The following is a 539,006-nucleotide window of genomic DNA, read 5'->3' on the forward strand; positions in this document are numbered from 1 at the left end:
TGGGTAAGGGTGGCAGGTCCTGCAACAACCTCAGAGGAAGCAGAAGCAGACGTCTGGATTCTGAGCCGCCCGGGTTATGTCAGTGAAGGAACTTTATCCTCGATACAAAGTAACAGTAAAGTTTCATCAAAGGCAAGTGACAACTGCACTGTGACACAAAGAAGCGAGATCCCGGCTTCATAACTTTTCTTCCTTCTGCAGAATATATGCATTTCTCTAAACACATGGATTATTGATAAGCCATTAAATATTAACATCCCCTAAAATGCATTATTAAAGCAGGATCTATGCAGTGCACACGTCGGTTTTCTCCAGACACTGTAGTTAGGAACGCAAGCTCCCTTTTTCTTTTTCAATCCTCACCTGAGGATATGTTTTTATTGATTTTAGAGAGAGGGGCAGAGGGGGAGAGAAATGTTGATGTGAGAGAGAAACACTGATCAGTTGCCTCCCGTATGCCCAACCGGGGATCAAAGCCCCAACCTAGGTATGAGCCCTGACTGGGAATGGAACCCACAACCTTTGGTGCACGGGGTGGCGCCCCGACCAACTGAGCCACCCAGCCAGGGCGAAGCTCCCTTTCCCTTGATGTTGGTGGAAAGAGACTTTTCTACAAAACTCAATCAGTAACCACCAAGAGTTCATGATCTTGTAGTCAAGGAGTCAACACAGAATCGATAATTCTGTCAAAACAGCAAGATTTCAAACCAAAGGTTGCTTCCCAAAGTCGAGAAAGCCAGGGCACGGTGGGAGCATTACACCTGCATTTCACTCGGGCTGCGTCATCGGTTGCTCCCACGCCTCTTCTCAAGGCTGCTTCAACGACCTGACCTAGTGTCCTTTGTGGGGGTGACTGTCTCCTAACGTCCTGACCATAGACTCGGGACTTTGCTCAGTGGAAGCTCAGCTACACGTGAACCTGGCCAGACGCAGCAACGACTCCGAGGAGCAGGGTGCTGTCCTTCGCCGACCTTCCTGCCGGGGCCCGGGATAAACTGGAGGACACCTCTGACTCCTGAGCAGGCCACAGACTGGGCCCACTGCCCCCAAGGAGCAGGATCGGCCTCGGTGACGCAGCTCCAGTGGAGGCCAGCGGGGACCATTCTCTAGTATGACTTGTGCAATCTTACACCCACACCCACACACACACACACACACACACAAAAGATCATTTCTAAGATGAACATGACCATAACTGCTGCTGAAAGAGAAAAGAAAATTATTAAAAATAGCAACATGCTCAGAGCCAAATCTCCGTCTCAGCAGGCACCTGCTCGGGGAGGCGTCCCTAGGTTCAGACGAGAAAGATTTAGAAACTGCGAGAGTCCCCAGGATTCACAGGAGAGCCCTGCACATCCGCGTCAGGCCGCCCAACCCGAGGGCTGCAGCGTCTGAAAAGGCGAAAAGAGACACAATCCCCAGGAATGAGCCTCCGAGAGCAAGTCTGAACTTTAAAATCAGTTCCATTTATACCAACTGCGATCTGCCAGGAAGTGACATTTTAAAGGTCCGAGCAGAGCGGGAGTAACAAAGGCGGCCTTTTGCCAGAGGGAGCAGCTGCTCTTTGATGCTCGAAAGGGCAGCCGACGGCAGCCCAGGTGGAATTAGGGCCGGATTAGGGCCGGGCGCTGAGGCCGGGCCGGGAGAAGGGGCCCACGCTCCAGGCTCGCGCTGCAGAGCCTCCCGTGGACTTGGGAGACACGCTCGAGGCCCGGACACGCGAGGGCCGCGGGCAGCTCCGCTTGGGAACCCGAGGGAAGGGGGATGCCCTTCGACACACCATCCCCTGTGGCTCGGAGACAGGAGTGGGGCTCGGTTCCTTTATTCCAGGTTTAAAGTCTTCAGACTATTGTGAACAGAGAGAGAGACCCTGCGTCCACCTTCTGCTTGGGAAAGAGCGAGAAAAAGTCGCGTCCAGGGCTGAAGCCCTTGGCAAAGACGGGCTAAACTGGCCTGGAAGGGGGAGCCCTTGCAGAGGGAGAGCCCCTGACCTCTTACCTGTGTCCCAGGGCAGGACCCTCTCCCCCCCACCCTCTGCTGCCCACTTAAGCAGCTCCGCGGGAGGTCCAGTTCTTACAGGAAAACCCGGAGCAGAAACTCAGTGGCTCCCAGAGCCAGAGCGTGTGAGGTTGGCCATCGGTCCCGCCACAGTCTGTCTGTCTGCCAGACTTGCTCGTAAGCTGGTGGTAATTAAATGCGCTCATTTCTGGGTCAGCGGAGGTTGGGCCTGCAGCAGGTTGTGGTCGAAGATTAAGACGATCTCCGTTTTTCAAACAAACGGGCTTCAGGGTAATGACCGTGTGGACGCCACTGTCCTTGGAAGGCGGTTCTCGGCGTCAAAACGTTGTTCTAGGAAAATCTTTCCTGGAACAGAGATGGTGGCTCCTGTTCAGAGAGAGACCACGAGGCAGTTGTCACAGAGGCATCGCCAAAGAAACAGGAGCCAGACCCGGACAGGAGGAGGATTGTTCGGAGGCTGGCAGGGTCGAGGGTCCTGGGGGCCCCAGGCTTCCTCCCTCCCCGCTAGCCGCTCTCCTCCGGCCTAGACCAGGTGGGCAAGCCGCAGCGGTGGGCGGCAAGCTCCGGGCTCATCCCCCCGGATCCCTGTCCACGTGATTCCTCCCGCCGGGAAAGCCACCCTAAATGTCTCCAACTGCCGAACCCCTCCTCGCCCTTCCAAGCCTCCGCTCTCCCAGGAAGTGGTTCCTGCCCCACCGCTAGGGCCCCACGCCCGGTGTGACCTCCGCCTGAACCCCTCTAAGATCCGACTACAACTCTGTTTCTAGAGACGGCAAAGGCAATGCTCCACACCGGAAGCTGTCCGTTCCTGCTGCAAGGTGAGACTTTCCCCCGACAGGACTGACATTTCCCCGGAGGGCCTTTACCGGAAAATAGCCACCTAATAAATGAACATATGCAGCGTTTACTTCCGAGAGGACAGTCGGCAGTTTCTAAGTGCTTTCTGACAAGGTTGATTTTTATGCCTTTGTTTGTGTTGGTGACAGAAAACAACTGCTCCTCCCGGAAAATCACAACAGCCTTGATTTCTGGGGCGTGTCCTCGCAGGGCCTGAGCCTGTGTTTCTTCCTCTGCTCTTCGGGGACACAAGAGGCTCTGTGTCACTTTCCAAAATAGAAATCAAAAGTAGGTCAAAGAAAGAGCCATAAAATAGGTCAACTGCCGTAAAGCTCAGCAGAGGGAAGTGAGGGTCAGCTCTAGGAAGACCTCATGCTTAGACCGCTGGTATCCGTTCTGCTGAGGCCTCAAGGACCACCTCAAGGGGGGGGGGGGCACCAGGCACCCTGTTTTCCTCTTGTGCGTGGTGTGCATTTCTGTCTCCAGGAGGCCACCTCCAGGACAGAGAGAGTGACTGAGGGACCTCCAAACTCAGCTGGCAGCTTTGAGCCCAGTGGTCACTAGGAAGTCCACCGCAGGTTGGGGACAGCGCTCTGCTTGGGGATGAATTAAGCAGGGATTTGCTTCCCCCCCATGCATAGGTGCAGAAGTGGCTGGGTTTGAACAGCAAAACCACACTTCTGGGTAATACTTCTGGCATTCCAGGGCCATGCGCTTGGACGTGAAGCCCAGCGTTACATCACTCCCACCCGGAGGGACGCCGGCGCTCCCTCTGCTGCTGGAAACGGGCCCGAAAGGATTAGCCCGGCCGGATGGCTCTCACCTGACTTTAACGGTCTCCTCCTTAACGGTCCGTCGCTTCCTCGCCACCGTGGGTCACTTTTCCATATGGCGCACGAGACTGTCTACATCCTGCCCCCAGAGAGAGACGGCGTTTTCGTGGTGGTGCCGGGTTTTCATTTCCCAGGACTGGAGCTTGGCAGGTTTCCTGGCACGCTCCCAGGTGGAAGGGGCTCCCTCGTAGATGGGATTATAATTTTTTAAAAAACCATCAAGTTTGATTTTGCGACCAAGGCGGTTCCATGTGACGCTCTGAGTTATTGCCAACACACATTTCTGGTTTCAAATTATTCTGACTCACGCTCTTATTTACTTTTTCCATGGTTGGCAATCTCTCCAAGGAACCACAATCTCCATCCATTGTCTGATTACCAGAACAAAGCACAGTCTGGGGCGGTTTGGAGCTTTCAAGGAGTTTTATTTTGTTTTTATTACATTCAAAAATAATAGCAGAAGTAACAGACTTAGTTAAAAAACGGAGTTTAGAAAATTAAACATGCCCTGGTACAGATTGCTAGCTCTGTGAAATCAGTTCTACTGGACCTCCGACAGTAAACGGCCCTTAACTGGAAAAGTCACAGAGGTTACTGGGAGAATGAATCAGGAAAGACATGAGACATTGGCCCACTTTTCTCCTGGGACCTCAGAAATAAGTCCACTTACCCAGGATCAGTGAGACCACAGGATCTTGAACCTGAGCTGGAGCGCTGGATAGAGAGGAGGCGTGTTAAAGACCCAGGTGGGCACAGGCCACGCGTTGGTTCATTTATCCAGTCGACCGGGAACTGCCGTCCACTCTTCTCGCGGGGCTGCGGGCAGGCAGGGCCCGGCCTAGGAGCAAGTCCCGGGAGCCGGCCTCCAGGGGCGCTCTGTGCGGTGAGGCAGACAGACTTGAGCCTCAGTAATTACAGTGCAAAGTGGTCAGCCCGGTGCCAGCAGAGGGTACACAGGGCAGAGCAAGGAAGAAGAGGGCGTCTCCATTTACCTACTGATGGAGGGGGGAAGATGGCCCAGAGGGAAGGGCAGCCCTTGGGGGTGGAGGAAGGTCAGCCAGTGGGAAGGGGGAGAATCAGGCCCTGACGTCGGGAGGCAAGTACGGGAAACCGTGGCGTGCTAAACACTTTCAATGTCGAGTGTCCTTGTGATTGAAGGATGGGGCCATGTGTGGGGGGGATGAGGCTAGGAACCAGGCATAGTCAAATCCCAAACAGGAGTTAAAAGTCCCAAATGCAGAGGGACCCACCACTGATAAATGAAACGTCCCATGAAGGAGATCCAGCCACTTACTGAAGCAACATGGATCGAGGAAGTGTATGATTTTCACTCTAAAAGTGCCCTGTGGTAGCAGTCGCTGGAGCAGTGACTGTCATCGAGGAGGCTCCCTGGTTCCCTAGCCCTGGGACGGGGGGAGGGGGAGGGGACAGGCTCAGAGGTGGAGTGGACAGGACCTGATGACTAATGAGAAGGGCATGGTTGAGGGAGAGGGAAAGGAAATGGTCAGACATGACTCAAGCTTTGGGCACTCGTCATCCGGGAGGAAATGACACGGAGGGTCCTTGGGGTCAGACAGACCAGCTCCCAGGCCCAGCTGCAGCTCTTTCAAGCTTCGCATCCCTGGGCCGGTCATGGCAGGGCCTCGGTTTCCTCCCCCAGGAGGACGGGACTGGATGGGGTTGAGCTCCGGGGCCTGGGGCAGGTAGACCGGGGGGGGGGGGGGGGGGGGGGGGGGGGGGGGAGGTGGCCGCAGGCCAGAGGCTGGCTGGTGGGATGATTTTAGACAGTCTCTGTATCACAAGACCCAGGGGGCATGGGAACAGGGGCTGTTGCCTCCAGCACAGGACACAGAAGGAGCTCTGAGCAGGTCTGGTCAACTTCTTTGTTTTTAAGCCCGGACTAGGACAAAGCTGAAAAAGTCCCTGGGGAGAATTGCTTAAGAATAAGAGAGGGTCAGGGATGCTGCAGGCGTTTCTACCCGAGGAGGCGGTGCTGTGCCCCCCCCCCAACACACACACACTGATAGGCGTTGGCAGGCTGAAGGCAGGGGGGCGTGGTGATGATACACAAAAGGCCAAATGCCTGGTAACTGCTAAAATATTACACTGTATCAGATCCCAGACCGGCGCTTAGTGCAGGATCCCAGGCCCAGAAATGCTGAGTTGGCTTTTCTGCCTGAGCCCGTGGAGGAGTCAATGGGAGGGAGGAGCCGGGCCTTGAAGTGCCCCCCGGGACGCAGAGCCGAGAAACCTACGCAGCGTGGACCCCGAGGTCCAGGAAGCCAACTGAAATAACAACAGTGAAGGAAAAGGGTGGCCTGGGCCCCAAGCAAGGCCCTGCGGTGACAGGGACAGAGCCACACACACCCTAGCAGATCAGTCGGCCTCCCCAGCACCACCGAGAATTGTCCCTCCACCCCCAAAGTAGAAACCGGGCCCAGCCCTCTGAGGAGTAGTTAGGGACCCACGGCGGACAGACCAGCCCCCCGCCGCCCGCGGCCTCGGGCAGGCCCTTCCCTGAGCTCCACGGCCACGTTCGGCCTCCACGGTTTAAGAGAAATCAAGAAGCTGGAGAGGACCCAAAGGAGAGCAAAGCCCGTGATTAAAGAGAGTGCAAACAGGACCCGAGAGGCAAGTTAAAGAAATTGGGGTTGATTTGCCTAAAACAGTAAAGAGAAATAGGGACTGCACTCAAACACATGAAGAGGGGCCGGTCGGTGTCCACCGATGTCCGACTTCAAGAGCACAGAATGGGGGGGCACGTGGCCTAAGTGGCCACAAGAGACACAGGTAAAGGAAGAGTTTCACGGAGGGGAGGGCGTCGCGGAACCGCCTTCCCTGGAGTTCCTGTAAACCAGGGCTGCCTGTCTCCCTGGAAGGAGGCTGCTGGACCCAGACGCCGAGGCCCCGGCCTGTCTCCGGAGCCCCCCTCAGGCCCGGCTCGCTGGCTTCTGCCACCTGGTGCCTGTTTCCAGGGCAGCAACCTGGCCTGTGAGCAGCCAGCCTGGGCCCTTTCGCTGCCTCTGGTGGGTCCCTCTGTCTGAGAGCGAGCCCAGCCTTTATCACATATTTTCTTTGATGTGTCCTCGATACAGTCAGCAGCAAACGCTTGTAGATTCCTGGCAGCTGATAAAAATGTCTCACAACTTCCGGAAGTGGCCGTTTAGATCAGATGGCCGCGTGTCTGGTGACCGTGCAGGGAGTGGGCTCCGAGGAGCCTGGAAACTCCATAAGCCTCGAGAGTTTGCTCTGGGCGTCGTGGCTGGGACCTCGGTCAGGTAAACTGTCCATCACTGCGAGTCCTGCCACTCATTCAACCATCATTCACGGGAGGACCAGGCTTGTGTCTGCCTTCCCTCTTGGTCCAAGAGAAGGCTCTAGAAAGATTTCCAGGAATCATGATCACAGGGCGACGGTGTCTGTGCTGCAGCAAGCGGGGAGGCTGTGCTCGGACAGGGAAAAGCTGCTCTGCGAGCTGCGTCTGAAGGCCCATCAACAGGTCCAGCTGCAAGAGGCCAACCCTTTGCTCACGCAGAAGTCAGGCGCGGCTGCCGGTGAAACCCTGGCGTTGGGAAAGCTCTTCATCTGCTTGTCCTCAGAGCGGGTCAAGCTAATGTAACGGGGGTAAGAAAGAAGTGCCCTGTTCATTGTGAGCGGAGCGCCCAGGCTGTCACATCAAAATAGCACACAGGAAACAGTACCACAAAGATTAATTCTGGAGAGGAAGGGACCACAGGCCATCTATCTGCAGTTTTAATGAGCAGATCCTGGCCTCTGACCCCGTACCATTACCTAACAATCCAGTATTGAATGCCATGTGGCCTCCACTTCCTGTGGGCGCGGAGGCCGAGCTCCCACCCGAAGGCCAGCCATCCGCAGGACCAGAGTCACTCTCTGCCCAGCTGGCTGTTCCTGCCGATCGGGCAATCTTCCCGAACAGAGTGTCGGCCCAGGCGGCTTGCTTCACGGAGACGCGAATTAGCAGCTTGAGAAATCGAGGCTTGGCGCTTGGACTGCCTATCCTGTCTGCCCTCCAACCCAGCCCCGCTCTGGCTGTTTTGTTTCATGCAGTCAAAAACAGCCAAGGACAGTCTTGGGACACATTCAGCTCTTTGGAAAGATCTTTGCAACCAACAGGTTTAAAAAAAAATTGGACTTCTGCAGTCAAGAGTAACAGCTAAAAAAAATAGAGAGACTCATAGATAGAGAACAGACAGCTCTGGTGGGGGGAGGGGGGAGCAAAAAATAAAAAAAGAGAGACCTCATGGGCATGGAAACAATGTGGTGATTGCAGGAGGGATAGGGGATAAGTGGTGATGGAAAAAAATAAAACAAAAAGAGTAACAACTACATATTAAAGAGCAAAAAGAAATGAAATAATTGGGGGAGAAAATAAATGTATAAAGCCCCCGGCCCAGGCCACAGCATCTATAAGGTTCGTTATAAATAAACAACTTAACCAGCCAGAATGATGCCAGAGGCCCGCAACTGGCCTGGAAAGCAAGGCTGTTCTATTGACCTCAAAGGAAACAATGTTTCATTCTCTTGCACAGTTTCTGAAAGTTCTGTGAACACAAGTATCAGGGCCACCTGAGTACTTGCTAACACTCTCCCTCCTAGGCCTTCCCAAGAAGAATCTCCAGTGCAAATGCCAGGGGGTTTGAATTCTTAGCCAACACTGGGGATCTGATGGTCGGGAAGACATTGCATCAGCCAGCTCACGCATTTTACTTGCTGGTGATAAAAGCTGACCCTGAAGCTTGAAGTCAGGGCTAAAGACTCTGTGTCTGCAAATAGGCCTGGCATGGGTGCTGACTCACTCCTTCGCGGCGCAACCACAGGACCACAGGAAAGCTGCTTAGCTCTGTGCCCTGCGGTTTCCTCATCTGTATGTTCAGGATTTTAAATGAAATACTACATGAGAAGCATTTTAGCACAATGCTCTGATTCTAAGAAGAAAGTAATAAATATCATTAACAAACAATTAGGGGATTATTAAATAGGTTAAGAAACCAGCTCAGGCTTTCAATAGTCGTGACTTATCAGTTTGTCCTACAGACAGAAAAGCCTTTGAAGGCCAGAGGCATTTCTCATTAGTTTGCTTTCCCAAGCCGCACATCGCTGACAGAGGGATGGATGAACAAAGAAAGGACTGCACAGGGCCGGCTTTTACCTCGGGCGTGGCCCCAGGCCTTGCTCCAGATGGAGTGTTGAGATGCCTTGGCCCTGAGAAGGGGACCCTTGGGCCAGTGCCTCTGGCTTTTTTTTTTTTTTAAGGCCTGCACTTTGTTGAGGGGTTTGCCCTGGTTCTTGGGAACCCTGGGAAAGTCTGGAGGTGGGAGGGAGAGAGGGAGAACAGTTACATTCCAGGAGGAAGGGATGGTAAGAGAAGGAATTTCCTCAAATGTTGGCCTTCCGCCTGTCAGAAAGGGGCGTGGGTCAGGAGTGGTGGCCTGGCCGCTCACAGGACAGGCTGGTACCGGAGGCTCTTCTTCCTGGCTCCACAGGAGGATCACCGGGGTCTCTGATAACAGTTCCGTCTCGGCCCCTCTTAGGAGATCCTGAGCTACATAATCTGGGCGGGGTGGAGCCTCAGTTCCTTAACGCTTATGGTTCTAAGAAGTCACCCAGGTTGGGAATCACCAATAGCCCCACGAGGTGGGTGGCAACCAGCCAGGACGCACCCAGCTCCTTTAGCCTAAGGCCCTCTTCCCTGCTTCTCCCCGTGGTCCCCAGAGGCCAACAAGTCCTGTTTTAAAAACTCACACTAGCCCCGCCCGGCTAGCTCAGTCGGTAGAGCATGAGACTCTTAAAAACTGACACTAAGCCAGGCTCTCCGGGGCTACAGACAGAGACCACCAAGAACTAGGACTGGAAGGCAAGTCCCTTCACTCACCTCACTGGTGTTTCCCAAGGGAGTGCGCCAGGACCTATATTTTTAAGAGACAAACCCAGATACTTCTCGTAATTGGGAAAGTTTGGAAAACATCCCATCTATCCTTTTTGGAGTCCAAGCCATAGAAAAGAAACGCGAGTCAATGTACCAGCTAGAATCTACAGTAATGCATCGAAAGCTCGGTGCCCAGGCGCCGCTTGCCTGCAAGTCCAGGTTTATTTCTCAGGAACCCAGACGGCCATTTGGGGGCTTGGGAGACAGCGCCGGGCTGGGGGCCGCCGTTCAGACCCGCTACCCGCGTTCCGCAGGTTCTGGGCGAGCCGGGCGCGAGCCGCGGAGTCATCGTTTCCAGCCTCAGCCTGGAAAAGCTGGACGGTGCAGCCGCGTGTGCTCCTGGCAGCCGGGCGCCCGAGCCCCGCGGCCACATCATCCTGGGGCGGGGATGTGTGCGCTCCGGGCCACGTCTGTGCCGCCGGGCGCGCGGCGCGGGAGGCGCCCGGCCCCCAGCCGCCCCGGGGGGAGGGGGGCGCGCGCCGGCTGGGGGCGGGACCCTGGCCGGGACCCCGAGCGGTCTCTAGGACCCGCGGGACGCCGCCGGCGGGCGGGGTGCGGGGGAGACCATAATTTGTTCCGTGGTAATGAGACGGTGACTGTTGGCCCCGTGGATCCATTTCACAGGCTCGCCCCCGCTCCCTCACGATCGCGCCGGGCCCGGGCCAACGAGGACAGCTCGCCCGCGTACGGCAACGGTCAGGGCCGGCTCGGGCCGGGCGGCGCGCGCGCACACGCGGGGGAAACTTTTTCAAAAAAATGAAAGCCTAGACGAGCCCGGCGCGCGGGCGCTGCGCGAGGGGTTCGGAGCCGACTCCCCGCGGCCGACTCCCCGCCCGGCCCGCTCGCCGCCCGCGGGGCATGGTGCGCGCTCGCCGCGGGGCCCCCGGAGCCGCTGTGCCGAAGGCCGGCGACCATGGCCGCGCGCCCCCCGCCCGCGCCCCCCGCCCGCGCCCTCCTGCTCGCCCTGGCCGGGACCCTGCTGATGCCCCGCGCCGCCCGCGGTAAGTCCAGGAGCCCCGGAGGCTCCCTGCGGTCCCGAGCTCTCCCCTCCGGCCGGCCGCCTGGGGTCGTCCGCGGGCTGGGGACTCGCCCCCCGGGCACCTCGCGCGGCGCTGGGGGGACGCCGAGTGGGCGGGTCTGCTCACCGAGGCGCGCACCGGGGCGCGTCAGCTGAGCCCCTGGGTTCTGGCTCTGGGCTAGGCTCGGAGAGGACACCCCCTACCCCCCTCCGCCACCCGCCGCCGCCACCAGGTGCCAATTCCCGGGGGGAGGAGGAGCGCTTGGCCGGGGTTGCGAGCCGCCAGCACGTAGCCCTGACGGCGCGGCCTTGGGGCTGCGCCCCCCAAGCCTTCCCAACCGGATGTCATTGGCCAGGGCGTCTCTGTCTTGACAGTTACACAGGTCGCCAGGGATGGTGCGCATCGGGTCACCTTACCCTGTCCCTTAGTCACTTCCTCCAGCCCCAGGCTCTGGGTCGACCCTCCGCAAGGTTCCCTTTCCACCCCTCCTCCCCACGGACACACTCGGGGGTCGCGCAATAACCACGCAGGCGTCCTGCTGAGTTCCACAGTGGTCTCTACTGGGGCGGGGGGGAAGGACTCTCGTTTTCTTTAGCTTTCTTTCCCTCGTTTGTTAACTCCCGGTCGCTCCCCAGGTGTCAGTGGTGGCCAAACTTGAGCAGAATTTTCCGCCTCCCGCTGCTTGGTCGGTTTTGGGGGCCGTCAGTCATCGCTTAAGTCAACCTTGTGCAAAACCACAGCTCATTTCGAAGTTCAAGTGTGCACAGGAGAGCTGCCTGACAGACCCGGGTCCTCGAGCCGTACCCCAGGGAAGCCGGGCACCTGTGGGTCCCCTCCCTGTGCGCCCGGAGGCCGCGCCCAGCAGGTGTCTTTGTAACAATCGGGTCGCTTCCCCCAGCCGGCGCCGCGCGTCTCCGCCGCTAGGGGCGCTGCCGGCCAGCCGATGGGCGAGCGGCCCGCACCCCGCTCCGCGCTTCCCGGGTCCCCCACGGCCCCTTCTTCCTGCAGCCGCGACGCGCTCCCGCTTTAGGGCGCGTTTCATTCCGCAACGGCCCCCGCCGCCCTCCACGCCCCGCCTCACCCCCTGCCATGGGGCTGAGCCCCAGCTCGGGTTAAAACCCGCGCAGCCGGTAAGACCAGCTCGGGAATGTAAGTCCAGGACCGCGCAAGACCCGCAGCCGGGGCCAGGGCGCAGCAGGGCTGCCGACCGGCTGAGGAGCCCGGTGCCCTGAGCGCAAGACAGTGCTCGGAAGTGTCTCGAGAGCCTTTTGTACAAATCGGTCCTTTCCAATGTTTCCTGAGAACAGAACTTTTTAAAAACTGAAACAGAACCCCAGCGTGCGCCCCGGGGTGGCATTGAACTCGGAACGCGCTCTGCACAGGGAGACAGAGGTCGGCCAGCATGGATGTGTATATATATATATAATATATATTTAGAGGAAAATGTTTATTAAATCAAGCTAATAATGGGGAAATACTTTAGGGAGGGGGAGCTCTTAGGATTTTGTGCCTGCAGCCTTGGTGGAGAGCTTTTCCTTAGGACGGACAGGACGCAGAATAGAAGGTGGTTAGACCTGAACAGTTTGAATGGGTTTCATGGGGCAGCCCAGGATCCGCTGCTTCTTCATACCCTGGGTTCTCAATATCGAGTCTTAATCAATCAATGCCCCCAGTCATAGCGCTGAGGTTGTTTAAAAAGCCAAATGGACAATGAAATGTTTCTTTGGGTTGGCAACAGAAAAGGAAGGATTACTGCTTTTTGAAGGCAGAGCATGTCCAGCGGTTTGTCTCCCTGTGTGTTACCCTGAGCCCCAGGACAGTTGCCTACTTGGTACCTTTCAGCGGCATGTCAGCCCTAACGGGACCCAACCAGAGCCCTAGACCCCAGACCCTCTACGTCTGAACTCCTTCCTTCCCCAGTATGGCCAACTCATTAGTCACGTCTTCTTCAAGTTAGTAACTGCCTTCTCCAGATGCCTCATGAGGTCACCTAGAGAGTCATCCCTCAGTCATCCCTCCCTCTCCATAAGCCACCGATCTCCAGAACATATTCCCATCTTCTTTTTATCTCTTCTGCAGAAGCCTCTCGTCCCCGGGATGGCAGCCCCCTCACTGGTCTGCTGGCTTTCCTGCCCGTCCCCACACAGTGCACTCTTTCCAACACCACAGCCAAAGTCATCATTTTCAATCATGAGCTGGATCCTGCAGGTTTCCTGTTTCAAACTCACCAGTGGCTTTCCAGGGCCCTCAGGAAAGAAAATCCACGCCTCTGGAGAACCTAATCTCTGTTTTCCCCTCTGACCTCCTTTCTTTCCCTTCTCGCCCACCCTGCCCCGGCCACACGGACTTCTCTTCTTTCCAACCTTCCAGTTTAGCATTGCTGTCATTTTTAAAAGCAACATTCGATGTTTCCATTAAGAAGACTGTAAATACTGTTCACGGTTAAGCCACCCGGTGTTCTTTGATTCCACTTCACCCCTCTTGCAGCTTTTTGTTTTTCCTAGAGTTAATAGTTGCCTTGGATTTTAAATGTTTTGCTTTGTTTCTTACATACTAATCTTTACTCCCAAACTTTCTGGAGAATTATTCTGTTCCTTTCAACATTATCACACACGCCAGGTAGTCTGTCCATTGTTTATTTATTTTTTCTTGGTGTTATCTCTCCTGGAGCCCTTTATCTGCCTGTTCCAAGGTAAATTGGGTACTTTTTAGGCAAGCTGTCTAGCTGTTGTCTAGCTGCTGGAAATTCCTCCTGCATCCTTCCGTATTGGATCACCTGTCCCATGACCACCAAAACTTTCTCTTTCGTAGTTTATTCTTTGTTTTTGTGGAACACATTTTTCCGGTAACTTCCCAAAGAAGTGTGTGTGGGAGGTAACTTTTTTTTTGGAGAACTTGTTAGAATGCTTTCTTTCACCTGCAAATAACAGAAAATCTGACTACAGCAGTTTTTTAAAGCAGTGAAGTGGGTCAGTGATACTATTAGGGACCCAAGCTCTTACTTTTGTTTCCATCTACCATTCTTACCAGTTGACTTCTGCCTTTATGTTTATTGCCTCTTGGTCTCAGGATGGCCGCTGTACCTCTTGGCGTTGTATCTGTGTTCCAGGAAGCAACGGGGCAGAAGTGGCAAAAGCAGAGCTCGCCAAATCTATCTTATCAGAAAAACATGAATATTTCTAGGAACTTCTGTAGCAGATTTTTCTCTCAGCCAGACTGTGACACAGGACCACTGCCAGCTGCATGGGAAGATAGAAAATTGAATATTTTTAGCTGTTGCAAACAAAACCGAGTCCTGTGAGGAGGAAAGAAGGTTAGACCGTGAGCCTAGACACAAACGTGTATATATTTTACCCTTGATTGCTAGTTGGCTTAGGTATAAAATTCCAAGGCGAAGTCATATTTCCTCAATATTTTATGAGACAGCGCTTCATCGCCTCTACGCCCTGTGCGGCCTGAGACCCTGATGGCCCTCTGTCAGCCCTTTAAATGTAGCCTCTTAACTTCCTGAAAACTTTTATCTCTTTTCAGCCCAGTCTTTTTCCATTTCCTAATGAAGTGCTTCAGCTACGTTCTTGTGAGGCATGGTGCTGGGAGCTCTGAAGCTCTTTCCATTTGAAAGTTCATGCTGCAAAGTCCTACTATGCTTATTACTATGGTGTCATTCCTCCAATGATTTCATCCATAGTGTTTTTATCCTGCTTCTACTGAAACTGCTATAAGCTGGATGTCCCCACCTTCTAAAAACATCCTCTAATTTTCTTCCCGATTTTCCATCTCTTTGTATTTTTTTTTCTACTCTCTGGGAGAGTTTAATTTCATTTTCCAGCCCTGCTGTTCAAGTTATTTATTTCTGCTACCAGATATTCAATTTCCAAAGGGGGTTTCTTGTTCTATGAATGTTCCTTTTTTTTTTTTTTTTTTTTAGTGTTCTGTTCATTTTTAAATGATGAATGCAAGATTTCTATGAACTCTTGAGTGTATTTTTATTTTTAAGCGCTTTTTTGCTCAGTCCATCCTCACGTTAGCTCTGTGATTTCCCCACCCCCATCTCTGATAGTCTCTGACTTTCTTCAGGTGTCTAAATCTTGGCGCTCTGTTTATATTTAATCATGAGACACAGAGAGGCCGGTTGAAAGCTCTGTGTTCTTCCTAAGCACACACCGTGTGTGTTGTGGGGCCCCCTGGGCATCACCGCCTCTGTCGCTTTTCTCAGGCTGGTCAGTTTCCCCAGAGAAGAGCCCTGCAGCCTCCCATGGAGGACACTGAGGCCGGCCCCAGGGTCTGGGAGCGGAGCACGGGAGCAGGGTCAGCACCGATGTCTCACGCTTACGTGCGCTCTGCATTTTTTATTTAATTTTTTATTAAATTCTTTTGTTTTCAGTGTGGCCTCAGACGACTGCCTCTCTCACTGTCAGCTCTGCCTGGGGCCTTGAGTACGGAACTTGTCTGCCTCGGTGTCTCCAGAAAGCCCATCTCCTACCCTGCGGGGGACGGAAGGGCAGCCGCCTCGCTGTGCTGGCTTCGCGAGGATCCTAGGGCTCTAGCTTCTCCTGGACGGTCTCTCAGCCCAGCTGCACTGGCCGTCGGCGCGCCCAGTGCCTCCCCCCCAGCCTTTCCCGGCCCTGCCCGGCCCTCTCACCTTGGCGGCCTCCCTCCCCTCCAGGTAGCGGGGCTCCAGGTCTCTCTCCTCTCAGTAGGTAACCGCTCATCTCCCCTCCATCTCCCGAAGCGTGGCTGCTTCCTCTTACCTGCCGTCTTCTCGCCAGTGCTTCGTTTTGTATCATTACTATTATTAATTATCAATAATTATTCATTATTACCAGCACCTGCGAGTCTGCCGCGGGCACCTGGAAGTCAGTCATGCCTCAGCCCCACGCTCCGCACAGAGACATGTTTTCTTTCCCTCTCTTGTCATTTGGCTCCTTTCATTCCTTCCTCGTGGAAACAAAAATTACATCCATTTTTAAATGTTTTGAAACTTTCTTTTAAAGATCCGTAAATACTCAAAGTCATCGTACAGCTAATTAGATAGATGCGGCAGCTGTGGGAGCTGTAAAGCTTTCTTTAGAGATGTCGCTGCCTCGTCGGAGAAGGAGGCGCATTCCCCCCGGTGCCCGCGACGCGGTGATTAACTCCTTGCCGTCGCAGGGGACGTTTTGTTTCTGTAGCGGAGTCCGTTCCCGAGGCCTCCTTGAGCTGACCTGCCCCGCAGCATCTGTCACGTGCAGAGACAGGTGTGAGAAACATTTTCAGAAGCTGCCTCTGTGCCAGTGGCCACCCGCGGCCCCGTGGCTGTGCGCCCGCGGGAGCCGAGTGAAACCGCTCTGTAGACCGCACGGTCCTTTCATCGTCAGCTCCCCGGGCTGGAGACGGTGAAGTTGATATAATCTGGGCAGAACGTGTAAATAAGGAAATCGTTTCTGTGCATTTTTAGTAGCTGTTTCTTTATGGGTGTTGTTACAGTATTTCATTAAACCTAAAGTTTTTATTTATGTATTATGATGATGTCGTTATTGATTTCGGAGAGGGGAAGGGAGATGGAGAGAGAGAGGAAAAAAAACATCAATGATCAGAGTCACTGACTGGCTGCCTCTTGCACGCCCCCTGCTAGGGATCAAGCTCGAAACCCGGGCCTGTGCCCCGACCCCGAATCCAGCCGCCATCCCTGGATCATAGCTTGATGCTCAACCACTGAGCCTCGCAGGCCGGCTACACGTAAAGTTTTTACACCAGCTCAGAGTTACCGAAACAAGCATTCACTGAGAGCTTTGGTGCCAGGGCTGTGATCTTTGCACACACTGTGTCCTGCAGTCCTCGCGGACAACCTTTCAGTCGGGCCTGCCATTGCCCTCCCCCCACGGAGGAGGCGACCAGGGCTTCAGGCGCTGATTACCTGTGAAGTGGCGGGTGCAGGGCCATCCCTAGGCTGTGCAGTGGCAGAGACCAGGCCTTAACCCAGCCGGGATCGATCCATGCGCTCCGTCTTTGGAGTCATTGCAATGCCTATAGCAGCGAGATTGTAATTGAGTTTGGTCTTAAACTGAATGGGTGAGCAGCTCAAATCAGCTTTATGTGCCAGTTGAAATGTACGCACGGGACACCCACAGGCCGCCGTTCCATTCGCCCCCTGGCGCTTTATTTCCTGCGCAGTGTACAAGCCTCCCCGACACGCGGGACGCGGAGCTGAATGATTCAGCATCGCGAGGCCCGTCTTTACCCGCTAAGCCTTTATGTCATTCCAAGGCCGTGGTAGGAGCCCTGCTTATAGGCCGCTGCTTAAACCAGGGGCCAGCCTCAAGGGGTAACTCTGGGCCTTCTGTCTGCGCGCCTGCTTCTGGAAGCTTCGCCTCCCGGGCAGGGCCGGCCAGGTGTCCGCTGCAGAACCGCGGGCGCGCCTGCCCGTCTCCCCCGCGGGGCGCCGCAGCTCCGCCCACAGCTGGACCAGAAGAGCCTTTGTTTTGTGCTTTGCTCTATTTGTCATTTAAAGTCAGGAGGGAATACATTTCTCATGAGGTCGATGGTCACAGCAATTTGAGTGTCATCCGAGAGCCTGGTTTTGCTTTTTTGTTTTTGGTTTTTTTCAATCCTGGGTCATTTGCTAGTCCTCTCGGGAGCCTGAAAACAGACCCAGGCCCTTGCCCCCGGCATGTGGAGGGATTGGACCCTGGAGACGTACAGAAATGGAGTAGAATCCACCTGGGCCCTTGATTCCCAGCTCCCAAAACCCCGTCACAAGAGCGGGTCAGCTGCCTTCCTGCCGGCGTGTGCGGCTTTGCCTCGGCAGCTGCCGGGCGAGGTGCTGCCGGTGAGGCCGAGCTGAGCTTTGGGGGTGAAGCGTCAGCTGTTCCCGACCCCGTCTGGCTGAGGCAGAATGAGGACAGCTGGGGACAGGGCCACAAGCCCTCCCAGGAGCCACTCCCCTGCCAGCGGAGGTGCCAGCAGAACCCCAGCCACGGACCCTTCCGGGAGCGTGTTCTGAATGTCCCTCCGTCAGAGTCCTAGCAGAGGGCGAGGTGTCCGGGGCGAGGCGTCCGGGGCGAGCTGGCGACTGAAACGCGCGTCCCACGTCCGTGTGAACATGTAAACCATGAGCAGCGCGTCCCGTACAGACTGATGTCCCCACTGGTTTGTCTAGAAAGGTCAGGTGTCCGATTTGTCACTAAAATTTGGACTCGACGCGCTTTGCTGCGTTTTACTTCCAGTTCCTTAGCCGGGAAGACCTGTCCCTTTAGGCGTCATTCGTCCGTCTGCAGTAAGCGATTGTCCCGAACTTCCTCTCGGTCACGCACGTCGGCTCTTCTCGTTTCTCGTCTCTGTTCACCCTTAAGACTGCGTGTCCACCTTCGCTCTCTCGCATTTGGAAAATCTTTTTTAAAAAGACCACGTGTCCTAATATTTGGTGCAAAACAGGTAGAGAGTGTCTATGAGGGATCCCAAAGAAGCATCTCTAAGGAATACTTGGGATTAGTTGAATGTTATTTTTATTGTGGGTAGGAAGCGGGAGGCTATCATTTAATAAAAACCGTCGCAGCTCGCTCCCGCGCCGCCCTGGGAAGCGAACGGGGGGAGGGCGCCTGCGAACGACTCTGCAGGCCTGGGTTTGGGTCTCTGTAGCTGGTGCGTAGTCACCTAGTGGAGACGAATTTAACCGCAGATTCGCTGTTTTTCTTTTCATTCCCCCCCTTCCCACATCAAACTTTTGAAGTGATTTTAACCCAAATGCATCAAAATTCAATTGGGGGCTACGATGAGTCTTCCTAAAACAGAACGCAACTCCAGCAGCCACGAAGCCACGAGAAACGAAACCCAAAACCTCCCGGCAGGCCCATCTACAAGTCACGCGTCTTGCTTTGTCCCGTATCGTTTCCTTACATCGGCCTTTATTTCCACCCACGTTGGAGGCTTTCAGTGGTTTGGAGAAAAACATTTTTATATACAGAAATTTGCAAACATCAAAGTGTATAGTTGATAAGCTCACACTTAGTTAAAAAGCCCGTTTCTTAAGGCGGTGCCCTATTTATCGCTGTCGTATGTTTCTCCGTCGGCGGTTTACTGTCGATCCTTTGTAGAAAGAGCATGAAGACTAAGCCCAGGTCACATTTGGAAGTAGGTTATCCGAGGAAGAGTGAAACTGAGTGTTGCCGAAGGGTGTTAATATGAATAGGAACTGGGCGGCCTAATCAGGTAGGACCCTGGGATATGAACCAGTCAGGCCCACAGATCAGCAGGCCATTCATTCTCTCCCTGCCTGTACACAGCTGGACAACTTGGGGTTAGGGGTGCTGACCCCACCCACTCCCTGCACACACTCAAAAATCTGCTTATAACTTTGCCTCCCCCCAAATGTAACTACTAATATAGCTTACTGTTGACCGGAAGCCTTAATAACATAGATGGCCGATGAAAACACATTTTGTGTGTTATATGTATTTTATACTGGGTTCTTACAGTGCCCGCTAGAGAAAACAGCTGTAAGAAAATCTTGAGGAAGAGAAAATACATTTGCAGTATTTACTGAGAAAACTGTTGAGACGGGCCTGGTACCCCGGCTGACCGGCTCTGTCGGCGGCCGAGTGAGCCGCTGAAAGGAACGCGCCTCCCGCGGCTGTCAGCTGGGGCTCCGCTCCGCCAGCGGCAGAGCTGGTGGATGGTGCGACCAGAGCTTCCCTAGACTTCCGACGCTTCGTTTACCTTTCCTGTGAATTTCTACAGAAGTCGTATATAACCTTTGTCTGGCCGCTGTGGCTCAGTGGTTGAGCCAATCCAGGCATCAAGAGGTCGCGGGTTCGATTCCCCGTCAGGGCACATGCCCGGGTTGCGGGCTCGATGCCCAGCAGGGGGCGTGCAGGAGGCAGCCGATCGATGACTCTCTCACTTTGATGTTTCCCTCTCCCTCTCCCTGTCCTGCCCTCTCTCTAAAATCAATAAAAAACATATTTTTTGAAAAAGTAGTATATAACCTTTAACTAGTGTTGCCCACGTATGTTTCTCTTTTTATTTCTCTGTTTTCTTCATGGATTCTGAAACTCTTGTTAGGCGTATACGCATCCAGGATTGTATGTTCAGCCTTTATCACTATAAAATGCCCTTTCCCTCAGGTAGGAGCCCTTTCCGTTACGTCTGCTTTGACTGGTGTTGGTGTGGCCACCCGCTTTCTATGCTTCGTGTAGGACTAGGTGTGCACAGAGCAGCTTTCCCCACTATTATTATTAGTTTTACTTTCCACCTGTCCATGTATTGATGCTTAAAGTGCATTTCCTGTGAACAGCAACTAGCTGACCTTGCATTTCAATCCCTTCCCAGGGCCTCCGCCTTCAAACCCGACGAGTAACCCAGTTTCGTGTAATCTAATTATTCGCTGGGGAGCTAAGTTCATTACCTCGCTCTTTCCTTTCTATTTGCCCAACGGCGTTTCGTTTTGTTTTTTTGTTTTTGGGGCGGGATTCCATTTTTAAAGCTGTTTCTCGATTGGACGACGCCCTTTTCAGTGGCTGCCGCAGGGACGGGACCGCGTGTCTGTAACTTCTCTGGGTTCTCAGGAGTCAGAGGAGGGGCGTGGCCCCGCCGTGCGGCCCAGACGGGCTCCGAGAGGCTGGTGTCGCGTTCTGTCCGGTAGTTTCATGGTTTTATTTTCCTCACACTGAAATCATGCACCCATCTAGCATTTCTTTTGATCTAGAGTGAGAACGGGAACCCGCCTCCTTTCCAGGTGGTTCCGCAGTTGTGAGCACTACTTTCTATTTCATTTCCACTGATTTGAGAGGCTACCTTGATCGCATCACCTGAGATATTATTTCCTTAAATAGCACTTTTTCTTAAATTCTTTAAAAATTAAAAATGCCCTTAAATCAACGACGCGCTTTTTGAAAGAGGGAACCGCACTTTCATGCTGACCGGGAAGCCACTACCCCTCGTCCGTCGCGAGCAGTGTGAGGAGAGAAGGGCGGGAACCAGGGCGTGTCGTGGGCGTCCAGCCACGCCGGGGACCCTGGGGACGCCCCCGCTCCAACGGCCTGGGCCCTTGTGAAGGACGGCGGTCAGCCAGCGGCTGGGGAGGCTGTAGCATGTCACACCAAACAGCTTTTGTCCTCATTAGGGGCTCGTTAGGGAACTAAGAAGGAATAACTTGTTTCCCCCTTGACCTAATGTTGCGCCTGAGAGCGTCTCCAGTCCAGCCGGCTGGGGGGTCCGAGCCTGGGAGGGCGCTGATGGTGCTGCGTCCTGGGGGACTGGAGGGCTGGTTCCTTCCGAGAAGACCCTGGACCGACTCAGTGACCTTCCCCCTGAAGTCAGGGGAGGGGCCAAGTCACGGTGACAGAGGGAGGGCGCAGAGGCCTCCAGTGACCTGTGAGTCCACCCCCCGGGGATGAGTCCAAAGGCCCCATGAGTCTAGATGCTGGAATCAGGGGCAGAGGGTGCGTAGGTGACACTGAAGCCACCTGAGCCTCGGGTAGGACAACTGGGGACCCCCTTGATTCGGGTGGGGCCAGCAGAGGGCAGAGCTGGGCGCAGCCAGGCCACAGCTGATGAGGCCCAGAGGGCTGCAGGAAGCCTGAAGCTGGCTTCCTGGCGCCGTGTTTGTGCTGAGATGGTGGGACTGGGGCCTCAGGGTGCCTCTCGCCAAAGCCCAATCTCTCAAAAACTGTGTCTTTGCCTGTCTTAAGCCCAGCTCCACCTGACTTAAGCCACTGGTTTGGATAAACCACAGAGAGGAGGTGGGGAGGTGGGGTGGGGGTCCCAGACAGACGGGAGGCCAGCGTGAGCTGGAGAGCATGGCCAGGGAAGGGGAAAGGGTGTGGGGACTGGCCTGGGCCACGGTGGCCCTGCCAGGTGAAGGCCCACTGCTAGGGTTGTGAGCTCTGGGAGGGCCTTTGGCTTCCCCGAGGCTCGCTCCCCCACCCCGCCCCCGCCCCTCGGCAGAGTGGGGTGCCCACGACCTACTGCGGTGTTCGGAGTTGGCTGAGGGGACATGCGGAAGGCGCTCTGTAACCCGTGGCGTGCCTGAGGACAGGAGACGTGGGGTACAGGACTGTCACCTGCACACACACGCACACAGGTCCCCACACGGCCCTCCAGGAAAAGGCCCAGCCAGACGCCGGGCCAGGAGCTCCCTAAGATGCTGGTAACCAGGGGGCGCAGGGGGCGCAGGTGTGAGAGCAGCACAGGCGGCTGCCACTCAGTCGGGGGCCTGCGCTCCTCTCCGTGTGCGTGTATGTGAGAGTGTGTGTGCACATGTGTGTGCGTGCACGTGTGTGTGCGCGTGTGTGTATGTGCACGTGTGTGTGCGTGTATGTGAGAGAGTGTGTGTGCACGTGTGTGTGCACGTGTATGCACGTGTGTGTGCGTGCACGTGTGTGCGTGCGCTGTGCGCGCGTGTGTGTGCGTGCACGTGTATGTGCGTGCGTGTGTGTGTGCGTGCACGTGTGTGTGCACTCAGGAGGAGTTTCTCTGCATATGGCTCTAATTTATGCTGATACTGTTAAGTTAGAAAACACAAACTGCAGGACTTCACAGAAAGTGGCTGTGACAGTTTCCTTGCTCCCACCCGGCCCTGCCCACGGGAAGCCATCTTCCGGGCCCACGGGGAGTGAGTGGGAGGCGCCCGGCTGGACGCCCTGTCTCGCAGCGGGTCCATATCTCCCTTTCCCCCCGGGAGCGGGCGGGCACCCAGCTGTTTCCAGGGGCCCCCTGGCCACCGCGAGGCACGTGCCACCTGCTCGCTGACAGAGCGTGTCTGCGTGCGAGCGGACGGCTGGAGGAAAAATGGGAAAGATGGAAGAAAGGAAATCTACAAACGCGGCTTTTTGACACGGGAAACAAAATATTTCCCTTTCAGCAATTTTCAGTTTTCATCTAGGAGTTTGGCTTAAGGGCAACCCTTCGGCAGAGCCGGCCACGCACCCGAGCTCTCGCGCACGTCAGGTCCTTATATCGCCTTTTCTACGTTCCCGCAGCACACGTGAGCGTATTCGTAGGAGCCTTGATGGATTTGCCCTTCACGTGGTCTTTCTGGGTAGGAGAGAGATTCAGAAATTCCAAAGTTTACCCAAGTCCGAGTTACCATCCTTGATGATTTTATTCCGAAGTTGGGGCTTTCGAGGGGAGCTTCCTCTCTGTGTCAGAATTTATGCAAATATTGAGCTTAGCGTGCATGTATCTGGATTCGTGTCCCTCGTAACAGTTGCACGCGAAAGCAGACGTCTCTGTTTTTTAAAGCTTTCTTTAACATGAAAAAGCAGAGGGTTTCGGTGCTGTGGTCTGCTGCAGTCATCGTTTGCATTTTCGCCGGGTTATTATCTGAGAAGTGCAGAGCTCCCGAGGTATCACATCCGCATATAAACCATGTGTTAGAAAGATATAAATTCTGTTTCGAAATATCTGCTAGACTGCTTTTGGCTTGCAGTCCGTGCCAGACATGTGCTTCCGTGGCGGGTGGAGCCAAGTGGACCCCGAATACAGCTCTTTCCTGCGCCGGGAATTTGTCTCCCAGCCGTCGGGTTAGACGAGCTGGGACATTAAGAGGATCCGGTTACTTAAGAGGTGTCTTCACAAGTGAGCTTAAAGTCTCGTTTTTTCCCCTCAAAATATGTCACTGGGTGATTCGGTCTCAAATTCTGTGCCATAGAAAATATTGCCGTACACTCTGAATTGATGGAGAATAATTACATTTCAGGAATTCTCATGTTAACTTCGAATTCTGAGACTGGAACATGTTCCTGCGCATTGATTGGAATTTTTTGGCTTTGTCAACCAGCGAAATATTCAAGGAAGCCTGGACCAGGGGCTGCCAGAGAAAACAGAGGACTCCTACTGCGCTCTGGATTTCAGATTAACATCGGATACTTTTTTAGCATGTCCCCAATATTGCATGGGGCATACTTATACTAAAAAAAAAAAAAAAAATCATTTCTTTTTCATCTGTAATTCAGATTGATCTGGGAGTCATATTTTTGTTTGCTCAATCTGGCAACTCTACATGGATCCCAGTTTATTATTTGCTCTCAGAAACAGTAATTGTCCAAGAAAATTCCTCGGTGATGAAGGTTTGTGATTTTGAAAGTCCGTGTGGGATAGAAATAGAGGAAATGCCAGTTCCAGCCCTCCCGTGGAATAAAACGAATGTTCTATTAGAACAAAGTCTATGTAAACAGTAAAAAGGTTCAATTAAAAGTTAAATACACGGATGGCGCTATACGTTAACTAAAAGCTGAAAGATGCTTAAAATGATGTAAAGTGTCCTTGTCACGAACATTTTCAGTGTTTCTAACAAGAATGAAAAAGAATATTATTGCACTCAGTTTTCAATTTATTATAAATACACAAAAGTAAAAAAATATAAAATAAAATAAATAAAAATTTTTTTAAAAGTCAACCACTAGCTCACGTCTGTTGCACTCCTGATTGGACTAATACATTTTTTCTGCTCATACGCGCCCGTTTCCTCACTTTCCCCCCCTTTTCTGTTTGTGTCCATGTCTCGCAGGCCGTCGTGGTCTAAGAACCTGTCTCCTCCCTCCCTCTCAGAATCGCACCGCCCCGGGGGGTTCAGTTCCACTGTGTGTGACCAGGCGCCGGCTCACGAGGGTGGCACTTAGATGACATACCCGTGCTGATTTCACAGAGAATCGAACGTCTGTTTAGGACAGTTAGGCATCACTAGAGTGAATTTTAAACCAGGGCCACGGCACTCAGTCCACAGCGGCGGGGCTCCCACGAGACACCCTTTGGCCAGTACGGGGTTGTGTGCGAGAATCGATCAGGATCAAGCTGGGCATTGAGGAAACTGTTTAAAGTGAAGCACACTGTTCAGTTCCAAAAACTAAGAACGAAAGTATTTCTAAGTGAAATTATTAAAACTGCTCCTAGGTGGTTCTGTAGGCCCAGGATCCCAAAGGCCTAAAACTTCGCAGACCTCGGGACTCTGATTCTGTGTTATAATAATTTTGCTGTCCTAGTTGAGAATTGAAATTCGGTTTCCCACTTGGGTCTTCCAAACGCAGTGAGCAAAGTCAACAAGTAGAAAATTGAAAGTTGTAAAAATCACGTCAGCACCTCCCTCCAGAGAGCCCACTTTACCTTGGCCACTGGGACGCAGGTAGGCGTTTCCTCACTAACTGCCCCACGCTCACGTCAGCTCAGGTCCCACCTTGAAGCCAGGGCCCCCAGTCCTGCCCCGTTTTCACCCCCATCCTGCCCAAGCCAAAGGCTCCCACAGTGGACGCCCGGGGGGGGGAGGAGGGGGAAGGGTGTCCCTGCCGAGGGGGCAGGAGGCACGGCCCTGGCCCCTGGTGTGTGTGGTGAAATTCTGGACACTTCTCAACACCCGGACACCTGGAGTTCCAGGTCTGCAGACTCCTACCTGACCTAAAAGCCAGAATGCATTTTCCTTGGAAGTGCTGGCAGGAGAGCCGAGGCCGTGGCGAGTTCACCAGCATTTGAGAGCCAGCTCGGGAGAGTCCCCAGCCTAGAGAGCGTGCACTCGAGTCCAGGTCCCCAGCCTGCCCACCGTGGCGCTCCGGGTGCGGGGGCCCTCGCTGAGGTTTCCCTCCCTGGGCCGGCGTGGCAGGTACGCGCTCGTGAGCGGAGAAGGAACTATCAGGAGCCAGGACGACAGTTCCAATCAGCGCTGCTCAGTTCGCTGTTCTGATCTTGATTTGGCTTTTCACAAAAGATTTCCTGCTGGGGAGATAACCCTGATGAGGATCCTGGTTGACTCGCCAGTTCTTTCTCATTAAAAATAAGCAAACTGGGATTCTGGCTTGTAAATAAGACCCAGTGGGTTTGGTTCTGTGCGGCGTGACCCGCGGGGGACCATCCATTGCCGGGTGAGCTAGAAATCAAACCCTGTCAGAGCCTCCGAGACGGGACCACCCCCGGCCGCCTCCCCGTCACCGTGATCACAGGGCTGTGGAAACTTTTCACTTGTTTGGTAATAATTCAGTAAATACTCACGTGCACATGAGGACACGTGACAGCGGCGAGTGTGACAGACGATGCCCCGTAGAGCGGGGGCGGGCGGTGGAGACGGGCAAAGTACATAAAACACGTTCAGATCCCGAAACCGGCTATGGAAGGAGCAAAATAAGGGGGCGGGCCGGAGAGGAACCTGGGGTGGGAGGGGAAGGGTGCTGAGCTCGGGCGGCCTCTCCGAGGTGCTGACGTTTGAGCTGAGGCGTGCACAGTGAAACTGGGCGGCCCTCGAAAGGTAGGGAGAAGGGTCTCCTCGTGCAAACAGCTGGGCGGAGCGGGTGGGCATCGGGGTGGTCTGGGCCTCCCCGGGCACAGTGAGATGGGCACAGGGGCTTGGCCAGGCAGGGACCGGGCAGGACTCGGGTGGCAGCCAGGCTCTGGGTGACTCACCGAGGAGGGGATCTGGAGCCACTTCAGGGCAGTGTCTTCGTTGCTGGCTTTTTCAAGACCTTAAAAGTCATCGCTGCAAAGATTCCTGCCCGAGGACCCGGGTCTGTAACCTCCCGCTCGACCAGCTGTAACCAGGTCCAGAGACAGCAAGCTCAGCTGAGGAGACCAGGGCAGTGGGCGCCACATCCTGAGGAAGCTGGGCCGACTGCGAGACCAGAGAACCATTAGAAACCAAAGCATCTAACACGCTTCTTTCCACTAGGAGACTGAAGCCGACTGGCCATTTTAGCAAAACATAAAGCAATGCGTCAGGTTGCCCAACAGCAAGGGGAAAGAAAGCCCAGAACCTCTCCCCATATCAGCTATTTACATGTTTTGTTTAGGCAACTGAGTTTTGTCAATGTCCAGATATTGTGAGAAACAAAAACGTATGCAAACGGTCTGTTTTATAAGGTCGTCTTTTCCCCCCTGCGTTTCTACGGCTTGAACGTTCACATCACTCAAGGCTCGCTTTTACGGTTTGTCAACAAGACCACTCCATAAATACCTTCTGACGTCCCACAGCTGGGTATAAGTCACCCGTCTACCCAGGCAGCACCAATAAAAGTTTTATTTGCACCATCTAAAAGAAATGCCACGGTATAAATACATAAGAACAGCTCATAAGAGGCGGCCTCTGACTGCGGATGTCGCTGGGGGGGTTTTGCGCAGCCAGTTACGAAGCTGAGAGACAGCTTCGTTGCCTGTGTGCGTAGATGATAAACTCCACACTCAGCAAATAGCACAGGTCCTCGGTTTCTTACCAAGTTGCACAATCTCTGGCACGGTCTCTTCTCCTTGGGATATTTGGAAATAAGGCCTCTCAGAAGAAAAAGCTCCAGCCCCAAGAGGACTCATTTTGGATTAAAATGCTGGAATATGTAGGTGGAAAGGGCTGGAACATTTTGCCTTCGTGACAGCAAAGAACTGGAGGAGAGGGGGCCAGAGGACTGGCTGAGCATGCGGTTTATGTCGGTCTGTGGAGCGTCAGCCTAGTGATCTAAGGGGAGGCCCCCCGACGGCCTCCCAGCTCCCATGCAGTCAAGGCGCCGAGGTGCTGCCTCCCAGGCTCCCCCCCGGCAGAGGCATCTCCAAGGCTTCACCGGGAGCCCTGGAGTTCTTGGCACCAACTCCTTCCCTCTAAGACACACAGCATCTCAACAGGGTCTATGAAGTGCACAGACTTTTGCTCCAAATATCTGACCCCGGGTGAGAATCTCACCTTTGCGCAACGTGGCTGAATTCCCACAGAAACCGCCCCGACCCCCCTGTGGTGGGGAGGGGGCGATGGAGGAGTCCCGCCTGAGAAGTCGTCCTCGACGTGATTTAACCGGCCCTCGGACGATTGGATTTGTGATTAACAAGTCGATTTAACTATTCGCTCGTGTTACAACTGCTGGGAGGAGCTTATAGTCACATCGGTTTGTTTACTTAGAGGAAATTTTAAAACACTTGTGATCAGTTTAACAGTTTTACCTGACTTTTCAACAGATTAAAATAACGGCCATGATAGCTCCTGGCATGTGGCTCAGTTTTCTTTTTTTGAAATGTGTCTTTATTGATTTCAGAGAGAGGAAGGGAGAGGGAGAGAGAGAGAGAAACATCAATGATGAGAGAGTCATTGATCGGCTGCCTCCTGCACGCCCCCCACTGGGGATCGAGCCCGCAGCCCGGGCATGTGCCCTGACCGGGAATCGAGCCCCGATCGCCTGGATCCTAGGTCGCCGCTCAACCGCTGAGCCACACTGGCTGGGCTGTGGCGCGGTTTTCATTGATGGAGGGGAAGGTTCAGATGACGTCGGGTTTTACTCCCTAACTGCTGGCAAATCAAAGCCTCTTAACCCGGTTCCGATGAACAGCCGCTCTCTCCTGACGCCCTTGCTTGATTGCCCTGTGGCCGGCTCCGCGGGGCCCGTGAGGATCAGAGCCCGTCTCCGCACAGCCACCACGGACTCCCGCCGAGGGTCCCGAGCAGGAGGCCGAGCCCGGCAGAGCTTAGGGGACGAAGCCGATCGAGGCCCCGTCGGGCGTCCTCCAGGCCTCAGCGTGGGATCCGCCTCGGCCTCGGCCAGCTCCGCCTCACTCAGGACAACGGGCAGGCCCGGCTGTCGCCCGCTGACAGTCTCCCTCTGCGTGGGGCCGGGCGGTTCTGTTCCCGTCGTCGCCTGTGTGTTCCCATCCCGAGGACACAAAGGCCTTCCCCGGCCCATCCACCCAGGCGGCTTCCCCGCCCTCTGCCTCGTTTTGGTGACTTTTTGTTCTGACGCGTTTTCCATTTACAGGAGAGCCACAGGGACAGTGTGGGCGGGCGGGCAGGCCCCGAGGCCCCGAGGCCCCCCAGGCAGCGCGGGACGGAGGGAGCTGGGTCCCGGCCGTGTGGCAGAGGGGACTGGCTCCAGGTGACACGCGGGGGCCCTGGCCTGGAGAAGACGGAGTGGGCTTTCTGAATGGGAGGGCCGGGTCTAGAGCCCGCCCCCCCCCAAGGCCGCAGTTCATCAGCAGCTGTGGAGCGATTGGGTGAGAAAACGGATGAGCCAGCAAGCAGGCGACCTACGGGACCAAGGGCGCACGGCGGACAGGGACACGTGGTGGAGCTGGTGCTGACGCCGGGGGTGCCTTCCTTCACAGGCCCTGCTTGCAGCGACGCTGCACTACCCGGGGCGCAGAGGGGAACAGAGTCAGGCCACTGGGCGGGGCTCCTTTGTCAAGATGCCCGCCCTGCGGAGCTGCCCGCTGCGGCCAGGAGGACTGTGTGTCCTCCACGCAGGCGGCCCTTTCTCAAGCCCGCCCTCCACAGTGTCCTCAGGTGCCTCCACCTGGAGCCTCAGCGTCTGGGCGGATGCGGGGTCAGCCCCGGAGACCCGGCTCACCCGGCCCGAGCCCCCCCGTCCCCTCCCCTCGCTCCCCGCCTCCCCACGTGGCCGAGGGGCCCCGCTCACCCCTCTCCCGCTGGCCGTAGTCCCAGCTTTGGGCTCATCCCCAGCCCTTGGTTCTCAACACCTGGACTTTCAAACGCTTTGTGACCAGCCCGAGAATTTCCCGGAAAGGCTGCGTCAGACGGTTAATGCCCGAGGAGCGGTCCTCGCGTAGCCTAAATGTAACCGCAGACTTCCACATTGAGAAAGATAAAATGGTGTGGATTTAAAAGTATTCGGGGGACCGTAAAATGTCTAGGATTAAAATTTCAGTACCATTTGTGCCCAATAAACGTGAACTCCTTAGTAACTTAAAACTGCGCAGTGATGACTCAGGTCTGAAAAGCCTGCGCCCCGCTGGAGGAAACGGGCATGCCGTGCGGGGACCCTGCTCCCATCCTCTGCCTCGAAGGGCGTCCTGGGGTCGCACCAGACGGCAGGAGCGCGACCTCACGGGAGGGCAGGCCCGAGGCATCGCCGGGCTTGTTGAGAAAGGGTCGCGTTCTCGCGAAGAGAAAACGGCTACACTTCCCATGAGGAGTGTTCGTGGGAGCTGGGCTGTGCCCAGCCTGTCGGTGTGTTAGCTGGTTGGACAGGCAGGACCCCAAGAAACAAGATCATATAACCGCTTATTGAATGACTTAATTTTTTTTTCATAAGCCAGTCTAGTCGGTCGGAGCTGGCAAATTAATTTTGTCTATAGATGGTTCCCCGAAGCATATAAATCAGCCTCCGCGAGGCCTGCGCGCGGACGGGCATTGTGCTGAGCTGATTCCCTGGGGCTTAAGGAAATGGACTTAAGTCCTGATGCTGCTGAGCCTGGAGACTCCTAACAGAGGGCTGGTCGCCAGCAGAGATTCATCCATCGTTTTGAGAGTCACCGTGTGTGCATAGTTTTTGCTCCTTGAAGGGCGGAATTATACGCCTTGACTGTGACAATCTCCCTCCACATGCCACGGGTCCTGAAGGAAAAGTTAGAGCTTTCGTTTTAATGTTTTGTGGTTCGATTGACAGAGAGTTCATCAGTTTTGTCTTTTAATATGTTTTTATTGATTTCAGTTGAGAGAGGGAGGGAGAGGGAGAGAGAAACATCCATGATGAGAGTCGCTGACCGGCTGCCTCCTGCACGCCCCCCACTGGGGATTGAGCCCGCAACCTGGGCATGGGCCCCGACCGGGAATCGAACCCCGATCGCCTGGATCCTAGGTCGATGCTCAGCCACTGAGCCACACCAGCTGGGCAAGACTTCGTCAGTTTTAACACTTACTATGAATTACTCGATCGTGGTGTTTCCCTGGCCTTAACTTCCCGACAGTTTCTCTGACTCATGTATGTCGTGAGCTCCTGACGCCAACTCCTCCTGACCAGGATGAAGACCCGGCTGTTTTCTTTTTCATGCAGGGGTGACCTTGGGGAGCACCTCAGCACCTGCCACGCCACAGGCCCGGATGAGGGATGAGGGAGGAGCCTATGAAGTCGTCAGTGCCTCGCTTTTGAACGGAGACACCTGGGACCCGGCGCGGAGCGCCCGCGGAAAGGTTGGTGTCGGTTTGGCCTGTCTCTCGACTTTCCAACGGCGGAGGCTGTCAGGTCACACGCACTGCGTTCCTGTTCTTTCGATCAAGGTTTGTCTTTATGGTAACGCTGACTTTATCCACATAAAGCGAAAGCTTCAGTCTCATGAAGAGGAAACGCAAACCCATTTTGTGTCGGTTTCGACGAGCGGCATTATTGGCATCTGTTGAAAGTTGTTTTGCAAACACACCCCGGGCAGTCCGCTGACAGACACACACTTTCTGTGTTTTCCTTTCTTGAGAGCTGGGTATTTTTCCATAGTCGTGTCTAGATCATAAGCATTTTGGTTTTATCGATCACTTATTGCTAGAAACATTTTAATGCAATTTTTAAGAAAATCTGGTAATGAGTTTCAGTGCATTCCCGCACTTTGTTTCCTCGGACGTGCTTGATGTGTGTCTCCTGCGATGTGAACGGGTAATATAATTGCAGTATTAATGATTCAGTGAAATATTAAATATTTCGATGCATTTTATCTGCCAAATCGACATGACTTTCTAAAATTTCAGGACTTGTTGGCACAGTTGGAAAGCGATAAAATCCATAGAAATATGAGCTCTTTGGAGAGATCATGCAGATGGTTTTGTCCTTGTGTCATGTGGAACTATTTTTAGATTATTTTTCATAATAGAAAACAGGTGTGTGTTTTTTTAAACGAGTCGTTGCAATTGTGAAAATCCTGTCTGGAAGGGCTGCCGGGGGCCACCTTTATGCCAGTAGCAATGACACGGTTTACACCACCGCTTGAATTTTTCAGGGGGGCTCTCAGCTGAGAGTGAGCATCTTCCCCCCGCCCCCCGTGATTGAAATATGTGACCTTTACAAACGATGAATTAAGCCATCGACAGGCAGGTAACTGAGCCGACCGAGTCGGGAACGGGGAAGGACGGGACCTGCGCGCCTGGTTCGCTTGGTTCATTCGCGCCTCTCCCGGGAGGGTAGCTTGTCCGCCTCCCCCCCCGTCGCGGGGTCATTGTGAGAATGAGATGAAACAATGGCTGTCAAACGATGTAGGAAACAAGAGACTACCAGGTACGTGGAAGGCGATCTTCAAAGTTGAAAGCGTCTTGAGGGACCACCCCGCGGTTTCAGGTCTTGAGACAAGTCAACCCCGGACCCAGGAAGACTGCGGAGGCCGGACGGTCCCGAGGCGACCGGGTGAGCCCACCTGGGCGCTCCGGAGATCCCCCCAGCTGTCCTGCGAGAGTGAGCTCAGGGAAACGGGACAGGAGATGGAAAGAAAAAGGCGGGCGGATTAGGACATGAAACCAAAGCTCCCTCAGACCGGGGCGGGTCCCGAATATCAAATGTCAAACAGCTGCTAATGAAATCGGTGGATCCCGCGCCTTCGCTTCCATCTGCCGGTGTCACAGCTGAGGACAGGATCCCTGCCTCCCCCAACCACCCCCCCTCAGCCGCACTCACCCCTCGGAGGGGGGGGCACATCCCCCCCACACCCCCCCCCACCCCGGGCAGCAGCTCCCACCCCCAGTCACGGCTGCCCTGCCCAGGTCACAGGCGGTGGCCTCCCCGAGCCCTGAGCCTTTCTCTCTTTATCTTACTGATCTTGACGCTGACTCTCCTTTGAAATTCTCGATTCCCTTGGCTCCCGGGACCCTGCTCCCTCACGATTCTCCTCATGTGTTTTTAATTCTTGTTTTCGGTTCTCACTTTGGCCCTGACCTTTAGCTGTTGGTTTCCCCTGAGCTTCCTCCTGGACCCACTTCTGACCGAGGGCTCCCGCTGGCCCCGTCACTCACCCTGTGGCCTCGCTGTCCGCTCGTAGCCGGAAGGGGACGGGGCTCACATTAGGAACAGCAAACAGCAGCCGGCACCCTTGGGCCCCTGCCCTGTGTGCAGGCCTGTGTCAGGCACTTTCACATGCGAAGCTCCCCACGTGTCTTCCACCGACGCCGACTTAGCCCATCACTCACTCGCCCTGACCCCTGACGTTGGTCCTTGACCTCCGGTGGATTTCAGGCACTGCCGGCTGGAAGTCCCCAGTTCCCCTAAATGCACGGAGACCCAAAGTGGACCCAGCCCCCACCTGTGTTCTCTATGTAATGGCCCCTCGAAGATGAGACTTTCATCTCCCGTGTCCCCTGGAGTCAGAGGTGGGCGACCTCTCACCCCGCAGAAGCTTCTCGACGTCAAAGCTGGTCCCTCAGCATGGTGCCCGAGGCGCTCTGCAGGCCGGGCGCCCTGACTGCGGCCGGAGGCCCTGCTCTGGCTCAGCCGCCCCCTCGCCACGGGCAGCCTGCCGCCTACGGGGCCGAGTGCTTCACCCACCCCGTGCTCGGCATGGCGGGGGCCTGAGTCCTGCTCTCTCCTGAAGCCCCTTCTCCTGCGAGGCCCCTCTGACCTCCCAGCCACGCCGGCCCTTCCCCGGAAGCCACGTGCATCTCTGTGACGTGCAGTCACAGAGCACACACCTAACTCACAAAAAATGAGCCTGGGACATGGCAGAAGCAGATGCTGTGGACACACAACTAGGGTCGTGCATCTATCCTCTGATGACCCCAGGGAGCATGTGGCCAGGGTGGGCGTGCGGGGAGAGATGAACCTGCTGTCTTAGTCCCTGATTGCGATTCTAGCTCTTTTTGGATATTGTTATATACCAGGGCCCCCCAAGAAGCCAACTCAGCCATGCCCAACCCAAGAAGCAGTGTCCTGGGGGGAAGAGGTGGCCGTGTCGAACTCGCACAAAAGCCCAGGTCCCTCAGATCCAGGCCAGTGTTCTCTCCCCAGCACTGCGCCCCTGGGAAAACCTCCAGCTTTTCCCTTCATGCATCGTACCAGGACTGGTCTGTAAGTCTGCGCTGCAGAGGCTCGCAGGGCTCCGAGGGCGGGTGGGGGAGTGGTCCCCGCCGCACCCCCCTGCTGGCCGACCCTCCGAGGGAGCTCAGGCTTTCTTCAGAAGATGTGAGTTCTCCAGCCAGCTCCCTGCCAGGGCCTTTCCTGCTCACTCTTTCTTTTTGGCCAGCGCGCCAAGGGAAAAGCAAGCCAAGGAACTGTGCTCGGTTCCACTGTGTTCCCCCCTTGGGAGCAGACCACTCAGTCAGGGAAGGCACTGGGACCATCTTTCCACAGCGCTTACCACTAACTCATCTATTTCTTGTGACCTCTTAGCAACACACCCGTATCATTAAAAAGAAAGAGGTTTACTGAGTCAGGCCTCCCTACAGTTTCGACAACACCCCCACCCCTCAACCTCGAATCTTAAATGCTGGGTCGTAACTGAGGCACACCATGCCTTTGTACACAATATATTTAATTCTAAACATTGCATTGGAGAAAAGTTAGCAGGAATTGGCTTTTTATGGCTAGACCTATATAGGTCAAAAAAACAAGAATGGCTATTTTCAGTAAACTAAATCAGTGCTTGAAATCAAACCCAATCATTATGACCTCTTTCCTAAAATGTTATTTTAAAAAATTAATTCCCAACTCTTCAGCATTTGACCTAACTCTGGCTTTTCATTTCCCTTAAGTTGACCCGTGCCTCCAGGCCGCCTTTCTGCTAATTGGGTAAAATTAATCCGACCTTTTTCTGAAAGTGGCCCACAAAGATTTGAGGCTGCTGACACAACCATTTTCATCTGCAGTTTACTCAGCGAAGGTACGAAGGGTCTTCTTTTTGCTACAACCTTCTAATTTTCAAGCATATAATTTAAAGACATGGTCGTAAACCCAAACAGAGTTGGTGAGACTAATGAGACCAGGGTTACGGATTGTGTCTCTGTTAAGATTCCCCATTCCCACGGGAGCCATTAGCTGGGCTCGGTGTCTTGGTCTTAAATAGCACATCTGACCCCAGCAGGCATCTGACGAGGGACACCTCTGAAGTCATGTGTAGGGATCAGCCCAAATTCAGAACCATTTCACGCACACGATTCCCCACCACTGAGGGATCCTCAGGGCTATATTTGTGTATCTAGGTGACATATTTTCCATGTTTCCCAATTTTGGTCACCCATGACCCGTATGCAGTGTGTTACCCTAATTATAGAAGCAGCCACACTACATAGTTTGGCAAGCTTGATGTACTTATTGATTTTTTTTTTTTCCAAACACATAAAAGGATACAAACTGTTTAAATGAAGTGTGCTATGTGCCTCTTTAAGTGCATCTGCCTGGGGAAACACACTATACTGTTGGAAAACAATGTTTTAGACCTTCAACAATGTGTCAGTTTTTTCATCCAGGAGAACTTACTGAGGATCTCATCAGGGTGCCATGTTCAGCCAGCAGACAGCCCTGCACAAATTGGGGAGTGTGGGGTCCATTCAGTCCCTAGATCTGGGCAGTTCAGAACCTGGGGGTGGGGGACGTGGCCCTGCCTGGGAACAAGGCACCATTCAATGGAATTCAGAGAGAAAAAATTTACTGATGAAAGATTATCCTGTTTTCCTTTGTGGTTTTTTTTTAATTTATTTTTAAATTTTTTTCAGTTACAGTTGACATACAACATTATATTTATTTCAGGTGTACAGCCTAGGGGCTCGACATTTATAGAACTTACCAAGGGATCCTGCTTCCCTATTGAGTTCTTTCTGTAGATTCGTTTAATCAACAAACGGTTATTGAAAACCCATTATGTCCCAGGCCCCGTGCTAGGTGCTAGAGAGATTTTGCCCTTTTAAAAAATGCCTAAGAACTGGCCACTTTCTTTCGGGCCTGCTTTGAAGTTTGCTCAAACAGAACTCCAGGAAATGTCAGCTCCTCCTGCAGCACAAACATCGGGAAGAGTTAAGAGCCCACCAGGGGCAGAGGATTCTATCGCAGCTCCTTTGAAATCTAGACCCTTCTTTTATAGTTCAAAACAAGACCACTGGGGCATATAATTCCTGGTCGTGCCTGTTCAGCTAATAGGAATGCGTCTGCGTTGCCAACGCTTATTGCTAGTTTTAGTGTCTTAAGCGGGATACGTGGGAAGGGATCCGATCCCCAGGAGCCGCCGGTCGCCCTCCGCAGGCAGCGATGTGTCGTTGCCCATCTGGGGCGCTGGCTGTCTTGCAGGTTTCATGTCCGGGCTGCTTGGGAGGAGTGGAGAACCCCCGTCCTGCAGACCCCTCGCCTCCTGGCACGAGTCAGGGGAGCAGGGAGCTTGTTAAGGTTCATCTGCAGCCGGCCTTGGTGGAGCCCCAGAGCTGGCTTTTTCCAGCCGGCCTGCTGGCTCATTGGCAGGTATCGAGGCGCGTCTGGTTCAGCCTCGAAGCCATTCTGGGAACGCGGCTGCCACGGGACACGCCTGGAAGGGGCACAGCGCAAGCGGCCGGGGCGGCCCGAGCGCCGAGAACAAAAGCTAAGAGCCTGCTGTTCAGACCACATCCTTCGGTCGCCCGGGCAGGTTTCGGAGGAGCCCTCAGTCCAAGCACAGAGCAGTATCCTCAAGCCCAGCCCCACACGCTGAGCGCGTTTGTGCGGTTACGAGGGACGGGAACACGGGGGCGTTCTGGCTCCGGCAGGCATGACGCGGAGGAGCTGGCCGGCCGCGTTGGCAGGTGAGGAAATGAGCTGGAGAAGCTTTAAAGGTCTTTTCCTGTAAAATAAATGTCCAGAAGCCATGGAAATGGACGTCTTTAGTTAAGTAAATACCCTCAAAGACAAAACATGGACATTTCTCCCCGAAGCCTCACCAGCCGCGGCTGCCCACCTTTTCGGATTCCAAGGATTGCCGCCCACGCAGCGCCGGCCTGTTGGACTCCACCTCGAGGCAGCTCCTTTCAAGGAATCCCTCCGGCCACGACAGCGGAGGCACTGGACTGGTTTATTTGCAGCGGCGAGCCTTAGGATCTCCCTGCTTATATTTCTGGATCCCATGGAAAGAAACGTTAAGCGACAAGTCCCAGTGTCTACACAAACTGAGGCGGCCTGTTGAACCCCTCCCCCCGCCTCCTTCCGTAAGAGGGTCCCAGGTGAGGCTCGGGGCCGTGCTGGGCATTGCCAGTGCCCTGAGCGCAGAAAACCAGGAGCCGGGCTTTTCTCTTTCCATCTTCACAGATGACTCCCAGGCACCCATCACAGATGAGATGCCATCAGGATCGGGGCCTGGGCTGAGCAGGTTTCCGATTGAGCAGGGCCTCGAATGCCACACTAAATGGTCAGAATTCCCCACTGAAGGGGTGGGAAGCTGCCGGACGTTTTCAGTGGTCAGGCAGTTTGAGGAGAGGCTTGAAAGAGAGCGTCTCCGGGGAGGCAGTGGCAGGGCCGGAGGTAGGTTGTACCGGAGACAGAAGAGCAGAGCGGGGAGCAGGTGGAGGGGTCCTGTTCTCTGCAGGCCCCGTGCAAGCTCAGAGCATCGCCTCCGTGAGGACAAAGCCAAGCCAGAGGTGCGACCTGCGGCCCAGTCCCCCTGCTGGTAAAGGACAGGAGACCAGGGGCCTCGCCATCATGGTCTGTGGGTGGGGCCTTTCCCAGGGCCTCCTGCCTCTGAGACATTCCCACCCTGGGCCAACATGGCGTTGTGGCTCAGGGTGTCTGTGTCCGATGGATGGATGGGTGGTGGATGGATGATGGGTGATGGATGGATGATGGGTGATGGGTGGGTGATGGGTGGATGGTGGGTGATGGGAGGGGGGTGGGTGGATGATGGGTGATGGGTGGGTGATGGGTGGATGATGGATGATGGGTGATGGGTGGGTGATGGGTGGATGATGGATGATGGATGATGGGTGGGTGATGGGTGGATGATGGATGATGGGTGATGGGTGGGTGATGGGTGGATGGTGGGTGATGGATGATGGGTGGGTGATGGGTGGATGATGGGTGATGGGTGATGGGTGGATGGTGGGTGATGGGTGGGTTGTGGGTGGATGGTGGGTGATGGGTGGGGGGTGGGTGGGGGGTGCCACCACCTTAAAGCCGATGGTGTTGGTGCCTCTGTGTGCTCTGCCTCCGGTTATGTGGTCTCCCGGGGCCTCTGGCCATTCCTTGTAAGATCTTAACATGTCTTTCCGTTCCTGGGTAGGAGACTGCGTTCCCAATTAGCATATTTTGAATTTTCTAAGTAGAACTTTTAAAGCTGGTTTTGTGATAAACAGCTTCTCAGATGACCCTCGGCCTTCTGACGCCCCACACTGAGCCAGGGTTGGTCCGTGTCGCCCGTAAAATAAGGCACGAGTGTCAGTGCGGGACCTCTCTACCTGGGCCTCTCGCATCTGCCCCTTTGGGGGAAGCCAGCTGCAAGCCACGGAGCTCCGTGAGCAGCCCTGTGGCGAGAGCCACGCAAAGCGTCGCGTCCCCCGCGCCGGGCAGCGCCGGGCGGCCGCCGTGTGAGTGCCCCGCCTGGCCCCTCGTTTCCACTCTCGGTCCAGCCCCCGGCGACTGCGGCCCCACTGACGTCCGTAAGCCCAGCGGCGGCTCGAGTCCCGCCTCCACCTGAGCAGGGAGCCTTCGCTTCCCACCTCAGAGGGAGGCAAACAAGCAATAAGGGTCAGCGCTGAGGGGCAGGGAAAACGCGGGTCCGAAGGAGGCCGAGCCGCGACGGCTGGCAGCCCCTCGCCTGGCCCGCGACGAGAGGACGCCGTTCCCTCTTTCACGGGCGATAACTTGTGCTGATCCCAGCGCGGCCGAGGGGACTTGTCTGCTGAAAGGACCAGAGCCGCTCGTTGCTGCCTCAGGGGAAAGGCTGAGACAGCAAACACAGGGAGTGTCTCGGGGAGCCGGCCACGGCCTTGGTCTCATGTTTGGCTTCGTTTTTAGGTTTAATTACAAAGAATCCAGAGTTCGAACCTCAGAAGGGTTTCTGCCTGTTTATACTTTCCTCCCCCTAGAAAGTCCCACCACAGGCCCGCCTCCTCCCTGAAGCCTTCCCTGACCACCCAGGCTCCACCGACCCACAGTCTCCGATCCCCCCGCCGCGCAGTCAGGACCACCCAGCGGCACACAGCGTTTCTCCTCCTGTCTTTGTGCTGAGGAAGGACCCGGCCTGGATTCAGCCACATTGATCCAGAGGCACAGCCGGCTGCTAACGTCAGGGCCCGCGAATCGGGGGTGGGAGGGGGCCGGACCCAGCTGCCGGAGGGGGGGAGCGGGTGTGTCCAGAAGGCCCCAGCACTGCCCCCTCCACTCACCCTGTGGTCCCCGCCGGTGCTCCTGCTATGGGTTTCCCCTAACTTTTCTCACAGCTTCCTCTCAGGGTCTTTTCCGCAAGGCCCAGGTACTACCTTCGGCGATATGCTACTTTTTATAAAAATTATTGTTTTTGGAGAATGGGCCCCGAAGGAGTAATTATCCTCCCCCAGCTCGCTTCCCCAGCCCCCCCCCGCCCCTGGTTACGCTCCTGCGCCCATTCTGCGAACGCGGGCGGAGGCCGGGAGGCCGAGACACAGGAGGCCCAGGGAACTCGGGCTCTCAGACAAACCATAGCTTTGAGTGAAAAGTGTGCCCCGTGCAGCATTTGAATTTGAATCCCACGTTTAACTGGGCGTCATTTCCCCCCTCTTTTTCTGAATCTGCTAGCTCTGACTGTCTGCTCTGCAGCAGACTCTCTGCCATGAAGACAAGTAAAATATACTCCCTGTCCCCCTGGAGTTTCCAGCCGGGAGAGGAGACAGACACCTGAGTAGAGAAAACAGGTCCTAGAGCTGTGCTCGGAGCCCACCCGGCCGGAGCCGCACGGCCCGGGGAGGTGGGGAGGCCCCAGGGCCCTGGAGGTGGAGCCTTCATGTTCCAGGAGCCCGCCTGGGGGTGTTATCCGGCCCGGACTCGGCACGGACTGGCGCCCCCTAAAGGCGGGAACCCTGTCTTCCACTTCTTAGGACCCGCTTTCTGACCTTTCCCTGCAGCTGCTGGGCAAACCCTGTTATTCTCATCGCGGCACAGTTTCCTGTTTAGGTCCCTTCTCTGGGAAGAGACGTGATGCAGCTCCTGGTGGTTTTACTAAGCACATCCGCTCTGCATTATAGCCTCACGCGTTTATTTACTGAGGAAGTATCGTTGTATTGAAAACGAGACTGGCGTCCTAACCGGTGATTGACAATCAAAGACAGTGTCCTGGCATTTGTGTTCCTTAGAGTGAACTCCCAGGTCCCATGTGCCCGCCTCTCTGCCCCCACCTCCGCCAGGCGTCTCCGAGGCAGCTGACTGCTCCCGGTCGGCTTTTTCCCCGTGGATTTCCCCGTGGATTTGCCCTGTAGCCTGGCGGCCCTGTCAAGTGCCTGGAACAGTGTTAGGGAAGGTCAGCAAGGTCCTCAGTAAAGTCCTTGCCCTTGTCTCAGCGTCTGGGGTCTTCAACCCCTTGGTATTTGCAGTTGGTGGCCTCGTTCCCTCTCTCCCAGCTGCTGCGCCTGGATTTCCCGGTCTCAGGCGTACCTTCCCTCCTCCCACCTCCCTGACTCTCCACCAGCTCCTTCCCCGTCCAGGCTCTCGTCCCCCAGCCTTAGAAACCGCCCAGTGTCTTGGACCATCTCAGCCTGGATATTACATCATTTTCTCTACCTGCCAGTCCCCAGAGGTGAATTTCTCACTTGAAAGCTGAGTGGCTTCCTGAAGTCCACGTTTGGGTTGTGATGCAGCCAGTTTCTAAGCACAGATTCCCACTGCGCGTAAGGCAGTCGGGACACTTTAATGATATCTCTGCCCTCTGGACCCAGCTCCCATGCCAGCCGCGTTTGGGAATGGACTCTGGCTGAGAATGATGGCCTGTTATTGAGAATGACCTAACGAGTGCACTGACTCTTGGTTACGAGTGACAGAAATCTAACAAAAGCCTGTTTGTGTTAAATAGGGATTTTTTTAAAAAATCACAAAACTGAAAAGTCGTGGGTAATTTCCTGGCTTCGGACAGGACAGGCTCCGGCGACTCATCCAGTGTCCTCAGAACTGGCCCCTCTCCGCTAAACTCCGTCTGCGGCGAGGCCCGGTCTTCGTGGCAGCAAGAGAGCCGCCAGCAGCTGCAGTCTCCTGTCCCCCCTCTGCAGGCCAGCTGCACACGTTCTGTTTCTCAACAAGGCAAACCAGGGGCCTCCCATGGAGTGTCTGAACACTCGTTTGGGCCATTTGTCAACATTTGAGGTGATCCCTGTGCTCGGAGGAATGGAATAAGTGGCCGCCCAAGCCTTGGCCACATGTCCATCTTTGGCACCGGGAACAGGAGATGGTCAAAGACTGAATCAAGGACGGATGATCACAAGGACTGACCCCCACAGACCCCTGGGTTCTGGGCTGTCTGAGAGGACAGTGGAAGGCCAGCAGGCAAAAGTGACAGATGCCTGCTCTCCTGTGCCAGGGCATCTCTCCGGCCATCCCCGAGGCAGCTTCGTGACAGCTGACACACGCGTCACTCTCGGCCTGGCGAGGGGTAAGACTGACCTTCAGCTATGGGTGCAGTATTACAGGGACTCCTGCCTGTCACAGCTGTTATTTGCAGTTGCTGACTGCGGGGTGACACGGCTTCTTGTCTGAGATGAGATGCTCGCGTGTGCTCCACTACAAAGCGCACCAGGCACTGGCCGGTTTGCAGCGAATATTTTTAAATTTCTACGATTTATTTTGAGGGCATTGCCTCAGATAGAAAACCAGGATTTGAACAAAGTAGTCAGAACACCTCTTACTTAAAACTCCAGTTAAATTCGAACAGCAACTGTGTAGAAGTTTACTTTTATACTCTGTTGAAAATGCTACGTGCATGAATACTGTGTTTCTTGCCTTTTCACACAGTCCGACCATCTCTGCCGTTAATTTGGAGTGTTTAGACCATTAATGTTTAATGTAACTATAGGTATGGTTAGCTTTATTGAAGCGGTTGCCTTTTATTTTCTGCTTTTCTGGCTGTTTTTATGTTCATTTTCCTGCTTGGTTTTGGATTCATGTAGAGGTTGGTGTTTTTTTAAGCGTTCTGTTTTTCTACACTGTTTTCTCTTTGCCTTCATTGTTTGGTTGATTAATGGACTGACGGGTGTGTGTGGATGAGGCTTAGCCTTTGTCAGGTTTCTCATCTAAACCACAGAGTCAAAAAATGATTTGACTGCGTATTTTCTCAATTCCCCCAAGAAGGACGCATAACCAGCACCACATAAACATAAATGCATTCGAAGGAAGTTCATTCCTGCTGCATAATGGATGCCTTCAGGCATGACAGCTTCATCTCTGGAGCAAGCCAGGTTGGGAAAGGCTGTGGAATTCACAATATGCTTCTTCACTTATGCATCATCTGCTGTCAAATAATATTCGACCACGGTGGGAAGTCGTAGACATTCCTTCAGCCTACAATCTTCACCCTTCCTTGAACCAGCCACTTTGAGGTGTTCGGGCGACGGGGGTTCACAGGCAGAAGAAGCGGGTGAGGCCTTGCCCTGCGGTGACCTGGGAGCCCGAGCCAGCCTGGGTGAGGCCGGGCCGTGCACGCCTCGGCTGTCTCAGCATGGGCGTGGGTGGGCCAGGGTCCAAACACATTGCTTGTTTGCCTGTTGTGCAGAAATAATTTCCTGTCATCATGTTCCCTGGTTTTGCTCAAAGCATAATACCTCGCCTCCAAAAAATTCCCGAGAGCTAAGACGGGGGTAAGACCTTCCCCATCGCCCCGAGCGAGGTCCTTGGGGGGAAAGTGCTGTTGGTGAGTCTTCTCTGTGTAGGAAGCCGCTTACTGACCTGTCTCGGGAAATGGCCGGGGAGCCCCGTGCGGGCTGAGACATTGCTCTTTTTAGTGAGGTTTCCTCAGCCGTTTACCTCTCCCCCTCACCGGGAAAGGCCAGCTCGGCGAAACGGAAGACGACAGCTTCGCTCGGAGACGCCAGGTGAGCGTCTGTGCTCTTCCTGCGAGTGACCGCAGCAGTGACCGCAGCTGTTGCCGCATCGGCGACGCGGAGTTTAGCCCGAGCAGCTGGAAATACCAATGGAGGAGAAGCTCACGGTGCAGGGGGACCCGACCAGCCGGCGTGAGAGGGAGCATCTGTGTCCCGAACAGCAGCGGGTCACGTTGCGCTGGTGGAAACTCTAATTCTATGTATGTGAAAATGTGCACGTGCCCACGTGAGACCTTATCGGATGGGTCCTCTCTCCCACTCCCTCGCTTCCACCCAGGCGCCGGGTCCCCCCAGCGCCCGGCTCCCGCCGTGCCCCTCCCTTGGCTTCTCGTTTCCTCAGTGCCCAGCCCGTTCCAGAGCCGCGTGCCCACTTCCCTCCTCTCTGCGCAGGCCACTCCTGGCGTCTCAGCCGCTGTGCTCACCGGGTGGAAATCGGACCTGATGAGTGTTTCACTGTGTTGGGACTCAAAACCCACACGGTTCAGGCCTCTGCGGTTCTGGAAGGACGCGTCCTTTGGTAATGGCGTGGACGGCCTATTTCAAAAACCTTTCTGTTTCTGTCCGAAAGTTAATTTTCAGCGGTGACTGACAATTTAGTGTAACAGAGGACCCTCTGTGTTCGTGGTTCCTTTGTAAAAGCAACTGAGTACGGCCCTGGCCTGGCTGGTGTCACTCGGTGGTTAGAGCGTCGGCCCGAGCACTCAGCGGTCGTGGGTTTGAATCCTGGGTTGCAGGTTGGATCCCTGGCCTCTGTCGGGGTGCGTGTGGGAGACAATCGATCGATGTGTGTCCCTCACATCGATGTTTCTCTCCCTCCCTCTCTCTCCCCCTCCCGCTCCCTTCCACTCTCTCTAAAAATCAATGGAAATAATATCCCAGGTGAAGATTAACCAAAACAAAACAAAAAACCCCCACAAAAAAACTGAGTACAAACTGGCTCTGGACAGGAGACAGCTGTGCTTTTATTTTAAATGGATAGAGACCATTTCAATCTCTTAGGACCCCATCCACTGTCCTGTATTCGTCCCCAGTGTCCTCATGCAAGGGTGAGTTCCTCCCGTCGATGTGCCTTCTTTCCCATGATCATAATTTCTGTTTTTTTTGCTAAAAGGCATTTATCATTTTCAAAGTATCATAAAAGACCAATTACTTTCTGAAAAAATGCTGACTTTCCGTTTTCCGTCCAAATCCACGCGATCACATGCAAAAGGGCCCCTGATCCAGGAGCACATCTGTGGTCACATCAGCAAGCTCGCGAGGGTTTCGCCTGAGCCCGTCGCCCAGGAAGGCGGTCGGGAGGCTGGGGAACTCGCAGAGTCTGGCGCAGGCACAAGCGTGTGGAGCAGAGTGAGCCGCTTGGAATGATAAAAGCACGGGGGTGGCGGTGAGGGGCCATGAGAGAATTAAGCCAGATGATTATTTGATTTAAGCATCCAAATTGGATGGCCCTGAGCAACCCTCTGGAAGACACGCTACAGATTGCTGCTCCCCCGGAGAATGTCGAGTTTAGATAAGGCCAGGATGTTTTGCACACTATTTGGACTCGAACTTCTTCTTAAGTGGCTCAAGCTGTCCCAAGGTCGTGACACATGCTACCCATATATGTTTCTCAACATTGAACATGAGTAAGTGATTAGGCCCGGCCACAGGCTAGAAACCAGGATTAAGGAGGCAGGGTGTCGAAGCACGCTGTGGAACCAGGCAAGACAGAGGGAGTTTTCGGGGAGCGATGTCGCCCACTTGGACAAGAGGAGAGGAGAGGGGACCGATGTGGTCTCTTCAAAGCATTTCTCAGTGGACTCGCAACGGCCCTGCCTTTCCATTGCTCAGGATTTAGTGCGTATGTTTGATGCTGGTCCTCAAATCTTCCTGCCAACTGGCCACACCCCACAAGCCTTGATCCCACATGAACATACACCCCCCCCTCCACTGTAGCCCCCCATTCCCACCCCCACGTTCTTTCTGCCCATATCCAAGTTTTGCACATTTGACTCAGGAACACAAAAGTCCTTTCCTCCCACCAGCATGCCTTGGTTTTCTTTTAAGTGCGAACTGAAGACCTGTTTCTTCCAGAAAAGCCCCCGGATTAAACACCCATTAATCTACTTTCCAGTGACCATCACCCCTGGGACCGAGCAAAACGCCGTTCGCACTGACGCGGGCCGAGTGTAGCGCTCCTCTGGCAAGCTTTCCTCCATTCAGAGGTGGTCTTAAAAATACATAATACATCTGTTTGCATAAATAAATGAAATCACAAGGAAGAGTGCTATCTGTAAGCCAGTGGGTTGTTAGTACTTACTAAGTTACAGACCATCTGGATAAATGCAGCTATTCACGAAGAGAAATTTAAAACCAGGGTTCTGAGCTGTGCGATGGCTCACATTTTGGACTGGACAGTTCTTTGCTGGGACCGGTGGGTGCCATCCTCTGCACCGGCGGGTGTTCAGCAGCATCCCTGGTCCCTGCCTCTAGACGCCAGTAGCCCCCCTCACCGAGGCCTGAGAATTAAAAAGGTCTCACATGTCCCCCGGGGACAGAATCATCTGGGGTTGCTAACTCCTGGTTTCAACCTACCCATTGAACTTGTTGCTTGTTTCGAATATTTGGTTTTACTAAGCGGACAAATCGCAAAGTCCTATGGACAGAAACCTTCGGGCCGTCTCAGAAGTTGGTCTTTTTCATCAGGACATGGTTGGGGAAGCTCATGGAATATTCTAGCAACGTTTGTATGTGAGCAACACTGGATCTGTGCACGTGTGAAAATAATTATATGTGCACTCTTAACATCAGGGTTTTCAAGGTTATTTTTGTTTTTCTGTTAAAATTTTATGGGGTTTCCTACTAATAAAAACATGAGGGTCTTTGCTAATAATTTCCCCAAGAAGTGAAGCTGGAGTCTTATGCCAGTAGCGAAACGCTGAGGTGTCCTGAGCTCTGAAAGTGCGCCTTCACCGTCAGTTACACAGAGACATGCGGTCGTCCCTGCTCTGCAGAAAGGCTTTTCCCTCCGAGTGTTATACTGTGATTCGGGCACATGCAGAGGTTGCTGCCAGGGCCGAGGGGCAGCTCCGAGCCCGGAGGTGCTGAATTTGGGAGTTTGGTCGTGGACGCAGCAGAGCCCATCGCTGGCGTCAGCACCGCTCCCTGCCCCGCGCGCCCGGCGGATGGGCAGGTGGAGGGCAGGGGAAGCGGCCTCCCTTACTTCCCGGCCACCTTGGAGCTTCCCTTTGACCTTGACCCCGGCTCTTGGCCAGGGCGAGAGGACAGCAGCTGTGCGTGATGTGGAGCATTAAATGGTTGGAAATCCCAGTGAGATTCTTCCAGCTGCAGGCTGCTGTGTGCTGACATCGTAAGAAATGGAAGGTTGCACGTTTCACAAATAAATTCAAAATATTTCACCCTGCAAAGGCGCAGAGTCAAAGGACCCGCGCGATGACTTTGGGCTCCAGGATAATCTTCCCAGCTTTGCGCTTAGTCACACAGGCCCTGTCCCTTCTTCCAAATAAGCTAACATAGTCACAGGTTCCTGAAGCTCAGGGCAGAATCTCTTTGGGGGCCCATTATTCTGCCAACCACACGGATAGACGGGACAAGTATTATTGTCCCCATTTTCCTGGTGAGAAAACTGAGGCCCAGCAGAGCTAAAGGACGGGCAGGCAGTTTGTCCCACGGCCCGAGTGGCAGCATCCGCCGGCCAGGCTGTGACGATCTCTCGCCTAAGGGTTTCCTGATGCAAGATGCTCGGGAAAGGCTGGGTTTTCTGTTAGGTGACGTGTCACCCTAGAGCCCCAGGAGGGGACAGGGCACTGTGTCTGCCTCAGAATCGGCCCGTGTCCTTAGACGCAGCACAAGGCACTGGAACCCTATGGCCTACAGATGCCGGCCGACGGGGAGACGGGCGCTATTCCGAGGGATAGACACGGCTCTAGGGTGCTCTGGCCGTAGCGATAGTGAGCTAGTGAACACCTGAGATGTTTCTGCGCGTGCAAGCACCCGTGACCCTCTCAGCAGCGACGGGATGAAGGACTGGAACTGAGAGCACCAGAGGTGGGGGAAGGGAGGGGTGGCCTGGAAATCCGTGCCTGCCAATGCCAATTTCCATCAGAAAAAAATTATCAGTAACTCATGGATAACGTCACTGTCATTTGTGTGACAACTTAAAGGCCCAAGCCGGGGACACCCGTTATGGTTCTGCAGCCCCTTCATTCCTCACTGTGTCATCCTGCAGTTAAGTGAATTTCCCCCTTTCCCGATTCCACGGTGCGCGTCCCTCCCCGGCTGTGGAACTAGCCCACGGATATTAAAGGGGTAATCAAGATCACCTCTAAATATTCTCAGCCATAAATGACTCCCTCGTGCCCCGTGAACGCCAGGGCTGCAGTCCGCAGCGTTTATTTAGTGCTGGAGAGGGATCCGGCTAGTCTAGCGTCCCCCAAATGCAATATTTTAGTGTCGTCCTGCTTGAAAAATTAGATCCCTGGGAGCTTCCAGGCTCGACGCTGAGATGAACGGCTTTGGCTCAGCACTGACGTTGTCTTTGAAAGGGTCGTGATGGGAGAGGACTTGGCTGTTGACCCCACGTTTTTTTAAAAATGTAAATTCCCTTCTGCTGACTCACTGCCACCTTGTTTCAACTTCATGCTGACTCACTGCCACCTTATTTCAATTTCACGGTCAGGTTCCGATTTCCCTAAGTCATTGAAGCTTGGCTGCTCTTTAAGGGCATAGAAACGGCAAGGCGATGATACTGTGTATCACTTCATCCATCAGAGAAAAAACAATGTAGCATCCATGGAAGGCTCCATTGATTGACCGGAGATATTTTGTACCTGTGATGGGTGAAATAATTTAAATTCAAGTTTGGGTGAGCTCCCAATTACACAGATTGAAGGAGGGCAGCCAACATAGATAACGCAGAGGAGGAAACACCACTGGTCAGTGAATCACTTTTGTAACGTCTGTTTCCACCTCTCGTTAAGTAGGATGCGCTGGCCCGGTGGCTGTGGGAGACTCAGAGAGCACAGGGCACCTGGGGACCTAAGTCCCGAGCTCCCTCTGGGAGGCACTTCAGGGAGAGGCCTCACAAGGACCAGACCTTGGGCGTGGCCTTCTGGCTTCCAGAACTGTGAGGAAATACATTCCTGTTGGTTAAGCCACCCAGTCGGTGGCACTTTGTTGTGGAAGCCCGGGCCAACTGGGACATGGGGCTTCTAAGATTTGGGTAATAGTTTGACTTTCCAGCTGGGTGGCAGGTACCCTGATGATTATTTTATTGTTGTTTTTAAAATTGTACTTACGCATTTCACATAAATCCCAATTTGAGATATAGAATTATGACTGCCAGAACATTTCTGGCTTATTGGTGAGCATTTAATTGATTTATTGCGCAAATGCAGTACTTTAAGCATTCAATAGAAGACCCAGTCCCATCGGGGTAATCAATGCATCGTTTTAAAGATAAGGATTGCTGTATTTAACCAGCACTGGTCCGTTATCTCCCATGTATAAAAATCAAAGGAAATGGAGTGGATACATGCTTTTAAACTAAGAAATCGAAAATCAGTGCCTTTGAATTAAAACAGCTGTCTGTTCTCCTTCATCGATCCCTCCGGTGCCATGCAGATCTCAACTAAAATGTACAGATCAAGATCCTTTGCGTCTCTGGGGAAAAGCATTCCTTTGAAAATGTTGACATTGAAATGTCGAACAGCTCCTGCAGGGGCTTTCCGTGGAATTAGTGCAAATGCTCATGTTTAAACTGGCTCACTTCTTTGGGGGAATGAACGGGTACTGCAAAATCTTACTTTTATTCACAAACACGATTGTCAGGATTTCTCTTTAAAATAGTGATGTGTGTCCCTATCTTAGACAAACATGATTTATAATTAAATCATTTACACAGACATATGCAAAATGCAAATGTGCATATACACACACACATATGCTGGGTGCATCTTGACAGAATAATGACATGTATTTTTGTCCTAATATTTTGTCCTAATATGTGTCATTACAAACATAGTTAATATCTTGTTTTTCTAAGATATAATTAATGAGTATAAGTTGCAAGCCCTGGAGAGAACATTCTTTGTGTTTGTAATGAAATCCAAGTGTCAGAAGGTACAAGCCAATTTAGGTGGAAGTCCCCGTGACAGACTCCAAAGCAAACGCACCTTAGAGACACTCTTGCACACTGTTAACACCCACACAGGCGATGTGCTCAACGTTGCATGGGGTAGGAATAGGAATTTTTACACTTCAATAAACACTCAGAAATCCACACGATTTCTATGAGCACCAGAAAACGTCAAAATATAGGGTGTCCCAAAAAATATATACACACCCTTTGAATAATTATAAAGGCAGTGTTTATAGTGTTTATTAGAATGCATTTCATTTGCAACATTGAGCTATGGCTGTTACAGTGTGTATGCATTTTGGGGGACACCCTGAATATCAATTTAGAACTGTGGTTTTCGCCAGATCGCTAAAGGTTTAGCCATTTGCCAGAATAAATTTATAAAAAACAAGGTCTGTTTAAACCAAGAAAAAAAATATATAAGCATGGCATGTGCGTAGGAATTCACCAGTTTAACTCTCAAGCTTAAAGAATTTCTTAAAAAATAACATCACCCATCAATTAAAATTGAGAAGTGCCTTCTTAAAGCAATAAAAAAGGCACAAATGCTTTGGGCACCAATATCTGACAGCCTGTTCCTCAGGCGGCAGTTGGGCGGCGCAGGCCTCGGGCCTGACTCTGAGGTGCCGGATGAAGGTGGGAATCCCGGCGAGCTTCCTGGGAAGGTGGGACGGTCTCCGTCCGCGGTGTAGCCACCGGTCGCTGCTGTTGAGTCTTGAAATGTGTCTGGTGCGGATGCTGAACCAATTTTAAAATTTTACCTGATTTTAATTAATTTAAGTTTAAATGGCCGCATGTGGCTAATGGCTGCCACATTAAACACAGGAAACTACAAAAAGATGTCAAAGGGCTGCCCCCCAAATAAAACGAGCGGCGTTCCGCCCCTTGCGATTCCACCCCAGTCCCCCCAGCGTAGTTAACGCCCGTGTGAACGTTTTCTCAGGACTCCAGTGGCCTTCAGTTGTGGTTTTTGTTTAAATTTTGTTTCATTTCAGCTAATTATTTTATCGTTGGAAGATATTGGAATCTACAATCTCTTTGTTTTCCAGTTTCTCTTAAAACATAGTAGCGTGTGGTCAGTTCAATCCGTGTGGCTGAAACTCTGCGTTGTAAGCAAGTGCCTTGACTGGAGTTGGCGGGAACCATCGCGTGCGGGATGTTAGAAACCGCGGAGAAGCCGCCAGGCCCACGGTTGCCCCGCTCGCGAGGGCGGCGGCCTCTGAGCAGAGGGTCCTGCCCAGGGCCCTCAGGGCGCGTGGCCCAAGGGAAGGAGGCCCAGGCAGGGCCACAGGTCGTCAGGGCTCAGCAGGGTGGCCCGTTTTCCAGGCTCGTCCCGGCGCCTGGTCTCCTCCGCTGGGTCCCCGCAACGTCCCCAGAGAACATTAGTTTCCTCTTTGTCCTTGGAATCCGCCCGCGGAGCAGATTCCAGTCCTGGCGAGTGAAAGCGCGATGATCACCGGCTGGCTTTTCTCGTTTGTCTTTCAGATTCACCCGGAAGAGCTGACGTTTCGGATGCAACTGGGGGGCCAGGAGCTGACCGTCCACCTGGAAAGAAATGAGTGAGTGTGGCCGTCCCTGCTCGGCCCACGACGGGCGCGCTCCCATGGCCGGGCCGCAGGGGCCTTTCGGGACCCGGGCCGAGGCGCGGAGGCGCAGGCAGGCTGGGGCTCGGGGCTGGAGTTAACGTCCAGCAGCCGTCCAGGGGAAAAGTTAAAAGTGCTGTCACTCTGCAGAGGAGCTTTATGCCTCAGCAGGTTTTCTCCAGCTCTGCTGGGAAGAGCCTGGTGTTTGAGGGGCGGCGTTTCCCCCCCTCCGCCTTCTGTGCACATGACCGCGTTCCCAAACTAGCTGACTGTCGGCAATTCCTGGGTTACAGAGAGAGAAACAGCTTCCAGTGGGTAGAAATTCTTTTCTCCCTGAGAAATACCCAGAGTTTATTTTATCTTTCCGAGTTTGTCTCCAACGGTATGTTTATTGTACCCTTTTGTTTAAAAATGTGACCCCTTTTTTAAGAAAATTATATTCATCTCCAGAAAAAGGTATTACACCCTTCTCTGGGGCACATGGGTTCTGTTACGTACCCTGTGCGCCTTCCCGGTCGAACGCTGTCTGCTTCGCCCATAAGTGAAAGCCACTCGCCTCCTGGGAATCCCTCGCACCGTGTGGCGTCCCCGCGGGTCCCTCGGATCCCGGGGGCCCTCGCCGTTCTGCTTGATGGGTGTCAGGAAGGCCGAGCTCGCCTGGGAAGGAACCCGCACTGAAGGCTGCGGACGGGGCTCCCCGGTCCTGCTGTCCTCCCTCCCGACGGCGCGGCCTCCACCCCTCGCCCGCCCGCCCGCGAGATGCTGGAGCTTCTAGTGTTTGTTTCCGTTTCGCTGCTGAAACGACAGTTTCTCTGGAACGAGTTCTGGCAGACGCGTCAAGTCACAAAAACCTGTCTTCGTATTTCTCGCGTGTTGACGCCTCGCCGCTGGGCTTTTGTGAGCCGCAAGCAGCGCGCTTTCGGCTTTCCTCGGGACTGGGTCTTAAAACAGAGTTTCGGGCAGCATCTCGAATGCTGTCAGACGCAGAAGGGAATCGATGATCTAGCCTAAGATAGAGTTTTTAATCCGCACGGTCTTTGGCCAAATACACCCAATGAGAGAATTTTTCCAACTGAAGCTACAAGCCCCCAAGGTGCGTGTGCGGTGAGAGTCGTTTCCGCGGGAGGGAGCCGGCCCGCCGGAGGCAAGCGGCTGCGCCCGGGTGGTGCCCGCGGCCGGGAGGCGGCTGTGTGCGAGGAGGCTCATTGCAGAATGTTCTACCTAAAGTTCATCAGTGGGAGTTTGATCAAATAAACGATGGGCCAGCTATGGGATAGAGTGGGACACAGCAATTAAGAGGGATGGTGGAGATCTTGTTATAAACAGCACGTCACGTAATATTTTTAACTTATATGCCGGTGCATCTGTTTCTGAGTAGGAAGATTGTGGAAGACATTTGCTTTCCTGATAGTCTTCATGTTTTACAGTAAGAAACTATTGCTATTAAAATCAGGAGAATTTTTTATATTGAAGGAAAAAAGCTGCTGAAAAAGTGTTGAAAGAGGAATGAATGAGTACTTATTACTCGTGAGCAGGAAACCCTGGGTTCTAGGGAGGCCTCAGGCATCTCTGAAAGGGCTGGAAAGCTCTACCCATTGACGATCGGGGCTTCAGATACCCAGAAATCTGTTTTAGTGAAAAACCTGCTTAGAAATCACAACCGAAATAAAGGTGGTCCCCATGCCCTAATCCTGGGTGCCGGCCCGTCCAGCTCGGGGACCGCCCCCAGCCTCTCCCTGTAGCCACCTCTCCATGGAGCGGCGCTGAATTCGCACCCAGTAGCCGTTCCAGGGAACCCGCTTGTTTGCCTCCTAGCATCCCTAGTGTGTGCAGAGAGCAGACGCTGCTCCTCAGAACCTGTTTGCAGAGCGGTAATTGAATGTTTAAAGAAACCCGAGGCTTCCCGGGAGAAGCATTTTTCTGCGCGGAGCTGTAGGGCCGCTTCGTAACCTCCATAACCCCCGGTCCCTGTGGACGCGCAGGCCCGGCCCCGGGCAGGTGCAGGCCGCCTGCCTCTCTGGTCACGACGCTTCACTGCGCGGGCGGCCAGCTCCGACCCCCGTTTTTCCCGGTGAGGGTGATTGAAAGCGATGACCATAGGTCGCCCCCCCTCACCCGCAGAGCTTTCCCTTTTCCAGAGGTGGGAGGCAGTTGCCTGGGAGGCCCCCAGCCCGCTGAGTTTATATTTAGGGTGCCTCTGAGCTAGAACCTTGGCCTTGACTTTTGTTCTGTCTGGAGTAATTCCAGACAACTCGTTAGGGGCAACTCTAGTTAGTAGTCACCCAGCCGGTAGCAGAGGGGGCATTTTACATTTCTCGCATGTGGGCAAGAATATCGGGGAGGCATTTATTTGGCAGCATCTCTCGGCGTATGGTGCTGCCGGGTAGGGAGGTGGGGAGATGCAGCAGGGAGCACGGGGGGATTCGTCGTTGGCTGCGTAACCGCCCAGACGATGCTCGTCCGCCGGTCCTGGCGACCCACGCGGCGTCCCGCGACCGGCCCCGGATGGCTGTCCGTGGCCGTGGGGCTGTGCACAGGCCTCGTCCTGGCCCACAGGCTGGCCAGTCATCTCTGTGACGACGTAGTAGGTGCACCCATCACGCTTCCCGGCAACGCAGGGCTGAGGGGGGTGACTGCGCTCCACGCGGTGGGCTCTGAATTATGGAGATTCCGGGAGTTTGATCAATGGGCCAGAACTAACAAGATGCGATTTAATGGGGCTGAATGTGAAGTCCTGTGCTGGGGTTAACAAAACATAAACAGGGTAAGTGCGGAAGGAAATGTGCTAGAAGGAGCCCTGCAGACTCAGTCCGCGCCCCTGGGGTGGGGTGGCTGCGAAAGGTGACCCCCGCCTGTGTCTTGGAGGAGGGTGGCCCTTTGGGCCAAACAGAATCCGGCTTCGAGGTGACCTGTGGAGGGTTATCACGTGGAAGCGAGAGTGGGGTTCCTTTGGGGAGCCGTGGGTGTTCGGCGCTGACCTAGGATAACGGTGGCTGGGCTGTGGGCTGAGGAGCGCGAGCCGACGGTGGGTGCCGGCCCCCCAGATCCTTCCAGTTCGGGGTGCCTATCTCAGCGGATGCCTTGGCCGTGGGGCTGTTCCTCCCACGGCATACGGAGCTCCCTCCCCCGCTCTAGGGCTCAGGTGGTCCCTGTGGGGCCAGCTCTGCATGCATACGAAGGGGAAAGGCCGGGGAAGGTCCCCTAAGGGCCGACGCGAGCTGCGCGGGCTGCAGCCGTCGAGAGCGCGCTCCCTTCGATTTCCCTGGAAGTCGCTCGGCCTGAGCACTTACGGTCTTTCTAATTGGGCCACATTTTGCTTCCTGGATAACAACTCAGTTCCCCTGAGCCTCCCACCTCACTGCGATCTCTGAAGTTACACGGACTTTGGAAAATGTCAGGACACCGTTTTTAGAGGCTTTCGTTTCCCGTCCGGACGTAAGTTTGAGATGCCCGAGCTCGTTAAGATCAACCTTTTCAAAGGGGTGCCCTCCGGGCTCTAATTTGAGAGGTGGCGTCCTTGAGCGGGCCTCTGTCAAGCCGGCGGGTTTGAAAGGGCGTCTGATACGGAAACGCGTGTCCAAGTGCAATCGGGCCGCCCTCGTCCTCACTGGCTGTGCCTCGGGGAGCGGGGGGGGGGGGTTCCGATGAACACCCTGCTGCGTCCTCGGGGTCCTGGAGGGGCCTGAAAAGACGCAGAAGACGCTCGCCGTGGGTGCTCGGGAGCACCTGGGGGACGTAGGAAGAGGGCACGGTCCTGACACAGGACCGTTTAGAAATTGTCACCTTTCCTTCTGTTTAGAAATTGTCACCTCTTTCCTCTCGGGAGCTGCCGCTTCTCGCTGTGAAATGAAGTGAGTTTAATGTGCAGAACATGAGTTTCTTTATTTCTTTATGATTTTCTTCACATTGAAAACATGTGGGCAGATAGAACATGATACAAGACCAGCCCCCAGACGGGGAATATTTCGGGAGGTGAATTATTTGCGTAGAGAGTATTTTTCCCGCCCTTGTAAGCCCAGCCCTTCAGTGTCGACCGGCTGGATTTCGTTGGTCAGTCCCTCGGTTTTCTTTGAAGACCTCAGGGCTCCAGGGGGGATCCCCTCTCGCTCTGTTATCGGCCAGCGGCGCCCACTGGACGGACCTCAGTGCCACCGAAGTCCCCTGGGGGGTTGTGGGATACGGTTTTTATGTGCGGTTTTCACAAAGTAAAGAATTATTCATATTTTCAATAAAGTCTAGATGGTTTTGTACTTTAATATTGATAAATATATAGAATGTTGGGGGGTTGGTGAAATGAAAAGATATATAGTGGTGTTAAAAACGTACTAAAAGTGTTATCCCTACAATTTAATAAATATTTAAAAATATGTTTAAAGTTTGGATCGAATTTATTATCTTACCAAATAGGACAATGCTTGACGACAGCACTTCTTATATTCTACGGACAGCTCTTCACCCGAAAGTCTGCTTTTACATTGGGCTATAAATTCCCTGCAAAAATCCTTCGGTTTAGAAAATGATTGGTTCAAAACTCATGTGCTTTCCAAAGTAATTTCTGCATGTCAGAACCTAAACGTAATCATTGTTGCAGTTGGCAGCATATTATGAATTAGTTAATTAATTGGTGCATGCCCTATCATATGCCAGAAAAGATCCAGGTTGCTAAAAAAACCCACAAACGTGAATTAACTGGTTTGCTCCGAACACATCGCACACCCCTCGCCCCGCCTGGCACAGACAAGCTCATCTCTTCATTTCGCTCTGTTCGGAGCAACGATTCGAGTCCAGATGGGTGGAAACCGTGAAGACGGCCGGGGAGGGAGGGGAGTGCGACGCATGCCCGTCATGGCCTCACTTCATGGGTTTTTCATAACAGCAAAGAAGAGTCAGCGAGGTGCAGGGAAAGGCACAGAGTCAGGAGGGAAACGTGGCGCCTCCGGTGTTCTGAGCTTTGTGACCGAGGGAAAATAACCGGCCTCTCTGGTCCTGACCCCTCTCCTTCGTCACCTGAAGAGCGTGGTGGCTTCTCAGTGGGGGCTGGCTGATGGGAAAGGGGCAGCTTCCCCTCCGAGGGCGCTGGCCTCGGGACACGCACGTGCTTCACCCGCGGAATCCTCGACGTGGCCGCTGCTGCGGGGAATGGTCCTTACGGTCCCACGTCAGGAGTCACGTCGAGCATGTTGTAGTTAAGCATCGAGCCACGCGAGCGGCTCCCGAGAGCCGGCTGTCGTCCTTGGTCGTACTCCAGGGACCAGGGGCCCTGGGTGGGCTGCTCCTTCCTTGGCACCGGGCCCTGCCCCCTGCGCCCTCGGACCCGGGCCGGTGCCTGTCCCCAGAGCGGGTGGTCCTGTTGGGGGACGTTACCCTGTGAGCTGACGTGGCCGAGGGAGGCATTTGCCGGGGGAAGCGCGGCCGACGGAAGACGCAGCCCGGCCACCACCGTCCTCTAGGACGGCCAAGGAGAGGCCTGCAGAACTGACGCCCGACAGAGGCCCCGGGGGGGGGGGTTAAGACTCCCGATGGGTGTAGAGGGGGCTCCGGTAAATAACACGCCTGCTCCCCTGCAACCTACGCCCTGCCTTCTTCAAACGGACGACGGGCTTTTGCCTCTTTCTAAGTAGAATTGAGATTGCTTCAAACCACTGATAGTGTGTGCCTGTGTGTGCCTGTGTGTGCATGTGTGTGCATGTGTGTACATGTGTGTGCATATGTGTGCGTTGTGTGTGCGTGTGTGTGCCTGTGTGTGCATGTGTGTGCATATGTGTGCGTTGTGTGTGCCTGTGTGCACCTGTGCGTGCATGTGTGTGCCTGTGCGTGCCTGTGTGTACATGTGTGTGCATATGTGTGTTGTGTGTGCCTGTGTGTGCCTGTGCGTGCATGTGTGTGCCTGTGTGTGCATGTGTGTGCATATGTGTGCGTTGTGTGTGCCTGTGTGCGCCTGTGCGTGCATGTGTGTGCATATGTGTATTGTGTCTCTGTTCATGTGTGTGTGCCCGCGTGTGCATGCATGTGCATCTACATAAATGTATAATTACACATATATTTCATGCTGCACGATCATACAGTGCCTGGTGCCAGCTGTGGATGGTCTGTTTCTGTCGTGGGGCCCTTGGGTGGCATAACAGAGGCAAAGGTCGCCCTGGTGGCGTTGCCATAGCAACCCCAGCCTGTCTGAAGACTGGCGGTTCTGGTTTTGAGTGACAGCTGTTCTCCTGGGGACCGTGGCCATAGCCACCCATCCCCCGTCAGCTCCCCAGGGTGCCTGACAAGCCATCCGAGCGATAAACTGGCCTTAAGGAAGGGGTGGCGCTGTATCCGTCTCTACCTGTTCACAATAAGGGATCCGCTTGCCTTTAAGATTTTTTTGCTGCCAATTCTTTATTTCACTCTTCCCCAGTAGTCCGGTTTTCCTAAATGAGAACCAGACGAAAAGCGCCCCTTAGCCCTCCCAGTCTTCCACCCTCGGGTGAAGCTTTCTTGGTTCCCGTGTAGAATTTTTAAGCGTTTGGGGCCGGCCCAGCAGCTCTCCTTTTGGACTCTCCTGTAAACACTGACCGGTTTTGATTTATGAGAATCATGGGCAGGAACAGAGATCGACTTTTCAAATGCAAATTTGCCTCCGGGTTTGCCTGCGAGCACTGATAATTCAGCGGCACCTTGGAGCACTCCATCCCCACAAGCCTATCTGTTTTCTCAGGACAACAGCTGGCGCCATTGCAGGCGGTGGGAGCCAGGTGTCACCCGGTCACCTGGTGTGACAGCTGAACTAAGGGAGGGCTGCCGCCTCAGGGAGGTCCTCCCAGCTTTGCACATCCAGAAATTATTCTTGACGGAACTCAGGAGGTCTGAGTCAATGACCAAACTCCCATGGGACGAATGTCTAGACCGGATTTTGTTCTCAGGAGCCCTGGGCAGACACATCCCTGACGAAGGGCCAGGGTGACCCCCCAGAGGATGGTGGGGGAGATGGTCAGGCGACTAGGCCGTAAGCTGTGGAGCGAGAGGGGCCGACTTGTTTGTGGGATGCTGGTTAAACACGTAACCTCTCTAAGCCTCAGTTTCCTCGTTGGTACGATGGGACTACTTCCTCCCGCAGTCGGGGTGGGTTAAATTATGTGACTCTCATAGGGCATTTGACCAGTGCCTGGCCTGCAACAATGCTCATAAATTAGCTTCGGTGACTTTGGCGCAGAGCGAGGGGCCCAGGGAACTGTCCCTGCCCCACAGCAGCCGCAGCTCCCGGGAGCGGGACCCCGGCGGCTCCCACAGTCGGCGTCTTTCTCTCTGCCACTGTGTTGGGTAAACACTTTATTTTTGTTTCTGTCCCGCGGGACATCCCACTGCTGGGTTCCGCGCTGAGCAGCCCTTCCTGTCAGTGAGTCCCTCCTCCGGCCGCCGTGTTCATCCCCGTCGGGCTCCTCTGGCCCTCGCGTTCAGCCACGCTCCCAGGTCTCCAGCCTCACCCTCTGGCTTCAGACCGGGGGGCAGCTCCTTCTTTGAGGGGGGCTGTGGTGGACTCCAACTGCGTTTTCCCATCGCACTCAGCCGTCGCAGACCAGAGCACCTGCCTCGCGACCAGAAGTGAGCGCGAGCGACTTGCAGTTTGGTTAGTGGGAGAAGCAGCCACACCTCGGTCAGCAAACAGGCCTCACAGAAATCTTGAGATGAGGGCTTAGGGGCCACACGGCTACAGCTCATTTCCTAAACTTACCACTCAACTGGACGGATTTGCCTTCTCAGCTCGTCTTCAAGCTTTTTAAGAACATATTTTGTTTTTCTTCGTTGTCACTCTTGCTTGGATATCCAAGAAGGGTGTTTATTTTGCTAGACACGTGGGAGCCCTGGGCCGGGAATCCGGTCGTCTCGGTGAAACCTGGCTCTGCTGCGTGAATTCAGGAACCGGCCTCTCTAGCCCCGGTCGATGTTTGTAGAATGGGGATCACCAGGACTGTCCTGTTGTTCTAAGGATTAAGTCTGTAATCCACGCAAGGGCTTCGCACAGAGCCCGAGGCGCAGTCAGTGGGCCTTCCTGTGCTGGTAGCTGCTGCTGTTAGTTCAACCAGTATTTTGACCTATGGACACAACTGTGCAAGCCCCGGGGTCCAGCAGGGAGCAGGGGGAAGCCGTCCTGCCCCCGCAAGGCTTGCAGGCTGGGGAGGGGGTGCAGTGCACTGTCAGGGGGGTTGGCTACAGGTAACGAGCGATGCTTTTCTAATCTTTGGATGTGCCTGCGAGAGGGAATCAGCATCCCACTGTGCCACGTAATCGCTCAACCCCAGGGACAGGGTGGGGGCGGCTGTGGGCCTGCTGGGAGACAAATGCAGGAAAGGCCTGGGACCTGCCGGCTCATGTGGGAGCTTCTCTCACTGGGCCATGCCAGCTCAGGCCGCACAGGGACCCAGGCTTGTTCATGGCCCATCCCAGCTCCCCCCACAGTGCCCTGGGTCCCCGGGGCCCTGCCACAAGGGCACCCGGGTGGTGAGTGAAGAGAAGGTCCCCCCCTTATCCTTCCCCGAAGGATGTTCTAATGGGCAATGAGTCCAGGAGCTATCAGAGGCCCGGAGTTTTCTCTTGGGGGCAGGAGTTCCCGCATGGTTCCCACTCGCCAGCACACAGCGGTGGGCAGATGTCCCCCTCGTCTTCCAGGGGATTTGTTCCCACGCAGGCCATGAGCTGGCTTCCCTGGCACGAGGAGTCCCTGGTCAGCACTCTGCCTCCGTGGGCTGAGCTCGCTTGCAGAGCAGCTTCCCCAGAGAGCAAAGGAAAGATAAGCGAGCATAAATCACGCCAAGCAGAGTGAGTCCTCCCTGTGAGTCACCAGGACGAGGACACGTAGGCGAGCAGATGAACCGTGATGAAGTCCAGTTGTAAAAGCCCGAGCTAACGCTGCAGAAATGCCTTGTGGGGACTCAGATGTGTGATGTCTGCATTTCCCCTCCTCTCTCTCTCTCTTTCTCTCTCTCTCTCTCTCTCCCGCTTTTTTTTTTTTTAATTTTGCAATAAATGTCAAGAATGATAAAACAGCATTTCCTGTGCCGAGCCCTGAGGGGCAAGGTTCAGGGAAGGGCAGGTTTGAGAGGATCCTTTTAATCAGCCAGTGTAAATGTCACCTGGTGCAGTAATCCTCTAATGGCATCGGAAACATGAATCAGCCCTGAACAGGCACGTCCAGCTGTGAGAAAATACCCCACAGGGTGTCTATGTGAGGCTTGAGAGCATCCATGAATTTACCACCCAGATCTGACCCAAAGAGGGGACCACGGACTCGCAAAAGCTCTTCTGCCCATTGCTCCAGGCAGGTAGCGCAGTGGCTACAGTATCGGCTGAGCCAATACAAAGAGGCAGCTGCTCTGTCCTTCTCGCCACAATGTAGCCGCGTGGCCTGGGGCAGCTCCCAAAGCCCCTCAGGCCCGCCTCCGCCGCCCGGAGAGGCTCAGAATCGCGGTACCGCTTGAGGGACGGGCCTGACTGCAGGCGAAGCAGGGCCTCCCCTGACTTGGGCAGAAAGGGGCCTCTGGGGCGGGCGCCGAGTGGCTGATGGAACCAGAGGGGGCACGAGGAATCGGCTCTGAGGCAGGACGGGGACCGGCCGCTCTGATCGTGTTGGAAGAAGCCGCGGACAGGCTCCCCGGGGTCTGGTGAGGACTGTCCTCGTGTCATCCCCGCAGGGTCATGTTCCGGAGAGAGGGTATTCGATGGGCTCGTTGGGCCACCCCCGCCGCTCGGCGCCCGTGGGGAAGGCAGAGTCTGTTGGGGGCAGGAGGAGGCGGGGATGCCAAAGGATTGATTTACGTCTCGCAGGTCAAATTCTGGCTCCAGGCCTGCCGCGCCCTAACGACTGAAAGGTCAGCAGTTGTGTATTAGCAGCTATCGATTAGAATGATTGGTGGCCGATCAGCAGTATAAGCTATTCCAAATAAAGAGCTAGCAAAGCACCTACACAAATGAGCCCATTTAAAATGGGAAAGCGGGCCCTGGCCTGTTTGGCTCAGTGGTTAGAGCGTCGGCCGGAGGCCTGAAGGGTTGCGGGTTCGATTCTAGTCAAGGGCGCATGTGTACCTCGGTTGCAGGCACGTGCAGGAGGCAGCCAGTCCGTGTGTCTCTCTCACATCGATGTTTCTCTCTGTCTCTCCCCCTCCCTTTCACTCTCTAAAAAATCAGAGGAAAAAATATCCCTGGGTGAAGATTAACAACAACAATAATAATAACAATGATGATAAAATGGGAAAGCAGGGTAAGATCAGCAGATTGTCTCCGCGCCAGCACCCTCAGTGTGGGTGGTGTTACTACACTTAAGTTTGGCAAAATGTTACTATTTGGGCGAAAATGGGCAAAATATACAGAGGATCTCTCTGAATTATTTCTTGACAACTGCATGGGATTCTGCTATGATCTCAATAAAAATTTCAGTTATTCAAACGGAAATTAATGATGACCTCAAAATTCCAAGAAGTTTTTCCCCCACTGGAGTTGTTCTCAGTCCCCAACCCCCCACCCCCCAAAAAAATATCTTAAAAAAAACACTGTTTAAATGTAAGAGTCTTGACGGATTAAACATGCTTTGTAGACACTCGAGTAGAACAGAAGATCCCGTAGAAGCGCGGCCAGGTCAGGATGTCCCCTTTCTGAAAACCCCACTACCGGGCAGCCGATGACCCCCCCCACCCGCACACGGCCACACAGCCCCCCGCGAACACACGGGGTTTGTCTGAGAGCCGTTTACTCTCAAAGCTTATCTCCTGAGCCCTAGTTTATTTAAGTGAAGGTGGGCCCGGGGGAGTGTCAGCCGTGAGGGATGTTTGTTAGGATTGTTTCTTCCTCCAGCCCCTGTTTATAGATTCTGGGATTATGGGGGGGGGGACCTCACCCAAGGGCTGTGAAGAGCCCTGTGACCAGCGTGAGTGGCTTCCCGCTTTCTGCGGTCACCCCGACGGGCCGAGCCCCCCTGGTGGGAGGTGGCCTCCGGCCGCACACCAGGTCGTGCTCACTCATTCCTTCCTTTTCTAGTTCATCCGGCCGTTTGTTGGCAGTTTACCGAGCACGTGTCCCTGGGCTGAGCTGAATGGACACCAGGACCCAGAAAATTGGAGAGATTTACAGTTGGAAAGAGGTCCGTGGTGTGTGCTCCAATAATGACGCCGCGGTGCCCGAGGGACATCTGTTCATCAGCTCTGTGGCTGTGAAAGTCTCCTCTTTGCGGGTTTTGGTGACCTTATACTTGGCCGAAATCAAAGCTATTTGGTCTAGGGAGAGGCGAGGAGAGTTCATACCCCACAGGAGCCTTCGCGCAGCGTATCTGGAACGCCCCCCACGGCAGCGATGCGGAAATAAAGTGCCCTCCCCCCCCAGCCCCGCACGTCCTGCCGTCCCGGCCACCGCTCCGCAAAGTCGCTTGCAGGTAGACGGTTGGGGGTGCGACGCGGAAAGGGTTTTCTCAGGGACCACTTTTGGGTCTTTTAAAGGATGATTGGAGCTACTTCCCGGAGAGAAATGGTCTTTTACAATTTTAAAAGCATTTTCATTTAAATATCAAGTGGCATTTTTTTCTCTGTCGCTGTAGCCACGTAAGAGCTTAACTATGTACCTGCGCGGCTGGCCGGCTGCTAGCGGAGCTACCGTGGGTTGTCGTGGGCATGTTCTTGAGGACAGACTGTTACATCCGCGATGTTTTATGACAGGCTCAAAATAAAGTGGAGAATTGAGCCATTGCTCTTAACTTTGCATGAAAAGATCACTGTCCTTGGAGGTCTCATCTCTTTGTGTCCGCAGGCCTGAAAAGCAATAGATGGTGGTAAACACTGATCGGATTGGACTTGAAGGGCACGTTCCTGCTCAAGGATCGGGGTTGGGACCCTGCTAATCGGCTTTTCCAGCTTCAACCTCCCACCCTCTTTACCATGATTCCCAACCTTCCGCCGGCCCGAGTTCCCCGGAAGAGCCCGGGCCCGTCCCCACGGTGCGCGTCCTGCGCTCCGGCCTCTGGCGAGTGTCCTCCCCCTCCGGCCGGTGCCCTGTCCTCCCCCTCCGGCCGGTGCCCTGTCCCCCTCCTGCCGGTGCCCTGTCCTCCCTCCCGAGCAGCCCCTGGTCCCCTTCCAGACGCGGCTAAGGCCTCGGGCGGGCGCTCCGGCTGCCTCGCCCTGGCTGTCTGCTCTCCCCGAGGTTGGCGCAAGCCGGCTGGAGGCAGAGGCCCTGCCGGACGGTGCCGGCTGCTGGACCCGCGGCCTGCACATCAGGCACTCGATGAGTTGTTTAGGGATCTTACACTTCATTTCCGAGGAGTCGGGGCCGTCAGACCGGCAGTTTCGAGGCTGACCCCGTGTACTCTGACCGTGGATTTGCCAAAACATGAGCCGGAGTCTGGAAATGACTAGAATTTAAGCAACAGGAACCTTCTGCCCCCCAGCCCGATCCAGTTGGTGCTGCGCCCTTCCCCGGATTTTAATAGAGCTACAAATCTTCTCCGACTCGTGGACTCTGGAATCTAAGGGCTTATTTATGGCCGACGGTCACCGAGGCTGGGCCTGAACTTACCCAGGTCAACGTGTGCACCTCCTGGAACCACCGGAGCCCTCCCAGCCCGGCAGCCTCCCTGTCTAATGCCAGGACGGAGATTTTAGAAGCCGCGTGTCTGCGATGCCCAGGCGTCGTCTAAGCAGAGCTGTCTCTGCGTTCGTGAGTCAGGGGCCTGTGAGAACGCGTCTTCACTCCCCCCAAAAAGAAGTCAGTGAAATACAGCCACCCTGGGACTGAAACGTGCATCCTGTACATGTTTCATTTTGCCTGAATGACCTCCCCGCGCACACGTGGAAAGTTGCTCCCCACCAGTCCCGGGCGCAGAGTAAGGAATCACAAGGTCCGGCCCTGGCCCGTGTGGCTCGGTGGTTAGTGTCGGCCCTCACACCGAAGGGCCATGGGTGCAATTCCCAGCCAAGGGCACGTCCCTGGGTTGCAGGTGTGACCCCCTGCCCATTTGGGGTTCGTGCAGGAGGCAACGAATTGATGTGTCTCTCTCACATCCGATGTGTGTGTGTGTCCCCACCCCCCGTCACTCTCTTTAAAAAAAAAAATCAATGGGAAAAATATCCGCAGGTGAAGGTTACCAACAAAAACAGGAATCATAAGGTTCGGTGTGGTTGGTGGTCACTCAAGGTCGCTCTCCATAACTGCTATCATTTTGGTTGTCGCTTGACGTCTGAGAGTCGGGCACGAGACCCCGACAGGGATGGTGGCGTCGGCCGGGGGGACCTCCCGGGCAGGGTCCTGCTCCGTGCCCGTTCCACAGCCCCGGCGAGCGGCGTGGCCACACTGGCTCCTCCCGCCACACCCGGGCGGCCACCCTGCGCCGGGCGGCGGCCCCGACGAGCGTGTCTGCGGGGAGAGGATGAAGGGCGAAGTCGTTCGCGGTCTTACACTTCCGTGCACGGCCCCGGCTGGGCCGCATCCCTTTCGGGGGGCCGGCTTTCATGTGGGGAAGGGAGGATGTGGCCTCCGTGAGATCATAAAAGCCGCCGCGCTCTGTGATGTCCGAACCAGGCGTCGGAAGCAGCCGCCTGGAGCCGCCTAGAGCCCGACGCAGCCCAGGGCTGGGAGACGGTGTCCGCTTCTTCCCTGGGGCCCTGGCGCTGTCGTTTGTACAGAAAACGGGGAGCGAGCCCTCTGCACCGTTTCAGCTCCAGGAGAGCAGGGCGGTCGTCACTAAACGGCTTCGCTCAGCGTGTCGGGGGCCCGCTGTGGCCACGCGAGGGGAGCCTGTGATTTACAGCCGCTGCTCTCGGCCTCTCACTGAGCCCCCGCCCCCCCCCCCCCCCCCCCCCCCCCGTGCGTCATTCTGCTTGATCCTGGGCGCCTTCGGGGGATTCGGGTGGGAACTACGCGAGCCCGCCCCGTGCTCACTGCCCCGAAACACAGCTCAGTCCCCTGCGGTAGAAAAGCCTTCGAGGTGAACGTCTGATTTTCTAAAGTCGGTCAGTGGGGTTCCTTCGAACGTCAAGGGACATATTCAAGCTCATTTTTACAACTGGACAGAGTCTGCGGAGAAAAAAGGCTTAAAACTGAAGGGTTCAGGGCGGCCACCAGTTGAAAATGAATCACAAGTGAAGATAAGCCCCCCCTGAGCATATACCGGGGACAATGGGGGAAAATCAGAATTATAAACATCTGATTTGCATGAAACTTGCAGAAACAATGCTTAGCAAGCAGAAACCCAAGCTAGCCTACTGACTCACGTAATGGGAAGAAAAATGGCCTCAGATTCTGAACACGCATGTCAGGAGACGATTATTGGATTTGGGGGGAAAAACAACCTCTGTTTTACAACCATCCACTCTCTCTGGGCAGGGGGAGTCCAGGGAGCGTTTATAAAACGCACTAACTGCCAAGACACTAGAGAGCGAATCACAAAGACCATCAATAACGTGATTTACTCAGGCTCTGCGACGAACATTCATCGCGAGCTTGGATCCTCTCTGGCCCGGCAGTAACCCCACAGGCGCCCTTCCCGCTGCAGGGACGGCCCCGTTCCGCGTGTTTGCACAGCCTGCCCCGGGCCACACAGCAACCGCGGGACAGAGTCAGGGTCCAGACTCCGTTTGCCCTGGCCTTAAACTTACCTGCTTTCCCGCGACTTCCTGAGGCCTCCCTGGCCCCTGAGGGACAGGATGGAGCCACCTTCCTGTCACGGCCCCAACGTGTCTCACAAGCCGTAGACCGGCCCCTGGGCCCCGTATGCGCCGGGCCTGTCGGCCGCGTGGCCGGAGGGGCCCTGCGGCTGAGCGGTGTCCTGTCATGTAGGGAACGCCATTCCTCCAGAAGTCAGTTGCATGTCCCAGGTGTGATTTTCCTGATTGAGATATAATTAAGATAACATAAAATTCCCCATTTTAACGTGCACGATCCCAGTGTTTTTTAATACATTCCCAATGTTGTGCAATCATCCCCACTATTTATTCCCAGTACATTTCCATCACCCTCCCAGAGAAAGCCCATCCCTATCAAAGACACTTCCCAGCCCCGCGTCCCCCTGTCCAGGCCCCTGGCAAACGCTAACCTTCCTGTCCTGATGGATTTACCTCCTCTGGAAATCTTGTATAATTGGAGTCCACGTGGCCTTGTGCGACTGGCAACTGTCGCTGAGCATAGTGTTTTCTAGCTTCACCCAGGCAGGAGTGTGCGTCAGAAGTCCATTCCTTTTCATGGCTGAATAATATTCCACGTATGGATGCCCGCGTTTTGTTCCATTCAGCAGCTACTGAATGACATTTTGATGCCATTCGAAATTGCGTGCCAGAGAGTTTGGCATAAGCTGAAAAGGCGAGCTCTGTCGCTATAAAATAGAGGCCCAGCCGCAATCTAGTGGCCGCCCCAGCACCAGGTGAGCTCGCCGGTGGCTTCTTGTTGCCCGTGAGATAACATTGAATCTCCCGACCTTGACTCCCAGGCCGGGGCGCCCCAGGGTCCAACACCCTTCCGCACATTCTGTTCTCTGCCTGCCCTGCTGCCCCTCCCCCAGCCTAAAACGCAGACCACAGCCACCGGGCGCCTGGAACAGGCCTGCCACCCTGTGCTTGCCCTTCCCCGCCTGCCCTTCACGGTGGAGAGGTGGCCTTTCGAAAGGAGCCAAGTCTTTTACCTCCATCCGAAAGTCATTAATAGGGAATCAGATCTTTGCAAATGCAGCGAGCGGTTCTCTCCCACCTCCCACGGTTTCCGGAGCCTAATGTCGGGATTTGGAATGAGAACATTGCAGCCACGTGCCACTCATTCCGAAGTAGGTCCAACAGTGGAGATTCTGCTGTATTTTTTCCTTTTAAGATGATCGCCTTGTTCTCTCTGTAGAGAAAATCTAGAGCACCCGGCCAGTGTGGCTCAGCGGTTGAGCGTCGACCTAGGATCCAGGCGATGCCGTTTGATTCCCAGTCGGGTCACATGCCGGGTTGTGGGTTCGATCCCCATGGGGGGGGCGAGCAGGAGGCAGCCCATCAATGGCTTTCTCTTTCTCTTGATTGCTCACTCCCTTCCTCTCTCTGAAGTCAATAATTTTTTTTTTTTTTAAAAAAGGAAACAGAGCTAACACGATATAGTGTGTGCCTTAAACCAATTTCTGGAAGGAACATGTCCCTCCTCCATGGCCATTCGTCTTAGGAAGGTGGGACTGTTCCCTGTGACCAAGAGCTTTGAGCTGCCCCTTGGGCAGACCCCCCCAGTTCCTCCAGAGCATGGACAGAAATTTAGAGGCGGGTTTAGAGGCAGCGAGAAGGTGGGTGCTGCCCTATGGGACCCTCCGCTGCCCCGAGGGGGCTGCATCGGCACGCACGCTGCTCAGCAGGCCATCGGGGGCGTATCACAGATCCGCCGAAACAGTGATTTTTTTTCCTGCACAACTTTCGTTCCTGCGGTCTCCTAGCCCAGCCCTGGCTAGGAAACCCTGTTCAATCACATGCACATGTTATGCTGTTTGCATTTGTTCAGCGGCACAAGCTAATCTTTAGACACTGACGTTATTGCTGAAAGTGCTTTTCCCGACTCCCACACCCCAAAATAATCAAATAAATGTTGACACAGTTTTTTATTTATTAATTTTGGTTTATTTCTGCTCCCAAGGTACCTCCCTAGTCAGTGCGCTCCAGCTCACAGAACCTGAGGCTGAATATTTCAGTCCCTGGGACCTCTTTCATCTTCTTGTCCGTGAATAATTCATTTGTCTGCACAGCCTCCGAGGCAGATTCTCTTTGTAAAAAAGCAGGGCGAGTGCAGGGAAATTGCAGGTTTGCCCTCAGAAGCCGGGCTAAGGCTTCGAGAGGGACGAGGCCTGCCTGTGGGACGCGACCCCGGAGCGGGCAGGTAACCACGGTCGTGTTTGTGAGCTGTTGGTGGGAGAAGCCTGGACATAGCCGTCCTCAAGCACCAGAGCCCACGCAGTCCTGTTCCAGAGGAAACCCCGCGGTCCGTGTTCATTTCCGGAACATTCTACATATTTTTAGACTTAGAACTTAATCTCTCAGGATTTAACTTAAACTATCATAGTAGCAAGAGTTGTGAAGCATCTTGTTTTCTACAATATGTGTACTTCTGAAAAAAATAGAAGTTGAATTCTTATAATCAAACCACTTCAATGACTTTTTAATAGGAACACTTTGGGTGATTCTTTCGTGAGGCTAAAGGCCGTCCTTGCAAACAGACAGGAAATCCCCCCGCATTCTGAGCAGCGTGGTGTGCGGTGTGGCCCTCGGTCCGGGAGAGGAAGCATTGCGGTCGTAGAGATCTCCAGGTTCAACAGCCCACGAGGGGACGTTTCAGGAGTGCTGGCGACGTGTTAACCAGGGCAGCCTCCCTTGGGAGGGTGGGCCAGGGGCTGGGGGAGGTCAGCGGCCTGTGGGAGGATGGGCCAGGGGCTGGGGGAGGTCAGCGGCCTGTGGAAGGATGGGCCAGGGGCTGGGGGAGGTCAGCGGCCTGTGGAAGGGTGGGCCAGGGGCTGGGGGAGGTCAGCGGCCTGTGGAAGGATGGGCTAGGGGCTGGGGGAGGTCAGCGGCCTGTGGAAGGGTGGGCCAGGGGCTGGGGGAGGTCAGCGGCCTGTGAGAGGATGGGCCAGGGGCTGGGGGAGGTCAGCGGCCTGTGGAAGGGTGGGCCAGGGGCTGGGGGAGGTCAGCGGCCTGTGGAAGGGTGGGGAGGGGCAGGGAGGTTGCTCAGAGCCCAGCGGGAGGGGTTCTCTCACTGACACTGATTGGAATTGCATGGTGATAATAGAAAGCAGAGTGGCTCCGGTCAGTCTTATATTGTTTTAGATTCTCTACAGACAACACCCCCTCGTTGCCTGCCCCAGGGGTGGGACCTCTCCCACCACCACCACCCTGGAGGGGCCCTTCCCTTGGCCTGGGCAAGGCCGCCGCGCCCTGGGGTCCCTTCCATCTGCTGCAATCCGATCCCTCCTACACCCTTCCTCCCACGGCTCCTCCCTAGGGCTCCTCGGTCCCTCCTCAGCTGGACTCGCCTCCCTCCCACATTCTTCCACGGGACACACAGACCTGTGTCTCCAGCTCAGATTCCTCTGCAGTTCCAGATCAGTCCGGTAACTTCTAGAAACCAGATCATCCCTCCTCAGCCGTCCACAGGCGTTCCAACTGCAGTAAACCCAAAACCGAGCTCCCAGTTTGGCTCTCTCACCTTCCCATCACCCCCGGGGGTCCCCGATTCCCAATTCAGGCTCCAGCATCCCCAACTTCCCTGGGGCCCAGTCTGACACCCAAGGGTGAGTGGAATCGCCTGCACCTCTCCCCGGGCCGCCGGGGCCTGCCGAGGCCATCTGGCTCACGGCCTGATCGCCGCCCTGTGTCCGCTGCCCCTCGCCTGACCCGGCCCAGCGTCTCTCGCTGGGAGCTCGGCAGCAGCCTGCGGGCACTGCCCACACTCGAGCGAGGTGTTCCCTCTACATAACCTCTACCTCCCTCGGTGACACCCTGTCCCTCTTAGGATGAAACCTGCCCCCAGCAAGGCACCCAGACTGCCTGGGCCCCCGCGCTCCGGCCCAGCCCCAGCGCTCGCCTCCCTCCCTGCCGGACCCTGAACGGCCGTGGTCCACGCACCACACTCCCCGCTGCCCCCTTGGTCCGGCCAAGCTGCCAACACGCGGGTCCCACAAAGAAAGGGAAAGGAGCAGCGGTGCGGAAGGAAGGGGACCGGCCGTAGGTCACGGGGGACTCGGTCCCGTTTCGTGGACAGGAGCCCATGGCAGCAGCGAGGGGAGGGGAAGGACGGCTGCCGGGAACGGGGTGGGGGCTCGGGCTGCGGACAGCTCTGCTTAGGGGGGTGTTATTAGGGCGCGTCTGCACCTTGATAAGGACCCATCAGCTTCAGGTTTTTCCTACTAATGTCCTATTTGGGGTTCCCTTGTTTCCTTCCTCCTACAGTATCTAAGTTTCTGAAAAGGCGTCACTGTTATGAAAACACTGGGGGAAAGTAGCCAAATGTTGCAACACAGAAAAGCAACTGCAGTCAAGAAGTTTCTAGCAAAGTTTCCCTTAACCTCAGCGGAGCGGAGGGGCGAGTCCTATCCCAGCGGACCTCGGCCTCCAGCAGATCAAACAAATCGTTTTCTAAACCAAGGCTATGAAGGTGCAGAAACATGGAGATTTACTGCATAGGGCGGGCGAAGGTCGGAAAAGACGTACCTCCATTCACAACAAAAGTATACCAACGGATTTCTTTCAAATCAACATCTTGCTTTCTTAATACAATGTTTCGGCAGCTAAAATTCAATTTGTAACCTTTGAAAATGCAATGTGTTGCAACGTACATAGGACAGAATCTCATAGATGTTGTGTATATCCTCAACATAAAGGAAAAGGGGGAAAAAAACTCCAAAGGAGACGAGGGTAATATTTAATTAAATAAAAATTTGAAGCTCGCAGACATTAACGTATAAAAATCCAGGCGAGGGAACAAATGATGCACTGGAAAAAGAGTTGCCAACCTGAATATAGTCAATTCATAAAGGACTTTACAAACCAAGAAACAAAAGGCATTCGCACGGAAACAAAAGTCAGCTTAAGAGAATCACAAAGAAAGTGCAGATCGTCAATGAAGATGTGGGAACACGCTCAAACCGATTTACACTGAAACGCACGCGCAGGAGGGACTCTGCCATTTATCAGGTTGGCAAAGGTAGAAAGACATTCCGCGCTGGTGAGGTTTCGGGAGAGCGGGTGGACTCATGCAGCCGGGAAGGAAGGAAATTTATGCGCCCTTTGGTAGAGCGGTTTGGCAATAAATATTAAGACCATTAAACGTATTTATACCCTTTGACTCAGCAATTTCACATCAGGGATTTATTCGAGGGAAAGTAGCTAATGTATTCCAAGGTGTGTATGCAAATGTGCATTCTTTGCAGCGTGGTTACGATCCTCACTGAAGGTATGTTTATTGAATATCAACTAGGAGTTAGGAGCAGTGTTGGGTGCAGGGGAGACCATGGGCTGGGGGTGGGGGGAACAGGCCCGGCCGCGGCCTGCCCTCCCTCTGAACCTGTATCTGAGCTACAGGCAGGTACATCAGCCACGACAGCCAATGACAGGAGTGACTGGGGCTGGGAGACTGCGCGGAGGTCGCACCCCTGCCCCGCCCGAGCTTCAGGAGAAAGGAGTGGGGAGTGCCCAGAGGGCTTCCTGGAGGAGGCCACATCTCAGCCGAGATGAAAAGAGTCAGTGGGAATTAGCCACATATAAAGGCCAGGAAGGGACTGGCCAGGCTCAAGGAAGTGGGCCGGCACATTGGGGGTGAGCACGATGCTGGAGGGGCGTCCCGCACATGGAATATGGGGTGTGCGCCAGGGGCGGGTCCTCGAGGCCTTGGAAGGTCTGCTTTCACCCTCAGCAGTAAGAGCAAAGGAATGAAATCAGTAAGAGACAACAAATCACATCTCAGAGCGTTTGCTAGAAAAAAGGCAAGAGTTCCACCTGAGCCACAGGTATGAGTGTGGGGGGAGGTGGGGGCTCCAAAGAAAAGTGTTACTTTAAAAAAAAAAAAAATGTATGTTCTTATTGATCTTAGAGAGAGAGGGAGGGAGAGGGAGAGAAAGATGGAAACACCGATGTATCACCATCAATCGGCTGCCTCCGGCGCTGGGAATTGAGCCGGTGACCTCTCGGTGCTCAGGACGCTCAACCACTGAACACGCTGGCCAGACAGAAAGCGTTGCTTTACAGTTAGAAAAAGAAATGACTGGGGAACGGGGAAGGAGAGAGGGAGAGAGAAAGGGCAGGGGGAGAGATCACGGGTCTGCACTGGGAGGAAAGCTGTACATAAAATGCTAATTCATATTCTCCCGGGCGCGTTACTGAGAACTTCCAATGCCTTCTCTATAATTTTTCTATCTGACATATATTACCCTTATCATTCTAAAAGAAACCTTAAGGACTACTACTTATAAAGTCAGTGGAATGAGAGTTTTAATCCCTCTAACATGATTACCCTGCGGCCTGCCTCACCATAAAGAAGGGGTGCCACCTAAGAAACCCGAAATCGGGGCCATGAAGCCGTGGGAACCAAACAAGACCTGGATTTGGCTTCTACAAACTGTTTTTTCAAAAAGCCAATTAAGAGGCTAGGGGCCAATTAATAGCATTTGCCCCCCAGCCCCTTCTCTGTCCAACCCCAGGCCCTGCCTGCCCCCGGGGATGTGGGGACACACCGGAGACCCCCGCACGTGGGGCCACTTGACTAAGGAGACGTCTGGGCTCCGGGTCGCCCTGTGTGTGGTCGCCCAGGTTTGGTTTGGTTTTTCTAGGCAGACAGGAATCACAAGTTTTGGATTTCCTTTCCTTCCCTCCCCATTGCCTTTGTATCGCTTCTAAACCCTCGTAGGCACCGCCAATAAGGTTTTTTTATCTTAAAAATATTCTACGAAATGTCATCCCACGTAACCGCTGGATTTACAAACGGACGTGTCGTGTCCTCGCAGGGAAAGCCGCCTTTTCGTTTAGAGACCGAGGAGGGTGGTCACAGCACGGCGGGGGGGGGCCTGTGTGGCCGCGGACAGTGCTCCGTGGGCAGCAAAGGGAACGTCGCGTCCAGGCTTCCTGCTGATAAGCAGGACACGCGGGCGCCGCGAGGAGGACGGACAGATGTCTGTTTCGCTGAGAATGACAGGGCCCTGCGTTTCCAAGGGTGAAAGCCGCCGCGGAAGCACGGGCTCTGCCCACCTGCTCTTGCTCTGGTAGGACGTGGGCTCTGTGAGTAAATATTTCTTAAAAGCGTGACTGACCGTCTTAGGGTTGTGTGAAAACCACAGCCTGCCCTCCGAGCCCGTCGCTGTACGTTCAGAGCGACTGTCTGAAGATGTCTCGCTTCGGTTCCCTCCGCTGCCGGTTCTTGGGCTCAAAGGAAACGATTTCTTGGAATCGTGTGTGTCCCTGAAGCTGAACGGAGGAAACGCCTGTGGACGCGCGTAAATGCAGCAAAAGCTTTAATTACCGCCAAGTGCGCGCTGGCCTGTCGGGGCATTCGTGACTTTTATAACCCTCTCTGTTTAACATACATTACTTTTATAATCTTAAAAGAAGTTCTAAAAACTACTACTTATAAAGTCCCGATTTGCATCTCAACCAAAGAACTTCCACAGCCCGTGGACACAGCCGGTCGTGTGATGCCGGCCGGGGGGCGGGGCTGGGGGAGGGGCAGAGGTGGGAATGGGGGCGCCGGTGACACAGGAAAAAGCCTGCCCAGCGCCCAAGCGTTTCCTCTTTCCGACGAGAGCCGCGTAGACGTAGGGTGTTTGTTTTCTCCCTGTAGAAACCCACGGGGCTGATTTTTTTTTTTCTCGGTAACTTCAATGGCGGATAAATTCAGTTCACCCTTTGAAAGGTCACATGTACTCGGGACGCTCATCGGGTAACCGACGTTTAGCCTTGACGGTAATTACGATAGACGCGCCCTGGTCGAGCTTTCCCCTCGGGGCACAGGGGCTTTTCTTACCTTCACGGTTCATTAGGTCGGCTCCTCCAGCCACAGGGGTCTGTCTCCCTGCATCCCCGATTCTTGAGCTCGGAGCCTGAGCTTTGAGCACCAGTAGAAGAGGGAGACGCAGAAAACACGTCTCCTCCATCGTTACCTGGGGCTTCGGGTGAAACACGGCGGGTGGGAAGTTACAGCGAAAATGCACCGGGACTGAGGACTCGGGGGGGGGGGGGGGCACGCGTGAGACCCGCAGCCCCTCGGGGGGCATCTCCAGGCTCATCTTTCAGAACCTGGCATCCCGTCCTTGGTCCCAGGCAGTGTCCTCTGGCCGGCTGCCAGGGTCAGCCCGAGGCCTGGCTCGGTTCCAGGGAGGGAGAGGCCGCCCGACCGCGCAGCCTCTGGTGCTTTGATAGACGGCCCGCATGCCGGATGGTCGGAGCCCGAGGCCTCGTCAATAAAGGACGGGCGAGCCCGCAGTCGCATTTGAGGTGGCGTGAGACGGTTGGCATCGCCGCGCGAGGGGGGATTTACGCGCCCGGAGGACCAGCCCCTCTCTGGAGTGGCTCGGCCCCACGGCCTCGCGAGGCTGCCGCCAGGGCCCCTCGCAGCCGTGATTTATGCAGCCGCTCTGATGGAGTGCAGGTTGCCCGAGGTGAAACGGAGAACGTTCGAGGCTGTAACGGTCGGGAAACAAATGGCTCGGCCTCCGCAAGCTGACTGTGCCTGCGTCCGGCGCGTTTCGTAATCTTCACGGGAATTCTTTCAGCTCCGGAGCGGTCTTCGCCGCGGCGTCCTCCTGAGGCAGAGCCACGCTCGGTCTCCCCCGGTCCCAGCCCGACGCTGAGCGCGGGGAAGGCTGTCAGGTCCCGTGAGATCGGAGTCCTCCACAGGACGAGTGAAGGCGCGCCTGGCCGGCTGGTGTGCCTCAGTGGTTGAACCTTGCCCCAGGCACCAGGAGCCACCGGTTCCATTCCCGCCCGGGGCACGTGCCCGGGCCGCAGGCTCCATCCCCAGGAAGGGGCGTGCGGGAGGCAGCCAGTCCACGTTTCTCTCTCATCCTCAATGTTTCTCTCTCTCCCGCTCCTTTCCTCTCTCTATAACCAATAAAAATAAAAAAATAAAAAAGTGTGTCTGTGCCGGGCACACCAGCGTGTGATGTCCAGGGTGTCGCTGTTGCCCCCAGTCATCAAACTGTGTCAAAGAAGCAACACCAGCCGTCAGAGTGGGCACCGGAAAGGGGAAAACAGAGGGTCGGGGAACGTTAATGCCCGACTGCCAGCAAGAGCTTTAGCGTGAAAACCAGGGCAGCTCGAGAGCCCTCGCTCCTCAGACGTTGACGTGTCCGTGGAAACCGTGACCTCGGCTAACACACCTGACTGCGTGTTCGTGGGCGCAGGCCCCTGAGCCTGTTGAATCGTGTGCTCCACTGTCGAGTGCGATGCCAAGTGGCCTGGGAGCTCCGGGGAGGGGAGGGGAGGGGAGGGGAGGGGAGGGGAGGGGAGGGGAGGGGAGGGGAGGGGAGGGGAGGGGAGGGGCACCTTGTTTTATAAAATCCCTTCCTGGGGTCCCCTGTGGCTTGAAGCCCGCGTCCGGTGTGACCACACGGTCCCTGTTTCGCCTCCTGTCCCCAGACCTTCTGGCTGTTGACAGGACGCAGCAGAAACGTGGGGCTATTTCGACCATCGCGTGACCACTGCCTCAGCTCCGCAGTCTATAAAATCTGACTGTTGCATGTGTCATAGTCCCGGGCAGGACGGGCCATCGTATCACAGTGACAAATCCTAATAAAGTCCACACGACAGTAGGACCCCCAGCCATTTATTTCATCACCATCAACTGTCCTCGTGAATCCTGAAGCATAGTCGCTGATTGAGACACTTCGGTCGTCAAAGCCAAGACAGGAAGGGAACGGACTGCCAACTGGGCAATTTTTATTTACTTTTTACCCGTTTGGCACACCTAAGCCTCCGACAGGATTTTAGAGAGGTGTGGAAAGAAATGAGCCCCCGGGGACCTGCCACGATGAAGGTCTCAGGAGCTGTGGTGTCTCCCCACCCCCTCCGTGAAGGCGCGAGCAGGCAGGCTTTCCGGCATCGCCACCGGAGCCGCGAGAGAAAGAGAAACGCGCCCGTGATGGTGGGACCCGGGTTCCCGCCAGGGTGCCCGCTGCGGGTCCGCTGGCCTTGCTCCCGTCCGGCTCCCGCGGCCCCTCGCTGGCCTGTGTTTTCTCAGCGGTCTAATGAGCGATAGTTTCATTAATTCCTGGGAAGAAGCACCCTTTCGCTCAACGATTCTCAGAGCGTATTCTTACGACAGGCGGTTGGCGCCTAATCGAGAAAAGGCTCCATCTGTACAGGCCGGGGGCGCGGCCACCGGGGAAGCCGTGGGAGGTAACAAAAAACAAAACACCCTCTTTTTTATTTTTTCCTCTGTTTTTTAGCCAGGTTTCTGATGGATGCGATTCTGAGACGTTTCCCCACCCTGCTGGGCCCCAGGGCGTGCCCTGAGCCATCGGTCATTTCACCAGGTCGCCGAGACTGTTCTATCTGCTCGGCCTTCCTGCCTCTGACCGCTGCTCCTTCTCTGCATTTGGGGTGTTGATTCGTCCCCCTGAACCTGAGATACGTTGCCCGTGGGCCAATCACCTGTCACTGAAAAGCCAAGACCTGTCCCACTTGAGTTCTCTCTTCTTACTGTGACGTCACCGGGGACTGTCTGGGTGCCCTGCCCATCCCACGCCTCCCACACTCGCTGGCTCTTGCTCACTTACACCCGAATCTCCAGGAGCTCCGAGAGCTCTGCAGCCCCCCAACAACCACAGCCTGAGGGCGTGGGAAAGGTTCGGAACCTCAGCTGCTGACTCCTGCAGACGGGGGGGGGGGGTAACCCTTTGTTGAGGGGAGGCCCTGTGCATTGTGGGGTGTTTCGCAGCATCCCTGGCCTCTACCCACAACCTGACCCCCACGTTGTGATAACCAGAAATTTCTCCAGATGTTGCCAATGTCCCCCGAGGGGCAAAAGAACCCCAATGGAGAAGCACTGATTTAAGATAGTCCCCCGAGGATGTCCTCCCCTTGCCTCCGTCAAAGGATGGATGTAGTTCTTCGGGGCAGTGCTGGTCCCACATCCAGAAACACAGCCTGCAGCCCTCTCTCATCCCTACTCAGAGGCCGCTCTCTGGGCAGCAGATGTCTTTTTGTAAAAGACGCATCACTGGGAAAAAGTAGGGGAACTGTGATGAGCGGCCACTCTTTCCCTTTAGTGTTGTCCTGTTAAGACGTGTAAGGGTTTTTGCATATTTTTGTAATCTTATCGAACAATGTGTTCTGGGATTTAACCTCCAGTTTCCGAGGGGTGGTGATAGAAGTAGAAGAAGAATCTGGAAGAATATCGCTGTTTGAATAACTGTTTCACTCACAGCTGCTACAACCTTCTTAGTGCACAATCTGGAGTAACGTAAACTTTGAAAGTGTTACAAAAATGCCAAGAGCCACAAAAGAAATGATACTTCAGTAGCCAGTTGCTACCCGAGTCAGTACAGTTAGAGTTGGAGCCGAGTGTTTTATATGGAGCTTATTATTTGGTAGGTAAGAGCCTAGACAGAGCCCTCGGCGCCGAAGGCGTCGCAAATCTGAGCAAATACTTAACGTGCACAGATGTGCGCTCATCTCTGAGAACTGTCCCTTATATGACCGTTTTAACGTGGTTTCACATAAAATATCAGACTGCAAAGTGAGTTACGATAACGTACGTAATCTGTGCTACAGCGCAGCTGAGGTTGTAAGGAAGGACCCTCATGCATTGTTATTTCTTTCTTATAAAATCAAAAGTATGTCATATACTTTCATATAAAATCAAAAGGCTGCTCGTGTTTTTGGAACCGAGCAGCATCGCGTTCTGCCAGCAAGGAGGCCTAAGGACCCCCTTTTTCTTCCCCGCGGCCTTTCTCCCCACTCCTCTCTTTCCCGAGCTTTCTAATCCGATGTCACCGATGTCCCTCTGCAGCGGCTTCCGGTTTATGTTCCTGACCCTCGCTGCCCCCCAACCCCCCCATCTCAGAGCCGTGCCGGGCCTTCGGGAGAAAGGAGCCCACTCAGCACTCGGAGCACCTGCCCTGCGCGTTTCTGTCTTTAAACGTCGGCATCGGCCAGACCATCGCATCATCGTCTGGGATGGGTCCTCGCAGACACAGATAAACACCCTGTGGCAGAGAGAGACGTATTTTTGGACAGCAGTTCGTGTGTTTGTCCACGTTTGACGTGAATGCGCGTGTCCTGGCAGCAGGAGGCTGTGTTTCTGTTTTTTCGTGTGATGTTAGGATTAGCTTAATGCCCTGGCTCAGGGTTAAAGGAGTCAACTCTTTTACTTTAATGCTCATGTTTGAAAATGTTTTCAAAATTGGATTAGTGGGTCCCCCTAGGCCAGGTAGGAGGATGGCTCGGGCGGCTGTAATTGAACGGCGTGTTTTTGGATTCGGGGCCCTGGTGTCTCCCAGGGCCAGCGTTTGTGGTGTCTGTGGAGAGTTGTTCTGCAAAAAGGGTGAGAAAGAAATTCAGCGTCTGTGCTGTTTCTACAGACCAGTGTCTTCACTTGCAGAGTGACCTTGTTTTCTATTTTCCTCCAGTAAAGCGAGTTTAGCAACAGCACAGCAGCAGCGCTCTCTGAGGTCCAGATAGCTGAGTTCTGGTTAAACCCGGCTTTGTTGTTACTCAAGGAAATTTGCTTAGATGCTGCTTGGGGAGAAACATAAATAGACATTTCTTCCGACACATGAAGTCTTGCTGGGAAGCCTGGATTATAGCCGCCCCCCGAGATTTTTAGACTATGATGTGTTGTGTTTTTTAATGTGGATGAGTGTATATATTAGTGTGCATTCTTGGAGTTTACCCAGACACCAGTGATGTTTTTGCTCATAAAACTGATCATCTGGTGACCAGACTATCTCGAATTTTAAAAAGCCTGAACTCAGCATCAATAAAGAAGAATCTCGCCACAGTATGCTGATCGGCGTTTCCCAGGCAGTAACACGCCGCGCAGTCTAGACCTGCCAGAGAGAGGCGCACGGGGCCGGGGCAGACCCACGGGCCCGCGGGATTGGGGCGGGTGTCGGAGCCTGGGGTTTGTCTTTTCCGGAAGACATCGCGTGGGTTTGCAGTTCGCCTGTCTGACGCCACGTGTCCCCCTGACCCGTGGAAGACTGTCCTTCTCAGGGCCTCCTAGGTGAGGACAGGCCACGTCTGACGGACGCACCGGCCGTGAATCGGTGTGGACGGAACTGGGCTGCGAGAAACGGTAACCGGTGGATGGATGCGGGGGACCCCATTTGTTTCAGGTTTTACAACAGTCACTAGCATTAAATTAAACATGTAGCCCTGGCTGGTTTGGCTCAGTGGTTAGGGCCCTGGCCCTGGGACTGAAGGGTCCCGGGTTCGATTCTGGCCCAGGGCACGTACCTCAGGTGCCGGCCGGGGAGCGTATGGGAGGCAGCCAGTCAGTGTGTCTCTCACGTCACTGTTTCTGTCTCTCTCCACCTTCCGCTCTCTCTGAAAAGCGATGGAAAAAATACCCTTGGGTGAAGATTTAAAAAAAAAAAAAGTTTAGCCATCCTATTGAAAGTGAGTTCTTGTGATTGATTAAACTTGAGAGGAATTAAACCGACCCTGAGCATATAGGGCGGGTGGCTCTTGTTTCCGTATGGTCAGAATCCTTTCGGTCGTTAAGTGACGGGAAACAGACTCAACCTGCTGCAAGAAGAGCGAAGACCTTTTCGCGCCGTGTGCCCGAGAGCCAGGCGCAAGTTGCGTCAGGCGCGGGGGGAGCCAAGGGCCCGGCGTGTCGTCGAGGCCCCGTCTCGCTGGCTGTGTCCTGGTCAGCGTCTCACCGTGATGGTGAGGACGGCCCCTGGCACCTGCAGACTCACACCCAGGTGAACGCCCGCCGGCACCCGCAGACTCACACCCAGGTGAACGGCCCCTGGCACCCGCAGACTCACACCCAGGTGAACGGCCCCCGGCACCCGCAGACTCACACCCAGGTGAACGGCCCCTGGCACCCGCAGACTCACACCCAGGTGAACGGCCCCTGGCACCCGCAGACTCACACCCAGGTGAACGGCCCCTGGAACCCGCAGACTCACACCCAGGTGAACGCCCGCCGGCACCCGCAGACTCACACCCAGGTGAACACCCGCCGGCACCCGCGGACTCACACCCAGGTGAACGGCCCCTGGAACCCGCAGACTCACACCCAGGTGAACACCCGCCGGCACCCGCGGACTCACACCCAGGTGAACGGCCCCTGGAACCCGCAGACTCACACCCAGGTGAACGGCCCCTGGCACCCGCAGACTCACACCCAGGTGAACGGCCCCTGGCACCCGCAGACTCACACCCAGGTGAACGGCCCCTGGAACCCGCAGACTCACACCCAGGTGAACACCCGCCGGCACCCGCGGACTCACGCGCAGGTGGAACCGCTCTGCCCCGGGAGCTTGCGCGAAGCCCTGGCCTGGTTCTCAGCGCGCACCTAACCCGGCCAATCGCCGCGGCCGGGAAACTGGCGTCGCCCTGACCACACCTGGCTTTCTTGACGATCCCGTGACTGCGGGTGGGGTCGGAGCTACCGGTGCACTCGGGACTGGGGTGCTGCTGAGCGTGGGAGGGAAAATGGTCCCTGGAAAAAGATTCTGTCAGTTTCCTGTCGGATCAGTCAGCGACACCAGGCGTGTTTGCGAAACACGGTTTCTCGTCTAGAAACCGAATGTGCCGCTCGGGGCTGCGTGGGGCTGTGCGGGGCTGCACTGGGCTGCGCGGCGCTCAGATGGGCCCGTGCCCGCCCCGTTCCCCGGCGGCCTCTGCGAGAAGGCTCGCTGTGTCCCCGCAGCGTTGCGCAGGCGGCCTCGGCCTCGGGCCGCAGTGGCCGGGGCCTCATTCAGCTGCGAGGCCCCGGGTTCCGCTGACGCTCAGACGCTCAGCGGCGAGGAGCCTGCGGGCAGCGAGCGCCCTCCCTCCTCGCCCCGCCCGGCGGCTGGTGGAGAGGAGCTTGTATTTTTAGCTGAAGTTTTTGCTTTGAGGTCAGCTGCGGTTTTACTTTCATTGTCATCTTACATCTGTAATTTTGAGAGAAAGTTTTTAAAAATATCTCCTCTCCACGATAGCAATTATTCCGACTACAGAGGGCCCTTAATTTCCTCTGGTTGAGAAAGAGAGACGAGGAAATGGAGCGCTTTGGGGCTTTCCAGGCCCGCGGATTGCAGGGTGGGACACCTCAAAATGCAAAAGGAGGCCTGTCAGACCTCATCATGTCATCAGAGAGTCGAAATTTACACAAAATTACAGCTCCGCGGACGCGGGGGGGCCGCCCGAGGTCCACGCGGCAGTCATCAGAAAGGCCAAAATCTGGAGTCGATTAACTGAAAGCAAATTAAGCAACAATTACGGCACGCCTTGTTTGTTTTTGTAAAGGTCTGGAAATGAAGCAAAAGCTCTCCACAGGTAGCAACGGTGGTAAACCTGCGTGAATGAGGGTCGCGGCCGGATTGCTGCCCACGGGGTGGATCTCCAGCCGCAGGGGAGGAACCATCCATGCGGGACACGTGCACGTCGTCACGGACCGAGGCACCTCCCGAGGGGGGCCAACGAGGGAAGCAGGGGGCCCGGGCTCCGGGGCTCTCGCTCCGTGCCACTCGTCCGCTTTCCCCTGGACAGGTTCCGTCATTACGGGTCACAGAGGCCACCCACTCTCCCCCCGGCGTCCTGTATGTTACTCACATACCGGCTAAAGCTACTCTTGCCACACCCTGCCGGTCTCTACCCGAGGCCCGGACCCCGGGTCCTCCCTCCCGGTCTCTGTTGCCTCGATGGAAACCCCGTGGCTCTCTGGATCTTTCCTGTCTGCCTCTCGCTGGTCCACTTGGCTAGTAAGTCCCCGAGTCTTGTCGATTTGCTCTGAGGACGGTTTCTGGGCTCTGTCCCTCGTCACCGCCACCGTGTGTCTGGTTATCGCATCCAGGTCTGCATTCTGCTCTCCCGACGCACAGCCCCAAGGTTATTCGCTTCCCGGGGCTGCGTGACCAAGTGTCACAAGCTGGTACTTTGCTAAAATAACAGAAACTTGCTCAAATAGCAGAAACTTATCCCCTTACGGTTCTGGAGGCCAGACGTCTCAAACGGAGGGCGCCTGGTCTGCGGGAGGGCGGCGAGGCTCCCCTGAGGCTCAGGGAAGGTTCCCTCCTCGCCGCCCTCGGATCCCGCGGCTGCTGCAGCCCCTGGTGTTTCCCGGCTCCCGGTGGCACCGCCCCGCTCGGGTCCCATCCACATCCGGCCTCTTCCCCGTGTCTGTCTTCTCGCGACGTTCTCCCCGGGTGTCTGTGTCCAGATGCCCCCCTCCTCATAAGGGGTCAGCGCCCACCCAACTCCAGTACGACCTCCTCTTACCTCGGTCACATCTGCAAAGACCCTGCTGCAAAGAAGATCAGTCACAGGAACCGGGGGTTAGGACGTGACCAGACCTTTCCGGGGGGACACAGCTCAGCCCACAGTGTCCACCAGGGGTTCTTTCCCAAATTCCCCTTTTCCGGTCACTTACGTGTCTCAAAAACCTTCATGCCCAGGGGAGAGTCTGACCACTGTGCTGGTTGAGCCGACCCCCTGCCAGCCTGGCGAGGGCCACCTGCCTGGTCCTACCCCCCCCCCGCGTACGGGAGCCCCTGCCCTGCCCACACCCATCTATTTACTGTCCCCAGAATGTTCCGTGCGCTTTTACAACGCCTGGGTCTCCATCCTAGCAACTCTCCAGGGTTCCTTAGATTGTCGAATTAAAACACGACAGCAGCCGACACAGCAATAGCCGCTGGTGTGAGTGAGTCAAAATCATACCCTTTTTTTTTTTTTGGTCAGATCAGCAAAAATATATATTTTTCGGTGTGATTAGTTTATGCGCCACGGGATGAACAAGGTTGGAAACTGCTGCGCTGGAGGGTCGGGCGGTACCTGAGACTCGGAGCCGATCCCCCCGCTGAGCAGGGAGGGCCTCTGGGGCGAGGGGTGCCTGCCGCGGAGGCGTCGGCGGTCCCCCAGCCTGGTCACTGGAAGCCAGAAAGGGCTGTTGGCTCGATCGTCCGAACGTCGGGGATAGTCATTAAGGAGACTGGCCGGCTGCCCTCGCACCCGGCACGACTCACACGCCGGCCGATCTGACTGCAGGCGTGACTCTGACGTGGTCTGTCTGTCTCACGGGCAAGGTCAGTCCAGCTGTCTCCACGGCCGGCGAGAGCAGGTGGGCTTTCCCCATGTCGCTGGGCCACCTCCCCTCCCCCACTTCATCCCACAGCTTGAGATCATTTTTCTTACTTTTTCCTGAATCGTCCAGATCACCCCAAACCAAGCCGTCGTGTGGTCAGCCTGAGCCTATTGGGGTCCTCAGCCCGGAAAGCAGGTAGTTTTACAAAGGAGACCGAGGACCCGCGGATGTGAGACCCCTCTCCCGGCGGCAGGAAGGCGAAAAAGCTGAGCACGGGGCAGGCCGGGGGTCCCTGACCTTCCCCTCCAGCCCGGCTCCTTCACTCGGCTATCAGACCTGCGGTAATAAAACGGGACATAGTTCTGATATGTTGGGTAAAGTCATTTCTTCCCCTCTTGAAAAATGGGCTCCTCTCTGCTCACCGCAGCTGGGAGTTTCGACTGTCAAAAAATCGCCAGGAATTTGGCAGTAACTGTATATTCATAAATACACATGAAATTCGGTGGGTTTTAAAGAAAAATAGAATTGAAAGAGCAGATTGTCAGGTTGAAGCCCAGACGTACCTTGAGACGAAAACCGAGTTTGTTTCTAATGGGTTGTTCGTTTGCTTTGCAAGGCGGCTGCCAGGCGCTGGGCCCCGATACGAGGCGCAGGCCGAGGTGCCCGCACCCCGGGCCCAGGGTGGGGACGTGAGGGGCAGGCCCGGAAGCAGAAGCGAGCGGTGAGCACCCACCAGCGGCTGCGCCCGCCCTGGCTGCACATTCTGCCCCCGCCAACCAGATGGCAGGCCTTTCACCTCAGGAGCCAGTGACACCGGAACTCCTGGCCCCCCGACGGCTCCCCTCAGAGCGGCGTGTGGGTGGGGGGCTCGCAGGCCTCCGGCCCGCTCCTGTCCTGTGGAGTCTGTCCAGACAGCGAGACGTCCCAGCCCTGGCCTAGTTGAGATGAAATCACTGACACGTGCCTGTTGACGCCGGGCGTCGTGTGGCATCTCGGCAGTGCCATCTCCCATGTCCGTTTGCAGGTTCTGCGCTGGGGGCTCCCCAGGGAGGGTGCCCACCCATCTGGGGGGATCTGCTGCTCGCCCGGCTGGATTGAAAGCCGGCCTGTCACCTGCGGGATGCGCACTCGCATCTTCATGTCTCTCAAGGACTCGTAATGTCGACCTTGAACACGAGCCGTGGGGGGGTTGATGGTCAGTAACCGCACGGTGGCTCCGCGTCCCCCCTCCGCCCACCCCCGAGCTCGAGGAGGGATGTCAGCTGGTGCCTGGTGGGGAGCTTGGAGGCCTGCCAGGCGCCCGCCCCTTCCCGGGCACTCGGCTTCCCTTCTCCGCCAGTGTCCTTCCCACGCCCTCCGGGAACTCCCCCTGGAGCGGCGTCTCTGCGCCGCCTGCCACCCCTCACCCCCGGGCCTCAGGCGCCCCCGGTCGCCGTGCTCGCCCCCTGCGGCTCCTGCTGTCCACCCCAGAGCCTGCCCCCCGAGGCCTCTGCTGGTTCCCGCGCCCTGACCACCCATTTCGAGCGAGCCCTCGAGCCGCCCGGCGGTCCCGCTCCGTTTCCCAAGGCCCGGCCCCGGCGCCCAGAGCAGCGCCTTTCGTCTCGGCCCTGGGTCCGGCCGCGCAGCAGGTCTCTACCCGTCTCTCCTGCTTCTGACCCTAAGGCCACAGCAGCTTCCTCTCGCCCCAGAGGCCGAGTCCGACTCGCCGTCCGGCTGCGGGGCCTCCCAGCCTGGCTCCCGCGCCCTCTCTGAACGTCTCCCCGGCCCCTCGCCTCCCGCTGGAGCCGCTGGCCTTCCGTTATTTCCCTGAAAAATACTGCACCTTGTCACGTTTGAAACTCAGCCAGCTCTTTGTGCTCTGACCTTGTATTTTTACCTTGAATCAAAATTTTTATGAAATGAAAATCCCCCCACGTTTTTTTTTAAAAAATGGTACAAGAAGCACCAGATGGTCTTCACAGAAAGTGCGGAAAGGAAAGGAGAGGGGCTTGAACCGGCCGAAGTCTGACCCACCGGTGACAGTACAGCCGGCGGCCAGTCACCGGTCACTCGGCTGCTGCCGGGCGAGGTCTTTCTGAGCAGTTTCCACGCCGGCCTGTCACCTGCAGTCCTTTCCACCTTCACGTCCCACCTGACGCGACCCTTCCCTGTAGAAAGGACTCAGCCGGTCACCCAGCCAGGGTTGGTCAGTGAATAAACGTTCGCTCAATTGATGGAACGTAAACCCACACGTTGCGTCAAAGCACACATTTCGGGAAGTTAAAAACACGGCGCTCGTGCACGTGTGTGGTGAGCGTCTGCCCCAGGCTTGTTCGGCTCCTGACGAGGGGACCGCAGGGTGACAAAGCTGGCTCCAAGGACAGGGGGTGGGGGCGAGTGCTCGCCTGGGTTCAAAAGTGGTTCACGGCCCGGCCGGCGTGGCTCAGCTGGTTGGAGCATCGCCAAGGCTGCGGGTTCGGTCCCCAGTCCGAGCACAGACAAGAAACGACCGATGGATGCGTGAGCAACGGAGCAGCAGACCCATGTTCCTTCCTCTCCCTCGCCCTCGCCCTCTCCCTCTCTTCCGCCCTCCCTCCCTCTCTCTCCCTCTTTCTCTCTGAAAATCTGTTAAAAGACAACAACTGGCTCATGTCCTTCAGGACAATAAAACCGTAGCTTTGGGGTTTATCTCCGCTGCCCCACAGACATCACTTGCGGCGCATCAGTCTCTACAGGTAACGTCTGACTTGGCAGCTCTGGTCCCCAGTCGCTAGCAAGTAGTAAATCAACCCGACCAGCCCCCCCAGGGAGGGTCAGCACTTCTCCTGAGACGGCCCGGAACTGAACACCTTCAGCTCTTCAGGGGGTCGAACTCTGTCACGGTGACTCAGCTCTACCTCCCTGGCACCAAAGCTGGCACTGGGGACATGTAAGCGGCTCTGTTTACACAGAGCAGGCCTCGGGGGCAGCGAGCGGGCCCCGCCCGTGTTAGCCGGGCGGGCATCCTGGGCAGGCCTGTCGGGGGGGCGCCGGGCTGGCGGGGGAAACACCCAAGTGCGCTTCGTGCCTTATGCTTAGGTTGACGAAGTTTTTCTTGACAGCTTCATGGGCTCCTGTCTTTTAGATACCAGTTCCCAAGACGTTATCATTTGTAAATAGAGTAGTAAGAAGAAAATAAAACTGTTTCTAGAGGCGTCCAACATGGAAGGTTGGTTCCTGGTTAAGGCAGAGTTTTCAGGCTGTGATCTCGCTGACTGGGCTTCAGGCAGCAGGTGCTGACCCCCCGACCTGGGCCTCGAGGACGCCTCGCCGGCCGCGTGTCGGAGACAGAGGGGCCCGCTTTTCCTATTCAGACACGCGGAGCTCTGAAGGTCTGTTCCCCCCGTAAGCGTGTAAACAGCCATTATGTGCAAGGCTGTTATTAAAACCAGAGAAACATGTGATGTAGAACCAGGGCCAGGGTCACGTTTTTCTGAAACTCAGTGGGGACAACTGTGTTTCGGCAAAACCACGTGATCCATCAGGTAGAACTAATACTGACCAGCCAAGGGCTCTGGAATGGGTGGTCCAGGCCCACTTAGAAATCTGCCTCGGACGTGGCTCAGTGGCTGAGCGTCAACCCAGGATCCAGGAGATCGATCACGGTTAGATTCCTGGGTCAGGGCAGGTGCCCGGGTTTCGGGCTCGATCCCCAGTCGGGGGCGTGCAGGAGGCAGCCGATCAATGACTCTCTCATCACTGATGTTTCTCTCTCTCTCTCTCCTTTCCTCTCTCTGAAATCAATAAAAACATATTTAAAAAAACAAAGATGCTCATGCCCAGACCTCTGAGTGGTTTTGGAGATGAAGGAGAACGTCCGTGGATGACAGTGTTTGTGTCCCGCTGTCCTATCGGATGTCCGTTCATTCACCAGGATTCAGATGGTGTCCGCTGTTGAGAGAGTCACAGGGGTGGTGCCCAGGGGAGCAAGCTCCCCTCTGTCCACGTAACTGTCCGGCTGGGCATGTCACTTAAACTTGTCCCCCGACAGGGCCCGGTGTCACCGTGGTCCAGCCCCAGGCTCGCGAGCGTCCATCCGTGGCTAACTGCGTCCCTCGGAGGGAGGGGTCGCCAAGCATGCTCATAGGTTTTTGCTGTCCGAGGGCATCGCAGCCAGGAGACCTGGGCCGCAATCGTCCCCTGGGCCGTGGGAAGAGGGGAGTCCAGGGAGGTCGCCGAGATGAATTCCTGCTGGGACCTGGCCAGCGTCAGCTAACAGACCATCATTCTTGTGGAAGCGGGGGCTGCAGGGCCAGGCCGCCCTCCCGGGGGGGCTGAGCCGTCGGCATTCCACACGGAGGTCAGGGCCTCGCAATTACAATGCGCGTCTAGACGAACATTTAAACAAAACATCGCCGAACTTCAGAATTACAAGGGATGTCGGCGGTCCCCTGGTTTGCGCCGGGCTAATCTGCAGCTGTCTTTGAAAACAGTCTCTCCCGGGGTCCGTTCACCGGAGCCAGTGACCGCGCTCCCCTCGAGGCGGTGACTCAGGAGACAGTCACGGCGCTGATAAAACGGCCGCGCGCGCTGAGTTCCCGGGCCAGCAAGGCTCCCGCCCACGAACCCCAGTCTGCACTGCATTGCTCACCTCCCCCCCCCCCCCCGGGCCTCCTGCTGCCCCCGGGACGCCGTGTGTCCCCTCCTCGCAACCTGGGCGCCGTCCCTCCGACGTGCTCCTGTGTGTCATCCTGTCTCCGGGGAAGGCGCTCACTATGATTTCCCCTTGCAGGGCTCGTGTTAAGCATATCATAGACCCCATTTGGCTCCATTATGTATTTTATAAAAATCACTTTCCCCTGTTCTAAAAAAACACAAAAAACAGCTGGGAATGGAACCTTGGTGCCGCGTGGGAGCCCTGTGCTCCGGAAAGGATGCTCCCGTTCGCCTCTCTGAGACTGTCGTCGAGGTTTCACCGGCACCGTGGGGCAAAGCCCCGACCGGAAAACAGGAATTCGGGATACCAAAGCCCGAGAGGAAGCTCAGACCCTTGTCGTTTCACAGCATGGTTAGGGGGGTGAAAATACGTTTAAAAAACAATGCAGTCGGTCGTGACATCCTCACGGACGTCAGAACAGAAGGGTATTTCATGGCTGGTGGGGCAGGTGGCCCAACAACCCCAGAGCAGCCCCACATCGCTACCCACTGGGGTGAGCAAGGACTCGGCTTGGCCTTGAAAAGTCCAGACGGCTGTGCAAGGCATCCCGGGGACCACGTGAGGCCCAGAAAGAGAGAAAGGGCGAGAGTTCAGCCCACACTTTGTGGAACGAGCAGATCGTAGTAAAGGAGTGGATTCCAAGGGGAGTCAGAGCTCGGGCTGCAGGGCTGGCTTTTGTCTCCAAATCCTGCAGAATACACCTGCCCTCCTTGCCTGCTCCGGCCACAGGGAGGTGGGGTTCGTCACCGATCCTCGCACGGCCCTGGAGGGATGAGAGATGGTGTTGTCTTGATGAGCCCGCTGTCCCCGCGCAGAGGGGACGGGAGGTGGCTGGTCGGGACCTGAACTCTGATCTCCCCACGGGACCTGAACTCTCTCCTCCCTCCGCTCAGAGGCTCTTCATGCAGCAGAGCAGCCGACGAAATAGTCGAGAGGCCGCAGTCGTGAGCGACGGCCCACGGAAAGGCCAGGGTCCTGAAGGCGCCCAAACACGGCGCTTTTGACAACACCGTGTGCTATAAAACCGAACTCTGGCGCCGAACGCTTTCCATTCTCATCTAGAAAATGCCATTTCAGTTTCGGAAACACGATACAGCATTTGTCATTTCTTCATAAAAATTGGAACGCGTACGTCTAGATAAATCATATTTGGAAGACTAACGTAGGGATGTTTAAGCATGAAATCCGAGCAGGATTAATACTCTCTGGGCCGTATTAAAAATTTGAGACCCTTTTTATATAACACTCAGGAGCCCTGGGCTTTCTGTGGCGAATCCCTTCATTACAGAGGAAAACACAGCCTGGGGTCAGTCGATTTGTTGTTATTATCGAAAAGTTGCTGATGTAACAAAACAAAATGTAAGGGCACCGGGGTAGAGGGGAGCAGCTGCGTCTCGGGGGTTCAGGCCTGATGCCCTCAGGATGGAGAGGGCCCTGGGGAGACGGGAGACGGGAGAGGACCCTGGGGAGACGGGAGAGGGCCCTGGGGAGATGGGAGAGGGTCCTGGGGAGACGGGAGACGGCCCTGGGGAGACGGGAGAGGGCCCTGGGGAGACGGGAGACAGGAGAGGGCCCTGGGGAGACGGGAGAGGGCCCTGGGGAGACGGGAGACGGGAGAGGGCCCTGGGGAGACGGGAGAGGGCCCTGGGGAGACGGGAGACAGGAGAGGGCCCTGGGGAGACGGGAGAGGGCCCTGGGGAGACGGGAGACAGGAGAGGGCCCTGGGGAGACGGGAGAGAGTGGGTCTTGGCCGGGGCTGAGCGCGTCCCTTCAGTGGGACAAACTTCTGGTCTCGGTGCAGATTTGGAAGGACTAGATCCAGAGGCCTTGGCTCGCGACTTTCAACATTAAATAGACTTGTTACACTCCTTTGGAGGAAAGCAAGCGCGAGATAAAGACAGCAATCACGTAAGGAAAGAATATTAGCCAGTTCCCTGTGTCATACGATCGTTTCTCATGGCGGATTTAGGAAACGTTTTATGATGCCAAGGATTTGAGCGTTAGTCACAGGGCCCGCCGGCAGATTCCTGTGCACTGACACGTACACGGCCGAACGCCTCTGCGCTTTGGTTCCAGGACATCCTATCGTTTACTCATCTTTCCTTCCGTCCGTCCATTCACTGAACTTTGGCGGGATGCCTGGTGCGTGGGCTCCGACGGGCAGCTGCTGCTCCTGCCTTCGAGGTGCCTGCAGGGAGGCTGGTGCTTCAGCCGCGTACAGTCACCCACACGCACCCACACGCACCCACACGCACCCACCCGCACGGACCCACGCTGCCCGGCCAGGGCTCGACGCCTGGGGAGGGCTGCGGATGCGTCTTTCCAGAGCCCCAGAGCCTGGTTCACAGAAAGCTTTTCCCTGCCACAGACCTTGCTTAGCTTAAACCTTGAGTCAGGACACTCAGATTCTAGCCTTTGTTCAGTCGCTCACTAGACGTGGGACCTTTAGAACATTCTTCACCTTCCCAGGCCTCAACCTTTACAGGTAAATTAGAATAGCAACAGGGCCCGGGCTTGCTGTAAGGACTAGAAAATGCCTCATATAGCACCTGGGACATGGAGATCATCCCAAATAATTTCTGTTACTTACAGTGATATTGTCTGTATTATTTAGGTAGATATTATTTGAGCCTTATAGTCTAAAGAATATTTCTCTTTGAAGAATAACTTCTATGCATGGGCTTCAAAATATTATAAAAAGAACTTTTCTGAAGGCAAAAGAGAGGTAACGTCGTCCGGTAGTCACACCTAGGGAGCCTTTCTTAGGCTCCCTTCCTTTTACCCCCCAGTCCCAGGTGACTGCTCAGGCCTTGCTGTGCCCTGAGTGAATCGCCAGCCCAGCATCCGTAACACTTGATTTGTACTTGTTTATATCGAGGCCACCCCCTTGAGTACAGGGACCTTGTCTAATTCATCTTTGTGTCCCCAGCACCCGGTCTGGCATTTGTAGTAACTCAGTATTTATAAAATCAATTAATATGTGGTCCTGGCAGGAAGAGTTTGTATGACTTCACGACACTCGTTAGCATTCAAAAGGTATGACCCTTTTCCTCCCACAGGGTCAAAACATTTCTAAATTGCTTTAACTTTCTCTCTCGGATTGGTTTGGGGGGGGGGGTTGTTTGTTTGTATGTTTAACATTTGTCACCATGCATAGTCACAGAATTTTTTTATTATATAAGTTTTCGTGTGTGCAACGTTATCATTTGACATTGGGATACACGACAAAGGGATCACCCCCAAGAGTCTATCACCCATCACCGGACAACTGATGTTCACCCCTTTTGCTCCCCCCCAATCCCTTGCCCTCTGGTAACCACAAATCTGTTCTCTGTGCCAATGAGTTTGTTTTTGTTTAGTTTGTTCATTTGTTTCTTTTTTAGATTCCACATATGAGTGAGATTATATGGTATTTGTCTTTCTCCTCTGACTTATTTCACTCAGCATGATGCCCTCGGGGTTCACCCATGTTGCCACAAATGGCAAGACTTGAAACCATAGAATTCCTAGAAAACATAGCTGGTAACATCTTAGTGATGTTTTTGCAGCTCTGACGTCAAAGGCAAGGGAAACAAAAGCAGAAATAAACAAGTGGGACTACATCAAACTGAAAAGTTTCTGCACAGAGAAGGAACCCGTCATCGAAACAAAACGGCAACTTACTGAATGGCAAAAGGTATTTCAAATTATACATCCAATAAGGGGTTAATATCCAACATACATAAATAACTCCTACAACCCAACAACAACCCAGTTTAAAAAATGGGCAGAGGATCTGAATAGACGTGTTTCCAAAGAAGACATACAGATGGCAGTAGGCCCGTGGGAAGATGCCCAGCATCTGCGTTCACCAGGGGTGCTGGTCTGTAGGTTTCCCGTAGAGCCCTTGTGTGGTATTTGGCCTTGGTGTCCGGGTAATGCTGGCTTCTTAAATGATTTGGAAGTGTTTCCCCCTCTTCAGTTTTTAGGAACGGTTTGATAATTGGCATTAATTTTTCTTTAAATGTGTGGTAGAATTCCCCGGTGAAGCCCTCTGGCCCTGGGCTTTTCTGTGCTGGGAGGTCTAGTGCGGAGTCAGTCTCCTTCCTCGTCCTGGTTTGTGCAGCGTTTATGTTCCTTCCTGATTCAGGCGGGGGGGTATATGTTTCTAGGAATTGATGCATTTTTACAGGTTGTTCAGTTTGTTGGCATGTAACTATTCATGGTCGTCCCTTCTGATCCTGTGTATTTCTACAGTATCAATCATAATATCTCTCCTTTCATTTCTGATGTTATTTATTTGAATCCTTTAATTTTTTTTTTTTTTTTTTTTTAGTGTAGCTAATCGTTTGTCAATTTTGATGATCTTTTCAAAAACCAGTTCTTAATTTCGCTGAACTTTGCTCTTGTTTCTCTGGTCTTTATTTCATTTTTGTTCTTTTTCTAGTTCGTTAAGGTGTAAAGTTAGGTTGTTTGTTGAGATCTTTCTGTTTCCTTCATATACGCATGTATCACTGTCAGCTTCCCTCGTAGAACTGCTGCCTTCGAGCAAGAACAATGAGAGGTTCCCACACCCCCACTTATATTCGTGGATTCAGTGATGCAGTCAGTGTATCGGGGGCTGCGGGCGCGGATGCTGACAGCTCCGGCGGGTGCAGTGGACACATTGTTGCTTCCCTGCAGGGTACTCTCTCATGCAGTGGACACATTGTTGCTTCCCTGCAGGGTACTCTCTCATGCAGTGGACACATTGTTGCTTCCCTGCAGGGTACTCTCTCATGCAGTGGACACATTGTTGCTTCCCTGCACGGTACTCTCTCATGCAGTGGACACATTGTTGCTTCCCTGCAGGGTACTCTCTCATGCAGTGGACACATTGTTGCTTCCCTGCACGGTACTCTCTCATGCAGTGGACACATTGTTGCTTCCCTGCAGGGTACTCCCAGGAACATTCTCTGCAAAATGTCCTTGCTCTATCCTTTGATCTCCTTGGATTTTGTTTTTCTGTCTGCAGCCCGTGTTTCTGTTGTGTTCTAGTACTTTAGGTATCGTAAAAAGGAGAGTAAGAAATAAACAATTTTTATAAGCATACAAGGAAATGTGTTGCTTTTTAATATATTGCTCTTTTACATGAAAGAGACGCTCAGACTTGTGTAAGTTTTCAATTGCTGTTTACAGAAGTATCTTAAAGGTTTCTATCAAAAAAATAAAAATAATTGGTGTCCTCCCATGAGGACTTGTGTAATCAAAAAGAAATACAAAGAGCATTTCTCTATTTCCTAACATGTTTGATTGAATTTAACGTATAAAATTCCCTCGCTGCCATAAAAACATGAATTGGTAACAGTACCATGTTATCATAAACCAAACTCCTTTGACATGGCTCTTTATAACTACAAAGGTGTAGTTGTTTGTTTTTCATTGTTTGAGACTACATTTATTATCTACGCCAGAGAGTAGATCCCGTTTATATAGGAAAGATTTTTGAAGCAGCTGCGATGTTTGACTTTGCCTGATGTAGGTGCTGAGATACTGGCACAGCCTTTTCCCAGGTCTGGGGGAGCCATAAAGAAGACACAGCGCTTACTCAGGTATTGTTAGCCAAAGAATCCAAAATTAAATTAGAGACTAAAATTTTATTAAGTTGAGTGAACACATAGAGATTCTTATTTAATGAAGCTGAATTGCAAGGCCAAAGATTTGAATGGCACATTGCTTGTATCCAAGTCCCTCCAGCCAAGTGCAAAACCTTCCTTTCTTGTTGGCCAAAAGCCTGGCAAGAACAACCGGCTTCTGCAGCCTAGGAATTCCCCTCCTCTGCTGCAGGGTAATCAAGCCTGGGGTAGCTCGGGGGCTTTGTTATTTTATTTCACTTCATTCATTACATTGTATTTATTGTTTTGTTTATTTGCAGATTGTATCTAGCTTCTCCCCAGGCTTCCTTCCCACATTCTTAAACCGAAGCGCTGTTTACTTTTGTCTTTTAAATAATCAGATGGAAAAAAAAAAATCTATTCCTATCAGCATCTCCAGTCTTCAGTAGGAAACCTGGAGACAGGGTCTGGACTCAGACTAATCTAGGTCACAATCCTGCATCTGGCATTTGCTGGCTGTGTGGTTAGTTGTCTCTTCTGTAAAATGGGCAGAGTTGAGGGGCCTTATGAGTCTTTTTAAGTATTAAATGAAAGTGTGCTTAGCGCTCTGGTAGCCACTATCATTCTATAATAATAATAATTATTCTTAGTGTTCTACCTCTCACTGGCATCAAATCTCCTATCTTCTGACCCTTTGTCTTCTTTTTTTTTTTTTTCTTTTTTGCATTGCCAGTCTTATGCTAGCTTGTTTTCCTCCTAGGTAAAGTAATTCTACATTTTTCTAAGTATTTCTTGACAACCCGGACTCTCCCTTCATAGAGGCTCTCATAAACCTTTCCCGCAATGCAGAGGGAGCAATGTGCAGCCATAAAGGAACAGCAGGTACATTCGACCAGGCTACCCCCCCTTTTGAAATACTCCTGCTTCAAAATATGATACAGCCACAGACTTAATGTAGCTCTGCACAATGGGATGGCTCTCGTTTACATGAAGGGAGCCCTTTTCTGAAAGATTAACAGCCGGGAGTACAGGTTTCTTTCTATGCCTCCCTCTGGGGCATTGGAAACCCTTAGAGGAAGGTATCTGCGGTCATTGACATTGCACCAAAGAATCACCGTATATTTAACATGTAAATCTCCATACTTTAGGAGGCAGAGAGAGATTTTGTTAAAAGCCCTTATGAAGTAAGTTTTTATTCCAATTTATTTTCTATAAGGCCGTTATTTTTAGGCTAAAAGATTATCGTGTTTTAGTTACATTGTTGCCTTTTATACAATTGGAACAATAGACTTGTATCACTCTGACACACAAATAATCCAGAATGTACTTAAGTCAGCCCTTTACTTATTCTAACCACAAACGAAAATAATCCCTAGATCTGGATCCCGAGTCCTCAGAATTACACCCTCTTGCCATTTCTGGGTTTGCGTTCTCTCTGCCCTTTGTAAACTCCAGCCAGGGCCCTTATTTATTTAACACACAGTTACCTCCACTTTATGTCAGATCTAAATGAATCCCCCCAGAGGCCTCGTGATAATTAACCCCATGCTGAAGGAGAGCTGGCCAGGGTTTTGAATCCCAGTGCTGGGCAGAGAGCACTGTTTGCCCTTCTCACGTGAGCCTCGAACCTTTGAATCAGAGGGAGGGGGGAGAGGCCTGCGAAGGCCTTGAATGCATATTAATTCGTGAGGCTCCTGCAGATGGAGACCTGAGAATAGCCTTGGCTTCACTTGGACCGGCTCTGCAGTTGCTGTGCGCTCGATGACATCACCGAACTCGCTCAGCACGCGGTCTGTTTTATTTCATTAGCCGCCCAGCTCCCTGACCCGGGCCCGAGGGCCAGGCTGAGCCCACTCCCTCTCCCCCGGAGAAGCTCTCGTGGTGGCCGGGGTGAGGGTGAGGCCAGCGCATCTCCGGGCTGAGCTCACACGCGGGGAGTGCGGGTTCCCGCCACACTGCTCCGGGGAGAGGGCTTCCAGGTCCCGAGCTGCCAAAGGAAGGCACTAGAATATCCCGCCCGCCTTGGGGAGTTCAAAGCCACCTGGGGTCCCATAAAACTCAGAACGGGAAAGGAGTTTTATGGGACCCCAGGTGGCTTTTATGGGACCCCAATTGGCAGGGCAGCCAGGGGCCAGGCTGCTTTTCCAAATTCTGTGCAATATGGAGCCTCCTCTGCACAACCCGAGGGCATGAGTAGCCCTCCCCCCGACACCCCCAGCCTCAGGTCATGTCCCGGCCGCCTCCCACCCCACGCGGCGAGTAGCTGCCTGCGCCTCGGAACTCCTTGTCCTGTCCCTCAGTTGTTTTTGCTGAGAGAAGAGGAATCCGGGGCGTTCAGAGGCGTCTCCAAGGCAGATCGTGTGCACAGCAGAAGGAAAATAGGCTCCACGCTGAGTTCCTGGCACGGACACCGGCCACTTTAGAAACATGTGTTTAAAATAAAAACCCCAAGAAATCTCCGCTTGGTGTTCCAGGGTTGCCTGCTTTGGTTTTTATTTTTCTGAGTCATTGTTATCGCTACGATGAAATAATAATCATCATTTTTAGCGTTGCCCCGCTCGCGGGCAGGCCCTGCCGAGGACAGCGGCAGTTCCCAGCGCCTGGCCGTGCGACCTGGTGGCCTGTGCGGGGACGGGCCGCCTGGAGGTGGTGTTCGGACACTCAGCCATCCCTCTGTCTGTTTGTAGAGACACCACCTCCTGTGCGCTGCCCTGTTGTCTTTGGCTGTGGTTCCCTGTGAGGTGATGTCCTGGTCTCGTGGCTGTGTTTCTGACGGTCTTGCAAGACTCTGGCTCAGGGGGTGGTCTTCCCCTACACCCCCTCTTGCCCCCCGCCCCCCCTTCTGGAGCAGAACCCCCTGCTCACCTGGGGAGGCCCCCCGTCTCTGCAGCTCATAGCCACATCAGGCACAAGCCCTGGCCGAAGGGAAAGCGGTCCCACGCGAGGCACGTGTCCGCGTGATCCACAGCCGCATCCTAACTCAGCTTCCCCTCCCCGCCGCTTTCTTCCCGCGCGGCTAGGGGAGGGAGACGGTCTCTACCGACCACGTGGCTCCCACAGTTTGCTCCGGCCACATTAGGAATTGGCGACAGGTCTGAACCAGAGCAAAAGGGGAGTTAGAGCGGCTGGGACCTGGGGCTCCTCGCAGGTCAGCTGTTTCTGAGAAACTGGGGGCGAGGCCCCTGGGTGGGAGGCGGGTGGCTCAGTCCCACAGAGGAGGTGCGACTGGGAAGCGCAGGGCATCCTCTCCCCTATCCCAGAGGTGGATTCCCTTCCTCCCGTGGCCACGGAGGGGCTGGCAGCAGCCGCACAATAAAATGAACAGTCATCATCCCCGGCAGCCCCCGTGGGTTCCCTGCGCGCAGGTGGCTGCTCAGAGCGCAGCGGTGAAGGAGCACCTTGCGGCTTCGGGGCGCGGGGCCTGAGAGCAGCGGGCGCCCCGAGTCTGGGCTGGGCTCTCCCTCCGCCCGCGTCACGAGCAGCCTGCGAGCAGCCACTTGAAGATCATGCAAGGCCCCGGCCCCTCCTGCAAATCTCCTCCTGGGTTAGCGCACGGGTGGAATTTACACCGGGGAGTCGGGCAGCACCTTGACCAGGTGATCGAGGTTAACATGGACCGTGGGGGACAGATGGGCACCAGGTACCCACAGGGGATCCCTGAGGAGAACACAGCCAACTAGGGACCCTTTGGGTTGAGAATGAATAACCTCAGTGAGTCAGGAAATACCGGGCATCCCCCAATAAGGCGTGTTTTACTTACGGAGGGAGGCAGTTGGTCGAAAATGTCAACATCATAAAAGAAAAAAGCCTCAGAAATGCTTCAGATTCAAGGAGGCTGAAGGTCCTGAGTACGGGGCCAGCTAGGGCAGGACAGGATGCTCCGTAAAACCAGATCGCGAGGCTGGTCGCACAGCTGTCACTAGGGTAGAAACACCGGCTTGTGCATTTTATCTCATTTTTTATTACATTTACTGGGGTGACACTGGTTAGTAGGATCGTACAGAGGTTACACGTTTTAAATGGTCAATCACATGGTACGTGAATTCTTTTTCAAAGTTGTTAATAAAAAAAGCGGTGAGGGGACCTGACCCCAGGCTGGATTCTGTCCCCAGGGGGTGAGGGATGAATGCTGCGCAGAGCCCCCCCACGTCCACTGTCAAGGTCAAATCGAATGGAAGAGCAGAGAGACGCCACATCCATACGGCATGGGTACCTGCCCGTGGCGCGTGGTACCGCCCGTGGTGCGTGGTACCTGCCTGTGGCACGTGGTGCCTGCCTGCGGCACGTGGTACCTGCCTGTGGCACGTGGTACCGCCATGGTGCGTGGTACCTGCCTGCCGTGGTACGTGGTACCTGCCTGTGGCACGTGGCGCCTGCCTGTGACGTGTGGTACCGCCCGTGGTGCGTGGTACCTGCCTGTGGCGCGTGGTACCGGCCATGGTGCGTGGTACCGGCCATGGTGCGTGGTACCGGCCATGGTGCGTGGTACCGGCCATGGTGCATGGTACCTGCCTGCCGTGGTACGTGGTACCTCCTGTGGCACGTGGCGCCTGCCGTGGCATGTTGTGCCTGCCCGTGGCGCGTGGTACCGCCCGTGGTGCGTGGTACCTGCCTGCCGTGGTACGTGGTACCTGCCTGTGGCACGTGACGCCTGCCCGTGACGCGTGGTACCTGCCTGTGGCGCGTGGTACCTGCCTGTGGCGCGTGGTACCTGACCGTGGTGAGTTGGAGGACATCCCTCCTCATAGGAAACACCATGAAGTATTTAGGGGTAAGAGGTGATGTGTGTTACTTAGTCTAGAAAAAGTAAAGTGTGTCTGTGGGGGGCGGGACGGCGGGACTGAGGGGGAGGGGAGCAAGAACAGAGGAAAAAGCGACGGAATAAAATGTAGCAGGAGACTGATGCTCTTTAGCTAAATGTGCAGCCCTGGGCCCCAGGCTCCTGAGCGGCTGGCTCCCAGGCCCGAGGTGGCCATGCCCCGCGTGTGCTCCGGGGCCGAGGTGGCCCACGTCCCGCGTGTGCTCCGGGGCCGAGGTGGCCCACACTGAAGGGCCTCGGGTTCAATTCCAGGTCAAGGTCACGTACCTCGGCGCAGGTTCAGTCCCCAGCCCTGGTCTGGGCTCAGACAGGCGGCAACCCATCGACGTGCCTCCGTCGCATCAATGTTTCTCTCTCTCCCCTCTCCCTTCCACTCTCTCTGAAAAGCAATGGGAAAAACATCTTGCGGCGCGGATTAACAAAAAGATAAAAACAAGGAGCACTAAATTGACATTGTCTCCATCTTCCAGTTCCCTCCGTGCCCTCGGTCTTCTAGCGCAGAGGACGTGTAATTGTTTCCTGACCTCCGAGAAGTGCCGATTAACTCAATGAGCTTGCAGGGGATTATAGTATTTTTCTCATGAAGCCATTAGGGTCGATTACCGAGGCAGATCATGGTAAATTACATTTTTTAATCATAAAGTTGTATCTTCCTCCTCAGCATGTTTTGCTAACCCCCCCCCCCGGACACATGGAAAGATTTCAGCTTTTAATGAAGAACTCGTTTCTGGGGTGTGTTTGTAGAGTTCGAGTTTAGTAGCCACATGACGTAATCCCGGTTCCCAGCTTCGCGTGCGAGACCGTCGTGTGAAAATGAAACCGTGAATCCCATCTGAGTCCCGGTTGCCAGGTTCTGTACAGGAAGTATTCTTCTGTTTTACTTTAAAAAAAGAAAGAAAGAAACCACAGTATCATCATCTGAGAAACAGACCCACGGCTGGGAAGCCAGAAACATTGGACGCGTGTTTGGCTTTTCTCTGGCCAAAGGTGTCCAGAGGCGTGAAGTAATGTTCTGGGCGCAGGGGGGCGTCGGGTAGGCACCGCCTCTCCCGTACCCCCAGGACACTTGGGCACAGACTTTGCAGTGGAGCTACATGGGGAGGAAAGCTCTGACTGTGCGCCCGGTGCAGGGATTGTCATTGCCCAGGGCCGGCCGCTGTGTTAAAATGCACTCCCAGCAAGGAAGGCGTCGGGACGCCGGACAGCAGATGCGCTCGGGAGACTCCCGAACGTAATGGATCAGTGCTTCCATCAGTGAGCCAGCCATCACCCACCCCTGCCATGGCCTTTAACCAGTTTCGCTGCTTGAGACCGTGATGCTTAAGAAAGATCTGTTTTCGTGGCCCAGGGTCGTATTTGTCCTATATTACATCAGTTAACTAAGTCAACAAGGCAGTTCATGTCCTGTTCTAAGAATAATGGAAGGAATATAAAATATTCCCAGGCATCACCTGACTTAACTACTCAGGTGCTTGTATAAAAGTAGCTGTCAGGCCCGGCTAGCGTGGCTCAGTGGTTGAGCATCGACCTATGAACCAGGAGGTCACTGTTCGATTCTTCGACAGGCACATGCTGGGGTTGCAGGCTCGATCCCCAGTCGGGGGGGTGCAGGAGGCAGCTGATCAATGACTCTCACCCATGTTTCTGTCTCTCTCTCCCTCTCCCTTCCTCTCTCTCTAAAATCAATAAAAACATATTTTATTTTTTAAATATATCTTTATTGATTTCAGAGAGAGGAAGGGAGAGGGAGAGAGAGAGATAGAAACATCAATGATGAGAGAGTCATTGATTGAGCCCGCAACCCGGGCATGTGCCCTGACCAGGAATCGAACCCCGATCTCCTGGATCCTAGGTCAACGCTCAACCGCTGAGCCACACCCGGCTGGGCGATAAAAACATATTTTAAAAAAAGAACAGCCTAGAGCAGTTATAAGCCCACCTTCAAGAGACTTTGGAACTACAGATGATCATTAAAAAGGGAAGAAAGTAGCTCAAAGCGTTAGGCCCGTGTAGCGTGACAGCCATGGGCCTGCAGAGTCAGGAGCCCCTCATTTCCCACCTGTGTCCATGCTTCTGTTGGAAAATGCAATTGACCGGTCAGCCCTGCTGTCCCCAGACACATTGCTACGGAGACCACAGTTGGAACCCATTTACTTCGTGAATGGTTGGGGTCATCCGAATAGTCCCAAACGATAGTAATACTTCAGGGTAAATGCCACATGATTCGACCCAAAATTCTGTGTATCTGTGACTTAAATTGGCAGCAGTATATTAAGAAATTATTTTGCAGGAAACTTAATTGTCCCCTACAGTCTCCAAAATGCTGTATCAACAGTTTTATTTATTATAGTTTGTGAAACTAAATGAGAAAGAGCTGGGGAGATGGAACTTTTTTTTTTTTAATTTATTTCAGGAGAAAAACAAAACAAGTTGTTTTGGTCATTTTTGAGAATTTTAGAAAATGGAGACTAGCAAGAGAAAATCCAGTGTGAATGTCCCCGAAGCCCAGCCGTGGCTGCAGAGAGCGCCGGCGGGAGCCGCGGACGAGCGGGCCGTCCCGCGAGGCCTTTGGCGGATGTGCTGCGCGGGATAGCTCAGCCCTCAAACCGCAGGCACAGTCTCCGAGGATTCGTAGGGAAGAGTGACAGGTCACCAGGGAGCGTTCTCGCACCCTGATAGTGGGTGCCAGTCGCCCAGCCTCCCTTCCCGTCTCCCTCGTGTAAGTGGTTCCCAAACGGAAGACAGGTCGTCAGGGTTCGTCTTGGTGACCCGACAGCATTCGAAAGTCTTGAAGTGACGACAGAGGGAATGTGACCGCCGGTGCCCCACGGCCCTCCACGGGCGGTGACCGCCGTTGGAACCACGCTTCTTCTGTTTTTAACTGATCCGGTTAGTCCGAGCTCGGCCTGTTGCTTTTCTGTGATGATGGTCCTTCGCTCCGCGCTGGCGCTGGTGCCGGGCTTCGGGGCGCAGCTTCTGCCCTCAGCTCCCCCCCGTGGGGCAGAAGACGGGTCAGCAGAAGTGAGGCGGGAGGGAGACGGCTTGTAACAGATCCCTGGTGGGACCCGGGAGGGACGCCCCCTCGCTCCCGGGGACTGGGGTGGAGACAGCGCCCCGGTCCTGTGCTCTGGGGAATAAAATATGTCACGTGGATGAAACCTGTCTCGTCCGAACACGTAACTAAATTATGTAACGGCAAATTTAGAGTGGAATCATTTCAATATTGATCTTAAAAAAGCAATTTGGGGGTAATGTTTTTTATTTCAATACTCAAATCGTTTCAGAAATGTTGTGAGGAGGAACATTATCTACATGGTAATGTTTTAATGTAAATTCTAAATGACCATTTGCAGCCACATATACCCAGAGATTTGAAGTCAGAAAATAACAGTAACAGAGAGGATGAGCTTCTCCTTGCTCTCTCGCTGAGAAAGTGGGCGCCCTCCGAGGGCTCTGTCCCCCGAAACTCTAGGCTCGCCGAGCCGACCGCTTCCTGGACGTTTCCGAGAGACCGTCTCAGACTCACACTCGGCACGGCCAAGGTCACTCGCACCCTGACCCTGGCTGGGAGAGGTTCTTGGGAAGTGTGACCGTAAGGAAAGTATCTCTCGTCTCTTCCCCTTGCAGGACCCCCACTTATCTTCCTTCCCTCTGCATTTATCAGGACTCTGGCTGCAAAATCCGAGTGAGCTGAGGCAAAAGGGAGGGGTTGCCGAGGGGAGAGGCGCAGTGGGCCTGGGAGCTCCTGGAAAGTGTCCCCTTCCCGCCACCTGTCACAGCCGAGTGGGGGCAGTGTGTTCCCTGGTGGCACCTCCTGAGCAGGGGCCGGGCTGGAGGCCGCCCTAGCGGGGAGGTCTCTTCCCCAGAAGCCCGGCTCAAGGCCCGGGGAAGGTTTGCGGCGGGTTAGCGTGGGTCCCAAGGTCACCTCTGGACTGGGAGCGAGCGACCCCAGCAGAACCAAGTGGTGTCAAGCACATTCTCTGAACACGGGCAGGTGGACGGCTTCTGTGCACATACCTCCCGCAAAGTCAGGAGCTGAAGCAACTCTGGACTCACGGTATCCAGGCTCCATATGGGCCCTTCTCTGTCCCACACCAGCCTGGCTCCCAGACCCCAGGCCCCCGGGGGCTCTGGCCTTTCCACCCCCTGCCTGCAGTTCCCTTCTCCTCCCACCCGTCCTGGGCCTGGCGGACTCCTACTCCACCTGCTAGCTCCCTCTGTGAAGCCTCGCCTTCCACGACCCTCCACCTACTGTGTGTTGGTTCACCCAGTAGGACTCTTCCTACTGTGTGACACCCAGCAGACTGCAGTGTCCTTATTTATCTTTGTGTCGCAGCAGCTGGTACAGCTCCTAGCACATAGTAGGTGCACAGGAAATGCTAGTTGCGGTTATGTGGAAAATGATTAAAAAAAAATAGCGCACGTTGCAAAAGAGTCGCAAAATCACTTACAACCAGAATAAACCTGTGCTTTGCTCTCGCCAGCGAAGATGTGGTAGGTTGCATGGTTTTAGTTAAGATGAATAGGGTTCTCCTCTTCCAGTTTATCCCAGAGACTCAGTATTTCCGCGTGTCCCACATCACCGCCCTCGCCTCCCCCGGCACCGCTCAGGACGTGTCCGTGTCGTTCTAAACTCTCCCTTCACATTTGAATATGGACGACTGGTTCGCTCGCCTGCTAGGGAGCCAGCAGGGCAGGATTCTGGGTCCAAAATGATCGTCCCAACAGGTCGCTTAGCCTTTGATTCTAGACGGTGGAGCCCTGGACTTGCAGGCGGTGATTCTCCCAGCTCAGAGATCTGCACGTACTATATGTAGAAGAGTGTATGTATGTACATGTTGCAGTGTGCATGAGCCAGGACGTGCCTGTGTGTGCGTGTACCTGTGTGTGCATGTGCCTGTGTGTGCCTGTGTGTGCATGAGCCAGGGCATGCCTGTGTGCGATGAGCCAGGGCGTGCAGACGCCTGACTATGTGTTGGAAGACTGAGGCGGGAGGTGGTGGGAGGGAGGGCTCCATGTGTACTGTGGGGGGTGGTTCCCTGAATACACGTCTGACACCCACCTGCCTGAATCTCCTGACTCTCCCTGGAAAGCCTACACACATGGAGGTCCCTCGGGAGCCTCAATAAATTAGTGGGATCATCTGTAAAATAATCAGGAGCCCGGATCAGACCCTGGCTGCCCTGCAGCCTGGCGATTCTACGCTCAGCGTTTCATGTTTTTCTCCCCCACAGGGGCCTCATTGCCAGTGGTTTCACAGAAACCCACTACCTTCAGGATGGCACTGACGTGTCCCTCACTCGGAATCACACGGTAAGTCCTGTGTGTTCGGCCCACTGTGATACGATGCTATCGAACCTGTGCTTAAAATCCGTAGCTGTCTTGTCCTGAGCTAACTCACACGCCCAGCTACTTCCTTAGGCCCTGAGAGGGGCTGTGCACCACTCAGTGTCTGAGCCTCCCACTGTCCCTCCAGGAAAACTCAGCCTTGGCCAGTATGTGCCAGGACAGTCCTTGAAGATATGGCTTCACTGTAGCCTGACCTTGAAACCATTTGGCAGATTGAAAACTTTTGAGGCTCTAAGTCTCAAACCCCAGGACTTTCAACTCAGGACCGACCCTGTGCCCTCGCTGGGGCAGACGCCCTGGGTCCTGGCTGGTTTGCCGGGGGTCCCAAGGAGCGTGCACACGGTGTCCTGAGCCTGCGCTCTGATGCCCCAGCACCGCAGGGCAGCGTGCTGGCCCCGAGGTCAGCCCGCTGCCGTCTTCACCCGACGTGGTTCTCATTAGAGCTGGAGCAGAGCAGCCCTGGGGGCCTGGGCATGGCAGCTTATTTCTCCAGACCCTGTCCTGTCCACTCTCAGGGCTGAGCCCGATGCAGCCCGGCCACAGAAAGTCACGGTGCACACAAACTTTGTCCTGTTAATCCACTGGCCCTGTGTCTCAGGCTCAAGCAAACACATGGTATGTGGGGGCCTGATGTTCTGTACAAAGGACATGGCTGGGCCACAGTCAGGCTGAAATGCAGGTCAGCAGCTGGCACTTGCAGGTGCACACACACACACAGACACACACAGACACATGCATACATGTGCTCACACACAGGCACACATAGACACACATAGGCACACACAGGCACATGCATACATGTGCTCACATGCTCACACAGAGGCAGACATGCACACATACACCCTCACACACATTTCCACACAGATACACACAGGCACACACGTGTGCTCACATATGTGCTCACACACATGCACACACACGCAGTCACCCTCAGACCCCTTCTATCTGCAGAGCTCTCTGAGTTTGCAAATGTCACCGTCCTAGGACTCCCTGAGTGGCACTGTGGTAAGGTCCCAGGGTTCCCTGAGTGGCACTGTGGTAAGGTCCCAGGGTTCCCTGAGTGGCACTGTGACCAGGCTCTGCCCCTACTTGAGAAAGCATTTGGTCCGCATTTGGATTTTTGGAGATAGCTTTTCTTCAAAAAGAGAGACCCGTGAAGGCACAAGCTCAGAGCAGCAAGATATGGGAGGGAAACGGTCTGACCTGCAGCCAGAGGCCTGGACTTTGGTCCCTGCTGGGCCATTAACCAGCTTTGTGACCTTCGTTACAAACCAGCCAGGCCTGGGTTTCCACATCTGCCCGGGGAGGGGGCGCCTGGGGCAGGGGTAGCCTTGCCCGGCCGGAAGCTTCCTTCCAGCCAGAACATCGTGTGATTCAAACAGTAAATCAAGACTGTTTGGCACGTTGCACATGGTCGGGGAGGGGGGGCCACAAAGTTCCCAAGGACTTAAAGCCTTGAAAATAATGTCGCTCAGCAGATTCCGGGGCAGACACTGTCTGCTCACAGTCCTCTTTAACCACAAGGTCGGCCCATCTTTGTTAGCAGTTTAGCGTAGAAGATTCCTGGCTTTCTGGTCCCCTGAGAGCTGGGTAACAGAATTCTGATTTTCCTTCCCATATGGCGGAGTTGAGGGCTAGTATTTTCAATCCACCATTATATTTGATGGATAGTATTAAACAGAAGGAAAATTTATTTTAGCGGAGTGAGGAAATGCATCAGGGTAAGTAATAAGTATATAAAATACGTGGTTAGAGGTTTTGTAAAGGAAAAGATGTAATTTTGTGGTTCTGCGTGTTTGGGGTATTTTCTGCGCTATGTTTTGCTGGTAGAGAGAGAATGCATTGGGTCAGCAGGACGGGCCAAGCCGAGGGTGCCAGGGCCACGCCTTGTTACAGACGGACCGCTCGACCTGGGGGCAGCGGCAAGGGCGCAGCTTGGGAACGTGTACGAGGGTCCTTGTGATGGATACGCCTGTGGGTCCTGGGGCACCGGGACCGCCCTCAGCATGGACGCCTGCCGTGTCCCTCATGGCCACGTGTTTACGAGTCCCCGAGGCCTGGCAGGTCCCGCCTCTCAGCATCAGTCCCTGGGAGGTGACCTGGCCCCAGGTGTGGGGACACACACGACGTCCCGGCGCTTTCCAACCCTGTCGGTGTTCCCGCCGTAGATCCTGCTGGGCCGCGTCAGGCCCGCGCAGCGTCTCACGCGAACACTCCTCCTCTGGCATTTTTGCGAAAGGGAATTGCGCAGATAAAAACAAGCGAGGGGGGTCACAGGCGGTTGTCTGCTGTGAGCGGGCGAGAGGATGCTGTGACTGACGGACCTTGTTCTCCTTCCAGGGTCACTGTTACTACCACGGGCATGTGCAAGGGGACCCCGGCTCCATGGTCAGCCTCAGCACTTGCTCCGGTCTCAGGTGAGTCTCAGGGCTCTTGGCCTAAGCACAGCGACTGCAGCCACTTCTCCTTTTCACTCGGACGCACCCAGAGGGACGGGTGGGGCCTCGCCTTCGCCCGGCCGGACGGGACGGTGGCCTCGGCCGCAGCCCACGGGAGTGGGGCCCGCCCGGCCCACGGCTTCTCTGCGCCTCTGGCCGCGCCCATCCCGCCCGGCAGGTGGGCAGGGAGGAAACCGGCTGAGTTTCGGGGTCTGAGGACTTGTGAGTGCTTTTCACTCGTGGGACTCTGACGCTTAACAATTCTTGGTGATAAAAGATAGGACATTAAATCAGGCAGCGTTGAAGCTGCTTGCTTAACAGAAATAAAAAGGCCTCCTTATTAGGACAAAAGGAAAGGAACATAACCCAGACCCAGACGTGTGGAATAAGGCCGGGGTCACAGGGGCTTTTGCCACGGGGCTGTGGCGTGATGCAGGGAACGGTTACCTTCCCCACCCCACCCCCACCCCGGACGAGCCAGCCTGCTCCTGACTCACCGCAGTTGGCTCTTCTGTGCTCCCCAGGAGGACCAGTTTGTTGGACAGATTTCCAGCTGCCTCAGCTTTCTTATTGGATTTATTTATTGAGTTTGTGAGCTCACAGCTTGTGTCCTCAGAGTCCCCCCTTGCCCTGGCAGTGGCACCAGAGCGTGGCTCCGTGGGAGGGCATGCCAGCGCGCGCACAGGCGGGGCGGCATCCCGTGTCAGCAGTGACCCCATGTCACGGCTCCGGGAGCTCTGTGCGGGACTGCAGAGAATGAGCCTCGGCGCACACACCTCACACACACGCACACACACACACACGCACACACACATGCACACACCTCACACACGCACACACACACACACACGCACACCTCACACACACACGCGCACACACACATGCACACACCTCACACACGCACACACACACACACGCGCGCGCACACACACACCTCACACACATACCTCACACACACACGCGCACACCTCACACACACACGCACACACACACACCTCACACACACACGCACACACACACACGCACACACACATGCACACACCTCACACACGCACACGCACACCTCACACACACGCACACGCGCGCACACGCGCACACGCACACGCACACACACACACCTCACACACACGCACCTCACACACACACACACACCTCACATACACACACCTCACACACACACACACACCTCACATACACACACCTCACACACGCACACGCACCTCACACACACGCACACACACACACCTCACACGCACACGCACGCACACACACACACACCTCACACACACACGCGCACACACACGCGCACACACACGCGCACACACGCACACCTCACACACACACACACGCACAATGCACCACAGGCGCAGTTCAGGCGTGGCACTCACGGAACACCTGTGCTCAGGGATCACCGGGATGGGCCCCGAGCTGGCGGCATCTGGGATGAGGTGAGGGATCCGTCCAAGATGGAACATCTGGGACCAACAGGGGGTGTTCGCTCCCTGGAGCGAGATAGCCCCATAGCGACCTGACTGTGTGACCGTGGACTGGTCGCTGGACCTCTCTGAGCCCCAGTTTCTTCTTGTTAAAAGAATGGTGGTTTTGGAAATAAGTGCAGTGACTTATAGGAAAGCCCAGGCCTGTATCTGACCTCAAGTGAGCGGCCAGTGGGCAAACCATCAGCCTCTTAAGAGTCTCCTGGGCCAGAGCCAGTTGGGTAGAAGGGAGGGCATTGGGGGGTGGGGGTGTCCATGCTGTAGGACTTCTGGGTTAATCCCATGCAAAGCTACCCTGCTCCAGGGTGGACACATGCAAGGCTGTGGAGTCCACTCTCTCTCCATCTCTAGCTTCTGCCTTCTTCTGTGATGGTTTCATCCTCAGGCAGTTTATTTTTGTGGAGACAGAGGGGCTGTGGGCAGTTCCAGGCTTATATCCTCAGAAGGCAAGGAGACAAATAAGGACCCCTTTTTCAAGATCAGCAAAGATCCCGAAAATGCATCTTATTGGTCCTGATTGGGTCAGAGGCTCACCCCGGAAACTATCATAGTGGACAGTGGTCGGTATGGTGCTCTGGTTGAACACATATGTGCCCACCTCTGGGCCAGGCTGAGGGTGACCTGAACCCAGCCCCAGGGCCAGGAAGCAGGGGAGGGGTGAGGACCCCAAGAAAAACCAGTGAGCTTCTGCCAGGCAAAGGACAGATGAGGTCTGGGACACTCAGAAACAATCAGGCCTCCTCCAGCCAGCTTCCTCTCGTTTATGAAGATGTTTTAAACTATCGAAACTGAGGCCGGGCATAAATGGAGGCATCCGGGTTGCCTGGTAATTTTCAGGTGATCTTCATAGGGATATCAAATTCTTGATCGATAAAGAGAGAAGGGGTGTGTCCAAGGCATTCCTAATAGCTCCTCTTTACAATCTGTAGAACAGTTTACAAACCAGGGACATTAACTGATTAGCTTTAAAAGTGAAGGTGGCCCTAGCCAGTTTGGCTCAGTGGTCAGAGCGTCGGCCCTCTGCCCCCCCGCTTCTGTCGGCAGGCCCAGGCTGGGTCCCTTCCCACCCCCGGGCCAGGTTCTGACTGTCCTTCCTCTCTCTTCCTCCCGTTCTGTCATCCTGTGCAGACATCGGTGGGAGCCAAGGTCTCCACCCTAAAGGATTCTCAAGGTCAAGCCTCAGCTCTCCCCAGCCCCCCCCCCCAGTCAAGGCTGGAAATGTCCAAACCCCACACTGCTCGGGTCCCTGATGGCTCCCGTCCGGAGCTCCTGTCCAGGAGAGGCCCTGCCCATCTCGGGCTCAGGGCTTGGCCCTAGGATCTCTGAGAACCTCCCTCTTGCCCCAGCCCCAGCACATGCCCCCAAACCCATCCGTCTCCCCTTAAACAGTTCTCATCACCGCCCCGGCTCAACCCCGGCTCCAAGATTTTTCAGTTGCCTCCCACCCGTGTTCCTGCCTCCGCCCTTCCCTTCTCTGGTTTCAAAACTGCGGCTTGACCGTATCATCCGTCTGCCCCTGCCCTGAATGAACAGAGGGAACTTAATGGCCGGTGAATCATTTCTCAATAAAGCTGTTGTTTTATTTTTATTTATGTTTTTTGTTCATCCGCACCTGAGGATATTTTGTCCGTTGATTTTCAGAGAGCGTGGAAGGGAGAGGAGGGGAGAGGGAGAGAGAAACATCCATGTGAGAGACACGCTGACTGGTTGCCTCCCGGGCGCCACGACCGGGGCCGGGGTCACACCTGCAACCCTCGGGTTCGTGGGCCAGCCCTCTAACCACTGAGCGCACCGGCCGGGGCTAACGCTGTTATTTGAAGGAGCCCGGCTGAGGTCTGTGTCTTCACGAATCATAGATGCTATTGTTACTGTCCGTGTGTCCGTCATAGCAGTTCTTAAAACCCTTTACAAAAGCTGAACCTTTTACCACGTTCGTCCTGCCTCCCAGACCTGCTCGCGAAGGGCACTTGAAATGGGCACCGTGGGTGGGCCCAGGAACGGTGCCCCGGGAGCTGGGCAGCGCTGGGCCGCACCGGGGACGGGGTGCTTGCCGTGACTGGGAGTGAGCCCCGCGGTGCTCCCGTGCTCACCGGGTTGCTGCCGCCGCGTGTCACGCAGATGAGGCGGCGTGTCGCATGTCGCCTTCACCCGACCCCTCCCGGAGAGGACGGGCGCTCCGTTCCCGCGGCCTGCGCTTCTCAGTTGCGGCCCGCGGCGTGAAACCCAGAAAATAAAATTAGCACCTGAACGCGGAAGGGCCGGGAGGACGCCGCTCTCGCCCGACTTACCGGCGGCCAGGCCCGTGCCCGGCGAGCCTGCTGGGGGGCAAGAGCATCGGCCGGCGCAGCGCTGCGCCGGGCCGGGGCCGGGGCCTGAGGGCAGACAGCGGCCGACCGGCAGGCACAGGCCCGAGCGTTCGCCCTGAAAGCTAACGAGGCCGACAAAATCGGAGTGGGCTCCTCTTCACTTCCAGTAAAGGGAAAAGCAACCGGGTTCAGAATTTAAAGCCTGATTTCTCTGGCCCTTTTCCTTTGCATGCCGGCCCCTATCATACTTGTCCCTGACCCGGGCCCCACGACCCTCGTAAAGCAGCGCTGGAGAGAGTGTGGGGACCTAGACTGGGCACAGCTCTGCCCCGTGCCACCTGCATGCCCCTGGCAGTGGGACCATGCCCAGAGTGCAGCTGCGTGGGGATCTCCTGGGCAATAGTGTTACGGGCACAGCCCAGAGCCTGGATCTAGGCGGAGCCCGGGAGGGGTGGCCCCCGTCACCCCCAACCGCCCCTGTCTCCTCTGCTCTCCCCGTTCACCAGGCCCAACTCGCTGCCCAGAGCCTGGCCTCACCCCTGCCCATGGCAGGTCCACCCTGCTAGCCCCCCCCAGGGAGGGTGCCCACAGTCTCCTCTTCCCCAAACGTTTCCCAAACTGCTCTCTAACCTTTCCCCGCCCGCTCCACCCCAGGGAAGACCCCTACTCTCCAAGTCCGCTGGATCTAAATCGTTCTCGGAGCTACTTCCAACTCCAAGTTTATAACCAAATAACTATGACACATTCAACTTAAATTACGTTCGCTTATCTAGCTCGGGGCCAGAGAGGGCTGTGAGAACATCAAATTTCGACATGTCCAAAACCCTGGATCCTTGAGTTCTGTGGTTTCCAGCAATCTCTGGAGCTAAATGATTAATTATACTCAAGACCGTCCAAAGCAATTATTTAATTAAGTGTGTTGCAGGCTGCCAGTTGTTTGCAGCAAAGGGAAGCTTTCGCCCCAGTTTCTCAACATCTGGCCTTTGGATGACTTCAAAGATAAAAGCAGATATGAGAACATTTCTATGGCTAAGTCACATTTTCTAGAAATTTTCCATTAAGTGGGAAAACATTTTCAGTAGTTTGCTTCTCATGATGAGACCTTGGTGATGTTTTACTGTAAGTGTTCCGCGAATTAAAATCCAATGAAAATGGAAAACGCTGTCATGCAAAGTGAATGTTGGCGCCATTTTCGTTCTAGGCCGGGAGCTTCGGTTTTCTAGCAGATCCATTTTTTTTTTCCCTTCAGGTGTGTGCGTTTTCCATGTTCCTCGGCCTATTTTGTCAAGTTCTCTTTCTTAATTGGGGCTTTTAAAAATCAACTTGATTAAATGAAAATCCCCTGGGAGTCCTTCTAAACTAGAAATCTAAGTTTTCTTTTGTAAAGAGCTTTTTTTGAGGAAAAAGAGTGCAGGCTCCCCCCAGAGAGGACGACCAGGTCCTGTCCGAGGATCTACTTTGAGGGACACGGAGACGCCGGTTGGGCTGTGCTGGGAGGCAGGGAGCACGGACGGCAGAAATGCTGATTTTTAGTCCATCTGTGGGGTTTGGAAATAGCCCCAAACTCTTCAGTGACCGCAAACCACCTTGGATCCCCCCTCTCTCAACGGCCAAGTGCTGTGGGTGCCGGCGACACCCAGCCTGGCTCCCCGATGGCTCCGATCACCCCCCGTGTCCCGGTGCCGACTCCTCCATTAGGGTGCGGGCTTCGCGGGCACCGTCTGTTTCCCCCGGCGCCCAGCGCACTTCACAAAGCAGGGCTGGCGGAGCGGACGGTTGACCAATAAGGAATTGACCGGCGCGCGTGTGAGCGCCAGTGTGCTCAAAATAACTACTTTACTGCTCCGAGCCCCTTTTTCCCGTACTATTTGAGCAATGAAACACTGTCATTCCACTCTAATTTAAGAATGATTGAATCGGCACCTATATATGGGCCCTCAACGGGCACGGGGTCGGTGAACGACGGAAATAAATGAGCAATAATGAATGACATACAAGCTCCCTCCCTTGGAAACAAGTTCAGGTCGTCTGAAGGAAAGCGACAGAGCACCCAACTTATTAAACTAGTTAAGGATTAAGCTGTCCTCCCGTCTGTGGGCTGCTGCCGTATAAATTATTAGAACTAATGCCCTAAACCTGGAGCCCATCGACCTCGGCCATGGTCCTGAACTCCTGACTTATCTGCAAAACATTATGCACATGTGTAGATGTGAATTATTTCTGGGGAGAGTGTGAGGCTCACGCATCAAAATAGGTTAAGGGTCCCTGCGCTGGAAGTGTCTGCTTACTCAGCAATATATATTTGAGAAGTAAAAATTAAAAATTATATAAAGACTAAACGTAGTCTATTCTTTCCCCAAAATTATTTGAAACAAAAAATTTTTTCAGACTCGCTTTTCATAAGACATGCGAAATAAATCAGTGTGAACCTGCGTCGCGGGAAAGTCCTTCCCGATGAAGCCCGAGCATGGAAATACATCGGCACTTCTCCTCCCATCCTGTCTCATTAAGAGCCGGGTCTCGGCCACAAACAAGAAGCTGCCCCCGAAAGTTATATATGTTTTTTCTTATTTCTTTTTCGACAGGGGACTTATTGCATTTGAAAATAAAAGCTACATCTTAGAGCCAATGGAAAACGTAACTGACAGATACAAGCTCTTCCCGGCGGAGGCCCTGAAAGGCGTCTGGGGATCGTGTGGGTCGCGTCTCAACACCTCCAGCCCCGCAGTGGACGGTGGACTCCCGCCGCCCTCCCAGACGTGGGCGAGAAGGGTAGGAGGGCAATGCGATGTTCTGTTTCTGGGGACCCGCGGCTCAAGCTAGGGACACCCAGTGCTGAAAGTGTGGGGACAGTTATCCACCCGGGGGTTGTGTCTGGGGGGCGGAGTCACCAGTTCTCCCGGAGCTGGTGCATGTCCTGTGGGCAGAGCGGAATCCAGCGCTGAACCCCCATCCTCGCCTCGCCAGGGTCGGCCTCAGGCCTGCTCACCTGCGCTGGCAAAGTCAGGCTGGGAGGGCGACAGGGCCGCCACTGGTCGCGTCTTCAGTGAGGACCTGCAGTGGCCTAGATGCAGGGCGGTGCCCGCCGTGGTAGATAAGACACGAGTGGACCCTGACCCGCGGCTCTCAGCCCCCCTCCTGCTGGAGGAGGCGATTCGCGTCCGGTGTGCTTCGCAGTTGGGGTCTTCGAGGCGACCTGCAGAACGCTCCCAGTCTGTGCCCACGTGCTGGTGCAGAGGTGACTTGGGTGTGTCCGCGGGACGTGGCTAAGGGGTGTCGCTTCCCCTGTCCACACAGCCGGTGTCTGTCCTACTGACCTCCGGGGACTGTCCAAGTGGCCCGGTTTTCTGGTCACGCGTCCCTGAGTCCGCTTCCCACAGGCCTTCCCTCCTACTGACTGGAAGGATCTCTCTCCCGGCCCAGTGGACAGAAACAGGAGACCCCGCACCCCAAGGGGCCACGCCCTAGGACCTCCCCAAACGGCCGCTGACCCCCTCGCACCCCGTGCCCCCTGGGCTCCACAGACCGCGGGAACACTTGAGGGGGGAAGGCAGCATTCCCGTGTCTGTCCAGAGGCCCTGAATTGAAATGAGCAGAACCAGGTAGGAAATTAGCAACGATTTCCCGATTTCTCATCTTGGCTTTCCCGTCGCTCTGTTGACCAGAAATCGAGAATTCCCCGACGCGAGGTCACTGTACTTACACCCGGTGCAGCCGGGGCACGTTCTTCAGGTTCCGCCGAACGCACCTCGTGACCTCGCGAGTCATGCTAACCGTCAACGTTTCTTCCATATGATTCTTTCGTTCATTCGACTTATTTCTCTAAATTCAAGCAGTTCGCACCCTCCTAACCGACGTCTTCTCATCCTTGAATTTCCCTCACACCTGTGGGGAGCGTGTGTCCCCCTCGCCTGCTGTCAGCGGGACCCTTTCGGGACTTTCCACTTGAACTTCACGTTCATTCTTCCTGCCCCGGGGCCTTCCTGTGGGACCCTAACTCCCTGTGGGTTACTCTGCTCCCGAGGTTTTCTGTGGCAGAAAAAGGACCTTGTTTCCTTCCCTTGCCTGTCACGCGGAAGGGGGAGATGGCTCCGTCGGGGACCGTGGCTCACCTCGACGTCGATACCCAGTCGGGGAGCTTGTGTCTGAATCCCCAAGCTGGACAGATACCCCACCGCACCCCACCCCACCAGCCGCTCTAGAGCTCCCACCCTGCTTTTCTCCCCACCCACCTCGAGCGACAGATCCCAGAGCAGGGGGCACAGGCCACCCCCACCGCCCCCCGCGCCTGTTTATTTCACTCTTGGAACAGCCGCCCTTTGACGGCCGACCTCGGAGAAGAGGTGATGCAGCCGGGGCTCCCCATCGGGGTAACACGGAGAGTGCTCACGTTGTTCCCGGGGCGCTTTGCTCTGAGCACCTTGATGAACACGCGGCGTCCACGCCGTGAGATTTATCACCCGGCAGCTGAAACGACGCTCACGTCTCGCGTAGAGGCGCCCGCCTGGGCCCTGCTCACCGGCCGTATTTTAATTTCTTAACGGAGCCTACAGCCCTCTCAGCTGTGATTGGCAGGGTAATTTCCCGTCATTTTGATGTCTAGGGAAGTGTGGAAAACCTGAATAGAAATGTTGTTTTGTTAATAATGCATGCTGAAGTGGAAATGGACCTCTAAATTGAAACGGAAGGCATCCGAGGCAGCTCGGCTTACTCTCAATATTTCTTTGGAAACCGTTGTAATTGTTTTTATGGAAGAGAAAATGTCCTTGACTTAAAGTGCAATTATATAATGAAAACGATACGCAAAGTAATTTTCAGTAAGTGGAGTGTTTGGGGACCGGAATGATGTCCCCGGTGGTGGGGGGCAGCACCTGTGGTGAGCAGGAAAGGGGCACATCCCAGCTCCCGACGCTCACCTGCCTCCCTACCTGCCTTTATTTATTTTTTATTTTTTATTTTTACACGGCCTTGCTTTTACTCTCCGAATTCGATGTAACTGCAGCTCGCTGATCTTGTTTACATTTGATTCTCCTGCCCCCACGAAATGGTAACTGTTGCAAAAATTGGTTTGCAGGCTGAGCTTTTTCTGCACTATTTGCATCTCCCGGGGCCAAGCCGTGAGAGTAAATCTGGGCTCGGCGTGTGCACCGGCCGTGATCGAAGCCGAGCTACTGTTTGTCGTTTCTACAAGGCTGCCCGTTAGATTTCCCTGGGCACCCCCGGTCCGAGCTGCTCAGTCTGCTCCCTGCCCGGCGTGTTTGTCAGTCCAGCCTGCAGAGCCCACTGAGCCCCCTCCCCCCCCCCAGCCATGGGCTCGGGTGCAAACTCACTCTCACCCCGGCCCCAGCAGCCCGGAGGACGGCAGAGGCTCCGCAGATCTGCTCCTAAGGAAAATCCCACCATGCATCCCAGAGGCAAATGTCCATTGTTGAAAATTATCATTTCTTCAGGGATTATCTATGCTATTTTTCCCAATGATGAGCCAAATGCAAACGCCCATATATTCTTTTTCTAGAAGGTGGCGTTTGCTTTGACTGCTGAGTACAAACAGGACGGGGGGGGGGGTCAGGGTGACACTGTTGTGTCCCCTCAAGAGCGGCCGTGGTGACGTGGACCCAGGCTGTGGTTCTGAGCGTGTGCACAGGTCGGCAGAAGCCCCGGCAGTGGTGGTAGAAACAGTGATCATGACCCCGGCCGGGTGGCTCAGTGGTTGAGTGCCCACCTAGGAACCAGGCGGTCACAGTTCGATTCCCGGTCCGGGCACAGGCCCGATTGTGGGCTGGATCCCCAGCCGGGGGCGTGCAGGAGGCAGCCGATCAATGACTCTCACATCGATGTTTCTCTCTCTCTCTCCCCTCCCTTCCCTCCCTTCCACTCTCTCTAAAAGTCAATAGAAAAAATATTCTCTGGTGAAGATTAACAAAACAAAAAAAAGAAAGTTACAGTGAGAATGTATTGTCACCGTAATCTCGACGGTGCTGTTCTGACTAGAGCTGGGCCGTGTTAAGTTCCCAGTGCCAGAGTTCTCACTGCAACGTGTTCGGGGGATAGTCTGTCTCCGGGGACTTGGCCGTGATGACGGGAGAGGCCCAGGAACTGCTTCCCTCTTGAGCAAGACTCACGGGACGCCTGGGTCTCCACCGGGGGCAGAGACCCCTGGGCCACGCTCGGGCGTGTGTTCCCATCTATTTGGGGAAGGGCTTTTGTTTATAACCCCAGACATGAACATTTAACCAGGCACCCAGTTTCCAATGTTGCTCTGCATATCAAAAATGTTAAATATGATTTTTTTAAAGAGCCGGGCTGCCCGAGTAGGTGGAGACCATGTGGAGGTCATTTAAGCCTCTCTGTGTGCGCAGCTGATAGACGGAAACCTTCGTGGCCCTGAGCCGGCCGCTCCCCCAGGGGCTTTTTATTATGATGTGGTTAGCTTCTCTCTGAGCTTGCAATTCTCTGAACTCATGAGAAAACTTGGGCTTCTCTGAAAACTGCGGAGACAGGAAAACGGTGCTCATGTGTTTGCTTTCATTCTCTGGAATGATGCATTTTCTAGATGACAGTCCAAGGCCGCTGGGAAATATCCCCGGTCATGGATTTCACCCCTTTGCAGACTCAAAGGTGTAAACGCCCAGACAAACAGGGCCCCTTCTAGGAGTTTTTCAATGGGAGATCAATTTTTTTTTTCATTTATAGAACTTTATTTTCTTCTATATAATTCGCTGAATCTGTCCTCTGTGAATCAGGGAATTGAGGATGGGGAGAGGTTTCTGCTTCTCTCACGCCTCAGCGAGGAACATGGCAAGAGAGAGCCTCACACTTTGGGACGGTGTGGCCAGCGGTGGATACCACGGGGGCCAATCTTGTTTCTTTCATAAATATGTAGTTATCACCATAAAACACACCTACAACATATAGTTACAACGCTCAACATCTTTTTCTTCTAAGGCTGTAGAAGTTTGAGAAATTACACCTTTCACAGTGCTTCTATTTTTCTTCCCACAGAAGGTGTCCAGATTTCTTTGGGGGATCCCAAAACTCATGAATCAGCACAGCTGGGCGGCGCAGGGAACGCTGCTGGGACACAAACATTTTTCTTGTAAAAATCTGTTTGCAAGGTCCCGGCCTGATGGGGGTTTGTTTTATAAAAGATGCTTCCCTCAGGATTGTGGGACCAGAAAGCTGATTCAAAGCATGCCTCGGTCCGTTTGTCTTTTGTCTGGAAGCCTGGTTATAACGGGCAGGTTTTGAACGTGAAGCGGTGTGTAGTTAACTCATAAACCAGAGGTATCCGTCATAAGGCCCGCGACCGGCTCAGCCCCATTTCCTCCAACTGCGCTTTATTGCAGAAACAGAAGGCTTTGTTTTTTTGTTTTCAATGTTTGCTTTTTGAGACCACCCTCCATGAATTGCTCTTTTTCTCCTAAAAAAAAAAAAAAAAAAAATGCCTTTGGGATTCTCCCAGTAATTCATGGAAGAGTGCAAATTTTTTTGAGGAAACCTGATTAAAATGTAACCCAGTGCCGAGGCCGCCTTTGTGTGAGGGGCTCCTGCTTCTGCGGCTGGGTCTTCCCTGTCTCAGGCCTGGATACAGGGTCCACATCCTTCCAGCTGTGTCGCTCCCGCCCAATCCCTTTTCTCCAGCGGCTTTTTTTTTCTTCACACTGTTTCTTTTTCTTTGTGTTCCTTTCTGGTTTTCCTCCTAACACCTCTTTCTCGCCTGGCTCTGTTCCCTGTTTACCAGCCTGGCTTTTCCCTGCTCCCCAGACCACCCGTCCTCCGTGGCCTCCCACTAGATTTTTGAACGACTGGCCACAGGAAACAAGCTCGCTGGCGTGGACAGCTCAGTGCTTCTCCAGAAGGGAGAACCCTAAGCCTAAGCCTAAGCCTAACGCTGCTCAAATTATATTCTCTCCCGCTTTTCTCAAATCACAAAACTGGACCCTAAAGTCAAAGGGAACAGCCGGGGACATAACTATCTGTAGTGACCTTCAGGTGTGCTGCACCCGGCCCGGGGTGAACGCCGTTGACCAGCTCCTGGTCCGGGGAGCGCTCTGCTGCGTGTTTCTGCTGCGTGTTTCTGTTGCATGTTTCTGTTGCGTGTTTCTGTTGCGTGTTTCTGCAAGTGTTTGTTCCGACCCTACAGTCAGGGTCTTGGCTGGAATGTGAAATCCCTTTGCAAAGATTTCCCAGGTGAAGGGAAACCGGTCACTCGAGCTGATGCCGGTCTCCGGAGGTCGCTGGGGTTGGAGGTGAGCGTCGGGGTGGGACGGAGGCGGTGAAGACAGAGGCCCCTTAGTTAAAGCGCTTGGGTGGGGAGAGGGCGGCGCTGTCCGGGAGCCCGGGGAGGCGCCCAGGGGAATTAAATCCACGTTTCCTTCCGGCAGCGTAAGCGAGAGACCCTCAAGATGACCAAGTACGTAGAGCTGGTTATCGTCGCAGACAACCGAGAGGTAAGAGCGCCTTGGAATGTCTCGGTGCAGCCGGTTTTTAAAAAAAAAAGGGGGAAAGAAAATGTTTAGCGGGCTATTGTTTGCTTTAATTGACCTCGTTTTCCAATGGCCCTTAAAAGCATTGTAAACAACCCATGGAAAAAGGGGCTGTCTGATATTATAAAATATAAAATATTAAAAATGTATCTGATGTTACAAAATAAAGGCCAAGGCCTGAAAACAAAAACCAAAACAAAAGCCAGTTGCTCTGCAGCGAAGTTCTCCAAGCGGGGACTCCTCGGGGAGCTGGGAGGTGGCCGTAGGACACATTCTAAACGGTTTTGGGGGGAAAGTTCAGTTTAAAAAATGCCCGATATGTCCTTGACCAAAATGATGAATGAAAGAGGCAGAGATGCAGCGGAAAACCCCTGCCTTCTGGTGCAGGGCTCGATGTTATGTTATTTTTTCTTTTAATTGATTTTTAATTAGAACTTTTGAGAATAGCTTCTCTGTGCTCATTTCTGCCTCTACCGCATGTTATGCATTAGGGGACACTTCCTCGGAGACTCAGCACCCGGGGATGAAACAGGCTTGACAGTGTCTCAGGAAACTGCCCTCGTCTGGGAGGTCAGATCAGAGGGGAGAGCGGGACTTTAACTTTCCATCCCTCCCCTCTGTGTTGTTTGACTGGTTGCCATGAGCATCTATTACTTTTATCATTTAATTTTTTAAAGCAAATATAAAGGACGTTTCTGAGGAAGTTAAAATCAAGTATGGTTTTGTGAACCAATGTCACCCCAGTAAGTTCAATTTTTTTAAAAAAATCAAGTTGACAATATGAAAAATGGCTTTGGACTGCCTTCTAGTTGTCTGTTTTTTCTTTGCCAAAATTGTGACTGCCTCCATCATTTATGAGGCTGGGACGACACACAAGTTACGCCAAGGAGCACTTGGCTCGGGCGAATTTCAGGGAGTTTCAGAAAATCCCGGATGGGAAATTTCTCGGCAGGGCGGGTCCTGGGCGGTTTGTGAAGCCCGAGACTTCACATTTCCAGGAGCTGGGAGGATGCGCTTTGATTGATATGCTTGCGGTGATTCATGCTGACATTTAAAATTGTTAAGTTTCAGAGGCAAGGAAAAGACCTGGAAAAAGTTAAGCAGCGATTAATAGAGATCGCTAATCACGTTGACAAGGTATGTTTTTTCTCCGGGTAATTAAATCACTCAGATTGTGTAAATGTTTGGAAATGAGGTGGAGGGAGTGAAGCTCACCTCATCTGACTGAGCAGGGAGCCAGGGAGCCGCCTCAGGTCCTGGGCTGGACCACGGACTTCCCTCCTCCGAGCACGGGGCCCGGGGCCTAGAGCGGCTGCGGGAGATGCCAGCCCACGCTGCCCGACTGCAGGGCCTGGGACACATCTCCTCCAGCTCTCTGGTGGCCAGGCAGATTCCCGGTCTCGGGCATCTCGGACTCCCAGTTAGATCCAGAGACCCCACAGGGTGATCCCACCCCTCAGAGAACTGCCAGGCCTGCCTCTTCCCAGGTCTCCCTGGGAAGGTCCCACGGGCCCCTGCACACGCCCCCATCAGCCCAGCCCTGTGCCAACAAGGCCCTGAGGGCGGCCTCTCAGTTGTAAGGGACACACAGGCTCCACAATTCTGGGACATGGCATTGATTTTCAGCCCAATCGGCAGGTGGGAAATCCCTCACTGAGAACCAGGAGGTGACAAAGGTGACATCCGAGCCGAAAGAGGCCCTGGAGTGTGGTCTAACCCCTGGGGCATTTGGGCATCAAAGACCCTCACATTGCCTGGAGGGTCTGCTTGTGGTGAGGGGGCTGTGGGGCGTGGCCATGAATACTAAAGATGGGGGATGGCCTGACCAGCGCATGCACCAGGAGGCCACTGGTTCAATTCCGGGCCCGGGCACATGCCCCGGTTTCAGGCTCGATCCCCAGCAGCAGGCAGCCCATCGACGTTTCTCTCTCATCGATGTTTCTGTCTCTTGCTCCCTCTCCCTTCCTCTCTCTCTGAAACCAATAAAATGAAAACCATTAAAAAAAAAAAAAAAAAAGATGGGGGACAGAAAGGCAACGAGAGACTTGCTCTGAGCTTTCTTTCTGAGCCCGCAGAAGGGCAACTTCTTTGTAACAGATCTTCCCCCGACACCCTCGGCCAGCCGGCCCCTGGCCGTGAGCAGCATGGTCATTAAAGCCCTGAGGAATTCTGTGCGCGCCTTTATTTTTCTGAAAGCTATTGATTTTCTCGCTTAATTAAAAGCTCTTAGATTGATGATAGGTGACAGAATATGTTGGTGTCGGCCAAGCCTGAGACTCTGCCAACAAATTAATCCAGATGCATTTTCAGTAACTCGAAGGTAGAAGATTTCGTTTGAAATGAACAAACGCGTGTCCTTGGCAGTGTCTGAAAATCCTAGCTCGCCCACTGTGTCCCTTGCAGCGGGTACGAGCTGGCAGGCCTTCGCTGCAAGGTGGCGACTCTGACTAGACTCCACATCTCTGCGCACATTTTTAATCGCCAGTGAATCCTGTGAGATGTGTGCTTCATACAAATAAGCGCAGACGCCAAACGGGGCTCGTAACTTGAGCGTCTAATGGGTGGGCACGTGTGCGAGCCTGGCGGGCAGCTCCTTGGGCGCGGGCGCCGCACACGTTCCTCGGCTCCGGGCCCGGGTCGGGGAGCGCACAGGCGTCCTCACGCGTGTCCATGAGATCCAGAGCGCGGCGCGGCAAGTTCCCGCTCGCGGGACCCCCAAGGCGCCCGTCCTCGTCAGTTTTACAGGCCGCTGAACATCCGCGTGGTGCTGGTGGGCGTGGAGGTGTGGAGCGACATCGACAAGTGCCCCATCAGCCAGGACCCGTTCACCAGCCTCCACGAGTTCCTGGACTGGAGGAAGATGAAGCTTCTACCTCGCAAGTCCCACGACAACGCACAGCTGGTCAGGTAGGACGTGCGTCGCCTGGCCTTTGCTTAAGGAAGGAGTGACCCCGGCACCCCCCAGCTCCCCCCGCGCAGTCCGCGGAGCGCGGGCCTCTCCCGGGACCCCCGACCTTGCGCCAGGGGCCTCCCGGCCGTCAGCGCGGGGCAGAGGCCCGACGGGGCCTGGGCTGCTGCGGAAGTCCCTCTGCCCGCCCTGGGGAAGCCCCTGCTCTGGCTGGCGTCCTAGTCATCCTCCGTCACCTGGGCGCTCTCCTTGCGCGACTTTTCCAGCCTTCCCTGTGGTGCAGTTGTCCAGAGGAGGCTGTTTTTTAAAGCTCACTCTCTTTCGTTCTGAGCGGGAACTGTTTACGGCCCCTCTGAAGACAAGGCCTCCGGGCCAGCGGTCAGGTGCTCGGAGAGCGAAAGCCTTGCTCCCCCTCCCGCTTCACGGTCAGGCTTCGGTTTTCTGGGTCCGAGATGACCAGCAGGGAAACATGTTAACCTCGAGTTCTGACTCTCAGTCCGGTTGTATCGGGCGCTGGTTAGGTACCAAACAGCCTCACTCTCGGAGCTTGGAACATGACGGTGTCCCGCAAGGAAACCTCCCGGCTTGGGGGTCCCCGTCTGGGGGGAAAGGTGACAGTAAACGGGAAATTCCAAGACAGTCAGTGAGGGAACACACGTCTAGGACGTAACAATACATCGGTAAGATGTTACAGACTCCTTTCTTATCCAAAAGGAAAAAAAGACACTCTTATCATAATCTAAATTGATATAAGGTAGACTGTTCCCAAAGTGATAAACTTTTATTAAAATCCTTAATAAAAGGATTTTATTTTATTTTATTTTCATGCCGCTCATATCCCTGCATTAAAAGCTTTGGAGGTAGAGACTCTTTTCTTTAACTCACTGGATCTAGTTTATTGAACATTTATGGGAAGTAAAAAAACCAGCCCTGCGCCATCCTCTCTTTAGAAAACGCCCACATCGAGCTGAGGCTGGTGGGTTCCCCAGTCGTTTACTTTGGCCATTTCCACAGGGTTTGTTTTCTTTGCTCTGTCTTGGATATTTGTGGTCGCCTCATATTTTGTGCATTGATTAATCCTGAACTACTAAAAAGTGGAATCAAAGTGTTTTGTTTTGACTTTTTTCCCAAATGGAGTCTGTCCAACTTGAACATCTGGAAATAAATTAGCCTCTTATATAACCTTCTCATTTATATACGTATATAATTGCATCTGTTAAATGGCCTATATAGATATAAATGTAAAATCTGCAATCCCTGCTCTTGTCTATAAGAGTGCAGGGGGTGGGCGGGTGGATACATAAGTACATACACACATACACACATACATACATACACACATACATATACACATACACATACATACATAAGGTTGTATACATGCTCCTTTTTGTCCAACTGACCACTGCCAGAATACCTAACTTTTCAACTAATGTATGTAAAATCGATGTATGTACCTGGCCAAGATAACATGGATAACTCATCTGTTTCCCTTGAAGGAGACTCAGCAAATACACTTTCATTTTTAATGTATGAGGTTGGGATTAAAAGCACTTGCATTCAACAGGCCTCGAGGCCATTAGACTCACTGGTTAAGATCCCACAGAAGGGAAACGGCACTAAGTCATCAGTCCCCTTCCAGAAGCTTCCACCCAGGGTGCTGAGGCTTTGTGGGTGCTGACGTGTACGCCGACTCCAGAGGGTCAGCCACTTTTCTGCCAGTTTCATTTTTATGAGCTCCATTAGCAGGACGTCGTGGAAGAGTTTGGGTTTCTGTCCTAATTGCCGTGTTACCCAGGAGAGCAAAGTTCAGCTACAACAGAAAATCACGTGAGCCACTGAATGCATTTAATTTAATTACCAGCGATTCCCTGTGACCCTTCTCAGCCCTCCCATCAGCAGACTTGTTTGAAAGGAGCAGCTCCCCCCAGTCCCTTAGGAAACAGGCAGAACACACCTTCCACATACACGAGTCAGGACTGGCCGTCAAGTCTTGAAAACAGAAATCTGAAAGGGTTATGGGGCCGCGATGCACCTGGAAAATAAATCGTGGGGAAGCGAAAGATAAAATCGCCCATCAATGTGCCCCCAAGCAGCTACCGATCTTAGCACAGGCTTCTGCAGCTCCAGCGGGATGCAGGTCACTCTGTGGCTGTGTGTGCGCTTTGCTTGCATGCACCCTGCTTTTTCTCATTAAAGGTTCAAAACCAAAAACTATATATTAGAAAATGTCTTCATTCTATATTAAAGAACCTCCTTTCTTTTGTTTCCTAGTGGGGTTTATTTCCAAGGGACCACCATCGGCATGGCGCCCATCATGAGCATGTGCACTGCGGAGCAGTCTGGCGGCATTGTCATGGTAAGCCGGGGTCGCCAAGGCATCACAGCAGGGTCCCATCCCCCTCGAGGAGTTCCCAGGGAATCTCTACTTTCACCAGACCTTGTGAAATCAGGTTCTTTTTGTTAATGCTTTTTAGAGTTTTGTTGCTGTTGTTGTTAATCTCACCGAAGGATATTTTTTCCATTGATTTTTAGAGAGAGAGGAAGGAAGGGAGGGGCCAGGGATTGAACCTGCAACCCAGGTACATGCTCTTGACCGGGAAATCGAACCCACGACCCTTCAGTGCATGGGCCGACGCTCCAACCACCGGGCCACACCGGCCAGGGCAATGCTTTTTAGATTTAATTCTACCATCCTTCTAGCTCTGTCTGTGATCTTATATATCCCACAGTATTTTAGGGGCTGCTTATGAAATGCATCGATCTGCACCCTGGGAAGGTGAGCGTGTGAAAATAGCTCAGTGCAGACCAGTCTTCCCCATTTATGGAGAAAAAGTCCCAACTGGGATTTGGGTCAGAGCGGTCCGGCCCAGGAATTCCCTCCCGGCGCTGGGATGAGCCAGGGCACCGGGGTTGCCCTCATCTCTCCGCCTCGTGGACAGCCTGCGGTCTCACCAAACATAACCGTTAGAACGGTTTTCTGATGGTTCTGCCTCCAGGCCCAACAGCCAGAAGTCTGAGGTTTTTAACCACTTACCGCCGCAAATGCTTGACATACCTCCTAGCCAGTGTCCAATCGGTCTGCATAATAACCTTATTCTTGGAGGCGGAGGCCCGGGTTTATTGCTTTACAAGGATCATTTTGTCATACATGGGCTATGTGTGTTTGTAAAAGGAAATAAAACGGGAGGAATATTTGGGACTTGTTTCTTATGGATTTAAGAGGGAGGCAGCTTTGCCGGGCTGCCCAACGGGGGACTCCTGCTCCGGTCCATCCCATAATTAAAGGGAAGGTTCCACCGCCGGCCAATGCTGTCCCTGCTCTGAAAGCAGGGTGTCCACTCTGCACCAGCCCTCAGACAGGGAGTGTCCTCAGAGACCCTTCCACCATCCCCACTAAACAAACAGAACCTAGTCCTTCCAAGAAACCGCGAATCCCTCCTCATTTTTCAAACAGAACATTTGTGAATATTCCATTGTATGAAAGGGGGGCGGGAGGCTTGTTCTGCTGACTCTGGTTTTCCCTCCACACACTGTCTGCCCCCATCTTCTTAGTGGGTACACACGAGGGAGGGTTTCCTCTTCTCTGGGCAGCTGGGAGTTCACAGAAGCATATGCCCGTGGGGAGGCAGGAGAGCCCGTGGGGAGGCTGGAGAGCCCACGGGGAGGCACGAGAGCCTGTGGGGAGGCTGGAGAGCCTGTGGGGAGGCTGGAGGGCCCGCGGGGAGGCACGAGAGCCCGCGGGGAGGCCGGAGGGCCTGCGGGGAGGCACAAGAGCCCGCAGGGAGGCTGGAGAGCCCACGGGAGGCTGGAGGGCCCGCGGGGAGACTGGAGGGCCCACGGGGAGGCACGAGAGCCCGCGGGGAGGCCGGAGTGTCCGCGGGGAGGCTGGCGTGCCCGCGGGGAGGCCGGAGAAGCTGTTTGGAGGGGTTGGATTTCTGGCTTGAATGGGCTCCCGTCTGGTTTTCCTTGAACCTGGAAGCCCCGTGTGTGATCTGTACCAGGGAAGCCACTGGAAAGTTTGGTTTTTGGTGGTGCCAGGTTAATTTCAAGTCAGACCCCAGCTCTGTGTTTACAGAGCCGCCTGTAAAGTTTTGAGAGGGATTCATTTTCTGTTTCGTGGCTCCGCGGCTGGCTGCTAACTGACTCTGCCACTTCAAATCCGTGCAAATGTTTTTAGAGCCGAAGCTGAACTCCTCACAGGCATGGCGGGTGCTCGGCGCTTCAACGTTTTATAACCAATCCAATTGTATTAAGTGGCTTTTTTGAATTCACACCCCTTATTCTGTTTCCATACAAGCATTTTACCAAGATTTCTTCTGGAAGAGCGTACAGGGGCGCCTAACTTAAAAAAAAAAAAATGCTGAGCATGAATGTGGGAAATAAAAGCAAATATGCAGCCGGCAGTGAGAGTCCTCAGGCCAAGGCTCCTCAACAGGACATACGTTTGGCCCAGTGGGCAGCGGCCGAGACCCGCCTTAGACACATTCCCTGCTTACTCCGCACGTGAGAGAAGCGTCAGGTGGGAAGACACGGCTGCTCCCCTCCAGTGTCCGTAACATTCACCCACAAGCAAGGTCAGCTGCTCCACCAGATGGAAAACCTCTAGACTTTCTCCCAGCGTCTTGGAACTTAAGTTCATGGGCAGCCACACCTCGTTCAAAAACCCACAGATGGGAGAGGAAGGAGGGCGGGAGCAAGGGGCCAGGGCTCCTAATCCAGGACAGGGCAGTCATTCATTTTGGCAGCTTAACGCCACGCTCTTGTATCACACCGGCCTCAAACAGTCTCGGGTTGGGGATTATGCCATAAATAAAGAGGTGGCTTTTGTCTTTCCTCATTACAAATGTAAGCTGTTTACCAGGGTTCTTCAGGGACATTCTGATTATAACCACCATGCGTGGAAGAATGTAAAACAATTTGGCAATGAAAAGCAAAACCAGGATATTCAGTGGCAAAGAAGCAGCAGATGCAGAGTAGCCTTGTAAGGATGAAGTCCCTGAATTCTGAGCCAGAGTAAAGCTCAGTCCAGCCCATCACGTGCTGAGCTCGACCACGTCTCCTCGCCGGCCAGCATTACCCCCGAGGGTGGGCTTCCCGAAACGTATCTGTGCAGCTTCCTACACCAGGAAGCTGGAAAGCCCAAGCCAAGTCATTTATGAGGAATTTCACCCACTCTGGGAGTAACGGGGCTCCCTGACGTGCCACCCTTTTCTTAGGCCCGGCTGTAACCACTAGCACACCCATAGGATCATACAGGAGAGCACCCTTCCGAGGGGCCCCACAAGACTGTCTGCCTTTTCTCTAAAACTTAGCACCCCATTTCCTGGAAGCCTCTGGGAAACCCCCTTATCTCGAGCGAGGGCAGCAAGAAGCAGGATCCAGGTTAGGTGCCTCCGTCACAGAGACACCCTTGGTGGGCCTGCTTTCTGCAGGTCACATTCACTAGTTAAGTTTTATATACAATATATTTTTAGTTTGTTTTAATACCTAGTTAGCCAGGCCATCCATGCGCTCCACCAAGCCGGGGCGGCCAAGCCGAGCCTACTGCCTCCCCAAATCAAGCCAAAGGTTGAGGGAATCCCAGCACCCCAAGCCCGAGAATCGGGCACCTCCTTCCATTCCCAGAGCCCGCCTGACAAAGGAAGGGGCCAGTGCGAGGGAGCCCAACAGACTCAATTCAGTGAGTCTCCAAGCGATTGCTCGGCGCGCTTGGGGTTCTTCGTGAGTTGTGAATTTTCCAAGGAGCCGTCTCCCGGCAACGCCCAGGTCCTAGCAGGACGTCTCGGGGACGTTTCCCCGACCAGCTCTCCGTCCACGGCATCTCAGTCATGGGTAAAGTGGCCCTTCTGTTACCCGCCGAGGACTGAGACCTTCCTGTGATGTGGACGGCGTTTTGCTTCGTCAGTGGGAAGGCATTTCCCAGGAGGGAGCAGGAAACAGATGGAGGCGGTCGCCTTGGCTCTGTCATGGAGAGACGTAGGACTCCTGTGTGTGCCCCTGCGCCGCAGGCCCCTCAGCAGAAGGGCCCCACGCTGGTTTCACTGGATGTGTCAAATCTTTTTTTAAGTTTTTTTTTGGTCAATTCTCACCTGAGGATATTTTCCCATTGATTTCCAGAGAGAGTGGAAGGGAGGGAGAAACATCGACGTGAGAGAGAAACATCCATTGGTTGCCTCCCACACACACCCTGGGGATCGAACTTGCAAGGTACATGCCCTTGACCGGAAATCGAACCCATGGCCCTTCGGAGCACAGGCTGGCGCTCCAACCACTGAGCCACACCGGCCAGGTTTTATTTGTTTTTTAAAGTTTTAACTCAATAACATGGCTCTCTATGGGTTCCTTCTAGGGGCGTGGATCCAGCGAAATGTTGAGAAAAGTACCCGCCTGGGAGGAGGGGGACTGGGAAGCAGGCTGGGGAGATGTGAGCGGTAAGTCTGTGCTCTTGTGTTTTCTTGGAGGACCACTCGGACAGCCCCCTCGGCGCGGCCGTGACCCTGGCGCACGAGCTGGGCCACAACTTCGGGATGAACCACGACACCCTGGAGAGAGGCTGCAGCTGCAGGACGGCTGCCGACACAGGAGGCTGCATCATGAACCCCTCGACCGGGCAAGTACCTCGCCCAGCTGCTCCCGAGCCGGGCCGCAGCTGGAAACGTGCACCGGGAAACAGCTGAGCGGAAACGCCCTGGCGCGCCCGCCGGAGAGCCGTGGAAGCTTCTAGAGAGAAACCCCTTCCCCAGGAGCAGGAGCAGCTGTGCTGCTCAGAGTCACAGGCAGCAGATTCAGCCAGCCGCGACCGAAACCGCGCCCGGCCCGGCGGGGAATCGGGGTGCGGAGGGCTGGCTGTGTGTTTCACACGGGGACGCGCGCCCACGAATTTGCTGTCTGCGGGGAGGGGCAGGTGTCCCGGGGCCCATCCTCCACGGACACCAGGGTCAGCTGCGGTATTTGGGGAGTCAAAGGGTGGGAGGGTGTCAGCTTCCCGAACCCCCACATTGCTCAAGGGTCCACTCTCTACGCCTCCAGAAGGGGTTCCCGGTGACTAGGAAGGTTATGTTGTTAATCAATATGGTTAATGTTAAAAGAGACAAATGGAAGAAAGGAAACTCTAGACTGGAAATACTGGGCTGGGGTTGAACAGCCGGGTAGCCCCGGTTCTCACACCAAATATTTTTGGTGATTCAGGCATATTAGTAGCCCTCTGGCCCTTCAGCTCCTCGTCAGTAAAGGAGTGAGTCAGTCCTTCCTCCTTCCTTCCTCCCTCCCTCCCCCCTCCTTCCTCCCTCCTCCCTCCCTCCTCCCTCCCTCCTCCCTTCCTCCCTCCTCCCTCCCTCCTTCCTCCCTCCTTCCTCCTCCCTCCTTCCTCCCTCCTCCCTCCCTCCTTCCTCCCTCCTCCTTCCTCCCTCCTCCCTCCCTCCTTCCTCCCTCCTTCCTTCCTCCTCCCTCCTTCCTCCCTCCTCCCTCCCTCCTTCCTCCTCCCTCCTTCCTCCCTCCTCCCTCCCTCCTCCCTCTTCCCTCCTTCCTCCCTCCTCCCTCCTCCCTCCTTCCTCCCTCCTCCCTCCCTCCTCCCTCCTCCTCCTTCCTCCCTCTTCCCTCCCCCCTCCCTCCTCCTTCCTTCCTTCCTCCCTCCCTCCTCCCTCCTCCTCCTTCCTCCCTCCTCCCTCCTCCTTCCTCCCTCCCTCCTCCTTCCTCCCTCTTCCCTCCCCCCTCCCTCCTCCTTCCTTCCTTCCTCCCTCCCTCCTCCCTCCTCCTCCTTCCTCCCTCCCTCCTCCTTCCTCCCTCCCTCTTCCCTCCTCCCTCCCTCCTCTTTCCTTCCTCCTCCCTCCTCCCTCCCTCCCTCCTCCCTCCTCCTTCCTCCCTCCCTCCTCCTTCCTCCCTCCCTCCTCCTTCCTCCCTCCCTCTTCCCTCCTCCCTCCCTCCTCCTTCCTCCCTCCCTCCTCCTTCCTCCCTCCCTCTTCCCTCCTCCTTCTTCCCTCCTCCTTCTTCCCTCCTCCCTCCCTCCTCTTCCCTCCCTCCTCCCTCCTCCTTCCTCCCTCCCTCCTCCTTCCTCCCTCCCTCTTCCCTCCTCCTTCTTCCCTCCTCCTTCTTCCCTCCTCCCTCCCTCCTCTTCCCTCCCTCCTCCCTCCTCCTTCCTCCCTCCCTCCTCCTTCCTCCCTTCTCTCTCCTTCCTTCTTTCCCTCAATCCATCCATCCATCCATCCTTCTATCCGTCACTCCGCCCGTCCACCCTTCTCCCTACTGATTTGCTCACACATTAGAGTATTTCTGAGCCCCGGGCCTGCTGGGGAGGGCACGGCCAAGGGGGGCCCTGCGGCTCTAAACTCTGTGACGGGCGCGGTAGCCAGGCGCCTCCTCCTGGTGCTCTCTCATACTGGGCCAGCCCTTCACACCGGCGCGTTTCCGTGGCAGTGCCGATGGGCAGGAGCCAAATCACCCTGCAGACAGTTGACAGCCACAGGGAGGGTGGCATTGTTCAGAGCTCAGCAAATCACTTAAAAGGCTTTTTTTCCCCTCACCAGGGGTTTGCTAATAGCCTCCCCTTGATTTATACCTTATTAGCGATTTCTAAGTTTTCTCTTTTGCTGAGCTTGTGCTTTTGTGTAAATCTTTTCTATTTGGTTCTCATTTATGATCCGGCATTCCTGTCCAGAGAGTGGTGTTTTTAATTTTCTCAGATGGAAAGAAACTTCCTAAGCGAGTGGGTGAATTAATCACAAGAGCCCACAGTGCGGGGGAGGTCGGGCCGCCCCGCGGCCCCCGGTCATCCATCACCCGCCGCAGACCCTGGGCTGCTTTTCTTCTCCAGGGTTATCTCCACGCGTCGCGCCCGCAGCGCACAGGCCCGGGAGAGCGGGAGAGTGGATTCGGTGAGATCATGCGTCTCTGTAAATTACAAATCACCCCGCAAAGACACGGTGGTATTATGATTATTGTTTGGCTCGCGGGGAGGTTGGAACTATTGGTGAGCAAAGGGCCTTTTTCTGAATTCCTGCTCGTCGGAAAGCTCGCGAATGCCGCGGGAGGTCATTCAGCGCGCCCACGGTTTCTGTGTGAACGGCTTGTTTTAAACTCGCCCACATCCAAACACCGGCCTTCTCCCGGACCTCCCCCCACGGCCGACTCAGGCATGAGTGGCAAATCTTAAAAACGGGATTTCAGCGTTAGCCCAAAGGCGACTTGCTAAGAGACAAGTTCATGACTGCTTTAATGATATTAAACTCTCCCGGATTCAAAAGGAACCGAGCACTGCAGGTGGTTTACAGGGGGATGTGCATCCCCAGATATACCTGGTTTATTCTCTATCAAGACATTCCAGGATCCGGGCCCTGGACGTTTTAAGTGACTGCCGTTGCCAACAGATGGGACCCACAGGCCTGGAAAAACGGGAGGGCAAGCGGAGCTCTTTCAGACGCACGTCTCGTGACTTGAGTGGCCCGTCGCCAGCGCAGCCGAGGGAGTTTCCTTACGGGCAGCATTATTAATTAGCACGGGTCTTTGCGCACGTGAGAGTGTGTGTTTTATGTCTTCGGATAATTAACAGTGAGACCCGTCTTGGAAATGACTCTTTGGCAAAAGCGGTATCGGGGAATTCGTGTGGGAGTTTCAACTCAGCTAAGCCCATCCGGTGATGAGCTTCTCGGAGCACTGGGCCGTCGGGGGTGAGAGCCAAGTACGCCAGGTTTCTGGGAGTGAGGGAAATGTGAATGAGTTGAACACCCCAGGAAAAGAATATTTAGCATAATAGTAAATATCACTTCCTAGGGTGGGGGAGGGGGGCAGGATAGACATTCAAACATTACTCTCAGAGTTTCCTTCACTTTTTGCAATAAGGTTTCTGTTAAGAGGAGGTTGGAGTAATAGAGTCATCTCGTCACACACTTCGACAAAAGTTGGGGTTACGACCGTGAATGTGACCGACCCGTTTCTTGCCCTCGTGGAACTTGCTCCACGGGGAAGAGAGAGAGAACTGACACCTCTAAGCGCTGCTTGGCCAATGTGGCCCAGTAGCTGAGTGTTGACCCATAAACCAAGAGGCCACGGTTCAATTCCCGGTCAGGGCACAGGCCCAGGTGGTGGGCGCGATCCCCAGTCGGGGGTGTGCAGGAGGCAGCCGGTCGATGTTTCTCTCTCATTGACGTTTCTATCTGTCTCTCCCTCTCCCTTCCTCTCTCTCTGAAATCAATTAAAAAAAAAAAAAAAAAGACTGTGCTCCCCAGTTGCCAGCAAGAGTGTGACGCGTGTGAAGCACCCAGGATAGTGGGGGCTGAGAAAATAAGCGAATGAGGGTTACCTCCGGCTCCCTGGGGTGTAGCCGGACATTCAGGGATCACATCCGCAGCCAGATCAAATAACCACAGTTAAGGAGAGAGCGTCGCCATTCGCCTTCCTCCGGAGTTTGTATAATTGGCTCATTCGATGCCGTTTAACTCAGCTCAGGAAACAACCTTCGCGTGTCCACTTGCTACATGGCTGCCTGGATGCGGAGCACATCTGGGTGCCTCTACCCAGTTCAGCCTCCCGCAGTGGGCCCGGCCTCTGCCTTGGGACAAGCCCACCGCAGGATGCAGGGTCAGGCGACCGATCACACCAAAACCACTCGCTTAGTCTGTGCTCCAGAGCCTGAGGGCAGGTGGGGGCGTAGACACAGAAGACAGGAGCCTTGGCTTCTAGGAACTCGCGTTGTGGCGGGGATGGCCGACCTGAAGCTCAGGGCTCTGATGGGATGTTTTAGGGCACCGTGAGGCTCATCCTGGGGGCATCCACCCTGAGTTTAGGAGAAAATTTTAAGCATAACTAGAATAGCATTTTACACCTTTTTAAACTGACTAATTCACTGTGAGCAGGAGCAAATGTTGGAAGGGGTGGGGGTGGGCAGGGGGGACAGTCCAGGATAAAGTCCAGTCTGAAGGACTGAACTGGGTTAGGCGAGTCTCCAGAGAATTCCTAGCTCATGTAACGGGAAAACTGGATTTCTTTCTGAGGAAGCCTCTGTCTGAATGTGTTTCAAGGGACTGAAATGAATGGTACTTTTCGGAGAAAAATTCCCCAGAGCTGCGGATGTGGTGGGAATTGGGAATTGATAGATTCGATGCATCTGGAGAGTCTATACTCTGTGTAGAACTTGCTTTCTTGAAAATCAGTGCAGGTTACACGTAATTATACACTTAATTAAAGCTCACCCCCTTTGAATTTTGAGGGGCCGAGATGGTGAGATACATTTATCGAGGGACTTTGGGAGAAAGGGGTGGGAGGAAACTATTTCCCCGTATCGGCTCTTCATTTGATTATTTTTTCCCTCAAGGAAAAGTTTAAGACAGTCTCTACTTCCTTCTTCAAACTGGGGAGGACATGGAAATCTTTATCCAAGGAGGGAAAAAGAGGAGCCGCTACCAAACGAGGACTCCGGTGAGACTAAAGCAGCTCTGGTCAGGATCATTTCCATCCCACGGCCGGAGCAATGTGTTGGCTGCACCTCAAAATTATCATAAAGGAAAAATGAACTGACAGGAGGGACTTTTCACAACAGTTCAAGAGGGCAGGTCAATGTCGGGCACCTTCTTGTTTCCACTGCCTGTAACTAGGTGCTGCCCGCTGGAAAATACAGGCGTTTATCTGCGATAGAGGCAGAGTTGGAATAAGCCGCCGCCCGAGGGCGTGAAAGAACTGTCCTCAGGCCCTCTTAAGCTGAACGCCACGCGCAGGTCAGACCAGGGAGGCCAGGCCTCGCGGCCACTGTTCCTCGACTGCCCGGTTCCGGGGAAGCAGATGCAGGCAAACGTGACTTTGGCCCCCGAGGACTGCTCTCAGGACGTCGTTTCATCGGCCACCCGTGTGAGGTGGGCGTGATCGTGCTGATCCTGAGGACGAGGGAGCTGGAGCTCAGGAAGTTAAGTGAGCGACCCGCACTCTCAGACTGACCCAGGTGGAAGCCCCCGGGCGTAAGGCCGCGTTGCGGGAGCCACACTCCTGCCTTTGCACCTTCTTACGCCTCATCTCGAATGAAAACGTGCAGCAGCTTGAAACCTCAGAGAGAGGAGAAAGGCAGCTATCCTGGGGTGCTGGTCAGAGAAGAGTGTGCTCAGCTCCATGCAGCCGGGCTCCATGCAGCTGGGCTCTCTGCAGCCAGGCTCCATGCAGCTGGGCTCTCTGCAGCTGGGCTCTCTGCAGCTGGGCTGTGTGCAGCCGGGCTCCATGCAGCTGGGCTGTGTGCAGCCGGGCTCTATGCAGCTGGCCCCCGTCCATGCAGCCAGGCTCCATGCAGCTGGGCTGTGTGCAGCTGGGCTCTATGCAGCTGGCCCCTGTGCAGCTGGGCTCTCTGCAGCCGGGCTCCATGCAGCTGGGCTGTGTGCAGCCGGGCTCCATGCAGCTGGGCTCTCTGCAGCCAGGCTCCATGCAGCTGGCCCCTGTGCAGCTGGGCTCTCTGCAGCTGGGCTCTGTGCAGCTGGGCTGTGTGCAGCTGGGCTCTATGCAGCTGGCCCCTGTGCAGCTGGGCTCTCTGCAGCCGGGCTCCATGCAGCTGGGCTGTGTGCAGCCGGGCTCCATGCAGCTGGCCCTCGTCCATGCAGCCAGGCTCCGTGTAGCCGGGCTGAGCATGAAACTGGGCCTTGTGCAATCCAGCCTCCCGCTGCGTTTGCCACATGGAAGTGGCCACAAGCGTGTTACCATGTTTGGGCTTCCTGCGGGGACTAAAGCCTCAGTACAGAGCAGCGTCCCTGTGCGGCTTCTGGGCAGCAGGAAGGGTGCACCATTTTTAAGCCATTTAGTTCTGCAAACCTCCTTCGACTTGTGTCACAGCAGCAGAGAATTACTTCCTGTTGTTGCTCATTAACGCGGCATTTTATTTGTGGTGGAACATGTGTGAAAACAGGGCAGCTGAAGTTCTGCCAATCTTTCCCCTCCCCGCACCCTCCCACGGCTTCCTCCTTCCCGGGACGTGTGGCATGGAGGCTGTGGCGTGAGGTCGGGGTGAACCGTGGCCTCTCAGCCACCAGCAGGACCCAGCAGGACCCACTCTCAGCCCCGCCGGGTCTGGAATCTTGTTTGTCTTGTTCAATGATGAGTCTTGTTCCCAGCACCTAGAAGAGTGCCCGGAACATGGCCGAGTTCATGGTAGAGCAACATCTTTACCGCAGGGATGAACGGATGGAAGAATCGGGGGGGGGGGGGTGAGGAAGAAGATGGGTGGGCGGCTTGGAGGCATCTACTTGACCACTTTTTCTGTCGCATCTGATGAGAAGTGTCTTCCCTGTCGCAGACTTGCAGAATCACAGAAGCAGCTGGCCCGGCCTGTGCAGGCCTGTCCCCTGGCGCAGGAGGGAGGGCGGAGCTGCCTCGGCCTGGACTGTTCCATATTAGCCTCTCGTCTGTTTACGTCCGTCCAGCCCCATTCCGAGCGGGCAAGCCCTGTGGAGACAGCAGCCGTTTCTCGTCTCGAAGCTGAGAGTCGTCTCAGACGCCCCCTCTGATGGGCTGGGGTCCCTGTCATGAGGCCCTGGGTCCCCTGCCCTGGAGTCCCTCACCTTTTAGGGCTGGGTTCGGGAGGAAACAGCTCTCAAGCTCAGGAGTGAAAGGTCTACTTTCTGGAAACGTCCAGAGGCCTCCTGTGCACCTCCCACCGGCCAGAGCTCAGCTGGTACCTTTCTTTATTAACAATTCTGGGAAATTACATTTGCACTTTAATTGGTTTTCAGAAGGAGGAGCGGAGGTCAAAGTTCACGTGTTAAAAACATGAATTATAATGTGCCGCAGATGGCTCCGTTTGGGGCCCCAGGTGTTTGCCATTAACAATGGACACGTCCCACCGAGGACATGTTTGATCCCTTGCTCCTGGCCTGGTTTCCTGTGCCGTCTGCAGCGCATCTGGTGAGCCCAGTGGGTCAGCGCCTGGCCCGAAGGCAGTTGCTTCTCATTCCCGGAGCTGACTAGAGGATGAGCCCTTCCTGGGGTCTCGCCCTGCGTTCCTTCTGTCCCGTAAGCCGCTGTGTTCACTGGCTGGGCCGAGGGTGAGCTCAGGTCCGCCTCCACCTCCCATCACGCCCCAGAGGAGCCGGCAGAGTGACCGCTGTCCGGGAGGTGACCATCTCCCCTGCCCACAGCTGGTCGGGGCGACACAGGCTCACACCCTCCCTCAGGTGTGTGCACCTGGGCCGTGCTGGTCCTCGGGTGTGTTGGATAAATCCTGGCCTTTGGTTTCTTGTCCACCAAAGATATTCAGGGAGGTGCTGGGAGGTGGTGCCCTCAGAGCCGTGTGCAGGATTGGGGGCTTCACTTTTACTGGCTCCCTGGAGCCTGAGGCACCTTCTCCTCCATGGATGCTGAGGGTCCTGGCTTGGCCATCGGTGCAGGTCGAACCTGAGGCTGCCCTGGGAGCGGGGGGGGAGGTAATCCCTGGAAGCTGCTCCAGAGGCCCCCTGACCTCCAGCTGCAGTGTGGCTGCCTGGGAAGAGCACAGGCCTTCACGTCAAAGAGCTGTTTTTAGTCCCGACTTGAACCACAAGACTGTGGCAAGGTCCCTGACCTCTCTGAGTCCCAGTGTCCTCATCTGTAAACTAGGAATGATGCCATCTGACTCGCAGGGGTGTGGGTGAGCGAGAGTGCCCACCGAGCTCTGGCCATGCAGGGGCTCGCTAAGGAACAGCGACTGCTGGTAATGTTTATGCTCACTGTCCCTGACATGCCAGGTGAGGCAGAGCCAAAAGCACCTGAAATGGGTGCCAACGACGAGGCCGATTGCTGCGGGTACAGCTGCTGCCACCTGTTCCAAGAGCCGTCTTCTCGGTGGCACCTAAATTTTGTGCGTTTGGTTTGCAGTGTAGCTGAGCAAGTCCATCCCAGGTGTGACCTTGGCACCTTCTGTGTAAGGGGCCCCGAGCTCACCCGGGAAGGAACGATGGTGATTGTGCGGGGCCCCTGCTCCTGAGAGGCCTGGAATAAGCAGAACTGGCTGTGAACTGCGAGTGAGGGGTGTTTTTTTTAATGTCTTCAAACTGGTTGGGGAGTTGATGATATTGTTCTCAGGGACTGCGGCCAGGTCCCTTCTGTCTGTAGCCATTGTCCACTCTGAGCTCGGGGGCCTTGGCCACGGAGTAAAAAGATGGAAGGATGCGTGGAGGGGGCTCAGGGGGCCTGAGCTTTGGGAAGAGATGTTTGGGAGAATCTTTCAGGAACTGAAGACAACCATAGCCGCGCGGCAGGTAACATCCATCTGGGCACGGTTTTGTTTTTTTCGTTTGTCAGTGGTTTTGTTGGTTGGTTGGTTGGTTGGTTTGTTGGTTGGTTGGTTTTGCCCCCAAGTTCACGGTCTGGTTGAGTGAGTGAAACCGGCCTGTCCAGGGTGGAGCAGAGTCTTTCTCTGCTTGAACCACGTGTGTTTCGAGTGACGGGATCGTGTTTAACTGCCCGACCATTCCTCTGCCTCCTGAATCATGTCCCTCTCGAGTTTACCTGTACTTGCGGTTTTACAGTGTGACCATGCTGTGTTTGGGCTACAATTATAATAAATTTGGCCCCATTTCGGAAATGCTGCCTAGCAGGAGAATGTTCCAGGCCCTAGGCCAAGTGGGAACCCTAAATGAAGAAAACAAATACACATCTTTTTGACATAAATCCTGGCAACTAGCAGCTCATGGTGCTTTGAAATTAACCGGAGACTTTCACGGTTTTGTATGAAGCTCATGGATCCTCATCGGCATGTGAGGTGGTTACTGCCCCCATTCTACAGATGGGAAAACTGAGGCTCAGTTTTAAAGCCGAGCTTCAGTCTAATAGACAGGGTGCTCAGACTTGGTCTTCCAGATTCGATTCTCCTGCACCTCCTCCATGCCACGCGTCCAGGCCCAGAAGGGTCCCCCAGGGCTGCAGAATCTGTCCCCTCTGCTGTCCGCAGAAGATACAACTCAGCTGCAGTCTGCGAAAAGAGATCAGTGGGAAGCAGGATGTCAGCAACGTGTTCCCCAAAAGCACCAGTCACCCCCCACACTGTCCACTCGTGTATCAGCTGTGGACGCTGTGAGCGTTTCCTTTGTTTTCTAATTGATTTGAACAGAGAACTCCGAGGGCTTCCCATGCGTCCCCGGTTTCCTGCGGCTTTGCCTTTTCCTGTGACACGGTCATGCCCCCTCCAAGCTGTTCGCAGCAGCTGCCTGGGCCTTGCCGTCCTTCTTCCTCTGGTGACGTCCACCTCTTTCCTGCAGTCGGCACAGGGACTGATGTCACCCCGGGCTCTGGGACGCAGCCGTGTCTGTCAGGGGGGCACAGGAAGAGCAGGCACAGTGACCTGCGGCCCCAGCGGGGCCGGCCGACTGCAGCCGCTTCCCGGCCGCCTGGCTTCCAGCAGGAAAGCCGGTGTCTGGAGTCATCCCCGGAGCCCTCGCGGCCGAGGGCGCCCGGCTCCCCCGTCGGGGTTGACAGATTGGCCTCGTAGTATTCGCCCCAAAACAGAGCGCAGACACGCGCAGCGGGCTCCTGCGAGGAAAGAGCTTCCTGACCGCAGCTTTGTCACCGGAAAAGTAGCCCCCGTCCTGTTTTCCTTGGCAGCCTCGGGGCGCTGCGACGTTCAGCCGTGACTGCGTTTACGGCGGGAAGCGGTGGGTAGCAATTCTCTTTGGAAAGTGGGTTTTGTGTGATGCTTTATCCGCCCAAATCGCCCAGCTGCTGCATCCCCTTTGCATTCAGTGTGGTGAATGTGCCCCAAGTGTCCTTGGTCGTTACACCTTAGAGGAAAAAGCAGACACGTGTCACAGAAGAGGTCCCATCGGCGCAGGAGCCGGTCGCCCTGGCGGGGTCCCCGAGGGCAGCCCTCTGGAGCCCAGGGGCTGGACGTGGCATCTGCTTCTGGGCCCGAGGTCCAGTTCTTCTAGAGCGTCCTTGTGCCGAGGGAAAGGGTCGTGCGAAAGGGCGTCTTTTCCGAGAAATTCTCCCGTTTTCTCGCTTTGCACCAGTTTATCATCTCTCTGCGTCGAGCCGACGTATTTGGGGTGATTGATGAGAAGCTTTGGGATGAGCTCACCAAAAGCCACGGAGGAAACCGAGGCTCGCGTTTTAACTACCGACGTGGCCTGCTCGGGGTCTTTGATGTCTCCAGCAACTGTGGCCCAGTTCATGTTCTGTTCAGTACCCCAGGGAGCAGAGCTGTAAACTCAGGAAGGAGCAGTGCGAGCCAAAGGAGCAGCAGGAGCCAAAGGCAGGCAAAATGCTCTGCGCTGGAGCTGGACATGAAAGGACGGATCTTGCTCCGGCACAGAAACCTCGGTGCTCACACTCGGAAACTGTCCCGGCGCCTTAGTCCATCTGTAGCGTGATGGTCAGTCCACCTGCTATAACACTTAAAGGTACCTGAAAATTCATTCGCGACTTGAATTTGGCTCTAAGAGACAGATCGATGCTCCTGGGATTTTTAGCCTTTGCCTAAAACCACACAAGGTTTTCAGAATGCTGTCCATTGCGCTCTGCTTACGAACTAGAATCATAGTGGAAAACAAAACTACTTCTAACTTACGTGCGTGAAAGATGACCTATGATGAGACTACATTATGTTTCCTTTTTTGACACAAATAAATGTGGACTTGTCCGTGTATTATCTTTACTAATGTTTGGGTTTCTAATCTAGGTCATTTATTCCCACACTTTAATTTTGATAAGTCGCTTGGGCCATCCACTGATGAACATACGGTGGTCTAGTCTTACTCAGGAGGGAATATTACTCAGCCGTGAAAAAGAAGGAAGGGCTGGCACACGCTGCCGCATGGAGGAGCCCTGAAAACCTGATGCTCAGTGAAAGAAGCCGGACATAGGGGTCATATGTTATGTGACTCCAAAGACCCAGAATAGTGAGTCCGTGGAGACAGACAGCCTATCAATGGTTGGCGGTGGCTGGAGGAGGGGAGAGTGAGGAGTGACTGCTAACGGGTGTGGGGTTGGTTTGTTTTTGGAGTCAGGAAAGTCTTCAGGGCCTAGATAGTGGTGATGGCTCCACACCATCACAAATGTACTAAAAGCCACTAAATATACTTTAAAAGGGTGAATTTTATCTTGATTTTTTTTTAATTGTCAGAAGAACTTAATAAAATACAGGTTGCTGGGCCCCACCCCTGAGTTCTCTGACCTAGGCGCCGTGGGTGGGGCCTGAGTGTTTGCATGCCCAGGGAGTTGCCAGGGGATGCCAACGCTGGGACCATGCTGTGAGAGCCCTGGCCCGGGCATGCTGGGCATCAGGCCTGCAGCGGAGGCCCAGCCCTGACGTCTTCCGCGGACGCCCTGGCTCACAGGCAGCGAGCCCGTCCGTGCCGCACCCTCAGAACCGCGTGGCTCCTGCCACAGAGGCTCCCCCGGGAATTCGTGCCTGGACCTGGTTCCTTAGAGTGAGGCTGGAAACCTGTGAATTGGATGGATGTTATTTATCCACGATTCTAAATGAGAGAGGATTTTGAAAGCACTTGGGATTTGTCCCTCCGCAGAACAGGAAGGAGCTAAGGGAAACAGACATTTGTCACTGTGCGGCTCGCGGGGCTGTGTGACCGCAGCCGGAGCGGGCGCGCGAACCGTGTGCCAGCAGCGATCTGCTCCGTTCTCCGCTCCCACACACGCGAAGCTTAAATCCTGGGCCTGAACCAAGCTCATTCATCCTGTTTCTGCCCCGTCTTTAACGTCAGCCCCTCCAAAAGCCCCGCATGGCTGTGTTATTTTGAAAGACGGCGACATGGGTGAGCTTGCCTGAGCCGGGATGGGCCAGGTCTCAGCCCTCTAGGCTGCGGACCGTGGTGGACACCCTCTGCTCACCTGAGAAGCGGGGGATTCACACGGCCTTTCCATCGGGCTTCTCTCAGCTACTGTTTTTCCTGCTGACACCCTTCCCCAGGCTTCTAACTTACCCTGGTGTCTTTCTTAATTAACTGTTACCATACTTGGGAAACCAGTTCCCTTCCCGAATGAGGTGGGAAGAGTTTATCACCACACCCGGCTGCGTATCGTTGAGTGGGAGTGACGTCCCGTCTCCCAGGTCAGGCCCTGAGCTACGTGTCCCAGGAGAACTCCCACCGGGGAAGACGTCCCATCTCCGCCTTGCTGAGGCTTTTTCTTTGCAAAGAGAAGAGCTCTCAATTCCCTTCCATGCACAGCCCTTATAAAACGGACAGTTACAGTTTTTCTTGTGGGTCACCATTTGCAGATATCCAGCAGCATTTTGATACCTGGAATAAGCGATCTGACTGCCAAAGGGAGTTAAACATTTCAAGAGAAACCTTTTGTTCCAGCAGAACAGACAGGCCAGGGTTTAATGCCTTTGCCCCAGGAGCAGGACTTGCCTGTATGGATGCTTTTATCTATTAGAATTAGACTCCGGAGTTAATAAGCTGTGGTTGATAGAAAACTCTTGCGCCGACGGTGTTCCCGGCTTGGCCACGCTCTTGACCAGCTGCCAGGCTCAGTCACGAAACGGCGCTCGCCTGCGTCTGCAGGGCGCCTGCTGGGCCCGTCGACTGGGATCAGCTATGGCCTCATCCCGTAGCCGTCTGCGCGGGGAGAGGGCGCCGGCTTGCTGGTCAGCAGGCCGTGGCTTCTCAGTCAGTAACACACCCTTCTGGGTTCCGGGCGTGCCTGTCCCCCACCGTCCTGGCTGCTCAGGACACAGGAAAGTGCACGTGTAAAAAAGAGTGAGACGCTCTATCTACGTGGGTGACTCTAGCGGCTGGCGGAAACAGACCCCTAGCTGTCGGGGCCTCGCCCTAACGGAGGGGTCTCCCTTCCGTGCGATACTCGGGCTCTGTGCCGCGGGTGGCTCCCCCTCCGCCCTGCAGCGAGTCAGGACAGGGGCCACGTCTGGCCTCTCCAGGGCCTAGGACATTGGAGCATGACATAAAGAGAGACAACCATGCAAATACCCCCCACCAGAGGCGACCCGCACTGTGTCACCGCTGCTCATGATCGCCGCCGGGAATCAGTCACACGGCCCAGCCAGGTGCAGGGGGCTGGGCAGCCCCTCCGGCCCACGGAATGGGGGACGGACTCTGCTGGGAAGTGGGCTGGCTCTGCCACATCCCTTCGTGTCCCTGGTGTGCTGAGCCGAGAGCAGTCCCTGCGTTTCTGGCACCTCCAGTCTCTCCTGGCTGTGCTTGGGGGAGGCAGGGGCGGCCTGTCATAGCCCCGTGGCCCGTGTTGCCGGCCCTGACCTGCAGCGGGGGTCGTGTCCGCGGTCCCCTGGAACTGCTAGGCGTGGTCGTTGGTGCCTCTGTCCTTCCAGTAAGGACATCAGTCGTTCACACTGCAGCCGACACATCCCGAGGGTTCCCGTTCCACTTGCTGATTCACACGGGACTGTCAGTACTGGCTGATGACCGTCCAAACTCGTTAGTTTGAAACCGTCAGAAGGCTGTTTCTTTGGGGATGAAGCATCCCTCCGGGGGGGTGCCAGCGCCGAGCGGGATGGGAGCTCAGGGTGCCGCTAAAGGGGCTTGTGTTGCAGCGAGTGTTTATGCCTTTGCTCGCCGAGACCCACAGTGGGCCCGCGGGCAGATGTCATGGCGGGCGGGGGGGGACCAGGAGTCGCCCACAGGAAGGAGGCGAGGCCACTTTTCGCTGACGGCTGACCGCGCAGCTCTTCTCGCAGGTACCCCTTCCCCATGGTGTTCAGCAGCTGCAGCCGCAAGGACCTGGAGGCCAGCCTGGAGAAGGGTGTGGGGATGTGCCTCTTCAACCTGCCCGAGGTCAAGCAGGCCTTCGGAGGCCAGAAGTGCGGGAACGGATACGTCGAGGAAGGAGAGGAGTGTGACTGCGGGGAGCCCGAGGTAAGAGGCGTCTCCGGGACGCGGGTCTGGTGTCTGGGCCACTTAGAGGAATCGCGCGGCCGAATGAAGGGCTAGAAATCAGGCTGGCTGAGTCCTGCGTGGCCACCTCGGACAAGCCTCCCAGCCAGGGTGGCCTTCTTACATTTTCAGTGTCACACTGGATAAGTTGCGCCACTGGCTTAAAAAGATAAAGAGCCTTGTCTGTCGGAGGACGCGGCGTTCTTGGCGAGACGAGGCCGGGAACGGTGCACAGGCTTCTAGCCAGAGCGTGGCGGAGACGAGCCCTGGCACCTGGCTTCAGGCGGCCAATAAGCACCCTTTCTTTCTCTTTGCACGGCCTGCAAACAGGGGACTCTAAAAAGCAACATTTACTTTTCACCGAGAGCTTTCTCCACGTCGAAACCCCACTCGGCTGCCGCGGCCTCCTCTGTGCGCAGGACCCGAGGCCCGGCCTCTCTGCTTGTCGCTCTCAGAAGCCACACGCGAAAGCAGGGAGTGTTTTTATCCCCCAAAGGGCTTCTTTACCCTACTTTCCAGCCACGGTTGGGAAATTTTCTTGTTTCTGTGGGGCCCAAGATAAGGTTAATCAGTGTAAAAATTATCACAGCCACATTTTAATCTCTGAATAGTCTTGACAGGAGGCAGGGAGAGCTCCTGGCCAAACCAGGGCCCCCGGAAGCTTGGGGGGGCTGCATTCAGATGATCACAGCAAGGAGCTGGCGCAGCACAGCCTGCAGGTGGGGTCCCCCCCCCCCGAGAGCTGTGCGAGCTCAAGGAGCCGACAGGCTCACGGCGGCCAGGCCCAGCTCAGACGGGCTTGACGGGGCTCAGGAGGAGCGTGTCTTGGGGAGCTGCTCTGAAAGGGCTTCTGGGGCAGGGAAATTGCGCTGAGACTCTGGGACGTGCCTCGAATTCCTGTCTCCATCCAAAAGCGGCTCTGTGGACTCTTCTTCGCATCTTTCTCCAAGTGTCTGAGGTTTCCCGTCCCCGCAGGAGTGATCTTGGTCTCAGTCTGGCCATCTCTGCAAGAATGCTGGGGGCGAATAAATAAGCACCGGGGACGGGGGTTGTAGTGGTGGTTTTACCAGATGTTTTGTCCACAGCGGTGGCTGGTTTTGCTCACGATGCACAGGGAGTGGTAGCTGTGCAGAAGTAAGTCCTTGTTATGGGGTTACAGAAACTCTTTTTAAGGGTAGTGGAGGGAAACTTGAAACTGTTATGGGATGGGGTCGGCAAAGGGGGAATTCCTTGGAGACGTCGTTAATTACGGAAAGAAAAAAACAGAATTAGCTTAAGTTACCCGTGTTTCTCAGGAGAGGCCGTGCTGACTTAAAAATGATTCGTCCTTGTGTTTATCGATCTAAACAACTTAGGCGGCTCCTCGTGGAGCCAGGAACGGTCAGGTTGGGAATGACTGGATTAGCAGGTGCTCCACATCCCACACGGCCACCAGCATTGCTGCCACCACCACCGTCACCACCGTTAACACCAGCGCTGTTCCCGTCTCCTCCATCACCATGAGCACCACCCCCACCCTCCATAACCACTGCCACCGTCTCCCCTGTCAACACCACCACCACCGTCATCATCACCGTCATCATCATCACAACACCGATGTTACCACCATCCCCCCCCCAGCAGCATCCCCACCCCATCATCAACATCACCACAACCACCACCATCCCCACCATCCCACCATCCCCACCCCCCACCACCACCATCCCCCCCCAGCATCCCCCCCCAGCACGTCAGCACAGGCTTGAGTGCCTGAGTCTTGCCGGCCCCTGAGCTGTGGGCCTCTCTTCTCTCTCCATCAGCAGCTTGGACAGGTGCTGTCTCCGCAGGTAGGGGGCAGATAGGAATAAATCAAACTCTTTCCTTATGTGGAGCCAAGTCTCACTTACGTGTAATTCCCAAGTTCCCATCTGTGGGTCGGGTCTTATTTCATAGGATGAGTTCTTAGGCTTTGAAGAGAGCTCTGGTCCCCCTCACCCACAGTTCCTTCTTCCGAGAAATCTTTCAAAGTCACGGGCGAGCCTTTGTCTCACTTTTAAATTTTTTTGGTTTTTTATTTTTCGCTTTCCATTGCTCAGGCTCAAACTGTGTCTAACAGTGTGACAGACCGTTTCCAGTTTCCAGATCGCTTTTAGTCCAACCTGCTAACCTGGGTTCTGTACCCCCTGACCCAGCGCTCAGGCCCTGGGACTCTTCATACCTTGGCTTCATGTTGACCCACGCATCCCATGGTCCACACATCCCGTGGTCCACGCATCCCGTGGCCCGCACATCCCGTGGCCCGCGCATCCTGTGGCCCACGCATCCCGTGGCCCACGCATCCCGTGGCCCATGCATCCTGTGGCCCACACATACCGTGGCCCATTCAGGGGCTCTGTGTGTCTCCACCTCAGTTAGTCACAACCACCTCCTTAGCTCACAACTGGAACCAGCTTTGGTCCCCTGGCTCCCAGAAATAATCTGCACTGTTTTCAGAAAGATGCCTCATTGTCTTGTCCCAGTTGGTTGGGATGAAGGATCCATGTCTGTGCAGGACCATGAGGGCGTCTGTGGAGAACCTCCATGGCTTCATTGTCCTTCCTTCTCGGAGACTTGGTGTCCATGGCCCTGCTGAACCTCTCTCCCGAGCCCTAAAATAGTAAATGTATCATCAGGTGCAGAATTAGCCTCTCCTGAGGAATACAGTACTGCAGAAGGAGATTCTGTGTCATTAAAAGGGCGAGTGACCGCCCGGCCGGTGTGACTCGACAGTTGAGCATCGCCTTCGATTCCCGGTTGGGGCACATGCCCGGGGTTTCGGGCTCGATCCCCAGCAGGGGACGTGCAAGAGGCAGCCGATCAATGACTCCCTCTCATCAATGTGTTTCTCTCTCTCTCTCTCCCTCTCTTCCTCTCCCTGGAGTCAATAAATATATATATATATTTTAAAGGCAGTGACTGCTGAAAGCTTCCTGTGTGGGGCGTTGGACTCATATCAGCCATAAGGACACCCTGACAACTCGCCCGCCCAGCTCTCGGGGTCGGTCAGCGGCCTCAGCTCCTGGTCTAAAGTCACTGGGACGCGGTAGCTTGCAAAGAGCATTTAAACGTAGTTGTCCTTCTCACATTATCAGTCCCCTTTGAAGTCAAAGCCGTTCTGCTTGGCTGGTTTCCATTTGAGCTGCTGCTTATATTATTTAGGGATTTGTTGGGGGGTGGGGAGGAAGTTCTTAAAGGATCTTAGGACCCAGTCTCAGGATGGCTGATTTCAGTTAGCACAGGGAGCTCTGAGATTCTGTGAACGTGTCACTAGTAGACCGTTTAGATCGTAACGAGCAGGACGACATTGCTGGATGTTTCATGGCACTGGTCAGGGACGCAACTGATGGGCTCTTTAAAAAAAAACACAAGTTCCTAAACGTTTTAGGGTCGTAAGTCTGTGAGTTAGAAACCACACTGTCCTGACAGTTCCAGCTCTGACTGCCCAGCAGTTTTATCTTGCTGTGTGTAGCATAACCGGATGTTTATAAAGTCCGTGAGCAAATTTAAAATATGATAACTTCGGATGTGTGTGTAACAGGGTCACGGGGCAAACACGGAACGCGAATGTCACTCATAGCCTCACACGGGGTCCAGCTCAGACATCCGGCCTAGCCACACACCCTCTGGGTCATCGGCAAAACCTTGTTAATCGCATCAGTGATGCTAATTATAAACCCCTCACAGAAGATGGTTTTGGGGGTGAGCCATCTGCCAGTACAGCAGCTCGTGGCTGGCTTCATTGTAGCCGACAGTATATAAATTCTTCAGCACACATCGTCTGTTAGATAAAGTTAGAGGACCCTGATAAATTAAAGACTCTGTGAACCCTTCCTTCTTCTGAGAATTCAGTTTTTTTCTAAACTGTCTAAGCCCCGAGCTGTTGGAGTGTTGGCAGCACCAGGACTCCATAAAGACACCAGGTGACCCTGCGGAGACCTTCAGCGGAGGGCCAAGGACAGGCTTCAACCCCCTGTTTCCAGAAAAAGTCAGGGACTTGTGAACGCAGCTCAGCAAAGGAGTCAACTCCCTCTCACTTTTATTTCAGGGAGGGCAGTGCCCGTACTATTTGATCTGTGTTTAAATCCCTTGCCAATCAATGGGCCCTGCCCACGGACCTCCTTCGGGCCCCTCGGTCATTGTCACCTGAGTTTCTGACCCGAGGCGGCCTGGTCAGGTGGCACAGCCCACCTGCGCTGGGCGGGAGTCTCGGCTGTGGCTGGATCGTGAGGAGCTGCGGCTCAGACACAATGGTCTGACTTCATCTCCCGCTGGTATGTGCAGGTTGAACGGGTCAGTCTCGGAAAAGTAATATTTGAAGGCATCTTGGTACGTTTTTTGTTAATTCCCACCCGAAGATATTTTTTTCCATTGATTTTTAGAGAGAGTGGAAGGGAGGGGAGAGAGGGGAGAGAAAGAGAAACATCGATGGGAGAGAGAGACATCAACGGGTCACCTCCCGCATGCGCTCCCACCGGCGCTGGGGATCGAACCCGCAACCCAGGTACCTGCCCTTGACCGGGAATCAAATCCAAGACCCTTCCGTGCTTGGGCCGACTCCCTACCCACCGAGCCACACCCGCCAGGGCACATCTACGTATATTTTTAAATAAGTGAGTTCCAAGTATTCTGGTGATCCTGCCACACGTGTTGCAATAAGACCTACAGTCCCCGGAGCCCTCTCTGCCTGCAGAGCCCCAGCTGCAGCCGCGATGGATTGTCCACCGGCCTTCCTGTCCCGGGACCCCTTCCCCCCGTCACGAAAGGCTCTGACTTTTCCCAGGGACCCTCATGCAGTCAGTTCATAAGCACCTCACAGACCTCTGCTTCCTCGCAGGCGAAGCTAATCCTCACTTGGGCTGGTTTTCAGCTCAAGAGCCGGGCTGAAAGAAAGAAAGAAAGAACTTTCTTCCCTTTCTTCCCTTTTACAGCCACTTAGGGCACCTTTGCTGTCCACGAGTGGTTGCTCCCCACGACCCCTCACATGAAGCCCCTTCCCTCCGCAGGAGTGCACGAACCTCTGCTGCAACGCCACCTCCTGCACCCTGAGGCCAGGCGCCGTCTGCGCCCACGGGCTGTGCTGCCGAGACTGCCAGGTGAGTGCTCCGGCTCCGGTGAGTGCTCAGGCCCTGGGTGAGTGCTCCCGGCCCCGGGTGAGTGCTCAGGCCCCGGTGAGTGCTCGGGCCCCGGGTGAGTGCTCAGGCCCCGGTGAGTGCTCAGGCCCCAGGTGAGTGCTCGGGCCCCGGGTGAGTGCTCCCAGCCCCGGGTGAGTGCTCAGGCCCTGGGTGAGTGCTCAGGCCCCGGGTGAGTGCTCGGGCCCCGGGTGAGTGCTCCCGGCCCCGGGTGAGTGCTCCCGGCCCCGGGTGAGTGCTCCCGGCCCCGGGTGAGTGCTCAGGCCACGGTGAGTGCTCGGGCCCCGGGTGAGTGCTCCCAGCCCCGGGTGAGTGCTCAGGCCCCGGGTGAGTGCTCCCAGCCCCGGGTGAGTGCTCAGGCCCTGGGTGAGTGCTCAGGCCCCGGGTGAGTGCTCGGGCCCCGGGTGAGTGCTCCCAGCCCCGGGTGAGTGCTCGGGCCCCGGGTGAGTGCTCGGGCCCCGGGTGAGTGCTCCTGGCCCAGGTCGCCCACAGATCCCGGCAGTTCCACAGGGCACACAGGGTGGCAGGGCGGCTTCCCCGCGCCACGGCTGCAGGAACCGTCACTCCTCATCGGAGCTGGCATTAGCTCCTGTTTTATCATCTCCCAGTCTCTGTGCAAAATGCACCTTTTATGCTGTCATCTGTGACAAATCAGTTATGAGCTGAAAAGTAATCGGCCCGGGGAACGCAGGCTCAGCATTACATGTTCCAATTGCGCTGTCGGAGGCACGTGGGGTCCTGTCACCACAACCCGGAGGAGCACTCGAGGATCCCGCTCCTGTCATCTTCACGCCGGCTCCCTCTGCTTGACCCCAGCAACGCTGGCCACTGGGCGGAGGCGCCTCGCAGCTTGTCCGGGGCCTTCGCACGACGTCCTCCTAACAACAGGTGCCGCCGGCGCCCAGCCCCACCCCGCCCCGCGTGGTGGCCTCACACCTTCGCCATCGCTTCGGCCACCCCTGCCTTCACTCAGGCAGGTCCATGGTCTGTCTCACTATCCAGAGCTGAGACCCAGCACAGAAGCCTGAGCCGATTCAGAGGCTCCCAGGGTAGAATTTTATTCTTGTTAACGAAGCAGTGGCCTCGTGCTTGCGGGAACCTCCGTGACTCAGAGTGTGTTAAAACATTTGCATTCCACCTAAAACCCCTTCCTACTTGTGATTAACTGATGGGACCATGAAAAGCAGCTGGCACCCCCTGGCACGTGGCAGCTGTTGGCAGAAGGTGCCTGGAAGGGCTGGGGCAGGGTAGGTCACAGGCTGTGCAGCCTCAGACAAGCCACTGAGAGTCTTAATTTTTTATTTAAAAAAATATATATTTTTTAATTTCAGAGAAAAGAAGGGAGAGGGAGAGAGAGATGGAAACATCAAGGATGAGCGAGTCATTGATCGGCTGCCTCCTGCACCCCCCTGCTGGGGATGAAACCCGTAACCCTACACCCTGACCAAGTTCACGGGCCGACGCTCAACCTCTGAGTCACGCCGGCCGGCTGGGGCCTTAGTTTCTTCAGCTGCAGAGAGCTGGGCGCCGGCCGGATGGTTCCCAGCATCCCAGGCCACCCCTGCTTTATCTCTTCTGCCCCTCACCCCACAAAGCCCTGCAGACGGGCTTCCAGCTCTGAGGTTTGATGATAACCTGAGCGGCTGTTGCCCTCGGAATTACTTTTGTCAACTTGAGCACAAACGCTAGTGCTCTGAGTGCAGACCTCACCTGAAAGCACACGAAGGGACTGGAAACCACAGGTCATTTTCCTCAGAATCCACGTGTCCATCAGGCAACACCCCCCCACACAGCCCCCGAGTGGCAGGTGCCAGCGGCCAGCTTGCCGCTCATCAACCTTAACGGTGCAGGAAGCTGAAGAGAGGCCGCCCTGGATGCCCCCTTACAGAGGAAGGGCCGCTGTCCCCCGGAGCAGGGCTGTTCAGCGACTCCCGCTGCTGTGAGGGGACTGGCTTTGACATCCTCCCGTCGCTCACGCCGGGCCTGCTTGGGGCACCCCAGGAGCCCTGCGGGCAGCCTGCGCCCCTTCCCGCAGAGCACGCGCCATAGCCTCTCCCTCCTTCCAGCTGAAACCCGCGGGGACGGCCTGCAGGGGCGCCAGCAACGCCTGTGACCTCCCTGAGTTCTGCTCAGGCGCCAGCCCCCACTGCCCGGCCAACGTCTACCTGCACGACGGGCACCCGTGCCAGGGTGTGGACGGCTACTGCTACAACGGCATCTGCCAGACCCACGAGCAGCAGTGCGTCACGCTCTGGGGACCAGGTACGTGGTGGCCCCGCTCGGGCCGGGGTGGGGCGCACTGCTCGCTGGAGGAACCGGCTCCTGGGTGGGCTGGGACTGCCAGGCGCCGGGCACAAACCGGAGCCGGCCCTAAGGAGCTCGGCGGCGTCCGGTGAGAGACGTGTGAGCACCTACTGTGTGTCCACGGGTAACAGGGATCAATCAGCCACGACCCCTGCCTCAGATTGCTTAACGGGTAGTTGGACAGACAGATGGGCAGACAGAACTTCCACCACCACCCTGATTGCGTCAGTGCTTCTTAGAGCTCCAAGGAGGACCCCAGCCAAGGGCTGAGGGTGCCGGAGAATGTCCCTGCGGCCGGAGGGCTGAGGGCGGCCTTAGGAAGGCCCCGGGCAGACCTGGCGCACGCTGCCTGTGACCAGGACGCAGAGGGATGGGCAGGTGTGACCCAGGAAGAAGGTGGCTGGCTGTTCACCGCTGCTCGCGTGGGGGACTCTGGGCCGGGCGCTCGGTACCATGTGTCCCTTCCTACCCTCCCGTGACCCCCGAGGTGGGGACAGTGCAAGTTCTAAGATTGAATGGACTCTCCGTGCGAAAGGGGGAAGATCCAGTCCCCTGTGTGTCCCCTGTGTGTGGCCCTCCACCTGGGGCCAGAGGTCCGGGGTTCACAGGGCAGCCCAGGCCCTGTGGGCTCCTCCCCAGGACCCACTGCCCATCCAGCACCCACGCAGAGTATTCTCCAAGGCAGGCCCCTCCCAGTCTTGTCCTCTCGCCCTCCTCCCGCTGGCTGCAGGGGTGACCTCAGCTCTGGCCAGAGATCCCGCTGTGGTCAGCTGGTCAGAGAGGCAGGCGAGCCCCAGTCCCGGCTCCCGGGGGAGAGAAATCTGAAGTGGGCCTTTGTCAGACCGCGTGGTGAGGTTTTGCTTTTGGGAGACACGAAGGAAGTCAGCTAGGACAGAAGGAAGTCAGCTAGGGCAGAAACAACGGCAGAATCAAACCTCGGGGTGGCAAGTGATGTGAAAACCACGACCCCAGCAAGGAGAACAGGGCTTGGCCCTGCCCGGGCCCCTCCTCACAGCCCAATGTGCCCCCTGCTCTTGGACTCTCTGAGGAAGGAGAAAGGCAGTGTGGATGCAGCAACGTGGGGTAACACAGCCCCTCACCTCACACCCAGCTCTCCCAGTGAGCCTCAGGCTTCTTGGATGCACTGGGGCGGGTAGAAAGAGGGGGCCTGGGGCCTGGGGCCTCAGAGCTTCATCTGTGGACCCTGCCAGCCCCCAGTCCTGGCCCCCTTGCCTGCCAGGCTGGGGGACCCCCAGGCCAGAGCGAGGTCTCAGGTCTCAGACTAGGTGAATTCTTTGCGGTGATAAGCACACAGTAGGCCCTGACTATTCACACGCCAGATGGTTGTACGGCTCTGAATGGTTTAGTGACTTCAGACGCCTTTTAGCCAAGTGAGGTCACCTTGGGACAGCGGCTACTGCTGCTGGCCCAGTCTTCGTGGCATGAAGCGTCCCTGGTGGCCGTCCCTTCCCTTGCGCTCCTCCAGACCCGGTCACCTCCCGTTCTTGAGTTACAGGAATGTAACCATGCTCCCTTCCAAGGAGCTTTTGCGGCCAGAGCGCGAGGCCCCAGAGCCTTTGGGGAGAGATGAGCAGTCTGTGCCCCGCCGTGTTGCAGCGTCTGGCCCCGGGTCCAGGATGAGGTCAGATGGGGCTCCTCGGCGCGCTCTGACCACCGCCACTGTGACTCAGCTGGCTGCAAGCCTTCGGTTCGTGGTGACCAAACCTGGTATTTATTGTCTCATCGCCTTAGTCCTTCAGCTGCCTGACCAGAGAGGGAGAGAGCCAGACAGGCGGACACACCGACAGTCTGACTCACGGACTGGGCTTTCCAAGAGCAAGAGCAGCAGGAAGTCACCTGCGTTGAACTTTCTTTGTCCTTGTGGCCTGGGTGAGGCCGGAGGCCTGCCTGCCTGGGGGCCACACCACCCACCTGGGCTCCCCGCGGCTCTCCCCGCCCCCTTGCCCTGCTGCCGAGGAGGCCTCGGCCTGGCAGCGGTGGGTCCGCCCTGTGTTTGCAGGAAGCTCACAGACGAGTGAGTGAGACCCTCAAGTCCTGGGCTGCAGGAAGGCTGTGATGCGGGCGGGCGGGAGGGAACGGGCCAGCCTGGGGGGGCAGCCAATCAGGATGGTGTCGTAGCTGAGGTGCCCTGGAGTTGCCATCTGCTGGAGTGGACAGGAAGGCTGCTTCCTGCGGACCGAACAGCGGGGGTCAGGCACGCGGAGCCCTGGGGCCGCTCGGGGGAAAGGCAGGCTCTCTGTGGGTCTAGAGCTGCGCTGCGGCCTGGAGAGCAGAGTCCCCGTCTGTCGCCCCCATGCTATCATTTATTAAATGTTCATCACCACCTTGCTGGTGTAAGATGCTGACTCGAGAGGCCGGATGCTGCCCGAGTGACATGCTTCCCACAGCCCCTGTGGCTCGGGCGGGGGTGGAGGGAGTTCCTCGGCCAGGCGGGCCCCGGGCCAGCTGGATGGCCGGGCCGAGATCCTTTCCATGCTGCATTACAGCGGTCAGTTCAGATTTGCTTTCGGGCTTCAGAAAAGGAAAACTCCCTGTCAGGGATGCGTTGGCCGCATCTCGTCTCCCATCCGTTCTCGAACGCCCTGGATGCTAGAAGTCACTGAGCTCCTGCTCTGGGGGCAGGACGCCTGCCCCCAGGTGACCAGCCCAGTTCCTGACTCAGCCCGGCCTCCCCAGTTCCGTCGGGGAAGTAGCTCCTCTCTGGCTCTGGCCGGGTGGAGCTGACCGGGCGGAGCCCTGCCCCAGCTCACCATTCCCTTTGGAAATGAGCTTGTCTGAATCCAGGTGATATTTCACCCAAATGATCCGGCTTCCAGATCTTCCAGCAAAGAAAACGGTAAAAATTCAAAACAGATGCCTGCCCCTCCCAACTGGCAAAGCGACGTGCTCCTAGAACACCTTGTGAGTCTTGGGTGCTTTCGTTTGTTTTTCAAGTTATTATTGTTGATGGTGATCTCGTTGCGCAGGAGCTGAACTTTTTAAAATCTCGCTGCTTTTTCTCCCACATCTTGTATCTCGAGACTGCGTATCTCGATGTCAGACGCGCGAATGTTGCCAGCAGTCGGACCGTGACGTGTACGTGGCTGTTCTTGTGTAGCTTTGTCTTCACAGCCACAGAGATTCTCCGTCGGGGCAACTCGACCTTTATTCCTCCGGAAACGCAGCCGGACAATTTCTTCTGGCAGAAAATCTACTTTTACCGGCGCCGTTTATCTGACCCACAAGCGTGCTCACTGAAAACTTGGAAACTCGCGTTACGGATAACTAACCACGTGTCTATAGCCGCAAACGACTTGCATCCGAGAGAACCTGAAGGACCGGAGAAGGCCCGCGTGTCGGCTTTGCCGGCTCTGTCCCTCAGCGGGATCTAGCGTCGCCTGGTTGTGCCGCGTGAGCTGCCAGGCGGCCTGTAGGGCGGGCAGACGGGCCCCGCGGCCGGCGTCAGTCGCCCGGCCGATGAAAGACTCCCGGGCGGCACTTCACGCGGCTTCTACCCGACGGCCGCGGGGTGGGGGGGGGAAGCAGCTTTCCCAAGAGTCTCCCTGTTTCTGAGCCAAAGGCCCCCTCGGCCCCGGGTGTGGGGCGGAAATGACAAACCGTGTCCGTCTGGGCTTCATTTTCTGACGAGCGCAGAGGTCACTCTGGAGGGAGACAGAGAGAGACGCGGAGAGAACAAGGGAGGGCTCGGTGTCCCTGGAAGGCCTGTGTCGCTGGTGGGGTGAGCGGGGCGGAGGAGGGAGCGGGTTGGGGGCTGGAGAGGAGCATTTGCAGGATGGAGTCGTCGTAAGGGAAGATTACATCGCGTGACGTGCGGGCTTCTTCGGGACGTCATCCCGCCTCCTTCACAGGACAAGCTGACACTGGGAACTGCCAAACCGCAGGGTCCCGTAGAAGTGCTGTTCCTCTGAGATAAAAGCGGTAATTAAAATCCACCACTTCCGGTGCGGTTCTCAAACACGCGGGATGTCAGAATTCCCTCCCACGGGCCAAGTCTCATCGTTTCATGATGCAAAACGGCTACATGGTCCATCACGAAGGATTCAGCGGCTGTAAATTGATGCAACATAGTAGCGCTAAGAAAATGTGTCATTTTTTTCCTAAGAGACAGACTCGAAGCCTCGTCTTCACGGAAACACGAGGAGCGACCCGGGAGGGCGGCCGCGGTGAACCAGGCCGGTGCTTCAGCGCATCTCGGGAGTGGGTAGAAGTCATTTACACCTCTTTTTGTAGTTTCAACATTTTTTTTGTGCCGACCCCTTTCACATGAATTTTATCCTTAAAAGGAAACAAGCACCGAGCTGGCTGCTTCTCCTACTTTTGCGGGTGATAACCCCCAACTAGAACAGGGACGCGAGTTTCTGGCCAGGTGCAGGCAGCCGGGTTCACAGGAAACCATTCCCAGCACCTTCGCAGACGGACGGTGACAAACTCAGAGGGCGTTCAAACGATCGAACGGGAATCTCAGGCACCGGTTTCAGAATACTGTTTAGTATCATCCAAAGCATGGACCCCTCCTCTTGAGATGCACCTTCTGGGTCGTAAGCGTGCGTGTGACTCGTCCCTGTGCCGTGCAAATAAGCGGTGTCACCAAATAGGCATCCCGGTGTGGTGGGTGCCCGCACCCCGATGCCCCCGGGCGCTGGAGGTGCACGGGAACGGACGGGAACCAGGTCCTGGTCTGAGCTCGGCGCAGGGTGCTGTGGGACACGTTCAGGGCCGTGTCCCCCTTCAGCTTCCGCACCCTCTGGACGGTCCTGCCCTCGGGGTTGAGCCTCGGTAGCTGTGATTCCCAGCTCCCGCCTGCCCCTGGGCGACAGTCACGTAGGCCTCCTGCCCTCCCGAGGAGCTCACCCGGGTCACGGCCTGTGCTGCCAGGGGGACCAGGAGGGCGCCTTCCAGGGGGTCGGGCGGGCAGAAAGGAGAGACAAAGCCAGACCAACGGGCAATAAATACGCAGCGTCCCTGCAAATACACAAACTGCCTTGAGTAATTCTAGACGCCAGTTTTTTCCAAACCGCTTTGATCATTTGGATCCAGGTACTCTGATCAAAGGACATCAAACAGGATTATTTTAAGTACAAAGTTCAGGCTCAACACTGAGACCCCCCTCCCCGCGCCCCTCCCTCCAGCAAGCGGATGAAAGGAGTAAGAGGACAGGGTGTGCAAGGAGCAGACCCACCCCTGCAGGGGCCGGGCAGGCCAGGCTGCAGCCACACTGTGCGCAAGCACGTGACCGTGAGAGGCACGTGGGGCCGAGGCGTGGAGACCTTGTCCCTTGCCGTGAACTGTGTTGGGTTTGGGGGATGCCTTAGACGGGAGCGTGGGAGGCCTCTCTGAAACGGTTGGAAAACAGAGACTGGGAAACTAAGAAGTCCAGGGCTGGGGCGGCCGGTGCGGACGTCGGCGGGGGGCCCACGGCCGGCCTGAGCGGTGGCCGGGTGTCATTCGGTTTCATTCGTCTGCTCGCGTCTTTGTTCTGATGAGATGCTGATTGTGTCTGCGCGTAGCTGGTGAAGGGGCGTCGGGTGCAGGCTGAAGAGAGACAGGCATTTTCAGCAACAGGACCACCTCCGTTCCCGGGAGGAGGGGAGCCCTGCCCTTCATTAGATTCCCGTCCCAAATAAGCCAACGGTCACCTTGGAAGGCGAGCGGCGCCTTCCCGGAGCTGGGAGTAGAGAAAGACGGGGCAGAGCTGGGACCCGGGACGCTGGCCTCCTGGCAGCGGGAAGTGACGTGAGAGGAGGCGTCCAGACAGGGCGCCCGGCGGGAGAGAGGGCCCAGGTTGCTCGCAGGGCACAGTGTAAGTGAAAGGATGGGAACCTTTCCCTGAATTTCTGATATAGTCTCAACAGGTACCCGTGGGCACAGGACTGAGAGCCTTCTAAAGCTTTGGCATAAAACCCAGTGATATGCTTTCCCTGCCCCTGGCCGGAGAATGTGCTAAAAACGGCCACTTGCTGAGCTCTTGGCGCCCACTCCCCTCCCTGCTGGGCACTGCCGGGCTGTGCAGGGTGGCTGTCGGGTGTGGTGTCTCCAAGCCTCTGGCCTCCGAGGGGAGCCTCTGCCCTGTGAACCCAGGAAGCCTGTAAGGCCTCCTCCGTGTGACTGTTGGTTCTCTCTCTCCTTGCTCCCCACACTGGCCGTCATCACTCTGTGGGACCGGCTAGAGCTCCCATTTTCTCACCGGAACGGTGGGGTGTTGTCAGGGAGAACAGCGCCCCCCTTCCCTTGCCGCCAGCCGTCTCGTTTATGTGGGCACTGGGTCTGGCCCCACAGCCAGGCCTCGCCCCCGAGCTATGAAACAAAATGCAAGGTCGGCCGTGATCGGAGGGAGACAGGAGGTGGGTTCCACTGGCCAGCGCCTGTGGGGAGTCAGCCGGGACGCGGGTGCGAGTCCTCCACACACAGAGCACATCTCCCCTGAACCTGAAAGCCCAGCGCTGTCCCAAGGAAAACACGGAAACCACTTGCTCTGCTTCTGTTTCAGGTGCGAAACCCGCCCCTGGGATCTGCTTCGAGAGAGTCAACTCCGCAGGCGACCCCTACGGCAACTGCGGCAAAGACTCCAAGAGTTCCTTCGCCAAGTGCGAGATGAGGTGTGGAGCCCGGTCCCCGCCGCCCGCGCTGAACGTCCCACCTGGCTTGGCGCTGGTTCCAAACCCCCCCTCCCGGGGCCCGTCTGTTCTCTCCCTTCCAGAGACGCTAAATGTGGGAAAATCCAGTGTCAAGGAGGCGCCAGCCGGCCAGTCATTGGTACCAATGCCGTTTCCATAGAAACGAACATCCCGCTGCAGGAAGGGGGCCGGATTCTGTGCCGCGGGACCCACGTGTACTTGGGCGACGACATGCCGGACCCGGGGCTGGTGCTCGCCGGCACCAAGTGCGCAGAAGGCAAAGTAAGACCCAAAAGTGTGCCGCTCGCGCGTGTTGTAAACGTAAGGCTGGGACCGGGCCCCGGAGAGGTGTCTGGCGCAGGAACCGAGTCTCAGGCGTGCTCGGTTTCCTCAGTCCCCTCCCCGCTCCCGCTCCGAACGTGGTCTCTGGGATCCAGTTCTTTGTACCTGAAAGAAAAGATCAAAAAGTCCTAGGTCCCGGGCTGACCCCTGGGATGCAGATTTGGGAAAGGCAAGCCTGTTTTCTGGGCCCTTTGCTGTCAATAAGCCATTTCTACAGCCTGGGCGAGGCCAGGGCTTCCGGCCTGGAGCTGCTGCGGAGGGAAAGGGAGCAGTGGGCTGTGTTGTTTTGGGAAGCGCGGCCTCGGTTTCTGGCGCCGGGTCCTCGGGGTCTTGTCCCCACCCGGACGGGCAAGGGGAAGCCAGGTGTGTTTTCAGTGACCCCAAGGAAAGGACAGGACAGAGGAAGAGACGGGATACGCCGAAGGCCGAGAAACAGCGTTCTCTGGAGACCGGGGAGAAAGGCAAACTGAGATATTTTAGGGTTTAGAAAAAAATTCAAAAATAAAAAAACAAGAGATTGAGATGTTACCCTCTGCCCCACGGATTCTTCTCACCAGACTTTCTCATCAGGCCCGACGATAGCAAGTTAACCAAGTGTCCTGGGAACGAAGATGGGTCAGCCCCACGTGCTCTTCTAGGGCCCCATTTTCAAAATGACTATGAACTCACTCGCTCCCACGGGGTCGGCGTGGACAGACGCACACTCAGCTCCTGCAGGGTCCCCACAGAGGTCCCTCCACTCGTCCCCCCGCCCCTCCTGCATCCCGAACCACAGAGTGTCCTCAGGGAACTAGCGGGACACGTGAAACGCATTATACTCGCTGGGCGTCTCCCTAACCACACATTAGCTTGTGCATATTCAGGCCTTGACGTTAGAACGACACCCATTTTTAATATTTATTGATTTTTTTTTAGAGAGAGAGGAAGAGAGAGGGAGAGAGAGGTGGAAACATCAATGATGAGTCATTGACCGGCTGCCTCCCGCACACCCCCTGCTGGGGATCGAGCCCGCAACCCGGGCATGTGCCCTGACCGGGAATGGAACCGGTGACCTCCTGGTTCATGGGACGACTCTCAGTCACTGAGCCACCCTGGCTGGGCGACACCCATTTCTAAAACCGTCGTCGGAGCAGCCAGGTCAGGCGCATCTGGACACTGAAATACCAAGGACTCGGTTTTTCAATGAGTGTTTCCTCCACGCGCAATAGTCAGTGGGCTCGACCTCCGTTTCTGCAGGACACAGGTTCTTTCAAAGCCGTCTGTAGCCTGGGCGGTGGGCTCGGGGGAGAACGGCTCTGAGACCCTGAGCAGGGGCCCGGTGTGTTCGTTGCAACCTCAGACGGTTTCTTCTATCGGCTGGAACGTGACAGTCCCCTTGGCCGAGACGACCACCGGCCCTGGAGCTGCGTTGATCCTGCCTCACACCAGCTACGGGGGCGCGACGGTGAACTTCCCGTAGGAAGGTCCTACGTGATTAAAAAGGCTCCTGCGGTCGAAAAGCTAGACTTTCCTCCCCTGGATGCCGCCAGTTGCAGCATCTCACGGGAGGTCAGGGCCCAGTCCCTTGAGTCTGGAGTGTGTTACCCTCCTTTGAAATGAAACTAAACTCTTTCAACCAGCCCAGGGTCATTCGGCCAAGGGCTGCCCTGCGGAGGCGCGATCGGCACCAGGGCCCGGCCGCCTGGGCTCCTCTCCGGAGCAGCTCTGTTGTGGTTTATGTCACCGGCGATGGCGCTTGCCAGTCAGTGTTTCAGAAAAGCTCCCATGTTTCGCTATCTCCCTTCAAAGACTCCGGGCCTTGTATTCTTGGTCTCTGAGTCTACACAGGCCCCGGGGTAAGGACTCGTCCATGGCGCCCTCTCTTGTATCTTTTCTTAAAATATTTTTTTATTGAGTTTAGAGAGAGAGGAAGGGAGAGGGAGATAGAAACACTGATGAGAGAGAAACATTGATCAGCTGCCTCCCCCATACCCCCTCCTGGGGATCGAGTCAGCAACTTGGGCAGGTGCCCTGACGAGGAATCTAACCAGTGATTCAGTTGGGATGACACCCAACCAACTGAGCCACCCCGGCCAGGGCTCGCTCGCTCTCGTATCTTTTAACGGAGAAAAAAAATGCCGCAATACGTCGCTGTTATTGCAAGCTCTGAACAAAAACCAGGAGAAAACCAGCATCGTTTCAGGACTGACTGAAACCACATAAAATGCTGTAAAAGTATGAAAGGACTCGGCAGTGTCCATGTGAGTCCCGACACGTGCTGAGATTGGAGACAGGCATCGGGACCGTGCCCGCGTCATGTGAAAAACGCATCACTCCGCCCTGTTCTCCTTATTAACAGGAAGGTCATCGACCCCAAACTTCCCTTTGCTTTCTTGTAAACACACAGATATGCGTGTGTGTATGTGTGTGTGTGCGTGTGCGGAAGTACTGAGAAATTTACTCTGTTTTCCTTTCTGTAGATTTGCCTCAATCGTCGGTGCCAGAATATTAGTGTCTTCGGTGTCCACGAGTGTGCGAAGCAATGCCACAGCAGAGGGGTGAGTAGACGGGAAGCGTTTTCCCGGCGGGTCTGTTACGGGTTAAGCACCAGCTCATTCCCTGTGAAGGTTTTCACGATCTGAAGCTTTTTAGAGAGTGGAAGGGAGGGACAGAGAGACGGACAGACTCGATTTGAGAGGGACACATCAATTGGTTGCCTCCTGCATGCACCCCGGCCAGGGCTGGGGAGCGGACCTGCAACCCAAGTACACGCCCTTGACCGGAAATCGAGGCCGCAACCCTTCGGCCCTCGGTCCGACGTCCTAACTACTTAGCCGCACCAGCCAGGACCGCAATCTGTGACTTTTCAAAACCACAATAGTTTCTTCTAAAGACGTTGATTTTCTTCGACCTTTCCATGGCCTAACAGATGTGATTTTTATTTAACAAAACATCCGATCGAGCGGTCATTAGCTTTCAAATTAACATTCTGTGATTTTTTATTTTTAAAAAAAGGACTTTGTCATCCTCAAAGTAATTGTGAAACTGACCGTCCTTCATGAGGAGTTTTGCAATAACATTTCGAACAGCTGTTCCTTTTATGGCCGAGATTCAGACTATGAGCCCGAACCGAAATACCTGCAGAAGGAATTAGAACAAAGAAGGCAGAGCGCCGGCCGGCCGCATGGGCTCGAAACCCCGTGCAACGGGTTTTGACTAGAGAAGGCTGTTATTTTAGTTCAGAGAAGCTTTAGGGGAGAAGGGAACTCTAATTGTCTAAAACACAATTCATTTTTCCTGATGGGCTTAATCGTTTCCCACGGAGCCATATTAATCTTGATTTGCCAGCGGCCCGTTTGTTTTTCTCAAACATCTTCTTCGGAAACCGTGCTCCAAATTCTATTTTTAAAACTTGCGGACACCCCCAGTGACTCTAACATAGAACGAAGGGTTTCGCAGAACCGCGGCTGTGCCGTGACCGTGAGGGACGCGGTGCGCCTGCCCTGGGGGTGGAGCTGTCAGCAGGAGGTGCAATCTCATGTCTTCACTGGTCGCAGGTTCCTTCCGAGCGGCTGGGAGAAGCAGCCTCGGGCGGCCCTATTACTTTACCGATGAAGCAGCCCAGGCTCGGGCGGGGGCAGTGACATGTCCAAGGTTGCTTGACCAATGAGTAGCAATGCTGGGTGGGGGACCCTGGCTGGACTCCTCGCTTCCCAACACTCCTGGGGTCCCATCCCCGCGCTGGAGAGGAAAGGCCCACGGAGTCTGGGCCGATGGGGCAGCTGCCATGACTTGGCAGCGAGTAACTTGACCCCAGTCCTGCCCTAGCGAGCCCAGGCTCCCCCGGCACCTCCCGGTGGGGTGCGAGGGCGGCCACTTCTCTGCCGCCAGCTGCTCAGGGCGCGGGACTGCGCGTCGCAGGGTGCGCAGGGCCTGGGTCCCAGGGGTGGTAGGTCAGCAGCAGCTTTGGGGGAACAGGCGAGATACTCCGATTCAGCATAGGCTCTGCCGCCCGGTAATTAGCTCTAGCTTCATAGAAATATGCTTTCCCACTTATCACAGGCTGTCCTGGCTGTCCGTCTTATCTAAAGCAACTGGGGCAGGTGGGTGGTTGATTAAAAAAAAATTTAAAAAGAAATATCACCAATGAGACATATACTCCAAACATTGTATTTTGCCTTAAACTATAAAAATGTGTGTTCGGCCCCACCCAGCATTTGGGGCGGGCCTGGTGGCCGTGGCTCCACACTGAGTTCCTCACGCGGTGAACCGCCCGGCGCAGCAGCTACAATGTGTGGCTTGTCCCTTTAGGCGGAAGGGACACTGAGACACAGGAGCCGCCGGAGTCCAGGAGCCTCCGTCGCCTGCGGCTTCCCGGCCTTGCCGTTGCCCCGCCCGCTCCAGAGGTTCTTTTAGTGACTCGCCTTTATCCAATGTTCCCAAAGCCCGCAGCCCAGTTTTCATAGAAGCAGTGCCCCCCGGTTTCATGCGCAGGCTTCTCTTGGTTCGCGTGGTAGTTCGGTAACTTCCTGTGTCACACTCACACGTGGAACCGTGGCCCAGGTTGGGGAGCAGCTGAGCGGGAGCGGCCCCTCCAGGGAGTGCTCCGGCCTCTGCGTTAGGCTCCTTGTTCGGGGCCTCCTGCTGCTCTCTCAGGCGCCCCCATCCTGTCCTAGGGCAGCCGGCCCCCGTCTCACGAGGGGGGCTCTGACCACAGGACCTTTGCTTTGCCATGGCGCCCAGTGAGGGCTCAGAGACTGCCTCTGCCGGGTGGGCGGTGTGCCCTAACTCTGCTTCCCTCTCCCCGCCCTCTCCCCGGCCGCCCTGAAAGGTGTGTAACAACAGGAAGAATTGCCACTGCGAGGCCCACTGGGCACCCCCCTTCTGTGACAAGTTTGGCTTCGGAGGGAGCACAGACAGCGGCCCCATCCGGCAAGCAGGTTGGTGGGGGCCGCGCATCCAAGGGAGCGGGCGCCGAGCTACTGGGGGGCAGCGGGGAGCCGCGGGGGATCTCTCCCAGGCGGCCAGGGGCTCACCGGCCCTCCACGCGGGTACAGGTGTGGACCCCACGGGCAGGAAACCCAGTGGCTACCCACACGGGCCTGGCACGGCCTGAGGCCTCTCTCTCTGTTCCCACACTCCCCGCCGACCTCGCCTGGTCTTTTCGGGGACCCACGCTCTGCTTTGCTGGGGGCTGCGTTTGCCACTTCTCACCTGTGACGCCTTCCTTAGCTGAGGTCCCGTCGGCAGCGGCCTGCAAATGGGTTTGGACTTTGTACCCTGAGGAGCGGTCCCCGTGCGTGCTCTTTCCTCTGAGCTCCCGCGGGCACTTAACACCTTGCCGACCGGTCACGGGCATGCACACGTTTCCGTGTCCGAACGTGGCTGACCGGTCACGCGAGGGCCACAAGATAACTCGTGTCTGCACTTACGTTAACTTAAGTAATTTTAAACACCTTGCTGACCAAAGCAGCTGGGCGCACGGGCAAGTTCTGGCTCGAAATGGCCGGTGAGCAAGGTGTTAGGGGCAGGTCTGAATGAGGCTCCTTTTAAAGTGAAAGAAGCTGAACAAAAAGGTGCAGAGCCAGCCCAGGCGAGCACAGCGGGAGGCCCGGAGCGGGTGGGAATTTACCAGCCCCTGGTGCTGCCACCTGGGCGCTCACCCGGGCCCTGGGCACTCACATGGTGGCCAGAGCAGCTTTGGAGGACGTCACCGTCCCCAGTCCCTTCTGCGACTGGCCGGGTTGGATCTGTGGCTTTGCCGTTGTTTTCATGACAACGGACACAGCACAGCTCTGCGGGCCTCAGGAGGGAAGGGCCCCGCAGGACCCCAGCAGGCACAGTGTCCCGAGGACAGACAGAAGGTGCCTGGTCACCCTGCTTCAATGGGGACACGTCCCCGCATTGCTCCGGACACAGCTCCAGGCCACTGCCTCTCGGCCAGGCCCCCAGCAGGTGGACAAGGGACCGGAGTCCTGGCCCCTAGCGATCAACAGCGTCTGCCTCCCTCACTGACGTCCCGGCCCTGATGACTGGCGTCTCCCTGCACCTTTACTTTCTAATGTGACTGGAAGCGTTTCTTATACCAAAATAGCAGGGTCTTAATATCAGTGCGTCGGGACCCCGCCACCCTTCCGTCGGCACCCAGCAGGGCCGTGGTGCTCAGACCGTTGGAGAAGATGGCAGGAGGGCCGCACGCTCCGGGTCACTCTTTGCTGCGGGCGCACAGCTCGGGATTGAGGGTTTCCCCTTCATGGCTCCAAGTAAGAACAGTTAAAAAACAGAAACCGAAGAGCCTATCTCCGCCCACCATTGCCATCATCTTATAGAAGACAAGCCTTTGAGCGCCTTCCCCCCAAGACGCACACACGGAAGAGGCTCCTCTGAGATGCCACCCGCAGCTGTGCCAGGAGGGGCCGCGCCCAGCGCCTCGCTGCCCCGGGGCCCACGGCCCCGCCATCCGTCCCACTCCATCCCGTCCCTCACGAAGCTGGTGCCCTCGAGCTTCGTCCCCCAGCCGGCAAGCACGGCGGGGTGGCAGTGGGACTCAGGTGGGCCGATGGACAGGGCAGGGCAGGGCAGGATCCACGGGGCACGGGGCTCATGCTGGGCGAGGGGACTGGGGGCGCAGTCACCATGCTGCCCAGGCTTGTGTGTAGAGACAGGCAGGCTGGGGGCGGGGGGGGGGTGCCAGGGGCAGTTTGGGGGCCGAGTAATGATAGACTGGATAAGCTGATCGGTTTAAGGCTTGGGGTGGGTTTTGAGGAGCTGGAAATGGTGACTCAGGGCTCCCGGTGCTCCCTGGTTCATTAGCTTTGCTAAGAAACAGCAGAACTGGGGCCAGAGCCCCCGATCGCCGGCTCACGTCTGCAAAGGAGGACGTCTGGCGGGGAACCAGAAACACTGGTTTCCCAGCAACACAAACAAATGAATCAGACCCTCGTGTGCGGATCGTCCGACTGAGGCTAAGACAGGCCCGACAGGACGCGTGGGCCGGAGGTGAAGCCCAGAGGCAGAGGGTGCGGGGGCTTCTCCCCCCGTGGGAGCCACTGCCTCTGGTCGGCAGCCAGCTCAGCGCGCCCGCCGGAGGCAGGGCGGGCAGCCTGGGGGGCAGTCACCCCCACCAGCAGCAGCAGCGGCGGCCGGAAAGGACGGCCGTGCGCCTACTTTGTGAAGCCCACCGGGTTCATCGGATCGTCGCCGGAGGGAGAACAGAGCGATGGCTGTGATCGCGCTCCCCGGGGCTCGGCTCCGTTGTAACGCAGCTCAGGGGGCTCCAACCCCGGCACTGAGAGCCCGCCCCAGACCGCCCTTCACTGCCCTGGCACCGCACCCGCCTGGTGGCCCCTCCCCTTCCCCTCCACACCTGGAGGGGTCTGAGTGTCACTGTACTAGACAAAACGGGTCCGATCACAGGGAAGGGCTGTTCCGTAAAGAAAACAAACCGCACCCTCCCAGAGAAAGGGGCTGCCCCCAGTGCTGGGCCTTGCGTCCCCGACGTAACGAGCCTCAGGCATGTCACTGAGCTCTGAGCTCTTTTTCATTTTCATCTCTAATTTGACAATGTCCAGAAATAAGGAGTCTGGTCTAAAGAAATACAATAAAAAGCAGGCCAGACTCCAATGCTGACGAATGAGAGGAGGGAGGAGCCTGGGGGGGGGGGGAGCAGGGGGTTCAGTTCAGGACCCCAGGAATTCTGAGGGGTCTTCGGCGATGGCTCCCTGTGGCCACCACTTCCCTGGGGTTGTCCTGCTTGGGGGGCCCACGTGTCTGGGGCTGTGGTCCCACCTCCCAGACTATGTTCTCATTTGCCAGTTCAAGAGTGGTCAGAAGTGAGTGATGGCAGCACAGACTGAACCTCACACATGACCCCTGAGCATCAGTGACCCCTGACCATCAGTGACCCCTGAGCATCAGTGACCTCTGAGCATCAATGACCTCTGAGCCTCAGTGACCCCTGAGCATCAGTGACCTCTGAGCATCAATGACCTCTGAGCCTCAGTGACCCCTGAGCATCAGTGACCTCTGAGCATCAATGACCTCTGAGCATCAATGACCCCTGAGCATCAGTGACCCCTGACCATCAGTGACCCCTGAGCATCAGTGACCTCTGAGCATCAATGACCTCTGAGCATCAGTGACCCCTGACCATCAGTGACCCCTGAGCATCAATGACCTCTGAGCATCAATGACCTCTGAGCATCAGTGACCCCTGACCATCAGTGACCCCTGAGCATCAATGACCTCTGAGCATCAGTGACCTCTGAGCATCAATGACCTCTGAGCATCAGTGACCTCTGACCATCAGTGACCTCTGACCATCCGTGACCTCTGAGCATCAGTGACCTCTGACCATCAGTGACCTCTGAGCATCAGTGACCTCTGAGTATCATGACCTCTGAGCATCGCTCAGGGCTGTCCTTTCCTCCTTCCTTTCCCCCCCAGGGTCCGCATTGCGTAGACGTCGCAGCCGATGCCTCCCTGACCTCGTGACCCCTCCCTGAGTCAAACTGTTTTGTTTCAGAGAACCAAGGTTTAACCATAGGCATCCTGGCAGCCATCCTGTGTCTCCTCATGGCCGGGTTCGCGGTTTATCTCAAAAGGAGAACGCTGATCCAACTGCTGTTTACAGACAAGAAAACCACCATCGAGAAGCTAAGGTACGGGGGTCGCCCTCCCGAGACGGGGTCGAGGGCTGTTCTCTCCCTCGCGTCCTTTAGCGAAGAGGGGCCGGCCTTCCGGGTGGTAAGCCGGCCGGGGTTTTCTGGCGTTTCTGCCCCACCCGCTGTTGCCCTCACCTACCCTTCGCACTGTGGCTGCTTCTCACACAAACCGGCCGGTGGCGGCGAGTCTCTCCGGCGGATCTTCCCCACCCTGGAGTTAGTGATCTTTACAAGACGCGGTGTTAAATGTTTTCATCAGGTTTTCAATTCAAATATATTCAGACAGTGTTGCTGAAATGCCAACTTTTTCCAAAACGTCTCCCTGGGGTCACAAAGCCTCGACTCTATGGATTGCGAGAACTAATTTAACAGAATTATGGCTTTGGGAAGAAAGAAAAAAATCAGTAGTTATTTTTTAATCTTGTAAGAGTGTTGGCATCTTACCTTTGCATGTTTACCCACGGGGGCTTCAAAAATCAGTGAACTGTTTTTCTGAGTGTGACGGTGAACAGAATAGGGGCAGTTAAGCCAAGCGGAGGGAAGACGCCCGGTGAGCAGGTGTGGGCTGTGTTGCAGGTGTGTGCGCCCGGCCCGGCCCGCCGGCGGCTCCCAGCCCGGGCAGGCTCACCGCCCGCGCCCCAGCACGGGTCCGACGAGGAAGCCAGCACACGCCGACACGCCCAGGGTAAGTCAGCGGGCAGGTGAGGACACGCTTCACTCCGCTAGGCCCCCGGGGGCCCTGAGAAACGCTGAGCCAGAGGCGCCGTTCAGCAGAGGCTCACCCAGGTGGTGGCCGGGGCTGGAGGGAAGTCGCAGTGCCCGTGGGAGCTCTGCAAGGTCCTGCCGGGCAGGCAGTGTCCAGCGTGATGTGTCGTGAGGTCGTGGTGAGCTGTGACCCCTCCAGTCCCCTAGACCAGCCAGACTCCCAGGAGGCCACTGGGTCTGCCACCAAGCAGGTTCCAGTGCTGGGCCCCTCCTCGGATGCCACCCACGGGGTTGGGGTGAGCTTCTTTGGCCACCTGCCCCTCCCAGTGTCTTTCTGAGAGTTACGCAGCCCTGTGGGCGCTCTGTCCACCCTGTGGTGGCCGTGGGCTGGATCCTGAACCCTGAGTACCCCCAGCTCCCTCCTGCCTTGTAACGTCCCTGCCCCCCGGGCGATTGTTGCCAGAGTTCACCCTGACACGTAGTTTCTCTACCAAGTCTTGATGTGGCCACAAGAATTCTCAGCTATTGGACTCACCTGACAAGAGGCCACGTTGTAGCTGTGAACAGTATTAGTGTCGAGAAAATCGTTTCACATATTTAGCACAGTAAACGTTTCATCTCTCTCATGGAGCGAGTGGAGAGGGTGGGCCCGCTCCCGACACGCTTCACCACCACACGGAGGCTAGAGCAAGAGCGGCCTCATTTCGGGGAGCCCAGGGCGGGGGTGACCCAGACGCCCACCAGGAGGTGACCGGTAAACCGCTTCGGTGTAGTCACGCGACGGACCGCGGCCCAGCGGCAAGAAGGGAGGTGACACGCGCAACATCGCCGTGAACCTCGAAACAGCGGTGCCGAGGGAGAGAAGCCGGACGGGAGCGTAGGCTCCGCGGCGCCGCTTACGTGAAACCCTAGGAAACGCGGGCGAACTCGTGGTGACGGAGAGCAGGTCCACGCTGCAGGGAAGGGGGTGGCGGGAATCTCGGGGTGATGGGCATGTTCAGTGTCTTGCTTGCTGCGGTTTCGTGGGTGTGGACGTATGTCGGAATTTTCCAGACCGCACATTTTAAATATATTCAGTTTGTCACGTGTCAGGTACGCCTCAGTGACGCTGGTTTTAGAAAGAAAGGGAGAGAAGAGGGAGGAGAGAGCGGGGCGGGGCGAGGCTCAGGCTCACGGGGCCGCTCACCCAGCCTCACCCGTCGCTGAGGCCGGGCACCAGGCAGTGCCCCCAGCCACAGCCCCGCCCGGCCCGGCCCCGGGCGCCTCCCTCGGGGCGACGCTTCCTTCTCGCAGCTCCTCTCCGGCCCCTTCGGATCCGCCCGTGTCTTCACGTGGCACTTCCTCAGGGGCCTTGAACCTGCTAGTTAATGAATTAAACTAGCGATTCCCTTAGCGATCGATCCCTCTGTTCCAGGTTGGGGGAGGGGTGCTTCCGTCAGAATTTTGACGTTTAAATAAATAATGACAGGTTCCCTCTCACGCGCCTCCTTGATTTCTGTCCCTACCCCACCCCACCTCCCACTTAAGGAATTACATATACTGTTTTTTGAGGATGAAACAACATGTTTATTATTCACAGATGTTGTTGTTTTTGGCGTAGAGCATTCAAGTGACGGCAGTGTGCAAGCAATCTGTTACAACAGGAAATTTATGCACAATTATTGACATTGAAAAGACCAATATGAGAAAACAATGAGTGGTTTCCCATATACCAATGATGATTATATACTTTAATTTCTTATATATATATATTCTTATTGTTGACAGTATTGCAGATGTGCCCCATCCGCTCCCCACCCCACCCAGGCCCTATCCCGCCCCCAGACCTTCACCATTCCGTGTCCGTGGGGATTTTGTACACTTGTAAGACCCGTGTGTCATGGCTTTTTGCTCTCACCCCGCAGGACAACCCCAAGAGGCTGCCACAGTGCCAGGACGTTGACATCAGCAGGCCCCTCAAGGCCCTGGACCTCCCTCGGCCCAGTTCGCCGCAGCGAGTGCTCCCGACCCTCCACCAGGCTCCCCGCGCGCCCAGCGTCCCCGCCAGGCCTCTGCCAGCCGACCCCGCGCCTCGGCAGGCCCAGGTACGCCCTCGGCGGCCCCTTCACGGGCGCCGTTCAAGTCCAGACTCTGATGCTTGGTGACGTCTGAGCTTGGACGCGTTGCTTTACTTTTCACGCCTGGCTAAGCTCCTCGGGCGGTTCAACGCGATGACCACGAAGCGTTTAGCCCGGTGCTGGGGGTGCAGCGGTGTAGGGGGTGCGATGCTTTCTAGTGGCTGCTCGTAACATGTTTACAGTCAGAGCGGTGAGGGCGCCTGGGCCACGATCGTCCTCCCCGTGACACTTTTGAGACGGGCAGGGGGCCTGTTAATAATTAGGCCTGGACACCGGCACAGACGCGGTCACTCTGGGAATAATTATGGGCGTACTTTGTTGGTATTTTTCATTTTCAAAATTATTTGCAAAAGATTTACCACCCATTGAGTTTCTCCCTTACCTGAGGATTTTGTCTCCCTTTAAGCAGCGGGCACCGTGTCCACCAGGGACTGTCCCTGACAGGCCGCGTGACCTGAGGGAAGCTATTCCAACTTGCTGGTGTTTTTCCCACTGGCGGTTGACGCCTACAGAAGGGACCCCTCAGGATTTCCCCTAGAGCAGGCCCCAAAAAAGGCCCTCGTTCTGTTTAATGAAACGGAGAAAACGTTACCCTTTAAACATTGGCAACTGGAAACGCCACACTTCTCACTCCAGGCTGGGGCCTGTCGGAGCTCTTCCGAGACAGCTGATGGCCATTACCCTCCCTGGCGCTCCCGCATCGCACCGGGGACGGGCGTTAACCCCCTGCAGGCGCGGCGGGTGTTTGGCGGAGCCGATGTTTTACGGTTTAGAGCCCCACCCCCACCCACACAACACGGCAAACACACCAACCTGCCGTCCAAACTTTGCGGAAGGAAAATTGGCATAAGCTCAGCGATGTTGGCCACGCTCACACCTGAGAAGTAGGCTGGTTCCTGGTGGGAAACATCAAATGTTCTGTTTGATCTCTTAAAATCAAACATCTTCCCATCCAATGTTCTGTTTGATCTTTTAAAATCAAGGAGAGTGAATCTTTAAGTATTTCATGTTGTTTTTCTCTGATTACAAGCACCCAAGAAAGTCAATTTTACTATGTGATAAAGTTTAAAGTAAAAAGAGCAGCATGTGTGGAGGGGAGGAGACACAGGTGCCTGCGTGGGTCTCCATGGAATCCGGAAGGGTCGTCGTGGGGGCAGCCCCTCGGGCTCCCCGCATGGGGGGGGGTCGGGATGTGTTTCAAGGTCACTGTCCTTGACCTCAGGCATCGTCCGTGAAGTCAGCTGGCTTGACTTCCAGGAGGGAAGGGGCCTCAGAAACCCTGGGCGAGCTGGGGACTCGAGGAGGAGTGTGACCCTGAGGGGGCGGTTTTCTTGTCTGTGTGCTGGCTCCTTTAAGACACCCTTAAATTAAACCTGCTGTGAAGGGAGCCGAGCACCACGGCCCAGCGTCAGTCCTGGGGGGAGCTGGGGAATGGAAGAGAAGCCATCCTCACGGCAGGACAGACGTCCAGAGAGAGGACAGGGTCCTGCAGAGGCGGGTGTGAGATGCTGGGAGGGGACCCGGGTGGCAGGCAGCCCGGAGAGGGAGGCCGGGGCGCGAGGTGCTGGCCACAGCCCAGACACTGACACCCAGGGAAACAGGGTTTGGGCATGGACGGGGCGTCCCTGCTGTCACCCGAGGCAGGCTCTCCCGTTACTAAATCTGACCTTAAAAGTGAGTGCGACCCGCGAAAGACTAGAAAGTGTGAGGACTCTCGGTGATGTTCTCAACTCCAGGCGCCGGCGTGTGTAACTGTTCCCGGAGGGAAAGGGAAGGGACAGGGACAGCCCTTGGGGGGTTTTCATCAGGTTTCTAGGTCTCCTGCATCCGCACCCGAAACCCTCTGTCATAGTTTGTTCTGAGTAATTGGCTTAATTCGTTTAGAGTTTGAATGAGAGCATGTCCCGGGTCACAGCTGAGACGATTTCCCTGCTCCCAGAAAATGTCTGGAGGCCTCGCAGATCGAAATGCGATTGTCTGCTGTCAGCCTGGGGGGGGGGGGGGCGGCTCCTCAAGAGAAAAACCACAGGAAAGTGTCCCATATTCTTTTTATGGTTCGCCCCACACAGGGTTTTGAACTGGCCCTGCCCCGCGCTCTGGGGTTTGGCCCGGAGGGGGGGGCCACTTGATTGTCGCAGCCCTTGGCTCCCTGGAGAATGCGAGGAAGTGGCTTTTCCTCCCTGCAGCCTTATCGGTGGGCACGACCCCAGCTGACTGGCTGCGCTGTTTTCACAGTCCGATTAGCTCCTTCCGTAGAACAATAGGAAGCGAGAAAAAACGCCGGTGCTCGCGGGTCTCGGCTGATTTCTGCTGAGTCAGAGCCCCGTCCTGAAGCGCCGATGGGCGTGAGAGAGCCCCAGCCCCAGCCCCAGCCCCAGCCCCAGCCCCAGCCCGATTCCTATTCCTGGCCCAGCTCATCCGCGCTGCAGAAATTTCAGGAAGTCAGCCACGGCTGGATTCAGCGCTATTTTTATTCCTGTACCCAAACGGTACATGAGTGTGTGTGTGTGTTAGACGTGGGCTTATTTTGGGGGTATAAGGAGCTTCTCGCTATGTTTTGAATTGTTATAAAATAGCAAACTTTTATTGAGCCCCTGTTGAGCGGCTGGCACCGTGGGCCCTTTACAGGCATCTCTGACGTCTCTCAGATGTCCTCGGTTGCTGTTGGCACATCAGTGGGAGGGATTTGCCCCCGTGGGCTTGTCGGCTGTGAGGACCGGCAGAGTAGCTGCGAGCAGGGGCCCACCCCAGGGAGCAGGACTTACCTCAGCAGGGCCCCGGGGCCCATGAGTGGACTCCTTGAGTGTGTGTCACTCGTGGAGGTGGTCGGGTGATGCTCTAGTGTGGTCTGAGGCTGTCCATCGGCTGCGCTGGCTCTGGGGCCTCTGGGAGGTGCCTGGTGGGAGCTACGGAGCGATCTGCAGGTGGCTGCCATTCCTGCTGGGCTCGGGGGTGCCTGGGAGAGGCTACGCTGCGGGCCCCGGGCCGCGTAGCAAGAGGTACGGGGCTCACCAAGGCCGGCGCTGCTTGTTGGGGGTTTTAGGAAAGTCTGAAGCGTGAGCCCGGACAGGCCTCTGGTAGCTGGGCAGGAGGCGGGTGCCGCACTCCCCAGGCTGCCGTCCTGGCCGGAAGCCTCCTGCGTCCCTGCAGCAGCCCCGGGAATCCCTCCCGCAGTCCCTGGGACAGGCGGCACTGCGCACCCACTTCCCGCTCGTTCTCGCCGGAGACAGTGCTCTCCAGAGCCCCGCTTTGCTGGGGACGGGCCAGGAAGGGAAGAGGCTCCTATTGGACGGGCTGGTGTTGACCTTCGACCCCTGCATCCCGCGCCTGGAAAGGGCATCCAACCCAGGCCCAGGTTTCCCTCGTTTGCAAAGGCCTGAGCCTCAGACACCCCTCACCTCTGCTGCTCCTCCCACCGAGCCACTGGCCTGAGAACTTCTCACTACCCTGAGTTTTTTGTCCGTCTTCGCTGTTTGCTCCGATCCCTTAGGTGGTGCTGTGGATGCGCGTGTTGTATCGCTTCTGTCTTTATCGGTCACTGGCTGGCTACCCCCTTGAGCTCTTTCTGGCAGGACCCCCACGGCCTGGCCTGGGTTCCGCTCGGTCTCGGTCCTTGGTTTTCATCACTGTTTTCTTTCTTTCTTCCCCCTTCCTCCTAACGTTTGCCAGCCCCCTTTTAATTTTCATACATGTGCATTTTTCCAGGGTGGTCTTAGCCTGCCTTTTTGTTTATCGTGGTTCCTTTCTTCCTTTCAGTAGTTGTGCTTTGGAGGAGGGGAGGGGGAAGGACAGGCCAGGGCTCGGGGCCAGCTCCAAGGGGCCCGCCTCCTGGGGGACAAGGGGCAGAGGGCTCTGCGGGGTGGTGGTCTGGCCTTCCCTGCTTTTGGAGACTGGGCCAGGTCCCCCTCCCTGCTCCAGGCTGGCACAGGGGCCTGGGCCCGTCCAACGGCCACATGGTCAGCCCCGACCCCTCGTGTTCTCTGCTCCAGGAGGGCGAGGGCTCCCCTCTGTGTCCCGCCAGGGAGGCCACAGCAGGCAGCCCTCCCGGCCTTCCCTCGCCCAGCCTGCTGGACGCTGCACACTTCTTTCCCATATATTCGTTTGCACTTATAAGGTTTCCTCCTTTCTGTGCATTTTCCTGTTTTCAGACAGTTTTCGAAAGAAGGAGCCAGGGACCTCTTGCAGGTGTGAACGTGCTCTTTTAAGAGAGCCCCGCTTTTTCTGGATAAAGAAGGTGAAGAACTGGAGGCATTTCTCTGAGAACCGGTTGTCCTTGGTGTTCTCTCCACGTGTGTGTTCCCCCCGGGGCCAGAAGCGGGCTGCCTGCGGATAGGGGTGAGGTTTATGCTGCCCAGGGCCTGGTGAGCTCCGGGCGGCCTCGGCGGCGTCTCCGGCATCTCGTGGGAACATCGGTGTCCGTGGCATCTCCTGGCGATAACCCCCTTCCTGTGGCGATCTCTCCGGACACGCAGGATGCATTACTCTTGCTTATCACCCAGAAGTGATAACAGTTGCGAATTCTTTATGCTGGTGGCCGAGGCAAAGGGCTCTATTTATATTTCGAAATGTTTCCCGTCCTCTGTAAAATGTGGAATGTGCGGCTACTGCTGAACATGAACAGAAAGCGGAGAAATAGGACAACTCTGTTTATAGCAGCTTATCTCGGTTTCTCTCCAGTATCTGGAAGCTGGAAAGGGAGAGAAATGGGGGGTCTGAATTCCTCGCGTTCCTGTTTAAAATGAAAAGAGGGCCAAGGGAATGTTTATTGACCGTGAGCAAGCTGGCCTGGGGTCACTTCCCCGCTCCCGTCGGGTGACTCCTTGTGGCCAGGCGGGACTGGGCCTCCCTGGGAGAGCCCAGGGTTAGGTTTGGCAAAGGTGGGTGAAGAACTGTCCCTAAAAAGGAGCGTGGAAACCCTGCCCCTTCCTCCAAGGTCGAGTGTGTCATGGGCTCTGCACCCCCATGCCTGACATCGGAGACATGAGGATGCCTCAGCTTTTACTAAGCCCACGGGCCCACGGGCCCATTCTGTCCCAGTCGGGCCTGTGGGGAGCCAGCATCTTCCCCAGGTGGCCTCTGTGAGCATCAGGTATTTCATGGTTCCGTCCAAACCAAGTCCCGGGCGTGGCCGGAGGAAGGATAGGCCCCTGTGCTGACCCCAGGTTGGAGGTCAGAGCTTTCAATCAGTGTCTCAATGGTTTGGGCTTTTATGACTCTAGTGGCCGTGATTAATCCCCTAAACCAGGACACGTCAGAGAATACGATTAATAATTAAACAGAGTCGTAAACTGAAATTGGGAACGGCCCAGGCAAACCAGATGAATGGCCAGCCTAATTATCTCCTAAGTTTCTACGATAAATCCAAATACATTGTGATACATTGTAACTTATAGCTCACTCCCCCCCCCACTGCAGTAAGAACCTGGCTTTATCTTTGGATACTTATTCATACTAAGTATCATTTAACAGTGAATTACTTAACCCTGAGAGTCTTTCCGTTTTATGGGCGCTTACATTCATTTTTACATCGCACACTAATCTCTTGCTTGGGGTTGCTGCCCCATCTAGGAAACCGAGCTTGGTTTATTGCCCTAGTTTATCGCCCAGAGCTGGTTGGCGGGTCGCGGGCTTTTGGGTGGTGAATCGGTCCCTCGGTAACTGCCGCGGGGCCGCAGCACGCGAGGCCCACGCGGGGAGCCCGGCCGGCGCTGAGAGCCTCGCTGGGACGAGAAATGCGCAGGCGATGTCTCTGAGTCCCCACCCCAGCCCCGGGAGGAAGGGACTGTCCCCATCCCCTCTCCGCTTAGATACTTCACGTGTGTTTTCCAGCTGGGTGCGGGGCAGCCCGACTTCAGGGCTCGCGGCGTGAGACACATCACCTGGTCTTCATTCCAGCTAAGAAATGCGTTCGTTTTACATTCCACAGCCTGTTAGTGTTCCCTTTAACGAGACCTGATGTAGAGATGTCCCTTTCGCGTCTGCCCCTGCCCCGCGGCCCATTCCTGCCCCGGTGTCCCCGGTGTCCCCGGTGTTTCCGTGTCTTCCTGCAGCTGAGGCCCGCGGGCTTCCGTGGCGCCCCCTCCGTTTACGAGGCGGCTCGAGGTGACTACTGTCGGATCCTTGCAGCCACGCCTCCGGTTGCTGGGGAAATGCCGTTTCAGTGGGATAAGTGCTGTGAGAAATTCACCTCGAGGGTTTTAAAGTCATCTCGAGTGTCCCTGGGCGTGTGGGATCCAGGGCCTAGGACAGTGGGTTGGAGCACTGCTGGTTAGGGTGCCCTGTCTCCCCTGAGACTTCCTGTGCCTTCCTCGGTGCTCCGGGCTCCAGGGACCCAGCAGCCAACTCACCGTGGGCCCAGGGGGAGGACGCTGTCGGCACTGACCGGCTTCCCAGCCCGGCCCCAGTGACCCCTCCACACGTGGCCGGGGGGAGTCCATGACAAGTGACTTGTGGTTTTACTGTTACACTGTTTCTGTTGTTTTTCTCATATTTCCATTAAGCATTTTTAAATCTGTGGCACAAAGGAAGGCTGGTGCTGTTAACAATTGTTATCTGCGTTCTGGGAGCTTCCCATGAATTGTTTAGATAGGCCTTGTTTCCCTCCCATTTTACAGAGGGAGAGACTGAGGTTCAGGGAGATCAGGGGACTTTCACAAGTTCCAAAGTGTTGGTCCCTGGCGAACACCCAGGTGAGACTGACCCTCAAGCTCACGCTCCCTCGTGCTGACTCCCCGGCTGGTCTCCGGCCAACGTCACGCCTTCCCAGTGGCTCCCCTAGAGAGCTGTCCCCGCCCTCAGACCTCTGTGCCTCGGACTTTCCTTCTTGGCCCCCTTCCCAGGTGAGTGCGTGGTGCTCTGGTCTAATAGTTAAAGCATTTTGTAGAAGAACTTCAGTGTGTCTCACGAGCATCGGGACAGGGGACTGTGAGGAGCTGACCTGCCCGGTGGGTGATGACCATCCACCCCTGAACGAGTCCCGTTATGTGATTCGGGGAAACCTGGAGCAACAAATGGGATGTTTAGAAAGATGTTCGCCAGCCTCTCCACGTAGGTCTCGACAGATTGCAAAGGAGCCCAAAGACAGGAGCGTTTGCCCGGCTAGCACTGGCCCAGAACCACGCACCAACCATCCCCCAGCGGCCCGAGGAGCGCAGGGAGTCTGAAGGCCGCCTCTGAGTGTTTGTAACCCCACGGTGCTGTGGGTGCGTCTTTTAAACGTGAGAGGAAATCAGGGCAGGAAGCTTAGCAAAGGCCACCCCTGCTACCCCTACCGGTGTGGTGAAAGGACAGGGTTCAGACAGTGTGCTCAGGAAATAAGACCCACGCCGCAGAGCAACTCACCGGCTCCGGCTCCCACTTTTCAGGGGACTCTGGTGGCCCCAGTGGTCAGTGTCCCATCACAGTGCACAGTGATGGGTGGTCACGTACCATCTTGTGCTTCGTTGCAGGGACCTCGGAAGCCCAGCCCCCCTCAGAAGCCCCTGCCTGCAGTGCCCGTGAGCAAGGCGGCCCGGCTCGCCCACGCCTCCGCCTCCGCCAGCACCCCCGGACAGCGGGAGTCAGCGCTCCGCCTGGCACCCCTCAGGTGGGTGTGACACGGACACTCCCATGTCTTTCTCCCCCACGCTGTGTGGGGCAGTGGCATTGAGCCATGGCTTTCAGGCCACTGCAAGATGGGGGACAGCTGTCTAGGCCAGGCTCCCTGCACCCCCACACCTGGGGACAGCTAGAAAAACCACCAGGCGGCCACCGTGAGCTTATCATCATGGGCATGACTGTGTCACTCTTAGCGATGGCCCAGTGTGCCCAGGAGAACTAGACAGTGCACCCCAGAAAGCAGCAGCTGGTAAGATGGGCCAGCCCATGTCCCCCCGAGAGACAAAGATGAAAAACTACCTAGTGATGCTACATTGTGAAGGCTGGACACACACCTCCCAAAAACCTCAGTCTTCTGTAGATTCTGCTGGCCCCTGGGGTCCTGAGAAGCCAGAGGCGAGGGGTCAGATGGAACAGGGGACTGTGAGGAGCTCGGCTGACGAAGCTGCAGGCAGGACCACCCCTGGCATGGTGGGAGCTTCTCGGGACAGTGAACAAAGGGACTCGCCTTAGAGACTGGCTGCAGCCGTGGTCACCTCTCACTGTCCCAGCAAGGATGAGCCGGCCCGTCCTGCACGCTTGCTTACTTACGCAGCGAGGTTACCAGCCGCGCTGGGTTCCGGGAGTATTCGATTTCGAGGAATTTGGAGAGCTAGGTGTTAAACCCAGCCACCATGAAAACTTAATTTAGATACTTACAATGATATAAATTATATTTAAAAACAGGTGTAATAAATGCTCAACACGCCTCCCTCCCATTTTTTACTACACTTCACTGTTGTTTCTTGTGGGGCAGCACTGCCTGGTGGTGGCCCCTGCCCAGCGCTGCCGTGTTCAGGCACGTCCTGTGCGTAGCAGGGGTTGTGCCCCGTGGAAACAGGCAAACACCGCAAAGCAGGCCCTCCGCCCCCACCCCAGCTCACAGACGCCGTAAGCCCTCCTCTGTCGTGCATGCCCCCGGCAGGAAGCCTGCTTTATGAGCTCAGAAGAGCCAGGCCCCGGGCTCACTAAGTCAGTATCTGTGAAGGAGGGAGGCACCGTTAGTGATTTCATTACAGCTTGGGGGAAATGCTTGGCCTGGGGAAGAGTGAGCTGTCTAATAAATCTCAGAGGGGGCGGTCAGAGGGTCAGGACCATGGTCTGGTTCCTGACTGCGTAAACACAGAAAAATCGCAGAGCATCCTAACGATTCCACTGTGGTTTGCGTGCTGGTCTGGGAGTCGCTTTGCTCGTTCAAAAGGAAAAGCACTGCTTTGCAGGGACACAGCAAGGGGAAGGCCTCCAGCAGTGACCGTCACCTCTGCCGTGCCTGACACAGTGCTGGTGGGGGTGGGCTGTCCTGGGAGGAGAGGATGCTCTGCACCCTCACTCTCCGGGATCCCACACACCAGGCTCGCTCCTGGCAGGCTCCATGTAACCCTGGCTGGTAAGAGTGCCGGCCCACTCTGGATTTTAAAGACTAAGTATCTGAAAATGTCAGCTATCTCAATAACCTCTTGTGTTGAGATACTGCTGCTCTGGCTGTATTGTGTTAAATGAAATTTATTATTAAAGTTTCATTGATTTCTTTCTTACTGTTTTTTATATGGCTACTGGAAAATGTTGAATGACACATTCAGCTCACGTCATGCCCCTCTAGGGCCCCCTTGTGGATGGGAGGTTCTCCTTTGCAGAGGGCTCTCTAGTGGTCAGAAGTCCCCAAGCGCTGGGAAGCCCCTGCCGAAACCCAGAGGGGTCCCCAGGCCCCAGAAGGAAGGGCTGGGACTGGACCCTGAACTTACATCAGAGCCCAGGGTGAGGCCTCCAGCCGCAGACGTCGGTACCTGCCCATGCCACTCTGCAGGCCTCTAACTCCGACTTTGTTCTCTCCTCGATACAGACCAGCTCCCCAGCGTCCACTCCACGTGCCCAGACCCGCCCATGCCGCCCACGCTAAGTGAGAAGCCAGCCGCCACTTTTCAACAGTGAAGACACAAGTTTGCACTATCTTTCAGCTCCAGGTGGAGTTAGTTTTTTGTACCAACTCTTAGACTTTTGATGTCGAGAACACCGTTATTTTGAGGACTTGGGGCTCCTGCCGTCGGTGCTGTGCTCTGGTGCTGTGTGTACTTGCTCAGGTACTTGTAAGTTATTAATTTATGCGGGACGCTCGGCACGGTGCGGCGCACTGTCATGGGCGTTTTCACCGTCACTGAGTTTTCCGCGGGAGGAAGGCTTCCTGTGCTTTTAATAGTCTAGTGAACTTGAACTATAATGCTTTCTGGGATTCTGGACAGGACGTGGACTTTCTGGTCGGGCCTTTATTGGAGAGCAGTTCCCCAGCTGGTCAGGGCTGTGGTTACGGCTCCAGAGACCCCAGCTGGAACCCCGAGTGAGTTTCTGGCCCCCGTCACCTCGGCCCAGGGCCAGGGGCTGCAGGTCCAGGCTGTGCTGGGCTTGCAGGGAGACCTGGGCCCTGTCAAGGCTGAAAGGCTGGTCCCCTGGGGGCGGCACCTTCAAGCTCCAGGATCGCAGGGAAGCATCTGGCTTGTGGTCAGGAAGCTTTGGGAGAGCCTGGGGTTCAGGGAGGAAGTTTAAGGCGTGGCCCCACCAGGACAGAAATCAGAGCTCCGGGCCAGGCCGAGACTTGACCCTGAGCTCCCCGGCCATGAGCGTATTTGGAGAGCAGGCCAAACATCTTGTTTCTACAAACACCAAGAATGTCTTTCCCTGGCTGCCCTTTTGGAGCCTGCCATTGGCACCTTATTTGGGCTGGGCAGGTGGTGTTTCTACAGGGAAGCTCTGCCCAGGCTCTGCAGCCCTATTGCCTCGTCCTGTTTGGAGCTAAGCAAAGCCCCACCTTGTCTTCTCCACTGGACGCAACAATTCTGTGTTCAGATGGACGGACGGGGCTTCCTGAGGGACCGTAACTACTCTCACATGTGAAGCAGTAACCAGATCTAGTGAATCAGTTCTGGGGATAAAAACATCCCTTTATTGCAAGGTCCTGCTTATTAAAAATTAGGCGGAAGCCCTCCACTTGCAAAACCTACAACCACGTGCGATGCTGTGCCCGCTGGTATTGGCGGTGTCTGCCGTCCTTGTCAGCATCTGTTGGACAAAGAACCGCAGGTTACCAGAAAGTTCTCCGGGGGGCATCCTATTTTCCCAGCTTGGCTGCAGGAATTTTTAAAGGATGTCTTGAGCATAAAGTCCGAGTCTGTTAAACACTTGCCACCTACCTGTTGAGCATCGCAGAATGTGACAGGGAAGTTAAGTTCTTAGTCCTAAATAGTCATGGAGCGCAGTCTTGGGCGTCAGTCCCTTCGACCTCTGACTCCGCAGAAGTCTGGCCGGGGGGCCGTTTTCCCGGGGAGATCCTGAGGACGCCCGTGCCGGTGGCCTGAACGGTGTAAAATACGCAGCCGAGGTACAAGACCCTTTGCCTCTGTCTCACGGTGGGGCCACCGGAGGGCGGCCGACAGCGGTTCCGTAATTCAGTTTCGTGGCGAAGGCTTCATCTGGGGTCATCGCAGTGGGTTTTCAGTGCCTTGAAGCAGAAAGACAAGCAGGGTTCCTGGCTCGCCTTCAGGAAACAAGGCTGCGCTTAGCTCCCCCCGTATCTGGGCAACACAGGGCTCGCGACCGCGGGTCACGCGTGCACGTGGCCAGCACGCACGGAAGGGGCCCCAGCTCCCCCACACCCCGCCCTCCTGGCCCGTGTCTGTCTGTTATGCAGTTGCTAACGTCCCAGAAACGACAGGCCAGGCGGACGTCACCGTGATGGGCGCGGGGGTGATGGAACTGCCCTTAACGCCTGGGGAGGGTGTCAAGGCCAAAGCACAGTGAGAAGTTTACAGAACGTCCGTGGTGCGTTGTCGGTGGGCGCCCAGGTCCTCGGGGGGCGCCCAGGCCCTCCTCCCGCGGGGAGGGCGCGGTTGGGAACGTCGTGTGTCTGTCCTTCGCTGTCATTCCTGTGCCACCCCAGAGAGCCGGGGGGCGTGGCAGTGACGGAGGTTAATGCTGTATCTTACGCCGTGTCCCCGGAGCCTGTAACGGCTGCCGCGGGCGACGCTCTTACCCCGCAGCGCCCATCGCTTCTAGAGAGCCACACGGTTGCCTCCAAATGAGAGGGACCCGTGCCCCCCGTGCAGCACACGTGCTGTTAAAGGAGCAGCACTTCCGAGGCCCAATATTTAGCGGCTGCCGCGTGTTTAGCAACAACCCCCACTGTAATGGGACACGGGAAAGGAACCCGCAGCCGGGTCCCGTGGGGATGCTGTTCCTCCCTTTTTATGTCCTCGCAGGGGATGGAAACAAAAATCAATACTTATATTTCAGGGGCAGCCTGTTTCTCATGTATACAGTTTTATAGGCGTGAGTACGGGGCCGATTCGCGTGTACAGGGCCGTCGCGGAGCCGACGAGCCTGCTGGACACGAAGCCGGCCCTGAGGGGCGCCCCCTTCCTTCCTGCGCGCCCCCCTTTACTGGCAAGTCCGCGGCCAGGCTCCCAGGCATTCCGCCGAAACGTTTATCTCCTGAAGTGTTTTGGTAACAGTTTGTTTTCCCGACACACGGACTCGGATGTGCAGCAACTGAAACAGTGCGCAGCGTTCTCCACTGTCCGAACGCGCCCGCGGGCTCCCTTCCCCGAGGTCCTGCCGCTCACACGGGCGGGAGGACGTCCCCGGAACCACAGCGGCAACAGACGCAGCCGCCGGCGGAGACGCCCCGGCCGGTCTCGGGGGGGTTATGCCTCCTGACCTCACGAGGGGTCCTCAGGCCGAGCGCTGAGGCCAATCGGTACAGCACACCCGTGCGCCCCTGCGAAGCACCCCAACAGCTCTGGTCTGTGCCAGGCCGTCCTCAGGAGCCTGGGGCTCCACGGTGCTGGGCGCCCAGGCCCCTCGGCCGCCTCTCCCCCGTGTTTACTGAGCGCTCTGAGCCAACGAGACCTGAGACCTGCCAGGGCGCCACCCCGGGCTGCTGGGCAGGTCCCGCTCCCCCTCCCCACCCCCACCCCTGCCGTCCCTCCTCCTGAGGTTTGTTTCACTGAACACTGGCTGTGCAGGGCTCCCTGGGGTGTTCTGGGAGCAGGGAGCCCAGGGCTGACTTGGGAGACCCCGTCTCCCTGCCATCAAAGCCACCCAGCCAAACACAGGTGACCCAGACAAACATTCCACCAGCCCCCCCAAGCCTCCCGGGCCGCCCGATGCCCGGCTGTGGCTCTCGCCCGCTCTGGCTGGCGGGTGGGGCACGGGGCAGGCGCCGTCCTTTCTCCTTCCCACCGCCCGGAGGCCAGCCCGAGGCCGCCGGCCCCCCCGCGGCCCGTGAGCAAGCCGTCCACTCAGCTGGATGCAGGCAGCCGAGGCGGACCGGACACGTCCGCTGGCCTCGGCTTGTCACCAGACACAAGTTCCCTTCTCAGACCAAACGCACTGCTGCTGCCTCTCCGGCCTCTGACACCCTCTGTGCTCTTGGCCACGTCAGGCCACGGTGGCGGCCACAGGCCCCCCGGTGGACCCCCACAGCCCAGCCTCCTCCAGGGCTGCGGCAGGGCGTTGCCGTCAGCGCCCCGCCGCCTTGGAGCCAGCGGAGCCCCTCCCGCGGGCACGGACCCGCCGTGACCTCCGCCTACAGACTCTCTGACCAGAAGGGGGCAGCGGCCACAGAAAGCCACGTGTCCTGTGGCCTCCCTGTGGGTCCCCCCTCCTTAAAACAAATGTTTCCTCCTCAACCCAGCACATTTTAAATCCAGACGAGAGAACAAATGTCGTGTGATCCTTTTAGTTTTACAGAGAAGCGGAAGGAGGGCTATAGCTTAAGTGGGACCGTGATTGAAGTTCATCAAATCAGAAACCAAGCTCCGCCAAGCACCCAAGGCAGGGCGGGAGAGGCAGAGCTGGGGTCCCCGGTGCCCCCCCACGCGGTCGCTGTGGGAGGCAAGCGGGCAGGCCCGTGTGGGCGTGGGCGTGGGCCACGTAACGTGGCATCGCTCCTTACAGCTTGGCGACAGGCTGCTCGGCGTGGTGCGGAGTTGGAGCTGCTCCAGCGGGACATTAACTTCATTGTGCTTCGTCCATTTATTCAGCTTTGGTCTGCTGACTGTTTTCACGCACCTTTTTGTTACTGTCCGTTGCTTCTGTACACATTTCTCGTACCGAGGTCCTCCAGGTAACACAACCTGCTATTTCCACAGAAAAAGTCATTGTTAAGAATATTATATCCAATAAATGGTATACAGGTCAACAGGAAGCGGTGTCTCATCCATCACTGAGGGCGTTACCAAAACGGGGGGGCGGCGAGGGGGAAAACGCGTCTCTTCTCAGCCGCTCGTTTACAGGCGCCTGAGGGAGCCGGGGAACAGCTTGTAAGCGAGGAACGGGCTGGGGGTGCCGGCTGCCACCATGTGAACCGGCCACAGGACAGCACAGGACAGAAGATGCCTCTTCCACACACCCCCGGCCAGGGGGAGCCTGATACTTTTTTTTTTTAACAACATGAATGCAGACTCTACCAAAACAAACTTTTATAACTCATTTACAGAAGAGACAAATTCAAAAGGCAAGCAGGCAGAGATAGAAACACTCACACAAGGCTTATCCAGAATAAAAATCTAAGCATACTAGAAATCTATTTACAATTAAAAAAAAATAGCATCTCACTTCATAAAGAACCGAAGCAAATACAAAGAAAACTAGATACACAGAACAGTAACGAGGCCTTTGTGCACTCGCCACCCCCCACCCGTGACGATGCAAGAAACACGTACCCAGAGGACCTCAGACACGGTTAGTAAGTACTTCACATGGGTGTGTAGTGAGTGGAGCACTTCAAACATACAGAACACCACACCTTCTTTCAAATTACATATATGTATGGTTTTGTATATTAAGCCACAAAGTAAACTGAAATTCCAAATACTACAAAGTCTCAAGATTATAATGCACTAAAAGCAGCAAACATCCTCTGCTGCAGGAACGTGAAAGTTGAAGATGAATCGCAGATTACCTAGAAAATGCTGAGTGGGACCTTGGAAACAGCAGGCCCTCTGGCTGCCTCTCACACCCCGTGAATCGTGAGGACTCACTGGGATGCTCCTTAAAATCCGTGGCTCGTGTCCTTTCCCTGGAGGTTTTGGCTCTGAGGGTCTGAGGTGCGGCCCAGAGATGTGTGTGTTAAAAGGACCCAGTGGAGGCTTTTCATCAGGAACGTTTAGGAAACTCCCTCTGGGAACACGAGTAACCCAGGGCTGAGGGGGAAACTCATAACCCTCAGTTCACATGTTAATAAACACGAAAGATAAAAGGAATTAAATGTCCATCATAAAAAGTTACAAAAGAGACAAAAAACAAACCTGGGGGGGAATAGAAGGAATGAATTTGTAGAAATAAAAAGTATAAATTAATTGGCCTGGCCAGCGTGGCTCAGCAGTTGAGCGTCGGCCTAGGATCCAGGAGGTCAGGGTTCGATTCCCGGTCAGGGCACAGGCCCGGGTTGCGGGCTCGATCCCCAGTCGGGGGTGTGCAGGAGGCAGCCGGTCAATGACTCTCATCACTGATGTTTCTCTCTCTCCCTCTCCCTTTCTCTCTCTGAAATCAATAAAAATAACATTTTTTAAAGTATAAATTAATTGGAAAGAGTAAAAGTAATAAAAACCATGAGCGGCTTCTTTGGGAAAATTAAAACACAAGATAAACCACCATCTAATCTCATTAAGGAAAAAAGTTAAAAAGCAAACACACAGCATGTGAGCAGACAGAACCCGGAGTCCACTTTCTCCCAGCGGGAGGACCTCAGGATGGTTCAATACTTGCAAAGCTAATACTCCTGCCCCAGCTGGGGTGGCCCCTTTGGTTGGGCATCTTCCCGCACAGCAAGAGGTCGCTGCTTCCATTCCCGGTCAGGGCACATGCCCAGGTTACGGGCTCGATCCCCTGTCGGGGCAGGTGCGGGAGGCAACCGATCAATGTTTCTCTCTCGCATCGACGCTTCTCTCTCTCCCCCTCCCTTCCTCTCTTTCTAAAATAAATAAAAACTTTTTTTTTTATCTAATAATCCAAGTCACGGAATTGATAGATTGCCGGGAAATATGCCATATTATGGTTACCAGAAATGCTAAAAAGACATTTGATAAAATTCAATATCCATCCCTGAGTTTCTAAACATCTGAATAAAATAAGACCGGCAACCATAGGACCCGAGAGATGCCAGTGTACTAGATGGAAATTAAATTCACAAACACCCAGCTGGACCTTGTAAGCAGCTGTTTCTGGCTAAGTTACGCTGCAGTAACGAACCTCCCTGTAGTCCCAGGGACCTGCAGCATGAAGGGTCGTTTCTCACAGGTCACGTCCACTCCAGCTGAGCTGTGGCCCTCCAGGCCCCGGGCTCTGCAGCAGCCTCTGCCGGAGTCCGGGCTGGCCTGTGGCAGAGGGAGGGGGACGTGGGGGTTCCTGAGACATCTGCCCAGGGGGCAGGAGCCATTCCTGTCCACCTGTCACTGACCCAAGTCGGCCCCACGACCTGGCCAAGGCTTCGGTCAGGAGGGTGAGACCCGATTGCTTCGGCTTCGTCAAGGAGAAGGGACGTGCCCTCCTCCCACAGAGGGGCTCGCGAGTAAGGTCTGCAGGACACTGAGCGATGAGGTCGAGGTGAAGGTCAGCACTGACCCGGGGGGGGGGGGGGGGAACGGGAGCCTTGGAAAGATGTGACTCTGCTCTGACTTTTAGAGAGATTTATAAAACCTAACCCAGGAAACGTAAAGGAAGGTGCATTTGTACAAAAGGTAAAACACTAATGAAGTGCCTCGGCAGAGGACAGTGGACGACCCACAGATCCGACGCCTAAGCTGGACGTCCTATGAACTAGATGGAATCGGGCTGAGAATGGCCGGCACCGGTGACGCTGGGCGCTCGCTCTCGGCCCTGCCCCCAACTCCGGCGCCATCCTTGCTTTGCAGAGGAAACTGCAGCTCTGTGGAGCTGTGTCCCTCTGAGGCTGGTCTTCTCGTGAGGCCCAGGAACCAGCTTTTCTCTGGAGACACAAAAGGCGTGAGGCCTGCTAGCTCACGTGGCTGATTTTTAGCGTGTCTGCCCCATTGAAGTCCCCCCGCACCTGTGTCTACGCTGCCAACCAGCAGCCCGCGCTGCGGCTAATTCCCACGCATCTCTAAACTGCGTGATCGGCGCCCCGAACATCTCTGTTCAGAGGCTAAAGGTAATGCACTTCTCTTGGGCAAAGCGGTCGACCCGCCAGCAGGCCGGGCCACCCGTGGCTGAGGCCTGAGGATATGCAGGCCCGTGGGAGAAGGGCCGACCCTCGGCCAGACGCCTCCACCGAGCAGCATCGGAGTCTCGAAATATGTTTGTGCCTTGATGGGAGGCCAGCAGCTGGGGAGGAAGCTTTGCAGGTGCCTCCTGGACGTTGGGGGGAGCATCACTCCAGGCGGGGACTCCAGCAGGACACCGCCTCTGGGACGGTCTGATGTCGGGAGGGGACGCCGCCACTGAAACCACACGAGGGGGAGAATTTCCACGAGGCCCCGGAGTGGCCCAGAGGACGACGTGGGCAGGGTGGGGAGACCCCTGCGTGTTTGTGCAGCTCCGGCACATGAATATTTTGTCTCACGTCTGAGTCCAGACGGCAGAGCGCGAGCAAACACCCCCCCGCGCAGGCCCCAGTGACGACAGGGGCCTCGCGTGGTAGGTAAAGAAAGAAGTGTATTTCAAAGTGGGGACAGTTGTATGTTACAAAAGTCACTGCGAATCTTCAACTAAATAAATAATCGAACGTCACGTCCTCGGGTGCGGAATCTCGTCCTCGGGCTCAGCAGTCACGCCCGGCTCTCCGCCTGGCGGCTCCGGGAGCGCGGCACTGCCCGGTCAGCGGACGGAAGGGACGGCCGACTTCTTGGGCATCTGCTTTCTCCTTCCTTCCAGCAAGGAGACCACTTTCTAGAGACAGAAAGCAGGTGACTGTAACCGAGGGTGTCGCGTGTTTTCTAAGTACCACCAAGTGAGCCTGGAGAGACGGAGAGAGCGTCCCCACCTGCCTGTCGAACACCCTGGCCATCTCCAGGACGCCTTTGCCAAACTGAAGGAGAAAACACAGGGCGATGTTGAGCGCGCTCGCCCCCCGCCAGGGTTCCCGGGGCGCAGAGTCATTTACCTCGTTTCTCACGCTCGCGTCTGCCCCTTTGTCGAGAAGCAGCTGGACCAGCTCCTCGTGGTTGTTCAGCACGGCCACCTGAAGCCGCAAACCGAGAAGCCGGGGTGAGCGGGCCCCCCCGGGGGTGTCCCCGCCGCAGGCGGGTCCAGGAAGCCACCGGCATCCCCGGGCAGGGGCCCTGGAAGCCGTGCGGGTGGGCACATGTGTGGGCTGTCACTGAAGCGGTGACGAAAGCGGCAAGGGACGCGGAGACGGAACCTGCCTTCTCCGCCCCGAGACGGCCTGAGAGGCGCCCGGCGGGAGCGGGCAGAAGGCGGCACGTTCTTTGTATCAACGGATCTGTTTTGATCCTACCGTGGCCTTGGGGATGGGGGAGGGTGATTCTCAAAGAAATAGTGAAAATGAGCGCAAAAGTGCGGCGGTGACAGCCCGGCCGCTGTGCGTGGTGGCCGGGCATCGATGGTCCTGTGCACCAGGAGGTCACTGGTTCATTCTGGGTCGGGGCACACGCCCGGGTTGCAGGCTCGACCCCCGGCAGGGGGCGAGCAGGAGGCAGCCGATCAGTGACTCTCTCATCACTGATATTTCTCTCTCTCTCTCCCCCTTCCTCTCTCTGAAATCAATAAAGAGGTATTAAAAATAAAAATAAAAATAAAAATAAATAAAATTATATGTGTGTGTGTGTGTGTGTATGATGGTGACTGCCATACCCTTGTTAACAGGCCGATGGGGAACCACACAACCCAACCCAGGGCTGGGACACAGCTGGACGCACGGACTTGCCTGGTCACAGAGAGACCGCGGCCCTGTGCCCCCTGGAGGCCGGGCTGTGTGTGGAGGACCTACCATTAGAGGGGTCTTCCCACCCTTGTCCTTCACATTCACGTTGGCTCCAGCTTCGATCAGCAGGGAGGCGACCCTCTGGTTCCCCGAGACCGCGGACACTCTCATGAGTGGGGTCCAGCCTGAGCCGGCGTCCGTGGCGTCGACCTGGGAGGCCATGGGCAGAGCTCTTAGTCCAGTTCCTCTTCCGTAAGGGCGTTCATCAGAAACTTATAATATTGATTTGCCCAAATTCCCCCAATTCAGAAAGCAGCCTTTCTAGACTTAGCAAGGGGTGAGTGGACCGTGCTCATTTCATTCAGGCCGATCTGGGGTGAGCAGCTGTATGAGGGTCCCCTCAGAGGGGCTGAGACGCCCCGGGAGTCCCCACTGGCAGCTTCGGCCACATTTTGTTCACATGGGAAAAAGATGAGGCCCGGCCAGTGTGGCTCAGTGGTTGAGCACTGACCCCTGAACCAGGAGGTCGCGGTTCGATTCCAGGTCAGGGCACAGGCCTGGGTTGTGGGCTCGATCCCCAGTCGGGGGCCCTGCAGGAGGCAGCCGATCAGTGACTCTCATCATTGATGTTTCTCTCCCTCTCCCTTCCTTTCTCTGAAATCAATAAAATAAAAAACTTTTTCAAAGGAATTACCTAATGACTGAGATTTTCCCCCCGAGGGACCCTTTTCTCAGGCCCCTGGGAGGGGCAGCAGGAATCCTGAGGGCCCACAGCGTACGCCTGGCCGCCCCTCAACCGCCCTTCAGAGACAAACTAGAACAAATCTTCCAGGAGACGTGACTCTTCTCGACTGGAGTTTGTTTTCTGGGCCAGCAGTTTAGTTGCTCGATACTCTGAGCCATCTGAAGACCGTAACCGGGGGGCATCTGTCCATCATTCCGTCCTCCCACGCCTCGAAAATTCTACTGAACGCCTTTGAAGTCCTGAACTAAAGGTTCCAAGGTTATCAGCAGGTACGAAAACCGAGCCGCCTGCAGGCCCCCGGCTTCAGGAGCCCAGGCTCCGCTTCCACTGGCAAAGTCACATGTGCCCTTCCGACGGCATTTGCCCAAAGCAGCCCAACGTGCCCGCCTCCGGCAGAGGAACCAAGAGCTGAAATCTTTGGGGGGCTTTGGGTTTTTTTATTCTCACCTGAGGCTATTTTTCCCATTGCTTTTCAGAGAGTGGAAGTGAGAGAGAGACAGAAACATGGGTGTGGGAGAGACACATCGACTGGTGTCTCCCGCATGCGCCCTGGGACCGGGGATCGAGCCTGCAACCGAGGTGCATGCCCTTGACCGGGAACTGAACCCAGGACCCTTCAGGCCTCGGGCCAACGCTCTAACCACTGAGCGAACCGGCCGGGGCCGAACTCTCCTGTTCTTGACACAGCCGGCTTGCTCTTCGGAAAGTTCTATCATGACTAATCTTTAAAGCAAACCGAGCATGAAAATGACCTAATTCAAAGCAACGGGAGCTACGGTCTGTAAGCGTCCCCAGCGTCTTCGGGTCCCCAGCACCTGGGGCGTATCTGGATGCTCGGAAAGGCCCCGTGACGGACTGAAGAGGTGAAGGAGGGCGCGGACAGAGACCAGATGGCGTCGGCGTGGACCTGGGCACGGTCGGTCCCGCTCTGGCCTCAGCTCCGGCTCTCTTTCCACGATCCTCTCATACCAGCTCCACAGTGACCTTCAGGAGCCTCTCACTGGGGAGTCAGAGAAGCTCCCCCAGAGTCCGGCTGCGAGGCCCCCGCCTCCCGGGCCCTGCGGCGGGCACCCCGGGCTCTCACCCACGCCCGCGCTCGGGGCGGAAGGCCGTACCTCGCAGCCGTCCTTCAGCATCCACTCGACCACGTGGCAGTGGCCCCCGTCGGCGGCCCAGTGCAGAGCCGTGCAGCCGCCCAGGTCGCGGGCCTTCCACGAAGCGCCGTGTCCTCGGAGATACTTCACGACGTCCAGGTGTCCGGCGTAGCAGGCGAGCATCAGGCTGCGACATGCGGAGGAAGAAGCGTTGGCGGCGGGCACAGTGCCACCCTCCGGTCCGCAGTTTGCCCCCCCCGCTCGCCCTGAGAGAGAAATCCCCATTCGAGTGGAAAAGCCACGGAAGTTATTCATATGCAGTGAGTGCGTGTCCAACACACTCGAATTCCTGCAGAGTGGAGACACAAGGCGGTCTGTCCATACAGCGGAACGTTATTTGGCCATAAAAAGGGAACGGAGCACTGAATGTTGGCTCCCACGCGGCAAACGCGGCAAAACGTGAGCGACTGGCCAGCCTCGGGGGCAGAACGCAGCTGTTTATTGTTCTACTCTGTCAACTTTCCTAAATGTTCAAAATTCTCGAAATAGAGACGGACGGTCCACATGCCCGGGTTGCGGGCTCGACCCCCAGGAGGGGGGCAGGAGGCAGCAGATCGATGTTTCTCTCTCTCCCTTCCTCTCTAAAATCAATAAAAACTTTTTTTTTTTTAATGTTAGTATTCAAAAGGTATCTCTCTGTCCAGAGAATACAGAGAGTAGGTTTGCTGACTGTAGAAGCCGATGTGTGACTTGCGGTCTCCCCGTCTGACCGGCGTCTGTGGCCTGGCCGTGGACACTGGCCTGCAGGGCACGGGCGTTGCTCGGCGGGCGGTGCCACGTCCCTGAGCCCGCAGAGCTCTGCACCCCGTCACCCCCCCCCCCCCCCGCGAGCAGCCCGCTCTGGGCAAAGCCGGGGCGCACAGCCTGCGAGTGTTTCGGCATCTTCGGGGCACCCACCTGTCCTTGCCGCTCCCGTTCCTCAGGTTGACGTCCGTGCCGTTGGAAATGAGGATCTTCACAAGCCTGGGGGAGACGGGTTGGAACGCAGCTGGGTAAGGAGCTCCGGTGGGCAGGAGCCCACGATCGCCCGGCCAAAGCGCGCCACACTCCACGCAAGACGCACCTTCTCACCGCTCCCCTCGCCACCTCCAGAGGCCAGCTGGCCTTAAAGACGGGCGTCATTAAACCAGAAGCCAGAAGCCAGAATCCCGCCTCTCCACACGGAGGACTAAGAATCTAAAGATGGGGTTTCACCCTTTCTGTGGGTCCCTCCTCAAGAGCAAACTATGCACGTAAACAAGCTGAACCTTCAAGCTGCAGCTCCCGGTCACTTAGTGGCCATTCCAAATACCTTTCCAAATGGCAGCGCTTCATGGAAATAAATTCCTACTTTGCAAAATGGCATTTTAGTTAAAATATAAATATGACTGAAAAAACAGCTCTTCGTCTCTACGTCTCTCCATGTGGAAGAGCGACAATGAAGGGGGTCGGTGGAAATTCTCTCAGCACCCTATCGGGGAAGTTGTCTGTTTTCCAGAATTAATGCCCCTCCCGCCTTTTAAAAAAAAAAAAAAAAAAAAATTCAAATTCCAATAGCGAGTTTTTTCAGGATACACGTAATATATTGCAAAGCAAGGTTCGGCGGCGAGCCCTCTTCCCCACCACGGCTGTGAGCTCCTGCGCCCCCCACACACACACCCCGCAACGCGAGAACAGGCCGGAGCCCGCCCAGCTGCCCCCACGGGGCCGACCCTCCGCCCGCTCGCCCCCCCATCCCGGCTGCAGCCTCGAAGGAGGCCCCGCAGGTCCCGGGGCTGCACCCACCTGGTGTAGCCCTTCTGCGCCGCCACCATCAGGGCGGTGAGGCCGAGCTTATTGGGGACATCCACCTTCACGCTGCTGGGGAAACAGGGGCGGGTGAGCAGCCCGAGCGGCTCCCTGCAGGTCCGCAGCGGCCTTCTGCGGGCACAGGTGGCTAAGATGGCTCATTTTACCGAGAATCCCAGTTTCTTCCGGGCCATTAAATTTCTATTGTCTCAGACTGCCCTGCCGAATATTTTTAAAAGAGACAGATTCACAAGAAAAGGAGAGAAAATTGCTGTAATTTCATTTCGAACAGGCACATTCTTCAACTCGGACCATCACGGGAGCTGACAGGACACTCGGTGAGGAACACGGGTCCTTACGTGAGCCCGAGGATCTGTGCAGGCCCCCAGCTCCAGGGGACAGGAGCCCCCACTGGGGACACCACGCTGTCCCCTCGGCTCCCCCTCGCCCGCTGGCACGAAGGGCCGCCACGGAGACGAGCGCAGGGCCCCTACGCACCAGGTCAGCATTTTGACCTCCGGGGGGACTCCTCCTCCCCACAGTACAGAGCCCGGTTCACAGGCGCCTGGCCTTCTGGGGTGCTCAAACCGCTAGTGCTGCAAGAAGGGCCCTTACCGCCAGCAGCATGGGCGGACCGGGGGCACTGCGCTAAGTGAGTGAGTCGGGCAGAGAGACAGAAACCACACGATCTCACTTACGTGCAGGTCTAAGGAACAAATAAACAAACCAAATGGAAGCAGACTCTTAGATACAGAGAAGAGGCTGACAGCTGTCGGGGGGCCGGGGGGCCGGGTGAAGAGGCCACCGGACTAAGCAGAGAAAAAAACAGCCTCTGGGCACAGACCACCGTGCAGTGCTCACCGGAGGGCAAGGGGAGCGGGGGGAGTAAAGGGGGTGAGTGGTGACGGAAGGAGACTTGACTTTGGGTGGTGAGCACACAATACACAGATGACCGGCCCGGCCCGTGTGGCCCAGTGGGCTGAGCACCGACCACTGCGCCAAAAGGTCCCCCATTCGATTCCGGTCGGGGCACACGCCCGGGTTGTGGGCTCGATCCCCAGTAGGGGGCGTGAGGAGGCGGCCGGTCAATGTTTCTCTCTCCCTCTCCCTTCCTCTTTCTCTAAAATAAATCAATAAAAACATATAAAATATATAGATACACAGATGAGGTATTATAGAATTTTATACTTGAAACCTACATAATTTTATTAATATCACCCTAATAAACACAATAAAATTTTCTTAAAAAGGAAACCGGGAACGCAATCACTTTTACAGTCGTGCGCATGCACACGCACACACGCGCACACGCGTGCGCACACACGCAAGCACGCAAGCACATGTGCACACACGCACCCACACGCGTGCACGCACAGAACCCGAATAACACTGTCCGTTTGCCATTTAGGAGGCAGCCTCACACGCCCACCTGCAGCACCCGCATCGCCTTCTCCCTCCAGCGTTTTAGCGCCTTTTGAATTAGAAACAGCTGACTTAGCGGTTCCTCTGTTTCATCGGGAACCAGAAATGGGGGCTTTGGGGGTGAAACTTGCCTAAAGGCTACGGCCTGTAAGCAAGACTCAGGGATCACTTCTGGGAGGAAAGCGCGGCGCCCAGGCCGGACCTGCCTCTTCCAGGCCCCGTTCGGTCGCTACGAGACCTCCACGGGCCCGTCTTCCCTACTCGCAGGGCTGAGCTCACGTCGCCCCGAGATCGGCGCTGGAGCCCGGCTCGGGCATGCGAAGCTTCCAGAAAATAAAATAAGCTGCACCGTGCTTTTCTCTGCGCGTGCTGGGTGCTACGGTTTAAAAAATAATTATTTCTAAATGGCGGAGTTCTCTCACCCTCCTTGGAGTATCCCGACCAGCAGGTCTTCGTCGTTCACGTTGACGGCTCGGTGAAGGTGCTCGCAGCTTATGGGCTCCCCTGGAGGAAGGGCGCAGAGCAGTCACCCCACACGAAGGAGGCCTCGTCCCCTCCCTCCTCGGCCGAGGGGCAGCTCGTGTCCCCAGGGAGGCCCTGCTCCCCCAGCAAGCGCACCTTGCGCTTCCCAGCCACCGTCTTCTTCACCGAACAGGGCCCGGCTCCCACACACTGAGAGAACACGCAGCTTGTCTAAGGACCTGGGGCATTTTCAAGTTATCAAAGCATTGCTTTGGGAGTGTTGAGTAACATGTGAAAATAACCCTTACAGGTTTTGCAGGACTTAATAAATGCCTGACACGCAGGGAAACGGTCCCCAGTTGTCACAACACGCCGCGTTCTCTTTGCCAAAAAGTCCCTGAAGTGCTTGAACAAACGAAAGAAGACCGATGGCTGTAACACTGGAAATCCGAAATTTCCGTTCTCCCCGGGAAGACAACGTCCACGCCGGCCTGTCTCCCCCGAGCTGGGGGGCAGAGGGGCTCCCGCCCAGAGAGGCTGCCCCGGGGCAGGGGAGGGCGCCGCCCGGGAGGGCAGAGCAAGGAGACGGGCGGGGGACGGTAAAGGAGCCAAGGGAAGCGGGCAGAACGCAGGGGCTCCTTTGGGACAGGGGACCCTGAACGCCCGGGAGAAGACAAGGGGGCGGGAGGGCAAGCAGCACAGTGTGGGCACAAAGGGGCGAGCGAAGGACGCCCAGCGTTCAAGTCACATCGCGGCTCCACTGTTTCACGTTCCGCGACTAACTTTTAAATAATTATTAAGCTTTAACGAAACAATACGGGTGAAGCTCTTAGAACAGCACCTGGCCCATCTGAGTCTCCAGCAGGTGCCTGTTGTTGAGGCGACAGTGACGGGCCGGCAGCTGACCCGGTCCCCACGGCCCCCCTTCCTCCTGCCCGGTGCCCAGCCCCCCCCACGGGGAACACCCACCTGGCCCCACAGGCGCCGAGTTTATAACCCCTCGTTTCAGTCACCTCGAGGGTCTCACCCACTCGTTCAGCAAACGTGTATTAAGGACCTTAGGTGCCAGGTCTTGACACCGGGGTCCCCAGAGAATGAGGCAGACACGCCTCTCTCCTTGGCCACTCACAGGGCGGCGCCCGCTTTCGGCCTGTTGTTCTAAACCCTGGAAGGAAACACCCGCCCACCTACCAGGCGTCCCCCGTCCCCAGCAGGGCGCCCGGCCTGCCCCGGCTCAGCCCAGCGCTGAGCGGCTCTCGGGCAGCCCGGCCTGCGGAGGCCGCCGGCCCTGTCGGCCAGGTGGGAAGGAAGATCCCCGTCGGCCCCTGCGGAGGAGGCTCAGGCACGGTCCCCGGGGACAGGAGCCACATTCCCGTGGTTTCCTGGGAGGACTTTAGCTGAGCAGAGTACAAACTGGGGTGTGGGGGGCAGGGGAATGGGGGTCGCTGTCAGAGCAGTCTTTAGCCGATAACCTTTCTCCTTCTTGGAAAAAATTAAGTTAAGCCAAGTTAAAAATGTTTTAAAATAACAATTTTGTCTGCTAGAGCAAATCCTGAAGATGCTTTAGCCACTTTATATTTCCTTTCCATCGTTCCACACATACTTTTAGACCAAAAGCTTTAAATAAAAACATCACGATGAACTGTCAGAGGGCAATGCCCACACAGCCCCGGCCCTCCCAGGAGGTCGCGCCCGGCCTGGCGGTCCCGCTGCGCGGCTAGGGAAGGGGTCAGGGCTTTGCCCCCAAAGGACATTTGGTAAAACCTGAGGACATTTTTGGTTGTCGCAGCTTAAGGGTTGGTGCACGGGATGACCCCACAGCCAGGAATCGCCCAGGCCCCCAGCGTCCACGTGCGGAGGGGCAGAGACCCCGGGCCGGAGGAGCGTGGACTCAGGACGATCTGCCAGGCGGCCCGCCCAGACTCCCCTGGACAAAGGACGCCCCTGGGAAGTCTCCCTCCCCTCTCGCCTCCCAGCAAAAAGCGGCAAAGAGGGAGGGCGGAGCGTGGGACGGTCTCGTCTCACCAGACAGCCCCACTTCTGAGACTCAAACTTCAACTGCCACGAAAAACACAGAGACAAGTAATTTGCAGGCTCGTCTAGAACGTAGGAAGTTCGTTCCATTGCTACCAAATTTTAAATGCGGTGTCCTAACCGAAGTCCCATTAATTTCGCTGTACCTAGGGCCTCGGGCAATGCCTTTTAGATCCTCATGCCGACCACAACCCTGAGAGCCGGGAAGGCCGAGCCGGTCGTCCCCCGTCCCCGGGCCGGAGTCGGCCGCTCAGGAGCTCAAGGAGGGTCTCGGCAGGCCACGGGTCCCCCCGGGTGTTTAATGCGTGTCAAGATAGCGATCGATTCCCTGCACGCATCCATTCGTGTTAAGTTTTGAATACGGCAGGCACCCCAAATAAGTAGATATGCCGGCAGCCCCGCAAAGTGTTGAATGAGAGGGACTCCCACAGCCTAAAAAGCTTCAGAGAAGTGCTGGCTTCTTGAGCTTTTACAGAAACCTGAGAAAGCACACGCAGCGCCCCGGGCACTGTGCGCTGACCCCTCGGAGCCCCCGCATCCGCCTGCCCGGCCGAGCCTCGCGGCCCTCCCAGGGGGGTCGGCTGCTGGTGCGTCCCGCCAGGGAGCCCCGCGGCGCACAAGTAGCGGCAAACGAAACAGGGTCGTGTTGCGCTGAGTGGCTGAGGACGGTGCGTGGCCCGGGGCAGGGCCCTCTGCTATTAGGTCATAATTAACTAGTCCGGCTCCCGCGAGAGGTGATCAGCGCTCCGGTTACTTATTCTGGGAACAAAGGGACACCCCCAGGAGGAGGGAGGCGGCATAGCTGTCCGTCACCCTCGCCTGCTGAGCTCCAGCAAAAAGCAGCAACAACTGCACCCGGGGCGTGACGGACGGCTCGTTCTCAGCGCGGGCTCCGTGACCCTCGCAGCCACGGAGACGGCAGGGGGTGGGAGCCAGGCCAGGCCAGGCGTGGCTGACCGAGGAAAGCCCGGCGTTCACGTGCATGTGCGGGAGACGCAGGAGGGAAAGGGCCGTGTTCGCCGAGGGGGCCGCCTACTCCCACACGAGGCGCGAGGCGCGAGGCCGGAAGAGCAGACAGGAAATTCCAGCGCCAGCCAAACGCTCCTCCCTCCCGCCCCCGAGTCCCTTGAGACTCTGTGGGCCCGGCCCAAGGGATGGCCATCCATCAATGCGAGCGACTGAACACAAAGCAGGCGGGCGGTGCCTTTTCCTGCTGTGCACCCGAGGGCGGCAACGACAAATACTGAATGGAGGCGGCCCGTGGGGAGGGGGCGTCCACAGGGGCTCCAGGCAGGGTCAGGCAGGACCACGGGGGTGGGGCTCGGGGGACACCTCCTGGGAGAGGGCAGGGCAGAGTGGTCTCCGGAGGGGCCCCCGCTCGGGTCCCGTAAGAGGGTCGCTGAGAAGTTTCCACCACCGGGTTGCTGCGGGGCGATGGCACCCTGCCTGGTGGAAGCTGCGTCTCCACTAAAAGCTGTGAATAAGCGATGAGCTCGCCGGAGAGGAGATTTGCCGATTAACAAGCGGCAGCTGTTTCTCTCTCTAAGGGCCAGCTGATTAAAACGGCACGAGTCTCGCACTTCACCTGGAAAGGGGCCGGGCATCCCCGCTCAGGCGGAGGACCTGCCTCGGATTCGTTAAAGCCGGCCAGGCCGAGCGCAGTCCCAGCCCACGGGAGCCTTCTCCCGGGTTTTGCACGAGGAGCCCACTTCTAATCCGTCTTTAGCCTGAGCCGTCTCCTTAAGAGAGTCGGCCCCGCACCTTATGACGACGACAATAGCCAGGGGAGCGGCCGCCAGCGGAGGGAAGGGCCACCTGGTCCGACTCCCGGGAGGGCCGGAGGCCGGGCGCGCGTCACCTGAGCTGTGACCCGACAGTGAACCACTCAGGAGGCCCCGGGGTCATCAGCAGGAGCCAAGGCCCCGCCACGCCGTGTCCCTGCAGCAGGTCCTGTCTGATGGCCCATGGAAGCCAGGGACTGCGGCGACAAATGCCCCAACCCTGGGCCCGTCGGAAGCCAGCCTGGCATGGGGAAGGCCCACCTGTCCGTCCCCCCGCCCCGCAGGCCCTGTCAGCGGACAGACGGAGCGGACAGTGGTTCTGCGTCCCTCAAGAGCTCCAACGGTGCCCAGCTCCGCGTGGACCTGGGCAGGAGGTCCAGAGGCCCTGCCCAGGCTTCCACGTGGCAGTGAGGGAAGCAGGGGCACAGGGGCTCCGGTTCCTCTCTCCCTCCCTCTCTCCCTTCCACTGTCTCTGAAAAGCAATGGAAAAAATATCCTCGGGTAAAGATTAAAAAAGAGTGGCACTGGTTGCCCACGTCTCTGAGATGTTCCAAAATACCGACCAGGGAACCCTGGCTCCCTGCTCGCCCGGGAACGGCGGAGGTGGGGACGCTCCTCCCTGGCTCTGTGGGCGGAAGCAGCGCTGGGCTTTCCCGACTCAGCACCCAGGGCCAGCTGTGTGGCGCTCCAGACGCCCACCGACGGGGACTGTGCTGCTTCCAACAATAAAGATAAGTTTAAAAAAAAAAAAGAGGCGCACACTGCAGTTGTCCGAAAGGGACGAGGCACTGAGGGCCCTCACCTGAGGATGCGCCACAGGCAGCCTGGGTCCTGCGGGGACGGCTGCTCGGCCGCGGCTCTCCGCCCATTTCCTGAGAAAGGTGCCCCGGCCTTTTGTACCCGGGGGCGCCCAGGGCAGCGCTGGCACAGAACCCGCTCCGGCTGGTCAGACGGCCGGCCGTCCCGAGGCGACGCCCAGGCCGCGCCCGGGCACTGCCGTCTCGGGGAGGGGCAGGCAGGGTGCCCCGCCCGGCCCGCCGTCGTCGCGGGCGCCAGGTGCGGGAGCCGGGAGCGTGCGCATACTCACTGGTCGTGGACGCCGAGGCCACAGGGCTGTACGCATACTCTCCGGAGGGGCTGCTGACCTTCAGGCGGAATCTGTACAGTGTCCGTGGCTCCAGGCCCTCCACGACGTGCTTGGTGGCGTATCCCCTGGGGGAGACAGGACACGGGGTGACCAGGGGTGACGGGGGAGGGGGGGGCATTCTGAATGCTGCCCATTCCGGGAAGGTCTGACCCTGGCTGCTGTCACCTCCCAGGCTGGACCGGGAGGCCCTCGAGCGAAAGGGACGAGCCACGCGTGGCACCCCCACGCCTCCCAGCACGTGCCCTGTGCCCGGTGTGGACACTCAGCTGGCGCACGATGTCAGACTGGAGAACCGGTCATGCTCCCCCGTGACGCGGTCCCCACCTAACAAAGGGTCACGTTTGGGAGAAGACAGGCCGGCCGACAGCGTGTGTGGCTTTCACATAGGGTCTCTCGGGGGGGGGGGGGCGTTTGTCTGTCCAGTGCTCTGGGCCCAGCACCAGACAGAGCTCGGCACGCGGGAGGCCCTCGTTCATTCGCGCCGAATGAGGGGACGGAGTGTGGGAGGTGGGCACCAGCTGTCGCAGGAATCTGGGGGGAGGCCGTCGAGGTGGACCCGACTTGAGCGGAACCGAGGGTGGGGCAGGGGCACGTTCGTCCAAACGGGGGAAACAGCCGGGCACGGCCACGGGAGGGAAGGGGTTCTCTCTGGAGGGTCCTGCTCAGAAGTGAGGGACTGGAAAGCGGGGCGTGGGCGGACCGCCAAGGGCCGTGGGTGTTGGTCTAAGGAGCTGGACCCATTGAGGACGAGCCGGCGAAGGGAGAGGAAACAGAAAGTTCCGGTAGCGGGATCGGACAAACGATAAAAGGCAAGAAAACAGGGACAAGGCACTCGGGCCAGCCAGCCAGCCGCTGGGCGGTGGGACCCGGGGCCCGGCAAGGGGGAGTCAGAACAGGAGCCGGTCCCGTGGGGGGGAAGCCGCCGTCGGAGGGGCACAGAGGGACCTGCGAAGGGACAGCTCACCAGCCAGACACCCGGCCGGGAGGAGAGCCCGAGCCGAGGATGGCGCCGCGGGTTCGAGACTGGCCGGCCCGCGACCCGAGCAGAAACCGACGAGTCAGGAGGAGGCTCTTAAATCAACCGTCCCAGGGTCAAGCGTCCGAGGCGATCGCGTCTGTAAAGCACTTGCTGGTTTTAAGGACCTGAGCAAGGGGCAGGACTAACCCAGTCTCCTTCTGCCACCTAGTGTCCGGTCGGTGTCGCCGATGCTCTGAGCCTACAAGAGCGTTTCCCAGGTGCACCTGGCGCTGGGGTCCGAGGGTCCGCGGCCTCCGCCCCCGCTCCAGGTCAGCGTCCAGGCGCCTCCCCGCGGACAGGGCTCGCGCCTCTGGGGAAACGCAGCGACGCAGGCCCGGCGGCTGGAGGCCAGCGCGCTCGGCTGGGCCTCTCCGGGGGAGGCCGTCCACCGGGCCGTCCGCCTGGCCGCCCAGCAAAGACGACATAAACGGGGACCCGGGGCGGCATCCTTTGACAGACAGCTTCCGGGACGAGGGCGGGGGAAAGAAAGGACGCGTTTTCCTTTCCCGGCAGAAATACAACATCATCACTCTCACGCTTCGGTGGGAACCGCCCAGCGGAACAACAGATGGCGCGACGTGGCGAGCACAGCGTTTTCGAGCAGTCAGGCCACGAGTTATTCTCGTGTGGCAGCTACACGTCCAACAAATGCCGTGTTTCCTTTTTAGGTACGAAGGATGGTTCCTCCCGGGGAAAACGGGGGGGAGGTGCGCAGGATCTCCCATTTATTTCTCACAGCCAGAAACGAGCCTACAATTAAAAGTCTAATTTAAGACCATGTTCGTATCTCGCTTTCGGTGTTCCTGAAACGCGGTCTCATTCAGCAATAAACCTGTCAAAGGGGAGAGATGAGGGTTGGAGCAAAGACTAAGAAAAGGTGACCCCTCAGTCACTCTTGTTGAGTTTTCATTTGTGCAACAAGTTTGACGCGCCGGCGGGGTCCGGGAGCTGGGGCGAGAGCACTAGGCAAGCAGGGACCACGCCTGCCTGCCGCGGAGCGTGAATGCTGCTGGGGGGACGGAAAGCAAACCGGGAGATCGTCCCAGCAGAGCCAAGCGTCAGGAGGCACGTGCCCCAAGGCCCTGGGTGGCAGGACGCTCCTGGCGACGGCCTTTTGAGGAGGGGATGTTTCATCCGATGGGAACCCACCGTATAAAACCAGAGGGAAACGTGTTCAAGGCAAGGCGACGAGGGGGGTGCTGACGTGGGCCCAGGGCGGCCGGGCTGAGGCGGAAAGGCAGGGGTTGGTTGGAAAGAGTTGGCAGGGGAATGTGGTGCGACGTGAGGTCGACAGGCTGTCCCGGGGAGGCCTGGGGGACCCCAGCCCACAACTGCGGATGGAACGGCCTGACGGGAACCTCGTCTGATTTCATCAAGCTCTCCTGTGACTCTTTGGGATTTTTACATTTTGGAATTTTAAAACATACCATTAGAATATTCCAGAAGCCTAGGGAGCCCCCAGAGGTTCAGGGGCGTTAATTCCAGAGTTACTGCTAACGCTATTTTCCAAAAATTATGATTCATGAAAAGCGCGAATGCAAATGATGCTGCTGGCTCTGTCTTTCCTTTCCTCTCAAAACGAGCCTTTCTAGGGCAGCGGAAGCCGTCCCAGCTAACCGGGAAAGCGAAGGGGCACACTGAGCCGGCCGACGGGCACCTACGTATAAATGATACCGTAGGTGTGCGTCTTGGGGTCTTCCTCTTCGATCGAGAACTGGGCCCACTGCTCCTGAGGCCCCTGCCGTTTCGCCTTCCTCTCCAGGTCCCAGTGTAATTCGATGCTGTGATGGGTCACTTTGGCCACAACAGGCGGGTGAGGCCGTGAGGATGGTGTGAGTTCTGAAAGAGAATAACACAGGGTTCATTCCGTTTCCAGAGGAAGAGAGACGGGCTGAGTGCGGCATTACAGCTGCTCAGGGATCACACTGTGTCTCCCCGGCCTGGCTGGTGTGGCTCAGTGGCCGAGCACTGTCCCAGGGACCTGGAGGTCTCGGCTCGATTCCCAGTCAGGGCACATGCCCCGGGTTTCAGGCTCGACCGCCAGTAGGGGGCGTGCAAGCGGCAGCCGATAGATGTTTCTCTCTCTCCCTTCCTCTTTCTCTAAAGATATAATAATAATAATAATAACAATAATAATAATAAACCTCCAGTCAGACTGACCAAGAAAAAAGGGAGAAACCCAAGTTCCCGGGACCAGGAACGAAAACGGGAACATCAGTACAGACCTTATAGACACTAGAGAGCCAATGAGGGATCCTACACGGACGACTTATGAATTCCACAAATCAGATAGCCCAGCAATTCCCGGGAAACCAGAATGTCACCCAAAACACGCCTCTGACATAAAAGTCATTTTCAACTGCAGGTAATTCAGCAGCAGCAAATGCAGGGAAAGCTCTCTACCTCCCCCTTGTCCGCCCAAAGGCAAGATATAAATTCTTCTTTTACTGGAAACTACTCTTATCAGCCCAGAGACGGCACCAGAGGGATCGGTAAACAACCTTATCTCACTGGTCTCCTCCCAGGTTTTTTTCCTGCCCACAGTTTGCTGCCCTTAGAAGCCGAAGACTCCCTCCCTTTCTCTACAAACTATTGCCCTTTGGAGATGCCACATAAGCGGGCGATTCTAAGCCACCACTGGGAATTCTCTCACTGAGCTTTCTCTCCCAAGATGGGCTCTGCAGGGTTAATCACCTGGGTCTCTCGTCCATCTGACTTTGCGTCAAGGGCCCCAGCTGAAGCCCACAGCCGGGTCGGGGAAGGTGTGGCCTCTCCTGCACTACCAAACCCAGGAAGACACGGGCAAGCTGAACACCCCTGTGCCAAAGGACCCGAGACCTTGGGAAACAACCCGGCAGTTTCTTACGTACAAAAAGACTGACAGTGTGGCCCGGCAACCCTGCTCCTCGGTGTCCCCGGAACCAAACGAGAGCCTGCACCCAAACACCCACCTGCGAATGGATACGGAAAATCCATCCACTGGCCACCAAACGTGCAGATAAGCCAGGCTGCCCCATACGATGAAATACTACTTGGCGACAAAAAAAATAAAAACGAATGACCGGTACGCACAGCGTAGATAAACCCTCCATGCCTTATGCTAAGGGAAGTCGCGTTCGAACAGCTACACTGGGAAGGACTCCACCTCCAGGGCGTTCTGGAAAGGGCCGCAGGCCGGCTGCTGCGAGGGGCAGAGGTGGAGGTTTGACTGCAGAAGGGGTGCGCGGTTAGGGGCCTGCGTCTGTCAGCGTCCCAGAGGATACACCAAAGGGAGAAGCGAGCTTTCAGACAAAGCCTGATGCTTGCGAACGACGGCCAGCAGTGTATAGAAAGGACGGCATTTTCTTTATTCCAGGAATGCCCCACTGATTTTAACGTGGGAAAAAAATTAAGATCATCAACACGTTAGCATATTAAAAGAGAAAGAAACAAACGATCGACTCAGATGCATACAAAGTATTTGATAAAATTCAAAACCCATTCCTTGATTTAAAAAAAAAAAAATACTAACTGAGACTAGAAGGGAGCTTCCTATTCTGACAAAGGAGATCCACCAGAAATGAAAGACGCCCTTCTTGATGGGAAATACTGAAACTGGGAAGGGGAGGGATGCCACCGCTGGCACTTGCGCTCGATGCTTTCCTGTAGGTCCCAGGGAGTGGAAAAGGGAAAATAAATAAAAGAACTGGCAATGAAGGAAACAACTCGTTTAAAATGATAGGATTACGTACATTCAGATTCCAAAAAAATAATTGACAGATAAACACAGCAAGTTAGCTACTCATACACCAAACAATTAGAAATTAAATACGACTTAACACATTACATAATTTACAATAACATCAGCAATGCAATGAACCTAGTAATAAATACACAAAGTGTGTACGACCTTTGTGGAGGAAGACCCCATCATTCCGTATCGAATGCATCAGCGACAGAACAAATGGGGGATGAGTGAAGTTCGCGGACTGGAAAGTGCTCCCCACAGTGACCTATCAGTTTAACCCCAATGGAAAGCCCAACCATTTTTGTGAAACTTGATAAGTCAATTCTAAAACTGATACGTAAATGCCCATTAAAAAAATAAATAAACAATAAAATTTATATGCAAATGCCAAAGGCCGAGAGCAGCCAAGACCCAGGGAGGCTGGCCAAACGCCTTCTGATTAATGGATGAGCCACTCAGCCCAAATCCCTACAGCACCACAAGCGAACAGCAGTCCTATGTAGGTGTCCCCAAGTGTATTTTAAAATAAATGCAGGCTTGCCCTGGCCAGTTTGGCTCAGTGGTTAGAGCGTCAACCTGTGGACCAAAGGGTCCCGGGTTCGATTCCAGCCAAGGGCACGTACCTCGGTCGCAGGCTCCATCCCAGCCCCGGCCCACACGAGAACAGGAGGCAGCCAATCGATGCGTCTCTCTCACATCGATGTTTCTCTCTCTCTCTCTCTCTCTCCCCTTTCCATTCTCTGAAAAGCAATGGAAAAAAATGTCCTCACCCGAGGACAAAAAAAAAAATTTTAAATAAAAATAAAATAAACACAGGCTTTTAAAAATATGTTCTAACCTGATTTTTAAATGCATATAAACCCACATTAAGCCTCTTTCTTAAAAGAAAGAAACCGTAACTAAAAAGCCTCGCCTAACATCATAGAGCTTCGGTCCACTGGCAGATTTGAGCTCTGGGACACAGTGTGCAAACCTGTCGCTGCAAGTCCCGGGCCTCGGGCGCTGGCGCTGGTGCTGGTGCTGGTGCTGGTGCTGGTGCCGGCGCCGGCGCCGACGCCGACGCCGACGCTGGCGTGGGTCCAGCATTCTCCCAGGGCTCCTCTCAGTCCACGGCAGCCACAGGGCTGAGCCCACACTCTGGCACAGGCTCTATTTATGATCATTGCTTTAACAACACTTGTCAGCCTTGCCCATAAGTCACACAGAGAAATAGAAATGTTTACGTGGCCTTCTGCCAAAATCAATCCGTCCGAGGCTTTGCTCTTATTACCAGGTCTATCCCAGAAGGCAGGACAATTTTTTATTAGAAAGATGATTTTTACCAAGAAAAACATTATCAGCAAGAAAACTTCCGTAAATTTCCTACTTAATAAAGCGCGTACATGGTGAAGGAGCCACACAGGTTCACCTGGACACCTGGGAGAATGGCTGGAAGGAAACGGCCCAAAACCACGTGTCGCGTCTGAAACAGCTGATGCTCCGTCCCAGCTCCGAAAGCCTCAGCGGCCAGCAATGTCCAGGCTCCGTCTGTATCATAAATCCAGGAAAGTAAAAAGCAAAATACACAGGCCAAAGGACGGCTGGTTCCCTCTGCACCCTACATCATGCTTCGGCACTGTGGCCTGAAATTATATTTTACGTCCGACGATGCCCCTCAGACACAGCGAGTTAAAAATGAAACTTTTAGCCACGGCAGGTGTGGCTCAGCTGGCTGAGCGTCATCCGGGCACTGGAAGGTCACGGGTTCAGTCCCATCAGGGCACATGCCTGGATTTCGGGCTCGATCCCCAGGAGGGGCGTGCAGGAGGCAGCGGGTTGATGTTTCATTCTCACCTCGATGTTTCTCTCTCTCTCCCTCTCCCTTCTCTCTCTAAAATATCAATAAAAAATATTTTTAAAAATAAAAATTAAATAAATAAAACAGAGCGTGCAAGAGGCGGCAGTTACCTCCCGAGTCCCTGTCTCCCTCCCATTTAGACATAATCTCAGTGTCACCTGAACAGAAAAGTACTGCTGATCGCAGCATTAGCAAAGTCTATACTCGTCTTAAAAAGTCACAGTAATGTTTTTAAAAAATATTTCAGAAGCACCCTAGGCAGAAACAAAGAAAAAGGCCGCACATGTAAGTGTGGCAAAGCAGGGGACCGGGAACAGGCCGGAGAATCCACACGGTTACACGAGTGAGGTCGCCCAGCGTTGGGGTTGGTGTGAAAGGCCAGAAAGAAGAAACCAGAAAAGCTCGCGGGGGGTCTGGGGGCAGCTGTGAGCACTGGGGGCGCCGCAACCGTGTCGGCTCCGCGCAGGTAAAACTCAGGGCCGCGGGGGTCAGGCTGACCTCAGTGCCACAGGCCCCCGAGCCTCGGGGCCACAGGGGGCGGGGCCACAGGAGCCACCGGGGCGGGGCCACCGGGGCGGGGGCGGGGCTACAGGGTGGGGAGGGCGGGGCGAGGGGAACAGGGTGGGTGGGCGGGGCTACAGTGTGGGGAGGGCGGGGCCGCGGGGCGGGCCGGGGCGGGGCCACACCTGTGGCTTCCTACTGGAGCTCATGGATCTCACTTGAAATCCATCAGTCCCCAGAAGTGACCAGACGTTGCCAGGCAACCAGCTGTGAGCCACTCACTCACCAGGGGCTGCAATTAGGATGTTTCCGTCCAAAACAAAGGATAAATTTCGTTTCATAAACGGAACTTAAGTCAAATGGACTCCACTCCACACTTCTCACCCACTAACTTCTGTAAAATAAGTCCCTTGGGAGACCCCTCAAAGGAGAAGGGAGCCCGCTCCACGTCGGGGACCAGGGGGGACAGGAGGCGACTCGCCTCGTCAGATAGGCCACAAATAAGGGCCTGTCTTCACTCTGGAGGGAACTCTACCACGCTGTGCAGAACAATTACGTTGTTCAGGAAAGCAGGATTTTTCACTAACACAACAGCAAAAATCCCAAAGTTTGTGTGCGTGCTGGGAAGGCTGCGTAAAACACACTGAACAACTACCAAAACTAGCCCTGCCTTGACCAGGCAATTCTACATCCAGACATTTATTTCACCAATGCAAAGCCAGATACACAAGGTTATTTCATGCAACTCCGCTGATAAGTGTTTGTAACAGTAGCTGCACCAGCTTCCTGCGGCTGCCATAACCAACTCCCACAAACAGAGTGGCTTATCCTGCCTTCCGGAGGTCAGAAGCCCAAAATGGGCCTTGTCCAGCCAGAATCAAAGGCCTGTTCTTCCCAGAGGCTCTAGGGAAGTGGCCGTTTCCGAGGCTTTTCCAGCTTCTGGAGGCTCCCCTCAGTCCTTGGTTCCTGACCGTGTATGGCTCCGACCTCCACTGCCACCTTCACTTCACCTCCCTGACTCCGCCTCTCCTGCCTCCTCTGGAAAGGACCCTGTTCTCAATCCTCGAGCCACCTGGACAATCCAGGCTGGTCTCCCCACCTTGACGGCAGCTGCACAGCCCCTCTGCACAGGAGGCGACACTCACGGGTTCCTGAGATGAGTACAGAGACACCTTTTAGTCAGCTGATCACAACAGCAAAGAGTGGGAGCAAATGGCACGTCTCTCCCTCGCAGGCCGGTTAAATAAATTATGGTCAATTTATACAACAGAATACGTTACAGTTGTTTTTAAAAATGAGGAACTCATTATGGACTAAATAGAAAGCTCGCCTAAGAATAATGCCAGGTGAAAACAAGCAAAGTATAGAATAGAGAAAGGAATCAGAATACAGTGGACTCTTGGACAACACGGGCTTTGAGCTGCGGGGGTCCACTTACACGCGGATTTTTTTTTCAACAGACCTGCAGAGTTCAAACCCAAGTTGTCCAAGGGTCGCCCCGTGGTTGCGAATCTGCATACACAAAGGTCCGACTATAATTATAGCGAACTTCTGACTGGGAGGGAGGTCGGCACCCCTACCCCCTCATGGTTCAAAGGTCAGCTGTATGAAACGTGCTGTATAAATAGCGATTAAATTGTTTCTGGATGATACAAGGGCAGGAACTGGGTGGCGGTGTTACAAGAATGAAACTTTTCACTATACACTCTTATACTTTTTGACTTTTCAAAACTTGTAACTCTGTTACCTATCCACAGAGTAAAATAATGACGTCTAGAAGGCGCAGAAGGAAAACAAAGAGGAAAAGGAATTGTGAGAGATCGGGAGAGAGCCATGTGGGCCGGATGGGAAAAGTCAGGTGTTACAGTAACAGACGCAGGATGGTGTCTGATTAAAGGGCTGCAGAACAAATTACCCCACAATTTAGCCACCTATCACCTCGCAGGTCTGAGGGTCAGGAGTCGGGAAGTGGCCTCGCCGGGTGGGTCTGGCTCAGAGTTTCCTACGACCGTGCAGTCAACGTGCCACCAGGGCTGCCTCTGTCTCAGGGCCCAGCTGGGGCTGGAGCACCTGCCCGCAGGCCCACTCGCGGGGCTGTCGGCAGGAGTCAGTCCTCGATGGTCCTTGGCCTTGGCCCCTCACCACACGGGCCATACCACAGGACACTTGAGTGTGCCCGTGACCTGGAAATTGGTAGGTGATCCCAAAAAGATAAAGAAGATGAAAGAGAGAGAGAGACTGAAGACCAGCCAAGGCAGAGGCCCCGGTCTTTCATAACTAGTCTTGGAGGTGACGTGTCACCTCTGCCACACGCTGTTGGTCACACAGAGCAACCCTGGCACAATGAGGCCGGGGACAAAGGTGAGAACACCAGGCGGAGGTGGGGGGGCTGTCAGGGACCATCTCCGAGGCCAGGGCTCTGGCCAGTGGACACGAGTGAAGGAATGAGAGCATGAATGACCAGGAGGGGAGGCAGGGAGAAGGGCCTGGTGAGCATCGTGAGTGCCCACTTAGACCCGGAGGCTGTGAAAGCAAAGCCACGGAGAGTGGAGCCTGGTCCGGCTACCGAGCCCGATGCCGTCCCTGCCTCAGCCAAGCCTGCGCTCCCGACATGCGGCTGCTCAATGCCCCTGGGGAGTCCCTTCCTCTGTTAGGCTCTCTCCTCTGCCAGGAGGAGACTCCTGTCCACACGACCCGCCACCAGCCACCCATTTGTCATGGTCTGAAGCCCGGAGCTGTGCCTTGATTACATGAGCTGACCGGCTCCTGACACCCTGACAAACTCGCTTTCCTCTCCTCACAGACTCCCCGGCTCCTCCTGCATTTCATTCCAGAAAACCCGTCTCTCCTATCTCAGCGCCGGCAATGACACTGTGTCAGAACACGACGCAGAGCTGACATCCTGCGCCCGATATGAAGGGACACAACCTCGTCTGTGTAACACATTCCTTGTCAAAATATTTGATTTAAAATATCACGAGGAACAATCAGATAAGCCCTGCCTGGAACATTCTATCAGACGGCTGGCCTGGCTGCTTCAGAAATGTCAGCGTCACGAAAGAAAAAGTTCTAGATGAAAGGAGACTAGAGGAAGGTGACAATTAAATGCGACGTGTGATCCTGGGTGGGGTCTTGGTCATGTAAAAAGGAAGAAAGGAGCAGCGTAAAGGCCATTGTTGCGACCACTGGTTGCATTTGCTTTTAGTATCACATCCAAGAGAAGAAAGAAAATCCCCTTGACTTTGGTCTTGGCAGTGCTCTGAACCCCTGGGGCGCAACACCAGGGAGGCAGACACTCACTCTAAGGTGGGTTGGAGGAAGGCTCTAGGGAGGAGAGTTTCTAAGAGATGGTGGTGGCCAAGAGCTGTTTTGCAGGACAGGTAGGTGGCTGGGCAGTGAGCACCTGGGAGGCAGAGGCAAGGAGGCGGGAGTGGGAGAATGAGAGGACCGGCCCACGGAGACAGGCCAGGGAAGGGTTCCCGACCATCTGGAAGGGGCAGGCACAGCTGAAGGAACTGGCCCTGGGGTCTGAGAGAAAGGGATGCCTCCCGGGAGAGAAATGCCCCCCACATGCGGGCAGTAGGGCCCTAGGGTAAGCATCTCCTGTGACGCCCTGGCTGCCACCCGGCCCTGTGCGCTGGAGATGCACAGAACACTGTGCGAGACGTTTACTTGCAGAGGTCCACGCCACCTCGGGTACCTGAGGAGTCACCCTTGGGTGCTGCTGGAATGCAGAAGCCGCTCCTTCAACCCGGCTGGCTAGGTGGGGCCCTGGGCGTGGCGGGCAGGTCCTCCAGGGCAGGAGGCCCGAGTGCGCTTCCCTTCCAGTCAGGAGGCCAGCAGGTCCCAGGTGTCAGGGACGGGCTGGGCCTGAGGGTGATCTGGGTGAACCTGAGCGCCTGGTGAGACGCGGCGACACTGGCCGGTCGGTTTGCCTCTTCCTGTGACCGCTGAGCATCCGAGGTCAGGATTGCGACGGACTTTAGTATTAGCGGTCGGTCTCACCGGCGCGGCCCTCGTGCCTGGGGGAAAGTGCTTTCTTCTTGACGCTCACAGGAGACAGCTCGGGAAGACCGGCAGGGAGGGCAGCCAGCTGTTGACAGCAGTGCCGCCCACTCAGCAAATGCTCGTCCAGGGCTCGCTTCGCGTCGACACGAGGGCCAGGTGGCAGACAGGCCGACGGGACCCTCTCCCACCCCTGGGCGGCCCAGTGGAGGAAATAGATTTGTTTTAATCCACCAAAGAATTACAAACCGTGATCATGGCCAGGAAGAGAGAAGAGCAGAGATCGGGAGGGGCACCGCCTCCCTTGCAGAGTCAGGGAGGGGCTCGGAGAGGAGGCGACATTTAAGCCAAGACCGGAGGACGCGGAGCGAGCGAGGCCTGCCAGAGCCGCAGGGAAAGTGCCGCGGGCAGAGGGAAACTGCACCGCCCTGAAAGGAGCTGGAAAGGGTTAAGGGACCGAAAGGCTGCCACACCTGAGCGTAGCCAGCCCGGCTCGGCCTGCGAGGAGTTTGAAGGGGCAGCTGGATCCCGAGAACTCTGCAGCCTGGTGGCCCAGCAGAAGCGCCGCCGGACGTGCGCTTTGACGAGGTCGCTCTCTGGCTTCCAGGTGGAAACCAGCGGAGCCCCCACGGTCTGTGCAGGACGGTGTCCGGCGGTGCCGGCGGCCGCAGCGGGGAGGGCGGGAGGGAGAGGGGCAGGCAGGGGAGGCCCCCGGCTGCCGCCTCTGGGAAGGTGGCGAAATCCTATCGCCAGGCCGGGGAGGCCGGCAGAAAACAGGATTGCAGAGCGACGCCTTGGCTCCTCCGAGGGCACGCCTCGGTCCGAGTCACCGGGATAACGCATCTCCCCCCGGAATCCCTTTCAGAAGGCGGGCAGGTGTCCACCAGGGGACGGCTGCCTGAGCTAAACTAGGCCCAGATTTTTCCACACAGGGCGAGTTTCGGGGGCAGGCAGCAATATGGCTGTAAGTCACAGCCCGGCGCTTACCTTGATTCTGCAGTTGATAAATATACACTTTTTTTTTTTTTTTAACTCAGATTGTTTGCTTAGGGTGACTTGGCGGGCTAATAAAGATCATGAGAGGAAGGGCTAAGGGCCCCCAAAGCTGCCCCTCGGCAGTGTCACTCACTAAGGAATTAGGGATGAGAGAGAGAGCCACTGAACTTAAGTATTTTCTTTTTGAAAAGGAACTTGGTTAACATCTGCCCTCTTGTTTCATGCATGGGTTATCTTTCCAACAGCGCAGTTAGTTTAGGAAGAAAATAATTAAAGATGTGAATTGTAAGCCAAGAGCCCGAGCACGCGGAGCAGCCCAAGGTCGTTTAATGCTCCCTTTTCCTGAGGAGCTGTGTCTTGGACCACCGGCTGGTCGTTGTACAGAACGGGGGTAGCCCCTGCCGTCCTCCGCCTGTAGCCAGAGTGGAATCCGGCTGTGGGGCCAGTAGACTTGATGTTTATTGGATTTTAATGACTCAGTTAATAAAGGTCATTCCTAAAAGTAATAGAAAACCAAGCGTGTGGAAACAGTGGAGAAGACCGGCTGGGGGGCAGTTTCTAGTAGTTCCTTGGTGTGGTCCGTAGATCGATGTTTAATCTTTAAAAGCAATTAAGAAGGATCCTTCCTTTTAATCAATTTACCAACGCCACATTCAACTACACTTGTAAGATGCTATTTAAAACCCCTCAGTGACAAAAGGCAGCATGCAAACACCAGGCTTAAAGGTTCGATGATACGGGTGTAACAGTATAATGTATTCTTTTTGTTTTGGTTTGTTTCTTTTATTGCTTTTAGAGAGAAGAAGGGAGAGGGAGAGAGAGAGAAACATCAATGATGAGAGTCATTGATTGGCTGCCTCCTGCACGCCCCCGACTGGGGATCGAGCCTGCAACCCGGGCATGTGCCCTGACCGGGAATCGAACCCTGACCTCCTGGTTTATGGGTCAACGTTCAATCACTGAGCCACGCCGGCCAGGCAATATATTCTTAATGTAATATCAATAACGGTACAGTTGTAGTTATAGATAATTGTAATACTTGGTAATATCATATCCATAGTGATGGCCAATATCTTTGAGACAATGAAATAACTTGAGTCTCAGGTAAAATCTGATTGGAAACAAATTTTGAAGTCAAAAGGGACCTTTAAAAATCACTGATTAATCTTGTCCTTTTAGATAGTTAATAACAGCGCATGACTCAGTAAATATTTATCCAAAATGGTGTTTATTAGACTGTGAAAGAACTTCCTAAGGTAAATGGCGATTGTTCCAACTATTTAAAATTAAATTGATAAAAGCATTTTAAGAAAAGCATGTAGAGAGGAATAAATTTAGATGTTAGCCAAGCGTTGATTACTTAACAAATATTTTCCTCCCCGAAATCCAATGAAATGAGATAGGAATGTATGATTCACATGCGCGGTATATTTCTGACACAGTTTTAGGAAGCCTTCGCCATCTGCCACGTGGCTCCTGCTGGCTTTTCCAGCTCTCGGGCGCTCGCGCTCCCGGCCCCCGGCCGTCTTATCTACAGTTTTACCAATCTTCCTCCTCTGGGCCTCAAACCCACCCTGCCCTGCCCTGCCCTGCCCTGCCCTGCCCTGCCCCGCCCCGCCCCGCCCCGCCCCGCCCCGCCCTGCCCCGCCCCGCCCCGCCCTGCCCCGCCCCGCCCTGCCCCGCCCCGCCCCGCCCCGCCCTGCCCTGCCCCGCCCTGCCCCGCCCTGCCCCGCCCCGCCCCGCCCTGCCCTGCCCTGCGCTCCCTGCCCCGGCTGGGGGCCGGGCCTGGAACCCCCTCCCCTCCTTTGCAGGGTCATTGGGCCTCTACTGCCTCCCGCCCGAAGCCGCCTGGCCCTCTCTTCTCCCCTGGTCAGTTCCCGGGGAGGAGGCCGCTGCTCAGTTTTCCTGGGGTGGCCCAAACCAACACCGTCCCCACCCCTCAGGCAGCCTGAGCGTCGCAGGCACTGCGAGCCAGCGAGAGCCCAGAGACAGTGCGCGCTGAGGGATTAGAAGGGTCTGCAGTTCACCTGCTGAAACAACGACATGACGCCGAAGAAATAACGTTGCTGCTTTTGAAATACGACTTTCCCTTCCTTTCGTTTCCCCTCTAGACGGAGGACATGCGCAGCCCGCCACCCGCGCGGCAGGAGGCAAACACTCGAGTCCTGTTTTCTTTCAGCAGGTTCCCTAAAGCACGAATGCGAGTCGCAGGGTGCTGGATGCTGTGTCAGCGCGGCTCCAGCGGCTCCAGCTCGCCACTGCGCGCTTTCTCCTCAGCAAGTGAGCTTAACAGCAAGCGTTAAAAATCCTGTCGGACAGTAACGGCCCGAAGGAGACGCCAGGACCTCTCCCAGAGAGCGGATCTGGTCCCAGGACTTGCGCTTCTCAGGCTGCGCGGGGAAAGGCGGTTTTGGGGGTCAAACGGCGTCCTTCTGCAGAGGCTTAACATCTGGTAAGTCTCCATAGAAAGCGCGGGTCTTGTTTTCGGAAGAAAAGGAAGAATGAAGCTGACCGGGGCGAGGACCCCGCCCCACGTCGCTGGAGAAGCCTGAAAAAAGCCAGCGCCCCTGGGGCCTGACGATCCCGGAATGCGCGCCTTTGCCAGGAACGCGGGGAACTCGGAGAGAGGCGTTTTCTGCGTGTCCTACCTTGTAGAACCTCCAGCAATTCTTCAATCTGCTGGGACAGCGCTCGATTTTCCTCCTCTCGCTTCAGCGGAAGAGCGCGGGGCGAGGACGGGCCTCTAGCGGCGGAGCCCCGCCTCCTGCGCGTTCAGCGCGACGTTTCCGAAGCGGGCTGACCGCTCGCCGCGAGCGGGCCCAGCTCCGGAACCGGAATACCGTGTCCGGAGGCGAATGACCGCAGGCAGCCGCTACTCTCCAGCGAGATTTTTAAAACTTGCTGTTGAGCTCATCTGCTGGGGCGACGCGGGGGCAGCAGCGGCAGCGCCGGGGACCTGCTCGGGGTCGCTCCAGGAGCCGCCACGGGGGGCGCTGCACCCTGGGCCCGCGCCGCCCGGCGCCCCCCGACTCCCCGCGGACCCCTGGGCGGGGCGCACCCCTTCTCTCTCCCAGAGGAAAGCGCGGGGGGCCGCACTCCCAGGCCCGGAGCGCCGACGGCCCGCGGGCCGCCCCTCGTTCCCGGGCGTCCCCGCCCCCGCCCCCGGCCCTTACCCTGGGGCTCCATGCCCAGCGCTCCGGGGCCTCGGGCCAGCCCGGCGCCGCCCCTCCTAACGCCTCCGCTCCGCCGCCCGCGTCGCTCGGTTGCCCCGGCGACGGGGGCGGGCGGGGCGGGGCCGGGAGGACGGCGGGAGGGAGGGACCAAACGCCGCCGGGACGCGCGCCGCGCGAGCGCCGCGTCGCCGCAGCACCGAGCGGGCGGCGCGCCGCTGGAGACCCCGTCCCCCCGCCGGCGGTCGGCGGGCCCTGCGGCTCGTGTCGCCGGCGCCCCGGCGTCCCACCCTCGGCGCGGCCCTGCGCCCCGTCGCTGTCCGGAGCATCCGCCGGTCTGTCGGTCCGGCGTCCGGCGAGCGCGGCCTGCGCGGCGGGGAAGGCGGCGGGGCCTGGGCCTCCCGCCCGGAGCGGAGCGCGGCTGCAGGTAACCGCCGGGCCCGCGCACCTGTTGCGCCGCCGGGGCTCAGCGCCCCCGCCGCCCCGGGCCCGACCCCCGCCGCCCCGAGACGCCCCCGGAGGCGGCCCTCCCGCCGCTGCGCCCGCCCGGCCCGCGGAGGGGCGAGCCCGGCACCCGCCCCGCCGGCAGGGGGACCCCTCGGCGCCGGGGCTTCGGCAGCCCTGGGCGGGCCCTCGGGCGGCCTCCCGGGGCGCGGGGAGCGGCGCAGCCCCCCTGCCGCGGGGGCGGCCCGACCGGCTCGGGGGTCGCGCAGCCCGGAGGCTCCCGGCCCGGTGCCCCGTCATCCCGAGGATCGCATTTCGGGCCGCGGCCCGGCGGGACTTTCCGGTTGGGTCAGTTCTCCCCGTCGGGTTCGTCTCAGCCCTCGGGCGGCGGTGCAGCCCGGGCCGCCGGGCTCTGCGGGGGGCAGCGCGGACCCCGCGCCCCAGGCCGGCTGCTCGCACCGGGCCGGGGGCCTGCGGGCGCCGGGAGCATCCCCGGGACGGACCCGTCGGCTGCGAAAATGCGAACCACCCGGGAGGGTCCCAGGTTAGGAAAGGGAGCCGCCAGGGGGCAGAAACGCGGGGGACGGGGGGGGGGGGGGCGCGGGCTCCAGGCAGGGCCCCGCCCTCCGCTCCGGGAGAGGGAGCGGGTCCCCCTCGGGGTCCCGAAGGCGACCTCGTCCTCCGCCGGGGAGGTTTCCGCCCACGGGCGGCGAGGGCGCCGCGGCAGCGCCGGTCAGGCCGAGCCGGAGCCGCGCACCCTCGATGGGAACGGGCGCGGGTTCGTTCCCCGGGTCAGGCGCCCCTCGGGCTGGTTGTCCCCGGGTCCGGCTCCCCTCGGGCTGGTTCTGCCCCACGGGTCCGGCTCCCCTCGGGCTGGTTGTCCCCCGGGTCCGGCTCCCCTCGGGCTGGTTGTCCCCCGGGTCCGGCTCCCCTCGGGCTGGTTCTGCCCCACGGGTCCGGCTCCCCTCGGGCTGGTTCTGCCCCACGGGTCCGGCTCCCCTCGGGCTGGTTCTGTCCCCCGGGTCAGGCGCCCCTCGGGCTGGTTCTGTCCCCCGGGTCCGGCTCCCCTCGGGCTGGTTCTGTCCCACGGGTCAGGCGCCCCTCGGGCTGGTTCTGTCCCCCGGGTCCGGCTCCCCTCCGGCCGGGGCCTGTCCAGTGAGCTGCCCGGCGGAAGCTCCACGTGTGGGCGTGGACAGGCCGTGGGGCATATACAGGACCATCATCCATCACCAAAGTCTCAGAGTGGGATTCAGGTTGGAAAATGAACACTTCGTGGTACTTGAAATGTAAAGACAGGGATGGTGCAGATTGACGCGGAATGTCTGAGGTCAACCAGACGTCTGTGGTACTTGCTTTCAAATCATTAGCAGAGTCATGAATTGATCTTTTCATCCAAGAAGCAAACAGCGATGCTCATTAGGAACATCGTAATCAAAGTGGCAAGACAGTGATAAAAACCTGGCATTTATCAACACAAAATAAAGAGGTGGGTTCACATCTCCCCAAACAGCCCGGGACCAGGCAGGTGCCCGTGAAGAGACGAGCCCAGCGCCGCGGACCCCGCGCTGGAGCGGGCGGGGCTGTGCGTGAGCCGCGCATCCTGCAGAGGGACAACTCAGGAGCTCTGGAGGTGCCCTGGCGCTGAAATATTTTAGGGATCAGGTGACTTTGGCTACTGTGAAAAGCAACATTTTTTAGGGGACAGTGTACTTAGGGAAGAAATGACTGGCTCGCAGGGGGGCGTGAATGTCTGAAGCAGGGACATTGTCTTTACCCCTGCAGCACCTGGACAGTGAGGTGCTTTCCAGGTGTCTGTTGAATGAATGAGAGCTTTAGGGAAATTGCTGCAGATAAAGGAATATGCTTTATTATTGGAGGAAATATCCTGAGGTCAGAAAGTTGCTGGAGGCACTGGTTTGAGATGAATGGTAAAGGTATTGGTTTTCCCTTTGGGGGTTTTCCACCATTGTGTTTTCTGTTTCTTTTCACTGGCATGTTCTGGATGTTATTGGTGGTCAAGTGGAAAACAACAGTCTTAAAAAAAAAAAGTTTCTAGGCTCATCACTGGATAGAATAGTTACCTCATTGTTTATCTTGCTGATGCTTAAGGAAATGTACCAAAAGCACTATCACCAGGGGATAACGGACAGTGTAGCAACTGGAGAGACAGAGGCAGCCTTTCTTCTCATTTCAGTCTCTTGGCCACCTTGGAATTCAGAGCGTAAATAACTCTGGTAGGAAGTTAACATTGTTTAATGCAAGTTGGATAATTTTTTTTAAAAGCAAATGAATGTGTTAGTTGTTTCCCAGCCTTACTATCACAAATTGGACAAAATTTTTATTTTTGTGGTTGGACTTTTATTTTCTGTTTTACCAAAGTGAGGGCACTTTTTTCTCTTTCTTCGTTATTTTCTGAAACTCCCAAGGAGTTCAGTCAAATGTTGAAAGCCATGTGCTGTTCACGTTTGCTGTTTTCTTGTCTTCCAGACCTGTCATTGTTTGCACTCAAATTGTCCGATCAAGGAACACCCATCGCTCAGCCCTTGTACTCACGCATAGTATCATCCGGCTGGAGGACCATACGGCCAGCCTTACTGGAAAGTCTTCCAGGGTTAGGCTAATGCCCCACCAAAGGCACTTCTCTCTCCTGCCGAGGGCACAGTGTGGCACTTAGCCCTAAACTATACTTTCTTACAGAATTTTCTCTCATTCTCTGTGTATCAGTCTTGTGCCTCCTCTTAAACGTTTTAGGAGCTAAGTCCATGATTTAGGCTTCTTCTAGGTTCCTTTTTGCTGCTGGTGGGTTTTCCGTGTGTACCTGGTAATTTATGTAGGGTACTGATGGAAAGACAGCAAGCCTTTGGTCAGGGATGATTTAAGTAACTTCTGGCTGTGCCACCGTGGGAAAGTCAGGAGCTATCATTTCCTCATTGATAACTAGAGATAATAAGACCTGCAATGGTTTCTAATAGTCAAGTTGTGAGAATCAGAATGAAATGTGACTACAGATGTGAATGAACATATGTTGTATACTGTAAAGAACTTCTTAAATATGAAGGGTTGTCGTTGATTCAGAGCAAACCTTTCTTGTGCTAGGGACTTCCTGGGGTCCGAGGCTGCTCTTCGAGGGAAGGAAGTGGCCAGATGGAGTGTGAGTGCAGCGGCTTCCTAGGCAGAGGAGCAGCCTGGGCAAAGGCCCAGAGCCAGCGCAGCAGCCCACTGGGCAAAGGCCCAGAGCCAGCGCAGCAGCCCACTGGGCAAAGGCCCAGAGCCACCGCAGCAGCCCACTGAGGCTGGAGCAGAGAGAGCTTCAATTTCAGATTTTATTGGATCTCACCCATTTGTTCAGATATCTAACTAGACTTTATAAATAAGACAAATTAATATTTTAGCACTTTATTAACTCTGCTTTTACTCAAGTTTTTTTTTTAAGAATATTATTCAGTAAAGAAAAATCATCAAAATAATACTGAAAAGCACTGAGTTGTGGCCCAGTCATTTGAAATTCTAATAAAACATTTGATTTTATAAAGTCATATGTAGGGAGTGGTATGTTATGATACATACGTTGGTTGAGCTTGGGAAGTCTTTCTGTACATAAGTCTAAAAATTGTAAATTACCATAAGATCTAGGATTCTTTAAAAAACTTAATCGATTATTCAAGCTGCATTTGGTATGAACCAATATTGAGTTAAAAGTGAACTTTTGAGTGTTTTAAAAAGCCAATTAATTTTATTTGCTTATTTAAAAGCAAAGCAATGTCAACTTGTTAGAAGTCTAGAAATAAGGTTTTTAAGATAAATTCTGAATTTTTACCTTACCTGTTCAAGACAGATTTTAAGTAGACACTAGAAACCAAATAGAATATGCTTTTGGGCGCTCTGAGCCAATTAAAACAAAAGCAGACAAAAAGGTACCCTTCTAAGAGTTACAAGTCCCAGTAATGATAAGTCAGTGGTTTCAATTAAAATATAATTGAAGTAAAACATGCTTGGGAGATAAAGTTTCATATTAAATATTTTACTAACTCTATGCAGGTGATTACAACTATGTACTTCAAAGTGTGTAAATATTTTTCTTTCTATAAAAGAGCTACATATTTTCTGTTTTATGGTATTTCTTCCAAACCATAGAACATCCCATCCTGCTCCTGGTCCTGCCCTCAGAGTGTCCTTCTGTGTGTGTGCAGGGCCTGGTTTATTAATTCAAGCCCTGGAGGCTCTCAACACGTGTTTCCTGAGGGGCTGTCTCCCTGGAGCCGGCTGGACCAAAAGAGCCTCTCTTTTATTACTTATGATTAGGATCTGGCCCCTTGAGCCACAAAGTCTAACCTAAAGCCACAATGACAATACATGGGGACTATAAAATGAGTCATTTTAGTGACAAAATATCAGGAACTGTATTTTAGGACTTGTTCTTTTTGACTTTTCCATCTTTTAAGTTTCACCTGGTTTATGTGCAAGGGGCTCACTTCCAGCAGTATGACTGGATATTAAAAATCACTGGTCATTGGAAAAAGCAGTCCCCTTACCTTGCACAGAGGGAATGAGTCACCGGTGTCAGTTTTGTCCTTTCTTAGGTAATTTCTCTCCTTCATTTAAATTAAATGTTGTCTTTTGCTGCCTCTTGATTCTGATATGTTGGGCTGAAGACCCTGGAATCCCAACAGATATTTTTGAGATTTCTGGCTTAATAAAACCAGTGAAAGACCTTATTGGTAAAAGGAGCCTCAGATGGAGAAAAGTAACGATTCACTCCCCTCCCTGGACTTTGTAAACTGGCACAAGCAGATATCAAATGAAGTTTTTACAAAATGTTTTTAAACTAGAGGATTTCTTAATTAAAATAATAATAATACTTTCTTGTAGTCAGTGTTAAGGGAAACTCACCAGACACTTCCCATCGCCCCTTTCATTAGGTCCAGCATTGCTTTTGTAATGGCGTTAGCAACCACGTGATGAGCCTCAGGTCACACTGTCCGGTGGCTTTCTATTCACTGTCAGTCAAGACTGGGAGCCTGTGACAGGTCAGGCAGAGAGCACCAGGTCCAGTGGAATCACTTTCCAAGATGCCCAGGAAAAAGTGCAACTGACCTGGCTTAAGAGCTGCCCTAAAGCTTCCTGGTCCTTAAGCAGGCGGTGGAAATGACAGTGACCAGCTAACAGAAAAACAAACGATGCTGTTTCAAACGTCTGCTTTTCCTTGTGAAACTGTGTGCAGACCTGATGCTGCTTTTCTGTCTGTCTCCAGCATGATTCAGTGACAGTCGTTGGTGTGAACAGTGCCGAGTGAGCCAGCACCGGGAGGAACCAGCGGACTAGATCCCGCAGCAGGAGCCGATCCGGTTGGAGGGATCCAGCATCTGGTGCCTGCACTGCTGTCCTGGAGGTCGGGGCCTCTGAGCTGTCGCACCCGCAGACCTCCCCCCCGGGGGCACCTGGACTGTGGGATGCCGGCCGCCTGAGCCCCTGCAGACAAGATGGAAGGGGAAGAGCTGGCCTGCCCCGACTCGCCCTCGGAAAAGCGCTACTTCCCCGAGTCCCTCGATTCCAGTGAGGGCGAGGAGGGCGTTTTGGCCTGTGAGGATTTGGAACTCAACCCTTTTGACGGATTGCCGTTCTCATCACGTTATTATAAACTTCTGAAAGAAAGAGAAGCTCTCCCAATATGGACAGAAAAATACTCCTTTATGGAGAACCTGCTTCAGAGTCAAGTCGTGATCGTGTCCGGAGACGCCAAGTGCGGCAAGAGCTCCCAGGTGAGTGGCCGCCACAGATGCCACGTGCTTTGTGTGGTGTGTTCTCTATTACTGAAATTAGTGTCAGCATTGTGTTCTGTCCTCATAACGACATTACCTAAGTCAGAAAGCACAATACAGTAGGAATTAAGTTCCCTAATTTTACATACTCAAGCCAGCCGAGTAACAGTTAATACTTTTATGTTCAGTGCACCACTGAATTTTCTCCAGGATGGTAGCAAAAATCCATTTCAGTGGTCAAGTCCTGCATGTAATACTTTAAAAGCTGTGATGCATGTTGTTTGCCTACTGCAGCCCCCAGGAGTTAACTGCCAGGTGACCTGTCCAGCAGCCTGGTGATCGGCACACTTGGACGTGCTTGTTGGTAAGGCTGGTTAACCTACAGAAATTCAGCACAAGGACATTCTCATTTTTCTGACTCTGAGAAATAACTAGGTGGCCAAACATGCTCCAGGCCGGGAACCACACATTCGGGGTCTAATAAGCAGGAAAGAATTCAGAGAGATAGTTAACGAATATCTATTGTCTGGTTCATTGTTACATTTGAACTTAAGGGTTTGATTTTAGTGAAACATACATTTTACTCTTAAACAGTATTTTTATTATGAAACTTATTCCTTGATTCTTGTGCTGTAAGAATTGGAATAGATCACAGAGATACTCAGGTGGAACCACTCCCTCTGCAGAGGGTGACTTCTGAGGTGTCCCGTCACTCTCTGGGCACGTCTTTGTTGTCTGGCCCAGCGAGATGTTATAGGTGCATTGGGCGTGTGCCTGGTTCGCTTGGAAACCGCCATTTTTGTCAAGGAGTCCATTCCTTTCGGTGGAGAAATGGATTTAGGAACCAAGACTTGGGGACTAAGTCTGCCCACTGCCATTGGCTGATCACTGCTCCTGGGCCCTCTCAGTGGACAAAGAAATGTGTGTGTGTGTCCACATCTACCCACTTATCTACCTACCTCTGTAACTTTCCCTATTTGTGCGTCTCTCTGTGTTTCTCTCTCCATTTCTCTGTTATCTCTGTCTTTACCCTGTGTGCAGCCTCTTAGCACCGGGAGTTCGTGGTGGTGCCTGGGTCCAGGGCAGCACTGCAGGGTCCACCTAGCCTTCCCGTGTGTGTGACTCCCTTCCCCACCTACGAGAAACCAGCTCTCGTTTTTTACAATACTTTCCTCGTTCGATTGCGGAATACTCATAGTTTCAGAGTTGCTGACCGAAACTACTGTAGAACAAGGTTTTAAATATACACTCCTTGAGCCTCTTGTGGAATGTGTGATCTTTAAGGTTAAGAATTAGATATATATTGTGTAACATGTTGTATCAATGCCCTGCAATGGTTCTGTTGTCATTTTAAACTTTCCTGTGATTTTAATAAATCATGCTTGTTTCTGTGAAGTGCAAAGGCAGGATGTGTCTTCAGGGTGGGAGAAATTAAGAGTTCAAGTTATGAGGAAATGGGCTTATCCTAAACTAATTTCAACAGTGGGAGCATTGGCTGTTTTCTTAATTCTGGAAACAACCTGGTGATTTCAGAATGAGCTTCCAAGGCTGCCTTCTCATTCCTCGGAGTTGAAACCTTTCTAGGAGAAGCCTGTCTTCAGGCCCAAGCCTCCCAAGAGGGCCTGTGTTCCTGCCGGACCTGAAAGTCCCATCTGTGTCTGGTACAGATGGAATGAAGGCTATTTTGTGGCCACCTTACGGAAAAGAGGACACCTTTCATAACTGTAGAACTTTTCCTCTAACCTTTTTTTGGGGCTGGTTTATGAAGAGGCCTAAGAGAATGACATATTTTTAGCACTGTCTATTTTGCTTCCTTCTCCCCACTGGTTTTGTCCTGAAATTTCCCCCGAAGTGGAGGGTTAGTGAGGAATGAGCCTGTGTAAGCGGATTTAGCCTCGGTTGAGACACTGTAGAACATCTCCACCTTATCAGCTGAGCGGACTTGCCCACCGTTTTCTGCTGGAGTCCACCTGTGTGCACTTAATGCCAAGAGAGTGGGAACTGTGGTGCCCAGGAGGTGACACAACTCAGAAGAGGTCATGACCTGTCAGTTCACGTGGGGTGGCCTGGGGAGCTGCCCGGGCACCGGCACCGCAGGAGCACTTTGGGGGGGCTCATGCCTTGGGGGGGATTGGTGGGCCTAAGCTTCCTTCCAGGTTCTAGATTCCGTGACTGGTACTGAGATGAGTGAGTGAGTGGGACCCTGGCGCTGGCCACAGGCTCGGGGGTGTGGAGGAGTCGGGGGTCCTGGACAGACTCCTGAGGTAAGAGGCTGGGGTGCCTGTGGCCTAGGGGCATGTGACAGTGCAGCGCGATGGCTCCCCGCGCCCAGTCAGAAGTCCATTAGAGGAGGTGAAGATCTCCAGCAGCGGATGGAAGTGTCACGCATATGGCTGTCCTCTCCCCACGGTGGCACCACTGAGACTACAGGATGCCGCTGCTGCTGCCCTCGTGGTTCTGGTCTGGACCAGGCCCACCTGAGAACCTGGGAAAATGCTCCTTTATTACATGAAAAAAATAAGCCTATTTACAAAGCAATTTATCTTGGAGTTTTGGCAGTGGACACCCAAACTTATACATATGTAGTCTATATAAATAGACACTCCCCAGGCCTGTCACCTGGAGTTGGCGAGGGACTGTCTTTGCTTTGTTTTCGGAGTTTGTACAACTTGTAGAACTTAAGTTACTGAAGTGATAAGGCCTGATACTTACTGGTCACCCGGAGGCCCTCACCTGCTCAGAGCAGCAGGCTGGCCAGAGTCCTGGGGATCGGCTTTCCAGAGGGAGAGAAGCCCAATGGGTGTGCTTGCTGTGCACGCCCACACTTGTCCGCCTTCCTCGCACGCCCCAGAGGTGGGGTGAGGAGGCTTCGGGGCTCAGGCCTTAACCCCTTTTCATGTCCCACAGTCCGGGAAACAGCTTTGATAATGAGAATTGAGAGACCGTGAAAAAACTGTTCAGAATGAGTATTCAAAATCGTGATTTCTCGTAGGGAGAGTTTCTAGACTACATATATATATATTTGGGTGTCTACTGCCAAAACTCCAAGATAAACTGCTTTGTAAATAGGCTTATTTTTTTCATGTGATAAAGGAGCATTTTCCTATTTTTTTCACCAAATTGTATGACTTTTGCTAAGTACTAAGTGCTGTTTAAGCCACAAAGTGGCCCAGAATCCGGTGTTTCTGTCTGATTCCTACAAAGGTGCGGCCACTGAAGCTTCCTAGTTCTCACTGTGCCACCTTAGAACGTTTCCTACATGCTGGGGGTTGGGAGGATCTTGCAAAGAGAAACTGTGGAGGGAGAGGGAGAGCTCTGAGCACACACTCACTGGTGAGGAGGGTAAGGTACTGTGGGGACAGAGAAAGCTGCTCTCAGAGCAGACTCAGGATCCTGGCGCAGAACCCCATGGTCTTCACTGTCCTAAGTGCAGAGAGCACAGCGGCTCCCTGTGAGGCTGTCCTGTTAGTGTCCCTTGAGATTACGAGATGTTCACGCTCCAGCATTTGCTGAATCACTACTTTTGAGCCAATACTTTGAGCTGCTGACGCATCCACTTTGATGAGCCTCAGGTTGTGCAATGATCCAGGTTTGCCAATGCTGGGGATGTGCAGGGATCGGGGCAGACGATGCCATGCTCCTCTCCTCTCTTTTCCATTTGCATTAACACCATGCACTGTGGGTGGTTGTCCCTGTGCAGCTATTACTGACGGGCATGTGTCGGATGTGGCTGAGCACTTCACGGGGCTCTGCAATCAGTTGACTTGTGCTCACCTGTTACTTGGCTCAGCAGGCATCCCTACACTAAGCACAATATGCGTGTGTCCAGTTTCCCACTGGTTAGCTTAACTGATATTTAGAAGGCTGTTCCCATTTCTGAGTTCATTTCCTTGCCTCATACTTGAAATAATTTGCTCTGTCGCGCAGGAGGGCAAAGGGGGAAATGAAGACTCTTGGGTTGGTGTATGTATTGCCCTGCCAGGCCTCTGTGATGGTCAAACCATTATAAACTTACTCTAATAGGCTCATCTTGCAGAATCTGTTTACGTGAGTAAATACGAATAAATGAAATGCAGTCAAAAACCACAATCAGGAGCTGGGGAACATGGCCCATGATCACTGCAGTCATGGAGGATCCAGGGTTGGAAAGCAGCGTCCTGGATGTTAGCGTAATAGCCAGACTGAGCGTGCACACACGTTGTAGTGAAAGTGGATGGTGTGCTTGGGCGACACGTGAAGTGGCCTCTTGGAAGGATGGCTCTGACTAGGTTCTAGAGTTAGTACGTGTATTTTTACGTCTTTACTGCCATCTAGACTTTGGAAGCCTTTTGGAAAGGACTCTTGGATGTAGTCACTTTTAAAATGAATTATTACAATGCTTTTATTTAATATGGAACACACATAATATTTTAGGAAGCCACGGGGATGTTTTTTTAAATTTTGCCTTTTCTTTTTACCTGCCTCTTTTCCATCTGGGACTCAAACCTCAGGCGCCTGCTGACTCCTCCTTTATTTGCAGACTGCGGAGTTTCACTAACGAAGCCGGTGACTCACCGGTGAAGAACCGCTTAAGAGGAGCCCTGGCTGCGGCCTTCCTGGGGAGCTCACCTGTCCCTTTCCCTGTCGCAGGTGCCGCAGTGGTGTGCCGAGTACTGCCTCTCGGTCCGCTACCAGCACGGGGGCGTCGTGTGCACCCAGGCGCACAAGCAGACCGCCGTCCAGCTCGCGCTGCGGGTGGCGGACGAGATGGACGTGAACATCGGCCACGAGGTCGGCTACGTGATCCCGTTTGAAAACTGCTGCACCAGCGAGACCATCCTGAGGTGGGTCTGGGCTTCCACCTGCTGTGCCCGCGGCTCGTGGCTTGTGTTTCACAATCACCGAAGAGTGTGCTCCCACATTCTGCGTTTTAAGCATCTATAATGTGTAATAATAAGCAGTCTCTGTCCCCAGCCTGACACAACCAGCTGTTCCCAGACTGGCCTCGGGGACTCCTTGTCTAAACTTCTCCCGTGACTCCTGTAATCCTCATGTAAAGGGACCACTGCTGGGTTGGCCCCCAAAGACCTGAGTCTGTGCTTCTCAGGCTGCACCTCAGGCTGGGTCCTTGCGGGTTGTCTGTGTGCAGCCATAAGCCATTCCCTCTGCTTGCTAGGCCTGCGCCTCTTCCGGGCTTGGCTGATTCCTCCAAGTCCATGTGAGAGTCACCTACTCCAGGAGGACTCCCCTGACCTCTGTAGTGTAAATAGAAAACTCTGATGAGCTTCTACAAAACCTGACATCAGCCCTCATCATGGCAGTTTAGGTCTGTTTTTTTCAAACTGTACTCTTGCGAGTCTCCTCATTGATAACGATGGGATAGTAATGTCTACCTTAAAGATTTATTCTGAAGGTTAAGTGAGAAATACACCAACACAGTGCCTGGCACACACTAGGAGCTTAATAAATCTTTGTTTCCTTTTCTTCCTTGAAAGGAATGGAGGACTGCGTCAGGGCCCCCAGGCACCCCAGGTTTGGTGACTTGCCAGGACTCAGGACTCAGCATGTGGTTCACTTATGGCTCAGGTTTACTGCAGTGAGCATGAACACAGTCAGCGAGGGGATGGTGCGTGGGGTGGAGTCCCCTGAAACCGGGCGCCAGCTTCCAGGAGCCTCTCCCAGGAGACTTGCACAGGACACACTCCCCGGCAGTGAGCTATGACAGCCACATGTGTCGTCCCACCAGGGAAGCTGATGAGAGGCTCCATGCCCAGGGTGCTTCCTGGGGCTGGTCACACAGGCACCCTCTGACTACCATGACCCCCAGGACAGCCAGATGCACCACACTGTTTGTGCAAAGAATAAGCACCACAAGCCACCCTGTCAGTCCTGGGGACCATGAGAACCCTCCCAAATCTAGGTTACCAAATGCCATTTTAGAATTATAATCCCAAGACTCCAGGAAATTTTGTTAAAGCCACTAATGACCCCTTAGTGATGCTGACCCATTCACCTGCTGCCCTCAAACAGGTGATTACATTTTCGACGCTTGTTTGGTTATTGTTTGGGCAACGTTTCGAACTTGCTGCCGCAACATGTTGGCACTGCCATTTCATTTCCCACAGTGCATCACCGACAGGCGCAGTGTCCTCTAGCCGAGAGCCTGAGCCAGGTAATCCTTCTTGTACCCTTCCCTCGAGGAGTGTCTGCTCCGACTCAGAATTCTTCCGAGGATGACAGAGGGGAAATGCTTACCCAGCAGGGTGTTTTACTTTTTTGAGAGCTCAGAGTGGATGTTCAGTGTGGCTCTTGTTCAGACCTGCAGTAAACATTTAGGGCAGAGGCCTTTGACCTGGGGTCCAGAGCTGGTCTTCAGGGGTCTATGGACGTGTGTAAACTGTTTAAAATTTGCTTACATGTACTGCGGTCCTGAAGGTCTGTAGATTTTACCCACTTGAAGGAATCTTGGCCCAGTAGAGGTTTGGAGGTCCTGACTTAGGCGAGCAGGATAAGGAGGGCATTTGTGTTGTCCTCTGGACGTTTTGTATAATCTCACACGAGTATTCCAACTGTAGTGTCTCTTCTTCGTAGGTACTGTACTGATGATATGCTGCAGAGGGAAATGATGTCCAACCCCTTTCTGGGCAGCTATGGGGTCATCATCTTAGACGACATTCAGGAAAGGAGCATCGCGACCGATGTGCTGCTCGGGCTTCTTAAGGGTGTGCTGCTGGCCAGACCCGAGCTGAAGCTGGTGATCAACACCTCGCCGCCCCTGCTCAGCAAGCTCAGCTCACACTACAGGGACGTGCCCCTTGTGGAGGTGAAGCACACGCATCCTGTGGAGGTCGTGTACCTGAGCGGGGCCCAGGAGGAGTCCTTTGAGTCTATTCTGCGCCTTATCTTTGAAATTCACCACTCTGGTGAGAAGGGTGACATTGTCGTCTTTTTGGCCTGTGAACAAGTAAGTAACATTCTAACGAGAAAAGGCTCCTTATTGGAAACCCTTTAACCTTGCCGGGAGCTTTTCATGACTAACACACCGGTTTCAATTTGCTAATAAACTGTAAATATTTGGTTACACCACACCTCAGTTTCTGTACTTTGGAAGAAATGCAAACAGGTAAATAAAATCTGAGCTGGAAAGGAAGCGTTTCTAAAACTGCGTGCTGCTCGGAAAACAAGACTGGATGAGGCGTCTTCCAGGTCCACAGAACTGATCTCCCAAGCTGACTCCCTCCCCCAGCTCAGGCCAATTGTGGGCCCCCTGAGAGCAGAGCTGGAGCTGTCACATTGCCCTGACTTATCTCAGTGAAAAGACACCCGACTCAGAGCTCTCCCTGCTGCCCTCCAGTCAGGAGCATTTGTTGGAGATGAGGAATATAACCTAAGTACGTGGCACAGAGTTAATAAATGCAAATGACCCCACAAAGTTCCTAGCCAGTGGAGTATTAGGTGGAAAAATGCAATTTATAACACACCCAGAAGGTGGTCTGACACTGGGGCTCCAGTTCTTAGTAAGATGGAGAAAAATTTTAACTTGAAATCTTGAAACTGCCTTTTCAAAAGAACTGGGAATGTGTAACTGAGCCTCTGTCACTGCTTTTACAATCATGGGCCATTTGGGGATGCATATTTTATTGCAGCTATCCTGGCCCACCTTCTCTCTCTGCTCCTCTGACTCTAGGAGCCTTCACAATCTGCATCAAGCTAGAAAAATAGGGTAAATGCGTAAAGGCAAAGGTGGTGCATTTCAGAGGAAAACAATCTTGGACTAAAAGCAATGCAACTGTTTGTAAATTATCTTCCCCAAAGAAATGTTCTCACTGGTTATGTGCTCTTGTTGTGTTAATGATACAGACAGCACAGGTGTTCCCCTCCCTGTGGCCACTATACAGATTTTGCCTATGGTTTTACTTAATTTGGACTTTAAGTGGTGAAGGTGTTTGTAATGTACTATATTCTCATGGATGGTGTTACCATGTACTTTAGGATATTGAAAAGGCCTATGAAATCGTCTGTCGAGAAGGCTCTCACCCTAACCCAGACCTTGGCGAGCTGGTGGTGGTTCCTTTATATCCGAGAGAGAAATGTGCGCTGTTCAAGCCAAACGACGAGACAGACAGATGCCAAGTTTACCAGCGGCGAGTGGTGCTGACGGCCAGCTCTGGGGAGTCCTTGATCTGGAGCAGCACCGTCAGATTTGTGATTGATGTGGGCATGGAAAGAAGAAAGGTAACTGTTCCCAGACAGCTTAACAGCTGTAATCGTCGAGAGTCAGTTTCTCGGGTTCCTACCCTTTTCTTGACCAGAGGGTGAGGACAGGCTCCATGAGATGGGGATTCTCTGTGTGCTGGGTGCAGAGTGACTGACTGCGGCCGGGAATGGGAGCCTTGATCACTGCCCTTCATGAGCACGGGTGTGGTCTGGAAACAAACTAAACTGATGGAGGCGCCAGAGGAAGTTCTGAGAAAAGACACAATTGACACATAAGGTGCAGGTTCTTGTGTTTTCTCTTTAGCAAACTGTTTGACTCCTGAACATTTTTGTACTACTCAGTATTTTTGGTAAACCCTTTATCAAAGTAATTAGCGTCTTCCCTCAGGTAATTTAGTAGAAATTAGTTTCAAGTACACTGACTTCAGTTTTAGCAGATTTTTGCTTTATAACTGACATAAGATTCCATCCTAAATTTCTGAAGACTATTTTTTATAACTACCTTTTTAAAAAAAAATAGGAAAAATGGTACAGGGTATCTCAGTCTCGAAAAAATGGAACCTAAATCACGGCATTTTCCAGCTGAAAAGAACCTACCGAGTGTTGATCGTTTACCATTATTAGATGTTGTGTGGCTTTCATTCTTCCAGGAAACTGCAGGTGTCCTGAGCATCCTGTCTCACAGCCATCGGGCAGGCCCCCTGGGCATAGTCGGGGTGCATCTTGCTGAATCAGTCCCCATCCAGGGAGCCCAGGGTTATCACTTCCCCCTAAGAGAAATCAGTGCCGTCTGCAGTTTCCATAGCTGCTGACGTGATGGGAAAGGTCAGTATAGGTATGAAGGTGAGACCACAAGTTCACGCTTGATTTGAATAGAACCTTGATGAGACACAGCACTGCCAGGTGACAGTCCTTCTCTCCATGTGGCTTCTGAGTACCTGTCACCAGTGCCGTGCTTGAGACAGCACTAGTATTTCAGCAGGTGATCGAGGTCCCATATTTGTTGAAGCTACAGTGAAAGCAGACAGCCTTTAAATCCACTTATCCAAGCTCCTGGAGTTTCCATCTCAGGACAGGTGAAGCCACAGTAAACACAGTACAGAGAATGAGCCTGCACCAGGGAATTTCATGACGGGAGCTGATGCTAAAGATGCTCTTTCCACACACAGGTGTACAACCCTCGCATCCGGGCAAGCTCGCTGGTCAGGCAGCCCATCAGCCAGAGCCAAGCAGAATCACGCAAGCAGATCCTCGGCTCGTCCTCAGGTAGCACTGCGGACACAAACACTGGCCGGTGGGAACTCCTGTCCACAGGCACACAGACGATAAAGCCACCTCCCCGGTTTCTTCCAGGAAAACTCTTCTGTCTATACTCTGAAGAATTTGCTTCCAAAGACATGCGGCCCCTTAAGCCAGCAGAAATGCAAGAGGCCAACCTGACAAGCACAGTGCTTTTCCTGAAGAGGGTCGACATCGCTGGCTTAGGCCACTGTGACTTCATGACCAGACCAGGTAGCTGTGGGCACTGGGGTTGGAGGGGCACAGGGGATCGGGGTGGGGCTGGTCTTGGCTTCTGGACTTGGCAGTGCGAGCAAGAGTGGGATTCGGTTTGTGCTGCAGCATCTTCCCTGTTGAGGCTAAGTCTCTGAAGTAATGAAACACCCTGGGGAATACCTGTGTGACACTGGGAAGCTGCCTGCCATTGGACACTTGAGCCTACGTAGGGAGCCGGGCCCTCAGAACTGAGTCAGGAGTGACGGGAGTGTGAAAGTGGGGGCTGGAACCAGAGTAAAGGTGCTTCACAGCTGGGAACAGTCAGTGACTGGCTTCCTCCTGAATCACACTATCACCTGGACATCCGCTAGAAGTCAGTCCTTCATCATTAAATTAACTCCCCAGGCATCTTATTTAGGATCTAGCAGATGTTTGCTCATGAGGGGAGAAAAGCAGGATTTGTAATGGCAAGATTTGGAAGAGCCAACAGCAAACCATCACAGTGCAGAATTCCTGTTCTCAGTGGTCACCCTCAGTGAGGCTTAGCTGACCAATGGGGACAGAGGGTCAGCGTAACAGTTTATTTCTGTCTCCTAATAGTCTGCATGTAACTATTTCCTGCTGTGCTTGGGTGGAAATGTAACTGGGTTAATTCTGACTCATTACTTTGGAAGTAAAAGAACAGATGATGCTGGCAGCTGCTGCGTTTAGTTCAGCTCATAAATGAAACACGCAGACCCAGCAAAACCGGTCCCTTTTCAGGGTTCGTGAACCATGAGGAAATGACTTCACATAACGAGGCTACAGGCTATTAATTGAACTTAGATTTTAATGTAGATCCCTATAAAATAAAATCAGTTATTTTTTCCTTGCCTGGTGCTGAGGACTGATCCATCATGAGTGGTAGTCACTGCTGATCAGGGTCAGGGAGCTCAGTACCAGCTGAGCACTGTGTGAAAACAGGGGCTCAGAGGTCTTCTACCTGGACAGGCTGTGGCACCTAGACAGACTTGGACAAGCCTGTCCAGTCGAGGTCCTGTATGGCACCGGGCCCTACCCTCTGGTCCTCTGGATGGCTGCCTGGCCTGCAGTCGTTTCTCACATGTGCTCTGCTGACCAAAGATCTCCCAAGTCCTCTGTATAGCTCTCTCTGGGTGCCCTGCAGGCTCCAGACCTGCAGCACCATCTTCACAGCTCAGGGAGTCTGCAGGCTCCGTCCAGGTTCCCTGCCCTGCACCACAGCCCTGAAATTCTCAGGGCAATAGGCTGGGAAGTCACATGGCTCACCCCACTCAGGAATCAGCCAGCCCTTCATTGCCTGTGTTCTTTGTCTTGCCAACTGTTGATTCATGTATTTTGTTCATTTTGGGAGGGAAATTCAGTACCTGTTTTTCCATCTCGGTGGTGTGAGGCTCTCTGATTTTTCCTCCCCAGCACCGGAAAGCCTGATGCAGGCTCTGGAAGACTTAGACTACCTGGCAGCACTGGACAATGATGGGAATCTGTCAGAATTTGGAATCATCATGTCTGAGTTTCCTCTTGATCCACAGCTCTCAAAGTCTATCTTAGCATCCTGTGAATTTGACTGTGTAGATGAAATGCTGACAATCGCGGCCATGGTAACAGGTACTCCGCAGGACTCGTTCTTTTTTGTGAATCTGCACCAGCTAGAGATTTAGATGAGATCCGTTTGAAGTGAAATATTTTAATAGATGAAAAAGGTAGAAAATTAGAACAATTATCTTAATATGAAAAATCTAAATCATACCGAGTGACTTTCCTAACCTGACATATACCAGGTTTGTTTGTGCTGAAGTAGTCAGCGCAGATCAAGAAAAATGAAGAAAATGTGTCACTAGACGTGCTCTTCCCCAAACGATGTATGTGTGTGTGTGTGTGGTTTATTTCCTATGCCACTTTCTCTTGGTTTATATGCTTTAATTTATGCTCTGACTGGCAGACAGACCAAAGGCTGTGCTGCTTGAGAACTTGTGTTCTAATCCTGCCCCCGCATCTGGCCTCTGAGCAGCCAGTCCCCCCTCCCACTGTAACACACGCTGGTATTACAAGCAGACCTAGGAAAAGCCAAGGAGAAAAGCATTATGACAGCTCCCCCTAAATCCCTGTGACGTCTGAGTAAATAAGGGCAACAGAGGTACACTCAGAGTAAGACAGACCACTGTGCCCAAGCCCAAGTGCTATGCTAACTGAAATGTCTCCATTTCTGCTGTCCTGTTACCTTCCCTCTTCAAGCTCCTAACTGCTTTTCGCATCTGCCACGTGGAGCTGAGGAAGCTGCCTTGACTTGTTGGAAGACGTTTTTACATCCTGAAGGAGATCACTTTACCCTGATCAACGTTTACAAGGCCTACCAAGACACGACTTTGAATTCCACCAGTGAGCGTAAGTGAATGTTTGTGAGTCCCAGAGATCACCTACGAAGCCCACCTTTCCTTCCCCAAATAAGCTGAGTGGCTACCTGTGAAACACCCTTTCTCTTTAGCCCTGTTGGTCACTTTGGTGGAATGATGCTTGAGGCCCTAAATGCACCTGTAGGTCTCTGTTAACAGAAGGAACTCACTCCTGCTCCCAGAGCTGTGGAGGGCAGCAGGGGCGCAGCTGCGGGGCTACAGGGCCAGCTTGGACTTAGAACCCAGTGTTCAGCTCGGCTGCATTCAGCAGGAGCTCGCCTGGGGCAGGATGGCACAGGGATAGACCTGCAGTTCCTAACCCCTCCAGTCTGGGGAGAAGGAAAGGAACTGCCTCCTCTGGGTGCCCACTGGGCCACAGCCATGCTTTGTGCTTTCCAAATACATGGCACAGCCACTGCTGGGCAGAGAGCATGGAGCATGCAAAACCAAACCAAACCACCCTGCTCCAGATAACTCTCAACAGGCCAGTGTGTTGAGCAATGCTGGGAACAATCAGACTGGAGTGGGGGGAGGGGGACGGGCGTCCAGATCACGTAGAATGGTGTCTATAGAAGCAGATGGGAAGTCCTGGGTGTGCCTGAGTGTTCTCAGTGACAAGGGGCTGGGAACTTCTCCTGTGCTGGGCGTTAAGACACGAGGGATCTCCAGGGGCAGAGGGCTAAGCAGTGTGCTGGAGGCCTCCCGGGCATCTGGTGAGTTCACCTTTGTTTCCACAAAGCTTCTTTTACCTCCTTTGCCCCGAAAGATGGGTGAAAAATGTGAAGTGAGAAATGTGAGAGCAATTTGGATGGCTGTAGAATTGTATAGAGCAGGGAGTTCATCTTCAAAGCTGAGAAAAAACAGTGGGGCAGAAAGAACATGAGGAGTTTGGCACCATCTTTAAGAGCTGGCAGGATGGGTGCCAAGTACCCGCTCTTGTTGCTCCGAATGGGCCTGTGGACAGGACAAGGTCAACAAGGGTCTTCTGCCACCACCCAAGGCTATGTGCATTGCTGGTCAAGGCAAAACTCTGGTCCACCCTAAGTAATGACAGGTGGCAAGAAAGTAACTTTGAACTGAGCCAGGTGACTGAATTCTGGTATAAAATTTGCAGCTGGGGTGGCTTAACCGTAACGTAGCTCCCAAATCCACCTGAAGTATCTTTTTCTTATGTGAGATGTTTTCCTGGATCAGAGGACTTTCCCTGTAAGCTCTTCCAGTCCTGGTCTGATTAAACATCACCACGCATATCCTTGCTGTGAACACAAGGTAAACCATGGACTCAGGCTTTCTGTCAGCGCTAGGAACGTGCTGTCTCCATAGCTCATGGGGTTGTGGAACCCTGTGGAACCCTCAGCCAGGGCAGGTTCTTCCTGGCAGTGCCACAGAGGGCCAGTCTCACAGCCACCAGAGGTCCCTGTCCTTGTCGTCTCTTAGGCTCAGTCACGTGACCTCCTCAGGACAGGCGAGTAGAGGACAGAGCACCTTCCTGACCCAGAACCTTTCAGACACAGCACATGATTTCTAAACAGCCTCTGCCCTCCCTTCCTGCCTAGACTGTGTGGAGAAGTGGTGCCACGATTACTTCCTCAACTGCGCTGCGCTCAGGACGGCAGATGTCATCCGAGCTGAACTCCTGGAAATCATCAAGCGGATCGAGCTTCCCTACGCCGAGCCCGCGTTCGGCTCCCGGGAGAACACGCTGAACATCAAGAAGGCTCTGCTGTCCGGCTACTTCATGCAGGTGAGAACAGACGAGGCCGCCCTCCTGTGGTCCTTATGAGACCTCCTGTTCAGGACGTTCTGTCAGGAACCTCTCGGGATGATTGCTTTACTGTTTACTTTAAAATGAAACAAACTCTCATGCTAGTAACGCTTAGTACTTAAATGTACTTGTCCTCGCACATGAAGGGCTAAGTCAGAATATGTTAACTTTGTCGGGAAGGATGAAAGATCTTTCATTACCAAGGGAAGTGAGCAAAACTCTCCTCGGCTGAACATCAGATAGCCAGTCCCTCCCCTCACCTGTGTGCACTTGCTCACATGTAACCAGTGGTGTAATGCCCAACAAAGTGTCTCACTGGTTCCTCCTCAGAGGCAGGCTGCCAGCTCCTCTAACTTACAGCACCTCAGAGAAGGTGTGCAGGTCCCACCACAGCAGAGAAACCCCGTGCGCATCACCTAAAGCAGCCTTAGTGGAGGAAACACTTGGGCACAGGTCTCCTCATCCTGACGTCACGGGGTTTCTCAAGAAGACAAGCTCAGACGGGAGGTGTGAGCACTGGACATGTGAGTGTAGGGCCCACGGTGTAGCTTCATTTCACGACCAAGCATTAACCATTGCAGCTGCCCTGAAATTCCTAATTAGGCAACATCACTCTCTCCAAGTTTTGGGTAAGACAAGTTTATGTCTTACTTCTTTCCATGAAAATAGGGAACATGGGTGGCCACTCTATAGTCCTGTGCTGTACCACATACTTTGGAATTATTAAAACAAGAACGTTTGTGTGTTCATCTCCATAGTAATACAAAATCTCTCCTGGACATTCTGCCTCTAGATTGCTCGGGATGTAGACGGGTCAGGGAACTACCTGATGCTGACACACAAGCATGTGGCACAGCTGCACCCCCTGTCCAGTTACTCCATCAGCAGGAAGACGCCAGAGTGGGTACTCTTCCACAAGTTCAGCATCTCCGAGAACAACTACATCAGGATCACCTCCGAAACCTCTCCAGAGCTGTATGTCTCATGGACAAAAAAGGGTTTCTACGGGAGTCGTCATGTTCAGTTACAAGGAATTTATACTGGTAGCAGTCTGAAGACAGGTCCCCCTGGGGGGTTATCTAAGAGGCGGTCCTGCCTTTGAGGTTACAGCATAGAGACCAAGTTACAGAAACATTAAGCAAAGCACGATGCACCTTCCCAGGAATGAAATGCTGCAGAGGTGGTGTCGGCAGGTGCAGACCTTGAGAAGGAACGAGTTCAGCCATCTCTCAGCAGATGAGCCACTGAGACTGAGCTAGTGGGGAGGGGAGGAGGGAGGCTGAGGACATATTCTCCATATACTTTTGAAGGTCACTCTGGCTGCCAGGTGAATGGGTTTGGAGGGGTAGTGGTGAGAATGCAAACTGGTATCTCAGAGGCTATTGCAGATGCGGGGTCCGTTCTGAAGGTACCTCTACTGCTTGGGCAGAACGATGTTCTAGGAAGGAACCAAGAGAAAGCAATGGCTCTCCGGCTTCGGCAGCTGGATGGGGGGAGTGGTTTTAGTTAAGACACAAAGAAACAAAGACCTCCTCTCACCCACCTAGAGTTCTCCCAAGCATCTGATCTGATCCTTCATGTATGTGACGGGTCTGAGGGGAAGTACCAGTGTCCCTGGGGGTCAGTGGTGGCCATCACTTCCACTCTGTGGCCTAACAGTAAAGAATCCAGCTGATCCTAGAGATGCACTTGGGTTGGTTCCATAAAAACTGTAGCCAGTGATATCCTACATTGGCACATCAGACTAAGACATGGAGGAGCTCAAGTTAAATGCCAGTCTCACAGGTGGATTCTCCTGGGCTGGGCTCAGACGTTTGGTATCTCACACCAGGAATCAATGCTTTTGTTTTCAACAAACAGGTTCGTGCAGCTGGCACCACAATACTACTTCAGCAACCTGCCTCCCAGTGAGAGTAAGGATATTCTGCAGCAAGCAATGGACCACCTATCACCCGTTCCCACAATGAAAGGGGAGCAGACGACGTGTGAGAAGTGCCCTGAAACTACTGAACAAAGGTGCGCCCTGCAGTGACACGTCAGGACCACCTAGAGCGCCACGTGCAATAAACCCTGAGCCAGCCTATGGGTGGCCCGGAGCTGGTGCAGCAACTGGACTCGATGTGGGGGCGGACCTCAGACCCCGCACTGGAGTCTTGAAAACTAACACTTTGTACATTATTTAAAAATAAAAATTAGAAGTTTTTATTGAGTTCTTTAAATTACTCCTTCACGTTTGTCTTATTGGGAAGGTTTTTCATCAACCACTCGTGACCTGACCAAAAGTTTTTTAAACGATATTTTGTAAATGTGTCACAGACACGGGCAACAGAACCCTACTTTTTGTAGAGGACCTAACTCTAAATAAAGTCATGAGTTTTCAGTAAAACAACACTGGGTTTCTGGTAATTTTACAGAAACAAGCGCACCCCTGTCCATGGGGAATGGGCTAGACAGACAGATGTTTCCTCAGTTCGTCCATGACTTCACTCATCTTGTCACACGGAACCAGCATCACAGTTCGCAGGGGCTTCATTGGGACGTCGTCAAAGGACCACCTGCCGCCCAGACATGTGTCGCTCTCCTCCTGCACCGAGTAGCTGAACCTCAGGACTGCCTTCTAAACCACATAACAAACCGTAAATGTAAAACTCAATCGACAACAACATTATGTTTGACACATTTACATGAGAACAGCAGCTGAAGGAAGCAACATGCAGAATAAAAGCAGCTCGAGTGGACCCCCAGGCAGAAGGCAACAATCAGCACAGGCCTGCCCCTCCACAGGGAGCACGGGCGGAGTGCCCGGTTCCACGAGGCGAGGAAGCAGCCAGGTGACGCTAACACGCTACTCACTCACACACTGTATAATTCTGAAATCGTTCACATCCATAATCTTGTGACAGGCAGTGACAGTAACATGCACAAACCAGGACAGCCAACGGGACGACTCCAAATGCTAGTCTCCCCACTGTCCCAGCTGCCTCCTCAGCGTGAAGCTGCTGTGTGACGAAGGGGAGCTTGCACAGCGAGCCATCTTCAAACACCCACATGCATTTCCCCCAAATGGTCTCCCCAGGGTGCTGAGGCATAAACTTTATAAATTTCCTGAAAAAATCAGAAGTGCTGTGAGTCCTTAGTGGAAGTCCTCAGAAGCAAGTGGTGTCACCCGTTGCAGGGGAGTGTGCGCCCCTTGCAGACGGACCTGAGAGGGCAGCGCGAGGAACGACTCTCTGGTGCCTGGCTGTCCCTCACGGCACAGCCACCTCTACAGGAAGGAAGTGCTGGAAGCCACCAATGGGGCGGCATCCCGGATGAGGGCACAGAGCGGCACATGAGCCAGAGAGGGACAGGAGAGCATGGGTGCGCCCAACAGGCTGTGATCTCAGACACACGTCCCGCCTGTGAACCCAGGCCACTGTCCCCCTCCCAGAGTGGGTGGGAACTGCACTCTCCAAACGCAGTCGACACCTGATCCCTATGAGCAGATTCACCCGCCGTCTCCCACGCTCATCACCACAGTGGGGGCGGGGAGCCGGGGACCACCTGTCAGGAACTTAGTGCATGCCAGGCACTGTGCTAGCTGCTAGCAGCTGGGGATACAGAGAAAAAACAGTAGTCACACTCAGAAGGTTTTGACACAAAATGGGAGAGCAATAAATCCTGACTTATTATTGTCAAGAAAATCCCTACATACCGTAGAACCTCAGTCCTCGAACTTAATTCATTCTGGAAGGCCGTTCAAGAAGCAATTTGTTCACAAACCAAATCAGCAACAAAAGCAAAAAGCCACAAAAATATTCCCAACACAATTTCCTGAGATGTTAACAAAGCAAGGTTTAGCAGTAAACTGACTCACTCTCAAATTCTCTCCTCTGTTTATCCCAAGTGATGCGTGACTGAACATATCAGCATGAAAGGGCTGCCGGTTCGAGAACTGAATTATTTGAGATGGGACACGTTCGAGAACTGAGGTTCCACCTAAACAGGTGGCACAATCTTACCTCGTAGAAAAATTCTTCCTCTGCATTTGCAAACATTAACTCAGCTTTCCTTTGGCTGCTCTTCTTTTTGGAATTGCTTTTTCCTGCTTCCACAAATGTCTTGCTAATCAGAAGGTAGAAGTAACACTTCCCACACGGCTTGTTAGTCCTGTGTGCCTCCGCCAGTTCTTTCCTACAAGGCACACACATGCACACAGGTCTGCTGCTGGGCCAGGTGAAATCAACCCATCAACAAACCAAAGCCCAGGGAACACCAGGGAGGCCTGCAGTGGTTCTGTTGTGGCACAGGCTGAATGCGTAGATGTCAGGTCTGGACACTTCTAAAGCAGAGTCTGTTTTGCCGTCTACTGCACTTTTGACTGATTACGGCAGTGCTTTTTATAATAAATAGTAGGATGAATTTCACAGATTAGGCGCCAAGTTGTGGATACAACAGATGAGTCTCATTCACTCAACATCACTGCTCTGTGTACAAGTTAAAAATCCTAAGAATCTGGATTTTTAAAACACAACTAATTTCTCACCTGCTGCAGAAATGGCACGGAAAGGCACAGACACCCTAACTTCTACACCAGTCGGCACAACAGCAATGAAGCCTTGATTTTTCCTTCTGTTAAGTGTATATAATCCTGTGCACTTGGCTACACAAAAAACGTAAGGAAACTCGCAACAGACCACTTCAGGTTCTTTACTAGAGGGTCAGTAGGAGGCAGGTGACCCTCTTGTGAAACCAAATAAACACCAGCTGGTCAAGAAAAAGACAACGCAAAACAAAAACCACTGCAGCACCAGAAGTACAATACGAGTAGCAACTGGAGGGTCGGGGTGTAAAAGTAAAAAGCAATGAATCCGTAAAGATGGGAAACCGAAATGTTTCGGGCCTACGGTCCCATTCCCACAAAGGGAAACCACAGTACCAGTGCCGAGGCCTGAAAAACACAGCCGTCAGGGCGGGGCCTGTCTTGTATGTGCGTACTCCTCTGTTTCAAAGCACAATACCAACTCTTAGCTCTTCTTGCATTTAAAATATTTTTGTAAACTTGAAACTGCATTTAAAAACACAGCAAACCCTGAGAAGCCAGAAATGTGGTATCAAGAGGATGGTTTCATTGGTCATAAAACATCCCAACAGGATTTAGGAATTTCACTCAGTTTTTGTTACTGTTGTAATTACAGAAACGTACCTGGGAAGAGGGTGAAAAACTGGTCAAATAGGAGTAAGAAGTATACATAAAACTCTTCTAGTTTTATGCCACTTAAGTACTTTAAGACTACGAAGACTACTGTCAGAATACTCTTAACACATTGTATGCGGGAAACATATTTATATGTTTTACGTTGACTGGCAGTAGAGCGCGCGATAAAAACTACCCTCAAACAATAACTGAAACTCCACCAAGCCGATTACAAAGGACGCCTGCAACGCATAGGGCGTGTCCTCCACCTTCACCCCCACCCCACACCGCTGCTCAGACCAGGACAGGGCTCTACCAACACCACTTAATCACACTTCTGAATCCACTCGGGAGAGAACACAGTTCGAGGCATTTTCAAAGTCACTTACTGGAGTTGCTGGTGCATGGGCAGAGCAATCTGTGGGGGGACGTTAATGAATCGTTCACTTAGGAGGAAGCCCACGGGCCTGGTGGCGTCATTCAAGAGCTTGTCCAGCTGCTCAACCACACTCTTGTCACAGTTCTTTGCACAGCAGCTCAGAATCAACTCCTTAATTTGTTCAGCACACTGGGTCCCCTAGAAAGCAGAGAGAAGTAGCTTCCTGTTACAGGTCATCACCCACAGAGGAGACCTGAAAGTGAGAACCAGTACTTTGTATCTTACAGGTGAGGGCAGTTTCCTGTCAGAGCCTTTAAAATCTCCCATCTTCAGTGGCGGCTGCCTCAGTATTTCTCAGCAGTAACTATGGTTTTAATACCATCCGTGATTGGTGGTGGGAGGGTTAGTGACAGGACACCAAAAGAGCAACTCTAGTCCACCTCATAAAGACTGATGGAAGGAACTGGAAGTTCATTTAGAAACTGAAGTGCAGCCTGCATCTTACATGAAGACGGTAAGCAGCTGGTTTTTACTCTTTATTGGAACTCATTAGTAATACAACTGATGAGTGAAAACACAAGTGAATGTCAGCACGCGCCCCCCACTCAGGAAGCAGCACGGACCCTCGGAAGCAGCTCCGAGGCAGCACAGGCAACTCCTGTGCCAACACCGGCACCACAGCACCTGCCCCACGGGGATTCTCTATACGGGGGCGGAGACATCAACTGGGTGCCCGTTAGACAAAACAAAACAAAGGGTTACAGTGAGACTTCACAGGCGCACAGGCCCTCTCCCTGCCGTCACTACCTGACAGGAAAAACCACGCAGGTGCCCCAGGGAACCAACCTTCCTTTCAGTTAAGTTTAGGAGACTTATGAAACCAAAAATCTCCTCTTCATCCATGTCGTCATCACTGTCTTCTGAAACAGCCGTTTGCTGTTTTAAAAAGAAAAATAGTTTCCATTTATATTTGGTTAGGAAGAAATATAATAGCAGGCCTTGGAATCTGGGCCTCATTAGCCTTTTCACACACAGACCGCACCATCATGCGCTGCCCAGCCCCAGCGTGTGGCCTCGTCCATATCCCTGTGCCTCCCGAGGTTCCCTGCCTCAGTCCAGGTTCTGCATGACCTCCTCCTGCCCTAAATTTATTTATACTAAGTTCTTTTTTTTCTTTTTTTATAGAAAATGGGGTTTTTTATGTATCTTTATTGATTTCAGAGAGAGTAAAGGAGAAGGAGAGAGAGAGGTAGAAACATCAATGATGAGAGAGTCATTGATCAAGCCCGCAACCGGGCATGTGCTCTGACCGGGAATCAAACCCCGATCGCCTGGATCCCAGGTCGACGCTCAACCGCTGAGCCACGCCCAGCCGAGCTATACTAAGTTATTAAGACATTTCTTTACTAGATTCTCAACATATTATAAACCCAGAACAGCTAATACCTCAGCCAGTCCTCCAGGACCATCATCACCATCTCCCTACACCCTGGAGGACACCTCTTACTGCAGCAAAACCTGTGCAGCAAAAGAGAACTCTCAGAGTGAAGCCCTAAGAAATCCCCAAATGGTCACATGGCTCACAAGCAATTAGCATCTCCAGAACTGCTCACCATTCCTCTCCCTGACCAGCCATCAACCGTCAAGGCAGCAGCACACAGGGGCTGCTTCTCCATGGGGCTGGGGTCACCCTCACATCACATCTCATCCACAACCACCTGCCTCTCCCCTACTCGACCATCTCTGGCCGACTCCCCTGCTGTCCCTCAACTCTCCTAAGCCTCTTCTGTAGTACCTAAGTACCTGAGCCACGCCTCACATCACATCTCACCCCCGTCCTGAAGCCTTGCAACCCACACCACGCACGTGCACTCAATTCTCCCTGCCTTTCCCTCACAGCCCTCGGAGTGCCTTCTTCAGAACAGTCCAAATCCAGTCCAAAGATGCCAGCGAAAGCTCTGGGCAGTCCCTCTCCTAGGAACAAGAAGTCTCTCCCTGGGACACTCAAGTGTCGCTATGGAAGCCTAGGAAGCCACAATTGTAGAGTTATCTGTGTGATCACCCAAGTGAAGGCGGAATCCCCAGTACATCAGAATGAGGTCTTTCAAGGACAAAACGACTGTCCTCTCTAGTACCCACAGGTCTCAGGACCCAGCCAGCTGAGGTGCCTGTGTGATGAGAGCAGGTGCTCTCCTCCCATTGCTCTAGTAAGAGGAAGCTGCCAAAGGTGTTACTCCTCACTCTCTGCAGTTGCTGTCACAACGTCACGGATGCTGTCCAAGTTCTGAAAACTACCCTTGAATTCAGTAACAAGATGTTGGTGATGCTCGTACAGTTTCAGAAGTTCAGTGGCTTGTTGGAGGTAGTAAAGCCAGATTAGGGTGTTTAGGAGGAGTGGAGGTGGAGACTGAATACAAACAATTTTTCAAGAAAACAAAGTGAGATGGCTACAGGTGAGAAAGGAACATTAGACCGAAGTGCGCCTATTTTTTACGATAAGCTGGACAACGGGCTGGGAACAGGAGCATGGCCACAGTGACACTCCCAGTGTACAGCATATGCCATAGGCCACAGAGCTCTGAGCCCTTTACACTCAGCTACTCACTCCGTCCACCTCCCACCCTGCAAGGTGGGTACACGCATCACCCATTCACAGTGGCAGACTATGCCTTCCACCGATGGCTGCAATGACATTTCCTATCCCAGCTCTTCTGACAGTGACCCAGACACTCCCCTCATTGAGAGGTGGGGTCTCTGCAACCTCCCCTGAACCTGCATAGAGACTCATGTCTGCTGACCAACCCAGCGGTGAACACGATGCTGTTTCATAAAATGCTTTGCACACTCCCCAACCCAGTTCTTTTGGCTGCTTGCTCCTGGGACCCCCCAATGTGTAGAGAGGCCCACACTGAGAGGAACTGAGGCCCCTAGCCCACAGTTCCAGCTGGGCTCCCAACGGACAGCCAGCACTATCGTGCCAGTCATGTGAGTGACCGACCTTGAAGTCTATCAGGACCCTCGCTAACCGTCCCCCCACTGTAATATGAAGCAAATAAGAGCTGTCCGCACTGAGCTCAGTCCAAATTACAGATCTGAGAGCTGAATAGACGACGGTCACTATTGTAGGACACAAAGGGTGGGGCAGTGTGTTAGGCAACAGCAGAGCATCAAAAGCCACAGAACGACAAGTGGCAGACGCAGGATAACCAAGTCTTGGTCTCTCCTCCTGACGCCCCCTTCCCTTGCTGTGCATGACACCACTCTCCTGCTGCTGCTTTTCTCTCCTGGCCACTCCTCAGGGTCTCCTTTGCAGGCTCTGCCACTGATCTCACGCACCAACTATCCCTGCCTCCATTAAGCCTTCTTTCCAACGGAAGCTTCCGGCCGGAAGGAGGAACTTACCAGAATCAAGAACTAATTTACTCAGAATGAGTGCAACTGCCAGCTTACCTTAATCACACTCCCGATATGGTTCTGTTGAATTAATAGATCTGTTAATTCTGCAGTGTTCACAGGAGCCTTCAGAAAAAGCTAAAAGAACAAAAAGAAATCATTTTAAATTAAAGTCATAGTATCTAATAAAATTTAAAATTTCCATATTCAAATAAAAATAATGAAATGTCAACAATTCAACCAGGAATATGACTCCGAAATGCAATCCCAAGAGGAAAGGAAAAGCCCAGGAGAGTCAAAGGAGCTAAAGGCACTGAAATTTAAGAAGAGGCAGTGCCCAGCAGGGCATGGCTCAGTGATTGAGCGTCAACCTAGGATCCAGGTGATCGGGATTCGATTCCTGGTCAGGGTACATGCCCAGGTTGCGGGCCAATCTCCAGTTGGGGTCTTGCGGGGGGGTGGCCGATCAATGACTCTCATCATTGATGTTGCTATCTCTCCCTCTCCTTTCCTCTCTCTGAAATCAATAAAAATATATTTTTAAAAAAAAAAGAGGCAGTCAGTGGTGATCGAGGCGGTGTGGGGGAGGGAAGAGGAAAGGGGAGGAGGGGAGGACCAGGAACCTAGGGCAAAAGACTAAGTGACTAGGACCGTGGAGGCTGTAAAGGGCAGGAAGGGAAGCCGTCTCCACTGGGGCAAAGAAAGAAAAGCCCCAGGTGGTGCAGTGATGTGGCTTCTATTAAGAATTTCTCTTAGAGGAAAACAGAAAGGGAGCCCAATAATTAGCAAATAAAGTACTGCAGGTCAAATATGTTAATCAAAGGAGGAGCTGGGAGCAGAAGCACAAATGGGGGGGGGGGATTAGCTCCGGAAAGAAGAGATCTTCCTTGCAGGCTAAGTGGGGAGGACAGGAAGGAGGTTCTAAAACAGGAAGGGTGAAGTCTGACAGAGCTTGTGTTGACTGGCCTGGATTTTCTTAAAAGAACAAATTTATGTGTAAAGAGGAAAAAAACAATACCTGCTGCAATAATTTCTTAATTCCGTCATAATCATTGTCTGAGATGGCATACGCTTCAAACTCAACATTCACTTCCTGTAAGTAACACAAAACAGGTCACCATACAGAATTTCTAAGATACTTCAGGCATTATGTTCCACTGCGAATTTTTCCTTTCTCTCTATGTCTGTTCTGTTTGGCTCTATCTCTATACAGAACACGCCAGAAGAAAGACAAGGAGAACAAATTACTTAAAGAACTGTAGCTGTCTAGTCTACAAAAACAGGCAAACACTGCATCCACACCGCGATCTGAACAGGGGCGTGAGAGCAGACCCACATTTTAAAAAGATCTATGGCTGGGGGCAGAGTACAGATGGTAGGGGAGTAAGACTGGAAAAAGGCTGCCCGTTCAAAGCAACTCCAGTGGTCCAGGAAAGAGGTGCTGGAAAGGCAGCTGGCCTACGACGGTTGTGTCTGGATGACAAGCGTCCAGACACTGAAGGTAACACTAACAGGATGTACTGACAACCTGGATGTGGAATGAGAAAAAGTAAGAAATTAAATTTAACTTCCAAGTTTTGGGTTTGAGCAACTGGTAAACTTGGGGACCATCTACAGAAGCGGTACAAAGAGTCCACGCACAAGTGACACACTCTGCTTTGGAGGTGGTTACGTCTGAGGTGCCTGCTAGACATTCGGTGTTTAAGGATCACTGAGTCCTAATTGTTCATTCAACAAACATTCAGTGGGCATCAGGCCAGGCACTGCGGCAGAAGCTGCTCTGAAGGCTCCCGGCTCTGAGAACCTATCACCAGGACTCGGTGAGACAAGCAGGGTCGGCTGCCCGTAGGCGGAAAACACGGTGAAGCTGCTGGGCCAGTGTGTCTAGGTGGCTGAGGGTCGCCCCACAGACCAGAAGATCACTGGTTCGATTCCCAGTCAGGGCACAACCAGGGCTGCGGGCTCGATCCCCAGCAGGGGGCGTGCAGGAGGCAGCCGATCAAAGACTCTCATCAGCATTGTTTCTCTCTCCTCCCCCCCTTCCTCTTTCTGAAACCAATGGAGGGGGGGAGGCAGACGGGGAGGCAGACGGGGAGGCAGGGGGGGAGGCAGGAGGGGAGGCAAGGGGGAGGCAGGGGGGGAGGAATAGCTAGAAGAATGGGTGGAAGGATGGATGGAAGGATGGATGGAGGGAGGGAGAAACGGATGGAGAAATGGATGGAGGAAAGAAGAAATGGAGGGAAGGAGGAATGGAGGGAGGGAGGAAGGGATGGAGGAAGGAAGGGAGGGAGGCAGGAAAGAATGGATGGGTTGGATAGAGGATGGGATGGAGGAAGGGAGGGAGGAAACACGGCGCAGCTGAGGCCTGAGCGAGGAAGGGAAACCTACAGGAAGGGGAGCGTCGGAAAAGCTCCCGATGGAACCGAGCGGCGGCTACCGAAGCCGAAAGGGGGCCGCTGCGGGCGCGGGGCGGAGGGGTCACCCTGCAGGCCCCGGGGCCGGGCCGGGCTCGCGGTCCGCCGGGAATTGGAGACAGGCCCTGGGGACGCGCCGGGCCGGGTTCTCCTGGGGGCCGGGCCGGAGGATAAGCTTTGAAAAGAACGTCTGCGGCCGCGGCGGGGGCGAGACGGGAGCGGGGCGCGAGAAGAGCCTCCGCCGCCCGCAGGCCGAGCGCAGGCCCCGGGGGCGGGCAGCCTCCCCGCGCCTCCCCCGCCCCCCGGTTCCCCGCGCCTCCCCCGCCCCCCGGTTCCCCGCGCCTCCCCGGCTCCCCCGCTCCGGCTGCCCTGACGTCTCTCCCCGACAGGGCCGCGCTCTGCTCACCTCGTCGACGAGCCCGTCGTCTTCCTCCTCCTCCTCGTCGCTGTCTTCATCGGTTTCGTCCTGGTCCTCGGCATCCTCAGCCTCTTCCTCCTCGTGGCGCGGGTCCGGCGCCCCTGCCGCCCGCGGAGCCCCGGCGCCCACGGCGCGCCGCTTGGGCCTGGACGCCATGTTGCGCGCTCACTGCGCCTGCGCAGCTGCGCGCGCCGGTCCTTCCGGATCCGCCCACACAGCCGGGGGGGCGGGGAGACCGCGTGGAATCTGGGCGCCGGGTCGGCGACCACCCCGGCGCGCCCACGGGCTCCAGGGCCGTAACCCCTCAGAGCGAGTCAGTTTCGGGCCTTGTCCGGGCCTGTCCTTCCCCCCTCGAGCTCCCTCGCCCCGGCCACGGCTCCCCCCTCCCCTGGCGCCGTGGGTCGGCCCATCTCCGCTCCGGCGCGGGCGGCGGTGCGCACGCGCGAGCTCGCGCTGTGAGCCCCCGGGCCTGGCGCCGGCCGTCGCCATGGCAGCTCGGGCCGCGGGGTGAGCGCCCGCCCCCCGCCGGCGTCGCCTGGCCGCCCCAGGTGGGAATCGCGGGGTACACCCCCCGGGCTGGGCACGGCCCGCGCTCCAGACCTCTCGGGCTCTCCGGCCCGGCGAGGTAGGTGTCGCCGCGCCGACGGGCCCCGGGGCCTCGGACTGGGGGGCCACCTGCGGCGAGCGCGGGAGCGGACCCCGAGGCCGCCGCTGGCCGGGCGGGGGCCCCGCGCGGAAGGTCGCGGAAACCGCGCGGGCGCCCCAGCGGGGGTGGGACGTGGGAGGCCCCAAGGCCGGCCCCTCGCGGAACCTCCGCGAGCGCAGCTCTTGACCTGAAAGCTTCTTTAAAAAGTCGGTAGACGCGGGCCTCACCCTGCCTCCCCAACACCTCCGGGCAACACGGGGACGAGCGTCGGCGCGCGGGGGACACGGGAGCGGCCGCCACGGGCCAGGCGGCCCCTGCTGTCCGCGCGGCGCCGCGCGCCGCCCGCCCCGGTCTCATTCCTGACCCCTCGGGGTCACCAGCACCCGGTCTCATTCCTGACCCCGCGGGGTCACCAGCACCCGGTCTCATTCCTGACCCCGCGGGGTCACCAGCCCCCGGTCTCATTCCTGACCCCGCGGGGTCACCAGCACCCGGTCTCATTCCTGACCCCGCGGGGTCACCAGCACCCGGTCTCATTCCTGACCCCGCGGGGTCACCAGCCCCCGCTCATTCCTGACCCCGCGGGGTCACCAGCACCCGGTCTCATTCCTGACCCCGCGGGGTCACCAGCCCCCGGTCTCATTCCTGACCCCGCGGGGTCACCAGCATCCGGTCTCATTCCTGACCCCGCGGGGTCACCAGCCCCCGGTCTCATTCCTGACCCCGCGGGATCACCAGCACCCGGTCTCATTCCTGACCCCGCTCCCTTCCCGCCCCGCGGGGTCACCAGCACCTGCTTCCATTCCTGACCCCGCTCGCCTGTCCTGTCGCTTGGACTCGGCTGCCTGCCTCCAGCCGAAGGCCATCTGTACCCCAGTGATAAGGGGGTCCCGGGAGGGCCCTCTTTAATCTTCGCGCGCATTCGTGAGCATTGCCTTAGTGTTGATTCTCAGACAAGGAAGGGAGGGAGGGAGGGAGGGAGGACGGAAGGGAGGGAGGACGCAGGGCTTTTGATACATACTGACGAGTTGTCTAGGTGGTTAGGAAACTTTTGAAAGGTTCTCTCACGATACTTGACAACATTTATAAGACACCATTTGAGAAGTAGAGTAAATGTAATTCTTTCCTAAAGAGCTTACGAGCAGCCTAGTCTGTGCTCGAACTGGAAGGAATTACTCACTTGTTTCCTTCCAGAATGAGACCCCCTTTCTCTACTGGTCGATAAGCCCCTCACTTCTCTCCTGCAGCCTCTCCCCACCGGCTGGGGCGCTGGCTTTCCCTGCAGGCTTCAGCTATCGAGCGGCAGCACTGCTCCCTTGGCCTTATCAGGGGCAGGGGCTCGGGGAACAAGCCCACTAACGCTGAGTCAGTGTGCGGGCCGGCCCTGCCAGCCAGCAGATTACCTTCCTCCCTCTCAGCTCTAATTCAGATCCGTTCCCTGCTCTGTCACAGGCCCTGCAAGGCCTGCCAGGCAGTAATGAAGGTTCTTTTGCTGAAAGACTCTACGGAGGACGGTGGCCAGGATCCGTACATCAGGGTAAGTGCCTGAGCCTCCTGGTCCCGAAAACACAGCGGCCGTAGCAATGAGGTCAGGGGCCAGGCTACTAGAGCTGCGGAGCTGGCACAGAGTAAGCTGTCAGTCTGATGCCAGAACCCTTCCCTTGTTCCCAAGCACCCTGGCCAACCCAGACTGTACCCTTTTATTTGCAGGAATTAGGATTGTATGGACTTGAAGCCACTTTGATCCCTGTTTTATCATTCGAGTTTCTGTCTCTTCCCAGTTTCTCGGAGAAGGTAAGGTCTGCCAGTGTCTGAGCACCGTAACTTCTCAGACATGTTTGGTTTCTGCAGAATCCCAAGCCGGAAGGACTTTCTTCCTTCCCCTCATTTTACGACCCAGCTTCTAAAAGGGCAGCACAGCCCCGCCAGCTCCAGGATTCGGCTTGAGGACCGGCTGCCATTGGGTTCTCAGCCTGGGCCGCCTCCTGCTGCTCCACCCTGACGTGGATGTGGAGGCCGCCCAGGAGAGCAGGCGGAGCAGGCTGTGGGGAGGGCACTGCTCACAGCAGTTCACACCCTGTCCTATTCCCCTCCCACCCCACTCTGACCTCTGCAAAGCCGCCAGGGAGGTGTTAGTTTTCCTGTTTTAGAGATGGAGGCCCCAGGTCGGGCAGCTTGGCTGAAGCCTCAGCAAACCAGAGGCAGTGTTGAGACTCAAGACCAGGACATGTCCCCACAGCCTTAGCTCTGCCACCCAGGGTGGGAGGGACCTGCACTGCCTAAGACAGTCCAGTGAAGCCTGATGTTCCAAGTTAAGGCCTCAGTGCCTGAAGCCCCATTCCCCCGGCTCCATAGCCGTTAGCACCAGGCCCTCCCTCCTGTTCTGCGCATGGCAACCAGCCAGCCACTGTGGGAAGCCTTCCTGTTTCCTCAGTTCCCTTTGAGCTGAATGTTGATTGTTCAGTTCAGCAAACACTGAGTTGGCATCTTCACGTCCCCTTGCACTTGGCCTGTGATCTGAGGGACTGTGAGGGGCACACTTAACACTTGCTCTTCCATAAGCAGCTCTGAAAGGGAACAAAGGGCCTCATTCATCATTTGAGGTCATTTCTAGGACCTCGTGGTCAGAAAAATCCTCAAGTCTCCACAGGAACCTCCATCACTTCCAGCCAGTCTGGTCCCTGAGGGTTGAGGGGGTTTTGAACTCTCCGTCAGGTTCTGGCTATGCAGTGAGCACGATGCATCTCAGCCACTCCCTTGGCCGGTTACTTAGCCTCGCCCCGCCTGTGTAACTGGTGGGTGAGAACAGCCCCCACCTCACAGGAACCTTCACAGATTCAGTGGAGGGGGTGTACACAGCAGCCCAGAGCCTGCTCAGAGTAAATTGTCAATAGATTTTATCACCGTTGTCTTTGAAAATCAGGGCTTCAGCATGGACACCACCCCGGCGAATAGTCCAGTTTTATTACAGATGCAGGTCAGGTCTGCCCTCCTGCTTGCACCCCACCCAGCCCCAGCGGAGTCCTGTTGCCCCTCTGCTCCAGTTACACCCACCTCTCTACACAGCACCTGCTGTCTCTCCCCTCGACTCTGAGCTCTTGAGGGAGATGCTACGAGTAATGAATTCACCTAGAACACTCAGCACACTCAGCTCTCAGTAAGTTGAGTGGATGGACAGACGGACAGATGAAGTTGTTTGCCCACTATTGTGGGCATTGGCATTCTGGGAAATGCTGAGCTGAGCCATCACATAAAATACCTTGTTGGTGTCTGTGTGCAGCTGTCTCGCCCAGAAGCATACGGAGGACTCATTTTCACCAGCCCTAGAGCCGTGGAAGCTGTGCAGCTGTGCCTGGGGGATGACAAAACCGAAGGTGAGGGCGGGTCCCGCGCCCTCCATGGGGCTCTTCCTTGGTGCTCATGCACCACCTTGCAGCCTCCTAAACACCCAGACCGACAGCGCTGCCGAGGAGCCTAAGTATTCCCCTGCCAGGTGGTCATGCCTCCCGTCAGAACCGATCAGCCCAGTCTCTCCTCAAAGGGGTGACGAGTGGACAGCGCGTGCTGTGCCAGGCACTGCGTCACTGACTGAGCCCCTGTTCCTCCCCTCCATCAAACCAGGCGGACAGAACCTGGGTTCAGACTGAACAGCCACAGTCTGTCTGACGGAACAGGGTTAGGATGAGCAGGCGGCCTTGGGCAGCAGTCCACGTGGCCTCTGGTCTCTGTAGCTCACATGTAATTTCATGTGTTACAGCCTGGAAGAAGTCTCTGAGAGGAAAATGGAATGCCAAGTCTGTGTATGTGGTTGGAAATGCTACCGCTTCTCTGGGTAAGCAATGGAGGTAAAAATAACGCCTCAAAAGAGGACTGTGATGTGTTGATTTATGATAAGAAATCTGTATTCAGCCTTCGTCCCTGTTCCTGGCACAGAGCTCCTAAAACTTATTTCCTAGGTGGTAAAGGTAAAGGTGTCTGTTGTTACTCATAACAACCCCCTTTCAGCTCCACCTGAGTTCATTTTGATGCACTGACTTTTTAAAAGGCCCCAAAGTTGGGGCCAGTTGCCAGGGGAACCAGCCCTGTGATTAGAGCAGGAACTTTCAGAGCAGGAGCCCGCCCCTCACCACCACCACCACAGAGAAGACGGGCTGCAGGCTGAATTAATCAGTCAAGCCAACAGTCTCAGCATGGTTCCCACTGGGTACTTAGGAGTAATGCACACAGTTGTCGCCATGAGTACCAACATCACTGTGTACTTGGGCCCCAGGGCTGCTCCGGGAAGTTTTCAAGGTTCTTAGGTTGGCTGAGACCCCAATCCAGTCAGGAGTCTGGCATCACAGCATAAGCAAGGGCTTTGTTCCTGGACAGTTTACAGTTGCAGGTGACTTTTCTCCTGGACTCGGCATGTTTCTCATGACCTGTAAATGAAAGGCTGGTGGTGTCGACGTGAGAGCTGCAGTTTGGTGTTAGCCAGGCTCGTGTGAGCACGTCCTTTCTCAGAGGAGTTCCACATTCCTTGCTGACCCAGCCCCCGGGGCCTTCCCTCTGCAGGGTGACTAGTGCTCCACCCTAGTGGAAAGTGCAGGGAGCCTGGGTGTCAGCTACTCAGTTCGTGATGGAAGTCGCACAAAGTGGCTGGCAGAACCCTCACCCTAGGTCACCTGCAGCCCTGGCAGCTTGTCAGGACACCATTCCTCCCTCCCATCCGTTTCATTCCCGCCATGTCAACTAACACCTTCCTGGATGGGGGCCTTGGCTCCTCCCAAATGAGGCCTCCCTCTAGTGTCCGTAGGTCTCAAAGGGTCCCACCTCTGAGAAAACCGCTTTTCTTGAGCTCCACTGAGATGGCCAGCAGTTTGCTCTAATCATCTCATATAATCTTAAAACAGCCCCATTGGGTTGTGTCTTCCCCCCATAGACGAGCTCAGTGGGACTCAGGGAAATTGGCGCGTCACCCATAGCCACAGGTCTAGGAATCTGGGCCCAGGACCCAGCACCCTCCATCAGCCGAGAGCCTGCGCCTCTCCCACCAGGCCGGCCTTGGAAGGACTCCCTCTGTGACTCAGGAAGCAGGGCCCTGTGTCTGCACATTATAAAGGCTGCACAAAAACAGGGACATTAATTGCCACGTAGAGAACGGTACTTTTTCTTATCTCCCAGTGAACAAGATCGGCCTGGATGCAGAAGGAGAGCACTGTGGGAACGCAGAAAAGCTCGCGGAGTACATCTGCTCCAGTGAGTAGAGAAGGTCGCCCCACGTGCAGCCTACTGATTCAGCCCATCTCCTGCGGCCCCACCCGGAGGAGGAGACAACTCAAACTTAATGCAAAACATTTGGGGGGCGGGGCTCCCTGTGATTGGGCTCCTCTCACAGGTCTCGGGGCTGGGAGGGTCCAGAATGACCCAACTCCAGGCTCCTCATTTCTAATATCCTTTTAAGAGGTAATGGTCGCCTTAAACACGTCAAAGCCCTTTTAAATGTGGAAATCAATGTGGAGGGTTGCTCTTGGCATCCTGGGGTGAAGGGCCTTGGGTGACAGAGAATAGCTGTTGGTGGGATGACCCTGACGCCCAGGCTCCTTAGTGGAACAGGCGGCCCAGCCGGCTTCCAGGGCAGGGGGTCTGGCTGCTCCCAGCTGAGGCGTTAGTTCTGCTGGACGGAGACGAGAGTCAGTCCTCACTGCCCGGCCCAGAGCCGGCTCGCGCTGCTCCTTGTTTCGCAGACACAGGGCAGGGAGTCTCCGTGTCTCTTCTGAGCTGTCACACTGGTGCTCCAGCCAACTGGGCCAAGGCTGGAGGGACACAGGAGCACCTGCCCTCACCGTGAAGGCTACTGGCCAGGCTCCGGAAGCCCATTACCTCCTCTGAGTTATTACCAGCTGTCTGAGGCCCTAAGACATCTTCAACCCGCAGTTAGCACATCCAAGTAAACCCATCTCAGCTGCTAATGAGGACTTTCACCTGGGCTTTACCAAGGCATTTGGGATCCCCCCCCCCCCCGGGTAGTGACCCACAGGAATGAGCAGCTCAACACAGCTGGACCTGGAGGAGAGATGCTGCGAGAGGCAGGTTCTGGAATCTTCTGAAGGCCCCTTGCACACCTCTGTGGTGGGCCCTGCCAGAGGCCCCTTGGGCCCTTGGCTGGTGGCCGCTGTGCTGACTGGGACAGCAGTGGACACGCCTCTTGTCCTGGGCATGGCTGCACAGCCATTCCTGGCTGCCATCTCCCTGCCTCTTTGTGAGCTGGAGCCACCTTAGGTGCCACCCTGCAGGGGTAGAGAGTGTATTGCTCCAGTGCCCACATCGGGCCCGACCTCTAACCTTTAACCCCAGGCAAGGTGCAAGCCTGCATCCCGAATAGTCTCTGCTGCCCAGGAGCCGCCTCAGGGATGGGAGGGAAGGAGCCTGGGGGGCAGCAGACCCTGGCTGTGTGGGTGCTAGTTTCCCAGGCCCCTGCCCACACTGCTGCTGCGACCTTCCTGTGACAAGGTCAGCGAGGTGGCAGCTGCCCCTTCCTCCTACAGTCACTGGACCGGGGGCCCACGGAGCAGAGTGGGCAGCCGCCCAGGTTCACACATGGGGCACCATCTGCTTTACTCACAGGGGAGCCGCCAGCACTGCCTCTTCTGTTTCCCTGTGGAGCCCTCAAAGGAGAGATCCTGCCCAGCATGCTCAAGAACAAAGGTGACTAGCAGCTCTCCTCTCCTCACCTCTGGGGTCTGAGCGCCTTCGGCGGGGGAGTGCGCCGGCCTGGGCAGGCGTGTGGTGCAGTCTGCCTCCTGCTCAGCTCCAGGGAGGAGCATGCAGCCACGGAGCCATCACGGGGCGGGCGGTGACCCCGGGCAGGGTCCACACACACAAGAAACCTAAGGACGGAGCCGATCTGTGAGGGCGGACAGCCGCCTCCAGCTCAGCTGCTCGAGCCTCGATCCCTCTCCATCCCAGAGGCTCCCGGCCTGGTCCAGTCAGAACTGCAGTCTAGAGACCTCACTTCCACAAAATGACCTAATGGAGAGCCTGGGAGCGACCTTTTGCTATAAAAAGCGGCCTCCCTACCTGAATCTGTCTTCTGGGCTGCAGCTCCTTTATTCTTTATTGCCTTCTAAAATTAACTTTGGTTTACAGCACCCGTGGTGGAGTGGCCAGGGGCAGTCCTGTGGGCGGCCCACACAGCTTGGGAACGAGGGTGTCTGTGGTACAAAGGAAGCCTGGGCTTCAGGGCCCTGTCCTTTCCTGCGTCTCGCCTCCCCCGCAGGCCACTTAGTGTTCAGCAGGTGCAGAGGGCCGGCCGAGCCTGTTCAGGATGGTGGGCAGACGGAGGTCCCCACTGACTGCCCTGCAGTACAGACTCCGTGGTGTCCCCAGGGCAGTAACTTTCCTGGTTTTGATCATGTCCAGGGATCCCCATGGAGAGCATCATTGTCTATCAGAAGACTCCACACCCGGGGATCCAGGTGAACCTGAACAGCTACTACTCCACGCAGGTGGGTGCTGTTTCCAGTGAGAGCTCGGGCAGGGCGGGCGCCAGTGGAGGTGGGTGGTGAGGCCCAGCCCGTGTGTGGTTCCCTCTCCAGCCGTGGGACTGAGGACGTGGCCTCTCGGAGCCTTCACCCCTGTATCTGTGAGCTGGGACTAGACCCATCTAGTAGGTTTTCACAAGGATTAAAGGAGAGGACACAATGCGCTTGTCCAGCGCCCAGACCTAGTGAGCCAGGCAGTGTCCTCGGTGTTGCTCTTCACCGGTGTGGCATTGGTGGGGCGTTGGGGCAGATGCTGGGAAGGCCGACCCTGCCCACCGAGAAGTATGGGTGGAAATTGGAGCCCCGGACCGTTGGAGGCTTCAGGCCAGAGGGTGGAGGCGCTCTTTTGAGTTGATGGACGTTTCCCACATCTAGATGCAGACACACACCTCCCGCCCTCTCTCAGGACAGGGGCTGAGGGACTCCCTCTTTCTCGGCGCTGCTCAGAGGAGCCGCTCTTGCTTTCCCCACAGGGCATTCCAGCCAGCATCACATTTTTCAGTCCCTCTGGCCTGACGTACAGTCTCAGGTATATTCAGGAGTTATCTGGAGACAACATCAATCAAATCAAGGTGAGGTATTCAGTGCTTTTGGTCTTTTTCAAGTTAAAATTTTTTTTTTACTAATTATCTAGTTTCCACGTTAAGTCCAAGCACTCCTGACCCAGGGGTGCCCACGGCAGCCCGGCAGGCATACCCCTCCCAGCCCCAGCCTCAGCTCACAGCTCAGCAGTGCCACTTCCTGGCTGGTGCTCGTGGACAAGTCGCAGAACCTCTCTGAGCCTGTTTCCGAATTTGGCTCACGTGTTAACATCCTATCCCTTTTTTTCCATCTAAGCATCTTGAATGATCTGTTGTAAAACACTCCTCCTTTCATGTCTTTTAACTCAAAGGATTTATACTCATGCTTTTCAAAGACTGTACTGTTAGGAGTCTGCGAGTCCTCACAACCTCCTGGGTGTGGTCTTGAACTGGCTGGGGACTGGGGAGGGCAGGTGTGACCCGCCAGGAGCTGGAGGACAGAGATCAGCACTGAGGCCTCCCCAAGTCAGAATGGAGGCCTTTCACCTCCCAGCACACATGGGCTCGGCACACCTGGGCATGGGACTGTTTCCCAGGTTTACAGGTGGAGTGTAGGTTCAGAGAAGTGAGTCCCCACCCTCTCGTTCCAGGGCCCTGGTCTCAGCTGCTCTCCTTCCCCAGGGTTCTGGCCACCATCCCCCACACTGTTCTGTGTTCCACGTGACCCCTCCCAGGGCCCTGAGACACTAGACAGAAATGTCCACAACTAAGACGTCCTTCCAAGTATGCACGGGTGCAGCCAAGGGATGGGTCCTGACTCCCGGACCTTCCCACCACCTGAGCCGAGCGCAGGCCCAGCAGGGTCTCGCTGGGGGTGGTGGCCGGTGATGGTATCACAGAGGTGAAGGCAATTTGCTGCCATAAAGCCGGGTTCCAATCGGGGTGTAACCCTCACCTGCCGAGTGGTGTCCTAACAAGCAGGATGTCGGACGAGCCCCACGCCCATCACCCCCAGCCTCCCCGGCACCTGCCGGTGCCCTGAGGCCCCTTCTCTCTCTCGGCAGTTCGCAGCCATTGGCCCCACCACTGCCCGTGCCCTGGCCGCCCAGGGCCTGCCTGTGAGCTGCACTGCGGAGCGCCCCACCCCACGAGCGCTGGCCGTGGGCATCCGGACGGTGTTGCAGCCTCACAGCTGCTGAGCGAGCCACCCCGTGGCCTTCCTGGGCTGGGCTGTGCCGTGGGCTGAGGACAGTGGGCTGCTGCCTGCGGGGTGGGGGAGGCCTGCCCTCAACGCCTGCCCTGTGCCTGAGTGAAACCACCCAAAACCAGCGACTGGGAAGGGACCTGAGGCTGGCAGCAGGCCCACGTGCACGTCACTCCCTCCGTGGAGGCTACTCGGACCCTTGCCCAGCACATGCCAGCTTCTGGGCCCCTCGAGAGTGCTTTCCCCGGCAGCAGGAAATCAGATGAACCATACGGGCTACCGGTGCAGACTGCTGGCGTCTGGCTGTGCACTGTTTCCAGGGCGAGGCAGTGTTGGGGGCGGAAACAGATGTGCCCACGCTCTGAAAACCAGCAAGCCTGGAATGAGTGATTAAATCTGTTGTGTGTGAAGTAGTTTTATTCATCCTGTAAAAAGGACCTTGAAGTGCCTGCTCTGTGAGTTGTGGGCAATGGTGAATCAAATACAGAGACGGCCTTTAGAAATGTCAGTGCAGCCTAGTCAGTCAGGCGGCGAGGCCCACCCTCCTTCCTATTTCCTGGAATGTAGATACTAGAGCTGGAGCTCTAGCAGCCCTTTTGGGCCTTGGGATGACCTTGGGAAAGGAAGCTGAAGATGACACTGGGGTGCTAAACCAGCTTTCTGTTACAATCAAATCGGATCCTAAATGATAAAATAATCAAGTTGAAATGTCAACTAAACATCAATAAGGAAAATCTTTGGACACTAGAAGTTCCTCATATACTTAATACTGAATCTGTTAAAAAAAATCAACAGCAATTTTGAACTGTGTATTTTCATATTTATAGATTTATGATTTGTGCAATTATGAAGTGTTTCAAAAGTAACTGCAACAAAAAGACTTTAATGTCCTCAGCAGTATTAGAATCTTAGTTTCAAAAAATACTGATATAAACCACAAAAGCTGCAGAACTCTATTTGGCCTGGTAACTGTCATAACTTTTAGGCCTGCTGGTAAGCACTGCTCAAGGTATACACAGTCCTTACCGAAACTGATCTTTTATCTCATTTCTGAATTAACATTTGATGACAAACTTTTCTCTTTGCCATCCCATTGACTCCTCAAAGCACCCTATCAGGTGGGTCCAGTTAAAAGGAAATTGGGTGAGACAGTTAAACCCACTCACAAGACTCAGTGAGGTGGAGCCAGATCCAGACCTGCTGACCCAGAGCCGCAGGAGATCCATGTCAGCGTGTCTGGGGGGTCAGACCCATTCTCCACTCTGGGGCTCCCTGGACCACAGGCCTTCAGGCCCGGAAGCCTAGACTCGGAGGGAGAGAAGCTGGCTGGTTGTGAGTGACTCAGAGGCCCACCTGCTCAGGGAGCTGGGCTACTTTCTGTCACCAGAGATGCGTATTTTGAAGGATTGGGGGGTTTGGGTGGAGGATGGGAAAAGAAAAATGAAGCCCCTCCATCCCGATGGGCACAGAGGGCACCCGGTCAACTAACTAAACTTGGTGAAAAGCCCAGTGAGCGTGAATCAAACTCCGTACCAAATACAACAAGCTCTGGTGACCCAGGCTACACCACAGAATTCCCTCAGGGCTCTGAGCCCGCCACCCCCCTTCCCACCTATGCACGCAGCCCCCGGCTCCCATCACCCCCACACTCCTACAGGGCTGCCACATGTGAGTGCCCGCTGTAGTAGGGCAGGGTGGGGACGAGACCCAGCCCTTCACAGCGGACTGCGCCCGAGTTAACAGTGCAGAGGGTTCAGGGCGCTCCGGGAGCTCCGGCAGGGGAGCAGCGTGGCACGGGCGAGGGGCTGGAAGGCTCGGAGCCAGGCTCGTCTCCGGGAGCCACTCCTGCCCTGAGCTTCCTGGACGCTTCCTCTGCAGCTCAGAAAAGTGCTTCTGCTGTCCCCGGGCAGGGGCCAGAGCTCAGTGCTGGTAACTGACAAGCAGTGTGCCACCTGTTCTTACCAATGAGCAAAATATCATCGCTTAGGATGTACTGCTGTGTCCGAGTTTCAAGGTTTACCTGGCGAAAAGTGTCACGGGACTGGCAAAGGTGAGCTTCAGGTCCCTGCCCAACACCTGGTGACTCTCAGCCCTGTGCTAGGTGCCTGGGGCTGGGGACAGCACAGCTGCTGCCCTCAGGGTCCCCAAACACCTGGAAAGAACAGTCAGGAAGCAGCTGAGCTCGGCATGTACCTCTGTACTTTATGAGGCAGCCCGTGGCCAGGAGACGCGGGGGAGCCCAGCTCTCCGGGGACAGTCTCCACAGCGGCGCGCTCCAGGGCTCGGTCATGGGGAGCTGACAGTGGACAGTGCGGAGACAGCGTCTCAGGATGGCCACCTACCAGACCGAGCGGCCTGCCTCTCGTGTCGATGCCACTGATCATCATTGTTTCCTTCAGAAATTTTACAAAAAGCAATTAGATTTCATTTTTACAGCCCATTTCTTACAACCGTCTGGAGGTTCTCAGCTGAGCTAATCACACCATGTGACCCAGCCTGCGATTCTACCTCTGCTCCTCTCCCGAATTCTTACCCAGGCCTTTCCAGGTGTTTTCATGAATGTCAAGTGAGGGTAAAGTGAGTCCAGGGACAAAACCACGAGCTTGGCACCCAGTGTGAGCAGTCTGACCTGGTCAGTGCCTGGTGCACATTTGGGGGTTAGGGGAGCAGGCAGTGAGCTTGGGCTCTGGGACTCACCATCCTTCCCCAGATTTTACATTCATTCTACTTCATGGGGACGGCTCCTCTGCTCCAGACTCAGTGAGAAACACTTTGAAAAGAGCTCCCAGTTCATTATCCTGGCCTATACCCCAGTTAGGCGTCCCCAGGATCTTTTTTTTTTTAATGTTTTTATTGATTTCAGAGAGAAGAAGGGGGAAAGATAAAGAGAAACATCGATGATGAGGGTCACTGACCAGGCTGCCTCCTGCATGCTCCCTACTGGGGATCAAGCCCACAACCCAGGCAAATGCCCTGACTGGGAATCGAACCGTGACCTTCTGGTTCATAGGTCAATACTCAACCACTGCGCCACACTGGCCGGGCCCAGAGTCTGTACACGGCTCAGTTTCCCCACACTACTACGGCTACCTCCCTGTCCCCAAGGCCATGGACGATGAACGAGACAACATCCTGAGAGCTCCCCGCTCAGGCACCGGGAGGTCACCTCAGCCCGGCCTCTGGGTGAACTGAGGCAGAGGCTCATTCACACGGCCAGCCCCACAGTCTCCAGTGTGCAGGGCCTGGGACACAGGGAGGGACCGGCCAGTGCGCCGCGTCTGCCAGCTGAGGGTCAACTCCAGGAGGCCTCAGGACAGCAGACGGAGCTGACACACAGCGCCTGGCTGAGAACACGCACTATGAGCTCACAACCCCAGCCAGAGGGGAGGAAGCCAGGATTCTACCCTCACCTGCCTTTGCCTTTTCACACCTGCCCGCTGATCCGGCCTCACCCAGGGTGTCACCCCCAGGCAAGGAGGGACCCTGCTCAAGCAGAGCCCGGGTGCCCCTGCGAGGCGTGTCATCCACTTACCCACGCCACTCACCTCAGGATGCTGGTCAACTTGCAGTAGAGACAGAGGAAACAGCACATGAGAAAAAACGAGGTAATCAATAAGCCGCCGCCAATGGCAATCATGATCTTCACGTCGACGTTGTCGACCACGCCCGCAAACTCAAACATGCACCTGCAGAGGGCAGGTGAGCCGTGACTGGGGCTCCCCTCCCCCCGCAGCCAGGCAGCCAGCTCAGAGGCCTCCTCCAGGGGAGGGAGAAGAGCCTCAAGCCGCAGAGCCTGTGCATGAAAAACACGGACGGGTCTCCCAGGGAGGCCCAGGAGCCTCAGCTGGCCCCACGTGGGCAAAGGGTCTATTCGTGGACGAGAGGGACTGAAATGTAGAGTCAGAGGGAAGGAAACTGGGGCAGATGGTAGGAAGAGCCTTTCTCTCCCTGTCACAGGCAGTACCGCACAGTTGTGTAACAAACAGGCCTGCACATGAGCAGATCCTGAAATACGGTCATTTTCAGAGTCAGAACTGACCCCCTCCCTGTTCCTCAAGCTTAAACATCTTCTGCAGGACTGAGTAAGGCATGTCTTTTTCCAAAATGTTATGTTGGAAAAGTGCATTGCTGAGAATATGCAAATCTATTTTGTAAATAATGTGTTACATGAAAAAGTTTTCAATTCTCCCACTGACACCTGGGTCATGCCACCTCTGTGTTTAAGGGGATTCTAGAAGCTTCCAGCCAAACCCTACCCCAGGCTCAAAGACAATGAGCGAATGTCTTGCATAGACCACTTTTCCTCCTAAATCCAACTGATTTCCTCAAAATCCAGCTTACCTGGAATAAGCAGTCTGGCTAATCAAACACTCCAAGCCGGGAAGCCAGTCCACGCAGAGGCTGGGCAGCAGCGGGGAGAAGGGCACTCCCAGGGACAAGCAGGCAACCGAGTGGTAGGCACACTTCCCTGAGTCCACTGGTCCAGATCTGCATGAGGCCAACTGCACAATACAGTGGGAAAAAAATTAACTGTAGAGAACCAGTGGTAACCACTCCCCACCTCCGATCCCTGGGAGGGATCCATGGCCAGCACCAGGCCCAGCTGTCCGGCAAGTGTTGAGACTGGACTCTCAGGAGCGGTCCTCAGCCAGAGCTCGTGCCTTCAGCAGGTACCATCTGAGTCTGTTACACCCACGGGCTCTGTGACACGAGCCCTCAGCGGGCCAGCTCTCCATCTGAGTTCTCAGTTCTGCATTCCGAGTTCCAGCCTTCCAGGAAGTAGAAACTACCTAGGTACTGTTTTAATAATTCTGTCCTAAGTCTAGCACCTTTTCAGGTTTTTGTTTCCCCAGAGAAAACATTCAGGGTGTGTCTTCTAATCAAGCATAGTTTGAGATTTCAATTTTTTAAAAAACAGAAAGAAAACCCAGTTAAGTGGGGAGGTGAACAGTGCTCTTACGCCCAAGAATTATGCTTTGTTTCAGCCACACTACGAAGTGAAACAATACGTAACCATCCATGCTTCTCTTTCACACAGATCTCTCTCTCTCTCTCTCTCAAATCAATAAAAAATAAAATCAATTAAAAAAAACAACAACTATACCCTCAGGGGACGACTAAAAAACAATCCTGGACCCACAGATGGGCACCACGTACCAGTAACTATGATGAGAAACCACTGGTCATGAGCACAGGAAGGAGTGTGGCATGCCACTGAAATCAACAAGAAGGTTAAAATAAAAATGTGTGATTTAGGTCCAGTTGGACACACACAGACGCTTCTCTGCACTGACACAATATATGTATCTGCAAGAACGTTCACGAAAACGTTACCGTCTGAATTGTAGGGAGTTCCTCCTTTGTTCTCGGTACTTTCAAAATTTACGTTTTCCTAGACTGATGAAGTATTCCTTTTATAAAGAGAAACAAAAGCAATAAAAATAATAAACTAAATCCCCCCCCCCCGGAAAAGGACCCAAACTATGGGGATGTAAAGTGCAGCACAGGGAGCATGTATGGTGCGGGGTGGGCACTAGACTTAAGGGGGTGCGGAATCACTTCGTAAATTACAGAAATGTCTAATCACTGTGCTGTGCACCCGAAACTAGAGTAAATAATATTGAATGTGAGCTGTAATTAACAAGAAATAAAAGCTTAAAAAAATAAAAAGCAATTTCCACTCCTCCCCCCAAAAAAAGACGCAAACTCGGAGCAAACCGAGCGGCCCTGGCGGCTGGATCGCTCGCAGGCGCGGCCGAGGGGCTCTGGGGCGGTTTCGCGCCTCCGCCCCGGCCGCGGGCACCGGCGCCGCCCACCGGGCAGCGCATCGCCATGGAAACGCGGTCACAGGCGGCCGCCCGGCCGGACCTAAGTGCCCGAGGCCCCGGCGACCGAGGCGGGCGGCGAGGGGCGGCGTTCTCGCCCCGGCGCGAGCGCGGGCCCCGGGCTTCAAAGGGCGGCGCCGGCCCTGGGGGCTCGCTCCGGCCGGCGCGGGGTGGGCGCCGCCTATAAGGGCTTCCCCGCGGCTCCCCGGGGGAGGCGGCCGGGCGGGAGCGGGACCGCGGGCTCCACGCGGCCATGCTCGCGGCCTCCGTCCTCCGTCCGACCCTGCTGCTCTGCTGGCTCGCGGCGCCGCGGCCCGCGCGGCCCGAGGCCCTCTTCCACAGCCGGGACCGCTCGGACCTGGGCCCGTCCCCGCTGCGCCGCGCCGCGCCCATCGCCGACCTCCGCGCCGCGCAGGTAGGACAAGCCGAGGCCGGGGCCACGCACACGCGCGCACCTGTGTGCAGGCACGCAGTGCACACGCACGCACGCGCTCAGGTGTGCACGCACGCACGGGTGTACAGGCACGGACTGCGCACGCACGCACGGGTGTACAGGCACGCACCGCGCACGCACGCGCTCAGGTGTGCACGCACGCACGGGTGTACAAGCACGCACTGCGCACGCACGCGCTCAGGTGTGCACGCACGCACGGGTGTACAGGCACGCACTGCGCACGCACGCGCTCAGGTGTGCACGCACGCACGTGTGTACAGGCACGCACTGCGCACGCACGCATGCAGTTGTGCACACACAGCTGTGCTCGCACTCACAGGCGCACACACGCCTCTCAGGTGCCGGACCTCGCACAAACCACCCAAAACACGGAGTGGAAATGCCGCCCACGCAGGAAAACACACAATAAATACGGATAAGATCACGCGAATGCACACTGGCCTGCGCAGTATACAAACAAGCAGAGGGCGTGTGTGTGTAACACGCAGTCTGCCGCGCAGCCCCACCCATGGGTGCATGTCTCTCCCGCAGCGGTTCCTGTCCAAATACGGCTGGACCGAGGGGCCCCCGGGGGCGGGGTCCGCGGCCCCAGTGCCGCGGGGTCCCCGGGGCGCCGCCCTGGCGGAGGCCCTGCGCAGGTTCCAGAAGGCCAACGCGCTGCCGGCGAGCGGGAAGCTGGACGCGGCCACGCTGGCGGCCATGAACCGGCCTCGCTGCGGCGTCCGGGACGCGCGGCCCCAGCTGCGGGCCGCGAGCCCCGCGCCCCCGACCCCGCCGCGCCCGCCCGGCCCACGCCGCGGGGCCCGCCCGAGGCGCTCCCCGCGGACCCCGCTCCCGGGGCCGGGCCCGCTCCCCGCGGGCTCTGCGCAGGGCTGGGCCCCTCGCGCCTTCGCCAAAAAGACGCTGAGCTGGCGGCTGCTGCGGGAGGGCTACAGCGGCCAGCTGCCCGAGGCCCAGCAGAGGTCCGTCCTCCGCCTGGCCTTCCGCATGTGGAGCGAGGTGACCCCCCTGAGCTTCCGGGAGGACCTCGCGGGCCCCGGGGCCACCGTTGACATAAAGCTGGGTTTCGGACGAGGTAAGAAGGGCCGAGACCTTGTGCCACCCTGTCCCCTCTGCGCGCAGGCGGGCCCCTCTGCCCCCCGGAGCCGGGGGTAGGGACCAGGTGACAACGGGCGCTCTCGGCCCTGGGGAACCCCCCCGTGGCCTCCTGCCCCCGCAGTTACCTGCGGAGCAGTGGCCGCAGCCCTGCCCCCTGGGCTGCTCTGAGACGGCACCTGTCGGGGGGCCTTACTGTAAGCCCTCTGCTGATGTTGCTTTATTGCGAATCACTGGGAAGGGCACCGGCGTGTCCCCCTGCAAAGACCAGAGGGTCTCATGGGGACACTGGAGCAGGTGAGCCAGTGGGCACTGCTCTCAGGAACTCGGTGTGCTCCTTAGGGCACAGGACAGACGGGGGGGTTCCCCCCGGGCCCACCTCCTCCCAGCTGGGTGGGTTTGGACAAGGTAACTTCTCTGCAGTCCCACCTGGGAACCAGGGGTCCTGGTGGCTGCCTGGCTCATCTCACTGGAGTAACTTCCTGACGTGAGAGGCACACAGGGGCACAGCTGGTTGAAAAACGATCCAAGTGTAAGGATGTGACCACTGGGCAGCACCTGCTTTACTTCCTGACCACTCAGCTGTTAGGGTCCCGTTCAGACCTTGTCTCCCGCACGAGCCTGCAGCCATCCACGCCCACCACGCACCCCCAGCTCGCGGCAGAGTGGAGCCGTCCCTCCTCGGCACGCAGCTGTTAGGCCTTTAGACTGTCAGTTTATAAACGACCCTGTCTCCTGCGCTCCTCACGCTGAGGGATCAGTCCAGGCGCTGCTGCTGCTGCTGCTGCTGGACCCAAAGCCCTCTGGCCTGGGAACCCTACAGGTTTCTGTGTTCCTGGGTCCCACCAGGTAGGGAGTCTGCAGTGGGCACTCCTAATTCACCTGGACGCCCCCTCCCCCTGGCCAGGCCGGCACCTGGGCTGCCCGCGAGTTTTTGATGGGATCGGGCAGGAGTTTGCACACGCCTGGCGCCTGGGCGACATTCACTTTGACGATGACGAGCACTTCACACCTCCCACCAGCAGCATGGGCGTCAGCCTACTCCAGGTAGCTGGGCCCGAGCTGATGGTCATGGTCAACGGGCAGTGCAGCGTGGGTGGGAGCCAGGCGGCCGGAGCCTGTCCCGGGAGGTGTCCGCTTCCTTCTGAGAAAGTCCCCTCTCACTCCCGAGCACGGCTCCTCTCCAGGCATAGCCTGCCCTCCATGGCGGGGCAGGTCCCAGACACCCAGCGTTGGCCCTGCTCCGATGGTTTGTATTCCCTTCCAGGTGGCCGTCCATGAAATTGGCCATGTCCTCGGCTTGCCTCACATCTACAGGACAGGATCCATAATGCAGCCGAATTACATCCCCCAGGGGCCTGCATTCGAGTTGGACTGGTCAGACAGGAAAGCAATTCAGAAGCTGTACGGTAAGACTGTCCTGGGAGAGGTCACCCTCGGAGGTGACGGAGGACGCGGTCTTTCAGAGCCTGAGAGCACCCCACTCACTCCCGTCTGCGGGCCCCGAGCAGCCACCTTGAGGCTCGGGGGCGTGTTCTTAGTGAAAGGTGGCTGTGCCCAGACTACAGGCACATGGAGAGCAAGGCACACTCTCTTGGGTTTGTCCCTCCTGAGTCCTCCCTGGGAGTAAGGAGGGGCCCGCGGTGGGTGGTTCTCTAAACAATTGGGCCCCCCAGGGCCATGGTGTCCCATGAGAGGACAGGAGTGGAAGCCGCGGGGAGAAACTGTAATCTCAAGGCAAAGGACAGCTCGGCCTTGCCGGGATAGGCTCTAACGTCTGTTTGACTGTTCAGGCCAAAGGGGTGGTGGTCAGTTACTTAATGGAAGGATTAATGATTTAGCACCAAGGCTGTAGGGAAGGGACACTGCCCTCCACGTTTCCATCTGAAACAGGGACCGTCCCTGTTTCTGTGCAACTCACACCGTCCTGTCCTTGGCACGCAGCACCTTTGGAGATACCACGTGCCAGGACACGTTTATCTCCCTCTGTGGAAACCTCTCGTGTGCCCAGAGACACACTCCTTCCCTCCAGTGAAGTCAGATTAGCCATCCAAAGGGGCATCAGCTACACTTAAAGTGACCGTGTAACTAGCATCCAAGTAGAGACACTTTAGAGAGTGATCGGGAGCACTGTTAATAATGAGCCAGGATAACTCAGTGCCTGGCACGGTTGCAGGCCACTGGGGTCCCTCCTGCTCCCGCCATTCAGCGCAGGGAGGCCTACTTCTGGCTTTAAGATGTCTTAATAGAAAGCTCCAGCTTAGCAATGGTCTTGAAAAGTCACATGTAAAAATAGGAAGGGCTGGTTTTTGCACCCAGTGGCAAGTGGCTGGACTTTTTTTTTAAGGTTCCTGTGAAGGCTCCTTCGATACCGCATTTGACTGGATTCGCAAGGAGAGAAACCACCGCGGGGAGGCGACGGTGAGGTTCAGCACTTATTTCTTCCGCAACAGCTGGTACTGGCTGTATGAGAACCGGAACAACCGGACGCGTTATGGGGACCCCATCCCCATCCTCACTGGCTGGCACGGAGTCCCGGCACAGGGCATCGACGCCGTTGTCCACATCTGGACGTGGAGGAGAGATGAGCGTTATTTTTTTAAAGGTAGAGGCCCTTCTGGGCAGCTCTGTTTCCCTATTAAACAGATGCTTTCGGGACAGATGTTCGAGCCCTCCCCCGGGGACTCTCCCGTAATGCTCCAGAAGTTGCTTAGTTTCTGTCTGTCCCGTCCAGCTGGAAGCCCTGTGGGCATGGGGATCGGGATCCCTGATCTTTTACACAGGCACTGAATGAATATGTCAAGTGAACAAGGGAGGGAGGGAAGGAACTGAGAGGGGCTCTGACGTGGTTGCCAAAGAACTGTGGGAAAGCGTCCTCCCTAGAGGAGTTTTCCTCAGAGTCTGGAGAAGTAAACACCTTGGAAGCCCACCCATAGGAGACACATGTTTGAAGAGGTAGAGTGAACAGGGGAGGCCATCACCGTCCCCTAGAGACAGGTGCTAGAGCCGCCAGGAGTGAGGGCTAGGCCCACACTGGAAGGATGGTAGGACCTAGAGTGTCCAGAAGGGGAGCCCTGGAGTGGTGGTGGGGAAGTGGGGGGGGAGGGAGTGGGGGTCAAACTCACAGCCCTAGAGCCAGGAGTGAACAAGCATGTGCGACAGCTACGCCCTGGGGGAGGCAGGGCACTCACTCCATGGGATCAGGTTGGAAAGACGGTCAGCCCAGCACAGAACCGCTAATGATCGCCAGGCCCAGGGGCGAGTCGGTGGCAGCTTCTGGGCGGAGGATCAGTGTTCTGGGGACAGAGAACCTGAGGTGGGGGGCAGGAGGTCTCAGTGAACACCCGGAGCAGCCAGGCCAGTGGGCTGCCTTTGTGAACCACACCCATGGAGTCTGACCGCAAACACGATGTGGTGGTGGCTGCTTTTCTTGCCCTTGCTGCCTGAGTCCTAGTAATAGAACCACGTTGCCTTAAATGGCTCACAGATGGAAAGAACTGCGCATGCAAATGTTGCTATAAGATATCTGTGCATAAATTTAGTCCTAATTTTCCTTCACATCACACAAAGAATTCTTTAGTTCAGTTACATGAAGAAATTGTCTCTCCCGCTCCCGGTAGACTTTTGTAGTTTGGATGTTTTGGAGTTGGGAGCACATCCTTCGTGGCTTAAGAAGTCCTGACCGTAATTGATGTTGGCCCCACTCGGTCCCCTGGGGTCAGATCTAGAAGAGCCTCAGGACCTAGGAAAGTGGAGGCCTCACTTGGCTGCTGAAGCCCAGCTTCCTCCCGCAGTCATGGCAGACACCATGGTCGCTGGGGCTGGTTGGAGAGCTGTCTGCTCTGTCCTTTCCTGAGACTTAGTGGTAATAAACCTGGTACTGTTTTTTGTTTGGCTCTCAGGAAATCAATACTGGAGATACGACAGTGACAGGGATCAGGCCCTCACGGAAGATGAACACGGGAAAGGCTACCCCAGGCTGATTTCAGAAGGGTTTCCTGGCGTCCCGAGTCCCCTGGACACTGCATTTTATGACCGAAGGAAGCAGCTGATTTACTTCTTCAAAGGCTCCCTCGTGAGTGGAGGCTCTGCCACCTGTTGCTTTTACCATCCCTAAATGAAACATGTGCGGCGAGCACGTGCTGCTAACAGCTGTGCTGTTACTGCCCTGGCCGGGTGGCTCCGATGGTTGGAGCATCACCGGTGCACCAAAAGGTGGCGGGTTTGATCTCCAGTCAGGGTGCGTTCCAGGAGGCAACCAACCAATGGATGTTTCTCTCACATGTGGATGGCGCTCGCTCACTCTCTCCCTCCTTCCTCTCTAAAAATGAATAAGTACGTCCTCAGGTGAGGATTGAAAAATAACTAGGCCTGGCTGCTTCGGCTCAGTGGTTAGAGCATCAGCCTGTGGACTGAAGGGTCTTGGGTTTGATTCCAGTCCAGGGCACCTATCTCGGTTGCAGGCGCGATACCCAGGCTCATGAGGAAGGCATCCAGTCGCTGTCTCTCTCTCTCTCTCTCATCAGTGTTTCCCTCCCCGTTCCACTCTCTGAAAAGCCATGGAAAAAATACTCTCTGCTGATAAAAAGATAAAAAGCTGTGTGGTCACCGTGTGCCTACATGGCAACAACAGACCACATGGGAAGTAGTTAAGCACTCGAAGCCCCGAGAATCTGGTGCAGACAGACGTACCTACTTCACTGCGTGCGTCAGTGGCCTCGGAAAGACCAGCCTGCTCTCCTTGCTCTGCAGGTGTTTGCCTTCGATGTCAACAGGAACCAAGTCCTCAGTTCCTACCCGAAGAGGATGACAGAAGTCTTCCCAGCGACAGAGCCCGGGAACCACCCGCTCAGAAACCTGGACTCGGCCTATTACTCCTACGCACACAAGTCTGTCTTCCTCTTCAAAGGCAGCGCCTACTGGCGAGTGGCGAGGGACGGGGACAGGCGGCGGGGCGCCTGGCTTCCTCCCAACAGCGTGTTCCCCAAGGAGCCCATCTCCGGGAAGTGGTTCGACGTGTGCGATGTCCACACCTCCACCCTGAGCATGGCATGAGGAAACAGGCTGACGGAGGGAGCCGAAGGATTCCTCTCCTAAGATGTCGATTTCTTAGAGAAAACCCACTAGGTTTTCAGTAACCAAAACGAATGGAGCTCCCTAGGTTAAAACCAATGGAAAAAGTATTATTGAGCTTTTTAAAATACTTGATTTAAAAATCAATTTCTTAGGCAAAAAAAAAAAAAAAAAAAAATTACCAAATGATTTTACAAATTATTTTAGGAAAGGTTAAAAAACAAAACAAATCGCTGAAGAATCCGCCCTTGCTTCCCACTGTTGCTAGGGTTCTGCAGCCAAGTTCCCAGCACGCCTGTCCACCCCCCCACCAATGTCCAGGGTAGGTGGGAACAGCCATTGCCCTGGGGTCATCACAGGTGCCACTCCCTGAGAGTAGCAGGGGTGCTGCCACCCATCAGACGCAGTGGTTGCTCTTGACCCTCAGGCCAGCCTGGCACCCTGCACTCTGTCCAACCCTGGGCGCTGTTTGAATACAGGCCTGTAACCCAAACGGTCCTGGCTGGACCGCTTTCTGGCCTGCCCCTCAAGCAGGAAACACTTCACCCGGCACTGTATTATGTTCTGAGGGCTGGACTACCGAAGTTAAGACTCCTGAAGCTCACTGGGTACTCAAGCTTGTTTCCCGTATCAGTTACCTCTAGGATAGGCACTGTGTTCCTTTAACTTTCACACAACACACCTTCATGACACAGACAAACCCCCGATGTCGTCTGTAATGATGGGGACAAAATGTGGGCACTTAAGTGAACTGGAAAAGACCCAGCAGTCCCACTGATCAGGCCACAAACACCACAGTTCTTGTAAAGGAACAGCTAAAACACACACACTTTTAAGCAGCTTTCATTTAATTTAAAATCAAGTTACAAAACATTTTAAAAGCACCCCCCACACAGGAATTCCATACTACTATTATGACAAGGGAAGATAGCCAGGACTTCTATCTTCTCGCTTAAAAACCAATTTTCCTCTGGACAGAAAGGCTGTCCAGCTGAGAGGATGTCGGTCAAGATGAGCTGCTGTGCCCGACTCCAGCAGAAGTACAAACCCTTTCCTGAATTCACGAATCCAAGTTAGAAGTAGTCCACAGGAGAGTCCACGTTGAACTAGCAGAGAGGACTGAGATTCTGCATGTGCCTGCCACAGGGGACAGACGGGAGACATCGCGGACTCTGTACAACTGCTTTACAGTTTAGTCAAAACTTTAAATGCTTCAATGATTAACTTCTGAAAACCGATGCAAATCTGTCCCAAGGACAAAGCAAGTAAACAAGGAAGTAGACAAGTGGTGAGAGAGAAGCCTCCCGCGCTGAGGTGTCGGCACGTTGTCAAAGGGAAATGCCTAAAAATCTGTGCACCAGGAAGCAGTTTGTAAAAATTCAGCTTAAGTCTGTCCCACTTTTCTGACCCAGCTCAGGATCCTTCAGAGGTATAGCTGGAGGGGCTGCCCGTCGACATGTAGAACTGATCCACGGATGGCACTGAGGCCACCAGGCTGGTGGATGTAGAGGCAGGTGGGCTCTTGTCCACAGTGGCATCATGCACATGAATCCACACTGTCACCCTGGCAGGACGGGCACAGCTCTGCACACCAGGCACAGGGAAAGTGGGTAGGCTTGTGTGCGGCCGACAGGAGCCATGTCGCAGCCACGCTGCAGCGGCAAGTGTAACATTCTAGTGAGAATTCAATGGATGGCAGAATCTTTTTAATATTTTAATCTTTACTTTGTAAAATTTATTAATCAAACCAGTTCAAATCAAAACTCGATGTGAAAAATGTGAAATGAAAAAAGACAAAGACATTATAAAGAAATAACTTATTTATTCAAAATAGTTTTCTGACTTATTCACAGTTTCAAGTTTAAAATAAAAACGGGGGTGGGGGAAGTAGTACATATTCCTGGTCAGCTGTCATATGAAGTCAAAGAGCAGTGGGCCCCTTCCGAGCATGCACTAAACACAGCGACCTGCACAGCAGCTAGTCTCCAGAAATCCTGCACTGAAGCTTAAAGAGGGCAACTCCTTTCTGAGCCATTCGGAGGAGACACTGTAGATCTAACCCACGTGACCACTAAAGTCACCTGGATAAAAGTCCCCTTGACCTAAAGTAACACTTATCCAAAATAATTGTGCCTTAAACCCACGTAGCTTAACACACTCAGAAATACTTAAGAGTGTAACTGCACACACCACACGCCTCACAGGAAGGAGGCCGGGCTCTGAGTCCAACTCCGATTCCGGCACTTCCGATGGAAAAGGCAGGGAGCTGGGACTGCTCCGTCTGTTGGGAAATGAGAACGCTGCTCCTGCCACGGTGCCTGTGGAGCGCACATTTCCCACGTATTTAATTAACGAAGCACCGAGTGACAGACTGGCCCGAGCACGGAAGGCCCAGACGACACATCTGTGGGCACTGGCCCTGGCCGAGTCACTGAACGGCGCTGCCCCGGGCCAGCTGGTCCAGCAGGCGAGTGAGGACGTCGATTCTTTCCAAGAGACCTGTGGTTTTGTTGGCAGTAGCTCTCAAGAGCTGGGAGTAAATCTGCTTGTTGGTTTTGAGGGCTACATCTTCTTCCATGTTATTGCTGGGTTAACAAAACAGAACAAAGCAAAAAATAGAAGTGACATGAACAGCGATGCTCACCCACCGTTCAAAATGATCCAAACAGTCGCAGTGCGCTCGCAGGGAAGCAGGTGCTCCAGTCCTGACTATTCCACATCTCCTAGGGGGCCTGTTTCTAGACGTTCCTTTCAACACATCAATTCAAACCCATGTCATTCTTACAAATACCTACCAGGTACTGGGACCTGCCCCTGGCAGTGAGCAGGACAGACCCCAGCCCCTGCCCTCTGCTGGGTGGGAAGTAGGCAGACAGCACTGAATAAGAAGGAATGAGTGTCCGATGACACAGGCTGTGAAGAAACTCCAGGGGAGACGGGCTGGGCTGGGGAGCACCCAGCGCTCCCTCCACCCCCACACCAAGCCTTCAGATCCTCAGCCGGTGTTACGAACACACATCTGAAGCAACCATGGGGATGCTCTCCCAGGAGTTAGAATCACCTCGGACCTAGAGCCCAGACTCCCGACTCACAGAACAACTGCACCTCATCGTAGCTGAAAGGTCAGCACAGCTGCTGTGAAGAGACCTCAATGCTGGGTCCCAGCAGTTCTCCACTGGACACACCCCACCTTAGGTCCCGGACAACCACAGAAGGGATGGGGAGGAGCACAACCTACCCTTCCACAGCATCGGTGCAATCACCTGTGGGCCTCCACAGGTGGGGGGCTGGGCAGAGACACCCACACACAGCCCCGTGTTACCTTGTTTTCTTTTTGGTCGGAGACAGCAGCTTGATGGACTGGAGGAGCAGGAACGACAGCCGGGACTCAAAGATGCTCAGGAGTTTGAGCACTTCCTCTCGATTCAGACCAGGAGTGGAATCAGCAGCAGTGGTCTCATCACTCTTCGGCTACAAACAGAGAGTTTTCACCCAAGGTTCCCGACAACTATGGTTCAACTGAAGTGACGGAACTAAGTGTCACTAACCCAGTCAGCTTCAAACCCAAAACAAACAGCCAGCAAACCCGGGGTCTGTTCCAGGGACAGGCCTGTTGGGAGAGTGGCAGTGGTGGCCGTGATAGAGGCTGTGACCAGGCCCCTCCTCCTTCGCCCTCCCAAGATTGTTTTATTAGCTAAAAACAGCATAAAAATGTCCCATACCTAACAGGAACTTAGAAAGAAAAAAATTAATCCTGAACGAAGATCTCCTAACTTTCCAACATCAGACACAAAAGGAGCAATATGGAAATGGGTCCTCCACAGGGTCTGACACACCAGGGCTAGGAAAGCCACTGGCTGGGGCACCCCGGGGACTGGGGAAGTTTCCAGCACGGGGCACTGCAGCCTGAGTGCTGGGACACCGCACACCAGAAAGGCCTTCCCCAGGAGGCTGCTCGGCCTGCTCCCCGTTCAGCTGCTCCCAGCAGTTCAGTAGACATTACAAGAGCGCACAGGCCTTTTCTTTCTCTTAACAAAACGACACACACAAACTTAACAGAGTCTACACTCCCAGGGCCTCACTAACCAAAGTCTAGGTGGTTATTTTAAAATGTAAAAGATGCACTTGCAAGTTAAAAAAAGAGTTAATAATTCCACCAAGAAAATACGGTAAATCACTGTGGATGTTTTTATACAGAGCTGATACGTGTATGTGTGTTTGTATCTACACGGTGGGCAAAAGCAGGTTTACAGTTGTGAGTGCATAAGTTTATTCTTGTATTATTTATTAATTATTGTATTATTTTCCATACAAACAACTGTAACCCTACTTTTGTCTCACCCTGTACATATACACACAACGTGTACACACACACACACACACACACACACACACCCAGGCCCACATATACATTCACCACTTAGCCTAAATTAGACACATGAAACACAGAGATAAATGTTTTCCCCACTTACCTGGTCCAGTTCCTCCACGAGCTCCTTTCTGATGAGCTGGAATGCATGCTTGGTTCTCACCATAATATCAAGAGCCCCAGAGAGTGTTTTTAATTTTCCAACATTGCTGTTCTGACCTAAAAGTGTTAAACAGAAGACAGTCATTCCTGTAAGTATAAATCTGGAAACCCATCCAATGTCACCTTGTTAATAAAAATTGTGACTTTCAAATGTTGTAAAGGGAGCTCAGGAGAAGCCCAACCAATCTTCTAAATCCCCCTTTCTTTAGTCATTACCCCCAGAGAAAGATGCGATGTCTTTCTAAAGCCACAGATAACAGTCATTTCCCTGCCTCACATGTGGTTCTGCTGGGTGAGAACACAGCTATTTGGAGAGTGTCAGGGTCGAAGGGACCAGCCAGGAGGAGCCTGTGGTATGAAGGCCACCCTACCACTGACCAGCTACGTGATACTGGTCCAGTCTCTGCAGCACTTAGTACCAGCTGTCCTATCAACTTCCTCTGTCCTCAGCTCCTGGGGCTGATCTATAAGCCCTTGGAATGCCCTGTCTGGAAAGGGGTTTTGTTGATCTGGGGACACCCTGGGTGCCACCAGACAGCCTAATAATTGCTGTACTGTGGGGGCTTTGGGGCTCAAGACCCCAGGGAGGCTGAAGTAAAGGTCCGCTGTGATGCGGTCAACCATATGTGTTGGTGTCCCAGTGAAAACTCTGGACCCTGAGGTCTGGGTAAGCCTCCCTGTGGGGACGCTCTGTGCCCATGGCCACATCACCACTGGGCCCTTCACACAATCTGTGACTCCACGGGGGGAGACAACCAGAAGCTTCTTGAGAGGCTTTGTGCTCGAAACTCCCCCAGATGCTGCCCCTCATGCCTCCTCCCTTGGCTGATTTTATTCTTTACCACAAACAGTAACCACAAGTGTGACAGCCTTCAGTGAGTTCTGTGAGTCCTTCTAGTGAAACGTCACACCTGAGGGTGACTGTTGAGACCCCCAACTCTGTAAATGGAGTAGTTGTTACCTAATATCTTAAAAATCAACAGATAAATGTGATTTCAGTGTCGGTCTTGGCATTTAGAAGGCTGGCTGTCGATTATGTATGGAAATGCTAGTGGGAGCAGAGGGCAGACAATACATACATTAGGAAGCTAAATTTGAGTCCTATGTACTAGAGAAAAAAATACTGGGTGAAATCACATAAACAGAATAAAAGATGTTGTAAACTATAGCATTTAATAAGCTGGCTAACAAAACCCCTCAAATATTTACATTAGTTTTCTCAGGTACTCATAGTATTAAATAATTTTTTAAAGGGGAATTAACCATTCTTATCATCTTAGAAATTTGTTTCTGGTATCTGTTCTTTTTTATAAAAATGATGCCTGCTCATTCTAAGAAATTCAAACATGCAGAAAATTCAAAGATGGAAATGCAAAAAAACAACCACCCCAAACCTACCCCCAAAAGAGCAACCCACACACCCAGGCAGGCATTCTATACTGTCCAAAAGTTAACAAAAAGACTTCTAGTAAAAAGTGTTTCTAAAAGCTGTTCCAAACAGGTCACACATTCTCACGTGTAAGGTCCAGTCGGCACACAGGGAAAGCCTCCCTCCAGCCCAGGCCCCTCCCCAGAGCAGCCATGCTAGTCACTGGCTTCTGTGCCTCATCCAGGGCCTCACCCAGTCATGTGTGTGCCAAGTAGTGCACGTACTCTCACTCCACAGGAGAACACAACTGCCGTGAAGCCACGCGAGCTGCGGCGACTTGGAGTAACTGCCTCGTTCTTCACACAGGCAGTTCTCTGCAGGAGCAGGGGGGCGGCGCGAGGACAGTGGGAAAGGCATCCTGTGTTCCGACCCAGCTACACTGCCGTGGAAACAACTTCCTGCAGGAGCCTCGATCTGTTCTCTCTCCCTGATCAGCACCTGCAGGCTCGGCCTGCTCTAGAAGCTGGGCCCACAGCTGCAGCACCAGTGGCATGTTAAAGGCACCGCCTCTTCCTCACCACTGCTCTTCCAGGCCTAAGTTGTCTACAATGACTTAAATCTTTGTCTAAATTGACTTGTCACAACTTTTTTTAAAAATAAGGGCTCATGGGCTATAGTTAAACATTTCTAGTCATTGAATACAATCTAATCCATTTCTCTAAGTCTTAAAAAGCACTTCAAAAAGTGTAGAGACTTTTGGTCTTTACCCAAAGTCACTGACAAGGGAGGAACGAAATGAAAGAAAAAAAAGAAAACAATATTCCTCACACCCCAGAGAGATCCACAGGTCTGCCCGACTCTATGAAACACAATCCAACACGGAGCCAATGCACACACATCTGAGGGGTGAAACGTAGGACTCACTGCTCATCTGGAATTCTGCGAACGCCACTCTCTCCAGCTGCACCCTCAGCAGCTCGCACGGCGTATCCTTCAGGAGCTGGAAGAGCTTCACGGCTTTGCTGTAATGAAGGTCAGCCAGCACCCGGTGCTGCTTCCTGAGATGCTCGTCCCCAACCTAGAACCAAAGAGGTAGCGAAAGCAAGTCAGAGGCTTGGGTTCCACAGTGACTACTAACCAAGTCTCTGCCTGGATCACTGAGGCTTTCTCGTAGGGGTAGTGTTTTATGTGTCTTACATGATAGCTTCACACTTGGGCATTTACTCCATTTTCAGTTAACTCAGTGTGAGAGGTGAGGCAGGAACCCAAGCCCACTCTGCAGGTGGATGTACACTTGTCTCAGTGCTACTGCTGAAAAGACAATTCCTGCACCACTGCACTGACTGTCTTGTAACTCTTAAGCTTGCTTTTGCCTTGAGGCTATTAGGCGACCTGGCAAACTTGATTTTTGGTCAGGGGCCTCCTATGGGCAAAGGGAAGGAGTCATGGGCCAGCACAGCAGAGGGAAATCCTCTCCAATCAAGCTAGGCCTCAAGGACAGTAATCTCAGGGTAAAGGCAACTCAGAAGTGAACCCTCGCCCAAGGGAGTGTAAGAGAAGTTGTTGTGGCACTGAGCTAAGAAAAGGAATCAGCAAAACAAAAATCCTCTCTGAGAAGCTGCACACAGGACTCCTGGCAGAAGCAAGGCAACCTCTCTAAAGGAAGTGCCTTCCACCAAGGCCTCCAGTTACTCTTAGCAACACATGCGTCTGAGCACCAGGATTTGTACACAAGACTCCTCACAGGTTATTTCTAACAGGCTCAAACAGAAACAACCCAGAAGTTCAGCACTCACTGCGTGGATGAATAAACTGTGACATAACCATTTCATGAACACCACTGAGCTGAGGAAATGATCAGCTACATGCGCTGACCTGGGAGAATCTCAACAGCACAACGCTAAATGGAAGGAAACTAAGCCACAGAGAGAACGTGAAGGAAGGTTCCTGCTACACAGTTCACAAGCCAGTGAGATGTGAACATGTTAAGTGGTAAAACACAGAGGAGGTAGGGAAGTATCAGAAAATGCAAGACAGTGGCTCTGGGTGGGTTTGGAGGGAGATTCAACAGGGAGGGGTACACAGGGGACCCCTACAGTGCTCTTTCACTCCTCAAGCTCGAGGTGAGGTACACGGGGCTTTCTTTTTGGTATTTTTTAAACTATACATGTTCCCCACACATTTCTACGTGCTTTTACATGCATGCTCGATTTCATAATAAAACTCTTAAAAGATGGGAGATGGGTACTTCAAGATTTACACAAAACTATTCTAATAAAGCCTAACTATATTTTAAAAAGTCAAAATAAGACACCCAGGGAAATATATAATTTTGCAAATTAAGATCCAATTTATAGTAGAGAAACATATACGGGATATGGCAGGGTGGGGAAATGCCTGCACTCCAAGTTCTTCTAAGTAGCTAACAGAACAGAAGGCGTTTAAAATACACACTGAAATGTAAGAACAGCACCCATGACACTTTTAAGTGGACTTGGCACTGAACCGGAGTTGGAGAGGCAATACCTGGTTCCTCAGGCAGCTGTGGTACATGGACGCCAGCCGGTGGTGGATGGTGGCAGCGCGGTACTGACACAGGGGCTGCCGCGCAGACGCCGAGTCCACGTCGCAGTGCTTCAGGGACTTCATCATGGCCTCACTGACTTCTTTTTCAATCTGTTTTTTAAGGGGGAGGTAAAAAAAAAAAAAGTAGATAAACCCACAATTATGTAAGAAGTTTAAAGACATTTAAATACTGCATGTCAGTGAAAACATGCTCAGTACACGTTAAGAGGATACAGAAGGCAGGCGACTTCCTGTACAGCCCAGCGGGCACTGTTACCTGCTCCTGAGCTTTTCTGGAAAGCGGAGCGTAATCCTGCTGCAGCGTGGCCATAGTGAAGTAGGTAGTGGACAACTCCCAGTTCACGGAGTCCCAGACTGCGGGGTGCCTGTCTCGTGTTCCCAGGGACCTCAGAGCTTTCAGATAGTAGTCGACAGCCTGTGTGGGAGGAAACGTGTAAACACGTGGTACATTACATTAAACATCCTGCCCAGTCACCCAGGTGTTAATGCGCTTTGAGGAGGATTTGTGGAAGGACAGTTTAGGAGGAGGGAAGAGAGTACAGTGCGGCTATCTCAGTGAAGACTGTCACGTGGAGTACGAGCCGCCCACAGTCCATCTCTAGTCTACCGAGCCGCGCACTTCCTGACTCACACGGACGCACGACAATGCACTACCTTTGTTTTCTTTCTAAATGAAAACCACAGCTTACATAAAAAGTAAACTAAAAACAACAAAAAAATCGATGAGTCTGAGGATAAAAGTTTGCCAGACATGACCAGCAGTGCCTCTCGCCCTTTCTACCCCCCTCCTGAAATAGGTGGTCATGCCCAAGCAAATCCAATTACTCAATCCGGTCACCCAGCAGTAACTCTGTAAGCTGACACGGTGTAAAGTGAAGATGCAATTACCATGAACATGGAAACTTTTTTGCATGTTCCCAGATCTAAAATTGAATGCACACGTGTTTTTATTTTGTTCACCACAACTGAAACATTTCATTACACATAGGTTTGTTAAGTGTGACCCTCTTATGAGCTCTCCTGGGCTGTTCTGATATTTTAGGACACAGCTCACTAACAGATGCACAAGGTCCATGGAGGTGCAGCCCCGATGCTCAGACACAGGTCAAGCTCTGGGCTGGATGATCAGATGCTGAGTGTGGTTCCCAGGGAGGAGGTGGCGGGGACACTCTAGCTGCTGGGGTGCCCGCTGCCCCTCGAACAGCTCACTGCAAAACAAAGGCTGAAGGCTATTTTTGATTTGCTTTCTAAAAGCAAAAATCCTCTTCAGCTTTGTGTTGGTTAGTGAAAACAGGAACTAGTGCAGGTCTTATTAAAAAAAGTGGGGATATGATACCTGTACTTGACTAAATGCGTTGTTTTCCAGCACCCTCTGCAACACTGGATGTTACCACTTGCCAAAAATTACTTGGTAATTTGATAAACTCAAATTTTAAATTCCATAAAAGTTCAAATTTTGAAATTTTTCTTACATATTAACTATTTACTTTTTATACATATACAAATTTTTTGTTCAAGGGTCTTTGCCCCTTTCTTCTATTGGGACAGTGTATTTTCAGATTCCTGACTGTTCTACACCAAGGGCTTATTAACCTCTGATCTGCCCCGTGTGCTAGAAACATCTTCTCCAGACTGTTTGATTTTCAATTTTGCTTTCTGTTGGCACTTACACTTCACTTTTGCACATTTAAGTTTACCATCTTTTATTCTGTGACTTCTGCTTGTGTCGTGCTGGGAAAGTCTTACCCATCCCATGAGATGATTTTTCTTCCCATGTTTTCGTCTGGTACTTTCCAGTCTCACTCGTCCACATCAATCTTTAATCCACTTGACGTTCACTCTAGTTAGGCCAACACACTTCACTGACGCATCACCTTTTACCCACCAATTCAGTGTCACCTTCAGTATGAATTCTTACTACTCTCAGGCCTATTTCTAAGTCGTTTAATTGTCTGTCTAGTCCCATGCCATCGCCACAGTTTTCATTACTTTGGTTTTATGATAGTTCAGTGAACAATGGCAAAGGTAAATGACACGTGTGAATGGATGAGGTCCAACACATAAGCAAAGGTGTTACCTTGTTATAATACAAGCCTTCCTCTGGTGAAAACTCGCGCTTAAATTCGTCCCCTGCGCTGCAGTGCGCCTGTGCGCAAATCCGCATGAGTCTCCCCGTGTTGCATAGCAAAAGGGCTGCATTTGTAGCATCGTCAATTGATTCAAAGTTGTGGATCCCTTTTTCAAAACAAGAGAAGCTTTTTTTCCACAGTTGCTGCTCTGCAGTTGACACACTTTTGCTCACTTTATAAAAAAAAAAAAAAAATTTGTGTAAACAGACATCTGTATAAACCCCACCAGTGTCCTCAGCAGTGTCCCTCGATGCAATCACGAGAGGACGAGGGCAGTGACAGGACATCCGGAGACAGCCAGCCACCTGGAGTCAACTGCAGTGCAGTGCTCTCATCACACATGTCTTGGGCCAGACTATACATCCTTTACTCTCAAAGTCATACTGAGGCCCCATTTCTAAATGCAGAGAGTGAGCCTTTAAAGAGGTAATTAAGATTAATTGAGATTATGATGTGGGGCCCAAATCCAACATTAGTGGTGTTACAAGGGACAGAGACCAGGGACACCCACAGAGAAAAGACAGCAGAGGGGTGGCGAAGGTGAGAAGCCAAGGAGAGAGGCCTCAGAGAAACCCAACCTTGCTGAAATCTTGGTCTCAGACCCCCAGCTTCCAGAGTGAGAAATAAATTCTGTGATTTATGGCACCCAGTCTGTGGTTTTATGTTAGGGCAGACTAACACAACCCTCGAACACAGCCCTCTTCAATAGTAACTGGCTGATACTACAGCAAGCAAATGAAAACATGAGCACAGCACTACTGTATAAAGATTCTACAGACTGTGTTATCTAATTTCCCTAAGTTTCTGACCACCACTTTCCACACTCCTTCACCGACTTAAAAAGCACAGGTTCTTACATCTCAATTAATATATGTATATATATATATATATATATATATATATATATATATATGTAATATATATATATATATATATATTTTTTTTTTAATTTTTTTTAAAGCACAGGTTCTCCCACTAGCAACAAACTGTGTGTGTCCCAAATGTCAAGTACAATTCATAGGTCAACAGGCACACAGCTTAGTCGACAGAATTTCTATCTCAGCCCTCTCTCCATCTGTGAGCTACACATCTTGCCACCACTCTAAACACCCACTGGACCCTAGAGCGATGGCTCCTTCCTATGCTGCCACTCAGTCTGGACAGCCCCCTCCACCTCCCACGCCTGCCTGCTGACATCCTACGTGACATGTACCATCTGCTCCAACTACACCAAAGCCTTCCTAAAACCCGAAGCTTCAACACACACCTCCTTCCCCACTCCTGTCGCACTGTGTGTGTACTTGTGGCACTGTTCAGAGATGTGCATTATCTGCCTCCTTGCCTCAGAGGGGAACTATGTTTCAGCCACTATGTATCTGCCTCAGGCCTGGCCCCGGCTGGCTGACCAGATGACGGATGGCAAGCACTGAAATGGTGAGTTCCAAGGGGAAATCATGTTTTTTCCTAACTTTACTTCTTGAGAATTTAAGAATAAAAGACTTTTTTAACAGAGCACCCAGGACATAAAATCATGTGCCAGAGTTCCTTGCTTGAACCAAAATCAATGTGATTTTCTAAGAGAAAAGGACTCCAGAGGGACACTTACCCACTCTCTCACTCTGTAGCGCAGCAGCCTGATTCATATAAAACACACCGATTTCATTTCTAATGTTGCCCATTCTCTTCAATACTTGGACGTAGTGTTCTGGGTTTTGGTTTTTTAAGTCACTAAATTGCAAGATTTCATTAGCAGCCTCATAACATTTACAACTAACTGAAAGTTGACTTTCTAAATCCGTAGACAAATCAGTCGCCCAGGCAAATCCTTAAAAGAGGGAAAGGAAACATCACCATCATGAGTCATGTAAATCTCACTTCCTCAGTGTCCAGGTAATCTGACACTTAAAATAATATTTAAATAAATGTAATACAGTATAAACATATGGTATAAGATTCAATCAATGGAACTAAAAATTTCAGTTTCAAAGTAAAGATCTCTTTATTTAGAAAACTATGTTTTCTTGGGACATTAATATTTGATTAAAAGAAATATTTTCCTGCCTAAAAATATCAACCAACTCCCATGACCCAGCTTTTACCAGGTATGCTTGCTCATTGGTGCAGCCTCAAGGTGTCTGCTGACGCAGGGTGAACCACCCTTTCTCTTTAACTAATGGAAGCAGTTCTTGCAGTGAAGCTCTGATGCTACTGGAGGCGGTTATGGACATTACAGTCTGCCAATCAAAGTACAATGCACGTTTGACACTGAAGAAGCCACTAGATGGGCTCTCAGACTCAACCGTGCCATCTAGCAGGGATGGGAGTAAACTTAGATGCAGAGCCCAAAATTCCAGGGGGAAAAGGGTACCACTCCGGCTGATAACACTCGAATACAGGAGAGAACATCCCTTTCATGAAGACGTATTTTACATCAAATGAATATAACAGGAGTATAGAAACACACTGAGGATTTTCTCACCGTGTCTATCAGAAAAAAAATGAGAAACTCGGAAGGGGAAAGGGGAAGGGGGGGAGAAAGAGGAAATACATTTCCCACCAATGTACTTCTCTAGATTTGGGGAGGGGGACAGCCAATGATACACACAACGCAGGAGTATAGTAAAACAATTCACAATGCTTTACTGAAGACCGGTCTTCTCCCTCTTCACTGCCCTAACCACAGCAATCAGAACACTGCGCTGAGCTCAGAGGGAGGGGCCTGCTGCTGTGGACTAAGCCCTCCTATTCCCCAGTTTAAAAATCTGACAACTCCACAGAGTGATATATTCAGTGAGACTGCCAATCCTGAACTAAGTTTAAAAACGATCTCTGTATCTGAGCCCCAGGAATTATTCAGAAGGTAATTCATCCAGTTTACCAACTAACTGCTATTCCGTTTCTAAAGAAATCATGGCTTGTTTGCTGATTGCAAGGGTTACCTGAAGACACGGAATGAAAAGACAAGTACAGAAAGTCAACATGATTGTCTGAGAGCTTGTCTGATAGTTCTAGTTGTATAATTAATTACAAAATACTTCAAAAACATTTTATATACAAATACACAGTATTAAAAAATTAAATAAGTGAAACATAACAGAGTGATATCAAACACTAGCATTTCTGCCCCTTTCTGGACATACCCTATCAAACACAGGCTGGAATGGGCAGTCCCAGGGTGAACAAAGGCAGGCTCCCACTGGCATACCTTGGCAACTGGACTCCCGGTGGAGGCTGTGGAGTATCTCCTGGTCCTCCTTAGTCTGGTAATTAAACTCCTCGAGGTGAGCTGCCCGGTTGTTTGCGTTCTGGGCCAGCATCAGCTGGATGTCGCCACAGAGTGTCAGGTACTGAGAGAGAAACAGCAGCACCTCGGACAGCATGTTGGTGCAGAGGCAGCAGTAGGTGTCTGCGGGGCGAGGGGAGGGGGCAAAGCGCACAGCGAACAGTTGGTACAGGAAATGCTACCACCTGCAGCCACTCGAAGTTTACTTTCTGTCAGACGGCACACGTGGCTTCAAATATCTCAAAATGAAGACACGTTAAGCCACTGAGCAAAAAATAAAATACTAGGTAACACACAAGATGAAGAAAGGTGGTTTTAAAATTAAATTTTACAATGGGAACAGGAGTAAAATTTCACTGAGATTCAGATGACTTCCCTGTTGTCCTCTCCCAATGCCTGTTAAGCATCTCCGTGTACAGTGGCTTACCATGGCTCTGCAGAGCTAACTTGATGTATCGTAACGCTCTTCCATATTTCTGAAGGCTCATGGCAGCGTCAGACAGAACATAATAGGCCTTTGATGACTTGAGAATCAGCTGGAGTTTCATCTTATGTTGCCAGGAACCGGGGATCATCCCAGACTGACTAGAATAGTTACCCTTCTGAAGGGAGCCCACTAGGACACAGGAGGAAAAAGGCAGCACGTTTTATTTCAATATAAGTCACCATAAAATAATAGTTTTTTAATAAAAACACTCAAGGCTTAGGTAACTGTTGTTGTAACAAGACTGGTAAACACCACACTTCACTTCTTAGCCACATGGGGTAAAACAGCAGTGTTAACAGACGCTCACTTGGTTCCCTAGGGCTTTGGTTTCCCTGCGGCGTCAGCTGTCACTCTCTTTCAGGTCACTGCCTTAACTAGAGTCGCTACTGACACCCGCTCCTTTCTCCAGCCTGCATGCCAATCTGCCAAAAAGTTTACCTTCCTAGAGCTCAGCTTTAATCATACTGGAACCTGTTCTAAACATTAAAATGGCCTCTCACCACCTATTAAGTATAAGCATCTTAGCACAACTTCCTAAGCCACATTTTTTCCAGTCTTACTTCCCAGTAGTCCACCCCTACCATCCTTCAGTCAAAGTCAAGTTACTGCCCATAGGAAGCGCTACATAAATGCTGGGGAACCCACCCACCACCCCATTTATGTTCATGAAGAGAAGATCCCAAAGCACTTGGTATTATTCCATACATAGAGGCTTTCAAAACATTTTTTTAAACAACTGAAACGGATTTTTAAAGGGGGGAGGGGACAAGGTTGGAAAAAAAATTTAATTTAGATTAAAATAAACGAGAAACTCAAGACATTTACTTTCAAGTTCTCATGCTCTTCATGAAGCAATGTCCCAGGAACAAGTGAGATGAACTTCTCAGTGACATTTCTAGCTTATTCCAGTGCTACCATGAGCTTGGATGGTGCCCCTTAGTGCACAGTTTTAAGCACTTTACACACTCATCTAGTCCATTAACAACCCTCTGGACGCACAGTTACTGTCTCAATTTTGAGAGAAAATAGGTTCAGAGAGTGAGCCGCCTGCCTAGCAAAGCCAGGACCGGAGCTAGGGGGTCTGGTTCTGGCTGCTCTCCACCTGCTGGCTCTCACTGAGGCAGGGATTTCTCAGGATAACTCTGTGTTCTCATTAGAGATACCTGTAAAGGGTCAATATGACCCTGCTCTGTTTTATATTTTGAATGAAAAGATATTTTCACTCACATGCTCTCCTTTTCTGAGGTTCCTGTCAATTGTGCCTTAATTGATATGTCTGCTGTTGAGAAAGGACCAGCATATTATCCTATTGAAAAGGCCTTATTTGCACATCAATTTGACTTACTTTTATCCAAAAACAAGGCCATTTGCTTCTCCAGACCCTCAGGACCCCCCATTGCGGACTCATCTTCATATTTTAAAGGGATTGGGGTGTTGGGGTCAGCTGCAGGGAGGTCGCTTTCTTTCTTGATGCTGCTATCCACAGACTTTAAACCCTTTAAAGAAAAGAGAAACAGTCACTGGTACACGTAACTGAAGATCAACTAGACACTAAATATAAGGCAATATCTAGACTACTAAATACATTTAGCAGAATTTATATTTTGAAAACAGATTTTAAAACTACATTTAACCTGAAAGAGTTGGGAAAACTGATTTTCACTTTATGCTTAAAGGAGAGAAAACCATTCAGAACATCAGACACAAACACACACGTGCTATGTGCACATCAAGTGCAAATTTACCGAAATAGTGAAGGCTGAGCCCAAACTTACCTCCAGGACGTAGCTAAGCACAAGTCTGCAGCGCTCCTCTGTGTCATGGCAAACCGGAAACGCACAGCTGGGCTTCAAAAACAGACACATGAAGTTATTAATACACCCCCGCAGGGTGAGAAATCCACCGCTCTCAGCTCCTGGGAATCGCTAAACCTCTACAGATCAGCAGTTTCACAACATGCTGTGTATTCAGCTCAGTGAGGTATTAAGGGTGATGTACTGTTTTAACTGAAGATTAAATTGATATAATAAGCATCATCAACACAAATCCTGCTTAACAAAAAGATCTTCCAGCATACATGCTGCTATAAGTACTTAAAACTTTTTAAATTACTCTATTATAACAAAAGAGTGAATGTGAGTAGTAATATTTTAGATAAACGTACACCTAATCTCAAAGGTCAGCTCAACTTCCAATTAGCAACAGCAGGTGCAAACTCAGATGGGCACGATCCTGATGAATTTGAGAGACAGAAAAAAGGGCAGCATGGCGAGAATAAACAAGAGGGGAGAGTGAAAGGAGGTCAGAAAGACAGGCAGTATTTCAGGGTGACAGAGGTGTCCTCTAGAAACCTGTTAGAAGATGAAGTTTCCATCTGAAAGTTAACTGAGAGCTTAAATTAAAAGATTATCTGTAAATATGACTGTACTTCGGTTCAAGGAACAGCCAGAACTCTTTTAAGGCTGACCTGGATCTGACCACAGAAAGGGAGGACTGGAAAGTAATTATCATTTAGAAAACTGACACATAGCACATTCCACACCAAAAGGAACCTCAAGGGGAAGTTGTTAGGCCAGAAATATGTCCCATCCAGACAGCATGGACCAAGGCACTGAGAAAGTACTGTCCTGCAGCACAGGGATAAGGAACCAGGTCTCTCAAGATATGGATCAACAAGTCACCCGTCTACTTTGACTTGTCACTGGAAAGGAAAGCCTCCCACATAAACATTAATACACAGATATGTGGTTCACACATTTGCCCACCACAAGCCTGCACATGGGTAGTTACCCTGGGACCATTATAAACCAGGTTTTAAAATTCACAGAGCTAACAATGATGAGAACCTGGACCATGGTTTACTGCAGCGAAGCCACCTTCTGAGAGGCCAATTGTACTCAGTTACCAACTGCCCGTTTCCCCACTGGTGCCACTGTCACAGACTTAAACGTGCTTACTCTGATCTGATGGATGGATTTGTACTTCTCTGGAACGGACAGCTCTCCCACAGACTTGATGATGGCCACGGCTTTGTTATCATCTGGAGGGTCAGAGCTGGCGCCATAGGACCCGTTCTCGTCGCTGTCTGGCATCTCCTCCTCTTCCTCACTATAGCTTTCGTCAGAATTCTCATTTAACGGAGATTCTGAACTTTCTTCTTTTTTAGGCTCATCCAATTGAAAAAGTTCTGAAAGCATGTAATTGGCTGAAGCAATAATCTTATTAAAAGAAAGAAAAACATGTGTAACTGTCATCAAACTTGAGGACTCTGAAGTGGCATGAGCTTTACTCCTACACTAACCAGTCTCAGGGGCTCTGCAAATAGGCTGCTTCCACCCCTGACCGAGCAGCACACAGAAACATTCCCGACTCACAGCTACTCATACACTCTGAACGTGCTCTGTGAGAGTCTCATGGGCTGATGTTTACTTCCTGAAATTATCCCATCCCCACCCGCCCTCTTAAAAAAAACTGTATTTCACTGGAGACAAAAATCTTCAGGTGTAGAGTATCCTAACTATATCAGCAAGTATCCTTCTATGAACTGAGAAACGAGAATTTCTCTTTATAAGCTATAAATTTAACAGGCAACTAATATTTACTATGTAATTTATGGTCCCGGGGGAAGACCCCCCACTAGCTTAATGAGGGAAAAGTCCATCCTGGTATCTCTTAAAATGGGCATGCCTGTATTACTACTTATTCCACTCTATTATGTGTTATAAAGTGACTTGTAATCACAGACCCACAATAGTTGTAACAGTATTTTCTGTTACATAAACTATTTAAAATCCACTGGACACCACTACTTCAATCAGCAATTAGATACTTAAGTCAGAAACTTAAGTCAGGAAACTCTTTTGCCATTTTTTTGCAGAAAAGTTTTCTCTTGCTTTGGTCTCTAGGATAATCTTTATCTCTAAACTGTCTGTGCTAACTTGCATCTTAAAAAAAAAATTGTACATATTACAGACCTTCTCTGATTTAAATAGACAACCAACCTTATACCAAAAAATACAGACAACTAAGGGCACGGGGCGTGGTGTAAAATTGGGGGCCCATGACTGAGATTATTTTAGGAGATGCTTTCATTACATACTGAAGTGTGGACCATGAATCTTATTTATACTAACAGTGATTAACAAGATCCACTCGTGTGAGAAAATCTTAAGATACTGTAAAACAGGTTTCCCCCTCCAAGCAGCAGTAACACGAAAGGAAAGAGCACCACATGAGCTCCACATTTACAGACTGTACTATTCAAGAGGAATGTAACAGGAGCCGCTTGGCCACACCTAGAAAAACCTAGATCACTTAATTTTAATTAAGTGAAAAACCTAGATCACTTAGTTTTAATATTACATTTGAGTCAATGGACACGGAACGTGTACACAGTCTTACAATCCAGTGTGTACGTGACACTGAGAGCACACCCCAGTCCAGAGGGGGCACATCAGTGCTCAGCAGCCACATGGGGTCGGGGTGCCCCCAGGGGAGGTGGCTTCCACGCCTAGGCAGTTCTCTCCAGAACGAGGCGGTGTTCACAGAGCATGCAAACGTCAGTCTTACCTGAGGATGCCTGCTCTTGTCCAGCAATTTGACACAGTTAAGCAGCAACGTCCTGACAGTTCCATAGTGCTTCCTATTCTGATTCTTCTTCACCATCATGTTGCAGGCAACCCTAGGAAACAGTGTGCGTCAGCTGACTCCCCGAGCATCCCTCTCTGCAGGACTCGTGCGGGCCACAGAAACCACCAAACACTGTACTTCACACACATGCAACCCCAAGTTTAGTTTGGTATAGTGCGTGTACACGCACAATTGTTTAAACTATGAAAACCTAGCAGGTGTTAAAAGCCCCGGCCTGGGCAGCGTGGCTGCACATTTGCACCCCAACAGCACTCACTTATACAGTAGAACAGCCACTGGCATGGTGAATGGGTTTTGATATTTGTCTTCAGTTTCTTCACAAAGAGTAGTGAGATCATAGAGCTTCACTATATCACTGCCACTCGCTGCAAAAAACAAGCCAACCAACAGACCTCATTTTACAGTCGTCACTCAAAGCAATGATTATACACTCAAGAACTAGCTCACCTTTAAACAGCCAATAGGTATGTCCTTCTTTGGTACAATTAGATTTCAGAAACGATAAAATATTCTGTGCAATGTCTTTTATGACTTTAGTAGAAAAATTAGAGTTTTCCAAATTGGGAATCTCTTCTGTCTTTATCATTTCATACTTCTATAAAACACATAGAAGGCAGTGTAAGAGAAAACCTAGGCAGCCACACTTCTTTTATTAAAAAGCAAGCAAATAAGTAAACCCTGCCATCAGAGACCTGTGCAGCAGGAGTGGGATGTAACCAGTGGGCTTTCATCTATTTACCGCTCCAGCATTCCGAAGGAGTCCGACCCTCCCGCCAGCATCACTGCCCATTCACCACGGGAGTCATCCTCAAGGAAGAGTCATCACCTGATTCTGAACCACAAACTTAGGCATGACTTCCTTCCTGCTATCACGTGGACCATACCCCACAGCACAATTCCTTCTATTCCACCCCAATGGCTTTTAACTGGGCAGACGGTTAACACAGGCAGACTTCACCCCTGAGGCTAGAATCTCCTAGGAAGTTTCTCCAGCAGACACTCCTCTTCCATAAGAGCTACGCACTCTATTCCTTCACAGAAATGGAGCGGGGGGGGGGGGGGGCGGGCGGCATAAGAGTAAAGGCTGCATGGACGTTACTACCACTTGTCTTCTGTTCACACTTCCCTGAACTCCCCTTACCATTTTCTCATTTTCTGAAGTACACTGACTAGATACTCCAAGCCAACTGGGAAATGGGACCACAGTCTCCTAAGGTTGGTCTTCACCCTTCTCCATCACTGAACCTCGCCTGGATCTTACAGAGCATTACTCTGGCTCTCCTTCCCTCGGTCTGAAGGCTCCCTCTCTCTCACCTGCCTGGGGAAGGGCTCCAATGTTGGAGTTTAATGGATTCCCTTGGTATGAACTCCAACAGGATATGGGCAGCAGGTGCTGAGGTCTGTCTCCAGTCCTGTCTCCTAATGCCTGCAGCCTCAACATGCTCACTGGGCATTTCAATGCTTTCCTCAAACTGCACACAATAAAACAAATACATCACCTTCCCTGCCTGAACCGACTCAACACCCCCACCTCAGGCAATGATGCCACCAAGACTCCAGTTCCTCAGCTCCTAAGCCAAGTCCTACAATTCCCTTTCACTCTTCCCCCTCCCCACTCATGGCCTCTCCTTGAACACTACCATTTAGGGTGATGGCGTAACAGTGGATCTCAACCAAGGGTGCAAATAAGCATTTACCAAGCTCCCACCCATCCTGAAATACTGTGGGCCTGAGCAAGTGGATTCCTACAGCGTTCACAAGGGATCCTGATACACAGTGCAAGGGAGGCATCGCTGGGCTGCAGCAGTACAAGGGCTAAGAGCGTGGCCTCAGTCAGAGACAGGGTCAAATACTGGCACCACCACTCACTAGCAGTGTGGCCTGAGTGACTCACTCGAGCTCTGTGGCTCTCAAGTCTCCCTCTCCATCAAAAGGGGTAACAGCAGACGGGCAGCTAAGAGCTGATATGAGTATCAAATACAATGCCTGTAAAGCACTTAGCAAAGATGTACTCAGTAAATACTAGCCATGATGACAGCTGTCAATCCTTAGTATGGCACTTACTAAATATGAGGATCTTACATTACTTCTAAAAGTAGTGCATGCCTACCCCATCTTCTTGTCTCCAAAATAATATTCCAATACATGAATTTCACATCCCAGATGCAAAGTTTTCACTGATTCCAGATTCCAAACCAAACCAAGTCCAAACGCCCTAGCTCAGCATTCAAGGCTCTGTATTATTTGGCTGACTTTTCCAATCCTTCTGCTATTCTGCTACAGAAGCCTGTTCCCTACCGGGTTGATCATCAATCCCTCATTTACTAACACTAGTTTTTTAAATCCATTTCTTATTTTCTGGGATGCTGTCATTCAAGATCCAGTTAAGAAGCCACTTCTTCCAGGAAGTCTGTCTTTCAGATCAAGAGAAGTGATCTCACCCTTGTACAAACACCAGACTTCTGTGCAAGTCACATGTCCAATCTTAATCTGCCATCTCCTATTTTCTCTTTGCACAGTTACTTCCCATTAGATTGTATCTTTCTGAGTAACGGCCACTTTACTCTTTGTCCCCTCCACCCCCCAACATTTATAATGGGGACAGAGTGCCTCATCATAGAGCATGCTCAACAACACTTTGCTATATAAACTATCTACTTTACGCAAGTATTACTGTGGCCTTTCCCTAACACTTTGCATATATTGAGTCGATATTTGTGTGCTGAGTAAATACCTCTATACTGTATACTGTGAGGTAACTACTATGGATGGCTGGCATTAAAGTTACAGTTCTATGGCTACCAAGGCAGGTTCAGTGTATTTATGACCTTCTCACAAATTATCTGTAAAATTATACTCCTGTAACATCTAGAATTCTATCAACAATTCAAATGTGAAAATGCTCAAATTTCAGTTTACTCACAGCTACCTTTGTTGCCAAACAATACACTTTAGATTTTAAGTGCCTTAAAAACTGTGGTGAGGGCTTACCTGTACAATTCCATTTACATGAAAACACATCACAAGCTCGGGTACATTGCATATCAAGTTGTCCAACCAGTAGTCAATTCCAGTTAGCACATTAATTGGTTTGTTGTTATCCCTAAAAATATACATTTCTAGTGTTATTTGGTTTAATTAGGGTTTTTCATAATAAATCACCTGAGACTTATTTCTCCCATTAACTATTTTAACCTGCACTCCCTACATGGAAAATGCCATGTAAGCTTTCTTTGCTGGTGAGACACGCGTACGTAGCTGTGTTATACTTAAACACCTTTTCATAAGCTCTGCTTGCACTGCTAACTGGTATCGTAAGAGTTTTCAGTAGGAATAGAAGGAAAGATGGTAGTAGATGGCTGTGGGACTACTGGGTGCTCCTCCAACAACCCACGGGAAAGACTGTACACCATGCATAACAACACCCAAGTCAGAATTCACACTGGCTGCCATGAACAAACATACCTGGAGCATTAAGAAAAATGCTCATGATCAGTTAACAGGAAGGTGGAAAACCACCTCCTTCACCAATTAAATAAATTCTACTATGTTTTCACACGTTGCAGATTCAGACATAAGACTAGGCGAGTACAAGACCCGACTCCACGCAGCAAGGCCTAGAGCGAACGCCCAGCTGAGGGCTCCCAGCATTCCCTGGCAACAGCTCCTTCCCTGCCTTGCATGTCCACTGGTGGAGGAGGAAGGTGAACAGAACGAGGCACCAATGCCCACACCAACAGGGACACGCAGCCGGGGCAGGGATTCTAAGGGACACGGGTGAGGTTTACCTGAGACGTAAGCTGACTGCTGGGTATCTGCCACCGCCAAATATAGGCATGTTGGAGCCAACCAACATGTGTATGTCTTCAAACGTCCATAAAATATTCCGAACAAAATCATTCTTAAGACCCTTTAAGATAAAATAGGAAACATTATTTTATAATAAACAGAAGAGCCATCATTCCCCCCACGAGCCACAGAAAGACTAGGAAACGGGAAAGGGAAAGGAGACAAAGCCAATGAAAGTGACAGAGCTGTAGGATCAGTGGTGTTCAGAAGGCACTTTTCAGGATCAAGCATGTTCTCCCCTGTGAATTCCAACAGAGACTATTTTTAACGGTGAAGTAGACCGGGGCTGGGCGTCTCAATGTGGACACCGCGGGAAGCATACCTGACTGTTCTCCCCGTCATTGAATAAAGTAGTCAGGTTTTGTTCTTGGGGGGCTGAGGCCAGATGCCCCACTATGTATGAGGGTTCAAGAGGCTCACTTCCCTGTGAAAAGTGCAAGGATAGAGTGATTCTGCTGCCAGAATTTCTTACAAATGGTCTACTATTAAAGAGTATCACCTACAATCAAAGCAGACACCTCAAATCTACTGTAAACCAGGCTAAGACAAATCAACTCTCGTCACTGGTGGCTCACGCCAGCTCTTTATTTCGGCCACCCTAACAAGCTAATCATACTTAGCTCTTACTCAAAAAAAATTAAGGATTATTTTTAGCTTTCAAAGTTTTCAATTTTTCTCTTTTTGGGTGAATTTCAATACCATTACTCTTTAACCTACCCCATCTTGATGAAATTAAAAAATTCCTAAGAAACCCCAGCCGTATTTTTGAGACATGCATCATGATGATGGCCTCAAGTTTTGCATTTCTTAATGTGTTTCACAGAATTCTAGTCCTTGGGACACTCAGAGAAAAACGTCCAGAGTAAGCTGTGACAAACGCTCCTTACCACAGACTCGCTTTTGGAGAGTAACAGTGCTTATTACCATGAAAAAGCCCCTAACAAGTCCTGCAGTAGAAAATCTACTTCCCCTCTGTAACCCAATGTTCTCAAACTGCTTTAATCCCAGGACACTTTTTATTCTTAACACATTCTATGGAATATACTTTGGAAAACACTTTTAGAAAGGGGACCTTTGACAGTAGGTAAACTCAGTCCACCACTCAGGTTTCCAATCGTTAGGGCAGCTGCCATTAAGAAACGTTACTTTAAACCTAATGTCAATGCTGTAACAGTCCCCAAGATGGGCATGCGTTGTGCACGAACACTGCTTAGTCCATGAACACTCACTTCTCATCCTAGGTGTACGCTGAAAGCTTAGCACCTACCTGTGGAGCAAGTACACATGGCTGCAAGCATGAGGGTGAGGAGGTGTGGGTTTGGGTGTGTGTGTGTGAATATCTAGCACTTTTGCTGTGTCCTGACTTCTCCTTAAAGAATCCTAATGGAGCTTCGAACTTTCTTATTATTTATTTATATTAACCTGTGGACCATTCCCCAAATCATATTTGCCAGATAGTTGCTTTAGTCAGAATTTGGGTCCTAGGTTACACTGCTCTAAATAAAGGTTTGGCTCTGAGGCCATACTGAACAACTATTTCACCTACTTCAACTCTATCATTGCTTAACCCAGGCCTCAAACTAGCAGTTTAGGTTTGGGAAACAAGAATTTATGAGGTGGTGGCTAGCAAACCGAGATAAATCTCTAACTGCTGAAATTTAGGATGTATAACATGTTATAAAAATACTCCGTGAGATTGTTTTTATGGCAGCCTAGCTCTTCTTGGGCACGTGCCATTGCTAGGACAACCTGGCTGCTTTGAGGCTCTTCTAAGCAAGTGTGGAACACACGGACACAGCAGAGCACAGCCCAAGAACAGGCCTCTGAAGTCACAGGGTCAAGGTTTGAACCCAAGCTTGGACAATGGACAAACATCTACTCTTTATGAGCTTCAGTTCATTTATTTGTAAAATGACACCATCAACACTTAATACATATGCGCAATGTGTATGCAGTACTTTACGAACATGGCATGAAGTACACGGCGTAAGAGGCACTAACTAGATGCCAGTTCACTTCCTCCACATGCAAATCTACAGATTCTCAAAAGTCTCCAAGATCTCTCATAGCAACCCCTAAACGAGGTAAGGATGGAATGGGAGAGGGGAGGTGGGGGGAAGGAGACTGGTATTTCTATTATGTGTCTTTTTGTTGACGAGTGGGTTTTGAAGTCAAGGGATACTAAAATAATTTTCAAAAACTCCTTTGATGAGCTATAATCACATACAGGAAAGCGTATAAAACAAATAATATAGCATAATGACTAAGTACAAAGCGAATTACCAGTGTAACCAGTCCCCAAGTCCTGACCTGGAACCTTGCTGATACCCAGGCCCCATGTCCCTTTTCATTCACACCACACACCCCCTCCTGGAGGTACCCACTCTGTCAACTTGCATGGTAATTACTTCCTTTCTTTTCCTCAGCTTTTCCCACCTTGGGAATAATTTGAATTCATTACATAGTTTAATGATTAGGTTTCTCCATCTTAAAACCCACTAAAACTAAAATCAAGTTAAATGTACATGCCTCATTGTAATACCATAATTTGTAAAGAGAGCAACAACCTGGACGAATGATTTTCAACACCTGAGAACACGGAGCAAGAGGAAAAACAATTTACCAAGTTAAGGGTCATAGTTTTATCTTCTTCAAGTTTGTTAATGTATTTTCCTGAAAATAGACATGTACAATTCACATCTGTGGAGCTATTTTCTTCTTTGATAGGAACAATGACAAAACTAAACAAGCAGTAAGAAGAAACCAAGAGACGAAACAGACAACATAGTCCAGTCTCTTCCTTTCTAAAGCTTTAGAACATTAATGTGGGTTAAAGTCTCAGAACTTCATCCATGAAATCTTAAGGGTGAGTTTAGGCCCAACAACCTGACTAAAATGTAAGGTCAGTATTTAAATTACAAACTACTCTCAAAGTCAATATTTGATAGGCAGTTACTATACATCTAAAATTTAAAATATACTACGTCACTATATTTATTATATAATACTCTTATTGCTAAGAAGATAATCAGTATTGATAAACATTGGTGAGCTCTGTTAAATGCTAATAAGATTTTAAAAATATTTTAAATTATTTAATTTAAATAGTTTGATTTAGCCATTCATAATCTCTTGTGAATGCTATCTTAAAAACTAAAAGAAGTATTATTTTCTAACCGTAAGACATGAACTGATGGAATATTTTTTACTCCTGTTCATCTATTTATTAACAAGATCATTGGTTTTGTCTCTTAAATGAGTTTACTAAGTTAGCACTGAAGTACTGACTAACCTGACTGGAAGCACTGGGATCTTCAGAGACTGGAGAAGGCATTTCAAAGGGGGCGGGCCACGAAGCCCCGTCCGAGTCACTTGTCTGATCTGAGCTGGACGGTTCTTGCTGTTCTGCAGAGGATGGGACAGGCTGAGCAGCTCCATCTCCATTGATACTGGCCAAGTTGGAAATAAAAAACATCAAATCGTTACTAAAGCTAAGCTCATATAAGCCTACTACTTTTTTTAAAAACTGGACTCTGTAAATCTTATTTTTTTTAAAAAAAAAGAATATGAGACATTGAAATGTCAACAATGGCATAGCAGCAAACCTTAAATTATTACTTTTCCTGGCTTCAAGTGAAATTTTAGATCAGAAATTAACTTTTCCTCTCAAGATAAAATAAACAAGTAGCAATACCTGTAATATAAAAACTTGGAAAGAATGGCCTTCTGATACCAATGCTCTTTGCTCTTCTTCTTCCTCTGCCACTTCTGATCAATAAGCCTTTGATAAAACTCTTTCAGCCACGTCCAATCACCAGTCTGAATAACAAGAAATTGATCAACACAACAAAACTGTAGTCAAAACAATGTTACCTGTTACTCTTCTACAGGAAATGCTCTTTACTCTCTGAATGCTGTTCCATAAATACCTATTCAAACACTTATCTTTCTAGATTCAATTCCTACCACTTCTTTCAGAAAATGTCTTCCTCCTCTCCCTGAACCAGTGGGGGGGGGGGGGCGCTCCTCCATAGGTTCTTTAGTGCCCGGATAAGCTCCACTGTGCAGACTGTACTGAGTACCTTTGTACATGTTTATAACCCCCGAACTGTATAGGCTGCCAGGAAGCAAGGCCTGTGATTTATTCACTCTCGCATCCGAGACCTTGCCCAGTAGCTAGCACATACATAACAGACAGAACAGTGGTCTTTTCAAAGGGAAAAACACTTATTTTAAGTGTCAATTCAAATTGCTGTAACTTACCTCCCTTTGCCAAAGCATGGCAGGAGTGGTCTTTAAAGAATGGCCTATGGGACTGCTAGAATCATGAACTAGTAGCAAACAGTCCATGAAAAGTTAAGCATATAGAAATGGAGAGTAAGCCTTAGGGCACAGCGACATGGTTATTTTTCACGAAAGCCTCCATCATCAATACACTGGAGGAAAACAGTCATTTGCCGACACAGCCTAAGCAGCTCTGCTCTGAGAGAGCCAGTTATTCTGACCGCTATGTATCTGTAGGAATCACACTGTTTGTATTTCCTGGTGGCGATGTTTCGTAAGAGCCTTTAATGGAGACATCGAAGGGTTTTTCAAAAACTTAAACGAGCCCCTTAAATTTTAGACTTTCACAGCTTCCGAGGCCCGATCCTTTTCCTTGCAAGAATCCCAGCGGTTGGCATCAATAAGTTTCTTGCCAATTCTCTCCTCTGTTTTTTATTAAGGCTTTTTTATTATCAGTGGAACCTCTTGTTGCTGAAATACTCAACTTTGTTTCCACTTTGGCCTTTCTTTGAAACAAAATTGTATTTCTAGTGCCCTTAAGTTGTTAAAATGATGCTTTTCGGATTGTACTACCTGTGATGAACGCATAAAGAGTTCCTGGATATCCAGCTCGTCTAGCAGGAGGGTCCTCCCAACGCGGTGCACGGCCATGCTCACGTGGGACTTGCTGTATGGGATCTTCAGGAGCTTTTTAATGTTCTGAAAAAAATTAAGAAAGAGAGTTTAGAAAGACCTTTTTAGTGTGATTCAGGATCTTTCCATTTTTAACCTCATTCTATTTTAAAGCACGATAAACCTTATTTCCCTGAGGTTATATAAACTGTATTTTATACAAAGAGCTAAATGCAAATACGAAAGACAGCTCTTTAAAATCTCCATCAGCCCTAGATGGCTTGGCTCAGTGGACAGAGCGTCGGCCCAAGGACTGAAGGGTCCCGGGTTCAATTCTGACCAAAGAGCATGTACCACAGTTGCAGGCTCCATCCCCAGCCCTGGTTGGGGCGTGTGCAGGAAGCAACCAGTCAGTGTGTCTCTTTCACATCGATGTTTCTCTCCCTTCTTCCCTTCTCTCTCTCTGAAAAGCGGTGGAAAAAATATCCTCAGGTGAGGATTAAAAAATAAATAAAACCTCCATTGCCTGCGCTTTGCAAGCCACACTGTGTCAACCTAACTGATGGTGCACTGTCATGCTGACCTAGGCTTTTAGCATATCAGATAAAACTAACCATCTAAGGAGCAATAGACTGTGCCAGAAGCACCACATCTAATTCTCCACTAGTAACATACAAAATTATCCCAAACCTTCTAATCACTTGTAATTGCTATTTTTAAAGTACAACCATCAACATTAGTACTAGCACTGTCAGTGTTTTGGGGGTTGTTCCTTTCTCTCTGAAGCAAGGAGATGTGTTAAAGAGTGTTGCTTTAGTAATAAAAAGGTATTTGATAATCAGATGGTTGTCTTATTTCATCAGTAGTTTTTCAAGACGACTGAACAGAGCCCGCTGTAAATGCCCAGCTCAAACACCCGGTTACATTCCCCAATCAGGACACTTACCTCGGAGTCAGAGACAACATCCACATCGTTCCCCACGGAGTCAATGAAGTCGTATGCCATCCCAAAGCTAACAGAAGGAACAAAGGCCACAAAGGTCATGCTCACAATGATGCGAGTCGAGTTTACCATAGAAAACTGTACATCATCACTTTTAGGACGTACATTCTCCACATCTCTGACATCACACGCCCATCACCAGCACAGCTGGCTAGTTTCCTTCTTAGTGGTATATACAATCATGGTGTTACTTAAAATCAATGGCATCTTACATTTGATAAAATATAGCAATAACCATGAGAAGCAATTAATAGGAATCATCTAGAACAAAGATGATTAACAATTATATTCATTTTTGTAATCACAAAACCCAAAAAATCTCCAAGAGAAAACAGTTCAAGATATTATTCTTTTTAGGTGAGAAGGTAAGAAAAATAGAAACAGAAACATTTATCAGGATTTTAGTCTCTGGGACTGTGTTCCTAGTGATACACAAAACTATTCTTTTAAAATATACATCAAACAAACAAACACTTGACCCCAATTCAGCCAGAAGGAGGAGAAAAAAAAAAAATGTTGCGCCAGATACCACATGGGGCACATCTTTCATGTGCAAGCCTGAAAAGCATCTGATGTCAGCATTTCTGTTAGTAAGTGGCAGAGCGCCAGGACTCTCACCCCGGACTACCCGCTTCAAAGCGTGCTCCCGTAACTTACTATGTGGTCTGGGCAAGTTACTTAACCTTCCAGGCTACAGTTTCTCCATGAGAAAGTTAGTGAACAGTACCTAACTCAAAGGGTCATTATGAGAATGAAACGACGTCAACATACATATTACTTAACACAGTGGGTGCACAGTCAATGTAAGTACCACTCGAATCACCTTGTAACACATATTGTGTTCACACATCACAGTTTATTAAGCTGTTCTTCTAAAGGAAGATATATGCACTGCTTCCGAATCTTTGATAGTAGAAATACTGCTACAAACAAACAAACATTTTGTTTACCTTGAGTGGCATTACGATAATTCCCAAACTACTGGCTCCTAAGGTATTCATGTATTTATGACTCCTGCCATGTTATGTGGAAACCCTTTAGGTTTACTCACTGAGAGGAAAACACAGAGCCCCGCACATTACACAGTCTACAAGAATACGGAGGTTCCCACACTAGTCTCATTAAGACCCAGGCCACTCTCAGCTTTAAATGCCACCAGCAGCATTTCCAGCAAGTGCGAAGTCAAGGGTACAAGGCACCCAGCCCGCACCGATTTCCACAGCAGGCTCCTCCAGGCCGGAGGACCCCGCCACCTACTGAAACACCCCACCAGGCAGACGAGGGGTGTAAGGGTTCCTCCTCGGGCGCCCCGCTAACTCTCTGTATTCACAAATGCAAAAGGCCGGTACATTGGCTTAAAAAAAACAAAAAACAAAAAAACCCCATCTGATTGTTATTAGCAAAATTCAGCTTCGTTAATAACGAGACGCAGGCCTGAAGGGAGCCTGTGCCAGCTGTACCTTCCTATTACAGCCTCACCCTGTCAGCAGGGGCACAGGACTGGGAAAGTCCAAAGCCCTCTACTCCAGCGGGAGGCCGCACGGAGGGCGGGCAGGCCCGGCGCACTGCAGGCGGGGCCGGGGCGGGGTCGGCGGCGCCGCGCTCACCTGGAGAAGGGCTTGCTCTTCTTGCTGTTGCCCAGGAGGGAGGCGCCCGCGGGCCCCAGCCGCGCGCTCTCGCGCAGCCAGTTGGCGGGCGGCAGCTTCAGGTCCGTCTTCTCCTCCAGGCGCGCGAAGGCGGCCCGCGGCGGCGCCGACGAGAACTTCACCACCGCGCGGCTCTTGACCGCGCCGCCGGGGACGAGCGCCGAGCCCTGCGGGCGCGACGGGGCGTTAGCGGGCCGGGCGCGGAGACCCCCGTCCGCGGAGGGCGCGCGCTCCGTGCTACCAGCGGCGCGCCTAACCCGTTAGGGTGGTTTTGGGGTTTTGCAGGATTTCGTAGACAAAACCGCGCGTGGAGGAGCAGGGCGGCCCCCGCCGTTTAAGTGCCCCAGACCCCGGGGGAGCCGCGCCGGGGAGACCTCTGCGCTTGGGCTTCAGCGGCGCCGCCGTGCAGAGCAGCTCGCGCTGAGATATCGGGGTGCTGCGGCTCACCGACCGGAGCCGGCCCCTAGCGCCCGAGCCCTCACTTCGCGCCTGGCCGGGGGTCCTCGCGCCCTCGGCCCCCCGCCCGTCACGGCCCCTGGGAAGCTCTGGGCACCCTCCACGGACCAGGGCCTGGGCTCCCGCCGGGGCTGCTCCTGACACCCCGTTTCCCGGCCGGCCGGGCGCCGGCGCCGCATTCTGGAAGCGCCCGCCTGCGCGCGCGGGCCGCAGGGACGGTGCCCCCCTCGCCGCCCGTGACCCCCGGGGGGAGCCGAGGCCGCTCCTGACGCGAACGACAGGCACGCAGACACCTGGACGCCTGGCGGCGGGCGCGCGGCCTCGCGCTCCGCCCTGCGGGTTGCCGGCGAGGCGGCGAGAAGGCGCCAGAGGCCGCCGGGAGCCGTGACGTCCCCCCCCTCCCCGGCAGGACGGGCCCGCAGCCCCGGAGACCCGCGGTCCCGCCCCGCGGCGGGCTCACCTGTGCGCAGGGCTCCTCGGGCTCTCCCTGCGGCAGGAGACTGAGTCCTCCGCGGGCGGGGGCCCCGGCCGGAGCCTCAGCCGCGGCCTCCTTGGAGTCCCCCATCACCTCGGTCCAGGGGCGGCGAGGCCGGGCGGGACCCGAGCAGCCGCCACGGGGACCCGGGGCCAGCGACGCGGCCGCACCGCAGAAGAGGCGCCGGAGTCGCCGGAGACGCTCCTCACACCCACTTCCGGTCTCTCACAGGAAGACGCTGCGGCGACGCGTCCGAATCTCGCGAGCTTTGTGCCTGAGGCCCCGCCCCGCCTCCCCGGGCAGTAGCCACCTGGACGACGGGGCGGGAGCTGTAGCGCGCCTGCGCCTGTCGGAGCCTCGTGCGAAGACTACTTCTCGCGGTATCTGACCTGCAGGCTCGACTGCCCGCGCGCTGCGCGTCTTTGTTGGCGGGTCGTCCTTGGCCCGGGGCCCGGGGGCGGCCGGGCGGCCGAGGTCCTGGCCGCGCGGGAGGGAAACGAGCCGTGCGCGGCCCCGGCGGCCCCGGTGTAGCAAGGAGGGGGCGTCAGCAGCCTCGCCCCGGCCTCGCGCCGCCTCGGTTCCCGGCGGGCTCTGGGAGACGGGCGCGCGAGGGCACCGGGCCCCCCCGACGGCGCGTCCCGGCGCATCGCAGAGCCCGCGGCCGCGGTCCGAGGGTGCGGCAGCGCCCAAGGGCGCGCAGGTGGCCTCCCTCCGCCCTCCAGAAGGCGGGGTCCGGCGGTGCGCGGCGCGTGGCTCCCGGAGCGTCGCCGGGGACCCCGCCGGGCGGTCCGCGGGTCCAGGGGCTGCGCGAGCGCGGCCGCGCGTAGGGCGCCCGGGGTCCGGGCGGCCGGCGGGTTCGGAGGCGCGACGTCGGGAGGAGCCGAGCGTCCGCCCTGCTGCCCGCCTCCCGGAGGGTGCGGGGCCGGCCTCAGGCTTCGCGGGCGCTGCTCCCGTACCCCCGACTCCGAACCCGTGTCACGTCGGACGTAGTGCAATGCAGCCCAGCCACATCCTGCATAAAGATTTTCATTGTTCTGCATAAAATATTGGACTTTTTTTTTTTTTGGAAAAAAAATTATTGTCTCTAGTTCTGAGTGTTTATTAATAATTATTTTACCTATTCAGAAACTTTTAGGTGCCCTGGGTTTTTTAAAAGTTATTATCATTGTTTCTAATGTGATTGACATTAGAAACAATGTTTCTAATTGTGTTCCCATACAATGTGGGACACATGGATCATGACTTGCAGAGTGTCTCGTTTTAAGACACTTACTGGAGTTCAGTTTTGTGTTGCACCAGCGCTGCCCTGTCCTCCAGCTCTCATCGCATCCGTGGCCTGCTCCACACTGCAGGTGGTTACCCTGGTTCTGGTGTCCAACCTGCGCTCTCACCTGTTTACCTGCCTCCCCAGTGCCTGATGCTCTCACCACTAAGTGTTTGTTGAATAAATAAACTGCTTACAGTTTTCTGCTTATGAAACAAGTTGTCTAGATGTCCCTTCCGCACATTTCTGAGACTAGCTCACCCTAACCGTGTCCGCTGTAATCTCCCTGCTGCGTTCAGGCCGCCGCCTTCAGCTCCGTCAGTCACTGTCTAGGCCAGTCTGCTGGGTCGGCTATGAAAACACGCATCTCTCAACAGGACCCTAAGCGGTTCTGAGGGGAATGTTGGGCCTGACCAGGCAGTGGACTCTTAGATCCTCCAGCGGACACCTCCTGGGTCCCGGGCCCAGGGCCGATTAAAGATGTCAGCGGAACAGGGCTCCAGACCTCAGGGGCCTGCGAGCTAGGAATGGGGAGAGGACAGGGCTGCAGCAAGTGCTCGGGAATGAAAGGCAGACTGTGGTCACCAAGAAAGGAAGAGCACCAGGTGTGGCGGGGGTGCCCGGGCGTGATCAGCACTCAGGGCCGGGAAGGAGCCTGAAGCAGGCGGGGAGGGACTCAGGGTCAGGGGATGGATGAGATGGGAACACTGGGAGGGTGAGGCTGAGCGGTGGGTAGTCATGAGGTGCCTTCGGGGCATCTAAGGGAAGCTAGCGGGCAAGAGGATACCCCCCGGAGCTGCAAAAGGAGGTGGGGGCTCCAGGTTTCCCTGGGAGAGCCAGCCCCCCAGAGGTGGTGAGCCATAAGTGGGGTGCGAGCCTGGGGAAAGACTGCCTGCGGGCTGGGGAGAAACGAAACCCCCCGAGCCTCCCAATGCAGCCGAGAACCCTAAGAATGAAAGCACATGAGCCACAGTGAACTAAAATGAGAATGAGAACCCCCCGAGCAACCTTGCATACAGCATTTGTCACTGCAAACAGGCCTGTCATGCACAAGTCACCGGCAGCGAGGGAGGAATATGGGTGTGCCGGTCCCCGGTGCGCGGGTCTCTGGCGCTTGTGCGTTTGAATTAGGCCCTCGCTCCTTGCGTGTATTTGTAAATACATCTTGCCGGCATATTTTATGCTTCAGTTAATTTAGTTGACATCTAATTTAGTTGACATATAAAAATAAAATCAATTTTCAGAGAAAATACCCATAAAATAAGTGAAATGCTATAATAGGTTTCAAGGAATTAAAATGTAATATATTTAGGCTTCTGTTCTAAAGCAATTTCATCCAGAATAGTAGATATTGTAGATGTAATTTTTTTTTCTGAGTCTGTCAATTACACAATAATAAATGTAGCTGCTATGCATTCAGAAATTTATTGCTGGGAGTAGTTTGTCGTGAAAAATGAAAATTTGTGTTGGGGTTTCCTTAAAAAATGTCAAAGAGCTTAAATATGAATACTTTGTGTGTTGATGCTCAGTGGAAATTAAGTTATGACAACAGTTATTACTTTGGATATAAACACGATCCAATTTTCATTGGGCAAGTTCTTTTTTAATTCATGTTGAGTTATGTTCTGTTTATTTCTCTGTCTGCGTATGTTTCCTGTCATTTTCCAGTCATTTGCCTGAATTTTGTTTTTTAACAGTGAATTAGCAACTGATAATGCGTATTGATTTCAGTTTTGCTTCCAATTTACATTTTTATCTCTTTGGTTGATGTGTTCGGCTTAATCATTTCATTTGTAGAAGCAGTTGCACAATTTGTTATTTTAGTTGGATGAGTTAATGTGGCTTCTAAAGCGAGTCTGTTTTAGAAAATGGTCCCTAAAGTAAATGAGCATTTGGCGTTGTCAACATGTCAAAGCCACTGGTCTCCTAAAGATAACTGGAAACTCAACTCTAAATTCTTCAGAGCGGTACATCGTTCTGAAGCCTCTGACTACGGGGAGCTGTGTATTCCAGTAGGTGGTGCAAACTGACTCCATTTCAAATGGAAATTAATTCAAAATTGTGATGTATTTGTTTTCACGATGAGAATTATATTTCAACATGTTTCCTCAGCAGCAGAATTACTTCCCTCGATTTCTAAGGGGAGCTCTATTTACGCTCAACGCTCATCTTTCTTACGTTTTATTCCACAGGTCCCGTGAGGGTGGCTGTTGTTGCAGCAGAGGCGGGAGGTGAGAGGGACAATGAGAGAGTGGGGCTGCCCAAACTGGGAGACTGGTTAAAAATTACGAAAACAAAGAAAAGTCACTTGGTTCTGCACTTCGATTCTATAATAAAACGGGCATAAGGACAGCAGCAGCATTATTTCAACAGTTTGCGTGCCCACACGATGAGCTGAATGCCACGTTTTGTCTTTATAAAGATTGGGGGTATTTCCCTCCTAGGGATCTGATCATCTCACACCAGCACATAAGACATAGTATCTCTATCTATCTATCTATATACATATATATGGATATTCATTGCAGCATATTTTTTTAAGGAACATCATTGTTTTATTTTTAAAATATATTTTTATTGATTTCAGAGAGAGGAAGGGAGAGGAGAGGAGAGAGAGAGAGACATCAATGATGAGAGTCATGGACCGGCTGCCTCCTGCAGGCCCCCACTGGAGACGGAGCCCCCAACCTGACACCTGGCTGGGAATCAAACCCGACCTCCTGGTTCATGGGTTGATGCTCAACTACTGAGCCACACCGGCCAGGCGTTTTGCAGCGTATTTTTAAAATTCATTTTTACTTTATTCCTAGTAGTACATGTGCATAAGAGGCCCCACACATCCCTCCGGAACGGCCCACGTCATAGTGGGAGCTCTGCTCTAACCAGCGCCCACACCAGTGCCGCTGGGAGACTCCTTCCCTCGGTAAGCGCCCAGCCCCCACTGTGCACCCAGATCTGGCAGGGAGGCTGCAGGCACCCACACTCAGGGGCAGCATGGGCACGTCTCCCAAGGCCAAACGGAATGGCTTTTGGATTACCCGCCATTTGGCCGGATGCTCTGCTCCATTGCCTCGTCCATTACCAAGGGAGCCAGGCGGGGTCTGGATGCCCTTGGAGTCCAGGATGACCTTGTAGAGAGCTGAGTGCAGTCTGTGCAGAAAACGAAGATGTGTGACTGTCACTCTTCTCCTCACTCGGGCCCTTGGCTGGAACCCACACTGAAGAGCCCGTCATTGCTGGTGAATTTTCTCGAAGACCTGAATTCAGTCTGAAGCAAGGCTTCCCACCAGCAAAGCTGCACAGACCCCGTGGTTGCCTCTGAAGCTTTCAAGGCTCCCCATTGGGTGCTCAGAGGGTCCCCTGCTGCGCAGAACTTCTCACCCTCATCTCACCCACATGCCACCTGATCCCACCCCCACCCACAAGAAAACATGGTCAACAAAGATGCAGCATGGAAATGACTGTTGTTTAACAGAAAAACATGTTTATATTAATGGTATTGATATGATCGTTAAGGGAATAAATTGGAATTGAAGGGGGGGCCTCCTGCCTTTTGCTCTTTTACAGTTTTCGTGATAACTTCCTTACACTGACTGTCGAACCCCAAAGGGAGAGCCTGGGCCCTGCGGGTAACAAATGAGCAGGCGTTTAACAAGCAGGAAGCCACACTCAGAGTCAGAAGGGGCCACTCGATTCTTGGGGTGTGTCCAGGGCTGTCTGCCAGCTGGAGGGGCTGACATTTCAGGATGAGCGGGGGGTTCTGTTACGGATTTGCCAAAGGAAGTCCTTTCCAGGGAGGGGAGATGATGGTTTGGGTAAGTTCAGACCCAGAGTGGGTGGTTGGACTAGGGTTGGAGTCAGGTACATGGAGGGACCATGGGGACCGGGGAGCTAGAATTCCTCCTTCCCTGCTCCCGCTGCTGCTCCTGCCCCCACCAGGGCTCAGCCTCCCGCCAGCCTCATTCGGCAGAGTCCACACCGAGAGGCCACGTCTTGCAGAAGATAAGGGGGGTAGAGGACAGGCGTGCTCGCGGGGTGGCCATCGGGATGGGCCGGGAGCGCAGAGGAGGCGGCCAGTGTGACCGGCCGCAGTCTGGGCGGCGGGCTTCCCGGCTTTGGGGCATCAGCCAGGCCTCCGGAGAGCAACCTGATCCTGGAGGCGTGAATTCTCTTCTTTCCCTCCAGCTGCTGGTGGTCCCGGCCGTCCCTCTCCCCTCGGAGAGGCCAGGCCTTCCCTCCCTCCCAGCTTCCCCTCAGCCTCATTCCCTTTCGCAGAGGCAGGCAGGCCTGATCGCCTCCTGCACTGATTCCCTCGGGCCCTGCTGGCTTCAGGTGCAGGTTCAGCCCGCGGGACCAGGACCCGGGTCCCTTCAGCCCCTCTGGCAGGGCTTCTCTGAGCGGGCCTCAGTCCTGAGGTCACGGGTAGAAGGGTGGCAGCAGAGACGACAGCCCTATGCTTTCGGATTAAAGCCTGTCAGGAAAGACTGAGGTCCTTTCTCTGCTCTAGAACTGAATTTTCTTTGCTCTGATCGGCCTGACTTTGTCATGTGCCCATCGCAGAACCAAATATTGTTGCCAGGGACTGTGACGCTCTGATCGGCTGCTGCTGGAGCAGAGGGCGGGATCGACTCCACCCAAACGATGTGGAGCGACGGTGGGGTGGAGACAGAAACGGGCTATTGCTGGAAGAAGGGGGATGCTGGGGAGGCAAGCCCCAAATGCCCTCTGCACTTGCTGTTCCCCCTGTCCCCAAGCCCCCCATAACCACCCCTTTAAATTAAGATCTGGTAGGACTGAGTCCTGGCCTTGATCACTGAGCTGGTGCCCTTGGGGCCTGGCCTCATTCCTTTGAAGAAGGATCTGTCGGATGATCTGTTTATTGTAAAAAATTAACACTGGTTAGTAAAGAAGTCGTGCCAAGAGCTTTACAGTAATGCAGAGGATACACATCCTAAGTGGACTCAATCTACCTTTTCTGAGCCTGATTCCTGAGGCTGGGAGCTTTGAGCGTCACGACTGTGCTCAGAGGAGCCCGTGGAGGCGTTTCAGCAGGTCCTAACCTTCCTGCCTACAGATCTCAGCAGGGATCCCGCTGGAACTTGGAACTTGGTTATCCCGCATTGTTCAACTTCAAGTCTTAACAGTCTGGGTTGAGGCCAAGTGTCGGGCCTCAGCAGGCTTTCGGCTCCATGTGATTTCACTTTCCACGGTGCCAGGCCCGTTGAAGCGGATTTCCGGAGCTGGGGGGGGGGCTCCCCCGCCCGCCACAGGCAGAGCTTCCCCGGAGACTTGGCTGCTTCCCTTGGCCAGGCCCTGAGCCCTCCAGGGTGGGGACCACCGATCAGGCACCGTGTCGTTCTCAGCACCTTGATGCCAGGTGGAGAATGGCACAGAAAACACTTTTTCTGGGCACAAACAAATTCATGATTTGACTGCTCTTTGAAGACCATCACTGATTGTTTTTTTTGTTTTGTTTTGTTTTTCAATCCTCACTTGAGGATATTTTTTCCATTGCTTTTCAGAGAGGGAGGGAGGGAGGGAGGGAGGGAGGGAGGGAGGGAGGGAAACACCGACTCGAGAGAGACACATTCATTGGTTGCCTCCTGCTCGCATCTGGACCGGACCTGGGGCTTGGGCGATGCTGTTTGTATTATAGTTTTATAGCTTAATTTACATGCCCTTCGCCTTGCCTGGCTCTTGAATTGTTTTTGTTGTAAGACATTGATCACCCACTACTTGCTTTGTTATGCCTTCTTTAAAAAAAATTTTTTTTTTAAACTTTTATTTCTTACCACAATAGCAATACATGCTCATTATGGAAATTTGGAAAATCCCAATGAAGAAAAAAAGAAACTCAGGTAATTCTAGAATTTCTGCGTAGCCGGCCATTTACCAGGGACAGGTACACACCTTTCATAAAGATCATCATTCTGTACATGTGTTTACCTTTCACTGAACAATTCAAGGGACCCATTGCTCTGTGATATCCTGTATTTTTCATGACTCCCTCCATTGGATTCAACTGCATTTATATTATGTCTCCTTTTTTTTTCTCTCTAACAAATTGTGTAAAGAGCCTACATAGGGATAAACCTGTGTGCAAATATATGGGTATTTTCTTGGGGTAAATGCTCAGAAGTAAAATTGCTGGATCATAAAATATGGATATTTTTAAGGCTTTTTGGGAGCTATTGCTACTAAATTACTCTTTGCTGCCAATAGTAATTTCTTAATCCTTGGTCCTGATGCCAGCTCTGGCAGCACCGTTGGACAGTGTCTAAAGTGCTCCTGGCTGCCCAGCGGGGCATTTGCTGCCAACAGCTGACCTTCGCAGATGAGACGTCCTCCTACAGCGGCCCTTTGTTGCTCACAGGTGAGCTGGTCTTCAGGGTCCGGTGCTCCCCATTTCTTCCTGTTCAAATGTCTCTTTAAAAATTGACGGTGAACCCTGGCCCATGTGGCTCAGTGTTTACAGCGTCAGCCCAGCACCGAAGGGTCTAGGGTTCGATTCCGGGTCAAGGGCACGTACCTGGGTTGCAGGTTGGATCACCGGCCCTGGTCGGAGCTCATGTGGGAGGCAACCAATCGATGTGTCTCTCTCACATCGATGTTTCTCTCTCTTTCCCCCTCCCTCCTTCCCTTCCACTCTCTCTAAAAATCAATGGAAAAAATATCCTTAGGTGAGCATTAACAACAGCAAATTGATAGTGAATGTACTCTCCAAATCGAGATCGCGCTGTGCCGTCTATTGCTCAGTCACTCAGCTTCCATTCTCGTGGGTTTCACATTGAACACCCCCAAGCAGGGCTGAAGGTAAGGGCTCCCCACCTGAGAATAAGACCTTCTCTCCAGAGGCTAGCTTTAGTGAGGGCTCTGCCAGGTGGAGCTATTCCAGCCACAGGGGTTATTTGCCTAGAAGCCACCCTGGTCTCCGGGGACTGCCATGGTGACTTTCCTGCAGAGAGAGCTGGGCTGTGTCGGCCAGGCAGTCTTTTAAATCTGTGGGCTGCCCATTCTTTGTGGCCTTTTCAGGTGCCAGCAACAATTGGCCAGAGTAGGAGGCGTTCACTGGAATGTCCCTGGGCTGTCCACGCACAAGTCGCAGCGCTCTGGCCAATGGGAAAGGAGAGCTAATTGGCTCTGGGGGCCCTAATTGGCCCGTGGTGCAGTGCCGGGCCTATTTTAAGGCTGTTTCTAGCCCCAGCTTGGCAGGCTTGCCCGAGACATCTGGCAGCAATGATCAGGATGCCTGTGTTTGCGAGGAGGCTCGCTATCGATTCATCTACACGGGCGCTCGAGGAGAGAGGTTCACTGAGAAGAGCCAACATGTTTCAAAGAAAAGTGCATTTTCATTAACTAGCCTCAAAGCAGTAATTATATGTTCAGAAAACCCAGTAAAAATGTATTCCTAAATATTTGGCAGTGAAGGGTTGAAGGCAGTGCGGGCGTGTGTGCTTGCGTGTGTGTCCAACATGTTGCATGTGTTTTAAATAATCCCAGCATCTTCCCCTCTAAGAGGAAGCAGGCCCTACAACTGTAAGCTTTGAAATTTAATTTTTAACAGGACGTGTTTTTAAATAGTGCTACTATATCAAAAGGAAAATGTATAGTCCAAGGCTTTAAAATTCTTATCAAAGTCATTGTGAAGCAAACAAGTTGCCTTTAATTTTTTTTTTTTAAGGATGGTGCTGCCCGAAGACTGGAAACCGAAATGCAACCGACGATCAAAAGCAACAGCGGCGTCTGTGCCCGAGCCGCGGCTGCGCTGCGATGTCCCCCGTCTGACTCGCAGTTTATAATCAGTTATCACAGAGCCATTAAAAGCCTATTAACTTGAATTCCCACAATTCCTCGAGGGCAAGGGCAGAGAGAGCAAATAACTCTGAATGCAAATGGAACACGGCGTTCGCAGGGAGAGCATCTCTTGTAATCATGCCAGCGAAGGAAAATGTCTTGTGGATGCCTCCGCCCTGGCAGATGGCTGAGAGGATGCAATATGAAGCCTCAGGACGCGGGTGCGAGGAAAATGGTTTCTTTGGGGGGAGGCTGGGAAGCGCGGGGGGGGCGCCGCCCGGTCAGGCCTCCTCCCGGGAGGGCGGCGGGCGGGGGCGGCGCCGAGAGCCTCGCTGCAGGGCGGCTGGCGGGCGCTGCACACGGGCCGGGCCGGGCCGGGCCGGGCCGATCAGCCCGGAGAGACGCTGGGCCCGCTCCTGGAAGCAGAGCCCAGCGCACTTCCGAGCCACTGTCAGGTGAGAGCTTTGATTTCATGTTCCCACCCTCCAGGGCCTCCGCTGACATCTCCCCGATGGGCGCTGTGATGTCAATACGCTGCCCTGAGACTCTGATAAAGCCAACGGTTCTTATCTCGCCGCAGAACAATTATAGGCGTCAGGTGGCCGCAAGCCGTGTGAAGGCCGAGGACCACGGGGTCTGTGACCGAATCGCTGAGTGACCAACAGTGAGGTACACCCCCCCACACTGGGGCGCTGGCTCTAAACCAGGGGTGGGGGGAACCTTTTTTCTGCCATGGGCCATTTGGATATTTATAACATTATTCAGGGGCCATACAAAATTACCGACTTAAAAATTAGCTGCTATATTTGGTCAAGCATTTAATTACCTCACCCTGGACGTGATGGCTGGAACTGCTTCTCTCTGGGGAGGCCTTGGCAGGTCCAGACCAAAAGATTCGCGGGCCAGAGGACCCAGTCCTTGCCGCGCCTGCGGAAGCGGAATTGGAAGCACCTGAGGAGGGAGGCGCCTCTCCCACCTCCCACACTGACTGAAATAACCAGTTCCCACCAACATACCCTCGCCTAAAATGAGTCCTCCTGCCCGAGTTACCCACGGTCACCGTCCAGCCTGATCTCACTCCCACAGTGGGCGAAGCGAACGGCCTGGCCCAGCGGGAGTGGGCCACTGACTAAGTGCTTCGTCGGGCGCACAGCCCTTGTGCCACAGCAACCTCCGAGCGAAAGGACGGACTGAGGGCCCGCAGGAGCGCGCGTGCGGTCTACTCTCGTTGCCTGAGCCTCAGTGGAATCCGCGGGGCAGCAATGAGAATTCAGAATCGAGACACCCACCCTGCAGCATGTTTCCTAACTGTGCTGAGAAGCAGCACCTGTCCCCGGTCCTCCAGGGAAACGCCCACTCCCTGCTTCCACGTGAGGTGCCCTGAAGGTCAGGAGCTACCACCTAGAAAGGTCTGAGCTCCTGCGGGATCACTTTCCAGGTAAATACGACATAAACTCCTAGCCTCCTCCTTTGGCTTTGAATCATTAAAAGTCTAGTAGGACTGTGATCGTGGTCCAAGGACTGGTTTGCCGCGGTTACCTGCAGGTGCAAGGTCAAGAGTGCCCACGGGGCGCCCTGAACCCACTGCCCTTCCACAGACACCCATACAGCCCACCCATCCAGCCAAGGTGGGTCTCATGAGCCCCTGATTCTCCGTGTGCATGTGAATCACCTGGGAGACTTGTCAAAGAGCAGATTCTGATCCAAGGGGTCTGGGTGGGGCCCAAGACTCTGCATTTCTAATAAACTCCCCGGTGATGCCAGGCTCTGGTCCAGGGGCCACACTTGGGAGCAGTGAGGCCCTGGTGAGGGGTTGATCACCTCACAGCCAGCTCAAACCTTATTGGGATGTAGGAAAGGAAGACAGCTGAGGGTTTGGTGACAAGTTAGAAGCCAGGAGTAGGGCGCAGGGGCTGGAGGCCACAGAGAACAAGTCAGCCCTTCCTCCAGCAAAGGGATGCATCTAGACTGGCTTCAATGCCACGTCCTGTCTGGTTCCTCTAGCAGGGCAACATTTGCAAAGCTACCTTTTATTTAAAAAAAAAAAAATTGATTTCAAGAGAGGGAGGGAGAGGGAGATAGAAACATCAATGATGAGAGTCACTGACCGGCTGCCTCCTGCATGCCCCCTGCTGGGGATCGAGCCCGCCACCCGGGCCTGTGCCCTGACCAGGAATCCAACCAGTGACCTCCTGGATCCTAGGTCGATGTTCAACCACTGAGCCACGCCGGCCGGGCTCCTGTTTGCCAAGACGCCCCTCTGGGCAGAACTGCCCCAGAATGTGAAGAGAGCAAGAAAGGACCCGTTAATTGTGGTCATCACACAATTAACAGGGTTGATGAACCCTGGATCCCTGGGGAGCTGGAGAAAGTGGGGCCTACGGCCAGAACACAGCCCAAGTCTGCCTTTTACGACTTGTCTTCTTATTATCTTTGTAACAAGGCTCTTTTATTAGCTCGCGGTTTCCTGCCAAGTTGATGAAATCTCCATTCTGTTTTTTAGTGCAAGTGAGAGGGTCAGGGAGACTTCGTAAGGCTCACAGCCTTCTTCTCCGTTCAGGGACCCGCCCTCCTCTGCCTCTCTCCCCGCATGGGGCAGAAATGAACTGTTCATTTTCCCTTCCGCTGAAAAATAGGTATTTACTTTGCCGCTTGGCTCCGCGGCCCCGGAGCCTGCCCCGTCCTTTCGGGGCTCCGCGTTCGGAGCCACCAGGGTAACCACCGCCGCCTCTTACCGGTGTCCTCAGAGGACTGTCCCATCCAGACAGTGAGAAGACAAAGGCGGCTGTCTTTCCGGGGAGAGGTCAGTGGTGTGGGGTCTTCCTGGGAGCCCCACAAACGTGGAAATGGGGGCAGGAATCAAAATCCCAGCACGTGGAGAGACAGGGACCAGAACTCAGTATTCCTGCCCGGCCGGCGTGGTGCAGCGGCCGAGGAACCAGGAGGTCAGGGTTCGATTCCCGGTCGGGACACAGGCCGGGGTTGTGGGCTCCTCAACCCCCAGCAGGGGGCGTGCAGGGGGCAGCCGATCAACGACGCTCTCTCATCATCAAGGTTTCTCTCTCCCTCTCCCTTCCTCTCTCGCTCAATAAAAACATATTTAAAAAACCCACAATATTCCCCCACTCTTTTCAGAATTTGGAGAAAGAATAAACTCCATGTGCCTGCGAATTTTAGGGCGAGTCTTACGTCCGAGGAGCTTTTCTTGAGGAAGCCAAAGCTCCCAACTGGATTTCTGTTGCTGCGAGTTCCCCACATCTCTGCCTACCGACCTTGGCCAGGGGCTCAAGGTCACAGGGGGCAAGGTGCCTGTCTGCAACTCTGACTGCCTTCACCGCTCCCCACGATCCCTGCCCCAACGGAGCCCTCCTACGGGAAGGGCGGCCTCCTTTCTGTTTCCTGAGTGAGCCAAGCTCTACCCAAATCAGGGGCCCCGAGGCAGCTCTCCATCGGCTGGGAATGAGCTCCCCGTCACCCCCGGGCTCCCTGCTGTCGTCCTTCACTTCATCCCGCCACCGCCTCCCTGGCCGCCTCTCAGATTCATTTGGGTCCCTCTGGCCTGTGCTCTTGGAGCCCCTGTACCTCTCGCAGTTACAGCCAATTATTTGCGTGATGGTGTCAGCTTCCCTCGCGGCTCAGCGTCACGAGGACACGGCAGTACCCACCGGGTCCTCGCCACATCCTGCCCAGTGTGCCAGGTCCCAGGTCCCTGCGTGACCAGCTCTCCAGTCACCAGTGAACCCCAAGCGTCTGTCGAGAAGATGTGGAGAGTGTACAGCAGCTGGCCTATCAGTGAGGGTGTCGCAGGCTCCGTCGTTGCAGTGACGGTGTCTCTTGTAATTAGAATTTGGGGGGCCGTGCACGTCAGCAGAGGGTTTTCATAAATATCGCGGCGAGTCCCTGCCTCTCAATGGGACGAAATTCCGAGTTGGCCAGGCCACACTTCCCATACTTCACGCAGCCTCGCTTGCGTTGATCCGGGAGTTGTGTTCTCTCACGGGAAGGGAAGAGATGCAGTTAATTTTCCAGTTTGCAGCAAAGGGTGAAACCGAAAATGCCCTCCACGTCCCGGCTGCCCGAGCACTTTCCAAGGCGGCGTGTTTTGTGCACCCACCACAATTTCCATCAGTACCACAGGAGTCGTGAATCATCCCCCAAACCGGCAACAAGTCACCGCAGTGGGGTCGCTATTTGCAGAAAGAATCCAGGTCTCTTGCCTCGCAGGGTGAGATGAAAATTGTTTTATAATTCAGACGCCTGAGAATTTCTCAGCCGCTCCACATGTCACTTGCAGATGGGCTGGCTCTCCCCCTGCGCGAGTGGAATTGTCTGCGAGGGGTGGACGGGGTGTGAAGGCGGAACTTTCACCCAGTGGAGCGGCAGACGGAAGCGTGGGGGAGCACGGGGCCTGGGCTCGGCGGGGCGCAGGTGGGCGTGGGCGGGCCGCGGAGACCACGCGGGGCCCAGCATGCGGGGGGCAGAGCAGGGCCTGACCCTCCGTATTCTCTGCCCCAGGGCCCCGAGGGCCCCGAGGATCCAAGACCTGTTTTCAGAATGAGGGGTCGGCCAAGTTCAGCCCAGTAACTCAAATCTCTGAAAACAAGAATGTCAATAACGAACAGCCCCGGCCCAACCTGGAACTAAGAAATCCTAGCCGAGCAAAAATCGGATTTTATTTTTCCTGGCGGGTTCACTTTGCTCAGTTTTGATTGTCTTGGATAATTTGTTAGAACTTTACACGAGCTTCCTAAAAGGGGAACTTGGAACCCACCGCAACCGGTGAGGCCGCGCCTCGCCGAGCAGAGCCTGAGGGTAGACGCAGAGGAGACGCAAACGACGCTGGGACAGGCTTCGGATCTAACGGGCTTTCCGCTCCATCAGGGGAGACGACTGTTTTTAGGTTTCTAAATTCTAAGTCCTCGGCTTCCTCCCTCCTTGGCGCTTTACTTTGTTCCAGGGTGTGGGAGCCGCGTCGCTGGGCACCGGTCCGCCCTCATTGGCGCAGCGCTGCCCAGCTCCGCGCACCGCGAGGGCCTAGGGCGGAGAAGCCAGTGATGACGATGCCTTGATCCCTTGATCCCTTGATCCCTTGATCCCTGGCCTCCCGGAGCTCGCGCCCAGAGGGCTCGTGGCTAAGAGGGAGGCACTACCCACGACGGCTGTTCTGCGCAGACTCAAGAAAGGGAATGAAAAGCAATCCTCCTAACGTCACTGCCCAGTAATCGAACAGGGTCAGGGAGATGCCGCAGGACGAACCCCGTTTGATGCCGGTATTGAACTTGGCCTCGGTACGTCTGGACGTTAGTTTGGGCTCCGCCACACGTCAGCTGTGTGACTGTGGGTGAGTCCCGTCGCTCCTCTGAGACTCAGTTTCCTCTTCTGTAAGTAGAGAGAATTACTAACGCTCTCCTCGGTTTCGGCCCTTGTCCCCGCAGGACCCTGATGGCCCACTCCGAGTCAGAGGAGAGTGTCATGAAGGGTCCCCTCTCAGGGATGTGGGCAGGGTTATGGAGCTGACGAGGGACCGGCCAGGAACGCACCTCCTCGCGGCCTCGGTGGTAGGTGAGCGAGCCGGGAGTCCCTGGGGACAGCGGGTCTGAGCTGGGACGAGGAGGGCGGCTTAGGTCTTGGGCAGAGCAATGCCACTGATGTGGACAAGGTCATCCGGAGCCCACATTTAGTTGACTTCCCTGAAAGCTAAGAGGTTGGGGCCGATGGTTGCGCTGGGAACAAGCGACTGGAATATTACTGATTCAGGGATATAGAGGGTAATAAAGTTTGCCATTAGCTCAAGGCTGCCCCCACCGTCTGGCCTGTTCATGAGGTTCCTCAGCCGGCCCTCGGCCTTGAACACCGAGGAGGCACAGCCGCTGGCAGGAGCAGCTGCAGGAACCCTCCGGGGCTTAGAAGTCCTACGCCCCTCCATTGTGACGGGTGGGCCTGCTTCTATGACAACAGCGGGCACCCCCACGCCCCGCCTGGGAGAGGCGGAGCACTAAGATCAGGAGTCAGGACGAGGCGTGGCTCCCAGGTGTGGAGGGCTCGCGGGCCATGGCCAGATGAGGGAGCCCGCCTCAGCCGCCCTCGGTTCCCGCCGAAGATGACCAAAGGCAGACGCTTCAACCCGCCTTTCGACAAGGACGGGAGATGGGTGAGAAAGATGGGGCCTGCCTGGCGTCTCTCAGGCCATGTGGGTGCGGTCAGGGCCCAGAACCGAGTCCAGATCCCGCCTCTGCTACTCACTGTGGCTACTTGCTGTGGCGTGACTTGGCAACTTACTGCCCCCAGCCTGAAATGGATGAGTTCCTGCCCCATCTATGAAACGGGGGCCCCGGGGCACCTCCTCCTGGCATCCTGGGCACTGCCTGTCTCCCTCTGCTGGAATACAAGCTCCGTGGAGCTGGGACCTTCGTCTTTCTTAGTCACTGACTGCATCCCGAGTGCCTAGGATAGGATCGGGTGCACAGGAGGGTCTCAGAAAATACTTGTTGAAGGAATTAATATTATACTAGAAACCCCTAAACAAATTCCCGTTGGCCCCCAACCTGACCCCTTTCCCCACCGGGCTGTGAAATGGGAAAGGTCCAGAAATGCATCATTTCCCCATCTTGGTCATATGAAAGCTTTACCTTTCAGCTTCAGCTCTTCCTGAGACCCCTCTCTCATGATGTCACTCACAGAGCCCGGTGGGATCTGCCACCTCCAAGGAGCATGTGCCTCACACCTACATGTGCAGTGCTGGCCTCGTCAGAATACACACACACACACACATATGTTCTTTCATACACACCCTGCTTCATTCCAGGAAGACTTAAAGTGTGGGAAAGCTTCACAATAAAATAGTAAAGTATAAATAAATATTCAGAACCAGTTTAAATATACTTTAGAATACAAGGCTGAGGCTGGGAAAATATATAACATCTCTATACAGGCCATAGGGCCTGTATGGTAGCATTTGGGCATCAAATCTGACTGAGTTCCCCGGCAGCCAAAGGAAAATGGGAAATAGTGTGAACTATGTAATGCTAACCTGTTACAAAGAGAAAAACGTTAAGTTTCTCAGACTAAGTAGCTTCGCCTCTTTCTAAAACCTGCAGTATCAGTTAGGATTGTGTTTGAATATTATGAAAAGCTGATTAGAGTGTCTTAACCAAAGAGAGGTTTGTATTTCTCAAGTAACAATAAATCCAGAAGTTGGCGGTTCAGGGCTGGTACCAGGTTCGGTCCAGCCTTCTGTTCTGACAGCCTCTGTGTGGGGCTGTGTGACTCAGGCTGGGCAACAAGGGAAAGTCAAAGGACAGGGGGACAGAGGCATCTATCACCTAAGTCTGCCCCTCCTTAGGGACCCCCCTCCTCCAGGGTGACCCCGTGGCCCGTTCCTGCACATCCTCAGGAGAGCCTGGGTGCGAGGTTTCTGTGGCTGCTTCATTGCACTTGACCACCACTCCTACCCCCCCGGGAGCCCCACCCACAGACTTCTGCTTCATCTCATGGGGCCACTTAGCTGCAAAGGAGTTTGGGCGGTATTTTTAACCAGCCACATTGCCACCCAAACAAAGCCAGGCTTCTGTCACAGGGAGTAACCCCAGGACTGTGCCCAGGACCCCAGTCCAGCCGGACAGACAGTGTCTCCCACAGTCCGACTTGAGCCTTTGGTGTGGGCCCTTTCTGCTCCCAGCACCTGAAGTTTCCCACAGTGACTTGCAGAAGAGTTGGGAAAATTAAAGAGATTGGTGACTTGCAGTGGGCAGTGGCCAGTTTGGGGGGGTTACTAATGGTCCCATTAGAAGTGACACTCGGTTTGCAGTTGACCTTGCTGGCTGCAGTCAGGCCATTGCCAGGTAGGAGAGGCCTCTCCACACACATTCACCTTCCTAGTTAGCATTTCAGTCACTGAGCAATCGGGTGCAGCAAAAATTTCACCGCCGACAAGTTAAAAAGCGATATTTCACGGTTACAATGTCCACCAGAAGGCTTTATTTCACAGCTGTCATGGGATAGCCATTAAGTATATATTTTAAAAGAGTGAAATTAAAATGCTAGAGCCATTTTTTACAGTGAATTAGCCCATAGACTTGCAGAATACAAATGAACTCAAGTCAGTTGTCATGTGGGTGGGTAAGAGGGATCATATCTGATGTGGGAAGACGGCCCACCGTGGCCGAGGGTCCGCAGCTTCCGGGCAGGAGGGTCGCCGGTCAGACTGCGGGAGGTGAAGGAAGGGCTCTGCCCGTGGAGGCCCTTTGTATGATTCACATTTACTTAAAACATAACTGTTTAAAAACATTAAAAATATAATACAGGATGAATTAGAAATATGGAGATTGACTTTGAAGAATTTCTAGGGTATGTTGTTAAGTGAGAAAAGCAAAGTGCAAAACAGAACGTATTGTATGGTCCACTTTTTGTAAAGCAGCCTCTGCATGGTATCTGATCCTACGGAGCACTCAGTTGTTAATACCATCACTTGGGATGGCTGTGGGGGTGACAGGAAGGGGAAGGAGAAATTAGCCAAGAGTGACTGTTAGATAAAAAGGTATTTATAATTTTTAGCAATCACATTTTAAATATGGTCCTATGTATGCAAAATTATACATCTATAGGGTGCCCCCAAAATGAATTTTAATAAACACTGCCTTTATAATTATTCAAAGTGTGCGTATACGTTCTCGGTGGAGGGTCACCTGGGACCCTTCGCTCCTCAGCTTCCCCGTGTCTTAGGGTCCCCCTCACACCTGCAGGAGTCGGCTGGGCCCTGTGAACATGGGTGGGTCTTGTTCCCAAGCACAAGTTGCACCCTGAGCAGAAAGAAGGTCTCGGATTACACATGTCGGTCTTCCCCGAGTTCACGGCTCACTCCTGCGGGGCCGCACCCTCCACACCGGCCACAGGAATAAGTCCGGCTCCAGCACTGCAGGGCGGCCCCTGAACTAGAAACAGCAGGCGGTGATGGCCTTGGGCCATGACAATATTTTTTGTCTTGGAAAGAATCCTTAAAAATTATGCCATTTCCATCGCCTGCCAGAAGCACCCAAATTGCATTTTAATCGCTTTATGGAGGAAGCCCTGGTACTTGGCTCAGGCGTGCAGAGGTGTCTGGTTTTAATCAGGGCGGGCGCTGTTTTCCAGTTCCCTCACATCGGGATGACGCAGAAGACGCCCGAGTCCATCACGAGCGCCATGCTCAAGGAGCCCCACAATCCTCACTTCTCTCGGCAAATGGAAGGGAAGCTGCCGCCCATCTACAAAGTCCCGGAGAAGGTGAGTCCCGTGCTGGCCGTGGCCGCAGCTTCCACGGCACTCGGGGGGGTGGGGGGCACCACTGCCGTTGGGGGCCGGGTCATTCTTCCTTGGAAGGACCTGCTCACGTCCCATCCCTGGACTCCTGGCACCTGGTCCCCGTGACACCCCAGGGCCTCCTCCTGGTCCAGACAGTCAAGTTAAGCTCATCTGTGGACAAGAAGTCACCTCGGGTTCCAACCCCCACCCGGTTCACTAACACCCACGTTCTGCGTCCCGGCCAATTCCTGAGCGGCTTCAGGGCCGTGGGTGGCCTGAGGGAGAAGGGGCATTGGTTTCACACTTGGCTGGCCCCCCTGCCACCAGGGCCTACAGGGCCTCTAAATTCCTTCCCAGTGCCCAGTTCCTCGGCTGTAAACTTTTCCTTCCTCGCCTCCAAAGAAGGTGTTTGAGAGAAGTTTTATGATTATTAGCAGCAAAGGTCGAGCTTCAAAGCCCGAGCTGGCTGCGCGCCCGTGAGCTCACCCTCCCGCCCCGGTGCCCCGTCGCGGCGGTTTCATTCTTACCTGGCGGTCACCTGGCCTCGGGCTCCCAGAGCGGGCGGGGCTCTGACGCGCGCCCCCCGGCTCTCCCTTTGCCTTCCCAGCAGGTCCACAGCAAATTCCCCTTCTCCGTGCACGACAACCGGCACAGCCTGCAGAATTCGGGATACTTCCTGGACTCGGTGAGTGCTTCCCTCCGGTGCCTGATCCCCGCCAGCGGCACCAGGGCTCTTCATTTCCTTGAGCTGTGCTGAGGACAGAGGACTGACCTCAAAACTGGAACAAGGTCAAGATTAAAGCCTCATAATAGGTTACAGAAAAAATAAAAGCGTGAAGCTCTCCGAGTCCCGCACAGCCTTCACAGTCTGCGGCAGCCTTCCGGCCGGGCGCGTGCCCACCGCCTGCCTCGCAGATCCCTCCGGTCGACCAGCCGTCTCTCAGGGGCGGGAGGGAGCGCCCAGGGGTCTGCAGGCGGCCCAGACCCCACGGGGAGGGGGCAGTGGGGGGCAGCTCACAGGACATAGAGAAGGGCTCCCCGGCAACTGGAGTTGTCTTTTCTCTAGAGGTGGTGAGCTCCCCGTCGCTGGAGAAAATAAAGGCCGATCGCACTTGTCAGTGGCGGTTGAACGCAGCACCGTGCAATGGAAATATATTAAAGGCCATATATGTAATTTTAAATGTTCTAGTGACCACATTAAGTAAAAAGAAACAGATGAAATTAATTTTGTTTAATCCAGTAATTCTCCAAATTGTCATTTCAACATGTAATCCATTAAAAATTATGAGTGAGCTATTTTACATCCCCAAAACTGTCTTTAAATCCAGTTCGTATTTTACACTTATGGTAGCTCTGAATTTGGAATGTCCACACTTCGTGTTTTTGTGAGTAAAGTTTGAGGATTTTTTGCAATTTACATGCAAACACACACACACACAAATGTCTATCTTTTTAACGACATAAACAGAATTGAACCACATATATCTTACAAGAAGTATGCTAGTCTCATAGAAAGCATGGGGAGCTTTCCAAAGTTATCTACCTTCTGGAATAGTTTATAGAGTGTGTGGATTTTCAGTTTGATGAAGGTTCAATAGAATTTTCCATAAAACTATTTGGGTTTGCTATCTTTTTTAGGGTAAGTTTTTTGTTTTTTTTTTACTATCCAATTTCTCCCTTGATTATTAATCTAGTCAAACTTTCTATCTCTTCTTGAATAGATCTTGTGATGTGTTTACCTAAAATTACTGATTTCATTTCAAATTTATTGGTATAATATTTTAAAAATACTTACTTTGCTATTCTTTTGCATCTTTCTCAGTTGACTATTTACGTCATATACTTGCCACTGTGTTTATTAATGTATTTTTTTTAACTATGCATATGCCTCAGGTTATTGCTTTGGCATCCCAAAGGTTTTTCTAACTAGGGTCTCACTATTATCTGCTTCCAAATAATCTATTACTTAACTTCTGTATATGGTTAGAATTTTTAAAGATCATATTTTTGTTGCAAATATCTAGTTCTATGGGTTAGTAAGTTTTACACAATATAATCTGTGATTTCTATTTTTTTAATTATCTTAATTTTTTAAGATTATCTTTGTTATCTTGTATACGATTCATTTTCAACAAGTGTTGCGTCAGTGTTAAGAGAGAATATTATCTTCCCCATCTGTTGGTTACAAAGTCCTTCATATTAATTGAAGACTGGCAATTAATGTTATTTAAATCCTTCATCCTTCATACCCTTTTGTTCACATTTGTCTTGATCTGTCCATTTCTCCTTCCATGAGTATTCTTGGGAGTCGATGTATAGCCTTGCACGGGTTGGTGAAGGACACCTCTTGCAGCGGCTGTCATTGTGCGTTTAAACGTAGGCTGTCCCATAGCTGGTTGTACTGGAGACCTCAGAATAATATGACCTTGAGTACTTTTCTCCTAATCGTCTCGGTTCTTCCCCAGGGCCTAGGACGTAGGAAGATCCCCCCAGAAAAAAGGCAACACAATTCGAAGAATTTCAATCTCTGGGCATCTGACTATGTCCCATCTTGTCTTGACGGCTTTTCAAATAACCAAATATCGTACGTCTGCCACGAAGCCTTGGTGGTGCCGATTTTCAGACGCTTCCCGAGACAGTACGGTGAGATATGGAGCACTTTCAAGTTCATTCCTGAGCGAAGCTATGCCGAGTTTTTGAAAAAGAAGCCAAAAGTAAGGTTCGCTATTGACAAAAAGGCCGATTCTTCACTGGAGCCCTGATCCTTCCGGAAGATTCTTGACGAGTTTCCTGATACTGGCCTTTCACTGGACAGTCTGATCCAGCACAGCCGTTCCGCGCAAGGTTTGTGAGAACGAGAGGCTGACCGTGCCTCCCGCTGAGGCCAAGTGTCCTCGCGGCGAGAACGTACAGGCCACGTCCTCACACGGAGAGACCAGAGAAGCAGCAGATGACGGGAGCGCTCGCTGCCTTTAAGATATGATTTGTGACTTTAAATTCGGTTGAAAAATATTCAGGTCCTTACACAATAAAAATATGTGAAGATATACACATTTTAAATGAATGTGTTGTAAATAAATTCGATCAATTTTAAAATGGCCACATTAACTTTGGGGGCAGTTTTATTTATTTATTTTTTAATTGTTTTTTTAAAATATCTCTATTGATTTCAGAGAGGAAAAGAGGGGGAGAGAGAGAGATAGAAACATCAATGATGAGAGAGTCATTGATCGAGCCCGCAACCCGGGCCTGTGCCCTGACCGGAAATCGAACCCCCATCTCCTGGATCCCAGGTCGATCCTAGGTCGCTGAGCCACACCCAGCCCGGCTAGGGGCAGTTTTAAAAATCAGATAATTAAGATATGGTTACAGTTTCACTTTGAAATTTCAAACAATACAGAAAAAGCAGGTGTTCCCCTTGGTTTTTCCACACCTCCAGTCCTTGTCCTGCGCTCATCCGTTAACCATTTGTTTTTATTCTGTGCGTCCGCAACCTCAGAGATGTGCATAACTGCGTACACATTGAAACGTAGCTGTGTTCCAGCACACGGCGTTCTGAGTCTTCCCTTTGATATTTAACAATGTATCTTGGAGCTCTGAACGGTGTCAGTGCGAACAGACGGATTTGCTTTAAACTGCTGCACTGATTCCCTAACACGATGCGCCGTAATTTAAAACATCACCTTCCTGTTAATGAGAGCTCGAGTTGTTTCTAATTTTCGGCTGCCAGGCCCAGTGCGACACGAACACGCTTGCTGAGACTCTCCGCGTGCATGTTTGCGTGGGACTCTGCAGCGACCTCGGACAAGCTGCCTCGTTGGTGCTGGATGGGGCCGATGCACAGCTCGAGTTTTAATAAATTCTCCCAAATGTCCCCAGGAAAAGACTGGACCAATTAAACTCCAACCAACAGGATCTGTGCGTTTCTGTTTCTCCCACCTCGAATTATCATTTAGATGCTTAAGTATGGATATTTAGGGACCAAAAAAAAAGGTGTCTTGTTATTTTTTGGTTTTCCATTCTTCTGGGTATTGGTGAAGTTGAGCATCTTTTCCTGCTCGGTGGTCCTTTATATCTCCCTCCCGTAAACTGTCACCACCATCCTGTACCCAAAGTTTCTTGTTTGTATTTGGATATTTTCCCGATAGATGAATTTTAGAATCAGCTTGTCAAATAAATCTATTGGCCATTTCATAGGAATTTCCCCAAATTTAGATACTGATTTATGGGAGAATTGACACTGTTGTGCCATGGTGCAGTTCCCTGTTTATTTAAATCTTATTTTATGTTCTTCAGTAAAGTTTTATAATTTTCTTCACATAGGTCTCACACGTTTCTTTTCTATGTTTATTCCTGCATATTTTGAACTTCTGTGGCTATTTTGAATGTTATTTTTGTATGTTACACTTTTAGTTAGGTTGTGCCTGATGCCTGAGAAAGTTATTGATTTCTGTATGTAAATCTTGTCTTTTTCACCTGCTGAACTTCTAACAAATAAAACAAATAATATATTAAAAATAAAGTTCTAGTAATTTTTCAGTGGATTTTCCTGGATTTTCTTTGTAGATGACTGTCATTTGTGGAAGTGAGAATTTCCCTAATTTCCCTAGAGGCCATGTCCTCACACACAGGGTTCCGTGGTCTGAGCTCTGCCGTGGGCAGGCCTCTGAACGGCACGGTCCCTGCCCGCTCGCCCCCCAGGAATGCTGGTCTCCAGGTTCACTTCCTTTTCTCCTCCCAGGGCGTCCTCACAACCCCTCACTTGCCTTGCCTCTGCCTCGCCTCCCCTTTCTCTTACGCATACCACCAATCTCCAACAACAGTGACCCCAAATTCAGTTTACTGGAGATGAAATTTAAAAAATTACCAACAAGGTATAGAGAGCCAAATCTGCAGCTATGTGAAGGAGAGACGTGTGGATGGGGGACGATATCCGGTCCTCTACGCTGTGGGATTAAACAGTGCCAGGGGGTGGGTGGATGGGTGGGGACAGTTACCATTTATAAGAACACAAATGAGATAACTTGCCCCTAAAAACAGTCTTTTCTCACTTAATTGTTTTCTACATAAAAAATAAACCACACCGATGGGCGACATCCCAGTTTTCAATCCAGTGAACCGAGAACAGAAGGACACATTAACGGAGGGGTAGGTCTTGGGGGCTCCAGGGTGGACGCCCCAAATACAATACCCCAGCTCACAAAATAAAAGTCTTTGATACCTCAGCATGATGCCACCGACCGGCGGTGGCTGTTGGCTCTTTGTTTTAGGGCGTTGCTTTGAGCAGAGGAGTAAACAGCCAGTTAAGGAAACCCCAACTTGCTAATCGATCGCACGCAGGTGTTTATAGGTTTCTTCTGTTCCGATGAGTCAGACTGGGGCTTGTGCCATCCCAGAAACGGCTCAGAGCTGAAAGCGCGGCTGCGGGCTTGGCAACAATGTTTCCGAGCGACGCTGCGCAGTGTCGGGAAGCCCCAGTTACTGTAACAGGCGCGTGACCACTGAAGGCTCGGAGGCATCATGCTTAACAGAGCGGAGTGACCACTTTTCATATGTGACCCACTAAAAAACGCTGCCTATTTTTGGGCAGAGAAGCACATTCTCAATGGGTCTGTTTGGACATTTAGGACTCATTTTAAAAAGCACATCTCTCTGTTTAGCACATTCTGGGGCTGTCTTTGGCCACAGCCGCCTCTGTTCTGGTGGCCGCCGGGTTCTAATACGGTGGCTGTGTTTCTCCGTCCACGACTGACACGACAGCCGTTCCAGAAGCCATACCCGTTCTGCAGGTGGGTGGTCAGCTGTAGCCCCGATGAAAGTCCAGGGCGCATCGCTCCCGGCCCACGGATCAGGGAGCAAGGACACTTCACCCAATGCAACCATTATTTTTTTTAACCTGCAGAGCTGGGACCATATTGGCGAATGCTTGGGGGGGAGGTGGGTGTGGGGGAGGAAGGGACCCGATGATAAGCTAAGTGTAGGTTTCCCATATGTGCTGCCGGGGTCGGGGAGGAATCCGTGCTCTTGTGGTAACACCCTGAGAACCATCAAACCAGCACAGAGCCTCAGTTTCCTCCTCCAGGCCCCTTGCTGCCACCCACGTGCCATCTTCGGTCGTCCTGGAGTGTCTGGAGCCGGTGACTGGGGAGGATCCCCCTTCGCTCGGCCCTGGGCTGCTCTCCAGGGGGAACACGCCTGGCCCTTCCAACACGCGGGGCGGCCGCTGTGCGGGTCCCAGCGCTGCGAGGCCCGGGAAGTCCTCGTGCGTGTGCGATGCCGGGCGCCGCCTCTCTACGTGACTCTCAAAGCAAACGAAAGCAGCTCATGCAGCACAGAGCATTTAAGCAAACACCTTATGGATATACCAAAATAATCCCCCAAATATCAAACAAATCAACCCCCGCCAGAGCCCGGCTCGCTGAGTAAACGGAACGAACGAAACCGTAACTCGCGCGCTCGACTGGGCTCCACGAAAATGTCGGATTTGTTAGGTGGAGTGCGTGACTTCCCCGCAGCCACCAAAATAACCGCAAATGCTTTATTTTCTCTCCCGATCAAAATCCAACAGGTTTGCAATTCCCAGACTGGGAAATGCAGGCCCAGGAGCCCATTTTCTTCCCTCCGTTCCCCCCAAGGGGGAGCGAGGCTCACCCTGCGAGACCCAGGGGCGTTGCTCCCAGTTCGCGGGGCACTAATGTATTCAGGAGGAGCAGAGCGGACACTCCGGGCAACTTCGACAATCCCATACGGAGTCACTGCCACCCATGACAGTCATGTCAAGTGTTATCTCAAGACTGAGGTAGTCGGGTGCAATGGGAACCCCTTAGGCAGGGCCGGAACACCCCAAACCACAAGTAGACACTTGGATAAGGGGCTCCCTCTGGACCCTGATAGGAGTGGGGCCTCTGCCCCTGGTGGGCTCAGAGCTCCAGCCATTCGACACTCGAGCTTGGCTTACCACGGGTCATGCTCAGAGCCCTGCCAGGCTTCATCAGACGCGTGTGACCGCTGCAGGCACCTGGCTTGGGACCGACACCCACCTCCCTGCCTGCAGACGCCGCCAGTGACCCAGGCCTTTAGGCTGGGCACTTGCTCCTCTCGCTTCTATGGTGTAAGCTCCCCCTTTCTGCGAGTAACCTGCGTGTGACTCTATTGGCTTATTGGGGAGTCTCCCCTGATAAACCCGGCCTTGTAGAAAGACACAAACACGTGTGAGTAACTTTCTGGGGACGCTCCCTTGCCCACGACAACTAGTCTGGCTGCATTGCTGGCAGCAGATTCCCTAGTTGCCGGCAGAAAGAGCGACGCTGCTCATGACCCATGTTCCTTACAGCTGCTCGCAGGACCCTAGGTGACCACGGGGGACACGGCCTTCGCAGCCCAAGAACACGTGGCTATTCCTTAGGCCCGAGGGAGAAGCATCGAGACCGTCGTGAACATTCCCCCCCAGGTCTATAACCTTCGAAGAAGATTCTGTGACTTGTCAGCCACGAGAGGTGTGTCCCACAAACAACACTGAGGTTCCAAAAGAGGATCGGAAAGTCCCAGCACAACCCACGGGAGAAATCTCACTGTTCCTCCAAGTAATATTTTGTGTTGAAACCAGCACCTAATATCTGATATTCTAGAACTTTAAAGGAAGGAACCGACGGTTCTTGTCCTTAGTCAATCAGGATAGTTTTGGCGAAAGCAGGTATGTTTGCCAACAGAATCTGGGCTGGTTTCCGGCTCGTTCCTAACACGGCCCTGCCCCACCCTGCCCCCCACTCTCCCCCCCAAACGGCCCGGTTCCCTTTGGCCTGATTGTGTATCCCCATTCTCCTGGGTCCCGGCGTGAACACATGCCAGGCGCACCCAAACGCCTCGTGGGCTTACTCACCGCTCAGGGACCATTTTTCAAGCCGCTGCTCTGGACACGGGGGTACAAAGGGAGCCGCCAGACTCATCCTTGGTCTTAGCGCCCGAAGCCTAGGTGGTCAGAGGGGGAAAGCAGCACCCCCGGCAACACCCGCACGTCAGGCCAAGAATGCCGGTTGAGCGCGGATCCAGCGACAATGCTTTGAAAGGTCACAATTATAATTTTATTAAGCTGTGATCAGGGAGATAAATGTCATAGAAATATGTTTAATATTGGATACAGATTATATCGCAGAACAATTATGAATTCGCGTTTCTTGCGTAAATTAAAACCTGGGCAGGCGTGAGGGTGGAAGTTGGGCCTAATTTTCTATCTGCTGGGTGAGGGGCTGATTTTAATTCTTTCTCTACTAGAGGAAAAACAAACTATTTACTAAAGTACTAACTATGTTTTGATTACTCGTGGATATAAGCAGTCACTTTGGTTTCATTTATTTACTCACTGAAAGTGCAACGATAGGTAAAATTGAGAACTAATAGTGTTCTCTCCCTCTCCCTTCCTCTCTCTCTCTCAAATCAATACAAACATATTTAAAAAAGAAAAAGAACACCTGATTTTTCTCCTCTGAAGATAGATTCCCTTCAGCTACCTGTTTAACAGCCGTGATCCGAGGTAGAGAAGACAACTTCTGCTGCGGGCTAAATACACGAAGAGAGATATTTCAGGAGGAAAAACACACAAAGCAAAAAACTCTTTCCCCCCAATAACTCTGGTCAAGACAAACAGCCTCAGAGGAGCATGTCATCACCACACAGCCTCCCAGGGGCGTCCCCAAACCTTGGAGGCCGGGGGTGTCGGGCCACCTCCTGTTCTCAGCATCGGGGAGAGGGGCTGGGAGCCCGGCCCCGCGGCCTCTCCGAATGAACCACCGTCTGTATTTTAAGTTCCCAGGCGCTCGAGGGCTACACAAGACTAATCGGATGCACCAAATGGTTTTAAAAAGTCACATAAGTAACAAGCACCTTTTATCTTTTCCTTAAATGGCCAAAGATCAGTTCATTGTTTTAAACATTTGGACAAAAACAAAACAAAACACCCACGTAGGGTAAATTTTTTTAAACCAAAGAAATTCAAGGTGTCTCCCACCCAGGAGCAGACTCGAACCTGAGCGGCCGCGGGTGCGCTCTAAGGCCCATCAAGCGGGGTCTGCCCCCCCAATTCTCAGGGCAGCCTTTGTTCAGCCGCGGCTGCTTTCACAGGGCAGCCACACAACCCAGAACCGTGTCCATTTATGGGAAAGTCAAAGACCAATAAATAAAAAGTTTAATTTCCTGATTCCCCGAAGTCGATGGGGCTTAGAAAATACCAATCCTTCCAACAATGGTCTTTCAAAAATTCCTGGGAGCGGCACCTCGTATCAAATTTCATTGCTCATAAAAAAGAATCAGATAATGGTAAGTGGGGAAAAAAAAAAGCAGGATACAAAGTACACTGTGTTTACAGCTGAAAAACTGTCTACTTGAAGGGGGGCTGGAAGCGCCCAACGCGATCAGACCTTCGGAAGGGCCGGGCTGCCGGGGGATCGCTGCCTGTTTTCTGAACCGTCTGCTGTCTTGGTTTTACGACAAGAACACGAACGTGAAACACCGATTGGCAAAACAATCCGTTAATCGTTTAGCAGATGCTTTTACTCAGAACAAAGAGCGTCACGTGCGGCTCCCAGCGTCAAGCAAATCGGCTGAAAACCAAGAAATTCAATGAGGCCCCACAGGACAGAATTTCTCAGCTTCTGCCGGGAGGACCGTTGACTCTTAGAGATGCCCACAGTCACTACCCCTGGTGGAGGGAAATCCTTCGCCAGGTCTCCCCGCTTATTAAACCCTTGCAGGGGATTGATCTGAGGACAGGTTCCCTCAGTCAATGTGCCAGGGAAAGATGACGGGGCTCCCGGGGGCCGCTGCTGCGCCTGCCCACCCGGAGCCGGGGCGAGCACCGGGCTGGGCTGGCTCTCTTGCCCCCTCCTCTGCTCTTCCGCACCTTCTCTGGCTTCCCCGTTACTAATCGCTTCTCAAGTGCCCGCCCTCGGTCCTCGGTCCTCGGAGTCCCGCCCTCGGCCCCTTCCCGCGTGCATTTCATCCGCCAGTCACTCAGGTAGACGACTGCAGCCTGCCCGGGTGCCCGGCCCCACCCAAGGCGCCGGGGATTCAAGACGAAGGACCGTCACTCCCCCCGGGAGCCCGAGTGCCAGCCGGGAGGAGACCTGCCGACCAGCAAGGACGACTGGGGGGGATGACGCCCGAGGCAGGGCCAGGGTCGGACCGGCCCCCTGGACGGACGCCCCCTAAGCACGCAAGCCCTGCAAGTCCAAATGAGAGCCTAAGGCCGGCTTTCTCTCCCTCGCTTCCCTCGTGTCGGTTCAAGACCCCAGCCTCTGTCCCGTCACCAAAGCCCGAAGCCTGGGCGGCCACCCGGGCGCCTGCCTCCCTCCCTCCCTCTCGCCCCCGCACCCTGTCCCCCGCCTCAGAAATGTCTCTGATGACTTCCTTCTCTCCATCCCCGCAGTCACGGCCCACCGCCCGCCGTCCCCTTTTGTCCCACCCTCTTGGTCTTCCCCGTGTCACCAGGCTCAGAGCGAGTCTTCTAAGGCACCCCCGACAGCACGGCGCCCTTGCTTGGAAACCACCGGAGGCTCCCCACCGATGGGTCAAGTTCAGCTCCCGGCACAGCCTCAGACCACCCACTTGCCTCGTCGCCTCCAGGGCACCGAGCTCCTGTCGTTTTCCAAGCACGTGGCGCTGTGGACACCCCGGGCCTTGGCTCACGCTGTCTCTCTACCTAGAATGCTGATCCCCAGGAGGGGGGATCCTGCAAAAATCCCCTCCGCTTACTGGTCCAGGCCCAGGTCCAGTGACATCTGAGCTCTCAGGAGCCTCTCAGTCCCCAGCCCGGCCTCCGGCATCTCCCCTCTGAGGACAGTGCCGCATGTTCCAGATGGGGAGTGAGACCCCACCCCACAGTCATCGGCCACCCGGCCAAGGGCTTCTGGTCGCAGTCGTCCCTGAAAGAGCTTGTGGGTGGTGATGGCCGCACCCGTGTTTGGCATTCCGAATTCTAGCCTATTTTTTAAGAACCCCAAATACTCATATTTGAAAATTTTTTAAAAATCTGGATTAAGACTTGAGATGCACTCAACTAACTGCAGGCAACAGTGCATTGGGAGGTCGAACGAGGCTGCAGCCCCGGGGAAAGCCTGCCGGCCACACCTTTCCCACCTAAGACGTTCCCTTCAGGGGATCTCACTGTTGCTTCCCCGTCTGTTTCCAGGGTTACGAGTGAAACTGAGTTTTCTTTTTTTAATGTTTATTAGTCATTTGTATTTCTCCCAGAAGCCCTTGACGGAATTCTCTTAAAATGCAGGTGGAGGTGGGGGCGGGAGTGGGGTCTGGGAGGGAGACTCCTCAGAAGAGGGGGGAGAGAGAAGCCCGGTTACTGTCCCTCCTGGAACCTGACCGCCTCCCGCGGTCCGGTCCCTGCCGACTCCCTCCTCAGCCCTCCCCTTTTCCTCCCTGAGCTAAATCCTGGAAGATTTCGCCTCTTCCCTGGGATGATTTACGGAAATCGGGGCCCCTCCCTTGGATCTCCTGGAAACACTCAGGCAGGAAGTATGGGGGCTTCGATCCTAAATGCCGCCCACAGTTGGGCAGAAAGCAAGTCAGGACTAGGCACAGAAGGTGTCGGTGGTCACACCTCACTTAAAAATAAAGAGAAACTGAGGCCCCAGCCACCAGGTGAGTGCACACACCTTCGGACGTGCCCAGCTTGCGCACAAGGCCCCAGACAAACCACCCCCTGTCTGAATTCAGGATGGTTGCTCTCCGCCAACAAGTTTTGTGGTAATTTCTTGCTCAGCTCTAGTAGCGGGACCAAGGTACACAGAGAAATGCCATGAACAGGACTGTGCCCCAGCGTTGCTGCCACCAGGCGTGAGCACACCCGGCTGGACGGCTTCAAGGCCTAGCGGGGGAGATGCCCAGTAAGTGCCAGTTGAAAGGATCCGCACTGTTCAGGGACAAGGCCCTATGGTCAGGCGATGGAAGGACAGCCACTTAGGGTGCCGGTGGAGACACCCCGTCTCTAAGTCTCAGAAATCACGGTAGGCGACCATACAGACCAGCACCACCAGAGGGCAGGTGCACCTGCCGAAACGGCCTCGCACGCAGCCCCCCGGTCCCCCCCAAGCCCCCCCCCCCGTTCCCGGATGATGGATACTGATGGCCGATATTGATCGCTGCTCCCGGATGGGCTCTGCTGTGAAGAACTGAATCCACAGTGGAAAACCCGCCCGCCCAGGGGAGCCTTCGGCAGAAGTTCCCCGGCGGTTCGTCCGGCGACGCCCTACTTGCGTTTCTCACAAAACACCTTGTGTGCGTGTGCCCGTGATGGAGGCACCTACAGCTCCATCCCTAAGAAAGATTGAGCTGCTATTTTTAAACGTCAGCGGGGCAAACATTTCCTGACTTCATCGCTGTGCGGAGGCAGATGTGCTACTCACTCGACTCCATTTGTTTCCTAATGGGATTAAATAATGCGTCATTATTTCATAATGAACGAAGTAATATGGGGCTCTGTGAAAAGAAGCCATCACGCGTCTCTCCCCTTCACCCCAGCACCTCCCGGCCCCGTGTATTCTGACATTAAAATGAACGAATTCGCTGGGTAATTTTAAGTCGCCTTTATTTCCGCCAGAAAGATGAGGAAGCGGCTCCCCAGACCCTGGGGTTTTCTGATCACGGATTCTTTCCTCAAACGTTTCTCTGACTGACTGTCAGCAAGCCTGGCTCTCCGCGTGCCTCGGACCCACGTCGCAGTCAGCGCTGTGTGCGGGCGCTGCCCGCGGGTCTCCGCAGACGGCTGTGGGCCGGCGCCTCCGGGCCACGCCCACGGGGATGCTCTCCTCCCCGGTGGTCTCACGCTTGCGTGTGCGAGTGTCCGTGTCTCTGTGTGTCTGTGTGTGTGTGAGATCCTCAAGGACTAACAAAAATACCGCTGACCGGCACGTCTTAAACAACAAACATCCATGCCCCACAGTCTGCAGGCTGGAGTCGGAGATCAGGGCGCCGGGGGTCCGGTTCCCGTGAGGATGGCGAGGACCCCCCTCCGGGCCGCGGCAGCTGTTGTCCTGGGTCCTCACGTGGCAGAGAGCGGGGAAGCTCTGGTCTCTTACTCTTCTCACAAGGGCACTGACTCCATCGTGGGGGCTCCACCCTCATGACCTCCCGAAGGCCCCGCCTGCAAATACCGTGGCAGGGCCTGAGATTTCAGCCTGTGAGTTTGGAGCGACACAAACGTGTGGTCCATGCCAGTCTCCCAGGAGCCCCACACAGACCTGGACCATTTCCTAAGATGGGGACGCGAAGGGCGCCCCCCGGTGTTGTGCGACGCGATGGCACACGGTGTTGGCACCGAAACGTTTGTTGAACGAAAGACAGTCAACGGCGACATATTTCTGCTTCCAAAAATGTCAAAATATTTTTCTTAAAATGAAGTTCAGTGTTGTGCTATAATAATGTAAAATGCAGTGCTTAAATGGAAAATGACATTTTAAATTAAAGACATGCTTTCAAAGAACTTAAGTTAATAGATTTTTTTCTGAATAACTCTAAGCACGGCTTAAATATTCTAACAGGCCAGTGGTGTATTGATCAGGAGAACTTAGGTATTAAATTACTGGCTGGATACTGCCCCAGGAATCCCATTTGTCTTTAGATTATAGGGTGATTAATTTGATAAATAGCAAAGATATATTTTCATCTTGATAACATCTAAAAGCACCATCAGATGTTCACTGTTCTTTTAGGCAGAGATCTTCTAAAGGAGTGGGTCTGACCCCACAGTGCAGCATCTTTTTCAAGTGTCAATATGCCCCAAATTCAGACTCATAGAAACACCTCACTTATGTGTAGTTTCTTTTTTATCTTGTTTTTTCAAGGTTCTTCCCCTGCCCGAGATAGAAAATTCCGTAAACCCTGCTGACTTGGGGAAGCAGCAAAGTAGGACTGAGGCTAATCCAGTGCTTGAAGTGGGACCTGGGACAGGGCAGGTCCCGGTGGCTCTTTTGTTTGGAATCCTAACCTCTGTCACCCAAAGGCCAGGTCCGGGCCTCTGGGGTGCTGGCAACAACTGTCTCTTGCTCTGGGTGGGGACACTTGTGACCTGTGTTTGTTTTTTTCTTAATCATCACCCAAAGGTATTTTTTCCATTGCTTTTCAGAGAGAGTGGAAGGGAGAGAGGGAGAGAGAGAACCATCGATGGGAGAGACGCATCTACTGGTTGTCTCCCTCACATGCCCCGACCGGGACACTGATGGGGGGGGCAAGGACCAAGCCTGCGACCAAGGTATGTGCCCTTGGCTGGAATTGAACCCAGGGCCCTTCGGTCCAAGGTCTAAGGGCTGACGCTCTAACCACAGAGCCAAACTGGCCACTTGACTTTTCTATATATACATCATATAAATTATATGTCAATAATGTCGTTCAAGTTATTTAAAAATTTGTAGCAAATGTGCTGTGTTCAACCTCCCAGTCTGCCTCCTAGTTTTTCTTTTAAAAGAGAAAACGTCATTGGGGTTTTTACTACACACAATTCAGCACCCCCAGGTCCGCGGATGCCGCTCCATTAAATCCACACGGTGTCTGCTGCAGACAAGTCCCTCCTGGGTATTTATTTCCTGTGTGTTTGGTCATCTCGCAGGAGGTTCAACCCCCCACCTCAGTCCTCTTAAACTTCCATCTAAGATTAGCTCATAGCAACAAGGCGGGTGGCGAGCCTGGGGCACCCCGGGGCCCGAACGGCACCCTCTGACTGGCTACGAACGAGCCGACCAGTAACGACCACCCATCTCTTCCTCTGTCCCACTGGCCCCCTTTCTCAGCACGGTGGGGGGAACCAGGTCCTTCGGTTCGGTTCTGACCCCAATCAGCCTCAGGCCTGCAGGGCACGTGTGACCCACTGTTGGCTTTTCACTGGGTTGTCTGGCTGCTGCTCACTCCCAGCACTCACCCAGCTCTGCCCCCGGCTCCGGGCTGAGGACCATCCTGCCAAAATTCACACGAGCACCCAGCGTCGCCCCCGGTCCTCCCGCCGCCGTCTGGGGAGCCCCCAGGGTGGTGCTGGGCAGCCGGAGGTCCTGGGAGGAGACCCGTCAGGCAGGATGAGTTTTGCTGCTGCGGACACCAGGACACTTTGCCTTTCTTGAGTCTGCAACATGTCACAGCTGTGAGAAGGGATCCAGGACTATCATGTTTGGCCAGCTGAGAATAAAAAAGTTACTGCAGATAGTTCTGGGAGCGGAGACCGAAGACTTGATGAGCCCGGTGGGGGGCGTAATGCTTCAGAAAACCTCCAGCTGTCCACTCACGTGTTCATCCAGGTGGTTCCCACGCCGTGGCCGCTCGGGCAAGGATAAGGTGGGCTTCATTAGCAGGCCCCGTCTCCTGTCTCCAGAACCAGAGCAAAGGGGCCGGGCGACTGATTCTTTGCAAATTCAAACCGCATAGGCGGCCATTCAAAATCAACGGCCTCCAAGCTCTTCTTTTACGTGTTATTAAATCCCTGGGTACATATTTGCTGATCTAACATTTGCCGTGAGGCTGCAAAGAGGAGCCGGGACGAACTTAAAATGCTTTTCTCACGCAGCCGCTCCAGCCCACCTGTCAGGTCCTGGAGGCCGGGCGGGAGGGTTTGGCTGCTCAGGGACTGACTGACCCACGCGGGATTTTCCTCTCTCTGAAATCGGCTGTCCGTGGGGATGGTCGCCCATCAGCTCCAGGTGAAAGCTGTTATGAGAAAGGCGTGAGCTAAGGCAGAAGGACGGATCCCTCCCAACAACGCCACAGCACATGCGAGGGCGGCAGACGCCCCGTCAAGGATGACCCGCTGTGGACTTGGGAATGGCCCACAAGCCCGGAAAAGATGCTCAGCGTCAGCGATCAGCAGGGAAACGCACGTCGGAGCCTCAGTGAGACAGCCCCCCCCCCGTCCGCATGACCCCTATAAAAACAAGCAGCCCGCGGAAGGGGCAGGCGTTGGCCAGCGTGCGGGGACATTGGAGCCCTGAGCACCGTTAATGGGAGCGTAAAACGGTGTCGCGGTTCCTCAAAAAAGTAAGACTAGAATTACCTTAGGACCCGGTTACCCACCTCTGGGTGTGTGTCCTGAAGACAGAGCCTTGAGGGCATCTGCACGCTCGAGTTCACGGCAGCACCGTTCTCAGTAGTCAAGAGGCGGACGCAACGCAAGCGTCCGTCAGAGGGCGAAGGGACAGAGGAAACGTGGCGCGTCCATGCAAACGAATGTTACCCAGCCTTCCAAAGGGAGGAGGCCCTGTCACATGCTACCTCGCGGGGGGACCCGGAGGACACTAAGCTGAGTAGAAGCAGCACCCGGAGGACACTAAGCTGAGTAGAAGCAGCACCCGGAGGACACTAAGCTGAGTAGAAGCAGCAGCCACGAAAGTAAGTACACGTCCTGCGTGGTTCCGCTTCCAGGCCAGACTCAAAGACAAGCAGAGTGCTGGTCGCCCAGGGCTGGGGGAAAATGGGTGCGGGGAGCTTTTTCTGTTTTTCTTTTTGAATATGTCTTTATTGATTTCAGAGAGAGGAAGGGAGAGGGAGGGAGAGAGAAACATCGATGATGAGAGTCATTGCTCGGCTGCCTCCCGCACGCCCCCCACGGGGATGGAGCCCGCAACCCAGGCCTGTGCCCTGACCGAGATTCGAACCCCGATCTCCTGGATCCGAGGCTGATGCTCAACAGCTGAGCCACGCCGGCCTGTGGGATTTTTTCTAATGGGTACAGAGTTCCGGTTCTGCAAGATGCAAAGTTCTGGAGATGGTGAGTGAACTGAACAGCACTCAGCGCTACACCAAAAAATGGTTAAGACGGTAAATTTTATATGTTATGTGTAGTTTACTAGAATTGAAAACACACGCACATGGTTGTCTCCTCACAGCAACTGTCACTGGGCGTCCAGCCGTGTCCAGCGGTGTCCAGCCGAGTGCATGTCGCCCCAGGTGCCTTCAGTCCTTGACTGGACCTTCCCGGCCACGTCTCGCGTGGCTCCGGGATGGGGTGTGGCAAGCGGGTGCTCAGCACGGGGTTCCCTGAGGAGCGGGGGGGGGGGGGGGGAGGGAGGGGTGAGTAGAAAACCCACAAAAGATAAATTACACACAGACAGGAACCAAACGAGAATATGTTCAGCTTCACTAGTAACCAAAGAAAAGCCCATTAAAGCAACAACGAGTTTCCATTTCTCACTGGGAAATGAGCAAAGATTTTTATTATTAGAACTTAAATACCTAATGCCAGCAAGGAGTTGCTGAGATGGATAACTTCGGACAGAACTGGTCCATTTCCGTAAGGAGTTGCAGGAGCACCTATGAACAGCCCTGTAAAATTTTGTATATTTTGACCCAATAATCTCCCACCTAAAAACATATCCTAAGAAATCAATGGGATATTTAGACAAAGATGCTTATTATGGGTTATCTCTAATAGCTCGGAGACTGGGGCTGGATATCTGGCAAACGGAGACTACTTAGGTACAACATGAAAAATTCTGTAGCTACTAAAATCATATTTAAGAAAAATATTTAATGATCTTTAAGACATTCTTGCAACTATACTTGCCTATAGGTTAGGCATGTAATAAAGATCCATTTTGTTAGGAAAAAACCATTCAGAACAGAGAGAAAACACATTACATCAAAATGTAATCAGTGATTAGAACGGAGTTTCCTGTTCCTTTGTTTATCCTATAAATAGTCTAAAATGAGCATTTGATATTTTTGTAATTTGAAAAAAAAAATTGTGATTTGAAAAAAGTAAAAGATTATGTCACCATCTGAGCTTCCAGAATGCCCGGGGAAGGCAGAAAAGAAGAGGCGCGGGCCTGCCCTGGAGGAGCAGGCGGGAGCTGGCGGAGACCCCCACCCTGGCGGCGGTGTGGGGCGACCAGCAGGGGACGAGCGGAGGCTCCCCAGAGGGGTGGCGCTTCCGCAGCCCTGAGGGGTTGGAGCCCAAGCGTCTGCTTCCTTGGGACTTGGACACGGGGGTGCTCCGCGCTGACTTTGTCCTTTGCTGGCGTCTTGTCTCGGACGTTCTGCTCTGGCGACGGGTGGACAGTGCTCTAGGCTTTGTTGTCTGTGATCCACGTAGACTCGACTCAGCCAGCACAGACCTTCTCCAAGCCGATCTCCTTAATACCCCGGCTGCAGCAGGCACTCAAGTCAGTGCTTATTTAAGTCACCATGTGGCTGGCCTCCTCTGGCAAGGGGAGCCTCTCCCAGAGACCAGGGTCTGGGAGGCGACAGGACACCCACCGCCCGAAGGCCATTTCAGCGCAAGCCCAAGGCCCAGAGCAGAAAGTGGGGAAATGAGACTCTCAGAGGGTCAGCGGCTTGTCCAGGACAGGATGCCACCCAGGGCCAGAGCTGGGACTGGGTCTCAGCTTTCCCGACACCCCCTGGGGGCGCCTGGACACTGCACCCTGCTGCTGGCAGGGGCAGGACCCTCAGGGCAGGCCGTGGGGGTGGGGGCGCTGGATGGACGGCAGCTGCTTTAGTTCTCATGTGAGGGTGATAAAAAGTGATCTTTGTGTACACATCAGGAGACCATCTGGATGGCTTCAGAAATTCATAATTGAAAAAAATTACAACCTGCAGAAACGTAGCCATTCTCTTCTATTTCGGTTTTACATAGTTTCCCCCGCCCTGATTATAAAAGAACTACATGTTCTGGAAGTTTTCGCCAATGCAATAAACAAATCAAAGGCGTGATTTGTGACCGGTAGAAAGAAGACAAGTGGAATTGTTTTTAGATATTATGTTTGCCTAATAAGCTCCTCAGAGGCCTGCAGGGAGGGTCCCAGGGCCCCGCGTCTTCCACACGGGACTTGCCCCAGGAACAGGGCCGCTGGGAGAGAACAGGTTCCCGTGGGGCAGACCTGGAGACGAAGACCCGATGCACATTCTACTGGTCGGAGCAGCATCCCAGGCCAGAGATCGCTGCACCCCGGGAGGCTGGGAAAACCGTCTCGCTGTGCCCAGGAGAAGGGGACCCATGTTCGGTGACCAGCCAGCCGCCTGCCACACATGGGAAGAGATGCTCAGCTAGCTCACCAGGAACCAGGAAAATGCAAATAAACCCACGAAACCTCATTTTACACCATCACATTGGCCAAACAAGGCATCGGACCATTGATTGCCCACGCTGAGGCGCGGTTCACACAGACTAGCCCCCCCCCCCCCTTACCTTGCTGCCACCACATATTACCTCTCACATGCCATCGATTTGCTTATCCATAATGTTTATTGTTTATTGCCCTCTCCCATCTCTGGGCTTCAGCTCCAACGGGGCACATCAATCACCACCTTCTCTGAGAACCAGCGCTCAGGAGGGACACTCATCCCCCATCACGGCCATTTGCTGTGGGGCTTAGAGATGTCCCGAGAATCACCTTGTATAACAATCACGCGGAACCAGGTAAAACGTCCAGGCAGCCTGTCCCCTCCCATAGTTTCTGACGTTATAAAATGACAGAGTAAACCTTTCAGAGAAATCGACCAGTCTCACGAGTGCTGTCCGGGGAATTCGGCCTGGGACCTTCAGACGCCCCGCCCGTCCTAGTGCTTGAGCGGCCGAGCGGCTGGGAAAGAAGCCCCTCGCCCGACGCGGGCCTCCCGCTGTGGGTCCTCCTGTGATTTCAGGCCTCAGCGAGGTCGGCTCTCCCCGCGGCCCAATGCAGCCCCTTCCGGGCTGCCGCGTGGAAGGATCTGGAGACAGAGAAATGAAGACAGCTCCCCAGCCCCGCCGGCGTTTGCCTGCGAGTGCGGGCCCCCCGCTGTTGATGAGCCGGGTGCGTAAGGAAACCCGGAGACTCGCAGCTCGCTTCCAGTTGGGCGCTTTATGTGGACACCGCGAAGGCTGCTGCGGGAACGTTCCAATATCCCTCCACGTATACGAGTCGTGAGGATGCGGATGGCACATGGGAGGCAGCTCAAACGTGTAATTATTCTGAGGGTTTCGCAGACACATAAATATAATGATCTTCTGCTAAGTAAATTGCCAGCCACCGATGAAATAAATGGGGCCCCTTCAGAATTTGAAATAATTTGGAATGGTGGCTGGTGGGAAATGATTCACCTTAGCTGTTATCTCCGGAAAAGTAACGCAAAAATGTATCTGCCAGCCCCGCGCTCACACAGTTCTTCATGCCCGGGGAGGGTGTCGGGGAGCCCGGGCCTCGCTGCCTCCCGCCCCGGGCCCCGATCGGCCTCCGCACAGCGCGCCTGGCGCTGGGCAGGAGCAGCGAATACTGTTTCCCTCGGTAGGCGTCCCGGCCATAATATTTTCCCAAGAAACACTGATGTGTTTAAAGGTCAGGTGGATACTGATTTGACGGAATAGCACGAATTCATCTTTCTAGGAGTGAAATGGGGAACACGAGTTGGTTTAAAGGTTAAACTGTTTTCTGTGCACAAGGTAGGTCAAAGCTATAAGAATTTAATACACAAAGTATAATTGCCTGTTTGGACAGATGGCCTGGGGGTCGGGTTTTCGAAGACAGGTTTGAAAACTGAGGAATCTATTGACAGCTTGTCATTCTTGAATACGTTTCATTATGGCGGGCGGGGGGGGGGTTCCTACAAGGTGCTCAGGTAGGACTGTCTCTTTCCTGCTCCTACTGCTGTGGCTGTTGGGATCCTAGAAATTTCGTCTCAACACTGACAGAGGCTGAGAGTGTCCTGGGACATGCAGTTCACTCAGGGCCAGTAAACCTCTAAATACAAAAGTTGTATAGTAGGTGCTAAATAAAAGCTTGGGCCTGGCCTGGTGTGGCTCAGAGGTTGAGCGTCGACCTAGGATCCAGGCGATTGGGGTTCGACTCCCGGTCGGGGCACATGCCCAGGTTGTGGGCTCGATCCCCAGGCGGAGGCCTGCAGGAGGCGGCCGATCCATGACTCTCTCATCACTGATGTTTCCCTCCCTCCCTCTCCCTCTCCCTTCCTCTCTCTGAAATCAATAAAGACATGTTTCATAAATAAAGAAATAAGTAAAAGCTTGGGGAAATGAGTTAAATGTGCTTTGTTTTTAACTCACAAAGTTGGTTTTAATGAATAAGGAGGAAGGTGGGGAGATTCTCTGTGACTAGAATCTAAAAATAAATCAGTCTTGGACCTGAGACTTCCCCCTCCTTCTCCCTCCCCTTTCCTTCCTCCCTCCTTTCCTCCCTCCTTTCCTCCCTTCCTTCCTTCCTTCCCCCTTCCTTCCTTCCTTCCTTCCCCCCTTCCTTCCATTTGTTTTTTCACTGCCTTTGCTGGATACTGAGATAAACTGGAAGACTCGGTCCTGCCTCAGAATTTACAGCCTGGGAAGAAAGATAAAGCGAGAGGTGGACATGAGAGGGGACGCTGGCTGCCTGGCCGGGGACAGGACCGGGCCCTCCCGCAGCGGGCAAGACCCTGCTCCTGCTCTCATCAGCAGGTGCTTGCTGAGGCCCCAGCCGGCCTGGGGGAGGCCTGGCCGGAGCCAGAGACTGGTCAGGCTCTCGCAGCCCCTGCCCACGAGGACCCCAGTTCAACACTAAGACTGTGGTGGAGGAACCGTAGACACTGTCCTTTCAGGGGAAGATAGACACGGAGGCCTGACCCGCAGCATCTGCACTGTAGACCCGGGTGGGTGCTGGTGGTGGTGTGCCCCCCCCCACATCCCTCTCCCCCTCTGAACCCAGCAGATGTAGGACTGAGGCCAGGGACTGCCTGCTAACAACAGTGCATGTGTGTGTATGTGGCGGGGGGTGGGGTAGGGTGGTGGTTCTGGTTGAGCTATAGACAGTGGGAACAACTGGAAGCAGTGGGACCATCTTTTTCCAGAATTTTCTAGACTGAGCTGGCAAGCTGGTGAGCACCACTGTGCACAGGTAATAACTCAGCCGGAAACGAGGCCGCGATTCACGTGTCACTGCTAACGTCTCGCTAATGTCCCCCAGCAGGGATGAGCAATTACAAATCCCGAATTATCTTCCCCGTCTGCGGCTCAGACAACCAAGCAATCATGTTTCCTTTGCTAACCTTCCCCGGGTGGCGTGGCTAGAAGGTGGAGAAGAGCTGGCCTCTGAAGTGGAGGCCTAACCGTGGCACTTCCTGCGTCAGGGCAAGCTCCTGGGCGGTCCCCATACAATAACCACTACAGTTTCTATAATCACATACAGCCGGGCCAGGGTGAGAGGCGGCCCTGCAGACTCTTACCTTTTCCAGAGCCTGGCAACTTCTCAGAAGTGGGGGGTAATTTCTTTCCTCTAAATTCTAAACGTAAAGTTCAAGCAACTACATTCTGTAAAAGCAAAGAAAGAACTGCGTTGGATTTGAGCTTGTGGTTAAGGGAGAGCCATTCTGTGGGGTCAGAGCCTCAGGCCTCCCGTCTTCCCGTGGGAGGTCCCCCGGGCCTCCAGCTTCCCTGGCCTCGGGCAGCCGTCTGTCCCAGGGTTTCCCACCAGTGGGAGGGTTCAGGACCACGAGACGTGCTCTTCCACGAGTCAGGCATCTCTCCAGCAGCCGGAAGGAGCAAGCGGCGCTCCAGCGGGCGGGAGACGATTTTGTTTCTGCGGGCTCTGAAATAATGAAGATCTCACTGTACATGTTTGCAAACAAGAAGGAACAATCACGCGTTCAACACGTAGCTTTATTTGCAGCGCTATTGTGCGGGACAGTCATTTGTTAGGACTTGATTATAGCTGTCACTCTGAGAAACGGGCAGCCTGGGCCCTGCTCAGAAACAGGAGCTGCAGACGCCCGATTCAAAGGCCCCTCCTTCCCGGGGCTCTAATGAGCCTCCCGAGGGCAGGGAGGGGAGCGGGGCTGGGACAGAGAGAAGCTCCGGGCCTGGAGTAAACGAGACCATCCCTGCATCTGCCACCACCCTCCGAGTGACGGGCTTTTCTCTTTCGTGTGCGGCTCCGTGGACACGCATGAGTATGACAGCTACACTTTCAGCGTTAAGACTAAGATTTGCTTTGATACAAGAGGACCAGTTTCTCTATTGCCTTGAGTAAGTCAGGTGTAGGGAGAATTGTGGCCCTCGCAGAGGGTTCGTATGCATCTCGCTGACAAACCCCCGCAGCCTGGGGCCCCTCACCTCTGGGCCCGGCGGCCTCCCAGGCTCTACAGGTGGAACTAAATGGCAAGCCGTTGGGAATTGGGGCACCGGGATCTCCGAGGACAACCAGCTATATGCAACTTCTCAAACTCCCACCCCCTGCCACCTGAAACTTTGCTCCTGCTGATAACCTGGAGTGGAGAGCAGCGATAAAAATAACACGAATGCCATCAAACACTCACGGAGGGTAGCCCATGGGCCAGGCACCATCTATTTATTTAATAACATTTTCCTGCTGTTGAAAAAAATTCTCACCCAAGGATATGAGGAAGAGATTTCTGAAACCTCAATGATGAGTCATTGATCGGCTGCCTCCTGCACGCTCCCTACTGGGGATCGAGCCGGCAACCTGGGCATGTGCCCCGACCTGGAATCGAACCGTGAATTCCTGGTTCATAGGTCGATGCTCAACGCTGAGCCACCAGCTGGGCTACATACCATTTTAAAGGACTCTTTAAAGCTTCTTCTGGTCTGGTACCTACACTGAGACAATAAAAAAGGCTAACACTGTTCCATTAATTATTTCGTGCAGGACGCAAGACTTTAATTGGATTTGAAGGGAAAAATTTAAATAGTATTAAGTGAGTCCTATGGTAGATACTTTTTTACCAAAATAGACGGGCTCTTCCTCTCCATCAGTTCGAATTAGTGAGATTTCTAGCCCGTGTATCTGGGAAAGAAAAGTTCTTTAATTTAGTTCCTGGCTGCTGGACAGATTGTCAGATTTGTGCTAGTGATTAGAAAAACGAATTCCTCACAATCCTACAATTAGAAGCCTACCCGCCTTCCGTTCCTGATTGGGGATAGGACCGGAGCCATCGCAGGACGGCGCCCACGTTAATAGCTCCGCAGGAAGATGGCTGGCGTGACTCAGCGCTGTCTTGAGAAATAATTAGCCGCCTAAGTGGACTAGACCGCCACGGAATACAGTGTATCTCTTTTAAGATATTTGAATTTGGAGGCTTCATTATCCGCTGAAAAACAGTCACTCTAGCACTTTAGTCCATTTGGCTACATATTGACATTATTAAGATTCTCTACTGGTCTTTATGCTAATTGCTTTTTTAAAAAAACACACACACAACACAAAACAATTTATCTCCTAGCAACCCAAAGTGCAATGAGCGCTGAAAAATGACATCTCAAGATGACTGCGGGCTCTTAATCCAAGTATATTTCTACAGTTGATTTGTTGATTGTCTGAATGAACAAATGGAGAATTTGTGCCTATAGGTGTCTATGCAGCTGAGTCACTCTCTAAACCAAACTTTCAGGCAGCTAATTTAAAGAGTCAAGTTCACACAAATAAACCGTAAAATCTAGTGCACCTGGTCACCAAGTCCCATCTGTAACTCAGCAGTCGGCTGAATGGGAGAACCACACGTGGAGTTACGCTTGTGCCCTTGAGACCTGACCATGCTCTGGCGTCTGGGGAAGTATTTTCTCCTTCTAGGGATGCGCCTGGCTGTGGGGAGCTGCAGCGACTCACCTCCCAGAGCCTTAGGCTCCTTCTCTGGGAAACATGCGCAGATCTGTGTTCTGGGTTCGAGGTTGAAAAACTAGTTCGATCATGGGGGTGAGAGTGCTTCATAGCTACACATCACAGAGGTGAAAGGCATGGTCCTACATGTGGAAGACGCAGCAGTTAGGATGCAGGCTATAGGCTCGGCAGTGACCCAGAGGGTACCACGCCATCCCTGCCCACTGACCTCCCTGGGCAGGAGCTGGCAGGTCGAAGGGGACACTGTCCCTTTGCTCCCTGACTCAGTTGCCTTGCCACTGAGGGCACTCAGGCTCCCCTCCTCCAGCCGGCTGCCCCAGGTGGGGCACCACCCTAACCCTGGGCCTGAGGTCTGGGGAGACTCCTGCTTGCCCTGTGGCCTTGTGAGTGGGGCTCCAGCTCTTACCCCTGGGGGGGGGGGACGGACAGTTCCCTCCCTTCACAGGCTGAGCCCACGCGTGGCACCCCCAGGGTTGCTGCTCTTCAGACTCACTCACTTCCACGGGAGGGGCTGCATGAGCCCGGACAAGGTCGGGGTCCTCCACCCCACAGCTCCTAAGCATGCGACCAGGTCACTCAGAACCTGGTTTCTGCAGCTACTTGCCCACCTGGCCGTTCGGTGAGTTTGGGTTTTCTGAAAGCTGAGCCTGAGACAAGGACTTGGACACAGGTCATTTACTCCAAAGGTGTTTCCAGAAAGTCCATGAGGACATAGGGGGAAGTGGACCATAGGGGAAGAGCCACTAGGATGTGCCTCAGTGGTGCGTGGGTGGCAGGGACCCTCCAAGAAGAAACCAGACCAGCCTCAGGATCGGCAGGGCCACGGACCACGGTAAAGAGGGGATTTGGACCTCAGAGTAACGGCGCGATGCAGGGCTGTGATCTGTGAGCGGGGTGGCACGGGGGGCTTGGGTTTCTGAATGGCCACCCTCGCTCCTGTGAGACTAACCGGCAGGAGCGCAGGTGAGAGGGGGCCGTGCTCCGGCTGTAGGTGGCCAAGGAGCAGGGTCTGGGCAGGCGCAGGCCTCGCTGAGGGACAATGGACGGGGTGAGGTGGGGTGAGGGATGGGGGGGGTGAGGCACCCACCTTCCCTGGGCTCTGTTCTTCAAGGAAGGTGGAGCCTACTGGATGCCAAGTAAGCCCAAGCCAACCGTGGCTGGGTGTGCAAACTGCTTCCCGAGTCGCTGACGACACCGGGTCCCGTCCATGTTATGAGAACGACAGCGGACTCAGTTCTGTTAACTGAAGACAGTTTCATTCCAGCTGAAATGTCCTTTCTCTGCCGGCAAACAAGCTCCCGTGGCCGCCCGCCCCCCCCCCGCGTCCCGGGGTTTGTTCTCATCACTCACAGCGGTCAAGCTGAGCCGAACCCGAGTTCAGGTCCGATGCGAATTCCAACGAAGCCGCTTCCAAGCCTGAAGGTCTGAATGCGCGTTACCGTCGGCTCTCAGGGCACCGCCCCTCCCGCCCGACGCTGGGAGCCTTGGGGAAACCTTGCTCAATTTCATGGCTTTGATCAGTAATTAAAACTGCATTAAATATAGAATTCGTAATGTCTGACTTGCAGATTTTATGGGGTCATGCCTGTCATAGACTTCTCACGTTTTTGTTTCAGATGATATAATTTTACTTTATTTTTTAAAATTTTTATTGAATTTATTGGGGCGACACTGGCTAATATAATCATATAGGTTGCAGGCGTACAATTCTACAGCACGTCACCTGTATATTGCATTGTGTGTTCACCACCCCAAGTCAAGTCTCCTTCTATCTCCACTTACCCTCCCCTGGCTCCCGGCACTGCCCTCTCCTTCTGTGGCTATGAGTTTTGTTGTGTTTTTTTTTGGTGTTTTTTTTTTGCTTAATCCCTTCACCTTTTCCACCCACTACCCCCTCCCCTCTGAAAACAGCTGCCAGTCTGTTTTCTGTATCTATGAATCTGTTTCTATTTTATTTTGTTCATTAGATTACACATGTAAGTGAAATCATGTGGTATTTGCCTTTCTCTGCCTGGCTTATTTCACTCCGCATCACACTCTCCAGGTCCACCCAGGCTGCCGCAAAGGTAAGGGTTCCTTCTTTTTCACAGCCGCATAGTATTCCACGGTGTAAATGTGCGGCGGCTTTTTTATCCACTCACCTGCTGGGCACGTGGGCTGCTTCCAAACCTTGGCTACTGGGAATAACGCTGCTATGAACATAGGGGTGCATGTGTTCTTCCGAATTAGTGTTTCAGGTTTCTTCAGATATATTCCCAGGAGAGGGATGACTGGGTCTGAAGGCAATTTCATTTTTAAATTTTTGAGGTAACTCCATATTGCTCCCAGGCGTGGCTGATGCCGGTGCTCCATGGACCACGCTTTCCACAGGAGGGCTCGTACCCAGGGGGCGGAGAGGAGAGTGAAGGCTCTGGACTTTCCTGCATAACAGACGCCCCTGGCCCGCACTCCGTGGGGTGGCCCAGATGCCAGGGTCCTGTGAAGCTCCCCAGGTGATTGAAACTGCAGGTGAGGTTGCGTGGCTGTGTCTTAGAGCCAGCATCGGGTGAGGTGCCCGCCACGGGCCCCCCACCCCCGCCCACCCATGAAGGTCTCTGGCTCCTACGGTCTGAGCTGGTGCCCAGCAGAAAACCTGGAGGGGGACACTGGGGACTGAGACGAGCCGAAGACAGACGTCCGGCGGGTTGGAAATGACCGTTTTTATCTCCGTCTTTGCTGCTTTGGGTTTCACTGTCTTACTTGGCAACAGTCTTCATGTTTCTCCTCTCTCTCAGGGTCGGGGAGTGGAAGCGAAGCTCTGCTGTTCACCTCCCTTGGGTAAAATAAACGCCCTGAGCCCGAGCCGTTGCAGTCAGCAGGGGAGAGCAGGGGGCCACGAGCGGGAGGGAAACCCACCCAGCCACCCGGGCGCGGGCTCGGTCCCCAGCAGGGGCGCGCAGGAGGCAGCCGATCAAGGACTCTCCCACGGATGTTTCTCTCTCTCCCCCTCCCCCTTCCTCTGTCTGAAATCAATGAAGATATGTATAAAAGTTAAAAAAAAGAAAATTAGTTGTCTTTTCTAATTACGAAAATTAGACAAGCCGTTGCAAAAAACCTTAGACATGATGGGCAGGCAAAACCCAGAAAGGGGCCGTCCCCAGTACCGAGTTGTTTTATCTTAATTGCCATTTTAAACAAGAGAAGAAAGAAAACCCAAAAGCAAGGTCCTGAAGTGCCCACACAGCTGGGACTGCAAACCGCCTTCCTGTCAGGCCCCGCGGCCTCGGCCGTTAGCTCCGTCACCTTCTCACCTGGCAGCCACCACTTAATGGTAATGATTAGTGCTCGGGCCCAGGAGGCAGCTGGGTCCTCAATAACAAGCCCCTGCCATGTCGCCCTCCCCGGTGTTCCCGCTCCGGCCCTGTCCTGTCCTGGCTTCGGGGTGGGCGGCACACACGGACTTGTCCCCTGGCCGGCACCGACCCGGGCAGCCGGCTCCTCTCACCCGACGCTTACGAAGAACGTTGCAGCAGAAAAATCTCCAGTAATTAAATTCCTTTTTCTCTGGTTAAAAACCCGACGAGTCTGTGCTACTGACAAAATGTGAAGTTGTAAATCTGTTAATGGAATTAAGGAAATAAAATATAGATTATTTTTAAAACATTGAATCGTGGGACATCTGGGGAAGATATTGAAATCCTGCAAACTGCTGTGCACGCCGGAGGGAGGAGGGGCGTTCAGAGGGCAGAGCAAGGCGGCTGGTTCCAGTGATCAGGGGAGGCTGGTTCCAGTGATGGGGGAGGCGGCGGGACCGCAGGCGCGGGGTCAGTGCCGAGCCAGGCAGGAGCTCACACCTGGAGGGAGCCTGTCATTTCCTTAGAGCTGGAGGGGAGGGAGATGCGTCGTTCTGAGAGTATCTCTTTCAATAGGATCGAAGGCTGAGATGCAACGCAGGAATGAAGGGGGTGGGATGAGACAGCTGGGGGTGCGGTTTGGATGCCAGTTTCAGGAGGAGAGGGTGATGTAACAGGTGATGGTATTATCATAGGGGCCTAGAGATGGGTTATTTTAGCCCAAAATGAAACTTTCCAATTTTCTCATCTTATTTGCCTACACAGGTCAGGAGGAAAGTTTCATCAGTACAAATCTATTCAGTTTAAGTCCCTTTTAATACCCAGTAACCCGTGTAGACACCACTGTGTCCTCTGCTGCAGTTAATTCCATCCCTGTCTGTAGTGTGTCCTGAGCTCTCCCGCTCTGCTCAGGAACAGCCCACCTGCAGTGACCAGGTGACTTTTCAACGTGAGTCCAGTTTCCCACAATCTGTATCATTCTTGCAAGCAGATTTCTGTCATTCTGATTAACGATGCCATTTGGCTTACAGGAGCTGAGCTACTGATTCGGGTCCTGCCACAGCCTCGACTTCTGGTGAAGGTTTTCACCTTTCAGGCTCCCTTCCTTTCCTCTCCAGAATGCCCTAGAACACAAAATGACTCCCATCCGCCAGGTCTCGTCCTTCGTGCCTTTCCATTGCCTCACATTTGGAGAGCATCAGTGAATCAGTTCAAGCCACAGCCCAGCTGTGCTGACTCTGAAACTAAGTTAGGATCAAAACGTAAGGGAGTATGTCCCAGGCGGGAAATGGGAAAGGGCGAGGTATTTTTGGATCCGCTCGAATTGCCTGGGTAATTCCGGTAGAAATGGGGTCTCCTTCCACCTAAACGATCCAGATCATTTAGGCCGTGAACTCGGGGGTGCTCTGGTAGACACCGATTTTGAGTGACTCACACACTAGCCATCAGGTAATAACTAAACATAAAGTGCCTAAAAAAGAACATAGCTCTTTTAGCAAAAGCCACACTGAGGAAGACTCAGCAAGGATCTGATTTCTGCGGTGCCCGAAGGGACTGGGGGTGCGAGCCTAGGCCGAGACACTCGTGTGGAGGGAGAGGAGCTCGGCGCTGTCGTCAGACCCTGGGCCACATCCGCTAGGAGCTAAGCAGCGGTGGGCAGCAGGCTTGTACTTCGCAGGTTCCCCTATGACAACTGTCTGAGCGTCATCCTGTGTGCAGTTCTCCACTGGAGAGATGCAAATATACTGATTATAAGATGTGTATTTCTGATGCATTTTATTTACATTTTCTGTGTTACCCGATTAAAGCCCTCTGCCTACCTTCCTGGAATCAGCAATATCAACAATCTCCATGTTTTCTTAAGCTCTTCAAACATGCCATCCATCGCCCAGCCAAACACGTTGCTTTGTTACCACCGCGTTAGTCCCAACGCAGCTTTTCGGGGATATTTGCCAAAATATTCTTGGATTCATTTGTAATCCCTTTACTCACTTCCATTTGAAGGATAATTGTTTGAAATACTAACCACACTATTACGCCTGCCGATGGCTACCTAGAGGAGCTGGTAAATCACAGAAGAACAGTAAGTAACAATGGAATAATAACCATTTGTGGGAAGTCGAAGGAACGGGCTGGCTTTCATCCAGGTCATCTCCACCTTCTGCCGAAGTCCCAGATGAAAACTGAAGGGGTCACACAGCCGGATGATTGATTTACCTGCTGCTAAATGTCAGCACATCTGGACACATCGGCGAGATGGACAGATTTCAGTGCTGTGGACACAGATGTAACCTAACCATACGCAGCTCAAAGAGGACCAGGCTTCAAAAATGATAACGTGAGAAGTCCAGGGGATAAGATACATGAGAGGATAAAGTGCCACAAAGTAACAATGATGGAGCCTCTGGAGAGTATAGTTACATAGTATCAAAGTCAGAAAAAGCAGTGATCCGGGACGCGGGGAGGGTTTAATGAAGACGCCATGTAGTTTGCAGAGTTCTTGGCTCACCTTCTTTCCTGGGGATGGGCTAGGAGGAGGGTTGGCAAGCATTTCTACCTGCAATATTCCTCTGCACAGCCAGCCGACTGACCCCTCCTGACATTGGCTCGTAGATTTCCAGCCCTTGATTTATGAGTCCGAAATACAAACTGCTCCCCAAAATAATAATAAAAACAAAGGGTGTGCCATTTCTTGTGGTATTTCGTCTCCAAGGCTAGCCTTTGATCTCAACAGCATGTTGAAAAATAAGCTTCTGGGTGCTTTTGCCCCACTTCAGCCATTTGTCAGCATATGCCGTACAAATCGGCCGGGTCCCTGTAGATCTTTACCCCCTTGATGTCCTTCCCCGCATGTGACATTTGTCCACGGTTCCCCGTGTAATTGTCTGACTTCCAGTTGCTGTTTGCGTTTAAAAGTTAACAGGAGTTTCTGTTTTGTTTCGTTTTAACTCATAATATCCTCGAGCCGTCCTCCAGGTGGAGCATTCAATCTCTGTCGGCCTCGGTTGCGTTTTGCAGGTGCGCGAACTTCCGGACACGGCGAGGAGAACGTCGCGGGGATCCTGAGTCGGAGGTGACCGGTGTCTGGGTAGAGGACACACTGAAGCTGGTCTGCAGAGCGCACACCTCGTTTCCCGCCGTGAGGCCCTGCCTGTCAGTTCAGCCCTCGGTCCTCGGTTTACCCCCAGGCGCCTCCTTCCGTGTGACAACCGAGTGGGGGATGAAGCAGAAAGAGGGGAGCGCAGGTGTGCTGTCCCCTCACCTGGCCTCTCCGATGCTGACACCTGTACTGAGCCCCTGCCCGTGGGGAAGGGTCTCCAGAGCCCATCCGGAGGCTTCGGTGCAGTTTCCCACACTTCACTCGTGTGTCTGCGTCGATTCTCAGTTGGGATTTTAAACCACACGTATCAAGGAAGGAGACGGACTTTTAGGGGGCACCCCATGGGGGCCGCGCTTTGGAAACAGCTCTTGTGCTCGCGACCTTTGCGTTTCCTATGTGGGAAACTGAGGCTGGAGATATGAGCCACTGATTTTCTCCCCTTTCGTCACTACTTTCGCACTTCCGAAGACTCACTTTTCCCTCTGGTTCTCACGTAGGACAGGCACCTCCGGGCCCTCACCGCTCAGGGTGCACACCCGTGTTTCCAATTCACAGTTTAGCTTCACCTGTGCGAACGCAAACGGCTAACAGGCAGGTCCTGGGAGGCCGCGGTCCCGCGTGAGAGTGAGGCTGAGAAAACGGCCCGAGTCAGGTGGGAACAAACACTGAGGACACACTCGAGGTCGAGGCCGAACGGTCCCTTCGACGCGGCGTCCAGCAGGCCTGAGCTCCCTCCAGGGGAAGGGCCGGGTCCTGGCAGGCAGCTCGGCACCCTCCGGGCGTCCAGGAAGAGCGGAGGCCGCGCCCGCCCTCGGGGCCAGGCCGCCTTCCAGCCTCGGGGCCGGAGGGTCTAAAAGGCAGCTACCAGACCATGTTTAAAGGGCAGCAGCTTCCCTGGGACCCTCCTGGGGACAGGCACTCGGGCCTTGTGCTGAGGGATGACAGGCACTTCCTTTGTGACACGCATCGCCATGGTGATGAAGTCTGGCAGACGTTTGGACATTTGCTCGGTGTCTGTTTCCGTGTCCGTTTCCCCCGCTCGGCCTCCCGCGTCTTGCGAGCTGGGTCTGTGACTCGCTGACCACAACACCCGGCGGCACGTGGAGGTGCTGGATGAAAATCTGCGGAGCGAATGAACAAGGTCTTTGCCCCGAGGAGCACGTTGATCGGGGAGCTGGAAGGATCCCGGGTGGTGGCTGCGAGGGGGCGCCAAGGCCCCGGTGGAGAGGTGAGGCTGCTCTGCCTGAGGGTCCGAGGGGAGAGGCCAACCCTTAGCAGGGCGGGGGGTCCGGGAGCACGGGGCCCAGACGGCCGCCTGGAAGAGGCCTGGGGTGGGGCCCCGGGGAGGCCTCGGGTGGGGGGCTGGGTCTCAACTTCCTGCGTGAAGACCTGAGGGGCTGGGAGAGAGTAAAGGAGGGACAGCGAAGTGGGAAGAGGAAAGGGGAGGGGAGGGGGGAGAAGGGGCCCAAGGGTGGGGGGAGGAAGCTTCCTCTCCTCCCAGGGCGGGTGGGGCAGTAGGCCAGGAGGACGGGACTGCTTTATAAAGCGTCACACAAGGTGAGGGCAAACCAATAGCCCAGGGGGGTCGGGCGGGGGAAGGGGCGCCCTCCACCCTGACGAGAGAGCCAGAGTGACAGGGCCCAGAAGGGCCGGGCAGAAGACCGCACATGGGGACGCGGGCTGATGAATAACTTTGATTTTTAGGTGAGGATGATTGGCACATGGGTGGCCTGGGTGAAGGACGCCCCTGATCTTCCCCTTGCGGGTCACACGGGGAAAACTTGGAGAAGATGCTCGGACACGGAGATGTCAGCTTGAGTGACAGCCCGTGTGCGGTGCCCGGCGCCGGCCGCCTCGGTTACACGCATCGCTTCACAGACACGATCACTGCCATTTGAACGGAGAGACATCTTCCTGACCCGGGTCGGGAAGCTGACAGCGCCCACCCATTAATAGAAATAACTGTCATTTAAGATAAAATGCTCGGCGGAAAACTTCAGGAACCTATCAGGTGCTGCGGGGACTGTGGTGGGCCCCGAGTCCTTGGCCCCCGAGTCCTTGGCCCTCCGTTACGGCCCAGGGAGCGGGTCTATGCAGCCGGCCAGACGGCTTCTTCAGGCTGAGCAAATGGGCGGCTTCTCCAAATTTACCGCCACCGAGGCTTCCGTCAGGAGCTCCCCTGTGGGACCACACAGGGTGGGATCGGAATGGAAGGATGCATGGCAACACCGCCTCTGATCTGACGACGTCCTGTGGCAAAAACTCCTTGGGGATGGGGGTTTGGGTGCAGGTTCTCTCCTGATAAAATGAAGCTGGTCACGCCCACTGCCGAGGCCCAGAGCCCAGGCCTCTGGACTTTCATGGTGTCTGACTTTTTTTTTTTTTTAACCCCTCACCCAAGGATATTTTTTCCATTGCTTTTTAGAGAGAGTGAAAGGGGGAGAGAGAGAAACATTGATGTGAGAGAGACGCATGGATTGGCTGCCTCCCTCACACATCCCGACCAGGGCCAGGGACCAAGCCTGCAACCGAGGTATGAGCCCTCGGCCAGAATCGAACCCGGGACCCTTCAGTCCTCCGGCTGACGCTCTAACCACTGAACAGCACTGGCTAGGGCGTGTCGTACTTTTTGATGCTAATGATATAGTGCATTGAGATATTTGGCTACTCGAGGATTACGTGGTATTGAGAATTTTTTCTTGAACACTGAGTAACTTTCTTAGAGGGGCCTCACTGCGCGCAGGTGGCGATGCTTATGCTTGGCGATACTCTTGCAAGAAATCGCCCTTTAGGGGGCGTGACGTCTGTGGTTGTCCGTGGGCTGGTGTGATAAGGAACATCGTAATTGGGACACTGGCGTCATTGTCCACCGTGTCATCCGATAGGATCTTTGGAGCAATGACCAGTATAAATGGGGCCCTGTTTTACAAGGAGACAGCTGAAGTGCAGGCTGGGCAAACACTCGCCCAAGAGCAGCCACCTGGCCCGGATGTGCGCAGTCGAAGGAGAGGATCTCAGCTTGGCCCCCCTGCTGCGTCCAGCCACAGGCCACGGGCTCCTCTGAGGGGAGCATCCTTGGGCGAGTCCATTCCCCATGGCCCAGGGCACTTGCCAGTGAGGGCTGCAGCTGTGACCAGCTGGGGGACAGATGCGTTCGTCCCAAAGAGGGGGACTGGGCAGAATGCCCCAGTGTCCACTGCAAGGAGGCACTAAGAAAGGGCTGAGAGTTACAGAAGGAGCAATGCATTCCCGGAGGGCTTCCTGGAGAAGCAGCATCTGAGCAGCCGTAGGAGGACCGGCAAGGTGAAGAGGAAGGACTCCCTCCCACACGACATGGGACCGGGATCTGTGCCCCCCGTGGCCCGCTATGACTGTGAGGACAGCCGGCGGTCCCTCCGGAAGGCCGGAGGCCTGCGGCTCTAACAGGGTTGGACCCCGTGATCTTCCGTCCCTCAGAAAGCTGCACGGGGAAATAAAAACAACAGAGAGGTTAATTAACGGTGCCTGCAGACTTCTTTTTAACCTGTTCCGCTTTCCTGTGTCAACAATAACTCAAGAGGAGACTTTCCCCGGGATATTGCAAAGCGTGACTAATTGCAGTAACACCAAACACATTTCCCCCCACCCCCCCCCACCCCCACCCCCGTCTGCGCCGATTTGGACTTTGCCCTTTACCAGATACACGATGCGTTTTTTTATAGAGTCAGAGCTCAGCTGCTAGGACCTGGGCACTTAGCGGGTCCCAGGCCTGGCATCCGCCTGGCACGTGGGTACATGGTGGTGGGCGTGAGGGCAGAGGCCCCTGCAACCCCCCACTTCCGTTTACAAAAAAAGCTTTCTGAAAATTAATCTTGAATCTCATGTACAAGATTTTTTTTTCCCGAAAATAAACTTGCCTATAAGACATTCACATCTTTTTTCCAAAGGGCCTGTAAATACATTTATTCGTTAATTTTTATTTAACCCCCGAGACATCAGGCTCTTAGGATGTGTCTGAGTAGAAAGTCCAGGGAGGACCAGGCAGTTTATGTGGCCACGGTGGGAAGTGATATGTGGGTCTGCGGGTCTGGAACCCATCAGCCACACGTATGACACGTAGGCAGTGCTCACCACATGCCTGTCGGCCCGCGTTTCGAAGAAGGAAGTCTGCGGAGCATTTGTGGTGCCTCGAGCAAGGCACTTGTGGTGGATTACCAAAGTGGCCCTCGTTTATCCAACTTCCTCTGTGGACCCCCTGGGGGTGGCCCCGCCCACGATGGCTCTGGGCGGCCGTGGGACCTTAATAAATAAGACAGTGAGGGCAGGAAAGTGACTACACCTTGGGGCTCTCTCGCTGCCCCTGGTACCAGGATACCGACATGTAAACAAAGCCAGGCCAGTCTGCTGGGTGAGGAGAGGAGACGGGTGGCCCGGGTGGCCCGGGTGGCCCTGTCAGCCAGGCGATGGGGGGCCAACCGCCACACATGGGTGAGGCTGTTTCAGACCAGTCAGAATTTGTTGGCTCTTTTCTGCAAATGATGGGATGTTGTGACTTGGTCCTACTACCCCATCACGTTCTTGCCATGGCCCTGGGAGTGTTGACTTAGGCTTGGCCATTGACTTACTTTGGTCCACAGTATGTGGGCAGAAGTGGCAGTAACGGGCTGGCAGCCTAGACCTTGAGAGTTTGGGAGAGTTTCCATTGGCCCTTTAGCTCCCCTGACATTGCCATCAGAAGAGGACACCTGGACAGGCCCCTGGTTGCAGGATGAGAGTGACAGGCACATTCTCACAGACCCACCTCGGACATCCCCCCAAGCACAGCAGTGTGACGGAGAGCTCAGCCGGGATCGGTCGACACCAGCTGGCATACCTGTGGGGGAGAATAAATCGTCGCCGTCTGCAGCCGCTGAGGTTCGGGGTAGTTTGTTACACGGTGCTATTGTGGCAATGGCTAGCTGATACAGAGAGAATCCAAATTTACTGACCCCGTCTGAAAGTCTTTGTTCTGCACAACTCCGAAATATTCGGCAACAAGGGAGAGAAGGTAAAAGCAGGGGCCGGTCCCTGACCTCTGCCACGTATCTGGTGCCTGAGAAAATGCTCATTAACCACCGAGAGCACTCCATTGAGAGCAGCGGAATCGAGGACAAGCCTTTCCACACTGACAGACCATCGGCCACGTGTCAGGCGCCCTGTTCAAGGCTCTCCGTGCATCAGCCCCCCTAACCCTCCAAAGGGCGCCAGGAAGCAGGTGCTGTGGTCGGACCCACTCCCCCAGTCGGGAAACAGCAGAGGGTGAGTCCAAGAAGCACAGCCAAGGGCATGGGCGGCGAGGGTGCAAATCCCAGCTCCAGCCCCAGGCAGCGTCTCCCGCCCGCCCGCAGCCCGGCAGCCTCATTCCACGCGGTGAGCGAGGTCCGCTGGGCCCCAGCTGATGCCAGGCTCGGCCATGCTTCGAGCTGCTGGACGGGCCAGTGGCACTGATGCCTTGAGACGTAATATTCCAGTTCGTGGCCTGAGGAATGCCTTGTGCAGGAAAACATTTCCTCATGCCTGGACATCTGCGTCCACAGATGACCGTCTCTCTCTCTCCATTGTTGTTGTTGTTAATCCACATTTGAGGATGTTTTTTCCATTGAGAGAGTAGAAGGGAGTGAGGGAGGGAGAGAGAGAAACATTGATGGGAGAGAGACACATTGATCGGTTGCCTCCCCAGGATCCCCAATCAGGGCCAGGGGTCCACCTGCAACCCAGGTCGGTGCCCTTGGCCAAGAATCGAACCAGCAACCCTTTGGTGTTCGGGCCGATGCTCTGACCCCTGAGTCACACCGGCCAGGGCGGTTTCTCCTCTCCTTTGGAGAAAACCCCATTGCAAACACGCAGCAGAGGACTTACGCTGTGAACACGTTTAACTTCCCCGCCTGAGTTGGCTGAACCTTTGCAGGGGGCAGGTACCGTTAGGCAGAAAGCAACTCCCCAGAATAGCCAGTGAGACGTGGACATGTACTGCCGAGGAAAGTTCCCTCCCACTTGTCTCCTGCACCGATGATCCTACCGGCAGGGAGGGCAGGATTCATTTACCAAACCCGGGCACCCGGGGGAGTGAGCAGGGGCTGGGAGGAAGGTGTCACCCGGGGCTGTTCTGGGCAGGGTGTGCGGTCGCCCCAGCCTGTCGGGGCACTTCAGAAAAATAACGATAACTAACCTTCGACAGGGACGTTATGGTTTACGGAGCCCTTTCACCGACTGCTCGCAGCATCGCCGGAGGCTCGCGTGCCGTGAAAAGCCACTCGAGGCAAAGCGGAGACTTGAAGGTAGGAGTTCCCGCTGCAGCTCTGAGCCCCTCCTCTGCAGGATTTTGGTGGGTCCTGTACCGAGAAGTCGCTTGATAAATATTTGTTGAATGAATGAGTGAACACAGCAAAAGCAACCACGACAAGCAAGGAGCACACAGGGTTGTGCTTTTCCTGTGATCTCCTGAAGGGCCCGGAGGTGGTCCCCTTGGAACTTCTCTGAAATCTAATAACTTAATTGCTCCCTAATAGGGAGGGAATGATCCTGCCGATACCCCGTCTCCTGTCCGGGGTTGCTGGAAGCCAGCACTTTGTTCTTCCCCGCGTGGGAGGATTTGGTTGAGCTCTGTAATCAGCCGAGGGGAAGAGCGTCCTTTTCATGTGCTCCCTGCCTCCCGCACCCCCTCCAGCAGCTTTTCCTCCTCTGGAGTTTGGAGACGCTCTCTGATTTGCGGTCCCCCCACCCAGTGTCGGAGGGGTGCTGCCACCTTGTAGAAGGGCTCCAAAAGGCTCCCCTTTGCCCCCCGAGTCTCCGCGAGGCTGAGCTTGCTGTAAACACGCCTGAAGCCGGTTAAGGGGTGTAATTTCCCCAGGCGCCTGTCTGTGACATTAGCCTTCGTTTTTCAGGAGAAAAGTACTTTCCCTCCTGAGACCTGGAGTTAGCAGGGAGCGAGGCCATGACGCGATGTCCTCCTAAAACATTTTGGCCGCGGTGTCCACAAATAGAGCCTATTTATTATTTTTATTGTGAAAGTACTACAGGTGTCCCCCTTTTTCCCCCATTGCCCCCCCCCCCGGGCCTTCACTGCACTGCTGTGTCCACGGGTTATGCCTATCCGCACATAGGTTCTCAGATTAATCTCTTCCTGCCTCCCCTTCCCTCTGAGATCCATCAGTCTCTTGCATGCTTCTCTGCCTCTGGATCTATACAGCTCTTAATGATTTTTTTTTTTTTAAACAAAATAGCGTTTTCTAGAAATAAAGTCACAACAAGGAAGGAGACTGTGGGCTAACTTTGTGCTCAGCCCTTGGGGCTCCTGTGCTGTCCTGTCACCCATGAGACCCTCCTATGACCCCCCCCCCCCATTTCCCAGCTGTCTGAGAGACAGCTCTGACCTTCAGGAAGACCTTTCTCAAGCCCCCTGGTTAACCACATCACCCCTGCCCACCCCCAAAGCAGATGGTAAAGTTCTTAGCAGAGAACTGGAGGGTACAGGTCCTCCTAGGACTGGACGATGGAGCCCGTGTTTGGGTTCGGCCCACACGGTGGCATCACCCCCATTGTCCATCAACCTGAGGATGCACGTTGGTTGTTGGACAGACCCCTGCTGAATGGGGCAGTCGGCATTTGTCAGTAAGAACAGAAACCGGGGTCCCCACACTTAGGGCTCATGGGCATGCATGTCCCCCGCAGGTGTGATGCGGCTCCCAGACCCCAGCTCCCTGGCCTGTCTCTCTCCTGCCCCTGACTGCACCTGGGCTCCTTCAGACACCTGCCTGCAGGCTTGTGGGCCTCCAAGGACCTTCGAGGTGGTGGGTTGTGGACTGAGGATGAAGGGTGGGTCTCTAAGAGCTTCTTCGGGTGAGAAACCTACATCATGCGAGCCGAGTCCCGACTCACTGGGACGGGCTGGGAAGGACCTACTGGAGCATAAGGGTGACGCCCTGGAGACGGCCCAGCCCCGTGTTCTTGCTCCCCGTGGACACATTGTGGTCCCACGGGAGGGGCTGAGAATTAGGAGACCTGGGCTCCACTCTATGACCTTGGTGAGTCAAACTCAGGGCACCTCAGTTTTCTACTCTCTAAAATGGGGACATGGCATTTAGTGAGCCCTGCAGGCCGGATGCGAAGGCCCTTCTAAAAGACCCATAGAGAAAGAACACGCAGCGTTTGCTTCAGCTGCGATCACATCTCCTGCAGTCAGGGGCCTTTGCTTTGAGTGGTTTCACGTTCTCCTGAAGCGGGCCGGGCAGGCGTGTGCCGTCCCGTGTAGCAGATGCAGAAACTGAGGCTGGGGAAGCCTCGGTTACACCGTTGGCAGGCGGCGGAGGAGCCCTTGCCTGCTGAGCTCCATCGCCTGCCTCTCCCTCCCACGGCCGCCCAGCACCTGCCTGTCTTCTGTCCAGGCCTGTCACCCCCCTAAAACGACCTGAGGTACCAAGGCTGGCAAGGCTGTGGTTGGATCCATGGTCCAAAATGTCACCCAAAGAGGCTGCCCGCTGTGGCCAGGCATCGCCGGGCTCAAACCAGGGAGGGAGTGTGTGGCCGGCTGGACACAGCCGATTGTCACTCATGGGGAGGAGAAGCCACTAGAAGAACTCGTGCGGCTGGTGGCCGGGTGCAGGGTGTCAGCGTCAGACAGGAGGGGAAGCGACACATGTGAGAAGCCCTCCGTCAGGGCTCGGCGCGTGAATTCACTGCCTCCAGTCTCAAAAGTGTTGGTCTCGTTTCCACGGAACAGCATTTATTTCAGTTTGATGGATGAAGCATAAGTCAGCGTCTCCGCATTTGCCGGGTGGACTGTGTGCTTCTTTTATTTAAAAAAGCTTGGGAGGTAATTCTTCGCAGAGCTGGGTTAACGACTGCGCGCCTTCTATTACCCGGGTTCGCAGGACCAGGCCTGACAGGTGTTTTCCTGCTCCCCGGCTGGGAGCGGTTTGTTTAACACACACGGCGGGACACATACACGTTCCCCTGGCTGCCTGTCCTCATTCCACCTCACAGGATGGCACCGCGCCCGCTCGCAAGCCGCCAGCTCCCTGCCCTCGGGCGGAGGTGCCAGGGAACTGGGGCTGTAACCTGGCATCGAGCAGAGCACAGAGGGTGCCCGGCTTGGCCTTGGCCTGCCGTGGCCCTGTGCCCCCAGCAGCCCAGGGGCCCTGCGTTCTCGCCACATGCTGGCCCCCGAGGGTTACAGCAACACTCTGCGCCAATGACACGATTAGCAACAGTCACCAGCATGGACTGAGTGTTTATTACGGGTCAGACGTGGTGTTAAACACACACTTCACATTCTTTCTCTCATCTCAGCTTCACAGCAACTTGTAGGTTCTCAGATAAATAATATTATTGCCTCTATTCTACAGATGAAGAAGTGGAGACTCAGAGTTTAAACAACCTGTCCAACAGCCCACAGCTGTCAGAGGCAGAGCCACGAGAGACCCAAAGGCAGGACCAAACAAGTCGCCGGTGGGAAAATTCACGTGGCAATAAATATATGAAAATGTTTAAGATTGGAAGGAATAAGTTAAAGTGAAAGCAATACTGACTTACTCTCTCTTATCTTTCAAATGAACAAGTAAATAAGTATTCTTACAGTCCACTCAGTGCTGGCAGGGTGAATTAGAGGCAGCCACAAATCCTTTGACATTCCTCTCGCCGCGAAGCACTGTCTTGGTGCCCTGCCCTTGAACCCGGGTGGGCGCTGTGGCCGCTTTGACAACATGCTATGCAGAGGCGATGCCGTGCCTGAGAGTCGGGCGGCTTCCGCTTCCTGTCTCGGGGACACTGGCTCACCGCTGGCACCCTGAGCCACCCTCTGAGAACTCTGACCACCCATGGGAGAGGCCTTGTGAAGAGACCCTGAGACCACATGGAGAAGAGAAAGGATTGACAGAGCCCAGCCTCCCGGCCACCCTGCCCGGGTGCGGGACACGCGGGGGTGTCATCTCGGACCTGCAGACGAGCGCAGCTGCCAGCTTAGCACCTCCGGGGGACCCCACGAGACGCCACGTGGGGCAGAAGAACCGGCCGGCTGAGCTTTGCCTGAATTCCCAACCCCAAAATTCTGAGAGAGAATAAAATGGCTGTAACTTTAAGTCACTTAGTTTTGGGATCGTCTGTTCTGCAGCCGTGTGGAACTGGATGCCGGGAGCACTGTCAGACCCTATGGGAGGAGAACATTCTAGAAAGCAATTTGGTAATATGTATCTAATTAGAGTCCTTAAAACATTCATTCCCACTGATTCCATAATTCCCCTTTGAGGAATCTGTTCTAAGCAAATAGCCCAAAATGTGGGCAACACCTCATAAATATTTCAGCTCTATTTATATTAACATAAAATTGGAACAATCCAAATGTCAAACACGGTGGAAATTTAAGTTACCGCATAATCAAACAGTGTCAGGTCCCAGGTGCTTTTAAAAGTAGCCTAAGAGTTTTAATGGCCATGGAAAGGATTCCAAATTGTGGTTTTAATAGTGCTTATCAATATTGAAAAGACATACACATAGAAACGCTGTTAAGAAATATGCCAAAAATAATAATCACAGTTGCCTCTAGGTAGTAAGATTACGGGATATTTTCCCCTTCGTTCTTCAAATGTTTCTCTACTTTCTACTTGTCTATAATGAGACCGTGTCACTTTTTTTCTTAAGAGAAAATAGAGTCAAGACAGACAAACAAACAAACACAAAAACCAAGGAGGAACCAAGCCCTGGAAAGTAACTCTAAGTGGGAGAAGACTGAATGCAGGTGGCATTGGGGTGGGGAAAGCCCTTCACCCAAAGGCAAGCTGTAAGGTACACAGGCTGACATTCGAAGAAAAAAGCCCTCCAAGGATTCCACCGCTGTCCCCTTGACCTGCAAAGGTTCGAGCAAGGAGGCCTCGGGAGGTTCCACAGGCCACTGGGTCCAGAGGTCTCATTCAGAAAGCCCCGGACCCCGGGCCAGCCACCCACCTGCTGAGAGGAGGCGCCAGCTCAGAGGAGTTGGGGAGACATCGGGCGAGGGCCTGAGGTGCAAAGCGGTCTTCACTGGGGGCTGGAGAGGGAGCCTCCCCGAGAGGGCCGGGGGCTTCAGGGGCAGTGCAGGGCCCGGCTGAGGTTAGGCAGCACCAAGAGCAGGCCCCGACCTGCCCGGGGGGGGGGGGCAGCTCTGGGGAGCAGCCCAGGGCCAGGCAGGGAGACGGCACAGAGTTGGGCCCCCCCAGTGTGGGGCCCGCGTCCGCAGGCGTGACGCACAGGTGGCTCCCTGTGCTTTAACCTCTCGGACTGTGGACATCTCTGGCGGCAGGTGCACATGCCCACCCCGGCAGCAAACCTGCCCTCGGGTCCCTCGTCACTCGGGACAAGGCGTGCAGGTGGCTCAGGATGAATTACAGACCCACCAGGCGAACAGCTTGCGCTCAGCCATGGTTCTGAGTTAGTCTCATTACCCCAGGGCCTGAGAAAATGCCACGGAGCGAGTCAGCAACCACAGGTGACATCAGAGGAGATTCTCATCGCCCCACGCGAGGCAAGCCTGACAGCACTACCATTTCTTGAAATTAAAGCCTTTTATTTAACGTCTTCTCACGTGGTGACTTTAGCTCTCTGACGTTAGATGCTCCGACGTGAGTACCACGCAGGAAGTGGTTAGTGTGACTGCGGCCCTCAGGCTCCCGTCTGAGGCTCTGAGTGACGTGACGCAGACTGACAGCGACAGGGCTGCGTAACCACCATCCCTTTGCGCACACAACTCCCGGGCCGGGATGAAAGCGTGGTCTCCTCGAACACCTAAACGGTAACATCTGCTTGACAAAAACGTCTAATTGGATGAATCTTACGGAGCAGAGTCGAGTTTATGAAACGCACCCTCCACCGTTTCCAGCAGGCTTTCCCGGTGCTCGCCGAGCAGCGTCAGGTTAATACCATTTAGCATTCACGTCGCTCGTCGTGTTTGCAAAATGCAGAGGGATGCTTAATTAAGCAGTAAATGGCTATCTTTTCCATCTTTTTTTCTTTCCAAAAGAGCTTACAGTAAGGTCCATCCAAACATGATTTTAATTTGATCACCTGGCTTTTGAAGTCCAATCTCTCCAACTTCAGCAAAGCATGGGGTGGAGGCAATTATCTGAATTATTCAGGAAGCAGAGTTTTGGCCTAAATCATCACATTCCTGCAGAACAAAGAATATCTGTCAGTTCAGCCGAAAAGCAGAAAAACTGAACACTTGGCTCTTTTTCTACATGAAATAGCACACAGGCTGCTTTATTTCTTCTGAGCTAATTAGCTAATGAATTCTCTCTGACCTGGTGCAGAGATGGAGACAAATCTGAAGGAGATAGAGCCCGGACATTGACGATCCCTTTGTTTTTCAAAAGCCGAGAGGCCTGCGTTTGCCAAAGGTTGCTCTGCTTACTTCCCTGGTGCCCACTGGGGCCTTCTGAAGAATGGTCTCAGCTCTTCGCAGGTCTCCACACTCCACTCACAGCTCCTCCCCTGAAAACTCTCCCTTAAATATATAACGAATGAAGGAAAACAATTTTATATTCAAGTTTTGTAATTTGTTTTTAATCTTTATTGACTTCAGAGAGAGGAAGGGAGAGACAGAAACATCCATGATGAGAGTCATGGATGGGCTGCCTCCTGCGCGCCCCCCACTGGGGATGGAGCCTCAACCCAGGCCTGGGCCCCGACCGGGAACCGAACCTCTATCACCTGGACCCCAGGCCGGCGCTCAGGCAGCCACGCTGGCCGGGCTCAAGTTCTGTATTTACAAGCGAGGTGGCCTCCGAGAAGCAGCTCTCGGAGCAAACGCTGAGGTTTACGCGTGACGCGGCTTCCCTGCGACAGCCTCGTTTAGAATGAAAACCGGCTTCGTGTAAAAAAAACTCTGACCCCAGGACCAGTGAGCTTGGCCAGAAACACCGGGCATCCCATTCTGTTCACAGAAACAAAAAGTCTCCTCCTGAGACGAGTTTGACTTTGAATAAAGTCAAATAAACCCAAAGGGGGATTGGAGGGGGTGGGGTGCGTATTTTCTCTTTCTTTTCAAATAAAACAACCGATCACCAGTTAGTCAGGGTCTGAAAGAACGGAAGTACTCTCGGTGCGTTTCTAATCCTGAGATTCTTACCGCCTAAGTCCTTTTAGACTCACAAAGCTTACGTGGCGGCCCGCGACGTGCAGAATGGAGCCCGGGTGGAGGGTGGGCCTCTGCCCCCAGCCGGCCCTCAGCCAGGGGCAGGAGGCCGGGGCTGGGCACGGCCCGGAGCGGCCTCGGCGCGGTCCACGCCTCCCCCAGATGACGAGCCATCGGCTGATTCCTCCTGATTTCGGCGCTGCTGACACCTGCTCCGAGTGCCCCTCTTGTTTCCATGGTAACCGAGGGCCAGCCCCCTTGTCCACATACTTTCGGAACCTCATTAAATCGGGCAGCAGGACGGCAGCTGCGCTCGCCGCGGCCCCTCCGATAGCCGGGGACTCGGCTTACGAGGCTCAGGTGATCCTGGGCGCCTTCCGGGCCAGGCGGCGCGGGCGGTGTGGCTGGTGAGACAGATGGCGGAATAAATAAAGACCGCCGCGTGCTTAATGCACACAAATTCTCCGGAAGGTGCGGACCAACAATGGCAATTTTATTGACGGAGGTAATTGAAGCCAAATAATAAATAAGGAGGGGAAGGGGAGCTGTTGGGAAATGTGAACTCGAGGCTCTCTTCAGGTGATAAGAAGCTCTCGGGAAAACCGTACCTCACGAGTGTCACTAATGCGGTTCTCAGGGAGCTGGTCCCCCAAACGGTGAAGATGTAAAAGACAGAACTTACTCCTTCCCACCGTCTTATTATTTGCTAAATTCAGGAAAACCTGAAAGAACTTCCTTACACACACACACACACACACACACACCCCAGAAATCAGCCCAAAGCCTAATTTGTCCCAAAGTGACGTGTGGATTTAACAAATACTGAGTCAGTGGCTGGACCTTCCCCCCAAGGCGGCTGAAGATCCGCGCTCAGTTGAAAGGAGTCTGGGGCAGCCCGACTGGTCCAGAGCAGACACGTCTTGACCGTTTCCCAAGATAATCCGAGTATCTCTTCAAACTGAGGGCCGAGCATGAGCAAGCGCTGGATTCATCTGTTTGAATGGCGATAACCAGCGGCCAAGAGGAGTCCCCGGTCCTGTGGTTCTCAGGTAGCACAGAGTAGTGGCTTCTTGCCCAGCTGGCCCCCCGCCGGTCCCCAGCTCTTCCTGGGGGTCCAAGCCCAGCTCAGCGGCTGCAGGAGCGGGGCCTGGGGTGAGTCGTCTGACCTGTCAGTGCTGTTGCTTTACCTGTCAACTGGAGACAATAACAGTCCCTACCTCCCAGGGTCATCCTGAGAATGTAATGAGTTCGTATCCGACCAGTGCTTAGAACACCTGGTGCATGTTAAGTCCTGCTTAGGGGTTAAACAATTCGAGTTTTATTTCTATTACTGTCACGTTGTATAGTATCACCTGTTTCATATGCTGATTTCAATTTTCCCATGTAGCGGTTACAAACGAATGGTTCGGCTATGGGGAAAGTTAGACCGGGGCCCAAACCCCTGATCTTTTGGGTACCTACTGGCTGCGTCACCGTGTGGAGGGACCTGACCCCCGTGGGTCTCGGTTTGCCCAGCACCCAGGGGTTTTGAGGAGGAAAGGAGCGAGTGTTCGCCGGGTGCCTGGCCCAGAGGAGGTGCCCATCCAAGGAAGCTGCTGTTACGATCACCCTGTTCTCCGTACGGCGAGGTCATTGTTTGCCAAAGCGATGTTAAAATCTTAGGAAGACCAGGCTTTGTCTTATCTGATGGAGAAAATAAAAATAGTGTGGAGTTAGTGGCCAGATAGCTTCTGGATTGCACACGTGAATTTTGAAAGCAGGAAAGAGATTCCTTGAAAAATTAGCTTGTGGCCTTTTTGTGTGTGGATACGGCCCTTACGGGAGGTTCTACGTTTTCAGCCGGCAGACATTGTGAGTAAAATGTTCTCTGTGCTCGGAGAGGTCAAGGACTATGTAAAACTTTGTGGAATTGGTTAGAATGAAAATAGCATTAATACATACATCACGAGGTGGAGCTGTCACTAGACATCCCAATTCTTTGCCTCTGTAATGGAAAAAGGTGTCTCTTACTGAGCCATCGCCCAGTAGACAGAATTTTATTGTCACCCTGAATTGGGCAGTAGTCACATGTGATCAATTAAAACTCCATTACGCAGAATAGGAAATCCCCACTTTGAGGGTGTGTGTGGGTGGGGGGGTGGGGGTCCTAGGTCCAAGAATGGAGAAACCGAGTTTGGAGGGAGAGAATCTGAAGCGGCCCCAGCGGCCCCACAGAGCTTTCCGTCCCTCTAACGCTGCTCTCCCCGGAGCTGTGGAGTCCTGCCTCCTTACTTGAGAGTGTGAACAAACATCGTTGGCCTGTGTCAGGCACAGAGCCCTGAGCTAATTGCCAGAGGAAACTCCGGGGCCCATCAGACACTGTCCCCTTCCTTGGAGAAGCCTATGGTCAAGGGCAAGAGAGTCATAGCTGCTCAGTACGGGATGGGCGGAGGCGGGTGTTCCATGCTGCAGGAGCCTGTGTGACCACATCAGAACCTGGTATTGGGGTGTCAGAGAGGCCGCTCGCACTTAGATCCCCACAGGGCCAGGGCCAGCCCTGGGGAGCCCTCCCACGGGCAGGAGGGAGGAAAGAACGTTGGGCAGAGGCCCCGGCGCCCACCACCTGCTCCTGACACGCCCCCGCCAGCCAACTCCCACCTCTGGGACCCCTTTGGGTAGACATTGGAGGCTTCTGTTATTTTGGAATTGCCATGTTCCCCAAAATATGGAAGCAATACGTGCTATAGAAACATAAAAAGGAGAAGAAACACCACCCTCCAAGATGACTACCTGAATCTTGATGAATCGATTCCTAATCATTTCCTCTATTTTCATTTCTTGGTTCAGTTCTTATGTACATGTGATCTCGTAGTATATTTTTACCCTGATTTTTCACTTAACATCCCGAGGAACGGTTTTCATGCTCTGTCGAGTCCCTGGGCACGGCCGTTTGTGACCGCGGAGTGTTTTGCTCTACAGTCCTTTACCTCCCCCCCCCCCATTGTCTAGGCTGTTTCCTAATCTCTGCTGTTATGAGTAATTTGCAGAAACATCTTTGTGCTTAAAGCGGCATTTCTGAAACGGATCTCTCTTTAAAGGTATCCTCCAGGACGTCTTGATAGGTAACCTCCCTGATCCACCCCCTTTCCCGCCCCGTCCCGCTCACCTGCGGGGACTCCCTGGCCCGCTGGCTGCCCGGGCAGGAGGCGGGAAGTGACAGGAGGAAGGAGAGACCGGCCACGTCCCCCTGGGCCGTGGCTCGGCCGTGGTGCCTCCCCGACCAGGGTCCCCCCCGCGGCTGCTGCTCCCTCCAAGCTCTGTAAACGGCTCCTTCCGACCCTCGCTGCCCGGCGGGTTCCTCCGGCTTCTCCACTCGCGGGTGACGTCCCTCACCCGTGCCCACACCTTCGGAAATGCTTTGTCCTTACGCTCTTCCTGGCACCCCCTGGAGGACGCCACGTGTTTCCCGCCGGGACGCGGACACAGGCACCTAGGAGCAGAAGCTGGAAAGTCTGTTTCACTCACGAGGGTGACAAACGCCCCAGGGACTTAGAAACGAATTCAACAGCGACAGTGCCAGTCCCCGAATGGAGAAAAGCGAAGGCGCTTATTGAATGAAGTAAAACGAGATATGAACAAATATTCTTGGGAGGGGAAGACTTAATATCGTTAACAAGCCAATTCTCCCAAATTAATATATAAAAGAAATCTAATTCTAATGAGAGTCTCAACGGGTTGTTTCCAAATTAAACGGCACAGCGCTGAAGCTCACAGGAGGGAGCACCTGCCCGGAGGAGCCGAGAGCGCGACGGAGAGGAGCCGGGGCACCTGCCGCGCGGAACCGCGGGCCGCGGCGTGAAGCTCCCTGACCGCCTCAGTGCGGGTTCGGCGACAGACATCCAGGGACCGAGCGGAGAACCCACAAGGAGCTCCTGCCCGATGCACACGGAACTGCGGCAGATGGCGAAGCTTCATTCCCGCGGGGGAAGGTGGGTTACCTGGCACACGGTGCCGCCCACCGTCCCACTGGGCACCGCTTCGAGGTCAGGAAACGGAACGGGGAGGGCTCTACGGAAGTTTTCTTGGCCACAGAGCTAGTATTTCAAATATAACTAGAGATACCATTGTCCTCGCCACTAGGTGCCCGAGGGTGACACCGAGGGACCTCAAGGTGTCACGGAGAGTGTAATTTCGACGGCTGACTCGCCCCGTCTAAATGGGACATGAGGACAAGCAGAGTCTGTGCTCATAACATTTAACGCTTTCTACCCATTTTTATTTTATGCCCGTAATAAAAACGGTTTAGCTGTTGCCTTGCGTTGGAAAGACCTGGAGAGGCCTGTGCTTGGACTGTTGCGTTACGGGCTCTCTGACACTCACTCAGAAGGGTGTCGCTTCTCAGGGTCCTTTCTCTCACGTCGGCAATAACGGTGTGGTTAGGAGGGAACACACCCCCGTCTGGGAATGTAAATAACTGAGAGAACATTCCAGTCGTGGGTCCGGATGTGCTCGCAGGGAGCCCGAGGTGTGAGTCTGTCGCCGGTGAGTGTGTTGGCAGGTTTCTGTTTCTCAGCCATCGCCTTCGATTTCGATGACAGGCACACAAGCTCCGTCTCCGGAGGCGTCCAGGCAGAGCTCTCGTCTTCCCGTGGTTCTGACACGCTGGACATTCCTGCAGGTTCAAGGCGGGGCCCGGGGAGCGCCCAGGCCGGTCAAGAACGCAGCCGAATTGTGTGCCGGGACCACTGGGCATTCCCCTTTTGGCTTCAATTTTTTTAAGTTCTCAAATCCAGATCATTTTAAGCTTTTGTTTCATTTTTGTCTATTTGTGTTGTTTTTTTTCACCTGGCGGGCTGCGGGGAGCAAGTGCTCGCAGCACAGGCCCAGCGTTGCCCGGGCGGCTTCGGGCCCCTCAGGAGCCTGCCTGCCGGGAGGTGGTGAAGAGAAACCGTCTCCACACCCCTCTCAAGGCGGAGTGTCCCCCCCGCACCCTCGGCATCCTCAACCCAGGACCCCGCAAGGCCTCCGCCGGTGGGGCCCCTCCGTGGAGCCATCCTGTCACCGCAGCCGGAAGCAACCCCCCCCCCCCAAGACCTGCATCCTTCCAATCCTCCCAGTGGCCTCTCCACTTTGGACAAATTGTGGCGGCCACTTTGTCCTTACAAGTCCTGTGTTATCTTTGTGATCTTAACGGGGAGGAAGCTGAGCTAGTGAGGCGGGATGGGTACTGCTCCCCCCCCACGGCGTCGCTCGAATGTTCGGAGATTTGGATCTGAAACCCCCAGAGCCTGGAGACGCCCAGGACGGATTAGAAACGTGCTCTCTGCTTCCCCATCGGAAACAGCTCAGGATGGGCGTGTGAGAGGTTTGGAGAAGTTCGGATAAAGCCCCAAAGCTTTCATTTTTTTTTTGTTTTTGGTTAATCTTCACCCGAGGATATTTTTTCCGCTGCTTTTTCAGAGAGAGTGGAGGGAGGGCGGGAAAGGGAGGGGGAGAGAGACATCGATGTGAGAGACCCATCAATTGGTGGCCTCCTGCACACACCCCGACCACTGGGGACGAACCTGTGACCCAGGTGCATGACCGTGACTGGGAATCGAACCCACGACCCTTCCGCGCCTGAGCTGACACTCTAACCACTGGGCAACACTGGCCAGGGCGTTTTGCCAAAGCTTAAAAAAAAGACGCCCTTGCTTATTAAAGAGAGAAACAGCTGAGGGTGCAACATAACCGGGGGGGGGGGCCTTCCACTGCACCCACAGACGCTTCGACCAGGCGCTCCCGCAGCCCCACCCGCGTGGCGCCGTGTCGACCTGATCAGCGTCAGGAAGACGTGGGCCCGACCACCTGTGAGCAGGGGGGCTGTGCCCCGCACCCTGGGCCCCCCTCGTGGCCTCGCTCCTGTGGTCCTGGGGCTCCGCCTCGCTCCGACCGACCGACCGCGGGCGGCGGTCCTTTGCCTCCAGCTCCAGCTCACGGAGTCTGGCTTTGGATTCTCACCAACGTGTCCCCCCCCCCCGCACCCCCACCCTGCCTACGAAAGAACCAGGCCGAGAGGGCAAATTGGGACCAGAAGAGGCTTTTTTTGGAACTTCTTTTGGCGACAAGCCTAAAAGGCCATTAAAACTAAAAGCCAGGTAATTTTTCTGCTGGGCAGAGAACGGAGCGAGCGTCTGGTTCTACTTACGGAGTAAGATTCCTATTTTTGTGGGACGTTTGTGGCAGAAACAACCCTTTTTTGTGTTTTCAGTTTAGAAACGATTTCCTCCGCTCCCTGGGTGAGGAAATCACTCGGCTCCGTTAGGACCGAAGCAGCCTTTCTGTTCGCACAAGGCCCCCGGCAGCCGGGAACCCTCTGGGCAGGGCGTTGGCTACGTCTCCACTTTTCAGATGTGTCTTTGAAGCATGTGGAAGAATAAAGATGTCCGGGAAAGGTCAGATTCATGCTCTTATTTATGAATTCGCCTGACATTTCGGTGGAGGAAGACTTTCTCTGCTGCTCCGGGAGGAAGGAAAAGTCTGGCGGCAGATGTGGCCGCTGTTAAAGTCCTGACATTAATTTCCTCTCTGCTCTGAGTCGCTGGGACGCCTGGTCTTCGCCAGACGAAGGAAGACAAACAGTAAAGGGAAAGACAAACACTAACACCATTTAAAATGAACCGTTTCGAGCAGACGACTGGTTTTAACACAGGTACACACACCAATCCGGACCCTGAAAAATGGCTTTTGAAGGAAAAAAGAAACGAAACATTGGTGGGACAGCCCACAGGCCTCAGATTTTGTGCTGATTTGGAGGAATGAAGGAGCGCGACCGAGACGCTCGTGTGAGTCTGGACAGCTGGACATAACTGAGTCTGTACTGCGACAGGCAGCCGCTTGGGCCTGTCCGAGACCTTGTTGTCAAAAGGAACCTTGAGGTCATTGCCGCATCGCCTCCTCCGGCCACGTAGCCCTGGCACAGCGTCATTAAGGTGTCCAGAGGCCTCCAGGCTGAGGCACTGGCTGCTGGCCCTGAGCCTGGAAGTCCCAGCCCTAGGAGATCAATGTCATCAGCAAAGAAACAGAGACACAGACGTTAAGTGAACTAGCCCAGGGTCACACAGCGAGGACAGGGCACAGCTGGGTTCCAAAGCTCACACTCGTAGCCACCACCCTCACCCTGATCCCTTGTGGGGATTTCGTTGTCCCAGAGCAAAGTCGAGGCTCCGAGTGTCCCATCGCTGTGGGTGTCTAACCCCTTGGCTGGGATACTGCAGAGATCGGGCACCGAGGAGAGCTCCACACCTCCTGGGGGTCTTCCCACTGCGAGGTGCAGGGGCTCAGTGACAGGTCAGCAGGTGGACGTGTAGACCAGCCCTCAAGGACGACCACCCGCCGCGTTTTGGTCAGTTTTACTGTCCCGTGTGCTATGGGCCCTCCTGACGCGCCGGGGGGGGCACTATCCGTCTCCATCGTTGCAGAAGAGTGGGAGGTGGTGAGCCCTGAAAGCGAGGCAGAGTGAAGTGGACCGAATTGGGTCCATCAGGTCCATCAAACCCTCCAATAAAGACGAGCATCTTTCACAAACATCTGCTTTAGCTAATGCTGGCCTTGGGCAGTATTAAATTATGTATTCAGCTCTTAAACTAGCACAGATTCCCGTTTCAAGGACATAACCGTTAGAAAATACTGCACCTCTCGGAGAAACAAAATAGCTCTGATCATTTTGCAGTAAATTTTGGGGGGTGCATTTCTATAATAATTCTTCATTTTCTTTCAAATTAAAGGCCATTGTGGGAGACCAAATAAGTTAGAATGCATAGGAATTGTTTTTGCATTACTTACTGAAAAAAAAGAATGAAAAATGGCCTCTTCTGCTCAGCATTCGGTGGAGGGTATCCAAACAACAAACAATAATAAATTGCCCCGGGAATCTGGGGACGTGAGAGGGAGGGAGGCCTGAGCGAGCGTTCCCAGTGTGTTTTCTAGAATTTGGGAGCTGACTTTTATTTATAATGAAGTGCTCCTCTAGGCTCTCAAATCATGATCTTCTTGATATGTCCCCAGGGTGGACCAGCTCCCATCCTGTCCCAGCATTTTCTGAAAACAGAAATGAGGACTTTACCTGTGAATTTTAAAGAGAGGGAGAGACAGGCCCAGCCAGGCGTGGCTCAGCGGCTGAGCGTCGGCCTGTGATCTAGGGACTGAGGTTTGGTTCCCGGTGGGGGCTTGCAGGAGGCAGCCGATCAATGACTCTCATCATTGATGTTTCTCTCTCTCTCTCCCCCTCTCCCTTCCTCTCTCTGAAATCAATAAAAATATATTTAAAAAAATAAAAATAAATAAAATAAAGAGAGAGGTTGGCTGACCGAGTAGCTCAGTTGGTTCGAGTGTTGCCTGGAGAATTTGTGTTTGGTTTAAGTAATTCTCCTTCCGTCTCAAGAAGTGGCTTTGGGGCTCGGTCAGCCTCTCGATGAGCCGGGTGGGGCTGGTGAGCCAACGTGAGCTGGTTGAGAGGACACCTCACTGGCATAAGCTTAACAGAGAAAGCGAGAGACTCCATTGAATTTCAGAAAAATAAGTGCCATCGCTTGCAAAATACCGAGACATGTGATCTGCAAGGCTCGGGGGCTTACGGAGGAGCCGGCACGTGCGCGGATGCGATCTCGGGGTGCGGCGGGACCACCCCGCTGACTGGCGAGGCTGCACCATCCGCCCGCCTTCCTTTTCCTGGGAAGTCATTTTCCATTATGACTGTTGGTGATGGCAGAGTTGTTCTATTGCCCAAAATCATCACCATCAGAGACATCGTCCTCTGTGTCCAGGCATCAGAATTGCATCCGCAATGTGCCCGCAGGCATATTACACACAATTAGCAAATCTTCTTCAGTAGCTCATTTTTCCCCAAATATGTAATTTTGGCTGAATGATATGAAGGGATTTAAAAAAAGATATCATTACATTAACTGAAATTATTACTAGTTTAATTTGCCTGCAAAGCCTTTATTTCAAGTATCATTTCTTAGAACTTGTAACTCAGTGGGTATCATAATCTTAATAGGATTTCAGCTACTTGGTAGCCTGCGACGTTTTGGGGGAATCATTCCCAACAGAAAATCGGTGTAACGAGCGCTTCTGCTGTTAGCTGGGAACAGCTATTTTCCACACCCTGAGAGTCCACGCCCCCCCCCCCCCCCCCGGGGACTCCTGCCACCTTCTTTAATGTAGCGCCTGGTGTCCTGTTCCTGCCCCGTCCTGACCCCAACAATCACGCCCGAGCGACGCCCGGCCAATTTCTGGAACCGATGGACCCCAGAAAAAGCGCTGGAGCTGAGCCAGCTTCCCGAAATAGCAAGTTTTAAGGTGAATTTCTGGAACAACCACCTTAAGGTACCATGCAGTGGAAATTTCTCCTCTAATCGCCAACCAGCTGAGCCTCTGCCAGGAGGGCACCGTGTGGGAGAAAGCGCCATCCCTGGGGACGCAGAGAGCACAGCGCTGAGAGCCACAGAAGCGTCCAGCCGCTCACTGCGCTTCCTTTCGACTGAAGCTCGGCTGACGCTGGGACACTGTGCTCTGGGACGTGTCAGTCATGATCCTACATACGAGGGTCTCGTAGTCAAGGCGGCGCTCGGGTCTCTCCCCTCTGCTCCAAGCACCCCAACGCCAAAACACACAGCCAGTAATTCACATGGATTCTAGAAATGGAATGATTTATCAAATATATGTTATCAATTTAAAAGTGTGGCTGTGCAACCACGGAACAGACTGATGAGTTTCAGAGGGAAGGGGGTTCGGGAAGAGATTAACCAAATAACTTACATGCACAGCCATGGACAGACACTAGAGCAGCGAAGCCCTGGGGAGGGCGGCGGCCGGGGGGAGGGGGTCAGTGGGGGCAAAGGGGTGATGTCTGTAATACTTACAACAGCAAAGATAAATTTCTAAAAGATACAAACTGAAATAAAGAAAGTACGGCTATGCTAAAAAAAGTGAGCTAAACACGCTGATGGGCCAGAAACGGAACCACGGAGCAGAAAGTGTGTCGCGAGCGGGAGGTCCGCAGGGCTTTGCGCGTGAACACAGGGAGCATGGGGACGGTCGATCTCCGGAGGCAGCCGGACAGGGGCCCCTGTGTGCAGCCGGGGACACGAGCTGGGCTCTCCGCACAGCGCTTGGGGCTGGTCAGCTTCCTGACGTGGGAAAGGAGCCAACAGGAGCTCCGCTGGGCCCCTGACTGGGGCAGCGGGGGAAGGACACAGGGGACGGAGCTGCCCAGGGGTCCCTCGGCTGGTCCTGGACAGCACCCCTATCTCTGCGGGACCGGACACTGGATTACCAGTCAAGACATGGGGAGGGTGGGGTGGGCGGGGTGAGGTGTGGGGCGGGGGGGGGTTCCAGGCCAGGGCATCAGGTACATGTGGACCGTCTGCAGGCCGTACCCGAGCACCCTCTGTCACCTCGGCTGCCGGAAATGGGTTTCCCTGCCTTGCCCTTATTTGGGATTTTGATCTAAAATTAATTCTATTGCTTAAATTTGGCTCAGTATCCCTAGGACAGAAATACGCAGAAACCCTCATCTGGAGAAAGTGCTGCTGAGCAGGGGATCGGAAGGCAGGAGAGGAAAATCTGTGTCAGCACAAAAATGTCACAATCCAGGCGAGCACCTAATTGGCCAACTGCCTTGTACCATCTCAGCATCTGAACCTTCCTGGCCACTTGCACGGCATTGTTAGCGTAGAATAAATCATTTGACATGACCAGGTTTTAGGAAAATATGTGAGAGTCATTCAGGCAAAAAAAATCACTTTCAAATAGATGACATTTTCCATTTGAGCGGCTCCTACCAGGAGAGAGTGTTTCTAGGAGGGCAGCACTTTTAATCTTGTTTTAAAGTAAATACCTTAACATATAAATCACTCACTTGTAAAAGCACTTCAGTTTTATGTCCCTTTCGTTTCGAGGTTTTGGAATCGCTCGGTGCAGTTCCACGTAAAAGCTTGCTGATGAAACTTGCCGGCCGAAAACCCCCGTCGCAGACGCGCAAGTTCAACTATAAATTCATGCGCCGCTCAGGCTGTTTGTAGTTTGCAAAATTCGCTAATAAGATGCAGAAGCAGGGATTCTGTTGAGCACCGGCCTGCATGTGTGCTGAGTGCTGGCGAAAGAGGGAAGGTTCCGTGTCTGGAGAACCTGTTAGGGCTGCGACAGTTTGCTAATTTCTTAATGAGTGAATTATGATAATTATGAAAGTCTCAGCTTTGTTATTTGTGAGGTGCGTGCGTGTGCGTGAGAGAGAGAGAGAGGGAGACAGGCTGCCGGGCAAACGCAGCGTTCTGATTCAGCGACATTCGACGAGGAACATTTCTGTGCTAATAACAGAAAATGGATCTTAAACTGCTGCATATTAATCAAATTCATTAAAGTACATTCATTAATTTGTGTGTATAACAGCCAAGCTGGGACTGTGGAGTTTGCTGATTTTGCACAAAATACATATATTAACGAATGCTAAAACATCAACGTGAATAATAGCTTTAAAAATACTTTCATAAAGCAAAATTCTAAGGGGTAATCTGATAATTATTTTCTTTTTAATATTTCCACTTGCATTTTATTCTGTTATTAGCTTTAAGTGGAAAAAATAAATGTGGAAGAAAACAATGAAGAAATAAAGGGTAAGCCCAAGAGGTCGTAAGGAAAAAAGACTATATGGGTAAACTTAATATTAAATTTCTGCCCCTCCATCAAATCACTTAATTTAAAAATAGGCTCAGGGCACCTGAGACACGGTCACATGTCCGTGTACAAGGAAATATGGACTTTGAAACTGAATTAGGAAAGAGCCTTTGGTTTCCTGCCCAGGACTGGAGGCCAGAGGGGTGTGGCGGGGGTGCACCCCATTGCAGGGTGTGCCCGGGGACTCGCGTCTGGAACTGATGGGCAGTTTCACATTTCCTCACCCCTCAGGGACTTTACGGCTTGTGTTAACAGTCAGTGACCAGTGCTGACCTCCTGGCACTGACGTTAGAAGGAAGCAGCCCGGCCAGCGCGGCTCAGTGGTTGAGCGGCGACCTAGGATCCAGGAGATTGCGGTTCGATTCCCGGTCAGGGCACAGGCCCGGGTTGTGGGCTCGATTCCCAGTCGGGGGTGTGCAGGAGGCAGCCCATCAATGACTCTCTCTCATCATTGATGTTTCTCTCTCTCTCTCTCCCTCCCCCTTCCTCTCTCTGAAATCAGTAAAGACATATTTAAAAAAAAAAATGAAGCAGTGATCAGTATGGCCCCTTCCCAAGAATGACAAGCAACTTCGCGAAGCAAAAAAAGTTAACTACGTGATGTGACGGACGTGTTGGTTAACTTGATAGTAGCGATCCTTTCAAAATGTACACATATCATCATGGCACACCCTTTAAATACATACAATTTTATTTCGTACACTTTAACTATATACGATTTTATTTGCTAATTATTTCTCAAAAAAAGAAAGAACAATCATTGACTGCCTTTGTACCGTTTACTGTTTATCCTGACGGCTAACTGCTGTGCAGGCAAGAAGAGTCCTTTCCTGTGCCTGCGCACAGCGCTCGAAAAAAAGATATCGAATTTAAAATAACTATTGTATAAAGCAAAGCAGGCCAAGAGTTATTAGAGAGGTGTAAACAGCATCTCAGGTTCGGAAGAGTCGGTGCAGGGGACCACGGGCGGGTCCTCGGGTCGAGGCTGTGTGCTGACCTGGAAGCCCCTTGAGGACCGGTCGTCCGAGCTCCTTCTTTCTCTCCGGCCACCAGCCCTGAGCCTGACAGGTGCTCAGCGCGGCCATGCTACCTGTCAGTTAAACAAAGAAAGGAAGGTGGGCTTTGTAGGCAGTGCCTGTGCTGTGCGATGCGGGGTAAGGAAAGACTGGCTCCAAATTACTGAGTTTGGTCCCAGACATACTGAGTTTTCCTATTAACTAGGACGTTTCTCCCAGTTTTTTGACTACGCATATGTGCTTAAGAACCTGGCTGGGGCCCTGGCTGGTTTTGCTCAGTGGTTAGAGTGTCGGCCTGTGGGCTGAAGGGTCCTGGGTTCAATTCCAGCCAAGGGCACATCCTCAGTTTCAGGCTCGATCCCTTGTGCGGGAGGCAACCAGTTGATGTCTCTCTCTCTCTCTCCCTCTCCCTTCCACTCTCTCTAAAAAGTAATGGAAAAAATATTCTCAGATGATGACTGGAAAAAAAAAAAAAAAGAACCTGGCTGGGCATCAGTTTTCCCCAAACTGAGTTCCCCAGAACCCTGGTGTTCTGTGAGGTGTGAGCGGTAGGGGAAAGTCCTGGACTTAACTTTTTAAAACACGTCTGGTTCTCTTGTGCTCAGAGCCCCACACTGTCCGTGAACATATCAGGGGCTCCGAGCGGTCTTGTCCTGAAGTCACCTGCAAACCTCTCGTAAGCCTCGTATGTCCTTCCCATGATGATGTGAACACGAGGAATTGTCCAGTAGCATCGATGAACAAACATGTCATGGGACACAGCTCCTGCCGCACGTCAATTCCTCCATCAGAAAAACTCCCTCGTTAAGAACCCGTTGGCCACGGGCATCACAAAGCCTGTACTGAGAGCTCCGCAGGGCCTGTCGGCACGTGCCTTCGCCTTCCAGAACTCCAGTTCGGATCAGTGAGACATTTTCCTGTGTTTAATGAGCTTCTCGGCGTCACTTGCCCTCTCATCTCAGTTTGTCTGCCACCCTGGCGAAATCCTCTTGTCAAAAGAGAAAAACATAATAATGCGTCTCCTATAAATGTCTCGCCCTGCCCTTTAAGGGGCTGCGACAAGTGGTTCCTCTGGGTTCATTATCAGCTGCTCCTAAACCGTTCAGCGGAAACCTCGGCTCTTCCCCGCATGCATATCAGTCCCTGTGTTTTCCCCTCCAAGATCGTCAGTTGGGGCGCCTTTTTTTTGTGATTTGATACATAATTGACATATTATGTTACTTTCAGGTCTACAATGTAACGATTCAATATCTGTATAGGTTGGGAAACGATCGCCCAGTGGGTCTCGTCAACCATCCAGTGAGTCTCCATTGCGGCAACATGGTTACAATGTTTCTTCTTGGGATGGGAACTTTTAAGATCCGCTCTCTCAGCAACTTGCAAACATGCAATTCAGTATCCTTAACCGTAACCGCCATGCTGCGCGTTTCATCACCATGACTTATTTTCTAACTGGAAGTTTGCACCTTTTGGCCCCCTTCACCCATTTCACCCCACCTCCCCCTTGCCTCAGGCAACTGTCACTCTGTTCTCTGTACTGTAAGTTCCTTTTTGTTGTTGTTTTGTTTTAGATCCCACAGGTAAGGGAGATCATACAGTATTCATCTCTGCGCCTGACTCATTTCACTTGCTAGAATACCCTCGAGGCTGATCCAGGTTGTCCCACGCGGCAAGACTTCATTCTTTTTTATGGCCAAGCCCTAGTCCACTGGATGTCAGTACCCTACCTTCTTTATCCGCTCATCTGTGGATGGACGTGGTCGCTTCCATGCCTCGTCTACTGTAAATAAAACTGCAATGAACATATGGATGTGTTCGTCTTTGGCTCCTATTGCGCCTCTTCTCTCAACAAGATAACTTTTGATACTAATATTATATTCTAATAATACTGGGGTGGACAAAAGTAGGTTTACAGTTGTGACTATGTAAAGCAGTCTATTCTTGTATTGTTATTTATTAATTGTTGTATTATTATTTATTATTATTATTAACCTAGTATTTCTCAAGATGCTGATCATCAGTTCTACTTCTGTAGGTCCACTGTCTCAACACTGGTGATGGAAAGCAACTGTTTCCACTCACATTTAAAGGCCTGAAATTGTGAACTATTTGCCTTGTTCATAAATAAAAACAGATTCATCACCCCCGTGCCCTGTGCTCCAGCATGCTTTCTCGAGCGGGAGAGAAGGGGCCAGGTTCACGGCCCGGCATCACCTATAGCTCACAGCCCTCCGCAGTCGGTAGTCGGGGTGAGCCCCAGGAGCATGACCCACGTGACTGTCACCGGTCACATCTGCCGAAGAAGGACCCCGTTAAGAAACGCTCGTGCCTTGCATAAATTCTATGTCAGTCTACCTGGGATGGGAATCTGAGAACGTTCTACACTGTCCTAGGCAGCACGAGATAATGGGAAAAACACCAGAGTCAGAAGGTTTGAGTTCAAGTTCTGCACCTGATTACTCAATGGTTACGTGGCAGTGGGAAAATGGATAGATCTGAGTCCCCATTTTCTCATCTATAAAATGGAATGGCATTGGACAACATTGTGAGAATGAAATGTATCTATCTATCTATCTATCTATCATCTATCATCATCTATCATCTATCTAATCTATCTATCCACTAGTAATATAGGGCATTATATTATAGGAGGCTTTCCAAACTGTCTTTCAGAAAGTCTAGGGCTCCACAAAGGGCTCGAGGGCCATCAAGACTGAACCTAATCTCCGGTCCCCACAAAATCAGAGCAGAGCCACCTTTGTCTGCAAGCTGAGCTTCCAAGTAAGGATTCCTCTGAAAGATTTTGTGGGCTATGAAAAGGGGAGATGTTGAAAACCACTGATACAAATGATCCATCCAAGTAATGACTGTAATTACAAAATGGTTATTTCAGATTTGTGCATAGAATGCTTCGATTTGCGCACATAAAATACATGTGATCTACAGCTGTGTACATGTGTATGTGCGAAGTGCACCTAATAAAAGTAGGCCTCTGGAGCGAGCAAAATCTTTTGCTGCTTACAGTGTCACCATGAAAACCTGTGTCCTGGCTTTCAGAAGATGGTGGCCTGGCTTTTTGTTCTTCCCAAATAAACATATCAAGTGACGCCGCGCCTGAAATTGCACGGTACGGAACAATATCGCACATGACACAGATACGTGACCCATACAACCGAACATTAAGGCACACAACACGAGTTCTCTTAATTATTAGCTGTCATATTGAGATTAAATTGGGCATTAAATTAAGTTTAAAGAGAGATTAAATTGTGACATGAGGTACAGTAAAGACACAATAGGCATTGAAAATAAAAAGCAATTATTCAGGACAAAACCACAGCATTGAGGATCTGAATGCTTGTCTGCTTTGAAATTTAAATCCAAGTTTATTTTGGTCTAAAAATAAGGATGAATAGGTGAATTCCATTATCTCAGTCCCTTAATTTTAGATTCTATAGTCTATCACTCACCAGCTGTGACTGAAGTTTTCCAGTGCAAGGTCGGTTGGTTTTTTTAATCCTCACTGAGGGTTTTTTTTCCACTGATTTTTTTTTTAGCGAGAGTGGAGGGGAAGAGACACAGAGAGAGAGAAACATCGATGTGAGAGAGACACATCAATTGGTTGCCTCCAGCACGTGCCCCAACCGGGGCGGGGTTGAGCCTGCAACCGAGGTACGTGCCCTTGACCAGAATCGAACCCAAGGCCCTTCAGTCCGAGGCCGACACGCTAACCACGGAGCCAAACCGGCCAGGGCGGTCAGCTGATTTTTAATTCAGACACAAGGAAGTTTCCGTCGGCCTAGCCACATCTTATGCTTTCACATGATTATTTTCGGTACCTAAGTTCCTTCTTGGTAGTTATATTCTTCTGACCAGCTTGATATTAAAACAGTTTCTCAATATTTTTTATTTTAAATAACTTACTTTAATTAACTTTTCCTCTTTAACCTTTGCATATCCCCCACTAACCGGAAAGATGTTGTCAATTTTTAACTTCTATAATTTTTATCATGAAAATAATAAGCTGAGGAATAGTATTTCTTTACTGTGCTAGGGGCTTGACCCCAGAAACCCTAACACGCCCCTGCTCTTTTCTGTCTCTCTCTCCTCCTGTTTAGAGATCACCGATCTTAAGAATAGAGCATTAAGAATAGATGTATACACAGCTGAAGTAACATTATCAGACAAATAAAAACTCATGGACACAGACCCCAGTGGGGTGGTTACCTGAGGGAACGGGGTGGGGCTCGTAAAGGGTAAAGGGGTCAAATATACGGTGATGGAAGAAGATTTGACTTGGGGTGGTGGGCACAGTGCAATATAAAATGATGTACCATAGAACTGTACACTTTTAAAGTACTATAAGTTAATGGTACACAAGTAACCTCCTTGCAGACTTTATCCCACCCAGTAAACTAAATGTCAATTGAGAAAATAAAAGTATGCGTACCCTGCCAGGGCAGTTTCTTACATGAATTTTCTCCCTACACAGTCTCACCGGTTTTTAAGGGGAGTGTTGTGGGTGTCTTTGGTAGTATGTTTTATTGCTCATCACAAATATTCAGGATACTATAAACACACAAAATTCAGAAATGGTTGCCCAGAGATAAAGTTATTTGCCCAAGGAAGGGGCAAGACAAGAACGCTTGGATATTTGTTTTCTCACTCAGCGCTCTCATGTCCCCTCCTGACGTCTGTGAGAATTTACACACACCGACCACGTCCAGGCGCTACTGTCTAAGTCAAGAGAGTGAGGCCCGCAGAGGAGCGCAAAGGCTGAGCCTCGATTCACGCGGCCAACGGGATCAGGGTCCACGGCAGACCCTCGGGGCAAAACCCCGCCACCGCCTGGGGAGCGGTGGGAACTGTGGGGCGCTCCGCTCTCTGGCCTCCTTGATCTCTCCGTTCAGATCCCCTGTATTGAGGCAATTCACTCCATCCATTGGCCGGCCTTTGCTCGTCAATTCAGATGTTTTTACCTTTGTTTTATTTAGCCAAGTGCACAGGGAGCATTTGGCCTCGGCTCTGAGTCCTCTGATGAAGATTAAATTTTACTTTTCTATCTTTGAAGCAGCTGTGCCCTGGGGATTTCCTAGATTAAGGAGAATATTGATCCCCCCCCCACACACACACCCCGAACCTACCTTCTGGATAGAGTCGGGTTTCCTCACCCTGATTCTTGTTACTGAAAACGCGAAGGTCATCTCTTTGGGGACGTTTGGAGGAGCTGGGCGTCCCCCTGCACAGTGATGGGGTCAAGCCGTCGGAGCCTGGACCGCTCCACCCAGCCTGTTCCGACCCCTCTGGATGGGGAAGGCGGCCTCTTCCTTCGCGGCCTGGCTGTGCCGTGGTGTCAGTGGATGGAGCTAGAAGGTGGTGCCGTTTGGCAGGTAGACACCCCAACACTTTCCTGAGGAAGCAGCTCTGACGAGCATTGCACGCCGGCCCCGGTGCTCACCGCGACCGGCTCAGGTCCTGCGTGGGGTTCCCTTTCCTGTCCTTTCACAGGGGACGGTGACCACGCCGTCATTGTAGAGTCCTTCTTACTTCATTTCCCCGATCGTGCCTCTCACTTTCCAGCCTCCGGTGGATAGCACGTCCCGGCCGAGGGCAATGCCTGAGGCAGCCGTTTGGAATGAATTTACTCCCCGGCCCAGCGCTCTGTAGGTGACGTAAGCGAAGGACGCGGCTCAGCACCTGCTTGGAGACGGCTCGGCTTCCCTGTTCCCGCCAGGTGAGTGGCACATGCCACAGCACTTCTATTTGACCCCCACTGGAGCTGGTCCTTATGCTCCGAACGCCCCAGCCGCCTCTGCCATCATTCGAAGGGCCTGGGGCATCCGGCCACGTGATGAGTGGCGTTGGCCATAGCTCGAGGCAACGTTACACTGTTTTAATTATTTCTCAGGCAACGTTATCTTTGGTCGCTTCCTCGCCGCTGGGAGAAACCCCTGCATAATCGCAACCCCACGTTGTGTCTGGGGAGGAAGCCAAGCGCCCCCCGGAACGTAGCTATTCAAGACACTTTCTCCACCCTCGGGGATGGCAGCTTCTGAGGCTAGTGATTAGCACAGTGCAAATTCCTCGCCTCTTTCAGAGGCTGTGGTTTAAAAAGTGGTTTCTAACTGCCTAGTGCTTTGTTTCGCTGCAAACAGTGGCCGCGCCTACATAACCATGGCCACAACTCCGTATGCAAAGTACTTCCTCGGCACATTGTGTGTGTGTGTGTGTGTGTGTGTGTGAGATTCAAGTGTATATTTCACCGAAGAATTCCAGAGAAAGTTCTTTATCTTCCCTAAAAAAAAAAAAAAAAATACACCACCGACTATTCACAGTGGATGCAGGTTATCATCTGGTTTGTGGGTAGAGTAACTCTTCCATTCTTTGGCTTCTCTCCCTCTTCTAGCCAAACACATTTAATAGGCTCTTTTAATCCAGGGACATTCGTGGCAGCTCCAAAACCTCATTGAAAAGTTTAGCAAGAAAGAGCCAAGTAATAAGAGTGACAGGGACCAGTGTTTCTAAAATGCTGCCTAAAACCCAGCCAGATGTGAGTCAGCTTCCATGTTTAAAGGCATAAATTAGCTTTCTTTTCCAATAACTCAGAGTCTAAAAAGTTCTATTTTTCTCTTAGCAAATTATAACCATGTAGCCACACTCAGGACACAGGAGGGATTTAAGATTTTAAGCCAAGAGTAGGCGACTCAAGTCGCACCCGAGTTCTCAGCGGCTTAGTTCTGCTTGTATCACACGGGTTCCCCAGACCTTCCTTCCGTAACTCCTGGAAACGGGCCGGGCCCGGGCTCCCCGGCACTGCCCGACTCAGCGGCTCCGGGCAGCCAGGGGAGGATCTGCGGGTGTGGTCCGGCACCGAAGGCATTAGAGGAACTGACGAGGCCCAAACCAAACTCCTTGCTCTCGTCACTTATTTACCACCTGTTGTGTGTGTCAGTGTTCAAGCTTTTGGAGGATCCAAAGTAAATAAATTATATGATCTGCACTCCCACGGAGCTTTCGAAAGAGTTGGGAGACGCAACTAACGGATTTGAAGTCAGGAGACAACAATAGAAAACGGTGAAAACCAAGCGCTAACTTGTGCTTAGTGAGCACGACATATTTATACTAAAAATCACTCATTGCTTATCTGAAATGCCGCCTTACCTGGGCACCCTGCCTTCGATCCAGCGACCCAGCCCTGTCACGTGCATTGGCTTCAGGAGCGGAGCGCTGCGGTCCCTCTGCCGCCTCCTGCTGGCTAACGCGTTCCACAAGCAGCAGGGTCCCAGGTGACCGCGCACCCTCACTGTTTACAGAGTTCATCACAACCCTGGGAGAAGGTCTCCTGAATCCCACCCTTCAGATGAAGACAATGAGGCTCCAAGGGGTCATCTGACTTCCTACCTCAATCATCAATGCAGATGAACCACCCACAGCTCATGACTCTCAAGTCCAGGCTTTTCTCCCTGACCAGCTGCCCTCAGCATCCCCCGCAGGTGGGCTTCCTCCTCTCAGAGCTCCCAGGGTCGTTTCCTCCTGCAATGGCAGCTTCCCGTCCGTGGCTGTTTGTTCCCCGCTCACTGTCTCTGGCTAAAGCCACCATCAGCCTGCTGGGGAGTGAGGGACTAGGCTCAGGCCTGTGGGGGCGATTTGGGATGGTTTTCTCCCAATCCTGTTCTGAATGTCTTTAGGCATGAACCAGCACTCGGGCTGAGAATCTGAGATGGCCTAGACACTGAACCCATTCGGCAGGCTTATCGACCAAGGCTGCCTTTTTCTGTTCTAGAAATTTTCATTTTGCTAATAATGCAGAGTACATACACGAAAAAAGAAACTTAAACTTTTTTGAATTCCTAAATTTTCATTATTTTTCTGGATTGTATAATGCAAACTGTAAAAACATTCAAACTATACATAAATGTTAGAAATAGAATAGTATCTACTCCACTTTTTTTCCCACGTCCCAGAAATCATCCTTGTGACAGATCGCTATATATTCTTCCAAAATCCTTTAATTATGCAAATATATGTACTATAATTATTGTACAAAAATGTGATTCTTCGCTATGCCAATTTTTTCACTTAAATAATTATGTTGGGAACTTTTATGTCAGTACACAGATTTACCTTTTTTATTTTTGATGGGTGTAGAGTAATCCATTGTTTGAGTATATACAATGTATTTAATCTATATCCTATTGGTGTACATTGGGTTTTTCTAGATATTTTTCTTATTACCATGTTACGATTTTTGCTAGTGTGTCTAGAGGATTGATTCCTAGAAGTGGAACAACTAAGCCAAAGAGTGTGCACTTCTTTCCATGGGAGGGAGAATTGCCAACTGGAGCTCCGTAAGGGTTTTGTGTCTCCCCTCCCATCTCTTTCTCCCATTTGTCTTGGAACTTTCATTCTTTTCTTATTTTTTACAAAGGATATGAATTTTTTACCCTATATGGGTGGCAAACCTCTCCCCCTGCTTATCTTGTATCTTTTAGTTTTTTTCTGGTGTGTTTTATTGTGCAAAACTGTTTCATTTTCAGGGAGCCTAACTTTCTAGCCTTGTGTGGGTTCTAGTTCCTTGGGGCATCAGGAAAGCTTTTTCCCGTGCCAAGAGTACACAAGCCATTCCTGTCTTCTTCTAGTACCTTCGTGGTTTTAGATGTTTTACACTTAAACCTTTGAAGCACCTACTCCATTTCCTCCATTTCAGCGCAAACAGCATGATAGAGACTTGACTTTATGTTTTTCTAAATGGCGAGACATCTGAGTCATCCATCATGTCCCCATTGATTTGAAAGGCTGCCTTTGTCATTCATTAAATTCCTACAAGTGCTCTAGTCTATTTTTGGACACTGTGTTCAGATCTATTGACATTTCTATCTATTCCTGAGTCAGTATGACAGTTTGAAATGCTGAGGTTTATAATATATTTTCATATCTGTTAGGGCAGGTTTGTACTTCCCGATCTCTTGCTTTCCCGTATGTGCATCCCTACTTTCACAGATGAGTCTTAGATGGACTTTACCATATCATCACATATTTGATTATATTGGACTGAATATGTGTGTCTTGTTTTAACCATAAAGAATTTAAATAACAGCCCAGCCTGCATGGCTCAGCTGTTGAGCATCAACCTAGGATCCAGGGGATCTTGGTTTGATTCCCAGTCAGGGCACATGCCCAGGTTGTGGGCTTGATCCCAGGCAGGGGGTGTGCAGGAGGCAGCCAATCAATGACTCTCGTCATTGATGTTTCTCTCTCTCTTTCTCCCTTCCTCTCTCTGAAACCAATAAATATATATATATTTTTTAAAAAGACATAACCCCCCCCAAAAAATAATTTAAATAACAGAAAACTACTGAGTAAAAAGCAAAAGTCCCCCCTTTTCACCAACAATGATTCTGACCCCCATCCTTTTACCCATTAGCAGTTTGGTCAGTGTCCTTCCCAACCCTCGCCTATATGTATTTACAGACATGACAACACAAATATGCTCGGATACACAACATAACGGGCGCATGCCAGGGCTGACAGTATGCCAGAACATGTCAGGGAAGCTGGTAAACACTAAGCCAGCTCTGTACTAGCCGGTAAACGGCTTCAGCCTATTTACACCATTACGTTAAATTCTGCATGTGTGTTCACAAATAGCGCTGATGTACTTTGTGCGTGTGTGTGTGTCCAGGATTATACTAGCTCTATAGGATGAGTTGGGAAACCATGTCTTTTGTTTTTAATTATCTGGAATAGCCTAAAATGTCATAGAAGCCCTTGGTTCTTTTGGAAAAACCTGTTAAATTATCTGGACCTGTTGCCTTTGGCGGTGGAGGGAGGAGTGGGAAGGTGGAGGTATACAATTTTCATAACCTGTTACATTATCCAGACTTATTGTGGTTTTTATTCACTTTGTTAAGAAAATTGTGATAATTTTTGTTTTTCTAGAAAATTATTTACCTGTTAATGGTCTGGGCTATGGAGTCAGGCTGCACTGTCCGTATCCTAGCTCCCTCAATTAGCAGCTTTTTCTTTTCAGTGGACTTTATTTTTTATCACAGTTTTAGATTTTCAGAAAGAACGAGTTCCCACAGACGCACCACCCAGGTTCCCGTTGTCAACACCTTACATTAGTGACACATTAATGTAACAAGTCACGAAGTAACATTGATACATTGTTAGGAAAGACCACAGCTGGTTGGGTCCCTTCAGTTTTCACGCCAAGCCCTCTCTCTGTGCCGGGGCCCGGCCGGGACAGGACACGGCAGGTCGCTCCTGGCGGCGGCAGGCTCCGACCTCCCTCGTCCCGGTGACCTCGCGGCTTCGAGGGGCGCCCGCTACCGAAATGCGCCGGCCTTTCCCCCCCGGACCGGCTGCGGGCCGCCGGCGGGGCGGCCTGGAGGGAGGGGCCGTTTTCGTCGCCTCCATCCGGCGCGCACGCGCACCACACGAGGCCGCGGCCGCTGCCCTGGACCCCCAGCCGAGCGCTCGTGGGCCCCCACTTCCATTCCGCACCTCTGGAAGGAGGTCGCTCTTCTCGGCGGACACTGGGGCGCAGGCTTCTGCTCCGCCGCCTGGGGCGGAGACTCTGGAATCCACAGCTTCCTGCCGGGAGAACCGCCCGGTCTCCACTCGCTCCTCTGGCCAGCCACCGGCTCGCAGCGGGGGCCGCGGCGCGTCGGGCCCGTCGGGTTCCACTCCAGGCCCCTCTAGTCCGATGCCAGCCTGCGCCCGTCGGGCTCCTTGGGCGGCCGCCCCCCGCGGGCCCCGCCACCTCCCCCGTTTCCCGCCGTCTGCCCGCCGCCCCCGGGGTCGCCGCGCGCCCGCGCCTTCGGCTGGGGCGGGCTCGCTGCAGGGCGTCCGTGGGGGACGGTCGCCGCCCCGGGCAGTGTGTCTTCCCTGGCGTCAACTCACGGCGTCTGCCCGCGTCGCCCGTTACTCCCGGGCCAGCGCTTCCCGCCGCCGTGCTGCGGGGTCGGTTCTGAAGACCTTTACGGACCCCGGGGATCCAACCCTCTCCGCACGCTGCCCGGGGTTCTGGCCCGCAAACGCTAAGCCGGAAGTCCAAGAAACAAACCGCGCACGCGCTTTAAACCGCGCGCGGCTCTGGGTCCCGCGGTGAAACCTCGCCGAGCGGTGAAATCTCGCGTTGCCTTCCCCCCTCGCGGTCTCACGCAGACGCCTCCCGCCCATCACTCAGTCGCCATCTTGGTCGTCGGAGCCGCTGGTGGCGGGGTCAGCAGCGCTCGTGTTCGGTTGACTTTTTTTTTTTTTTTCTTAACTTAATGGCCCCAAAGCGCAAGAGCAGCGATGCTGGCCACTCGGGAAGGCGGAAGCGGCGCGGGAAAGCGAGTGCGTCCCGGCGGTGAAGCGGTGAGTGCGGAGCACTGGGATGTGTGAGAGAGACCACGTTGGCGGGGCCGTGGGGTGGCTTTCTGTGCTGCTCAGCCGACTTTATTAGTTGTTCTCGTTAACCGTTCGTGCGCCTCATTTACAAATGAAACGTTACCCCGGGGCCCTGGCTGGTGGCCCAGGCGGTTGGAGCGCCGTTGGGGCACCGAGAGGCGGCGGGTTCCCTTCCTTCCGGTCGGGCGCGCCCGGGAGGAGCCGTCAGGCTTTCTTAGAACTGCGGCGGTTGGTAGGTTTACAGCTTCTGCACACGGTGCGGACACCTGAGAGGGAGCCGCCATGAGTCACGTTAGACCCCGTGCGGCGTTTCCGGGTTTGCTCCTTCCTGGGCTCTGGGAGTCCCCAGTGGCCCAGAGAAGGGCTCCCGTCTCCCCGACTCCTTCGTCCCAGATGGTGGGCGGTTCTGTCCCCCGCAGCGTTGACTTGGTCTGTTTTGATGCCGTGCTGTCGGGCGCGTAAAGGTGAGAGGAACGTGCGCTTTCCCTGTGGACCTCGCGCCTCTGCGCTGGAACGCGTGTCTCCGTGGACCCCGCTGGGTGTGGGCACCGCCAGCCCTGCCTCCTTCCTGCTGGCAGCTGCCTGGCGCCTCGCCGGCCGCTCTTTTGCTGTCTAACTTGTGGGTCGGAGCGTGGAGGGGCTTCTGGTCCCGCTCGGCTGGCGGCTTCCGGTCCCGCCCCTTTGGCGGCGCGAGTTCTGCTCCGGCGCAGTCAGAGGTGCGCGTGGGCGGCGCCTCCCGCCGCGGGCGCTCTGGGCCTCTCCCCGCGCCGCCTCCACGCTCCGCTTTGCTCGGTTTCCATCGTTTGCCCCATCGGGAGGCCTCCGAAAGACGCGTAGGCTTTTCATTTCTAACTGGTTTGCCATCTCTACAACTCTAAACAGCATTTTAAACGCTTCTTCTGTTAATCAAGTTAGGAAATTAAACGTTGTAAGGAAACGAAACTCTCGGAGGAATTACGTTCCTTTAGCTCGCTTCACTCGCTTTCCTAACTCTCAGGGGCGTATCCTGCTACAGGTAGTGGGCGTATCTTTGTAAACCCCGGTCTGTGATGATTACGTCTTTTAAATTTGTCCTTACTGTTGAAAGAATTACAGATGTCCCCCCATTTTTTTCCCATTGCCCCCCCAGGCCTTCACCACACAATATTATATTATTATGTTGTTTAAAGATTTTTTCTTGCATATAAGTTTGCATTGTTTTGGATGACATCCCTACTGTAGTTTTTGACGGGTCAGCTTGTCTGGGCTAAGGATGCCCAGGTAGCTGGTGATCATTACTTGCGCGTCTGTGGGTGTTTCTGGAAGAGATTGGCATTTGCGTGGCTGGGCTGAGTGGACGAGGTGGCCCTTGGACTGGACGGTCCCAGGTTGGGTTCCCGCCAGGGCCGCATGCCTGGGTGATAGGCTCAGCCCCCGCAGGAGGCACCCAGTGGATGTGTCTCTCATCAATGTTTCTAAAGCTCTCCCTGCCCCTTCCCCTCTCTCTCTATAAAATCAATAAAAACATTACAAAAAGATGGCTCATACCAAAGCCAGTGGGCATCATCCGGTCAGGTGAGGGCTTGGATAGGACAAAGCAGTGGAAGGAGGACAGTTTTCCCTCTTTGCTTGGGCTGTGGGACATCGCTGCCTCCTGCCCGGGACGTTAGTGCCCCCTCGGCGCCCGAGGTGCCTTCAGACCCAGACTGGGACTTACACCATCTGCCCCTGATGCCCAGGCCTTTGGACTCACTGTGAATTAGTTGACTCTTGAACAGCGTGGGTTTGAACTTATACTCGGATTGTTTTCAATAAATACTGCAAATGAATTTTTTCTTCCTTATGATTTTCTTAATAACATTTTCTTTTCTCTAGCTTGCTTTATTGTAAGAATACAGCATGTAATACATATAACACGCAAGATATGTGTTAACCGACTGTTCATGTTATCAGTAAGGCTTCCGGTCAGCAGTAGGAGATTAGTAGTTAAGTTTTGGGGGAGGCAAAGTTATATGTAGATTTTTGATTGCATGGGGGGGTCAGTGCCCCTAACCCCTGAGTTGTTAAAAGAGTCGAGTGTCCGTCACCAGCTCTCCTGGTCCTCCAGCTTGCAGACAGCAGATCATGAGACTTAGCCTCTATAGACAAACGAGTCATTTCCTACAGTAAATCTCATATATAGTTATATCTTTATCCCTATCTCATCATATCCTATTCATTTTGTTTTTCTGAGAACCTGACTAGTAAAGACCGATTCCACTTTTTCACTTCAGGAAAGTGTTTTTTCCCTATTATCCTTTGAATAGATTTTTCTGCTCCTTTTTATGTATTTTCTAGTTCAGGACAGTGGTTATTTTGTAAATTGATCTCTGCCATCTCGTTGCCATATCTCATCATACCTCTTATCTTTTAGTCTTGTTTCTGTTTGCATTCTCTTCGACCTCCTTCAGTCTCTCTCCCTGTCTCAGTTTTTTGCAAAGCCAACTTTTCTCCTTATTGCCTGTAATGGATCGATTTTTTTCCACGAGGTGATTCATTTTGCCCTATGTCTTTCCTCAATTTTCCAGCTTCCTTTTCATATTATTATTGTTCTATTATCACTGTTGATCATAAGTTTTGGGAGATTCCATTTTAGTTAATGTCCTTGAGAACATTCGTAGTTCCAGTGCTATCTTTTAAGTCAGGGGTGGGGAATGTTTTTTCTGCCAGGGTCATTTGGCTATTGATAACATCATTCTTGGGCCATACAGAATTATCAGCTTAAAAATTAGCCTGCTCTATTTCGTCAAACATTTAATTAACTCACCCCTAATGCGATGGCTAGAACTGCTTCTCATTTGGCTATTGATAACATCATTCTTGGGCCATACAGAATTATCAGCTTAAAAATTAGCCTGCTCTGTTTCGTCAAACATTTAATTAACTCACCCCTAATGCGATGGCTAGAACTGCTTCTCTTTGGTGAGGCCTCAGCAGGGCCAGACCAAATGATTTCACAAGCTGTATACAGCCCCCAGGCTGGACATTCCCCACCCCTAATTTAAGTGGAGACCTAAAAGCTAAGAAAGGTGAAAGGTGAAAGGTGGTGAGCTTAGAAGATTGTTCAAAGAAAGAGCATAAGTGAAGGCACAAGGTAGAAGAAAGCTCAGAGCATTTATGGGACATACCTGTAGAGAGGATGGTTGTTTATATAACTGAGAAGTGGAGAGTGGGGAAAAAATGGCGTAATTTGAGGCTTGAGAGGTAAGTGGGGAAACCGATCATGTGGGGACTTATATGTTAAGGAGTTATGTGTTTTATTTTTAAGTTCAATAGGCAACCATTGAATGGTTTTAAGCAAGGGACATGACCTAATTGACATTGTTAAGAATTCATCCTGCAGAAATTGAGGATGGATTGGCGAGGAAAGTGAGAAAGTGATGGTACCATTGGGATGTAGGCGTGGATGAGGAATTATGGTGGCATGGACTATAGTGATGGCAGAAGAAATAGGGACAAGTGGATGGATTTGGAAGATTTTTCAGTGGTAGACTAATATGAGAGAAAAATTTAGGAACAGATTTTAGAAGAAGTTGAAGCAGGAAGACTCAGTCTTGATAGAGTAGACAAGGAGGAATCTTTGAATGGAATAGCAACCAATGAACACTGTTTGAGGAAGGTTAATTTATCAACAATGTTCAGGATGGAAGACGAAAGAAAAGGATCAGTCAGGCTCCGCATTGGAAAGGCAGCGTGAGGACATCAGGGAAAGGATAGATAGGAGGGTCTCAGAGGAAGGCGTTGGGGGATTTAGCACTACATCAGACGTAGGCAGTGAGATAGAAAACACAGTCAGTGATGTTACGATAACAGAATTGGAGAAACTAAGAAAAAAGAAACAGAAGATGGAAAGGCTGGGAGGGGGAGTGCATAACCTGCTTAGTTAAAAGAATTTTCCAGCTGTCTAGAAAGCAAACACTGATTTTTAACACTAACAGTGTGCTTAAATATGTTGAACAGAGGTGCTAGGATTGAATGATCATACACAGGATGCTTATTTACCTGAATGTGCAATGAGACACTTAGAAGTCACACTGAAGATAGGGTAATGCTTTGTCGTGTGGGTACCTACTGCTAGCATGACCATCAATCACTAAAACAACCGAAAAATACCACTGCAAATTTCCAGAATGCCCCCTAGGGGGTGGTACAACTCCCTTGAGAACTACTGACTAAATAAATGGAGTCTTTCTATAGGATATCTTCAGTAAACCACAGGATGGATGAGCATCGAATGAGTTAATATTTACAAAGACTTTACCACAGTGCTTGGGATGTAGTAAGCCCAGTACAAGCATATGTTATATAAATAAAAATTATAGATGGTGATGAATGAAAATATGTGCAAGTTTTTAAAAGTTAACAAGCTGACAATTATGAGGGCTGAACTCGTGATCTGCTAATCTTTTTAAAAATAATATAAAAAGTACACAACTTACGATGGATCATCATTTGCATACAAGGGAGGAAGAATAATCTGTATATTTAATCTACATGTTTGTTTTTATAAACACAGATATTAAGAAACTAGTAACGTTGTTTGCCCCCGGGAGGAGACCTGGATGTCTGAAGGATGGTGTAAGAGGAAGACTTTTCACTGTATACACTTTGAAACTTTGGCATTTCAGGCAAAGTGAATAAAATGCCTAATTCAAATTAAATAATAAATATGTATTTTTAAAAATTTAAACAATTTAACATATCTCAGGAATAACAAGAGTCTATGTAATGGTGAGATATAAATTAGGGTTGAACGTAAATGACTGTATTATTTACTTTTTGTAACCAAACCAGCTTTGTACAGCTGTTTTCTTCCCGCTTGGTTCTCCATTACCTATCATTAAAATCATTGTCAGTGCTGTCCCCTGATACCTTATAGTTTAATTTTCATTAAGCTAGAAATACATTTATCTCATTGGCATTCAAACCAAGCTCACTTCCTCTGATTAGTAGGTGCCTGGGCGTTTGGAGGCTTGGCCACAGTGAAAATTCTGGATACTCATCTTGACTTGTTGGACCTTCCTAGCGAGCAGGACTGTAGTCAGTAGAGGAGAGAGATGAAGCAGACAGGACCTATAAGACAAGTAGGCAGAGCAAACAAGGATTAAAGTATTTGGGAGTCTCAGAACCTTAGAATCTCAAGTATAGAAGGAAATTTTAGATTCTACCCAGTGTACTACTCCTCCTCCTTCCCTCTTCTCTCTTCCTTCTTCCTCTCCTCCCCCTCCCCTTCTTCTGTCCTTCCATCCACCCTCCCATGCTCCTTCCCTCCTTCTTTACCAGATGCTGAAATAGAGCTTCCAAGATCACCCAGTGAGTGAGGGGCAGAATTAGAATCCAAACCCAAGCCTTCTTTCTCAGAAAAAGGATGCGGATATTAAGAGGCTGTGTTCCTGTCTTCTCGATCTTTCTTTCTCGGTGCTGCCTGTCTCCCTCCCAGGGTGGATGGCAGGGAGGGAGGGGTTGGTGAGGAAGCTGGGCAGGAGGCTTTTCTGCCCCACAGCAAAGTTTAGGAAACACTCGGGCAACATCTAAAGGACCATAATTTTCACACCGAGGCTGTATGACTGCAGGCTAGAAGTGACAAACAGGACATGGACTCCTGCTGGAGAGAAGCAGGATGCAGACTGACAGAGAAGGTGGCCTTCAGGACCCACCCTGTGCTCACTGAGGAGAGAGTGAAGAGCAGGTGTAAATGTTCCTCTCAACCTTAATGTGTCAGAAGACTCAGGTACATCATTTCTGTACCACATCCCTCCTCCCTGCACCTCACTATAACTCAACCTTTCTTATAAATAACCTGTAAAAACCCTTATTTGCACAGTCAGGGTCCTTGCAACAAAGCATGAAACATACATTGATATCCCAGAACCAGAATCATCATGGATCTGGGAAGATTGTTTGCTTCCCTTTCTGGTGGGGGCAGTGGAGACATCATCAGAAATTATCCCACCTAACATTAGAACAAGTGGTCCTGTGAGCCCTCTCTCTCCCTTTCTCTCTCGCTCTCTCCACAAAAAGCATAAGATGATTAAAAAGATTCCCACATCTATTTTCAAATTATGTCAGAAAAGTAGATTAAAGGTTTTACGCTTAGGAAAACGGGGATAAATATTCAAACATAAATGATGGCAGTATTAATTTGTGCTAAGTAACTAGAAAATTATTTGAGCATTAATTCCATTTACATATGTTCATTCAGATTTGTATCCCTGAAGCAGGCAAGTATTTGGGTTTGAAACATTTAATCACTTAGCAAGCAGCCCTCAGTGGGACTGCCATTTATTTATTGTCTTTATTGATTTCCCTACACAGGAGAATGCTTGTTGTGAATAGGCACTGACTGCTGGAGTGAGGGACCTCTATCTGGTCTGGTGCAGAACAAATGCTGCTATTCTTTTTTTTTTTAAGAGCAACATGTTTTCTTCAGATCATCCCAGCTCAGGGCCAGAATGCTGCTTCCTTCATTTGTTAGAAACCTTTCTCCCACTAATAGGGTGTTTTATCGTTTCTAGACAGACACGCTGAGTAGCACTTGGTGTTCTGTTCAGGTCAAATGTTAGACTAAGTTCCAATCTGGGGTGTGGTGAACACTTCAGGCTCCCAGAAATACATCTGGTTCTTAGTTGATGCATGGGACCCCCTAGGAAAAACCTAGAACCCAACTCATCAGTCTGGACATACTGTCTTCTTTAATCTGTTTTCAAAGACATCTTGGTGACTTCGTGATAAAGTTTTTATTAATAAGAGGACCTGAGCCCTGCTAGGCATGGTTCAGCGGTTGAGCATTGACCTAGGATCCAGGCGATTGGGGTTTGATTCCCAGTCAGGGCACATGCCCAGATTGCGGGCTCGGTCCCCAGTCGGGGGCGTGCAGGAGGCAGCTGATCAATGACTCTCTCATCATTGATGTTTCTCTCTCTCTCTCTCCCTCTCCTTTCCTCTCTCTGAAATCAATAAAGATATATTTAAAAAAAGAAAAAATAAGAGGACCTGAAATTAGCACAGCAGTCCTAATAGCAAAAACGACACTAAGGACTAAGAACACTCATGGGAACTGGTTGGGGTTCAATGCCCCGAGGTACCCCACTCACCCCAGCTTAAGTGATAAAGAGATTTAAAAGTTCAGTGATTACCTCTCGAGGAGGTGGAGTATGATTCCCACCTGACTTTGTGACTTCCTTCGAAAGGGTAGTGTGGAAAGAGGCAGGAGAGTAACTGGACAGCGGAGGAACTTGGCAGACCTGGATGATCAAGGTTAGCATTGAGGAAAAAGGCCCCCTGACGTTCAGAAGTTGGTCTAGCTCTCCCAGCTAGACCATGCTATTCTCTGATTAGACAATCTCGCACAATGTCAAGCTCAGTTATTCTGAGACCGTGATAAAATGAGACAATGCAAGGTCACTTTATGCTTCTGTCTCAGCACAGACAAAAACGAGGTCACTCTGCCACCCACAGAATACCAAACATTCCCTCTCTTTGCCACAGTGAGTGACCGAACCTCTACCATGAGAGCTTTTTTTCTTGAGCTAGCCTCCCTCCCCATGGTAAGACTCAGCTGTGTCTGTCTATAAGCAGGGAGGTAAATACAGATAAGGGTCAACAGGCCTTGGGCTCGAGATTTACTCTACCCACCTTTGGAAAAAGAAACGAAAAACATAAAAAATAGCTAGTGCAAAGTCCAAGTTCTGATTTTACAGATGTAAAATGTCCAGGTTGCTGCAAGAGTACTAAGTTTCCACCCACGCTCAGACCCTGGTTCTTTGTGCAAGACGGTCAACAGGAGGAAAAACCAGACTCAGCAAAGGATGTGGGTGTGGAAGAAAGCAGTCCTGGTCGTCCACACGCTTTCTGTGTTCTGCCTTATACAGCCTCTTCGTTCAGTAATTCCAGTTCATCTAACCAGATAATGTAATTATGTGTTGTAAGATATGCATCTTATATCTTAGTGAGTTCCTGCTTTAGTATCAATAGTTACGATTATGGATGTAGGGGAACTTGTACTAGTGTCCCCTGTCAGAGGTGAGATTTACTGAGATAACAACCTGAGAGGGCCCTGCTTTAAGACAGCATGCGATCTAGAGGAAACCCCTGGTTTTTTAGACCCACTCCCAAATCACCTGCCCAAAGCACAAAGCCTAGAATAGTTCTTTCTGACACCCTCCTGCTGAGACACCCACAGGTGCCCATGGTGTGTGTGCTCCCTCACCGAGGGGAGTTACACACCTGACATGTTTAACCACACGTGTGCTCTTGTTGGTCTTACACAACCGTCAGTGATAAGTCAGGCACCTTTGATATAATGTGATGATGATGCTGCTTGACCTCTGCAGTCTTCCTTCCCCAAACCATAGCACCAGTCTAACCATGAGAAAATATCAGACAAAGCAAACTTGTTGGACATACCACAGGATACTTGAACAGCACTGCTCAACACTAGAGAAGGGAGCTAGCAGCAGCCAAAGGCTCCAGGGTACAATTGAAGTGATGTTGACAGCGTGTCTCTTCCTGGACTAGGATCGAGGGGTCAGCTCCATTCAAACCCCATAGACCTGGCAAGATGATTAGGGACTGAGGGAGAGCTGGTTTCTCAGAAGAAAGGGTCGTTAGCAGGCAAAAATATGTATCCTGTCCAGGGGTGGGTAACGTCCAGCCCTTGAGCCGTATACAGCCTTCGAAATCATTTGGTCTGGCCCTGCCAGTGCCTCACCAAAGAAAAGCAGTTCCAACCATCACATTAGAGGTGAGTTAACTAAATGTTTGAAGAAATACAGCAGCCTAATTTTTAAGTTGGTAATTTTGTATGGCCCTCAAATGCTGTTATAAATATGCAAATGGCCCTTGGCAGAAAAAAGGTTCCCCACTTGTTCGTGGACCACCTGCTATGTGCCACCTGCCTTATGAAGAGAAGTTAGACCAACCCTAACTTCTAACTCAGCAAGAGTGCTGTGATAGGCATTTCATTGTGACACACCCCAGCCCTAGCACAGTGATCAGAGGGGCAGGAAAGGCTGCTATATGCAGCCTTGGGAGAGCCACATGACCACCAGCATCCAGTTCCCTCATTGGTGGAGTAGGAGGGTATCTGACCAGATAGGAATGATGGAGATAGAAGGAGATTTCATTTGTCTGGGTGCCTAGTCCACATTAACGCTCAGGGGATGTCAATTTAATCTGAGCCTTTCCTAGTCAGAATTAACATGAGTCATTCTCCCTCTATGTGAGGAGTTAAACAATTATTATAAGAAGGCATGCTGGTACATTTATAGAACTGCCTTTCTGCCATGAATAACAGTGAAGAATCTTCTATGCTATTAACCTGTGTAAATTTTAGATTTTTTAAAAATAGTAAGTTATATAGGTCACTGTGTTGTATCTTAACTAATTGCACCGTTAGCTATCAAATTCTCGTTGTTGGCTGTTTTATCTTCAAAGACTTAAGAATGCAATTCGAGTAATTACTACCTGTATGCCATATTTCATTTATGGCCTCTATGAGTCATGAATCTTCTTCCAATAATGGAAAACACCAAATGCAATTAATTTAGGAGGTCTGCATCGTATGACCAAGCTTAACGCGCATTGCACAGATGGGTGTTAGGACATTTCCTAGTAACACTGGTTGGGGGGGTTGGAGTGAGAATAGAGAAGAAATGTCTTCTTTCTTCATATTAGTGAAGGTTTCATTCATTTTTGTTTCTTAAACTGGAGATAAAAATCCTTGAAATGTTTTTCAGTGCATTTCTCAGTGTTTTTTGAACAACCGAGTTGTATAAGCACACCTTGCTTCTACTTGATTTTCGTTGCTTCCTTGGCCTAGGTTCTCGACAAGCATTTGGTATGATTGAATAATTTTTAGCTGTGTTTTTCCCCCGTGCTTGTGCTAATCTAATGGTTGGTTATTGAAACATTGCTGCAATCTACTGTTTTTGTCTTTTGCTGGATTTTAAAGGGGTATTTTATTGACTGTCATTGCCATTCACGGTAGCTTCTGGGCACTGTCACTCCACCATCCTAATGTGTGTCCCAGTGTGCCACTCGCTGGGGCCTCTGTGGTTTGAGAGAATTGCAGCACCTTCCCCAAGAGCCACAGCATCGTTCTCCTCTAAGCTCTGCTTTCTGGCACCCTTCTGAGTTTCCATCTTGGATGAGTTCTAGTTTCAGTGTGAGAGAGAGTGTCATTTAAGATGAGGGTAAACTCCTCGATGCCTGTGATGATTCAGTTTCACAGTATGTTCCCAAGCCTTTGCTGAGATTGCGCATGGCCAGTACTGTCGTGTCCCATGTACGGGTGGCTGTTGTGGAACTTCAAAGGTCCTTTAGTAACAGGGTCATAATGCTGAAGGGCAACATTGGCCTCCTTATCTGTCAAGGGGGGTGGCATTGTCCTTTTGCAAAGTGTGTGTGAAATCTTCCCACCCGAGATGACTTAGTTTGGGTCCTTATGGTGGAACATGTTGTGTTATACTTGGACACAGCCGAACAGGTGAGCATGGTCCCCAGGTTCAGGCAGTGCACCTGCCTTGGCCTCAGTTAGGTGGGCTTTAGATACAGGCAGAGATCTCACATTTAGATGAGTCCCACAAATGTTCGTTGACCACTTACTGTGTGCCAGGTGCCAACCACAGAGTTGTTGAAGAGCTGACATCTTAATCTGTTAGCTTGAGTGTTAGCATTTCTCCATTCACATTCATCCAAGAAACATTTGTTGGCTGCTTGCTGTAGGCCAGGCACTGGAAGGGTGTCATAGATAGAATAGTGAAAAGGCACTAAGACATCGTCCCTGTCCTCATGGGATTGATAATCTAGCCCCATTTCTAGGTTAGGAAAAATCACAGTGGAAACTAGTTTAACTGATGGCAATAACCATGCAGTCAGGATGCAACTTTAAAGAGTAAATGACTAGGAAAAAATAAAAATGGCTCCTTCATATGTCTGAGAGCCTGATGACCATGAGACCATTCTGCTGTTTCAGTGTCTCAGAGTAAATGTAAATCTTCCTCTCTTACAAAATATACCTGGGTTTATTTTTTATTTTTTATTTTTTTTACAGCACATGAAGTGGAGACAGTGTTGAACTATTTTGACACTATATCTGAGGTGAGTGCCAGGTCAGTGGTTCTTTGTCATAAAGAAAGTATCGCTCACTATATGAGTGGATAGTAGACCAAACACGTTTGCCAATTGTTTTAAGATAGATTGGGGGGACGGGGGGGATATAGGTTGAAGGAGAAATCAGCAAAGAGATTTTGTAGAACTCATGTAAATTGGTTACTTAAAACTACTATGGAATTATCCTCCCGATTAATTTGGTGTGCAGTAGGACTTTTTGACCAAAGTTAGCTTTTTCTTTTTTTAATCTCTTTAAGGGTGAAGGGCATGTGATTACAAGGGGAAATAATTCACTGGAGTAGTTTACATTGTTGCTTTCCTTTAAGGCAATGGTTCTCAAATGGGGGTGATTTCCCCCCTGGGGGGGCTTGGGGAATGTCTGGAGACAGTGTTGGCTCTACAGCTGACAGAGTAGGTGGTATTGGCATCCGCTGGGCAGAGGCCAGGGATGCTGCTGGACGTCCTGGGATGCACTGGACTGCCCCACAACAAAGACTTCTGGTCCCAAATGTCACCAGTTCCAGGGTTGGGAAACCCTCTTTTGAAATAATCCAGCAGTAGGGACAGCGTTAACGTGTACTGTGCAGGCGAAGTTGCCAAAACCAGAGGAATTTTGTGAAAGCGAGTCTGGCTTTCTGCTCCTGCTCTGATTATCTTCTTTGTCTATTTACCCACCATTTAGTTCCTTTGTGCTGCAAAGCTTTTTGTGTGTTTTTTTATGGACTCAGTACTTAACTATATGAGCTTTTCATTACCCATTCTGCAGTCGTGACTGGTTGCAATGTAAATTGTATAGTGCATCTTTCTGCAGCTCCGGATTCTGCAACTTAAACCTCCCGGGCTGCTTATCTGTCTCCCACCACCTCTCTGCCTTTCTAGTGCGTTGCACCTGGCGTTCTTGATTGTTCCTTTCATAGTCATTTCAGTGGTGCCCGGGGCAGCTCTCAGCAGACAATAGGTTGCTTTGGGAACATTTCCAGTAAGAGAACCATTCTGCCCAAACAGTGAGATACTCCGGAATGTAAAAAAGATGCCCCACGGCGCATCATTCAGGTTTCTCTGGTGCCACTGCATTGTGCAATTGCACTGAGATTGAAGTGAAGAGGAATCATTTGTTTCCCCTCTTACTTAAAAAATGCCCCCAGGGTTCCAGGTAACACTTTCAGCCATACCAAATGGTTAGAACTCGAAAGTTACCAGTTGGACATGGATGAATATTTATTTTGCACTTAAATTTGTAAATCTTTAAGTACCCCTTGTCCTGAGATCATTATTTTCATCATATTAGACTTCTGTTCCATTCCCCCCATTCCTGCTCTTGACTGACCGTTTGGAATATGACAGTGGTTCCATTTCATTTTGCCACAGCTTCCCTTAGTTCATTTGTAATTGTCCCTCGAGCATAGTTTGCTTTTATATGATGTCTAAAGAATCCTGTCTGTGTCTTTTCAGAAATCTTCATCCTGATTGTGAAACTAAAAAGAGTTTCTGAAAATGGTGATTTTTTTAAAGAATGAGATGCCTTGTCAGGGAAAGTGAGAGGGTTCAGATTTCCAAACATGGTGGGTTTGAGCTGTCCACTTGAAAAGCAGGTCTGTTCTAGCACAAGAGCAGGTGGGCAGCATTGTCCTCCTACCAGTGCATTGAGAAAAAGCCTATCATAAAACCTGTTTAAAATCCACAGTCTGACATTTTTAAGTTGGGTCTTTGTGGAAAGACTCTATCACCATCTTACTCTCTGATCTCTGAGTTTAAGCTTTTACAATGAATTCGAACACGGTGACAGTGTAGACCCCTCACCCCCAGGTTGCCCAACATCCCACCAAGCATCCAGGCTATTCTGATCCCTCCTCTGAACTGTCCTTGCTCTTCTCATCCCTCCTCCGGGTCTAGCGTGTCCACCCACACCACCATTGTTGGGCGATGATTTAATTTCCTGACCATTTGTCTTCTCTCCTTGCACCATACTTCTAATGTATCCTATAGACACAGAGACCTGAGTGGTCCTCCTAAAACTTTGGTTGCCTCACTTCCTGCACTAATCCAGCAAAACAAAGATCAAACTCTCTAGCCCGCCTGTTCAGGCTTTCTGTGTTGGGCCCTAAGATTCAGTCCTCATTTCATTTACCCGCTTTCTGGAATACTCTGCTCCAGGCAAGCATCTTTATTCTCCGTCTTACAAACATGCCTTTCCCTTTCTTGTCATTGTCCCCACAAGCAATGAGTTACTCTTTATGAAAATCCTTTGGGAATTCAAAGGTAACCTTCATGAGTATTACTTGAGGAGGTTGGAAGGAGAACCTTCCTTTGAAATTATGGATCACTTGTTCCTACTACTTGCTTCATTAAATTCAGGTCTCCACTCCAATGGCCCTGCCTCAGAAAGGCTTTCTCCTTTTATTTTTTATTTTATTTTTATTTTTAAAATATATCTTTATTGACTTCAGAGAGAGGAAGGGAGAGGGAGAGAGAGAGATAGAAACGTCAATGATGAGAAAGTCATTGATCGGCTGCCTCCTACACGCCCCCCACTGCTGATGGAGCCCACAACCTGGGCATGTGCCCTGACCGGGAATCGAACCTCGATCTCCTGGGTCATAGGTTGATGCTCAGCTGCTGAGCCACGCCAGCTAGGTGGCTTTGCCCTTTTAAAATAGCACCTCAGTCGTCTTGTTTCCTTATCCTGTGTAATCTTCCTTCATTGCTCTTATTACAGTTATTTATTTATCTGCTTATTTTCTGTTTTCCACTAGAAGGTAAGCTTTAAGAGGGGTTGTGTCTCTGTGGGTCACCATGCTTCTTCACGGGAACTAAGAGAGGCTCTCAATATCTTTTCATTAAATAAATGTTCCTGGGTCCTCATCATCTCCTTTGTAGTGTTGGTTATCGTTACACTGGGAATACACCTAGTCTCCCCAACTGGATTGTGAGTTCCTCAGGGGGGCCTATCATGCCTTACCACTTCTGTGTTCTACCTCCTTTCCCTACTGCCCCTCCTCAAAACAACAATAGCAACAAAAAACACACACACAGGACCATGCACGTAGTAGGCACAGTGCCATGTCCATAGTGGATATTGAATAAAATGTTGTAACAAAACCCTTTTCGAAAGAATATTGAATCAGACTTCTGCTTCTGGTCAAGATGAAGCGACGGGTTTTACAGATTTACTGTTTTACCAGAAACAACTACAAAGCAAGGCAAACTATTAGGAACAATGGCTCTCAATACATTGGACATCAATCAATGAAGGAAAGAGATTAGGAACTAATGAGGTGAGTCCTGTATTTGTCCCAGCTTTCTTCCCGGAGAAAATTTCCAGGCCTCAGAACAAAGGGGAACTCCAGGCACAATGCAATGGACTGGGTTGAGGAAACAGAGCGGGGAGTCCTAGATGCCAAGGCAGCTAAGAGATAGGAGGAGTATTGTAGAAGAGAGAGCTGCGCAAAAAGAGAGCTCTAGAGAGTTACGGAAGTCCAACTTGAATGTCCAGTTGAGAAATCTATCAGTGCTTCCATATGAGGAGACTACTCAAGGTCAGCAAAAGAGTCACTGAAAGGGTTAGAGAGTGCCTGAAGTTCATTGTGGGCAGACAATAGTTTCTATTCCCAATAACTAAAGTGGAAAACCTCATAATTGATGGAGTATTGCTTAAGAGTATATGAAGGATCTTGCCTCAGTAGTGAAATTATCAACCCTAGACAAAAAACATCTCTGGTTCCACCTAACAAATCTTGAAAGCAAGATCCAAAGTGATCAAACTGTTTCCAAATAATTTAACTGGATCCCATATCAAAGCTCAAGAATATTGTTAGGCATGAATAAATAATAAAAAATTACCAGGAATATAATGAAGCTGAAAGGTACAAATCATCATGAAGAGAAAAGTCAGTTAATTGAAACTGACTGAGAAATGACACCAATGATAGAACTAGTAGACAAGCACGTTAATATAATTATTGTGACTGTATTCTATGTTCCAAATGAACAGGTTAGAAGAAAGGTTAAACATGTTAAACAGAAACATGGAAGACATTCAGAAGTCAAATTTCTAGGATTGAAAACTGCAATATCAAAGACTAAAATATACACTGGATGGGATTAAATTAGGCCTCAAAAGAAAAGATTAGTAAATTTGCAAACAGCAATAGAAGCTATTCAAAATTAAATACACCGAGGGAAAAAAATGACAAAAAATGAATAGAGTATCAGTGAGCTGTGGGTCAAACTCAAGTGGTCTAATTTACTTGTAATTGGAGTTTCTAGCAGAAAGGAAAGAGCAGGGAAGGAAAGATAATTGAAGCAATAATGACCAGGATCTTTTCAAATTTGATGAAAACTATAAAACCATAAATGGAAGAAGCTCAACAAACCCAAGCTCAAGAAACATAAAACTACACAAACACGCATCATTATCAAATAATTGAAAACAAGTGGTGAAAGAAAATGTTAATAAAAAGCAGAGAAAATAAAAAGACATCACATACAGAGGAACAAAGATACAGTTAACAGCACATTCTTGGTGGAAACAATGCAAGTTTTAGGACAACAAAGCAACATCTTTAAAGTCCTGGGAGGGTTGAGGGAGAAAGGAAAGAATATCAACCTGGAATTCTTTACCCAGCAAAAATATCTTTCAAAATAAAGACAATATATACAGTAAATACAAAAGCTGTAACAGTTCATCACCAGTAGACCTGAACAAGAAGAAATGTTAAAGGAAGTCCTTTGGGCAGAAGAAAGATGATACAAGATGGAAGTGTGGATCCACAGAAAGAAATGAAAAGTAGGGTAACTACATAGGTAAACATAAAGTTGTTTTCTTATTATTTTAATCTCTTTAAAAGGTAATCTATTTAATAAGTATGACAATGACAGCAGAAAGACCAGGAGGAGGGAGATGCAGGTACATTCTTGTAAGGTTCCTCTGACGTACTTAAGGGATGGAGTAGAATATCACTTGAAGGTGAACTGTGGTAAGTTAAATATGTATAATATGAACCCTAAAGCAAACACTAAACACAATAAAGAGTAATAGCTAATAAACCAACAAAGCAGATAAAATGGAATTTTAAAAAGCAATGAATTAATCCAAAAGAAAGCATAAAAAGAGGAAATCGAGAACTAGGAACAGATAGGACACATACAAAACCAGCAATATTGCAGTATTAGGCTTCTGAATGGTTGAGTCAAGACCTCAGCAAATCTCCCTAAAAAGCAACATAAAACCTGTGACAATTGGTGACATACAGGTGTCTGTATGCCACAATGCACCAAATTATGCACTTTAAACATATGCAGTTTATTGTATGTTGATTATATCTCAAAGTTTTTTTTAAAGGGATACTAATTAATGAAGTGTACTGTCTCCAGCTTACCTACATCTTGTCTCTTTCTCCAAAACAATTAACTCGGGATACCTAGGAGCTATCCCAAAAATACTCATGAAATTATGAATGAGTAAAAGAATGAATAAGTGAGTTCAGTTACCTGCTATATGTCCTAACATAAATTCTCAGTATTTTCATTTCTCTGAAAAATGTGAGTGTACAGTTTATTCTTTCAGGACAATATTCTTGTGTGGCTGGACATTGATCCAAACTTCATAACACTTTTAAAATATGGAGCACTGAGCAGCTTTAAAATGTATGGTTCTGAAACTTGTAGCAGACACAACATGGGTGTCACACTCCTTAATTAGAGCTGTTAGTTTTGCTGTATGAGGTATCCAAGAACTGCTTTTGTCTCCAAACCTATTTCTGAAATCAATAAATTGATATCTTTTAGACTACAGTTCACATAAAATTAATCCAGGCGATTTGTGCTTTTATAATATTGCTGTAGTTACCTATCAGAATTTAAAGTTCTCTTCCAGATATTCTCATAAAAATAGCTGATTATGATGGTTACAAAAACTAGAAGTACTGTATAGGACAAATAACTATGAGCCTATGACATATTTAAAAACCGCCTTGATTGTGGGTCTTTCTGACTGGATTCTAATACACACTGTGTTATCATTTGTTCAGCTTCTCCCAGATATTGGGTTCCTGCTCCTTAAAGAGAAATGGACGATTTGTGTCCAGGGTGATTTATGCTGTAGCTATTAAGTAATCAATAGCATTTTGCTTTTTCAAACAGTTCCTCAGCTTCCTTTCATAAAGCGTGATCACTTTCATATTGCAAAAGCAGCATCCTCCCTGACAAGGATCCAGACCAGAATTACGTCGCATTGAAATTTTTACTTGTCGATACCCTCATGACGGTTAAGTTGATACCCAGGGGATGGACGAGGGGCAGTGTGCCTTTGAAGAAGAGCCATGAGCCTTGAACCCATGACCTGGGTTCAAATTCTGGCTCCTCTACTTGTGACCTTGGGCAGATGCCTATCTGGTTTTCTCAATGGTGTAGAAAATGGATGTAGATTATAAATACCTTGCCAGAGTCCTTGTGAGGACAAAATAAGGTAATAATTTTTTAAAAGCACCAGCACAGTGCTTAGCACATAGTAGGCACTCAATGAATCAGTAAATGTTGGGCTGTTTACTTATTTTCATAGACTCTTCAATACTTATTTAGAGTACCTGAGTCCAAATCTTAGTTCTACCACTTGCTAGAGGTGACCTTGGACAAGCCAGGCTTCATTTTCAGCATCTGAAAAATGGGAATAGTAATCTTATTTTAAGGTTCAAAAGTAGGAAACCTACATCGAAGAGTTTTGTCAATTGCAGCATATATATATCTCTCAAGCTTGGCCAGGCATGGTATTTGCTGGAGTTGGGAGAGGATAGTAACTGAAAGTCAGTGGCCCCATTGGGTGAGGTTATGTGCTGAGTGGACAGACATAAATGAAAATTTTCACCAAAAATACATTGGCCCCTTGGCTTGAGTCTGGGTCTTTGCGAGGCCCTGGGATCCAGAGTTGAAGAAACTGGCCAAGCTCTTGCTCAGGCAAAGCCATGCTGGACCCTGGGTGCTGAGGGACTGTTGGGGGACCAGTCCAGTCTGTGTTCGAGTTCTGTTCCTTTTTAACTAGCTCCTTGGTCCATTCAGAACCATCTCCATCCAATACCCTTGTAAAATTGCCCTCCTTCCATCTTTGCTGCTATTTATAGACATGGCCCTTGTCATTCATTTCTAAGTAATTGTGAGTAATACAGAATAAAGTAAAAAGAGTATTTTACTCCCATTTACAGAGGGTTTTTTTTTCTTTTCTATTTTTTACTATTAGTTTCAAGTTTTAATGCAGTATGGGCAGCAAAGGTAGCCTCTGAGATTTCTGCTGTTTAGGATTTGTTGAGATTTTATTTTCAGTATAATTCATGTTGAGTCTTTGTGACTGTTTTATGGGTATTTGATGGGAATGTTGATGCTCTATTTTGGTTTAGAAAATTCTATATACCTATTAGATCATGCTTATAAATTGTGCTATTCCAACACCCATGGCCTCACTCTGATTTGTAGATTTCTGAGAAGCATCTCCTGTGGCCGTGATTTTCCTCCACTCTCATTTCTCCATAAATCCTATGCCATCTGCTTCCTTTTATCCAGGAAGCCACTAACACTTCTTTTTCTTCTCAATGTTATAGACTAATACTTAAAAAAAATTTCCTCCTGCTCTGTCTAGGGCTTGCAGACAGGAGGAAAAATAGATGCCTATACTCAAGTAGCCTGCCCTTGTATTATGATATGTATCTGGGGCCAAGGAGGTCTGCACGAGGTTGGCAGCAGTGCTATGCTCAGTGCGGGTCCTCTGTGCACGTGATGTAGGAGGCACTGGGAACGAGAGCTTGGTTCTTTTTTTTAAAAAAATATATCTTTATTGATTTTAGAGGAGAGGAGAGAGATAGAAACATTGATGATGAGAGAGTCATTGATCGAGCCTACAACCCGGGCATGTGCCCTGACTGGGAATCAAACCTCGATTGCCTGGATCCTAGGCCGATGCTCAACTGCTAAGCCATGCCTGGCTGGGCACGAGAGCTTGGTTCTTATCCTAAGTTTGTATTTATGAGCCCTGCCACCTCGACAAGGTATTTATCCCCTCTGTTCAGTTTCCTGATCTGTAAAATGGGGATAATAATAGGAATGGCCTTCTAAGGTTGTTGAAGGATGACATGAAATAACAGGCATAAAGCACTTAAAGGAGGCCTGACCCACGTAACCCCTCCACAGATATTCCCTAGAGAGAGTCAGAGCTCTGGGGAGTATTACGAGGGAGTATGAGCTGCCTCTGAGCCTACGAGAAGGAGAGGCCAGGCTAAGCTCTGGGATCTTGTGGCTCAGGGTTGGATACAATTAGACTCTAACGGGTACGTGTGATTACTAGGCTGACTTACACTGGAGGAGTTTTCACTCTGGCGGAGAAAAGAGAACAAGCAAAAACCCAAATTCCCAAGAACACAAATTAGATTTACATAAATAGGCACAAATATATATCACCAATTGCAGGCTGAGGAGTTGCTAGAATAATTGGAATCATTCAGCCAAAAGGGGATTGGTTCCACAAATTTAACCCCATCCCAGAATCCGTTTTAGGCTCTTTTAAAGGTGAAAGAAGGCCTGCATGTGGGATGTAATTTAGTATGCAAAGTTTCTCTTATGTGTGTGAGAGAGAAGCAATGACTTGATAAAGACACCAAAAGGGTACAAATAGATATATTAGAACTAGTTCATCGGGACCAGGCACCCACTGAGCATCACCCAGAGGCGTCTGTTCAGCCAAGAGTCCTTTAAAGGTTTCTCCTGTTGTCTCTCACCAGGTTACTCCTCACTTTCACTTGACCTTGGAATCTATGTGGCCCCTTCACAATATTCTTGTGATGCCTCTGTCGCCTTTAGAACTTGTAGAATCATGTTGTTGAATAGATTCAACTTCCCTAACCTACAGGATACATTTGATTTCTTTAAATTATTCCTTTATTATTTTTTAAGTCCTCACCCAAGGATATGTTCTTATTGATTTTAGAGAGAGGAAGGGAGAGGGAGAGAGAGAAACATTGATCAGTTGCAACCAAGAATAGAATTCACAAGCCGGGTATGTGCCCTGACTGGGAATTGAACCTGCGACCTTTTCGGTGTACGGGACGATGCTCCAGCCAACTGGGCCGCACCAGCCAGGGGCACTTGATTTTTTTTTTTTTTTTTTAATAGAGATTTTCCAAATCAAATGTGATGAATAACAAGGGTAATCAGGATGAGTAATTTGTTCCATTTTGGGGTCAAAATGAAATGTGAATATAACGTAATAGTGAAAGTTACTGCTAACACAGTGCTCACTATAGGCCAAGTGCATTTACTCATCAGAACATCATCTGCTATCTACTAAATTAATCCTCACACGAGAGCTGTGTACATAGTGGTAGAAATGGGAGAGGAACAGAAGCAGCATGACACAGAGCCGGGCTCTTACCACTGTACCAAGAGGCCCTTTGTGAGCAGTGAGACTGATTTCCTTGTGTGACGTGTAAACTGGTTCAAACATGCAGTAGTGCTGGGGATTCTAAACAGCAGAGATGGTAAAATAGGCACACTTGCCTTCATGGAAATTTGGAGGAAGATTCATGCAGACATTTTAAACGCATCGTAACCGGGTTTCAAGAGTATCAGACTTCGTTGTACTTACTAGTGGTGGTTTCCTTTGGGAAAATTGTTTGACTTTTTACCCGTTTTCTTATTTATAAGAGGCAACTAGCATCTGCCCACTCCCTGCTTTATGATGATGTGAGGAATAATTACACATTGTGTGCTTGGTTTAAAGAGCGCTGTGTTAGAGACGTGATGTTCATTAATTATGTATTGGCCTTTATTGCATGCTTTATGCTCCTTCTGAGACTATATTCTTGACTTCTTTCACTGATGTTGTAACAAACACAGCAAAATTAGTTTTCTTTGATCTTTGCCTGTAGTGATCAGATAAAATTCTTTCCTAAAATATTTCTCAAGGGACACTTGTCAGAGATGGGATGGTTTACTGGATTGGCTGAAGACCCATGCCCCACTCACTTCCAGAATGAGATTGAGCCAAGTCAAAGAACCCATTGTCGGGGTGGGTGGGGTGAGTGGGGTGGATGGGGGAATGTGTAACCCCAGACAGGGTGTTTGGGGGGGCAATTTTCCAGCTCACCCCTGATTCCAGCCTAGATGATGGCACTCAGCAGAGACGAATCAGAAGTCTGGCAGGCAGTGGCCATTTGTTCCAGAAAATCTGACAGTGAGTGGGCTCCAGGATAGGTTAGGACAGGATGTAACCCCTGTGGAAGGAGTTTAGCAAGACACAGTAAGGCAGATATACCAGGTTCTACCCTAGAGTGAGGGACTGGGCTCTGGAGCAGGGCAGCCAGATGTCACTAATTAGGGAAACTAAGTCAGAATCCTGTTCAGGGGGCCCTGAGCCAACCAAAGCTATGGGAAGAGTGCCATGGCTCAGGAGCTGCACAAACCCAGAGTTCATCTTAGGTGCAAAGGGCTCAAAGGCTGGATGCTATAAAGGACCCTTAGTACAGCTGGGGTCAATGAAGATAAGGAGGTACAAGGCCAGGTCCTAGAGGTCAGCCCTGCCTCTGAGGGGGGTGGTTTGGAGAGTGGGATGTGCCACCACATCACACAACCCCGGTGGCCCCAGTCTTACTGCAGTCTGAATTTTGTTCACCTCTCTCCACCCCACCCCTTGCTGTTGTGCAGTGCACAGCCTGTGAGGCTTTAGGCAGCGTTCCTGGGCCATGTTCTTACTGAGGGAAGCCATCTGCAGCCCTGACTGGGATCTGGGGGAGCAAGCCAGGAGCCAGCAACATCCATCCATCCATGGGCGCTGCTCAGGGCCAGGCTGCCAGATGCCGTATTCGCTCTTCCTTCACTTTGTTTTATCTGACCATAGAGTGAGTAAGGAAGAGCGGCATATGAAGGTGGAGAGGGGGATATTTGGGCATAGAAGAGGAGAAGCAAAAAAGATGCCATTCTTTGCAGAGATGGTTTCCACAGGCTGGATCCACAGGTTTGTCTGCTCTTTGCTCTACATTTCTTCTTATACTGATTTCCAATATGCAGCTCTAGTTCTGCCCATTATACCCATAGAGCAGAGAGTATAAAGGATGCTTGGAATTATGGTTCATTTTATTCTGTACTTAGGCTCTTATTTTTAAAAGAAGTTGTTGAACATGAATGGTCATGGATAATTTACTGTTGTATAATTGCATATAATCCCCAAACTTCATCCAAAAACAACGGGTAGCAGAGAACTGTCATATTCAATCGTGTTTCTTCGCAGCAACAACCTTTTGGGGGCTGGGGAAGCAATTTCATTTGCTTCGTTTTCCTACAGAGTAGAAGTCCAGTTGTGCTCCTGTAATTAAGTTCCCTCACATCAAGGGAAAAGAATATGTCTATGGAATGTGCACTGAACCCAAATGGAAAAGTTAATTTGAAATAAAGCAATGATTATCTTGTGTTTATTAATGAGATAAATATTTAATAAAATATGTTTTTATACTTATATTAAAAACATGGCCATTTAAAAGCATTTATGGTCATAGTAGCATCTTAAGGGCTTGAGTTACTAATTGGGTTAAGTACGTGCCCCAAACTTCTCAACAAACTGCCTCTTGGCCATGTCTCCACAGACACATGTGGGAGTTTGAGTGACAGCAACCTCCTCAGAGCCCCTTTTTGCCTGACTTAGCCTCAGTTCTCAACTCTAAACGTTAGGGTCTGGAGGCAGAGGCTTCACAGGTTATGCTGGGAAATCATGGGCATTGTGATGTCAGATTTCATTAACTTGTAATTTGGAGTTTTAAAACCATCAAAGGTTTTGGCAAGATTTTTTTTTACTCATTTGCACCCCAGAAATGATCTCTCTTTTGACACCGTCAGCCCTTAGCAACTAGGAATTCTCTTGTCAGGATCTTGACCTGAGTATTGGGCCTACAGAAGGGCAGAGTTTGGTGTCTGATCACTGCCTTGTTGGGCCTCTACAGATCTTTTGAGATGGAGTTGCTTCTTGTTTTAGCCTCTACAGATCTTTCTGACTCGTGTGGCCATTTCTTCCTTTTATCTGGGAAGCACCATGGCCCTGTGGAAAGAGTATCAGTTCTGAAGTCCTATTAACCTAGAGTTCAAGTCCTATTTCCCTTCAGATGGGGTAGACCAGCAAGCTGGAGACTAGGGGAAGAGATGCAGTTCAAGTCCAAAGGCAGTCTGCTGGCAGAATTCTTGGGGAAGAATTGGTTGGGGAAGTCAGTCTTTATTTTATTAAAGCCTTCAACTGATTGGATGAGGCCCACCATATGATGGAGAGCAATCTACTTTATTCATAGTATACTGATTTAAGTACTAATCTCAACTGAAAAACAGCCAGAATAACATTTGACCAAATATCTGGGCACTGTGGCCCAGCCAGCTTGTCACATAAAATTAACCATCACAGGGGTGATAGTTAAAAACTTAATATTTGTGATGTTACAGGAATCCCAAGCCAGAACTGGACTTGGGTCATAACCAACTAGTGCAACTGGGACAGTGCCTGTTTCTCCTGTTCCTTGTGTGAAGCAAAGGAGACTGGGAAGAAGCCATCAGCAAGTGAGGTAACCTTGAAACCAAGAGGAGACAAAACATTTTCAAGGAGAGAGTGGTTAACTCTCAAATGCTGCTAACAGGTTAAATAAAATGGGGACAGAGAAGACGATTGGAGGGTTGTTGGTGGCCCTGACAAAAACAGCTTTAGTGGAATGGTGGGGCAAGAGCCCACTTTGGGAGATGGCTGGGGAGAGATGGCACATCAATACTGCCAAGAAGCTTTAATGTGATGGGAGCAGAACAAGGGATCTGAAGAGTCAAGGGAGAGTTTGGGTGGTAGTGTTTACCATTGATGAATTCAAACATGCTGAAGTTTTCATGGAGATGGACACCTCTGATGGACCCCTAAACCCTGCATCTGCCCTCTCTCACTCCCCCCCCCTTGCTCTCTTTCTAAAATTAATGGAAGCATATCTTCGGGTAAGGATTAAAAAAAATACAATCATGTTTTATTGCTACAATAATTATGTTGTGGCTGTATTGCCAATAGCAACCCTTCTTAACGAATCGTGGGCCAAATGTCTCCATGGACGTTTGGATGGAACCAAATGTTCACTAATCGTGGCCAATCGGTGAAGTTCTGATTTTTCACACAATGGCCTTGATGCTTAATTTTTCTTTTTCACAAATATAATTCTTAAAAAAAATTTTTTTGGTGGCCTTTGTTTTGCTTGTAGTTGTGTCACTTCATCACAAAGGGTCCCCTGGCTCCTTGCGTGAGGACTGGTGCCATATTGAATAACTATAATCATTTTGTTTCATGTCTGTGTCTCATGCTGGGCACTTGTGCCCCATGAAGACAGACGTGGTCTGTCTTGTCCCCCACAGCCCCGCAGTGCCTGGCATGCTCGGGACATTGACTGAAACTCAGTTGATACTTATTATGAATGAATGGTCTTCCTGAGTCCGCGTTCCCACTAAGACATATGCACCTTAAGAAGGAAAACCATGGGTTTTCATCTTTACATGTAGAAATTAGCTCAGAACTTGTCACACAGCAGGTACTCAGTAACTATTGCTATAACATGGATGAATGAATGAACCTATCCTACCTCGATCGCACAGCAAGGCATTTTAGAACCATGAAAAGGGAATGAAATAATGTTGGTTCCTTTAGTTGACTTACATAGAAAATTTTAATCTTTCCAGAATTTAATAGTTTTCAAGTCTCTGTAGGCATACGAGATTTTTGGAAGGTCTACATGTTGAGTTTTTATCACAGTTCAAATCACCATGCCCCATGTGTAAGATGGAATTTGTATTTCTTGATCAGTATGGGGCCTTCAACTCTCAAAAAAAAAAACAGGATTTCTTGCTGATGACACTTTAACTCCACATCTGAGCGGAACCAGTTCTCTCCTCCCTGAAGGAAGTCTTTGAAAAGAAGCTGTTGAAATTATTGACCTAGTAAATAAACAGAGCTACCCTAGACTTAACCTTTATTACTGGGCACGTGAGGCCTGCACAGCCTATTGTCTGGGAAGCCTCGGGGGATGTCAGTGCCCTTCCAGCTGTGAGCGCCATGGAGAGCAGGCTTCAGCTGGAAAACCGTGCTCTCTGCTGCCTCCTGCACCAAATGCTGCCTCCATCACATCTTGAGCAAGTAAATTACTGGGAACTGTTCTTTAACAACTTGCTTGAGAGAGGCTGACAGTTGGAAACCAGTGCACTTCCAAGTGGCCTCATCAGATGTTTCAGTATGACAACAGAGGAAGATGTCAGCAGCCCTGAGTCCACAGAGCCTGCAGAGCAAGTGTGAGGAGCACCTAGGCAGTCACACAGGTGACACGGGGTTGACAGACACCTGAAGGGACATGGGAAATTAGTCCGGGAAGATTTTTCTTTTAGGTTTGTCTGAAATTTTGTAGGACCCTGGCTTTCTCTCATCTGAGAAGTTAATATTGCTCATGGTCAGAAATTACAATGAAACGATGGAGCGAGCTTTTTAAAAAACGACTCCAGTTTCATTGCTACTCCCTCCACTTTCCTAATGCTGTTTGAACAACATGGGGCCTGATGTTAAAGGTCACAACAGGGAGAACAGAGGCAACAAGAGAATAGAGGGTATTTTTACCCCCCTCTTGGGAGTAAACTCAAACCTTGTTTTTGGTTTTTAAAAAGGAAAATCCTCAAAATCATTGCCTGTCTCAGTACAGTGGAGAAGCCTGAAACATCTCATCCTGTCTTAATGACCAAAACACCTTCCCCTATTCCCATTTAGATTCAATTAGTATTTTCAAACCCCAAGAAATGGACCAGATTTCAAACAAGGACAAGATGACTGGTTGCCAGCTGAGCCTGCTTCTCATTCCCTCGGGACACGGGGTTAAACTACAAACCCGCCAGGGTGCTCACTAACCCTGTTGTTAAGGACCCCTGTAACTGAAGCCCAGCAGAGGCGCACAATCCCGAGACCATAGCACATCCCAAACCCAGAGACGAAGACAAGGGACTACCTGTGCAAGGCTGTGTGTCTCCGAGGTTGTGACCACTGATCCAGGCGATCTGTGGGCTATTTTGATGGCTCTCAGTGAGATACAACATGTTGTAGAGTATTTTGCTGTATCAATTCCTCCTGCTGTGTTCAGCACTGAGTAGATATGATATGGCAGTCCTGTGTCCTTGCTTTATAGCCACCCAAATATAATACTGACTTTTGAGTTATAGCTCTTCTAAAACACTCCCTAATGGTCAAGGGCAACTTAAAAATAAGTTACTGCTCATCCAGTCTTACTTTTGGAAAGGGGTACATTGGGTAGGGGGCAGGGCATGATATTCATGAGCACATTTCAATGGTGTGAAATCCCATGGTATCATAGCTTGACAAGGCCAGTGCTGGACACAGAATAGCACTGCAGTAAATACTATGGTATTGACACTGATTAGATAGACAGCAGCTTACGGCCTGTCCTGCTGCACTTGACACGCATAGATAAGCGTCAGGTACAGCCTTCCCAGGAGTCAGGGCCTGGGGCAGTGCACCAGGGTTGAGGCCCACTTGGTCTCCCATGCTCAGTTTTCTTTAGCAGATGTCCCATTCCCCATCCCTACTACACAAATTAGGATTTTAAATACAGATAGAATAGTTGTGAATATTATACTTGAATAATGGAGAAAGTAACTGATTAACTCCTATTTCTTTTTTTAAAAAAAATTTTATTACTGATTTTAGAGAGAGAGGAAGAGTTGAAGAGAGAGAATAAGAGTTAGAGAGAGAATAAGTGTTGTTCCACTTATTTATGCATTCAGTGGTTGCTTCTTGTGTGTGCCTTGACTGGGAATTGAACCCACAACTGTAGCTTATTGGGATGACACTCTAATCAACTGAGCTACCCAGCCAGGGCTCCTATTTCCTAATAAATATTTTCAATCAAAACCTTAAGTATTATTCTTATTTATTTACTAAAAAATACCACAGAATTCATGTTAAATTGTGCCATTTTATGGAGCACAGTAAGGGTTATATTTTTATTAACATGAGTGATTTCTCATACTGTTTGAGAAAGTCGATCTCCTGTCCAGGATGTATAAAATTAATAGACCTTCAAAGAAAAGGTTATTAGTATTTAACTCATATGATGCAGGAAATGTCAGCAGTTGAATATAATGTCCAAAGGCCAAATGTTGGTTACAAAACAAAATAGAAGATGTCAAACAAAGTAATATATGCTGGTTGTATGCTGGTTGTATTTTCAAAGTAATATATGCTGGTTGTTATCTTGTGTGGAGATGAGTTTCACACTGAAGGGAGTGGGGGTGGGGAGGGGCAATTAAAGAAAGTCAACATATTAAAAGGTACCTACAATGAGTATATTAAACACGTTATTCAGTAGCAAAATTTAGTGAGGCTGCATTTGTTTCTGAGTTCTTACTTCACCAGAAAGGAATTCTTTCTCCCTTAATCTATTTTCTGCTGCCTGACTTTCCCTGAGCACTTCCGACTTAATTCTACTGATCAAACAGGCTGAGCAAGATAATTATCTATGCATGGATGCTGGGAAGTAAAACACATCTCAGACTAGTTCCACTTTCCAATTTTTTAAAAACAAAAGGGGCAAAAAAGAGGGGAGAGGAGCCTCCGTGCTTTATACATAAGGAATGAAACGCTAATGTGCACAAATGAATTTTGAAAGAACACAAATATTGCTTTGAAATTAATTACACCTCTCCCATTGTCTTAAAAAATGGAAGATTGAGACCTATATCGCGATGTTTACTGTGTTTAATTTTCGATTGTGTCTCTGATGTTTCAGCGAGAGAGGTTTGCACCTGCAAAGAGAAAAGGCTCTGAACAGATTGCAAACACTCTGCAAACACTCCATCAGGAATGTGAGTTGTCAGCTACCCCAGCACAAGGGAGCCTTGATGATATCTTCTGTGCCTTTGACTCCTTTTGATTAATAAATGCAAACAGTTTCTCAGTAACCTCTGTTGCAATCTATGCATGACAATTAAGGACAACCTCTGGTGAGGGTGCGCTGTGGTTTGCTTGCACCTCCTCTGCTGCAGGATAAATAGCTGGCGTGTGATGCTCTTTGACAATTAGAGAATGAAATCTCTGCGGCCTCGCAGTTCCAGCAATTGTTTATTATGTCTTTTCCCTGCAACGAAGGATCAATGTTTATGACAATTTTAACTCCACTCTGGATGGACAGTCTGATTATTTCTTTCCCCGAGTTTCATGTCCTATTATTGAATCCTCGCGTGCAAATACGTCGGCTTTTCACAGAATGGATTTGTGGTGTTTCCATCAAAACAATGTATTGAGTGGGCATCATGAGGAAGCCAAGTGCGACTCTCATGGAATATTCCATTGTGACACTCCAGGGCAGAGACGGCTGCGGAGACTTGCGGAGAGAGTCAAGTTTGGTCCCCTACTCTAAACCTGTGGCCTTCACTGAGGATTGGCTGGCAGTGCCTTAGCAAGACATGTCCTTGCTGTAGGTGTCAGGGCACTGGGGTCGGTCCAGCCTTCTAGAATCACAACATTTAAACTCTCCTGCTGTCAGGAGCCTTTGCAAAATATGCAGGTGGTAGAGGGAGGACAGAACTGCGGCATTGCCTAGCTCTGGGGGTCACCATCCCCATGGTATCCAGGGTGGACAGTGGCCTGAGGCTGTGCAGTGCAGGCAGAGTTCCCGCGTATCTGTGGACAGCCCAAGAGATCACGGCTTGCCCTGGCCGGTGTGGCTCTGTTGGGTGAGCATTGTCCCATGCAGCAAAAGGTTGCTGGTTCACTTCCTGGTCTGGGCACTGCTTGGGTTGTGGGCTCGATCCCCACCCAGGGGGTTTACAGGAGACAGCAAATTGAAGTTTCTCTCTCACATCGATGTTTCTTTCTCTTCCTCCCCCTCTCCCTCTCTCAAATCAATAAAAGCATATTTTAAAAAAGAGGTCATGGTTTGCTGAGGAGGTTAGGGTACAGAGAAAAGGGCCCAAACCTTAGAGACATACCCGGGTTTGGATCCAGAGGTGTGATCCTGGGTGTGTGATATGCTGTCCAGTTAGATCCTGTGGATTTCAGTCATCCATTCATCTTTCCATCACTCAATGACTCATTCAGTTATTTAGTCCAGGTTCCCTGGGCCGTCCCAATAACATGTCACCCAAAGGCAACCATCGAGAGCTGGTGGCCCCATGGAAGGGAGGGTGAGTTGGCAGGTTTTTCAGTCAGTTCGGGATGCTATGACAAAATACCACAGACTGGGTAACTTGGAAACAACAAAATTGTATTGTTCACAGTTCTGGAGACTGGAAGTCCAAGATCAGGGCCAGCACAGTTGGGTTTGGTGAGAGCTCTCCTCCAGGCTGCAGACAGTCATTTCTCCCTAAATCCCCATGACAGAGAAGGAAGGGAGCTCTCTGGGTCCCTTTTACAAAGGCGCTAATCCCAATCATGAGGGCTCCACCCTTGACCTAATCACCTCCCAAAGGCCCCTCCTCCTAATACCATCATATTTCAACATATGAATTTGATCCATAAGATCAGGCTGTGGTTGGGCAGGGGGTTAAGGATTAGATCCAGGCCTGCTCAAGGCAATTGGGGGCCAAGAGGAGGGCGGTCTGAGTGCCAGTAGGTAGCACTACTCAGGCAGAGGGTGGGCCCTGTGGCCTGAGGAGTCAGTGCTCACTTCTTGAATCCAAATGGGCCAGCAGTGTGGCAGACGGAAATATGGCGTGACCAGAGGAGTGAACAGGAGATAAGCAAGAGATCTGAGGGATGGATTAGCCACAAAGAATAGTCAGAGGAAGGGAGGAAGTGATCCAAGAGTCTGGAAAGAGATTTCCTGGGATGTGAGGGGCAGGCAGGCTGCAAGGGAGATTTCTGTGCAGCTTGGGTTAGCCAATCTCACAGGCACACAGAGCATTCTGGGCAGATTACCATAATCCCTGGCCCATCCCTCCATCCCTTAACCAGGGACAGTAATACCTACCTGCAGGCTGGTTGGAAGCTTTAATGAAATGGTGTATGTAAAGCAATTGGAACCGTGTGTGCTAACAAGTGGCAACCGTAAGGACTGATACTGATATAATTAATCCCCACTGGACACCACGCTGCAAGGCTCTCACTTGGCTGAGTACCGTGTTCCTCTCCGATCTGCAGTCTTCAGTTTTTTCCTTGTTTTAAAGACCTTGGCATCTGAATATTTGTTATATTGAGTCACCTCAAACAACTTTTAGAAATGGATGGGGGTACATTATAAGTAAATATAGTTATCTGGGATAATAAGTAGACTTCACATCCTGCTGACAAATGAATCCATTCATCTTATTTTCAAGGTGCTTCCTATTCAGAAAAGGGTAAAATGTGTGGGAGAAAAATAAGACGGAAAAAAAAGAAACATCTCAATTTTAGGTTATTATTTTCAGTTGGGTGAATTGAGAAGAAAACGTTCCCAAATTTTATGCAAAAAGATTTATGTGATATGAATGTACCGCTGTCATCAGATTGAGTCATATTATGTTCCAGGCGGTAATCAGTGTGTCGGGAGTTCAGTGTAAAGAAGGATTGCAGACAATAAACCCTCCATTCCTCATGCGCAAGCTGCTGCCCTGAGCTCTCAGGCACTGCCGGATCCACAGTATTGGGATCACATGGCTGTGGGGACTGAGGGGCCCACCACGGAACCCACATTGCATCAGGTAGGGCCTAGGAGACGCAGTCCGCTCTCAGATGGCAGGGGTGGGAGGGAATCAAACTAGCTTCAGCTTGCACCCCATCTGCCATTTGCCGTCTGACTCCATGACCTTTCAAAGACTTTCAGTCCCTCCCAGCCTTAGTTTCCTTATCTGTAAAATGGGTGAAAAGAACACCCACTGCACAGAGTTTTTCAGGTCAAGAGTACTTACTCGATGAGCACCTCGCCTTTGGCTTGAGGTGTAGTTAATATGTAATTTCAACATTTTTAAAGAAAGACGGTGATAAGTATGCCCTTGAATTTGGCCTGGTTGATCCCAGATTCCTACTGATATTAGAAGCCATAGAGGTGTTTTTGGAAAACAAACTTTAAAGCAAATTTGGATTCATGAAATGAAGTGACACAAGCCTAAAAGTAACCTTGGATCTGAATTAGTGAGTGAATGCCCACACCTCCTTATGCAGAGGGTAATGACGCAGGGCCAGGCATACTTGGCTGATACAGGTTTGCCCTTGACCTACATGGATTTTGAATTTTAGCTGGGCCATTCTTGGTTGAGATGGAGGTAAGAACAGGATGGGCAAGGACTGTGGTCTTCTATGAGATATGCCCCTGGGCAGGGAAATGGCCACTCTACCCCATGGTAATAAAACCTAAGTGCAGCTGGTTCTTAAATGGATGATCTCATATCCTCAGGATCACCCCAAGGGGACAATTGTTATCCCATTTCACAGATGAAATGGAGAACTCAGCCTCCAAGAAGCTCAAGGTCATAGAACAGGTAGTGTGAGGTGGACCCACAAGCAGTTGGACCCCAGGGGCAATGCTCTCAGGCAGTGTCCCTCCTCACCTGGGCACTGAGCCTGTGCAGGGGGGTCTGGAGAGACAGACAAGAGTAGCATGCTAGGGAAGACATTCCACAGAGATGGGCTACATCAGTGATTTTATTTCATGTTTATGAACACCAGTATAGAGAGAAATAATATTAAATGCGTAGCAATAGATTAAAGCGCCTTTAGAGGGGAGAGAGAATTCAGAATCAAGGGTGAAACAATCTGGCCTATTTGAAAGAAAAATTGTCAGCATGAAGGGAGATGTCCTCAGAACGGCCAGCAGCAGGGGACGGAAAACCAGCTCTTGCGGAAGGAGAGGGCGGTGGCTCTTTGGAAGCGGTTTTGGGACATGGTGGTAACAGAAGAGTCCGTGGGCATTACGGGTGGAGCCCGCCATCAGCTCCTACTGTGAACTTGTTATCGGAGTATTTTATAGTCCACCTGACCGAAAAGAACAACTGGACTGTGAAATGGTAGAGCAAATAAAAAAAGCCGTAAAAGAGCCGAGTGATAGTAATGGGGGATTTTAAGTACCTGAGCGCAGAGCAGAGTGCATTAAGTGGATGAAATAAAGCTTGAAGCTGTGGAGGAGGCTTTGGGGATGGAGAGTGGGAAGCGGGGAGGAGGGAGGCCGGGAGGGGGGGAGTTTCTCTGGAGTGGGCTGTTTAACTCGGCATCTAACATATTAGTCTGTGCACAGAAGATATAATTAAAACGAGCATCTACGTCAGGATGCTTGTCCCCATGGCACCGTCAGCCCGGCTCTTCCCTTGGCCCCTACGCTCAGCCCTCTGCATCCCTAGAGAGTTCCTGCACCACCTCCAGCCCATCCAGCCCACAGTGCAGGGATTTGGGATAGGGACCAGAATACCTAGTCCCTATCAACTCCTGAATTCTCCACCTCGTGGCCTTGTTCAAGTTGCACAATTTAGTGCATCCAGTGTATTTAAAATTTAAATCACATTTCTGGAGTAGAGTTTTAAAACGAGTTTCTGCGTAAGTCTCAGAGTGAGAGCTTCCCGTACTAATAAAATGCGTTACTTCAAGATGTCTGCCAAGCCACAGCGGCTTGAGGTCAGTGAGGTGTCAAGCACCCTGATCCTGCACTGAGGGGCTGTGGCTACAGGACAGGATATGAAGCATTCACAGGCTCACAGGTCAGAGGCAGGACCAGGGAGCCCAGCACCAGCTCTACATTGACTAAGGAATCAGTGAGCATGGGCCTGCTGGCAGCAATGCAATGCAGATAGCAAGGGAGCTCGGCAAGAACAGAGCCACGGGCATGGCCTCTGTTTTTAGAGTGGTGTGAATCGAGCTGCCCCTTGTCCTGGAGTAAGGCTGATCCAATCTCTCAGTCAGGGTGGCAAGAAACTGGGTCCCAAACCATTTGCCAGGCCGAAGGTCCAGAGTACAGGACAGCGTGCATAGAACCCTTAGCCAGCTGTGCGCCACAGTGAAGGCATTAGGGGTTTAGTTGGTTATTTGAGCAGGTGACTGAGAGATGCCAAATGCTGAGCCTACAGATACATGAGGTGAAATGATGGGGGGCAATCCAGGGCCAGCCCAGCACACAGGAGCACCTAGGCAAGGTGCAGCAGGCTAGGGTCTCCTTGGAAAACAGGTCTCTCCTCTGCACCGGTCTGCTGTCTCCTCCTTACGAAGGGCATGGTGACCGAATCAAAGGTGATGGGGAGGAATGAAGCCTGCCCACAGTTCCACCCCTTTGGTTCAGTTTCCTTCGTTTCTAACGCACTTTTGTTCCAGCACACCTAGCTCCAAAAGAGGAAGGAGAGAGAGCCACTGCTCAGCCTCCCCTCTTCACAAGGCAAAAATAAAGCCCTGGCAAAATATTATTTTAGCTATTTGCTCTGAGATTATGCTTTCCATTTCCAGGATGTTAATAATGGGCTCTGGAGGGATTTTTTCTGGGCCCGGTAGCAATGTTATAACATTAAACAACCATGTGAGTGCGGGAAATGGAAGCAATTATCTGGCAGAGTGGAGGGAAGCCTCTCGTATCCCACAGCACCCTCAGCGCCACTGCGACAGGTAACTGTATCAGCTGTCGCTCCAGGAGCAGCATTCCTCCTGAGTGTTAGGCATCCACCAATGTTTGGAAGCTTCATCACTCTAAATTATGTCCCCAGTAAACAGCCTGCCTTTCTTGGCAGTCCCTTGGGGTCCTGTGAGGCAGGAGAAAGAGCAGCACGGGGGTCAGGGGTCGTGTGATGGACCGCCACACCCCTGCTGGTATCACCCCAGGTCATCCCTGGCAGAGTTCCCATGGCCTGCCTGGTGCTCGCTGCCTCCCATGCAGTGAGACAAACACGACAGCTAAAATAGAGACTAACAGACTTAGGGGAGGGAGGTTTTTTGTCTTGTTCAGGCCCATCTCTGAGAATGAGCCAAGAAGCAGCACCCAGAAATACTGAGACTGGAGACCAGTCTAAATTAAGGGGCCCTGAGCTGGGGGCCCATGGTCAGCCCACTGCAGGGCCAGTGCCTCTATGCAAGTCCAGGGCGTTTGTCCTTGATTGAGTGATTGATTTGTTCACTCAGAAGTGTCCCTGCCCTACCAGTTACTGGCTCTGAAATCTTAGGCAGCAGACCGTATCTCTCTGTTCCTCCACTTCCTTTTGTAGTTTCAGGGAATTGTGGTACTTACCTCAGGGTCGGGAGAATGAGATGAATTCCCATCACACACTTGGAACAGTGTTTAGATGTAATAAACAGTCAGTACATGTTCACCATGCTGGGGATGACTGGTTATCGTATCAGCAGTGATGGCAACAGAGAGACTTCAGTATAAGAAATTGGTTAAACCATCGGCAAACAGAGGCAAAAGGGGAACATGGGGTGACACAGACAGTAGCTGCAGGCAGCAGCCACCACTCAGCTGGGACTGGGGGAACACTGAGGTTAGTCTGAGCTGGCACCCAGACCTCTGGGTGGAGGAGTGACTAAGGGGACACAGTGAGAACTTCTAGAAGTGTGGAAAGAAAAAAGAATCTCTGGGGACTGGCAGGAAGAGCCAGCTGCCCAGGCTCTCTGTAGCGCCCCCTTTTGGGACCAGCTGCTGTGTGCAGAGACAGCCAAGAACCGGTAGGGGTGGAGCTTAGAGACAGAGGTCACTAACAGAAACAGGGCTGCTGAGGTAGGCAGACATTAATAAATAACTAGACACAGAGATAAATATGTCATTACAAATTTTGATTAGTTCTGAGGAGGATACTGCTGTTAGGGCACATTTGGGTGGGTTGACCTGGGAAGGCCTCTCTGGAAGGTTCGCTTAAGCCGAGACTGAAAGTATGATATGCATCGTCCACCTGAGGCACGTGAGGAGCAGAGGCAACTAATGGACCAGTGGCCAGGGGAAGACTGTGGTGTCCAGCTGGGTTCAGAAGGAGCTGAAAGGAGGAGGGCGGGGCTTCTATCCAGCTCACCCTGACCCCTGGGCAATGGACAGCAAGCTGTGGGTTGATTTCCTGGACCTTCAGTTTTCCACTGTCACCTGAGAGGACAGTCTCTGTCCCTCTCTGCACCCAGAGATGAAATCATGGACAGAAGTATAATTTCAAAGCGTCATACGAACGCAGGCTGGCGTTACCGTTGTGTGGAGCTCTGGCTCACCTGGAGTTTTATCACAGCACGAGGGGTCACATTGAGAAAGCACATTAGTGTAGTCTCTGGGCTGGAGGGTCCAATGTGGAGGTTGGCCCAGCTGTGACCGTTGTAAGCTTTCCTACTAGTGCATGTTGAATGTCCCTGTTGCTGGCAAAAGGTTGTTTACACTGTGACAATCTCAGCTTCCACAATCACTAATCTTTATGCATAAAACAAATACTCATCACAGCTCAGCTCCCAGAGCCCTCTGTTTATTTGCTTCATGTGGACTGGTGTTTATCATGCTTCTGCTCAGAAGGATGGTTTGAGGATTCAGATGGAACGCTTTTGCTAACTACGTGGTGGCACGTCTGTTCTCGCGGTCAGTTTTCATTCATTCATTTTCATTCAGTAAATACTTGAGCACTCATTATGAGTCAGCACAAATTCTGAATTATGATTCTCTCTTAATAAATCTTATAGTGTTTAACATTTCAAAATAGTTTCTTAGATTCGTATTTATAAAACACCACAAATGTGGGGACCGAGGGCTGGTGTTCCATCTCGGCACTATTGGCGGGCCTGTTGGGTAAACTTTCCAGTGAGTCGTCAACTGCGCTGTCTGCCTCAGGGTTTCACTGGTCTTGCTCAGCCCTCTCTGTCCCCGGGCCAGGCAAGTGTTGGGTAATCAGCTGCACCCTCTGTGTTCACGGTTTCACTGTTCCTTGCTCAGCCACATCTGTCCTTGTACCAGGCAGGCACTGTTTTGCAGCATCTTGTACTTCTCTCCCTGGGCAGAATGTCCAGTTGCCTGGGGGCCAGTCGTACCTGTGCACCTCAGGTCCCAGGTGACCAGTGAGTTTTGAACCAGGAAGGATAAGCTGGGAAAGCCATTGGCTGGATTTTGTCACGAAGGATGAAAAGTAGAGGACAGAGTCTAGTGGCTGTATCCCCAGAAAGCCAAGGCGGAGGAGGGGGGGGGCTCCCAGGACAGGGTTGGGACTAAAGCATGGATGTGAGAGCCCAACACACAGCACTAACCCCTCATCCTTGGGAAGTGAGTTAATGAGGGGTGTTGATTTTATTTACTGCTCTGCCCTGAGCCTTTCATGACTACCCCATGCATATCTTAATGTGCCAGGGGTCCCTCCTGCCATTCAGTGCATTCGGCAGCTGCCAGATCCTGAATGGTTCTAATGAACCATTCCATTTTGCCCACTGGGCTGCTGTCTCACCTGAGCTGTAACCTCGGTGCAGCCTTAGCTCATTGCTTTGGCTTGGTGGGGACAAGTCAGCACCAAGCTGCTCTTTGTTTTCCTGAGTCCCCAGCCGGGCATCTGCAGATTAGCTAATGGAGGGTGCTCCGTCTTGCCAAATGTTAATGGTGTAAATGTGATCGTCTTGCTGACAAATGTAAACAGGTTTCATTCTGACTTGCAGTAGAAGTAACCCCTCCATTTTGCAACCTGGGAACAGTAGATTCTGTTGATGTTGATTGCTCCATTTCTAGCTTCTTCCAGTGACACAGTGATTTTTCCAGTCACAGCTTCTAGGTAATATGTGTGTGACGGCTTCTCATTAGCACTCTAATGACAGACATGACGAACTCTGTGTCGGTGTTGCACCATCTTATAACTGCAGATGAATTTGTTAGAGCAGTTGCTGCAGACACATTCACTATCTCAATCCTGCCTGTCTTGAGAAGGTGCTTTTCTCTCTCCCAGAGCTAGGAAACGCCCAGAGGTCCCTAGGATGACACCATACCCTCAAGGGTTGCTTTACAGTTCAGTGCAGCTCGAGGAGGAAATGATTTTCAGTGTTAATCTTGGGTTAGTATTAATAGCCTGGGAATTATTCCAGAGAATTTCCTTTTACACACATCTCCACTTCTGCAAGTATATGCAAAATATACCCCCCATGTGGCTCTCATGACATTTCTCCCCAAATTTTAGTAAAAGGACTGTTTAAAATTGCATAGGAATTTGGCATTAATTCCATAGTTAAGGAGCCAATTTCTTATGGGTATGGGTTCTGTTTGATGGCCTCTGAATTAATAATGAAGAATTCATTAATGAATATTGTGATTGTACTACTGTCCTAGGCCCAGGGGAGACCGCAGGGAGCTAAAAGATTCCTCAGGGGACCTATTGGCTGGGCAAAGAGGTAGAATGATCACAAGGACTGCAGAATTTAAGGCAGACAGGAACAGGGTGCTCCAAGAACATGTGACCAGGAGCCTGAGGTTGCCTTGAGCATCAGGGAATTCCATGTGAGCCGAGTTCTAAAGGAGACGCCAGAACAGAAGGTGAGGGTGCAGGATTCCCAGGTAGAAGATAACGCAGAGGCCCAGGAGGATCAGGGGAGAGGGAAGGGTGGGGGAAAGGTGGGCGGGAGCCAGTGGAGACCAGAGGCTGGGGTCACACAAACCTCATCGATGCTGGTGCCAGTGAGAACTTGTATCTTGTTCCCAGGAGCATAGGGCAGCAGAGAAGGGAATGGATAGTGGAGACATGACCAGATTGCAGTTGGAAGACAATCACCCTGGAGCAGGGCCGGGGGAAGTTCGGATAGGAGGCGGGCAGCCCAACCAGGAGGCTTTCTTAGGAGTCCGGGAAGGAAGTGCTGGTACCTTGGGGTTTGGTGCAAAGAGAGGAGTTTGTGGATGGACTGGGAGATAGGACTTGGTAATGGGTGTGTGGGGACAGGAAGTGTAAAGGACAGCTCCATGTGCTTGGCTGGTGTGACAGTTGACAAACACACCACGCAGGAAGATGGCTGGTTGTGAGGGATCGTAGGTTTGAGGTACCTTTAAGACATCTCAGTGCATCCTTTGGTTTTCTTTATAAAGTTCTGACACTTAAATTGTCCAGGTAGCATTATACATGCCTGTCTTTACCTGATCCATAGCAGTAGTCAAGATTCTGGGACCCGGGCTTGGAAGGAGCAGATAGGAATTCCCAGAAAGAGCTGGCACCAAGGGGCGAGCCCTGTGCTCCCCACACTCCCGGGGGAGGCAGAGTGGAGCACACAGGCGATGGTGGGTCACATCACTGCAGGGGCCCACTGCTCCCCCTTCTCAGGTTCCCAGAGAGAAGTCACTTCCACATGGCGGCCAAGGGTGGGACAGGAGGGGACAGAGGCAATGCGTCATGCTGGTGAATTGAGAGAGGAACCCAGCAGGCTCACGTAGCCCCCCAGTTCTGTCTCATTCTCCAAGTTCTTCTGCTCACCTAGGAGGTGTTATACCTGGGCAGGTTCTATTCCTGAGAAAGAAGCCAGCAGTTTGGGGAGATAACATTTATTTAAGGGGGTGAGTCAGGGAGCCACCCCAGTAACTTTGAAATTTGATGTATAAGATACCAATAGTTAAATCAAAGTAGCTAAATTAGGGGGGAAGCATGGGAAATATTTTTATTGTGGTAAAATATACATAACAAAAGTTACCATTTTAAGCATTTTTAAGTGCACAGTTCAATGGCATAAGCACATTCACACTGTTGTGCAACCGTCACCACCACCATCTCCAGGACTTTTTCAGCATCTCAGACTGAAATTTTTTACCCATTAAACAATTATCCTTCCTCCCAGTCCCCGGTAACCTCTGCTCTACTCTGTCTCTATGAATTTGACTTCCAGGTACTTCTTGTAAGTAGAATCATAGACTGTTTGTCCTTTTGTATCTGGCTTATTTCACTGAGCCTAATGGCCTCAAGGCTCATCCATGTTGAGGCATGTGCCAGAGTTCCCTCCTTGAAGGCTGAGTAATTGTCCATTCATAGTATGTATCCACCACGCTTTGTTATCCACTGATAGACACTTGGGTTGTTGACACCCTTTGGCTGTTGTGAGTAGTGCTATGATGATCGATCGCCTTGGTGTACAAATATCTGTTCAAGTCCTTGCTTTGGGTTCTCTTGGGTCTATACCAAGAATTGGAATGGTGCATCTTGTGGTCATTCTGTGTTTAATTTTTTGGAAAAAATATACATATACCTTACATATACGCAAGCCTAATTGGGTATCAGATGGAAAACTGTTGTGGAAAAGGGTGGAACTCACGTCTTTTACAATTGTCAGAGAAATTCTCTACTCAGATGGTACCACATTTAATTCCAGTCTGAGACTCTGGATATCTGTGTTACCAGAACGTCTAGGAGCTGTAACTAGCCTTGGGCAGAATCTCACAGTTTACAAAGCACTTTCAAATGCTTGGTTTGCGTGCCTGGAAAGTATAAGAAGAAATGAGATTGGAGGTGGAATTATCATTATTGTGTTGTCATTGTTCTGGTTTTAAAGATGAGGAAACTGAGGCAGAGAGTTCCCAGCATTACCCAGACAGTCCGTGTTAGAGCCAGGATTTGCTCTCAGGGCTGTTTTACTAAATGTCATGTTCTCTGCCTTGTACCATACTGTAGGCAGATCCCAGCATCTAAACAAATACTAGAAATAAATTCGGGTTTTACATATGGCACTATGTAAATATTTACATATGACTTACGTGTGCATATAAGCACACACACATGCCTATTCTAGGTTCAGGGTAGGCTCTTAGATTTAAGGTAGTTGACCGCCTCGCTCCTTGAATTGGTCATGACATTCTGTTACATAGTGAAATGTAAACCAATCCTGAACCAAACTTGAATAGAAAATTTGTGGTGACATGTGACAGGGAGCCCCTAGGTGAAGCATGGTTATGTTTCGTGGAATCATCTGTAAGATCATGCATATTACGGTAAGTACAGATACCAAGTGTTACCAGTCATTTACCAGGTCACCCAGTTACAGCTACCACCAGGCCACACAGGACAAAACAAGGACAGTGAGTGGAACTTCGCTGCAGTACAAAACCACCGTTTGAGTGACAGGTCAGTAGCTACCTTTAGTCCAGTACTCCCACATCTTTCATTCCTCTGAACCTGTGACCACCCAGTCCCTTTCCCCGAAAGAACGGGCGTGTGCTAATGGACAGACAGCAAATTAGGAAGATGGTGACAACTAAAAGTAAGGGAATAACACCGAAAAAGGACAGGGATTGTCATTTTTCAGGTATTATCTCAAACACCGTACTTCCCAGCGGGCTAAGGTCCCTCAATAAACTGAATTCTTCTTAGTTCTTAGGAAGTTCACATCAGGTCTCACACCTGAGGGCCCCTGCAGATAGCACCAGTGGTGCCTGAAAATTGAGGGTTAATTTAGCTGCAAATCAACAGCATCAAGGACACCAGGTCCTGCAAATTCAGGAAGTATTTTCTTTTGTTCACCGTACTTGATTTATAAACGCTCGCCTCTGCTTCCAGGAGTATAATAAATATTAATTTGCAGTAATCTTATTTAAGTTTTATAGTAGCTTCATAAACCGTAATTAAGATAACAGACCAAAGACTATATCAATACTAGGTATGATTATCTTGCTTCATTAATTTTCAAAAATACAGTGTCTAAGCCATGTCTTAATCCCCCTAGACCAGTAGAGTTCAGTCTCAGCACTTTCCAAGGGACACTTTCCAAGGGATGAGGGAGTTCACAGGTTTCAGGATTGGAGAGCAGGGGTGGAGAAGGCAAGGTGAGCACCTGATCACCGTCAACATTTCTCATAGATATTATGATGCCCAACAATTAGATGAGAGACTGAGGCTCAGAGAGGCCACTTGACCCAAAGATAGTGAACAAGTAGTAGACCCATTCCCCACATCCTGGAACACTAGCTCCTGGCTCCTGGAAGTCAGTGGCTTTTCCCACAGTGCACTCTCGACCAGAGGCCCAGAAAGGCTTTCTCTGGGGGAGTAAGAAGGGAAATAGGGAAGCAGGAATGTACAAGTATTCATCTCAGTGTGCAGGGACGGAGGAGGGACTGAATGACCCTCCGCAAGGGCAGGGAGGTTATTTTACAGAAGGTCGCTATGAGCTTGGCTTCACTGGCTTTCAGGGAAGAAGCGGACGGAAATGAGAGGAATGGAGGCATTGGGGACTGGAGCAGATAAGGAGAAATTGCAGTGAGATCCGATAACACGGGAAGCTGCTAAAATACGATCGTCTCGCTGGGTGGGTCCCACCTGAAGGTCTCATGCTAGACAGGAGGGAAGAGAAGCAAGTGCACGACTCCCTCTCCAGCCAAGGTCATTGAGCTTTGGAGGAGAGAAGGAAGAGAGAGCCACGTTGCTGCACGGGCTGTCGGAGGGCCGCGGGGAGCCCTGGGCTCCCTGTGTCTGGAAATTATTCTTGCTCTTTTGGGGAAACATTTGGGGAGTATACTATATACTTACATACTATAAAATTTACCTATGTTAAGGGTACAATGGGATGAGTTTGGGCAAATGTACACAGTCACATAAGATCCACCACAGTCATGACCAAACACTCGTCACCACTCAAAAGTTCCCTTGTCAACCCCCTTCCCAACCCTGGCCCCCAGCAACCTACTTTTTGTCATGTAGTTCTACCTTTTCTAAATTTCATCTTAAGTGGAATCATGCACCCTGTCATCTTTTGTGTCTGACTGGATGATGTTTTTGAGATTTATCCAGGCTTTGGCTTATCCATTCAAGGAATATTACTAGGCAATGAAAAGAAATGAACTACTGATTTACAAAAACAACCATATAAATAAGAGTCTTGGTCTATATGCCAATAGCATATTGCCTTGATCACTGCTTTATACTAAAACTCTTCTGAGTCCTCCAAGTTTGTTATTTTCTAAATAATTATTTTGGCCATTCTAGGTCCTTTGAATTTCCATATAGGTTTTACAATCAGCTTATCAGTTTCTACAAAAAAAGACCTGGTAAGATTTTTATCAGAATTGTGTTGAATCTATAGATCAGTTTGGGGAACACTGACATCTTCATAATATCGAACCTTCCAATCCATGCACATATTATATTCACCTTTCCTTTATGTTTTAAAATTTATCTCGGCAGTATTTTGTAATGTACACATCTTGCACACGCTTTGTTAAATTTCCCTAAATACTTCATATTTTTATACTACAAGTGATACTTTAAATTTTCATTTTCCAGTTGTTCAATGTTGGTATATAACAATCTCATTGATTTTATACTGATCCTGTGTTCAAGGATCTTACTAAAATCATAGATTGATTCTAGTACCTATTTATAGATTCCTTAGGAATAATTTTCTACGTACAAAACCATGTGTTCTGAGAATAAAAATGGTTTTACTTCCTCTTTTGCAATCTGTGTGTGTGTGTGTGTAACCTGTTGCACTTGCTAGGATTTCCTGATCTCAGGGAGGGAAGCGCTGTTTCATCACCAAGTATGATATTAGCTGTAGGTTTTTTGTAAATTCTCTTTATTGGTTTGAGGAAGTTTCACTCTATTGCTGGTTTGCAAATTTTCCTTTTCTGCTTCTGTTGAGATGATCACATGGTCTTCTCTCTATTCTATTAATGTAATGATTTACAGTGATTAATCTTCTAATGATACACCGATGTTGTATTCCTGGTATGTGTATTTGTTTTCTTAACTGGATTTGATTTTCTAATATTTGTTTAGGATTTTTGCTTCTATGTTTATTCATGATACTGGCTCATAGATTTAATTTTTTTTCTTCTGATGTCATCTGGCACTGGTATGAGGATAATTCTGTCTTTATTAAATAAGTTGGAAGTGTTACCTCTTCCTGTATTTTCTGAAAGACTTTCTATAGGACTGGTGTTATTTCTTCCTTAAGTATTTGATAGAATTCACCAGTAAAGTCTTGAGTGCCTAAAATCTTTGCAGGACTGATTTAAATTAAGAATGTGATTTCTTTATTCATGTTTTTATTTCTTCTTCATTTTGATAATTTACATCTTTCACAGAATTTGTACATGTCATCTGAGTTGTCAGTGTTCATTGACATAAAGTTGTTCATGAGAATTCCTTATAGTTTTCTAATACCTGTAGAACTTTTAGCAGTGTTTCTTCTCTCCTTCACCGTGATACTGGTACGTTTTGCCTTCCCCCTTACTTTGATCAGTCCAGGTAGAGCTTTATTTAATGGATTGATATTTTCAAAAGACAAGCTTTTGGTTGCAATTATTTAGTCTCCTTTTTGGTTTCTGTTGATTTCCACTCTTCATTATTTCCTGCTTTCTGCTTACTTTGGGTTTAATTTGCTCATTTATTTATTTTTAAAGCAGAAGCTTAGATTACTGATTTGAGAACATTTTGTTTTTCTAACGTAAGCATTTAAAGATATTCATTTTCCTTTAAGCAAAGCTTTAACTGTATCTTACTAATTTTGATAAGTTGTGTTTTCATTTTCATTCAGTTCAAAATATTTTCTAATTTCTCTTGAAATTTCTTCCGTGATCCATGGATTATTTAGAACTGTTTGTTTAATTTCCAAATATTTGGGGATATTTCAGAGATCATTCTGTTATTGATTGCTAGTTTAATTCTGTTGCTATTAGAGAACGTAATATATATTGTTTCAATCTTTTTAAATTTATTAAGACTTGTATTATAGCCCAGCATATGGGTTTCATAGTAAATGTTCCATATGCCCTTGGAAAAAACTGTGCTTTCTACTCTTATTGGATGAAGTAAATGTCAACTACATCCAGTGGGTTGATAATGTTGATCAAGTCATGTATATCTTTATTGATTTTTAAATCAGTACTGAAATGCAGTATTGAAGTCTCCAACTATAATTGTGGATTAGTCTATTTCTTTTTTTAATTCTGTCCATTTTGCTTCATGTATTTTGTAACTCTGTTATTACACAAACCTACACTTATAATTGTATCTTCCTGCTGTAATAACCCTGTTGAATTATGAATTATCTAGTAATTCTCCTTGACTTTGTTTATTCCATCTGATATTAATAGAGTCACTCCAGTTTTCTTATGCTTTCTGTTTGATGATGTATCAGTCAGGGTATGATTTAAAAACAGGAAGGCCCTGGCCAGTGTGGCCCGGTGGTTAGAGTGTTGGCCCGAGCACTGAAGGGTCGCAGGTTTGGTTCCCGGTCAAGGGCACATACCTGGGTTGCGGGTTAGATGCCTGGTCCTGGTCGGGCGCGTGCAGAAGGCAGCCCATTTCTGTATCTCTCTTTCGTCAATGTTTCTCTCTTTTCCCCTCCCTCCCTCCCTCCTTCTCTAAAAATCAGTAGAAAAAATACCCTCGACTGAGGATGAAAAGTAAATAAGTAAATACGACGACTAAGAATGATAGAGAACACAGTTATCTAAGGGAATTCACTTTGCATAACTCTGGGAGCTCATCAGACAGCTTATGTCTGTTTGCTGTTTTGCATCTCACGATGGGCGTGAACCCAGGCACTGGGGAACCTGAGGGAGCCGGCAGGAGCAGAGGATGCTGCAGACCTGGCGGCTGTCTGCCCCATCAGCAAGGTGAGTCAGTAAATGGGCGACAACAGGTACCAGCTACAACAGTGCCCTTGCATCCACCTTCAGATGTTAAAAGAACACGCTTGCATAGTCAGCAACCAGCCAAAAATTTAGACACCCTTTATACTCACATTTGGGGATTCCTCCCCTTCATGGTCCCCTAAACTTCCAGTTGCTCTGCCAAGTTCCAATTCTGCCCTCTGGTGAATCCTGAACCTGCCTCAGGAGATCTCACATCGAGCCTTATTGCTACCTCTGAGCACAAGTGACCTGCTGAGACCTGCCACACTGGCTCTCAGATGCCCCATGTGCAAAGTCAGGCATTGGGGGTGGAACCAGGAGACTCCAAGAACCTTTCCAGTTCTAAATGAACCCTAAATAATAGTAAATAAACATGTATGCCCTCGGGATCAGAAAAGATCTTATGTTGTTACCTGATGTCTTAACGGTAGGCTGACCCTGCGCAGCCCAATTTCTGATGAAAAGATTCTAACTTGTAGTCATCTTCGTTTTCACCCTACTCACAGCAAAATGCTGCTCCAGTTACCCACTTAGATTAAGAATATCAGGTGAGAGGAGGAGACGGGCTGAAAGGTCCTTCCAGTTTCACCACGTAGTCCGAATTCCTTGGGCACCCACCAGCTCCGTGTGCTGTGTGGATTTGGTCAGGTCATCTGGTTCTGGTCTCTGATATTCAGAAACGCCCACATATCTTCCACAAAAGAAACGCAGTCCTGAAACTCTGTGTACTGTTGTTCTCATGGCCACTGGGTAGTTGACTTTATAAATGAACCAAGAGTAGTGTGTTATCATCATAAACAATACAAGTTCCAGGAACTGTGTTAAGAAAAACATGTTGCTGCAGTACACTGAGCTTTTGTTATTTTTCATGTGGAGCAAGGGACTGCTCGAGCCCACCACACTCATTGTTGCACCCAGTAGAATACAGCAAAATGTCATGACTGTAGTTCTGCCGGATCTAATTGTTTATCAGCAGACATCCCCAGAGGCAAACAGTCCTGAGCCCTTCATGCTTGTTGGATATTATTTGTGGTATTTGTCTAGCCAGGGACTCACAACTCAAAAATTTCCAAACAATTCAAAAGGCAACCCACCCAGTCTTCTCAAATGACCTTCTCATAGCACATTGAAGGCACAGTTAGTTACACTTAGGGTTCTTGGGCTGAGATGAGTGAAAGGGAGGCTGGCCTTCTCTTTAACAGGCTTTCTGAAGAAGAAAATCTCTTATTCTGAGTTTTTGTAAACTTGGTTAATAAATGTAAAAATATTGCAGTAATCTCCAACAGGTAGCGCATGAGGTTAAAAAAAGGTCAAGTTTGGGGAGTAGAGATTTTATTTTCAATTGCAAAGCACCTTTTGCGAATGACAATGCATTTTAACACCTTTTTTTACTTAGCCAATGGCTTAGCGCCATAACTCTTTATTGGGGATATAGTTCCTTCAAAATAATTTATTAGTACTTATTATGCACATGTTATTTTGCATTGCAGAATTTTGTAGTATTACAAGGGCAGAATATTATATCCAGATAATGAAAATACTAGGCAACTGTTAAAGAGAATGAAGAACTAGATGTACTGACTGGGAAAGTGATATTTTTAAGGGATAAAAGCTTTTTTCAGGACAATACATAGAGCATAATCCCAGTTTATTTTTTAAAAGTATACATATCTTTATAGTCATATCCTTTCAGAAAAATAGCTGAAAGGATGCTCTCCAAACTGTTACCAGTGCTTCTCCCTCAGGGTTTCTCAACCTCAGTCCTGTTGACTTTGGGGGCTGGATAATTTTGTTCTGTGCACTGTAGGATGCTTAGCGGTAACACCGCCAAACACAGTTGTGATGACCAAAGACATCTCTAGACACTGCCACATGTCCCCTGGGAGGCAGGTATAGGAAAGAAGAAATATGGGACAGGAGCTGGGAGAAAAGTGGAGGGTTTGAGGTAGAGGTTTCATTCGGCATCATCAGCACACAGGTAGGTCTCTGAAGGGTGATGAGATCACTCAGGATGAGATAACAGGAGAGCAAAGGAGGGGGTACTAGGAGCCTGAACATTTAAGAGGCAAGTTTAACAGGTATAACAGTGAAGAAATATCAGAGAGGCAGGCACAAAAGCCAAGTGGAAGATGGACGTTTCTTAAGGTTAAATGATGTCATAAGGGTAGAACCCTGATCCTATAGGACTGGTGTCCTTATGAGAAGAGAAAGAAACACCAGGAGTGGGCATGTACAGATGAAAGGCCACGTGAGGACACGGTGAGAAGGTGGCCATCTGCAAGCCAGAAAGAGAGGTCTCACCAGAAACCAAACCTGCCAGCACCTTGATCTTGGACTTCTGGCCCCCAGAACTATGAGAACATAAATGTCTGTCGGCTAAGCCGCCCAGGCTGTGGTTCCTTGTTTGTATGGCAGCCTGAGCTCACTAAGCCAGGTGGAGATTCAAATACAGGAGGTCATCAGTGTTCTAAATGTGAGTACTGTCCATGGGGCTGAGGAGCAGAAGTCAGGTTATCTCCAGAAACAAAGGAGGGGAGGTCACAGGGAGATGGCACACGTGGAAAAAAGGAAGGAGGAAGGCGAGTCTGCAGTCATCGGGGAGAGGCAGAGCAAAGGGGAGCTGTTAAGGACAGGGAAGGCTTGATTTTTAAAATTTTCTCTCTGCTCCATAAGGACTGTCCTGGCTCTTACTCTGCCTCTGTGTTTGGGACCAAGTTAAAACAACTGTGAATAACAGCTAACATTTGTCAAGAACATCTATGTGCCAGATGCTGGGCTGGTCACTTTAAGTGTATTATCTGATTTAGTTTGTGCCTCACAAAACCCCAAAACACTCTGACATAGATATTATCATGGTCCCCATTTGCCTGCTGAGGATGTTGAGGTACTGAGAAGTTAAACAGTTACTCAGGGCAACACACCGGGAATGGTGACGGAATGAGAGCTCAGGTGAAAACTTGGAACCTCAGCTGCTGTTTTGTCTCTGAGACATCTGTCCTGTGTGTGTCCATCATCCATTTACTCTTTTCTTAGTCACCTCGCCCCAGTTCCTTCTGGGGTACCACCCCCAGTCTCTACAATTCTGGTGGTGGTGGCTGTACCCCCAGCTCTGGTGTGAGCACATGACCTAGACATCAACTTACCTCTTCCCCTGAGTCCAGGGATGCTTGGGAGATGGGCATAGAGCCCAGTCGGAGCCAAGGGGGTGCATGGGAGTTTCCTCTGAGCTGCCAGGCCCCCACTGAATCTGAATGGAGAAGCACCTACTCCTGGGAGCTGCTAGTAGCCACCTGGAGAACCTGGGGGAGAGCTGACCTGAGACGTGGGGGTGGGGTGCTAAGAGAAAGAGGTAGCTCAAGTCCTCGTCACATACCTGAACCTCGGATCCAAACCAGCCAAAAGGTAAGTTTTATCCCTGACCTACTTAGTGACACATACCAATAAATTCCCTTTAAATTTTCGGCTGGTTTGAATTGAGTTTTCTGCCTCTTAGAGCTCAGAGTCCTGACTGACTGGTGGGGCCTTTCAGCTGTCCCACAAACCACCTATGGGACACTACTTGGGAAATTACCTGCCCTCCCCAAGACCAGGCTTCCTCCCTGAAGCAGTGAGAGGTGAGAGCACACCCCACTGTGCAGCCGCTGCAGGGACAGGCTGAGAGCAGCAGAGCAGGGGGTGGTCTTCCTCCCACTAGAGCAAAACCTTGGGAATTCCTCGGGTTGACCTTAATTCTTATTATGATATTGCTCAAATATGTGCAAACATAAATTAGGCATAATTTCCTTATGTTTGCAGCTCTTGTACATCTATAAAAGCCAAGACACATTTAAAGATCAAATACAAACAAAACCATAAAACCTATAAAAGTTCAATTAAAAGCGTGGATCCAAAGTGACAACTGATGATGTTGTGACAGAATTAAATCACTTCTCATATGCGAATCTTCCTGGCTGAGTCTGGGGAGCTCGGAGAGTTTCAGCTGCTCGTGATGACACCATCCTCATCTTCTTCTGTCTCAGGAACATTTTTCAGCTCAGCTGCGTGAATCCGAGGTTTGTCTGGCACACCGTGACGTCACTGAGGCTTCGCTCGGTGAGAGGCGTCCTTCATACATGCAGCCCTCTGTTTGCTCATAGCTGGCCCTGACTCCGGCTCCATCCCAGCCAGAGTGACAAGGGCGGGCACTGGGGCAGGCACGGGGGCAGTATTTGGTTACATGGCAAGGTTCCAAAATACACCAGCGTGGGTTTTTAGGGGCATGCAGGAGGCAGCCAGTCGATGTTGCTTTCTCAGTGACGTTTCTCTCTCTCTTCCCCTCTCCCTCTAAAAATCAATAAAAACACTTTAAATAAAAGGGTGACAGAAAGCATTTTTTGTCCTTTAGAAGATGACTCATCTAGAGGGGAAAGCCCACTTTGTATTTTTTTAGATTCTATAACTGTTCATTTTTAAATGACCTAAATGTGTATACAGTGTCGTCATTATAGAGTCCTTTCTGCTCAGCACTGTGGGAAGTGCTGTGGGTACAAGCAGGGAAAAAGGACTGATGGGTGAGAAGGGCATTGCTGAGGAATGGGGCTGAGCATAACCTTGACCTGGCTTGAATATTGTGTGTGGAAGGGTCCTTAGGGATCAGCAGGGGTCCATAAGGAGGGGATGTGTCTGCTTGGGGTTTTCTGTAACACTTTTGTATTGCACATTCTAGTTTATGAATCAGTTTCACCACGTCACCTGAGGTGGTCTTCAGACCCACGCGGAGAGACGTTCTTGGGTGGTTGCTGGTGTTCTCATTTGCAGACAGTGGAAGCCCACAGTGACTTGCCCAGCATCACACAGCTGGACCTCAAACCCAGAAAAGTCTGACTCTGAGCCCAGTGCCGTGCCCCTGTCCCCAGACCTACCCCCACCCCCTGCCCAGAGTCAGTGCTCAAGTATATCTCTGTATTTGTCACCATGTCACACAGAAATGGCTGGACAGATTGTCCCTGGGTGTGGAGGGTACGTCAGAGGTGGGATCATGTAGATAGCGGCAATGTAGCGGCACAAGTTCACATCAGGTACCCCAGAGACACAGGACAAATGTCCCCCAGGGAGACTAAAGCTGAGGTTTGCCCAGGAACTTGTGTGGACAAGGACTGTGGTGACACCGTGGACAGAGAGCAGACAGGCTTGGGTCAAGTCAGAACCTGAGGAAGCTTCCAAGGGCAGCGCTGGGTCAGTCCATCCAGCGGGCAACTCTGCTCAGCCTAAGGGGGGGTGGGGGTGGGATGAGCTTTGGAGAGGGATGAGCTTTAGGCTGGGACTTGGTAGAAAGCATGTGAATTCATCAAGTGTTAACGCTGAAAGATGCTCTGGGATCATCTTGGCCCTTCAGTGACTAGATGAGGAAGCCAAGGCCCGGAGAAGAATTCCCCAGGGCGCACAGCACCTCAGCAAGGCACCCAGCAGTGTTTTCCTCTGTTGTAGCAGGACCCTCTCATCAGGAGTGTATTATTGAAGAAGTGGAGCTTTATTACGTTCAAGTAGAGTTGCACTGCAAGAAAATATCAACTGTGCAAAGCTCTTGGGGAGAGAACTTTAATGAATAGATAAGTTATGTATTGTAGACAAATGGGCATTCCGATGGGAAACGGTGGGCTGGTGGGATAGAAATGCGATTTTAAATATTTTTCTGTGCCCATTGAACTGCCGTGGAGATTTTTTACCCCCTCTGCACGTTCTATCCCTGGCCTGGGGTGAGAGGGGCTTGGGCAGCGGCAATGACCAGCCCACTGGTTTGCAGGAGAACGTTCTGGAAGGTGGGGGTGGGGGTGGGGTGTATGTGGAAGCAGCACCTGGCCTGTTCCTCTTCCCCATTGTTCTCTGCTCTGCAGCTGCCCCGTCAGACCTGCTCACTTGTGTCGGTCACACCACCAGGCTGGAGGCTTTGTGTTCTTTGCCACTCATTCTTGTGAAAGCCCTTTTTCAGATGCTTGCAGTGAGGCCGCAGGAATTAATTCCCCTCGGCCGTTAGAGGCCACCATCGGACGGTCTGTTCTGTTACCGTAAAGCAACCTTTTAACAGCACATCAGATCCCTGTCTCGCCAACCTTCTTGTGATAAGGTCTTGGACAGACCTCCACTATTAACAGTCCTCAAAAACGAGGCTGACGTCTGGGGGTTTCCCAAAGGAAAGCGAGGAGCTGGTCTTAAGTTTCCCGTCTCTGCTCCCCACACTCCTGTTTCTAAGAGTGGGGAGTGACTTCGTGCCCAAATTGTGAGACTCACACGGGATGAAGTGGGGGACTGACACCCGGAGTGGTTGGTGTGGGGGAGGGTTGGCGATCAGTTTTGTCTCGCTCTGTTCATTCCGTCCAAATGACAGTCTTGACAATCCCTGTGACGTGCACCATGTTCTAATGTGACAGCACCTGTAATGCAGGGTTATGGCTGGGTTTCTGAGTGTGCGAGTGCGTGCATTTTAAAAACTAGTAATGAAGTTGTAAATGTGGCGTTCTTTCATTACCTGTTCGTTAAAGATACGGCATGAAAACAGTTTCCATGGAGATGGCTTGTGGGTTCCGAGTACATGTAAGAATCCCATTATTTACAGTACAGCACTGAGAGCTGACAGGCATTATTGTAGCCGGTAAAGTCTTATTTAGCCCCATGAAAGCACATGAGGGCAACAGGGCAGTGCAGTCGGTCCAGCCACAGGCCCGTGTGCGAACACAAGCGTTGCAACCACCAGTGCGCGCACTTTAGGGTGGAAAGCACGGATGCACTGAGCCATGCCCTTTCAGCACACTTCAACTTGAGTATTGAAATGTTTCAAATAAGAAGAGCCAAAATAGTTCCACTAAACGTTTAACATGATTTCATTTAACAAAAAACCAAAATGTTCTGCTAATGTTTGGTCTCTGGCTGCCTGGGTTCAAATCCTGGCTTTTATCCTAATTGGCTGAAAGGCCTTGGCCAAGTGTCTTAGCTTCTCTGTAAGCCTCAGTTTTCTTGTCTGTGAAATGGGGGCAGTATAGGAAATGCATGACTCTAGGCTGAACATGAGGGTCCTTGATGACCAAGATACACTGCAGGTTTCAAAACATCCCGGGCCACCTGTCCTACAGTCCAGGACCTGGGTGAAGAGAGGATTTTCCAAGGGGACAATGACTGTTGGAAAAATGGTTATAGAACCATTTTTGCTCACTGCAGTGTGCTTTCTAAGGGAAATGGTGTGAAACAGTCTTTAGCCTGGAGAAAGGTGGCTTGAAGGCTCTGACATTCTCTCCCAAGGCTGAGGGTCATCCCATGAAGTCTTTCAGAATTGAAGGGTCACCCATTAAAAGCTGCTCTCTGCTGTTAAAGAGGATGTGGCCACATTGAGGAATGCATGTCACAGATAAGGAAGGCTTTTCTACAGACTGACTCAGGAGGGAGAGTGTTGGTCCCACAGCAGGTTCTAGAGGCGGCTGGATAACCACCTTTCGGAGGTGTCCTAGGAGAAATTCCTGCCTCGGGGGACACGGAGCTTCAGTGACCCCTCTCGGCTCTAACATTCTAAGACTCTGCAGTTAACAGACAAAAAAATACTTGTTGAAAGTTTATCTAAGTTACAGCTGTTCTACCCACAGTTATTAATGAAAAGCAATATAGAGACCATCTTTCTTCAGAATGTAGATGACTGGTTTGTCTGTCTTTTTTCTAACTAGTTTTTTCTCTACAATTTATTTTCCAGACAGTTTCATTTACCCCACCTCCACCTCCTGATAAATATCTTCCTAGTCATTCACAAAAGTGTGTGGTGGCAGAGAGTATCATTTCCCTAAATATAGCTAAGCTCTGAGCACTGGGCCTCCTCCTGGCCTTTCTTAGCATTTAGAAGACGGGCTCAAACACTATGGCGCATGGAGTACGTGTGAAGGAACTTAAGGTCATAGTGTGTACTTGGTATTGGCAAGCACCATTTTTACCTGTCAGTAGGTCTCCTACAGCCCATTGATAAGCATGTGAAATCTGACTTCATGAATAATTTGATTCCTCCTGTTTTCCCAGAGAACCATAAATTGTAGTTATTTGGTATAATATGTAATCATTTTCATAGAAGGAGAGCTTTAAAAATTCATGCTGCCCGTTTTGTACATGTTATCTCGAAATGCCTAAATGTATGGGAGAAAGGCATTCCACAGGGCCAACGGAAAAATTCTTTTAAGCCCAAATTTTTAGCTCCGACCGCTCATCTGCATTCATATCTAATAGCAAAAGGTGAGATTTTACAGAATAGAAATAAAGTGTGGTTCGCTCCTAAACCAAAACATACCCACATTGATCTTCTACCCGTTTCTTGGCCTACCCCATGGAAGAGATTAGAGTTGTCAGTGGTATTGATTGCTGGGGTCTTCTCTTTGGCCTAGTTAAATAATGCGTCTTTGTCTTTCACTTTATGGACATTCTTTTGGCTACACAGCCAGAAAGAGAACAGTCCTCGAGTCAGCTTCCTGTGAAAGTCTTCTTTCCAGAAGGGGCCTGTACTGGGAACCCCCAGGGTCTCAGGAGAACACTTTGCTCCCCAGCACCTGACAGATAAGCCAACATGATAGATCTCTCAGCTTAGGGACATCTCACGTGCTTATGGAATGACGTCTTTCTCCATCAAGATTCATGGCCCAGATTTTCAGCTACCAAGAGGGACCTGGGCCATTGTCCCGCAAGTGTCTCATTAGCATGGCTTTCCGTTGTTGACATTCACATAAACACGGTGAGGAGACAGCAAACAGCAACTGAATCTTCCTCTTTCAGATTTCAGAGACAGCACGGCCAAGAACCCACTTCATGTAGAAAACTTGAATACCACTCGGGGAGTTTTAAAAACAGCATTTCAATTTATGATCCAATAAATAGAAGCCTGAATTTAAAATTTGTATTCTTCTAATCATTCAGCAAACTCCTTCAGAAAGGTCAGTCTGCACTATGTTACCACTGCGAATTTTAAAAACATTACTTCCATGCTGGGTCGAGAGCTGAGAAACTAAATTTTGAGGTTAAATTAAAATGTTTGATACATAAGAATTCTGTGGCAAGCCTTAATTGTGCAGTTAGGTTCCTTATAGGTTAGCACACATTGTATATATAAGAAATCATATCTCTTGCATAAAAGTTAGCAGATAGTGTGGTCCCAGGATTTGTATCATGAGATAACTATTTCTAATGCAAATTATAGCTCACACATGACTGCCGAGTTGCTGAGACTGGGAGACATCCTCCGTGGTGTGACTGTTATTGGTAATTCATGGAAATGGATTACCTGAAGAACAGTCAGGCCTTATTTTGCAGCAGAGACAATAAACACAACTGTTTGTCTTCAGGGTGATTTTTTTTCCCTTAAAAAAACAAACAAAAAACATTCATTAAAACTGCTGGAAACCATGCTGGTTGAAACAGGAGTTTGCAGTTTTCGAAGTGCTCTGTGCCTCTTGAGGAGAATTCATTATGATAACAAAGTACTGGCTGGCTCCATTTGTGTGGAACGGCAGCCTCAGTGGAAATGCTACATGTGGAACAAAGTGAATGTGTGCTCCCCTCACAGAGGTGAAAATACTGATCTGAGGAGCGTCATCGCCGAAGACCATGGGTTATTGGGAAATAATGAAATCTCGTCTTTCTGCTCCAGCATTGAATGCCTCTGATTATCACGAGAGGGCTTAATTACCAGTGAGCACTTCCTCCGTAACGGATGGAGTTCTAAAAGGAACAATCAGGGATTTCTGATACAATTTTTTGCTTGTTTTTCCCCCCAAGAAGTTGGAATTAAGTGCTTTCCTCCCACCTGGAATATATTCTTGAGTCAGAACAATCAATAAATGAGCATACCAGAAGTTAAGAAATAGCTTAGTAAATTTAAGCCACCTGGATAATTGGATTTAAAATGTTCTTCCTTCCAAATGGTTACTAAGTGTCCTTCCTTCTTGGTTACTAAAACAAGTCCCACTTTCATACTAGCTTCCTAAACCCATCCTGGTGTAATGTATTCTCTATTCTGAGTTGACTCTTTTTGGCCTAATTCCACTGGATTAAAACAACAACAAGACCTAGCCATTTATTCTTTACTATTTATTCACCTTAGGCATAAAGGCTATATAGGCATTAGCAGGTTAAAACTAAAAGGGTAGAAAAAGATATGCCAATCTTAACTATATATTATGAATTATAGGAAAACTACTGTGGCTCCATTAGTATCACACATAGAGTTAATGACAAGGAATACGTACTATAAGACATAAAGACAGAGATTTTTAATGATGAAAGGGTCCACTAATCAGGAAGACATAATGATCCTAAATGTGTTTGCACTCAGTCACAGAGCATAAGAACACATTAAAAAATGAAATAACTAGAGAGAGAAGTAGAAAAAAGAAAAAAAAAAGTATAGTGAATGATTTTAACTCCACTCTCAGTCATTGATGAACCAGTAGGCAAAAAGACAAATAGAGAAGAGCATTATTAACAAACGTAATGAATATTTATGACAAAATTCATCCAACAACTCCAAGATACAAATGGACATGAGACATTTCACTACAATGAGTCTTGCTAAATTTGAAATTACACCTAGTATGTTCTCTGACCATTATAGAATTAGGTTGGAAATCAATATAAATGATATCTTTAAAATGTTCAAATAGTTTGAAATTAAACAATATGACTCAAGACAAAGTATCACAGGAGAAATTAGAAAATATTTCAAGCTGAATGAAAATACAATATATTAGACTTTTGGAGTTGGAGTTAAAGCAGTAGCTAGAGGAAAATGGATAACTTTAAGCACTTGTTTTAAAAGGAAATAATATTTATTAGTTATATTTATATGCATTTATTTTCATGTGCTCATAACTTCTTTGTAATCTATACTGTCACTTACCTTTCTTTCAAACAGTATACTGATTATTTACAAATAAACACACAAAAATAACAGATTTTTAACTGAACTTAAAGTGAATCTAGATCCCAGATCTTCAAACTGACCAAGAAGTTGGTCAGTTCACCAGTTACGGCCAGCTTGGACCCACCTTCGGCGTTTTAGCATGGCATACTCTGTCTTAGCTCAGTAGTGAGGGAGGGCTCAGTTGTGCTGACTGGGGTGAGGTTCTTCTGGAGGACTCCGAGATTGGGAATTGTGTTTATAGGAACCTTCAGGTTCAACCTTGAGCTATTTTTGTCAAAAAGTTGAATCTGTCTGCCCAGCTGACGTGGCTCATGGTTGAGCGCTGACCTATGAACCAGGAGGTTCGATTCCCAGGTCCGATGCCCTGTCAGGGCCCACACCCAGGTTGCGGGCTCGGTCCCCAGGAGGGGGGTGCAGGAGGCAGCCGATCAGTGACTCTCATCACTGATGCTTCTCTCCTTCTCCCTCCCCCTTCCTCTCTCTGAAATCAATAAAAACATTTTTTTTTTAAAAAACTCACTCTGTCTGCAACTACCTGTGGCCCCTTACCAAGGACTTATATGTTCTCAAGGCTGGGCCAGGGTGGGCGGGGAGTGTGGGGCAGGTCTCTTTGTTCCTTTTTCCTGGCTCTTTAACACTTTATGGTGATTTTTTCCCTACTTCTGTGTGGCTGATGTTAGCATGGAGACTTCTTTTGAGAAATTACAGCTCAGCACCTTTGGTTTCACTTCTCACCGCTGAGAACCCTGACAGCGAGAAGAGCCATTTCAATGGGAAGAGATCGGTGTTCAAGAGAAGGGGACCGGGGGAGACTTCAGAATAGGCGAATGTTCGGCCTTTGTTGAGACCCACACCCAGGGCTGTCTAAATCCCAGTGGCTACTTGCAGAGATGTGTTATGAAGGAAGACAAAACCGTGGAATTAATTTGCCAAGGGATCCTTCACAAGCGGTGCATAGCTCCGGACATCACGTCTAGCCCAGCAAGGGGCTCCCAGAGAGAGAATGAACCTGCGGTGGGCAGGCCCGGACCCCCGGGGCCCGAGCTGCTCGGCCTTCTTCAGCCTCCTGGTTCCCTGGGCTCTTTCTCCTCTCCTCCCGCTTGTTCTGGGTCTGAAGACACGCGCTGGGAGGGTGTCTCTGGGCCTTACCAGACATCCGTGGTTTTCCTTTCCCTGCGTAACTGTCAGGAAGAAGAACCTGCACCGAACCATGTTTCACCTTTTTATCTGTGTGCTGCACTGTCCCAGAGCTGACCCGACGGTCACAAACGGGAAGTCTCAGGAATTGATCTGCGTTGCTACCTGTTCCTTAGCGGGGACGCGAGCCTTCGTTTATTAGAGAATAACCATCCTCACTCCGCAGCGTGTCCTGCAGTATGTTAAAGCCTGTTCCAAGCCATTCGTCAGAACTGATGGCACCCAGCACGGGGAAGAGCTTGGGTGTCCCCCACAGACAGTGGCCAGGCGAGGGCTTAGGTCAGTGTAGCCCTGGTCACATGAAGGACCACAGTGGCATGTTGCATTTAAACACAGGACTCAGTGAGGGGGTCAGAGAAATTGCTGCTGTTTAACTCACCTTCACATAGTGTTTTTAATGAAACTAGGATTTAAAAAAATATGTTTTTATTGATTTTTAGAGAAAGGGAGAGTGATGTAGAGAAACATCAATGATGAGAAACATCATCGATTGGCTGCCTCCTGCCCCCCACTAGGGACTGAGCCTGCAACCTGGACATGTGCCCTGACCAGGAATCGAACTGGTGACCTCTTGGTTCCTGGGTCAGTGCTCAACCGCTGAGCCACACCTGCCGGGCTTAATGAAACGGTTTTTAATGAAAGATGTTGAGAGACAGGGATGGTGGAAAAAGTCTGAGCTTTGATGTTAGATACACTTGGGTCTGAATTCTAGTACCATTATCCACTAGTGTGTGACTCTGGGGGAATGACTGAGTCTCTCTCTGTCTGTCGGCTTATCCCTAGCTTGGGGGAGGAAGTGGAGGCAGGAGATGACAGTACTCACCCTGAGGGTTGTCCCGACAACGTAAATGGTGGGTCTAGCACAAAGTAGGCGTTCAGGAAGTAGTAGAGTCCTTTTTAAAATTATGCTTTATAGCCTGTTTAAATAATACTAATAAGAGTGGTTGTGAGCAGTGGTCCTCAAAGTGTGTTTTGGGGACCCCTGGAGGTCCCTGAGAATATTCCAAAAGCATAAATATGTATTTAATTTTTTTACTGTCATTCTTTTTCTAGCAGATAGGAGTTCTCCAGCAGCCACGTGATATGTGATAATGCACTAGACTAAATGCAGAAGCCGACAGAGAGAATCAAGCTGTCTTACATTATCCCAGGCATTAAAGAGATTTGCAAAAAAAAGTAAAGTAATACCACTCTATTTGCTATACTATTTCTAGAATATACTTATTTTTTATAATATTATGTAATTTATATTACCATGTAGGTTATCAATTAAATTAATACACAAATAGCTTTTTGTATATAGTCAGTAACCAGTTTTAAATATGATTTGAAGAAATACAATGGAAAATCCACACTAGTACCAAAAATATAGCCCGCCTGAAAATAAAGTCAATGAAGAATGCATAGGATGCGCTAGAATAAAACTGCAGAACTCCACTGAGGGGCAGAAAAGTGATTTTTAAGATACAAAAACACATTTTATTCTCAGGCAGAAATACTCAGTATTTCTTTCTAAGTTGAACTAGAATTCAGTAGAGTCTCAGTCATAATGCCAAGAGAATTTTTAGGGGGGGACTTGACAAAATAATCATAGAACTCGTGTGGAAGAGCTGACTTGTGAGAATAAACAGGAGAGACCTGAAGCAGAAGAGCGGCCGAGCACTTGCCCTGGCAAGTATTAGAGCTTACTGCGCTGGCTTCTAAAACAGTATGCCCTAGCGCAGCTATAAGCAGACAAGTGGAACAGGCCAGGGTGAGCTCAAGCAGGCCTGAGGTCAGAAGAGAGAGCAGTGCTTAGGGAGGATGCCTGAATCAGTGAGTGAAAGACCGCTCCGTAAACGGATGTGGGACCCTCGATAGCTGTTTGTATCCCTGTCAGTCCTTACACCAAAGTAAACTGCAGGTGGATCGGAGGACTCAATGTAAAACTGTTTGAATACAACAGTGGGGAATGTTTTTATGCTCTTTTTAAAAAACGCGTTTTTATTGATTTCATAGAGAGGGAAGAGGAGAGAGAGAAAGATAGAAATATCAATGATGAGAGTCATCGATCAGGTGCCTCCTGCGCGCCCCCTACTGAGGATTGAGCCTGCAACCCAGGCATGTGCCCTGACCAGGAATCGAACCCTGACCTCCTGGATCATAGATTGATGCTCAACTACTGAGCCTTGCTGGCTGGGCTTTTTGTGCTCTTGAAATAGAGCCTTTCTCAATATAAACCCCAATGCCAGAAAACGTTAGAGATAAGATTGAATATTTTATTATATAAAAACACTTAAATTCCTTCATGTCAAAAGACACCATCAACAAGATTAAAAGCAAATGGAGAAAAATATTTAGGAGATACACAACAGAGAGTTAATACTGATAATTTACAAATACAACAAATCAGAGAATATCAAACAGATTAATGGACAAAGGACTTACATAGGTTATTCACAAAAGTACAGATGGCTTTAAACATGTCAAAATTTAGCTCACTAGCACGTAAGGAAATGATAATTAAAACTACTGTGAAATACTATTTTCTATATCAAGTTGGCAGAGATACAAAAGGTGGTCATACACAGTGTAGACACTAGTGCAGATTAACGGCATGTTCATACTCACTTGAGGATATAGGTTTGTTTGTTTTTCATTGATTTTACAGAGAGAGGAAGGGGGAGAGGGAGGAACGTCAGTGTGAGAGAGAAACGTTGATTGATTGCCTCCTGTGTGCGCCCTAACCAGGGATCAAACCCATAACCTAGGTATGTGCCCTGACTGGGAATTGAACCCACAACCTTATGGTGTGCAGGGTGATGCTCCACCCAACTGAGCCACCTGGCCAGGGCTAATCTCTTATTCTTTGATCATATTTTTATTCTCTAACATTTAACTCCTTATTTTGGGTCCTCTATGTGTTAATTTAACAACTGAAGTATGCAGGAACCTGATTCCCCTTTCTGCTGGATTTCACTCTTGATCCATTATTTTCTTATGTCTTTTACCATGTGTGTGTGTTCCTAGGAAGTTTACATGGGTGGGTTATGAGATCCAGGTTAAAGGTAGATTAGCCCAAAGACTAGAGAGGTCATTTACTTCTGCCAAGCACTTGGGAGGACAACCGGCCTCAAACCACTTTAAAACAGCCTGAGATAAATTCACCTCAGTAAGAATGAATTTGGGGTGCTTGTGCTCATGAATTCTCATGGAGGCATGCCCCTGCCCGACTGTAGTTCAAAAACACAGGTTTGCTTGCATTGTGGGGAATGGGACAAGAATGGTCTAACTTCTAGTTCACTCTTATACTGACTTCTAACCCTTTGGAGCAGGGTTTCTCAACCTCATCACTGTTGACATTTTGGACCAGATAATCCTTTGTTGTGGGAGGTTGTCCTGAGCAGCATCCCTGGCTTCTACCCGGTAGATGCCAGTGGCACCCATCCAGTCATGACCATCAGAAATGTGTCCAGACGTGGCCATGTGCCAGGGCAGGCAAAGTCACCCCCAGTTAAGAACTGCTCTGGAGTACCAGCAGGCACTCTCCTTTGAAACTCCGTCCCTGTATAGATCTTGAGCGTTGTCTCCTGTTCCCGTGGAGCTGTGGAAATCAGAGTTCAATGTTGTTCAGGGTTGTCCTGTTCATCAGGTGCTCTCGAGGAAAACCAGCCTCCCCTCAGTGCCCTAGTTCTCATCTGGGGGGGGGGTCTGTGTGTGTTTCCGGGTGCCCAGTCTGCCACATTACCAGGAATGTGAGCTCCGTTAACATTTTTAATATCATCTTTTTCCACCCAGTCCCTATTCTCCATGCTTCTGTAAAGTTCTTACTTTTAATAATAAAATAGGAGCAAAATGACAAAATTATAATTTATTTTAATTGACATTTTTGAACAACTTTTCAGTATCAATTCTTATGGGAATAGCTTTAAATTTACCAAAATTGAGCTTCCATTCTTCCCCTTCCCTTTTCTGCCTTGATTACTGGAACCAGGGTGTTCCCAAGCCAGCTCACACCTGCGGGTCTCCTCCCAGCTCCATGTTCAATGAAGTCACATTGGTAGGTCAAGATAGGCCGTGCTGGAAATGTTTACACCATGGAAATCGGCAAATGCAACAAATTAGGTAGCTGGTTGGCCAACATTTACCAGCACACCACTGATAGAAATGGACAAAAACAGCAAGCAAGACAAGGCTTGCTCTTTTAGTCCCTTTACTGCTGACTCAACTGTGTATGTCTACCGCAGCTTTCTCTTCTGTTATGGGCTGAATTGTGTGTCGTTCCCCAAATTTATATCTTGCAATCCTAACCCCAGCATTTCAGAATGCGACCATATTTGGAGATAGGGTCTTTAAAGAGGTGATTAAGTTAAAATGAGGTCATTAGGGTGGGCCCTAATCCATTATAACTGGTGTCCTTAGAAGGAAATTAAGACATAGACAGGCAGAAGGAGGACCGTGTGAAGATACAGGTAAACGACAGCCGTCTACAAGCCAAGAAGTTTCAGAAGAAACCAACCCTGCAGACACCTTGGTCACAGGCTTCCATCCTCCAGAACTGGGAGAATAAACTTCTGTTGAAGCCACCCAGTCTGTGGTACTTGTTGTGGCAGTCCTCGCAAACTAATGTATCTTTTCCCCTTCACTTTCTTAAACTCTTAGCATACTCTTAGTGTACCCAGTTTGCAATTCAGGGCTGGTTAGTATCAGTGATTGGAATTTATTGCCAATGAGACCAAGGTCATGGACTGAGTCACGGGGTGGGAAACAGGAGAGAAACATCTCTGTCCCTGCAGAATTCCCCTCACTCCAAGCAGCCATGAGACAAAAATGTTTGCCTAATCACAAGGCCAACCCAAGAGAAAGTCTGCTAGCCCATCAGTCCTTCCTAAAAATACCCTCGAAGTCCAGGGCCTGCTGGTGTGATTTCATCTTCTTGAAGTCAGCATGTTCCACTTATAACTGTTATCCTAACACTTCCTGGCAAATCAAAAAAGCCGATTCTCTGGCTGCTTTCCTCCTCAGACCAGCATGATGTGCCACTGGAGGTGAGATGCCAACCTATCCCAAGGATGGAGAAGAGAACTTCCCAAAACCTTTATTTTCCATGAGGAACTTTGAAACTCTGGATGTTCATGAGTACGCCCTCCCCTTACTCAACTAGGTAAGACACCTAAACCTTGGCTCCATGCGTCTCAATGGAGGACCAACAATTGCAGGAAAGGCGGGACACAGATCGAGTAGGGGTTCCTACCACAAGCACTCCTTGTCCAGTGCATCTAAGTTCCAGTTGGCAGTCTTTGCTGCTGTGTTTCTTCTTTCGTTTATTTTTCCTTCTTTCTTTTCTAATCACGAACTCATGGACACAAAAGGGGATTCACTGGTGCCTTGATTTGCTGTGTACATCACTTGAAGTGTTACGTTTTAGAGCCCAATTTTTAAGAATCATTTACACTTCAGAGTAGAAAAATAGCAACATTACTAGGAGATTCAATTAAATTATCCCAGGTTAATGTGTTCACTGTCAGCAGTGAACAACCACAAGTGAATGGCCAATGAATAGGCTATAAAGCTCTATTTCTTTCACAGATCTATAGCCTATTTTGTGAGCATATTAAAATATATTTTCTAATAGAAAAAAATTAGATGCCCTTTTGTTTACTCCTTTTTAGCGCCTATCATTCCCAGGACACTGGTTCCCTTAAAACTACAACAAAAGCTTCCATCTCTTCAAGCCCCAAAGGACAGTGGGAAAATCTCTCACTTGGGTTAACTTTGCTGAATATATTTAACCAGTAAATTATTTGCCTTCCCAACTGGAAGAACCAATATACATTTATGTTCCAGGAATGGTTTGTTTTACTAACTTTATGAGTGAAGACCTCAATAGTAGCAAAGCCAAGGGACATTTAATTAAGTTATATTTGCTTTTTCATGATCTTTAGCTTGAGCTTATAAATCAAGAATCAATGAGTACTTAATTTCCTCTTATAGCATTAAAAGTAATTGCTTCATAAATTCACTTTAGTAATCCAAATATTTGCACACAGCACAGCACAAAGAGAAGTTGTTTCACTGATGAGATCCTAACTTTTATTTTATTAGTAGAAAATGGAGCTTGCCCATTTTATAGCTGATGATTTTCCTGGCTGCCTCAAATTCCTTTTTGAAGCAGACAGGATATAAATTTAAAATAAATACAATTATGACTTTGAGGGAGGGAAAAAAAGCCAGTCTACTTATTTAAAATATAAAAGAAATCTTAGCTGTAGAAATATTTCTGCTTAGTAGAGTATAACTATAATAATTAAATTCTTTCCTCCCCAATTTTGTATGCTCAAAAGGCAACAAAAATATTCTCAAGCCTGATTTAACCTTTGCTTTACCTGTATATGTATTGTGGGGGAGGAGAAGAAGGGGGAGAGCAAGTCTTCATAAAATTGTTATCTGTGCTACTGAGCTGTTGGCTGTTGCTGCACTTGCTCTGCCCCAGAGGCTGAGAGTTTTGTGTGCTTAAACTGCTCTGTTTATATTTCCTTAAATTTAGATGCCACATTCAGATTTCCAAAACCCACTTACGACCTTTGAATCACCCAAGTCTCCATGAACCAGAGAGCACAAACCTGGTGGTACAGATGGGAACTAAAGGGAGCTGTGTGAAGGGCCTGGGGTCATAGGGCAGCACATGGCTGAGCTGGGCTGGGAAGGAACCCAAGTCTTCAGGTGGCAAGTCCAGGACCATCGTTGCCCCACAGCTGCTATAATTCGTGCATGGTTTCATTCAACACATATTTTAGCACCGACTGTGCGCCAGCTACTTAGGGCAGCTTATAGTCTAGTTGCAACATGGATGAACCTAGAGCACATTATGCTGAGAGAAGCCAGCACAAAATACCACATATTGTGATTCCACTTACACAAAATGTCCAGAATAGGCAAATCTATAGACAGAAAGCAGGTGAGTCGAAGCCTGAGGTGGGGGTGGAAGGACAAGGTGGGGGAGGACTTTGGGGGTGGAGTGACAGGGAAAGGGGTATGGGGTTTCTTTGGGGGGTAATGAAAATGTTCTAAATTTGATTGTGGTGATAGATAGACAACTCTGGGAATATAAAACCATGGAATGGTACACTTTAAATGGGAAAATTGTATGGTACATGAATTACATTTCAATAAAGTTGTTTATTAATAAACTAGACACAGACTTGAGAAGTCACACCTCCTGCCCCCAATGGGGTGGATGGTAACCTTCTCTTCCTCAGCTGCCCCCTGAGCACTGGCCACCTCTGTGTGCTTGGCTAACTTCCCTAAAGGCAGGACTTGTCTGGCTCTAGGGACAGCCCTGGGGACAAAGTGAAGCCACCAAGTTGTACTGTCCTCCAGCTCCTGCCACTCCGCTGCATTCCCTGCTCCAACCTCATGAGAGCATGGGGCGGGCAGGCCATCCGCGGGTCAGTTAAGCAGGATCATCACTTTAATCAGTGCCAGGCTCCCTGAGGACCAGGGACAGCAACCCCAGAGGAAGGGCATGTAGCCATGGGCGCTCAGTCGGGCTCCCCACTCAGACAGATGCCCTTCAGTGCCCTAGGCCCTGCCACCTGCTGACACCAACCCCAATGCTCTTGGCTGCACCCAGCTTCATGGAATCCCTGGAGGTCTCCTGCAAGGCACACCCGGGCGTGCGGGTACACTCCGCTCGTCTATGAGTAAAATGCCCCCTTTCCGGAAATCAGGAGAAAAATTGCCACTATAATTTGCCTTGTCTTAATGAGCCCCCTTGTTTCTGCTTCTCTATCTTTGTGCGGGCAGATGGTTCTTTGCACAGCCCGGCTTCTGCGCCTCTGGTGGAATCTTACTGGCTTTGCCCTCTGCCTGGTGAAATCTTATTGGTTCAGCACATCTGCCTGGTGAAATCTTATTGGCTCTGCACCTCTGCCTGGTGAAATCTTATTGGCTCTGCACCTCTGCCTGGTGAAATCTTACTGGCTTCTGTGCCTCTGCCTGGTGAAATCTTATTGGCTCTGCACCTCTGCCTGGTGAAATCTTATTGGCCTCTATGCTTCTGCCTGGTGAAATCTTACATCTTGGCAGATGCCACTCAGGGCCACCTCGTCCACGAACTGATCAATTCCCTCTGCATTCTCTTCAAGTTGAGGGTCAATGATCTTGTTCCGTGATCGGCCTTTTAGGAGCCAGGGGTACAGGTGTGGGGGTGCCCACTTCCGTTTCCTGTGTCCCTGCGTCCATGGAGACGCCATCCCGCTGGAATTATTCAGCTTCAGTTCAGTCACTTAACAAGCAGAGACTTGGATGGGGAGCATGTGGGCAGAAGCACCAGGGGGCTACTTTCCAAAGCCTGAAAAGAAACAGTGTGATTCTCTGGTGATATCAAATGAGACAAAGGGAAGAAGAAACCGCCTGAAGTCACAGACAGGCTTCAGAGTGGAGGAGTTCCATTGGAGCCCAACGGAATAATCAAGATTTATTTTTTAAAATACTGTTCTTAAATAAACAGTACAGAAACTTTCGCATATCCAACTTATTTATAGCTTAAGGCATGAAAAACCACAGTGCGTTGAATTATAAGAATTTGGTGCAGCCTGCTAGCTGACAGCATGTCAGATTATTTGCAAATATTTTCTGGAACAGTAACCTTGAAGGGTGCCAGCACCATTCAATGTAACCTTATCACGAGACAGAACCGAATGAGGAGATCGAGTTCCAAAGCAAAGGACGCTTTAGTTCCCTGCAGCCTCCGCTGGCTGTTTGAACAAGGAGTTTATCCCCTATCTCAGCCAAAAGCCTCCCGGTATCTCTCAGGCATTTATCTCTCTCTGTTCCACTTTAAAAAGATGGTCTGCGGAAGGCCCTGGTGAGAAATTGTGCTCTGGGCAGGAATCTGAGTGCATTAGTCACATGGAAGAGGTTTTACGTCCTCTGGTCTGCAGCAACACAGTTCTGCAAGAATTATGTAATCATTTCAACAAAGAGTCTCTAATTGACATGAAAAGACAAAGTCAAAATAGAAATGAATTGCAGGGTGAGCAGTACAGACTCACTGTTCTCCCTGCAACCCTGCAGGGCAGCAGGGCGTGGTCCAAGAGGACCAGCGGAGCATCCAAGAGGACCTTCCTGATGCTCCGGGCCTGGGGAAACGCAAAACGGCAGGTTCCTCCAGGGAAGGATTTGTCTTTAACAGCCAATATCTCTACCTTTCAAAGGCCTCAGCTGTGTTCCCTTTTCTCTAACATTCAACATTATCTTCAGTGCTTTAAATATCTTTCTTCCCACAAAGAAAAAAGATAGCTCTTTTGATGACAGCTATTATGGCCCATTTAAACAATCCCGAAGTGGTGGGGTGGTTTAAAAATTACATCTAGATCATTTAGCAAGGTTGGCACAACATCTGGCTTCTAAAAATCAGTATTTTGCCAAATATTTAAGCCACATCACTGTTGCTAAGCTAACGAAAAAATGCTAATCACTTGGCACACGTGTGGCCATGTTAAAATTAAACAAAATTGATTGCCTTCAAAATAACCTTTTGTTTTTGTCTCCAGAAACCTGCTTTGCGCATTTGGTACAGGTAAGAACTCATCGCTCATCCTGACACTAGCATATTTCATGTCTTAAACAGGTTCTGTGTTTTTCTTTGTTCTCTCATCAGTAACAATGAACCCATATTTCAGCACTACTCAGTGACTTCAACAGTTGTGTGAGCACCTACTATGTGAGCGTGACCACTCTGGCAAATCGTGTATCTAGTGCCTTGTTGCTAGGTTATAACATTTCCAAATGATTTTACAGATTAACATGAAAGCACACTGTTTCATTTATCTTATCAATTCTAATATGTTCTAACCACATTTTTGAAAAGCAAACCTACGTAACTGCTATGCACATGACCTTGTTTGCGTAAAAGGGGCTGAAGACAGATCTCTCTCCCAAAGGAGTTCATAAGCTAGTTCAGAAGAAAAAGCATACAGTTCATAACAATATGAATAATAATAAGCTCCATAAAAATCATGCCAGAAGCATAAGAAATTTATCAAGAGAAGAGAGGAGGAAATAAAATCCATTGAACACCTACTGTGAGCCAGGATGTTTCACATATTCAAGAGTCTAGGCACGTGTGGCTCCCAGTGGCACCCCGTGGCTCCCAGTGGCTCTCAGTTGCTCCCCGTGGCACACACATCCAAGAGAATGGAAAAATGTACCGGCCCCAGAAAATGTAACTGTTCACTCTTCAGGAGAAGAGTTTTATCAAGTACATCTATATAATTTTGTTTAGATTAACACACATGTATTTTTCACATGCTTGAGCCTACTCAGATCTCCCATTCTCTACTAAGAATTACTGGCCTATACTGATTATGCCAGTTATATGAACTGATTTAAGGCTGAGTAGTCGGGGCAGTTGCTCAAGGCAGCAAGGTCAGTGAGTGGCAGAGACAGCACTCAGACACAGGGTCTGTCTGCATCTACTGAGATGATTATGTGAGGCTTGTCCATTCTATTAATATGATGTATTACACTGATTGATTTTTATATGTTGAACAGACTTTGCAGTCCTAAGATAAATCCCACTCAGTCACAGAATACAATTTTTTCATATGTTGTGGGATTCAATGTACTAGGATTTTGTTGAGAATTTTGGTGCATATATTCATAGGGGATGTTGGTCTGTAGTTTTCTTGTGATATCATAGTCTGGTTTTGATATCAGGGTAATACTGGCCTCCAGAATGATTTGGAAACTGATCCCCCATCTTCAGTGTTTGGAAGACTTAGTGAAAAATTGATGTGAACTCTTCTTTCATATTTGGTAGAAATTACCAGTGAAGTCATCTGGTCCTGGGCTTTTCTTTGTGGGAAGTTTTCTGATGATTAATTTACTCTCATTACTTATATTCAGATTTTCTGTTTCTTCTTTGGTCAGCCTTGGTAATTTCTGTCTTTATAGGAATCTGTCCACTTCATCTAGGCTATCTATTTGTTGGTATACAGTTATTCACACTATTACCTCTCATCCTTTTTATTTACTAATAATGTCCCCGCTTTTAATTCTTATTTTAGTAATTTAAGTCTTCTCCTTTTTTTGATCTGTCTAAAGATTTTTCAATTTTTTTAATCTTGTTGGTTTTCATTGATTTTTCTCTATTTTTTGTTTACTCTTTGAGTGATATATCCTTTTACATCCCTTGATTTTTAACTTATTTGTGTTTCTGAATCTAAATTGAATCATTTTTTATTCCATTTTACTAATATCTGCTTTTTAATTGGAGTTTTGATCCATTTACATTTAATATAATTACTGATATGATTTATGTCTGCCATTTTTATATTTGCTTTATATATGTCTTATGCCTATTTTTCTGTTTCTTCATTACCACTACCAGCTACACAGCTTTGTGAACTAGCAAGTGCTAAGAGTCAGAGGCACCTGTGCAGTTGTGCACCAAGGAGGTGTGTGGCTGGGAGCAGGGGGGCAGGGGTGAGTAGTGGGAGAGGAGGTGAAGCTGTAAGGGACAAGAAGGGGGCAAATCGTGGAGGGCCCCTCTGGGGACCCACTTTTACTCCAAGTGAAGTGGGGGCCATTGGGAGGGTTTTGTTTGAACAGGAGGGACATGACCTGAAGTGAACTCAGGAAGTGGAGGGGGATGGGAGTTGGAGACACCTTCCCAGAGAACACAGGCGAACAAGAGCGTGTAGAAACCTGCCCTTCTTCAGAACTTGGTGGATTTTCTTCTTGACTATCATATCTGGTCTGTTAGATGTAGTACAGTAGGGAAGAACAAAAGATCGGGCATGACATAGCTGTGGGGGAAAGAGGGGCCACCATGATTTGTCTGTTTTATAGCTCAGGACACAAAAGGGACTGAAAGATTTGCCCCCAATCATGAAATGGAACAGTGGGGAGAGAGGGCCAGATTCCAGGCCCCTGTTTCCAGCCCTGACACACTCACCTGACAGAATTACCCATGGAAACCAGACCCCTGCCCTGTGCAGGGGACCTTGGGCGGGGGGGGGGGGGGGGGGCTGCTGCAGACAGCAGCCTGGGACAGAGTCCTCTCCCCCCCCCCAAAGGAAATGAGAGCAGAGAACTTCAGGAGAGTGAGAAATAACAAACAGTGGCATGAGATGCTTTACGGATGGCAGAAAGATGCTAAGTAAGGGTAATGTAGCCAGGAAGGTGCGGTGTAACTGATGATGGAAAGGATTCTGTCACCATGACTCAAGTTTTACAAGGCCAGCTGGGAGCCCACGGGTCCCCACCCCCACCCACCTCCAGGTGATGGAGCACACCTTGGCTCAGTGCCCTGCCACCCCTCACCCCACCCCAAGCCTGCACTGGGCCTCCTCCTGGGCTCACACCTCTCAGAATCCCAGCAGTAGCAGCTCTGAGCAAAATGACAGTGCCCAGGATGTCTTCTTGGTGAGGTGACTTTCTGACAGTTCTCCCCTCGGTCCTAATGGAGCCAATCACGCAGGGGAAATAGATGACCGGGCCTGTGACAGTTGGCCCCCCCTTCCACCCTGCCTGCTGCTCCTCACTAACGAAGATCAGCTAGTTTATACATCACAGGGAAGCGGCACGCTGGGGTTGGAGCGGCTCCCATCTCATCTGATTTTGTTCCCCTTTGTAAATTGCTGCGCCCCCCCCTTCCCTTGCGACTCCTCACTGCCATCCTGTTGGTACACAGACCCCGCTCCTGACCCGGATTCTTCCCACCTTCAAGCCTCTGTCCTCAGCCAACTAATTTATTGATTGGCTTTTACCTAAGGCCAAATGAAGTTCTCCTTTATTGAGACAATTTCTCAAAGTCTAACTTGCAGACGCCGCTTCACCTCACGCGCCCCTTAATTAATGGAGAGCCACTCACCAGGCTGGCCCGGCCCGCGAGCGCCGTGCGTGTTAATTCCCTGGACCCTGCTGGCTGTGCGGGCGCCGCGGAAATGACCGGGAAACAGAGAGTTGCTTCCTCCTCTTATCCACTTGGGGCGGCGTGCTGCTGAAAACGGGGCCCCTGCCCTGAAGACAAGGCGGTGGAATTGAGACACGGATGGGCCACGGGTTTGGAGTCGGACATCTCTGTCAAGTTGCATAAAACAAAATTAAAAATCACGTAATTTGTCCACAATTCTTTTTACCTAAAAGCTGCTTCTGTTTGCAGTATCTAGGTACGTGAACAAAATTGGAGTCCTCTACATTTTTTCAGAACCCTGCAGCCAGCCAGCTCTGCTTGGCCGACCTCTGCCCCTTCCTTCGAAGCTGCATGTCAGTGATCCGCAAACACTGGCCGGGGTTGTGCCTCGGCCTGGTCCCGGACTTCCAGAGCTTGGTCCTTTACGAAGGGTCTCAAAAGTAGGTTGGGCGCCCGGCTGGTGTGGCTCAGTGGTTGAGCGTCGTCCCATGAGTCAGGAGGTCACACTTTGATTTCTGGTCAAGGCGCATGCCCGGGTTTTGGGCTTGATCCCCAGTAGAGGGCGTGCAGGAGGCAGCCAGCCGATATTTCTCTCATCAGTGTTTCTATTTCTCCATCTCCCTTTCTCTGAAATCAGTAAAAAACATTTAAGAAAAAAAAAGTAGATTGGGCAACATGTTTCTGTCCCTTTATTTCACCTAAAGCCGTTGTACGAACATGAGAATCTGGAACAGCGTGTGACTCATGTTTGTTCTTTATTAACAAAAAGACTAAACCCACAAAAGAACACAACTCTCTCATCTCACTTTGCCAAATCACCAGCTTAAGAAGGAGGCAGGGCACTCTACTCAAAACGATACCAGTGCTGGCTAAGTGTGATCATTCGCTTGTTCTAAGCTGTTTGAGTAGCTGACATATTCACAGAGGTCAAACCTCTTTTCCTAGGAGAGGGAAGTGGGCTCCCCACTCGGTGGGCGCCCATTTGCACCTTGCTACTCAGGCACACCCCCTCGAGACGCTTAGTGTGTTCCTCCAAGCTCCTTTGCACGAGTCAAGCAAGTACCAATGGAGACTTTCCTATTGCCCCAGCCCAGCACACACCTTTCCGTAAAAGCAGCATAACACACACTGTTCTCTCTGGATTTTTTCTGCATAATGGTGCGTGTCTCTTGGAGACCTTGATCTAAACAGGTTGTGTGGATGCATCGGCCACCTTGCCGGCTGCCCGTGGATGGGTTGGGGCGTCGCAGGCTTGTCCCACTGCAGTGCTGCCAGGCGTAACGGGTACCTGTGCCCTTTTGCACATGGGCTAGTAAATCTGCAGGACAAATTCCCAGAACTGGAATTCGGGGACATGGCCGAATAGCCCCCAGAAGGGTTGCCGGGTTCGCACAGCCAATAACAGTGAACAAGCATGCCTGCTTCCCAGCAAGTATCACCAGACGTGTTCTTCCAACCCGCTAAGTGAAGGCTGGAGTCTCCATTTCAATTTGCCGTTATCTTACTGTGAAAGGGGTGAGCATCTTTTTAAATGCTTAAGAGCAATTCTATTTCCTTTTCTGTAAACTGTTTGTTCATATTATTGCTGATTTTTCTATTGAGTTTTTTTAATCAATTTCTAGGAGCTCTTTTAAAAAAAAAAAAAAATTATTGATTTCAGAGAGAGGAAGGGAGAGGGGGAGAGAAACACCAGTGATGAGAGAGTCATTGATCGGCTGCGTCCTACAGGCCCCCGGCTGGGGATCGAGCCCCCAGTCTGGGCACGTGCCCTGGCCCGGAATCAAACCTCGATCTCCTGGTTCATAGGTCGATGGCTCAACCACTGAGCCATGCTGGCCGGGCTCTAGGAGCTCTTTACATATTAGGAAGCTTAATCCTTTTACTATGATATGAAGTACAATTTAGCTGTTCGGTTTTCATTGGTCTGTTGCTTTGCTTTGTGGGTGGTGTTGTTTTTTCTCGTGTGCAGCGTGGCTGTGCTTGTTTCGCCATGCAAGAGGCTTCTCTTACTGTGTAGTCAAATTCATCAGTGTTCTCCTGCGTTTGTGCCACAGTTAGAACAGTTGTCTCCATCCAAGATTGAAAAGGAACACTCCCATTTTCCTCCTAGTGAACATACAGTTTTCTGCTTGACACACAAATCTTTGCTTCATTTAGAATCTACCCTGATGTACAGTGTGAACTTCAGATTACTTTTCCAGGTGGCTACTCTCACATCTCATCAGGTGACAGGCTTTTTCCGTGTCATCCAGAGAAGAGAGCAAGCTGTGACTGTCCATGGTTTTGTTTTTAGAGGCTTGAGGGTGTGTTCTTGGTGCATGCTCTTCCCGGCTCCCCTGCTCCGAGCTCAAACACCAGGAATTCCTAGTCGTCGTGTTTGTCAGATCCATCCTTCCACCCACCCACCCAGTTTTGTCTTTTTAATTAAGCTTTTTATTGAAGTGTGTCATCCATACGGAAAAGCACACAATCGTAAATCGCTTTTTGAAGTTTTACAAAGTGAGCACACCCAGATAACCACCCTGGCTCAAGGCCTAGAGCATCCTGGCATTCCCAAGCCCCTTCACACACACAGGCACACACACAGGGTCTCGCCCAACGGTCGCCACTCACCGTGTGTGCCACCATGGGTTGCTTGGCTCGCTGTTATTGGTATCAGTTGAATACACTGCTCCCAGCCTTCTGCATCTACTTATCCCCTTGTGTTGTGCGGGAGATTCAGCCACGATTTCTCAGTTCAGTTCTTCGCTGGTTTTGTCGCTGGGTGGTGCTCCGCTGTGTGAGTGTGATACGGGCATTGTTGTCATGCTGACGTTTGGCTCGTGTCCGTTGTGGGGCTATTACGAGTCCCAGTGCTATCAACCTTCTTGCCCTGTCTTGCGATGCCCCTGTGTGAGCTTTCTGTGGGGTAAATTCCTAGGCGCGGGATTCCTGGGTCTGGGGATGCATGTGGTTAGCTCTGTCTCCACAGCTATATATAGTTCCTATTTTTAAGCTCAATTTAACAAACACGTAGACTGTTAAATCCATACTTACATGTGGTCAGTTACGTGGGTCCCTGCTATGGTCAGATGGTTTCCATGTGCAAGTGCTCTGAATGCTCCACGTGTCCCTGAGAAGTCAGCTCCGTGGTTGGCCCCATTTTACAGCTGAGGAGCCTCAGTTGAGAAATTTCACTAATGAATCTGTAAAAGGCCCTGAAGCTGTCATGTTTAATAAAGCTGTTTATTCAGTAATGTGAGCTTCACTCCTGTGTTTTTAAAACCGTTTTTAGAACAAGGATGGGCTTTATTTGTAAAGACAAGAAGAAAGTGCTAAGTGCTGAGGGTGAGTGATGTGAGTAACTGAAAATAACATATTATACCTAAGTTGTCATTTAAATTACAGTGGGTTCTTACCCTATAGGTGGTTGAGTCAGAAGTATCCAGTATGCAAGGGATCAGGAGCCTTCATTCATTCATTCATTCATTCATTCATATTTTTCATCAATGTTACTGAGCCCCTACCAAGTGTCAGGCCTACAGTAAAGCTCAAGTAAAGTGGTAAAGTAAAATGTAAAATATTATAAATGTTCTTTGGGCTCCACCACTAGAGTTTCTAATTTAGTACATTGAAAAGCTAAGATTCTACATTGAAAGCTAAGATCCTACAGGTTCCACTGAAACCAAAGCAAAAAAAAAAATAAATCCAAAGCAATCTGACAAGTACCATCAAAAGACCATGCACAAGGAGCTATTAGAATAAAGTAGGGACTTGGGGAAGGCTTCTCAGAGATGGAACATTTGATCTGGGCTTTGATGGATAAATAGGATTCTTTAGATGGATGACCAGAGGAAAGAGCTCATAAAAAAAGGCTCAGGTTGTATAATAAGGAAATGGTAATTCATGTGTGGTTCAAGGAATATGAAGGGAAGAAATAAGTAGTGACAGACAGATGTTGGTGAGGGCAGAGAGCCCTGAATGCCACACCAAGGATTTAGACTTTGTTCTGTGCACACTTGGGGGACAGGCTAGTGATTCAAACAGATTGGCAACAGTGTATAAAATGTTTAATTTTGTACAATTTAAAACACTAAATTAACATTTTTTAATAACAAAATACCATTTGGGACACTGAGGGATCCTCATTGGAATTCCTAGTTTTTAGCTGCATGCATGAAAAAACAAAATAAAAAAAGCAGCTGCTTGAGGACAGAAAGAGTCAATAGTGTAGGCCATGGGATCATGTCAGGCCAGTGGATCAAACTAGTTCAAGGAGGAAATCAATAAAAAATTCATAAATAGCTTATACTTTATATTTAAGTTAAAACAAATTTATGTGTACTTGACAGTATTCTCTTATAGGTGCAAGACCTCCTTTTTGAGTGTAAAGTACTCCAGGGCGTTTCAGATGCATTTTTCACATAGATGACCTCATCAATACATTGCCATCCCTGTTTACTTTTGAGATACTTTATAATGGAGCAAGAAATTAAAGTTTACAAATAATGTTTTTCAACAATCTCCTAGACTATTGCAGCTTTTCAGTTTTCAGTTGTTGTAACTTTTTACAAGTGTCTTGACCACTCTTAATTCTATAGCAGTTTTTCAGTGACTAATCTATATTGAGTCTTTTTAACAGCATTCAACTCATATTGTATAGGCATAATTACTTTCCTTTGCTTCCTCATATTTCATCAGTTCATTCAATATTTAATTAAACTCCCTGGTTACAATAGCTAGTACGGCTGACATGAGCAGTTTTAGGAACTAATCACACATCTCAGCTGGGGGGAGACATGCACCCGTGCTTTTAGTGAGTGAGCTCGGTCTAGCCCAGCAGCACCCGCAGTGCCTGAGAACATGGTTAGAGACGTGATTCTCCAGCCCACCCAGCCTGTTGAATTAGAAACTAGGGGTGGAGCCCAGAAATCTGTCTTAAGCTCTCCAGGTGCTTCTGACTCTCCCTCCCATTTGAGAACCACCGCTCTGGAGAGACAAGAAGAGGACCGGGTGGGAGGCAGTTTGAGGGTCATGAGGGTCCAGCTCGGCAGCCAAGCGGGAGGAAATAAGGGAGCATTGTTGGTAGAGGGTGTGGGACAGAAGTCAAGTCGGAAGGGGTCGGGGAGCGAAAGCAATGGAAACGCACGGGGATCGCCTGATGGCTGCAGTTCTGCGCGTCCACGGGCCACCAGCTACGTCCCAGCTCCTGGGGGGGAGGTTCATCCCTGACAGAGGGAGGGCTTGGGGAGGTGAAGGCCATGCCCTGGGCAGGCGGGCAGGCGGGTTCCACCAGGCCCTTCCCGCTGTGTCACACTCCCTTCCCGCTGTGTCACGCTCCCTTCCCGCTGTGTCACGCTCCCTTCCCGCTGTGCCACGCTCCCTTCCCGCTGTGTCACGCTCCCTTCCCGCTGTGCCACGCTCCCTTCCCGCTGTGCCACGCTCCCTTCCCGCTGTGCCACGCTCCCTTCCCGCTGTGTCACGCTCCCTTCCCGCTGTGCCACGCTCCCTTCCCGCTGTGTCACACTCCCTTCCCGCTGTGCCACGCTCCCTTCCCGCTGTGTCATGCTCCCTTCCCTTCTCCCAGCCCTGGGAGCCTCCAGCACCGACCCTTCCTGTTTCCCAGAGCTGAGCCCAGACTGGCCCCCCCCGCCCGGTCAGCCCCCCATCCCTGCTTTCTGGGTGACGGAGGGAGACACTGGAAGACAAGGTCTCGGGGCTCCCGGCGCACCTTGGGGAATGTGTGTCTCCAGCACACAGCAGCATTGCCCCGAAGCTCAAACACCAGGCTGCTCGGGCTCTGCTTAGAAAAGAAATAAATGCACCTTGGCATTCAGGAAGCAAACCGCTTGTTTTAAATTTTAAATAAGTACCTTGGGGCTTCAGGGCTAGAGGATGAAGACCCTTTAATCTGAACTTGAGCATCTTCATCTCTGTTCCTCCAGTACTTGGTACAAAAATACTGTGTGCATATGTGCTCGCTAACGTCCCTGCGATGATTTGAAGATGAAAAGCCTGACGAAATCACATTTGCTTTTTCCAAAAACAGAGAGAAAATGTGGTACCTGTAGCCTAGATTACACAAGACAGTTGTGTTTCTTTCTTTTTTTAAAATCTGTTTACTGACAGGAAGGAAAAAAATAGCAATAATGGATGGAAAAGCTGCTTTCTGCCTAATACACGATTTAGCTGACAGCACAGAGAGTCAGATAACTGGGCGGAAAACTGACAGGCTGGGTGGTGATTGGGATGAAGCTATAGACGTCTCCAAACACAAATAGGACTGTCTGAGGCTTAACAGTCACAAACCATTAGATCCAACATGTATATTTATGGGTTGATAATCAGCTGTCATTAGCAGACGACCAAACAGCATAATGTTCACGTTTAGAAGGCATATACAAACGGGAGAAACAGTGCCAACAGCCCAACGTTTACCTCGTTCCCCTCCGTGAAAAATAAAGGGGAACGGAGCTCTACAGTGTTAATAGTTAAATCTTATCTGAGATTTTGTCTTATCTCAGCTGGCAGAGCTTCAGACAGATTTTTTTTCTCTCACATGAAATTTACAATGTCAACCTGTCTCCTCCGTTAGGAAAATCTGCATTAAAGTTACTAGATTAGAGATAATCACTCTGTGGCTGTGCCTGCCTAGTCAACCCGTGGTAGAGTCTATGAAAACAAAATAGTTCAACAGTTTTTCGGGCTGATAACGATTATTCAGTAACCGCACTGCCGTCACTTCTCACTTCTCATGTACCTGCAGCCACGCTTGAGTTATGATTTCCTGATTGTGCAGCTTGTGCCTTTTTTATGAGCTCTTTCCTCTTGTCATCCATCTAGACCTACCCTGTCTGCACTTCAAACCCTTCAAGCCACCTCGTGGGTGATGATCGTGGATTTAGAAGTGTGCCAAGTAAGACTCTACACTGGGGTTACATACGGATGGCAGTGCGATGGTGATGGTGACGAGGACAGTTTTATCCCAGTGCAGTAGGAAAGAGACACAAATACACCTGTTTGGGGTTGAGTGGCCACGGTCTCTTGCATAGCGACCCTTTTGAAACGCATCAGCATTTGTGCACCCATGCTCAGAGCAGCACTGGTCACAGTTGCTAACAGGTGGAAGCAGCCAGTGTCCACCGATAGGACAGTGGATAACAGCACATTATACACACATGACGAAGTAGTATTCAGCCTTGACTGCTGGACACCAACAGTAAGCCCTGCCCCTGGGGCCATCCAGCCAAAATGAACGACCGGGTCCTGACTTGTGGGAGCCAGGTGTAGCCGATGCAGCACTTCCTTCACGTCCTGGTGGCCCTTCATCTGGGTGAATGACCCCCCCCAGGATCTCTGTCACCGCCTGACCGGTGTACGTGCCTGGGAGCACACGCCTGCTACGCTGCACGCACGGTGGTCTGCTCACCTGTGATGAACACAGGCGTTTTTGCGAGCCAGACTTACTCGTGGAAGCTTCTCTGTGTCACCAAGGGCGGCAGTAGTAATATCAATAATACTGAATTTGGAGGAGCCAAAACTGGGAAGACGGAAGACTCAGTCCACCCACCACTTCTCAGCACACGCTTTCAGAACCTGAGTAGTTCCGAGAGACGCTGGGTGATTTAGGCACCGTCCTGTAGCCTCCGCTTGTCTGGCCTCGTGGAGCATCTCGTCCTGGTAGCCGCCAGGGAGCCGGGTCCAGGAAGAGTGTTTCTGGTCCTGTGGGGCCGTCTGTTGGGCTGCGTGTCATAGTAAGTTCCGTAACAGTGGGAATGAAGGCTCAAATGCTTATGTAATACAGAGAGACATGTACGCACATCAGTGTGTAACATAAGCAGATAAAATGGGGCTCAAATTAGATTTGATTTTCCCCCTGGAATTGGCACTGGGTACTGGAGGCTGGCAGGTGATGGCAGGCGTCAGATGACAGCCAAGTGAGAATGGCAAAACCTCAAGGCCAGCTTCACCCAGGCTGCTATTGCCAGGTGACCTGCCCGTCCAAAACGAAGCAAATGGGAAAGATTGCAGGAGCGGGCGCTGAGGGCGGCGGCGATCGGAGGCGTGCCAGCAGTCGGCACGCAGCGAGCTGTTTGCCTGAAGCCCCACAGAACCGCAGGCCCAGCGTTCAGCTCACTCTGCCAAACCCACCCCCGGGGCAGACGGCCTGATGGAGGTGAGACGGCCCTGCTCAAACGTGTCTCCCACGGAAGAAGACAATGAGTCTTGTGGGCTCCATTCTAGCGGCTCCTGGGGCAACTGATGAGGTGGTTCTGATGCCATTTTGAAAAACTGAACTGAACATGGGCCACACTGGAGTGACAACAAGGATGCCTTCCTGACGCTTCCACCTGGGGCAGTATAAAGTGAAAGATGCAGGAAGAAACCTGGAGGCTCTGCAGTGACCAGCTAATGCGTGTAGCCCTCCAGGCCCAGCGTGGATGCTGAGTTTCCATGTTCTTTCCTAAAATACCTTTTTTAACATAGATGTCTGGTCCCTAGAAGCAAATGCTTGTTCACTTGTTTGGGATAAGAAACGGGTAGTGCTGGTTGGGAAGCTCAGAATGTGGTAGGATTTTTTAAAAAATTCAGAATACATTCCCTCCCAGTGGGATTTGAAGGAGAGGGTTTGGATTTAAAAGCAGAGGGTCTGAATTTGAAGAAGAGGGTCCGGTTCGAAGTGAAAAGGAGTTTCTTGCAGGGCCATCTCGGGCTTCTCGTGCACATGGAGAAATGAGAAAACTGAGAAGTAGTCTGCTTAGGTTCTCACTGCTCAGAAAACAAAACATAGTTTCCTCCCAGCTTTCTATTTGTAAACAATTTGGGGCAGCAACATTGCCGCACATTTGACTGAATCACAGCATGAGGTCAAATGGGAGAAGGAAATGGAAGCTTCCAGGAGGGGTGACACAGACGAAAGTTGAGGATTACGGGCTGACCAGGAGGAGGGGACATGGGGAGGGGGAGCTGCGGGGGTGGACTGAGCTCCAGGCCCCGTGGGCCCTGAACAAGCAGAGTGGGCACCTGAGGCCAAGCTTCTCTCTGACGAAGAAATGGGATGATTTGCCCCAAGAAGCACGGATGTGGAGCCGCCTGACCAGGGAGGTGTTTTCAGGCACCTGCCTCCCTGCGGGGCAGCCGGGCCTCTGAGCACAGCTTTCTGTTGAAGCGAGACGGAGCGGGAGCCGGGAGCCTGAGCTGGGAGAATCCTCCTGCCCAAGTCGTGCCTGTGGTAGCGCCCCAGCTCCACGGATACCTGCATCCAGATGGACATTCTGACCTTGGCCGCAGCCACTGGGGTCCTTGTTGCCCATGCCGGGCCTGGGCTTGGCCGGGCTGCCAGGGAGGGGCAGGAGGGGCAGGAGGGGCGGCCATCTGGTGCGGGAGGCGTTGACTGCCAGGTGGCTCAGCCGCGGGAGGACTTTCAGGCCGAAATGAAGCTGAGGCTTGCTGGCTGCTGGGGACTGTGATGCTCACAGAGACCTCATGGGCCAAGGCGGATGACAAAGGCGGGGGAGCTGGCGATGAGGAACTGGGTCACTGTCCTCGCTGCTGCCCTGGTGTGGCCCTGGGTGAGGTCCCTGGGCACGGGCCTGCTACTCACAGGAGAGCCAGCGTCAAAGCGAGACAAGAGAACTAGGGTCCACGGGGCAGGGAAGGGTTCTGCCTATATGGGGACCGCTGCCTACAAGCTCTGTGTCAAGTCACAGTCAAGGTGACCTTTGATGACCATCCAGTGGTTTCTTTTGGAAGGTGACTGTGGCTTGGTGTAAACCAAAGTGGCACTTGGGGCTGAGGATACCATGATGAGGGGTCAGTGGCACAAGGGTTTCTATGCCTGGGGCTCGGGACCTGCCTCCACCAGCCTGGTGTCACCCAGGGCTGGACACATCACCAAAGGACCCAGTTGGGCACACCCCAATGTAGAAAAAACACAGGCAGGAGCAGCCCCAGCTGCTCAACGTGCTCGCTCTTGACCTTGGCAGAGCCGCGGAGCTCTGCGGGCCACATCTGTTCACCTGTCCAGTGGAGGGGACGGACCTGGCAGACGGTCTCTACCTTCCTCACAGGAGGAGTGAAGAGGCTGAAGCCAGGTAGTTCTGAGCCTGAGTCCTGGCTGTGCAGCTTCCACGCCCCGTGATCTCGTGGGAGTTTGCCTCCTTGCCCGAGTCTGTTCTTCCCCTGGTTAAGCGGAACCGTAATACCTCGTTTATTCTGAGGACCGAGTGTAACAAAGCTCTTGGAAGAGTGAGTGGCACATAGAAGGTTAGTCTTTTTCCAATTGTTCTTTCCCCTGAGGTCCCTTCGATTTAAAATTCTGCGATTCTATAGAGACTGGAAAGCCCCATCTTAATCTACAACGTCTTTGGGATCCTGTCCTGTGAGGACTGGTTTTACTCGCGCAGGCAGGCGCCTGCATGAGGAGCTGCAGGTGCTGTGCGAACACCTGGACTGCATGTTTGGGCGAGTCACCTGTCCCTCCATGTCCAAGGTGAACTGGACCCGGGACTTCCCTCTGACCCTCCAATGGCCTCCCTGCAGACCGGGATCCTCCTGGGCCCTGGACTTCTTCAGGGGAGTCCAGCTCTCAGAGATTCGCACCCACCGGATGTGGAAGGGGTGTGTCTCCCCATCGGGGGCCCTTGACCATGACGGGACCTCAGGACCACCTGAGAAGCTTTGCCAAGGAGAGAGCGTCCAGCCCACCCCTGGGCTCCTGGACCAGAGATGTGCAGAGGGGTCTGGAGTCCGCTTTTCTGAAAGCTGAGGTTTAATTGGGGGAAAAAGAAACTGAAAACCGGGGCAAAAAGCCTCAAAGGAAGATTATACGACGAAGCCTCTGTGAAGAAAGAGGCGGGGCTTGTCTAACTTCTTCCGAGGCTGGTTATCTTTGCAAAAAGCCAGATGATAATTCATCCTTTTATTAGTTCAACGTCGACTTGTTGACCACCTGGTAGAGTGTGTCACACTGTATTGGGGGTTCAAAATCCCGAAGCAGAACAACTTTGGAGGTGAAACCTTCCAGTCACCACTCCCCAGACCAGGAAAACGATGCCCAGGAAGGGACACGACTTGGCCAGTGTCACGCAGTCAGTGGTTTGAGAGAACCAGAGTCCAGACGCCCGATACCCTCCCTATCTTCTCCCTCCCCCACCCCGCTCCCCTCAGCCCAGCTGCCCAGCGGGGACCACAGACACATTTTGTCTCATCTATCAATGTTTTCCTGCCAATTTCAAGGGACAGTCCAGACATCTGTCTTCTCTTAAGACCTGACCACGCAGGACACTGGGCCTGTGTTTCCCACAGACTGGGATCTGCTGAGTTGTGCCCCCTTTAAAGGGAGCTGGGGCCCTCCTTGGCCACAACCCACCCTCTGCTGCTCTTGTATTTACGGCACCTGCCTGCCCTGAGACCATACGTTTGTAATCCCTGCATAAGGGGACAGAGCCTGGGAGAAAGACATGCCACCGACAGACACCCTCCTCCAGATCCGTGAATGCGGAGGGTCAGCCAGCCGGGTTCCCTGTGAACTCTCGATGCCACATCTCAGTCAGACATTCGAGCCTACAAAATGAATGGCCTAAAGATAAAAATTCAGAAGAGGGATTTACATGTTTATATTTGCAGTAGGAACAGCACAGAACATTTGTTAATAAGATTCACGGATCAAGTCTCCTCAGGCCTTTTGTTAAAGGGCGGTGGAGCTGGGCCGGGGGAGCAGGGGCCTTGTTACAGGAAAACGCCATCGGAAGGACACCAGCTCGCCCAGTCCTCCCCAGCGACCACTGAGGTGAGAGCCGGGGAGACCTCCACGCACACGCTTCTTGCTTGGTCGGTGCAGAGGGGGTGGGGTGGGGGGACAGGCTGGAAGAAAAACAAAAGCAAAGGGTGTGAGCAGTGCCGTCGGCGAGGTCACGCTGCGCACAGGTGTCCTCTGTGTTCTGTCCCTCATTGCTGCTGGTCAGGACCCTGTTCATCCTTCAGGCTTGGCACAGACCTGCTCCCTCCTGAGTCTCTCCCCCCTTCCCCCCCGTCACCACCTGCAGCCCCCCTCCCGTGGAGTCCCCCCCCCCCCCGTCACCACCTGCAGCCCCCCTCCCGTGGAGCTGGCTCCCAGCAGTCCACGCCGCGCTCGGCTTCTCGCCATCTGCACGGGCTGCCTCTGTCCACGGTCCGCGCCATGAAGGCGGACACCGCGTCTTAGTCATTGGTGTCTCTCCTGCCGTCTCCCCGCACACCCCTGAGTGCCTCGGCCTGTGCCGAGGCTGAGTAGATGCTCAATACACGTTTGCTAATGTGGAGAAAGGACAGAGTTTAGACGTGTGGCAGTTAGCAAGAGGGATGTGCTGAGGAGAGCTGCATACGGAATGTTCCAGGGCAGGGATTTCTGTGCAAAGTACCAGGAGTGTCTGTCCTCTAGCGCTGGGTAAAAGCCACCCAAACCTAATGGCTGAATGCCAGGGTCCAGGACTGGCCAAGGCGGGTGGGGCCCCAGGGCACAGGTTTAAGGAGATACACTCTCGGGTCCAGCGAGTACGGGGCGCCCTGAGAGTGCCTGCCTTCTTCCGTTCTGTGCTCCCGGTGTCTTCCTTGCTAAAGGACAACATTTAGTCCCCACCTTGCTAAAACAGTTTAATATCCCCTCCTGGTGCTGGAGGTTAAAAGGCTCAGCTGGGTGCTGCTTCTACTGGCCTCACCTGAGGTCTCACGATGTTGCCAGACTGTCAGCAAAATGTGGGGAAATAAAGACACCTTTGGGTACATGAGGAACAACCGTGTCACCTGTAAAATGAAGCTCTCTGGCACGTTTCCTGGGAATCAGGTGGCGCGGCTGTGATCGGTGTGGGGGCCTCCCCAGGCTGCTGGCCCTGCATCCATTTCTCCCCCTGCCCTCTGCTCGCAAACCTGTGCTCTTTGCGGTGAGAAGGACAGTGTGCCTCAGGTGGGCAGCGGAGAAAGTTTATTACTCTGCACCTTTCATGGTACATTGTTATCTTCTCCACTGGTCAGTTACAGGTGGGCATGGGAGGAAATGCCAGCTTGTGTGACGTTAGGAAACTTTTAGAAGACACTCATCCACCTTATGGGAGCCTCGCATCTTAAATTCCACAGAGCAGGAGTCAGGTGGGCAAGTGCCAGCCACTGTCCTTAGGCCACTACTCAGAGCCACTCAGGATCCAGTGTGTGTGTAGACACGTGGGTCGACCTCAAAGCCATTTCCCTGAGGGCCTTCTAGTGACAGCTGAAGCCATGAGAAGTGTGTTCTTAGACAGGTGAGCTTTGAGTTTTCAGTGATGCCCCTGGAGGACTCACCGAGAGGCATGACTTGCCCGTGGCTACGAGTCAGTTTGTGTCTGTGCGCCAGCGAGTGCAGTCATGCTCAGCCCAGAGGCACATTCGGGCAGATGGGAATTTATGTTTAATTTGTCTAGAGCGGGGCCAGGTCAGAGTGATGTATTTCACGAAAGAAAATCCCTTTGCTGTGAAGTAGGTCATGTGAATTAAGTGTGTGGGCCGGGCACACTGACCTTGGGTGTTAAACTGAGTAATTCCTGTAGTTGGGATGGGGTGAGATCAGATGCTGGGTCTCCGATTGCAAACCCTGTGGACCCAACCAGTACACCATACTTCTTCCGTGGATCCTCCTCAGACTAGCTCTGTTTTGTTGTTGCTGGTGATATTTTATTTGGATTTGGAAATAACCCAAAAGAGTCCAGCAGAGCTGAGAAGTGTAAGCTGTCCCATCTTAGGAACAAGCTGTTTTCCAGTATCATTTTCATGTTGGTTCTGTGTGGTCTGCGAAGGGTCAGCTAACCGAAGGCTGCTGTCTTGATTTTGTTTGTCTGGTGTTGCTTTTTCTGCTGCTCATGTGACCCAGGCCTCCCGCACTTCCTTTGGCCCCGTTACTTATTGTCCAGTTCGCCGGGGGGGGGGGGGGGGGGGGGGGGGGAAGGGGGCTGGCACAGCTCATACCAGCTCCTGGGAGCTAAAGGATGCGTCTCTTCTTAATTCTGCATTCGATGACGTTACACTGGGACCCCAAAACTGGCATGGTGCAGTATTTACACCACAACAGTCAGCAGATGCTGCAGATCAGGGCTCCGTCCCAGATCCAGCTGTTCCTCACTCCCTGGCACCCCCCTGAGTCCCCATCTCCAGATTCCAGGGAGCACACAACACGGGTGAGGAGGATGCTGGCCCTGCACGGCAGAGGCTTGACTGTGACTCCATCGTCCCTCTTGCTGTCCCCCTTCTAACTCACCGTGAATAACAAAGGACAGTATAAGTCGATGATGACAGAACGAGAGGGTGACCATCAGCCAGAGTTGTGCGTGGGACCCTCTCAGCCTCACCCTCATCCCCGCTGCCCTGTGCCAGCCAGTCCTGGGGAGCTCTGACCGATTTCCTGTAGACAGCACCTGCCCAGGCCCTGCCTCCTGCCTCAGTCTCCCTGTGGGTGCTGAGGCATCCTGTAGGGACCCCCGCTCCCCCACCCGGGCAGCCTGGAAGTGTGCAGGTATTGATGTCTCATGGGGCAAACCTGTGCCTAATGGGAGACGGGCCATGGGACCACTCACAGGATGGTCCCGTGAGACCAGCAATCCATTGCACTTAACGGCCAGCGCATCCTCGCATTGGTGCCCCCTCCCCTCCCCCCGTGTCACTGTCCTGTACCTGCCTGACACTGTACTTCCTAGCAGAGTGGTAGCTCATTAGCCTGGGCCTCTACTTAGCCTAGACTAGTCAAAATTTATAGAGGAGAGAGACCAGATGGCGAGGTGGGGACTGCTGATTCCCAGCTGACAGAGCCCTGCATGAGGGGTGACAGCCCTGGGGTGGGTGGGGAGGGCTGTCCACCCCCGAGGACCCTGGATGCCCAAGAACAAGAAACACTGTGTGCGATGGAGAGAGGGACAGAGAAACAGGCGCGCGCACACACACACACACACACACACACACACACACACAAAATAGGGAATTTAGTGCAGTCTGCAGCTTTGACCACGGGTCAGTGCTCTGCTCCAGGCGACTAGAGATAAACACATGGTTGAAGGAGAGGAAGGTGGATTAACTCGTGCTAGACAGAGACATTCAGCAAAGCAGTGAGCCGGGGCCCCTCCTCAGGTCAGGGTCATGGGAAAAATCTAGAACCTGAAAAGGAGAGACAATACAGTGCAATGCACAAAACTCGATTGGCCCCTTGGACACATACAGGCAACAGTGTAACAGCTGGGAAGAGTGGACCGGGTGTTAGATGACATCTCGGAATCCGTGTTAGTTTTCTCAGGCATGAGAGCATCACTGTGGTTAACTTGTAGAAATGTCCTTACTTCTGGGAGCTACGCGCCGAAGCATTTAGGAATGAAGTGCCATGCCTGCAGCTTGCCTTCAAGTAGTTCAGAAAGTACCTGAGCGCATGAATACGGAAACACACAGGCACTCGCACTTAGCGTAAAGCACATACGTCAACCTGATCTCAGTACCTGAGTCTAGGAAAAAGCACAGCCAGGTGCTTATTGCACTATTATTTCGGAGTTTTTATATGTTCATTAAAATTTATAATAAAAGGGGGGTAGGGTAACAATAGACCAATGGCTTCAAGATTCTCTGGACATTTGCGTACATAGAATCATGCAACGTGTGGTTTTTCACGTCTGGCTGCTTTCACCCGGCACAGCGTTTCCGAGGTGCGCTCGTGCTGTGGCACAGGTCAGTTCTTCACTTCCTCTTACGGGCGGGTAATATTCTTGTATGGATCCAGCATGTTTTACTTATCCATTTGTAAGTTGAAACACCTTTTGGCAGTTATGAGTAATGCTGCTGTGAATTTATCATGGGCCCGTGATAAATTCTCGTGCAAGTCCTCGTGTAGATACATGTGCTTGTTTCTCCCGGGTAGATACCTAGGAGTGGATTGCTGGGACACATGGTGGACTTATGGTTAACTTTGTAAGAGACTACCAGACTGTAGGGTGTGTGTGTGTGTGTGTGTGTGTGTGTGTGTGTGTAGAGAGAGACTATTTTTAGAAAAACTAAAAATAACCATGTAATTCTGTGTGAGTGAGGGCGGTTATCAAGTTAATAAATAAGAACGGTCAAAGCGAGGCCTCTGAGGAGTAGGGTTGGGGGGGTGAGGCAAGGGGCCCATGATAAACCCCTCTGTGCTGTTTTATTTCTAACCACGTGCATGTGTCGCTTTGATCTGGAATGTTTTTAAGTAAAAGATGGAGGAGGAAGGGACATAGGCCAGGAGAGAGGCCATGGGAACTGCCCGGGAGCAAGGTGATGGGGGGCGGCTCGTGGCAGGGATGGGAAGGGGCCAGTTCTAATGATCGTGAGGGAGAATATTTAAATCGGACTCTATCGAGTGTCAGTTCATAGCAATTATGTCAGAATCACACGGTCATCGTTGCTCGCAGTCAACAAGCAGTGTAGGCACTGAGAAGACTCGGCTTTGCAACGGCCTGAGTGGATTGGGACTCCCCAGGAGGAGGCAGCTCCTCTGTCTGGGGTGCTGTCGAATGGAATGACAGGCTTTCCCAGAGACTTCCTTTGTCTTTTTATTTAATCACCATATCACTTAGCAGATTTTCCACCCAAGCATGCGTGTTTAGGTAAAGTGACTTAGATGTGGGGTTTCTTTCTCACATACCCGGGAGTGTAGAACTGAGCGGTTTCCACGGTTGGTCCTGGCTCCACAGCATCAGGACCCTGGGCCACTCACTCCCTGGTGATTCTCTGGACCTTCCCCAAAGGGCCTTTCAATGCCTTGAGCAACCCCAGGTTTCCGTCCTCACATGACAACATTGGAAAGCAAGAAGAGAAAGGTGAGGGGTTCCCCTCACATCTTTCTCTGTCTCTCATTGGAAGGAAAGTCTTGTCCAGAAGCCCCCAGTGGGATTTCCCTTTATCTCTCATGGGCTAGAGCTGGGTCACATGTTCTTGTCTGAGCTGCAGAGGATTGGCTGGGATCCATAGATACGGTACTTGGCTAGGGCTCCCATAGCAAAATGTCACAGCCTCGTGGCTGAAGCAACAGAAATTTATGTTCTCACAGTTCTGGGGGCTGGAAGCCCAAGATCAAGGTGCCAGCAGGTTTGGTTTCTGGTGAGACCTCTCTGTGGCTTGCAAAGGGCAGCCTTCTCACTGTGTCCCCACATGACCTTTCCTCAGGGCATGCGCACTCCCGACGTCTCCTCCTCTTTTTATAAGGGCACCAGTCATATCAGGTTAGGACCCCACCCTTTTGACCTCATTTAACCTTCATCACCCCGTCTCAAGAACCCTCCTTGAAATACAGTCACATTGGCAGTTAGGGCTTTAACATCCGGATTTGGTGGGGACACAACTCAGTCCATAACCGTAGACAATCAGAATTGGCTGCCCACAATCACCAGATTGTGGGAGATGATTCTGGCTACTGTTCCCCTCTGAAATATCTAGTCTTTATATATATATATATAGACACACCTGTGCTTTTATTTCCATTTTATAGCAATAGCGATCTCGGTACAACAGATTTCCCAGAGAGCCAAGGACAAGCAGCACTGTGGCCTCTACCACCAGAGCTGTGAACTCTTCCCACCGTCTCCTCTATCCCAGAAGACACCCCCTGCCTGTCACTTAATATTGCTTACAGGGGTCTTGACTTTTAAGCAATGCGACATTCAGTATGTATTTAAATGCCTTCCATTACCATCAAATGGTGACATTTACTTTGTTTGTAATTCATAAAAAGAAAACACATCTCCGAATTCAGCAAAGAGACACTCATATCAAAGATAATGGACTGAAACAATCGCCGCCCCTTGTATTTCAACTTTGGAGAACAGAGCTAATAAAAGATTAAAGAGGAGGCCTGGGAGCCTCGGGAACGAGTCTGGGCAATCACTTGTCACTTGAGGTTTGCACAGAAGTTATTTTAACAAGATAATACTCGCAGAATTTCCACCATAAATCTTTTATTAAGTCTAAGAATTTCAGCCAAGACATTCCCCACGCAGGCTCGGCAGAAACCATGCTCCTCCGAGCTCCCTTTAGAACCCGTGGGCCAGCGATGCTAAGCGCTGCCCCGAATGACCTTCACATAAACCTGATATGATTATCGATTTTCCTCTACGCAGAGAGGAGAAATATATGTTTTGGAAGCGATCGTTAAAGAGCTGTTTAGATAAGGTGGATAGAGCCCACGGGTCTCCATCGCGCATACCTGTTTACTGGGAGCAGGAGCCTTGCTTAAGGGTAATGGGCCTCGACACGTTGGGCGCCCTGTGTCACCCCTGGGTGTGGTGAAGAAAGGACAGCAGAGGAGCCTCGGCGCAGGGTGGAAACACTGCGGGACTCCAGGCACCGCAGCAGGCCACGCCGCCCTTCCTAGTCCACAGGACGTCGTACCCTTCGAGTTTTCGGGAAAGAGCCTCCTCGCCCCTGGTGGCCCTGCTGCGGCCTCGCAGCGTTTCCTCCCGGCGCCCAGTGAACGGCCCCTGCCCACTGCCAGTGTGGAGCTGATCTTTCTTTTCCGCACGCGGCTGTCCAGTCCCGCTGTCTTTTCTGCGCTGCTCCCCGCTGGGGACCCGCTGCCTCTGCCTCCCTGCTCCGTCCACCGGCCTGTTCTTTCGCCGGCACCCGCGTCTCGGTTGCTGTAGCTGCAGAGTGAGCCCCGAGGCCGGGAAGTAGCGCCGCTCTGACTGTTCCTCCTTCAGTTTCTGTTGGCTGCTGGGGGCCTTGGGCCCCTCCCGGGAAGCTTCGGGGCGGGTGTGCTGCTGTCCACGGAATAGCCTGCTGGCTTTCACGTCCGGCGCAGGGAAGGCTCTCACTGCCCCCACTGTGTTACTTCGTTTTACTTGCATCCGTTTCTGTGTTTTTATAAAAAAGCACTTTTTAAGAAAGTGGCAGACCCTTTTTATCTCTCACCAAAGCGTGAAGCTTTATTGGCCTTGATCTGGTACAACATCTCCAGAGGCAGTGCGTGGCTTCGCTCCCACGAGGCTGGGCTCGCGGTTGGTTATGGTCAGCAGCTGATAGCTTCGTATACATTAAGATCGCTCTCCTGGAATTTAAGGAGAATTAAAATAAAAATCCATCAGGTCAGACAGCGGGGATGCCTGAAGTGGGGCCGACACGGACACAGAGAAATCATGTATAATATGTACTTGATAAATGTATCTTCCAGGCCTTTAGTTTAAGGAAAGGACTACAAGTTGTTAATGTTCTGACGTGTGCCAGTTTTCTTAGGTCTTCCCAAGCCCGTTAAAAGGGATAATTAAATAGTGTATTAAGCAAGGCAATTATAAGAGGGGGAGAGATTTCTACGGTAAACTGAGACTGAGTGGACTCCAGGAAGGTTGTGCTCTCTCATGGGAGTGATTTATTGGAAGTTTTGCCGTGCACAGGGATGACCCCAGGAGCCTCATTCCAGGGCCAGCCCACATGCCTGCACTGGGGTCCCCCCCGGTTAAAATTGGGCTATAGCCCAGCTGGTGTGGCTCAGTGGTTGAGCATTGACCCACGAACCAAGAGGTCACTAGTTCGATTCTCGGTCGGGGCACATGCCTGGGTTGCAGGCTCAATCCCCAGTAGGGGGCGTGCAGGAGGCAGCCGACCAATGACTCATCATGGAGGTTTCAGAAATCTCTTCCTCTCCCTTCCTCTCTGTCTAAAATCAATAAAAATATATTTTTTAAAAAATTGGACTATAACACATTTAACGGGCATGATGGTGTTTTTTTAATTACAGCCCTAAAAAACCTGTCACTAATATATTCTGCAGGTAAAATTTAAGTAAATATTCGATGGCCCACTGGTGAGCTGCCTTGGAAACTGCTGCCCTGATATTTAGATGATTTTATAAGAGTCAGAAGGAATCTGTAGTCATCCACCCTCGGAACACCACCAGCAGCCCCTGCACTCACCTGGAACCCCCACTGGTGGTAGGGCAGGTGGCAGACCCCTCTGTCCAGGGCCAGTGGAGATCTTGCCACCATCAGATCTAGGGAGATCCGTCCTTTACTGTGACGTGAACGGACATTTATAACATCTATAAACATGCAGCACAATCAATACAGATTACAGCTGCATCCTCAATGAGTCCTGAAATATTTATGCCATTGCTTTACTTAAGTTACTCGCTGAATTATACTGTGTGCGATCTTTATGCATTCAACAAAACGTTGATTAAATATCCGCTATTCTGTTTAGTGGCCCGTATTAGGAAATCACATTGTTTGAGACAGCAAACAGGAAGCGAGCAAACCAGCCCTGGCAAAGGCAGGGTGAACCCACAGAGCCCCTTCCGACTCTGACCCGCTCCTCAGTGCCCGCGCTTGTGCCGGGGGGGCGGGGGGGGGGGAGCCACAGAGCAGGAGCTGGAAGGGGAAGTGAAAGGAAGCTGTAGCGACCTACTGTGCACCACGTGTCGTTTATTCTTCACCCCAATCTCCTGAGAAAGGTATTTAATGCAGGAGGAAACAGTTTTGGAGAGTAACCTCTGCAATGACACACAGCTGCTGTGTGGGGGAGGGCGGTGGGGACCCGGGACTCCAACCCATGCCTCCCCCACTCCTGAGTCCTCCCCGTGGACCTTCCATGGTGGCCACTCGCTGGGAGAGGGGAACAGAGCCAAAGATGCCTGGGAAGCTCAGCTCGCTTTATGTCAGGTGTTCCCAGGTGGATTTAGGGAGACTTAAGTCTGAATGGGCCTCAGCAGCTGTTGTTTGTGTGCAGGATCTGTGGATCTCTCTCGCTGGGTTTTGCAGTCGAGGCTGGTGTTTGTGTTGATAAATACGTGTGGACAGGCCTTTCAATCTCCTCCTCATTCCTGGAGATGTTATTTAGTACATTTCTTTGATGGCTGGCGATGCACAAATCGGTTTTAATATCAATAATGTACCATTTGGAAAACATTCAATTTCTGGGCCCGCCAAAAACACCTCCCTCCGTGTCAGGATTTATTGAATCCGGCCCTGGGAGGCTGCGGGAGAACAGCGTCCTCAGGCAGAAGAGGAAACAGATGGTCTTGGGAAAGACCTCGAGTTCTTAGGCACTGAATCAGTTTGGGACAGAGTGGAGGTGCATGTGCCAGGGATGGTTGACCAGACAGCCCGATAATATCACCAAAATCTAGTGTCCTCCCACCCCCCTGCTGCCGTCATTGTCGTCAGCTTCAGCCTCGAGCTGGTCCCCGCCTCGTTAGACCTCTGACTGCAGCCTTCATGGCAGCAGACTCCCCTGTTATGTTCGGAGGGAAGGAAACCCTGGCTCCCTTCCGGGCGAGGAGAAACTTTCTCGGGATCGCCAGAGAAAAACTCGAGTCTCGCTGTCTCTGCCCAGGCTGCCCACGCGCAACCCGAGTCAGCTCCCGACGCTCTCGCTGCTGCGGGGGTGAGCGCGGCGGGCGGGTGGGGGTGTTGGACCCCAGCGTGCCCCTAGCACTCCCTTCAGGGGGGCGGGCCTGGATTTAGAAGTGGTTCTGGCCACATGTCTCTGATCGTCCCCAGCAGGAGGGACCGTCTTGGGCTCAGAGTTGAGAAGCAGAGAACCTGAAGACCTACCTACACTTGTCTCCCTTCTTCCATTCAGCTGAAAGTGTCTGCTCAGGACGGGGCGGGGGGGGGGGGGGGGACGACTGAGAATTAAATGAGTAAACAAGGAGCCCTCTCCTGGGAGCCAGGGAAGGGCAGGCGCTCGCCTAGAGCTAATGTCGAAGGTTAAATACAGAAAAAATAACACCGTACACAATTACGGTTGTTCATACTTTGGCTGCAAATGGGGATAAAGGTCACAAATCAAATCACCGCATTAAGTCCAGGAGCCACCTGCCTCCCATCACCTCAGTCCCTTTGTTAGCACACGACAAAGGCGTCCCTGTCCCCATTAATTAGAAGGCCAGGGTTCTCCAGAGGGCGGCTACAGAGCTAACAGGTGGGGAGCACTGGGCCTTCAGGTTAATTGCCCCACTGAGCCGAGGTGACCCCGTGGCCCGGGCATTAGCCACAGTGGGCAAAGTTTACATTGGTTTGAAGCAGTGAAAGAAAAGTCAGGACGTGGGCTCCGACCAGACCACACGTATTCGGTGTAAGCTCTGTCCTCTGTTCTGGGATGGGTCCCTCCCACTCCATGGTGGTGGAAAGTCCCATTTTCTAAAACTGGTGAGTGGAGAAGGGGAGGTTTGGATTTTTTAATGTCTTCTGGACATAAAGGGTAAGTTGGCAACTCAAGGTCAGAGCCCAGCATTTTGTGGTGATCATGTTAGACTGTGAAGTCCACACACCTGGAGCCACTGATCTCGTCCACCTGTAGGTGCAGGAGAGGCCTCCTTACAGCCCGCTCTCCCCCGAGGGCAGGGACCCAGCCTGTGCACCGTCCCCCACATCCATGCAGGCCTGGCTTACAGTGTGGGTTTATCTGGCCAGACCCCACACTCCCCTCTCCTCCAGTCTAAATAATTCCATGCCTGGGGCCATTCTCCTGGCCCCCGTTTTCCAGCCTCTCCTCCGCACTCATCCTGTGCTCCTCTAAGAAGTCTTCACGTTTCCTCACCAGCCCTGTGGGAGCTGGAACGCCCCGAGCTGAGCCCAGGGCGGGCACCCCGAGGCAGCGCTGCCCTGGGTGCGGGCTGACCAGCTTTCCGCTCCTAGGGACGCTCCTCCCCTGCCACCTCCTGTCGCCCTCGCTGTTACCCAGGTGCTGCTTTGCCTCCTTCCAGCTCTGCCCCTCAAATGCATTCTCAGCGCTTGACCAGCAGCCCGGCTCCACTGAACTGGGCTCCGTCACTAGTCCTCAGTCCACCCGCATCCCCAGCCACCCCGACTGTCGGGCGAAGCCGTCCCCAATTCTTTCCACCGCAGCTTCCTGTAACGTGCTGAAGGTGTAGGTCCAGTCTCTCTGTTTTAAAAACAGCCCTAATAACCCAAGGAAATGTTAGAGCGAATGTGCTGTGTGTTCCCAGAGAGTATCCAATTTACACCAGGGCGAGGTGCGTGTGGAGTCTGGCTTTCTGCTTCCTCACCTGTCACTTGTTGCCTGTCAGTCACCCAGCACCCTGATGCCTCTGAATCACACTTCCCTCATTAATCTTAATCCCATGCCTGGGAAGCAAGGGTCTTTCTGTGGAGCATATCTACAGACTCAGGAGAGGGGTGAGGAATTACTCAGTTAATTTGATCAGCATAGACAGCTACTGTGAGTAACTGAAAACAGAAACAGGACGTGACACTAATCTCAGCGTTGGGGCAGCAGCCCCTGGAATGGTCACCTGAGCTGATCCGATTTCCTGGAGAGTGGCCAAGTGCCTACTCCTCTCTAAGCACCAGCCTCTGGGTTGAGTTTGTATATTTTAGTTGTAATTCCAGTTTGGTCCTCGGAGAGCGTCAGTGTAGCTTCCGCTCAGTCCACCGCCATCGTGGAAAACCTTGAGTTTGGTTTTGGATAAATCCATGCTGGGTTGATAGTGTATGAGATGATGTTAGAGAAGTAGTAGAAAGTATCCTAGGCCCCTTTTCCCTCGTGAAAACTGATAGAAGTTAGTAGGAGCCTCCATTAACGCCATGGACACTGTGCTCTGGCAGGTGCCAGACCCTGTCCCCTGACCCTGGGTCACTCCAGAGGGAACCCTGAGCTTCAGAACAGCCTGAGAGGCTGCTGGTCATCTTGCCGTAAGGAACTGCAGGTGCCAGCGGACCAGACACCCAGTCCCAAACGTAATGCCTGAGAAAGGCTTCCCACGTGAAAACGGGAGAGCCCGCAGGCACATCACCTGCAGTTACTACAAGCAGGTCACAGAAGAAAAGGCGCAGATGAACGCGAACCGTGAAAACACAGCCTCATCGGAAGTCAGGGTCCTGCACATTAACATGGCGAGCTCTTAACCCATTGCAGAGTCAGCACTTAAAAACGTGGACAACACCCAGTGCTACCCAGGGTTCAGGGAGGCTGATGGGGGTGTGAACAGTTCCCTCCCTGGAAAGGAATCCAGCACATCTACTGAAATTTAAAACATCACCACACTTTGACCTAGGCCTCTGTTGGAATCACTCCCTGAGATCAAGAAAGATCCAAAAACCAAGTGTAGGCAATAGAATTTTAGTCCCAGCAAAAGAACTCAAGAAATATCATTATTTTTTATTTTCCTGAATGAAATTTAATCTTGTCAAAGCTCCGTGGATTGAGTTGGCAGGTGATTCTATTTCAGTTGTTTTGAGAGCTCTGCCCCTTCCTAGAGTCACCAAGGGGCCAAGAGGTGTAGCATGAACCAGAACGTTCCTAGAAGGGACATCTGGCTTCCAGACCATGTTGGCCTCCACAGTGTTGCCCATGGGCCCAGGCAAGAGAGCAGTTCCTCTGCCTCGGTGCGTGGGCACAAGGGACTTTATATCCCTCTCCAGGCACATCCACACCCCCTCCACCGCAGAGCTGCCAACAGTTCTCTGTGTGCGTGATGGGGACAACCCCAACTATGAACTCCTTGAGGGCGGGCTGTGTCCTCGGCACCATCCAAGTACAGAGTCTGGCAGGTTGTAGATCCCCGGTGTTGGTGGAATGAACGAAGAAACAGAAGGGTGTATGGATGGCTGGGCAAGTGGACGGGTAGGTGGGTGGATGAAGAGCTGATAGGGGAATGAGGGTTCATGTGGGTGGGTGTATGAATGATGGGTGGGTGACTGGATGGGCAGATGAGTGAATAGGTATGTGGGCAGGTAGATGGGTCAGTGGATGGGTGGGTGGGTGGATAAATGCATGGATGGTAATTGGGTGGGTGAATGGATGAGTGGATAGGTAGATACTGGATGAATGAGATGGATGGGTGGGTGGGTGGATGGATAGAGGGGGATGGGGGTGGATGAATGGGGGTGTGGGTAGAAGGATGGAAAGGTCACAGGGGGGGATGATTTGTCTTCAGGGCACACTATTTTCAAGAAGGCCAGACAAGAACTCCCTTCTTTCTCCAATCCCTGTAAACAGAGCCGTCTAAAAACTCCCTTGGCACCAGCCAATCTGTTGTGTCACTAGAGGCCCAGCCCATTCACTTTGAGGCTCTGAGGGGTTCTCAGCAGGGGCCCTGCTCTGAGCAGCTCACAGGCCGCACAGCAGACCTCTCGCCCAGGACCGGCCTTGCCCAGGACCCTCCTCACTGGCTACAGGCTGCTCCTTGGAGCAAAACCGTGTTTGTTGGATGAACAAAGGAATCTATGAGGCGAAACGTAACTAAATCACCCCTAATTCTGCCATCCAGAAACAGGGTAACAGCTGCCCGGTTTTGTACATTTTTTCATTATTTTTAATTAGCACATAAGCGTTTCAGTGCAAAATGGATCATGCTGTTCTATACCACTCACTAATCAGATTATTTCATAACAACGTAGTTTGAATAATTCCCATTGTATTCGGTATTGTTCAAAAACACAACATGCCATTACGCAGATGTACCTTAATTTATTTAACCGGCCTCCTCTTGTTCCCAACTGTCCATTACTAGAAGCTCTGCTGCCATGGACAGCCTCGCCCTTCTCTTTCACACATCGGGCTTGCTTCCCTAGAATTCCTCTTCATAGGACCGTGCCATCCGGGGACACGCAGAATCGGGAGGGCACCCTCCAGTGTCTCCAGACTGTCCTCTGGAAAGACCGCGCTGCTTCTCCCCTGCGGGCGGAGTGGGAGCGCGGCTGGCACACTCGCCTGCTCCGGTTTCTACACAAACAGAAGCGGTTGCACTGAGGTCCGCGCCGGGACTGGGTACCGAGAGTGCGGGGGACCTCCCGGAACCCAGTCGGCAGAGCAGGGTCGCCGAGGGCGCTGACTGCGCCTGGAGCAGCTCCCCTTCCGGAGACCCACCTGGGGCCCCCCTGGCGCTCTGGGGGCTCCGGGGCACGGTGGGTCGGTTTTCTGTTCCCGCCGGCAGCCGGGACTTCAGTCTCCTCCAACCTGCTAAAGCCGTTCCCACTCGTCCATCTGTCCCCAGATCCCCAGACTGTGCTGCTGCTCTCCACTCATGTCCTTGCAAGTTTATGCGTCAAAAAAAGCCTCACCATACGGGGCAGGGGGAGTGCAATTAGTGCACGTTGCCATCTATACTTGGAAGTGCGTCTAGACTATCTTTTTTTAAAAAGCAATTAATGATGATTAATTAGAAATTAATATTTCTAAGCAAAAGCCTTAGAAATATTCATAGCTTTTAACTCCACTTCGAGACTTCTAGGAATTTATCCTGAAGAAATCCTCAGAAATATGGACAAAAGCTTTTATTTTGGTGTTCACTGCAGTGTTGTTTATAAGGCAGGAAACTGAAAACAAACTAAATGTCCAAGATGGTACCTCCATATGATAAAGTGCTAAAATAACACCTATGAAAAATAATGACAGGCGAATGTTCAGAATATAATCAGTTAGTGATTTTTTTAAAAGGACATAAAACTATATGTTCAGTTTTATCCCAGTTCTGGAGAAAGATGAAGAGAAGAGGAGCCGCCGCTAGCGAGGGAGGCGAGAGCAGCGGGGAGGGGCGAGCGCACAGGACGCCCAGGTCTTAGCCGGTTACCTTTAGATACTGTTACTGTGTCGTCAGAGGGACAGAGCTGTGTTAAAATCTGAAATAGACTCTGCCTCGGCGCGGCCACCCGCCGCCCTGACGCCTGTCTGAGCGCGCCTGTGCGCCCCCGGCCTGACTCGCAGCCCCCGCAGCCCCCCAGCCCTCCTTTCCGCCCGCTCAGCCCCCAGCCCCCGCAGCCCCCGCAGCCCCCCAGCCCTCCTTTCTGCCCGCTCAGTCCCCAGCCCCCGCAGCCCCCCAGCCCCCGCAGCCCCCACAGCCCCCCAGCCCTCCTTTCCGCCCGCTCAGCCCCCAGCCCCCGCAGCCCCCGCAGCCCCCCAGCCCTCCTTTCCGCCCGCTCAGCCCCCAGCCCCCGCAGCCCCCCAGCCCTCCTTTCCGCCCGCTCAGCCCCCAGCCCCCGCAGCCCCCCAGCCCTCCTTTCCGCCCACTCAGCCCCCAGCCCCCGCAGCCCCCCAGCCCTCCTTTCCGCCCGCTCAGCCCCCAGCCCCCGCAGCCCCCGCAGCCCCCCAGCCCTCCTTTCCGCCCGCTCAGCCCCCAGCCCCCGCAGCCCCCCAGCCCTCCTTTCCGCCCACTCAGCCCCCAGCCCCTGCAGCCCCCCAGCCCTCCTTTCCGCCCGCTCAGCCCCCAGCCCCCGCAGCCCCCGCAGCCCCCCAGCCCTCCTTTCCGCCCGCTCAGCCCCCAGCCCCCGCAGCCCCCCAGCCCTCCTTTCCGCCCGCTCAGCCCCCAGCCCCCCAGCCCTCCTTTCCACCCGCTCAGCCCCCAGCCCCCCAGCCCTCCTTTCCGCCCGCTCAGTTCCCAGCCCCCGCAGCCCCGCAGCCCCCCAGCCCTCCTTTCCGCCCGCTCAGTTCCCAGCCCCCGCAGCCCCCCCAGCCCCTGCAGCCCCGCAGCCCCCCAGCCCTCCTTTCCGCCGCTCAGCCCCCACAGCCCCCGCAACCCTCCTTTCCGCCCGCTCAGCCCCCAGCCCCCGCAGCCCCGCAGCCCCCCAACCCTTCTTTCCGCCCGCTCAGTCCCCAGCCCCCGCAGCCCCCCAGCCCTCCTTCCCGCCCGCTCAGTCCCCAGTCCCCGCAGCCCCCCAGCCCTCCTTCCCGCCCGCTCAGTCCCCGCAGCCCCCCAGCCCTCCTTTCCGCCGTTCAGCCCCTGCAGCCCCCCAACCCTCCTTTCTGCCCACTCAGCCCCCAGCCTGAGCGCCAGCCCCTCAGACTCCCGTCCGCTCGGGCTGACCCGGAGCCCGCGCCCCAGTTGCTGAGCCCCGTGCGTGTCTTCGTTAGGACGCCGCCCCGCTATTACAATCAGCTTTATTTCCAATGAGCTCCAGGGAGGGAGGCACGTCCCACCCGCCACTGCCCTCGGCCCCAGGCCCGCATGTCGCGCAGAGCAGACCTCACCCGCGGTGACCATGTTTGGTAGGAACGCGGTTGATGGGCAGAGTGAAGGGATGGATAGAGCCCCCGTGGACCATCACCCGGGGTCGTCTGTGCTCCCCTAGTGTTCCTTGATTAGGAAAAGCCTAAACTCTTGGACCTAAGTGCCAAACTCGATATCCGGGTCCCTCTGGTGACACCTGCCCAGATTACAGTCGAGGGTTCCAGAGGAAGCCACTGCGAACATCTGCCGACCAGGCCCACGAGCCCATCTCGGGGGGATGGCGGACCCACAGCCTCAGCTGCGGGCGACAGAGAGGCTCAAAGCGAGGGGCTCGGTACTAATGATCATTATTCAGCCTCGTTCCACGAGGAACCACTAGCGGAACAGGGCTTGAAATTAGAGTCAAACGATCCCCCTTCTCTTCAGGCGGCACACACAGGACCCCAGCGGCCGGCCGAGGGGAGGGGACGTGCGCTGTAGTTACTCCCCACTGCAGCCCCAGCCCTGAAATACCAGCTGGTCATGTGGCCTGTCGATCTTGCATAGCTCAGTCTGTCATAACTTGTCATGTTTCCAAGCTGTTACTGCAGTTCTCTGAAGCACACGCATTGCTCATGGCTTTGTTCTTGCGACGCCTGGGGAATAGTACTCTCCTGTTGGACTTGGGGCTACTGGGACTGGGACACGAGCTGTCGGTGGTGCAGGGGCCCTTGACCTGCCTTGCTCAGAGCTCACGCCACCAGCCAGTGGGAGGCACGTGGAGGATCCGAGGGTCACCTTGAAGGACAAAGGACAGTCTGTCCCTGCTGACAGTACTGTGGGCCCCAGACTCTCCTACCAAGTAGGTGTCTCTCGTGGGCTCCATCCGTTGTGACCACCCACTCCTATTCCCCTTCCTAACCGAGCTTACTTTACCTGTGTGGTTGTAGGCAGGGTGCTGTCTCCCTGGAGCCAAGAGGCGGACAGGTGGCTCATGTCAGGGTCTGAGGCTGAGCCCCTGCTGAGTGCAAACTTTGAGCAGTTGTCCAGAAGTGGGCGGGTCCCAGCATTCTGCCCTGAGGCTGTTCCCACAGTTCTGCTTCCGCCCTCCTGCTCCCTCGTTTCTTCCTATTTCAGAGCCAGGTCTCCTGTCCTTCCATGGAGTCTGGATACTTTTCTAATAAAATTCCTTTTCCTTAAGTCCAGTTAGTTTCTGTCACTTGCAACCTGAGCACTCGGGCCCTCCCATGTGCTCCTCCCTCTCCCAGGGTCCTCAGAGCCTGTTAATAGCTGTGACAAAGCCTTGTCCTCCTGGATCAGAACAGCAGTTCCTGTCCCCTGGACGAGACCCATTTCCACCCCAGGTCTCTAGCCTGGATCAGAACTGCAGGGCCCACCCCCTGGACTCCCACCCCCACCCCCAGGTCTCCAGCCTGTAGCTCTCTCCCGGCTCCCCTCTCTCATCGCTGTCCGCTCTCTCTGCTGGCTGATGGTCACCCATTTGGCCAGCAAATCTAGCTCAAGCTGCTTCCACCCACATGGTGTGGGGCCACCTGCCTTGCAGAGCCATTCCCTGGGACCCCAGAGGGACACAGCCATCCCTCCCACAGCACTGTCATGCACCTTTTAGGGCTCTGTCATATGTAGCACGTCTGACCTTCTGTCAGCTATTTCCACAGATGTCCCTCCAGCGTCCTAGTGGGAGTGATGTGTCAGCAGAGTAGTGGAGAAGCCGGAAGCTCCAACACTGTCCCGCTGCCAGCCTAGCTGTGCCGTGACTTGGCCGTATCTATAGACAGACAGCCGTGCGCTGACCGCGTCCCCGAGACAGGAGCCAGACGTGCCGCTCCCCGAGTCGCAGGATAATCTCTCTGAGAACGTGCACTCATCACCCCCGCCTTGCCTTGCAGACCCGGACTCTGTTTTTTTATTAAATGTCACATTCAGTGGTTTATCTTGATTGGAAAGGGCAGGTTTCTCTGCATCTAAAAACATTATTAAAAAGATGGACAGATTCTATAATAGAGAGTTAAAATGTGGTTTCAATTCAGAGTCTGCACCTGGGAGATAGTACCACTCTCTACAGAATGAAACGCAAAAGTCTCAGCCAAGCTCTGCACCTCCTCTGCCCCCCCACCCCCGCACACGTATACGTATACATGCACACACCAATGCGTGTGCGCACACAGCCTGCACACAGCTGCGTCCCAGTGGCATGTTCGCAAGGGGAAAGAGCGTAGACACCTCTCCTTAGTTTCCTCATTTGCAAAATGGGTATAATCGCAGCCATAGGATTGCTGTGAGAATTAAGTGAGTTAATACAATATGCAAAGCACTTACAACCTCACCTGACGTGTAGTCATCACTGGGTTACTGGGTGCCTGCTCTGAGCGACGCACAGGGGCTCACAGAGGTCACATGCTTCCCCTAAAGTCATAGCGCGGAGCAGAGTCTTGGACTCACACCCAGGTCCGGCTGGCTCTGGGCCATGTTCTCCCCTCCGTCCCACCACCTGGCTTATCCAGGCTCAGACCCTCAAGTGTTGCCCTTTTGGATTTTGAGGGAGGAAATGACCATGCCAGTGCACCTTTTTCTTACAGGAAATCCCCCCAATTTAGGAATTTATACCCAGCTTAGCAGAGCTGCCAGCAGACTTTCAGTGTTTGCTCACCCACTCTAGTGCCACCTCTGTGCCCCTTACAGCCGACAAGGAGGTTTGGGTGCAGGATGGGGCTAAAGGTCAGGCAGGAAGCGAGGATCAGTTCGTTTTGTTGAAAGCACCTTGGAACTTTCCAGGGCAGAGTGGGAGGGACCTTCTCTCTGCAGAAGGAAGGACTTCCCTGGAACTGGGCTCAGGGATCCTGGGAAGCCAAGGCTGAGGCCCTCCGTCCAGGACACGCCCACCCCAGCACCCACTGCCAGAGAGTTCAGGGCCCCTGCAGCCTCTGCACCACAGGGACCCACTAAGCTGGCCCTCTTCCTCTACCCTGCGGTGGCAGCATGCCAGGACAGGGGTAGCTCCAAGACGGAGGACAGACCCAGGCAGGTCCCGGGATGGGTAGGTGCCCACCACGGGGGAGAGGCAGTGGGTTTAGGCACAGAGAGTGCCTGTGTCTTGTGGTGAAGATAAGGCCCTGTTTTCTCTGGTATTCGTCCTGGAGCATCGACTAGACACGCATGCGGGCCTGTGCGCATCCATGCCCACACCCAGACCCCCTGCAGGCCCGCGGGGGGGACAACCCAGCCAGCACCACCACTCTGGCCGTGTTCTGGTGCTGGGAACTCGGGAAGGTCACCAGGCCCAGGCGGTGTGCTGTCTCCCCAGCCTTTCATCCCATGAGCATTTGCTGACTGAGCGGTGACACACCGGCTGGAATGCCCTCCTCTGCCAGCACCTCCACCTGTCTCCTCTAATTCACAACCCTGCTCCCCCCAGAGGACAGGGAGGGTCCGGAGCATGACGCCCATGCCCAAGGTCACACCTAAGTGTGTCCAAGTCAGTCCAGTTCCCACCCACTTAGTGTCCCTTGCCTTTGATTAGTCTCTGTGTTTTGCTCAAGAAAAATGTGCGCCTCCGTGTGCTCTCTGGGTAGATCTCGATGTAGGTCTTTCGCTGGAGGGAGTAAGCCCCTTTCTCTCAGTCATTCATTCAGCAAACAGTTCCTGAGAGCCGACTTCGCACCAGGCCCCGGGGTAACCTGACAGGAATGCTCCCAGAGACTCGCAAGTCCCTACAGTCGGCAGCCCAGGGGGACAGTGGGATGAAGAACCCAAGGTGGCCACATCCTGAGGGTGGCCCGTGAGCCACTGTCCTGGCCCCTCCACTGTTCCTCTAAGTTTAACCTGTCTGCAAGGTTGGAATTAAAAGAATAAGTGAGTCATCTCCAAACATGCCACACACACAGATGGATCACACACACCCATGCAACACACAGGTGGATCACATGTGCACGTGCACACACACGGATCATACATGCATACAGATGGATCACATGCACACACATGCACACACAGAGATGGATCACATGCACACAGATGGATCACACGTGCACATGCACACACGGATCACACATGCACATACAGATGGATCACACGCACACATGCACACACACATGCACACACAGATGGATCACACACACACGGAAACAGTTCCCTTCGCCTCGAGCATCAGTTTGTTTTCCGGCCCGTTTCGTCCTTGCTCACCATAGGCGAGGGTTCTCCTGTTGTCTGTCTTTTGCCCTCTCCCTTCCTCTCTTTTTCCCTGATGTGACGACCCTGTAGGACGAGCCCTGGAATGTCAGTCAGGGTGAGAGGTACGTCAGAAGTGCATGGATACCATTGCAGACAGGGCCTGTTCAAACAACACAGTAAAGATCGGTGGGCAGCAGGGGAGGCAGGTTGTCTGGCCCGGCGGTGTTCCTAAGTGATACCAACAGCTGTCGCGAATGGAAACATCACACCCTCTAAGGACCCGCCTGCCAGTCAGGCACTATTCTAGCCACGAACCCCCACCTCTGCTTCGCCGTGATCCCTTTCTGAAATAATTGGTGTGGTTTGATTGATAATGTGCCTTCCTCTTTAAAAGAAAACACACTATTTTTCATAATCAGCGCCGGGCGCATAATGAGCGGGCGGCGATGCCTTGAGCGCCAGGCCTGTCACAGTGCGCGGTTATTTCCATACTGATGCAAACTGAGATATTACCCGCCCTCATTACGGCGACGTGTGCATCCTTCAACAGTCAGCTCCGAATCGCGTTCCTCGCAAACAAAATTACCTTCATTTTCTCCTTTGGTTCAGCAGAGCTGGCAGTTAAAATGTGCCCTAACTAGCTAATCAACTAATTTTTAGAATATGTTGGAACCGTTTAATATTCCAAAAGAAAACAAGAAAAAAAAAGTTGCTAATGGGTCTGCAGGCATAAACAGAAATAAATAGACAACTGGTTCATTGAGCATTAGCATACTTAAGTTTGAGCCAGTCACGGTGGAATTCATTTTGCAAGTCAAAAAAAGCAGTATCTATTTGTATCCATAAGCCAAACAACCTCATTTACTCCCAGCGTACTTAAGCAGGTAACCTTGATGTGACGGTAACAAGGAGAGAGGATTCTTTTAAAGGGAAAGAGGGGTGTGCTCTTGTGGGGGGGACCAGCCCCGGGGGAGAGAACCCATCAACCTGGGGGTGGTGTGGGCAGGGCTGAGCTCTGCAGCCTCGGGGTGGCCTCCTGGCTCAGCTTTATCTGGGGGACGCCCAAGAGCTCAGAGGGACCCCAAAGCCAAGTGCTCCTGGGGAGGAAAACGAATGGCTTGTTCTCTGGTGGCCATCAGTGACGGAGCCCGGGGAACACCTGTTGAGGGCCCACACCTGGGGTGGCCCCACATTGGTCGAGAGGATCTGCATGCCCAGACAAATCTGGTGTGTCAGTCGGCTCAGACGTTAGACGTTTCTCTCTCATCCTTCTAGACACTGAGAAGTCCAAGGTCCAGGTGCCAGCCAGTTTGGCTCCTGGTGAGAGCCCCCTTCCTGGCTGCCTTCTCAGCCTGTCCTCACATGGCAGAGAGCGAGCCATCTCCTCCTCTCCCTCTTCCCATAAAGCCACTAATCCCTGCACGGGGCCCCATCCTCATAAGCTCCTATCACCGTAATTATGTCCCAAAGGCCCCATCTCCAGACACCACCACATGGAGGGTAGGGCTCCAGCATATGATTTGAGAGGACAATTCAAGCTCTAGCCCCTGGGTTTCAATCTCAGAGTCACCAGGATCTCACCAGCCATTTGCTCTTGGGCAGGTGCCCTGTGTTCTCACTGTGAAGTGGGAGGGAGGGGGTAAATGCTCCCCCTCATTGGGCTGGAGTGAGGGCCATGTGCAGTCGTGGGTACACAGGTCTTAGTGCAAGGTATGCCCCCCTGGGTGTCAGCCGTTCTCTCTCTCTCCCCCTCTGTCAGGACCCTAACACCCTGCTCTCTAAGCAGCCATGACTGCCCTCCAGTCCCCAGCATACCCAGGGGTCCCATCTTCCTGACTGTGCTCACACATGCGGGCCAGGACTTGAACCCAGGTCTTAGACCCCTAAGTGCTTGCTTTCCTGGGTCCCACATGCCTCTCCAGAATCTGAGAAGTCAATCGCTTCTCAGCCTTTTGGCTAAAATCAAGTGTGCAGAATCTGAGAAATCCTCTCATCGCCCAGCAAACAGCTCTGAGCATCTTTCCCAAGCCCTGCTCTGAGACCTGGGCGGGGAGCAGGAGCCCCGAAGGCAGGGAGGGACCTGATGGGTTCAAAGAGAGAAGGGGAGCTTGGGGGGCTGGGAAGGACAGGAGATGAGTAATGAGTAAGAACCCGAGTTGACTTTCAAAGTAGAGGACTTCTAGGAGATCTGCATAATTTGTTTCCTTCCGAAAACGGCCATCTAAATTTATAAATGCAGCCATGAATTTTCCTCTTTGAGAAAGCCAACTGGCAGAGATTGCTAACCTGTTACCCTCGGTCAAGGACAGGAGGGAGCACGGCGCCCACTCGGACGGGGTTGTCATAGCTGATCGCTGCAGCCAAGATTTAAGAAAGTGGTGTTTCACATAGATATGCTTTTAAAGCATTTCAGGCGTCATTTTTTTCCTGACAATCAGATTGGTTGAGATGAAAAAGAATGAAAACATGCCACAGTTAAGTAGGGAAGCTGGTGGGGTGGGAGCAGGTAAGAGGGAAAGGGGAAACTGAGTCTTCCGTCAACCGTGGTAGACAGCCCGCCTCATCACAGCTCCGCACAGTAACGTACTCACGGGGAGAACTCGGGAACGGTACTTAAACAGAGACTTATATTCTCTCTACTCACCTCACTGAGGCGGAAGGTGTCATCCTATTTTCACTTTTCTGATTCCTTAAAAACAAATCTTACCCGGCCGGGTGTGGCTCAGCGGTTGAGCGTCGACCTAGGATCCAGGAGATCGGGGTTCGATTCTGGTCAGGGCACCTGCCCGGGTTGCGGGCTCCATCCCCAGCAGGGGGCGTGCAGGAGGCAGCCGGTCAATGACTCTCTCATCATTGATGTTTCTACCTCTCTCCCTCTCCCTTTTTCTCTCTGAAATCAATAAAGATATATATTTTTTTTAAATCTTAAAATTTTAAGAGATGTTTAAAGGACCAAGCTTCAGTTTTCTAGAAAGGGGGACGTGGAAAACTAGTCTGAACAGATTCTTTGCAGCTGGGTGTAGAGGTCAGAAGGCCCAGAAGTTGCACGAGCAAAAGCATTTCCGGCTGTTATGGCAACAAAACTGTGCAATGTTACAATGTTACTGACACAGAAAACACATATGTCAGTGTTGCAGGTTTGCTTCTCCTTTGTGCAAACATGACCTCAAATGCCCAGTGTGAAGGGGTTGTCATGGAAACAGTAGCTCACCCTCTGGACCTGTGAGACAGAATGGCCCCAGGCGTTGGAGCTGCCAGCTGGGTGGGTGAGCGCAGAGAGCCAGAAACGGGAGGGACAAGGTGGCCCAGTGCGCCCACCAGGATGCATCCTTCCTGGGCCCATGTGAGGAGTTGGAGCCAGGGTGACCACGAAGGAGACTGGACTCAGCCCTCAGGTGGCCTAGTCCAGAAAGAGCCACCGGAGTGAGTGCAAGTCACCCCACTCCAGGGGCATGGCCAGCGCTGGGACAGGTGTGGGCAGAATGCGGGAGTCGGAGGAGAGAGCAGTGGTGCCACCTGCGGTGGTCAGGGAAGCCGCCCTCAAGGACGTGGGCTTCCAGTTGGGCGCTAAGGGCGGGTGGGACTCTGCGTGAGGACAGTCCAGGCAGCGTAACCCTCCCCAGAATTTTGTTTCGCTAGAGACACACCTGGAGAGGCAGATGTGCAGCTCAACATCAATAAACAGCTTCAGGACAGAAATTTGTACAGGTTTTTGTGTTACAGCTGGTAAGATTCATGGCAGAGAAAATACTCTTAAAGATGCAGGTTGTGGCTCTTGGAGGGGAGGCTACGTACGAACGGTTAGAGTTTAAACATTGTGGTGTTAGGTGTTTCTCAATACTTTAATGGTTCCTTTCATTTCTTGACTCGTGTATGGTAGCACAGCAAACTCCTTAAAATTAGCATCCACAGTAAATTTGAGGTCTTTAGGATGGTACATTTTGGGGGGTTTCCCTTTCTTTTATGATCCAATTATGTATATGTTTAAAAATCCAGTTGGGGTGAGGATGGGGTATTATTATGATTCATTATAGTAATTATGGAATATTATCACGGAACAGTCTCGGAAGGAGGAGCACCAGACTCAGTTGTCAGGGAGAGGCTCGAGCCCCTCCCCCATGTCCTGGCCGTGGGATCTCCGGCCATTGTCCCCTCCCTGGTATAAAGCTGTGCACGTGTCTCTCAGCAACAGTCGTTCCAGGCAGCTGGAGGACACTTGCACTTTACCCTGGTTGCATGGCAGAGACGAGGGACTGGATCCGGGTAAATCCAGGTGAAAAGAAACAGGAATGCTCTGGGCTAAGCCCAGATGGTCAGGATGAGCCACACCTCCGGTGAATTTCAGGCTGGGGAGTTGTCTGGTTTAGGGGCAATCTGGAGCCAGTCATGTCCACCAGGGTCTTGGGGTCCCATGGGGGATCCCCAAACTTTTACTGCGGGAGATGGAAAAGATATTTTCCGGCAGTGAGGGCAGACAGGTGCAGGGGTCCCATTGGGGGCAGTGGAGAGACTCGTGCATGCCCAATGCGGGGGGCACAGCTTGCCCCTGCCTGACTCCCAAGGCTCCTCCAGCAGCCATCAGACCGGATCCACCAGACAGCGGCTGCAAACCTGCCAAGGACTCCGCCCTGAAGCCCTGTGGCTGCTCTGCTCAAAATATCCTATTGACTCCGGCATTCTGCCCCGTTTATTAATTAGTTGTATTTTCAAATGCTTTGATGATGCAAAGAGCTGCTTGGGAGCTGAGTTTCTATGGTTATTGCTGCTGCTGTTTCTGAAATGCTGCCCAGACAATGCGTCCCGGCCCTGTGGATGGTGAGCTTCATAGAACAGAGTCCTGCCCCAGTGGAGTTGGAAGATTCGGTGCAATAGCAAAAACAAAACAAAACAAAACTCCAGCGAAATGGGGCGCAGAGGCATCAGGCCCTTCTAAGTGCAGTGACTGAGAGCCAGCAGAGTGCTGGGGCTCGCAGAGCTGCAGGCAGTCCAGGAGCCCGTCTGAGGAGCGTCTGCACCCTGGACACCAAGGCTTGCCCAGCGTCTGAACTGAGAAGCCCCACTGTTGCTCTTGAGGCTGCACCCCATGGACTGTGAGGGGTCCGTGTGGTTCTCATTCCCACAGCGTCATTGGGCTGCTCCCATTCTTATGGACGGGAAGACTGAGGTGAGCCTGGACTAGAGCCCCCTTTCCCTGCAGGGTGTCACCCTAACAGGTGATCTTGATAGGGACCCAGCCTGAGGAGGTAGAGAAAACCTCCTGCAGCTCCGCTCCCACGCAAGTTTCTCTCGGCGATTCCCGCCTCTGTGGGGAAAAGTAATTAACAAGCCCACTTGGAACAGAAGCGTCCCTGGGGGTGGGCCGGGGAAGAAGAGGCAGGGCGGGAGGCAGAAGGCTGTGCAAGGTGCAAGGAGCCGTTTTAGTAACTTCTAGAACTGACAAGAAGTGCTCGCTGCAAATGGCCGTGTCATGGGAACCAGTGAAGGAGGCTGAACTCTCTGCACGAGCAACGGGGGAAGAAGCAGACACAGTGTGCAGATTTGGGCAGGCGTGACAGAGGGAGCTGAGGGCCACTGCCGGTGCTCACAGGCGTGGTCTTAGGCTCCTGCCTGGTTTGCCTAAATCCCTGCCTGACAGAAAGGCCCAGCCCTCATCGGGGGCACCAAAGTCTGAGCTCCAAGGGAGCAGGAGCCACATCTGCAAAGGGACATTTGACAAAAGCCAACAACGCTGGAACTTCAGGGTCCCTGTCTCGCAGGAGCCCCTTCAGAGGCAGGGGGAGCCCTCTAGCAATTTTGTACTTGAGTCTATATTCTTTAAGGAGGGTCCCCAAATTGCATAAGCGTCCGGTCACATTAACCTGGGCTGTCCCTGCTCAACTGCCTCGTTCACCACTGTATCCTCAGAGCCTACAACCTCTGTGCCTGGCACATAGTAGGCAGCACATCTGGGTACCAGAGGGTAGATGGGAAGAGAGAAACATGAATGATAGACAGCTGGATAGAGGAAGGGAGGACAGGAGGACAGATGGTCGGACGAAAGGAAGGTGAAAGGGATGGATGGATGGATGGATGGATGGATGATGGATGGATGGAAGATGGATGGATGGATGGATGGATGGATGGATGGATGGATGGATGGATGATGGATGGAGAGGTGGATGGATGGGTGGATGGATGGATGGATGGATGGATAGATGATGGATGGAAGATGGATGGATGGATGGATGGATGGATGGATGGAAGATATGGATGGATGGATGGATGGATGGATGGATGGATGGATGGATGGATGGATGGAGAGGTGGATGGAGAGGTGGATGGATGGATGGATGGATGGATGGATGGATGGATGGATGGAGAGGTGGATGGATGGATGGATGGATGGATGGATGGATGGATGGATGGAGAGGTGGATGGATGGAGAGGTGGATGGATGGATGGATGGATGGATGGATGGAGAGGTGGATGGATGGATGGATGGATGGATGGAGAGGTGGATGGATGGATGGAAGGGAGAAAACTGGATGGATGGATGGATGGATGGATGGATGGATGGAGAGATGATGTATGGATGGACAGATGAGGGATGGATGGATGGATGGAAGATGGATGGATGGATGGATGGATGGATGGATGGATGGATGGATGGAGAGGTGGATGGATGGATGGATGGATGGATGGATGGATGGATGGATGGAGAGGTGGATGGATGGATGGATGGATGGATGGATGGATGGAGAGGTGGATGGATGGATGGAAGGGAGAAAACTGGATGGATGGATGGATGGATGGATGGATGGAGAGATGATGTATGGATGGACAGATGAGGGATGGATGGATGGATGGAAGATGGATGGATGGGAGAAGGGGTGTCTGTGAAACAATCATGGCCAATTTAGAACTGAAATTGCAAGTTTTTATTAAGAGGGAGGAGTGCCATTTTAATGTCATGTGTGCAGTGCCAAAAAATAGCTTAGCTGGAAAGAGCCTCAAAAATCATGTAGCTCAAATTCCTCCATTTCTACTCTTGAGAACACTGAGCTCCTCACATAATAGAGAATTTCCAACAAAGAGCCACCCACAAAGAGCGAAGGGCTGACACAGAGACCTCCGCAGCCACAGAGCAAACATCAGCTGGCATTCAGAGCAGGAAAAACAAACTCCGAGTTCTGTTTACATTCCTACTTTCAAGGTTAACTATGTGTTTTTAAAGTTCCCATCTTGATGAACCCATCAGCCACCATTAGCAAGTTTAGAGGCGCTTGAGCTTTCAGAAGACTTTTCACTATCCGCCCAGCCTGGCGTAGCCAGGGGCTTCCTGGGTGACATCTCCAGCGCAGCTGTAACCGGGAGGCTCCTGGTCCACACCTGCAGCTCCAGAAAGAGGTGAGCGGAAGGAAGGAGCAGGAAGGAAGGAGCCAGGGCCTACTTGAGAGGAGCGCTGAAGGCTCCGAGGAGGGGGCAGGACGACCCCTGACCCCCATGAAGTGTTAACGGTGATCATCAAGGTTAACCCTTCATATGCTCCACCTGGGAAAACTGCTTTAGTGAGTTGAACTGTGCCCCTTCCAAAGATACGTCTACCAAAACCTCGGAATGCGACCATATTTTGAAAAAGGGTCTTTGCAGGTGTGGTTAAGTTAAGGATGTCCAGACGAGATCATCCTGGATTAGGGTGGGCCCCAAAACACAGAGACACGGGAGAAGGCCACGTGAAGACAGGCAGAGACCAGAGGGACGTGGCCACAAGCCCAGGAATGCCTGGGGCCACCAGAAGCTGGAAGAAATTTCGAGCAAGTACCCTCCCCTTTGGAGGGAGGCTGGCCCTGTCAGCACTGTGATCGGACTTCTGGACCCCAGAACTGTGACAATAAATTTGTTGTTTTAAGCCACCGTGTTTGTGGTAATTAACCTCCCGGTGGCCCTGGGAAATTAATATGAATACTTTCTCTAAGTTGACCCAAACAAAAACCTTCTTCTCCCCTTCCCTAATTTCTCTTTTGGTGATAAAGTGTGTCTAAAGGGGATGGAAATTATTTAAGTAAAATGGAAGTTGTGAATTAATTTCTTATTCCTCTAGGAAATAGAATCGCAACAAGCTAGATGTGTGGCTATTTGAAAAAGGTGTCTCTGTCCCTATCTTTGCTGATGTATCTATGTGACCTTGGTCCCATTTTCATCTCCATGTAATCGGGCTGACAATTACTTTGTAATATTGTATCTAATAAAATACATATTCCCCTAGAGCCGTCCCACACTGCACGGTGCCTTTTATGTGGCGCTTGCTCAGTAATTTCCTGTTCTACCAGGTGTGGCCCAAGGGGTACCCCTTTCAGAGATGGCGTCTGCGTGGTCGTCGTGTTAGGCAGGAAAGCACAGAATCCACAACTACAGCCTAAAACATGGGGAAATAGATATTCCTTTGGAGGAAAACACTCCTATTTTACCAGAATAGATTTGCAAGCTAGGAATTAAGAATTTTGATTTGGGGGAAGAAAAAAAAAAGGAAAGGAAACGGGTCTTTCCTAAGTCGTCAGGCGCCGGGTGCACTCAGCAACAACGCTGGGCTTGAAAGCAGCTGTTGGAAGGTTCTGGTGTAGTAACAGCAGCAAGATGAGAGCCACTGTTGATTCTGCTGGACGCAGCCACGTCAGGTGCTCCGCCCACAGGAGTGCTTCCTCACCTGGGGTGGCTTTGCGCCCCACGGGATAGTTGACATCGTCTAGAGGCACTTTGGGATGTCACACCTGCAAGGTCAGAGGTCTGCAGGTGCTGGTCCGTAGAGACAGGGATGCTGCTAAATATCCTACAATGCCCAGGACAGCCCCCCCCCAAAGAATCGTCCAGCCCCCAGTGTCAATAGTGTGAGGCTGGGAGCCCAGGCCACCTGCTGTCATCTAACCCCGGCACAGGCCCGCCGGTAATGCCCAGAAGACCTGGCTTCCAGACAAGGGACTGAGTTTCAGGGACAGTCGATCATGTGCCCCCGCTCCCAGGGCAAATTTGAAAGTCCTCAGTTTACTCTGTGGGGATGGATAATGAAGTAGCAATCGTTTATCAATAATAGGAACCTGGAAATGGATCACAGAAAGGGAGGGTTTTCAAATAAATGCCTTTGGGGCCGGGCAGCATGTGAAAGCGATGCAGCGGTTTCACAGGCGGGCCTGCCTCCGCCTGATGACGCCGGAGATCACAGTGCCAGGCGGGAAACAGTTCCTCATAACCCGCCGACCCAGGTTTGCCTCTTCTCGAGTTTTTTTCTCGGCTTTATCATCCATAATTGGATAACTTTCCTCCAATTTTCTCCTTGGAACAGTGGAGATAAGGTTTCTGTTCAATCATCCTCGGCTAAGCACTTGCAATCAGGCAGGATATTGCTGCTTTTAAAATAAGACAATGACATTTAATGACTTTCATTTCTTTCCATACAAAAGATTAATTTATATGCCGGAGTCATCGTTTCACTGGAAAACTCAACCTGTTCTTTGTGAAATGCTGCAGTGTGATTAACAACTTAATCCCGCCCTTATATTTTTAATTTTGTGGCTCTCTCCGCGCGCATTTACCTTCCCAGGGTCACTTGGCCTCTGCTTTAGCGCCAGGATAGAGTCAGCAAGCGGAGCAGAGGGGAGGTCCATGACCTCGGGACCCTCGGAACCGACCGTCCCATCTCCGGGTATTGCTGGAGCATCCGCAGGGCGGGACTGTCACGCGAATGACCGCAGGATTTGGAACCCTGCTTGAAACGCCTGCTGGGCCCAACAAACCGAGGCCTTGGATGAGCCCACATTAACATTCCCACCTCCCGCTGACCCTTCCACATACGCTCAGCTCTGGCCATACCAGGCAGCTCCTTTTCCCAAGAATGTCCCACAGATCCTCATGTTTCTGCATCTCTTCTCAAGACTCTTTCTTCTTGCCAAATGCTTTCTCTCTCTTCCTTCACAATCCTAGGACCCTTCACAGTTCATCTCATGTCTTGTTGATTCCCTGTAGAGCGACTCATTTCTTCCTGGTCACACCGTCCTTGCCGCCGAGGTTCTCGTCTCTTTCCGCTCTGATGATACGGACAGCTACCACCTGCTGATTGCTCCCGGTGGCCAATCACGGTGTTGTCACAACAGCCCAGAGCTACCAAATCACCTGTGCCATTTTATAGACGAGCAGGTCAAGCACTTCCGCCAGGTGCTCAAATTCACAGTCAGTAAAGGGCTTAATGAGCTGCAGGTTCAAACACCCTGGAATTGTTTCTCCTTATAAAACCCAATGGAAAGCCCCTTGCAGTACAGAGAGAGAGAGAGAAGGGGCTGAAAGTTCCTCCACCGAGGGGTCACAACGACAGATGCTTCCACCAGCAGGGTGGCCACCTGTCCTAGCTCACGGCCAAAAGTGGGCCACACCTCCCCCAGGTCCCCTGCGGGCCTGACTCCATTTATAAATGACCACATTAGACATGCAGATGTGAAACCTTCTAGAACTTCCAAAATGGTGCCATGAATCAGTATCAATATAGTATCTTCATCTATCACCTATGACAAGACTTTGCCCGCCAAAAAAAATCACGTCACTTCGTGTCTCAGGCAAAGGGAGGGGACTCAGCCCATCCTTGGGCCACATTCTGGCCTCAGCTAAAGCTCCTGATTCTCCCTGATGTTAATGGTCAGTGTGACCTATTTCCTGAGAGAAAAGATATACCCTTTGGGGATGGAGCCTTCCAGTCCCCATTGTCCCAGTGCCCTCGAATGACTTGGTCCAGTGTGACAACTTCTTGATGCCCTCCAAAGCTATATTTACAGAAACTAGGAATTCTCACTGCAAAAATGAGTCCATACCTGCCCTGTGTAACTACGACTTCAGGTGCCTAAAGGTGACAACCATCGAGTATTGGGCTCACGTATTTTCATTTCTCTCTGATCTAGACGCCGTAAGTTCTGGCTGCCTACGCAGCCCCAAACTTCAATGTTTGTTTCCCCGGCCCTGCAAGATTGCCAGAATTTCTGCTGGCTTCTTTGCCTCTTAGCAAGTGCCTTTTTCCAGGTTTTTCATTCTCTTGTCACAGCCAAGTATCAATAAAGTATCCCAAAGCAAAAGTGACATGTAGCATGCTGATCTGCCCTCAACGATCCCTTCTCACCAAGATCTTTGCCCCTCAAAGCCTATCTTGGCAGCTTTACGACCTCCAAACAGATGTGCTTGAGGTTTTAGTTTTTCATTTAATTTTGTGTGGATTTTCTAGTTGTCCCTACGGGTCTGTTGGTCTCCTCCATCAAACACAGGAGGGGAAATGGGAAATCTTATTAAGTTGTATTTCAGCATGGAGTTCAGGATCCAAGCAACGTTACTGCCCCTTTTCTCTTTAGTTATCTCTCCTCACTTCCCCCTAAAAGTGGAATATATTGTCAACTTTTGCTCCCGCCGTGTTCTTTACATGAAACGCCACCACTTGCCAATTGCACCTGTCAAGTTCTTGGTCATGCTCCTGGACACGTCACAGGGTCACTTCTAGGATTCCATCGTCATCCCCTCTGGAGAATGATGATCTTTCCCTTGCCTGACTGTCCACCCTGCACTGGCTTCTCCGTGACACCTGTGTCCCTGCCCGCCACGGGTGGGGCTGGGACTCATTCATCCACCTGCAGAGCTAAGGGGGACTTAGCCCATTCCCATAGGCTCAGTGGCAACAGAATCCCACCTACATTTCTGAGTTGGATTGAAATTTGGTATCTCTGTAGTACTCAGAAATATTGTATTTAAGTGGCAGAATCCCAAATCAAACTGGCTTAAGAAAAATAAATCAATATATATTCAAAAAACTACATATGAAAAAGATATATATTCAAAACTATATGTACATGAAAAATATATATTCAAATAACAGACATCCAGGGTTAGCTTTCCTATTAGTATATCTCTCTGGGTCAAGGAGCTCACATTGTATCTTCAGAAAGTGTATTTCTGTACCCCTGTGTTGCTACACCTCCCAACTGTAATTTCAAAGGCGGGGGGAGAAGCACCTTTCAACAGTTGCTCAAGCAGAAGTCCTGAGATTCACTCTGAGTGGGTGAACTTGGGCAGGTGTCCATCCCTAGGTCAAGGGTCAGGGAGCTGGCATATTCTGATTGAATGGTCCAGGTGCCCATCCCTAGATTAGGGGTCAGGGAGCTGGCATATTCTGATTGAATAGTCCAGGTGCCCATCCCTAGATTAGGCATCAGGGAGCTGGCATATTCTGATTGAATGGTCCAGGTGATGTGTCATCTCCTAGATCCCAATGGTGGGACCGTGTCCATCCGAGCAACGTGGGCAGAGAGTGGGGAATCGTGGTCTCCTAGAAAAGTGAGAGAGCCGTTACCAGAGACGTGGGTGGTTGCCTGCTGAGAAGGCCGAAACCACGGCCTCCTGTTGGGGTGACAGCCCGTTAGGAAGTGCATTGTCAAGACCAGCTGGTGAGTCACACCTGGTGGGTCAGCTGTTCCCCAGTGAACCAAAAAGAAACAGCTCGGCAGCCACCCTACTGCTCACTTCTAAGTGCTGGTGTCCCACAGAATCCCGCTCAGTGAAAACCCGACCCTCTGTAACCTGCCTGCCTGAACAAAGCTTCTGGAACCTCCTGTGAGCATGCTTCCAGCCACGGGGCGCCTGCAGCTCAGAGCAACAGCACTTCCCTCACACAGCTCCCAAGCCATTCCCCTTGGGCAGACGGAGAATCTCTCTCCCCACCCAGGACCGCCTGCCTGCGGGGGGGGGCAGGGGGGAGCAGTTCTCTCGTCTGGGAACTGTGGCTCCAGGGTCCCTCTGTCATTTCCATGTCGTCTCCTGGGGAGGGGCCGGTGCCAGCGCTCACCTTCAGCCCTTCTTGCCAGGAAGATGGTCTGCATGAGTGCCACGGCCCGTGTGGCTGATTCGTCCTCAAGCAGTGTGCTGCTTTTACCAAGGGCGGTGCTGCTTTACGGGGGATGCGTGCTGGTGTCCCCCTTGGACACAGCAGCCCCATTTCTAAGAATTTGCCTTAAGCAGACAGAGACACAGACGCACAGAGGCGGGTGCCCATCGAAGCATCAGCCTTAACAGCAAAAACAAGGCCACAATTTTCATCAGTAGTGAGAAGACCACAGAAACGGTCCCTGCTCAGCGATAGAATCTTCCGCAGCCGTGAAAAATCAGGTGCTCAAATATCCGCTCATTTGGGAACGTGTTTAAAAAGTGGAGTGAGAAAAAAGGGCGGAAAATACTATGTCTGGTTCACTTTTTAAAAGACTCACCTTTGCATATAAAACACACCCGGAGCCGGTCTAAGGAGACAGCAGCGTCCCGGTGGCGCTGCCGGGAAGCACAGCGACGGCGGTTCTGGGTCTGCCTGGAGACGTGGGAATTCCCACGGCGTCCTGGTCGCTGCTGCCTGGCCCACGAACAGTCTGTTTCAAAGAAGTCGCTTCTGTCAACTGGGCTCCACAGGACAGTTGTAGTTTTTAAAGAATTAATATTAGCCCTGGACATGGTTTCAATGGTGGCCAAAAAAAAAAATTTAATGTTAAAATGTTGGGAAGGGACCAACTCTCAAAACCAAAAGCGGGTTTGGAGGCCGCACGTCCCGGCTGGGACACGGAAGCCGAGGGAGGCCTCCCCCAGGCTGGCGTCTGAGCCGGCTCCTCGCGACTTCCCTCCTGTCCCCAAACTCCGCCGTGCTGTTCCGTTGTCTCTGCAGTGACACGCTTCCCAAGGATAAGACGTGTGACATCGTCGAGGCCGCAGAGGTCCCTGCCCAGCCCCAGGCCTGCTCAGAGAGGGTGCACACCTAAGGAGCTGAGCCCGAGACGGGGGAGGCGAGGGGGGCCCGGAGCCCTGAGACGGCTCTGTGCCGTCACCCACAGGTGACGAAGGGCCTCGTTTCCTCCTCATGGAAATGTGTGATTTCTGCACTCCCCGGGTCCCTTTATGGTCTGTTGTTCTGCTTCTTGCTCCATCTTAAACTTCAGCATTATTTTAAGCAGAGTCGCTGCATGTTAATTTACTTTACCAAACACTCACAGCCGTCTTGGGAGCTGACATGATAGATGGTGACTGGGCTGGCTATTGGCCCCGAAGGCGGTAATTTGTGTTTTGAAATTCCTTAATTATAGATGCTTACAGCGACTCTAACAGCCCCCGTGGAGGCACTGGGCCGGCCAGGGTCCCTGAGCTCTGTCGCAGAAACGGGATAAAAACTTACACAGAAGAATCTTCCATCAGCAGCGGGGATAAATCATATTTAAAAATCTGTGGTGTAGTGCACATGGCAGTCTAGTCGCCACATCTATAATTACAAAGGAGAGTAAATCACTAAAAAAAATTAAGTGTCCCCGATACAATAAAGAAGAATAATTAACTTTTAACTCGGAGCTGCCACCCTGACGTCGGATGACTTGGGCTACCCCTGGGGACACGTCAGAATGACAGAGGAAATCAGCTTCCATAACTGCGAGGAGCACGCTGGTGGCTTCCATGGGGGTTCCCGTCTTATTTTTTATACAGCGAGACAGACAGATGAGCCTCCGAAACGACCCTGCGCGCGAGAGCACCTCTGTGTAAACCCCCAACTTTAAAATGAAAAAGCAGCCCTGTTCTATGGCGTGCAGTCTTTTTTTTTTAAAGTCTGTTTTTATTGATTTCAGAGAGAGAGGAACATTGATGAGAGAGAATCATGGATTGGCCGCCCCCTACTAGGGATCAGGCCTGAAACCTGGGCATGTGCCTTGACTGGGAATTGAACCAGTGACCTCTTAGTCGCTGGGCTGATGCTCAGCCACAGAGCCACACTGGCCGGGCACCTGGAGAGTCTTGATTAATAAGCAGTATGTACGGTACGTCTCTTCACAACGCACAGTGCATCTCCACACTGAACAGTTGGCGTGGGCTCCCGACAGCCTCGTGGGCCCATCGGGGCAGACAGCGTGGCCCCACTTTACAGAGGAGGAACCCAGAGCTTGGGGTGAGTGCCTGGCATACGGCCCCACGGTCAGGAGGGATGAAGCCAGGACCAGACTCCAGTCCTCCGAGGTGTCCTCCGCAGGGCCAGGGCCTTCCGTGCAGAGGGCAGGAGAGAAGCCGCTTGCTGGTCATCTGTGCCGCGGGGACTGACCCGGGGAGGGTGGCCACTGGGGGGACAGAAGCAGGAACTCGGAAACACTGCCCAGCCCGCTTCTGCTCATGGGCCCAACTCTCCTCCGGGTGGTGGTGGCAGCACCTGGGGTCAGATCCTGTCTGGCCGTCGCCTGCTAGGCGGCACACTTAAGACTTGTCCAAACAATAGGTCCCCTTCCTCACAGGCAGGTGCCTCACAGGGTCGCTGTGATGATGAAAATCGGAGAATGCACGCCCAGGGCGGAGCCGGGAGGAGCAGATGCTTCATGGGAAGAGAAGTGGGGGGTAATGATGGAGCGTGTGGAGGTGCCTGCGAACCTCAGAAGGGCTGCGGTTACTTTATTCCTTCAACAAATAGTATTGAACACACACCACACACACTGCACCGTGCTGGATGCAAAGGATCAGAGGCACCCCATCCTTGGGGAGCAAAGCTTTATGCAATTAAACAAAATGTCCCTAACAGAACAAGTGAGTGCCGGCAGCAGCTGAGGACCTGGGTCTGCCCCAAGCCACCATTTCAGCTCAGGAAAGCCAAGGTCATACTAAAGTTGGTGCATGAACCAAGATCCACCCTGGCTATCGATTGTACAACACTCGTACAAAGCTCATGGTTGTGCACTAACCCCTCCGGACTGTGAGGCTGTGCAGCCAGGGCCTCAGCCCATTTTCTCAGGGGACACCCCCCCCCAGATACAACCCCGCGCCCACAGTGCCTGGCACCCAGAATATCCCACCAAAAGCTCGGTAAACTGAGACAGGATGACTTGTGCCAGCTCTCAAAAACTCAGGGATGGGGCAGAACCCAGCCCTGAGGCTCTGTAAGCCCCACCCCAGGCCGCCTCTCCCATCCCACCCAGCTTCCTGGGGCCTGGCTGCCGGGAGATGCAAACCCAGGGTCCCAGTGACCCGGGAGGCAGGAGGTGCCGCCTGCAGGGCCGTCAGGGCTCCGTCGGTCTCCCTGTCCGTCTCCGTGGAGCAGGAGCCGAGGCGGGGCTGACGGAGGGTAAATCACTTCTGCCGGGAGGCGGAAGCTTCCCTCGGAAACCAAGGATGGCTGTTGACAGGCTGGACCGTCAGCACGCCAGCTGCCTAATGAAGTAATAAAGGCCTTTGCTCTCCCCACTCCTGGCTGCCCGGCTCTTACATGTACAATTATTACAGAAATCACAGGGAGGAATGTTGCCTTGAGAGATGATTTCCATATTGGTATGGATTTTATTACGCGCCCAGCACAATGCGCTCCATTACCATTTTGATTATACGTGTCTTTCATTTGCACGATGGACCATTATCTGCGGTGCGTTCCTTACGTTAGGAGAGACTGGAACTCCATCCCGAAGATGAATTGTAAAGAAGGATTCTATTCGCAGATTGATATTTCAGAGGAGGACATTAAACAGCAAACATTATTTGTAAAGTTTGGTGTGTTTTTTTAACGTAAACTCTTAAAAGAAGGAAATAACCCTGATATTTCTAACAGACAGAAAAGCCCCGGGCTAGATGCAGTAAATGATTGCGATTTGGAATGTGTGTGCTATTAGGGAGTCCTGATTACATTGTAAGTTCCTTGAGAGAAACGAAGTCAGACAGAGGGAGCCGGGAGTGCAGCCTGGTGGTTGGGAGAGAGCAGGTCTCGTGCTTGGAGGACAGACAGACGTGGCCTTCACCCTGGGCTGCAGATCCCCAGAGAGCAAGGGAAGTTTCAGGACGTGGGGAGGGAGGGTTATCCATGAGTCCGAGTGGGATGATTGAAGCCGCCAAGTTCATTTCTCCCGATGGAGAGACCCCCACAATAGGAGTCCTCTGATGTGACTCAGGGGAGCCGACGAGGTCTCTGGGAGGGGCTCACAGCCCTCAGGTGCCTCCCACGTGCCCAGGGACTCTGCCCGAGGGGTGCCAGCAGCAGGTACTCTGGGAAAGGGAAGGAAGGACTGGGCAGCACAGAGCAGGGAGAAAGAGCTCTGCCCAAGCTTGCGCTTAAACATGGCTCCCGGCTGCCATCAGCAGGGCCCAGCCTCGTGCTTCCTGCTGCGAGGGCTCCACGGGGACTTCGATCCAGGCCGACACCAGCTCAGACTTGGCTCTGCCACAGTCTAGGGGTTGTGGGTCCTTGGGCAAAATCCTTTATCTCTCTGACTCTGTTAGTTCCCCTGTTGATTAAATGCAGCTGATACCTCATCTAACTTGGTCACACTTTGCTAGAATGACCCAATAAAGCTACAGGTGGGAAAGCGCCTTGAGAAGGATAGCACTGTTTATTATATTAATAAAAATAATGTAATTTATACCCTATCGCAAATATAATTACTCTTCCTAATTCGGCCTGTCTAAATTACAAGCATCACTCCATCATTCAGGGCCCAGATCAAATGCTGCCTCCTCTAGGAGGCCCTCCCCAATCTTCCAGCCAGAAGGCCCCGCGCCTTCTCTCTGCTCCCTCACGTGGCAGCTTCTTTCTGTTGAGTCCCTCTGCACAATGTAATGCGTGTTTCTTCTGGTGGAAGCCACGACATCAGCCTGAGCTCCCTGCGGGCAAAGCCCCGGCCTCCCGAGCTTTCTGTTCATCCCCGTGGCCCAGAGCCCAGTCCCGACTCACCGCAGGAGTTCGAGTGTTTGTTAAATGAACCTGTTACTGTAGTTACTATATTACTGCGTAATCTCCCCGCTGCACTGTTCGGGGTCAGGGGAGGTAGGTCCCCTGCTGTCTCGGGGTAGGCAGGTCCACGTCTCTATTTCCTGCAGAGCAAGTAGAACCCTTAGAAAGAGGGCTCCCCCTTCCCCAGACTCGCCAGGTCCTCCCGCCTCGCGGCTCAGGCAGCCCGGTGGTTGCGGACGGGCTGGCTCCATCTCCGGAAGATCCTTTTACACACCATTTTATTGATTTTTTAAACATTTTTAGTCGACACCATGAAAAGCTCACCCAGGGGTCTTCCTTCAACTCTGAGTTGAAATTCATGTCTTAACCCCTCACTGCCTGGAACCCATCTGGCCGCAGAGGGATTCTCGGGGCTGCGGCAGGGCCCGACCTTGCGCATGTGGCTCTCTAACTCCCTTTAGGATGAACATACTGATTTTGAATAAACATTTCCGTTTCCCCACCTCTCCAGCTTCCCAGTGGCTGGATGGGGAGCCTCCTGGGTTGCATGCTGATCTCCGCCTTATTATTATTATTTTTTAAACTGAGTGTTATTTTTAGAGCTCGTAGCTCATTTATGTGACTGTATGTCTCAAGTACAAGTTCGTAAATTACTTTGATTCCCACTCAATGAGGAGTCGGGTTTCGAGCAGCGCTGGGAGGTCAGTGCACCCTCTCCACTTGGGTGTAAGTCTGGGTGGGGGTTGGAAGTGAAGGCCCTTGTTCTCCAGGCCCAGGTGCAGGCCCAGCCTGTGACTCCCGAACCCCAGGAGGGCAGCCAGGCGGAAGGCAGCTCTGCAACCCCCTTACCTTTGGGGCGTCTACAGCTTCAGCCTCTGCCCAGGGGCTCAGGATGTGTGACAGCCTCGCATGCGGTGTGAGTCCCCCAGCCCAGACACAGGGTGCTCCACCTGCACTGTCCCCATTCCATGGTGCGAGCCGCCTGGGTGCCAGCCTTGCCCACACCTGCCCTGGCCCTCCAGAGCCCACCTGATGACCATCTCTGCCTCACCCGCTGCTTTGCCTACCAGGCTAAGACCCAGAAACTTCAGACAGCCAGAGACGGGGGCAGGATTGTTCAGAAGAGGGAGGAGGGCACTGATGCTCGGAGCAGGGGAGGAGGAGTTGGGGGGCTGGAAGCTCCTGTCCACCCGGTCACTGAGTGCTGACCGTGTGCCAGGCTGCAGTGAAGGTGAGAGGTGTGGCCCCGTGAGAGCGGGGCCAGGGCTCAGCTAGAGGTGAACAGGGCACCACGTGAGCTTCGGGGGGGCTTTCGGAGACCAGCAGTCAGGGATGCTGGGTTCCCACCCAGTCCTGCAAGCCAGTCCCCAGGTGAGCCGCTGCAACCTGCTGAGCCTCAGTCTGCGAGCTGGGCCCGGTCTGTCCACCCTGGCTGAGGCCAGAGGGGCCGGACGGGAAGGCTGGTGGGTGTGATGTCCTTGCAAGCCGTAAAGTGTGGAGAGGGCTTTGTTGGAACCTGGGTCGTCTCCTTCAGGTGCTCGTGGCCCTCCAAGTCCATAAGCAACTCCAGCTGTTTCTGAGAGTGGTTGTCCCACCAGCATCACTGGAGGGCTGACCCTCAGACTGCCCGGTCACCGGTGATTTTGTCGTCAGTGGGATCCTGCCCCAGAAGGCCTGGTCGAGTGCACCGAGGCCGAGCCTTTCGAGGATGTGGCCAGGTGCCTTCAGGACAGAGCTGCCTCACCCCCGTGTCCATGACCCTCGGGTCCCTGGGCAGATGTGCTGATCTGTGATCTCCGTGGCTGCTCACAGCGCGGAGCAGGAGGAGGGGCAGCCAGCAGGATCCCTAACTAACCCTGACCCAGTCAGATCCAGGGGTTTCCCACCTCCGGGAAGACTGTCAAGTGGAACAGCGCGGCGGAGCCCCTGACAGATGCTAATGAGTTGTTTACATTTTTGATTTACCGCCTAAACAAAGATAAGACGCACTCTTGAAAACACATCGAACACACAATCCAAACACATCCATTAAGTCTGTCACAATAAACACGACAGCTTCCTTCCAACCTAACGGCGGGCGCGCCTCATTTGCATATTAATGAGAAAGCCGGGATCAGCCAGCACAAATTACTTATATCGTGAGAAGGGGCTGCTGCTGATGACAGCGGGCGCTTGGTGTAAATGCACCTCGGCGACACCTTCGCCATTTTGATGCCGTCTTGACGCCTTTTCTGTCTCTTTGCTTGGGTGGCCCTGCAGCCTGGGGCCTGTTACCTCTGCCAGGTCTGGGGGTGAGGGGGGTCCAAGGTGGGGGTCAGTGTGGGCTCAGGAAGAGCTGGGTCCACCTCTGATCCTGCCGACACTCTGGGACGCTCATTAAGCATCTGCTGTGAGCTGGTCAGGACTTTCCAATTAACTCGATCATCAATAGCATCAGAATGGTCCAAAGGAAAATATGAGATATTTATCGATTACCAACTAGGTGTGAGGAAGTTTCCCACGCGTTACCACATTTAAACCTCACAGGAAGCCTCCAACAGGGAGGGTTGGCAAGAGCACCCCCCACACCCCTCCCTCACCTGTGCCAGACACAACCAATCGATGCAGAGCCTGGGATCAAACTCACTGTCCTTCCCAGCACAAGACTGCAGGAGGCTGCCCCCGTCCACAGGGCTCCACACAGGCAGTGAAGCCCACTGGCATTGGCCTTAGGAGGGTATGATTTGAAAAGTGAGGAAAGACCTGCCCAGAAAGATAGGGGGCCTGTCCAGGTCACCCAGGTGGTAAGAGAAGCTGAGATTCAAACCTGGACCCTCCAGCCACCAGCCCGGTTCTCTCGTCACTGATCTGTGGCTCTTTGAAGCACCTCCCACTCCCACTCGCACTCTGTACACGGCTCCGCCTGGCTCGTGCTCTTGGGTAGGAATTAGTCGGATCTGATTGGAGAAGGTACCAGCCACAAGAGAACTCAAATTTCATGGCACATCCAGGGAAGGTATTGCTTCTTGGGGGGGCAGGCCAGCCTCCAATGTGACCCCCGTGACTTCTCGGGGGCCACAAGTGCTGGGAGTCTGCAGGAGGCTCTGCCCGCCCTGTCTGTCCCAGACGGACTTGGGTTCGCAGCCTCATGCTGGGAGACCTTGGCAAGTCACTTCCTTTCTCTCAGCCTCACCTGTAAAAGGAAAGCAACAGCGCTCACTTCCTACCACTATTCCGAGGGAGAGAAAGAGAGATCTTGCTCCAAAGAACTTAGCACAGAGCCCGGCACATCAAGTGTGGCTTAAAAATGCCAAACCATCAACTCCAGTGTTTCCCCTAAATCATTTGCTCCTACTGGCCCCACCCCAGATATTTCCTCCTTGATTTGAACCAGAGTCAGGAGCAGCAGCAGGTGCTCTCAGAGAGCACCAGGCCACCCAGAGGAGCCCTGCCCCTCCCCTTCCTCCTTCCACACCCCCAGTCCCTTTTCCCAAGGGCCCTTCCCTGAGCTGGAGCTTCCCATTAGAGCAGTGCTGGCCCTGCCCGCCCCCCACTCCCCTGGCTTATCCTTTTCCAAGTCCCCATCTACATTCACATTGTGCAAGGAGGCTTCGGTCCCGGCTTTGAAAGGCCCCTGGGGCGGCCAAGGTCTGTTCCCAGAGGCCAGTGCTCAGAATCTGCTGACAGTAAGATGCCAGGTTATAAGGTGGAGCTGGCCAAAGGCACTCCATGAAAAAGGACTGCTGCCTCTGGGCGATTTTATTCCAGATTCTTCTATTCATGTCACTTCACAAGAAGAAAATTCTATTCCAATTGAATTCAGATGCAAGTGGGAACATCTCTCTTGCTGCCGTTCTTTCTCTCCATCAGTGTTCTTGGACTATCATTTCCTGAGATCCGCGTGCCACACGTTGTAGTAGGAAGCTCCCACGATGGACCCCCATGTCCCCTGCCTCCTGGTTTCACACCCTGTGTAATACCCTCCCCTTGAGTGTGGGCTGGACGGCAAAGCTTGTTTCTGACCAATAGAATGTGGCAGGGGAGATGAATGTCAGTTCCAAGGTTAGGTTATAAAAAGACTGTGGCTGCAATCCTGAGTGTGCTCTCTCTCTCTCTCTCTCTCTCTCAGATTGCTTGCCCTGGGGCACAGCTCCCAAGTCACCAGGCAGCCCTGTAGAGATGTGTACATGGTGGCCTCCAGCCAGTAGCCAGCAAGGACTGGGAGCCTTGTCCCATCAGCTCCTACTGACATGTTTGTGAGTGTCACGCTGTGGATGCCTCACTCAGTTGAGTCTTCAGATGAAACCACAACCCTGGTGACAGCTCCGCCGCAGCCTTGTGGAGGTAGAGCCACCCAGCTCAGCTGCACCTGCATTCCCGAGTCATAGAAACTGTGAGTTAATAAATGTCTGTTGTTTTCAGTTGCTACATTGGGGGGCCATTTATTACACAGTAATAAGTAACTAATACCTGTTAGGTGAAACCATATGAAACGGCAATTTATTAAGTTTAAAAAATGGTTAAATATCAACAATTTCTTGTGGGTCAAATGAAATACTTGATGCTTTTTATTGCCTGTAACATCCTGCAAGCTGCGTACTATTGAACCTCACTTCAAACATGTGGAAATGGGCTCTGAGAGGTTGAGTTCCCTGAGATTACAGTCTGCATGAGCTGCCATGGGGACTTGAACCCGTGACCCCGAGACCCGTCTTCCTGACCGTGGCACTGCTGGACAAACACAGTGCACCCCTCTGTGCCAGGAATCAGCTAGACCCCAGGGGACCAATGAGTGGGGGGCAGTCATTGCCATTAGGAAAACAGACTTGAGACAGAGAGGAAGTCAGACCCGCCGGGAGCAGAGTCAATTTGGGGATCCCTGTAATGCCCTCGACAACCAACGGTGGCCGTGAGACACACAGGTGTCCGATGGTAATGATCCCAAAGGGATCTGACCTGGGATGTTTCTGCAGGGAGACCGACTGCGTGATCCCTTCCACCTCTCCTCCCCGTCGCACGGCTGTTTTGCCTTCTCTACTCAGCAGCAGGCCTCGGGAGCCCTTTCTCACACGCACTGTCTCCAGTGCGACGTGGAGAGAATCAGTTTTATCCACCCGGGGTCTCATATGTAACTAGAGAAGCACATGTGAGGGAATGGCTCTGTTGTTGCTAGGTTAGGTCAAACCTTGTCATCCTTGGAGTGACCACCATGTTTGTGACACACCCTCGACTGCCGGCTGTGGGTGGACTCATGCCACTGATCAACTTCTCTTCAGCAATGTCTGTCATTATCTTTCCTGTCTAAGGCACCTCAGGGATCGTCCCCACTGCTCCAGCCTGTCTATGGGATCCACGGGTGGAGAGAGTGGTCCCAGTCCGCTAGGGCTGAATCTAACCGTGACCTTGCCCAGCCCAGATTGCTCGCAAAGAAACCGGGAACCAGTGGCACAGGGAGATTTCATGGCACCTGGAAAGTGACAAAACCCCGGGAAACACCACCTGTGATGCCTCCACCTGCATTCCCACGGTCACTTCCTTGGGTATGGAGAGGGCTCTTCTAATCCCAGTCGAGGTCCCTGGGGAGCAGAGAAGAGGCTTCATGGTCTTGAACTCTCAGTGGCCTGAGAGAACCCCTCTGCTCCACCTTGAGTGGGGCTCGTCCTCCTGGTGGCAAACTCAGACGTTGAAGAGCTTGTGTGTCTCAAGGTTGGGCTGACCCACCATATGACCCAATTCTTGTTCTAACTCCCACTCTCTGACCCTTTAACTTCCCCATACAGGAGTGACAGCTGTACTTGGGACCACATCTGTAATGGGAGGGTCTTTATTTGGGGAGGATACCAGGAAGGGAGAAAGGAGCACCCTCTGACATCACAAGGGAGAGGATGAGCTGGCGGTGGCCCCCCACCCTCCCCTTCTCACATTAAAGTCGTACCTGACAGCGTACCCCATGGAGAAGCCTCATAAAAATTAAGATGCTCCAGATATTCTTAGGAAAATGAAACAGTGAGGAATGGCTCCCTGAGCTGATAACGGTGGAGCGTTTGAAGAACAGACCGGAGCGCCGCGTTTAAAAGCCCAGAGTCATAAAAGGTGTTATGAATGGATGGATCGGGAGGCTCCAGAGCAGACTTCATTGATGTCAGCGTAAACGATGGATGCTGTCACTCTTCTTTATATATAACAAGAAGATATGCCGCTGCACCCAGATCTCATTGCAGAAGCTGTCAGGCTCCCCGAGCGGCACTGCATAAGCTATTTATGATGCTGCGAGGGGAAGTGCAAGGTTAAGAGATCTTTATCGGCTGTCGGCTGTCGGCGGCAATGCGCTTCCCCACCGAGGCCGGTGCGCGAAATAACCTTCCAGATAACCCGTGACATTGGGGGGCTGGGAAGTGCGATCAGCCCTCGGAGACTGGTCTGCATCCGGGCTGTGTTCCTGCTACCCACCGACGCCTCCTCGGCCTCCCAAACGCACAGGTGTGCTCTAGCTTTCCCTGTCGTCACCCACGCAGAATTTCACAGCCCCACAGGTGTGACAGACTAGCAGGGGATTCAGCAAAAAAACCCATGCTCCCCCCTCCGGAGCGTAGAGAGGCTGCTCGGGACAGGTGCCCATTAGGGAGCACGGTTCCCGGAGCCCCCGCCTCGGGCATGGCTGTGGGGGGAGGGGGAGGAGGGTTATTTCCGGGCCCTTGTTCTTTTTTTGTTTTGTTTTTTGTTAATGCTCACCTGAGGATTTTTTTTTTCATCGCTTTTCAGAGAGAGTAGAAGGGAGGGAAGGGGAGAGAGAGAGAAACATCCATGTGAGAGAGACACATCAATTGGTTGCCTCCGGCACGTGCACCGACCAGGCCAGGGATTGAACCTGCAGCCCAGGTACGTGCCCTTGGCTGGAGTCGAACCTGCGACCCTTCGGTGCCTGGGCTGACTCTCTAATCACTGAGCCACACCAGCCAGGGCGGGGCCCTAGTTCTTGAGAAGCAGCTGAGCTTTCTGCACAGTCTCTCTCCACCTTTCATGCCCCGAGGCAGAGAATTCCTAGGCCCTAAAGGATGGAGGAATGACAACACCAAGGAACCCCGAGCCCCTGGGTCACCCCGAGGAGAAATGGCTCCCCCAGCCCGGGACCACCCCCGCTGCACGTACAAAACTGAGAGAGGAACTTCTGTTTCACTGCCAGGCCAACGGAGGAGTAGAGGTTTGTTGTTATAGCGACTGATCATATCCTCACTGATACAATTTAGTGCCTTCTTGTAGGTCTCCCTCCCCCCTCCCTGCCTCCCTCCCTCCTCCCCACGTCCCTCAGTGGACCGGAGGAGATGTGGCACAGCCACCCCCAGGGGCCTGGAGTCAAGATCTGCCTCTCCACTGACCAGTCCTGCCCTCAGGTGCTTCAGGGAAGCAGCTGCTTCTCCGCCTCCATGCCCCTTCTTTGTAAAGTGAAGACTTTAAAAGCTTGACCGTTACTCAGAATAGTGAAAAGGTAAGCTGGCCAGTGTGGCTCAGCAGCTGAGTGTCGACCCAGGAACCAAGAGGTCACAATTTGATTCCAGGTCAGAGCACATGCCGTGGTTGCGGCTCCATCCCCAGTAGGGGGCGTGCAGGAGGCAGCGATCCATGATATTTCTATTCCTCTCCCTTCTTCTCTCTCTAAAAAACCAATTAAAAAAATGTATTTTAAGAAAAAGAACAGTGACAAAGTGGAAGCAGCTCAGGTGCCATCAGCAGATCCCTGGATAGACAAAGCACGGCCATAAAAGGGGTGAGATTCTGACACCTGGTACACTACAGATGACCTTGGGGACAAGTGCTAAGTAGGCTGAGACACGAAAGGACCGACACTGTGTTATCCCCCTTGTCTGGGGCCCTAGTCAGACTCACAGAGACAGACAGGGGAACGGTGGTTGCCGGAACTGGCAGCCACATCTGCCCCTCCCTCCCGGCAGCCCTGCTCCTGCACACGGGAGCTGGCTGGGGAGGCGGAGGTAGGAAGCGGGGCGGGGCTGTGAACCGAGGCGCCCCCCTTGGCGGGGCAGCCAGGCAGCCTGAGCTTCCTGGGCCTGAGGGCTCCAGCGCGAAAACCCCACGGACCTGGCAGCCTGGGCCGTGGGCCGCCTGAGGCCAATCCCGTCTCTCTGTTCCCAGCTGTGGCTGCACCAGGTCAAAAGCAGTGGGCACCGGGAAGGCCCAGCGCCCAGAGAGGAGGTGCGCCAGCACCTCGGCCAAACCTGAGCGCCCGCCTCCCAGGGACCCCCGTCTGGCAGGCTCCAGACCCCACAGACCGACGCGTCGCGCGTGAGAGCTGGGTATGGCTGGACCATGGTCAGGGTGGCCGAGAAGGACCACCGCACCCACAGCCATGCCCACCCGCTGACTCTCGTCCTCAGCACGCCGCTGGGGTGCCCGTGAGCAGTGAGTGGTTTCTTCTCTGGAGGTGCACTGTTTGCAAAACTTCACATTCTCTTCTGGGTTCTTAAGGAACCCCCCGCCCCCCCCCCCCCCCCCCCCCCCCCCCCGACCACAGCCCCCAGAGGCAGGCTTGGCCCCCATGGGTGAGCCGGGAGTCAGCCTCCCAGGGCCAGGAGACGCTGCTCGAGGGCGGGGCGAGGGCGGAGGAGACAGATGCCGCCGGCAGGAAGCGGCCTGGATTTCCTGCTGGAAACCTTTGCAGCCGCGCAGAGCTCCATTCCCCACTTTCACCGGCCTCTCCCTCGCTTTCTCTTTCTGTCAATACGCTGTTATCTCCAGCGACTCCTGCCCTTCCGAGAAAAATGAGGCAGGAAACAGACAGCATATTGTTTCCTGTCAACAACGCGCCTCCCTAATAGATGGTCGGATGAGGGTTTGTTAGAACAGTGATTATGACAGCCACAGTGCTTCCAGAGACAAACTGGGGTGGGTCTGAGTCAGAGGAATGCGGGAAGGCCTTTGCCAAGAAACAGCATGGGCTCGGGACTCGGCCGTGTGTCTGGGAGCCAGAAACCCACCCGTCCTAATCTAGATCTGGCTCCGATCGCTATGTGGCCATGAGCGTGGACACGGACACTCTGTCTGCCTCCCTTTCTCTCTGTGATCTGAAGTTGATGACACTCCCAGGCCTCCTTCCCACAAGGCCTGAGGATGGAGCCGAGAGGGTTTCAGGGTGGCCATGAGCCATGAACGGCAGCACCCCCCAAGCCTGCCTTGTTCCTCTGGCCCTGACTCCTCGTGGCAGGGTGGCTGAGCTCTGCCCCAACCAGACAGGCCCCCGCCACACTCCCGCAGAGCCGGGGCTCCATGCCCGCAGCCCACGCAGATGGACCTCACCCAGGGACACAGATGTCTTCAGGGTGCAGTGAGAGGGGACAGAAAGGGTTAAGGGTTTACAGAAATGCCTCTTTTTCCATCCTTGGAGTACCTGGCCTGTCTCAGAAGGCAACTGCGTTGTCCCAGCTAATGAAGGAGTCTGCAGAGGGACGGTGATGACGGAGCCTCTCACTTCCATGGCTGAATCAGGACTTGAGACTCTGACCTTGGGCCCACGTGGTCCTAGAGAAGTGCCTACCACCGTCCAAACTACCATTCGTGCGGTTTTGATAAATGCCCCCCACCTGTCCACACACAACCCCATGGGACTGTGCATCCCATGAGGACTCCTCACTTTCCCAGAGCCCATAGTGGCCCCTGGCACCTAGTAAGTGCTCACTAAACATGGATGGATGGATGGATGGATGGATGGATGGATGGATCAGCTAACTGAGCAACTGCCCTAGTTTGGTTATAGTTGGAAACAGAGAGCCTCCTATCATCTCACAGACAGGACAGAAATCTGCCATTTGTCCCCAACCCAAACACTCGGGGTCCAGTTGCTTTCCACCTGCCCCAGAAGGCAGAGTGAGGCCCCCTACTCTGACGTGGAGGAAGACACCAGACCCAGGCATCAGCGATCTCTGGGTTTCCTCGGCCTCTGTGACTCAGTGACCTGTAGGGGCCTTCTGCCGGAGGAAGTGAAAGGTGCTGAGATGAGACAGTGGCCCGTTTCCTTCAGCTTCTAGAACAGTGAACAAGAGCGGAAGGCACATGGGGTCGGGCGGGGACCCAGGGCAGCGGATCGAAATGGAGCCTTTGCCTCAGGAGCACCGGGCCGAGGTGAGCAGAGGGCAGAGAGCTAGTCAAGCCCAGGGGCACCTTCATCTTCCTAATCGCACATCTTTAAAATGCTTCATCATGAAGGGAGGGCGCCTCTGCCCAGCCAATTTCAAACTCCAGTGGATTCCGGGGTGAGAAAACCTCCGTTTAGCAAAAGTATGAAAACAAAGGAGAAATGAAACAGGAGTGGTTGGAGGGCTTTACAAAAAAGAAAAGAAAAGAAGACAGACGTTTAATCTCAGGAGCATGGTCTGTAAATAGACCCCAACCATCAAGCACTGAGAGTCGATGCTTAAGCAAAAATAGAACTTCTTACAGAGCAGTTTGTGCAGCTGTCCCCTCAGTTTATGGAGCTGCTTCCAGTGAGTAAGTGAAATGACCAGCACAAGCTCCTGCCACCGACGGGGGCCCTTGCCCGGCTGCTGGGCTTTGCCAGCACAGTTGCTGATGCCAGGCCCTCCTGCCCGCACCCTTCTGAGACCCAGGGACCCCAGGGACCCCAGGGACCCGGGGCTGATTTCAGAGGAAGCCAATCCAATCCCTTTACCTAATTAATAGGATCCTACTATGTGCAAGGAGGGACTGAGCTTTTAGAGGCCCCAAAAGTGAGCCTATAAAAACAACAGCAACCAATCCATGTCCTTTAGGGGGTTTATTGTCTTATAAGAAAATGGAGCCAAGTGCCCTGAGAGTTGTAAATCGTAGCCTGAGCTCTCTTCCATGAGAGATGTACAGAGCTCCAAGCTTTCTTTTCAAGAGGGAGGAGTTTATTTTCATGCAGGTAGGCAGCTGGGAAAGTACGACCATCAAGAAGCAATCTTAAATAATCTGCAGACTACCGACCAGGAGTAACACTGTCCACCTTTGGACCTATTTCCTTCCAGCCTCTGCACATACATTAAAATATTTGTCTTATAAACTGCCCGTATGGTCAGACATTATGTCCCAAGCAGGTCCCATGTACCGGAGACTCTGAAAGCACAGCGGGTGAGAGATTGTGTGTTTCGTCCCATGGCCTCGCTGTGGTAGACTGAGCCACGACCCTTGATGGACATCTAGAGTCCAGACTCCAGGCTGTCTCCTCTTGGGGACCATAGAAGTGACACTTCAGCACATCTCCTTACGTGGGAGTCTCGGGTGGCAGCTCCGATTTTTCCATTACGTGGATTCTTACAAGTGGACTTACTGGGGGAAAGGAGAAAATTCTAAAATCTCCCGATACTTATGCCAAATTGAATTTTGGAATGATTGAATCAATTTAGACTCTATGGGCAGTAGAAGAGAGTGCCTGCTTTCTGCCTGCTGGCCGACGTCAAGTGCTCTCGTCTTTTAGAATTTCTGTGCTGTAAAATTTTTAAAATAGGAGAGATCCTTCCTGATAGGTCTAATCAGGAGTTTTCCTGGCGAAAGTGGGCTTTGCCGTGGGGCCAGACGGGTGAGGAGGGGATGGCGGTGGAGGGAGGTGGAGCTGCTGCTCCAGGGGGAGGGAGTTTTCTGAGCAAAGGGCCAAGGGCAGGGACGGCCTTCATGGTCCAGGAGCGGTGGGTGGTCCTGCTCGGCTGTGTGAGGAAGGGGTGCGGGATGAACTGAAAGAACCTGGACAATAAGAAGGACCTTGAAGGTCAGCGCAAGTGGCAGCTTGTGGTTTACTCACCAAAAACGGAGACACTGAAGCTTGGGAGGCCCGTCTTCATTCGGGGGGACTCCTCTGGCCGCATGTGCTGGAGAGACTGGGAAGAGCCACCAGCACGGTGACCAGGTCCGAGCTGCCCCACGGGTCCCGGGAGAAGGAGGTGACGGCCAAGTCTTCCGGGATGGACACCGTCGGGAGCGCTGGTGTCCGCACGCCGTGTGTTCTCCCCCCGCAGAGCTGCTAGCTGCCGAGGGCCGGGGGCGGGGGCTGGGTGTCACCCTCCTTCACAGAGTTCCTAGCCCCCCGCACGGGATACGTCCAGCACGTCCTCGCGGTTGAAAACAATGGCTTCACCCTGTTCATTCACTCGACACACACACGAGAAGCACCAAGCGAGCCAGATGCACCTGCACCTCTGAGGACAAAGGGCCTGCAGGGGAGACAGCACCTCCAGGCCTGTCAACCTGCTGCCACCCCTCTGCGGGGCTCCCCAGGCACGCGCGGAGAGCCGGGCCGGTATCTGGCTGGCCGGCCCCTCCGGTGGCCACTGTGCTCGTCCACCCTCAGTGTGTTCTTTCTTTGGGAAAAGGCCGAGGTCAAGGAGAGGCTGTAACTCGGGCAGGGGTTTGGTAGGAGGGGGCTGTCGAGTGGTATTTGTTGGCCAAAGGGAGCCACTCACTGTCCTGGATGTGGGTGGCCACGCAGAGGGCTCTGAATTGTGGGGACAATGGCAACGAGCAGAACACAGATGACTGGTGCAGGGGGGGTGAGAGCAGTCGGAAAGCGGGCAAGCCACAGAGAAGGAGAGGACAGAGGACCCAGCAGTTAGTTCTCCAGTGGCAGAGGGAGTGGGATTTGCATCCAGACCCTTCCTCACTGCCCTTCTCTGTCCTGGTGCCTCCAGGAGAGTGTGGTGCCTGGCACGTTGGAGGCTGCCACAGCCCATTATGCATGAGTGAGTGAATGAGAGAATGAGTGAGTGAGAGAATGAATGAGAGAATGAGTGAGTGAATGAATGAATGAGAGAATGAATGAGAGAATGAGTGAGTGAGTGAATGAATGAATGAGAGAATGAGTGAGTGAATGAGAGAATGAGTGAATGAGTAAATGAGTGAATGAAATGAGTAAATGAGTGAATGAGTGAATGAATGAGTGAGCGAATGAATGAGTGAATGAATGAGAGAGTGAGAGAGTGAGCAAATGAGTGGTGAGTGTAATGCTTATGGACGTTAGAATCAGACCTGGGTTTGAGCTTCATCCCTTAGACCATGTGACCTCATGTCTCTGAGCCTCAGTTTCCTGGCCTGGGAAATGTGGGTCATCACAGTACCTGCCTGGTAGCCCTGATATAAGAAGCATGTGAGATAATATGCTGACGACTGTGGTCGTTGGGGACATAACGCATAACCAAATGCACGTACTGCGTCCTGGTGGCCTGGGCTGGGCTGAGCCCCGTCGCTTGCTGTGTTCATCTGGATGTGACTGAGGCAGGTGGGGAGGCTGGTGCGGAGGGGCAAGTGGAAGGACTTCCCCGACGTCAAGGGCTGCCCTGCCCTGCGCCTTGCCCTGTGTGGAGAGCCCCTCGAACTTCATTAGTCACGAGCACCGCGTCAGGCAATAAGTTAATTTCTAACTGTGGCACTTGATACATTTTCCATTTACCTCATTAGTTTTTACAGCCTCTATATTGGTAAGAACACTTCCCATTAACCATCTGGGAAGCTTCAGTATGGGATCACAACAGCTTTTTAAAATGTGTTATTTAACCAAATAAGAATCACAGCCCCCAGAAATGAAGACGCTTGGGACCAGCCCTGGAGTCGGGAAAGAAGACTTCTCAGAGGCCCGCACCTCAGGACCCTGAGTCTCGCTCACCTGGAGGGGAAGGGGCGGACCTGGGCACGCCCCCTCCCATTCCCTCAGGGCCACTGGGGCACAGGGAAGTGGGGTCTGAGTGGGTGGGATCCTGCCCCAACTTCAACAAAAACAGCCTCATTGGATCTTTGAAGGACTAAAAGGCTTCTGCTGAATCCGCTGATTCCTTGCAGCTTCTCAAGGACCAGGATTCGAAGTCACCGATCAACTTACACTAATGAGGAAATAACCAGGACGATGTCCTTGCTGAGAATGAGCCGTTCACTTTGGGAGTTATTCGCAATAAACGTCAGAGACTGATGAAGTCCTGGTTTTCTGCCAGAGATTGAGCCGTCTGCACGACGCTGGAGGAGACATTCGCCCTGAAATAGTCTCAACTCCCTCTTTTCTCGCCCATTGGGAGAGGCAAATCCCTACACACAGGCGATTATCTTAAACTATTTGTCTTGCACAGAGGAGTGGATCCTTGCAGGCCTTTCTCACTGGCCTGGACACTGACAGATGGCCTCGGAGATGGGCTCAGAAAGGAAAGCCGTGCCCTTAATACATGGCCCTTCTCATCTTCATTTCCCCCGAGGGGCGGAGGCGCATCTCCACCTGGAATCTTCCTTCCTGCCCTTTGAGGATTTAACTCCACAGGAGCCATGCTGGGGACAGCCCATTCTACTCCTGATGTCCGAAGACCTCTTATGCTCAGAGGCAGGACGGGGAAGCCCTAGGATACGGGGCTTTTGCCAAGACTCAGGCCTCCACTGAGAATAACCTGCACCACCTGACAGGTGTCCCTCCTGCCACCCACACACTCGGAAGACACCTGGAGCCTCCTAGATCACAGCGGCCCTTACACTCCCTCTCTGTGGGCTCCTTGGAGCTGTTCCGTCTGGAAGCACCTTAGTGAGACGGGGCAGCTGGTATTCCCATTTTACAGGTAAAGAACCTGAGGCCCAAAGAGGCTAACTGTCTCTCCTGGGGGTCACACAGGTGATAAATGACAAGGTCAACACAAATTCAGCTCGGATGATCCCTAGTCGAAAGCCCACCAAGGACAGATCCTCACGCAGGGTCTGACTCGCAGGAGAAGTGGGATTCGTCCCTCTTCCCTCCGTCCCCCTTGTCCTCTGTCTCCATGGCTCTGAGTCACCTCTCTGGGTTCAACAGAGATGAAACGAGTGGGCCAGGTGTGCCCGGCCTCCTTGCCGATCTCACCGGAATTCCTGGAGTCTGCCTGCTGCTTTTATCGTTCAGTAACCCGTGTGAAATAGGAATATGTCTGCTTACAGCTCGGGCTGCTGTAGCCCAGTATGGACTGGGTGGCTGACAGACAGCAGGAGTTTACTGCTAACAGTTCTGGAGGCTGGAAGTCTGAGATCAAGGTGCCAGCATGGTCGAGTTCTGGTGAGAGCCCTCCTCCGGGCCTCAGACTGCCCACTTCTTCCCGAATTCTCACACGATGGAAAAAACAGCTAAAACAATCCCTTCCTGTAGGACACTAATCTCATTCAGGAGGCTCCACCCTTGTCACCTAATGACCTCCCAAAGGCCCGCCTCCTAATACATCAGGGGTCACGAGTTTTGAGGAGACACAGCATTTGGTCCATAACACAGACTCATTAGGAAATATTTAAATAATATGGATAAAATAATGCAAATAATTAAACTCAGGTCCCCTTGAGGATCTCACCTGCAATTCCAGGCTCCTGCCCAGAGTAACTGCTGGCATCTGTGTAGTGTGGCTCCTTCCAGACCTATTTCTGTGCATTTATGAATAAATGCATATAAAAGTATCATATAAAAATACGCAGTTGAGGTTTGTTTTATCTGCTGGGATTTTATTAATTTAAGTGGTATCATACCACACACATCCTCTGCAGCTTGCTTTCCAGAATGTTCCAACTAGCTGTGTACATATTGGCCTCATTTGTCTTTTCTCTGCAGCTTAGTCGTCCAGTACTTAGTATGGATATGCTGTGATGTGTTTAACTAGTCCCTTATTGAAGGGCATGCGGGTTTTCCCAGCATCTAACCGTTGAAAACACTGCGGCAATGGGCTTCTTGCTCATAAATGAGTATTTCTCTGGAGGAAGAAAGTGAGTATTTCCGTAGGAAAAAGGAAACCATAAACTGAGTTAAAAGAGAAGTCGGCCGGGAGAAAACATTTGCAACATATGCAACAAAGTATTAATAATCAGATTATATGAAGAAATGCTTCAATTTACTAATAAAAATACCCAGTAGAAAAATGGGCAAAGGATACAAACGGCCGACTCACAGAAGAAACACAAGTGGCCGCGAGCATTAGGAAAAGCTGCTGCGCCTCAGCGGCCATCAGGAAAAAGCGCCAACGGCAAGAGTTTGGGGAGATGTTGCCGCCCCACTGTCGGGGTGCACAGTGAGCCTGTCCCCTTGGAGGGCAGTTCACGCCTTCGGATGTGCCCACCCGAGCTGGCAGTTTCCCTTCCTGACGTTACCACGCGCACTACACGGATGTGGCTGTGTCCTCGCCGCGCACAGAGCCCACCGTCCAGGCCAGTGTCGGGCCCAGATGGCCTGGAAGGGAGCTGGCGGGAGCTACGTGCTCGGGGTGAGTCACAGGCTGGGTGACCGTGACTCAAGGACTCCTCCACCACTGTCACTGGCCACAGACAGGAACAGCATTTCTACCCACAATCCAGGCCCTAGGCCTTGAGCCACCGCTCCTTGCTTCCAGGGGGAGCAGTGACACTGTGGGATGGCAGAGGCATCTCGTGGGCTGGGCTAGGTGGCTCTGAAGAGACCACACATGCGATGTCCCTTCTTGCATGTTCTCAGTTTAACCTGAGGTGCCCTAGTCTTGCACTAGCGACCGGCCTGTGGCCAGAGCAGTGAGTGGCACTGTGCTCCTCGGCAGTCAGAACGGGGCTCCCTGGCTTCCACATCTGCAACACCCCCCCAACCCAGGCAGCTCCCTCAGGTGACAGGCATCCCCGGCAGGCCTGACATCACACCCACCCCATGGGCAGACAGCTTTGACTCAGTGCCCCCCACCTGTCCCCAGAGACACTGTCCCCTCACACAGGACTTGGCCAGGCTTCAGCTGGCTGTACCAGCGGATTATTTCACTGGGGCCTTTAGATCCTCTCCTGGCCAAGTCCCCAGAGGACGGTCGTCCAGCCTGGGCCCACGCACCAGTCTTGTAAACCCCGTGCTGCACGGAGCCACATCAACCCTTGGAAACGCCACAGTTCTGGGACAGTGACTCAGGCAGCAGAGGTAGGAGACAGCCTCGCTCCATGTGAGCACGTGGCCTTTCCAAAGGGCGGGGGAAGGTGAGAGCAGGGTGAGGCCACAGAATCCATTCATGCGAGTGGAATGACAACCCACGAGGCCAAACACCAATGAACAGCTCAGAATCAGCTGGAAGCTTAGCAGGCCAATGCTCCGCAGCTATGGGGGGATTGGGGTGCAGAATGGAAGGACACAGGACTCCGGGAAACTGCTTTCTTGGGTTCCTAAGACAAGCCTGGGGTCGCCCCCTTGTGCCCAGCCCATTTGGTCTGTGGCTTCTACAGCCCCCTCTCCCCCCATCCCACCCCCACCAACCTCCCCCGTCCTTGACCAGGAAGCCAGAAACCTGAGTTTCACATGTATCCTCACTGCCAATTTTAGGTTTTCTGTTAAAAAACAAAGAACAGTGATCTGAAATATCCCTGCAAATATTTCCTATTTTCAATAACATGGTATCAGTTTGCAAACAGAGTAATGATCTCTGTTACTTCTCAGGAAATTATGTTGAATATACTTTACTAGAGCGCAGGAAGAACAATCTAATTGAAGGAGCGCACTGAACCGTATTTAACCTCAGATGTACTAAATGGAGTGTCTCGGAGATAAGTTATGGTTTTTAATTTAACGTAAACCATTCTGTGCATAAGCACTGTGTTTTTGCCACTCTAATAACGACTGGTTTGGGTTTATGAATTATTTTCTAGATCATCTCTCTGCTCCCGTGAACACCCCTCGTGAATGTTAAAACGATCGGAGGTTTTCCCGCATAGAACCTGGAATGAAAAGCCCTGCCGGGCAGGGGACAGCGGGGCCTGACGCGCCACATCTCGCCGCTGGCGAGGGTCCCTGGTGTTGGAAGCACCCGTGTTTCACCACCCCGGCCTCTCCTGCGCGGGGCTGGCTCCCTCCCCACTCGGGCTGATGGGTTCCAGCCGCCACAGCAGCACTTTAAATGAAGTTTCGTGCTCGCCAAGATTAATTGCGGGATGAAAAATATCGGAGCTTTATTATTCATATAATTCATTTGCGGGGATGATCCCAGGAAAATGTAGTATGTGTCTGAAGTTCATCACTTGACAGTAATCGAAGGGAAGGGAGATGGAGGAAGCCCGTGGCGGTGTCCCAGCCTGGCCGCGGGGCTGCCCGGTGCCGGGGCCGGAGGGACTGGCGCTGTGGGCTTGCGGAGCTGCGTGCTCAGCCTGTCACGTGGTCTGTGGACCCCGGGTTCGTGGGGCTCCCTTCTCCCGCACCGGCGTTGGCCAGCCCTGGGATGGCCCGCCTCCTGCTCTGCTTTCTTGCGTCCGTGTCTCTTTTCATTTATTTATGAGCGCCCGCTGATTGGATTTTTTGCCGTTGGGCATCTGTTTCCCCTACTTGGGTAAGACTGACGGTTTCGCTCTGGAAAAGCTGTGGCTCTGAGCTTCGGGTGGGACTCCTGGGGGAGAGCATGTGACCAGGGCTTAGCCAGTGAGACTCCTGCACTCCTCGAGCTGCAGCGATTGGCTCAGAGGGCAAGTGACTTCCTCGGGGCCAATGCCAGGTGGTCAGTCTTTCCTGGGGAGGCCGGGGCAGAAGCTGACGCTTGCTATTGGTTGTGAAAGCTGGGAGTGTGGAAGGCTGGGGCTTCAGAAGCCCCAAGTCACACAAACACACAGAGGGGACAAGAGGCAAAAACCGTGGGGGACGCCCAAGGGAGAGATGGGAGAGCCTGAGTCCTGCAGCCGTCATCTGGGCCCTGAATCAAGCCATACCTGAAGCTGGCTCTACTTCTGGACATTGGACTTTTTAGTTATGTGAGTCTAATAGTCTGCCTTTGCTTAAGACAGTTTTAGTGATGTTTTCCCTCAGGGACTTTGCATTTTAAGTGAAATGTCAGCTAGAAGACATTCATCCCAGTGGCTTCGTGCCAGGCTATGGGCTGATTCCTGCCCCCCAGACTCCTGGAATTGCCCTCTCGTGTCTGCTCTTACACCTGGTTCCCTTGCCTCCCTTCAGTAACTTATGCTGCCTGATAACCTGTCGATAAATTCATTTTCCGCTTAAGTTAGCCGAGTGTTGGCCTCTGTTGCTCATAACTCGAGATGCCTGATACAGCACGGAGTTGGTCGGTGGGAATGGTTTTCTGGCTACTGTTTCAGGCAGCAGGATCTGGGGGCCTGAGTCACCTGGCCCATCTGCAGACCCGATCTTCACTCCTCACCATGGACAGAGCCCAGAGGGGAGCTGAGTGAAATACTCATGTTGCGGGTGATTTCATGGATGCACATTTTAAAATCACACACAACACTGTCAGGTGTTTACAGATGCCTACATGTGTAGGAAAATTACCAAAACCGAATCAGAAGATGCTCAGCAAACTCATGTCAGTGCTTACCTCTGGGGAGGGCAGGAGGGGAAAGGGTGCTGTCCTAATAAAACATAAAATCAAACAAAGACCCCCCCCGCCCCCCATTCTCAGACACAGGGAGTGCTTGGCTGGGATCCTGGCTGGGCCCTTAGTGGGGGCCTGTAGGATACAGAGGGGGGACCCTGGCGTCTGGCAGTGCCCAGAATAGTGACTGACTGCTGGTCAGGCCAGGACAAGCCAGGTGGCAGGGTCTCATCCGGGAAGACAGAGCTTGTGGGGAGCCAGGGCGATGGGGGTAGGGGGAGGTGGCCATGGGAAGGCGGGACAGGACTCCATGGCAGCGTGACCATGGTCTGAAGGTCGCCTGTGGCCTGCAAATTGGTTTGCAGAAGGATACACAAACGGGCTTGGAGCGTACATGTTACTCTCTTGTCTTTGTTTTAACGTTGCACATTTTAAAAATAAAAACCAAGGAAAACTAAAAAACGTGAAACAGACTGAAAAAGACAGAGAAAGAAATGACCACCCATAATCTCCTCACGCTGCCATAAATAACCACTTTGAACGCTCTAATGAGGCTCCTACAAAAGATAGATACTGTCTCCCCGCAGGAAGCAGCAGGGATGGAGCCTGTAAGCGAAGCTGGAGGGTTACCATTGTGCAGGGCTCTTTCCTTTGGAAACAGGTTTGTGGCCGTGGAAGGAATAGAAGTAGTAACGGCAAACCCGTGGCGACGTTTACTGCAGACGGCTCTGTGCTAAATGCTTCCGTCTGTAAACTCATTCACTCCTCGCCACCCCAGAAAGCCGAGTGCCGTCATGAATTCCCGTTTCACAGATGGGACAACTGAGGCCCAGGGAGAGGAAATAGCCTGCCCACGGTTACATGGCAGAGGTTTATATTCAGGTTTCGTAGCTGGTGAGTCTGCCTCCAGAGGACTTTTGCATGATCACCCCACAGTGCTGCCTCTCGAGGAAGATGACTGCTCCTGGCAACCCACCACGTGTGGCCCCGGTTTCTCCATCTGCATGTGGTGGCAGTGGTCAGCACCGAGAGCCTGTCGTACAGTGACCCGCCCAGGTCACGCTATGGAAGGGGCAGGCGCGGACAACTCAGACCCCAGCCCTCCCTCTGCCTGGCCAGGAGGGCCCCAGGCCCCGGGCTTTCTGGGCTGGCCCTCCCGCCGTCCACCCCATTCAGTGGCCCTGTTGCTGGCACTTGAGGAATTTCCCACGCTGAGCCAGGCAGCCAGAAAGCCCTTGATTTCCTTTCATACGGCTCCTTGCTCAGAGGGTGGCTCGGACCCCTTCCTTCCAGCCGTCCCTGTGCCAGCGAGTTCATCTGAGCACAACTTTGTGCATCCAACCAATGAATCGCAAATTTAATAATTAAAGAATAATTAATTACACCTGAAACTTCTCACTGGGGGGCACAATTAGCCTCTGGCACCTTCAGAATGAGTTGCCAGTGACTAATTGTGCCCTCAAGGAGGCATTTGTAAGTACAATTAATTGTGTGCAAAATTGAACCCATGAATACTTGGGAACATAAAATTTATTCCCACAAAAAGAGTTTGTTCAGGATCCAGGCCCTTATTTTTATTTTATTTTTAAAGCCCTGTGGCAGGTTCTCCACTGAGCTCCAGATGTGCCAAGGTCTCCGTGGGAGGCTGCTTGTCCCCTGCATGAGGGTCACCCGAGCCTGGGGGGACCCCCTGCAGCCACACACTGTGACTTAAGGAGTTACCCGTGTAACAGAACCACGGGGATGCAGGAGCTTGAAGGACAAGCCAAGAGCTAAAGAAAGTCAAAGTCACAGTCGCCCAAATTGGAGGGTAGGCCCGGGTCCCCTCTGAAATCACCCGCTCTCGGTGGGCCTCCGCAGGGCGCCCCGGAGCAGGATGGGGGGTCAGTGTTGGAGCTGGACCTGCTCAGGCCGCGAGACTCCCTTAAATGGACAGTCGTGCGCCCTCCGCGGTCCCACTCGGTGCCCTGTGCGGGCTGAGCCCCGGGCTTACTCATTTGCAGGGGCAGGTCCCTCTGGCCCGGGAGGAGGAGCCGCCCCCCAGCCCCTGCCTGCGGGGGGGCCCACCTCGCTCCCGCGTCTGCGTGGGTGGCCCAGCGACACCCGGAGCTCGCAGAACGAGGGTGGCACCCGCGGGCTCTCTAGACCTGCGTGGTGGGCAGGCGCCTTTATAGTCACGCCCTGGCCGGCCACGTCCCCGAGAAGACGCGGGTGGGCCGGGATCGGGAAGGGTGACAGTGACTTGCCCTTTTTTAATTGTAAGAGTAACGTATAAAAAAATGTAAAAAATACATAACGTAGACAATGAAAGTCACTTCTCAACTCCCCCCACGCCACCCCCCAGCGTGTGGCATGACCACTCTTCTTGCTTACCTCTGATTACGCGGAGTGCGCGCCCCCAGAGAATGGAGACAGACACACGGGAAGACACACGTCAGCCCAAATCCAGTGCCCAGAGAGGACCCCCGTTCCCATCTTGAGATGGCTCTTCCGTCTATCCCACGCACCTACGCCTGATTCATTGCAAAACTGGGGTCACGCTGTAATTCTAAGTTCTGATTTGCCTTTTCCACTTCGCATGCCGCGATGCTTTTCAGTGCCACTACACATTCCTACACGACAACGTTCTCGCTGGCTGCCGAGTTTTACGTTGGTGCGTGACGGTCGTTTGTTTACCCGGCCCCGTGCTGCTGAACGTTCAGGCTGGGTCTGTTTCTCTACAGGCCACGTGTGCCAGAGTCCCCGAGAGCGTCTCAGGAAACATCTCCAGAAATGGAATTCCTTGGCAAGGGATAAAAACATGTTTAAGGCTTTTAAAAAAGCTTTTATTTTACTTTTAATTCTGCTTACAAACTCATAACATTTCATTTAAACGGTTTAAATTTACCATCTCAAACATTTGTAAATGCACGGTTCGGTGGTGGAAGTAGATTCACATTGTTGGGCAGCAGATCTAGGTTTTCACCTTACAAAACCGAAAACTATGCCCAGTAGACACCAATCCCCCTCCCCCTCCAGCCCTTGGCGACCCCCTTTCTACTCAGTGTTTGTATGATTTTGACTATTTTGGAATCGTACAGTGTTTGCACTTCTGTGACTGGTTTATCGCTCTCAGCCTGATGTCCTCAAGGTCCATCCATGTTGCAGCGGGGGTCAAAATTCCCTCCCTCGTTAAGGCTGAATAGCATTCCATTGCCTGTGTGTGCCACGTTTTGTGTATCCATTCATTGATCGATGGGCATTCGGCTATTGTGTTTGTTTGTTTGTTTGTTTGTTGTTAACCCCACCCGAAGATACTTTTGCCATTGCTTTTTAGAGGGGGGGGGAAGAGAGAGAGAGAGAGAAACATCCGTGTGAGAGAGACACATGGCGCCCCGACCAGGGCCAGGGATTGAACCTGCACCCCAGGTATGTGCCCTCGACCGGGAATCAAACCCATGACCCTTCTGTCTTCGGGCTGTCGCTCTAACCGCCGAGCAGCACCCGCCAGGGCTTGGCTACTGTGAATTATAATCCAGTAAACGTCAGTGTGCAAGTACCTCTCCAAGATCCCGCTTTCCGTTCTTTCAGGTACACGCCCAGACGTGGCACCGCTGGGCGGCACGGTAGCTCAGTGTTTAGCTTTCTGAGGAAGCTCCTTACCGTTTTTCTTAGGGGCTCCCGCTTCCTCGGGTCCCCACCCGCGCCCGCTCCCTGTGCTCGCGGTGGCGGGGCAGGGGCCATGGGAAGGGGTGTGAGGTGACACCCCCTGCGGCTCTGACTCGCCTGTCTGTGACGTGCATGGCCCTGAGCCCCTTTTCAGTACCCGTTTCCCGTTTTTTGAGCCTCTGGATACGTGTCGCGGAATCTCCCCCAGAAATGTAGGGGCGGTGGAAACTCCCACCAGGAACGTGAGGGCGGCTCCCCGCTCCAGGCCAACGCCGTGAGCCCGTCGGGTTTCAGACCTTGCCCCAGACGAGGCAGAGGAAACGTCAAGCAGGCCGTGCACGTCTGCCGCGGAGCGGCAGCCACGGCTGCCTCTGACGATCGCACGTCCTGGACCTGGACAAGGCACCCAAGCCGACGCGGACTTGCTCCTTCCAACGGCACTGGGATCCAAGTCTCTGTTCTGTAGGGTTTTCGGAACCCTTCCCCTTTCTACACAGTTGCATGGCCCCCGAGTTTTATCATTAAGACTTAACTGGCCCCTGGACTCGGAGCATTGGGGGCATTCCCATCAAAAGCGGCTCCAGAAACAAGCCCCCGGGTCTGCAGGGCAGGCTTGAGGAGCCTGCCTTGGTCCCCCACGGTCCTCCCCGGGTCCCGTCGCCTTTCTCGGCGTTGCTGCCAACTCTTCCATAACAGTAAAAATCAAAGCCTAAGTAATAGGAGGTTATTTGCAAACGGGCTTTTGTTGGTGTGTTTTTTTTAAGTAGAGCAGTTCCTCGTTAATACATGAAATTTATTGAAAACCCTTCTGAGGATCCTCAGGGGTAGGCCGAGGCTGGGCAGTCTGCTCTCAGCCACCAGTGGTGACAAGAAGAAAGCCAGAGAATGACTCTCCGGCTGCTTCTCACATCCCTCCCAGGAGCCCTCCTTTAAAAATGAGGGTTTTGCACATTTCCCAAGTGTATCTTCATGTGGACTTAAAAGTTGTGGCCGCTTCTCAGCCCGGCTGTCTCCAGGAGGTCCGTCTGTATTCTCTCGAGCCCAGTGGATGCAGCTACGTCCAATCGAGGCCAAGGCCCAGGCCTCCCCGGCAGGAAGGTCCAGAGATGACCGAGGTGGAGGGCGTCAGGCCCCCCAAGAGCTCTTAAAACCGTTGAGGGACTTGGTAACAGGCAAGGGCTCTGAGGAAGGGCCACCCACCGAGTTTATGTCGTCAGCCAACCTATTGTGTGTTTACTTCTGTCCCAGCTCATCCTGAAAAAGTATGGGAGCCACATTATGGAAATTCATACAACACATAAACTTTGTACGAAGAAAGTGGTCTCAGCCAGGGTCCCAACGGGAGACAGAGGCGCTTTCCAAACAGGATCCTCTGAGGAGGGCTTACTCCTAGAAATGCGAGCGCAGGGAAACCCCAGAGAGAGTGCGGGACCGGAGCCACCGGCGGCAGCACAGCCGGCCGAGGGCAAGGAAAGACTTCGAGAAGTTACCAAGCCCAGGAAGAGAGACGTCGCAGTGTCCAAAGGAAACTTGAAAGCGGGCGGGACTGACGCGGTACCACATGGATGAGCCGTGGAAACGTATTCACGTGCAAGAAGCCAGACAAAGGCCACATGTGGTGTGAACCCATTTATAGGAAACGTCCGGAACAGGCAAGTCCACAGACACGGGAAGTGGACCAGCGGCTGCCTGCGATGGGCAGTGACTGCTGGTGAGGCCCCGGCTTCTTTTTGGGGTGATTGAATTAGATGGTGGTGATTGTTGCACGACTCCAATGCATATAGTCAATACTGTCAACTACAGCAACGGTGAGCTTTAGAACGGTGAGATTTATGGCAGGTGAGGTCCATCTAGGCAACAGTGTGGTGGGAGGGGTGGAGGAAGGAGGGAAAAGAGAAGAGACCAGGGGAAAGCACCCCGACCTCCCTCGCCTCCCTCCCTGTCGTTGACTGTGGCTCCCCATTGGCCAAACCCACTGTAAGCCAACCGGCGCGCGGACCTTGGTGCGTACGGGTCAGCCTCCGGTACAGAGCAGTGCGGGAGGGATGGAGTGGATCTGGAGGGTCCCTGGAAGCGTCTGGAACACCAGGATGAAAGGGAAATGAGAGTACGTACGAGAGATGAGGCCAGGAGTAGGGAGTTTACAAAGTGTGTCCTGTAGACTACTCTCTAGTCGCCAGAGTCAGTTCGGATTTGGGTAACAGCTTCCCAGACACCGACCAGAAAGGGGACGTGCGGTTCCCATGCGGTAAAAACACTCGAGAGAAAGGTGACCCGCCAGTGATGGGCAGTGGACTGCTCTGTGTTTGTCACGTTGCCATTACGATGCCAGGAAGATGCAAAACAGAAGCGGGCAAAGAATATGCCGCTCTTCTCTGCGAGCCCTGGACTCACGAAGACCTCCCTCCGCACCCGCACCTGCGGGCTGCTCCCTCTGGAAGCGTCACAGGCCGCCACGTCGCCAGGAAGGCAGCCTGGCACCTGGCACACTTGGTAAGGGCTCCGTCCTGGGGCCAGACCACTCGCGTCTAAACCCCTATGGAAGTGGACTTAGTCGCTCTGGGCCTCAGTTTCTTAGTCTGTAAAATGGGAATAATTAAAATCCACACCTCCTCAGGTGGCTGCGAGGGCGAAGTAAAGTGATGCTGGGCAGGACTGCGTGCTGCTCCTGCGTGTGATACATGCTTAGTAAATGTCCAGCTTGACCACGACAGTGGCATCCGAGTTGACCAGCCCTGCACGATCATCTCATTTCATCTGCTCAGTTTTACAGGTGAGGAGGCCCAGGGAAGGGTGGGGTTTCTCCAAAGCCATGTGGTCAGAAGAGAGGCAAAGTCAAGACAAGAGCCCACCTCCAGCCCCAGCAAGTTCCTGGAATTCTCGGTACTGGCTGCCGGGCGGCCCGTTGGCGCCATGGACAGAGAGACAGCAAAACCCTCAGAACCCAGTTTGTGCTGTGCATGCAGTAGGTACTCAGTACATGCCCACGGTGTGAATTCATGGATTTTTGTACCACGGAGGGCACACCAGGAGCTTTTTGAGGACAGGATCTGTGCCCAATTCTTCTTTGTCTGTTTGGTGGCTGGCACCGGGGCCTGGCATAAATTAAGTACTTAATAAATACTTTATGTGTATTAATTATTAACATCTGAGGCTGGGTGTAAACAACGATGTGGGAAAAGCCCAGTTGGGATTACGGCCTGTATCAGAAGTTAAGGTCTCGGGCCACTTACAAAAGGGCCCTGTGCAAACGTGGCTGCAGTCCACCTGAGGAGTCCGGCTTCCCTTTAACGACATGAACGTGAAAATGCCATTTAAGGTGACCTGTGAACTGACCCCAGAGATACAAACTATCCTACGGCCTGAGCTTGCTATTTCTGCCCGTTAATCCAAGGAAAAGCAAGCCCTGAGCCCAACAGTTATATACTTATTTTGAATAAATTTCAATTTCTATCTGCAGTGGGTAGAATTGTGCCCCCCTTCCCCCACCAATGATATGTCAAGTCTCAACTCCTGGTACCCACAGATGCAACGTATTTTTTTGTTGTTGCTGCTTTCAGAGAGAGGAAAAGAGAGGGAGAGAGAGAAACATCAATGATGAGAGTCATTCATCGGCTGCCTCCTGCACGCCCCCCGCTGAGGATCGAGCCCACAACCCGGGCATGTGCCCTGACCGGGAATCAAACCTCGATGTCCTGGATCCTAGGTTAATGCTCAACCGCTGAGCCAGGCCAGCCGGGCTGAATTCGGCTTATTTGAAAACAAGGCTCTTTGCAGATGTTATCAAGTTAAGATGAAGTCACATCAGATTAGGGTGGCCCTGACCCCCTGGCTGGTGTCCTTATGAGAACAGAAAACAAAGACACAGGTACAGACACACAGGAAGAGGGAGGCAGAGATTAATTAGAGTGATGTGCCTGTAAGCCAGGGGACACCAACGACAGCTGGCAGCCACCAAGAGCTGGAAGAGGCCAGGAAGGACCCTGCCCGGGAGCCTTCGGAGGGAGCATGGCCTTGCCACACCTTGCTTTCAGATTGCTGGCATCCGGAACTGTGAGATAATAAATCCCTGCTGTTTTAAGGAATTAAGAATGGACACGGTCCATCCCCGTCACACATGCTTTCAGGTATCCTGTGGATTTCTGCCGAAGGGGAAACTGGAGAGGTGAGACAGGAAGCTGGACCGACAGCAGCCACCACTCTGTGAGCTCCTGCGGGCCAGGCTCTGCACCGGATGCCTCCGTAATTTATCTCATTGGCTCCTGTCACTCATCCTCAGAGCTCAGAACTCACTTACTCATCCAGTGCGTTTATGGAGCACCCACTGGGGAGACTCTCAGCACGGGTCCCCAAGCGGCAGACCTCACACGAGGTCTTGGTGCAGAGGGTTTATATGGGAGGTGACCCGCGGAAGCAGAGGCGAGGGTGTCGGGAGGGGGATGGAAAGCAGGGTCTCAGCCCTCCTCGGACTCTGAGAAGTGTACAGAACACGTTTCAGAGCTGTGTGTCCAAAGAGCAGAAGCCCAGAGCATTTCCCATCGCTCCTGTCCCCAAGGATGACCCATGGCTGTGGGAATGTTCCTCCCACACACTCACTCTCTCCCCTGAACTTGGGGCTGCACCTGAGTGCAGGTGAATGGGAAGCAGTGGTGCTGGGAAGCCCAGGGACAAGTGCAAAAGTCGTGCGTCTGTGCACAGTGTGCGTGTGGCACTGTGGGGGGAGCCTGATTGCCCCGGCCATTGACCTCCTCTGCTCCTGAAGTCAGAGGTGGGCCAAATAGATCTGGGGAGGTGGGACCAGCTACATACTGTGCAGGGCCTGGTGCAAAATGAAAACACAGGCACCGGATTTAAAAATTCCTAGGGATTCCTCTCCCTGCTGTGTGGTTCAGTGGGTGAGCGTCCACCCAAGAACCAGGAGGTCACGGTTTGATTCCGGTCAGGGCACATGCCCCGGTTGCAGGCTCCATCCCTAATAGGGGGCACACAGGAGGCAGCCGGTCAGTGACTCTCGTCCATGTTTCTGTCTCTCCCTCTCCCTTCCTCTCTCTCTAAAAATCAATAAAAATATATTTTTAAAAAAGAAAGAAAAAAAAATTACTAGGAATTTCAAGACGACTGTAGAGCATTAAACCAAACAGAGGGCCCTTCTTTTTTCCCCCCAAATTATTTTATTGTTGATTTGGGAGAGAGAGAGAGAGAGATTAGTTGTTCCTCTTAGTTATGCATCATTGGTTGATTCTTGTATGTGCCCTTACCAGGGATCAAACCCACAACCTTGGTGTATGGGGACAACTCCAACCAACTGAGCTGCCCAGCCGGGGCCCAGGCCTGTGCAGCTGCTCAGGTTCCAACATGAAGCCAGTGTGGTAAGGAACCCAGTGACTGCTCAAAGTGCCTACTATGTGCCCGGTACCATGTCGAATGCTTTAGATGTGCAGTCGTTGGTAGCTATTTATATCATGCTTTATTTCAAGCACATTAAATATTTCTCCTGGTGGGAATGAGTTTAGACAAATGCAGATGACTTCCTAGCTGAGGAAGCCGCAGATCCACACCAGGTCTATCCCCTGCGAGCTGAGGACCATCTGAGCACAAACCTGACAACTTGCAGTTTCTGTGCGAAGGCCTCTGGCCAACCCCCGGGCGCTGCAGCAACACGTTGTCATGGTTTTCCTGACGCCCCTCGGCAACAGCAGAACATCACGCATCTCTCCTTTAGCCGAGACTGAACACGCACACAGGTTTCTCCGCCTTACCCGACCTAACTCTGCCAAATGCCACAGACATGTTATCATTTTCTCCTGTCATCAAGAGACCGTTCATATGAAATTTAATCGTTTCTACAGGCCCCAGAGAGCTACAGACCCTCCCTGGTCCAGTCCCCCAAATACTGAAGTTCCTGGCTCGCAACTGGGCACAGCCTCAAGCTCAGAGGCAAGCAGGAGGTGGCCCGGTGCCGATTGAGACAGGCCGGCAGACCTCATGACAGCCAAACAGAGCGTGTGAGCCCCAACTGCATCCTGGATCGAAAACAATCTGCAAAAGATGTTTTGAGACAATTGGGAAAATTTGAAAACGGTCTGGGAACTAGACTGGGCTTCTAGAACCATCTGGGGCCTAGGACCAGCGTTTGCTTTTGTTTTCCAGCACGTCTCAGACCCACACTTTTGTAAACTAATAAAAGTGAATTTCTTGCAAAATATGCAACACTCAAGCCCAGAGTCTTTATTGTTAAACTTCGCAGGTCTAAAATGACTCTGTCGAATGCTATGGAAGTTTCTAAAAGCTGGCCTTCGATTGCAGTACTAGCTGGTTGCACCTGTAGCAGCTGGCCTACAGGTTAGCCCCCGAAAGCCGGCCATACGTCAAATAGCACTGAACTGACGGCCCTGGTATGTCAAGGCCATAGGTGGGGTGAGCTATTAGGGTTTTCTCGTAGGAGACCTTTCTTCCTAGTACCTGCTGACATATTTCAGGGTCAAACACCAGGATGTCTGCAGCCTACTCTTAAATGGCTCGAGTAAAGTATTTATGAATAAAGACAAGGAAAGGGAGCTCAAGCAAACGTGATAAAATGTGAACAAATGGTCCCAGTAGGTGGCAGGCCTATGGGTGTTCACTGTGCTATTAAATCAGCTTTTCTACAGATTTGAACAGTCTTGAAATGAAACGTTGGAGCCGGGGGCGCAAAACTAGCAGACCTCAGCTTCATTTCTTCCCGGCACAGATTAGCTATGAGGGCATCTCCAGAGAACGCAGGAGCCGGGGGGCCAGGTGCACTCCCCAGTCCATATCCCAGTGAGCAGGCAAGACAGCAGAGCCAGGGAGGGCCTAGGAGGCCCCTGGACCTGCAGCTTCCACCTGGGCTCCACAGCTTATCCGCTCAGAGGCCTTGCAAGTGACCCGACCTTGCAGCCCCAGCACCCTCATCTGCAATGCAAGGGCCGCCCTGGCTGACCTGAAATAATGACGCTTTCCTGGGATGGTCTGCGCGTCGTGGGGAGTGGCAGGCATGGGCTCCCTGGCCAGCCAACCTGGTGAGCATGGGCCTTATTTGTATATTTTCAAGGAAGAGAGAATGGATGAGTGCTTTTTTTAAGTTGAGAGTTCCCCAGGGAGGACAGTTTCACTGAAGTCAGCTCCGTGCGCAGGTAATTGAACTGCCAGCTGCACCCTGAGCTTTAGACCTAAAGGCAGTTCCCGTCTGACAGAGCACTCTCCTCGGACGATGGAGCTCCTGTCCCGTGTGCAGTGATCCCAAGAGGCTGTCCATTTCCAGCCCGGGCCTCTTGTTGGCCATTCCCATTGTCGCCCCATCGTGGCCCCACCCTCACCATGGCCTGACCGTGGCCCCTCAGTGACTGGGCTGTGGGCTGAGTCACCTCAGTGCCCTCCATGACTCCGGGGTTAGTCACGATTGCTAACGCGTCTGAAGGTCTGCGTGTCACGGGCCTGCCCAGCTCTAGGAAAATTCACATTCCACGGGGCAGGGGTGGGCCCAACACTGGGCATGTGAGGAGGTGGCCTCATGGGAGGCCAGGGGACGGTTTAGACTCATGTTGGCTTTGGTTTGACCCGATGAGCCACTCCTAGAGAATTCTAGACTTTTCTGTGTCCACTGTGCACAGATTAAGCATGCTTTATCTAGTATTTTAATTAGTTTCCCAAGGCCGTGGGAGTACCTTGAAGTTGGAGGTTTTAAGAGCCACCCTGACCTCCAGGCCTGCCACTCGCTGGCTGGGGGACCTTTGGCAAGATGCTTAATCGGGACTATCTGCCTAACTTGTGGGGCCCAGTGCAAAATGACCCTTGCTCAGAATTGTTCAGAATTTCAAGCCTACACAGCAGAAAACTGAGGCGGGGTTCTCTGAGCGCAGGGCTCTGTGACTGCAGGGGGCTGTGGCTCACGGTGCGGGCCCTGCACCTAACCCCTGGAGCCTCACCTCTCACAGACACCCGGGGCTACTCCCTCCCCTGAGTCACAGTGAGGATTAAACGAGGCGATACTTGGCCAGCGCAGCTTTCCCTAGACCCGCCAGCCTGGGAGGCAGCAGCCAGCTCAGGTCCACGGCTGCCCCAGGGCCCGGGCTGGCGGTGGGGAGCAGGCCGCCGCCGGTGTTTGCGGAGTGGCCGAGATCAATATGCTTGTGTCTTCCAGAGGCCACCGCAGACACGCAGCCCTGCAGAACAGCTTGTTTTGGTTTTCCTAGGACTGGAGTCACTGCTTTTCAAAGGATTTAGACAGAATGTGAGTGTGTGTGTGCGTGTGTGTGTTTAACTAAAAACTAAAATGGATGGGCTTAAACCCAAATGCCAACTAAGTTCTGAAACAGAGCTTCAAGCTCTCCGGTCTGTACCCCTCACCGCGCAGGAGTTTCAGCAGCGTTGGAAAGGGCCACGGCCTCCGTAAAGGTGATACTTAGCCACTGGTTAGAATTAATTATGAGTCACATTGTGATTACATTACAGCCACCTTGAGCGCAGCTATTGCACAAAAATGTGGCAGAATTCCCACCTCCGCTCAGGACAGCAGCCGAGCTTCAGAGAGTCATGGTTCTGAGGTGAGCTGAGCCCAGATGACAGACAGATGAGTGACAACACAGCCCAGTCCCACTCCTGCAACCCTCGTGGCCGAGACCCTGAAACCCTCGAGTGCGCACAACTCGTCCGCTTTACTGCACAAAGTTACAATAAAAGGACCCAGGGTCATCTGGGGCCGCTATCTCTTTTTGACAGACGTTGGTTCCTGAAAAGAGAACAGGAGAGAGAGGGAACGGAGGGCTAGCGCCCCGGGTAGGTCTCCGATTACGGCCGAGGGGAGCTTGCTGCCTTCGGGCACCTGCCTGTCCCACGGGCCTTCCACGGTCCCAGGTCTGGCTGAGAGGGGAGAGGCTGCTCCCCGAGGCACGGAGCAGGGGAGGAATCCCGCCTTCCTGCTAACAGGAGCAAAGAAGGGCCTTACAAACCCAACACTTCACACCGGGGCTGTGGATTCTTTTTAAACAACTTTTGTTTTTAAATAATTTTTAAATTTACAGCTAAGTTGTTAGAACTCCCATATATCCATTTCCCCTGCTCACCTGTTTTTAACGTTTTTGTCACATTTGCTTTCTATATGTGTTATTTTATCTGAACTCTTTGTTGCATACATCATTTCCGTTTGCCCGTTTACTTTTATAAGTTATAAAAATAATAACAAAGTATAGGTTTAAAAAACCTTTAAAAACTATCTCCCTAATACTAGTATGTTCAGTTAAAATTACTTTGTCAGTTTGCATAATATAACTTTTATACAGCTTGAATCTCAAAATATAGTCACTGAATGATCCATCCATCCATCCGTTCATCCATCCGTCTATCCATCCTTCCATCCAAGAAACACTTAATCAAGTACCTTCTACTGTCCAAGGCCCCACAAAACAGATCAAACCATCACAGTTTCATGGTTACAAAATGTGGTAACTGCCATTGAGGGCAATTCTTGTCCCCTCTGTAACATCTGTCCCCTAAAAAAAGTCCCTGCCTTAAACCAGAGATGTTGATATGACTGGGATTTTTATGTATTTATTAATAATTTCCCACCTACTTCTAAAAAAGTATTTTAGGTGGTTCTAGTAAAAACATACATACAATCCTACAGTTGATCAAAAAAGTCAAAATGGAAATGAGACACGCTTCCAACTATTTCTCAGACCAGTTTTTTCAAGTCCAGGAGGTGACTCTTAGGCAGCCTGACTCAGGCCAGAAATTTATTGAACTTTATTTTCCATAATTTGTATTATGAAAACAATTAGCATTTTGTTTTCTAGATGTAAAATTATATGAAAATATTTAATATGCCTTTTCCAACACCACAGACCACTCCCCTCCCACAGTGAGTTCCTGGTTGCTTTTCACGGAGGAAGTACACGTTGCTTCCTGGACATGACAACAGGCTCTTTGGCATCCTTGAGCATTATATGCGACTCTGAGCTTCCTGTCAGCCAAGGCAACAAGGAATCATGGTTTACCCAGATTTAATGATCTGTGCAAAGCAAACCATTAGTTCTTCAAGAGATCCATATTTTCTTCTGAAGGAGCACAGAGCAGAGGGCTGAGGAAGCATCTGGACCAACTCTTGCTATGCTCACCCCGCCAGCCCACTGTGTGTGTTTGTTGGGAGGTGACCAGGAGAAGTGACTGGACCAATGGCCTGTGGTAGGAGTGCTCCCTTATGTTGTGGCCTGGACAGAAACTGTGACTTCTTGGGGGACGTAGAAAGCATCTGAAAGCTAAGAGGTACTGTGAATCATGAGGGAGGTGGCCCTGGGGGAGGGGCTGGTGGGGCTTTGCAAAACAAAGCAGCATCTTAGAGGGGCAGCTGTGCCAGGTCAGCAGGGAAATGGCTGGGCCCCCAGGAACAAACCCTTGCCCTCTCTGTGCTGAGACTTATACCTGCGCCAGTTACACTTGCCCTCACACTGCAGTACTGGGGCTCCCTGGGCCAGACCCCTCAACTGGAATTTTTATGAATTTATTGATAATTTCAAAAAATTATTAATAATCACAGTCCTTTTTGTGTCTGTCATAGTCCATGTTGGGACACCAGAAACTGGACCTGACCAATTAAACAGGACCAGATGGCCCGGCCGGCGTGGCTCAGCAGTTGAGCATCGACCTAGGATCCAGGAGATCAAGGTTCAATTCCCGGTCAGGGCACATGCCCGGGTTGTGGGCTCAATCCACGGTGGGGGCGTGCAGGAGGCAGCTGATCAATGACTCTCATCATTGATGTTTCTCTCTTTCTCCCTCTCCCTTCCTCTCTCTGAAATCAATATATATATATAAAGATATATATATATTTTAAAAAGGGCATTTCAACACTAATTCCATAAAGGTAACAGAGGTAAAAGTTAGTAAAAAGCATTTAGTCTGTAAACTAACTGAAATGTACTTTAAAACAAAATATGTTGTCTTTATCTTAATTTTCCTCATTAAAAATTACCTTTACATATAGTAATAATATGAACTAAAGTTTATAAGATAAAAGCTACTTTTCAACACCTTTTTTTTTTTTTTTTAGAGAGAGGAAGGTAGAGGGAGAGAGAGAGAAACATCCATCGGCTGCCTCCTGCACGCCCCTTACCAGGGATCAAGCCCACAACTCAGGCCTGTGTCCTGACCGGGAATCGAACCGCGACCTCCTGGTCCATAGGTCGATGCCCAACCGACTGTGCCACACGGGCCAGGCCTTTGCAACATCTTTATAGTGCTGTGGTCAAACATACGTAACACAAAATGTATCATCTCATTCAGTTTTGAGTGTACAGTTCCGTGGCATTAAGCACGTTCCCAATGAGGTGCCGCCTTCACCACCACCCATTTCCGGAACTTTTTTACTGCTCCAAACAGAATCTTTGTGCCCACTAAACAATAACCCTCCTTTCTCCCCTCCCCACAGCGCTTGACAGTCTCTGTTCTACTCTGTCTGTATGAACTTGCCTATTCTAGATATGCCATGTAAGTGGAATCAAACAATTTTTGGCCTTCTGTCTGGTTTATTTCACTTAGCGCAGTGTCCTCAGGGGCCATCCATGCTGTAGCAGGTGTCAGCACGTCCTTCCTTTTTAATGCCGAAGAGTGTTCCATTGTGTCTGTGCCATGCGTTTACCCTCTGATGGACATTTATTTCCACCTCTTGGCTATTGTGAATATGCTATGGACATTGTATACAAGTACAAATATTTGAGACTCTGGTTTCCATTCCTTTATGTATTTACCTAGAGTTGGAATTACTGGGTCATATAGTAATTCTGTTATTTTTTTGAGGACCCTCCATACTGTTTTCCGCAGCAGCTGCACCAGTTTACATTCCCACCAGCAAGGCACACGCTTTCTGGTTTCTCCACATCGCCATCAACACTTGTTATTTTCTGTTGTTTTTTTTCTTGATTTTTTTTTTTTTTTTTAATAATAGCCATCCCAGTAGACATGTAGTGGTATCACACTGTGGTTTTGATTTGCATTTCCCTGATGATTGGTGACGCTGAGCATCTTTTCATGCACTTGTTGGTCACTTTGTGTATCTTCTTCTGAGAAATGTCTGTTCAAGTCTTTGCCCACTTTTGAATTGGGCTGTTTTGTTGTTTGGAGCATCTTTTTAAAAACACACACACAACTGTAGTTTAAAATAATTCATATGTTGGGGCAAATGGGCTTCATATTTTAAAATACAGGGTGTTACCCTGACTGGGTGGCTCAGTTGGTTGGAGTGTTGTCACATGCCCAAAGGTTCCAGGTTCCATTCCTGATCAGGGCACACACCTAGATTGCAGTTGGATCCCTGACTGGGGCATGTAGTGGAGGCAACCAATGGATGTTTCTCTCTCACACACCAATGTGTGTGTGTCTCTCTCTCCCCCACTTCCTCTTTCTCTAAAAAATCAATAAAAACAGGCCCTGGCCTGTTTGGCTCAGTGGTTAGAGCGTCGGCACGCAGACTGAAGGGTTGCAGGTTCGATGCTGGCCAAGGGCACGTTCCTCTGTTGCAGGCTCAATCCCTGGCCCTGGTCCTGTGCGCGTGCATGAGGCAGGCAACCAATCATGTATCTCTCTCACACTGATGTTTCTCAAAATATCCTCAGGTGAGGATTTTAAAAAAAAAAATCAATAAAAACATATCCTAGGGTTAGGATTAAAAAAAAAACGGTGTCAAGCTGAACTGAGAAATAATTTTTGGCTCTGAGGATGCCTCCTTTCTAACATTTTCAACACAAAGAACATAGTATTTTCTAAGTTAAGTCGAATTCATAGTAGACATTCAAGTTGAATAAGTTATAGAAACAAATCAGGCGACTTTTCGAGGTTTCTGGGTGAGAAGACAGGGCCGCTCAGAACCAAAGGTCATCTGTGAAACAAGGAAGCAGAAACTCTTTATTTATGGTTATTATGGTCATAGTTTACGCCAAGAACTATCTTAGGCGCCATGACCTTGAGGCAAAACTGCCGGAGAGAGAGGATGTGTTGGGGGACAGGGGGTCACCAGAAGATGCGAGGAAACTCAACGGGCTCATTGGTAGCTGGCCTGGCCGGGGGCTGTGTGGGCACGTGGAGAACGTGCTTGGGCATCCTAGCAACCCACTGACCTGCGCTGGGGGGGTGAGCTGCCCGGTCCAGCGCTGACATCACAGCTGGGAAGTCTTCAGGAGTTTTAAAACCTCCTGTTTCATGATGACACCGCCATCAGGCGCCCAGGCCCCCCTAGGCCGGTGGCGCAGGCCACATCCAAGTGCGCTGGCGCAAACGCGCGGGGAACACCTCCTCCCTGCTGCGGCCGGCCGAGCGCTTCAAATGTTAAGGGACTTGAGGCCTGGGGCCGCGCTCTGCGGGCTGCGGGAAGGGGCCCAGCAGCTCGGCCGCCCTCTGGCCCCCAGGCCCCGGCGGTTTCCTCGGCTCCGCGGGGTGCGGTGCGCTCCGAGCCCCGGTCCCGGCATGGCCGCAGGCCCGCGCAGCCGGACCTCGCACCCTCCCCGCGCCTCCTGCTCCCGCCTCAGTCCGGTGCCGACCGTCTCAATACGGTTTTCACACCGTCGGAGCCTGAACGCTCGGTTCGGCCCACACAGGGGCGCTGGGAGGACGGTCGGCCCACCTCTGGGAAGTGAGACGAGTTTGGGGGGGGGGGGGCTCTGGGGCGCAGGCAGAAAAGCGGCCCCGGCCCCGCAGCCGCGGACTCCCTTCCGCAAACGCGGGCGTGGAGCGGAGCCCAGGCGCGGCCGCGCGCGGCCTGGGTCCCGGCTCGGTGCCCAGACTAACCTCGAGGC

At 52.4% G+C, this 539,006-nt stretch overlaps 8 protein-coding genes across 18 annotated transcripts; 5 read left to right on the top strand and 3 right to left on the bottom strand.

The window, feature by feature from the left end:
* The first annotated feature begins 10,270 nt into the window (after positions 1-10,270).
* On the top strand, positions 10,271-187,882 carry ADAM12 (ADAM metallopeptidase domain 12). 5 transcript variants are annotated; one of them, XR_014000260.1, is made up of 24 exons: positions 10,271-10,640; positions 30,377-30,513; positions 49,922-49,995; positions 102,007-102,085; positions 104,462-104,538; positions 110,947-111,133; positions 116,746-116,811; positions 117,913-117,984; positions 119,585-119,754; positions 122,030-122,114; positions 126,220-126,368; positions 140,364-140,541; positions 145,581-145,670; positions 147,773-147,968; positions 154,519-154,627; positions 154,729-154,927; positions 157,447-157,524; positions 159,798-159,906; positions 163,491-163,626; positions 164,206-164,314; positions 166,239-166,418; positions 173,900-174,036; positions 175,927-176,164; positions 187,800-187,882. XR_014000260.1 is itself a non-coding variant. In XM_081158285.1 (23 exons), exons 1-23 carry the CDS (start codon positions 10,553-10,555, stop codon positions 175,985-175,987), a joined length of 2,766 nt encoding a protein of 921 aa, XP_081014411.1. In that variant the 5' UTR covers positions 10,271-10,552; the 3' UTR covers positions 175,988-180,282. The 5 variants fall into 5 exon arrangements, 4 of the variants coding, with proteins under 4 accessions (XP_081014411.1, XP_081014412.1, XP_081014413.1 ...); XM_081158285.1 differs by lacking the exon at positions 187,800-187,882 and having other exon boundaries at positions 175,927-180,282; XM_081158286.1 differs by lacking the exon at positions 187,800-187,882 and having other exon boundaries at positions 117,919-117,984; positions 175,927-180,282.
* On the bottom strand, positions 183,732-210,824 carry FANK1 (fibronectin type III and ankyrin repeat domains 1). Its single transcript, XM_081158291.1, has 11 exons — positions 210,747-210,824; positions 198,169-198,346; positions 195,430-195,554; positions 190,488-190,569; positions 188,641-188,715; positions 187,774-187,839; positions 186,838-187,003; positions 185,044-185,187; positions 184,198-184,275; positions 184,078-184,122; positions 183,732-183,983 (listed from the first exon to the last, which is right to left on the bottom strand). The coding sequence occupies exons 1-11, from the start codon at positions 210,757-210,759 to the stop codon at positions 183,912-183,914; spliced, it is 1,044 nt and encodes a 347-aa protein (XP_081014417.1). The 5' UTR covers positions 210,760-210,824; the 3' UTR covers positions 183,732-183,911.
* DHX32 (DEAH-box helicase 32 (putative)) lies at positions 209,685-233,021 on the top strand. Of its 2 annotated transcripts, none has more exons than XM_081158290.1 (12): positions 209,685-210,025; positions 216,439-216,946; positions 221,576-221,769; positions 223,517-223,889; positions 224,918-225,160; positions 226,312-226,408; positions 226,496-226,654; positions 228,071-228,262; positions 228,890-229,039; positions 230,604-230,791; positions 231,606-231,787; positions 232,673-233,021. In XM_081158290.1, the coding sequence occupies exons 2-12, from the start codon at positions 216,668-216,670 to the stop codon at positions 232,842-232,844; spliced, it is 2,229 nt and encodes a 742-aa protein (XP_081014416.1). In that variant the 5' UTR covers positions 209,685-210,025; positions 216,439-216,667; the 3' UTR covers positions 232,845-233,021. The 2 variants fall into 2 exon arrangements, with proteins under 2 accessions (XP_081014416.1, XP_081014415.1); XM_081158289.1 differs by lacking the exon at positions 209,685-210,025 and adding an exon at positions 210,911-211,170.
* BCCIP (BRCA2 and CDKN1A interacting protein) lies at positions 230,833-242,765 on the bottom strand. Its single transcript, XM_081158292.1, has 7 exons — positions 242,581-242,765; positions 240,779-240,853; positions 239,818-239,898; positions 237,214-237,303; positions 236,378-236,565; positions 234,814-234,985; positions 230,833-233,429 (listed from the first exon to the last, which is right to left on the bottom strand). The coding sequence occupies exons 1-7, from the start codon at positions 242,746-242,748 to the stop codon at positions 233,259-233,261; spliced, it is 945 nt and encodes a 314-aa protein (XP_081014418.1). The 5' UTR covers positions 242,749-242,765; the 3' UTR covers positions 230,833-233,258.
* Positions 242,766-242,817: 52 nt separating this feature from the next.
* Positions 242,818-252,896, top strand: UROS (uroporphyrinogen III synthase). Of its 4 annotated transcripts, none has more exons than XM_081158294.1 (10): positions 242,818-243,140; positions 244,691-244,775; positions 244,949-245,032; positions 246,519-246,612; positions 246,996-247,070; positions 248,402-248,476; positions 249,845-249,925; positions 250,640-250,725; positions 251,235-251,333; positions 252,347-252,896. In XM_081158294.1, exons 2-10 carry the CDS (start codon positions 244,716-244,718, stop codon positions 252,479-252,481), a joined length of 789 nt encoding a protein of 262 aa, XP_081014420.1. In that variant the 5' UTR covers positions 242,818-243,140; positions 244,691-244,715; the 3' UTR covers positions 252,482-252,896. The 4 variants fall into 4 exon arrangements, with proteins under 4 accessions (XP_081014420.1, XP_081014419.1, XP_081014422.1 ...); XM_081158293.1 differs by having other exon boundaries at positions 243,018-243,217; XM_081158296.1 differs by lacking the exon at positions 252,347-252,896 and adding an exon at positions 251,396-251,668 and having other exon boundaries at positions 243,044-243,140; positions 251,235-251,290.
* Positions 252,897-258,564: 5,668 nt separating this feature from the next.
* Positions 258,565-265,090, top strand: MMP21 (matrix metallopeptidase 21; the record flags this gene model as incomplete). Its single annotated transcript, XM_081157834.1, has 7 exons — positions 258,565-258,726; positions 259,297-259,840; positions 260,768-260,907; positions 261,128-261,269; positions 262,208-262,465; positions 263,763-263,935; positions 264,613-265,090. The coding sequence occupies 7 exons, from the start codon at positions 258,565-258,567 to the stop codon at positions 264,913-264,915; spliced, it is 1,722 nt and encodes a 573-aa protein (XP_081013960.1). The 3' UTR covers positions 264,916-265,090.
* Positions 265,091-265,767: 677 nt separating this feature from the next.
* On the bottom strand, positions 265,768-296,535 carry EDRF1 (erythroid differentiation regulatory factor 1). Of its 2 annotated transcripts, XM_081157833.1 has the most exons (25): positions 296,279-296,535; positions 295,324-295,529; positions 293,660-293,726; positions 292,675-292,800; positions 291,512-291,636; positions 291,110-291,266; positions 288,140-288,241; positions 287,757-287,878; positions 286,960-287,071; positions 284,416-284,563; positions 284,225-284,333; positions 283,888-283,999; positions 282,276-282,536; positions 281,094-281,165; positions 280,664-280,814; positions 279,259-279,447; positions 278,754-278,954; positions 277,155-277,373; positions 275,497-275,720; positions 273,676-273,834; positions 273,360-273,509; positions 271,758-271,911; positions 269,406-269,521; positions 268,256-268,404; positions 265,769-267,518 (listed from the first exon to the last, which is right to left on the bottom strand). In XM_081157833.1, exons 1-25 carry the CDS (start codon positions 296,381-296,383, stop codon positions 267,362-267,364), a joined length of 3,693 nt encoding a protein of 1,230 aa, XP_081013959.1. In that variant the 5' UTR covers positions 296,384-296,535; the 3' UTR covers positions 265,769-267,361. The 2 variants fall into 2 exon arrangements, with proteins under 2 accessions (XP_081013958.1, XP_081013959.1); XM_081157832.1 differs by lacking the exon at positions 288,140-288,241 and having other exon boundaries at positions 265,768-267,518.
* A 17,951-nt stretch (positions 296,536-314,486) lies between these two features.
* Positions 314,487-319,172, top strand: TEX36 (testis expressed 36). Of its 2 annotated transcripts, none has more exons than XM_081157934.1 (3): positions 314,487-314,612; positions 315,241-315,315; positions 317,096-319,172. In XM_081157934.1, exons 1-3 carry the CDS (start codon positions 314,496-314,498, stop codon positions 317,390-317,392), a joined length of 489 nt encoding a protein of 162 aa, XP_081014060.1. In that variant the 5' UTR covers positions 314,487-314,495; the 3' UTR covers positions 317,393-319,172. The 2 variants fall into 2 exon arrangements, with proteins under 2 accessions (XP_081014060.1, XP_081014059.1); XM_081157933.1 differs by having other exon boundaries at positions 314,489-314,612; positions 315,238-315,315; positions 317,096-319,160.
* Positions 319,173-539,006: the final 219,834 nt, after the last annotated feature.

The sequence above is a fragment of the Miniopterus schreibersii genome (genome assembly GCF_964146895.1).
Source record: "Miniopterus schreibersii genome assembly, chromosome: 14".
Classification (NCBI taxonomy): Eukaryota; Metazoa; Chordata; class Mammalia; order Chiroptera; family Miniopteridae; genus Miniopterus; species Miniopterus schreibersii.

Coding starts and splice junctions, on each gene's coding strand:
- ADAM12 (XM_081158285.1), top strand. CDS start 10,553: ATGGCCGCGCGCCCCCCGCCCGCGCCCCCCGCCCGCGCCCTCCTGCTC. Junction 30,514..49,921: donor CGCGGAGCGCCCGCGGAAAG/GTTGGTGTCGGT, acceptor TTTGTCTTTCAG/ATTCACCCGGAAGAGCTGAC. Junction 49,996..102,006: donor GTCCACCTGGAAAGAAATGA/GTGAGTGTGGCC, acceptor TCTCCCCCACAG/GGGCCTCATTGCCAGTGGTT.
- FANK1 (XM_081158291.1), bottom strand. Junction 187,840..188,640: donor GCGCAGAAGGGCTACACCAG/GTGGGTGCAGCC, acceptor CGTCTCCCCCAG/GCTTGTGAAGATCCTCATTT. Junction 184,123..184,197: donor ACGCGAGCGTGAGAAACGAG/GTAAATGACTCT, acceptor TTTCTCCTTCAG/TTTGGCAAAGGCGTCCTGGA.
- DHX32 (XM_081158290.1), top strand. CDS start 216,668: ATGGAAGGGGAAGAGCTGGCCTGCCCCGACTCGCCCTCGGAAAAGCGC. Junction 221,770..223,516: donor ACCAGCGAGACCATCCTGAG/GTGGGTCTGGGC, acceptor TCTTCTTCGTAG/GTACTGTACTGATGATATGC. Junction 231,788..232,672: donor TCCGAAACCTCTCCAGAGCT/GTATGTCTCATG, acceptor TTCAACAAACAG/GTTCGTGCAGCTGGCACCAC.
- BCCIP (XM_081158292.1), bottom strand. CDS start 242,748: ATGGCGTCCAGGCCCAAGCGGCGCGCCGTGGGCGCCGGGGCTCCGCGG. Junction 239,899..240,778: donor TTAAGAAATTATTGCAGCAG/GTATTGTTTTTT, acceptor TTGTTCTTTTAG/CTTTTTCTGAAGGCTCCTGT. Junction 234,986..236,377: donor CCCATGCACCAGCAACTCCA/GTAAGTGACTTT, acceptor TGTGCCTTGTAG/GAAAGAACTGGCGGAGGCAC.
- UROS (XM_081158294.1), top strand. CDS start 244,716: ATGAAGGTTCTTTTGCTGAAAGACTCTACGGAGGACGGTGGCCAGGAT. Junction 246,613..246,995: donor GGGGGATGACAAAACCGAAG/GTGAGGGCGGGT, acceptor CATGTGTTACAG/CCTGGAAGAAGTCTCTGAGA. Junction 248,477..249,844: donor CGCGGAGTACATCTGCTCCA/GTGAGTAGAGAA, acceptor CTTTACTCACAG/GGGAGCCGCCAGCACTGCCT.
- EDRF1 (XM_081157833.1), bottom strand. CDS start 296,383: ATGGGGGACTCCAAGGAGGCCGCGGCTGAGGCTCCGGCCGGGGCCCCC. Junction 291,637..292,674: donor TCTTTATGCGTTCATCACAG/GTAGTACAATCC, acceptor CTTGTTATTCAG/ACTGGTGATTGGACGTGGCT. Junction 269,522..271,757: donor CGCAGAATTCCAGATGAGCA/GTGAGTCCTACG, acceptor TAACACTTTTAG/GTCAGAACAGCAATGTTGGA.
- TEX36 (XM_081157933.1), top strand. CDS start 314,496: ATGACGCAGAAGACGCCCGAGTCCATCACGAGCGCCATGCTCAAGGAG. Junction 314,613..315,237: donor TCTACAAAGTCCCGGAGAAG/GTGAGTCCCGTG, acceptor TTGCCTTCCCAG/CAGGTCCACAGCAAATTCCC. Junction 315,316..317,095: donor CGGGATACTTCCTGGACTCG/GTGAGTGCTTCC, acceptor GTTCTTCCCCAG/GGCCTAGGACGTAGGAAGAT.